Genomic DNA, 546396 nt, shown 5'->3' on the forward strand with positions numbered 1-546396 from the left:
ACTGGGTGGAAAGGTGAAAACACAATAAGAACCATGATGACCATGCCAAGTTTTTACTAGACTGGTTTGTCAACATCTGAATCTGGCCCCTCGGAGCCTGGCCTCAGGGTTTCATGTAATGATACTTTTAGCAAGGTGCCTGTCAGTGGGGAATCTCTGGCTCTTGTACATGGATGTGTTTTGGCTTGAAGAGCCTTTGTAGAGGCTTCATCACCTGCTCAAAGTAAACATTATTCAGACTTGGCCCAAGACCCTTTTCTGCTTCTGGGGCCTTAAGCAGAAAATAATTTAGGGGCGACTCTTTCTGTTAAGAGCATGACCACCCAACACAGACTGGGTGGAATCTGGGTGAGAGGAAAGTTTGACTGCTGATCACTGATAACTGGTTATTATTTGCTGAGATTTGTGTACAAACCAAGCTCAAACACCCAGATTAAAGTCGCTGCATCAGATCGTAGCCATGGAAACACATAATCAAACTATGAAGATTATTCCTTGAACATTTACAAAATAAACTTGCCAAATAAAAATTCAAATGTTACACAATCACATTTCATTTAATTTGTCTCTACTGAGAAAGTTTAATTGCATTTCCATTCTCAATAATAAAAAAATGTTAAAACAGTTGTGTTAAAGCTGTCTGTCTCTGTGTCCAGTATTTTTAGGGGGCCCGTGAGGATCTGGGAGCCCTAAGAAGCTGCTTAGTTTGCTACTGCCTTGGGCCGGCTCTTGTCAGCCTCCTCCAGTTGCTGGAAAACTGGAACCCAGTGAGTCAAACCTGATTTGGTGTTTTGGGAATACAAATTTCCTTTGACTTTTGTTTGAACTCTTGTGTTCAGTGGACACAGACAGAGAGATGCATCTATGGTGTTTAAAGTTTGATTGAAAGTTTGATTCCTGTATGATTGGCACCAATCGTCCAGATTGTGTTTATTATGAAAGCAATTACTTTCTGTGGTACATTTCAGTATAATAAATTTGAAAGGATTTGTGATAAATGGAAAAGATTTACTCAAATATAAATATCCAGAATTAGTCTGATCTTCTGCACCATTTTGCAATCTTTGCCTGTGATATCAGGAATGCAACCCTCCTCCTTTTTCCTGATGTAATTATATGTTTTATTTTGTTTTCTTTCCACTAATGAAAGTTCTGATTCAATATTATTTTTTAAAAATTATATTGAAAACTAGCAAGTATTATCACTAGCAAAGAAATGTTTTTCTTTTTAAATAAAAAAACCCCCCAAAACATCAATCTAGCTGCTTAAAATGGCCTAATAACTTATGATTGTGCATTTTTCATTATTTCCTGAAGCTTCATTCTTTGTCTTTGGGAAAAGTTTATTCAAAGGATATTTACAAAACTCCACTGAAGTTGTTATTCGAAAGCCAACGTTTTGCAGGTAAACGAAGCAAAGTCGTCCTACATGTTTGCTTCTCTGCATTCCAACCTGATCCAGCCAATGACAAGCAGCCAGTGAAAAGCTTTGGTGCACAAATGAAGGACTCTGGCACAAAACAAGGCACAGCAAGGACAACTACAGACGAAGTTTGCAGTCCAGTGGGACGCAGGAAAGGTTAAACATGAGAAGAATTCCTCTCAGGATATTAAATCTCTTCTGTCTCTGACATGACACACATCTTCCCTTCATTCCTGAGAGAGGAGAGGAGGCAGAATACAGATAAGCAGAGAGCAATTTGCACAACACAGACATTATTTGGTCTGACTCCGCTGGAAAAAAGCACCTGAAATCAGGTTGTGTTAGGTTGTTTTTTTGTCTTTAATTCATTTCAGGTTAGTGACGTTGAGAGTCTGTTTGACTGAAGGCACTGCGGTGACAGTCTTTTATCTGCTTTTATCTTTTGTCTCCTCTTCTCTTTGATCTCTGCTGCTACAAGTCATTTGAATTCAATACTGAATGGAAAAGAAATTATTACATATTTGCCTTTTCGGCAATCGGCTTTTGCTTTATTCTTCTGCTGGTACGGCTAATGAAGAGTTCCTCGCTTCTGCAGTTGATGTTCTCTTACGTCACTCTAAAGAGGCTCTCGGTACAACCTGATTTAAAGCTTGCTATGCTGCATTACTGAACAGAAATAAACACACGCAATACGGTTTTAGATGAGTATGGAACTCTCATTGGATGGGAATGAACTTATAGTGGGTTTCTTGTAAACTAGAGTTTCATTTACCTTCTCACACACTACGATAGATCAAAAGAAAACTAGGGGTGAACTTCTTTGCTCAGGGTCACATTGGCATGTGGCTGGACAAATCTGGAATCAAACCAACAACCTTCCAGTTGTTTTTAGGTCCACAAGAAGGCAACTTCTCCTCAAGTATCCTACAGCCGCCCTTCAGAGGGGAGAATGAGTAACATGTAATGGTTCCTGGCTTGACATTTGCCTGACCACTGCCCTCCTACTCAATTCTGCTCACTTCTTATCTCCCTTCAATGCTCCATCTGGGATTCCTCCCATTGAGCTCAATTTCTCTGGTTCAATTTCAACCGGGCCAATCAGCAAACAGGAAGAGGAGTTGTGAACGATTGCCATCGATTTTTTTGCACTATTTTAGAATTGTAGTTTATAATTGTAGTTTGGCAGTGGAAGAAAATGAAAGATGCAGTTTGGACCATGTTGGTTTCAAATAATGTCCAGTTGCATATTCTGGGTCAATGTTTAGGGGCAGTTTAGATGCAATTTAAGCTGTTTTCTTAGATTGTTTTTAAAAGAGTTAAAAGTCTGTGCAAAAGGAATGTTTTATCGCTGGCAGAGATGTTGTGGCCCCACTCGCCACTGAGCAGGGCCACATTTACAGCACACGCAATTTCTGGAAAGCTTCATAGAGAGCTGATGCATCACATACATTGGCGATTGGGTAAAATCAGGTCCAGTTGTTTAAAACTTCAACAGAGTCAACTCCTCAAGCAATCGCTTCTCAATAGCCTATGGTCCAGACCCTCTGGACAAAGCAAACCAGAGAATAAGGAGCTGATTGCTATCAGGCTAGCTTAGCATTATCTCATCCATCCTTTTTCTGTTCATTTGGGCTTCTGATAGTGTCTCAGATAAATGCCCTCAGAAAAACCATAACAGATACAAATCTTTTCCATTTTTGCTCCTTGCATTTTAAAACGCAGTTATTCAAAAATGCAGAAAAGTGTGGGTGAGTTTATCAGCTCAGAGTAAAAGAAATCCAGACTTCTTCCCTTCTTTAAACTCCAACGCAGAGCAGATATTCATAGTCTGGAAGTCAAAAGTTCAGACATTTTTTTTTCTCTTGGTTTTTTTCTTTGCAATAACTACTGAATACATTTAAAAAAATGACAGTATGAACAACTCTCACTGTTTTTTTAATTGATTGATAGAAAAGCCAGCAGCCATTTTTATCCTGACTGGAGAATTGAATACTTGATTTCTATAGTTGAGGGTGCACAAGTCATAATCACACATCCCTTGTGTCTTAAACGTAAATGTTAAATGTGTTTAGGAGAATCACAAAACAACACAGATGAATGGATGTACAGTCATCTGTTAATGTTTGTTAACTGGAGAAATACTAATCGGAGTCCAACTTGTGCATTACTGTATGTTTCCTAATCTTGGTTTATGTAATGCTGGACTGTAAACTGTCAGATTGGATTCTACAGAACCTTTAGAAAGATTTATAGTAATGTGTAAACAAACCACATTACTATAAATGTGGTTTGTTTACACCACAGAGCCTCAGTAAATCGGGTTTCAGACTGTCCCTACTGTTATTATGCAAGAGGGAGAGCACACCTCCCTCAAACACGATAAATATTAATGTCCTGACACTTACTCATACATTCCCTTTAAGAAACTTAAAATAAAAAAAATATGTTTTTTGGATTTTTTTGGACCCAGAGGAGGAGGGGCAGAGCAGAGAGCTACCGGGAAGCTGACGTAAGACTTCAGTATCGCTGTTCTGGAGGAGTCAACAATTCATTTATATTTAAAAAGATTAAAGTAAAGATACTTTTATGTCCAAAATCTAAGGAGAACATTGCAGTTCAATCGCGTGACCGGTGTTAGTGTTTTAAAGTTGCAACAAAAATGTGGCTGCATCCTGCCTGGTCAGATCTTTACAGAAGGTTTAAGATAGATTTATTCTAAAACTGTTTTGAGTGTAGCTTACATCTCTTTAAAAATAAAAATAAAACAGCAGTGACAAAACAAAAACAGAGTTGTAGACATTTTTGCAAATGTCTAAAAAAACCCAAACAGTTTCAAAATTTTTGGGTCCATTTACTACGACACTTAATTACAAATTTTTTGCAGCTTATATTGTTGATTTGATCTATATTGCCATGAAAATTTATTTTGTAATTCTTGAGAAAGGAGAAGGTTTGTAATATTTGTTCTTCCTCCTGCTGACTTTTCACTCGTCTTTAATTAGTGTGGGAGGAGAATGGGTTTGTGAATTAATGATTAGAATTGCTAAATCAAGTGAGTAAACTGATTGATTGATTGATTGATTGATTGATTCATTCATTCATTCATTCATTCATTTATTGTTGCTTCTGCAGCGTGATTGGAGTCCACCTGTGATCAAGTCAGTGGACAGAACATTGTTTGGAATAGAACACATGAATATTAATAAGCTCTTACAGTGGACAACACACAAACCAAACAAGGCAGTCAAACGACTTACCTCTTGTAGTCCAGGCTTTAACTGTGCCAAAGCACAAATCTCAGGAAAGATTGAATGTCATGAATAGAATGGTTGTCTCCATTACTTGGAAACGGATGAAGTTTGAAACCACCTGGATCCGCTGTAGACCCGACTAAAACAAGTAACTGTGGAGGAATGGCCTTTGCCAGAAACCTGATCGAATACATGATGGTCACCAAGGCAGAGTTCCAGTTTCCTCTTGTAGAGTAAACTACTGCCAATGTACCAATCAGGACTTTATGGCAGAGTGAGCAGATGGGAGCCACTCCTCATTGATAGCATATGATAGGGTGCTTAGATTTAGCAGAAACACACATTTGAGATTGTGAGAGCAGGAGAAAGATTTTGTTCTTATGAATTTTAGGTCCATTTACTACGACTATAAGATATTTCATATTTCTCATGCCTGGAGAAAAACTGTTAACATTTAAAAGGTCAGTGATGTATTTTCCAGGCACATGGTGCCATTTTATAGCACAATTAAGTAACTATATTACCTTCAGTTTCTACATGCATCAAACATGACTTAATAGAAATTGACTTTGTAGTTTCACACTTTTAAATTGGGCCTCTGTCACTTTAAATACTCTTACTCTTTCTAAAATTCCATCACATCATCACATCTCTATTAATCCTTTAATATTTTTACCAGCGTTACACTGAGGAGTAGCTCGTATAATGAGCTCAGCATATGCTCAGTTCCACCTGCTGTTTGCTAATTGCAGCTGACTAGTCTGAAGGAGCTGAGCGGAGGAGGGCTTCTCTGTGAGGCAGAACCTTGGAAGCTTGAAAACTGCAGCTCTGAGGAGGAGCGTTCGGTCCACCCAGGTCTTTTGCACAGCTGACACAGTTACCATGGGGATTAAAGGATTTCTCAACATGCATGGAAGAATCAAAGCAACACTCCACGTATGTTTTTGATGAAGAAATAACATTGTGACATGATGTAAAGTTCAATAAAATCAGTTTTACAAAATGCTGCTCCAGGTAACCTTTTCCTTATTTTGAAGCATGATGATGACATCATTATGTTGTGGTGGGGGGTTTTCTACACATGGAGCGAGGCATCAAATTTGCATAGAGCATGTGATGACTGTAACCAGAAATAGAAAAATTTTGCCTAAATCCGCTTTTCATTGATGACGTTAATATGAATGAACCTAAAAGTGTCTTTATTTTCATTTATTTGAGATTATAGTGGTAAATATGGGGATATATTAGTACTGCAACAGTTTGCTAGAACTACCACCTGCAGCCATAGCTTTAACAGTGGTGATGAAGCTGAGGATGATCAGCCTATATTTGACCAGCAGGACCAACAGTCGCCCCCTCTCTGTTTCTCTCTGCGGCCCAGTCGCTGTCTCCAAACACAACCATTCTGTAGGATCTCATTTGGGTAGTGAGGTCTCCTTCTGAGCAGAAACAATCTGTCCACCGTCTTCCATTCATCACTGAAGGCCATCATTATAGTCATCCGAAACCATAGTAACCCTTCATCACAGGATACAGAGCAAGAAAATCTAAACGTCTGTGAATGCACAACATGCATAGTTTTCTAGATTAGGATGTTATTCTTTGATTAAAACAGATGACAAACTGATCTTTGTTCTAGGAATACAGGTTGGGTAATAACAACCTGTAGTTCTTGTCCTGAGGGCCGGCTGCTCCATAATTCAGTAGTTATCTCATGTATGTCTGGATGAACCTGTTGGCTATTTCCCTGAAACACTTTCCTTGGTCCCACACCCCAGATATTTTTTTTCTTTTCTTTTCTTTTCTTTTTCTTACTGCATGACTTGACAGCCATGACTAGTTGCTTTACATGATTAGAAGTGTTAGGACACAGTTTCCAAAGACAGACTACTATCTGATATTGACTGAAACATGTTGTGAACATTAACAAATAGAAAAATAATATCTGCTGGCTACATGGCTATTACGACGCTATTCCTCTATTACTATTGTGTTTGTTACTTTTTGAGCAAGAAAATAATTAATACTAGATGAGATTTTAAAACTTTTATTCAGTTTTATAAAAAGTCTTTTATGACCAAACATAAGAGAAAAAATTCATCCAAAGACATAGATAAAATGATGCAATCCAAACAGTTAAGTCAAGTCAAACTTTATTTATATAACACATTTACAACAGCCTCAGCACAACAAGCACGACATCATATTTTATCATTATCAAACATCAAGATGTGATAGAAAAATAAAAGATTAAATGTGTTTACCTAAAGACATGCATGCAGTGGACAGATGATTGGAGTAACCAGATGGACTAACCAAGCTCTACTCTTAACATCTTTGTTCAGGTTCAAACTTAGACAGGATCTGTGATCTACTGAACTGAAGCCAAGATCCTTCAAGGTTTCCAGCAAAATGCTGCATATTTTTAATAAGTTGTTGTTGTTGAGAGCGTAATAACAACCTGTAATAACAACAGATGTCATCTCTTCTTCTGTCATCTGTTGGGGCAGCAGCATCAGAACCAAACTAAAAAAAAAAAAAACTCAACAGCCTGATAAAGAAAGCTGGTTCTGTTCTGGTTCTGTTCTGGTCCTGTTCTGGTTCTGCTCTGGTTCTGCTCTGGTTCTGTTCTGGTTCTGCTCTGGTTCTGTTCTGGTTCTGTTCTGGTTCTGCTCTGGTTCTGTTCTGGTTCTGCTCTGGTTCTGTTCTGGAACCTCTGGAGATGATTATGCAAAGAATGATTCTTCATAAAATCATGAAGCGTATGGACCACGGTGACCATCCTCCTCATGAGACGTCTTGGGAAAACAGAGTGTCTGCCAGAGGCTCTTCAGATTCACTGTAGACCACTACATGAAATAGTTCCTTTTTTTCAGCCATCAGTATCTAGAATAACTCTTTTAAAAATTAATGAATCACAACAACATTTAATTCCCTTTGGGATGAATAGAGTATTTTTGAATTTGAACTTGAACTAAATAAGTATATTTTTAATGTTTTTCTGGGCCATGATAAAGGCTGGCCAACCTGAAGCAGTGTGTCCAGTATTTGGAAGGTTTGTCTTTAACCCACATTTCTTAATTTTGTGCCTTCATAGGTGCAGCCAGTTAACAAAATAATGTTGATCTACTGTCACTGCATCATTTAAGTGATAATCAGGTTATTATTTTATTTTTGGAAATTGATTTCCACCACTATAGATTGCTGTACAACCGTAATCAAAACAATAGTACTATTTTCCTTGCAGCTAAAGGAGAGGCTGTCTGTTGTTGTGCTCTTCATGTTGTGTACTACAGCAGAAATGTGAAGAATGTGTTGTAGCTAACAATACCCGTAAACTTCACAGTCCCACCAGTGTAAGCCGTGTGTACTGTAAAGAAAAGATGAGGGCTGATTTTGTATTCTGGACATTATGTTGGCTAGGGGGCATCGGACTGCGTTGACGTCGCAGTAGTTCAGGAATGAAACGCAGCACACACTGAGAGGCTCATCCACTCATCTAAAGGTGTTTAACTGGCAGCTTGTTCTTCGCTGCCTGCTGTGATTGACAAACGTGAGCGAGGGCCAGAGGTAAAAAAAAAAAAATTAAAAAAAGTTATCAGCTTTATTTTGCTGGTCGCTGGTCCATCACAAACAACAAGACAGACACATCTCAGGGCAATTTTAGAGAGAAAGAATTGCCCTTAGGTAATTTTATCCCCGCCAAGCGTGTGTTTCCTCAGAAAAATGTTTTCATCGTCTGATATGATAAACGTTGCCTCATTGTTTTATAACCAGGGTTGAATTGGAATGTATGCAATTCCTGTTGAATTTACATGTTTGACAAAATGTGGGAAAGTTCACGGGGCATGAATGCTTTTGCAAATATGAATAAAAAAATGCGTAATAATACCTTGAGAGTATTTTTTTTTATATCTACTAGGGCTACAACTAAAGCTTATTTTAGTAATAGATTATTTGAATAATTTTGACTATTAATCTGATGATTAATTGGATAAAAAAACTGCCAAAATTTTCATTTAACCACAAAAGACTTTCTGTACAATAATATATGCCATCCATCCATTCTTGTTGCAAGACAACAAGGATACCAACTGCGCTACTGTGCAGCTGCTACATTAATATTTGCAAATAAAGAAATAATTCAATTCTTTTTTTAAAAGAAGAAAACCATTTTATTGGTTAAAATGTAATGACAGCACTTCTTTACTGAACGCTTGATTATTTCTGGCAAAGGAAGAATCTGCAGCTAAAATAAATCTTCTAACCTCAGCATGTTAAGAGCTGAGCTTTTTCAACAATAAAGTGAGGGATTGATCTGTAGATTGTTTTGTCGATTAATTTTATTATCTTGATTGATTGGATAGAAAAGGTATTTAATAAGTTTATTTTCTTAACATAAATGTGAATCTGAATTTGAAACTTTTCAGGAGTTTTTGGTATATATGGAACATATTCACAAAATATGTTTTTCTTTTTTATCTTAAATGCAAAATTAGTAGATTTTTTTTGTTAAATGTTTGGCTTAATTACGGCTCTCATTGTTTTGTCTTCTCAACAGTGGGCTTATTTTGAGTCTGCATACTGCAGTTATTGATTAATCGATTATTTGAATAATCATTTCACCCCCTTAGTTTGAAGTTTTGAATTTGATTTTCATCCCACCAAACATCCCCACAGTTTACCACTCCAAACAGACGTGTGTGTGCTCCCAGCAGCAGAGGGCAGCAGACACGTAGGCTGAGCAAATGTTTTCCTTTCTCTCATCTCCACCTCGGGGACGGGCTCATTAAATCGTTTCTCCCATCTCCTCTTCTCTGATGAATTCTTCATTAAAACGCTCCTCTACAAAAGACGTTCTGAAGGAGTGCAATTAAACGGGTGTTGATGATCTCAGAGAGATGATCTTTTGCAGCTAAAAGCTCCCTGAACGCAGCCCACTGGAGCCTTTCCAGAGCGATAGCTCAGACAGAGAAACAGTCCACCAGTGAATAACAAAGGGAAGTCAGCCGCTTCACGGGGATTTAGATGTTCAAAGGAGCAGCTTACGCCTCTGGGCCACGCAGGGCCCTCTCGAGTCGGAGAATGAAATCTGTTGTTTAACAAGCCTTTATTGGAATCCTCATGAACAAAAATGTTGGCGATCGGGGGACAAACACAAGCCCACGGTGGTGGCACAGATGAACCCGAGATGAGGGAATGTTTGTCAGAGAACCCGTACCAAAGTGTGACTTTCATATTGGTATAACAAAATCCGTTGGGTGTGTGTGTGTGTGTGTGTGTGTGTTTGCTTGGGCCAGGATATGCTGGGCTTTAGGTTGTGGATGTAACAGAGCCGTCTGCCTCGGGGTCTCTCTGTTCTTTAGTTAGTGGAGTTTCTAGAGGTTTCAGTACACAGTCTTGGAGTGTTTCAGAAATCTCGCGGGAGTTTGAGGAAGCCGGACATCGCCGCTTCCTCACCGCTGAGCTTTACTGCCCCCCTCCTCCCGCATAGATCTGTGTTTCAGCTTTAATGTTTTCTCTTCAGAAAGTTGAAATACAGCAGAGAGATTTGGAGTCTTCATGTGACAGGTAACTAATCAAAATGCAGCATAAGATTTCATCCAAAACTTCAGCGGATGCTTTGTCCCAGTTTGGACAGAACCAGCTGTAATATCAGGTCCTCAGGGTTGAACAGTCGCCTGGTTGTTGGGACCACAGACTACATTACTGCCAACAGAAAACTGTATGTTGTGTTTCACCTCTTGTACATTAGATCAGTGGGGGGGGGGGGGGGGGCAGGAAGATTGGCTTGCCCAGGGCACCAAACAGGTTAGGAGCGCCTCTGCATTGGATCATTAGCTTTTTAAAGCAACTGTTGGACTGGTGATGTTAAAACTGTCCAAAAGGAATAGATCAGCATTTACTGGCCAACAACCATCTGGCCTTTACCAGGCAAATGACATTATGAGATCATTCATAGTGTAGAAGAACTTAAGGCTCCCACATACTCAGGCGTACTGATTACCTAAAATTATCTCATGACAAATTCCTTTATTTCACACAATCCTAATGAGAACTAGCAAGTTTGATGAACTATTTGGGCACCTAGCTCTGTTTCTTCTCCATCTGGGAAGCCTTAACTCACCTCTCAGTGCGGGACAGAGAATGTCAGTCACATGTCGATTCATCCGGCAAAGACAGTGAGCCGCTGCCCGGAGCCAGAGGAGCAGCAGGAGGCTGCGCTGGATTTAGCTGTGAACAGGGATCCATTCAATAAGCTTTGTTTCTTATGTTCCAAAACTTTGAAACAACATGAACTCATAAAACCCTTACTCTCCAATTTATCATCCCGGTGTCACATGAAAACCAGTTCGATGGTTTTTTCGCTGTTTCCGCCAGGTAGTATAATGTGCGACACCGAGTACACGGTCATTAAAATCTATCCTCTGAAGTGCGCTCCAGAATGTTGGGGCCTTTAGTTGGCCAGAATACAGGCCTGCTGGTATCCCAGGAAAACACTTTTGGGATGAATTAGAGAGGAGACCATAAGTCACCCAACCTCACTCAGCATCAGTGTCTGACCTTACCAACATACTGCTGAAGACTTCCTAGAAGAGCTGAAATTCTTGTAGCTGAATGATTTATTTTCACTTATGAATGACTGATATATTCATCTGAACTGAAGCAGTATTTGTTTCTCTTCGTTATAATCTGTATCTAGATTCCTCTCCTGAATACAAATTAAAGTAAAGAATGTATTAACTGGCCTTATTCACTTACTATGATCAGATAGGATCAAAAACTATATAGAATATTAACAACAACAACAGGAGATCAGTTTGCAGCCAACACTGATACATCAAATATTAGTTGGGTCACTGATGAGTTATTGATTGACTGATAAAATAAAAGCGTTTCCTCTAATCAATCAATTCTCCTTCCACTGTAATATTCCTGTTCTTCTACCATAACCCAATTGTTTCCCCAGAATTTGGCCCTGTTTATTTATTTATTTTTTATTTTTTTATTTTTTTACAATTTTGACATGAAAATAATTAACCCAATGGAATAGGAGAGGGTCCATGTGTCTGCTTATTAAATACACATGTAATTTCCATTTCCACCTCCTGGTTGTAAGAAAAGTGAAGGCCGTTTTTCTTTGCACTTGAGTGTTTTTTCTCAGATCTAACTCCTTCTAAATAATGAATTGAAAATTCATCAAAGTTGGGGGTGGGGGTAATGCACTGAGGTTGCTGAACAAAGCTGTTTTCAAAAATCATTTATGGTTTTACGTGTCAAAATTCTGTAATTTGCATTAGTAAAAAGATTGTTTTGTTTTGTGGGAAGGGCACCGAAAAGGTTTCCACCCAGGGGCCCACATCTTTGTAAATCCGGCCCTGACTGTGCCCTCTCCCTCACCCCCCCTTGTTAACCTCAGATTGACTCAAATGCCACCAGCCAACCTCCATCTGTGGCTCTGACCTAAATGAGGAGGGAAAACAAGCCGAGCCCCAACCTCTCCACCGCCGGGCTGTGACTCCTCTGCTGCCATGAGGCTCCTGGTTGGAGGTGCTGAGGGAGAGAAAGCGGAAGAAAGAGAGAGAGAGGGTGAGAGAGAGAGAGAGAGAGAGCTGTTTGAAGTACAGTAAAACACAGCTCCCTTCAGCTCCCAGATCAAAGGCAGAGGATAACCAACAGCCTGCTGTAATGAGACCACGATGACTTGAAATCACTGGGATGGCTCGGTGCAGCTCCCCCCCTCCAAACTACCACAACATCGTTATGAGAGACCGCAGTGGAACACCCTGAGAAAGACAACAGTATTCTAGCAATGTAGGTTTCTCTGGGAGTAAACTGCTGCTCTGTGTGTGATCTTGTTAGAGAACCAGAGCTGGAGACACAAAGCAGAGAACAAACACAAACCAGAGAAGGACTGAGAAGAAATGCAATGCTGTTTTTTTCTATGTATATCATCTGTTGACTTCCATTCACTAGCAGCGGTGGACGACCAGCACAGGCAAATACGTCTTATCTGTCTGGGTTCAATTTTTGTATATAAGCCGACGTGATGTACAATGAAAGCCCCATTTTTAATTTGCTTTCCATTTATGCTTGGCAGTGGCGCTCCCAGAGACATGTTCACTGGGTGACCAGACCAGGCCTGGAAAAATATTGGGATGGTTCAACAACAGAAACATAGCAGCCATCAGATGCCAACTACATACCAACTGGTTGAGAGTGATGACAAAGGCTTTTCTTGTCCTTGCAGATGTTTGTTTTTAAAGGTTTTGTTGGCTCTAGTGACCTTAATTTGAGAGATGTCAGACAGGAAAGCGGATAATGAGAGAGGAGGAAGACATGCAGCAAAGGTCATCAGACTGCGTCGAGGACTAAGGTTAAGCTTTATCCCTGCACCACCACAATCCCGCAAATATAAACATATAGAGTTTCCTAAACACTTACTGGAATCATGTACTTTGTCAAAGCAAAGAATGATTTTTATTTCAGAAGTCAAGAATGGTGGGTTATCTGTGATGCTCTGGGCCTGGTTCTCTTCCTGAAGTGTGTGGAACTTTGTTGGAATGCATAGTTTTATGTTCTCTGATCATAGTGCTGGTAAAATTTTACCATAATTCTCAACATGGATCATCTTTGGCTGTTTTAGCAGGATGAAGACCCAAAATGTTTGAGCAAGTGAATACAGAAACAGTCCACCAAAATGAAAAAATGAGCTTCCTGCCATAGTCATCTCCATAACAGAGTAACACATGCTGTCCTGTTGGTGAATAGAGGTCATTCAGGGTAGCAGAGTGTCAGTAATTTTGCCTAAATCATTTGATAATATGGGATTTTTTTTTCTTCCACCCCTGAATAAATGTAGATGAATAAAAATTGGATTTATCTCCTTTTTGCCTGTAAGAGATTGTGATCTTGGATAAAGAGAAATTCATTAGATTGTTTTCATACATGAGCAGAGCAACTACCACATGATTATTTAATGCAAATAAAAAATAATCAGTTTGTGAGGGATCCAAGTGAACCTGGTAGAAACAAAGATGTTAGTGTGAAGCAAACAGACACATTTCCAGAGAAACACCATGACAGAAAATGTCATGGAAAATGAACAGGGACATTTTCTGCTCCCACATGTGGAGAGTAGCTTGATGTATTTTTTGTGTGGAGAGTCTTCTGACTGAGGCCGGCATCCGACACCGGCCTCCATCTGACCACACAGTCCAGGCAACAACAAGACCAGGAGATAAAAACACTGCTTTTAATTCAGTTTTCCTTAAACCTTCTCTGGCAAGAACGTTTGCTGTTAATCACAGTTAGTTTTAGCCCCAAGTCACAAATTAGTGAATCTCAGAATTTACTCAGAAAAGCAAATCAAAGCAGAACAAAATAATTAAATATGAGTCTTAATCTTGTGGTGTTTGAATCATAAAAGAAATTATCTTCAGCTGATCAAACAGAAAGGAAGGACCTGAACCATGAGCTCTTTGAAACAGGAGAATTCACACTCGTTTATCTTCACGTCTGTAATGCTTTTCTCTTTTTTTAAACTAAATATATTTCAATACAATTATTTTATCTGAAAACATGTGGAATAGAGAAATGATTTTTATTATCCCTAAATGGTGAAATTCAGTAGTAAAGAGACTGAAGCTGAAAAACACAAAGACAAAATATCATAAGAAAAAAATAATTAATAGACGGCACAACAAGGGCAATTTTACAGTATGAGAAAAAAATACATGTATATTTTATTTCCGATTATTATTTATTTTATCTAATTATTTTATCTAATAGCTGTACTGCAGTACGGTTATTATAAATACTGTTTTCAAATTCAAAAAGATGTGGAACTGAGTACAATAATTTAACAAATTTACAAAATGAATATTTGGGAATTAAAAAAAACCCAGCAGACTATTTACAAGAAGTGGAAAAATGTGCAAATAACAGCAGCGATGTCAACCCTGCAAAATATCCAGAGATATCCATTTATCTTGTTTTCATCTAATAGCACGACTGTTATTAAATGTCTGTTCATATTCAGACAGGAGTGGAGTGACATTAATCTCCTAACAATCACTTCCAGCTGGTGACATCAGTGATTACAGATTACTAATTGTCTATATTTGATAAGCGTCCTCTCCTCCCGTGTTCACCAGCGATATCATCCCCATCTCACTGTCTAACATGCTCATTTCAGCTCCTGTTAAAAAGCTAATTAATTACTTTGTATAAGTGGCCCCAGAGTGTGTGTGTGTGTGTGTGTGTGTGTGTGTCTGTGTGTGTGCGTGCTCCTGTGTGCCTGAGAACTGTGTAATTACGGCTGGGTTTGCTGCTGACGCGCCCGGCTCCATATCGCACAGATGACAGGAGCAAGTGACATGCTGCCTTGCTTGTTCTCCTCAGGGATCACTTATCAAAACAATACAGCAGCCATCATTCAAACACAGCCCTGCTCACTTTGAAGTCTCCCTGTCCTTTTGTTTTTTTAATCCTCATCCTTTTCCCATTGTAATCCGGCTGTAACTGCAGGGATTCTTCCCCATTTGCACCAGTTGTTCATACAAACACAACAACAACGCACACACACACGCACACACACACACACACACGCAAAAACACAATACATTGGGAGCAACTGGTTCAGTCGGAGGAGGCTGAATGTAAATGGGCTGGCGAGCCGGCGCTTGCCATGCGTCTCTGCCTCTGTGTTGCCAATCCCTGTAAAAAGTTAATGTAAGCAGGATTCACAGGGAGCTGGCGGTGATGAAATTATGGTGTAACTGATGCCAATGTGCCATAGCAGAGGAGTGCATGGCCGCTCGCGTCTTTGAAGGAGGCTCTTCCCATCGCTGCGATGCTCTGCTGGAGAAGGCTGCTGCATGCCGTGTACAGTACAAGCGGACAGATGGAGGGCAATACTGCACAAAGAGCGGGCAATCGTTTTACTGCACACGAGTTTGAGCAATTCATATGTGGCTCCACTATTGCATTCAGAGCTGAAATAGTACTGGGATGTACACAGATAATGAGCAGTGTGTGGGGTAAACATGAAAGCGGTTGAGTTGTTTATAATCCCAGCTGTTTAGCTAAAATAAAATATGGAGCCTAAATATGAACAATCAATTCAAAACGTTTGCTTTCCTCTGGAACAATGATACGATTTAAAGTCAAATATTGTCACTTTCTTAAAATAATAAACTCTGGGTTTTTTGTTTTTTTCTTTTTTTGCCAAAAGATGACGTAGGCTGAAAAAAAAAACTTTGTGAAAAAATGTTTAGGCCATTATTTAAAAAAAAATTTAGACCCTTCTTAAAACATATTAACTTGAAAGTCAATTTCATAAAGTGATGCTACAACAACAACAACAAATTATTTTACTAGGATTTCATATGGTGGACCAACACAAAGTACTATGTGAAGTTCAGAGAATCAGAATTATTTTACCATCATAATTCTGAAAAGTGTGGCATGATTTTATTTTTACCTCCGATTATGACTTTGTTGAACCACCTTTTGCTGGGATTCTGTAATTCCAGGCAGGAATCTGTGGGTTTTGTTTGGTGTCCTAGATACACAACGCCCATCTAGAAACTGACATATTTGCCTCATCTTCTCTACAAAACCGCTCAAGCTCCATCAGATTGGTTGGAACGTGTCTGCTAACGTCAATTATCAAGTCTTGCCACAGATTCTTAATTTGATTTAGGCCTGTACATTTACTAGACCAACCTAGTATTTTTTTTGTCATTGATTTTCCTGACTATATTTCCACCCATCTTCACATCAACACTGTTTGAGCACAGCATCCTCACAGCATGATGCTGCCACTGCCATGTTTCATTGTGCGGGACTGATTTCTTCAGGGTGGAATTTATTGTTAGTTTTTTTTTTTCCATGTTTGCTTTTAAGAGTCCGTTTACAAGACAATGTTAGGACAGTAAGGCCCACATCTACTGTTGTATTTTGTTTAGCTGGACTGAAGACAAAAATGGCTTTCAGGGCTGTAAAGGTCGCTGACCCCTGGTTTAGGTGGACAGTCGTGTCTTGATAGGCTTCCATCTGTCTTTCCATTTTCAGATGGTTTTGATTGAACAGAGGTTTTCATGATTTCATGTTTTTTTCTCTCTCATGTTCTCCAATAAGCATGAGGCCTTCACAGAACGGCTGCATTTACACTCACGATGAATTACACACGGGTGGATTCTGTTTACTAATTAGGTGTCTTCTGTCGCTCACATGGGATCTTTTCAGATTTAAATTATTTATTTTTTTTGTCGTTGGAAAACATTTAAAAACCAGTAAGCCGTTTGTCTTCAGCAGCTCTAATGCGCTGCTTTGTGGTTGGAATTGTGCGCTCCCACTCCATAACTTTTTCTGATCCCTGTGACCCACAGAGATTCCAAATTCATACACAGCTCACCAAAAACAGCTGCTGTCTGCAAAAACGCAGCGCCTGCATAAACAACGTGGGGGTGTGTAGGAGCTCTGAGGGGGAAGGCCATAAAAACCCACGGCTCCAGGAATGCCAAAACCATGTTTCTGAGGGGGGGTTGATGAGCCACTGTTGCCTATTACTATAGCAACAGGAAGACCTGGCTGCTTCAATCAGCTCCTGGTTTGTCGGGCAGGCAGAGGATAGGCCAGGGAGCCGCGTGGGGAGACATCTTAGTTTTGCTAATGAGGCCAGCAGGACTGGCTAGGTGTCATCCTGACTGTACGACCTCAGCAGTGTCGTCGCCTGTCATGATGCCCGTCATGCTGGGGAGGTCAGACACACACACACACACGCACACATACACACCGACGGCCGAAATGAGAGTAGTGATCATTAAAATACAGTCAGTCATCATTACTTTTCACCAGGACCAGCACATTCAATCTGCTGCAGATACACAGACAGCAACACACACACACACACACACACACACACACTGCCCACAGCACCAACACCCACAACATTCATGAACAGGTTTGTTGTTTTAATGATTCATTAAAGATCATGCTTTAATGATATGAGGGCCATGTGACATGGCATCCAGTCCATGCATTGTGACATGAAGAACTCTTAAGCATTCCCACTGTTGTGGGCTGTTATTTATTGGTTTTCAAATTCATCTGCACAATATAGATTTTCACAAAAAAAAAAAATCTAGTGAAAATCTATACTTTCACTAGAAAATATGGATTTTCTAGTGAAAATCTATATTTGTCTCTGTTTAATTAAATTCAACAGTGCCTCTTAATTTTGGGATTTTTATGCATCACACATACCCAAAATGATCAGGCCATTCTGAAAATGATTTATATCTGCCCTCAAGTATGCAAAACACACAGCAGATTTAACAGTATCATTTGTAAAATAAGAAAAAGAAATGCTTAGACCATTGTAAAATAAAACTAAGCACATCTCATTATTCAACAGTCTCCAGAACAACCTTTTGCAGATTTGTCATTTTAGTGGAAAGTTGAGTGCAAGGAAGAAGTTTGATAGTAAAAGCAGCAAAAGCTAGAGGGAAAAATCAAATCCTTGGCTTGACACTGAGTCAAGATAGGGATGGGCGATGTGTACTTAGAATTTAACAGTGATATTTTATGGTAATGTTGAGATGATGATAAAGATTGTGATAAAAAGCTTATTTATTTCTTATTTTTTAGGAAAATGTATGACACAGTATTCATAGACCCACAAACACAAATATTGTTCTTGAAAAAAATGTCAGGAACAATAGGCTCTATAAGGACATCATGTACTGAAAACAGAATTATTTACATCACTGAACTTGCACACAGTAATTACATCTAATCATATTTTCAAATTTACTGATATTCATTGAAGCTCTTGTGTTTAGAGTTGTATTCGAAACATAATCAATTGCAAATTTATTGATGGAATCTGACTATGTTGTGTTTTTATTTTTGTGTTTGATTTGATGTAAAGCACTTTGAAATGCCTTGCTGCTGAAATCAATCAATCAAATAAAGTTTGATTGATTGATTGATTGTGCGACAAAAAGTGATGATTTGTGATCATACTGCAAACTATATATATATATATATATATATATATATATATATATATATATATATATATATATATATATATATATATATATATATATATATATATATATATATATATATATATATATATATATATATATATATATATATATATATATATATATATATATATATATATATATATATATATCCATCCATCCATCCATCCATCATCCATCCAACCTTGTCCCTAGTGAGGTCAGGAGGTCCTGGTGTCTCCAGCTAACATTCCAGCCGAGAGGTGGGGTCACTTGGACAGGTCACCAATCTGTCGCAGGACAACACAGAGACAGACTGGACAGACAACCATGCACATACACACACACACTCACACATAGGGAGAATTTAGAGAGACCAATTAACCTGACTAACTGTGGGAGGAAACCGGAGAACCTGGAGAGAACCCACCATGCACAGGGAGAACATGCAAACTCCATGCAGAAAGACCCCGGGCCGGGAATCGAACCCAGGACCTTCTTGCTGCAAGGCAACGTGATAAATACCCAGCCCTATGTCAGAACCACACAGAGATATCGAGGACCTGAGTTTTACCGAGTTACATCTGTCCTGCCGCTGTGCTCCTGTGGAGTCACACTTGAACTTTTTCAGTTTCTCTCTGCATTTCGGTGGTTGTTGGTTGGTAACTGAGGTCCCCTGTTTGGGGTCGGGGGGACATGGTTTTAAAGAGGTTTGGCTCATTTGACTCAGTGCAGTGTGAAACTGTACTGCAGCAGCTGAAAAATGTAGCAAATGTTGCAACTTTGGCTCCCAAACGAACAGAGTCTACCGGACTGTGACTCAGCTGCAGAGTTGGAGGCTTCGAATCATGGCCTAACATCAGTGTTGAGTTTCTACCTGAAAGAAATCTGGATTCATGTTAGGAGAGGAAGTCAGAAGTTCAGAAGAGAATGAAGGTTGACAGTAATTGTTCATTTTCCTCATTTACTGAAGTCAGTCATTATGATCCCTGGTTCCAGACAGAAAACACAAGAAATATGTACTTTTTAATGTTTATTATAAGATTAGTCTTTATAACTGTTTACACATTTCACTTTAATATCATTAATACATTTACTATAAAAAGCAAGATTTATTTAGTAGGTTTATTTGATAGGGAGAGAAACACATCAACACAGATAAAGTGAATAAAGCAGCGGTTACCATGGTGCTTATGGCGTAAACTAATTTGTGTCCCTAGATTGGCTTTTGTAAACAATATATCTAAAGACTATTAATATGCAATAATATTAAAAGTATAAAAGATAGTATGGACAACATATGCAAAATAATACATGTGTATGTTTATGATTTTTACATATTTTGTCTGGTGCCTTATTTTTTTATTCATTGGACAGGAAAAAGGGCAAAGAGAGAGAGAGAGAGACATACAGCGAATGGCTGTTTGTAATAGAACAGAAAAGTTGAAGGAAAATATGAATATGAATTTTCCCCCTCAAATTAACATTTTTCTATCGCCTAACAGATATAATTATTGGACCATGATGTGTTCAAGAATGTGGAACAGAGCTGAAGTAAACGCTGATGGTAGATTATGTATAAACAAGAAAACCTCAGAAAGATTGTAATTCATTTTACTGAAGTGCACACTTGTATCTTCCACATCGTAGAACAAAAACAAAAAACGTCCCTGATTGTCATGGATTTCATTTGGAAAGTTTTCACAGCGCTTGACTTCACTTCCACATTTTATATTCAATATTCAATTGAGATTTTTTGCAAATGTATTAAAATGGTGCACACAGTTGACCGGAAAGGCACACACCTGTCAATTATAGGTTCCACAGTAGACAGTGCAGGTCAGAGGTCAAACATCAAGTATGAAAATAAAGGAACTAGCTGTACATTTCAGAAACAGTATTATTAAAACACTGTCATCAGCTTTCAGATCAATTTCAGTATTTTGACATACAGTATATTTTATTGGTGACTCATGTCCATTTTTATTAAACTCAACAAACTTTAGATATTCATCCCCCTACAGTTTTTAGGAGTTGAGGCCAATTTTCTAGAATATACAGGGACTCTAATCTATTAAATATGGTTGTTACATTTGGCTAAAATGGTTCTTTGTGGATGTTTAGATGTCTGGAAAGATTTGAAATCATTTAGAGAGTTGTCTAATTCTTACTTAAATGCTTTTAATGTTGCAAATTGTTTTAAAACTAAGCATTGGTAGTTTATGTTTTTTTTTTTTTGCTTGCTTTCTAAGCATTTTGAGGTGTCCCATTCTCTCTAGGCTATTGACTGTTTCCAACTGTATTTTGTTTGGTTTATTATTGATTAATCTAACTAACTAAAGCCATCAGAAGTTATTAGAAGCTGCTCTCTACAACAATATGTTTTGAGTCTTAGCATATAGCTGCTTGCTACTCAACACCTTTTCTGTGACATTTCAAAATTGTCTAAATCTTTAAAAGAATAAAGATCAGTTGAAGCCCTGTACACTTGTTTACCACACAATCATCAAGTTTTTTTTTTTCAATCATATTTTTAAAGATATATTCATGTGACTCCTGTTAAATGTTGAAAACATTTTCAGAGGAGGTCTCTATGGAGGCCTTTGTGCTGGGTCTCTCTCTCTATATATATCTAGCTTTCACACTGTAAGAAAATTTATGGGAAAAGGCATCATTGACCAAAACAACCCTTCATTATCAGCTCTTTTTCATCTAATAAATTGTGTGACGTAAAAAACATACATATATACAAACTTGCCTCTGCGTTCAAATTCTATCACAGATCAAAAAAATTGAATAAAAGCATGTAATTTTTTCGACTTAACTAACTTATGACAGCTGATAAAGCAGATCCAGGTTATTATTGTTAATTCATGTAAATTTTAGAATTTCTTCCATTTCTTGCAATTTATTTATTTCCTTTATTATTATTATTATTATTATTATTATTATTATTATTATTATTATTATTATTATTATTATTATTATTATTATTATTATTATTATTATTATTAATAGTAGTAGTAGTAGTAGTAGTGTTACAATGACTGATACTATATGTCAAAATAAACAAATGAATATTTTTTTAAAAATCCTTTAAATGACACATAATTTGGTATTTCAAACATTAAAATCAATGCCCACTTCTGTTTTCTTAGAAGAAGAAAAAAACTAAGACAAAAAATGACTAGGATTGAAGATCTGTAAAAGAAAAGATCTGAATTGCTATAAAAATGTTTAGTAAAGTGATTGTTAACTTTTTGTTTAGATTTGCTATTACTTTTTTCTTAAAAAGTTCAAATTCCTATAAGTCCAAAATACATCCACACGTGTTACGCTAAATACTAAAAACTAATTGAGGGGAAAAAATAGCATGTGCTGATTATGTATAATTCCAGGTGCAGGTGAGTTTTTCCTCCTTTCCCCCCACGCACCACTATTTCTGACCCACAGTCCTCCAGGCTCTGGTCTCCGGTCCCAGGTTGGTCTTAATGCCTAATGATTACCAATCAGAGAATAAGTGATGGCAGGGCCAATAGGAATAGAAAAGTTCCCCCTGATAAACCAATGATGGGGCCACAATGTTACAGCGTTCAGCGAATCCCTTGCGGATCTGATGCAACAGGACTGCAACTAAAGTTACTACTCCGAACTGCAACATGATGTCCTTCCGCTGCAGCGCACCCGAAACTAGTGCCGGGTGTTCCAGTTGCTCGACATGTTTATTATTCATCCACGCTGTCTGTTCTTTTTAGTTTTTAATTAAATAGTTTGATTCTCGCGTGTTGAGAACGTGAATTAAATAGGTAACTGAGGGGTTTTACAGACGGTTTATAGCTTTCTTATTTTACGAACTACACACATCCATTTAGGCTTCTTTTACAACTTTTAAACCTTCTAAAAGTAGATATAAATAGCTTTAGAAAAGCGAAATTATTTTTTCCGGTGGGGAAGTATTACATTTCTTGAAAAGAAAGTAAAAGTAACACCACGGTATTGACATAAATTGGAGCAGCACCTGTCGGACGGGCTCGTGCCGTTCACGCAAACAGCCCGAGGTCTCTGGATAATGGGAAAGTCCCCTGCTTCATGACGTAACGACCGCGAGAAGTCTGGAAACTGCGGATTGATCTCCAGTTAGGTGATCAGGTCTGGGCATTAGGAGTTGGAGAAGTAGCGGATTTAAAAACTTTCTGTCTGCAAGTCTGTTCGTGGTTCTAGCGCTCCATGAAGAGTCCCTGAGTTCCAAAAGCGAAATAATGGCTCTTTGAACGGCGTCCTCTTTCTGCGACGTTAAGCTTCGACTGCTTTGCTCCTACAAAACAACAGAGCAAGTATGGGGTGAGTACTGCTTTGGAGGAGCTGAGGAAAGTTAGCAGAGAAACAACAGCTGTTAGTTAACAGTTACTTTTAGACATTGGAACACTTTGTTTCACTGATTGGTTAGTGTAGTTACTAACGTGAAACGCTACTTTAATTGGTATTTCTGTTTATAGTGACTAGCAGATTTTTTTAATTAAAAAAGACTTTTTTTTTTCAGTTTATAAAAAAATAGTATACTAAGAAACCCCAGGGATGTGTTTCACTTTGGTTTACTAGTAAACTTTAAATTCTAAATATTTTTGTTCTACAAACCTGTTATCCCCAAACTAAAACTAAAACAGTTTGGTTTTACTTTTATTATTTGTTTAAGGTTATTTTATTATTATTATTATTATTATTATTATTATTATTATTATTATTATTATTAATATTATTTTTTTGTGTAGAGTTTTTACTCAAATAATGATTTTGTAGTAAATGTCATAAATCCAATACGCCCTTTACACTGTAAAATTATAGGTCAACAACAGATTCAATTTAAGAGAATTAATATGTTTGTTTTTTTAACTTAAAAAAAAACATGGTTAGTCATTTTTAAATGGACTCTTTTTTTTGTCTTGCGTAATTATGAATTATGAATTGATATGCAATTAGTTATTGTGGGTTTTAACAACTTTCTTAAAAATTTTCACAGGTCTACAGTTAATTCCACAACTCTCGCCTCCAGCCAGCGCATGGTTTGTGCTTTTGGGCAACACGATCGAAGCAGTCGGCACGATGGCGGCATCGATCCTTCGCAAGAAAATTCCCCCCATTTCCACAGGCGAGCTCGGCTCTCCCCCTCTCCCACAGGCTAACCATAGCCAATCACGGCTTAGGTCGGGGGCGGAGCCAGCGGAGAGGCAGCGCTTAATTGGTGAGTTTTGCCTAGACGGTTTTTTATTTTTCCACATCCCGAGGTCGGAGCCGCAGTGCAGCACGGGGGCTAATGTCGTACAGTGAGTACTGCTAAGTGGATTTTTATCGAATGCAGACGATGCTGTTCAATCATTTTCAGATGATCGGTTAGTTGTTCGCTTGGATCTTATCGGATGTATTGCTTGCTTTTGATTTAAGCCTTTTCAAATTGATGCTCGCTTCTTTTGATATTTTTTTTCTGTTTTTGTCATTTTTATTGTGCATATTTTATTCCAACAATTGCAACTAAATGGATTTCTTTAAAAAAAAAATTTAACACATTCTTATGATTTTATATCACATTTTTTCTAGGTGATGGTCTCTCTGATTGGATGACAGAGAAAGTTGATTTGTCTTCATTTGTGTCAACGACCGAGTCTTCTCCGAGCTCATCTCTTCCACCCTCGCCGTTAGAACAAGATGTCAAGGTGCCCTCGGATCTGGAGGTTATGACCTCCCTACTGCAGGAGGAGCTGGCTCAGCTGGAGGACTACTTCCGCTCCGAGTCCACATCCACCACAAATAAGTTGGAGAAATCCTCAAAATGTGACAAGGTTTCCCAAGCCATGGGCTCCCAGTCTTATTATCAGTTACCCTATGGCTCATATGGGACCAGCCAATCAGAGCCCAGCCCTGTGGTAGTTACCTTGGCAACAGGGGAACTGGACCTGGCCAGCTTCTGTGGTGGTCCCATCAGCAGAACCAAAATTGCACGGCCCGCCCCGTACAGCTACCACCACCGCTACCACCACAACAATGGGCGCAGGATCCTGGGCGAGTCGGTGAAAGTCGGCGACGAAGTGGGTCTGGAAACATGGGGCTCCAGGGGATGTTACTCAGGGAGCACGGAGTTTTCCGTGAACCACTACTCCACACTGAAGACCGTGAGCAAGAACAGCATCGGGAGCGTAAAGAAGGTGAGAGAATGTGCTTTATCGTTGAAGGAGGAGGAGAGTTACTGTTTTTCCGAAGGAATGTTTTGCAGCGAAGAGATTGCCAGAGGTTTCTGCTTGGGTGGCTCGTACGACGGCCACCACAAGCGAGAAGGACAGCTGATGCACAATGTGAAGGTCAATGTAAGTTACGACAGCGCAGGGCTTGAGGTCTTGCACTGCAGCAAGGATGGTGGACTCTCTGGAAGTCTTCCCCAAGAGACAATGGTGGCCGGCGACAGCTACTTCCATCAGTCCATGGCCAGCACGGATCCGTACCATAGCTTTATAGGAGACCTAGACCAGCCGGCTCAGGCACAGGCTGTGGAGCCCCAACATGGCCACTACCTCTATCCAGAATGCCTTGCGGACCAAAGCTACGAATGTCTGTCTAGAGGGGAATGCGAGGGGCCACTGCTGGGTGCCCCCATTCATCGCCCCACCCAGAGGTTAAAGGACGAGCCCTGTTCCATGAAGCCAGCCCTGGTAATGGGTGCAGGTTCCCTGGAGACCAACAATGGAGAGAGGAAGCAAAAGAAGAGAGACCAGAACAAAACCGCTGCTCACAGGTAAGTAACACCCTTCACTCTATTGTTTCCTTAGAAAGCATGCTCCAACCTTGGAGAACAGTTGAATCAAGACAAAGTGATAAACTAGGTTTAAGAGATGGGATGAACTTGAAGCATGAGTGAGCATCTGTCCGTTCCCTACAACTTGTCGGGGTGAGAGATGGGTACACCCAGAGCCAGGGCTGGTGTGTGATCATGGTCCTCTCTATTGGGCAAAGACAATTTAATCTTTTCCAGGATGGCTTGATTGTTACATAAACCACAGTGCTCTAGCTGTTTCTGTGAAGCGTAGGAGGGGATCAGAAAGCCCCTCACTGGCTGCCAAATTCTGCCCCACCTAGCTAATTCTGTCAGGCTGTTTGGGCTGAACTCAGAACTGTAGATGTAAACTTAGGATAGTGAAAGGACCTTGACTCATGACTAAATTTGCAAGGCAGCAAAAATGAGTACATGCAACCTAATCCTCCCCCACCAACCCCTCTGTCCCTGTTACAGGTACAGGCTGCGTAAGAGGGCGGAGCTGGACTCTCTGGAGGAGGAGCTGCACGGCCTCGAGGGACAGAACCGGGAGCTACGTGACAAGGCGGAGTCAGTGGAGCGTGAAATCCAGTACGTCAAAGATTTACTGATTGAGGTGTACAAAGCTCGCAGTCAGCGGCTCAAACAGGATGGCAGTGCCTGAAGACGCCCCCCTCAAATGCCCTCCATTTCCCACTACCCCAACCTCACCCTCCGCTCACCTCAACCACCGTTCCTCCCAGCCAGCACAGAGAGAACAATTACGCCAAGAGCACCAACTGGTTTTTGTCTCAGCACGATTGAAAGGGTAGTTGCATGATCCTGATAGTTCATATCCAGAAAAACAAAAAAGAGAGACAGAACAGAAAGAAACTTTGTCCTGAAAAAGAGAGAGAGAAAAAGAAAAGTGTGGAAGTGGGTGAGTGAACTGTGAGAAGCCTTAGTGAGGTGGCTTCGTGAGGAGATGCTGAACTTGTCCGTGACCACTGTGATCCGAACTGAACTCACAGCCTTGTGACGACGCGCCGATGGACCGTCATCGCTTTCTGGATTCGTGGTAGTGATTCGAAATTTGCTTGTTGTTTTTTTCGTGACACACATCGGCAGCATCAAGGCAGACTCATACTAAATATATATATTTTATTTTATAATTTTATTTTTACCTGATAACTTATCGTTTGGTTAAAACCATCAAATGAATAAAGGGGATTGCTGGCGAAAGTGTGTAACATGCTTTATGAATATTCACTACTGCAGACATTTAGAGAATTTGTATTGCTAAACCGTTGAGTACTTCCACCTGTCCTCCCCTCCCACTCCACTGAGATACCCGATGCATGTTTGATTTTGGAAACGCATGTGCGAGTGTTATTTGAAGGCAATATTATGTTAACTGCATGGCTTCAAGATCTTCACTTCGCATCAGTTCTCCGTCCAATCAGCCTACGACTTTTCTCTCATCTTGTCCCGACTGGTGCGATTCCCGCTCAGGTTTTTGGTTTCCTGGACGGAGAGTAATACATTTACCCCGCTTTTTAGCCCCCTTTTCTTTACCCCTCTCTATCTGTCCCTTGACTTTATTTCGCGGACACACAATCACCTACCGAGACAACGATGATTGTTGTCGACTTCCTGGGAATTTTGTTGTCAATCGGCTCAATTTGATGTATCTTAAGATTCAGGTCCTTTTTTATTATTGGATGTCAATGTCAGGAAATTTCTTATTCATCAGGTAGATTACAGCCAAATAAACCAGTAATGTGGTGTCACTCATCTCTGCCTTTGGACTGTTTTTGTTTCAGCTGAATGGTGCTTATCAGATGTTTGTCCTGCAGCCATCAGAATGCTTTCGTCAGCTGGCTGCAGTGACGAGGTAGGGTTTGGGGGTAAGGTTTGGGATTAGGGTTGCACACGTCGAGTTATATCACTAAGAGCAAAATCATAATGAAACACAGGCTTTGACAGCTTAGCTTAATAAACTGTTTTCCTTAAGAATTCTGATCTGATATTACATCACTTTGTCCAAACAACTCAATTGCAGGGGTGAGAAAGCACAGCTAACCCCCAACAAGAAAGACATTTACCCGCTTTGTTCATTCATCATGATGGTTTCCCCATGGGGCCGAGTGAAATCGTATCAAGCTGCAGCTGTCAACAGACAACAGAAGTTGCCTATCTTATCTGCTACAGCTTGAAGAGGTTGTTTGTGTGTGTGTGTGTGTGTGTGTGTGTGTGTGTGTGTTGTGCATGTGCGTGAGTGGGTGAAGACGGGTGTGTGTGAAATCTCTTGGTATCTCCCCTAGCAGTTGTAGGCCTTTCAAGTGAATGAGGCAATATCGCACAATACTTGCCGGAGACGGAGAGAGACGCAAAGTGAAGTGTGAGAATGAGAGCGAGCTGGGCTGACAGAGAATGTCATTAAAGCCCATCGCTTCTGTTTGTTTGGCGGGGAGAAAAAAAAACCTGACAAAGATTCATAAGGCTTCATTATAACTCAACATTGATTTGTTTCTGTTTGTGTAAGATATGACATGGAAATGAATACCAAATGGATTCTCATGTTGAAGCTTAAAGAGTCTCATTACCACTGGCGAACATCGTAATGATGTGTGTAAATAAATTAAAATAAAAGTGAACAGATGAAACGTGTGAGTTTGTGGTTATTTCTATGTCTGTGTCAGTGGTGGATCAGAGCAGAAAGGTAAAGCCACAATAAATATGTGCCAGAGTTTATGGTTTATGATGTGCTTACAGGCAGAAATGGAACATTGCTCAGTAAAATTATTTTTATTTAAGTTTTTCTTTTCTTTTTTTAAAATCTGACACAAATACAAGGAAACTTCTCAATGTACAGGACACACCCTAAAAAACAGTGTTTCTATGGGTTCCATCAGTCATTTTGTCCAGGTTTGGATAGAAATAGAAAAAAAAACCCTGAGTATTGAAAAATGTTTGATTTCCCAAACATTTTCTTATTCTGTCACCAATAAGACAAAATCAGAATTTTGAAAGCAAAAACAAATCTTTAATTTTTAGGTATCATACTTTTCTTATTTATCTATTGGCTGAAACGTTTAACCATAGTTTTTATTTTTGTTAGACTAGTTGAAAATTGGTCTATTTTTTGCATCCAAGAATTAGATAAGGTTTATACTCTGAAATTCTTATACGTCTTACTTTTACAAACAGATTATGTATTTTTCTAAAAAAAAAAAAAAGAAAAAAAAAAGGTGAAAAAAACCCTTGAAATTTGAGTCTGGAAAAGTATAAAACTCCAAGACAATAAAAGTGTAAAATCCCTGTTAAAAAAACAAAAACTAAAACAAAATCAGATAGTGAGAACATTTATCTTCGAATCAAGAGTAGAATATTTAATGTGTTGCTTCAACGTAAACACACATCACCACCACCAGGTGTCACTCTGAGCTTTATAAAGAGCCTCACGCGTGAGGTTTTCTTCTGATGCCCCAGTTCGGTAAGATTAAACAGACAGCGGCGTCACAGTGGCAGAAAGCTGTAAAAGAGCTTAGCTGTTTATGTAGAGAATTAAGACAAACTGAGAAAAAGTCGTGCATTTTTGTGAGAAGGAAAAGTGGAACAGTAAAAACTAGAATTGAAATAACATAAATATGTTTTCAGTCTTTTTGAGTACCATGTTCAACCATTTTTAATTACATCTGTACATTTTCAGCTTTGCACATGTAGCAACTCAATAATGCTGCAAATTCTTATTTCCGGTCTGCTCTGCATCCCCAGAACCAGAACAGAAATCTGGAACAAACTTCCAGAAAACTACAAAACAGCTGAAATGCTGAGTTACTTGAAACCCACCTGTTTATGATGTCATGAACTAGTTGGCATCATGAGGGAAAAAAACATTATGTGGAAATATGGAAGCAAAATCTAAAAGGAAAGCAAAAAGCTCTGACCCAAAGTCATACAGTTTAAAGGCCAATACTGATAAATGTATGTAAAACTTTGATTTTTGAGGAGATAAATAAATAAGTCTGGCATATTCTCTATTTCATTACAGCGGGTTTAAGTAAATAGAAATACTTGTTTGTGATTCTAACTGACCCAAAACAGAGAAGTTAGATCTGATTGAAATCACCCTGGCATGAGCCATAATTCTCTAATTCAGAAAACATGTCTGAAAATTAAAACACTCTTTAAAATGTATAAAAAATAGATTGGTAATAAGCACCTCTAATCTCTGTTCCCGTTCTCACGCAGTAGTTTTAGTGGCCCCGACTTGGCCGCCTGCCAGGTTCCAGTTGTTGCTGTCACCTCGCCTTCAGGGTTTCCTGCTTCACCTGGCTTCCAAAAGCCACTAAAACACATCTCTGCTTGTTTTGGTTCTCTGGAAAAGATTCAAAATTTCCAAAATTAAGATCTTGACAAGAAAAAAAACAAAAATCTATTCCTCCCAAGCACATTTTCCTTACCGGTCTAAATTTGGTTACAGAATTGACCAGCAGGTCCAGCTACAGTGGCTTTTATAAAAGTATTTATATGCTCTGAACTTTCTTTATTTTTACATTTTGTTACATTTTAACAACAAATTTCTGTGTTTTAGATTAAAGAGAATTTGCCTGTAATAACTCTGGAGGAGCTGAAGAGATCCAAACAGAAGAACCGTCAGCCAGCCGTTCTTTATGCAAATCAGTTTTTTCCTTGAAGACAAGAAAGGCAGGGTTTTGAAAATACCACAAGTCATGCAAAAGCATGGCAAACGTGGAAGAATTGGTCCAGTGTGTCCCAAATCTGGATAACTGAGGCATTTTTTTTTAGCAGCTTAGACTATTTTAAAACATATTTTATATGGAAAACAAAAACACCAAGAATAAATAAAAAGAAAACAAAATCTTGCAAAGATCCCCTGGTCAGGGTGGAATGGGATTACTGTGTTTTGGTCGTGTAATATTTGCTAAATGCTGTTCTGGATGTCCACTGCAGGCCTGGTTGGCAGAAGGTGGAAGATGAAAGCTGTTCTCCCTCCTCTTTCAACGCATTTTTATTATTATTATTAAGAATCCACTACGCTCTAAATCTGTCAATTTCTGGTCGCAAAAAATAAAACGTTATGGAGGGACAAACACTGATAAATAACCAAGCTTCAGTCCTGAATATATCATTTAATCAACAGTGGAACCATAAAGCGATTCAATGTATAAAAGATAAGTTTATTGAAAATGTTTTTCCCACAAGTGTAATCTGGAAAGTAAAGACATTTTTAAAATACTTACAGATTTAGACAGAACGGCCCCATCCTGTTCTATGGAGACAATACTTCTGTTTCATCCAGTTAAAAGAACTTAATAACAACAATCCATAATTGGTTATCACAAGAAACCATCTGAAAAAGGTTTGGCAGGAAGATCTAGGAGTGATTATTGCAGACGACCAACAAAGTAAAGCCTGAGAATATGTTCAATCTACTTCCATGTTTGTATCTTGGTGTCTTGCAATTCAGGATTCTACACAGATTACAGATTACATTGATCTAAACTGTAATTAGCAAAGATGACTCCCTCTGTTGATCCCCATGTCACAAACACACTCCAGGACCGGCCTGACCAGCATGTATGTTTTGGAATTGTCTGTATATTATAAAATATTGAAATACAATTTTTCAAATCCTTTCCAAAATTTTGAAGAAACACAAACCTCTCAGGTTTGGTTGAGGTATGAACGCAGGACGACATGATCTGTTTTGTGACTTTGACAGCACAGAGAACGATTCCTCCCACTCAGCTGTCATAAAAGATTTTTTGTAACAATTAAAACAGGAGAAAATTAAATATTGATTGAAGGGGAAATGTTTTTCTTTTTAATTATTATTATTCAACTTGGCAGTCCTTTATAAATTATTTCAACACAAGTATGATTGATTAGCTTGGTGCAGCGATGCATCTGATGTCCTGTGATTTTCTTTTGTTTTTGTGTACGCATTTTTGTACCATAATGAAAAATCTTCAAGAGAAGATTAAAACACACACACACATGGAAGAAGGAGATCTGGTCAGATGAAAACAAAACTGAACTACAAGTGCAAGATCAGACCAGGAGGGAGGGATCTGGAGAACAGATCCGGAACCAGCTTAACACTCTGAGTTCTACTAAGAGACAACCAGTGAAGGTCAGGATACGATGAAATGTGAGGGAACCTTCTGGAGCTGGTTTCCTGTGCGTACGTCCTGATCACCAGATGCAGGTGATGACCTGCATCTGGTGCTACACCTGCCTGCCACACACTGACAGCCCTCCTATGGATCAGTGGACATGGCAGGACTCCTGTAAAGAGTCTTTGCGTACCTAGAAAAGCACTACACAAATAAAATGTATCGTTATTAATAGAAAAAGAAGAAGGAAAAGACTTGAGACTTGAAGGTTCTAATTTTCCATCCACCATGAACATGCATGGTGGATGGAGCTGCAGTGGAAGGATTTAGGTCAAAGCTCAGTTATGTGTCAGACAAAGTCCAAATCCATTCCTCAGATATCAGAGGGACATTATTATGTAAAATCAACTTTTTTGCGTGTTGCTTTGATTCTTTCATGCATGTTTAAGAAATCCTTTAATCTCCCATGGAAACCCATGCTCCCACTGAGCTCCTCCTCAGAGCTGCAGTCCCCAAGCTGAGCCTCCGCCTCACAGAGCAGCAACTCCCTCACTCTTCTCCTACAGACTAGCGGCAGCAGCCACCTGGTGGAACTGTGCAACCGCTGAGCTCATCATGCAAACGGATTCTCAGTCCAACGTGGGTAAGAATGTTAAAGGCTTAATGGAGAAAGGTTGTTGAGATGACTTCCTGGAGCAGTGTCAGTAAGAGCAGAAGCTTCTTAAAGAAACAGAGGCACAATTTCAAGGCAATAAAATACAAAGTCAAATTTCTTTTATGGGTTGTCGGATATATATATAGCATTTTTATAAGTACTGAAAGTAACATAAAATGGCTCCATGTATCTGGAAGACACATTATACGGCGCCTTTTTTTCCACATGATACTAGGACATGTGTTACATGACATCATGTGCTACGTTGTGTCTGCTGCATAAAATCTACATAAAATACAAGAACAAAGTTGTGACAATGCAAAACAGCTGAACTGCTATTATAACTTTTGTCAGGGACTCGACATTCCAATATTCTTCACCCATTTTGTTTCGTCAAAGGATTTGCAGCGACCTTTTGCAGAACTTTAGTTCCAAGCCAGTTTAGGTTCCATAGAAGAAGAATCTGCTCCAGTTACTGACCAATAACATCAGCAGGTCTTCAGTGGAGAATCATGAACATAGGCATCATGCCCTTGTTGCATCAGCTTTTCCAGATGGGAATTTCCATGCTCAGCAAGGCAGTGGTCATATGGAGACATGTGTGTTAAAGAAAGAAGATGAAGGCAACACAGGAACATATTGGAGCCGGTGAGGGAGAAGCATGTGGGAGAGAAGGGATATGATGCAAGAGGGAAGCTGAAAGGGAGGAGGATGGTAGGAGGTGGGGTAAAGGGAGCACATCCAGACTGGAAGAGTGTGAGGAGATGTAGCTCACTGTGAAAAATGGCCTGGAGCTGTGTTCAAGCCGTGCGTGTGTGTGTGTGTGTGTGTGTGTGTGCGTGCGTTTGCGTGTGCGTTTGTGTGTGTGGATAGTGAGAGGGCTTTAAATTTTAAATAAAGGTCTGGATACAGTTGCAGACAAGTGCAGAATGGGGGAGGACAGAAAAAGAGGGTAAATCTGTGGTTTGACTTTTGACTTTGGTTTAACATGCTCCACATTTTCTATTGCAACAACAATAATAATAATAATAATAATAATAATAATAATAATAATAATAATAATAATAATAATAATAATAATTCAATGTTCAGCCTGAAACTTTTACCTCTTCAGAGATTCTGCGACCTTCTCACAGTGTGACCTTGTTTCATTCTCCCTCTTGTTACCATTCTATCAGACAGAGTGGGACAAGAAGTTTTCATCTCCTCCTTTACTCTGTGATTGCAACATTAAAAGTACACAATAATAACAAACAACTTCCACAGTAAGTTAAAATAACTTTTATAAAAGGATGAGGGGGAAGTGAGCACTTAATTATTGCACATCTGTCTTAATTATGAAAATGATAAGGAAAACTCCAGAAACAAAAGCATCAATTCTTGTGATCTGGATATTATCTTGTCACAAGAGGATTAATTAATTTATTATCATGACATTATCTTGTCCCAGTCTTTCCATAAATACAATAGAATATACTTAACTGATCCCAAATGGAAATTTCTTGTTTGTTCACAGGATATTCCATCCAAACGGTTAAATATTAGTAAATACAATATATAAAGGAAATAAAATTTGTTTTAAAAATGGTTACACTTTATTTGACGGATTGTGTCAAATAAACACAATGTTTATGACACTGTCATAAACATGATATAACACCTTTCAGGAATGTGAGTAAGTCTTCAGGACTTTAGCTTTAAGTTTAATCAACAATACTTTTATAGCAAATTTATGTCAGTTCATGATTTCTTGGTTAATGTCAAGTTGTCATAACAAAGACATTTTGAAGAATGTCAATTTTGTATTAAAAGTGTCATAATTTACCAAATTACACTTTATGACAACAGTCATAAATATTCATGAAGGCTTACTCATGTTTATGACAGGTGTTATGTCACGTTTATGACAGTGTTATGTCATGTTTATGATGGGTGTTATGTTATGTTTATGACGGGTGTTATGTCATGTTTATGACGGGTGTTATGTCATGTTTATGACGGGTGTTATGTCATGTTTATGACAGTGTTATGTCATGTTTATGACGGGTGTTATGTCATGTTTATGACAGTGTTATGTCACGTTTATGACGGGTGTTATGTCATGTTTATGACGGGTGTTATGTCATGTTTATGACGGGTGTTATGTCATGTTTATGATGGGGTTATGTCACGTTTATGACAGCGTTATGTCACGTTTATGACGGGTGTTATGTCATGTTTATGACGGGTGTTATGTCATGTTTATGACAGTGTTATGTCATGTTTATGATGGGGTTATGTCACGTTTATGACGGGTGTTATGTCATGTTTATGATGGGGTTATGTCACGTTTATGACGGGTGTTATGTCATGTTTATGACGTGTGTTATGTCATGTTTATGACGGGTGTTATGTCATGTTTATGACAATGTTATGTCATGTTTATGACGGGTGTTATGTCATGTTCATGACGGGTGTTATGTCATGTTTATGACAGTGTTATGTCATGTTTATGACGGGTGTTATGTCATGTTCATGACGGGTGTTATGTCATGTTTATGACAGTGTTATGTCATGTTTATGACAATGTTATGTCATGTTTATGACGGGTGTTATGTCATGTTTATGACAGTGTTATGTCATGTTTATGACAATGTTATGTCATGTTTATGACGGGTGTTATGTCATGTTTATGACAGTGTTATGTCATGTTTATGACAATGTTATGTCATGTTTATGACGGGTGTTATGTCATGTTTATGACAGTGTTATGTCATGTTTATGACAATGTTATGTCACGTTTATGACGGGTGTTATGTCATGTTTATGATGGGGTTATGTCACGTTTATGACGGGTGTTATGTCATGTTTATGACGGGTGTTATGTCATGTTTATGACGGGTGTTATGTCATGTTTATGACAGTGTTATGTCATGTTTATGACGGGTGTTATGTCATGTTTATGACAGTGTTATGTCACGTTTATGACGGGTGTTATGTCATGTTTATGACGGGTGTTATGTCATTTTTATGACGGGTGTTATGTCATGTTTATGATGGGGTTATGTCACGTTTATGACAGCGTTATGTCACGTTTATGACGGGTGTTATGTCATGTTTATGACGGGTGTTATGTCATGTTTATGACAGTGTTATGTCATGTTTATGATGGGGTTATGTCACGTTTATGACGGGTGTTATGTCATGTTTATGATGGGGTTATGTCACGTTTATGACGGGTGTTATGTCATGTTTATGACGTGTGTTATGTCATGTTTATGACGGGTGTTATGTCATGTTTATGACAATGTTATGTCATGTTTATGACGGGTGTTATGTCATGTTCATGACGGGTGTTATGTCATGTTTATGACAGTGTTATGTCATGTTTATGACAATGTTATGTCATGTTTATGACGGGTGTTATGTCATGTTTATGACAGTGTTATGTCATGTTTATGACAATGTTATGTCATGTTTATGACGGGTGTTATGTCATGTTTATGACAGTGTTATGTCATGTTTATGACAATGTTATGTCATGTTTATGACGGGTGTTATATCATGTTTATGATGGGTGTTATGTCACGTTTATGACGGGTGTTATGTCACGTTTATGACAGTGTTATGTCATGTTTATGACGGGTGTTATGTCATGTTTGGGACGGGTGTTATGTCATGTTTATGACAATGTTATGTCATGTTTATGACGGGTGTTATGTCATGTCTATGACTTGTGTTATGTCATGTTTATGACGGGTGTTATGTCATGTTCATGACGGGTGTTATGTCATGTTTATGACAGTGTTATGTCATGTTTATGACAATGTTATGTCATGTTTATGACGGGTGTTGTCATGTTTATGACGGGTGTTATGTCATGTTTATGACAGTGTTATGTCATGTTTATGACAATGTTATGTCATGTTTATGACGGGTGTTATGTCATGTTTATGACGGGTGTTATGTCATGTTCATGACGGGTGTTATGTCATGTTTATGACAGTGTTATGTCATGTTTATGACAATGTTATGTCATGTTTATGACAGTGTTATGTCATGTTTATGACAATGTTATGTCATGTTTATGACGGGTGTTATATCATGTTTATGATGGGTGTTATGTCACGTTTATGACGGGTGTTATGTCACGTTTATGACAGTGTTATGTCATGTTTATGACGGGTGTTATGTCATGTTTGGGACGGGTGTTATGTCATGTCTATGACTTGTGTTATGTCATGTTTATGATGGTGTCATGACAGTGTTATTCACAACCTGTCAAATAAAGTGTAACCAAAAAAATAAATGTGCCCAATAATATATGAAAGTTTTATTTGAGGTTCTGTAGGGAGAGTATGAGTAGTTAATATTTTATCTACAAACTGTCAAAAAACCTTTCTATTGTTAAATGACCCTAATCATAAAAAATGTCAGTGGTTCATGAAAAGAGTGTTTTGCAAATTGTTCATATCACACTTTACTAAATTAAATGGTAATTCACTAGAAAGCTGGTGATGTGGTTTGGCCTCTAACAATGATCATCAAGTTTGAAAGAATCTACAGCAGCACAGAGCATGCTAGTTAAACCTCAGCAAAGTGGCTCCCTGCTGCAATGTAAAAAAAAAAAAAAAAATCAATGAAATAGAGTTCTGTTGAACTGCAGATGCACGGATCTCACACATACCAGGCTGTTTTGAAAGAAAAAAAAACTGAGATTTTAATCATTTCAGCTTCCACTTTTAATGTAGCATATGTCCCGTGGGGTCAGACTGGTATGTAAAAAGACAGGATAGATTTAGAGAACTTCTGTAAGGTCCAGTCCGCAAATACAATCAAGTCAAGATATGAGATGTAGAAAGTCTGTGTGGATCCAAAGGCACTTAAAGTATTAGCTTAGCTAATACTGAGCTGAACCTTTATTAGATTTTGGTTTAGTAAACTAAAAAAGTATTTTTGCTCTAATTTTTTATTTCAAACGAAAAAACGAACTGCCTGAAAATACAAGGACCAAAATGTTCTCTTACAAACAAAATAACTTTATTTTCAACTTATTATGCATTCAGTGATGAGAAAACTATTTGTGCACTTGTATAATTCTTCTCCTTTTTGCTTTCTTTTTTTGGGTCACTGTTGGTTTGAGATGAAAAATCAGACAGAATCCAGAAATTGTAGAGCTCTGAATTTTTTTTCTTCGTGCAGTTTTTCAAACATTTCATTCCAGTTCACAGAATGACAGGCATTCAAACAACGGGAGGAAGAGTCTCCCTCTGAAATAAACCACCTGGCTTTTAAAACATTGGCTCCTACCAGGACTAATTAAGGGGTGGAGATCACATTTAGTCCAGACTGTGATGTGAGCGAGAACTATGTCACAGACGTCCGTTTTAGTGTAACACAGAAAAGTGCGTATGAATGTGTATGTGAATTTTGCCCAAAATAATAATAATAGTGTGTATGTGCTTGTAATGAGATTTTTGATTTATGTGTTTGGAGCCACCTCGTGGTGTGATGAGTGACTGCACGCAATGGGTCCTTGAGGTGCTCTCTCGGTTTCCCTCACCAAAGTTCTGAGGAACGCCAGTGAAGGTAGGTGAGAGAGAGGCAGCTCTTTGCTATTTTTTTTTACTTAGGGTCATATTTTTCTAGTTCAACAATTAACGAAATACTGAGAGATTATTTAATATTTACAAATATAATTTATAAAGTTTTCTTGTGGTTGGACTGGAAAAATATGACCCTATGAGTGAGAGCAGCGCCAGTTGGTGTTTCTGACACAGACTGTTTTGCGCTCTGATGTGAGTGACTGGTGGACCAGTAGGGGAGGCTAACTGCAATATTTGTGTCAACCACTCATTACAGGTAAAAAATTAAACAACTTAAAATCCAACCAACTGTCCACCCGAGTATGCATGACGGGATGACTATAGGGGAAGCTGTTACATATATACGATCACACCTAAAGAAAAAAAAAAAGAGTTCTGAGGAACGCTGGTGGAGCTGTTGTGACTTGCGTGAAGTCACATTGTGAGTTTCATTTCATATCACACTAGGTCTAGGTGACAACAACCAACCAAGGCTACATTGGTGCTATAAAAAGCGAGAAGGGTTACATTAGCACTTCTACATTTTTTAACCACATTGATCACTTCTGGTGCGCAGGCAAAAGTGGAGCACTCTGTCCTGCAAGACATGCCCACAAAAATGATTAACGATCTTTATAGGATTATTCAAACGACCTCAACAGCTCCAACTTCTAAAAACGACAATGGATCAAAGTTGGATGTTTCCAGTTTTATCAGGGACTTCGAAGGTAAGTGAATCTTTTTTAAGTTCTCCCAATGCCTTGTATATGTCTAACACAGCTAACAATACCACTCATCCTGTCTGTGACATCACTAATGACTGTCTTTGTATTCCCAGATTTCACAGAGAAATTCATTTGCCGTTTACGGTTTGAACCAGAAAGCAAAGATGGCAGAAAAGGATTCCTTGTTGGCCAAGGTAGAGATATTAACAGAAGAGCCATGGGAAGCTGCAGAAAGAAAGCAAGCAGCTTCAAAAGACAGTAGAAAACTTGAGGATAAAAATTGAGTGCCTTAATGGTAGTAAAAATAGCAATGCACGGAGCTGGCAAGCAGAGAATGAAGTCCTTGTAAATTCCAACGAGTATTATAAGAAGCAGATTAGGACACTGAATTTGGAATTGGACAAAGCAAGATCGACAATTCAGCAACTGAAATGCGATTATGGTGCAATGTCAAGGGTAAACGTGCTACTAGAACAAACACAGATAACAATGAGAAAGAATTTTGAAGATTCACTGACTGAAAAATCAAAAAAACTGTACTGGCTTCAAACGGAGAATGAAGAAATTGTGGCTGTTTGTGCATGTGTGTGAAGCAATGATTTTTGTTTGTGCTGCAATATGTATTTACACGAATTAAGAGCTCTGATTGGCTATTTAAGATTACTAAGAAGACATTTGCAGATGCTAAAAGCAAGTCTGGTAGATCCGAATGCTTTACGACTCACTAGATTTACAATCGATCGCATAGATCACGTTTTGTTTACAGGAGATGCAGCAATTGAAAATATTCCAGAAGCTGCAGGTGATGCAGATCGGCAAATTTATGTTCCTGGATTGTTGCAAGAAGCTTTCGAAATAACTCAAGATGCATCTAGACTTCTAGCTCCAGAAGAAAATCAGCCGAATTTTTCGATGTATGTTGGAGTAAGTGCATTAGCAATGTTCCTGATGTATTTCATTCAAACTCTCTAAAGGAAACACTTTTTCTGAGAAAAAAAAAGAAATCCAGCCTGGATCTGGGGAACTAGTTCGACACCCAGCGCGGTTCCACTGTGAATGTCAGGTATCCAAACAATGCAATAACTTAAGATTACCTGAGTGAAGTTGGCCCCCCCACCTTCTTCAAATCAGACAAAATTGGTGTCAAACGTTTGTGCTGGTTTGTGCAGCAAAAATTTTCGTTTGTGCCGCTATCAAACCAGCACAAACGCTTGACACCAATGTTGTCTGATTTGAAGAAGGTGGGGTGGCCAAATTCACTCAGGTCTTTGAAAGTAGAGTGAAAGGATAAAATCCAGGGTGGCAGAAAACTCCAAGGAGGTCCCCCAAATTGAAGAGACCTTGGAGGAAAACCCAGAAGAGACAGAAGAAGAAACCCCGGAAGAGACGCGAACGCCAACAATGTTACAAAGAGTTGGGCGTACTTTTATTAAAATGTATTAATCGGGAACATTAAGATATTGGGTACCACCCTGGATTTTTAAATTTCTGAACAGGTACTTTGGGGGTCACTGGCACCAGGATGCCTGGGGGACAGCGGCAGCAGAGGGGGACTTGTGCAGTAATACATGTAGCTGCAGGTATTATATGGCTCTTTAAGAGACAGAGGTTAAGGAGGCTGGGTGGTCTACCTGGCCAATAGGAAATTTAGTTTCCAGAGGTCTGAACCAATTAAAATGCAGACTGCCATTGTGAGTCCCGCCCTTCTCCCCCAGGTCTGCAGTACTGTTGGTTTGCCCTAGAGGTCCAACATAATGAGACCTCTGAGCTGTGCAGTGCCGGAGTATGTATCGTGACAGTTGAAGTATTATGGTACAAACTGTATAATTTACAAACTGTATTGTAAACGAACTCTTTTGTAAATAGATTTTCTGTTGATCGTCCAGCTTTTCGGGTGGAAATGATTTATTAAGTGTAAAACTGAACTTCAGTTGGTTCATCTTGTTCTCCATTCAGTTAATGGTAAAATTTAGGCTGTAACATATTTTTACTTTATTAAGTTTATATTATTTAGGTCAAATATGCCTTGTTACACCATCTAGTGCCCCACGCATCCGGACTGAGCCACTATACAGTTGTCTGAGGGGTGTCACATTGAGATCGGTGAGCATATTCTGAGCCTTTTATTTGGGTTTTTGTTGTTTGCCACATTGTTGTTAAAAATATCCTTTATTTGAGTATTTAAGTAATGTTTTATTATTGTGTTGAAAAAAGGATTAAAGCTAGAACAACAGGGAAAATTAATAACTTTACACACACCTTTTTCAGATAAATATCCTTCAATTTTCCAAGTAGGACGGCTCTGAACTTTGTAAGGAGTCACCCCTGTCCTGTCCAACTTTTAACATACAGAGATTTGGGTTTTTTATATCCTTGTTCTTATAAATTGATAAATCTGATAAATTGTATTTATTAAAGAAAAAGGAAAAATGTCTGTATAACTGTCAAATGCCACGTTTTAAAATGCTCTAAGTGACAAAAAAATATTTTGAAAGAAAAAAAAAAGGCCACCAGAAACCATCGATGTGGCTTACATTTAAACTGAAGTACGTCACCATTACTCATGATGTATATGGAACTGGAATAATTGAATCAAGTGAATGGTGCAGGAAGGTAGTTGCCAGGCTAGCTGCAAAGTATTGTGACGACTTTCTATCAACGTGAGCTTTATTCAGTAATCTGAGGTACAATAGTCTGGATGACAGCGGACTGGCCAGCCTTCGTTCTGCCCCATTTCATTTGTTCACCACTATTTCTCCTTGGACAGCTTTGTGAAGAAACTGACCCATTCAGACTGGGAACACCAAACAGTAGCAGCAGTTCTACACTATATTAAAAAAAACTACGTAGATTTTACAGTAAAACGCTGGAAATTGGGGTTGCCATAATTCCACCGTTAAAAAGAAATTACGGGTAAAATATATATTTTTTGTTTTACAGTAAAACGGCTGCAGCTGAGGTTGCCATAATTCCACCGTAATATTACAGTGTGAGGATTTGGGTTTTTTTCTGTGTTAATTTATGTTTGTGTGTTCTGTTGAGTCTCCTGTTGTCCTGTCTACCTTTTATTGGTCCCAGCTCATGTTCCCCGAATACCCTCTATGTATGTATTTAAATCCACCTGTGTCTCGTATCCTTGTTGGATCCTCGTCTCATCTGCCATTTGTCGAGCCTTAGGTCTTAGTCCTTGTAACCAGTTGCTACCAGCGTTCGAGTTTCTTGCCTCTGTTCACCTGTGCTGCCTGGATTGTATTAAAACCATCATCATTCTTTGACTTTAACGTGGGTCCACTGGGTCTACCTCACCACCTCCAAAACCACAGTTTATGACATACAGTTTATAGTGATGGCCAAATGAAGCCTCCTCAAGCAAAGAGGCTTTAATTATTTTCTGTTCAAAGGTTCATTACTCGGTGCTTCACTCATTGCTCACTATCTGCTGTTGAACTGAAACTGTGACAGCATTGTCATTCAAATAAATTATGCGTCCAAAAATATTAGAACATATTTGTGTTTGCAATATTGTCACAATAAAGTTTTGTCAAACCCAATTCATTGAAGAGTGTTCATTGAACCATTTTAACTATATCTTCTTTGTAGTTATGAATGATTTGTACCCTAAGTAATCCTGCTAATATATGACAGTCAGTTATGGTTGAGCTTTCTTTTATGACATGGACTTTTTTGACAATGAAGATATGTTGTACTTTAGTGTATTGGGAATTGAGTGATTATTGGAGCAGACTTTGTACTTTGAGCTTGAAACTTGCTTCCAGAAAAAGGATCAACAAGGATGGCATTCTTTCTTGGGGGGGTGGGGGGTGGGGGGTGGGGTGGGGGGCGTTATAAGGATCGAGACCGATGCTATTCTTTCTAAGGAGGGGGAGAAGGGGCAGGGGGGAGGGTTCTGTGGGGGTGCACGTTGTGAGGATCGAGACCGATGCAGTTGTATCTTACTCATTCTGCTGCATGTTGGCGCGCAAGACGTAACCGACAACATTCGGTTTAGGATCTTCAAAATAAAAGCTCCTCCAGACTCAATACAGAGAACAAAAATATTTAATTATTTCTTGCGCGGCCCGGTACCAATTGGTCTGCGGACCGGTGTTTGGGGACCACTGCACTAAGGGACAAGGGTGAACAGAAAATGGATGGATGGATGGATTTCTTGTATCTTGGCAGAACTAACAGAAACCAAACTGTTTATAGATTTGTATTTATGTAGTTTACATAAACATACTAATGTTTACGTAACATAAACATACTAATGTTTACGTAACATAAACTGTCGCAGCCTTTTGTTCCAAAAAACCAAAATTTCCAATAAAGGCCGTGGTGGGTAACAGGAAAGTTTTCGGATTTGAACGCACTTTTGTATTGATTTATTTAATGCAAAAGTATAGACAAAATAATAACTAAAAACATCTTGTAGCTTAGTCAAAACGAAAAATAATCTCACTTTAATGTTTGACGGTACAACAAAGTGGTTTGAATATATGGAAAAAGTTTTTTTTTTTTGTAGGAAAAAGTGGTCAAAAAATCATTCTACAAAACCTCCCGTCCACACCAGACATTTGCCAAACAAAACTTCCACAAAACACCCGGTGTGTCCTTAATTACACAAATTAATGGGAGGGTCCAACAATTAGCCACGTAATCTAAACAATTCCAAATATAAAAATTAATTACAAATTCTGGTTCCAACTTAATTTAAACATATTCTAACAACCCAAAGAACAAGCTAAATTGGTAGAAATTATAAACTACAAAAACTTAGCATATATGGCCACAACATCCCGGCCCCTAATTCATGTACAGGAATTATATCCAATATCTGCACAAGTGGCCATTAACAAATGCAAAATTAATAACATTAGCATATTTAGCTGTTCAATACTTTCTATTAACAATTACTTCATTTAAATATTTACTTATACAGTAGTCCATGTTGTACCTCTTTTTTTTTTTTTTTTTTTTTTTTTTTGAATACGTTTTCTTAGTAAAAAATTAAAAAAGGCAAAAAACAGTCAATGTTCCATGACTTCCAATTTCTTCTCTTGTCCATGTGCATGGTCTGTGTGTGTATAAAAGGTGTAGGTAGCATAATGAGATGTTCAGCATGTCAGTAAATGAGTATCAGTGTAAATGTAGAGCCAGAGGTTCCAGAACTTAGCTCAGTTGGAGACAAACATTTGCTGTTGCCTCTACACAGCCTCCAGCAGGAGACATATCTTGTTGATTGGCTTCTCCAGCTCATTTGTTCTTGTCTTGACTCGAACACGTCGAACCAATCCACTTGCATCTGCCATGGTTTCTGTGATGCGTCCAATAGGCCAAGAATTTCTTGGTGCAGCTTCGTCGACAACAAGCACCACATCATCAGTGGCAAAGTTCCTGCGAGTCTTGTTCCATTTCCGTCGCTCTTGCAACATAGGGAGATATTCTTTCACCCACCGTTTCCAGAACAGGTCCACAATGTATTGGACTTGCCTCCAACGTCTCCGCATGTACAGGTCCTCCTTTTTGAACAAACCTGGCGGCAGCACAGGCTTGCCTTTCAACTGGAGCAAATGATTTGGAGTAAGAGCCTCTAAATCATTGGGATCTTCAGAAGAAGGTGTAATCGGGCGATCATTTAATATAGCCTCCACTTCACATAAAACTGTGTGCAAGCCTTCATCATCTAGTACTTGCTGGTTTGTAATGGAGCACAGTACTCTCTTTATTTCTTGCACCAGGCGCTCCCATACACCACCATGATGGGCTCCATAAGGAGGGTTAAAAGTCCATTTTATGCCATCTTGTGTTAAGCATTTTTGAATTTTGCTTTGCTTTAGCTCCAACATGGCTTGCTTCAACTCACGATTTGAGCTGACAAAGTTGGTTCCGTTGTCCGACCGGATTTCCTTGACTTGTCCTCTGCGGCAGATTAATCTCCTGATAGCATTTATGCAGGAATCTGTGTCGAGAGAATGTGCCACCTCAAGGTGGACTGCACGACAGGTTAGGCATGTGAAGAGAACTCCATACCTTTTGACAATAGTTCTCCCTCTTTTCACTTCTATTGGTCCAAAGTAATCAGCACCAACATAAGTAAATGGTGGAAGGTCAGTTGAGATTCTGTCAATAGGAAGATCTGACATTTTTTGCTCACCTGGCCTTTGTCGTTGTCTTTGACACACCATACAGTCTCTGATGATCTTTCTGGCTGCTGAATTCGCATGAGGGATCCAGTACTGTCGTCGAAGGGTAGAAAGCATGTGATTTCTTCCTCTGTGTCCAACCTTTTCATGGATATGTTGAAGAATGAGCTTCGAAACATGGCTTCCTTTAGGCAATATTGCAGGATGTTTTGTTTCTTCAGGTAATGCTGCTTTGCTCAGTCTGCCACCCACTCTCAACACACCATCAGTAACAATAGGATCAAGTCTGTATAGATGACTTGACTTCTTCACTGCACCAGAGCTCAGGGCAGCCATTTCATTGCCATAATGTTTTCTTTGTACAACGCTCACTATGGCTTCCTCAGCTTTGGACAGATCGTCAGTTGTGAGCTGAACATCCGTTTTATTGTCCTGTTTATCACATATTTGATTTTCACAGTGTGCAGTTAGCAACTTCTTTGTTCGTAGCATTTCTTTTAGTTTCAGGATCCATGCTACACATCTTTTTAGCTTTGCCCAACTGGAAAAGTACATTAGCAGCTTGGTGGTGGGACACACTTCTTCCAGCACCGCTGCACATGTCAGGATCTGATTTTTAACCTCTGGATCAACTTTAAAATGGACAGGTAATTCTTTACTCACTGCTGGCCATTGGATTTCAGGTTTTGTACTAATGTTTACGTAACATAAACATACTAATGTTTACGTAACATAAACATACTAATGTTTACGTAACATAAACATACTAATGTTTACGTAACATAAACATACTAATGTTTACGTAACATGAACATACTAATGTTTACGTAACATGAACATACTAATGTTTACGTAACATGAACATACTAATGTTTACGTAACATGAACATACTAATGTTTACGTAACATGAACATACTAATGTTTACGTAACATGAACATACTAATGTTTACGTAACATGAACATACTAATGTTTACGTAACATGAACATACTAATGTTTACGTAACATGAACATACTAATGTTTACGTAACATAAACATACTAATGTTTACGTAACATAAACATACTAATGTTTACGTAACATAAACATACTAATGTTTACGTAACATAAACATACTAATGTTTACGTAACATAAACATACTAATGTTTACGTAACATAAACATACTAATGTTTACGTAACATAAACATACTAATGTTTACGTAACATAAACATACTAATGTTTACGTAACATAAACATACTAATGTTTACGTAACATAAACATACTAATGTTTACGTAACATAAACATACTAATGTTTACGTAACATAAACATACTAATGTTTACGTAACATAAACATACTAATGTTTACGTAACATAAACATACTAATGTTTACGTAACATAAACATACTAATGTTTACGTAACATAAACATACTAATGTTTACGTAACATAAACATACTAATGTTTACGTAACATAAACATACTAATGTTTACGTAACATAAACATACTAATGTTTACGTAACATAAATATGTAGCAAACATTAGTTTACTCAGCTTTATTTTAAATCGCATTTAATAGATATATCTGATAATAAATGATGGCGCTACTAATATTTTTGTGACAGATTTCTGCTCGTCCTGCATTGGAATAGAACGGTTTTCTGGACACAATGCATCACATAGAGACGAATAGGCGCAGTCCAATCCAGTAATACATTTCAATTGCAGTATGAAAGACGCAAAAATAAACTACTACAAAGAGAAAATATATTTAATCCTCAGTGATACATGAAGCTCATTTTGAAACAATGCAAAAATATTGTTAAAAACGATATTTTTGCGACAAGTAAATCAAGTTTAAGTCCAATGAATGAAACGTATATATATACTGCCACCCCTGAAAAGTCCTTGCCACCCCATAGATATTTTTCTAGATCCGCTCCAGTCCGTGAGGTTAGCTAACTTAAGCTAGGCTGGAATCAAAAAAGGCACAAAAATCAAGGCCACCTTTAGATTCAGATTAGGTTATTTGATTATTTTCTTACCGAAGTAACCCAAGACCAGGTGTGGTTGAGGTTGGGTTCCAGCAAATAGAAACAACTTGGTAAACTTGCCGTAGTCCAAAGTGAAACTTATGTTGAGCTTTATGACATTATCTGCTTTGGTGCCAGAGGCAGCGCGCTGATTGGCCCATTTGAATTCAGGCGCCTTAATGTGAAACGATGCTTCAGACTTCAGGGAGGAGACCGTTTTAAACGAGATACTGTTAAAATCATTCCGTTTTATTGTTTAAAAATACATACAAAATGTTATTTAAGTATGAATGAATAGAAAAGACATCAAATTATTATTAAATGCTTTGGGGATTATAAGATATATTTTAATCAACAATGTAGGCAGATAGCTGTAGGCCTGAAAAGCTGTTGACTTTGAATTGCAAAACCCATGCATTTATAAGCTAAACAGAATGTATATTTAAAAGCTACACATTGTGTTCTTTATGAACAAAATACACTCAAAAGAGAAGCAAAATATACTATAATAAAAATCTTTATTGTGTTCTGGATTTTTATTCCCTATAGGAACCTTCTCAGGTATAATCACCAGCTTTACGTGGACTGCTCATAATTATGGAGAGAAAAGCCTGGTTCGAAGCAGCTGAACATCTGTTTCTGGATTAGAACTTAGCCAAAGGGAGGCGTGAGCTTATGTTGATGGATAAAGGTAAATACAGTCCTTATAATAAAAGCTGAACTTAATGGACTACTGGAGAAAAGAAAACAATCCAGGTCAGAACTTTAATCTGTCATCCTGGTAAAGCCTGAGATAAAACTGTGGTATTAGTAACTAACTCCTCAGTAATTTATGAGGTGTCTTAACAGGTTTGGCATCAGACTTGACGTTAAAGAGTTCCAGATAAGAAGCAGGAGTTTCAACATGACAATGCCCACAACATGACAACGCCTTAATGTTCGTAAGCAGTACCGCTTACGAACATTATTTTAACCTTTTTTTAACCTTACCTTCTAAGGAAGGTAAGGTTTCTCACTATTTAATGTGCTCTAAACAACAGTCCTTAAGACATCCAACATGATTCCATGATTCCCAGTTGCTCCCTGTTTGCCAGTGGAAAATATGACTTTGACAAGCACAGCAAAAATTTCAGAATACATTTAAAACAACAACAAAAAAAGTAGCTGTAATTAGAAACTACGATAACAAATAAAAAATTCTTTACATGTTTTGTATTAGAGATATTCAAAAAGTCATTCATCCAAAGAAAGGTATACATAACCCATAACAACCCTTACTGATATACTATATTCCCAATATAATATGCAATTTTCCTCATATTTATAAAACATAATCATGTGATAGTACAACATGGCACCACAAATCAGAAAAAATAGCCCATAAACTAATCTGTTTAATAGTATAAACAGTAACAGACAGTGCAAACACAGAAACATATTCAGCAGAACTAATACAATAAATGGGATTTTTTTTGTCAGAAAATTAATTTTAAAAAATTCCCCTTTCACTTAAAAACCAAAGTAGGAAAAAAAATTACAAGTGTTGATATATTAGGTGAGAAAACATCCCTCTCTCTATTAAGGTTTTAAACTCCTTTTTCTTAGAATTTTTAAAATTCAAAGTGTAATGATAAAAAAACAACACCTAAATATTCCAAGGACAATAAGAGGATATCAAAAATATTCCATTTCATAAAGAAAGACTCTTTATGTGACATTAGGTAAAATAATGACCAAGTGAAAAACTCCACACACCAACTTTTTTTAATGAGTCATGGGAAAGAAGTTAAGTGTAACTGAAATACTTTCCCATAACAACTCACTATTTAATGTGCTCTAAACAACAGTCCTTAAGACATCCAACATGATTCCATTTTTTGGCTTTTTTTTTTTTTTCTTGGATTTCATTGGCTCTCCATTCAGTTAATCAAACCGGTGCCTTTTATTGAAACCTTTCACATGGTTTACATTTGTATTGTGATTGTGCTTATTCAACTCACTAACCAGATGTTCAGGATGTACATCGTATCTTAAACCAGCCTGCAGTTAAAGTGTGACCAATGAGGAACAACTCTCATTGGTCAATAGCTGTTCTTGCATCAAGTAGTCATGCAAATATTGAGCACATTTTTAAAATGTTCCCAAAAAGAAAAATAAATGAAATTGAGAATTAGCCGTCTTTCCATCTGCCGGTTTGAAGAGAATCAACTAGGCTATTGTGCCATTTTATAACACAATCATGTAACTATGTTATATTCAGTTGTTATAAAAATACTAAATATATCAAATATGACTTGGAAATTTTACTTTGATATTTAATGCCTTCAAATTGGGCCTATGTCCCTTTAAAAATTCCTTCTCTATCTGAATGTCTGCCTTCAGGGAGCCATCACGACACTGCTCTCTATTACCCCTTTAGCAGCACTTTATTAGCATTTCACTGACAAGTAGCTCGTATAATGAGCTCAGCAGATGCAGCAGTTCCACCAGGTGTTTGCTAATTGCTGCTGGCTAGTCTGTAGGAGCTGAGTGGAGTGGGCTGCTCTGTAAGGCAGAAGTTTGGTAGCAAGGAAACTGCAGCTATGAGGAGGAGTTGCGCCTCCAAGGCGGAGCTAAGTCCACCCAGATGTTTTGCACAGCTGAATGGTTCCAAGGAGATAAGAGGATTTCTCAAATATGCATGAATGAATGAATCGACGAAACACAATAACATTATAACAAAATGTAAAGCTAAAAAAGTTGATTTTACATAATACTGCCCCCTTAACTCTTTTTTTTTTTTCCAAAAATGAAGTGTTTTTTAACATTTTGCTGTTTCCGTCCACATATTTTAATGAAATACCTCAAAATATGCGTAAGAAGATGTTGACGGAGACGCGCTAATGAAGAGTCAAATATTCTTTTACAGCATTTCATAATAATTCTCAAGAAATATATTGGAAAGGCACAATCACCCAAGAATACTTTAAGTAAAGCCAAAGGATTTTACTTTGGAGTCTGTTAGGACGCAGTTGTTAAGAGACAACTTGTTACGAAACTGTAACAAACAATGGAAGTTTCACAGAAACCAGTGAAGGTGCATCTGCTTTTTCTGTGCAGGCATTAGTGCAGAACTGACTACAAGCCAGATACCTGCAACCACACACAGCCTAACAGATGCTTCACATACATGACAGGCCTGAACTTATACTTTAGTGAGAAACTAAATATTTGTAGTCTCTCTGACTGAAGTCAAGCTTGAACAAACTCAGAACATTACTGTTGGGGTTCCAAAATGCCCTGCAGGGCAAACATGCTGGCTGCCCAGCCAGCTTTGTACAGTGTACTCTGGATCTGAAAAGAGGAAAAACCATATGATTATATTATGCATGACATGATACATTAAAAACACCCATGTTATTATTTTTGTAGAGTTCCTGTTGTGATGCAAACCAACCCATGATCAATTAAATGTTTGAAATAAAGCTTAAATAACTATTACTTGTTTAAAGAAAGAAAAGATTCTTAAAGTTGCTCACGAGAAACAAACCTGGCTACTTTGGAATCATTTCAATGAATCATTGATTTCAATAATTCATTACAAATATTTATTGCGTTAGACATGCGCTCAATATTAACTTTACCAGAACCGCACAGAATTCTGGGAGATGTAGGCAACAGAAATGCTTTATCCGCTCGATAAGCAAGGTTGGTGGCTGTCTGAAGATTTAGATTTTCTGTTTTTGAATGTGTGCCATGCAAGCATTGTACTTTATATTTTATTTATGAATTTCATAGGGAGAAGTATAAACAATTAAATTATACTAAGCAACCTGCTAGCTAATCCTGAAACGGCTAGATAAATGCGGGTAACCATGGCAACCAGTGAGCTTTCAAAGAGTGTGGACGCTCTTCAAGATTGAACCAGCAGTCTCTGTATTCATTCATACCTGCAGCAGACCAGCTGGCAGCAGCATGCAGGAAGCTGTCCATCTGCAGGACACACTTCAGTGTCTCCATCATGTGCTCCTGGCGCAGAGCGTGAAGTCTGCTGTGACTCAGAGACATGCCGCTGTCCACCTCACTTATGCTGGCCTTCAGAGCCACAGCGGCACACTGGAGGACGCTCATCCCTGAGAGCAAATTAACTGTTAGATGACTGATGTTGATTACCTTCTGGTGCCTAAATCTATTTTTTATTTATTTATATTTTTTTTACAAGAAACACACAGGCCCAATCGGACAATTCTTAAGTTCTCTGTGTGACGTTCCCAAGCTCTTCTCTCACCAATGAGTCGCTTAGTGAAGGTATTACTGATATATTTGTTGCATTTTTAATAATAATAATATCAAAGATGACATCAGACACAACCTCCAATGCTATGCACATTAGCCAAATTCAGATGTTTCTAGTGGCTTTCTAAATATAGTCGTCTTCAGCCGCTTTTTAAAGTTGTAATAGTGTTTTCTTCTTATTTTATCTAATATTGAAAATAACTAAGCAGACCAGGACTTACCAGCGTTATCAGTGGCTTCCACATCAATATACAGCCCATCCATCATTCCTTGTTTTAAAACCTGGAAGGGAGGAAAAACAGAAGGAGAAATAGGATTGTTCAAATTGGAATTAGAAAAATACATTTGCTCAATGGAAACACGACAATTTTGGAAAAACTGAGATTTTCTGCTTAAGAAATTTTTCATGTAAGATGAGGTGGTTTTTCAGTTTCCCTCGCAGTAGGTTTTGCGTTCTCTCGCAATAATGTACTAATCAGTTCGTAAAACACTGCGTCTCTTCTTTCCCCGACGATGGATATCCAAAACAATGACGGCGATGTGACCATTAGTCACGTGACGTCCAGTCCAGTAATAAGTCTGTAAATGGTGAGCATGCAACAGCAGAAACAGAAATCGGTGTCCCTGAGCGGAATATCGACAAAGTTTCACGCACATTTGTAATGGAAACACAGCTACAGTTTTAACTCATTATAATACTATCACACCACCTGATACTGGTGGTGGAAATAATAATAAAAAACAAAATGCACACAAATCATCTGACCTCTAACACTCTGATGTAGCCATTCTCAGCACTCAGGTGCAGGCAGGACTTTCCCAGGTTGTTGGTCTCGTTCACGTTTGCCCCCAATTGGATCAAATCCGCCACCATCAGGTGCTGGTTGTGCTTTGCCGCATAGAGGAGGGCAGTCTGTGGGAACAAAGTGTGATCAAAATGTTACATCACTGTGAAATTTTGGGACACTTTGCAGACTCAAGCTACACAAGTACGCAAAATACAGTGTTATATATATTACCCCCTTATATATTTAATCTGGTTTTGCTATTTGTCTCACTTAAATGATTCAGGTCATCAAACAAAATGTGCTATCAGACAAAGATGACCAGAGTAAATACAAAAGTGTCATTATTTCTTTATTTAATTTGTGAAAAAGTTGTCCAACACAACCAAGTCCTGTGTGGAAAAGTTATTAGTTAACAACCAGTTGAGTTAGGCATTTGAAATAAGTTGCTGAACTTTCATTGGTTCTAACAACTGGAGTGAGTCCCTATCATTGCTGTGGGGATTCATTCCACAGTAATGACAGGGATGTTATGACATGATGAATCATGCCCAGATTTTGACTAGGCCACATCAACACCTTCTTGTCAGTCCACAAAATATGGTTGTAAAGGTCTAAGGGATCTTAAAAATAACTGATCACTGTTCCAGGATTTAGTTTTACTGTGGTTCTCAGTTCAAAAGGTTTAGAAGTGACACACTTCCACAACTAGTCCACACAGCCACAACTAATCTGCATCATCAGCCACTGTACAAAAGAAACCTAAGGCCAGTCCTTCATTGCCTGAGGGTTAGCAGTTCATGTTACTCTGTACCCCTCAGTGTTTGCTCCTCCTGAGTCTCTCTGAGTTTTCTGAGTGTTACACTCAACCCACCTTTGTGATCTCCTTGCAGGTTCTCAAGTGGAGCTCTGGATATTACCCTTTGTGCCTCCTGAGTCGTACCATTCGACAACAAGAATCTCCATAAACAAACGTCTTCGGTGTTCACAAGCCAACCCTTACAAAAAAATCCCACAAAAATCACATGCGATCACATGTGGATCACATGTGAAAACATATGATTTTCACATGTGAAAATCACACCAAAAATCACGTTTTCACATGTGTGAATCACATGTGATTTTACCACAAAACGTTCCAAAATCACACGTATTCATGTGCTTTCACATGTGAAAGTCACATGTGATTTTCGTGGGATTTTTTTGTAAGGGCATGCTGCTACCTATCTGCCCGCCAATGAAAACAAGCACCTAGCAATTATTCTATCTATCTATCTCACTCAATCTCCTGGTATCAGTTCCAGCTCCAGCTGGATCCAACACTCCTTGAAGTAACCAAGCCCCAGCACCAGCCTTACTGTGACCCAGTGCATCAATCTCACAAATAAGATCAACATCTCAATCATCTGTCAAGCTGCGCTCACCACTTATCTCCTCTATCCTCAGTGCTCCAGATTCCCCAGTTGTTCCAGTTCCCGGACAAAGAAAACGTATTTATTTATTTTTGTACAATAAACTTTCTTTTACTGATTTCTGCGACAGACTGGTGACCTGTCCTGGGTGACCCCGCCTCTCGCCCTCTCCAACATTAGCTGGAGATAGACACCAGCAGCCCTCCTGACCCCACTAGGGACAAGGGGGTTAGAAAATGGATGGATTGATGGATTTTACTGATTTCTCCATCTCCTGCGTGTGTTCTGCATGTGGGTCAAACGATTGGCAACAAATATGACAAAGTTGCTGGTTTTCAAGATATTCTACCTTACCTGGTGTCGTCAGACAAGATCTTTTCAAATAATTTATTGATTATCCAGATTGGTTTGGACAGCTTGTCTCCCATCATTAAATAAAGTCATCCTTTCAAAACAGTTTTTTTTCTGAGATTATCTCTTACTGATATTGACATTTCTTGATGAACAGAAACATGTGACAAAAAGAAATCTATAAGGAGGCAATAAATTTTTCAGTGTACCAGGAATAGGGTGTGAACTGTTTCACTGCTTTTCACTCCATATCTCAACGGCTTTGCCGTGTTTAGGTTTGGTGGCAAAAATAGTGTTGCTTTCAGTCTGTAAAACTTCTACAGTTAAATGTTGGTGTAATAAGTGTGTGTACGGTACCATTCCATCAGAGTCTTTGAGGTCCAGGCTGTTGATTGCAGACATTCTTTTGGCGATGGCATACGCCTGTGCTCTCTTTCCCAAACACACCACTTTGTGCAGAAGTCTGGAGGGAGAAACAGACAGATTGGGAAAATAGATGCATTTGAGGATCTAACAAAATGAAAAAGTTACTCATCTAAAACACGGATAAAATACATTATGTGCTAGCATGACGAAAAAGGCTGCCGTCAGGATGAGTCAGGTGCTGCCTGGGGTTGAATTATTTCATTTCCACTTTCCTGCCAACATGACAAGACGTTGATCTGAAGTCAGGAATAAAACTGAACGTCAGTCTGACTTGACTACAGTTTTTCTACACTTTTTGATCTTGGGAAACTCTGGTACTCAGTTATCACAGAATGACGACAGCGCTGTCAAAGACATCTATTCATAGAAGATGTTAAAGTCACGAGGCAGTTAAAAGCGGACGAAGCCTTACTAGTGTTGTTACAGAACAATTTAAAGAAATTATGGGCAATAAGGACATTTTGGATGTAAATGCTGAAACTGCCTATTTATTAAGATTAATATTCCTCACCATCAATTCAATACTAAAGTATTCCAACATCTTCCTGAATGTGAATGATCTTAGAGCAGTTCTCAGTTCGACATTGTTTCATCTTGCTTGCTCCTGTGTCGCAGCTGGAGTTCCCGTTCCTCAGGGTTACGCATCACATGCTTGTGTTTTGTGTCACATGTGAATGTGCTGTACACAAAAGGCAACTGAAGATAATTACTCTAGGCCGGAACAGGAATGTGAAAGAACTTTCCTAAAGAAAAGGGATTGGGAGGAGAAATGAACTGAGGGTGAACCTATAAAACAAACAATAATGACAATTTAAGCCTTGAGTAAAACTTGAACTCAGCTGATAACTCAGTGGACTGTTGCAGGTGGAGTTTATTTGAATGATTTTGATTGGATTGGGACGCTGCAACTATTTCTACAGCTTGAAGAGTAAAATCTCAAAATTTTACTGTCAACGTTATTTACCGTATTTTCTGGACCATAAGTTGGACATTTCTTCATAGGCTGACTGGTGTTTCGACATGCTGTCAGAGGCGACATGTATGTTTTTTTTTCCACTTCATGACTCATTCTCTGCGACAGACTGGCGACCTGTCCGGGGTGACCCCGCCTCTCGCCCGGAACGTTAGCTGGGGATAGGCACCAGCAACCCTCCTGACCCCATTTGGGACAAAGGGTGAATAGAAAATGGATGGATGGATGGATGGATGAGTCATTCTTTGATGATTGATACTGACTGACATGAACCCAGAAATAAACACTACCGTTTGCAGTCATTAAGAGAGTTAATTGAAGGGCTGTGAGCAAGAGTTGGAGGAACGAGTTCACAGAAAATGGATGCTTGAAGAATTCGCTGTCAGGAAGGACTTAAACTGGAAATCATTAGAAATGGTTCTGCAGGCGGCCCTGTCATGTTGTTGCTGTTATTAGCCTGTTAAAAACCTGTTCTACTGTACAGATGCTCTGCACCGTCGACTAGCTGAGAAACGATTGCTGGTTGGAGGGGTAGACCCTGATGAAAGTTTTAAATGATTTGACCCGGTCGTTATCTATTGGCTCTGACGAATGTAATGCACCAGCTCAATGAAACTGACCGGACATTGTGGGCCGTTACATCTTTGCCAGCAACAAAATATCTTGAACATTCCTCTTTCTCCAACTTTAACTGCTCAATAATTGAAAGCGTGGCCACGGCCAAACTACAACCAGGCAGACTACAAATCTAAAACAGCACAGAAAATAGACGTCAGTTGTTCACAGCTCCTCCTGTTCACCGATTTGTGCGGCTGAAACTTGTTTTATTTAGTGTTAACATTTTCTCTTTTTCCTGGGAATGTTCTGTAATGTTGAGTGATGCAGCTGCCAGGATTCTCTTGAGATTTTTAATCTCAATGAGATTTTCTACATTTTTTTTGCCTGATGCAACTTAAATTCTGGAGCATTTTGTAGGCCTCAAAATATTTGGAGGACCATAACTTAGTCCTCAAACTTTCAGTTTCACAATCAACCAGGAGGGACATAAAATCATTGTATAAAGTGAGCTGACACCTCTCCTCCCAGACAGTCACAGTGAGCACCATGCTTACGTCCTGCTATGCTTATCGGTGGTCAGCAGCTCAGCATCAGAGGTCTTCCTCAGCCGGCTCTCCTCTTTCTGCAGCTGTGTCCAGAAGAAGGCAGAAGTGTTCAGATCCCAGCTGTTCTTTGGCTCGAACCAGCCCTCCCCTCTGCCACCGTAGCTCTGTGCATCAGTGACACCAGAGGGCTGGAGGCTGAGGAACATGCAGTCAGGTCGGGTCCAGGCCAGGTTGTGTGCCGAGGCGCTGGGAGAGAAGGCCATGTAGGATTCTGGGCTGGGAATGATTTCATCGTATTCGTCACCGGAATTTACACCTACAAAGGAAAGCTCATGAAGTTTATCTTCCAGATCCGATATTAACGAGTTGGACTATAAGTGTTCAGTGTGTGTTACCGGTTGGAGACCGTTCGGGATAGGTAGTGGAGTCAGAAGGAGGGGAGTTTGGGGTCAGAGGAGTGCAGCCAGATCTCAGGTCCTCTTCCAACACCTCGACGATGATCGCCAGTTCCTCCAGGCTTTTCACAGGGTGTTGTGCCTAAAAGTAAAAGCAACCCCAAACTCAGCAATCCAAAAATCAGTCACCCATGGAGATGAGTTACCCAATATTGTTTTATTTTCTTACACACACCCTGGTAACTTTCTTTCTTGCGCGAGTTCTGGCACGTTTCTGGTTTCCTGATGAACAGAGAGACAAACATTGTCGGGAGATCAAGGAGCAATGACAGATTATTTTTTTGTATATAAACCTTTTGTAATCTGACAGAAACAATTCAGCGTTACATGTCTGTCTTGTCAGACCAAGGTTTACTTGGTTTTCTTATTCAATAAATATTACTGGAGCAGCTTTGGTCTTTTGGACAGGAGGAATGACATCAGTTCACTCACCAGAGCCTTTTTTCGAGCCTCTTTCCTACATTCACACATGCAGATTTTGTGGAGAAAAGTGAAAAAACAAACAAAAGTTCCATCAATGCACAATATACATCGATACGTTTAAAATGTTGTTTCTACATCCACCATAGCACCACTGCACTTCAAGAATCACTGATTTAGATTACAACTACATAAAAAAAAATTAATAGCATGAAAATGTTCAATATTTCTGGTCACTCTTCTCATAAAGACATGGTGAACTAGGTCAAGCCTGCATCTCTGTACTTATGCTTGATATTCACAAAGACACCTGGACTGACTCACTGATATCGTAGGAGTTTCTTTAGAATTTGTGAAATGTTGGGTATAAAAGAGTGAGTCAGCAGGAACACAGGGAGGGAGGGTTTCTGTTTCAACCACACTGGAGTTCAATCAAGGAGATATAGATTATTATCTCACTGCATTTAGAGCTTCTCCAGAAGTAAATCTATAAAACCAAACTGGATATGCTTTTATACATCTCTTTAATTTAAAAGAGATCACTGACGAAGCGGAAGAGAACATATGCTCACCAATTCAGACATTTTCAAACAAAAAGAAGGAAGGATTTACGTTAAAGTCATCGGGGTTCATGTCTTTGGGCACTCGGATGTTTTTCAGCAGATCCCTAACCGGCATTCTGACACGAACTCCGAGGTAGATCTGCTCACCGCCAGAGACTGAACATCTTGTGCCTTGATGAAAACAGAAAACAAAAAGCCTGTTGGACTGGATCAAAACTGCTTCTCGACTCCAAATAATTACTGAGTGAAAGCGTGACAGCATAGTTGACATTAGACCATTTTGGGGGTTTTTTTGGCTCTGATCCACACACCTGGAATGGATATGTTTACTTAACCTCTTCAGCTCGGAGAATCCTCAGAGCTGAAGAAACAAGAACCCGACGGACCCACCGGTGGGTCCATCGGGTTCTAGAGGTTAAAAGCTAATTGTTTAACCTCTGAGTTGAAAATAAATATGATTGTTATCAGCTGACGTGTTGTACTTTAGTTTTACTCTGAAGTTAAAACTTCAAGGTTGGAAAAAAACAAAAGGCTTCTCAACAAGTCAGAATGCACAGAGGGAACGGTGGGTGAAGCCCTGAACTCACCGTCCAACATGGCTGACTAATACCTAAAACTTTGTGATGGTACTTTGAACCTTTGATACTTCGTATCTCAGCTTTTGCACACATTACTACACATCACACATTGCTGCTGTGTTTGAGAGGTAAACACACTGTAAGCTTACGATATGGAAATATGTTTCTTCTGAGTGGAAGGTAAAGATTAGGGTGATGGCAGGGAGGTCTTCCAGCCTCAAAAACTTTAGGTTATTTTGTGAAATTTCCAAGTTATAATTATCGTACTAATTCAAAGTCTAACATCTAATAAAACGACAGAAGGAAAGAGTCTTGATTTAAATCAGTACTTCAAGTAAAAGCTATGTGGGAGCTTGCAGATGATTTTTTCACTGATCCTGCGGTTGGTTGGTTTGCCAACTATCTATCAAAGCCCTGATAGATGTTTTGAAATGCAAACGACATTATCTGATAATAGGTATGAGTGTGTGTGTGTGTGTGTGTGTGAATGGTTGTTTGTCTTGTATGTCTCTGTGTTGCCCTGCGACAGACTGGCAACCTGTCCAGGATGAACCCCGCCTCTCGCCCAGAACGCAGCTGGAGATAGACACCAGCAACCCTCCCAACCCCATTAGGGATGAAGGGAGTACAGAAAATGGATGGATGGATGGATGGATTATCTGATAATCAGACAGTCACACAAAAGCAACTTTATGTCTTATGTCATATGTAATTTCTCATTTCAGATATTTGAAAATATAAAATTGACTAGTCGTTATTTGATCTGATTTATCCTGGATGGTAGTGACAGAAGTGTGATCTTTCAAATGGCCAATCTGGTGACATCATTTGAGAAATCTCAAAAGGCATTTCGATCCATCAAAATGTTATTGAGAACATATCGAATTGTTCTTCTGACCAATCAGAATTTGAATGCAGATATCTTAAGTTCTTGACAGTCAAACTGTAGTTGTTTTTAACCAAAACTAATTTTAAGACACCTGGGAAGTAATTACAGATGGTCATAAGGAACTAATTATGTTAAAGGTGCCTGCCATATGTATGCCACAGCGTGAGAAACAATTTTATAAACATATTCAAAAACTAGAAATACTTGAACTGAATTGAAATGACAAATTCTTTACATCATTCCTTAGTAAAAGTCATCGATTGAACCGGTGTGGTCAAACAACACCCGTCCCCTACCTTTGCTCCGTTTGCAGCCAGGCGGGCCCCGCATGGTGGGCGGCCCCTCCAGCGGAGGGTCCAGCCCGACTCCTGGAGCCTTCCTTTTGTTTGGTCCTTTCATCTCCTGGATCTACTGGGGAACACAAGGTTCTCGTAAGCAAAGACCAACTAGAAGTTTTCTTCTATTTTTTTTCATGTTTTTTCCTATGAAGCTGATGATGAGCCCAGAAACAACAACGTACAAAAAGCAGCCTCTGACCCCGGGTGTCGCTGTGACCTGCTGCTGCGTCCCCAGGAGGAGCTGACGGTCTGAGAGGAGCCGCTGCTGTTCACACCAACAGCCTCCTGTCCTGTTCTGATCCGCTCTGCTCCGGTGTGTTCCTCTGATGAGAAGGAATGCTGTCAGGAAGACCAGCCTCACAGATTTATGACGGTGCCAGAGGGCGGCCTCACATACCGATCATTTCTACTGTTAGAGTTACAACACAGGTGATGATGGAAACACACTTCTTCTTGGAAATGGTTGCAAATTCTGTTCACCAAGTTCAGATCCAAGGTGCCAAATGAAAGAAACAAGCCTGTGAACAAATAATGTAAAATCCACAACAATCCATAGAAATGTGCCAAAAATACAACGACTATGCATAAAAGGCTTCCACCTGTATGTTGGAATTAAAAACCCTTTGATTTATAGGAGCTCCTCTGGGCTAGAAAGGTTCTCAAAAGTGATAAGATAAAAAAAAAAATCTAATCAAATTTTATTTGTATTTCACATTTCAGCAACAAGGCAAAATGCTTTACATCATAAAAACACAAAAAGATAGTCGTAGAAGACAGTCAATAATTGAGACATTACATTTTGCCGTCAATACAGATTGGTGATCAATATTTCATTGATTGTGTTTCAAAGGCAAACTCTACACAGGTGTGTTTTTAATCCAGATTTAAAGGAACTCAGTGTTTTGGCTGTTTTGCAGTTTTCAGGAAGTTTGTTCCAGATTAGTGGTGCACAGAAGCTGGATGCTGCTTCTCCATGTTTGGTTCTGATTCTGGGGATGCAGAGCAGAACCAGAACCAGAACCAGAAGACCTGGGTTTGGCTGTGACTAAGAGTTCTAGTGGGGATTGTTTGAATCGGGAAAGTGTTAGTAGCTGCACAAAACTTTGACAACATCCAACAAGGTAATAAGCTCATGCCATTGTTGATCATGTGATTCGTGTGATGTGGAAAAAAGTGTTTGCAGTGCAGCCAAAACAAACAATTTTGATATGGGCAAAAAAATAAACAAATAAAAAAACACACTAGCGCCAAAACTTTTTACCAAGAAAACAGTTTTTTTTTTTTAGAAACTGGCGTATTTTTATAAAGCAAATTTGAAATGGTAAATTGCGCAATTATATGGTTAATGCAATTACGACACTGACAGGCAACAAAGCATGTGGGATGGATGACATTTCTTTTGTTACCAGTGGCCTTTATTTGACAGAAAGAAGTGGGGAAAGACATGTGTCACGGCCAAAAACCAAACATTCCAACAAATGCTGTGGGTGGTAGCAGGTGGTTTGATTTGCACGCACTTCCCACTTGATTGCTTGGAAAAAATAGATATGCTTAATTTCATGCAAAAGAAAAAAAATAGCAACAAAATAATTACTAAAAATCTCTTAGAACTTGGTTGAAAACAAAAGTAAAGTTAATTTGATGTTTCAAGCTTTAAAATGTGGTGAAAAAACTCTTTTGCTAAACCTCCCATCAACACACCAGACATTTACCAAACAATAGACCTCCACTGAGCACCCGGTGTGTTCCTAATCACTCAAATTAATGGCAGGGTCGAACAATTACCAAAGTAATCTTAACAATTCCAAATATAGAAATTAATTACAAATTTTGGTTCTAAACTTAAATATATTCTAACTACCCAAAAGAGGAAACTAAATTGGTTGAAATTACAATCCACACAATGTAGCACAAATGGCCACAACAACGTGCAGCAAAGGAACTCAGGACGGCCGCCAACACCTCACCACTCATTTGATGCTGTTTTTGTCAAATGCTTGAGCCAATAAAGAAGTATCAATATAGTATTATTGGTGTTGTTGTGACCACAAGCAACCTTGTCAACGAGATTGCGTGAACTGCACTTATAGAACAACAGGCCAAACGATAGCGTGAGAATTCTTTACTGGAAGATCCAGTCAGGCAGGACACGGGAGTGAAAACGGTGCAGAGATGAAGCAGGAGGCCTTCTTCTCAAACACAAAACTATTTCTCTTTGTCATAAACACTTCATGCCACAAGTTTATGAGACGGCTGTTGTGAAGTATCATGGCACAGGTGTAAGCAATAATAGTTACACCACAGCTATGATTGGCAGCAAAAGGAGTCGACTGCCAGACCACTGGACATGCCCAGGTGTGTATTGTATCCAAATAAAACTGATTAATAAAAATCAGTTTTAAAAAAACTGATTAATACCGTTCATATTTTGAGTGATTAATTGGTCCTTTTCTGTCTCTGAGTGTTCATCTGCCTGGTTCTCCTCCTTTCACCTTGTTTAAAACTACAGTATGAGGCCATTTTGATAGTACCTGTACCTGATAAGTGCGTTTTAAATGAAATCATCACGTTTGAGGTATAGTGAAGAAGGTGGAAAAAGATGAATGCTTCAAATTCAAAAATACTTTTATTGATCCCGAAGGGAAATTAAATGTTGTCGTAACTGATATTGATTCAGATTCTTCAGAGTTAGATACGGATGGATGAATCTCAGAGGTTATCAGAACAAACATCATCTGCGCCAGGATAATGTGACAGAACAGAGCTAGCATCCCACTCTGCATTACCTCATGAGATTCGTCCAAGAGCATGGGAGATCCGTAGCGTTCCCCGAAGAAGCCTTGGGCAAAACAAGATGGGTGAAAATCCTGCAGACTTAGGATGGTTGGAAATGCAATTACAGGCTAGGAGAATTGCCTGGGGGAAGTGTGCTGTCCATGTGAGCTGGTAAAACCTCTGCTTCAGGCTCCTTTATGCTGTTGCGCTGAAACTGGAAGACAAAACTCCCGTAGTTTCACACCTTGTGGTTCCCAGCAGCAGAAAATGTGATTAAATCTTTTCATATTAGTGTTTTCTCTGATTGAGTATAACATTCTCCCACCAGCAGCATGTGACAGATAAATGGATTTGCTTTACAGCACCAGAAGTTCAGTGAATATAGTTTAGCAGTCAAAGAGCAATGGTGGAGATTAGAGATTCTTTCCCTCCTCCTCTCCCCTCAACCCCATTTTTTCCTTCCAATTGATGGAAGAAGACCAAATCCCTGCTTTGTTTAAATGGTTGATGCTCGACTGTTTTAGATTACTGTCTGAATGGGAATTGTGCTTTATAAATACGGCTCACTCTGCAGCGCCGCGAGGCAGCGATGCCTGGGGCCTTTCACTATCTGCCAAGAAGCACATCGTCCATAATGTAAAGCCTACGCTTGATACTGTGGAGCTGAATGGTGAAAGAGACAGGAGAACCAAAGCCCTGAGACCTAATGATGCAAACAGACTGAAAAAATATATATGAAAAATCAACCACAAGACTTCAGTCAATTTGGCTGTAAACACACTTTTCAGGGCATGTTAGAACAACTTCTGGACTCAGATGAGAGTCAAACATTGTGAGGTCTGCTGACCACCATGGACATGATACGAATCAGTGTTAGTAATGAAGTTTACATTTGAATCTTCACTCTTTAGATGCACCTTTTATGTCAGAATACTTCAATTTTATGTGAACTTGAACTTTAAGTAGTGAAAAAATTGGTTCTCTGCTGCCATCTAGTGTTTGCATTTGTCCTTCCACGTCAGCAGGACATCTTCCTCTTCAGCCGACGATGTAAAATGCTGAATAGATATAATATAGTTATTTGAGTTTATATTATTTTCACCTGTGCTAAAAACTAAATTGTGGGACAAAAATAAAAATGTGTCTCTTGTGTCAAAACATCCTGTAACTCACCTGTGTGAGTCTGTAGCACACACGTCCTAAACTTAAATGTTATTAGTCAGTTTATGTTTATTTATTTCGCGGCTTGGCGCTCTTTCTGTACGCTAAATGTTGCTAAGCTGCAAAGCTAGCTAAAAGTGAATGAGTGGACTTTTAACCCTTCCACAGTCCTCAGAGGGGTTGAGTGGACCCCGCATGAGCTTATTAGCCTGTGCGCAGTTTTTTTTTGTTGTTGTTGTTGTTTTTGGGTTTTTTTTTTAATGTTGGCCCAAAAGAGAAGAAATTCAGCAAATATTGTTGCATCATCTTCTCAGACACACCAACTGAACCTGGAAGCTCCATCGTTCACCTCCTGTGGTTCACACGGGTAGGCTCTGCTGTCCTGTCTTTGTTATATAAAAGAAAAGAAAAAGTGCATCAGCTACACCCGGCTTAGGTTTGTGCTGGTTTTGTGCGACGCACACAATGCGCGTTAAATTTGTGATTGTTATTGAGGTCAGGTGCAGAGATAGTAATACTACCCTCCATTACAGGCGGCCCCTGGTGAGGGAGACGGTGGTAGGTTGTTGGTCAGATTTACCCAACATTCAAAAAGTTCTCAACAGTTTTCACATACAGTGTTTCCCCACTCGATCGCAGCATGGGACCGTCTTTGAAAATGGATTCTACTCTAACAAACCCAGCCCTGATTAAGACCTAATTAATTAAAAAAAGACCTGCAAATATTTTAATTTAAATAAATTACTATACAAATTCATTTTTATAACACTGCGCATCACATAAAGTAAACAATGTATACATTTGTAATCACAATATGGAAACGCACTGTAAGGCCACTCACTGCTCCTCTTGTAAATTTCTTTATATGTGTTTTTCGTGTTTGTATTCATGTACTTGTTCAAGATTAAAGGTTTTATACGGTGCTACGCGCGGAGCTGCCGCTAGGGGGACGGTCACACCGAACGGCAAGACCCCACAGACCCTCTGGCACTGGGTAACAAAGGTTAGCCTGGGTGGTGATACGGCTCACAGTAAACTGTGAAGTTTGTGAGCTAAGTCTGTCTGAACTGGCCCCAATGATAGGGATGTCACATTTAAGAGAGAAAAAAACAATCTCATCAATGAGCTGGAGAGACTGCAAATAAAGAAAAAACAAAACAAAACCTGTTTTAATATGCCCAATATGTGTGATGTTTGTAACTAAAATATGGATACATAAAGAAAGAAAAAAAAGCTTACTGTTGAAATAACAGGTCGAATAGTTTGTGTGTGTGTGTGTGTGTGTGTGTGTGTGCGTTTGTGTGTGTGTTACACACACAGTGTTGTGTCTCTGGTTCTAATGGCTCCAAAAGACCATCAGGTGGGCACTGCAAATATGTTAAAGGGACAGTATTATGTACAATTGACTGTTTTGAGCTTTACATCATGTTATAATGTTATTCTTCCATCAAAAACATACGCAGAGTGGTACTGTGATCCTTTCATTCATGTTTGAGAAATCCTTTAATCTCCCTTGGCAACCATTCAAACACCTGGTGGAACTGCGCATCAGATGAGCTCATTAAACGAGCTGCTTCTCAGTGCAACGCTGGTAAAAACATAACGAGCTAATAGAGGAGCTATGTTGTGATGACTAATTTCAAAGTGTTGAATTACAATTAAAATTTTTAATACATTTCTACATATACCTAGAACTGAAGGTAATGAAGTTACGTGATTATGCTATAAAATGGCACAAAGTAGCTGGAAAACACATAATACTGCCCCTCAAATAAAACAACATGTTCAGTTAAAATAAAAACACCCATTTATAACAACTGATTTTTCAATCTGGAAGTGCCAGTAATGCATGCTTAAACAATTTTTATGAACTCTTCTGAAGCTTAAAGAAGACGATGTCAGGCACTAGCAGAACCTTTTATTACTAACATTGTAATATGTGTTATGGTACAGAAACTACCTGCTTTACAAAAACAAAATGATACAATATCACAGGTATGTACAGTGTAGTAAATATATCATCTCAAATTGTACACAAAATCTTTACAATTATCACACATACTGGATTAAAAACAAAACTCAGACTACTCAGAACATACTCAAGACAGATTTTGCATAACATTAAAAGAACATGCCACATTTGGATTTTTTAAATTTTTTTTTTTCATCTTTACAAAGCCATGACCCATTTAAACTTAGTGCAAGTCATCTGTCTGTTTCAGAAGTTCTGGATACATAATCTGTTCTGTAGTCAGTCTCAGAGAGCTGCCCTCAGATTCTTCTAGGTCAAAGGTGAACATGTTGCATGTTTCAGGAAGAAATCCGGGCGTGGCGCTTCAAGTGTGTTAGAGCGAAAACTGGGCAGTCCACCATCAGAGTGAAGGGTTTTAGCACTTCCTTTGCTCTCTGCTATGTTCCCGCTGTTTCACCGCAGCACAGCCTGTCATGAATGCTCAGGCTAGTTAGCATAGCCACCAGTGACGGTGGATAAACAGCTTTACTGGAACGGTAAGTTGCCCAGTAACTTGTGTACACATTTAGCAGCATGTACCACAAGGTTAACTGATAACACTGAGACCTTTCTGATTGGTTGTTTTTGACTGGGAGCGGTGGATTTCTGCAGATGGAAATAGGAGACTGGGAGGAGACTGATCTTTTCACAGATTATGTCTCACAACATGGTGACAGTTTGAACAAATATGTAAAAAAAAAAAAAAACCCAAAAAAAACATTTTTGGAAAGTTACATACTGCAGCTTTGACTCGTTAATCGTCATAAAGACACTGCTGTCCTCACGGACCCAATGACTTACATGAACGCGTTTGGGGGTGATGGTTAAGAGGTTTTAAACAACCAAACATTCACAAACTAGGTCACTCAGTGTTCTTGAGTGAACACTGAGTGACAGTGTCTGTAATTCTGACATCAAACACACAGTGCTGGGCATAATTTAACATTATCTGTGGGTCCTAAACTCGCATGCACTAATCACTGACAGCTCAGACTAGACCAGATGCATATGTTCCATGTAGAAGTAGCCAAGATCTGTTTAAATGTATGAATGAAAATGGTGGGAACTTGCTTAAACCACCGGTCTCTAATTACACTTTAGACTCTTAACACACGTTACGGCAGACTGAATCACACCACCTCGTCTTTAAAGGAGCTCCCTGCCCATCTTCTTTTAAAACACCATTTCCAATTTCCCAACCCAAACTCAGCCTTAATGAACATCAAACTGTCATGGTGCATTTCTTTAATCTCACCTGCCTGTCTTAACTCAGGCAGGGAAATCTTTTTAGCATGATGGAGGACAGCAGCTACCAGATGCTCCCTAAAACATAAGAACTGAACTAAACCGCAAAACCTGGGTTCCAAACATTTGAGAACCCTGAACAATCTGCAGTGGTGTGTTCCACCCTCAGCATTATCCTGCTGCAAACCTAACAGCTTTACAGAAAAAGCAGACCAAGCTGAAAGTTTGATGAGATAGTCGTCAAATTCCTGGAGACAGTGGAGTGTGAGGGGGAAGCGGCGATGGAAAATGATGGAGCACAAGCACAGTGAATGTCTTCTATGAGAACATGCAGATGTTCTCTTGGAACATGCAGATGTTCTCACTGAAGATGTGTGCTTTGCTGCGTTTTCCTGGCCAGTCTCCATGATTATGAATTTGTGGACTTTCTCTTTTGTTTTGGTCACCTTTCCGCGTTCTACACACAAGTCAAAAGCAAACACAATGCTGAAAAAGAAAAAGAACAAAACAGAACCAACACGGAGATAGATAATAAACAATATTACTATTGTTTACCATCTATAAACAATAGATAATATTGCCTGTCGATGGCATACAAAACAAAAGCAAAGACCGAAAACAGGTTTAGGTGAAAACCAAAACGTCTCCCTGGGTCGGCTGCGGAGATGCGACACCCGCCGGCCCCCGGTGAGTCGTTTGCTCTGTTGCTAATCGAAGGGGAAAAGCATTTGGAGCTACAGATTATTGCCCTTTACACAAATCTGGAATAACGCGGTTTTGCTGCTAAAAATGTATCATTGCAAAAACAGAAAAGCAATGAAACCAAAAAATATTTGCAGGTATTTACATGGTTGTACTTTTCATAGTGTTTTGTAATATTAATGGATAAGAGTTTGTTTTTTGTTTTGTTTTTTAAAAAAAAGAAGAAGATATTTTTGGAAAGTGTTTGTGTAGCATCCTCTACTTCTACAGGAGTAAATAGTGTCAGGCATCGGGGTTAACTGTTTGACCGTCACCGCAGGCAGATCATGGCAGCTTGATATGAGTAGCCTGTCTTCATAATTAGTACCTGTTTATTGTGTCCAGCAAGGTTTGACTTTTACTTTACAAAGTGTACATATAGAAAAACACATACAAAGGCACACCATAGAGAAAACAGCAAATGTAGCATAAAGGACTGGATGTACATCATCAGTCTATGTCAAATATGTACAGGATAGAGAGCAACTGATATGTCCAAGCGGATCGAGCATGTTGGTCCCATCACACTGCGCTGCTCTCATGTTGTGTATCTGACCGACTCAGACCCAGGAACTTCAACCACCCGTCCCTCTGTGTCGGTGTCACCGTAATGCTGAAGTGTCCGCCGTCGTCACTTCCTGCAGGTAGGAAAAGCTTCCACACAGAACACAGTGCAGATCAGAAGCATCTCCGATTCCTTTAGCCGTCAAAGAATAAGAAGAGAAACACCTCCGTTCAGTTCGCACTCCTTCTTTCACTTGTTTTGCCGATGCAGCGAGAATGAAGAACAAGGAGAAACTAGAGTGTAAACAGAGAGCGCAGCGTGAAGCCTGGCGGCTCGGGCTGGAGGGGCAGTCAGACTATTTTCTTAATGCTGGGTCTCTTAAAGCTGCCGGCACTGCGCTGCTTCTGGACCTGACTGGCTGACCCGTGGCGAATGCGCCCCCCACTGGACAGAGCAGAGCTGGGGGACAGCTGGACATTCTCCTTATCCACACCTGGAGGAACAAAGAAAGGACAGATGCATTCTACCGAAAACAAAGCGTGTGACTCCCGCAATGCAAGCTGGATGACCTAAATATAAAACATCAGAGGTTAAGTTTACCTACGACAATTCCATCATAAGATCCTTTCATACTGTAAATGTTCAGGGTTACTTAGCCTGGCAGGCGGCTGACTTGACCTTCTGCACATAGTGAGGACCAAACTTCTTCAAATGTCTTCCTCCTTCTGTTTTGGAGTCTAAAGTGCAGCTTATATCAGTTAAATTCATGATTAAGCAAGAACTGCAATCACAGCAGCCTTGCAACATAAAGGTTGATCCATGAAGCTGAAGGAAAAGGAACAAATCATCTGCTCTGTAGATAATCCCATCATCTCTGCTTAGGCAGATTGTGGAGGCGATCTGTGTTATGTCTGCCATCACCCCTCTACAGTCGACTTCACAACTACTGTGATGGTTTACCATGTGTGTAACATAGGCAAGAAAACCGAAGATCCAAAAACATCCAGTTGTGAATCCAGTCAGTTGTATATTTTTCTTTATCCAACCAGAAAAGAACATTTAAAGGTTAAGGAGGCCTAGATCAAAAGAAGCATTAGACTCTGAAGCAGGTCTGACTGAGAGTGTGTATTTGTGTTTGGGTCACACCTGGGGAGTGTTGTGATGTGGCCAGTGAGGTCATGGAATTTGACAGGTTCAGATTGGCAGTGATGCTCAGCTGGCTTTGGCTGCTGGGAGGATACGGGGATGTGGGAGTTCGTAGTTGTTCCTCTCCTCTCTCTTCATCGGCTGTGGGCAGGTAGCTGTCGATCAGCGCTTCCAAAAACTTGACAATCAGCTCAGCATAGTCTGGGATCTGTGTTTGCTGCAGGGACAAAAAAAAAAAAAAAAGATGAGTGCTTACAATGCAGACAGATGGGCCACTGTTAATTCAGAAAACCATAAAAATATACTTCCTGTTCATCAGAAATGCAATAAACAATATAACATCAACCAGAAAAGAATGTGATCCACTTTTAAAACCAAACAGCACAATGGGATTTGACTCAGTCGTAAAGGAGCAGCCAGCAAAAATGTTACTATTTCTGTGACATTTCAAACCTAAAATTATGTTATCTCAAATTTTTTTTAGATAGCAATATTATGCAACACTTTTTAAGAATACAAACGTTGCAGTGTTGTTCAATCACCAGACCTAATGTTCTATGAAACTTTTGTTTGGTTACAATAATTGAGTCCAACGCTCACAGTTCATTAAAGATGTTATTACAGTCACCAGACTGGCAAAAGTTGTAACATAGGCAAGGACACACAGTCTGATGTTGTAGTTTAGGGGTGGATTAGTATCTGCTGAGATCAGCAGAAATGTGTGTGTGTGTGTGTGTGTGTGTGTGTGTGTGTGTGTGTGTGTGTGTAGAAATGAAATCAAAGTATAGAAATGTAGCAGAATACTGTGCATTTATTACTCACTAAAACCTCCAAAGCAGAAGATGTGTGTTTGTTTTCTGCTTCAGCTGCATGTGAGTTTGACAGAGCATGCACTTCCTTCTTTTATCGCTATACCAACTTAGCCGCACAAGTACTGCACAGCTCTACGGACGCTCCGGAACAAAACAAAGACTTAGCAGGAAGAGGAAACAGCCATACCTTAGAGAAAGGTCCAGCAAACCTCCACAGCCCATTAAAGCCAAAGCCTGTTAGATAAAAATGGATGAGAGACAGGAGACAGTTAAGAGCTGACAGTGCAGACGTATCCACTTCACTTCACAGGACTTTAGAAGACGTTCCATCTGTAAAGGTGGGAAGACGACAAAATGTCATACTTTGCAAATATGAAGGCTGGTACTGAGGAGGGGATTCCTCGTGGTACACAACGCTCTGCACGATGCCGTGGACCGGGTTCAGGAGGTTGATGTCTTGGCACATGGACAGCACAGTGTTGATCTTGGAGTCCAATAAGTTATAACTGAGGAGTGCACATATAAACATGTGTTACCAATAGGAAGTTGATTATTGAAATGTGGCAAGGTCACAATTAATGCTTGAGAACTTTGTGTTAGAGTAGATGTTAAAAAACTGGGAGAGTGGAAAAGATCAGCTTTGTGAAAAGAGAAGTGAAACTTTACTATGAATGAGAGGAATAACAACATTACAAATACATAGAAGAACTCGACACAAACTACCGGTCAGACAGTGGGCAGGTCACTTTGTCCATTAGTAGATTAAAGTGCATATTGAAGGTTCTTTTAAATGGTAGAAAAATATTTTCTGAGGTGAAACTGTTAATCCGGTTGCTGTTCTTCTCTAATTAGCTGGCGAATGTTTCAAAGTGTTGAAGCAAAAAGTTCTCCTTCTAGAAACAACGCAGAGCAGAGCCCAGCAGGCTGGTCTGACTGCTGAGTTCAAGGAGGTTTTGTTCGTTCACGTGTGGTTAAAACTCGTTTATCTGTGGCTGTTCAGGCTGCAATTGGTCTGGACATGAGGAGGGAAAAAAAAAACTAACTAAATTATTTTAGCCTTGGGTGACGTTCATCCAGCTGGGAAGGCAAGATTTTACCACTAACAGTATGTCAACTAACGCAGTGATCTGCAGGGCACACGTCTGTGAGGAGGCTTCCAACGGAAGGGACCAGAATGATTACTAGATGGTATCCAGAAGAAACGACAAAAACAGGCGGAAATTCAGTGCAGTACCACAAGAACACAGCAGAGGCAGCGAGGGGAAGAACGACGGCGACAGGGAGCAGAGACAACAAAACCAGAGTCCCAGCTCTGGAAGAAGGTCGGTGGAGAGTTATTACATTTTCCAGAGGTATGAATATTTTTGAGCCTAATTGTATGCATGATTATTATTTATCTATGTTATCTTGTTAGATATATTCTCATGACAATATCTAAAAATCTGCGGATGTACAGATACATTTCCAAAATTCTCTTAGCAGTTAGCATTTCCAGGTCTGTTAGCATGTTTTCCATCCCAATATCTGCTCTTCTACCATTTAAGTGATCTCTGTTCACTATTATGCTGTCAGCAGTTCCAGGTTCTGGCTCATCTGTGAACCTTCAGTCTTAAACATGTAGCCAGTTTAATACTCAGGACAGGTCAGCTCCTCTAGGTCTTATTCAGTGTTTAAAGCCACACTGTCCAGAAAGTTCTCCTCTGTCTGCGTCGTTAATGGTTGTAGCTAGGGGCGCTATTTGTTAGGCGGAGCAGTAAGCAGGCTAGATAGAGGCAGCACTATCCATTTTCTAACACCTTTGAGGTGTCTATCTCCAGCTAACGTTCCGGGCGAGAGGCGGGGTCACCCTGGACAGATCATCAGTCTGTCGCAGGGCAACACAGAAAACAGACAGGACAAACAACCATTCACACACACACTCACACCTAGGGAGAATTTAGAGAGACCAATTAATCTGACAGTCATTTTTTTGGACTGTGGGAGGAAGCCGAAGAACCCGGAGAGAACCCACCATGCACAGGGAGAACATGCAGAAAGACCCCAGGCCAGGAGGCAGCAATAGTATCTCTTATTTTGAAAGGTAAGTTTAGGAAACAGAGAAAAAAGAGAGGGAAAAAGCAAAACCAGAAATACAAGACAGTAGTTTTTCTTTTTACTGTATGCAAATGAGGGTGAAAGAAAGTCTGACTTTAATGAGGTTGCATAGCGTGGAATGTGAGAAAGGAACTCAAAAACAAGCATCTCTGGTCAAAAGTCAAGTTCGTGACAAAGGTCGTTTCAAGTGCATGAACTGATCAAGTGAGAAATACAGTATTTAGAACTTACACAACTGGAAAAACTTTAGGAAACACAACACTGGCTTCGGCTAAGTACTCGTACAAAATCCGTTGGTCAAAGTCATCTGTGGTGTACTTAACCTGGGTTGCCTGAAACAGAGAAGAAGAAAAGTAGAGTCACAGTGTGGATTCACCACATCATCTCTACAAGCAGTGAGCTTGAGAACTCACCAGCACAGTGAGCAGCAGAGCCTGGATTTTCGGGTCGGTCAGAACCTCCTCATCCAGCAGAACATTAGACTCTGATACAGACACCTTTCGCAGGTGAGAATTTCCAATTCTTTGCGTCTCTTTACCAGTAACAATAAAGATCAGAATTACAATCTGCTTGTTTAGAAAACAGAAGAAAAAAAAAAGAAAACACATCGAAAGCAGCGTGATCCGTTCTTTTATAATACTGGATGAATTTTACTAAGACAGAACAGATCACTGCAATTCTGTCAAGTTACAGCATGTCCACAAGCATAAGTGTTTGTTTCAAATAACACTGGGCCTCATGGCTTGAAGTGTCGGCCCCTACTGGGCAGGTCAGCAGAAAATAAATGGATTTTTTGTCACACGTCTTACGCTGCCGATGTGTTCGGTGTGGAACTGTGTTCAGTTTATCCGTTTTGTTACCGAGCTCGTAGTCATTTTCTGCTACACGCCTCATCTTCGGGGGAGTGGTCATCCCCGCCTCCATCTCTGGTCTTTTTGGTGCTTTAGAGTCTGATATGAGATGATCAAAGCTCTTCCTGGTACCTGGAATAGACAGTGTCTACATTAGACAACCCAACTGAAGAGCCACATGGATTCAACTAGATATTAGTTATATATAATATACATTTACACAAATATACATATGCATACATATGTATTAAGCATGTTTGCCACACTTCAGCGTTTCAGAAAATCAAACCAATTTAAATATTAATAAAATAAGGTAAGGTCATTTTATTTCTATAGCACATTTTCAGCAACCAAGCAGTTCAAAGTGCTTTACATGAGTTAGGATGAAATAAAAACAAAACAACAAACCAAGAGAAAGACAAAAAGGTAAAAGTCTAAAGCTACATATTGGTCCCCATGTTTAATAAGAATAATTTGTCCATATTTTATTAATTAACAGAAGTTTTTCTGGTTCTGATAAATCTAGATGTTGGTTCTCCATGTTTTGTAAAATTACTGACGTATAAAACTAAATGTTGGTTCCAGTTGTTCTGGGTTGGGTTCTAGATTTGTACAATATATAAAGCTAAATGTTGGTTCTCCATGTTTGAGTCTTGTTCTGGGTTGTTATGTAGATCTTAACTTTGTTCTAGATTTATAAGCCAACAGGAGTTTCTTCAGGTCTTGTTACATTATTAAAATTATAAAACTAAATGTTGATGTAAGGTAATGAGTTCTCCCACAGTTTCTAAAAGTAATACAGCAAATTAACACAAAATGAACTTTTTAAATACGGTAAAGGCGTTTTTATTAAGAGAAAAAAAAACATCCCAAAAATGTGGCCCTGTGTGAAACTATGAACTACAGCGCTGTTTTAACGGGGAGGCAATTACTTTTCATAGAGGGCCATGTGGGTTTGTTTTTTTTCTCCCTCAATAAAACACCTTTTGAAATGCATCAAACATGCAAAAAAAGGAAATCAGGAGGGAGACAAACCTTTTTGGTAAGACTTTATTTGACGGTGTGCATAAGACTGACAGGACACTGACAGAAATGTAATGAACATGAAGGAGTTTTCACAAATGTTCACGACTGTTGTCATGAAGAGTCGCAAGGCAAATAATGACACTTAAATGTGTCAAATGACACTTCATGACAAAACAGTCATAAAGACTCATTCATGGTCATAACAGGTGTTATGTCATGTTTATGACAGTGTCATGTCAGTCTTAGGCACACCCCGTCAATCAAAGTGTTACCCACTTCTTTACACCACTGTATGTACACACCTACACACACACACACACGCACACGCACACACACGCCCACACACACACACACACACACACACACACCATATTATACATAATATGGAGACTATTATGTGGGAAAGAATAAATACCGAGAAGCTTCTTTGTGTTGGCCTGTGATGGTTGACCCATGTCCAGGCTCATGGATTTGCGCGTTCGCGGGCTTATCTGGCCCATGGTGGGGTAATGATGGGTGGAAAGGTAGCGCTCTGAAACCTGAGGTGATGTCCATGGCTGAGACTCTTGCACAGTTCTGAAAATAAAACATTGTCAGCAGACATGCAGCATTTCATTTGTTCGGCTTTAGTGGATCATGGGAGGGAATAAAACAAAGTCCCATTTGTTAGCACACCTGCATTTTGGGTTGGTGATGTGACTGTTGTAGGTCTCCATAGGTACAGGGTCCACAGACAGCTCAGAAATAAGCAGCGACTTCCTGTGTTTGAGGCTACATCGACTTCTGACTTCCTCTGACACAGTGAGCAAGGCTGCAGAAAAAGTACATGCAGTAAAAAAGGTCATCTCTGTACGACTAAAACAAGCTGAATATGAAGTGCGGTCATCGTGTTAGTGTTTATTCACAGTCTAACAAACTTTATAAGGAAACAACAACATGGCTTTCAGAACAAAGACAGCAGCAGATCTAATCATAGAAAACTGTTGAGCTGCAAGTTCACAGAAGTGCACAGCTTAGTGAAACTTTCTCTGTGCTCGGGCCACTTTAGTGTGGGCTTGTTCTCAGCTTTAAAAACAATATCATGTAGCAATGAAGGTGAACATCTGAAGGATGCAAGGCATGTTGGTTTTTACCAGCTAAATAAGCCACGCTCTGAGTGTTGACCTCAAACTTGTCACATTTCAAATGTTTGCTTGTTAGAGCCAACAGTGTGTGCAGGATCCGCACTGTCCGCGCCACGGTGGTGGGAGACGGGTGTCTGTAGCCTGCAGGGACGAAAGCGGAACATGACAAATGTAGATAAGCTGACAGTAGCAAAGAAAATGCCTGTTTGCTCATGAACGACAATTATTCACAAACACTGTGGACGAACTGATCGAAAGTCAAAGCATTTACTCCTAACTTAGGATTTAACTATATTAACGGTTTCTCCAGTGACTGATAAAACAATAAAACATGAGTCAAGAGAGTGAAAATGCAGACGGCCTTACCTTTGAGTAAGTGGCCCACTAATGCAAAGTTGAAGTTAGCACTAAAATTGAGGCCCACAAAATGATCCATCTGCTTACAGTGCCATTCTAAAGGACGCCTAATTTCCATGAAAACTTCCTCTGGACTCTGAAGAAACAAACAACAGATCTGATTAAAATGCTCTATATCACCATGTCAACTTTATTAATAGGACTTTTCTATAAATTGTGTACAAGTAGAAAAATATTGCACTTGAGTATTTCAGTTAAGGAAAGTGATTCACGTGAAAATGTAAAAACAAAGTGCTGACAAGTAAATCAAAATGCTTTAAGTGTGGGAACATTTCATTTTAATGACTGCAGTAATCTGACAGTCACAACAGAGGAAGTAGAAACATTCTGCTGGCTAAAAAGCAGCTAGCAGCTATTTTAAGACAGTCAGTCCTGTTGTTATTTTCATGCATTTATGGTTTGACCTAAAAGAAATATAGACAAGTTCTCTGACAATGTTCTCTGTCTTAGGACACGTTTTGACCACGAGGCGTCAAAGTATACAGACATCATGATGTCAGTCCTCGTAAGCTCTACCTTGTCATTGAAGATCCGCATTGTGTCGAGAGTGTGAAGGTTCTGCTCCAACAGGGCAGTTCCAGCAGAGTACAAGTTGACTTCATCCAGCTGCAGCACAGCTACTGCCACCCAGAACAGAGCTTTGTGCATCGGAGAGTCCTGCAAACACATCCATTCACACAGGAAGCGAATCATTTAGCAGAAACAATGACAGCACCACATTACCAACGACTTAAAAAAAGGTCCAAGAGGATCATTATCCATAATTCAAACTAAGAGAAAATTCTTAGTTTGCAATTGTTCTAGTTTTCAATTCAGTTTTCACTATAGCAGAACAATAAAAATATGGGGCAAGGTTTCCCTTTGGCGGTTGGTTCTGAATGAGAGGATATGAGGGTTGATCTTTAACCTGCAAATAGTCAGCCTAATGACCTTAATGTTAGTGAGGGCAGCAAACTGTGGTAGCATGGTAGCAATGGTAACATGGTAACATGGCAGCATGGTAACATGGCAGCATGGTAACATGGTAGCATGGTAACATGGTAGCATGGTAACATGGTAGCATGGTAACATGGTAACATGGTAACATGGTAGCATGGCAGCATGGTAACATGGTAACATGGCAGCATGGTAACATGGTAGCATGGTAACATGGTAACATGGTAACATGGTAGCATGGTAACATGGTAACATGGTAGCATGGTAACATGGTAACATGGTAGCATGGCAGCATGGTAACATGGTAACATAGTAGCATGGTAACATGGTAGTATGGTAACATGGTAACATGGTAACATGGTAGCATGGTAACATGGTAGCATGGTAACATGGTAGCATGGTAACATGGTAGCATGGTAACATGGTAGCATGGTAACATGGTAACATGGTAGCATGGTAACATGGTAGCATGGTAACATGGTAACATGGCAGCATGGTAACATGGTAACATAGTAGCATGGTAACATGGTAGTATGGTAACATGGTAACATGGTAGCATGGTAACATGGTAGCATGGTAACATGGTAGCATGGCAACATGGTAGCATGGTAACATGGTAACATGATAACATGGTAACATGGTAACATGGTAGCATGGTAACATGGTAGCATGGTAACATGGTAACATGATAGCATGGTAACATGGTAACATGGTAGCATGGTAGCATGGTAACATGGCAGCATGGTAACATGGTAACATAGTAGCATGGTAACATGGTAGTATGGTAACATGGTAACATGGTAGCATGGTAGCATGGTAACATGGTAGCATGGTAACATGGTAACATGATAACATGGTAACATGGTAGCATGGTAACATGGTAACATGGTAACATGGTAGCATGGTAACATGGTAACATGGTAACATGGTAACATGATAGCATGGTAACATGGTAGCATGGTAGCATGATAGCATGGTAACATGGTAGCCTGATCCTTCTGAAAACCATTTGAGGGCAAAGCTGTTTTAGAGTCAGCTCACGAACTGATCATAGTAAAATTGAACATTTTCTGCTGTCTCACTAGTAGACGTGTTACTATCTGGGTGTCAATCTGACTTCTCTGAACAGATGTCGCAGTCAAACAGAACATCTGGCTTTTATACTCCAGGTAAAAAGGATCCTGTGACCTCTCACCCCGGTGGGGAAAATATCTGCCAGTTTATGGGATGGCAGATTTTGAACTGTATGTATTGTTTCGGTGCGTTCACAAATGCGTCACACAACTTTGAATGCAGACACTTGACGGTGTGTTCGCACCAAACGTGTTTTGAGCGTCAGGCGCATCTGGTTTACATTCAAAGTCTAAGTGGAGGCGCGTTGAGGTCGCGTTGAGGTCACGTCAGAATCATTATAGCCGTTTTTTCCGTTGCCAGCCTATTTGTTGGACGCACGTGACGCATCAACACTTCAAATTGCGCTGCACTAGTAGCTGGAAACCCACTGTGACAGGCACTCGACTCACCTCCCCGTAGAGTCTGAATGTAAACCAGACGTGTCTGACGTGTTTGGTGTGAAAGCACCATAAGTCTTTGTTTAAAATGGGGAGAATATAGTTTAGAGTTCCAATTTAAATTATGACAAAATCCGACCAATGCACGATCATGAAGACAATTTTTTATCATAAAAACTTGTGATGATGAAATGAAAATAAAGGCAGTTTGTTGTGGCAGTAGAAAAGGCTGAATACAGTGGCGAACGGATCAATTTCATACCTTGCTGAGTAGAGGCTGCAGCTTGGTCAGAGCAATCACAGTGGCCTCAATTAACACTTGGCTGTTGTAATTGTCGGGTCCCTTCAAACAGCTCTCAAGACCCTAAAACAGTCCACAGAAAAAAGGTGGGAATGCCCATGAGAAAGAGAACTGACCACACAGGGCAGAACATAAAGTCAGACTCTATAGGGATGTAGGAGAGACGCCAACAGTCACCAAATAAACCGTTTTAACAACATGTTATATTTAGAGTAAAATATTCTTTCTCCATGAGAGTAAAAGTGTTTGGCAATAACAAATACAACATACTGTATAATTTAGTATCTCCATTACTGACTACATTCAGATATGAATCAAAAACAACAGAAGTAAACCCAGCCACAAATAAGCTTGTTGTCTGTTTTTAAATCTGATGCTGCAGAATCGAGTCCAAAAGGACCAACCCGTCACTGGGATCAGAAAACTAACTGTGCAGCTACTCTTTATCTGTCAATCTTTTCATGACATCACTGACTTTATGCTGCCAACTTGCAATGGCTCAACAAGCACCGTCTACCAGGTCTATCTGGACTCTGTTCATACAGCAAACCAATCAGAAAGAAGACGCCGTGACATTCCACTCAACACTTTCACACTTAGAAAAGAAGAGAAACTAAACGAGTCCTTCTCATTGACTTCAGCTCAGTGTTCAATCCAATCATTGAACAAGGTGTTGTCATGTGTTGTCTGGACTGGAGCAGAGTGAGTGAGTTGTGTTTTGTAGGTTCAGCCTTTCTTTAAGAGTTGGGGGCATCGGTGTGTGAGGACGGAAACCTTGAATTCAGTCCTGGTAGAACTGGGAGGCCAGTGAAGAGAGAGGAGGATGGAAGTGATGTGGTGGTTTGTGTGCTCTCATCAGGATCCTAGTTTTGGACGTACTGGAGCCTCTGCAGGCTCTTTCTAGGAATCCTAGTGAGAAGTGCTTTGAGGTAGTCCAGTAAAACACATTTCAAGGTAGCCTATGGTTCTAGGTTGCCTACATTACAAAATCTAGCAAATCGTTTGGAGTGGGTAGGAAAGTGGAGTCATTTAATGATTAGGTCAAAGTTTAAGTTCATAACTTTTGGGTTGCTGCAGCACGGCTTGATGATGGATCAGACAGCAGAGTGGGACGTTACTGTGACTGATCTTACCCGGTCTATGCTGAGCAAAGGGCTGGCTTTGCTGAGGATCCGGATGATCTGCTTGATCTGGCCATGAGTCACCCTCTTGCTGATGCAGCCAAAGACCACCAGGGCTCTGGGCTGTAGGGAAGGGTTGTACTGGAATGCAAATCTACAACCCAAGCACAAAGATGAGATACCTCAGAACTTAAGCAAAACTATATACTTTAAAAAAAGAAGATTAAAAAGGTACATACTTTTGAGCAAGCTCTGTCCACTGGTCTAACCACTTACAAGTTGGGATGTCTCTCATACAGGCCTGGAGTCAACAGAGAGAAATAATACAATAAGCATATATGTAGCTATGTGCTCTTGAAAAAAAGTTGTAAAGTATACATAAACTAAACTATTACTGTGTCAAACAAAAGAATAAAATGAGAATAGAAAGAAATATGGTGGTGAATATTTAGTCAACAAACATTTTCTATGAGAATCAACCACTAGGACAAAGAGACAGAGTCCTGCTTAATAGATGCATAATTATCTGTCTGACCTCCATAATTTCCAGTAAGGCCTCAGTTACGGTCTCCAGAGAGGACAGAGCGAAGGTTTCCCTCTCGTAGGAGCCTGGTGAGAAGGAGCGGTCCCTGTAGCTGGAGCGGAAGGCAATGACGGCGGCTGATTTGACTTTGCTGATGCCAAACAGCAGATAGAACTTTGGCAACGAAAACTCAGTCAGGCTCAGCCTCAGAACCTGCTTTGTCTCCTCTGCAATTATTGAACACAACAAAACAAGTTTCTTATTTATTAGTTGGTGTATATTTTGCATATTTTTTAGACTGATTTTTACTTCAGGCCTTGACCTTAGAAAAGCTCTCAATATCTAAAAATCAGATGATGTTGCTTACCACTGAAGCTGAGCTGTGAACAGGTGCACAGGGAGTGGATGATGTTGATGACTAAACCATGGGTAGAGGCTCTAAGGGACAGCGGCCCGGTGGCTACTAGTAGCGTCACTACATGGAACAGGTATGGCAGGTGGGCTGCAACATCCAGAGAGTTGTTAAAGGACAACATGAGCATGTAGCGGGCCAGGATCGCAATGTCATCCCACATGAGGTGCTGCTCCAGCGTAGGAGTTGGTGACAGGCACGTCTTGTCTATGATCTTACACATCCGACCGATCACCTGCCAAAGAAAAGGCCAATTATTAAACCTTAAAAATTGAAACCTCATGTAGTTACTTTGACAACAACACAGAAACCAGAACCGTCTGGCTGCAAGGACACAGTGGTACCAACTGTGCAGCCCAGCTAAGGATTCCATTAAATTAAACTTATGCTTAAGAACAGAAACTAGAGGAAAATTTAATTTTTTCCCCCACTTTTAATACACTGCAATATCATATAACTTTTTTTAAATTTATTTTTAAATGACAATCCCTAACAAAGGCCCAGATTAGCTTATCCTCAGGAAAAACTAAAAACTAAGGACCAGGTCTGGTTGAAAACTGCTGTAGAAGTCTGATGTCATTTCATGTCTTTCCATCACTTGATGGTACTTAGAGAAAGAGGTTATTTACGGGCTAATTCAGCTGTTACATTGGGCTATTGTTATTAAATTTGTTAATAAATTCTCTGGAAAAAAAGTGTCAGTGCTCATTATTTGTTGTCTGAAGAGTTTCTTCTGTGAGAAAGAAATGAATTCACAAGTTTGACTTCCCCGATTTAACTAAAGAAACTAACTTTATTCATTTCACTAAAAACAAAATATTAATTGCTATTAATGATTACATTATTCAAATATTTGTGCAAATATTGACTCTCAACAGTGTAAATGTATGTTCATTTCATACGTGCCATGAATAAGATTTCAATAAGATTCTGATTTACTGAATGGGTCTGTATTGTAAAAATACTTGAAAAGAATGCTGAACTAATAAAAACAAATGTGAATCCACATTAAAGATGTGCGGTAAATGATGCACTTGACAATGCAACAGTTCTTCCATCTGAAGAAGAAAAAAAGAACTGATTCAAATCTTTGGTGACAAAGAGTTCAAGGCCAGCAGACAATGCTCCACTGTGCTCCGTACGACGTCCTGGCATGACAACAAGCAGTAAGCCATTAGATAACACTAGAGTAAAGCCTCATGTACAGCCCAGTGGTTCCATACTGTCGGGATTATAGCCGATATATTTATTTATTTATATATATATGTAGATCTTATATACATGTTAATTTCTAATCTAGCTGATAGAACTTTTAGGAGAAATGGGAAAATTCCTGAACCTGAAAATACGAATGAATTTAAAACCTGAACTGGGCCCATAAAACACCATTAGAATTCCTTGTTTACATAAACAGGCAGCTTTTGGCTTTTTACTGTATTTTACACAGAAAAAGGTCAACACCATCAACCAGTACATTGACACAAAGCCACTGATCCTTTGTGCACATGCAGCCCCAGAGCATGTGAAGATTTATTTCCTCTAAATTATTTTAAAAACATTTAATCTATCGATGCTGAAAGCATTAAATCAAATTTATTAGTATTATCAATCTCAATAATTAAATGTTAAAAATCCTCGATAAATAAAATTCAAGCATTTTTTTTTAAGATTATAGGTTTGTGTGAGTATTTTCTATAATGTCTTCCACTATAATTACCCAGTGATATTTTTAATTTCCTCTCACCTTTAATGTTTTTTTTAGAAACACAGTGGGCTGCTGGCTGACTGCCACAGCGCCTCTGCCACCAGATTCAGCAAGTTTTCTTGAGGAAAACTCTGTATAAGCTTCATAAAAAAGTTGACTTTTAAACATCGTCCTAGAGGAAGACAGTGTGCCCTGAAGTTCTATCTTGCTGTGGCTTCTGTTTAGCTGCCACACCTTCCTGGACGGGGCTGGGTGGAGGTATTGCTGCCAGTTAATGACATGTTTTACCCTGTGTTTCTGTGGCTAACCCTGACTAGAGATGCTCCAATCGGACATTGTTGAAAAAAATTCTAGATTGGGTATTGGTGACAATGTGTCTGACCCATAAGGGCTGATTTATTCAGTGTCATTCTATGCTTTGAGCAGTAAATAAAAAATAAAAGCCCCACACCTTTTTTTCCCCCCTTTATGTTAAAACAATTGTCTTTTTTTGAACATAAAAGTAATGTTTTTTTAAAAAATAGCGCCCCCTTGTTCCCGCTTTGTGTTTTGTTTTTGTTTTGTTATAAATAACAATTTTATAATTGATCACAGACTGGAACTGTGACCTCAACATGGAGTCGAGCTTTTTGTGATATTCTCAAAGTAAAGAATAAAGAATGAAGAATTTAAACAAAAAGGATTACGTGTTTTTGCAAAGGCAATTTCAAGTGAGGTGGTCCAGGAGTGTTTTTAGAACAGGTCAGACTGTTGTTGATCTGTTTTCACGTTGGCCAGGATTCTCTTGCAGAACGGAATCTATTTTGCTGCCTACAGGAAGTCGCATAAACCTTAACTGAGCCTTAGGATGAGTTCATTCAAACAGTTGCTGACTTATTCTAAGATCACCTCATAAATTTGCCTGTGGAAACTGTCTCCATATTGTGTGTATTTATCGCTGTCAGGTTAGGATGGTATCAGCAACCATTGCAACAGTTTGGTGAAGCCACCTCAAACCCGCAGCAGAGCAGCAGCACAAACCAAACACTGCCTGCCATTTCTTAGGCAACAGTCTTCACAATGACCACTATTCAAAGTAGTACTGATGTGTGCCATAATAGGAGCCAGGCCCAGAATTTTCTATTGTGTCTGCCTGTGTATGTTGTGTTTGTTTATCTGGGCTGCAGGCTGAAATTGACACAAAGCACACAGATGATGGATAGTGAGTGGATGAGTTTTTCGTTTTGCTTTCTGTAAGTCACGAGGAATTGACTGCTTTGGAATTGCACTTCTACCATGTAAGTAACGATTACGACTCATGCAGACTTTTCACAACAAAACTTCCAACATTGTATGTATGCACTGTGTTCTGAGGAGAGTTCTGTCTCCAGTCTTTTAGGATGAAAATTTGATTTGTTTTGACATCTTAAAATAACCTTAACTTAAACTTTGTGTGTGTTTTATTAAAAATCTAACTAAACAGTTAATATTACGTATGGCCGCAAAAAAAAAAAAAAAAAGCCGAAAAAACATAAGCCAAAAGAATTTTTAGATAAGTCTACAAATAACTAGTAAAATAGATTGTTTTGCTTAGCCACTAAATATCTATGAACAAGATGCCTCCTGGGTTTACTGTCACCAAGTCAATGCTTCATTTTGTATGAGCCAGCAGAGCAGGCATACAAATAAATATTAAACTGGATTGAAAGTGAAAAAGTAATCGTTTCACAAACCATGAGGTTTTCTAAAGACTTCACAATTCTTAGTATATTTTAGCAACTATAGAAAAGGCATGGATATATATATATATAAAAACATATGTTGGTTTTAGTAATCACCACCCATTGTAGCAAGGAAATTTTACCAAGCTCTTCTACTATGAACATTTCACAATGATTCATGAGGGTAACATGATTTGTACATGATAGTTTGAGACACTGAGAGAAGTTGCACTAAACAGCAACAGTCTTCTTCCAACGACCTTCCACTCTTTCCAGATTCTATATCCTCTGTGGCCAAGAGAGTTGAAAGTCCATCAGAATAAAGTGGAGCACCGTGTGTTCATCCTATGGGCCTAATGTTGGTATACAGAAGCTAACTCTAAAACTACTTCCACCTCGAAATGTTTGCAAAAGATAAGCAATCAACTTCCACTGCACAATGTCTCTTTTACAACACTTACATCTTTCTGATAAAGCAGACGATGAGAAGCAGAGAACACTCAGTCAAGTGGATAAACAAATCTAGAATGTATCTACTGACAGTATATTAAATATACTATACATCTACTAAAATATTTGCTTAATACTCTGATCCTTTATTAAATGTGCAACAGGTTCGGACTGTTAGCTTCAAATTTCACAGTAAATCAGTTTAAATACGACCTGCAGCACCACAAGTCTGGTGTTTGGATTGGTGGATTCAAGAACATCAGTATCTATGGAGAATACAGATGAGCTATGAAATAATTATTTAAATGTGTAATTAATATATTAAAAACAGGGAATATAGGAATGATTTATAAAATATAGAATGAATTACATGTGCCTTTCATTAAATGCACTGATTTCTTTTTTAGAAATGAGATATTTCATGATTTAATAAAGTACCACATTAAAGAACTACATAAAGAACTTCAATTGTTCTCAGTGGGGTGAGGGGAACAGATGTTTGAATCATCTGATCAGCTGATTCAAACAGCAGGTCAAGGCAACTTCTTCCAAAGTTTCTGTGAAAATGTTTAGAACCCCCCATGGTTTGGGGAGGTTCAAGGCCTGCTGGGTTTTGTTCCCGGGAGATTTGGGACTGATTAAAACAAAGGTAAAAGAACATCCTCAGAAAATATTCATGCAGGAGAAACCTGATATTTAATCCATCCCATAACCCTCCTGAGTTTCAGTGTGTAGAAAAGAATGAGCGACAAATCCAGATAGTTCCTCTGGTTTGTTGGATACTTTGGCAAAAAAAACAGGAAAGCACCGAAAGCCGTTCTAGCAAACAGTGAGAGTTGCATCAGCCGATACTCAAAATCAAAGGACCCAAAGACATAATATTGAAATTGGCAATGAAATGTCATTGATTGGCTATATATTGTCATTGATTGATCCATAAACATTAACGTTGTTTCCACATATCAACTTGACAGTTCTCCATCTTCGATGTCCACCGGACTCTCGGTCACACCATGTCAGCGGCTCTTTGTTTGGGATTCCCCTCCATGCTTTCTGATTGGCTACCTGTCACTGTCATCCTCGTTACCAGTTGGGGAACATCACACACTCTGCGATAATCGGCCCAAGACAATCCCACATGTTGAATATCCCAGAGTTTAGATTGGAATGGTCCCAATGTTCTACTGACTGGACCAGATCAGTCTTAACACACAACACAGCGGGATGATTGGTTCTGATTACCCTCAGCAATAACATTGGAAAGCCGAACGTTCAAAGATTTAAATCTTTGAAACTTATTGGATGACCATTAAATGATCATTGTAAGAAGCATAATAATTAGGATGAACACAAACACTGATCTGACTGTTCATTGCAAAATGTGCCACATTACTACTATGTTTTTAAAGAGCTACTTCTGCATTTAGTGTCAGTGCAAAATGTAATAACGTTACATGACGCGCCACAAACTATTACAAAATTTGTTCAAGGATTTTTTAAAATAATTGATATGTAACATTTCCTAATTATTTGCTCAATGTAGTTTTAATTATTTTTTTTATTACATTTGGAGGCCAGAATTTTATTACATTATTGAAAAATGCAGCACTACTCATGACCAACACTCTTCTGATTTGTGGAGAATCTTACCTTATTGGACACCAGTTTAACATTCCCTGAAGCCAGAGCTACAGCAGTATCAGCCATGACCTCTGCCTTGATGGAGCCTAGGCCTCCTGTGGCACTAGTCTTGATAAAGCTGTCTAACACCACATCAAGCAGATCCGTTATCTAAAAATAAGAGAAATGAGTCCCAAACTGACAGAACCTTGATGGAATAAAAAGAGATTCTCCATTTCTTCGGTTGACACTCACCTGGCCCAGGCTGCCCCAGATCTTGGCCTGGATGGAGGGATACATCTGTTTTTCATTTATTGTCATGGTGATGAGTTTGTCCAGGATGGCTGTGACACGCTGACGTTTGGCATCGTCATTATGTTTACAGAAGCGGACCAGGTTTTGAAGCCAGGGTGTCATGTACTCCAGGCAGAGATGCTTGAGCTCAATACCTGTAAGAAAACATTTAGAACTTCTGCTTAACGTTCACAGAAAACACAAGTATTTACTATGAAATATTAAATATTTCTTGGCATTTTCCTCTTTTTTTGGACACTGTTGAGCCTTCCTTAAAGTCCTGCTAGCCACTGTAACTACCATTGCCTTCCAAATCATAAAGTTACTGCATGTAGATTTAGGGCATGTTAGGAGTTGCAAAAACATTGACATCTAATTTAAAAAAATAAAAGATAAAGGACACACTTCTGCATTAATTCTATAAAGTGGGGTCTCCCTGCAAACTATTAAGTATCACTAAAGCACAAAATGCCATTACACCCACACCACAGTTTACTACAAACAAAGTAGAGCTAAGCTTCCAAGCATTGTAAGAAGTACCTCTGCTATTTTTGGATGCTCTGCAGGGCATATTACCAGGAATCTTTCTAATTACTGCTCTAATACTTTACACAACATTTACAGCTACATTTACTGGCAATATGGCAAACATAGGCACTTCAAGAATGAAGCTACCAGTTTTATAAGTAGGTGAGAAGCAAACTAAAGGTTTAATCTTTGAATTAAACCACCAGTTTAATTCAAAACAAATGGTTTAGCTTACACAGAGGAGATTGTACGCTGCAGACCTGGATGTGGAAAGGACAGTGAGTGAATTATTTGAATTTCTCTTTTAGACCGCAACCCACTTCCTCCATTATTATTATAGTCACAGTTCTGATTACAGCGTTCCCACTTTTCGACTCCAAAAACTGTGATTGATTGATGGATGGATGGATAAAAAATAAATCCTAGAGATATTTGTAAATTTCTACTCCACCCTCTACTTTGAGTATGTTCAGTCCAACACACACTTCAGAAATAATCAGAATTTAATCTGAATATAATTAAAAGTCATTGTCAGCTTCAGTAGAACAGAGTCTTTGTGAATCCATTGCCTTGCAGCATTCACTCCTCCTGGACCAGCAAACTGCTTACATTGTGTCAAGTGTCAAATACCTACTTCAGGTAAATGTCATGCTAAATGTCGAGCGGTCTTACTGGATTTGCTGAAGCCAGAAATGCATTCCTCCAAGAACTCCAATGTCAGATGCGGCTCATTTGCAGCAAGGGTCTTGCTGATGGAGACAATAAAAAGTGTGTTGTTTGCTGGGATGCAGAGACCGGATGTCTCCAACAGCTGTCCCTCGATTTTTAGGTTAAATGTGCATGTCAAAGCACAGAGGAGATTGTAAGCTGCAGACCTGGATGTGGAAAGGACAATGAGTAATATTTGGTCAAGTCAAGTACTTCTATACAAAGTACAGCTGGTTTTAATTACATTCAACACTGACTGTGTTGGTCACACAGATCAGTATCTCCTGGTCTTTGTTCCATTAGAAAGAAATTCCAAAGAAATCCTAAAGCTTCAGCAGTCACACATGGACCAGCCATGCTTTTGGAGCTCAATTAGTTTAACGTTGACAAGCTACTACGGCTGTTGTAATTTTAGTAATTGAGTATTCTATCAATTATTCTGACGATTAATCGAATGATCAAATAAATTGATCAAATTAAATACTGGTAAATACTACCATAATGGCAGTATGAATATCAGATATCAACATTGTCCCAAATTTTCAGATTTGGGCATCCCCAAACAATTACTTTTTTGTAGTTTAGAAAATAACTTGTAACAGTGATAGCTCACTTTTTAAGTTAATCTGGACAAAAATTATACAAAATTTTGAAATTGAATAAGTGGACAAAGGTACTTCTAAAAAAATGTCTATACTCCAGTTGTTAGTTTATGTTTTCATCTTTAATAGGAAAACTCTCACCTTGTCCAGCCATTTATAACTTTTGTGTCCATGTGAACGACTGGACTTGGCTCCTCCGTCACACACAGAAACACGTCTACCAGCTATGTGCTGCCATGATGCGCTCTGCCACCCATTTGTTGTGACCGGCATATGTTTGTAAATTTATTTTCCGGTTCGTCTGTAATGCTAATGCTACGTTAAGCATCAACTGCAGCACACCAGCCCGGAGTGTTGCGTCTATCTGCTCCACCAGGATAAATACACCCTCTGGGTTCGTTCTGGACCAGCCACTAGGCAGCAGCTCCAGGAGGAGAAAGGATATTGCACTCCATGCATCGCACCAGTCATTTTAATGATGCCTATTGGCCTCCCAAAAAACAATAAAACCCCGAACATTATCAATAATCAATGAAATCCCCAGGATCAAACTTGAAAATCAGATGTGATGCTGCTAGCACTGAGCATTCGCCAACAACTCAGGCAGAAGTAAGAGCGTTGCGCAACTCAAATAATTACCCGGCCCAAACAAATAATAAAATGCTTTAAAATGACTGCTGTTTTATTATTTATTTATCTATATAATAAAACAGAATTTAAATACACTACGAGACAGATAATTTGCCTTGAGGAATTTTAGTAATCGAAGAACTCGAATGATTCGAGGAATTGTTACAGCCCTACAAGCCACTGTGTTTTATGAGGAAATGATTTTTGGCTTGAAGCCCTTGAGCTACCTACCGGAGACTTGGATCAGAACTCCCCAGGTTGAGCAGAGCAATGTTGAGAAGAGTCCCGGGGACATCTTTTGGACGGATCTTTGTGTGCTGGGGAATTGAGTCAGGCTGAGACAGCTCCCAGCGAGTACGGATATGAATTATGGACTGGACAATGGCATCACACTCTTGATGCATGAATGTGAGAGGTGTTCCCTGGTTGGCCATGGTAAGAGTAAACTGACTCTCATCCACCAGGCAAATTTCCTCAATCTCTGAGGCATAATACACATCGTTGAGAAAGACGGGCTGGCCAAGTACCCGTGTCCGCTCAGCTGAGGTCACCTGAACTGCTGTGGAACCCACCTGAGGGGTACAAATTATTCATAGGTTTCAGAAACCTTGTTCTTGCTGCGTTAGAATTATCTAATTCTTGCTTGTTGACATCAACAACATTAGAGGAAATCTAACTTTTTATTGCCACCATACCTTTATTGAAACTTTGGTGTCTTTGTGAGCCAGCTTGAGAGCATTGTGGAACACTTTGAGGTCTTCTTCCAATGTCAAAGTGGCTGCTGGGAGTTTCTGTTGGTCTTGTTCAATGTGTTCTGCCAACTTGGCTGGAGAGTCAATAAACTGCAGGCGCTTGCTCCCCTTAAGACCAGTAAGAAGCCTCTCATGATACTTGGTGTACTCCCTCACCCAAGTGTTGCAGTTGTAGATATAAACTGCTGCCACATTCTCATACGCAAAGCCAGGAAAGACCACAAACCACTTGGATAGAAAGTCAGTCTTGAAGCGATTGCTTGGTCCAACATGAGTTAAGTCTACAACTATCTCATAGGGCTTGGCGTAGTAAGGTTTGAGGGTGAGGAGTACATGGTAGATGAGCAGGTCACCATTAATTTGGCCTGTTTTGAACCTGAGGAAAGACAAAAATAGATATGGTAAAATACACCCTCGGGTTTTTCTGTAATAAATGATCAGACCTGTACTCTTTAAATAAAACAAATTCACAAATATACAGACGACACAAAGCATGCTTTGAAACATTAAGTGGCTAAAAATACTGATGCTTTTGCTTCTTTAAGAACAGCTCTTCAGCCTCTGTAGCTCGGACCTGACACCCTGAAATAACCCAAGCAGAGAAAAAGACCAAGTGCAAAGGTCTAGAGGACCATTCACAGCAGTTCTCAAGCCTGCATCAGTTCATTCATCTCTTCGTTTCAACACAAAGGTCTCTGGAAACTACTTAATGTAAGTATTGAACTAGAAACAATGCAAAGAATTTAAAGCAATGATAGTCGGTAAGAAGAAAATGTAAAAATTATGCAAAGATAACTAAAACTGGGTTGTAATTTTGCTCTCCATGACGACATTCTTTTTTTCAGAACATGATGAAAGCCACCAGAACTCTGTGCCTGTTTCTCCTGTTCCTGCTCCACCCTGCTGAAGCAGACCAAGCTCTTTCAACTACCACCATGGATTTACCCACATCCCAAGACCAAACAGGCACCCCAACATTTACAGCGGAGTCCCACCTCACAGCAACTTACCATGAAAACCCAGCTGCTGCAATCAACGCCACTGGTGGCGACTGCTTAATTGACACTGAGATGGGTCTCATTGCCATTGGTTCAGCAGGAGGATTAATCCTCTGCTTACTGGTTACAACATCTGTGCTTGCATGTCAGATCTGTGTCCTTCAGCACCGGGTCTACATCCCCCGAAGTCGCCGATCAAACACGGACATAAGTGGTACTCACTACTGGGAAGCAGATCAAACAGAGATAGAAGGGCTGGTTGGCCCGTGTGACACGACTGTTATGCTAGAGGAGGTGAGAACAGACGGTATGACTGACAAGCAGGAGGCTAAGGAGGAAGCTTGGGCAGGACTTGATGAAGGGAAAACAACTTCTACTGAACCTGAAGAGAAAGTCTTTCAGATCCAGAGCTCCAGTTCTAAGGATTCCTGTTTGGAGGTCCCCAAGGATTTGGAAGACATGCCTCTTGTTGTATGAAATGGTAACCCACCCCTGTCTAAACAAATTTGTTATGTTGTCTTTATTCTTATTTTTCAGAAACTAAAGTTTTTGTAAAACGTAAAGCTACTTAGATATTAAAAAATTGGGATTATCTTTAGAATTTAAGATTTATTTAAATTTAAAAAGAAACCAATAAACTAACACTGATAGCAGATTATAAATTGTACAGTTTTTGAAAAAGTTTAGCTGTGTCAAAATGTTTTTTTCACTAACAGATTCAAGTTCAAATAAAAAGCAAAACTTGATGTTTGAGCTGTATGATGCTACAGAACTACTTTTGGTCACTATCAATTAAACAAATAAAGGGAAAAGGAAATACTGAAAATGCAGAAATAAGTATGTGAGATACTTACTCATGTTTATAGAATATGAGAAATCTGAAAAAATATTTTAAGACTTCAGTTAGCACGGAGTTCATCCAGGCCAAATTAGGGAGAATTATTTTGACATCCCAATGTGTGCAATTTTAATCAAAAATTTCATGAGAGATTGTGGAAGAAAACAACACAATTTTGTTGTGTTCAAAACAGAACATTCTGTTTATAAAGTGACCTTTAACCTCATCTGACAGTCAATAAGTGCTTTAGAGTGTTGCTCTAATTCATACCTTTTCAAACACACTCATGCAGTTCCTTGTGGAAGCATTCATGCCACTTCACAATTATTCAGTACTTTGTGTCTGGTTATCAAATAAATCCTAATAAAATAAGGTTTGTGACTAAACCATGACAAAATATCAAATAGTTGTTTTTTTTTGTTTTTTTTGGGGGTTTTTTGCAGTCTCCAGGGTAAAAGGGTAACGGAACGGATCAATGGAACGTTTGGGGATCAGCACCAAATTAGAAAAACTTGAGATATGAAACACTTGGTGAATGTCACAATAATGATATGATTTGTGATAAATAAATGATTTTTTAAAAAGCGTTGCAATCTTTTTGCTTTGAGTTCATAGAACATATAGACTCTGGATAATGTGTGGTCTTTACATCTTCTATATGAAAAAAAAAAAAACATAGCACCTAAATAATTAGGGTTGCACTAATTGTAGTTTCCTGGCCGATAGCCGTTTACCTATTTTTAAAAGCCCTGACTTGCCGATTCCAATTTTGGCTGATAGAAATATTTTTCTCTGAAATGTTGCTAAATATAGCAATTCAGTCGCTGAGTTGGCAACAGTGGAGCGACTATTGTTAACTGCAAACATGCAGACATGACCTGTTGGGCCGGTCGGTCAGTCCAACCTCTAATCAGAAGAGGATAGCAGTTGATTTCTAGACATTTGCTGAGGTAGATAAGATCAGTGGATAATATTGCTTTCATATTTAAGCTTCGGCCGATCACTGATCTCCCAAGATTCAGAAAATTGGGGCCGATAAATAGGTGCACCCCTATAAATAAGCAAACAGGTATTGCAGTCCAGCCAAGAATCAAAAAACATTTTTGGTCCTTATGTGTTCACACAAAGAAATTACGGTCGGTTATTCTCTTCACAAGTGCAGAGAATAATATCTTCCAGTCACACGTAGAACTTAGGAGCACTAATTTGAGGTGGGATGTATAGAAAAGCGCAAGTTAGAGTTTTATGTCATCAACCGATAATTGTATTTGTTTCTCTCAGTGCAAGTGGTTTGAGTGTACACTGGGGGGGGGGAATTTCAGTTCTAGGGAAAAAGCTGTCTTTAAGTCTGGTGTTGTGTGTTTTTCAGTTCCTGTACCGCTCTGCAGAAAGAAGCAGAATAAACAGTATATTGCCTGGGGATCTCCAGCTATACGTCTGGATCTGTTATCAACATGTCCACATGTAGGATTGGACTTTGATTACCAGAACATAAGCACTCCCTTACTAAGCTGCAGCTGTGAAACAACAACAACAACAAAAAAAAAATCCTATAAATGTAACCAAGATGGGACACAGCTGATCTTATGTGCAGTCAAAGCAGTTCTTAAAATGCAGATGACATAAAACTGATGATCTATAGAGTTACATAGATGTTCAACCAGAGCTTCCAAATATATACTTGTGAACAAAATTTTTGGTATCCCTCTATCAATGACCAAAAAGCCCATAATGTTCACCAAAATAACTTGAAATTGACAAGTTTCAAATAAAAATTTACTGCCATGAAAACCAGACATTGCTTTTGAAATGTGGCTCAGTCTAATCATTAAAAAAATCAACTAATCAACTAACCTGGACAAAAATATTGATGTACGTCCTCTAATTAACGTTACCTTATACTTCTATAAAGGCTGAAGTCCTTAAACATCTGCAAAAAAAAATGCTGCAGATGTTTTATGAGTGTATTGCTTTATTTAACTACTGTAATCAGTTATTTTAACTATTTTAATGGTGAATTCTTACATTAGTTTTGACAAAAAGTAACTGAAACTAAAGAGAAGTGAAATTTTAGTTAGTTTAGCTTCTAAATTTGAAGTTTTGTCTTGGATCAAAAGTCACAACTTTTGTCTTACATCAACTTTACATTTATCTAGGGTTTAGCAAAATAGTTGGAGAGCACATGGTTGTCAGTTTGAAATGTTTCATTTCCTGTCGGTGAGGAAAGCGTCGGTTTCATCATCTCAAAGAGGTGGGGTTATTCTCTGCTCTTAGTTCCTGCTTTTTTAAGTCAACATTGTATGTTAAGTCTAACAGGTTAATCTTTGAACTATTAATACATCTTGATAACAAACCCGGGTTATCCTTGTAGAGTCACAGGTAAGTGCAAGTTTCTGAACCTAAAGTAATTTTTATTGTCTTAAAGATTAGGTTCATGTTCTATGGCTGTTTTTTCCAGAAAAGATGTTCAAGATGCAATGTGATCTTATAAATACAGTAAAACTCTAATTATTAATTAGTTGCTAAGCAAGGTCAGATTTCATTCAAATATTTAAACTGATCTTCAAAGGAATTTATAAGGTTACTTTTCATATATTTTAAGACTCAATAAGGAGAACATTTTCATATTTTTATTGTTGAAACTTTGCAAACCAAAAAGGACCCATCATTTACATACAGAAAAACAACTGAACTGTCCAAGCATAAGCTCATCTCAGAAGGCCGGTGGTATGATGTTGTAGGTGTAACTGTTTTAGGTTGACTGTAGGAAAACCTGGACATCTGGTTCAACAAGCCAAATACGAGAAAGAATATAGGGTTAATTTTCATCAAAGTGTTAGCATGAAGATCAGTGAGAGAGTATTGATGACCTACGGTTGACTTGCATTTGCGGGAAGCTATCACCGAGTCCAAATATAACTTCAGTTTAAGAAAAAAAAAAGGTTGCTTTGTATACAGAGTATGATGGTATGATGTGCTTGAGTTCCAAATCTGTCACAGTTCACGTTGGAGAACTGGACATAGGAAATCCAGCAAACATGTCAACGGATTTAACTTGCAAACCTGCTAAATTACAATGTCAACCAAATGATTTTAAAATCTTTAAAACAAAGGCTACAAAGATAAGTACAGCTCACATGCAGTGTTTCTTTTTATAAAACACGGAAGCAGCCTAAAGAATGTGTTAATTACATAAGTTTCCCTTCTGCTTCTATATGCTTCTTCTTTTTTTTTTTTTTTTTTTAAAAACAACAAACTATTTATGCAGGTTGTCTCATTGAGATCCAAGTTCTCAGAAAGACCTGTAAGCACCATTAATTATATATATTAGTACATGAAAAAATGTAATGCATTTAAAAAATGTGTAATTTATCATTCTCCTAGGTAATTACTGTCAGATATGAACCTGGGGTCAACAATAAGAAAAACTTCTTATGATGTATAAAGCATATCAAGTTACAATTCTTTGTGTTGGTTATTTATGTATGAGAAGTCATTGACAATGAATCTGGATCTCCGTCTGTTTTAGTGTGAAACACCAGGGGTGTGTAACAGAAGATCTGAGGCCAAAATGACCAGCTTTACCTTCATTCTTTTTCTGCCAATGGCAGCAATCAGCACAGTAAAATCTGAGCTGCCAATCAACACCACAGACGTGACAACAGGCAACATGACCCAAAACACCCAGATGGAAACACGACAGCCATCAACTTTAGAACAGCTGTCAGGGATCCCATCGCTCAACACTACAACAACTACCAGTGTTGATAGGACTACAGCAGAGGACCCAAGAATCTCTACTCCTTCACTGCACACAACTCAGACGACGCATCCAGGAATACTTTCAGTAAATACTGAGACAGCACCAGCTCTCACCAGTTCATCAAATACACCAACTGTTAAGTCTAACGTTTGGAAATCCATTACAACGATTCTGACTAGTCAGACCAGTCAGCGAATCAACAATTCAACAGCACCTCCGATGCTAAGCAACATTACACAAAACCACAGCACACAGAGGACATCAACCTCACAGACCAAGTTAAATGGGGTGACCTCCTCATTTATACCTTCATCCACATCGACGGCCATTCAAACAAAAACCACATCTGTCAAGCCTGAAGAAAGAAAATCTAAAAGTACCAAGCGAGTTCCAGGTGGTGACACAACACAACCCTCCACCTCAGAGACGCCAAACATTGACAAGGCAGAGAAAAAAGGTTCACAAGACGGCAAAGTTGTGGCAGCAATAATAGGTTCAATGCTGTCACTGATGATTGTGGGATTTCTGCTCATATACATCCGTAAACATAGACTTCAGAAGGAGCAAACGTCTACAAGCTGGGCAGGTCCTTCGCCACTTCTGGATGGGGAAGCTAACAAAGGCAATGTGGTATTGGGATCATCCAACCGAATTTCCCTGACCAGTTTCCTGCCTCACAGACTTTCAAAGACATTCTCTTTACTTCCAGAAACAAATGAGATGATAGAAATCACATCAAGAGCCACGATAGAAGAAAAACACCAAGGAACCACCTTTGGTCAAGCTATCGATGGAAATGGTGCACAAGAAAAATAGTTTGCAGAAGAGAACACTGGAAGTGAAACTGAAGAGATAGCTGTAATGTCTGCCGTAGAGATCTCTTTAGTGAACCAACAGTCGTCCTCAGACACACAGTCATTCTGGTATTTGAAGTTTCATGGAAAAACAAAAAGTGGCCATACATGGTCATACGGCCTCTTATTAATCTGAAGACTGTATGCAGTTAGTTTCCTGTCTGAGACTGGATTTTGGGGCACTGAAAATTAGTGTCATGTTTCATAATCAACATTAATACAGCTATTACCTGGGTCATTGTGCTCACATCAGCACACAGAAACTAAACCTACAAAATCAACAAATATGGCTGTCAGAAATGATCTGAATCTTTTTTTTTCTTGGGGGATTTACTTGGATAGTACAAAATGCAACTGCATATGTTTAGATCTATCTTCCACTTCAATGAAAAGCAGAAGGAAGTGTTGAAAGAGGAACACACAGTGAGATACAATGTTGCTGACATTGTTCATGCTTGATTTGTTCTCCACACAGCAATACAGAATGCACTGTGAACAAAAGATCTTCAGAACACCGTCATGAGACCATACGCAAAGAGATATAAACTCAATAAGCAGATATCACAAACGAGTTTAGTTTTTAGGACCTAGAAAACTAAATATGGAATTTTTGAATCAGGCATTTCTTCTTTAACCACTTCAAGGATATTTCATCATTAAGTGCAACACAAATGCTTCTTTGTAAAAGCTCTGTTTAGAGTCAGCTGTGTTTTGAAATGTTGAGATGGTTGCTCAATGTGATGGATAGATGGATGCTTTATTTGTCAATGTGGGAAAATTAATGTCCATCCATCCATTAAATCTATTATCTTACACACTTAAAAAATGAGTTCGGGCAGCATGTCTACTTGCTTTGATCTATTCAATTCTATGAAAAAGAAAAAGATGGACAATTTATAAGGTGGGTTATCTAAAGGACACAAACTTATTTTATAAAAAGTGGAAAAATTTATGGATTGTATTCAATTCAAAAATGGTCAAATTATGTACAGAGAAAAACAATGGTTGCCAGAAAACAAGAACAAAAAACAAGAACAAAAAATGTCAATACATTTTTTAAAATGACTAGTGCAAATACATATGAATGGAACAGCGTTTTAAGTGCAAAATGGGCTTCCAGTGGCATGTTGTTGGGTGATTGTAAATGAGTGCATATGTTATGTAAATATTGCATTATAAAGAACAGAAAATAGTTTTTGGTTGTTTTGAAGTTGTACTGCCGTCTTACAGGAGTCTGTTGACTGTGCAAATGCTGTAGACTAGAATCTAATAAATTATTTGTGTAAATAATGTCTTTGAAAGTGTAGAGTGAATATTTGTGAACATGGAGATCAAATTGCATGAATAAATATTTAGAGCTTGGGAAGTATTTGGATCCTTTAATCAAAACTGAAATTGTCAAGAACCTGGATGAGTTAGTTGGAGCTAAGATTTAATAAACATTGGTGTTTTCCTCTCCCTTTTCAAACCAAATGTTAAAGTTTCATTACTGTATTTGATTACTATTGCTATTTTTATGTCATTATTTCTCTAAGTTGACATTTGTTTTTAATGTTGGAAATAAAATGACGTTATCATCGTCCTCCTTTTTCTTTCTTCTTATTGTTGGAATTGTGGAATCAATTTGTTCTTGACCAAATCGTGCCCGAACCACAAAAATGGTTTGGGGTTACGTCACACACTGGAGTTTACCGATATATTTTACCAGTACAAAAGTTATTCATTTGCCAAAAATAATCCCTTGAAGATTTGCATATCAGCACATCTTCTGGTGGTTGGAAATGAGTCTGTCAATCTGAATGCAATAGGTCTATACTTCTGACGGGTCATTACTAAAGAACATGTTTCCTGCATAAGTAAACCCTTTAGTCTGATATTCAATCCAGAGTTTATTTCCCTTATGTTGATTAAATGTAAGAAGCTATAAGGTTTGAGGGAACATACTGTGTATTACAGTGAAGTCAGAACTAAAATACACAATACCATAACATCTGCCATGTATTTTCTATTTTTTTACACTTCGTATAGGTACTGAATAATTATTTTTATACTGCATCAAAAGATGCTGTCAGTCTATGTAAGAGCAACATATCTCTAAGCTATCATGCCATCATGATCAATGTAGGCTTATGAATGTTTTTTTTATATTTTATTGGTTTGCAAAACCTCCAGAGAAAAACGCAATTTTAATTGTTCCACCCTAAATCATGCACAGCATAATACTGGTGGGCAACCAGAGGCTGAGCCACTCAGTCAGCAGGAAAGGACAGACTGGAGGAACCAAAGGAATACAGTGAATACAGTGAACACAGTGAACACAGTGAACACTGTGAACACTGTGAACACTGTGGGACAAACCAGCTGAGATGTAACTTCAAACTCTGGAAAGCAAAAAAGACAAACAAGTCCAGCCAGAGTTCTCTGCTCTAGCATTTACATGTCTTACCTCATTACACTTGTCCAAATAAAAAGATAAAGATCATTTTAGGACCATAGCAACAGAAAGGGAAGAACTTTTAATTGACAGAGATAAAGAATCACAGAAATCCAGCTCAACAGGTCTCTGAAATTAGTTAAAAATAAATAAATAAAAATCACCCCACAGAAAACTGAAAATGCAGCGTTGTGAAAACAAGGGTTGCTCCTATCGAGCACACAGATTGTGCTTGCCTCATCAAAGGCCGAGTGGACAGGCTCTTTGCTGCATTTCTTCTCCCTCTTTCTTTCTCTCCCTCACCACCACATAATGCACTGCAACCTGGAACTCCCTGCATAACAGTGAGCCGGGCAGAAGTCGGGACTAACGCGTAGCATTTACAAAGACACATCACTACATTCACAGCAGCCCAGGAAAAATGCTTGGCTTTATCATATTAAAATGTACAAAGGAAGACGAGTGGAGCTTGAGGAGTTAATGACCAGAGATGAGGAGAGATGGTGCTAATACTGAAATTACAAGGTGAGTGATCCTGGCATGATACCAGCAACGGATGACTCATTTTATGCAAAGGACGGTTGGTTCATGTTGTAAATAGCTGAACCCAGGTTAAAAACTGCAAGCTGTTTTGTTTAGCAAATGTCTTGATCTTGAGCAGAGAAAATGAGAAAAGTCATTTCCTGCCTGTCAAAAATGAAACTCAAATAAAATCTCTCTCTATATAAATATGTAGGAAGGATATATATATATATATATATATATATATATATATATATATATATATATATATATATATATATATATATATATATATATATATATATATATATATATATATATATATATATATATATAAAATACATCTATGCCTTCATCAAGCTAATAATGTGTTAGTTTCTGAAATTACTGCTCTAAATATTTTTGTTGCACTGCAGTATTTTTAGTGGCTGAGCCGTTTCCCGGAAGCAGACTTTAAAGTGCCGCCACATACAAGCGACTTGACCTGTGATAATTGGCCGAGTCTAACTTTGGTCTTATTGCATATTTATAATTATGTCTTAGTTATGAGATGGGGGGGGAGGGTCATCATCTCCTCCAATACGACAGGAGATGATGGCAAAAAGTTATACAGTATTGTGTTAGGGTTAGTACAGTAGTATTGTACACTATTAGTATTGGTACACTTCATCCAAGACTCTCAGTTTCATAATGAAGCAGGAGAGAATGAAAACTAAACACATCACAATTCAAACATTTTTCTAAAATATATTGCCCAGCATAAGTATTGACGTGAGGAAAATAATGAAAGCCATCAATCGTCTTTCCTCTCCATTCTAATTATGCACTAGTTTGTGCAGGTACTGTATAATCTCAATGCAATACTTCACAGTTTGTGGGAAATTTACATCCCAAACCAAAAATAAGTGATTTATACTCATAAGTGTGAAGAAAAAGGATACAAAAAAAACTACAAATGGATATGCAAAAGGATAGCCCATTTTTGGAGGACAATTTTGTTTACAGAAACTTCATAATTCATTTTTTTTGTTTGTTTTCTTTTCTCCTGTTGTTTTGTGTATTTATTTTGGATATTTAAAACGTCTTCCAGTTTCAGTGTTTAAATGTACATTAGAATTTAAGGTTAATTGATCTTCGAGAAAATATTCTTGCATTATTTTTCCAATACTATCATATTACTTGAAGATTACATCAAAACAACAATAACATTGTTCATCGCCATAACTTCTGGGACAATTTATTTTTTTTGGATGTTAGAAAACATCCCAAAAAAATTTTGGATGTTTTCTAACATCCAAAATTTGCTATGGTGATTGGCCTCTGCAAAGGTCTGAAAATCAGTCAATTGACTGTTGCTCTAATGTGAGTGCCAAAACAAAATTTAAATATGAAAAATACATTGCTAACTAAATGATTTTTTTTGGGGAGTTAATTATCTGTAATCCATAATCGTCACACCTATAAGAAATAATTTAGCAATATGAACATCAATGTGTGTGGGCAGAGATCAATGATTCCTTGAAGCTGCAGTTGGTGATAAAGTCCCAGATACAACTCCATGATAATACAAAATAAACTGGTCAAACTTTTATTTATTCTTGCCGTTATCTACCTTGTAAATGTCCATACAGACAGGAGGAAACAGTGTCAACACTACATGGCGTCTTATTTTTATGTACAAGTCAAACAGCCTTTTGTGGAGATAAAACACACTGAGCCTTTAACCAGGAAGCAGCTGGGCAAAAATAAAAAAATAAAAATAAAAGCTAGTTTCACTGTATTTCAAACTTTATGTGAGGCTTTAAAATGGGTTTGCAAGAGGAAGAGAGGGTGTCTCTTTCAACATTTCCCTTGGCTTAGTGCAAATAAGATGAGTCACAATGACAGGCCATAAAATGTGTTGCTCATTTTAAAGTAAATACTAAACTTAACTGTTTTAAATGTGAATCCAGCAGCAACTACAAGAGGACATGGATGGATGTACAGTTAAGAATGTTTGAATAAGCAACAAATCTTCTTTTTAAGGAGAAAAGGAACCTTAGTGGTCCAGAGTACTATTTTCAGATTAAAGTAAGTTCAGCATTTCATTTTGAAATCAGAAAGAGTGGAGAGACACAGAATCCCCACTAGTAGATAACATTTATAAAAAATATATTTTCCACATATTTGTTTAAATTGTCACTATGTCCTGATTGTAGAAGATGAGGCACATAATCTGCAAAAAGGTCAAGATTGCCAGTGTGCTGCAGTTGTGCTTATGGCAGAGAATCAACCAAACATGATTACAGGAAAACTGTTAAATCCTCAAGTTTTGAGGGGGAGGAATCATGCAGAGAGGGTTTACTTCCCACTGCAGCTTTAAGTCCAGTGGAAACTTTCCAGTCAGTGATGGTTTGGGGCGCCATGTTGGTTCTGGTCCACTGTGTTTTCTAACATCCACAGTCAAAGCAGCCGTCTACCAGGAATTCCTAGAGCACTTCATACTTCCCTCTGCTTACAAGATGCTGATTTTGTTTCCCAGCAGGACTTGGTGCCAGCCCACACTGCCAAAGGCACCAGAAGCTGGTTCAGTGACCTTGGTGTTCCTGATTCTTGATTGGCCAGCAGACATCCCTGACCTTTAGCACCATAGAGATGCTATGAGATGTTGTTTAGGAGACAATAAGAAACATTTGACCGAACAATGCAGATGACCTGAAGGTTCTGCTGAGGTCAACCTGTCCTTTGACCTCAGTAGAACCACAGGTTGGTCTACTGCATGGAGGGCTGCATTGTTGCAGGGATTCCTGCACAGAGCCCAGAGCAAGTGTACAGGACATATAAATGAACATACTGTCACAACCCTAACCTTTCTGTTTCAAATGATCTTTTTTTATTTACTTTATGTAATATTTACATTTTCTAGGAGACTAAATCTTGTACAGTGGGTACAAAACGTATTCAGACCCCTTAACCATTTTTCACTCCATTTCACTGCAACCATTTGCTAAAATAAAAATAATCAATATTATGTCTTAAGAATGTTCACTCAGCATCCCACCTCGACAGAAAAAACAGAAGGGTCGACAGTTTTGCAAAATAAAACCCCAAATGAAGCCTCTGCTTACCAATTTGACAACTAAAATTGTAATGCAAGTAAACATTTCTACGCAAAACCGGTTTGAAACCATTTCTTCTAATTCTTCTGGAAACTTGATAATATTTTTCTAACTTTTGTTTCTTTAGAGGCCTCACCATGCTGACGTCCTCCCTGTTCCTAGTGCTGCTCTGTGGGCTTTTGGGAGGCTGGGTCTTGTCCGTCTGTCCGTCTATGTGCTCTTGTAGTGGGGGTCACCGTGACGTGGACTGTTCTTTAAAAAGCCTAACCAAGCTGCCACATGGCCTGCAGCACAACATCCGTTTTCTCAACCTCTCGTTTAACAGGTAAGTAGCTGTAGTGATCTGACACGTCTTATGTTAGATACTTACTCAACATCCTGAGCAAGAGGTCAAGAAACAAACACAGAACGATTCAAATTGTGTTGTTTTCAAAGAGTACCAAGATTAAGGCTAACATGAGTTGTCAGATGGAAACAGAGTGATAAAAAACAGGTATTGTCATTCCACAGTGTACAGATAACAAACTCAGAGATGATAAATTGATCTGTTTCAGTTATTGCTGGACACCTGTACTGCTTACAAGTTAATTTCGACACACATGCTTTCAAAAGATAGTTGATTGTTTCATTTTATATACAACCAGGAAACTGGTTGATAAAACTAGTCTTTCCCGACAGCTTGAAGGATCTTGGCGGTCAGCTCAGCCGCTATGACCACCTGCGAACCCTGGATCTCTCCTACAACCACCTGGAAGGCCTGCCGGCCGTCTTGCCGCGGTCTCTATGGGACATCAGAGCAGCGTGGAACCGTCTACGTTCGCTCGACAAGAAAGATACAGCTTACCACTGGAACCTTAAACTGCTGGATCTGTCGCACAACGAACTGGAGAGAATAGTTTTCATCAACAACACTCTCCTTAGTGTTACATCTCTCAACCTCAGTCACAACAGATTTTGGACTGTGCCCACAAACATGCCTCACAACCTGGAAATTATTGACTTGTCATTTAACTATTTGGTTCAGATTCTGCCAGGCTCTCTGGATCGGCTTCCAAAGCTGGTTAAATTGTATTTGCATGCTAACCACTTCTCAGTACTGCCTGAAGGTATATTTGATCAACTGAGATCACTGAAAACAATCACGCTTGGAGATAATCCCTGGGCTTGTGAGGAAGAAGACAACATAACTAGAATCCTTAGATGGGCAGAGCAAACTCCTGCCACTGTGTTGGGGTGTCCCTGTCATACAACACCAGTCTGTGGGCAAAGGCATTTGGCAACAAAGGAAAGACACCTGGACTCTGCTCCACTCACAGAGTCAACCATGAACAATAGAGGAGAAGAGCATGACGACATGTCCACTGCAAGGATTGTCGTGGTGACTTCTGCTTCTGAGACAAATCCTTCACCGCATAAGTCTGGGTTGGGGATGTGGACCTCCTCTACAGGTTTTCACAGCGTCTCCAAGCTCACAAGCACAACAGAATACCTGCTGTCTTCCACTGTGAAGCCCAAGATGGCCAACTCCCGGAGCAAAAGTCAAAAAGTATTTGCTCAGATTGAAATGGTGCTTCTAAATATTTTTTTTCTAACAATAGCATTCAGCCTGTACTGAAGTAAAGGCGCTTGACGCACTAAATTAGACACCACATTACCCTTATGCTTACATGTGGAGCGCCATATGATGTTTATAAATGTTAGTAATTATGTTTGCAATTCAATAGATAGAACACAAATGCATGATCCTGTCATTCCTTGTGTGGGAAATAAAATAAGTATATTGAGATCATTCATTATTCACCCAATAAGATTTCCAACAAGATTAATACAAAACTGAAGCAGAACCACAAGAATTATAGTAGAGCGATATTACAATGTAACAAGCTCTTCTACGATTCCTTAGACGAGTTTGGTTGCAGTCATCGATATAGTGTAATATGTGATGCATGACTAAAACTAGGGTCTAATGATGAGCCAAAAGACAAAATAAAAACAAAAAAACATTTGTTTTTCTTTCATAGTGCTGTATAAAGTTAGAAACTTTGACAATATTTTCAATAAAAAAGGTTTTAGAAAAATATGGAGTACAGATAAGATAGGAAGGTGTTTATATAAAATACAAAAGTCAGTTGGGAGGAAAAATAGTGATAAAAGTGAAAGATGTTGAGAGAAAGAAAATGTAGAGCATGTATTGATGGATTGTAAAATATATGAGCCTGAAAGGGAGAGACTGAGAAAAATAGTAAAGAGGACAGGAATGGAGAACTACAGGAATATTGGGAACTGAAGGATACTTAGAGGATATTTATAGATTAAGGAAAGCAATATTTATCTATCTTCATGATACAACATAAAAAATAGAATTCAATGAATGTAAAGTAAATGTTGCTGCACACTCAAGTACAGTAGATGGCAGTATGCACCTGAAAGTTGCTGGAAATCTCCCATAATAGAAAAGAAGAAGAAAAACTCCACAAGGAAGTTTCTTAAGATGGCCTATCGAGGATGATGCTTTCCTCAAAACCAAAACTCAAAAGTCACATTAGGTGCAACAGCACATTTTCAGGACTGTCCTGCATTTAAAACTTGTAGGAACCAAAAACCATCCTGGAAAATTCCTGACTGTCGACTCGTGTGAGCGTCCAAGTGGGGGACCTGTCGGGTCGGGCAAGGAACCCATTAGAACTGTTTGCAGTTCTAAGTTAGCCCAGTTTTTTCTGGGTCAGAAACTCTCTGTTTGGTAGTTTAGTTTATTCGTGTTTATGTTGATTGCTTTGGATACTAAGAAAAGTATGCTAGTTAATATGTTTACGTCATTAAGAATTGCATTATAAAATTGTCTGAAGTCCTGTGTTTGCATTATTACCGTTAGTGATCACACACAAATACTACATCACTTTAGTAGCAAGCCTTAAAAGAAAAATGAGTTCCCTGTATAAAGACCAACAGTGAATGATCTTACCTGCGAGCCACATAGTAGAACACGGGGTTGCCAGTCTTAGAGGTGCCTGCTTGGTAGAATATGTTAAGTGTCTTTAAGGCTTTAAACTCCTCCTTTTCATGAACCTGGTGCCTGTGAAATAGAAAGTATAGGGGTTAGGATTAGTCACTTTCTTTGCAAACTGTAGTTACGTTCCCCAGCCTAAGAATTGCTTACTTTTATTTTGAATTGATTTGGATTTGAATTGAATTTTTTTTTTTATACACTAGAGACCCCATACTGCATGTGTCTTTGCTGCACACTGCTGCGCACTTCACTGGCAGAGCAGAAACATTTCTGAAGAACTGGTTTAGAGTTGATGTAGTGAACAGGGCATGGGGGTGTTTGGTGCATCAGGAGCTGGACGATCCCATGAATGCTGTTCTCTACAATAAGTCCTGAGGGAGACTGTCCTGTCAGCCTCCAGTCATGTCAGAAACGCGCCACTCTAATCTGGCCGATGTTTCGCAAAGAGTAATCTAATGTGTTACCGTTTTCAATCCAGTAATCAGGTGAAAGTTACTTAAGACATTGTACATTAGCTAGATTTTACAGCTAGATTGCTTCAGGCACATGTACTCCTCCACCAGTTTGTTCTGTCCCTAGATACATTATTTGTAGGAGTACAGATAATGTATTTAAAGTTTCATCTAATATTAAGACAGGTTAGCATAGTTGACTTTTTCTTTGCTGTTTACTTTCATTAGACCTGGCTAAACATCCTGATAGGAGAAATCAGGCCACAGGCATGTTTTAGACAAATAAAGTAATTCCTTAAAAATAGGACATGTACTCAAAGAATATAAATCACGAGAACAAAAATATTAAAGCATTTCTTGTCTCCCTTAAAATTTTATCAAAAATGTGTGTTAAAGTTTTAATCAGAACTTAACAATTGTTAAAGTTGATGCAGGCCCAAAACTATAGGACACATCACATGCTAAACCAAGGTTATTCAGTAAAACTTGGACCCTATTCATTTTTCCATCACAGAGTGACAATATTGTATGAAGCTATTTATTTATGTCTTCCTTGTAGGGATTATTTTTCTCTTCATGAAAGTTTCAGTGTCTGTGAAGCACAACACGTCATGAACAAATAAAAATAAATAAAGATACAGTAAACACTGTAAGTTAATTACTGTACCTGGTCATGAACTCCTCAAATTTGGAGCTGGTCAGGTTGAGACTAGACCAGTGAGTGTCGGCCACAGGCTTGTGTTCTGGAGGTCCAAGGTAGGCAAGGAGGGTGGCCATCTTGTCAAAAGGTCGCCTGCCAACTGCCTTGTGGTCTCTGGAATCATTTCAAAAATGATGTCTCAGGTAGGCATCTTATTAGAACATATTTCTCATTTGAGATTACAAACAATAATGGGCTGACCCCGACCTGTTACTGGAGAGGTACTGCCCAATCCTCTCCTGGTTGTTCCACAGCAAGCGGTGGAGGGCCAACACATTACCATCACTGATGAATGACAAACTGTGGTTGACTGAGTCACTGGGTGGAGAGTCGGAGGCAATGTCCAAGAAAAACCTGCAGCAGGCATTACAGCTAATCAGGCACTTTCATTCTTTAACTCAGGTTTGGTGTGTTGATGCTCACTTCAGGATCAAGTCAAAATATGTAAATTGACTAAAAAGTTCATAAAATCCAGATGTATTTACATTGACATTGTGTTGTTGTAGCTTAAGACTTTTTGTGGGTTTTTGATTCTTGTCATGGTTTAAATCCTTTCACACACCAGAAAGTGTGACTGTAACAATTAGTAAACATACCAACACTGAAAAAAATCTGATTAAAATATCACATCACATAAAATGCTTTTCTCTGTAGTTCAATGCACAACAAATATGTGGGGGAGAACAAGGTAGAGAGTTGAGTAGACTGAAGAGTGGGAAAACAAAGATGAGCAGTGATGAAAAATACTGAGGAAATCTTTTATATTCCCACATCACAATTGAGGTTCTACAGGTTTCTGTGTGTCCTGCAACCCTAACCCTAGAAACATTACTTTTTGTGTTTTTAATTTAACCCCTAAAATTGCCATATAGGCAGAGGTTTCCTCATGGACCCATTAACTTGCATGTAAGCATTTTGTGGGTGACAGTTGAGGGTTTAAACAAAGTCTAATGGATAATGGGTTCTGTTAAGTGTAATAGTAATTCTGTATAAAAAGAAAAAAATTTAAAAAAAGATCTTCCATAAACATCTTTCTGGTTTGCTCAGGCTCTGTTTAAAAGGTAAAATCTCTTACCTTCTTGCTGAATCAAAGTTGCTTTTAACAAAGTCATTAAAAGGCCTCATATGTTCTTCTTTCGTAAACAGGACATGGTTCGCAATACTCTGCAGAATCTAAAAGAAAAACACAAATGACTTACATTATTCTATCTACTTGTACTGATTACACATAAATGCATCACCACACGGGTTGCTTTTATCCAATTCCAATCCACATTCAAAAGACTAGATTCAAGACATTCAATCATAGAGCCAACTCCCTTAAATCTAGCCTTACATTGGGAAAACTTTCAAATCCATGTTGCCTGGGCTTCAGCAAGACGAGAGGCTGAACGTCAGCCTGTCGTTTGATTTGGGCACATACGTTTTACCTTGGAAGAACTCCCATTCACTGTTTTGTTTATTATTCTGACATTAATAGAAAAATCAACCTGAAATCGGTTTTTATTCTGATACAGTCGGGGTAAATTCAAAGTCAGATGTGAGACGCGCATCATAATTGTGCATAATAAATCAGAAGCAGTAACTCTGGATGACCACCATGGCCAAAAGCTATAATTATAAAATACTTAAAGCAGTTGCAGCCTGTGCACCACAAAAGGCTATTGCTATTACCCTTTTTCCTCTTATTATGATCTTGTGACAACACTGAGTTCTGAAAAGCTTTAAAAATTAATCCATAGATGATGTCATCTGTTATTAGTGCTGTAAAGTGGGTGGTGTTGTATGACGTGTTTGTTGTCCTTTTGCGTCTGTGGGTCATTGTTCTGGAACTGCCAGCTAGCCTCTCCCCTCTGTTGCATCTTTCTTCTCTGCTGGAGTGATGAGGACCAGGTGGATTCAATCTCCTACCAATCAGAGTGTAGGTACTTAAGGTGTGACTGACCTGTCACTCCTGTTTGAAGGGCCACAGCATGAAAGCAAACAATCCTGGTAGCACGTAAATTGAAACAGTGCAAAAGTTTCTAAAAACTGTGACGGAAAGCCGGTAAGCTCACAACACTGTTGCTCATTCACATTGTTTTGAGGTTTTTCACCTATGTGGTTGGAAGACAAAAATTTCTGAAGTAAAGTAAATTAAACCTAACAGAACTTGACAGTCATTTTGAGGTCAGAAACCGTTCACACATAAGTCACAATATTTAGCAGTACCAGTATTCATGTAAAAATTGAGCAGAATTATACCATGTGAACATGACATAAGAGCCACTTGCGAATGCAGTGGTAAGATTCTCACTGTATTGTTTCATTTCTTTTATGTCAGGCTCTCCAAAGAGACTTTTGCTTTCGTGGCTTACCTTGGACATGAGCTTCAGACCTCGTTCCACTCTGGGCAGCGGCTTTTTATCCAAGATCCCAGCCTCATAGGGGGACACAATGGCCGGGTTGATGAAACGTAGGAACATGGCACTACCCACTGCACCTATGCTGTTCTGTGGGAACCGCTGACTCACAACCTGAATGGATAGGAACGTGTGGAGTGGAAAGGTGAGAGGTTGGGAGGAAGACACAAAGCAGAAAGAAAACAAAGAATGTAGAATAAAGAAGAAAAACAGAAGATTTTGAGATAAAGAAAGAAGTGTTAAGGCAAATTTTCAACACACTTTTAAAATGAATAATTCTGAAGAACAACAAAATGCAAATGTAATATGTGACATTACAGAGCAAAGTGAGGTTTGACCTGGCTAGTAAAAGTTTAGAAAGAGAAATGGTTGGAAGACAATCGCACTTCATTCAGGGCTGTTTTTTCTGCGACAGTCTGGATATACTTTTCACAGAGGAGCAGTTTATGCTGCTTTGAACGCACAACTACTGGACCTTGGATGGTTTGCATCATTTGGTAAGTTGTGAAAGTGCATCTGAACTCTGATGCAGACCAAACAACTGGACTTTGGTCTGCCTGACAATGTGGGTATAGTAAATTCAGCAGTGGTTTGCTTTCAGTGATATAGCAAACCAAAGGGAGGAAGTGAAACATTTAGTATATATATATGATCCTCACTCGCAGTTTGCACGTACTTTACTTTCTGTACTGCTGTGTTTGGCTCATACAGGACAACATGTCATTGACTCTCTACAGATTATGTAATGTTTACAAGCCTGGGAGGATCGTAGAACCACATACTCCTAAATTAATTGTTCCCAGTGATGATATGCAATTTCACTTGCTTTATTAACATTATAGGTACTTATCAACTTTTTCCTCTGCGGTGACAAAAACTAGACATCATGCAGAGATCCAAAGAAATTCTGGAGCAAATAAGGAAAGTAATTGAGATCTAGAGTCTGGAAAGGGTTACTACTGTATTTCTAAAGATTTGGGACTCCAGAGAGATGTTATCCACACACGGGGAAAACACGGCAGCTTCCCACTAGGTCGGCCGACCAAAATTACCCAACCTCTCTGATAAGTACAACTTATCAGAGGTCACAAAAAGCTTCTCAACATCCAAACAACTACAGGCCTCACTTGGCTCAGTTAAAGTCAGAAGTCATGCTTCTGTCATAAGAAAGAGACTGGACAAAAGCAGAATGCATGGCAGAGTTCCCTAATAAAAACCACTGCTGGCCAAAAAGAAGATTAAGGATCATTTAAATTTTTCAAAAACACATTTTGATGATCCTCAAAACCTCTAGAAAAACGTTCTGTGGAGTGATGAGACAAAAAGAGGAACCCTTTTGAAGGTCTGTGTCTGTTGCATCTGCCATAAAAGCAACTCTTTGTTGCATAAAATGAACAACATAGACACTTTAAAATATGGGGGTGATGTGATGCTGCTTCAGGACCAGAAAGATGTAGTGTAATAAATGAAACTATGAATCCTGCTGTCTTCCACAAATTCTGAGGAACAGGATTCCTGCAGCTAAAGAAAGTTCAATTCAAGACTTTCCTCTTTTTTTAATGCCATTCAAAATAAAATTTTAGACTCCCTTCACAATAAATCGATAATGTTTATTTGTATAGCAAATAAACACAAATATAAAAAGTCAGTAACGCACAACATTTTGTTGAGTGCCATTATCAAAGACACAAATACACATCAAATATGCTGGTCAGCGTTTCAATGATTATGAGCTGATCAATATCTAAATTGGTTTGATGTTCTGAGACTCTGCAGCACGACACACATGCAAAAAATAGGAAATCAGGAAGATGGGTCAGACAAACATATAAAATAAAATGACGTCTGAAAGATATTTGCTTTCAGAGGGACAATGCAGTTGGACAAGGCTTCATATTTAGAGGGTTACAGTGAACTATTAACTCTTAGCGGGGATACAAAACTATGTTGTACCATGTAGTAGTAAAGTAGTAGTCAGATAGAAAAAAAGTGCCTGGCTCCCTCGGTTGAACACACAAACACACAGTTTGTGTGGCTCTTTGTGGGGACTTTCCATTGACTTCCATTCATTCCTGAAGCCTAAACTTTACCCTTATCCTTATCCTAACCCTATTCATTACATACCAAACCCAAACCAGAAAACCCCTCGACTAGGATCTGTATCCATGACATTCTTATTGCAACAGTTCAAACAAATGGACGCCAATGCAGCCTTGAAAAGAAATATGGTTTGTAAATGTGAACTTTTTTGAAATTTAGAATTGATGACAAAAAAAAAATAAAAATCGCCGATATTTTTTTCTATGTGGTTAAATCAGTTTCTTCAAGCAGTACCATGTATGTTAGCAGTTTTTTTATGTATTTTCATGAAGCATTCAACGCAGAAGACATATCCGTCATTAGTTACAATCCAAGTTTTAACATTTATTTATGACACCAGCGTGAAGTGGTCATACTCGTAAAAGCAAGACGGTAGTGCAAACCAAAACCACTTTTCTGCTGGATTTTCCCCCTGAGCTGCTCTGCGGTGCAAATCAAAGGCTAAACCACACTTCATACCAGGTGGTGGCAGTGTACACTAATAGGTTATTTGCTGATCCTCCAAAAAATAAAAAGGAGAAGTTAGATGGGTGGAGGGGGTAAAAATGTCTGTAGATTTAAGCACTGTAGACTCTTTCAATATCTGGCTTTTTGACTAATGGTGTCAAGAAACATCTTTATCATAATCTATTTTTCCACTATTCTTAAAATTATAATAATGACATGTATTTGCATTTCATTTTCTGCCTAAAAGCTGAATAGATAATCCACACCATGTCATCGTTGAGATTAATATTTTTTTCCTCTGCGGTGACAAAGTTTTGAAATTTCACCAATCGCAACAATCAGAAGTTGGCCAGATTGTCTCAACGTTGCCTGATCCCACAAACCCTCTCCTCAGCGGAAGAATAATTCCGCAGCAGTAGTTTAGCAGCGCCAGACGCACTTTTAAGTCTCTAGTCCATAACTCTTCACTGCGCCACAGTCAGCTCTCTAGATCAGAGATGAAACGAAGAAGTTTTTCTTATATTGAGTGATTTAGTGACCCCTGCAAAGTTCTCTGTACATAAAGTTGACGCTGTCTGCATGTTTGAACTAAGTGGTCAGGTGTGTGTGATCTATCAAATAACAAATGGTTGTCCGATTTTTCTGTCACGGTTTAGAAAAAACCATCAACAAGATGGAAACGTTTTGGAAACCCTCGTTTTGGAGGCATTTCAAGGAAAACACAGAAGATACTAAACAAGCAGACCACGCTCTGTGCTCAGCTAATCTGTCAAGAGGACGGGGTGGAAGCAGGGTACCCAATATAATATTTGAATTAAGTGTTTACTGCTTTCATTTTTAGACCACCAATAAAGAAAGCAACACAAATTCTTCTCATTTTAGCTTTTAGTAGAGCTGCGTTTATTCTCAGCCTAATGAACATCTGCACCTCAGTTTCTTTCCCTCCTCAACAGGCTAAGCTGTCTATTCTATTTAGACTAGACAGATGAACACAATTTTATCATGCACTCTCTTTTGGTTTTCTCTGTTTATTGTAGACCTAATAATTATACCACAGAAGCCCGACCTTAACAAAAAGCAAATAATTTTGGCCTGAACTGGCCAAAAATCGGAGAACAGGACACGACTGATTTTTGTTTTTGTTTTTTGGTCATGTCTATCAAAATGACAGACAACAAAAAAGTCTAGTGCAACCTCTGGGTGAGATGCCCTCTCCTTACTGGAGACATAGAACTCTGAAAAAGTTCAAAATCTTACACATCAAATTCTTTTTCTTTTATTTTTTTTACTGCAACGTGTAACATCAACATCTAATGGATTTGCACTTTGTGTGGCCTGGTTGATTTGCTTCAAATGACCTAACTGACTTTTTCTTTTCTGCAACATTTTTAAAATTCACATGATAATTGGATGGAAAAATAGCTCTGATCTTCTAGGCTCTGAGAAACTAATTTTGTATTTTCAAGTATCTTTAACAATGACTAACACTAATTATTGGAAAATGAACAGACAACATATTTGTAAAAATCTATTTTTTTGTAGAAGAATGTAACAATTGGTGCTTTCCAGGTGAATTTAAACTTATGAAGCAGCACATATATTCAGACCCATCCTGCTTCAGTCGGACATTTTTTAAGTCCCGTGTTCTCATGCTGCTACCTCAAAAAAAAAAAAAAGATTCACTCACCGCATCAGCATAAATGATTTGATCAAACTTGCAGTAAACACTGAAGGATCCAAGTTTTGCAAATAAATGCTCCGACCATTTGTCAATTTTGTAAACAGCTTCATTACTCATTATTGTAGCAACACCTCAAGTCACTAACTATGTAAAGACTTCCACTACTTTCATTCCGCTTCTGGTTGAAGACTGCAACTCTCTACAACCCTGACCAACTGGTCAGACTGACAGACTGAGTCTCTATCAATGCTTGGGACTGATTTCCACTGTTGCCGTATTCAACAAAACTATTTGTAAAAAAAGAAAAATAAATAATAACTTGCAAATGCTCAGTATTCATCTTATATATGTACTGCATATCCATGCAGAGTTCCTAAAATGAGGAAGTGCACGGCCAGGCACTCCAACGCCGGGAGTCAGGCTGGTGGAGTCAGTGGCAAAACACTGGTTTTTGGATGAAACCAAGGTCGTATGTACTTACTGCAATGATGAATTATCCTTTCACTGAAGCACAACCAGTTCATAGTTGACATTTCTAATTACATTTGAAACAGTGACTTCTCTTAAACCGTCCAGAATAGAAAACCTGGAAAACTGACATGTTTGGTTTGAGACAATGAAAAATGTTCTTTAACATTTTCAGAACAATATGCATTTTTACATTTCAAGCTTACAGAGTTAACTGTGATTAGTCACAGCACTAGAGTGTGATTAATCCGATTTAATTCTTTAATCGATTGACAGCACTAATATCTGTCAGCAGGGCTTTTCCAACATGGCAGGAACGTCTATGAATATGGAGATATATCTATGCATCTACACACATGCATAGGAGGATGGATTTCCTTTAAACGCCGTTTTATAAAGTGGAATTATTGCGCAGGCTTTTTTGTTGTTACTAGTCCAGTTGTGGCTGAAAAGTTCACAAAGGTCACTGAAGTAAATTGAAACTGGTAAAAGTAATAAAAATTTACTTAAGATTCACCTGTGAAAATCAGATGATTTTGAAATGTGTTTCAACAGTCATTTAAAAAAAGTTTGAATGAAAAACAAAATAGACTGACCTACTGATCTTTAAGGATGTGTATGGATTAATAGAGAATCATTATCCAATCGCAGTTCTTGTTTACTTATTTTAAAGAATAAACTGGAACAAGACTGATAATACCATTCAGTGCAGATAATAAAACTATTAATTGGTTCTTCGCACTGTGACAAGAACTGGTCCTAAGCACTCAGAACGATAACTACATGAGGGGAAATGAATGAAGAGCAGAAATACCATTGGGGCTAATTGGCCTGTTTCTCTAGAGTTGAATATTTCTTCTGAAGAATCCACATAAGCACTTTAGCACATGAGAAAATACATTAATATGCACTGCATCCAGGAAGTACTCACAGACCTTCACCTTTTAAACCACCTGCCAGCATGGTGGTGCTTGGACAAATCAATATTTACTACTGTGGTACGTTTTACAAATATGTTTGAGAACAACTGCACTATACCAATATTCAGGAAGCCTATTCACAATAGTCTCTTCCAAACTGAAACCATCTACACCACTGACACATGGGGAAACAAAATTAAATCTGGTGGTCGGATGATTCAGTGGTGTAGGAGGAGGATGGAGGTACCAGTGTTCCAGCTTCAACATTCAGCAGAACTTTGCCAGCGTGGCAGAAACAAGCCACAAACGCTGATGAGGCTTTACACATCAGTGGAAGGCAAATTATGGCACTGAGATTCCAAACAACTTGGATGTTTTACAGCAGCAGAAACTGGGAGACTAGTTGGGATAGAGGGAGGGATGAACGCAGCAATGTACAGAAATGTCCTGTATGAAAACCTGTGGCTTGGCAGGATGACGACACAAAGCACCTGGCCAAGATCTCACAGGAATAGCTTCAGAACCACTCAGGAAAAAACAAAGCAATGAACAAAGTCATTCCATTTTTAAAAATGGACTGATATGTAAACGTGATTGTCCCAGAGTTGCAAAGTCCAGAATTGAATCTGACTGAACATTTCTGAAGAGACGCCCCATCCAAACCGACGGGAGTCCAACTAGAGTGGATGGGGCTAACAGCATAACAATGCAAGTACGGTACACCTTCTCAAAGATCAATAAGCTAATTTTGAAAGAATATAACACTGCAATTGGACGACATTTTATATATCCTAAATACACAAACAAACCATAAATAAATGAAATGGATTATGAAGTCTCTGTAAGAAAATTTGACCTTCAAAATATATTCATCTTTGGTTTGATACACAGGAGGGACGCCGCTTCCTCTCCGTTTTGCACATTGAAGCAACAGTCGCTCGCCCTCCAAAATAAGATGGAGGGTTAGATTAGCTAAAGATAAAAGGTTTGTTCAGTAACTAGCAGAATATACCACATTTTATCGTTAAATAAGAGTTGACAGCTAATTCCAAATCAAACTCAAAACTATGAAAAATATCAAACTAATTTAACTGACAAACAACAGTCCAATTCCACATTACAACAAGAAACACAGACCAGACTCATGTTTTCTAACACTGTTAGTGGTTATTGTTCACAATAACCAGGTTTCAGTCTGATTTTAAAATTAAAATAAAGCCACTCACAAAGTCATTTCTTTTTAAAAAATGGTATATAAATGAAAAATCATCATTGTCTTCATACAACTAAACCTTTGCAGACTGGAGCACTAAACCATATTAAAGAATCACAAACAGCAAGGAAGTTTTTTTTTAATTTCTCAGCTGATAGGAAATGATGTCTTTAAGAAAAGTTCAGTACTTTCTGGCAGGTTAAGGCATGCAGCTTTGCGAGTGAGGGTAAGATGGAGACATAGTTCAGTCATCAGATGAAGCAGCATGAAAGCAATGCAGACAAAATGCATTACAATGTCTCCTGGAGCACCAACAGACACCAGAGAGGTAACAGTGAGTGCAATTTCCCAAGAACTGTTAATAGAAAGTGAACAGAATGTTAAATAAAGATTCTTAGGACAGCACTGCACATAAAGTTAAATATGGAAAAAACAAAATAAAAGAGAACAAATTACAAAAAGAAAATTGAAAACAGTATTTTAAGAATGAAGAAAAAAAACAGTAAAATGCTAAAATGCTTTTTTTTTTTTTTTTTTTTTTTTTTGCTTTAGGGGGGAAAGTGTGTAGAGGAAAGTAGATTCACCAAACTTACTGCTTTTTTGTTTTCCTTTTTTTCTTTTAGTGTTGCCTTATTCAGTAGAGAGTGGCAAGTAGCCTACAGAACAGAGATGAGCACAATCATGGTCACAGCACCAGATACAAACAACAATCTCAACAATCTATAACAAAAGCTGCGCTCCTTCATTAAAGGACCTAAAGCAGAGTTAAATATGCACAAAAATGCACATCAGTCAGTTGTAGAGCCTATTGAAAGCACTGGTATTTATATATATATGACCGTCAATTTAGAGTGAAAAAAAACTTGATATTTTAATGGAAGCAGTCACAAAAGTCCTGGAAGTTAGGAAGATATGCTAATAATAAACAAAGAGACTTGTTTGTAGTGTAAAGAGTGTGTTTTGTCATGGTTTTCCTCCCCCGAGGTGAGACTGTGATGGTTGAAGGAGTAGAAAAAGCTGGGATGCATGACTGTTCAAAAGTAACATTCTTCAAAGAAAATGGTCATTCTAGAATCAATATAACATTCCAATTATAGTGTATACGTTTCACACTGCTTGTAATTACAACACCTAATCTACTGCTAGATTTAAGTAGAGGCATTCTGACATGTCTTCTGTTTGTCAGACAACCCCAGAGGAACAGAAAAGTAAGATAACATACATATACTTTTATATCATAAAAATACATCAATACTCCAGTCCTGGAGGGCTGCAGTCCTGCAACTTTTAGATGTGCCTCTGCTGCATCACCTGAATAGAATAATTAGGTCATTAGCAAGACTCTGGAGAATTGATCTACACAAGGAGGAGGTAATGAAGCCATTTCATTCCAGTGTTTTGTGCCTGTGGAACATCTAAAACCTGCAGGACAGCGACTGGAGGACTGGAGTTTGAGACCCCTGCTTTAGAGACTGGGCTTCTTATGGAGCAGCAGGTCCTCACAATGTTGTATGTGTTAGAAAAATGGTCATTGCAATGTATCAACTACAAGGCCACGCACACATACACACACATACACACACACACCCTTGTACTCCTACACAAACCAACGAGTTTGAATTGACTTTCATTCATCTTAGTGACTGCATTCAGACCTAACAAGGATATTTTCCTGTTTAGGTGCATAGACATGCACCAATCTGATATTATCTATTTTGGTCTGGATTTTGGAAAAAATTGTAGGTCGGGTATCGGTGATGATGTGCCCAATCAATAAGGCCTGATCTATTCAATCTAATTCTATGCTTTGAGCAATAGATTAAAAAAAAGCTCTGACCTCTAGAATTCTGATTTTGTTTTTCATATTAAATCAATTGTTATGGAAATATCATTCTGTGTCTTTCCTCTATTTCACTATCTGCTCACATGCAAACTGCTGCATGTTTACCGACTGGCGACAGTCACACACAAACAAAAGCTGATTAAGGCAGGACAACACCCCTTAGAGAAGGTGCAGAATGAGGAGAAGATAAAACCAGACCTGGCATTACAACCTTTGCTTCACTTGGCGTCATTCCTAAGGGGAGCTGAGTGGAGCCGTTCGTTACGGTGGCCGACAGGTGCAAACGTGCAGCAAACTGTCAAACGAGCCGCTGGCAGGTGTGCAACGCAAAAACAAAAACCAAACGCAAACAAAAACTGCTGCTGTCACAAATAAAACGCTGCAGTCACAGGAAAAGGGATCAAGGGGGAGAAATGATGCAAATAGCAAAAACAACTGAAAACTCTCTCCACAAAAAGGAAGTGCTACAGACCACTAGAGGGAGAGAGCAGTTCTCACAGCTTCATCCATCAATTTAGTTCATCCAAAATGAGGTTTCTTTGAAATGTGCTCAGCTGGCGGTTGGAGTGCGTCTTCCCCTCTAACCACGGCCTGATCTTGACATTTCACTCTCTCGTTTTCCGCTGCCTGTTGTCTGTTCATCGCGGCTCAAAGTGTGATAAGAAGCTTTTAATATGTTTGTAACACTGTTACATCTCTGGAGATTTTGATACTTCTGAAGTTATTAGAATTTATCAAATCTTGCCACAGTGTTTTCTTCCCATACAAATAATATAGACAAATTATATTCCTTTTCTTGGAATTTTTTAGTATGGAAACTCATGGCAAGAAAAATATTTGAAGACAGTACCCCTTAAAGATCAAACAGAACACTTTCACTTCTGCTTATGTGTGTGTGCGTGAGACACATTTCCATGGTTTTTAAGTGCAGCGTGAACATTTTTTTTTTTCAGTTTATTTTTTATTGTTTCATTCAGGATGAGAAGCAACAGCTCCAGGTTTGGATGCAGCATCTCCCAAAATGCCATTTTGTTGGCATTTGTTTTGTTGATCGAAGGTTTTTGCCTCTATTTCTGTTTTTGCAGCATTTTTTTGTTTGCATCACTTTTCTGTTGCATTTGTTTTGTTTTGTTTTGTTTTTTACATGCGTTTGCAGCTCGTGTCCCCTGTTTGCAGCGAGTTTGCCCCTGTAGGCCACCGTAGTTTGTCACTCTGCATCTGTCCGTTTGCATGACTTTGAACACTTGATAATTTTCGACATTAAGGCCTGCTTTATACTCAACCAAATCTCATTATTTCTCAGCTTAATGACTCGAGGGGGGTTTGATCGGGTCCCAGAACTGGTAAACAGGTCTGGGTTTTGCATGAAAGAGAAAACGGTGCAGCACAACAAAATGTAAAGAATATCAGACGTACAGTACAGACCAAAAGTTTGGACACACCTTTTAATTGAATTCAATTAGATGGTTAAAACATTAAACTTTACTTCATATTGAAAGACCTACACAGCCGACATAACTCCTGCTTGTCCAGCTGTGGCGTTTCAAGGGTAGCATGAGAAAATATTAATTCTCCTCCCCTCATCATCTCCAGAAGGTCCACAGTCATCCCCAGAACAGAACCAGCCTTCTTTCATGTTGTTTAGTCTTTTTAGGTCCCTGATTCTGATGCTATTGCCCAAACGGGTAACGGCAGAAAAGATGAGGCTCTCAACAGCACACTGATAGAAGATCTGCAGCATCTTAGCTTCCTCAAGAAGTACAGACGGCTCTGTCCTTTGCTGCCTCTGCAGCTTCAACAGGACTTTGACTAACAAGATGATCCTCGCCCACTTTCGAGGAAACCTTCAGCTCGCTGCAAAAACAACCAAGACCAGTGAACAAGAGGGGCGAGACAGGCCAGTGCAAAAAGGCCTCTACACCGTGTTCCAAATGATCATGCAAGTAATATTTTCTCAGATTTTCTTAAATGGTCAATGCAAATGAAGGTCAGTATAATTTTCAAGTCATGAACTATTACAGTGTAAATCAGATTTTACTGATCAAAGCTCCCCATGAAAACAGGATTTTTTTTCAAAATTAAAAAACTCAAATTGCACTGTTCCAAATTATTATGCACAGCAGATTTTCTAAACATTTTATGGATTATAAAGAACTGCAAACGGTCATTCTTTGAATGTGCAGCATCACATGTACTAAAATCAAAAGCTATTTCAATCAGAAACATTTTAACAGACTGAGTTCCATGTTAACAGAGAACCTTCTTTGATATCACAGCACAATTCTTGATCCATTGAACTTGTGAGTTTGTGGAAAGTTTCTGCTTGAATTTCTCTCTAGGATGTCAGAATATCTTCCCAGAGCTGTTTTGATATGAACTGCATTAGACCCTCAGATCTTCTGCTTGAGGAAACTCCAAAGGTTCTCAATAGGGTTGAGGTCAGAGGTCAGAGGAGGATGGTGACCACAGCATGAGTTTCTCCCCTTTTATGCCCATAGCAGCCAATGACACAGTGGTATTCCTTGCAGCATTCATTGTCATGCATCAAGATGATTTTGCTACTGAAGGTTCTGCTCTTCTTTTTGAATTATGAAAGAAAGTGATGGCCCAATAGTAGGTTGATGCACCACAAGCCTCTGGAGGATCCTCCACCTTGAGGTTCTAGAGGCTCTAGCAGCTTCCAATAACTGTTTGCTGCTTTGTAAAGGCATTTCAACAGCTGCTCTCTTAATCCCATGAATTAGTCTAACAGAAACCTTCCTCATTCTGTCTTTATCTGTACAAACCATCTTTGTTCTGAATCAGCCACAAATCTCTTCACAGTACAATGTTAACGGTTTAGTCTTAGTTAAATATCTAATGTTTTTATACCTTGTCATACAGCACTACACTATCTGATGATTGTCATCAGCAGAGATTCTTTCTGTTTCCCATATTGACTGAAACCTGTGGCCTGCTTAATAATGTGGAACATCCTTCTTAAGTAGATTTCCTTTAATTGAGCTCACCAGACAAACTAACCAACCAGCTCTCTGAAATTAATTATAGTGATTCAAAGAGCCCTGACACACAATACCATCTATACATTTAATAGCACAACAAAAAAATTCATCTTTATGACACTTAAATCCAATTTGCATAATAATTTGGAACACGGTGTAATCAAGCAAAACAAAATGAATTCAGTTGGAGTATCGTCTCTGATCTGAACGCTCTCTGAGAGCTGACGGCGGCGCTTCTAGAGCAGCTGAACCACTGCTGCCGGATAATTCTTCCGCTGAATGTTCAGAGAGTCTCGGTGACTTCTGATCACTTCAGTCGGTGAACGTTTCAAAACTTTTGTCACTGCTGAAAAAAATTTTATGTATTCAGCTTGATGATGGCATAACATGGCTTATCTGTTCAGCTTGTTGAATTTTAAACAGAATGAAAATGAAATGCAATTACATGTCATTTTAAAAATTGATGGGAAATAACATAATGGTGTATTATCACCACCACCTGGGATGAAGTGTGGTTTAGCTTTTGAGTTGCACCGCAAAGCATCTGAGAAGGAAAATCCATCAGAAAAGTGGTTTGAGTTTGGAGTATTGACTTGCTTTTATAAGTATGAGTGCTTGAGACTGGTATGGGGACAACACTAAACAGTAATAACAATAATAATACATTTCATTTAAATTAGCATAGAGCAGAGTAAGCAGTAGAAATTAAACTGCTCTATTTAACTCTGCAAATCCCCCATGGCCCAACTTTACCTGTCATCTTTGTACCATTTTGTAAATAAGGGGTGTTACTTACTTGACCCAAACATTGCAAACCAAAATAAGCCCATAATAATTTATTATCTTTTAGACATAAAAACAGCACCTCGCAATCTGGTTAACATTTAGTAAATCCCATTGTGGTAGAAAGTCATATTTGCCTACATTCCTCCTCCTAATATTTTTGAGATTTCTGATGATCATAATGTGTTTTGTATATTCATGAAGGCAGACGTGATAGATTTATTCCTCCAAATTTGCTACGAAATTCTCTGTGTGTGTTGTTTGTAGATCAGGTTTGTGCATGACATCAATTTTGTACCTGTTTTTATATGTGTAACCCTTTAGAAGATCAGCCCTAAGCAGACATAGGATGAGACTGAATGATCAGTAATGGGACAATGAGAAGACAAGAGGCAAAACTGAAGGGAATACCTGGTAGAGGCAATGGCAGACACTGCGAAGTTGAGGGGGGAAGTCGCTGGACGAGCCGATTATGGCCTGGAAGAAGCGCTCAGTGATCTGAAGCAGGTTCCTCTGGTTCTCCTCTAGATTTTCACCATGTTCCAATCTGATGAGACAACAACCAACAAGAACCTGTGTGACTTGTGGTGCCTTTTAGTTTGAAACTTGTCACTAGTTTAGCTGCTTATTAAAGTGTAACTAATCCTTCTGTAAAAGCAAACCCCGCTTCTGGCAAATTTGTAAAAATTCCAGCAAGAGACACGGCTGAGTGTGTGGATGAGCGGGGCTTTTGTCAACATAGCCACTTTGTTGCTATATTTATCAAGTTTTCAGGCTCCTTTAGTGAGTTTTTTTTTTAAACCAGCAACCAGTGATAAATCTAGCCACTCTTTTTCTGTGTTGTTGGAGACTTTTGTGGCGACAACGCTCTGCAGCTCAGCTGCAGCCTGTTTGTCCTGAGCAAGCAGCAAGAGCAGCAATTAGCCTCTCCCACTTCTTAAACACTGCAGCTGGTCTCACACTGACTCCTGACTCACCACCAGGCAGAGGGACTGTGGGGGATGTGAGGGCCTGTGCTTGTACACCTGAACGCCGGGCTGTGACCAAGCTGTATCGCTGTAACCATTCAGAGATACAGCTAAACATTCAACTTCCTAAGATTCGTTAGATGGAAGGAGGCCATACTGGTAACAGGACACAGTGCATTTAAACTGAACTGACTCTAAAAAAAAAAATCTCTGGTTCTTATCCCATTAACCTATTGCTGCCTTGCTCTAAAAATGCAACCATTTGTGATTTTAGAACTTGAGTGTAAGTTTGGTGAAATTAACAACCAAACTTGCACACAGATCAAAACAATGATCTCTTTCAAAATAACATTTCCATATAAATAAAACAAAAATAACTCCTCAGGGTAGACATGGAAGTTTTGGTAGTTTCTTTCTGTGAATTGTTTTGAAGCAGTTAAAGGTAAATGCTTTTGGTTGGTTAGAAAATCTTGTTCAAAACAAATGCCCATGTGCAACATTAAGACGGGTCAGTAAGTAGAATTTAAATAACATGTATTGATATCCAATCTTCAGATTCCACCTAGCTCTATTAGCTGGTTATTGGTAGCAAGATCATAGTCATTATATCAACAGAAATGGAAGATTATGTTAAATTGGCCAACAGCTGCCTTCTGAAAAATTTAACTTGACTTGTTTTAAGAAAGTTTTGATCCAAACTGTGTTTTAGTGATACACTGGTGAAATGTGAGAGGTGCAGAAATAAAATGACTTGCCTAGTAGGGTCCACTTCAAAGCTGATATGTTCAGGGGTTGAAATAACTCCCCTCAACAAGGGCTCCAACAACTTCTGCAAGTATGCTGCTCCATATACCTGTTACAACAACAAACAGTTAACCTGTCTTGTTTGATCGAAATTAGGTCAACAATATGTTCAATGTGAGTAATGACCTGGAACCAGTTACAATGTTAAGACTATTTGCCTATGTCCTCGGATGAAGCACACGTCTAAAGTCTCTCCATAAACCCAGAGCAAAACAGTTAGTCAATAACAAATAAACGTACAAATTGTAGAATGACAATATTCTGATCTTTTACCTCATATCAGTGATATCAGTGTGTCGTCCATTTGAGTCAGAAACATAAAAGCTTGCCTTGGAATTTTTACAGTGACTCTTCCTCAAATTTATGAGTCATATAAGAGTGAAATTTGAGCATGCGGTGCTAATCCTGATTCTTGTGACCAAAGCATGTTTAGAACCTCTACTTTGTTCTAACTGTGTTGCTTTTTTCACCTTGAAACAGAAGGTCATTATTTTGCTGGCGAGGCTGTTCCCTCTGAAGAGCGTCTGCATGGAGTCGGCCAGTTCCACCTCTTTAGAGAACATGTTCCACAACAGCTGGTAGAGTAAGTGGCGGGAGTCAAAAAGGGTCACCAGAACTCGAGCTAACTCATCCTGGAAATCAGAGATGAGACGGGTCATGACCACAAACACACCTTATGCAGAGGCTGACCGTTCCAGAAACTAATACTCTTAATGAACAATAACCATCAGCCAAAATAACTGATATGATTAGTTCTGATCCAGCAAACAACAGAAAGAATTCACAAGGGTAAGTAAACATCACAAGTGACATTGTGCTGGGATTAAAAAAAAAAAACTACATAACTGTGTTGCTCGGAACATGTTGGTAATAATACCTCGGCACCAAGCCGAAAGTCAAAAACACAAATGCATCCAAATGCAAGTTTCTTCTTCTGAAAAGCTGGTACAGTCTGCAGAACACGAGTATCTATGCAAAGATTTTTACCCATCATATAAAAAAGCTGGACTACGTACCCACTGAGAGCCAGGAACAACATTAGCCAATGCCATAGCAATGGGCAGCTCTCCTTGGTCTCCCATCATGGTAACGAGCTCCACCAGCCTCTCAAAGCGGTCAGCTAGGACTGTCTCTGCCAACGTGTCGAATTCTGTTCCCTGTTGCAAAATCTTGGTCAGCACCTCCATGAAAGTGGCTCGAGTCTGCAGATCCTTGTGATAGCCTAAGCCTAAAAAAAAAAAAAATCAAACATGATACACAATGCTTCCACTCGGCAGATCTTAACAAAAATGTAAAAAACAAACAAACAAAAAAAAGTCAAATAAAGTCTCAACATTCTGGCAAAATCCATAGCAGAATACTGACCAATGGAATGCATGAGGCCACTGTCCACATTAGCATTGAGCAGGTTGGACATGGCCAAGATGGTACAATGGCGAAGGGACGCCAGGCGCCGGGACATTCCTCGTTTCCGCCCCCCCACTGTCTGACCCTCATCTTCAACCTCGCTGCAGTCATTCAACAGGTTCATGAACAGGGTGAAATACCTGCACACAGCCACAAAGCACAAGGTCCAACGATTCACGTCATCATATTTTAGATTTTCTTCACCATAAGTTAGATTTTATTTCACCAGACGACATAATGAGGGAGGTTGATACGTTACATGTGTATTGTAGACATAGTGACATGTAGAAGTTACGTAGTGCACCTTTAAGTGCATTTTCTTTTCATCTTTTATTTGGAAAAATAATTGCTCAGTGCTTATAAAAGCCTAAAATTATTAAGACATCCTCCCATAGCTCTATGAAAAATAATGTCACTAGTAGTGTTCTTTCTGGATTTTGCCTTACTTGAGGAAGAGCTGAGACTTTGCCTCCATCAGTTCCACACCATCACCCTCCTCTGGCTGTAGGGGCAAACCTGCCAAAAGGGAGACAACTGCCTCCATACTAGCCTGGTCCAAGTCTCTGCAGATTTCATGCAAGGAAAATGTTGAGAGGGAGGTGTGCTCAGTGTCTGGATTTATTTTGTAAGAAAACAAACTTTCAATAGCACTTTTCACAGGTGAGAAATCACAAAGTGCCTTAAAGGAAAAACTAGCATTGAAAACTAAAAATATAAAACCATAAAAGAGTCCAAAGAGCTGCACCTAGTCAGACACTTGATGTCATCATCAGCAGCCTGGTTAGAGGTTCCCATCACCCAGTCTGTCAAGTACTCCACCATCTTGTTCCTTTAAAGAGAGAGAGGCGAGAAATGTTCAACACTTATAAAAATAATAATGAGCTTATTTTTGCAGAAATCTCAAATCTAGTCAGCCTAAAACACTGACCTGAACTTCATCTCCTGGCAGAAGGACAGGTCATCCCGTCTCTCCATCATCACCTCAACCAGCTGGCAGAGCTTGGTTTTGACCTGAATTGCATGTACCACATTGGTCAGGCCACGCACATACCTGAAAGACGTAGAACAGATCAAAAGACCTAAAATCAGGGGTTTTTTCCTCAATATTTACTTTCCATATTTTTTAAAATGTGTAACAGCTGGAACCCGCTGAGAGACACGGATGATACAAATCAACGCTGTCCGGTGTATGCTAGTATAAAAAAGTGTTTGTTTTAAAACCAGACGACATAAAAACATTAGGTTTTTAAAACTTAATGAAACCGTTATTTCTAAATTACAGCATATTATTTGACTCTGAAATGCTAATACTAGCCCTGTGACAGACTGGCGACCTGTCCAGGGTGAACCCGCCTTTCGCCCGGAACGTAGCTGGAGATAGACACCAGCAACCCTCCTGACCCCTCTAAGGGACAAGGGTGAACAGAAAATGGATGGATGGATGGATGCTAATACTATAAGTACTGATTTTCATCACGCTCCAAATCACACTCAGAACTTAACTTATGAACATATGGCTCTTTTTAAGTTTGAGCAATGATAGAAAGACACTGAATATCAGTACAGAAAAGAACTCAAAGAACGCAACATGATTCTTTGCAAAAACAATATGTTGATCTTCTTCACTCAGTGTTTTCAGATCGCTCTTACCCTACCAGCAAAGTTGTGGGACCAAGGTGATGGGGGGACATAAGCATTCCCATACAAAGGGACTTTCCTCTATGCCAAGCCATATGTTCACTCCCCCAACTCAGCTCACAGACTTGTGTTCCTCTTGGCCGAGGATCCCAACTCATCAAGCATAACAACCTGAGGAGAATGATTTCTTACATTGTCTAATGAGCAGCAGGATTGTTTCCAGAGCACTAAGAGCTTCCTTTTTGTCCATCTAGACTTACAAGAGCACATGGACACTGACCTCTGTTACATCAGTCACTACACAGACACAGCACCACTAACTAATTTGATACGCTTCTTGGCTTACAATCCTCATCTAAACACCAGTTCTCCCTTATTAGCGGTAAACTATGTGGACGGCTTCAACTCCTTCCAAGAAGTTGGATTTCCACAGGAGAAAGACTCTGCCATTAGAGATCCAGTTAAGCTAAAATGTACCAAAGCTTGAAATCTGTCTGTACATGTCTAGTAACAACAACTTTGATCACTCTAGTCCACCTTTTCTTTAACGGCCTGCTTTAGCCTATTTTAAGCAAGAGAAATTCCATCAGTGGAATAAAGTTCCTGCCAGAGAACTGAACCTCTTTGGTTCAACAGGTGAGGAAGATAAACCAATCACTTTTGGAAATTGCTGGTTCATGTCATTTGGGGTATTTCTGGAATTAATAAGGATCATTAAAAAGGATCATGTTGTTATAAAAAAAAAATGTTTGCTGCATACAACTAACTCCAGATATCAGCTCGTTCAAAATGAAAGAGATAGAAAAAAATCATTTTGTTCTTGGGCCCTACCTGACCAGGTTGAGCATCATGGTTTCAATGCTGGCCTGTCCCAGGTGTTCAGAGCTGCCCTCTGTGTGGTTATCCAACAGATTTTTCATGATGGCTATAGTCTGCTCCACAAACTGGGTGTTCGCATCAGTAATGGGTACCTGAAAACAATTTTAGAGGGATTGATTATAAATCAACTTTGTGCTGTTTTCACTAGTTGGTGAATCCTTCAACCTTAACTCCAGACTAATTATAAAAACTAGTTGACAAATTACACACAAGGTAACAGAATTCTGAGTCAGGTTGGAACCAATTCAATCTTGAATGTTTTGGACCTAAACCACAGAGAACAATCTAATCGTACAATGCAAACAACAAAGGTCTCTGTTTGTAATAACTACAAACAGAGACTTGCCTTTTTCCCAGTTTTATTGTGCTTACAGATCTTTCACTACCATTTTTATGGTTGATAAGTAGAATTCCTAATAATAGATAATACAATAGCTAAACATACCTGTCCCTGCGCGTCAGAGAACTTTCCGATGCTGTTTTTCAGTTTGTTGAAGAGCATGGGATAGAGTGCAGGACTCAGTTCCAGTCCCAGTAGGTCTTTGACATTGGTGCGGACATGAAGGCCCACCCTGTCATGGCCACACACCAACAGAGCCAGCAGTCGGTCCAGGAAGCGGCTGACGGGCGGCTCGATGGAGGTAGACGAAGGGCAGGAAGAGGGAGCCGGGTTGGTCATGTCACCGGGCCCCACTGAGATCATGGAGGGTTTGCGGTCACTCAGTGGGCCCATAGGTGGGCTGTAAGTGGCGAGTCCTGGAGTGTTGCGCTGCTGAAGACAGACACCTCCCAGTGCACAGAGGAAGCCTGTCATATTGATCCACTCCTGCTGTGGGGACACAGAGAAATTCTGTGATGATCTATTCAAATCTTAGTACTTTTATTTCAGTACTAAATAAAGTCTGTAAAGTAATGACAGTGTGATAGCATATTTTTGTATTAGGACTATTTTAGTAGGCTTTTTTTTTTGTTTGTTTGTTTGTTTTAAAGTTTAGCAGATTAATTTTGTTAAATGTAGTAAATATGTAAATGCAATCACTCTTCAACCAAAGTCAGAACCCCGAGTCGGAAGCTCCAGTCTGAAGCCAACTTCGTTTCAAAATATTTATGAGGTTCCAAAAGGCCTCACCGCCATTCGGGTACAAGAACAGCAAAAAAAAAAAAAAAAAAAAAAAAAGATGTTACATACAGTTTTAATTTATGCATCTTTTGTTTAAATGTTTTGGTAATTTGATGGCTGCACGTCCTAAGTACAGCCAGATGTTCTGAACAGCCACACCGGCCACGTGGTCCTGAGCATTGGGGTCTTTCTGGTTTCTGATGCTGAATTCGCCCCCTGCTGTACGGGGACAGGTACTACCCACACAACACAAAATGTTTTGCTCCACTTTCAGCGTGACAAACGGGCTTTTTCCACCAGTGTGGCTTATAAAGCTGGATTTGTGATTCAACATCAGCAGGTTTGTGTAGCTGCATTCACTGACTTGTGTATGTGTTAAGGAAAAAATATTATAAAAGAACCTGACTAACAGGTTCTTGAATAAGTTTGTATTTAGGTAGTAAAGTGCAATTGCTTTGACAAAATAATCAGGTATAGATTGACTAACAACCTGCTTACCTGTCCATCATCTGCCTTATTTTTAGGGAAGTTGAGTATCTGTTTTGTGCTCTGGTCCCATTTAGCATAGGTGTCTTCCCAAGCCTGCATGAAGCAGCACGGGAAAACAAAGTGAGTAATAGTAACAAATCCAAAACAACTGACAGGTAACAGGTACATAAAGCTTAATATTTATACAGTAAAACATATCAGCTCCTCAATGAAGTAAAATGTTAAAAAGAGATAGTTAGGGCCCCTTCCAGCAGCCCCTTGTTCTTTATTTTTTTTAAAAGCATACAGAGGGTTTTATAAATACAATTCATAAAACCTTAAAATTGCAACTATCTGTATACCAACTGAAAGCTATTACTAAAAAGCAAACATTCAATGTGATAGTGGAACATTAATACCTCAATGTTTCCTGGTGTAGGGTGCTCTATTCTCCTCAACAAGGCCATCACTCTTTTCTGTAAGGTGGAGCGCCCTGTGGGGGAAAAGAAACATGTTGCTAAGGAACAACTGGAAATCTGAAAAAAATTGGTACATCTTCTGAATGTCACAGGGCTATGAGACATTTACAGTGGATAAAGGTTTGAATCCCAGGTTTATGGGATGGGAAAAATTTGCCCAATGTAACTCATTTCAAAACTTTCTACATTTGATGTGACTCTGTGTTTGATTACAGTAACTACAGTACCCAGGCTGATCCATGACAGGCTAGTTAGACCAATGTGAGTGTTATACTGGAGGCTCTGTGACCAGCCCAAACCGTTTCCTTCCTCTTAGGGAGGGAATCTCCAAACTGTTTGATGGCTCTCCACTAAGTGTGCCCTGATTCCAACCGGTGCTCTTCCACTGGACCGCCTCTGACAGGTACAGTTCCGGTCCAACCCGGCCAGATCCATTTTCCATTAGCAGATCCAGTGTGGTTCGGGCCTGGCTGTGCTCAGATTGTCGTACCTGCTAGCTACACCAAGTCAAGTACAGTATGACTGACAGCTGACCCCATTCGTTGATGGGCTCGTGACTTATGCCACTGAAAACTCCAAACAACATTTCTCATATGGTTAAGCAGTGGAGGAGCATAATCATGACTTTAATCACGAGCAGGGATAGGGGCACAAACATTCGTTAACATTAGGATCAAAATGGCCGCCGCAGTGCTGTAGCAGCTCGTCTCTCTGAAGGACAGGCAGCGACGAAGAAGAGTGAAGCGGTGCAGCATGTGGTCAGCGTTCTGTCAGAGCTGCAGTTTTGCACTCAGGGTGTAAAATACCAAATATAGATCACATTAGTTTGGTGTGATATGAATTCTGTTTTATTAGCGCTGTCAATCACCTTGGTGATCATGTTGCTAAATCTGAGTCCTTTACTCCCTGATTTTATATTGGTTGTTTAACCAGGTCAAAAAAAAAGGATTATGGAAGCAGGCAAACACAGGCCTGTCGCAATGAGCAATAAGTCGATTAATCGCATAATAAATTAAAATGAACTCAATTTCCATTCGCATAATTTATCGTTTCTCTCTTTTTTCTCTCTCTTTCTACCAAAAACTGGATGATAAAGTCTTCAGGTTGCTGCTTTAGTCTCTACTAGACTTTTTTGAAGCACAGTTTTGTTTCCAGAGACTTTATAATTCATTTCATTTAATGTTTTGATTTTGTTTATGTATTTTGTATATTTGAAAAGTCTTAAAGTTTCCGTGCTAAATGTTTATTAGAATTTAAAGTTTATTGACCTTTCAAATATCTTCTTAAATTATTATTATTATGCCATTACTTTCACATTACTTGAAAATGGTCTCAAAACAACAATATTATTGTTTATCGCAATAACGTCTTGGGCAATTAATTCTGCTGGACAATTTATCGTCCAGCAAAATTTGTTATCGTGACACGCTGAGGCAAATACAAGGAACTGCTGACAGCAAAGCAACAGCATTAATATCAAGTAGATGACTCAGCAAACTGATCAATATGGCAAGATAGTGGCATATTGGTTATGTACACTATAACCAATATTCTTACAATAATGATAAGGCTGTAAATAAGGTGTGATCAAACATGTTTATGCTGTCTAGAAATTAATTCAATTTTCCATTTAATCTGGTCTAAATGATATGATCAGTAAAGTTAGATCAACTGATTACTCAGAACAAATTTGTTTTTTTTTTTGTTTGTTTTTTTATGAATCAGCCAATCACATTTGTAAAAAAAATAAATAAATAATCAAATTACGAGGGCAGAGGCTAATTTAAAGAAATGCAAACCAAAAGTACTGACCTGTTCCTATCATGGTGCTCACAGAAGCCAGTTCACTGAAAGTGGCATAGTTGGGGAGAATAGTCTGGACGGGCACCTCATCCGCTGCACTGCGGATGTCTGCCTCTTCACACAGGTGACGGAAACATGACATGGCCACCAGCACCGCCTCCGTGTCTGGGCTCCACAGGAACAGGTAGAGACAGACCTCAAGTTTAGTCTGCGCCTGCCGACAGATGGGAATGCCACCCCCCATAGTGGCAGACTCCTGGGACAATCAGGACAAACACATTGTTATGCATAAATAACGAAACGCACGCCGTTACAGCTTTCAGAGAAGCATTGTGCCACCGATAAGAAAACAGGCGGCACCTTGTTCTTGAGCAAAAACTTGTTCCTGCAGATAAGGATCTCTCTCAGCCATTTTAGAACCTCTGTTCTGTTCACCATTTGTTGGCCAATTAACTTTCGGCAGATTAGGAAAAGCACCTGCGAACTGAAAACAGAACAAACAAAAAATATATACATTGATGGATTGGTTAGCAGGTACGGTCATGTCTGCTGGCAGTCAGATAGTAAATATAATGATGAATGTATCCATATGTTAAAAACCATTCTAATATGAAGGCGTCACTTATGCACTTTTTCTTCTAAAAAAAAACAAAAAAACAATCAAATTGCACAGAATTACAAAATGTGTGATTAATTATAATTGATAAAGTTAATTAATTAATTAATTAATTAATTAATTAAAGTATGTTCTATTCTATTCTATTACCAGAGGCCAGGGGAGTGTTTAGTACCTGATGTCCCAAAATGTTTCAATGGGGGCATCAGGATTCCACAGCTCTATGGTCTCTGGCTGGTGCAGAACTAACAGAGCCTGAAAATTAAACAAAGAGAAGAGAGGGAAGGGAAAAAAACCTCTATATATCAGTGAATTACTGGCACAACATAAAACATTCATGAGTAACTATAATAAAATCATTACTTTATGTCAATTTTAGTTGGAGTTCTCTTGTGTTCAGGTTTCTTCTAGAGATGGAAAGATTAGCTAATTTCATCTGATTCACAGACATAAGGGTACAATGTGTCAGAGGAGCAGTCGCCTTTGGATCAAATCCATATTCATAATAATATAAGCACTGGTATGCTAGTGAATAACTATTGTGACTTATTTTTAATAGACTCATTTTTGTTGAATGCCACAAAACGTCCAGTTTTAACTCATCAACTGTTACATGTTACACTGAAACCCGTCATCTTCCATTAACAGATCATTTTTTATTTGCATCTTAGAAATCAATTAAGCGATTGACCGCAGTGTAACCACGTATATGAACAGATACAAATGATTTAAAGGGTATACATCAGAGTCAAGTCTGACTGTATTCACAATGTTAATGGGCAGGAGATGGAGTGATTTAGGTATGAAAATGACAGTCTGACCTCCATGGCTTCTTGTGACAGCTGAGTAGTGGTGTTCAGAGGAACCAGTTGCACCAAGCCTGTGATGAGTTCTGCTGTACTGCTTTGGATCTCTGAAGCTTGCTTCACTGGATTCTATCACATAAACAAAGTGGAAATCAAGCCAAACTAATTCTGACTTAAATAGATGTTGCTGCTGTAGCCTCACAATTAGCTGAATTCCATTTAAATCAACATAAGATTATTTAAAAAAACAAAAAAACAATCAGTCTCAGCAATAGCACTGCATTAATAGGAGTTATTTTTATCCAAGCCACCAGGTTAGGTTTACTTACGTGCAACATCAGCTTTGGGTCTGCATGGATGAGCTTGACCAGAGCGAGAAGAAGGCACTTATAACTTCGAGTGTCTTGCTCTGTGGCTTTCTCTTTAAACTTAAGGCTTGTGGTCTTCTTTCCAATGAATGTCAGACTCTATAGTGGGACAAAGGGCACGGTGGCGATAATTACAGCAACTACAAGTAGCATTTCCAACTGTGTTATTTTGTAATGGTCCTTCACTAAAGGCTTGCCAATAAATACTTAGAATAACTATTACTATGTGTCAGCTTGCAGTCATCAGCTCACCGTTGTCATGCGTAATGAAGCATGAGTGCCAGTGCTCTGTACCACCCTGTTCAAGGTGTCTGAGAACATAAAGCGAAGCTCTCCAGAGTAATGGTACACTGCGTCGATCTTCGGCCACCAGTCTAAATGAGACTGAAAGTAGGCGACACAACAATAGTAACGTCAAAAACATTTGAAAAAAAGCAAGTGAGTAAGGAATCAGAAAATGTGTTCAATACACTTACGTTGGTAATGATTCTGTGCAATGAGTTGACTAAGACAAAGTGGAAGGTTGAGGGGGAGGAGGAGGCCAAACAGACCTAAAGAGCAAACAAGGAAAAATGAAGTCAAAGGCAGCACATTTGTCACAAGTGGTGTGTCTATACAATGAGTTCTACATCCTGCCAATCTACCTTAAAGTGCTGGTTGTTGTGAGGATTGATGCGGAAACATGAAACAAAGCAATCCACCATGAGTTCCACGTCAGCGTTCTGACTGCTGGTCCCCCTCCAGAACGGTTTGGCTGGGTTAAACAGAAGAGTCTGGAGGAACAAGAAAACCTCACTCAAAACTTAACAGCCTAGATCCCAACAACTAACATGTACCCCAACTTAAACGGTATTTGATGTAAATGACCCCGGACTTTTATACGGATGGACATTTTGTCGTTATTTCAATAGATGACAGAAAAAAAGAGAGAGAAGTCAAACCTTGAGATCCAAAACAATAGACTGGACCAGAAGGAAAATGGTCGAATGATCCTCCCAGTTGATATAAGTAGAAGCTTTGCAAAGCTTGACACAGGCAATCGCAGCACTCTCCATCAGCTGTTTGCCCCCGCCCTGGCCGGCTAGAGCTTTCCGCAAATTGTCCAAAAAGAGTTTCTGGAGGCACAAAACAGAAGTGAAGTGACTGATGGCACCAATGACCTGTTTAAATGTGATTGTTTGGAGAGTTCCTTCAGTCCACCTTGTTGACCTTGCTCTCTTCCACTGTGTCTTTAGAGATTGTATGAGTAATCTCTGGACAAAGTATCAGCAGAATGATCAGGAGCGGCCATACAGCTGCCTTCCTCTTGGCACTCTCTGCAAAACTGTCTACTAGGTCAAACAGCTTCTCTGCCGCTTCTGTGAACGAGACGAAACAACGTATGTTAGTGCAAATTCACAACAATTTCCCCCTCAAAGCACGTCACAGGAGTAGCAGATCCAACTCATTTTATGAGCAACACAGGATTTAATGACACAAAATGTAATCGGATCCTAAACAGAAAACAGTCTAATTCATACTACAACACACAGGATTCCTCACATCACACCCAGACGTCAGAGCCTCTTTGAGGTTTCTGGTTGATTTTTCTCAGGAATGTATCCACATCAGTGGTTATCAAGACAGACTTTGACTGAGGCATCAGTTCCTTACACAGCAAAATAGTAATCTCCAAATAAAGCTAAAATGAGAGCAAAGCTTATTTTAGACATGACTGTCATGATAATGACGTCCTGGCTGTTGGTTTGATGGGGCATTGAGCCTTCTGATGGTAACAGCCCTGTGTGCTAGTTTTTAGCTGCCTCCTTGAGGATAGAATGTTTTGAATATAATTATTTGACTTTGCTTTGCAGTTTTTGTCTTGGGGAAACAAATGACCCGAATGCATTCGGTGACGTTATTGAAATCATCGACTCCATAATTATGCCCAAACTTTGCTTATTTTATTCATATCGTGATACCATTAATACTTTAACAGATATCTGACACACATGGACACCATAGTTAAACTATGCTCCATATTGTAGGTAGTTGGTACCGTAGTTGGTAGTAGTGGACAGTGAGGTGTAAATACCACCACCTCTGTGATGCACTCATTTGAAGACGTGCCTCTGGCGGTTCGTTCTCTTCATTCTGGGTCAGACTCTGGCTCCGCATTTTTGTACCGTGGCGCAGATTGTGTGAGCCTCCAATATCGTAAACTGGACAATGTGGGAGGTGCTCTTGCAGAGAAGGTTCCCTTGCACTGACATTTAGATGAACACTCTATGATGGCTCATTTTATAAATATGACTCCAACATACGCATCAACTATAAATGCCATAGCGATGTCTTAGCTCAACTAAGCCCCCTCTGAAAGCCAAACCAATGTGTGTCTTCTTCAGAGTGACAGTCTGGTTCAAAGTTAACAAAAATGTAATCTATACATACCTGCCATATCTGTCTGAGGGCGTTGGTATAGCATCGTAAATTCATCAGGATAATTTTCTACCCAGTTCCAAAATGCCTGCAGAGAAAAACCAGGATCATTTCATCTTATTCTGGTTCCATGAAATAAATGAAATGATGGTTTCATTCTTTGTTATAGTGGGAAAACACCTTCTCTAAACTGTTGATGACAGCAAGCTGCGCGGCTTTCTTCAGAGCCCGGAACTTTAACACGGTTTCTAATGAAAAGAAGAAGAAAAAAAAACATCATACACAATTAAATCTCCTGATGTGTCTGGAGAATAGATGGGAACATCACCAAATTAAAGGCATACAAACAGCGGATATGTATACATACATTTTCTCTTTTTTTTTATTTCCTTCATCTAACCAGGTAAAACCATATTGAGATCAAGAACTCGTATAAAAAGTAAATAAAAAGTATTCAGCTCCTTGGATGATTTACCATACTACGATCTTGATCAACAAGATTTAGCTTCTTTTGACAATTAAAAAAAAATAAAATCCTTTAACATAAGTGATAATTTCTACAAAAAAAAAAAAATAAAAATCCCAATAAAACATAAAATAAATGATCACATAATGTTCATTCCAGTTCAAAGTGACATCACCCTTTAGGTGTAAGTATTCAATAGTTCTTAAAGTTGTCAGGCAGGTTTTTATGTTTTGTTTTGTTTTTTTTAAAAGACCAACAATAATAAATAAGCAAATTCCAACCTTGCAGAAGCCTCTTCAATTTGCAACAGTCCACATTGATGTACTGCATGAGCTCGATGTCATGAACATCCACATTATCTTCTGAGCACACCGTCAACTCCTGCAGCCTGCGACAGAAAAGCTTTCATTCACCTGGTTTGATGTGAAATGGCCTTTGAGAACTGATCAGATCAATATTGTTTATTTGATTAATGAACATGGTTCACTAATAAATAGTTTTAAACTATTGTTTTAACTATTTATTTTGGGGTTGCAAGCAAGACACTTTCTTTCAGGTGAGAAACGGCGCAGAAACTCCATAGATGTCTTCAGCAGTTACTTGATACCACAATTTCTTCCCCAGCAAAAAAATAAATAAATAAAAAAATCAAAGCATGAATATATGTCCTTTAAAACGTGCTCGGTCATAGAGCCGGCGCATCGTATGCAGCTGTCCCCGGTTCAACCGAGGAGTTTGAGAGAATTCAAAGGGAATTCAAACTGGGGCTGAGGAGGAGTTAAGAGGAGTGAGGAGGAGTAATGAGGTGTGTAGGAGGAAGCTATAGGACTCTCTTCAGCAAAAACAACATCAGAGATATGTGAGCGGGCAGGAGGAAGACCACTGGCTTCAACAACAGAGATTGGCAGGAGCCGGACACCAACCGAGTTGAATAACTTCAAAAGATTCAGAATATCTGCTGAAGTTCCAGCAGATAGTCAAAATCAAATGACTCTGACTTGAGGCCAAAACACCGGATGGGGAACTCCCTGATAAAAACCTCTCAGAAATATTTAGATGTATTTGTATCACATGCAGTCGTGAATGCACGTATATTTCTTCCCCGTGGTTTGCTGCTGCTGAGATCCTGCAGGGTAAACACACACAGCTGCTCCCAGTGAGCAGAGGGTCAACCCGGGTGTGGAGCTGGTCTCTGTGCCACTTGGCCTTCCAGGCCGTCTTCTCAGATGTAGCTGCTTGTCTTGTGGACGGCCGCTGTGCTGCAGTACAGGTTCTGGTTTGTTCTGGTCTCAGATTTGGTTTTTGTTTGTTTGAACATCTACTTTGAGAAATGTGTTATCATATTTAAAAGAACCTCACTTTCTGTCTGTTTTAGGTTTTAGTATAAAGAAAAACAAAACTTTTGCAGAAAAGAGGATGGAGATGTGAAAATTTATGGGGGAAAAAGCAGTTTCCCAACTTAATGGAAAAATAAAGATCTAAAACAATATCACAAGTGTTTTAGATCTCAAATCCGCATGTCCTCAAATAAATGTTATTCCTTGAAAACTCAGGAAAAACCAGCATTTGTTATTACATTTATATTTAAAATATCCGTTGATTCTTAATGATTCTGGCTTAAAATGATAAAAAGTCCATTTAGAATGTCTGCAGTCGCAGGCTGCAGACCCCTCCTCCGTTTCTAAACCATATACACATTTTACCGCTAATTTAATGTAGCTTGTGGGCGTTTTCTAAGTGCAAAAAATATCATCTGCAGTCAGAATAACTCCAACTGTACTTGAATGTGTTAAAACTGCAGCATGCAACTTTTATTAAAAATAATTGTGTTTTATTTTTCACACATCTGTTCAAACTGATGTTATGTCGTGGCAGTACAGCATGAGCTACATCCTCTGTAATAAAAAAGGAAAAAAGGTGAAGCTCCTCTGCCTCTCCCTGGGCTCCTACTGCTATCTGCAGAAATACACAGCGTAGTCAGAACTAATGAGGAAGGTCAGTCAGTCATCCTCGTTTAAGTGCTGCTCATACCCTCCCCCTTTCTCTCAGAGTCTGGCATGAAGACTCAGGCTGGTAATCATGGCCGCCAGCGACGGGGTGTAAACAGTTTTCCTATAACGGGAAGTTATTTCTCCGCTTTTAGCACATTGAGCAGCACATACATGAGTGTCTCATGTTATACTGTCATGACATAGTTACAATTTTAACAGATATGTTAAAAAACAAAAAACAAAACATTGTTTAGAATTAAAGTATTTCGAGAGCATTACAAATCGCAATTCTACGATTTTTATGTATAATAAAAACATTTTATTACCATAAATATGGTCTTTACTGATCTAACAACTACTTTTTCATTATTCCTGGATTTAGAGGCATTCAAAACAACAGTGCACTGGGTAAATGCCTTGCCTCGTTGAGATGCGGCTGAAAACGGCATTGAAGTTGTTGCAGCTCAAAGAGAACAGGACGGCCGAGGCGGAGGCACGCAGCTCTGCCGCGTGCTGGTGGCCCTCACGATACGTGTGGATGAAATGGCAAATCTCTGGCAGCAACTGCTTCACCAACATGGTCTCATCCAGACGCAAGCAGTCTTTAGATTGCTGCAGAGGCAGGGGAGAGAAGAAGAGAATGTCAGCAGTTTAATTTGATTGTCCAGTTTGAAATAGTGGATTAGCTATGAGTCAGCAACTGCTGGAAAAAAAAAAAAAGAAAGAAAAAAAAAAGTAATCACATATTCTCACAGTTCAAGTTCAAGGTGAGGCAGGAGATGTAAAACTTATATATTTCTATTTCTATAAATTGGGTTACTGGTGAAGTTTCCATTTTTCTGTTTGCATAATAGTTCCACAAACATTTTAAATATAGTACCATGCAGGAAATTTGTCAAGGAAATCTGAGAAAATACTCACCCCTGCCAGGCACTTCTCCAGTGTGTCAAGGATGATGAGCTGAGAAAGATAAAGATTCTTCTCGGAGGCTTCTCCAAATATCCGCTGTTGGAAAAATAAACCCATCAATGTAATGCGTTGGAGCAGTTAAAGATAAATACAAGAAAATGCACACACACACATTACATACATATACAGTACAGACCAAAAGTTTGGATACACTTTCTAATTGAGCTCAATTAGAAAGTGTGTCTATATTTATATCCATCGATTACACTGGTCAACAGCCAAAAAGTAGTCTGGGGTTTTTCATCTGTTTTAGGGTCATTTTGAAGAGCTGAATCCAAAAATCACTTTGGTTTTGCTCCATCAGGTCAACTTTCTGAACTATGGAGCAACATGAGTATCAAAATGCATGACTTGGATCAGTTTCCTGAGAATCTGAGATCAATGAGTGATGAGCAGGAGGAGAGATTCCATCAGGACAGGAAAGAGACGGAGACGTGATGTTCAATTCACATTATCAGTGTTTATTATTCAACTTACAGAAATCAAAGTTTGTAACATTTAATTAATACACTCAAATAAAAAGCTTTTTTTTTTCTCCTAAAAACATTTTTGGATGAGAAATATTAACAGAAATGAACTGATGATGTCACAAAAATGTAATCAATTTAGTCAGAAGATCGGATTTCTCTAAATCAGATTAGAATAAAAATCTGACCAGACTGAGAAAAATGGATGTCATCTTTGGATTCAGTGGTGCAAAATAGTCCTAAATCAGTTGAAAAACATAGACAACTTCTAAAAAATATTTTTTTGTAACCCAGTGTTATCCAACACGCTTATCCCTTGTATGTGGGGGGAAAAAAATAAATAAATAAAATTGAGCTCCTCTACAGCGTTCCACTGCTTGGCCAGAAACAACCAGTCAGTCAGTTAGCCACCACACAATACAGTTTACTCATGCATAAAACTATTAGCCATGCTCTCAGGCAGCTTTGAGTTAGTAACTTACAATATGCACATACTACATTTATTAAGAGCTTAGAACATTTTTTTTTCTTGACCAAGCTAAGCCTGTTTTGTATTGAGCCTGTTAGAAATATTACAAGACTATACTAAGACTTATTTCTTGTTCCAATTAAAAATATGTACACTAAAATTCTTCATTGAGTTATTTTAAACAAGTCCAGTCTGCATGTGAACAACCAAGAACAATCAAGTTCGCTATGCTGTCAGTTGGAAACAGAAGTACAGTAATTGTGACAGAAGTGAAAAAAAATAAAATAAAATCTGTTGTTGCCATTACTGGCTTTTTCCACAAACGGATTACTATGATTACTGCAACACTTACCATGTTGTTGACATTTTTGAGTATAGTGGTGAGGCCGCTGATAACAAGGGAGAACTTGTACTTTGAGATGTTGATCAAGCATTCTTTGTTGTGGTCTGTGCTGACTTTGCTGTGTGTGTTCTGATGTCCAACCTTTATAGGAAGCTGGAGGAAAACAAGAACACAACGTCAACGTCATGACGGTATGAGACAGACCTGTGAAAAATATGGAGCTGCTCATCCTTCTCTCTGTAGACCCTCTGTCATCTGAGGAAATTTACTGCTTCATCGGAAGCAACCAATTAGAGCTAGGAGGAGGGTCTGAGCGCTGTCAATCACTAGGTGAACATGCTGCTCACTGTCTTCAACTTTCTCTCTCTTACGCTACAGCTGGTTCACCACAACAGAGGCTGCCATGAATGCTCACGCTAGTAACCATGGGCACCAGTGACGGCGGATGATCATCTTGGTCGATTCAGAAAGAGAACAAGTCGGGTAGATAAATCTGGAGAGGCTCTCCATCCAACTTAATAGACTCCTACCATATGAATATTGTTCCAGATATTTACCACATCGGACACCGATTTATTCTTTGTCATCACAACCCCCAGGTATTTCAAATCTTCTTTTACTTTTACGTTAACTAGTGGAAGTGGACGGTCTTCAGGAGAACAGCTCAGCTATGCTTTAAGGTTAGTTGAAGTCCGGAGGCCTTAGAAAACAGATTCATGGTTTAAAGAGCTAAGGGGATTTGATCTTCACATTCCAAGAAAAGGGTCGTATCGTCCTACAACGGACTTATTATTGGCTGGCCCATTACATCAATTCCAGCATCTCTGCAGACATTATAAATAATTATGGCAAACTTCCACAATCTTGACAGATTCCTCCATGAATGCTGAATCCGTTCTCTGTTCCATGACTTAGGGTTACAGAGCTGTTTAAGTCAGTTTGTAGCATATATGATACTAAAATTACTGAATTTTCCTCCAGATCCTAAATGAGTTTTAAAGATAAATGTAACAGGATGGAATGCTTTGTAAAATTCTAAGAAAAGCATAAACCCATTTTCATCAATTAAGTCTGTTGTGTTTTAGTCTGCATAACCCCGAAATCTGATTCCAGGTGAGGCCAGAAATGGTTTAACCCCACAGTTCATCAGCAGGTATTCAACAATCAAGTGTTGTTTACTTGTTTTCGTGTTAAAAATTACGCATATTTGAGCTGGATTGCTTTCCATAGAGGCCTGTGTTAATGGAGCAGGCATGAGAGTATGAGACAGACAATCTGTTTGAAGCCTTGCAAGTGGGCCCATACTATGTGACTCCAGGAACTGGCTCCTCAGTTTGCTTCTGAATCGAAATAAAGGACAGCAAAAAAAAAGCTGCCTTTCTCCCTTATCACATTTTTTGGTATAAGGATTTTATTGCATGTGTGTTTGCAATTTATTTGAGTGCCTTTGTTGCGATGGACCAAAATTTCCCATGTGTGGCAACATTTTGATCTCTCCTCATAAAATGCTCAGCACATAGTAATAATAAAATAATTTCTAATAATGTCAAAAACCCAACAGAGCGGCTCCTGTGGTCTAATTTCTTTCTCCTAATTTCTGATGTTTTAAAGGTCTGAAGTGTCTGTTGTGTTTAAATGAACTTTAATGAAAAGAAAAAGACCTCATCTTTGCTGAGGCATTATAGAGCCCTGCATAAAGGCAAGAATACTAATACTGGAGCAAGTTGATTTAAGATGCAAAAATAAGACAGCATATAAACATACAGCAACACTCTGCAACTCCAGAATCCTAAATATTGGGAAGGACAGAAATTTTTTATTTCTATAAAACTGCTGGTGCATTTCTCAGTACACAAGCATAGAATGCAGATGAAGCGCTTCATCAGACGAAATCATCTCAAAACAGAGAAACTGTCCGAAGCCAAGCATAGTAAGAAAAAAGACTTAAAGCAGAAAAATGTTTGTTTCCAGTTTTCTTTTCGACCCAGTCATTGCAACATAAACAGATTATGACAATATTCAGACCATATTCAGAATTTATGTGCTGGCCTTCACATTAAAGCTTCATTTTCATTTTGCCTGTTACACATATATTGTCCACAAGATGGCGCGGTGGAGCAAATTAAGCGCAATGGCTGGTCAGATCATGAGTGGAGCAATTTGATGGAAAGCCTCAATGTATCATGAAGCTTTATCTAACACCACTACAATTTAACAAGAAATGATAAAGTGCCTGAAACTATATAGTGCTTTATCAAAGGACTTCAAACACTAAATCCAGTCATTAAACCTTCATGTACAAATTCACAGAAATGTGAAGAAGAAATGTAGATGAAGTGAAGACGAATGATGGAAGACTGATCCTGGCAAAAATAGTAATAAAAATAGAGATAACTAAATGACTGGCCAAAGTAAATAATGTGCAAAGATTGCAAGAAATACAAAGAACTTCACAAACTTATTTGATTTTACAGAGACAAAATATTTCTGTATAATTTTCAACAGTACAATTTAGCATTAAGGATACAAACAATTAATTGACTTGTGATAAAGTGTTTGCTAATGGTTTGTTAGATTAAAATTAGTTCCAATCATTTAAGTAACATCTGCTGTAGTTTGGCCATCATCCAGAAGAGGGCACCACTGGACATACTTAACAGAGCCAGTTCATACAGGAATAAAGATGGCAGGCCCAGACCAAAAATGGAAAAGAGAAAAGGTATAAACAAAGTTGTGTGGGATGCAAAACATACTTTTTGTGGATCTGTTTTGAAACATAAACACTCGACAAGCTCCTAAAGTTTCTCTCTAGTAGCGCTCATTCAGCTGAGTTGGAGAAGCATCAACTACTCATTCAGAAATTAATGATGTTCTCCAATGTGATGCGATGACAGAAAAGCAGCAGGGATGAGGCAGAACGATTGTGGGTGCAAACATAGAACAAAATGAGTAAGGTTGATTTTGAGGACCGTTACGAGCCAAGTTTTAACATTCCTTCTAGAGCAACCACAGACAGTACTTCTGTATGAATATGTCTGTTCATGTGAAATTAACTGTTTCACATATTTTATTTTATTTTTTTCCATTTTTAATTTTTCTAGTCAACAGCATAAGAGGCTCCTATTTTTGTTATGCCTTGTAAATATGTAATATGAGAAAAACATTATATTTATTCAGTCAGCATTTAAAGCTGCAAACAAGTACAAGCCATTTCCAATTTTCTTTTAGTTACATACTGCAGCTTTTTTTTTTTACATATTTGTTAAAACTGTCACCATGACAGTATGACAGACAGTCTGTGAAGAGATCAAGCTCCTCCACCTCCTCCCTCTGCTACTTTTGCAGTCTGAAGAAATGCACCGCTCCCAGTCTAAAACCACCAATCAGATGGAGGCGTGACTTAGAGCTGCCACTCATACCTGTGTATGCGCTGCTAAATGTGCTAATAGCGGAGAAGCAACGTACTGTTACAGGAAAACTGTTTATCCAACATCATCGGTGGTCATGCGCAATAGCCTGAGTATGCACAGTAAGCTCTGTAATCAGAAAGCAGCTGTAGCATAGCAGAGAGCTAACAGGGGACAGAAGGGTGATTGGCAGCGCTAAGACCCTCCTCCTGGTTGTTTCGAGAGCAGCTTGATTTTTTTCCACATTATGTCTCTTCTCAGGCCATCACGACGTAGTGACACTTTCAACAAGAAAACAAATATTTTTCCAATAAAGGTTCCATGCTGCAGCTTTAACACAGCTGACACAAAATAATATTAAAATTTTATCATAATAATCAGCATATTCTAAAAAATTCAGCCCTTCGTGTTATGGAAAGACAGTTGCAAGAAAAAAAAATTCTTAAAATGTTTTTTAAGAAAGTGACTGCTTGTCAGTTAATCTTTAGTTGATCAATAAAATCAATCAACTTTAGATTAACTCATTAAGTGAAAACTTGCATCCATTATTTATCCTATTTAGATTTCCTTTTTTTTTCAATCTTATGGTTTAGTTTTCTTTTTCAATTTTTACTTTATATTTTGTATTTATTTTATATGTTTTTAGTTATGGTCATTCATTATTTTATTTTTTTTCAGAATTTTCATGTACTGTTGTATATTTACCATCATCTTTTTTTTAATCGCAGATTTTCTCCCTTAACATTTCCTTTTTGAATTTCTCCACCCTTCAGTTTTTTTATCGTTTTCTTTCTTATCTTGATATTGTCAATTACCTTTCATCTTTCATCTTCTCTCCTATTGGTCAACATTAAGATCTTATTGTTTTTTAATGCAATATTTGTCACATTAACTACTTTTACTGAGCCACTGAGTAAAAGACGGCTGAACTCTGAGAAACATGAAACGATGTTAGCAGCACTTGTTTTATATTTTTGTCAATTTCTGCAGCATCAGTCCTCCAAACCAACAAAGGACAGTCTGAAAATTGGCTAACTTACTGCAGAATCAGTTAATTCTGAACCGATTCTGGCGAGAACAAACAGGCGAGAGGCACCAAAATGTTCTCCAAAATGCACCCTATAAAGTTGGGGAAAGAGGCAATAAATCAAAAAGTCTAATTAGTTTAGATGCCAGCTCAGCAAAGACAAAGGTTAAGCTACTTCATTTTCACAAACTTGTTGCTGTGGAGAGAGATGCAGCTAAAAAGGATGAGAACAGGAAAAGGAGGAAACCATGGAACCAAAGAAGAAGAGAGGGTCACAAATTCAGCTATGATAAACAAAAGGTAAGCAAGTTAAACAGAAAAGCAATAAATGTTCCAACTAAAGTAAGAATGTGACAAGATCTCTAATTAACCTCACAAGTAGAACTATTTTCATTCTGAATAGTTTTCCAAGCTTAAAGATGTGTTCTTTCTTTCTTTAAGCCCTGAGTTATTAAGTGGAAGAGCTGAAGCAGAAAAAAACAAAAAGGAGCAGCTAAATGACTACTAGGAAAGTTAAAAGGAGGGATGCACTGATTGCAGTTTTTTGGTCGATCAACAATTACCAATTTTTAAAAAGCCCGACCTCCTGATTCCAATTTTGGCCGATATCACTTTTTGTATTCTCTGAAATGTTGCTAAATATAGCATCAAAGTCACTGAGTTGGCAACAGTGGGGTGACTATTAACTGCAAACGTGCAGACATGACCTGGTGGGCCGGTGCATCGGTCAATTTCTCTCACAGGAGAGCAGAAGAGGACAGTGGTTGATTTTTAGACCTTTGTTGTGGAAGATAAGATTGGTGGATAAGATCGGCTTCACATGCAAGTATCTACAGATCTCCGAAATTAAGGAAATCCACTGCCCAATAAATCGTTCCATCCCTAGTACATGGAGACAACAAGATAGAGCTTGTATTAGAAAATATAAGGTAAGACCCACAGTCAAACTCAAGCACATAAGTATCCCTCCCACACACACACACACACACACACACACACACACACACACACACACACACACACACACACACACACACCAAGAAAAGCATACATTTTGCCAATGTCACAATAAAAAAGCTTCATGAAAATAAAACTGTTCGGGCCACAAATAATGTTACCAAGAATAACCAAAATATCAGAAAGGCTTGAGTTGGAGTTCAGGGTAGTAATAACTCTTAACTGCCGTAATCCGAGTTGAGCTGGTAAATCTGAGTAACAAGCCATAAATTATGCCAATTAACACTTTAAAAAAAAAAACCTCTAAGAAGCTTTGAAAACAAAGACATTAATAAGGGATTAGAACACCGACGTCAGCACTCTGATTTTACGATTATCATTTTTCCAAGTGTTTTCCAGTAGCGATGCCAAGAACAGGTCAAAAAACGGTTTCTTTAAAAAGAGGAAAAGAACTTAGTTGTTTCACCTGCTAACAGGAAGCATTAAGCTTCACGTTGCCGCACATATCTGAATATTAAACTGTTCAGATATGAGAAGGAAGCAAAACTGGCTTGGACTCCACAGCAGGAACTTTAGCAGGGCATTTGTTTACGACCGGGTGCATTTGGCCTGCTACTGTTAGCTTGCTATCCGAGATCAAATAAAATTAGCCAAGTAGCTCCTCTCAGCTCATTCATCTTTAAAACTTCCATAACGATGTTTTACTGTACATCTTTCTAAGTCTGACCGCTTTTTCCCAAGACGGCTGAACTGCGAGAAACATGAGAGCTGGGAAGAAACGACGTTAGCAGCACCGAGCTCATCTGTAGTGTTTTAAACGGGTTGATTTCTTTAGTCGGCTGGAAAACCGCTTCCCAACTCAATGTGCATGTAACATCTGTTTAAAGACTAAACCTCTGTGCTGCTACAACAAAGCCGCTGAATTAGCCCACCTCAATTAGCCCATTTTACCTGCTCATCAAATCGGGTAATCACGGCCTGGACCCATTCCACTGGTTTGTGAGCCGCCATGGCCGGCCGTGGGGACACACACAGCTCTGTTGGGAAGTCCGAGGTTTAGAGTCGGTGTGGACAGACGTATTTCCCCATGAAAATATGACTTGGGTGGCTTAGAAAGGACAAAGCGGGCGAATATTTTCCCCTTTCTATTGGATTCACCATGGATCCACCGCCATGACAAGCCACCGGAAGTCTTCTTCGGTCAACTGAAGGGAGGCGTTGGATCAAGTTAGCTGAAACTAATGGCTTCCAGGCAAATACTTGACCCTTCTGTTTACGGGGTTTTGGTGCTCGAATACATTTACTATTTTTGAAATTATCATACTGCATCTTAAGCAGAAAAGAAGCCACTCCAATTCTGTACTATTTTCTGCAGATTTTTTCCCCATTATGTTTCTTATACAATATTTTTATTACATGTCACGGCTATTAAAAGATATGGCTGAAAAGACCAAACTTATTCAGTTCCAATGAAAAAGGACATTATTAATAACACTGGCGTTAGCTATTATTAAAAATGCAACTGTGGTTCATGTTAGTAGTTCTCTTAATTTACTTTGAAAGAGAGCTACTTTGGTATACTTCCGCAGTTGGTTTAGGAACTAAATGCTCGTTTCTCGTCAGGATGTTTTCAATAATTAAATGCCAGATATCGGTTCCGTAGAAAGAGGGCGGTAGCTTGCGTCTCCTTCTTCTTCTTTTATTGGCGGATAGTAAACTAAATGAAGCGCGTTACCGCCGCCAATAGACTGGAAGGTAGATCTGAAGGAGGAAAGGACAGGAAATGAAGCTTGATGCGTCACTCCTGGCCCCTTTATCACAAATCAGTGTGAAGTAATTACAATATTCTCACTGATTTATGAAGTTAGCTTAAGTCACGCTCACTAAAATTGCACAAGTCAATGTTACTCAATTAATTGCAACTTGCGAATACCTATATTTTTATGTTTTGAAAACTATTTCTTAAGCAAGTTTGCATAATTTTTTGAGTAAAGTCCATATTTCGTTTTATTGTAGTATAATATGTCTGTTTGTATTGGGATAAGGTAACTTAAATAGTTTTAGGCATTCGGTTTCCTCAAAAAGCTGAGTAACTTTGCTGAACTGGATCTTCCTTAAATAACATTTACCATCTAAGTAACTCTTGATTTAATGAGTACAATCAACACGTTTTAAGTAATTTAAACTCAATTTAATAATTAATTACACTCGTAATTACATTATGAGTGTAGGATACTCATAGTTCACTTTCCATAATAAACTGGCACTATAATCCCCCCGGTACTCCTCACAGAAAATATGAATTAAATGTACTTACATTTAATATTTTTGAAACTCAATTGTTTAGTTCAATAAACCTAAACTGAGGCAATCGGTTTTCTCAAATTGTTTGAGCTCAAGTAGCTTGTTTAACAGTGTAGTTGTTGAAAGATATTTTCTCACGAGATCTTGATCGAATAATTATGAGACTGGGCCTATTTTTATATTTTATTTTTTTCCTCCGGTGAATACAGTGCGTTTCTGTGCATTCCCACTGACATCAACTGTTAACTTCTTTTCTTTCTAGATCTACATCACGCTTACCTCAGAAGATGGTCCGCGTTCCTCACCACGGTGGGCGGGACGCGAGCGCACAGCAGCTGGCACTCAGCAATGGAGAACCTGGAGGTTGAAGTTCTATTGGAGTTAACTAAACCCACATATTTCATTTTATCTTATAGAAACTCATTGCTGGCCTAAACATAATGATAAAGACTTAGTTCAGTTTATTATTCCTCTATACATATGTAATTACATTTTGGCACTTTTTTTTTAATGAGCAACCTTTTGTATTTAGGCAATGCAATAGCTACACATGAACTTTATTTTTATATCTTAAATCCAAAGGAACAATAAAATTAACATCACAAGGTAATATTATGTATTTCTGGTGTTTGACACTGTGGGGCAAAACTGCAGCTCCATCAGAAAGCTTCACCTTTCCTCTCCTCTTTATTACTGTCCGTTTTTCAAAGTGACGAGCTGCTAGCAGCGCTGCTAAATTACGTAATTCCACAGCAAAGATACTATTTGCCATTGAATTAACTCCAGTCACCTTCGCTGGCCAAAATGAGACATCCTGCTTTAATGTTTTTTTTCTGATTCTCGATATCTCAGTCAGAATAATAGTTGATTCTATGAATCTTGGCCAGGACTTTTGTAGAACAAAAGATATGCACTTTGTGCACACTTAACACCTTCTGTCCCATTGACTCACTTTATTACCACATATTTTCGATGGGCAGTTATCCTAGCGCTTTTAAATAACTTTCCCATGAAAACCTAACTAATCTAAGCTTCTGCCTCCAAAGTACAAGAAACAGTTAATAGGTGTGGTGATATTACCACAAGCCCCTTCATTTCATCAAGTTTCAATAGGGACATAGTTCTATTCCCTTCCAAAATGCACGCTTAACATATATCACATATATGAATATTTGGAATATTATGAACAGAAACTGGTTAATAATGAGGCTAGATCAGAAGACTCTTGGTTTGGTTGATTGAGGGAAGTGGAACTTTGTAAACACAGACAACCACATGGTGCAAAATACAGAGAAATCTATTACATAATATTTCCAAAACATATTTTTTGTAAATACAAGTACTTGAAATATTGAACTCCATAAAATCCCCGCAAGTGTTCCCCCCCTCCCCCCCATAAATAAAGTACTCCACTTTAGAGTTTATTTTTGGAAAATATTTTAAATGTTTTTTTTTTTTTTTCCTTTAAAACAACCTCTCTTTTTTGGCCAAAACAGGCACAAAACATAGAAAAGATTTAGATTTTAAAAATATGAAAAACTTTATATCTATGGATAGGTCTAAAGCTGTTGAAAACATTTAATGCAGTGAAAGTGGAAATAAAATATACAAATGTAGAATTTTTTTTTAGTACAGTTTGAGAAGATGTACCATTTTGTGTCACAAAGGATAAAAGTGTCAGTTTTTACTTTGAAACTTTCATTGCTAAATTAATTAAAATTAATTAGACTAATGGAATACTGAAATTTCCAGCAAATAATATTTGATCACGTTTTAAAACAAATCTGTAAAATCCAGGATTACACCTTTAACAAACTTTCAAGGAAAATATAACGCTGTGCACAACAGTGAAGTTAAGAAATTTTATTTCCAGCCATTTCAGTTGAAAACATTCGTAAAAATTAGACAAGATCTTATGACACTGAAAGCCTTTACATTATTTGATAAGGAGCTAAATAATGAGCTGTACGTCTAAGTCCAACTCTCAGAAAGTGTTTAAAAAGTGTCTTGTTTAATGTTGATCTAGCATCGATCAGAACTACTTGGAAAAAAGACATTGAATTCTCAAAGTAATACGTGATTAGGATCCTGGGTCAAATACAGAGCTAACACATTAAGGTTGTGTCCATTATTACCCTAACTGTAACAAGAAAAGGGCATCAAGAAGTGGAAGGTATTCACCGCTGACAGCCGACAGATCCGTCACATCACCTGTTGACTTTGTCTATCCAGACACTTGGGAGAACTAAATAAGAAGGAAAACAAAATATCTTATTAGGATGTTTGAGAATGGAGATCGCCGAGTTTTGATATTGGAGTTGAGAATTCCTAGGATGCAACTGAAACAAACACTGTCAGCAACAGACAAAGAAAATAGGACAGAAAATCACAAGAAACTAAGAGGTCACAAGCTCACAAGTTGACTTACAGACGTTTAAATCAACACAGCGGTGGGGGAAAAAATTTTAGTCTGTGTAGAGAACTATCAGTGGTTTTCAATATGATAGGTCACAGTTGTTGTTTTTTTGCCATCACTGATTTGTAGTCTTTATAACTACACAAAGTTAATTTTTCAAAAGCATTGGATAAAAAAAGTGTATTACCATCATATTGGCTTGTCAAGTTGTTTGTCTTCCTGAAGGATACCTCTTCTTGGCTTACCATCTTCCTCTGAACAAACATAAAAGCAACAAAAATGTTTCACATCTACTCTCAGTGAACATTTCAAGTCTTTTTTTTTTTTTGAAGAGCTGTGCATAAGACTGACATGACATTGTCATAAACATGACATAACACCCGTTATGAACATGTAGGAGTCTTTATGAATGTTTGAGTGTTGTCATGAGTTGTCATTTGGTAAATAATGACACTAACTACAAAGTTGCATTAAAAGTCCATTAAAAGTGGCCTCTTTGCACTGAAGTGTCATTATTTACTAAAAGAATCCAAAGTTGGCACTTTTAATGAAACTTTTAAAGCAACTTTGCATTAAAAGTGTTATTATTCACTAAATGACCCATCATAATAACAGTCAAACATTCATAAAGACTCCTTCATGTTCATAACAGGTCTTATGTCGTATTTAGGACAGTGCCATGTTAGTCTTATGCAGACCACTTCAAATAAAGTGTAACTTTTTTTTTTACTTGATTATTGTTTTCTGTGGTCTGTGACAAAGGGCCCACAATTGGACAAGAGTTGTCCAAAGGACACAGTTCATGCTAAATTGATGTACCATACCATAGCACTTTATTTCTAAAGCAATAAAGAAATATAGAACACCTGATAAAAATGCTGTAAATGTAGAACAGAAAGATGGAGAAAAGTTTTAGGTTGGATCCTTTTATTTTAATCTGAGATATCCGCCTAAGTAAAAGCAGACCACCAGCAAAGTACAAAGGCAAAACTGAGAAGATTGGTAATGCTCACCACTGGGGTTTGCCTCAATATCTTCAAGGAGATTTGCTGTAGAGTCAGCTGTGCCCAATCTGAACACAAGCTTAGTTAAAAAAAAAACAAAACAAGGAGACATGAAAACAAAAACTAACTGAAACTATTCACAATTAGGCCAATAAAAGGATTGAAAACTCGCAGCCTGCACAGGTCACCTGTCTTCGACTGGTACTTGGTGCAGATGTCGGAAGTTTTATTTTCCATACAGCGTCTCTTCGTCTCGCTCTGCCTCACGCTGAACTGTTTCCTCCTCATCTATCCGCTCACCTGCATGCAACGTGTTTGGGTCTTTATGACGTTTCCCTTTCACTAATGTTAGTTTGGTAGCATGACTTATTTTTACTATGCTGTGATAATAAGTTGGAGTATGCTGACAGCATGCTACTTAATGTTAGAACAAAACCACCACGGCGGGTAACCACGGCAACCAGCGAGTCTAAGGATGGCTCTCTCTGCAGCCAAGTTGTGTGCTTCGTTTACAAACAAGTATTGCCTCAGTATTTGCAGTATTATGATCATATTTCTTTTTTAAAAAAATATATATATATACACACACATATTTAACGAGTTTGGAACTCTTGTGTGACGTGAAATGATCGCTACAGAGGGCAGAAGGATCTGTTCGTCCATTGATCTTGAAGATTTATGTGTTCACTGGCATAATCCCTGCTAACATGGCGGGATACTTGATATTACCCTCGTTACATCACGTCCTGTAAAGGAGTCATCCAGCTAGCTCATCACAGGGCTAAGTTTAAAAACATGTCTGCATTCAATCAGCATTTTATTTCTAAAAAAATAATTATAAGTGAATGATGTAGCATAAACTTGCATAAGTTTATGCTACATGATAGCATGTAGTTTATGCTACTCCCACATCATGTCAGCAACACTTTAATAAATCTATGTTGACTATTGTCTCTCAGATTCCCACCACAGAATAAAACCACCAACTTTATATTAGGACCATGTGACGTCACAGGAAGGATATAAGTGTGTGAGAGTCTTTCTTTTAGACTTTCTCCTCTTCGTCCTTTCAGAAAACGTTCTGGCAATTTCAAAGAGCTTCTTTCTTGTTGCTGAAGTTGCAAAAGGTAGATATCATAAACACAAACAAATGCTTCCACGGCCAACACAGTTGTTTAACAGTCGGAAGTGGAACTTACATTTACCCATGTGCTTGAGTTTGTCTCTGAATAGTGCGTCATCTGACGGAGGGTCGTGCGAATCTGTTGAGTACCTCTCCCCTGCACACAAAGGACCCATACTGCAATGTGGAACTACAGACATACATGTGAAATAGTTCCCATTTGTTCACAGTATGATGTTTGTGCAAAATTCTATATTAGTGTTAATACATGAGCATATATGGAACCAGAAATGAACAACTTTGGTTTGTTCCTGTTTAAGTAAACAAGTGATCTGTACACTGACTGACTGCTACCTGTGGAAGTGTCCAGGCTTGATAAATGGCTGGACTTTGATCCATACTTCAACCCATCTGAAATAAAGAGAGACAGAGATGAGACAATTAATGTACTGAATACCCTCATATGATAATCCAATATATATTGATTCAAGTTCCAAATAAAGTTGTACCGAGGAAAATGCCCTTGTGTTACAACTGTCACTGTTAAGTGTAGTGAAAAATGGCCCACCTATTGTAGGCCAGCCCTTATACCATGCTCATTTTGCTGTGCACTTTTACATCAATAATAAAAGACAGAACCCAAACCAGAGGAATTTAAATCTCCTTTCAAGTTAGCTTTTCAAAAATACAAACATTTAAGGAAGATTTTCTCAATCGTAAACAACAGTAGGTGATACCTCTCTCTAAGGCAATGAGGAACTCATGGTTGCGCTTCAGCTCTTTCAAAAACTCCTCATTCTGCAGAAACAGGGCTATGCGCTCGTCTTCCAAATACTGCATCAGTGTGCTCTCTTGTAATCCTGTTGTCATATCGGGACCCTCAGCAGCCAAAGTAGCTCCAAACACAGAACCGGCCTGAGCTGTCCTGTGATTTGTTGAGGACACAGACACCGAGGAGGCTGAGGAGGGCTGAGACGGACTGCTTTGCGAGTACTGCTGAAATGAAGACAAATTTATCCGGCATAATGTGTCAGCAATACCAGTTCACTTTGAAGGATAGAGCAGCGTTTTCCAAAAAGAAGAGAGTTTGGTGAGACTAAAAGGTAATATTTTATTTGAAGAGGTGGGCATGAGACTGTCACAACACTGTCATAAACATCATATCACACCTGTTATGAACATGAATGAGTCTTCATGAATGTTTATGACTGCTGTCATGAAGTGTCATTCAGTAAATAATGACACTTTTAATGCAAAGTTGACACTTTCATTGGCCTTTCAATGCAAGTTTTAATAGAACTTTTCATTTAAAATGTCATTATTTACAGAAAAATGCAAAGTTGACACTTTTAATAGGCATTTAATGCAACCTTTAGTGCAACTTTACATTAAAAGTCATAATTGACCGAATGACACTTCATGACAACAGTCGAACATTTCAGAAGACTCCTTCATGGTCATAACAGGTGTTATATGATGATAATGACAGTGTTGTTTCAGTCTTACACACTACCGACTAAAATTAAAACCATTATTTTGAGCAATGTTTTCTACCAGGTGTCTTGATTTTAAGTCACCCAGGAGACATAAAAATAGTACAATTTTAGATAAACTTCTAAATCCATTCTTCAATTCTGACCACTAAGCTACAATACATTCAAAACTACATCAGTAAAATAACTAGATTGGTTCAAAGTGCAGTAAGACTTTAAAGAGGACATATAGTGCAAAATTCACAAATTCAAATAAATGTTTTTGTGTACTTTGGGTGTCTAGTAGTATAAAAAAATGTAATTTACTCTCTCCTAATGCTGCGTGGATATCTTTATATTCTTTTTGGGTTATATTGTTCAGTCTTTTCTATTTTCTCTATCCTCCATCACGTTGTTCTCGTCTATGATGCATTTTCTAAACAAGGTCATGACTTCTGGCTAACCACTTTTGTGAATCTGCCATTTGTTTCCCTCATCCAAGAAATTCTACTTTATAATATAGACTATAAGTGAGTGACTCATGTGAAAAGGAAGGATTTAAGAGTGTGATATATCCACTTTAAAGTAAAGTCATCAAAACGTTGCTAAAAATGTTAATTTAATGTAGATTTCAGGAGAAATGATGTGTACAAGCCAAAAGGGTAAAAATACCCAAAACAAAAGATCAGAAAACTTTACACATCACTTTTGCAAAACATTTTTCATTCATCAAAAGTTGTAATTGTTTGTAAGTAATTTCTGAACAAAATAATAAAGTACCTTCACACTGTTTAATTGCTGAGGCCAAATCCTCAAAAAGTCCTCTGGAAGATTTCCGAGCAGCGGGGGGTTCCAGTTCCTGTAGATTCGAACTTGCTGGTCGTCTGCTGGCACATGGGTCTCCGATCTAAGATAGCCCACCAACAAATCATTAGCATACATCATCGGCTTATCCTCTTTTGTGTTACAATTAAAACTTGACAAAGTTCAGGCTGTGAATCTTCGAGGCTGCCAGACGCACTGATAATAATCTTTTAAGGAGGATTTCATAAATCACTCTCTGAACTTTTGGGGGTGGTTTTTGGATAAAGACTGATTTAATTTCTATTTCTGAGCCTCCCTGAGATTATAGACTGCTTGCTTTTCAGCAGGTTGCCATGACTGTCTCAACCCCCCCCCCCCCAACAAAAAAAGAAAAAAGAAAAAAAATCTATGCTAAATGAGCGCAAGAGTTAAAATGATGTCAATCCATTTCTTAAGAATCAACTCCTGCAAACAAAACCACAGCAATGTTGATAGTGAAGGAGAAAGAAAAGTTATCTTCAACAGCTGGAGAAAGTGTGGAGTCTTAGCCTTTCTAATTTGCTTTAAATGGTCTCTAAACCTTTTTTGTAACTGGAATTCAGTTGTACATATGTAACTACATGATGCTAGACTCTTTCAGTTCATCCACGCACCGTTTTCCCAGCACAACCTCTGAGCCCAGACACATTCATGTCCAGACAAAGGCAACATACCCAAAACTTTCATCCACACCATGGTCTCCAGGATGGTTCCCAATAAAAACGCCAACAGAATTCAGAACAAATGAGTATTTGTATACCAAATAGTGGCTTATTCAGAATTCTGCTGAAGGAATCTTTGAGTTGTAGATTTCCCCCAAGGTTGCCATTGACAAACCGACGCTCACTGCCAGGCAGTACAGTGACAATAAATTCATTCATTCATTCATGCGAAGCGGCAAAATCGCTTCCCATTGATGTAGACGCATGACGACAGCTGTGGCATTTTGTTCGCTTAGAGGCATCAGCTTGCCGAACTTGACAGCAGGCCCTGGCCGAACTATTTGAAGGTATTAATGAAAGTTTAAAGGTCAAAAGGTCAACCAGACCTCCCCCCCCTTTTAACCCACATCTAACAAAAAATTGGTGCCAATGTTTGTGTTAGGATTGTGCTGGTATGTTCAGTAAAATTCTAATAAAAAATGTTTCCAGAGGTCTTAAGAAATCAACCACAAAATCTAACACATTTTAGTGTCAATCAACTCAGCTACATTTGTGCTCGTTTGTCCAGCAATAATTTTCATTCACATTGCTTTTGCTTTGAATGACCTCTGGAAACTCTTTTAGTAATATATTTAAAATTATGGCAGCACAAACAAAAATCCTTACAGCACAAACATTTGACACCAACTTTGTTAGATTTGAAGAAGGTGGGGGGGTCTTTGAATTTCTAGTTATTGGTTTTATAGTCTGTAAGGTTTCCAGATTTCTTTTTTTGCATATTTCTTGAAATTCAAGTGGTGAATCAAAAATAAAGTACAAAAAAAAAAATCTCATTTTCTCACTGAATTTTGTTTTCTTATTTGGCCTTCTTCCACATTAGTGCAAATCTGTTTTTATATATTGAGCCCCTGTGTTTTGTAGAACAGTTTTAAACTGCGTATCCTGCAAAGGTGCAGAAGCAGTCCCAGGTTCTTACTGTGGAGGAGACACTATGTGTGTCTCTGGCTGCTTCCAGTCAGAGTACATGTTGGATTTTGGTGGAGAGTAAACTGGAGGTGGTTCTTCATCTGAGCTGTCGGGTTCCTGGGTCTGCTCCAGAATCTGAAAAACAAATACAAGGCCAACTTTCTAATCGTAAAAAATTATTTTATCAAACAAATAAAAACAAATGAACAATGCCATTAAGGACACTACTTTTATTTCCACTTTTCTGCGATCTCCTTCTGTCCGTCCCTTGAGCAGAACGTACACAAACATGACTGACAGTGCTAAGGTAGTTCTCCTGGCTCTGGTTCTTCTTGATTGGGAGTGATGCCTTTTGTATTTTTATTTTTTACAGATTTTCTGTCTCATACAATACCGTCACAACATGGTGAAAGTTTGAACATTTACGGAAAAAAAAAACATTTCTGTAAAAGCAGCATGCTGCAGCTATAATGCTGTTCAAATGGACCTAAACATCCATGAAATCATAAATTAACTGTGATAAAACTATATTGCTTAGATAGTTGAGCTCTGTTTTTTAAGTCAAAACCCATGCAAGATTAATACTGAAATATGCATAAATAAATAAAGGATATTAAACCGATCCTAAGGAAGCTAATGCCAAGACAAGATGCCTGCAGTTATTAGCGGATTATGAGGAGAACTAACAGACAAATTTGGTCAACGACATGTGTTCACAGTGCTTTCTAAATTTAGATTTGATTTGATACGTATTTTATCAATTGGATTAGAATTTTGTACAAACAATCAATGGCATCAGTAACTCCACATATCAAATCCCTTTTGCTTATAGAGAGGCAGACATCAAGGAGATCCTATTTCTCCTTGTATTTTTGTCCTGGCTCTAGAACCTGTGGCTGCCCATAAACGACTGAGTTGTTGATATTTTACCAATAACACATCAAGGTATTCCTCACAAACCTTTAGCATATGGTGATGATGTCGTTTTATTCATTTCAAACCCAAGGACCTCATTTGTCCCTTTACTCCAGCTGATGAATTAATTTGTTGCCTTCACAGGTTGTCAGATAAACTGACATTGTGCCGCCATCGGAGGGTATAGACCAGCGAAAAACTCCATTTAGATTAACATTGTATAAATTTGAGTATCTTGGTAATGTGGTCACACACAAACTATCACAACCTTTATAGCAACACTGGAACAAGAAAGGTATCCCAGTTATCCCAGCATAACTTATATTCTCCTTTGTGTTGGTTGGATTAGGGAGATTCAGACCTCAGAAAACTGTTTACTGACCTCTGCCGGGATGCTGTCATCTGAGTCCGAGGTATCGTCCGAGTGATGTCCTTCAATGCTCATTTGAAGCAGCTGGTCGATAGTGGCGTCCACAGCTCCTTTGTTGGAACGCAGGACACACTCAATCACCTCGTAGTCCATGGAGGGAAACATGGTCTTGAAGTCTTCCATGGCCTGATTGAACTCCAGGTGTCTGACTGGCCGGTTGGGCCTGCTGTTGTTGAGCTGCCCACTAGTAGTGCCGCCTCCATCTCTACCTCCACTGCTTTCAGAGCCTTTGTTGCTGTTGCTCCGCCTGAACAGGCTGGTCATCCTTTGAGATTGGCTGTCTCAGGTGCTGCCAACCCACTTGGAATCAGAATAGACTTTATTGATCCCCGAGGGGAAGTTGCTTAAAAGAAAATAATTTAATTATGATTTAAAAAGATCAAATTTACAAGCAAAAATAAAATCGATTGGTTGCATTTAATCTTCCATGATTTTTCCAGCATTCCTTATCAGTTTCTACTAAAAGACCGCGACGGTCATTTCGCTCTTTGGGAAAAATTAAATGTCCATCTTAGTACTTTTAAAGAGGTTGTTTGTGCGGTCTGCTCACACAAGTTGTGCTGCAGATTTCAAGGACTAGGAGAGAAGAGAGTCATCACCTAAGGAGACAACAGAGAGAGAAATGGTGCTCATTACACAAACACTTCACAAAGATCGTTTTCACCAACAGAGGCAATGCATACTACTGTACTCCTACTTTTATGAAAATACATACTCATACTTTTGGTATGCTGAAGCCAGCATATAAATAATATTCATTGGACAAAAGACTTACCACTGATACACCGACAGGCCATCTGATATTGAAATTTAAAAAAAAAGGTTCAATGCCCGCCAGAGCAGCTGTTGCTTGAATAAACCTTTTTGCTGCCCTTTGCACATTACTGTAACCAGAAACTTCACTGTATTTTATTGAAAATATATACGATGAAAATTCTTTCACAAGCTGAAGTCTAAAACGTGCAAATTAATTTTTATTTATTTTTTTATCTGTGACGTAAAGGCTTCTTTATTCCCTCCCTTTCTTAACGATTTTGATTTTTATAAGTTTGGGATTCCTGCTCCTGTCCAGGTTAAATTTGGTGTGTTTTTACTTACTTAAATGCTGTTAAGGAATTGGGAAAATTCATGTTATTAACGATAAGTGGCTCGAGGTTTCAAACTTTTATTCACAAAATGAAACGGTGGAAGATGATGTTCCAACAAGACAAAACGTGAAATATCCGACATCAATCACTCCACATATTAGCCAGCGCTGCCAGCAGCCTTTCATCAATTAAGTCTTAACATCACCTCAGCTCTAGCAGCTAACCTGTGTCTGTGGGTCCGATCCGTCGGTAATAAGTTGTTGCATAGCGAGGCCAAAGCTGTTGGAATGATCATACATGACAATGAAAATGACTTATCGTGGTTTTATGTTTTTAAAAGCAACAAATCACCGCTGTCAAATAAATATCCCCTCCCATCACAATGCTAGCGACCGTGGAAGTTATTTGGATTACTCACTGATTATTGGGCCAAGACAGGGACGCTGACACGCGACGTACGGAAGAGCCTCAGTGGGTCTGGTTGTGATGTCAAATAATAAATCCTTTAATTCCAACACCACTGTAGTGTCTATAGCACGAACCCTTTCAGGTGTTATTGCAGTTCATCTATTTTTCTTCTTCTCCTTCGTTTTCTTTTTTCTTCTTCTTCTATTTCTTCTGTTCTATTATGGCGGATTGCAAACGACTTCAAAGTGCATACCGCCACCTACTGCACGCGAGTGTTCTATACTCTGTGTTCTATTTTTTAATTTTTGTAGTATGAAGACAAATAAATAGTTCTTTCCTTAACGCACAAATATCCTCTTCACTTCCCAGTATTCCTTAAGATGTAATTCCTGTCCTCTTCTTACTGTTTTTCTCAATCTTTCCGTTTCAGGCTCATAACTTTCACAATCCATAAATAGATGTTCTACATTTTCTTTCCCTCCTCATTTCACATTATTTTTTCCTCCCAGTTAAACCTAAAATGCCATTTAGATTATAAGTATGACCTACCCTTAATATCATGATCATTATTTCTTCCCTTCTGTTTTTCTCATTAATATTTTCGACACTGACTTTTGTATTTTACATAAACACCATTTATCTTCATTCCTCCTTTTGTTGCCATATTTCTATTTCTCAACTCCTCATCACTGATTCTGATTAACAGTATTCTATGTTCTTTTGTGCATCCTTAAGTTTTCTGAGTCACTGCTCTTTTCCTTTAATATTTAGTATGGTTTTCAGTTGTAATATTTTAAATGTCTTGTTAGGTTCTTTAACTGATCTACTAAGTTAATCATTCCATCAAGAAAGAACTTTTTTTCTCACCCTTTACATCTTTGCAGCATTTAAAATATGTTCTGCTACCTGATTTCTTATATGTTTTTTTTTTAACGTGGCTGGTGTTCTCACAGTTTATGTGAACATTTTCTTTCAAATGTCTTTTTAATGAAGACATTGGTGCAAATTCAAGATGGGAGACTCTCAATCCTCACCTGTATGGAGAGGTTTGCTCTTCTCCACCTCAGCCAATCACAGATCAAGAATCCCTTCATGAGGCTCTTCATCCATGGATCCACCTGATTCCCAGCCATGCTCCTACCCAAATCCACCTAATCTACACCTTACCTCCTTCTTCCTCCCTCCTCCACCGCCAGTATTTGGGCAGCGGGGTAACAAGACCCTAATCCTCCCCACAAGTGCTGTATTCAAGCTGATGGCGATTCCCCGTTTTCTGCCGAGCGCCAACGAAACCTACTTTCAGGTCAATTAAAACTCTCCAATTGCTGCTTTTCTCTGTGCAAGTCTCTCCAGATTGAATTGATTATCAGCCATGTATCGATAATTATGGTACAAAATATAGTAATAACATTTTAGCAGATCCTAACCCACAAACAAATCCCCAGATTGCAGACACAACCACACAAAACTGAACTGAGGTAATAGAAATATTTTCACAAGGTAGAAAAAAAAAAATCCACAAATAGTCATTGGAGACAACCCTGACAAAAGATATTATGCACAAATATGAAAAGACAATAAAAAAATACAATATGTGTATATAAAAACAGGGAAATAATGGAGGAGGGAAGCATTAGAGACAATAGTCAAAGACATCTCATAAATAGGAAAAGGTGCCAGGCTTTATAGAAACTATTTTAAGAACATTGGACAATAAATTGTCTTTCCTAAGTCCATACAAAATATAAAATCCTTCATCCAGCGTGAACGTGAAGGTGAGCTGGGTCTTTCCACCGCAAGAACACTCTGATGGAAATGATGTGTGTTTGATGCATGGTAAGTCCAGCTCTGGGGCAACTCCGGAGAAGTTTGACTCAAGCTCACAGTGTAAAACTTCAGATAGTGCAGAAGACTGATTTCCAGAAATTAACTAGAGAAGGGCCGGAGAAAAACATAAGGATTCATTTTTACCAGTTAGCTTCATTAAAGAACCGTCTTGAAATCTTTTTGCCTGTTTTAACCGTCATTAATTATTGTACTCACTGGAAAGTGATCACTACATAATGTAAACTCAATGTATCTATTAATGTAATGTCAAACTGTACCTTTGTGTTCATTTACTTTTGTACCTTGTCCCTTTTTAAGGCAAACTAATGACCTTTCTTCCATAATTTCTTCAAATATAATACCATTGTGGTCTGTCTTCCTGCTTCCCCAAAGTCTGTCATGGGTGTCTCACTGTCGAGAGTCAAGGGACCGGTCCTAATACTCTCACTTCCACCCTTGTTCTCCCCTTTCATCCTTTAAATACTGAAAGATTTGAGTGCATAGGGAGTCCCAATTCTTCACATCCGTCTTTCGCTCTGCTCCTTTTGGTTCCCATTTCAAACGCTACGCACTCAAAGCCTTCAACCTGAACGAGGATTTGAAGGACACAAGAGCAGAACAAGGGTGGAAGTGAGAGTATTGGGACCGGGCTTTCTGCACTTCTGTTAAGCATGTGTATAGTAATCCAAGGGCCAGACAATTTTTGGGTCCATTTCAGAGTGGCAAAGCCTAACCATATTTTCTGAAAGCACATGTCTCTAGCTAATATTTTGGTATGACGGCCCTTTGAAAGTGGCAGCTCAGTCATAGTTATCAGTTCATAAAGTTAACAACCCCTATGGACATATTCCAACCCCCCACCCCAGAAAGGCAGGGATGAAGTCTGTTTTTTTTCTCATGCTGAGATCGAGGGGCTGGGTTGGAAAGTATTTTTCCTCCAGGGATAAATTTTGCCTTAAAAGTGTGAAAAGCACACTTCAGCATTCTTCTATTTCTGATTTAATATTTCAGCCTTTTGCTGTGGTTCAACCCTTTACTTCCATGTCAGCCTTCAGCTTCTTTTCTATAACAACCTTTTATTTTGCTTTTTAGCCTTCAGCTTTATTCTGCTGTTTCTTATTTTAGGCAGGAGGTATCTCTTTTAGCTCTAAATGATTTCTTAAAATTAAGACTTTATGACTAAAGACTTAAGAAATACCTGTTTAAACTCTATTGTACATGCATCTCGGTGTAGTGAGTTTCTGAAATAAATGAACTTTCATCAACATTATTTAACACGACTAAAACTGAGCAAGCAGAGTTTAACTGCGTCTTAAACTCACTTAAACTCTAACAGAAGACTTTCAAAAATAATCCTGTTACATTGCTGGCAAAATGTCCCATCAGTAGAACTCTTAATACTACAGCACCAATATGAAAACAGAACCCAATAATCCCACCACCATAAAAAAAAAAAAGATATAGTACCTTAAACACTTCATATCTTTATTTTTCCCTTTTAGAACTGTACAATTAAATTAAATTTAAAGCGTATCTAACAAAGTCAGATATGTACATGTTATCTAAATGCTTTCAGGTATAGCTGTTTGACACCCACTTAAATGATCAAATCGGGGCTTGTGTGGTTGTGAAATCCACTCTCTTTGAAAATGGTGAATGAAGGAAGGGCAGAATGACTCAAACTCTCCTGCGTCCCACCACACACACACACACACACATTTCCAGTGTTGCAGAAAATTACAAATCTTATTTACAGAGAAATGGACAAAACTCAAATTAAACTCTTAAGAGTTATTGAATTAACTAACTCAAGTGGTAATTTCAGACATTGTGGGACAAGAACAAGCAACTGAGAAACGTTCTGACTGAATGGAGGCCAGTCTGAGGAGACGTTTCTCAACAGGGTGTGTGTGTCTAACCTGATCCAATGACTGGATTTTCTTTCTCCTTAAATTTTACTTGGACAAGCTTAAGGTTATTCATTGGTATAAAAAACAAACAAAAAACAATAAAGTATGAGAACTGTATCAGAACAATTAGCTTTTACATGTCAATTGGAAAAACAAGTCTATGACGAAACCCATTCTGCCTCTCTTAGGTAAAAACAAAGCTTCCTTACAGGCAGGAAATCAGTTTCAATTCTTTTAACGTCATTGTATTAAAAATGAAGCACACTGACACCATGTATACTAAATAATTTACTACTTTAAGTGCTTATCTGAGAAGAATTACTTTTCACTGGGAAGAATATGTAGATGATTGCTTTGTTAATGTGACAGAGCAGTGGTTCTTACTGGCTTAAATAATACAGCAATCACATTTTCCTTTTTAGTTTGATGTTCTTCAGTCAGATAAGTTCATACACATCAGTGTCTGTCACAGAAGCTGGATTCGTGCCACGATCCAAATTGGGAGTTTTGCTCCTCTGCAAACTGAAATAGTATTTCAGCAAGCCCTAATAAACCCTCCTCTTTGGAACTTTATGCTGCATTTATCGCATTACTACTCAGCTGCCTAAACTGCCTTTTTGATTTTTAAAGCAATCAAGAGCAGGTTAACTCTGCGGTAACAGACTTAATGTGACATCACCAGCTGGAATGATACAACGGGAACAACTTTGTGAAAAATCTTCAGAATATCAAACATAAATGTGGTAACTGACTACGCTTTCCTGTCTTTGTTGTGTTTGTTACAATAATGTTTCAACTGGCGTCACAACATACATCTAACGTTTGTATAAGTTCACCTAATGTCCCAACAAACAGTTTTATGGTACAACATTAATTTTGGGAGACAGTTGGGTATCAGACCTGAATGCCAGGTCTGATACCCGACTGTATCTGACCTGACCACGTGCCTGGAAACTTTTGCCCAGCAAAATTGCATCTTACCTGGTCTGATATTCATATTCAAATGAGAGAACTCAATTTGGAAAGGATTGCTCACAGAGTACAGGAGTTCTTGAATGGAGTGACATCATTACCACAAACTGAATTTAGTGAAATATGATGGCAGCTCCAAATTAGACAGCAGCATTAAAAAAAAAAAAACAAAAAAAAAAAAAACAATGATTCCATGTAGTGTTTCTCTTATGTACCATGTGTTATTCAATCCCAGAATGCTCCACAAAACTCGGGGATTTGTGGAACACAACAAATCTCCCATCAAGAAAAAAAAAAAAATCAAAAAAGATCTCTGTTCCACCTCACACTTGTAATTTCTTTAGATTTACCGTTAACCCAAGGGACATAAATTTGACTTCAACTTCTGGGAGACAGCAACAGCAGCAGAAGTCACAAGACAATTTCCAACTGTCACAATGGTTAAGATGAAAGCAAACAGAAGACTTGCTGTTAACACATTTAAAACATCTGTACTTGTAGGATGTTGGGGTGGGGGAGGGGTATAAAATAAAGTCAATGTGGATGTTTGTCAAACAAATACAACCTGCTGTAGTTCACATGATGGCAATGGTATACCTTCTGAAAAGAGGTCAGCAAAATACATCTTCTATAATAAGTGAGATTTTAAATCAACCCATCTTTCATTAAAGAAAAACAGTTGGAGTGCTTTTTTATTTTTTAAGTCAGGAATTGTGGGATCCTCTATGAACATGCAGTCCAGATGTGGGAATAGAAAGAGCAGAGGGAAGTTACCCTCCTGTCTCACTTTGAGACAGGAACGGTCCATCTAAAGCTGACTCAGTCACCCAACATCCCCACCACACAGTCCAACTGAGAATAAACAGACCTACCAAAAAATTTTAAAAATAAAAAATACAGTCAGGACTCCATGCATGCGCCTGTCCTCATCTGCGGCATAAAGAGCCACAGTCTGTGGAGCCCAGGGGGTTTAGGGTAGAATGGGGGCTGATATATAATTTGAGCCTTTATTGTTACAATACATTCACTTTTTTTTAAAAAAAATCACATGTACATTTGTTCTCTATGTATTTCCTGGACAAAAACAGAAGTCCATAAGAGAGCTGCTGTTTCCCTGTCGACTATGCCTGAGAATAAAGTCTCTGCTGTCAGTTGAATTGAAGAGTGGAAGAGCTGATTTGAGAAAAGAGAACGGGGGAACAAAACACACACACACACACAAAAAAATAATCCAATACCAATCTTTTCAGTCAAGTGCCTGGTACAGTTGGGATTCCTAGGACGAGTTGGGTCAGCTACTGCTGACCACAAGGAACTTCAGTTTCCTTCAGTTTCTCTGTGGTTGAGTTTGTTAGCCTCTATGGTAATCAGGGAATTCAGAATCCATCCACCCAAACTGTCAGGCCCCTCTCTGCCAGAGTGCGGTTCACTGAAATGACCTGCAAAAAATAGAAAAAGTTTAAGAAAAAAAAAAGAGCCTAGATTCACCACCCAGAAATCAGTCAGTCTCTTCACTCCCACCCTTGTGATTCCCAATGCAGAAACATTTCACATCTGTACCATCGGTGAGGTTTTCTACTTAAAGCTGCAATATGCAACTTTTACAAAAATATGGTTTTTACATATTTGTTCAAACTGTGAAAAGATCAAGCTCCTCCACTTCCTCCTGGTGTTTTGTCACAGACAGAAACAACCAGAGCCAGGAGGTAGGTCTTAGCGCCATCAATCATCCCTGTATATGCGCTGCTACATGTCCTAATGGTGGAGACACAACTTTCCATCTCAGGGAAACTGTTGATCTGGTGACATCGGTTGCCATGCTAACAAGCCTGAGCATTTATGGCAGGATTCGTTGTGAGGAAGCAGCAGAGAAAAAGGGGGAGGGTCTGAGCAGCACGTATATAAGGGTGACTGACAGCGCTACGACCCTCCTCCTGGCTCTGATTGGATGTTTCTGAAGGGCATTTCTATAGATGACTATAGGAGAACTTGACTTTTTCACAGATTGTCTTATACTGTCACAACAGTTTTAACAAATATGTAAAAAAACAAACAGCTTTTTTTTTCTTTAAAAAAAAAAGAAAAAAAAAGATAACCCATCATAAACAGTAATTTTATTAAAATAAAATGAACATCACTAAAATAAGTACCAGAGAAAGTGAATTTAAATATAAAGCACAACAACAAGTAATTATTTTCTTTCCTCTTCTTTTAAACAGCTGTTCTATGGTTTATGGTTTAGAGACAAAACAAAGAAACATCATGAATTTTGATGCACAGAACTGTGGGCAGCCTTTACTGCAGTGGCAGCCACCACATGTATTGGGATAAAGGGCCAACTCTTTCCAACTTAAGAACTTAATCATATTTTGCAAATCTTAATACCAGAAGTTGAACAGCTGTAGTATTTTTATTGCCAATATTGCTGATTAAAATCCAGGGTAGAGCATTTTAAAGAAATTGCTGTCTATTGCATTTTCTTTCCTTTTGTTAATATAAATAATTTAGTGATGGAGACATTTAATGTGGGCACTGATTTGGCATTTTCTCTCAACGTATTTTCATTTACTTAAACCATAAGGAGAACATGACAGAGGAAACGACAGACTCAATAATCGTATTAGTTAATGAAACAATGATATCAATTATCACCAAAGGGATTCTGATTCATAATTTAAAACAGAAACCAACGCTACAAACATAATAAGTTTAAAAAACAAAAATCCATATGTCCATCTCTAGCAGCAACCAGGTAAGATCATGTTTGGAACAAACCTCATCTCCAACAAGGTTCCACAGGTGGACAAGAGGGAGGCCTGTGTTGTTGTCGTAGTTCGATACCTTTAGAAAAAGAAAACATCAGCCAGCGGTCACTCAGTCTGTTACTCAAAAACAGTGGTTCCCAAAGTGTGTGGTGCACCCCCTAGGGGGGGCACAGTGCCATTGCAGGGGGGGAGGAGGAGCAGTATGGATGGGAAAAACAAACAAACAAAATAAAAAAACAGATACGCAAAAGTGTTTCACTGTAAAATATGTGTATAGGTTTATGTCTGGTTGAATGATGTGTGTGCCCAGTTGTTTTCTGGTCCTATTGGTAGACCCACCTGTGCTAGCAAGGCGACACCTCGGGTCATTTCTTCCAATGTGGTTGTAGCATCCGTTGAGAAACAATCCTCCCCTGTTAAATGAACGACAATTCACTGAGCTAAAAATCACCCATCTTGTTGTGCCACAGAAAAATGACAAAATGTCAGGCAAGTTTTTAGGGCTTTTTCTTTGCCCAAAAACTCTCTAAATATTCCTAAAAAGAAGTATGTGACAATTACTACTTAATATTTTTGAAAAGTTAATTTCCATTTTAAAGGTGAACACAATTGCAGTGTGAAGTCAGGGCACAAGATCCCCTTTCCTTCCCAATATTAAATGTGTGCATGATATATGAAAGAATAAGTGATGCAGCGCTTTGCTACTAATCGTCAACACTGCAACGAGATAACAAGGTCAGGAGAAATTTTAATTAAATAGCAGGGAGAGAAAAGTAGGTCAGTTATTTGACTTTGACAACCAGAAGAATTCTGTGGAATTCTGTTTGTTTTGGTCAAAAGAAAAAGGCTATAAAAGATCCACAAACCTGACAGATCATCAGTACAGCAGGTGTTTAAATTAGCTGATCACCCACTGCTGTGTCAGATTAGCTAATAGATTAGCTAATAATCGCAAAATAAACATCAAGCCTAAAAAACACAAAACTAACAGACTGAATGTTCTGTTCTTTGTGTGGAAAATGCTTGAGTGTTTTTTTTTTGTTGTTGTTGAATCCTGATCCATTAGTGCCGTTGTTGTGGCAACGGTGGTTCTGAATTATTATTTAACGGTATTTCTGTTAAAGAAGAATTTCTCCCTTTGCAGTTCCGCACTGCACTAAATTAATAATATCTAAATCTCCAGGTTTCATTAACTTAATGATGTCACAGCAGCATGACTATGGATGGCAGAAAGAATATCCTTTTTGCCCTCCAGCATTGTGTGCATGTGCAAAATTTCCAGATGTAAACAGCAGCATGGGGTCCAGACAGCAGCTACAGAACTCGATGCAGCCGCCCCGAGTTCAGCTCCCATCCTGCATGTTCCCGCCCCTTCTCTCTGCTCCTTCCCTGTCAGATTACTGTCAAAGGCCACTAATGCCAAACAAACCTTAAAAAAACCCATCAATTTTAGAAATTTCTTAAATGTAAATTCTGTGTTAAAAATTCTGTTCTCAAGTCTTGCCACAGACACCCGACCACTACTAGCTTACGAATGGCTTTTTATAGCATCTGGGACTTCAACAACATCAGTGAGCAAACCGAAGGTGTTTGTCAATGGATGTATTCACACCAGCCCTGTCTAGTTTGGTTTAAGATAACACTTGTTCATTTGTCTAGAAAGTCTGGTTCAGTAGAGAACCAGACTTTAGAGTAACTGAATTTTCTCACCAAAAAAGTGAAACTCTGCCGCAGTTTGAATGCAGCGTTAATGCAAGTGGACAGGAGACCGCTCCAAAAGCAGGAAGCTCTAGAAAGCCTCTAGCTACATACACACATTTGCACAGTTACGGGCCAAATACTTAGAATATGATCACCACAAACCTGGAAGTGGAGCAACGTTGTCAAGCAGTACTTCTGCACCTTGAAAGGGTAGTGTCACAAAATCCGATCTGGAAAGAAGGATCCAAATATTAAAAAATATAAATGCATACAAATCATAAAGAGAAGTCACCTGCCTACACACAGACACGAGTCAGTGATAAATTGACGTGTGTCATGAAAAATTGTGATAAAAGAATAATAAAAAAAATATACAGTTTGCTTTAAATAGTTTCAGATCAGTATTGCTTGTTGTATTGTCCAATCATTTATTGAAAGCTTAACTTTATAGTGTCCTATTTATACCTCTTGCAGATTTAAAGTACATATTTTAAAGGGGCAGTATAATGTAAAAATCAACCTTTTTGAGCTTTACGTCATGTGATTCCTTATTCTCTATTTATGATTTGTTAACAGTCAGAGGTTAAAAAAGAAGAGTCACTCTGTTCTAAATAAAAAAACAACAATTTTTAAAAGTTATTGTATGAACTACAAATAACTTAACTACTCTATCAGTACTCTGATTTAGCAAGTATCTAAACAGAAGTTCTTTTTCTCTGGATAAAACTGGTATGAATTCATTCTAAACTCAAGACTTGATGATCATTGCTAAAATAACAGTGGAGTCATGCTGAAAGCTGTTCAACACAAAATGGAGCATTTAATATTGTCAAATTCATAACGGCTTTTCCATAAGGGGTGAAGTTGATTTGACAGTTTTCTCAGTGGGGTTTGGACTCCCCAGTCCTGTTTGTGATATTCATGGACAAGATCTCTGGTAGAAGTTTGGAATGGCTGATGTCTGGATTGAGACTGTTGGGAGGCTCCTTGCTTTTTGCAGGCGACATCCTTCTGTTGGATTGTTCAGGCCGTGACCTTCGGCAAGGATGAAGGTCAGTTCCCTTTAAGGCCGAGGGCATGATTCAGTAACCCCGGCCTTAAAGGGCACGTTTGCCAATTTGGCAAATCTTTTTTTCTTTAGCAGATTTTAAAGCTCAAACTCATCAGACCGCTTCCATATATAAACAAATAGGCATTTTAAATAACTGTTTTACTTTTTAAGTTCAGTGATACAAATAAGACATGTGACTTGCCTGATTTGTCGGAGTGAATCGATCTTCACTTTGTCATAACCCCCGTAGTCGACATATCTAATCTCCACCTCATCAGTTTCCTTATAGAAGCTGATGACCTGAGCTCTCCACCAGGCCCCGTCCACTGCTGGGGCTGCACAAATAACACCCACTGAAACACAGAGCACAAAAAGAAAACCTTACTTTCAGTTGAGCAGATGTTCATCCATTTGTTACAGCAGCAAACTGGGACAATCAATTGTAGATAAAAAAAAATAAGACACAACAAAAAAAACGTGCTTGTTTGTTCTACAAAATATTTCTGGAAACATGCGAGAGCTGTACCTTCAAGTTCAAACATTTGAAATGAACACATGTAAAAAGCCAAAAAGCCATTGATTTCTCAACAAAAATAAGAGCAAGAAAAAAAATGTATACATATATATATATATATATATTTTTTTTGCAAGGATTACCTTCAGCGGGTGAGGGCAGAGCTGGAGTTCCCGGCTGGGAATAGCAAAGGAACATCTGCTGGTCGAGACTCCGCAAAGCATGGTAGGTGGGATGGGTGTGCTGCTGGACAAAGATGTGGCCAGCTGACACAATGTTGACCACAATCACTTCAACCGTCACTCCACTAGGCAGAAGGAGCTGAGGAAAAAAACGTCATGGTAGAAAGGGAAGTAAATGTCAACTCATCCACACCGACTCCCAGTGTTTTCAATTCCTGTAAGTATTCCAGAAACAGCAGCAGTAAGGGACCTCAGTCTCACCCAAGAGGTTATGGGAAGTGATGGCAACGTGAGTGGAGGTGCATATAGATTTGTCAAGTCCAGATCTTTAAATTTCTTGCCAATAAATGACAGTGCCTTATCAACCTGCTGCTGCAAACCTGAAGAGAAGTTAAGCACAAGCACCATTAAAGCAGACCAACCCGACAGCAGAATGATAGCCAAGTTAGTAATATTTACTGCATTTGGCAAACTTAAAAATCCCCACTTTATGGCAAAAGTACAACTTCTGCCCTCATTCTGCCTAAAAAGATGAAGGGATTTTTCTCCAGACTCACCTTCAATGTGACAGATTTGGAAATCCTGTGTGTAAGGCAAAGTGGAAATGTAGATTTTTGCACCAGAGTTCTGCTTCAGGAAACTGACATATCTCCCTTGTTTCCCAATCAATCGTCCTACAAGATGCTGACACAAGAAAGCAAATGGGACGAGAGGACATATTAGATAGTGAGGGGGAAAAAAAACCCCATCAGGACCCCCTTATGGAGTGTCATTAAGGTTAGTTAAATGACACTCCACAGGGGAGTTGTACAGGGAGAAAAGTTCAACCAATTCCAGGGCTGAGCCTGTATGAAATGGTTTGTTGTCTTGTTTAGTACGCCTCAAACAAACTAGACTTTTTAGGCAAACAGACTAGAGTTTGATTAAAGCAGACTAAACAGGGCTGGTGTGAAAATATTTACCAAGATGTTCCTAAATGTAACTTGTCCCTGCTCCTTTTACCAAATGTAACAGATGAGTCCGTCAGCAGGATCCTGACCCCCCTGACCCCCCCATGCCAACCTATTGCCTCCTCCCAGTCCCTGTGAATAAGATGACCAGCCCTGTGTTCAATGACATGTCAATTAGCATCACTCCACAAAGTCTATGGGGCTTTCTATCCCTCTTTGCTCTTTTTATAAATATGTACAACAACTGAAATGTTACTGACAGAAATAGAAAAAAAATCTATAGAATGATAAAAAAAAAACCTACCTGCTGTGTGGACTGGAGCCTGGGTGGTTTCGACAGTCTGTATCTTACATTAGCTTACAGGTAAGTTACAGAGAAATCTGCCATCTTTCTCCCAGCATGTCTCTCTTTATTCTCCTAAATGAATTTCACAAAATGAAACTACATACCATTTTCTGATTATCTTGATTGCTTCATGGATATTTTTTTACCCAGACTAGTTACTGTTGCTGGTGTGTAGAGAGTTTTGCCTAAACTCAAACTGATTAACTATCTGAGGTCCAACCTGTCAATAGATTTTGGGGGAGCATGCAGCACCCCTTTGGCAAAGAATCAATGTGCGAATGGCGGGGAAGCCATTTTGGACATCAAAAATGTTTTTGCACATATATGGCAATGTGTAAAAAAAAAATATTTATACATGTTGTTTTACACATTTTGGGTAACTTTGTTTTGCAAGTTTTAATCTAACTTGAGGAACAAAAATTGTTCCCAGTATTTCAACAATTGCAGCAATTCCCCCCAAACACATTTATAAAATCTTTTCTCATGTTTCTTACATACCTGCTAGACATGAGTTCATTAGTTATGACAAAGGTTTCTTGTTCTCATTGATGTTTATTTGACTTTCAAACTAAATATTCCTATAGTTAAAAAGCTCAGATAAGGTCATTTTGATCCAAATATAAAGAGAACTTGTATTTGTAAGTGCATTTGGATATTAAACATCAATAAATTCATGTATTCAGAGAGAAAAATACTCTCTGAATACAAAAGCACAAAAGAATTAGGTTATGCGTGCGCACACACACACACACACACACACACACACACATCAAGGCAGCATCAGTGAAGACAGGAGAGGTTGTGTGTTCACTGGTTGTTTTGACTAACCTTTGGGACCTCAATCTCCCAGATGACGAGTTCTGAGGTAGATGGTGTAGAGTTGTTGCCCTGGTTCTCACAAATACTCATAGTGCAGCCGCTGTCCACAGAATCCATGCTGTTCACATCAGAACCTACAGACAGACAGACAGACAGACACGCCCATCACTCTTCAGGCAAGGACATATTTCCAGAAACATCAAGAGCAGGATGCAATGTTGAGCTTTTGCTAATACAGATGCATGCATAACCAACCCCATCAATAACAATTAGGATGACACAGAGCCATGAAGAAACTTTTGTAACTAGGTCTTAGTGCAATCAGGTTTGCTTACAGGAGTTAAAGACATATGATTTCAAGAACAGAATAAACGTGGACAGAATTTGACTACTGAAAGGGAATTCACTGTATAATATGAAACCTTACTTAACTTTTCAAGTTGATTATTTGGTTTCAAGACCAACTAGCAGTTTGTTCACCTTTTACACTGATCTTAACAACGAAAATAAGTAGGGATGCACAATATATCGGCACAAACAGTAATGTCAGTCCATCTTATTCATTTTTAAACCTAATTAGTAACTTTGAACTTAAATATCATTGTATTAAGAGGCAGGTTTTCAGGTCTAGACATAGCTGTTCACATATTGTAAATATAAGCATAATTCTTTACTAAAAAACAAAACAAAACATCTCTGCAGGTTTCAGAGTCTGACATTTAAAAACAAGCCATGACAGACAGCGATATGTTTTTGAAGCAGAGAGTTTTGGACAGTATTCAATGTCTTTTCGCTGTGATGGTACAAGCTGCTGTGTGTTCTATCTGTAAGACTTTCTGGAATCACCTGGTGATCCCTTTTTATCATCAACTTTATTCTGTTCATACATAATAAAGTTTTAAAAAAAACAAAAGTTCTCACTAAAATTTGCAGAAATAATGATGTGCAAATAAAACCAGTAAGTATGACTAATCATGTCTCACCTCCAGACTGATCTGTGTCCAACTCGCATGTCCCGTGAGCTCCGTTCCTCAGGTCGTCTCCGTTAACTTTCTTTATGCCACACACCGCTTCCTTTGTGGTGCTCCCAGCTGCAGACTGAGGCGGTACAGTTTCATTTGCTGATGAGTCTGTAATCTTTAAATCACCTGCTGGATTCCCCAGCAGGTCCTCGCTGCTGTTCCCTTCCTCAGAGTGGTATGTGCTGCAGGCCGAGTCTTCGGTCAGCACTGCAGCATCGTCACATCTATTTAGTAGTGTTTCCCTTTGGTGTGGTAGTGTTGGCCAGGCTGCATTCTGTGCGCTCTTGGTTTTCAGAATCCTGGTTTCGACATTTCCCCACTCTGGAGTCACTGAGAAACCTTTTGGCACTGCTTGGACTACCTTCTCTGCAGCCTCTGAACGCTCATGGTTTCCCTGTGAGGGAACATCAGCAGGAAAGTCTTCCATTATTGGATCAAGTTGTGAAGATCGAGTGCCACCGGTCAGAGTAACACTCATGTTGGAGGTTTTAGTGTTTGCTGCAAGCTCACAGCTGTTGGTCCCAAGAACTTCTTGCGTAGCTGCAGAGAGGACCTCAGTAATGAGTCCAGCTGCCAGTAGCTCCAGATCGGCCATTTCTTGAGGGTCTTCCTTAAAATGCACGTCCACTGAAGTATCTAATGAGGTGGATGTACCCTGGACATCAGAGGAAAGGTTGGTAGGTGTGCTGGTGAGGATGCATTTGTGTAAATCTTGCACTGAAAGGGCATTTTCCAGAGAGTCTCCGTCTGACGACGCCATCCTGTGTGTTTCGGCCGATGTGAATAAGCAGACGGCCTCCTCTTGTGCAGTTACAGCGCTGTGATGCGTTGCAACTTCACCCTCTGGCTCTGGCCGCTCCGCATCTGAAAGATTTATTGCCATGGGGGAAAATCTGGTGTCTTTGGAGCCATTGGACAAGAAAGCAACTTCCTCTACCGAGTCTTCTGGAAGAAGATCCAACTCTGTGGCTGGGCATTTCTCCAACTCGCCAATAAAGTCAGGGGTCGAGTCACATTCGGGGCCTTTGAGGGGTTTCATTGATTCCTCTACCAAATCACTGTCTCTAAATGTTGGTGCAATTATATCTGATGGTCGGTCAGCTTCCTCATGTATCGTTCTGCCGCAAAACTGAACATCATTGCACGTTTGCTCCAGTAAGGATATTGCTTCAGGGTCTTGGGGCGGCGTCGGGGAAATTATTTCATTCTCTGTGTTCTCATTGCTGTGATTTGTGAAGGCTGGGCTTTCCTCTTCATATAGCAAACCGTTGTTGCACTCTTGATGAGAGTCTTTAAAGCTCACAGAGGTCGAAGGGACCTCGGGGCTTTTCTGTCCGACGGGTCGCTCTTTCTTCCTCGAGGTGTACCACCACCAGCCAATAAGCACAAGCACTCCAGGCATCGTGTAGGAAACAACAGATCGAAACCGAACTGGCATTTCGACGAGACACCAAACGCTACACCTGAAATTAACACACAAACGTTTGACCGGCATTAGCAACGTTTTTGAAATTATTTGCTTTTTAACCAAGAATAAAAGAAACTAAAAAAACCCCAAAAAACTCCCAGTTTGTCTACTGGGTAAATGCATCAAAAAGCAGGATGTTTAACGCAACAACAACAAAACAAACCAAAATAAGGGATATTTGGTTTGACATAAGGAAGGGAATAATCTTAACAACTCATGATGAGTTGCAAACGTTGACAAATTCAGGGCATCAATACCGATATTTCAGCAGGACACCGTTTATGTTGTACAGCTAATTTTGACTTTTCTTTTGTAACTTCTACCAGAAAGCAGGGTACACTCTGGAGATGCACATCTGGACAGCATGTCTTTCATTAATAAATTTATTCACTAGAGTGTGTGTGTGTGTGTGTGTGTGTGTGTGTGTGTGCATATTTGTCCCCTGGATGTATTGCTACACTAAATTTAACAATTTAATTCATGTTAAAAGTTCTATACTTTTCCAGACTCAACTTTTCAGAGTTCCAAATCTCTTGTCATAAACAAAGTATCAATAAATAAAGTTTACAGGAAATTAATGGCAAACACTTCTACAGAAGACAGGCTTCAAATATGTCTTCTGCAAAAACTAGAAACAATGACCAGAGAAGAAATAAAAAGAAAAATAATATTAAGAGGAAAGTTAGGGAATTTCAGAAAGAAGAATGGAAATAAAGGAATAAATTATATTAGTAGAAGACAAACAAGGGATTAGAGGGATGAAATGAAAGAGGAAGATCGGAGACACCTACAGGTAAAAAAATAAATAAATAAACAAATACATAAGAAAGGGAAGGAGCAAATTACAAGGGCAGAGAGGTCACAAACAGAGGAAAGAATAGTCTGGAAATACAAATACTTTACAGTTTCACTAGCTTTTTCCATACTGAAAATGGTCAAATCCAATTTCATACTTTGAGACTTTATTGCACACTGATTACAATTTACAGGTGTAAAATAAATACTTGTGAAGGGCACGAAAACTAGTTCAACCCAGAGGGTCCGACACCCCCCAGAACCGCTTAAGTGTACCTTATCAGTCTATCCTTTCTGCTCTGATACATTTACAATAAAACACAGCTTAAATGATTTAATTCATTTAAGGAAGACGTGGTTTAGTCTCGACTGGTGTATGCTTGACAGCTGGTGGGCTGTTAAATATTCCACAAGCGTAAGCCCTTACTGTAAAAGGAGATCCCGTTCATAGAGGCAGGACAAAGTAGCCCATTTGGAGGCCACTGTCCTGCTCTGGTACAGTCACAGTGCGATGAGTATCCGTATGCACTGTATCCGTTAAGGGGACGCGCAATTTCTATTCATTGAAAATTAGCCTGTACGGTTTGACCTTCCCACCGTACAACCAGATGACACATCCAACAAGTTGAGCTAAGCAAAGGGCACGTGTGTGCTGCACGCGGGTTAGCGACTGTCCCGAACAGGCCTCATAGCCGCCAGTTAGCTCATAGCCGCCAAAAGCTAGCACGATAGCAGACAGTATCCAGCGGCTGCCTCTGACAATTAGTACGTCGTCAGATGGAGCCACCGCGAATATTACTAAGATATGCCTGAAGATATGCCTAAAGAGCACAGCACAATGTCCGGTTATTTAACTTTCGTAACAGGGACGCAGCTAGAGCGTACTGCTTGACAACCAAGGGAAACGTGGAAGTTGGTTGTTCAATGACATATGATCATTGCTCTTTTTCTGCTACAGAGTTTACTTTGTGTAGCTTGCAGGACTCCCAGGGAATATCAGAGGACATTTCTTATGTTAGCATTCTCTGCTTTCAAAGCAATAACAATGTCAAATGCACAGAACGTAGAAAGATCCGTCCAAAAATGTACCTGTTTCCTTTACTTACAGTATTTTAAGGTCCCCAATGCTGCCACGCTAGGAACAATGCTGTTTGAATGTTTTCAATCGCTTTACTGATCTCCTCCCCACGTGTTTAAACGATCTGCCTCAATCTGTAAAAACAGTGCAAACAGCTGTTCAAATCTCGCGATACTCGATTATGTACTCTCGCGTTAAACGAGACTGCATTTTCCACTGAAATTATACTTTTTAAAAAAATGTTGTAACTCAGATTCTTCAGAGTTATTGTTTAAAATGATGGCTGTTGGCAGGAAAGATCTCTTGTAGTAGTCTGTATTACAGCAAACCTGAAAACACCTCTGACTGAAGACACTTTGTTTTTCCAAGACTCAAAGAGGATGATCAGGGTTTATCATTTTTCCTGGTTTTAAGAAACCTTATTTGAATAATCTTCAAAGGTTAAAAAGAAAATGAAAGATTTTCAAATTAGTTGTTTAGAAATGAGTCAAACTATATTAGTATAGTTCAATATCCAGCGCAACTATATGTAAACTATTATCGTCAATACATTCATATCTATATAGATGCATCAAAAACGATTGAAAAAACAAGAATAGCATTTTTAATAGCAGAATTTAATTTAAAAATAGGGAAACAAATCCCAGATGGATTATCAGTATATATAGGAGAAATGTTGGCAATTTTATTAGCTTTACAATGGATAGAAGACATAAAACCATTAAAAACAATAATTTGTACAGATTCAAACTCTGCATTAAGTTTAAAGTATAATCAATCAGATAGTAGGACAGAAATTGTATAAGAAATATTACATACATTATTTAGAATACAAAATATGGATTTAACACAAAACATTCATGTGGATACAACACACGTTGGAGTTAAAGGGAAAGAGATTACAGATAAAATGGCTAAGAGTGGTATTCAAAATCTTATTAGTTTTACAGTAAAAACAAGTAAATTTGAGGGAAAGAGTATTATTAAACAAAAACTGATGAAAGAATGACAGATGAAGAAAAAACAAGAAGATTTTACAAGATTCAAAAGATAATAGGAGAAAGAAGAATTGGAAGAAGAAATAGAAAGGAGGAAAGAGTGATGACAAATGTGGACGTACGGGACTTAATTGTACTGGGACTGGTAAATGTGATGACTGTGAAAAATATGAAACAATAGAGCATGTTATATTAGAATGTCATAACTATAAAAAAAGAGAAGATATGTGAGGAGAAAATAATAAGGAAAAAGTTAGGTTAGTATTGAAGAAGAACTTAGTAGTAAGCATATATGTCATTATTTGATTTTTAAATAAAACTGAATTGTTTCATAAAAGTTGACCATATGTAGTAGGTATGTGTGTACAGACAGACAGACAGACAGACAGACAGACAGACAGACAGACAGACAGACAGACAGACAGACAGACAGACAGACAGACAGACAGATAGATAGATAGATAGATAGATAGATAGATAGATAGATAGATAGATAGATAGATAGATAGATAGATAGATAGATAGATAGATAGATAGATAGATAGATAGATAGATAGATAGATAAACCATCCTCCATACCAGTAGGTGGCAGTAATACTACTTCACGTTTTTTGCCACCCGCCCATAAAAGCAAGAAGAAGAAGAAGAAAAAGAAGGAGAACGAGCAGAAGAAGAAAAAGAAGTAAAAAAACGACGAAGAAAAAGAAGAAGAAAGAAAAGAAATAATGAAATAACATTAAATAAAAACATTCATCGTTTTAGTACTGGCATTACTTCCTCTGTCTCTTATCTTGTGTAAGTTGGAGTATTTGCACGCTGGACCCCAACATTTAGAAAAGACATTCGCGTCAAGTCTACGGAGTCGTCAGCACAGCCAGGAGTGTTGAAGACCATATTTGTTAAGGTTAGTATGTGTACTATTATTTCTGACGACACTAGTTCATTATTGTTAACTACCATGCTATAAGCTTATAATTCCGTTTCTGTTTCATATCATGTTATGAACAGATTAAAGAACACCTTATAACTTACATTCTGTACAATTTAACAAAGTTCATATTTATTTTGGTGGGAACACTTCTTAAAGTTTTCCTCCTTCAGTTTGCCAACAGTTCTATGGAAGTAAGCCAGAGTACAAATGGAATAGTCACATAATATGATGTTACAAAGCAGCTGCGCTTTACAGATTTTTTTTCTGTTTCAGATCATGAGTACCTATTAATAATAATGATAATTATCTCTGTCTGATATTAAGCTAAGCTTCAGTTTATTTGTGTTGAAGTTTATCTTAGCATCAAAGGAAACCCCAGTAAACACAAATAATAATAAATCCTGAGCAAACTCTGAATTGCCACATTTTAGAAGATTGAACTAATTTTAACTAGCCACAAGAACATATCACAGCCAGAACAGTAGGAGCTTAAAAGATATCGAAAGGCCAAGACTAAATGAGACTAACGTTGACGTTTGATAGGGTGTGTCACAATGCAATTGAGCTTAAAGGTAAAGCTTTCAAAAGAATGGGTAGAGGGGCTTAACTATAAACATGTTTTAATATAAATACATTCATGTAACCTCTCAAATGAAAATAACATTGTTTATTAATAAAAAAACAACAACATTGATGTAAATAGTAACATGTACAAAACCCTGAGTAATTGTGCTCAGATTACCATAAATATTATCTCATATGTTGCAGAAATCTAAGAATCTAATGTTTCCTATCTCTGAAGTCTATTTCTATACAAACTACAAGTAAAAGTAAAAACTACAGTGCAGTAAAACTACCTTCTCTACACCTTCAATACTTCAGTATAAACTGCACCTTTTGCCCTCCAAAATGTTTTCTTTTGGGAAAAATAACTTTTTCTTTTTTTAAAACAAAAAAAACTTTTCAAGTTTTTTTTTTACTTGGAAAAAAGTTGGTTTTTTTCCAAGTAAAAAAACCCTTTTTTTTTAACTTAAAAAACTTTCTCTTTTTTTTTTTTACCTGGATAAAAAAGGTTTTCAATGAAATTTAACCAGTACTACCCACCTCTGAACACTGGCAACAACAAAGTTAGTAGCTATTCTTGCTTACAAGCTTAATGTGATAATTAGCATGGATTAAATAGTCATCCATCAGCAAGTTAATCTTGGGAAAATGTTTATATGAAGCTGATTTTTATGTCTCTGTGACGTTATCATATGTTTGTTGTTGTCAGGTGTGAGAACAGTGTAGACAGAGGGTCGTTGGGACATCATGAGGCAGCTTAAAGGCAAACCTAAGAAAGAGACATCAAAGGACAAGAAGGAGCGGAAACAGGCCATGCAGGAAGCCCGACAGCAGGTGGCCACAGTGGTGGTGCCTACACTCACTGTGGTGGTTCTACTCATCGTTGTGTTTGTCTATGTGGCAACCAGGCCTGGTGCTATGGAATGAACATCATTGTTTCTTCAGCAATATTACAATGGATAAAACCAAGGACTCCCTCCATGATGTGAGAGCATTTCCACCATTTGTCTTAATGAAAGCGTCCAAAGAATCCCTGTCCAGGATTTAAGCAGCTAAAAGAAGAACATGTGCCGTCGTGCCTTTAAAGATGAATAAGGTCAACATTGACTGAAACCCGTCTTTTAGATATTGATTTGTCTTTATGTCCTGGAATATAACTCAACACGCGTTATACCAAAGAATGTCTGGACACAGATAATGTCTGTCTACAGAGATATTGTCTAAGAATGACTCTATAGATTGTGTCTTTGAGATACTTAAAATGCATTTAATGAACGATCCCACTCTGGTTTTTTGAATGTCAGTAGGCTCAACCAGTCCATTAGATGAAATGGACTGGTTGGCTAATTTCTTACCAGTCCGGATTGATGAAATCCAGTTTTTACACTTCACATTTTCTGCTTAACATATAAAACAAAATCTACATTTTGCAAATCAATTATTACAATTGTATAGTTTTATTACGATGCCTTAACTGATGTCGGACTGCTGCACTTAACCTCAGTAATTGTTAAAAAGCAAGCATTTCATACAAACTCTGAACTCCAGCAGACCTTCTATGGAGTTTTAAAAAAAAAAACAATCATATAGGAGGTATTTGGTGCTGTAGATGTGGATTACAGTCAAAAACACTAAGTCAAGTTGCTGGAAATAATTTGAGGGATGAGGATTTTCAGATTTTCACCACAACGAAGTGTTATATTGCTAAAAGACTCATCTAAACCGATGCAATTCGAACTAATGGAGTATCTATTTTTGCAATAAAATAAAGAGAACCATGCAATTTAACCGGTCTTGTGAGTTTGTGTTCTTGTTAAACTAGCAGAAAGCAAAAATAAACACTGACCACATAGTTACAACAGTATAATTAAAACTTTTCACACCTAGAGCAACCTCCCAAAAGCTGGAAATGAATCCAAGGTCACATGTGTATGATCATTTTCATAGCGTTTCCTCAGCTGACCGTTAAATTGAGGTTTAAAATCAGTGGCTGCAAAGACTGACTGAATGAAAATGAATCACTTTGGATTAAGTGGCTTTTCCATTCTGCATAAGACCAACCTGCTGGCTTCCCCTGATGTCATGATTCTTTCATCCTCACAGCTGGATGACATAAACATTGTGCTAAGTATGTCTAAAAAAATACAGTAGGCCACCTGCTGTCACATATATAAAAAAAATATTACATTTTAATTTTAAATGATATTCTGTAACAGCTACTGCTGGGATGCTGCATCTTACTGTGTGCCAGGGAGAATGGCAGGAAGGGAAGGAACAGAAAGGAGCCTGATCAGCGCTGTTCCACTGTTATTGATCACATTATATGCGCCACTGTCTGACGGGACTGAAAGTCTTTGACAATATGCACCAGGGTTTATTTCTCAAAGTAGAATGAGACACAGACAGTTTCAGTAAAATCCAGTTTTTGGGTTTACCTTAGAAAATTGAGCTAAAACTTCTCTGAGTAGGATTCATATGCGATGAATCTTGTTGCATTATTTTTTGTAAAGTGCCTTGAAAAGACATTTTTTGTCAATTGGCACTATGTAAAGAAACTGAATTGAATGGAATTATCTAAACACCAAATACCAATGAGCGAAATCCAGTTTATTTTTAAGGTTATCAAACACACGACCTGATCAGTGCACATCCTTGATTGATAAATAGCTTTATTCTGTTTTGAATAACACACCTTTGCTCACTTGCATAATAGAATGCCTCTAAAACACACTAGCTTGTATGAACATAATTGTGAAAGTCATAACTTTAGTAAGCCTGTTGTGTTTGGCAAAGTTCAAAGATTCAAATAAAGAAACTGGAACAAATTACATCTTTGTAACTGACTCCTCTAACAATTATATACAAATCTGTTACGTGTTGGCAGTGGAACATGCTCTAATCAATGTATCTATTAATTATAAAACTTAATTTCATGTCCATTTTTAGATTAGAAAATAAGAAAATGTATTGAACGTCCGTGTTGTACTGAAATATAAGCAACAAAAAAAAGATCTTCAGAAGTATTGAAGCAATACTGATTTAGAGCTTTTATTTTTTTACATGAGGACGTTTTGAACATATGCAGATCTTTTTTTTGCTGTTAAATGCCGTCATTTGATTGGCCCCACAGAGCAGCGGTCAGCCCCCGTCACCCTGCGAGCCAGCGCCATTGGCTGACTCTATTGACAGTCAATCGGAATATACCTACGTCATTGAGGTGCCGTAGCTGATTGGTTAGCTGTTCCGTAAAATCTCACCGCCGAGTAGGTAAGATTATGTTCACCATGTTGGATCAAGTGTTTATCCTGTTTACCTTGTGATCAGTTGGATCATGACAGCAGAGCGTCATCGTGCTGAAGTGTAAAGGACCCGCAGCCCGGCTCCCCGGCCCCCGACACGCCGCGGTAAGCCTTCCTGACACCGACAGGAGGAGGAGGACTTCGATGTGGAGATGAAGCTGCCCACTCTGTTAGCTAGCTCCGAGCTGTCAGGTTAAGAAACTCTCGTCTTCATACGGGCGGCACGCAAATTTATTTATCTTACGTTAAAGAAGAACTTTTTGTCACATTGTTCCCACGTCTCTTTGAACTTGTACTTATTCAGAGGACAGAGCGAAACAGGCCGAAAACAAAGATTTCGTCGGCAAATCAAGTCATCTAAAAGGAACTATGAGGGCTTGTGCTCTAATGTTTTGAGCAATGGTCACAGCCCCTCTGGTCGGGGTGATGGGGGTTTCTCTCTAAACAAACAGTTCCATGTGAGTGGATGGCGGCGGCTCGGGCCTGTCTGTCTGCTTGCGTCTGCTGTTGTATTATCGCCTTAGCCGGGATACACCCCCTCTGCACCGGATCTGCGCCGTTAATCACGGCTCGGAGATTACCCCTGTTTACGGAATAGCTACCTCGCTCTGCGCGCAAAAATAGAAAGAGGAGTCCATTTGGAATAACAGATGCAGTTTCCCGGCTGCGTGGACCCCCCTTTATGGGAGGATTTGCGGCGCTGGTTCGAAGCCTGTAAAAAACTTTGGCACTTGTTTTAGATGGATGTTGTTGTTCCCATGTGACGGGCTCCATCACACTGCTGTGGAATCAACACGCTCTGCAATGGGAGACATCAAAATCCAACGACTTTATTTATTCAGGGGGTCTCGGGCTCATTTCCACTAATTATTTTTGGCGTGGTTGTGTCAAGTTTTTGTTTTTAATTTTTTTTTTACACTTGACATTGCTTTAACTTTTAGCAAAAACGTCTTTAGTTTCGGATCAGTGAAACACAAGTGAGAAAACTTTGGCTGAAGTCCGTTAGCTGCTTCTTTTTTTTAAAAGTTGCATTATGATAAACATTATGGCAAACTGTTTTATTTACATTTTGTGTGAAGAGTTAAAGTAACGGATGGTTGAGCTTTTAAAGCCAGAATCTATTTTATTGAGTTTTCAGTGTAAGGGTTCAGTTTGGTAGCCTTCATCACCACTTTCTGACCCGGTAGACGTTTTTTCTTTTTTTTTTTGCTGCCTTGCTGAATGGCTCTTTGCAGCACAACTGCCACAAACGTTCCAAAAATGATGACTGCTTACAACGGTGGCTCCTCAGCAGTGGCTGCCCATCACCATCACCAGCTGCAGCACCTCCCGCCTCCCCACATGCACCACCACCACCACCACCACCAAACAGGACAGCATCACTTGCAGCACCCGGGTTCTGCTGCAGCCGTGCGCACCGTGCAGCAGCACACGTCCACTGCTGCGGCTGCAGCGGTGATGCTCAATCCTGGCCAGCAGCAGCCCTACTTCCCCTCTCCTGCGCCTGGACAGGCTCCAGGACCTGCTTCAGCTGCAGCTCCAGCCCAGGTTCAAGCCGCTGCTGTCAAGTCTCATCACCACCATCACCATCACCACCACCATCAGCAGCAGCAGCAGCAGCAAAACACGCATCACCTTCAGCAGCAGCTGGACATAGAGCCTGATCGGCCCATCGGCTACGGTGCTTTTGGAGTCGTCTGGTAAGTACACAGCTCTTAAGTTTGCTTAACTTCTTCACATCTTCCCTTTTCAGCTACCTCTCTGTTTCTTCTTCGTATTTTAGAATGACCCACATACTAAACTAAGACCTAACATTTCCTTTTTGAATTTTTCTGCTGTCATTCTTTAGTTTGCTTACTATCTTGTTTTTTTTTTAAAAGATATTTAAAATTCTGTTTTGAGGAATTAATTAATGTTTATGACCTTATAATTAAAGCAAAAAATTCAAAGACATTTGATTTCTCCACCATTAAAAAGTGATCTGAAAAAAAAAACAACCTGTAAAAACTTTGGCTGCTGTTTGCATACTGTAGCATCCAATGTCTCAAGGTGAAAGTAAAAGCTTTTGCCAGATCAGCAGCCAAAAAGAAACTAAAACAAACTGGAGGAAAATGAAAGCGCTGCTTCCCTGGATATTATGTAACAAAACCAAACATAATGACACCTGCCATGTTCCAAAAACCCAGAACCTGAATAGTAACAAAACAGTGAAGCACATCCAGTCACAGTGTAATTATAAAATGGAGTCTTTAAATGGCCTTCCCAAACCAATAAGTAGCGTGACGACTGTCAAAAAGCATACCGGTGGTGGAGGCCTGAAGGAGCCGGGAGGATGAGGGTGGAGCAGGGGCGGAGGTGGCTGGAGCTCGGCTGGTGAGCGGATGGAGGCACTGATAAACTTAGGCTAGCTTGACGATTGGCTACGACGAGGCTTGGTCCAATGCTGATAGGCTGCGGTAGACGCACACAACTCAACGATTGGATGAGGCAGGTGAGGCTGGAGGGTCTTCCAGTTTGGGAGTTATGTCTAGGCTTAAATTCAAACGGCTCCAAGTATTGATATGAATGTGTTTGTAGATTTATTTACTATGCTTAAAAAAAAAACAAAACTCTAAGGTTGGAAGATTCAAACAGTCTGTAACAACTTGGCATCAATAAAAATATTAACTTAAGCTCAGGTACATCAATGTGACTGAGCTTCAGTAAAAAGAAAACATGAGATAATATCTGAAATATGTCATTAATGTTTATGTGAAGTAATAAACAACTTTCTAAACAAGAATTAGCCTTTAAGAACAAATATTTTGGCTGTCTTGTGAAAACTAAATGACTATCGAGACACAAGAATGTGTAACATGCTAACACGGGGTCTGAGGCGCAACTTGAAGCAGCTGTACAAACTTTTATTTTATTTTTTTGCAATGCAGGCAACGGGAGGTAACTTTGTCTGCTTTGTTTTCCACCTTTTCAGCACCCACCTCAGGGAGCGCTTCTTTCATCAGCTCCTTCCTCGTCTTTCTTTCTGGATTTTTTCCTGGGTGTTTCACAAGAGGTTCTTCAGATCTAGACTCATTTTCCTGCAGAATCTTTGGGATGTGAAGGTGTTGGCCGAGTAGTAAATCGTGACAAAGTGTCCTCAATAATCCTTGTGGAAACTTTGTTCATAACATCATTGGCTCTATATAAATAAACTGAATTGATAAATTTCAGAATGCTGCTTTCAAGTTTCCATTTGTCCATGTGAGCCACGGTTTTTGGGGTTTTTAAACATTTTTTTTATAAACAACTACGTCAAAGCTCCATCTCTCTCTCTGTATCCCACAGTTACCTCACTTGCACAATTAACAAATGTATGTTTCTGTGCAAATGTTCACATTTTTGTGTAAATTTATGTAGTTTTGCAATTTTTTTTGTGCCTAAACACCATCTCGGTGCCAGCCTCACTGGGTCAACCGGTACCTAAACAGACAAATTCTCCTCTTGTTTAAGGAGGTACAGCTTTACCCTTTTCATCACTCAAAACCAATCAGGTTTAAAACAATCTCTCTGACACACAGCCTCACTCAGTGGCCAGTGAGGAGTTGGGATAGTGAGCATGGCTGCAGCAAACATATATTTTTTTACTAAGCTGTACAAATGTGTGATTTATTTGCAACGTGGACATGGAGTGGAATGGGTCTCCTCTGCTCTGACTCTTGGTTGGCGGTGTGCTGCAGGTTGGGTGGTTATGTCAGATTGACTGACTAATAGAGGACTTTATGAAATCAACATGATCAGGAGACATGTCTTTTAATTTCTGAACAATAGGTATTAAATTCTCCTGATAACCGTCTGTCTAATGTTATGTTTCCTCTGCTTTAAGGTCGGTGACGGATCCCAGAGATGGAAAGCGAGTGGCTCTCAAAAAGATGCCCAATGTCTTCCAGAATCTTGTTTCTTGCAAAAGGGTCTTTCGGGAACTGAAGATGTTGTGTTTCTTCAAACATGAAAATGTAAGAGCACATTTGTCTTAAATGTTCCGGCCAGACATTTTCAGGTGATTCCAGACAACCAATGGAAGAAACAAAAACAACATTTATTTGTAACCATGACGTAAACATTGTGTGTCCTCAGGTACTTTCTGCTTTGGACATACTGCAGCCTCCTCACATCGACTACTTTGAAGAAATGTATCCTTTATGCTTTTGATTCACTTAAAGATTGATAACACAGTTCAGCAAACTGGATGGCCTATTTCTGCGTTTCCATTACAAATGGGTGCAAATCTTTTTCTATGTTCTACTAAGGTTTGAAAAAACCCACAATTTTGCAAATGTCGTATTTCTGTTAAAAAAGAAATAAAATAAAAAATCATGGGGGTGACATAAACTATTCAGAATTTGGCCAATATATATATGGCCCTCATCTATCGGCCATCAGAAGAGATGTTGGCGTCTTATTCAGGCGTCGGAGCGACAGTCGCTTTATACTTGAGAAAGTATAAAAAGTATTCACCCCCTTTAGATGATTTACCATTTTGTTGTTTTTACCAATCAACAATAAGAACAAGATTTGGCTCAATAGAAATATTTTACAAAAAACCTTTAATGTTGAAGTGAAAATGGATTTGTATAAAATACTGTCCATTACATAAAAATGTATAAAATAAGTGACTGCATAAATGACACACAACGTTTTATGTAAATATGCACCCCCATTTATTTAGTAGAAGCACTTCTGCCTCCATTCACCACACAAAGTTTGTTGTCGTATTTCTCACTAGACCAGAAGGATCCAGACGTATTCAAATGAATTTCAACAAATAAAAAAGGTTGAACAACTCATTGATAAGTTACGATATGCAACAGGGTGTTGGAACTCAGAAGAAGCCCTCCATCTTTTCTTCTAGTTAAACTCTTCTTTTTCTACTTCTGAAGCATCATGGGACATATGTACGTTGGATTCAAAATAAGCCAAAAAGCCTTGGAAATATTTAAGATGGACAAAGTTTTTTTTTTTTTTTTTTTTTTTTTTTTTTTTTACAAATTCATGTTGATAAATTAAAAAGTCAGATGTAGCAAAGCGGCTCAGTTTTCTTCTGCATTAGAGTGGTCAGTATTGGGGCTTTGCTGACGCTGCAGTTCAACCACACCTTTATGAACATACAAACTACAACTGAAGCATAACAGCGTTGTTGACCTGGTGTTCATTAATATTTTAGTTTGCAACCTTAATCTCCCAACGTTCAGCTACGTTGTGACTGAACTTATGCAAAGTGACCTCCATAAGATCATTGTATCACCACAGCCTCTGAGCTCAGATCATGCCAAAGTTTTTCTGTATCAGATTCTTCGGGGTAAGTGCTTATTTCTTTTTTATTTTTTTAATCATGTTGGTGTTCTTACAGCAGTAGGGCTAAGAGGGAATTTACTGAAACAAGAAATGGGATAAATCCTGCTGCAATACACTAAAAAACCCCCAAGAACTCCAGTAACTTTGGATTCCAAAAATTAGAATAATGTGAAACGTTTAACCTTTTTGTCACCATTTTCATAAGGTGAAACTCCTTTTATTGATCTGTTAGTGAAACATTTTAAGCCTTTATTTCTTGTAATTTTATGATTATGGCTTGCAGATAATGAAAACCCCAAATTCTGTATCACTTAAAATTAAGATTAAGTTGAGTAAGAGTAAAATATTGGATACATTGTGTTCCCAGATGGAATGCTGCTGCTGCTGCTTGTTTTGACTGTGTTGCTGCTGCTTTTCCCTGGTGAAGGGCTTGAAGAGGCAGTCCTCCAGAAGGCTGGCCAGTTTGTGTCGTCTCTGTGTGACGTTCGCTCCGTTAAATGTCTTCCATGGGTTGGGGAAAGGGGACTTGTCCGTTGGCTTAGCATGGAGAGAGTTCCAGCTTCTCGACAGTTTATCAAACCTTTTCACTGTTTTGAATCATGGATAAAGTCTCGTTTCCACCTCCAGTGTTGACTTTCCCTCTCCGAGTCAATTAATCTTCATTTCCATCACTGCATCATTTCTGCAGTAGTTTGTCATAGTCCTTTGTGGAGACAGGAGATGTCTTGTACCTTTTTAGCTTGTAAGCGAGAAAATAAAATAAAAATCCCTTGGGTCTATTAATTTCAAGCAATCCAGCTGTGAGGGCAGGGAATATTAAAAATAACTATCAAAGTTAGTTATATAAAATAACTTCCAAAATGCAAAAGTAAAACCAAAAAGCTCCTCCTCCTTCACAGACAAGCAGGTTCCGTGTCTTCTGTGAATGTTGGTCAACTGGGTTTTCTTAAGTCAACGATCAGTCATGATGATGTCATTTTTCATAAGGACCTGGTATTTGGCCACTCTGCCTATGGTACTAAAATGAGTCATGGTACCTATGATGAGGTTCAGCAGCCCTTCCTCAGCCGAACCTCATAGAGGTTCTCTATGAGCTGCTAAGAGGAAGATGAACCAAGAAGTAACTATCAAAGTCATTCCACCTCATCAGAGCCACAGGCTGATCAGCTCCGTGTCACACCGCACTGATGCAGTGATTCACATAAAAGGAGCCCCAACCAAGAACTGAGTTCAAAGAAACGAAGCGTCAAATTTCTGTATGAGAAATAGATCTTTATTGATCTTCTGCAATAATCTGACCATTTCTGAGGCACAGGATTTTGGCCTGTGGGGTTTCAACATCTGTAAACCACAATAATCAAAATGACCAGAAATAGAATTTTATTTTATTTCACTATGTGCAATAACTATACATTTGGGTTTCACTTAATTTTCGTTGTAGGAGCCTCTATTAATAAATATTACAGTGTATAACGTATTTTTTTTAGAAGATGTATAGGAAGACTTGTTCACTTCCTCCCCTAAGAATCAAACTGAAACATCAAGTATCAGTATGATGTAGATGTTGCGATGCTGAGCTTCTATCAACTAACTATTAAAGTCGATGCTTTCAAACTAGTCGGTGAAGGACTGGAGTTGGTTATTTGAATGATTCCAGAACAGTTTTTATCTACTAAATGTTTTTGGTTTGTTTCCTGCAGGACTTAAATACCTACACTCTGCTGGAATTCTGCACCGAGATATCAAACCTGGCAACCTCCTGGTTAACAGCAACTGTGTGCTCAAGGTGTGTGAAAAAGGTTATGTTGCTGCCTTTTATGTCATCAGAGGCATTTATGCTGTAGATGAACATTTATAGCAAGTGTTTGGTCAATATTCATAAAAGAAAAAAAGTAGTTTGTTTCTGCTTAACTTTCATTCTGTGTTGTCAGAAGGTTTTAAAATGTTTACTGTTTGTCTGTCTGTTTCCGTGTTTGATGATGTATCTTTGCAGCCTAGTGCCTTTAAATATGCTTCAGAAGCATCACACAGCTTCGATTCCCCTCCGAATCAGAAACGGCTCCATGTCTTTAAGCTTTAAGACAGAAAAATAGCACCGTACTTCCATAGTAAAGTGTGTTTGGAAATTGTAATTAAATAGATGCTTCACAAATGTTTAATTTGTCAATGGATTTGTCAAATCCAACAGCTAACATCAATCTGATTTGGTTGTCTGGAAGAACATGATCTAAAACAACCTTCTTCTGTTGCATTTTAGAACATTTCCCAGCTTCAGTGCTCGCTGGGTTTGTTGTTGTAATAGTTCAGGATTCTGTCAGAAACTCTTTTGAAATGATCAACCTTTGTTGTTAAAGTTGAAATGTAATGTCACAGAGGCTGTTGTGACCAGTGACGGCAAAGTTACTTTGAAAAAGCAACTTTAATCGGATTACTGACTACTTGATTTGGAAAGTAAATAAGTTACATTAAAAGTAACTTTTAGTCACTTTCAGCAGCTGCTAACAACAACGCTCTGCCACCTGTGAAAATGACTTTGATATTTGCCAATACGTAATTGCAAGTTATTTTATGATGGTAACATCAACAATGTATTTCCACATATAAGGTTAAATTGAAGAGGAGATTTTTTAATGGTTACAACAGTACAACAAAACGTTAGTAATTTGTGTGTGTTTTTGTGTGGTCCAGTATTGTCTGGAAAACTCTAAGAAGGTTTTTAAAGCCCCCCCCCCCCCACACACACACACACACACACACACACACCTCCCCACAGCCTCCAGGCTGTGTGTTACGGCCCTGTGTTTGCTGTTAGAGCGCAGCGCGCAGAGCTCCTCCTGCGGCCCCACAATTCAGATGGCTGCTGCAGAGATTTGTGACATTCATCTTAATATTAATGATTATAATGACGTTTAGTTGCTCAACTTTACGGAAACATTCATTCGTGGCTGTTTTCACGTTTATTGCGCTGTTCATATTGGTCTCGATGTTTGCAATTTTCTGGAGAGCAACGCGAAGCTCGACGTATTTCACAGGTAATATATATTAACTTGACATTAACAAAGACACAGCGGGACGGATCATCTGGGAAATGATGGACAAGGAGAGACTGATTAAAACTACCTTAATGACGGACAAATTCTGGGATTTATTATGAGTTTCTGCTCATTTCCAAGCCCAAATGATCAACTTCACGTTCAAAAATGAGCCCAAAAAGGTGTAACCCGCCACTCATTAAATTTGCAAGCGACTTCAAAAAAGGAAAAAAAAAAGCCCAAAGCCACTTATAATAATCTGACTTGGCGACAGAAACTCTAAATAGTTTCTGTTTTTCCACCAACAAAATGCGCACCTTCCTCCTCCCTCCATTGTTTACATTTCTGTCACTGCTGATTCTGTTGCATAGAAACGGCGATCACTGGAAGAGACGCCTGGAGGAAATACTATTAAATTCCAAAAGAAGATAGTAACGCAAAATGATTTCTATAAGTAACTGTAGTTTGACTACTGGATTTGAAATGGCAACGCGTTAGATTACTTGTTACTGAGAAAAGTGGTCCAGTGTCAGTCACGACCAGTCATATCACTGGTCGTGACGCAGAATGAGAAACATGAGTTTATTTGGAGAAACTGTAGGGCAGAGAGAGAGAAGATAATATCTGGATGATAGCCGTTTATTTCTAATAAATAAATTGGGAGAAGAAATTGTCTGCATAGTAAAACACAAAATCAACAAGAATTGAAAATAAAACCAATGGTCAAATTGAACGAGTAATAGTCGATATCTTTGTTCCATCTTTAACTTGGAAGTTAAAGGTGGAACAACTTGTCAAGAACAAAGACTTTTTGCTCTCAGTAAAAGAAGGAAGTAGGTCCTGGGAGCAGAAACAGCAGTACGAATGAAAAGAATGGTTAATGGTAACATTTTGGTCTTTGTGTTTAGATCTGTGATTTTGGGCTCGCCCGTGTGGAGGAGTTGGATGAGTCCCGGCACATGACTCAGGAAGTTGTGACGCAGTACTACAGAGCACCAGAGATCCTTATGGGCAGCCGGCACTACTCCAACTCCATCGATATTTGGTCTGTGGGCTGCATCTTTGCAGAGCTGCTGGGTCGGCGCATCCTCTTCCAAGCTCAGAGTCCCATTCAGCAGGTAACTTCTTCCTCTGCCACCTACAGCTTTTGGGATCATAATGAAAAATAAGAACAGAGCCACATGCCTATGTGAGAGTAAAGCTTGGAAGCTGCTGTATTTTTCACACTTGCTTTACTCTGGCTCTTTGGCCAGCCACTGATTAAAGAGGTGTTCTCGGAGACAAGCGGTTCATGTTGACACGGATTTGGAGGCATTTCTAAAATGGATTTTTCTGTGTATAGCTGGATTTAATCACTGACCTACTGGGGACGCCTTCTATGGAGGCAATGAGGACGGCATGCGAAGGCGCACGGGCACACATTCTCAGAGGAACTCATAAGCAGGTAATCAGTCTGGAGTTTGAATGGTTTGATGTGACTTTAAAAAAAAAAAGGCCATGTGGGTCATTATTTCATTAGGAAAGAGAACCTATAATGCACTGGGGTAGTGATCAGCAGGTTCTTTGGTCTCTATGTCCCTTGCTTTTCTTGTAGATCTTTAATTTGTATTTGTTACTGATTGTACATTGCACAGGGCAGTATTGAGGTCATGTTCTCAAACTGGAACGGTATCCAGAACTCCTCGATTATTGCGAGTTTCTTTGAAAATCCTTGAAAATTTGTAGCTAAAAAATATTAATTTGTAAGATTTAAATGTAAAGGTGTTAGATGAAATGCTTCTTTGTCTATGAGGTTTTCAAGAAATTGTATAGTTCCTATTGCAGCGTATCAAACTAATTCTGTGTCTCCAGGAAGCATGGCACTTTGTTTTGTTGTTGTTTATTCAGGAGTCACTGAACTGGTTCTCCTTTCAATGTGTTTGTTCCTACAGCCATCCCTCCCTGTTCTGTACACACTGTCTAGCCAGGCAACCCATGAAGCAGTTCATCTGTTATGCAGGATGCTGGTGTTTGATCCAGTAAGTCATTCCTTGTTCATTACATGTTCAAATGTTTTCACTGAGTGCAGGGTTTCCTCTAGGACTTTTAGAAACAGTGGTGCTGGTGGTGGGCTGTGCAGCCGATTGGGGGGCCAGAAAACTGCATTAAAGTCTAGAGAACAGTATAACTGTGTGAAAGTACTCAAAGGAAACCTTGTTCTTCAATATTCCTCCTGGACATTATGCATGTTCTCATATTTAGAATTATGCAGGCTGCAACGTTGCTGCTCTAATCCACTCTTTTTCCAGAGATCTCCGTCCCCTACTTGATTTGAAGCACATTCACATGTGGGCTGTACAAAACAATTCAGTTCAATCATGAGGCATAAATTAATGTTTTTTTTTTTTTTTTTTACAAAATGGTAAGCATGCTGTCTACATGTCTTATTTAGAATTTGCCAAGCAGAGAGATGAACATCAGAGTAAAGCCGCCCTTCTGCATACATTTTCACTCATCTCAAAGAATCTTGAGGAAAGTAATTCAGCGTATCACTTTCACTGCTTCTTTTTTTTGGGGGTGGTTGTTTCATTCTTTCATTCTTTCAAGCCCATCAGTAATACTACATCACAATGGAGGTGAATTTTCCAGCCTATGCTGTAGAAGGGATACATACTTCAGTTTTCCTGTGACTCTGAGTCAGGGGTTGTTACTGCACTTCTTATCTGGATCCTGACCAGATGAGAACGCCTCACTGTCCTTTATTCACATGTTTGTTCCCAACAAGTTTCTTCTTCCTCTGTGGCTTTTTATTGAGAGAGGAGGACCATTCCTAAAATTGTCAAGGTGAACAGGACTCTCTCAGAGAATGCAAGTCCTTCACTGGCTAATGTCTTCAATGAAATTCAGCTAAGCGACCTTTCAGAAAATCTTATCTATTCCATTTGGTTTCTAGTCTAAGAGGATTTCTGCCAAGGACGCTTTGGCTCACCCGTACCTAGACGAGGGTCGACTGCGCTACCACACGTGTATGTGCAAATGCTGCTACACCACATCCTCCGGCCGGGTTTACACCAGTGACTTTGAACCGGTCACAAACTCCAAGTTTGATGATGGTTTTGAGAAAAACCTGACCTCTGTGAGGCAGGTAAAAGGTAAGCTTTCTTTGCTCTTTGCAGTCTGATATTGTTCATATATTAATATGTAAACATTTGTTGGGCAGATGAAAAACTGTACAACATAATAAAACATAAGAAAATGTGCACAAAAAAAAAAGTGCAGTAGAAGGAATTTGTCCTCTATTGAAGACACCAGAGAAACATTTTCTTGTTTTGTTTTAGATTAAATGGCCATTTTTATTTGATTTGAAATGCAACTGAAAGAATTGAAATAGAAGCATGAATTTGGATCAATTAAAAAAAATCCCCCCCCCCCCACATAGAGATCATCCATCAGTTCATTTTGGAACAACAGAAGGGGAGTCGGGTGGCGCTCTGCATTAACCCTCAATCAGCTGCTTTCAAAAGCTTCATAAGGTAAGGAGTCATGTTCTCTACATACAATCATCAGGCGATGGTCAAAAGAAAGACCTTCATTTGAGTGTTTTCATTCATTGTCTTTAGCCAAACAAACTGTGTAAGTGCTTAAAGTATCATGAACCATCTGCCAAAAAATAGAGCTAACCTGTTTGCTTCAGCAATGTCACAACCTAAGAGAGATGATGATCCCTGAAATGTAGGAGTGTCTATTGTATTTTCATTTTATCTGCAGGTGTACCTAGAGATTTTAGAATTTAGAAAGTCTACTTCCATATCTTCCATTTCTTCCATCACAGCTCCTGCTTGTTAATGTCTTCTGCTTCCCTTTGAAAAGGTTTCCATTTTAAAACGCTTGTACGTGTCACCCACTGCAGACTGAAAACTCTGGTGTGCTCAAACGTCCTATAGGCTGCCAGTTTGTTCAGCCTGATAAAGTGGTGACAGCACAACAATCCGAATCTTTAGTAGTAACCGTCAAATCTCCTGACTTCAGAGTAATAGTACTGACTTTGACAGCAGTTCTTCTTGTCGGTTCTCTTGTTTTTTTTCCAGAAGCTTTCCTCTAGATTATAACAAATAATGAATAAATGGATGGTTTTATTGGGATGGTCAACAATTACCCATAGAGCAGAGAAATTTAGCTATTATTATTATTATTATTATTATTATTATTATTACATCTGTCTGAAAACATTTCATATCCAAACTGCTTCATATATCAAGCTGTAATTTTAGGTTTTTGCCAATAGAGGGCAGTGTATGCTTTGTGGAACTTATAATGGCAGCAGAAAGAGATCAAGCAGAAGAAGATTACAGAAAGCAGAATTATTGTACATACAGTTGGTACATCTGCCTCCTGTTTCTCAGTGAAGTAACAAAGTAACATTTTTCTTCATCCAGAGTTATCGAACATGTTTATTGCTTGGAAACTGAGTTAGATAACAGCAGGTATAGAGAGCTACTTAGCTAAACAAGTTTTAGTGATGTAATGTTTAGTAAAAAAAAAAAGCCGAATTACCAAAAATCACACCATACCAAACATCATGTTACTTTTTCTCTAGATGGATGACGATATGAAGAGTCTTAAATATCTGTCAGTCTGATTCTAAATCTTCCTGCCTCTTCTTAAAAACTTAAAGGGGCAGTATTATGCCAAATTGACTCTTTTATCTTTATGTCATGTTATAATGTTGTTTCCTCATCAAAAACGTACCTGAGGCCTCCTGTATTTAAAAAGTGTGCAGCTTTCAGACTAAAAGTTGGGGAAATATTTCACTAAAAATTCCACATGTATAAAACCATGTGCAGCTGCCACATACACCACCCCGTCTCCACCCATGAACATATGTGTAAATTTGTATAAATACCCAGAAGGCTGCGACCGTGTCTGAATAACCATGGCAGTCCAGGTTGACTGTTATAGGCAATCTAAGTTAAACATCGACATGGTGTTTAAGCTGTCATTAGGTGTTTTTCCCACTTCATTAAAACATGCTGTTGTGGAACCAAAACTTAAAACAAACAAAAAAAAAACATTTAAGGAACTATGAACCCTCCATCATTATAAAGAGAAATGTAAAAGAGTGTTGTGTGTAATACAAACAAACACCCACAAACAGCCTCGCATAAAATAAAATACTCCCAACGACACATCATGAAAAACATGAACAGCTTGTCTCCAGCTTTTGTAGTGAGCAACAGTGTTTACGCTCTTAACACATTTCCACATTTATCACATCTGAACCACTACAAACTGCTTCAGTATATTTTATTTGTATTTTGTGTAATAGACAAACACAATCACCTCTCTATTTGACAATGAATAAATGTCATTTTGAAATGGAAGGGAAGCATGGCTTTATAAATAACTTCTTTTTTTTTTTTTTTTTTTTTCTCAGTGAAAAATTTTAGAAACTTACCTTTTATTCTGATACTGATGAAGCATAAGTGTCACCAGAAGCAGCATGTAGCCTATGGTAACATGGGTTCCTGTAGGACATTCGGCTAACAGGACAAATCTGAGACATGCAGTCCCCAATCTGGCCTTTGAGTGACAAGAAGAAAGCCTTTGATGAAGGAAAGAAAGAAAGCCAGACAAGTTCTATTTGCAATGACTTCAGTCTGAAGATGTGCAAAAACTTTAAGCTGCTATCAGTGCTTCTGTGATAGATTTGAATACAGTCCCAAACTTTTGATAATTGGTCTTCCACTTTATAGTTTAAACTTTAAAGCAACACACGACTGCTTTGTGTTTAACCCACATCCCAATAAAATACCTCTAAGTTAGTGGTTGTAAAGTGGCGAAGCGTTAAAAAAAGTTAGAGGCATGTACTGTATGCTGCTACTGCCCGTTGAACATTTACACTAACAAATTAAACTGCTGTTATTCAGGTTTTGCCCTCAAACGTCTTTCTTGCAACACTGAAAGGATATATTGCTTCATAAAAAATTCCGATGATCTGATATTTTATTTTCACGTAAATCTTGCCAGTTGGCCAGTCATCTTCTGACCACATGGAATTGTGTGGCCATTGACCTCGGTTATTTTTAAGTGTCTATAACATTGATTTCAGTTCTGTGAAGTTTCTGGTTGAAATATTGAGATGAACTTTATGTGTTGAACTATTAATCACGTAGGTTTTGCTTTGAGCCAATAAACAAACGAGTACTCCCCATTAATTAATTTGTCGGCCTGCTTTTAAACAGCTCCACAGTAGCTCAACCTTCTGAAATGCCTCCATCTCCGCTTGTGTGGGAATAGATGCTGCTGTGCACCATCCTTTCCCCCAGCTGACCCGTCGGAACCCGAAAGCACCTAATAATTACGTAGCATTTCACTGGAGTGAAGAACTTGCGGCTCTGATCTATTCAAGTGGACACATGGAGAAAACGACTGATACCTTTTGGATTTGAAGTCTTGATTTATGAATGAATGGGACAGCAGCTTGATAGAACAAATGTTGAAGGTGTACTAATGTATTAGTTGCTAAGTAGACAATAAAATCTTTAGAAAACAAAGTACAGTGGTTGATGATCGTACCCAATACCTGCAAAGATGTATAGATTTTTTTTTATTTGATTTTTTTGTTTTGTTTTGCCAGATGTAAACTACTTACATTTATTGCAAACCGTACACTTTGGCATATTCCTGTTATTACATCAACCAGCAATGTTGCAATGGTTCTTTAGATCCCACGTTGCTTCGTACCCAGACAATCAACTGTAAATGTGTCTGTAGAATGGACAGATACCCCAAGTTTTACAAAAAAAAAAAAAAACCCATGCTGTTTGAGATGTGAAAAATGTTTAAACTTTGGTTGTTGGAAGCATTTGTCTTTTTTCTTTTTTTTTTTTCATTCCCTCATCAAATGTTTAATTTACCAAAGATTAGGAGCCTCGTGCAGGAATTATGCAGCGAGGTAATCAGTGGGCCCCGTGTACAAACAGTACATGCTTTCTAAATGGGTATTCGTCTGCACAGTTTTCACTTTATGCAAAAATGTAGAAGGATAAGCGTACAGTTTATAGACGGATGCTCCTGATGTTTCAGTTGAAGGAGTTCTAAAGATTCTGCCATCAAACCTTCCTTACACGAACACTTCCTTCAGTTCGGATGTCCTGGTTCTGTTTGGATGTCCTGGTTCTGCTCGGATGCTCAGATTCCGATGGACCAGTGGTTCCATTCTTTTCTCTCCCTCTCAGTCCTTTCACTGTCAAACCCAGTTGCTCCTGCTCTTACATATTAAAGCAGAAGTTTCCATCCACAGCGTAAAAGTTTAAAAGTCAGTTATCATCATTTCTAAGTAAATGTATGGAAACTTGTGTATTTAAAGAAAAAAAAACAACCTGTCAATTAATGAATGGAAATAATTTCTGTAATTCTAACTGATCTAACAGATTTTTGGTCTGATTTTAATTCAGAAAGCCAGGAAGAAATTGTGCCTGTCTTTTTAATTGGTTTATGTAATTTAAAAAAAAAATACAACAATGTTTTAATACAACAAGTATTAATACATTTGAATCACTTTGCAGAATATTTTGCTGGTCTTGGCTGTAATATTTGTGATGGAAAGTTGGACTTTTAAGTAAAGCTGCTAATGTCAGAGGTATGCTACTGAATAACATTCAACATGGAGTCGATCTGCATTTACTGGACCTCTGAATTGGGTCAGAATTACTCTAAGTAAATAATAATAAAAAAAAATATAGCAGAACTTTTTCCAGAAACTTTCAAAATTACTGTGCAAAGATTCACACACAGGGCTGCTTTGCTCTTGGGCCAGTAAGGATGTCGTTTCTAAGCCTGGTTTTGTGCTGAAACTTGCATGAACAGCATATTTTGTTCAGAACTTGCATCTAAATTTCTGGTTTCAGTGCAGACTTGATATGTTGGACAGAATATCCAACTTTATCATTTCTTGCTCTTTTTGTTAGGGGTTGTGTTGTTAGTTTCTAACTGTCATGGTCAACCACACCTCTACAAAGAGTTTCTTGATTAAAAACTTAAAATATTCCCTGGGAAAGGTTCTGGGTCAGAACCACTGCATTACAGAACTTGAGTACCTCTTTATGAGAAGCATTTTGGTTGTGGCAAAAACTCCCAAAAATAATCCATAGTCTGAATCCTATCTGCATTTTAGGACCTCTATCTGATTATAATGTTCTCTTACAGCAGAGTAGTTTATGAATTCATGTGTTGAATTATTGGTTCTAATAGTAACATCCTTTAGATTTCCCTTTGAAATCAATTCAGTCTGTCAGCATTCTTCTAAAATATTCAGTCCCCCTTCTAAAGCTGTGATGTGTGTGAAGAACACAGATCTCACTGATTATTAGCCCCCAAAAAACACACCCACATTGTTTTCAACATGCTCTGTTGTGATGGGGTTGGAATGAAACATTTGCTTTGTCAATTCGTGGCCTTAAAGATTGAGTCTTTGTGATTGTAAATGTAGTTGCAGAACCTGTTAGAGGAAGTGCATGTCAACAACCTTCTGTAGAAAAGCAATATCTGTAGAGTGGTGTGAAAAAGGGTTTGTCTCTTTCCTGATTTCATTTATATATATATATATATATATATATATATATATATATATATATATATATATATATATATATATATATATGACACTCAAGTGTTTCAAAACGTCGAACCAATTTAGATATCACAAAGACATTGCCTGTAAACACAAAATGCCGTTTTTAAATGGTGTTCATTATTAAGGGAGGAAAAAAATCCAAACCTGCATTTACCCTTTGTGAATTCAGTCACATTGACCATCAATGGTCTTTGTTCAGTTTTTCTTCAGAGGTGGACTTGCTGTTGTGTTGTGGGTCATTGTCCTGCTGCAGAACCAGCGTTGGTTTCAGCTTCAGATGGACGGACGTTCTCCTTTGGGATGTTTTGGTAAACTCTGTTTATCCCAGCAGGTTCACCAGATCCTGAAGCAGCAAAAAAAAAAAGCCCCAAAGCATCACTCTACCACCACCATGCTCTACTGTTGTTTTTCTGAAAAGCAGTGTTACATGAACACGTCTGAAAATAGTTTTTCTCATAATTTTACAGAATGTTTCAAAGACCATTCTTAATGAGGTTTTCATTGGGGAACTCTACCAGGCAAGCCCTTTTTGTGCAGTCTTTTTTTTTTTTTCTTTTCATGATGGAAGCATGACCTCTGACCTTATGTGTGGCAAGTGAGGCATGCAGTTATTTGGATGTTGTTGAGTGTTTTGTGACCTCTCTGATGAGTCGCCGCTGAGCTCTTGGGGTAAATTTGGTCGTTGGAAGCCTCACCTCTGTGTGGATAACAGATGACGGCTCTTGCTGTGGCTCACTGGAGTCCAAAAACTTTAAAAACTACTTTGTAAACCTTCTCAGACTGATTGATCTTGATTATTTTCTTTCTTCTTGTTGTTCCTGAATTTCTGTGGCTCTCTGCATGATGTTTAACCTTTGAGGATCATTTGGTGTACATCACTTTGTCAGGCAGTGAAATCCTGCCAGACAAAGTGATGCCTTGGTTGAAAGGATGATCCTGATTGAAACAGTGATGAACCATGCGTAAGTGGGTGGAGCAATCACTTTTTCACACAGGGCCTTGAAGGTTTGGATTTTTTTTCCCTTTCAAAACACTTTTCAAAAGTGCATTTTGTGGGGGAGGTTGTTGCTTTGTCTTTGACTTACATTGAAATTGGTTTGGTTTGAAGTGAGACAAAGACGCAAAAATAAAGGATATCAGGAAGGGCAAACACTTTGTCACACTACTGTGAAAAAGTGGTAAAATAATTTCAGTGTCGATGTCTCACTTTGAATGAACTTGATTAACCCTTTACCTGCCCCAGAACAAATGCAGGAGCTAATGAGGAAGGAGCCCAGCTGAGGACGCGGAGCTGGAGCTCAGTGTTGCCGTTGCGCCTGGCACCACAGCAACCAATTGGTCAACCAATCACAACGTTGTGTGTAGACCTCGTTGCCTTCTTGTCCCACATGGCCCTGATAGCCTTGTCGATGCTTGATTAGAGAGCAGCTCAGTTTAATGTCTTGGTTCTCGAACCAATATGTCTAAAGTTTTGTGTTGGAGTGAGTTACAGGCCCACAATCTGGTTTCTCAGATTTTTACAGGAAAAATACAATCTAAGTGGTTTTTACTGTGGCTTCTAGTGATTTAGGAATTTAGACTTGTATTAAAATTCTGCTCCACAAACCAGCCCCTGCACTTCCATCACCAAGTAGACAATAACATCCAACAACTTGGTTGACAATAACATCATGATCTTTTGATCTTTGAGTTACAAATAATCTAGAGGAGTAAGATCTCTACTGTATAGTTTGTACCTTTTAGGGTGACTGAGCAGCCTTACACTATGGATTTAGTTTATCATTTGCAAAGTGACACTTCAAAAAGTGTGAGAAAACGCATCATTATACAAAGGTTTTAAAATCACTGCTTTGAAAAATATAAATGAGCATTTTTACTAAATCTGTATTTTATTTTTACTCCTTGGGTATGAACCCAAAAAGAGCATTTGATGCTTCTGTGAATTATGCGGTTGAAAAAAAAATAAAAGGTCCCTTCGGCCAAGTCAGAAGTCCAATGATGATGTTGCACAGTAAACTCCCAAGTGTCAAATAAGCATGTTGGAGCATGTGAACTGTGTAAGAGTGTAAAATGCCTCCTTATTGAGCACAGTGTTGGTGTAAATATTCAGTAAAAAAAAAAATATAATAATTATATAATTATAAATTTAGTTGTTGCACTGCAACGTTTCACTCTTTTGGAGTTAATGTAACACAATAAGCCAGTGTTACTGAAAATTCTCCAAACTGAGTGTAAAAACACATAATGTAATCATATACAATTTACTATAAACCTATTCATCATATACATTTATTGAAATCAACAATAACTTCAAATATTTACTCTAAATATTTCTCAGATATACAGCTAAAACCTAACATAAAATATTTTAGATAAATATTAGTAGGACAAAGACATCTTCCATGTCTTATCAGTTAATTACGTTTATCGCAGAAATATGTAAATTCACAGAAATGGATTTAGCACAAAAATATATTATTCAGGGGATGACGGTGGTGGGAGTTTGCTCTGCAATCGGTCGATTGCTGGTTCAATTCCCGCTCCACATGCCCTTGTTGTTTGTGTCCCTGAGCAGGACACTAGTCTTGGTGTTGGGCTGATGGTGCAAAACTGCAGCCTTGCTTCTGTGAGACTGCTGTCACTACAACCCAGCAGCTTGTCATCTGACACTATTGGATATTATTTAGAATAACAATTGAAAAGTAACACTGCAAGTGTTTATGTATCTCCATAGAGCGAAAATATATTGACAATTAATGTTGTTAATGAAGTTTACTGTGTAACTCAATTTAACTCTAGTCAGAGTAAAATCTACTCTGAAATGTTTGCACTGATCAGTGTAACTTTAACAGTGTACAGGGCTGGGCCACATGCTCTCTGGTTCAGTGTTGAAATGGACTTTATTAGTGTTGTTTCCACACTGCTCAATTTACTGTGCATCACGGGTTGGAAATGAATATCTGGTTATATGAAAATCGAGTGTTAAACGTATAAAATTGCATAATGAATGAAATATGTAACAACCCTATTAGTGTGATTGACCCTTTGGGAGGAAATTAAATTAAGTGGGTGACTTCAACAAGTCAGTAAGTCTGGGATTGTTCTTGCTGCTCTTTATTAACCCCATTGATCATTAGAACTAAATAACGCTGTTGGATTGTCAAACAGTCTTTAAAACCAAGACATTAAATCCAGCTGCTTTCTACTCTGCAACAGCTGAAGAGCAGAGAATCACTGATTCTTCCTCTGTGGTCCACTGTGAACTTAGCTTCACTACATTTCTTTACAGTCCTGTGACTTTTTTGCAGTTGACAGTTCTTCCTGTTTTTCCTAAGGCATGTTTGGTGCCTAGCCTGTTTTAGGTTTGTATTTCTTTTTTGTCCATGCTTCCCTGTGGGCAGCCCATGTTGCTATCCAGACTCCAATCCTGCTGAGGTAAAAAAAAAAAAAAAAAAAAAAAAAAATCCAGACTCCTTAACGCTGCAGAACCAGAATGTACTCATGATGTACTGATAGACTTTATTCTACCTGTTGTAATTAAGAACTGTGTGCAGATTAGCTCCATATATCCTATTCATGCAGATCACTGTTGATGGGTGACAAGTACTTGAGTGAAGATTTTCACCATAATAGTTTTCCATATTGTCAAAATATCACTGTAGAGAATAAATAATTCAGTTTCAGTTCATCTTATTTATATAGCGCATATTCACCACAAATACTCTCATATAACGTACATGTTATATACTTTTACAGTTGTAATGTAGTATTGGTTTGCATGTGATCCTCACACTTTGAGTAACTGTTAATAGTAAATAGAAAAGCAATTCTGCTTAATCAATATCACTGTATTGAAACTGTATTAGCCTGCCTATTTTAGAGGCTTTGGAGTTTGATTTTATTTTTTAAATCTACAAAATGTATATCTATATATTTAGATTTTTTAAAAAATCTTGTAAGTACAGTATTAGGCAGAGAATACACGATGTATATACCACAGAGATGTACAAATATCCAGGGATATGTCTTTTGTTATTGTTTTTAATGATGTTCTTGGAGCAACACTGTGTGAATATGTATAAAAGGTTCCCTGTTTCGGTCTCTACCTCTTGATCTCACTGACCTTGAGTTACTTATCCCTTTTTAAATTAATGGAGATGAGAATAATTAAACAGCTGACTGTTTATTCAAGCTACTATGTTCATTTGCTTTATTGCCTCTTTGACATTTGAATCGAAGTGTTCCAAAGTGCCGCTTTTCACGACAAATTCCAAGCATTTCCTGAGGGTTTTCAAGAAGAATATTTCAGAATTGAACAATCTTCTACCTGAATGATGAGTTCAGAGGTTAATTTAAAGACTAAACGCTATTTAGTTCTTGTCTTTTATGTGCGTGACTGAAGGCCCTTCAGCCAATGGATATGAGAGGATACTAGCACACTTGGCTGTCATTTCGCCAAGTGACCAAAGTTTGACAAAGATTTAGTAGAACTTTACTGGCCTTCTTTTTCTTACCTTCTGCTGCTGCTCTTTGATGCCACATCACCTCTGGATCTTATCTCAGCCTGGTACAGCCTGTTTTTTACCTAAAACAATGGGGTTTTCTTGGAATGCCTGGTGCGTAGCTGGCCCAGGATCTTCTACTCTTGGGTCCAAAGATGTTGAAGGCAGTGGAGAAGTTGAAAAACAATAGCATCATCCACCCCAGTTCCAGGCTGATAGGCAAACTGAAGTGGGTCCAGCGACGTGCTCACCAGGTGGTACGGCTGCACAAGGCCCAGTCATTCGAGGGTCTTCGTCAGGTGGGATTTTAGAGCCACTGGCCTGCAGCTGTTGAAGTCCTTAATGGGGAGTGTTTGGGACAGGTATGACTAGAGGTTTCCAGAGCTGTGGTTCCCTCTCAGGTGACACCCACGTCACTTCCAAAGTCCACTTGGAACATTGGGTCAGTCAGCAAGGTGCAGATCCTTCTCAGGTCAGGAGCCATGTGCCAGATCTCCAAACCCAGGTGAAAAAAGTAAAAATCACAAAACAATCTCCAAAAACTTGGATGGTCCTATGGTGCATATTATTGTTGGATATACAGTTCTAGTACTTAAATCAAGAAATAAAGGATGGTCTCTATTCCATCTGAAGAATGGAATAAAAAATGATAAATGTTGCTTTTATTTAGTTGATTTTACCTTTAAAAAGGTCAAAGCGTGGTTAGTTGCACAAATGTACAAGTATGCAAACCAGACATCCCATTTTATTCTATAATTTAACGAGGATGATGGATAGAAGCCGTCTATCATAGGGACCGTCAGCCCATAATTACGGATTTGGAATGAATCGTTTTTACAAGGTAAGAAGATCAAGGCTATTAAGGCTTCATAAGTACATATGATCAAAAAGATATTAAATATAGCGCATTATGGAGAAGGTACCGTATGCGTCTAGCCATTAGTAACCATGGAGGAAATGCTCCACCAACATGTAGCCTAATATCTATAAAAAACAGATTAGCATCAAATAGTTTTTTGTTCGCTTGCAAGTCTGTTTATGACAGTGATACAAATCATGTGATGTGAATTTATGATGCTCATACAGGAAGGTGAGTCAGCAATTTGATCAACACCTCACGAGGAAGGAGGTACTGGTTTGTTTCTAAGCTAGCTATTTCAAAACTTTAGTAAATACCACTGTCTACGATCCTCAGCTAGATGTGTTCACAGACAAACTAGCTCGACTTGAACAAGTAGGAGCCATGGCTACACTGGCGAAGGACAAACAACTTCAGTTGCTTTGTTCTTTGTTCCAGTTCTTCACATCCGTCATGACGCCTTGAGTGATTAAATGTTGTAGTTGCAAAGGGTCAATATCAATAGACCTTTTTCACGACAACCGGAAGTTGTGTCTACTTGTGCTGGGACACTTTCTGTTTTTCTGAGTTCATCAAAGTAAAAGGAAAAACGTCTCTCTTTGTAACATCCTTACTTAATTTGCCAGCATTTTCCTTCGCTGATGCGGAGGAAATTGCAGCAGCAAATTCACACAGCAATATACAGTGCTGCTTGAAAGTTTGTGAATCACCCGAACATGATTCTAATAATTTTCTAAAGAACAATTATAACCATGTGAAATGAACATCCAAATCTCAAATTGTAAAGCAGTCTTTCCAAATAAAGGAAACAAAGAAAAAAATATACATGTTTTCATTATTTATTCAACGAAAGTATTTTATCTGTCAAAAAACAGCAAATCTGCCAAGTGCAAAAGTATGTGAACTCTTTCAGTTAGTACCTTGTGGCACCTCCTTTTGCAGCCATTACTTCAACTAGACGTCTTCTGTAACCACAAACGAATGTCTCACTTCTGCTTTTTGGGATTTTTGTCCACTCCTCCTTGCAGAACTCTGCCAGGTGAGTGAGGTCGGCGGGACATCTGGCATGTACTGCCCGTTTCAGATCTTGCCACAGCATTTCTATAGGATTGAGATCCGGACTTTGACTGGACCAATCCAGAGTGCGAATCTTCTTTCTCTTAAGACATTCTTTGGTACTTTTGCTGGAATGCTTTGGGTCGTTGTCTTGTTGCATAATCCATTTCTGTCCCAGCTTCAACTCTCTGACTGATGGCAGGAGATTTTGGTCAAGAATTTGTTGATAGTCCTGGGAATTAATGCTATGGAGTCGTCCAGGTCCAGAGGCAGAAAAGCAGGCCCAGACTTTCACATTTCCACCACCATGCTTCCACCAAACCTCTGCATTTAAAGAGGTTCTTCTCTTTAGTGTTTACTTTTCTCCAAACATGGCGCCTGTGATTGTGGCCAAATAATTAAATTTTGGACTCATCCGTCCAGGGAATGGACTTCCAGAAAGCCTCTGGTTTGTCCAAGTGCTCTTTGGCAAAGTTTAAGTGGGCGGCTTTGTCCTTTCTTGAGAGCAGAGGCTTCCTTCTAGCAACCCTCCCATGAATACCATGTCCACGGATATTTCGCCTGATTGTAGACGCATGCACATTTATCCCAGATGCTGACAGAGTCTGCAACTCTCTGGAGGTGATGCGTGGATTGGCCTTTACCTGTATTATTATTTTTCTGGTGCTTCTTTGTGTGAGTTTTGATGGCCGTCCACTTCTGGGCAGAGTTGCGGTGATCCCTAGTGCCCTGCATTTGTAAATGATTTCTCTCACAGTGGATAGATGAAGCTGGAATCTTTTGGAGATGGTCTCATAGCTTTCCCCAGACTGATGGGCGGTCACCACCTTCTTCCTGATGTCCTCAGATGTCTCTTTTCCTCTCAGCATTGTTGATCTGGTCTTTATGCCTTGACACAACAGTAGTTTGGTTGGTTTTCTCCCCCTTTTAACCAGTGCACCTCAAAACTTTTTCCAAAGACGTCTCATTTGATTGGTCTGCTTAATTGATTACTTGAGCACTCACATGTGTTTCACCTGAGTCTTTTACCTGATTGTTTTTACCAATGCTGCTGTGGTTCATTTACTTTTGCAGATGCTCTGATTCCATGTTTCATTTAGTCTGCTTGCAATTCACACATTTCCCTCAAAACGAGCAAGTAGAATCGATGAACATAAACCTGATATCTCGTTTACAAAAACTGGTTATGAGAAAATAAGAAAATCATGGTTAAAAAAAAGAAAAATCTAAACTACTCAACTAATTCACAAACTTTCAAGCAGCACTGTACGTGAGAATGAATGTATACAAGTTCTTCCATGAAGAATGGCCACAGCTATAAAGGTAAGAAAAGACCTAGCCTAGCGAGCTAACGGCTAGCTACAAAATATGAAGTACATAAACATTGTAATGAAGCCTAAATTAGTGTGTTAAATTATTTGGAATATTTAAGACAGACATGGTGTAAACTTTTAAATTATAGTTTGACATTCTGAAATTTGTTTGCCATTACAACTTGTGAAAAACAGCATGGCTGATGTTATGAGATGCTAGCTGACACGTGATGTTCAAACTGTCCTTTACTTCTTTACTTTTGGAAATGTGGGGAGCTTTTCTCGCCCTGCGACAGACTGGCGGCCTGTCCAGGGTGACCCCGCCTCTCGCCCGGAACGTAGCTGGAGATAGACACCAGCGACCCTCCTGACCCCATTAGGGACAAGGGTGAACAGAAAATGGACGGATGGATGGGGAACATTTCTCAGGAATGAACCCAGCTGGTGGTGGTTAGTGCTTTTCCTTTCCAACCTGTATGAAAACTTTTAGTGGATTACATCTCCTATTTTTCCTAATTTTTGCTATGTGAAGTATTTTCTTTTTTTACAATATTTAGACTTTAAATAAGAGATTATAAAACCATTGCAATCACAGTTTTGATATTTGTTGTTTTAATCAGATATACCTTATGTACAATTTGCAGTTCATTAAATAATGCATCTAAAAACTGTTTAGAAAGTTATATTTACAGAAACATTTTCATCTGGGAAATACTGGCAATAAATATGACTTTTTAACAACGTTCTTTATTACGTTCTTGAAACCAGAAGTTTATAGACACCAAACAGAAAGACACATGGTCCTTTTTTCTCAGTTTGTAGTTAAATCCAACCAAACTCCTCTTGTTTTGGTTTGGCTAATTTTGCAAATAGAAACATATTTCTATTTGCCACATGCCACAATAATAAGAAAAACTTCTGGTTTCCCCAAGTTCATATACACACACATGCACCATTACAGTTTTAATGTCAATTTTATCTAGTGTTTAAAAGAAACCCTTCTGGGTTTTTGTATTGTTAAAATCATTGAAAACAAAGAAAAAAACCCAACACATTTTAACATTTTAAAGAGATTATCTAATTCCAGCACTGTAGGAACCAACCTAGATATTTGTTCAGATGTTTAAAAGGTCGTTGATCTGTTCATTCAAATGCAGTATATAATGAGAATTGACATCGGCCTTGATTATTTTTCTGCATAATATATTTTCCTACTGAATATGATATTGGAAAACAATGTAGACATATGCTACTAAACAAGACGACTGTACTGCAATGATTCTTTTAACACCTTTTCCTGAACAGGCGAATTCCAAACATTACATTTACATCCTGACACATTGACTTCTGCTGACCCGTCCAGGTTCCTCCTCCAACTGCTGATCGCCTTTGGTCACGTCTTTCTCATCACAGAAAAACATCCTTTGTTCTCTCTGATAGCTGGAAAAGCAACAGATAATTCCGGCATACTGTTTTTCAAAGAATTAATATGAATAGCACAATAGTGCCAATGATGCCAGTGATCAACAAGAAAGGAGCAAAGTATGAAACAGAATTGCTCAAAATAAATATGAGTCCTGAGCATAATTTTATCAGTATCAAAAAAATACTAATAAAATTAACTGGAAAAAATAAATAAAAACTGCACTTTGAAATAATTTGGGCTAATTTTAAACAAAGTTATAATTGCTGCTTGTAAAAATGGTTAACTGTCATATCAGCCATACTATATTGGATCGCTTTAAGCTATCACTGTTTTAAGTGATATCTGGCTCCTTTGAAAATCAAAAGATATCTAGTGCTTAATTATCTAAACTTGGACATGATTTAGCCAAAATTGAGACGTGTACAAAAAGCTGGTGGAATGGAATTGAGAACATTTGAGCAAACTTTCTTTTTATAGGTATAAAATCAGTCAGTGGTTGACATGTTATGTTGCAGAGGTATCTCTGTTTTACTAGGCTTACTTGATCAGTGAACTGTAGATGAGCTGCCACTGGAGCTCTGACAGGCCTCAGGCCCAAACGTCACTTCAGAAAGAAATATTTCAGCTACTGTTTACATACCTTTGGGATTCTGTTTCCAGATTGATTCAGGTGGACTGTATCCCGTTCATCCTGACTGCTCGTTGTGTTGTGGCCGTTGAGAGAATACTCTTCATGGAACAAGAGAGGAGGCACTCCTAACTGACAGAGAGGAGACATTCTAACTAAATATAGAAGTTGTTTAACAATATTTAACATTACTTTACCTACATCTCTGTAATATTTTCTTCCTTGTACAGACATAGATGTTAGTGTGACTTTGTCGCCACTGTTTCTTATCAGTCTGACAATTTCCTCGTGTTCCAAGGACTCAACAGGGTCACCATTTACAGCCAGCAGCAGTTCGCCGTCCTCCATACCTGCTTCCTCTGCTGCACTCCCCACATCCACTTCCCTCAGTACATGAGCTGGGATGTTTGGATGAAGAACAGCAGGTGTTTATTGGACGTACATTTGCTCTGTTGGTAAATTTATCAGGGTGAACTATTTGAGGTCACTGACATGAATAATGTGCAGTTTTTTTTGTTGTTCACCCAGTCATAACCACGACACAAAATTTTGCTACCTTGTATTGAACAGTTTCAGTAAGATCTGAAGTGATTACAGCAGTGTTAAAAAAAAAAAGTTAGCACCAAGCTTATGGACATAAGGCAATGATGTCAAAATCAGAAAGCACCTAGAATAATTGTAGGTGAATATAGAAATGTTACAAAGAAGGTTTCACTTTTGTAACTGGAGTTTAAAAGTGTTGTTATTTATTTGGTAGCTTTCTGTAGTGGTTGAGTCAAAACAGAATAACTGATGGAAAATGTGAGAAAAAAGTCCTGAGGTTATTTCATCAGCTTAATTTATGAGTTTCTATAAATGGGTGAGTTCATGTTAATCTCAGGGACAGATTGCAGGAGTGGATTGTTATTTCCTGTGTTACTCACCTATCTTTCGTGGGGGTTCCACTCTCTCTTGTCTTAGCAAAAAACCAAATCCATCGGGTCTTTTCAACAAATGTAAGTTCTTAGCATAGTAGGGAAGGTTGTTACTTTCTGCCAGTGTAGGAAGGATGGGAATCCTCCGCCTGAGATAACAGGACTCACTGTCACTGTCAATTACCAGCACTGTCACTGAGTTCCCACTCTTCTTTATCTGATAACCAAACACACAATCTTAGAAGACTTCTAGTCAACCAATGAGCCAGGTCAGATATTACTGAGGGCAGGATATACCTACAATTCTGTTCAGATTGGTGGTTGTGAGTCCTGACACAGAGACTCCATTGATCCAGATCAAAATGTCTCCAAAGTGGACACCAGCTTTCTCTGCTGGACCATCAGATACCGTGTTCACCATGTATCGACCCCTCTGACCTTCTGACACAACCACGCCGTTACCATGACGTTCAAAAGAAATTGTATGTTAAGTACGCTCTACTAATAACCTTAAGCAACAGAATTCCAGGAAAGTCAAGGCAAACCAATTAATATGATTTTTAATGGCAAGTTATGTTAATAAAAATCTTACTGTAGGAAAACGGTAAACTTTTTCTGTTTCTGAATACAGAACACAATCATAAGGAAAGCAGTATAATAAGCAAGAAACAATTAGATCAACTTAAGACAAAGGGACAATGGACAGACAAAAGAGAAGTGAAATAAATACTCTCGCACCATCTTAGAAGAACAGAGATCACAAAGTGTGCTTGTTGTTATCTGAGGATGCCAACAAACAATTATCAAAACGTGAGTGGAAGTTACCAGTAATTGGTATGATGGTCATCCCCAGTCCATGGTCTGGATGTCTGGTGATGTGACACAGTCTTGGGCGAGTCCACCTGTCTCCTTTGGTGGCTTTGGCCAGCTGTTGTAGGTCTAAGTCCATGACCACTGCCTGATGAGGCACAACAGGAGGATTCAGCAAAGTGGAGAATGAAGATTACACACATATAATTACTTAGTTTTTTCCAATTCCAAATATGCTTTTGCTAAATGAAGTTATTTCAACACTACTAAAGACTTAGTCAATCATCAGGTTTAAACATTGTCAGATCAGTACAATGAACAATGTACAACATCTGTCTTTCCCAGTAATTTTCAAGTTTTGAAGAAGCAAAGGTGATTTTCATCATGACATATAAATTCTGTTCATTCATACAACTGTATTACAAACGTGCAAAAAGGTTCAGGACTTTTGTATGTAAAAGAAAGAAAGGTTGTGTTAAAATTTTTTATTAATCGATTTTATTTTTCCAGCTCTAGTGGCCTTTATTTCTCAGTGATCCAATCCAACCAGGTCTTTAACAGTTTATCATTAGCATGCAATACCTGCTCATACTCTTCCCTCTGTAGCACCAGAAGAAACAAGTCTAAGCCACATGACTGGATCTTACGGACAACCTGAGAAAGATGACGGAAAATACATCAATTATGTATTTATATCTTACATACAGCCTCTACACACAGACAACAGAATGGGGAACATGACAGGACGGCTACTCAGAGGTCATGACCTGCTGGCTGATGCAAATAATCGGCTAGTTTGGCCTAGAGGAGCCGTGCTGCTCCAAAAACACTAGAGCAAAAATAACAATGATTAATTCCTAATTCACATATTGCAATGTGTCATCAAGACATGACAACATGTCTTGACATGTATTTTGCTATTAATTACAAAAATCTAATTATCAGTCTGAGAAATTATCTTCCACTTCATGTTTTTGCATTTAAAAAATGGGTTAATCGCTGTGTTAGCACTGTAACTTGTTCCTGTCAGAAGACAAGGCCTAAGAGAAATGTAGCCTGGAGTCATAACTTGAATAAAATTAATCTACACAGTATTTACAGGCAGCTATATGAAAAATAAACACAATAAACCAGACAACCTAACAAATACAAACACAAAAAATGAAAACAACAGCAAACATCTACTTACAGAGAACATATCGGATATGGAGTTCTGGCTTGCATAATGACTCAACATGTTATTGATTCAAGTTCTGAGAGCCCTGAGATCTTTTCAGACAGATCTCTTCATCTTTGTCGGATTATCTGTCTATCTGTCCCATCGTTTGATAGAGATCTGACAGGAAGGGGACTGAAGGTCGAAGAAGGAAAGGGGTGTATGTAGCATCCCTGTTGCTTATCGTTCTTGGATAACATTGAGACTTGTCTCTCTTTCTCTGCCAACTCACATCCATCTCCTGAGACTCAAAAATATTGGGACATTGCCATTTGTGTCAACACTAAGAATAAGTCCACAGAGAGCCAGAGAATGGATGATAGACAGGACTCAAGAACACATACAAATCAGGGCCTGTGTTCTCAAAGAATCCTAGAGGCTTTGTTTCAGGAAAAGTCTTAGAATTTCTGGAATTCTAAGATTTTCTTAGAATGTTGCTTCAGTGAGAGAAAATGTATTCACAAAGTCATATCATGACAAAACGTTAAAAGTAGTGAGGACTTTTAGTGAGCCTAAGAATGTCTTTAGCAGGAAAGATTGTGTTTCCTGCTAAAAAAGTTCTGAAAAGACCTCTATACCATTTATCTTCCAGCATCATACTCTCCAAACTTCTACGGATCGTGTCTGTATATTATATAATATGTTGGTTATATATTCCCCCATCATCTGCGGGGAACTTGTGAGCTGGTTTCTGGACACTCGCCTTGAGAAAGTCCATGTTGCCCACATATGTCTCGTTGACCTCCAGCAGTCGCTCTCCGCCTCTGAGCCCACTGCGCTCTGCAGGACTCCAAGGTTCCACTTCTCTAATTACGATGCCATGGTTGTTCTGTTCCATGTGTAAGTGAAAGCCAAAGCTCTGACCCTCCACACGCTTCAGCTGACAGAGGCGGGGTACCATGCGCAGGTCAGGCTCTGGACATACAGTTGAGTAAGTAACATTGCTCTGGCACTAAAATGTGACTAAAGAACAAAAAACACAACACTCACCTAAATCATCAGAAATCATCAGAGCTGGATTATCAATCCCCTCCTTTGGGTTGAAGGTAAAACTAAAATAAAAAATATATATGACATGATAAAATTGGGCCAGATGACCACATAAGACACTAGGTGTCACAAAAAGTATTTTTGAAAATATTTTCAAATACTGGTAGAATTTATTGATGTCAAATAATACATAGGCTCAACAACCTCTTACAAAAGGCTGACTTTATTCTGTGGACTGGGGATGATGATGCAAAGAGGTATTTTACATAAAATGAAGAAAATTATGGAGCGAACCCTGAGCATTCTGTTTATGAGACCATCATAGAAAAACAGAAGGTCTTCAGACAGAAGCTTCTTCAAGTGTACTGTAACACAGACTGCTTCAGGAGGACCTTCCTGCCTACTGCCATCACCATCTTTTATCCCTTTATAAATGAAATGATTCATTTCATTGATATTGAGGAAATTCTGTGCCATTCATGCCCTGAAGTCAGCAAGACTGGAGAACCTATTTAGTTAAAAAGGAAATAGAAGCGTCATAAAAATAAGATGGTACACAGTGATTTCTAAAAAGCACCAAGTGGCATCAAATAAAGAGAGAACCTTCTGGATGAAGGCAGAGGTAAGGCTTCAAGGATTTTGGCGTATTAAATTTTTACAAATCATGAATCATCCATCATGATTTTACCTGTCTTACAGGAACTTCTCCAATACTCCTATTCTACATCTGTAAGAGAAGTACGCTGCCAAATATAATGGAAGTGAGTTTCTCCTGTGAGAAACTCCTTCAGTAGTAGTTTCTGTAAAACCTAAACGACTGCAGAGCAAAATGAACTGAAGTCTCACAGCAATACCAGTACAACACAAACACAAACACAAACACAAACAGGTCTCTGAACACAATGTATAACAGAAAGGTTTTGAAAGAAACAACTCGAACGTCTTCATTTCTTGACAAAACAAATTACTGAAGCATTTATTCATAAAAATGTTTGAATTAACACCAAAGTTAAAGAGGTGCCGGATAATTCAAAGAATAAATTGTGGACTTACCGTGGGCAGTCCATCACATCCTGGTGTCCTGGTGGAACATGACAATGAGACTCTGGTAAACAAGGACCAGTTTTTGACTGAGCCAAAGCAGAACCAAACATAATGCAGCATGTTTAGGAATGGCATTAATAATAAGCTTTGATTTGTTTCTTATTTGTATTTACCACAGAAAGCATCATAAAACAAAAGTTAGCCACATTTCTGTTGACTGGTGTGTTACTGACCAAACATCTTTCATCATCCAATCCTTGTCAAACAATGACAGTGATATTACGGTCATTACATATGGGTGAAATGTACGATGTAAAAGTATGATGTACGAAATCTTCCAATACAATAACATTTGCTGGTGAAACTGAAAGTTTGACAGGGAGACGTTGCATCATAAAATCACACCTCAGGATATATTTGATACATACCTGGGAAGATGAAACCATAAACCTTAGACACAATTTTCATCATTTATTTTAAGAGTATCATTTATGAAATCAAAATCTCTGAAAATGTGGTCATATCTGTTCACTTGATGTAGTTTACATTTTTTTGTCCAAATATATCTGGAATTAATTTGATTTAATTTTTAATGGTTAAAAATTTTCCAATGTTGAGAGTAAGCTGGATAGTAATCAATCATAAATTGGGTCCATCACCATCCATATGTTTTGTTTTTCATTTTTCACTGATATTTTCATAAATAAATATACCCAAATATTTGATAGAAGTTTTGATTGGGATGTCGTAAATCTTAGTCAGATGAGTGCATAACAATTCACAAACAAGAGGCCTTTGAAAATATCTAAATAATTTTAAAGATGTAAGGACTCTTGTTTATGCTGCCCATGAAAATAGTGGCATCATTGGTTAATTGACTTATAATATTTTTTCCTAAATTATTAAGAGGGACAGAATTAGAAATTTTTTTAAAAATAGACAGCATTTAGCTACTGTATGGACAAACACAGACATATAAATAAATAAATAAATAAATAAGACAATCTTGTGATTGCAACAGGCCTTCGCAGTGCGTTTGCTGCTCAGGCCTAAATATAAAATTTTTGATTTAGATAATGCCACACCATAAAACTTTAACCACCAGTGCTGGTGTCAGATTAATAGTTTTTTAACAAAAAATCATGACAATGCAAAACACTTCAGAGATAGTGCTGCATCTGCTACTATTGCTGATCATTTTGTAGCTTTAGCTGGTACTAGACTCATATTTTTATAAACTTGCCAAAATGTCCTGATAGTATTAAAACTAATGTCTGCAGAAGAATGCATAAATAGCACAAAGGCAATGTAGATCAGTTGAAGGAAGAAAGACGGAAAAGCCAGCCTACCTTTAGTGGATGACATGGAGTTCTCCGTTTTCAGCGACTCATAAAGAGGAACTATGAAGGGACAAAGTTCACAACACACTCAGAGTCAACAGGTGAGATAGTAACTCCTTTCTTCACAAATCCTTATGTTAAATATTGACCAACACTTTGAAAATGATTGTGAACTCAGTCTGGGACCTTATGGTGGAAATCTGCAGGATTCTTTTTAAAATACATTTTTACAGTACAGAATCAAAGGTATCTAAGTACCGACTAACACCGGGGTGGGGAACCAGTTCTGCATTAAGAGCCAAATTAAGCTTATCTCTGTAAAGAGCCACACAGCAATTTCAAGATTAGCTTTATACCACGTTGCTGAAACAGCTTTTTTCTTAGTCCCTAAGGTTTTAGAGGGACACCTGAGAGTATTTATATTTTACCAGTGTTGGTTCGTACTCTGTTATAGCTACTCGAAGCAACTTTTTCACGTGTCAGTAAGAACAGAACAATGTTCTTAACTTAACTTGTTTAAGCGCAGCAAAATCTCCTTCTTAGACGTACAGAAAACATTGCCAGACGGTGGGATATGATAGTCTTTTGCACAAGGGTGGAAATCCTATTTCATTATTGTGGGGGGGCCATAAACAGAGAGACCCCAGTGGAGTGGTGGCAAAGTTAAATGTAATGCAAAATGTGGTTTAAAAAGTTTTTGTGTTCAAGCTGCAGGATCAAAAATGACTAGTAAGTAGTAAGAGTTAGAGAGCTAAATATAGTTGAAATGTTGGCTACCTTCGACAAACAAAAGAGGTACGTATATGAAAGCAATGTAGCCAGTTTAGCTAGTTTTGATTTAAAGCATAACGAGGCAGTTTATCCTGATTCAGCCAAACTAATAAGATAATGGTGACTGCTAATATTTGCATATTTTACACTGCAGTGTACTTTAAGCATTGCTTTGGTGCCACACAGGAACATCATCACTGGCCCCATTCAGCCCTCTTTAAAGTTTGGTATTTGAAAGACTAAAATTTAAATGGTAAATTTTTTTTCTTGCAATACTGACTCTGGTTTGGATTTAGTCCTTTCACATCAATATGTTTCGTTGTAACCCATTCCGTCGTGGCCCTGGTGTTTGTCCTGCTGGAGGCTGAAGCTCCGCCCCACTCTCCAGTCCTTTTCACTCCTGCAGGTTTTCTTCACACACTGCTCTGTATTTGGCTCCATTCGTCTTCTCACCAACTCTCACCGTCTTCCCATGTCTCTGTTGAAGAGAAGCACTCCCACAGCATGATGCTGCCACCACCGCATTCATCAGTGGGTATGGCGTGTTGAGAGTGATCAGTGATGTGCAGTGTCAGTTCTCCGTCACACGTAACGTTTTGCATTTTGACCAAAAAGTGCCATTTTGTTCTGGTCTGACCACAGTGTCCAACACGGCATCTGGTAAACTGTTAACCAGAACCAGAACCAAACATGGAGAAGCAGCATTCAGCTTCTATGCAACACAAATCTGGGACAAGTTTCAAAACAAAGCCGCCGTTTTGCAGAGTTCCTTTAAATCCAGGCTGAGAGCCTTCCTGCTTAGACGCCTTTTATCAGAACCAAGTGAAACATTAATCTGAATGTTTCATGTATGTACTTCATGATAGCATTTAACAAAATGTAATGTTTTCTGCTTGTTCCACAATGGATGGCTGTATTCTGTCTGTACTGCCTGCTGGTTGAAATTTGCAATACAAATAAACTTGAGTTGGTTAGATCACTTTATTTTTGTGACAAATTAACAATAAATGTGTCAAGACACTTCAAATATAAAACGTCAATTCAACCTGAGTATATAGACAGACAAAAGTCTATCACACACACATTCCAATTAGATCCCAGAAATCAAGCCAAGCAGTGAATTTCATTATTCAGTAATAACATTACACCCATTAAAGAACAGGTCTCATACTCCAGGCCTGGAGGGCTGCAGTCCTGCAACTTTTAGATGTGCCTCTGCTGCACGACCTGAATAGAATAATTAGGTCATTAGCAAGACTCTGGAGAACTGATCTATACCAGGAAGAGGTAATTCAGCCATTTCATTCCAGTGTTTTGTACCTGTGGCACATCTAAAACCTGCAGGACACCCCTGCATTAAAGCATCGATAGTTTAGAAATCATAGAATCGTTTCTCACACCCAGCCTGACGTTTTACTATTTAATTCTGAGCTTACCCTCAAAACTAAACAACCAGGCAATGAACTTTTTCTATATCACTGATTTTTTCACTTAAAAATGTTCATACAAATGTACAAAAAAATAAATCAAACACTTAATTTACATAAAACTATTCTTGCTATTTACAGCTCAATTATAAACAGTTCCTGAAGTTGAAGCATAAGCTGTTAGATGCTAAATAAATCCTGTGTATACTGTAAAACTGATGTTCATGTTGTGCAAAGAACTGCTCTTTTGAACCCTCTTCAGGTTTACTTGATCTTGGAAGAAGAGTCCTTCTCTAAACGTTGTAAAGTCGCCTGGACTTTTTTCTGCACTTTGCGAAAGTGAAGCCTCCTCCAGAAGCCCGTTTGCTTCTCACGTCCCCACTCCAGGTCCTGGAGGAAAACCTTTACAGGAGAGAGAGAGGAAAGGCATTTCAGAGTGAGAACAGCGCAAATAGTGACACTGATACCAGGTGGGTGTAGGATGACACCATCGCTCAGTGGAGAAACATCTTGATGCTCAGTCATTCACCCACACATGGTGGAAAGCTATGGGATTGTAGCCACAGCTATATGTATGGACTCAGTTCAGCTTTCTGAGTGATCAAAATTAAACTCCACCCTGCATGTTGGACCTCATCCCATCCACGTTATTTAAAAAGAGTTCCCTTTGATTGCTGCCCTGATTTTAGATGATAAGATTGATCATCCTAACAGCCACAATCCTTGTGTTTTATCTAAAACAGTGACTTCGTTCTGGACAGAACCTTCAACCCGCTGAAAGCTTTTAGCATTTTTTCGTTTAGAAAGTCAGAGTGTAGTTTCATAATAAAAATAATCACTAAGATGAACAACTACCTAGAAAAAGGTTTTCCTATGTTTCAGTGTCCTGGGATGAGGAGCTGGACGATGCGCTGCTCTGACCTTTGTGCAGTTTTATGGGCCGCGTACCTTCAGCTGCTGCTTGACCCGTATGCGGTCCCAGGATGAAGCATTCTCTTGTATCACTCTGAGTATGGGGTGCCAACCACCTGAGATGTCCGACCCTTCAGTGACAGACGTCAGGACTTTGACTTGTTGGTTGTTGCCTTGGTTACCGGTTGCACCCCGGTCATACAGCGCCTGCTTCCCCTCATCAGTGATAGGATTAAGATACAAGCTGCACAGACACAGACATATTCACAGACTGACATTCTTATAAGACACATAAATACATTTATGAATGTTGTGTGTGAGGTTTTTCTCAGGAGATCCAGATGTTTTTCAGCTAAACTGCATGAGGTCATGAGGTCAGAAGTTGATTATCTGGCATTTTCTGATACTAAAAGTAATTGTAATTGTAAGTTTGAGTTTTGCTAATCAGCACCATTTGAGAAAACTTAAGTCAATGAATAACTAATCATACCACAGCTCCGCTAGCATACAAAACCCCTTTAACTTGCTTTTCGAACCTTCTGAATGTATTTATTTACTTCCTGTTGTGTTTGTTTTTCTTTCTCAAGCTCATACATTTCTCACACACTCACTGTTCTTACAGCAAAGCATTGTGGAGGTTTTTTTTGTGTTGTTGTTGTTGTTTTGCATAAATGTTCACTAACTTTCAATGAAACAGTAGAGAAAAAGAAGGAAATCAAATCCAACCAGAACTACTTATAAAGACGATTAGTGCAGTGAGGAGACGCATACTGTAAGGTGTGGATGGTGGGATGCTCCCTGCAGGCGTCAACCAGAGCCACAGCTGTCTCGTCGCTGATAACATTATAAGCCACGTTGAGCTCCTGGAGCCCTGCGTGCTGCGGCAGTCTCTCAGCCAGCTCCAGAGCCCCGCTGTTGCCCAGCCCAGTGTGCATTAGGGACAGGTAGAGCAGAGACTGGTTCTGGGGCAGCGCCTCCAGCAGGATGCGAACTCCAGAGTCCAGCAGGGGGTTATCACAGAGCCTGGAAGGCAACACCAGACGCTGAGACAAGCTCATGAAATTAGAAACACTTACATTAATAGACTTAATTAGATAAAAATGCTAATTAATATACTTGAATGTATATTTACTTTGGCTTACCCTTTCTTTGCGGACAATATCTCAAAAGTTTTTGCACATTTTCAAAAGGAAAACCGACCTTAAAATATTCAATAGTACCGGCTGATCATTTCTCTCTCTTTTTTTTTTTTTTTGTTTAAAAATATTTGGCATTTTCTAAATTACATTGAATTGAAATATTTCATTTAGAACTGGTACCACCAGTACTAAACTGGCAGAGAACAGAAATGAGTTGAACAAAAATAAATAAACGACCCAAGAGCCTGTAACTTCCTGCCAGGTTCAGAACTAAAAAAAAAACAACCTTCAGTCAAGAAGTGATGAGTCTTCCATCATTCTCCACACTTTGAATGATGCTTTATGTCATTTTCATGAGAAAAATTGAAGTGAGAATTTCTAAAAGGTTTTCGATCAGCTTACTTTGCTTTAGGATTTGAATAACTCATAGCCGAACACCAACCCACGGCTGAACCCTGACATAAGAGTCTTACTGTAGGGAACTAATGCAGGTCTTGGGGTCCAGAAGCAGATCTTTTAGAAGGATGCAGGAATCAGGACCCAAGTTGTTGAACTGCAGGCTGAAATCAACAACAAGAATGACGTAAACAACTAATAACACACAGCACAAAACGACTGCAATTATACTGTAACTATGACTCTGATAAAAAGTCAGTACTTGTTAAAAAATCGATTGAACATTCATATTTTCAAACACTCATTTATTGTTACAATTTGAATGGGAGAAGCTGTTATTGTTATATTTGGGAGATTTTCTCACGCCCAAGTGAAGATGGACCCACAGCTCCACTATGACCCATTTCAGTAGACAAACAAACAAAAAAAAAGCAAACCTCTCTGCTCTGTTACAGATGGTCATTTATACATACATGCAATTCTAATATAAATTAAGTGTTTCTACTTGGTTTTAAAATGCCAAAACACACATATTGTTAAAGCATTGTGCCAAAGATAAACCTCCGTTGATATCTGGTCTTACTTGAGGCTGTGTGCATGCCTGAAGGCCGGCGCCAACATCTGCAGCATGTTATGATTCAGGAGGCAGGAGGACAGGTCCAGCTCCTTCAGGAGGTAACTGTGGAAAAGAAAAAAAAAAACAATAAAACAGCACACTTTTACAGCCACCAACAACAAACAAAGAGTCTAAAAAAATTCTTTACAAATTTAGTTTATAAGTTTTCACAAACAATGTACATGTCTTCATATGTATTTGTAACATACACTGTTCCAAATGATCATGCAAGTGATATTTTCTCAGATTTTCTTAAATGGTCAATGCAAATGAAGGTCAGTATAATTTTCAAGTCATGAACTATTACAGTGTAAATCAGATTTTACTGATCAAAGCTCCCCATGAAAACAGGATTTTTTAAAAATTAAAAAACTCAAATTGCACTGTTCCAAATTATTATGCACAGCAGATTTTCTAAACATTTTATGGATTTTAAAGAACTACAAACGGTCATTCTTTGAATGTGCAGCATCACATGTACTAAAATCAAAAGCTATTTCAATCAGAAACATCTTAACAGACTGAGTTCCATGTTAACAGAGAACCTTCTTTGATATCACAGCACAATTCTTGATCCATTGAACTTGTGAGTTTGTGGAAAGTTTCTGCTTGAATTTCTCTGCAGGATGTCAGAATATCTTCCCAGAGCTGTTTTGATATGAACTGCATTAGACCCTCAGATCTTCTGCTTGAGGAAACTCCAAAGGTTCTCAATAGGGTTGAGGTCAGAGGTCAGAGGAGGATGGTGACCACAGCATGAGTTTCTCCACTTTTATGCCCATAGCAGCCAATGACACAGTGGTATTCCTTGCAGCATTCACTGTCATGCATGAAGATGATTTTGCTACTGAAGGTACAGCTCTTCTTTTTGAACCATGAAAGAAAATGATCAGTCAGAAAGTCCATCTACTTTGCTGACGTCATTTTCACACCTTCAGGGACTCTGGAAGGGGCCAACCAGCTCTCTCCTCAAAAAATGATTCCACCACCTCCTTGCTGATGTCACAGCCGTGTTGGGATGTGGTGCTGTGCAACATCCAGGGTTGTACATCAGTCATCAGTGAACAAGTCTGTTTGAAAATTAATCTTCATGTATGGCTGGGCCCACTGCCACCGTTTCTGCTTGTGAGCTCTGGTTAGGGGCCCAATAGTAGGTTGATGCACCACAAGCCTCTGGAGGATCCTCCACCTTGAGGTTCTAGAGGCTCTAGCAGCTTCCAATAACTGTTTGCTGCTTTGTAAAGGCATTTCAACAGCTGCTCTCTTAATCCCATGAATTAGTCTAACAGAAACCTTCCTCATTCTGTCTTTATCTGTACAAACCATCTTTGTTCTGAATCAGCCACAAATCTCTTCACAGTACAATGTTAACGGTTTAGTCTTAGTTAAATATCTAATGTTTTTATACCTTGTCATACGGCACTACACTATCTGATGATTTTCATCAGCAGAGATTCTTTCTCTTTCCCATATTGATTGAAACCTGTGGCCTGCTTAATAATGTGGAACATCCTTCTTAAGTAGATTTCCTTTAATTGAGCTCTGAAATTAATTATAGTGATTCAAAGAGCCCTGACACACAATACCATCTATACATTTAATGGCACAACAAAAAAATTCATCTTTATGACACTTAAATCCAATTTGCATAATAATTTGGAACACAGTGTATAACTCAGACCTTAGCTGTTTTTGGCAGTTTTTCTAGAGAGGAAAAAGAGATTTTATTGGCCTAAACAACCTTCGTATTCAAATCGGTGAAAAATGAACTTTACCTTGAAGACGTGCATGAAAGGACAGAGCTCAGTATGAAGCATTTGAGCGAAGTCATCCGAATGTTGGTTAGACAAATGCTTTTGATTGAAGACAGCACCTCTACAGTCAGTCTGGGATTCTGAAACTCATACAGAAGGACTAGTAGATCCATCAGCTCCTCTGGTGGCTGGGGCTTACTTAGCTCTGGAATAAAGAAAAAAGTCTGTTTGTTAAATTATTTAGTAAAGGCAGAAGGATATCTTATTGCACATGTAATGCATTTTTTCAAAAATGATTACTTATTTCAAGTGTAAATCTTAAAATGGAGGAGGAATGTAAGAGTGAGATGTTGCCCCCTAGAGAAAAGAAATATGAAAGTACTGGTTCCAGGGATAGTTCATGGTAGGCCAAATTATTAACATAATACGTATAGGAGGGGCATTGATTTTGCTAAATACAATCAGAAAGTCACTCTGTTGGTAACGGGGGGGGGCGTGATTGTTAACGACAAACATGCAGACCTGACCTGGAGGGCCAGTCTGTCAGTCAAACCTCCCTCAGGGGAGAGCAGAAGAGGACAGTAGTAAATTTTTAGACTTTTGCAGAGGTTGGTCAGATCGAACAATAAGATCGGCTTCAAGTGTAGCAATGAGCAACTGGACAGAGTGTGTATTTACCTCTTACAAGGTGCTTCCTGAGGGCATGTGTTATCTGAACAACCGTGGTGCTTTGGATGTTGCAGTCTAGTTGCTGAAGAAGTACCCGATTACTATATTGTAACAGTCCTCCCATGAAGATGGGATAAAGCTCAAAAGATTGGCTGTCATCAAACTGTTGTGGCTGTGGGCCATGGACTCCCAAAAGGCTTTGCTCCACTTGATCCAGAACATCTTCGTTATGGCTGTCTTCTGTGCGGAACATTTCAACTGCCATAGTTCTGGCAATTTTGCCTTTGTTGTAGCTGGTAATTTTCTCATAAAGCTTTGGAAAAAGCTTAAGCAGGTTGAATATAGCAAAGAGCCTGAGTGGAATAAACTTGGACAGGATGTTCATGAGGGCACTGACATCCTCACTTGCCTGACCAATGGCTACAGACACCTGGCTGGTTAGCTTCTGCAAAGCAGATTTATTTTCCCCTAAAACTACATAGAGAGCTGCTAGGTACTCCTGCATGGCTGGGACAGCAAACACATACAGCTTCTCATCGTCTTCACCGAGTTTTTTTGAAGAATGGTTTCCACTCTTTACACAAGGAGCCAAGAAGAAGTCTAGCACATCAGTCTGGAACACGGCCAGCTGATGTAGCTCCTCGTCCGTCTTGGTCTTTCCACCAATCCACTGTTCCAGTTCTTTGTCTGAGAAAGATGTGCGCTTGTTCAACACACCATCAAACGCAAGTTTTCCGACTGTAAGGACAACATACCTCATTAAAGAACTTTGATACTCCTGAGAGGATGAACTTGTCCCAGTTCCTGTGCCCAGCACCTCACCCCCAAAGTTAAGCCGAAAAAAGCTAGTATATATACCAGTCAGAGTGCGAATGGGGGCCTGAGGAGTGGTAAAATGAAGGAAGTGTAAGGTAGCGCAAGTGAGCCAGCAGTAAGAGGGAAGAAGGCAAGCAGCAGCCAACTGGCTTTCACTCTGCAGGTTGAGGTAAAGGAGCTCTATCAGTGTCTGGGCCTCCTTGTTGTGTGCTGCTTCGTCACTCTGCAGCAGGCGGCTGGTGAAGTACGCACGCTGGCGATCTGGGTCATTGAAACCACAAATCTGTGCATAACGACTCACATACTTCTGAGGGATGCGTTCCACGGCAGACAGTCTGGTGGCCATTAAGATACTGGCCTAGGAGACAGAGCAAAGAAGTTTATTGCACCAACAAAAAAAAAAAGAGAGAGAAGAAAACAACTGGGCATTTCAAAATGTCACAAATGATGTTTTGTTGACAAGGAATATTTTAACAATTCAGTATCTGCTAACCCTTAATCTATTATATTTATAATTTGGTTTGGGCACAATGTCTTTCTCTGAAGAACAAAGTTTTACATTAAATAATATTGCTGACCACATAAACAAAATGGTTACACAGGTATGCTGGTCAGATTTGCTTTTTGAGGAGATCTCAAACTTTGAGCCTGTGAGCTTCATATAGTGGGATTGTATCAACTTTATGAAATGCTCAATTGATTCTGATATTTCTTCCAACTAGAAGTTTTTTTTCTTTACTGTGACAAATGCCTTAATGACAGGACATTGTGGAATCTGCTTGCTTTTCAATAAAAAAAGAAGAGGAAGAGTCTGTTACTGTGATAAAATGATTTTGGTGATTCTGACAGTCTATAAGGGGACTGTTAGATATTGATACAATTTTTAAAAACAGTATATAGCATCTAGTTTCAATGTACATTTAAACCTCACACAAGTCAAATTCTGTGTGGTAATACTCGACTTTAACTTTTGCTTTAAGAGGACAGAAAAGACAACTTATGGCCGGGTTCTGTACATAAACCTAAATCAGAAAGAAGGGAAACTGGAAACAAAAGTTTAGAAGACATTATTCACGAGCAACAGTTTACCTCAGGAAGAAGATATTTCCTCAAGAGGTTCACAATAATTACACCTGGTGGAAGAGGCTCATAGGGATCGCTGCAGAGCTCAGAGGACCCGATTCGGAAGTCAAGTTGCATCTTTTCCATCCCATTAAAGAGGAAAAGCACGTCCTTAGCTTGGTCTCTATCCCCACTGAGTAAAGGATGGTTTTTCAAATGAAGATACTTCCTGCCAACCAGATCTCTTAAAGAAACCGCCCTGTTTAAGAGATGATAACGATCATTATTAAACAGCAAGGTCTGATTGAAAGTTAAAAAAACAAACAAAACAAAAAACAAAAACACAGGTCTAGCAAAAGTAGGATTTCACCCAGAAAGCATGCTGGGGGAAATCGGGGTGGCGAGGCGGTCCACCAGCGAGGTTCATTGTGTTTTTGTATTAAAAAATGCTTATACAAAAACATTGATTTTGAAAAGCATTTTTATTGTTTATAAAAACAAAAACAAGCAATGCCTAGCCTGCTTTATAATACACTTGGGGAAACCTTGTAATGTATTAGTTTTGAAATGTTATTGCTAATCTAACACAGTTTTACCATAATGAAATTATTACTTCACATTCCTAGATCTAGCCTCCAATATTTACATGAATAATATTAGAATTTATTCAGATGGCAGTAAATTCAATTAAAATGTATTGTCATATGCACTAAAGTACCCCACCTGGTAAGCACAAGTTAAACATGCTTTTCTCATATGTGTTCGTTCTTTGCTTTGTAGGAACATGCTGTGCTCAATGCTGCAGACTTCTAATGACTCCCAGTTTATGTCGGGCCCAGTGGAACCAGGAAGTCCAAGTGTGTCTGTGGTGACTAGAACTTATAAGTCTGTTACTTCCAACCATATTTAGAACTGCAGAAACCTTTTTCATTACACATGACCTGCCTCAAGAAATAAGAAAATTACTTTAATTGCCTTCTATTAAAGCACTTAGCATTACCGTCTCCTGGATGAGTAAATGTTTACATTACCAAGGTGTGCATAGTCACATTTTAGTTTCACTGTCCATGTGACAGGTAAGACTGTAGAGAGCAAAGCGTTCACTCACTTTGTCAGCTGACTGAGGTCTTCACATGTGAAAGGAAGCAGCAACTTGAAGCGAGTCATTGTGTTTCCGGCGCACCAGTCCAGCACCAGCTTTCGAACTATTGTAGATTTCCCAGTTCCCACAGCACCATACAGCAACACATTGACTCCACGACCTTCACTCCAGGCAACGGTTGGGTCAAATAGCTGTTCCACAGTCAGTGAATGGCTGGAGGAGGTCTGGGTTTTGTATGGTGACTGGAGAAGTCCTGCCCTCTCCTCGTCCTTTCTTTCTATAATAAGTGGATCTACATGCATGGTCTCTGGGCTGAAGAGACCTCCAAACTGTTTCTCCTCTTTGGGAAGGTGGCTGAACCACAGAAAAAGTTTCCTCTTGTGGATCTCGACAGGGTCTATAATGAGAGGGGAAAAAAAAAAAAAAGAAGATGTCTGTGTAAAAAATTTTTGAAAACGTTATGCATGAGGGGGTGTTTGTTTGCTGCGTTGATTTGCCTCAGTATAGTTCTAGGTTTTGGAACTATACTGATGCTATGTCTTTGTCTTTAAATACTGCAGTGGAACAAAGGCAGCAGTTTGCTGTTATCTTTGTCTAAGAGTCTTCAGATTGAAACAGAGTCGAGTACCTTGATTAGAAGAGATGGTGCTGAAAGTCATGCAGTGACAACAAGACGCCTCCCTTCTCTTCTTCCACCTCCATGCAGCAGGAAGTTGAATTCGCTGTCTGGAATCCACAACATGTATCACTTGTTAATTCAGGTTAAACCCATGCAAAATGTTCTTGTTTTCAATTAAAGATCAAGTTGAACTTCAGATTTTGGGTTAAGGGTGACTGGTTTTCTTTATAACCGTAGGTCCTTTTCAATAAAAACATCCCAACCAAGAGATCAAAGCCAATGTCGACTTTTAAAATGAGGAATTTCCTGAAGCAAAAACCATCTCATTAAATTAAAGTGAGTAAAAACTACATGATATGCTTGAAAACAGATTTTTAAAGTACAGCAAGATAACACAGAACATATAATAATACTCTCTATCACATGTGTCAAACTCAAGGCCCAGGGGCCAAATTTGGCACTTGGGCCGATGTAACAGCGTTAGACGAGTCGCAGTGCGTTCACTTGAACCTTGTACTGACTTGTAAAATCACCTCAGACCTGTAAAATCAAGAAATGAAATGGAACCTGTCTGAAAACATATAGGAACAGGAGATCTTAAATGACAACATACCAAATATAGCATTGTGTATAGCATGTTATACACAATGCTATATTTCTATAGCATTGTGTCAACTGCTGAGCCTTCAAACATCTGGAAATTGTTCCCAAGGATGAACAGGACTTGTGCAGCTCCACATTTCTCTTCCTGATATTGTGGTTCATTTCTTATTCTTCAGGTTTGGCTCCAGTCAACTCCAATGTGGCAACTTATCAGAAGTTTCCAAAGCCAAGACATCATCGTCTGGGCTTTCCTTCATTGTTTAATGAGATAGTAATCATTATATATGCAATCTTCTGATTTTGAAGACAATAAATAAATCGCTCATATATGTTTTCAATCATCATTGTGGCTTTGGCAAATATGTAATATTGCCTTCTATTTAAGCATTTAGCATTACCATCTCCTGGAACAGTAAGCGTTTACACTACCGAGTTGTGCATAGTGTGCACACCGACCTAATTTTCTGTAGGTCACAATCTGGTTTCATTTGTACATATCTATGCCAGCTAAAAGTGCATCACTCTGTTTCACTAACCTGAGAAGAAAGCTCATCATTTTTGGTGTGTTATTGGTCAGAGATGGTTCTGTAAAAAAAACCTAAACAAAACAGGAATATTAGGTGCAAAACAAAACATAACATTGTATTGTCTCTTTTGAGGGATATGTGATCAGAATGTTTTTTGTTCTTCTTTTTTTTTTTTTTTTTTTAAAAAAGGTACATATACCAAAAACTGATATCTGTAGATATCAGTTTCAAGCACAACACAACCAGACAGAAACTAGAGCTCAGCTTGGTGGCACAACCCTAACGGCAAACAACTCAACCTTGCTAATTGGAAGTTCCTACAGAACTACTACAGTTCCTACAGGGTTTGCGTTTACAATTCAAACTCCTTGCCGAGATTTAACCTACCGCCTGAATCGGTGCTATACTGTATTTTATTACAGTCAGTCTTCTCTACGTTTGCCCAGCAGTTCCAGCTGTCAGCTGCCACCCACCGACCGACCGAACGAACGACCTGTGGAAGCTACTGCAGCTCTGGCAAAACAGGAAGAGGTTTTATAGTGGGGATTTTTTCTGCAAAACTTTATTAACAATAGAAGTGGCACATAGATTACAGTCAAAATAAAGTTTATATCTACAATGAAAATATATCTCAGAAGGACGTTAGGGAAATGTATTTGATTAAAGTCACTATATCTAAGAGAGTAATTTGAAAAAGAAAACATACTTGGATAGGCAATCAAATTAGAAATTATTAAACTGAATGACTTTGATATATTTCTTTAGATATTTTTATTACATTTTTACAACTGTATTCTTCAAATATAGTAATCTTGAACACTACAATTTTACATCAGAATCTTCATAAAACCATAAATCCTTTATTCCCCCAGATGGTAGGGTTTTAAAATGAAATGTCTTTTTTAAAATTTGTATATATTATATATACAACCAGTGATGGCATAGTTACTTTGAAAAAGTAACTTTAATCGGACTACTGATTACTCCTTGAAAAAGTAACTTAGTTATTTTACTGACTACTTGATTTGGAAAGTAACTAAGTTACACTAAAAGTAACTTTTTAGTTACTTTCAGCAGTTGTTAACAACAACGCTCCGCCTCCTGTGAAAATAACATTGATCTTTGCCAATACTTTTTTGTAAGCTATTTTATAATGGTAACATCAAAAATGTGTCTCCACTGATAAGGCTGAACTGAAGAGGAGATTGTAAAAAAAAAAAAAACAGTACAAAAAAATAAAAAACGAGTAATTTGTGTGGTCCACTGTTGTCTGGAAAACTCCAAGAAGGATTTTTAAGCCCCCCTCTCCCCCAGCCTCCAGGTTCTGCGTTACGGCCCTGCGTTTGGTGTCACAGCGCACAGAGCTCCTCCTGCAGCTCCACAGCTAAGATGGTTGCACAGATTTGTGACACTTATCTTAATATTAATAATTAGAATTGCGTTAACTTGCCATTATAATTATTGGCAACTACGGACACGTTCATTCGTGGCTGTTTTCACGTTTATTGCGCTGTTCATATTGGTCTCGATGTTTGCGGTTTTCTGGAGCGCAACGCGAAGCTCGATGTCATTCAGAGGTAACACATTAACTTGGCATTAACAAAGACACAGCGGGACGGATCATCAGGGAAATGATGGACAGAGAGAGACTGACTAAAACTACCTTAATGACGGACAAATTCTGGGATTTATTATGAGTCTTTGCTTATTTCCAAGCCCAAATGAGCAACTTCACGTTAAAAAATGAGCCCAAAAAGGCGCAACACGCCGCTCATTAAATCTGCAAGCGACTTTAAAAAAATGAAGCCCAAAGCCGCTTATAATAATCGGACTTGGCGACAGAAACTCAAAATAGTTCCAGTTTTTCCACCAACAAAATGCGCATCTCCCTCCATTGTTTACATTTCTGTTGCATAGAGACGTCGGTCACTCGACAAGACGCGTCGAGGAAATAACGATTAAATAACAAAAGAAGATAGTAACGCAGTAACGCAAAAATGATTTTGATAAGTAACTGTAGTCTGACTACTGGATTTGAAATAGCAACGCGTTAGATTACTCGTTACTGAAAAAAGTGGTCCGACGTCAGTAACGCGTTACAAATTAACGCGTTACTGACATCACTGTATACAACATATAAGAGATAGCAAAATTACTTGTGAAACACTGTATATGATTCAAAAGGGTCGAGCAATAGAACTTAATACACCAATATATGTCTGGAGAAACAACTTCTTAAATAAGCAAAATAAAATTAAAGAATAAATAAACAGGTAGCACTCTTGCCTTGCAGCAAGATTCCCTGGGTTTGATTCCCGGCCCGGGGTCTTTCTGCATGGAGTTTGCATGTTCTCCCTGTGCATGGTGGGTTCTCTCTGGGTTCTCCGGCTTCCTCCCACAGTCCAAAAACATGACTGTCAGGTTAATTGGTTTCTCTAAATTCTCCCTAGGTGAGTGTGTGTGTGAATGGTTGTTTGTCTTGTATGTCTTTGTGTTGCCCTGCGACAGACTGGCGACCTGTCCAGGGTGACCCCGCCTCTCGCCAAAAATGTTTGCTGGAGATAGGCACCAGCACCCCTCCTGACCCCACTAGGGACAAGGGTGTTAGAAAATGGATGGATGGACGAATGAATAAGTAAACAAAGTTTTTAATTATTCATTTATTTTTGACAATTACTATTTTATTTCATTTCCATCCAGCTTTTCTTTGAGTCTCAAAGTTCCACCACTGAAAAAATGAAAAATTCACAAAGAAGCCCTGAATTACTGGGGGTGAGTGTTTAGGGCACCCAAATGAGGTTATGGGGTCTACGGGTATGTTGGTATATGCTCACATTTATCAAGGCTAAGGTGTAAGCCTCACGCCTCTGAGAAAGACTTGATTGTTTGGGTAATTTAAGTTTTATTCCTCAAGTTTATTATTTTCATTTCAGATCATTGCTAAATGCTTACCTTTGTAGTTCTTCCAGGCACCAATTCAGTGTTTATATAGATGCTTTAGTGATAGTGCTGTTCCCTTTCAGGTGTTTATCTCTCCAGAGTTCATTCTGCAGAGGTACTGTTTAGTGATTTTCATTTGACTTAATGAAATCATGAAAAACGTTGAACTTGACTTGGACTTTCATAGCAATGATTTGTGACTTCATTTCCGCTTCACCCCTTTTTCACCAAAGGGTGTTACAAAGGAAAAGTACAACTGTTGCACAATGCCCTATGAACCACCCAACCTGCTGCATGTTAACATAAAATTAGTCCTTACAGTTTTATCAAGATTGAGAACTTTTGAAAGCAGCAGGGGACGGTGCTGTCAACACTGGGCTGAGGCTCTCAACAGCGCCCTCTGGAGTCACACTGGTGGTAAGAATTTGCTATGGACACAGCTCCAGTACTTTCTGGGTATTGTAGTAGTAGTCTTTTGTGTAATGAACACATGCATATTACATGTAAAATAGGTTTTGTTAGGCTCCTTGGAGTTGCAAAATGGGAAGTTTATGAGTGATATTTAAACACGTGTAAGTAAAAATAGATTATGAACATCAGTAGCCTCTTATTGTGAAGTCCTACAGGAAGCGGCACGTACAGTCCAGGGCTGAAAACTGGCTGAACTGTCTGACTCCATTTTAATTGACTGTTTCTGTGAGAGACGTTAAACCTTCAGCATGGCATCTGACGAGCTCGCTAAGAAGTTGCAGTCGCGACTGGCTGCTGCGGAAGAAGCCGAGGAGAGGCCCGAGACCGAACAGAGTCCGGATCCGGTCCAATCCCAGGAACCCGATCATGGCTATGGAGATACGCCGTCCGAGCTGGCGACGAAACTGAACCGCAGGCTGGACATTAACGACGGAAGTGCTCCTTCTCGGGCGACTCGTGTTTTTAACCCCTACACCGAGTTTAAAGAGTTCTCTCGCAAGCAAATTAAAGACATGGAGGCGATGTTTAAACGGTAAGAATTAATGTTCAGTGCTTTTTCATGTTTGATGCCAGCTAGACGCTCCGTGGTGTTTACGGGAGTTGACTGGATTGTAGCCTAATGAGTATGCAGTTCTGATAGATCGTGATTCATCTTGTTCAGAGTGACGCACTGCAGGCCCGCTCCATCTCCTCCTGCTCCCCGCTAGGGTCGCTAAACATTCAGGTTTAATTGGAAAGTAGGAGTTTTCGTATGGATTGCCCCCCCCCCAACCCCCCATATATAACATAAAAATATGTGATTCCTTACTGTCCTGAACTCAACATCCAATCTGGGCAAGCACATTTATTGAAATGCTGGTATTTGGAGACGTAATAATCTATGTTACGGTTATGTTGTTGCTCCTCTGGTTTGATTGGTCGGTTTGTTTACTTGTTTGGGATACATGAAGGAAGGTGCAATATGGGTTTTATATGAAACAATATGAATATTTTTGTTGTTGTTGTGGGGTCAGGGCTCAATAAGTGTGTGTTGTTGTTTGTAGTGTAATTAAATATGGTGCTTCACAAAGCACAGCTCCTCCAGACTATCCATCTATCCATCCATCCATCAATCCATCCATTTATTTTCTTCCGTTTATCCGGGGTCGGGTCACGGGGTAGCAGCTTCAGAAGGGAGGCCCAGACTTCCCTCCCTCTCCTCAGCCTCTTGTTCCAGTTCCTCCGGGGGAATCCTGAGGCGTTCCCAGGCCAGCCGAGAGACATAGTCCCTCCAGCGTGTCCTGGGTCTTGCCTCCTCCCTGTGGGACCTACCCTGAACACCTCACCAGGGAGGCGTCCAGGAGGCTCCTCCAGACTAGCAGCAGCAATTAGCAAACACCTGGAGTGAACTGGGCGTCTGCTGAGATTATCACAAAACTACAGCTCTCCTAATAACGGCTGTAACGAACAGCTAGAGAAGCATTCGTTGAAAAGGTATGAGAGAGAGAGAGAGAGAGGCAAATTTCAAGGTGTCAGATGCTGTGTATGATGCAACGTCAAATTTATTATTTTTGCTATTAACTGAAGGTAACATAGTTTCTTGGTTGCTAGAAAATCGTAATGTGCTTGGTAAATACATAATACCTTCTTCCCCTTTTAAAAGAACACATATCTCACTTCTTCTGACCATCCTGGTTCATATAGCAGTTGCTAAACACCTACTGAGAGCTTACTTCCTTTTCTGATATGACTCACTGATAATTCACCTGAGGTCATATTGAATTACAGTTTTAGTTATTTATTCGCTCAGCTTAGCGGAAGAGCTGTTCTATTTCTGCTTTTAGAGTTCCTTTTAAATGTTGTAACTCTTGTTAGTCATTTCTGCCACTCTGTATGTTTCATCAAGAAGCTTTTCATTTTGTGTTTCCGCCCTTTGTTTTTCTGGTCTGGTCAAAGACCGTGATCGTGGAGGTAGACAGAGAATACACACTGCTGTGTGCACAGAGAAGGAGCCTCTGTCAGCCGTACAATTGATTTTATGCAGGGAGATTGGGCCATCATATAACTGTATATATTCAGAATATCATGCTTTATGTTCAGAATGCAGTTGGTTTTCTAACAATATATAAGCGTATTGACAACATGTTGCTGTTGAACCACTTCCTGTGAGGCCGTCTGTTGGGTATTTGGAAATAGGAGACATAGAAAGCATGTCAGAACTTGTTGAGAAATGCAGTTGCCTTTCAGAGAGTGTTCACCGAACCATATATGGCTCATCAGCGAAACGTTTAGGTTGCATACATGTCAGTGAAGAAATCAAGTTCTGAAGTTTCAAGTTGACATTGACTTGTTAAAACTTAAAAAATTTGTTGATTAAAAAAAGTGTACCTGCGAGATTTCTATTTCTTCTGTTTTGAACAATGTTTTCTGTTTGAAGAAATCTAAAAGGGGCTTTCCAAAGTGTGCCTGTTGCATGTATAGCTCTTGTCGGCCCCAATTAGAATGACCATTTGCACAAAACCTGTCAGAAATAAAAGGCTAACAAAAATTCTTTAAAAACTAGAGTCTGTAGTTAGTTGACCCTCAAGTAGTATGACACTACTTGTTTCTTTAACTAATTCAGAAATTCACTAATAATTACAGTGTATATTAAACCTGACAGGGAACCAAAGCCCAGTCCTAATGCGGCGGATCCTTTTGCTTAGTGTTAGCTTCAGAGGCATGGTGTGAATTAGGTTCTGGTTACTGTTAGGGTCAGGACTGGACTGGTGTTGGTTAGACTTGATTAAATGTCTGCTAGACAGAAATGCAGTAATTAAAATAAAAAAGTCCTAATATGGGTAGAAATACAAACGTGTGTGTTTGTGTGTGTGTGTGTGTGTGTGTTTGTGTGTGTGACTTTGGTCTTCATGGCATCGTCTGGATTTCCTCTCATTGTTTAAAGAGACAGTAATAATTCTGTATGTAAACCTCTGATTTTGAAGACATTAATAAATAAAGTGCTAACATTGTTGTGGCATTTGGCAATAATTTACTTAATAATTTAACAACAATAATAATATTTTAGTAATTGTAACTGATCTAAAACAGATCTGAACTTCAGACAGTGGATAAAATAACGTGAGTCTTTGTACTTGGTGTATGTAAACTTCTGGTCTCCGCTCTAATAGCCGAAGCTCATTTAAAGCCACAGCAGCTGTTGGTCGTGAGGCTGGATCTGTTGGTGTGCTGTTCTTCCTGAGCTCCTGTTGCTGCTCAGTCTGGGCGAGTCATTCGGACTTTAGCTTTAAAACTTAAACCGAAACGCTTTGACTCAAGCCGCGTTCGCTGCAGGTTTACCTTCCCCTGACCTCGGATGCCTTTTCGCTGTTTCCAGGTTTGACACTGGAAAAGATGGCTTCATCGACCTGATGGAGCTGAAGATACTGATGGAGAAGTTGGGAGCTCCACAGACTCATTTGGGCCTGAAGAACATGATCAGGGAAGTGGATGAAGATTTTGACGGCAAATTGAGCTTCAGAGAGGTGAGAGGGAGGTGATGATAAAATGAACATGGCCTATGCTTGTGTACTGAATATTGAGATGGTGATTGAATTTTTGCAGCAGTGCTAATGTGTATAAATGTCAGAACTATAGTAGGATAAATGTTTGAGTGGAGGCAGTACAACATCCTGAAAAAAGGAGAAGTGGTGACTAAGCAGTTCTACTGGTGGAGTTGCTGTGGGCCAGGATGAGACTGTCACAGTGTGACCTATGAATACCACTATGAACCCTACAAACTAGGAAAAAAGTAGAATGCCATCTAATTTAAAGACAGAAAAGTGAGGATTATTCCTATGTGATATTACAACAGCTTGATTGGACAGTCACTGCTGTGCTGTTGTTGACGTGACAGAATGAGCCACTGCAGATGTATTTTGTCCGTGCTCCTCCAGCATAATGCAATAGATCTCCTGGCTTGAAATAGTCTAAAATCTATCAATTTAGTCTTTTTCTCCGATTGTTTGAATTCCGTTGGGTATATTCCAAGTACACAGAGTTTATCCTCTTTCATCTTAAACAATTCAGGAAGACACCTGATAACATCTTCCAAAGTCTCTGGGTTTTAAGACGTTTCCACAGACAACGGAGGAGAGTTTCTTTTTCAAAGAAACATTTTGTGCAAGTATCTGGAATAGATATAATATGGGACATGCATATTATATGGCACATATAATGAAGCCTAACACGTGTTACATACTGTAGGTTCTCATAAGCCATTTATGTTGCAGAAGTTTAATCATGTGTGTTTGTTGTTTGTTTTTGTGCTATATCTGATTCTGTATCTAAAAAGAAAGCCCTCTGTCAAGCCCTCTGGGACTTTGGCTGCTACGTTTTCCTGGGCGTTATCCATTCATGCTGGCCTGAGCCCGAAGCATTGTGGTCCTGGTGCAGGCTGACGTGTCGGCACGGTTACCTGCATCATGTCTACACAAACACAAACGAGCTGTTGAACAAGTTTGGTTGTTTCCCTGTTTGCAGTTCTTGCTGATCTTCCGTAGAGCTGCGGCTGGAGAGCTGATGGAGGAGAGCGGCTTGATGGCTCTGGCCAGGCTGTCTGAGATCAACGTCTCCACTGAAGGGGTCATGGGGGCCAAAGACTTCTTTGAGGCCAAGGTATGCTAGTAGCTTGTTCTATTCCACGAAGTTAATCAGACCACCGTGTCATTAAGAACTGTTTTCTCAGACACTGATAAGTAATCCGAATATTTGATAAGAATAAATCGCTCTATAAATTCTCTTACCGTGAAACTGTCTACGGCTTAATTTTACATCCTCATATACTTAGCAACGTAGTTGCTAGGTAAAACAGGAACTACATATGAACATGTATAAGACTTTGTGTGTGTATGTGTGTGTGAATGAGTGAGAAAAGGCTCCGTGTTGGATTGAATTATTGTACCAAGAAGGCAGTCCTGTGAGACTGGGAAGCGTTTCCTTTGGTGGTGTGCCAATCGATCAGCCGCCAATCGATCAGCCACCAATCAATCAGCTGCCAATCGATCAGCCACCAATCGATCAGCCATCAATCATAATTGGCCGATTTCCATGAAAAATTCTATGGTCATGTTCTTCTGAAACTATAATTATCCTCTATCTACCCTGTAGTGATAAGCTCTTTATTTAGCAGAGATATTATTCACTCTGTAAATATTTGCAGCACTTCACTTTCTCCACGTTATGTTCTAGTCTTTTTCCAAATTGTATTAAATTGATTTCTGTCCTCAAAATTCTACTTATGACGACGTGGACAAGAAGTTCCTGAGATTTTTGTTAATAAATGAACAAAAGTAAATGAGGTGATATTAAACTGTTTCCACTGATCATCCTGGAGACGTTTCTACAGCTTGAAGGGGGTCCAGCTGTGATGAATTCAGACGATTACACAGACGGGCATCCGTCTGTCTTTACCGATCAACTCAAAGCCCCTCTGTCGACCTGCACTGTCTGCTGCGGGGCCTGATGTAGACAGGTGTGTGTGCCTGACGGTGTTTTTGTTGTTTTCAGGTTCAGGCTCTGTCCCAGAGCAGCAAGTTTGAAGCGGAGATTCGAGAAGAAAAAGAAGAACGCAAGAAGCAGGAGGTGGAGAAGAAGGAGCGGCAAGCTGCCTTCAAGCAGCTGCAGTCGGCCTTCTGCTCATGACCGCCGCGGCTCCACCTCAAGCACATCCATGTTGAAATTTAAAACGAGCTCACCACTGCACTCACACTGTAAGAAGCAACGTAACTCAGAACAATAAGGTTTAAAATCCGAAAGGAAAGTTGAATATTTCAATCTAACGTATTTGAAACTAAATTCCCTGTGAAATCACAGGCCACCTTAACATAGTTTCTGCAGCTACTCAACAAAACTGTAAAATGCAGAACCATAGCTTCGGACGCGTACGACGATTCCTGATATCTTTTAAGTTTCTGTAAATCTAAATGGCTACAGCTGCATTTCTGTGAATTTGTTTGGAAGATTTCACCCTGAGGGAACTCTGAATTATTTTTATTCATTCTTTCTACACTGTGTGCTGCTTGTGAAATATGTTTAACATTCCAGTTTTTTCAGGGTTTGTGTCACCTGATGTTGTTTACCCTTAACACGTTCCTAATTTTAGTGTGAATTTCCCTACCTTAACATTTCCTATAAAAAAAAAAAGCACTAAGACCACATTGAGCGTGTATGTTTTTGAACAAACTGCTCCCGCGTTTGTTGGCTTCCAGTATTTCTCAGAGAATTAACAAAATGTGTTTGGTAATGATTTGGTGATATATATATAAAACCTTCCGTCTTCTTACTGTCGTATTTCATCATGAGAGATTTTCTCTGCCTTCATTAGAATTGATTTCACCTGTCAGAGAACATCTCAGGTGTTGACGACGCTACGCTGCTTTTACGAAAAGTGATGTTTAATTCCACAGAAGGTGTTTGAAACTTTGACCTCCTTTATCACAGAGTTTGCTTGAAATGACTAAATCCTAGCACAAAGTTTACCATTCAGGCTCTGTGCTGAACAATAAGACTTGTGGTTTGTATCCCACATAATGGATTCCCTCAACACACACCTAGTGCATTTTGTGCACCTAAACCAATGTGAACAGTAGACTGCATTTTCGGACTTGATTTCAGTTATACTGAGGAGCTGTCCCAGGGTTACGCTGCGTCCCTGCTGTGCTGAACAGGTACAGAATTACAGGGTCCGTTAGCTTTAGGCTTGATGTGAATCAACCTGTGTATCCTTACAATTTGAAAACACGTATTTCTATTTTTTTGGGTATGTATGAACGAGGCTGTGACTATAGGCATGAATGTCATGCGATATTTGGAGTCGTCATCACCTGATGACGTAAAAGATTAAAGACGTAAATAAGTTCTGAGAAGCAGTCTGTCACAGGTTTCATCTTTAGAAGCACATTCAGTATTTGTTGCACAATTTAGAAATGCTTGGTGGAACTAAAAGTAATTGTTGGGGTTGGAGAAGGCTTCTGACTCCCCCAGTCTAGATCTGGTTGGAGGTCCGGCTCATTGGTGTACTGCTGCAATAAAAAGCCAGATTTCTTCATGATTTGTTTTCAGCCAATAGGAAGGGATCTTTGACTTTTTGTCACAGTCGATGCTTCAGATTATAGATGGTAGCTGAATTCTGTTTCGTCTTGTGCTTGGTGACATTGAGCTAGCAGAAAGCATGACCTTCCTGCAGTGGAATGCAGCTGTTATTACCTGTGTATTTGTTGCCATGACGTCACAATCTGCTGAAAATAAAATTCCATTTCAATTCCACAGACAAGAGCTGCAAGGTTGTAGTATTAACTGTAGTGTGTCCATAGCAACGTGTAACAATTCCAAACTGATACAATGTTTAATGTAACTTTTTCAGTACTCATTGTGTAAAGGTGTTTCTTTTTCTTTCTTTTTTTTAAGGTTAAAATCTTTGTTTGATTTATCAGAGTTATATGATGCCAAATAATAAAGTGGTAAGTGAAATATATTTTTAGGCAATTGTAAAGAATATGTTCTACCCTGTGTGGAATGAAACATTTTAACTTTAATAAAGGAAACTTTAAATCGTTATTGGAGAAATGCATTTATATGGTCCATCATAGAGAACCAGTCGTTCTGTTATGCATTAGAGGAGTTCATGTCCTAACTGCCCTGCTGGTCTAAAACCACAAATACATGAAACCTGCTATGTTTAAACTTCGGTTTGATTTATATTTGGGGATGATGTTGATGATCTGTTCAGTACGGAGTGAAAATAGTCTCAAAATATCTGTGCGTGTGCAAAAATATCTGCGTGTGTAATACTGGATTTGTAAACCTTAAGAATAAAGGTTTACAAACCTAAGAAAGGTTTACAAAGGTCTCCTACGCCTGCAAATATTGAAAAAGTACGCACAAGTCACCTGGTACACACACACACAAAACTGCATTTACACACAGATCCGGTTACGAGTGCACGAATATTTTTGAGACTCATTTCACACTTCGCGAGCTCCCAGATTTGTGTAAATGGTGCGTTTACATGCTAGTAGAAAGCTGGGTCATCTGAGTTTTGCACTGAGTGTAATGTTTTTATCCTCTAAACATTTCTTACTGTGCTTGTGCCGAAGTGGCAAATACGTTAGTTCGGTGGAAAGCAGTAAATCTCAGCACTTCCTTATAATATCCCAAAATTATTTATAGACATATTGTGCACTTTTGAGCGGTTTTTCAGACTATGTGGTCTGAAAAACAACCACTGGGTGGCGCAATGGTTCTCTCTTTTTCTTGCACTGTTTGCAGTTTAGCCTCCCTGATAAGAATTTATCGTTAAGACAAATATATGCTTATAGAATAATGAAAATATAAAAAGACAGTTATGACTTTTAATGCACACTGATGCATTGTGAGACATTTATTCAACCATCTCCACTTCACTACAACCTACTGAAAAAAGATGCATCCCTTTCAGTGGTTCACTGTAAAACAAATGATTGGAGTTTCCTTAAGTCTTTAACCAGAACTCAAATGAGGTTTAGTTAAAGAGGCAGACCAAGCAAACACTGGCAGTGTTTCAATTCACCATAAGATTTCACAAATTAGAGTGACTAAGGTAAATTAGTTTAATGGAGACACAGCAATTAAGAAAAGCAAACACGTTTCTGGAAAAAACAAAAAACAAAAAAAAACAATAACATTTTTGCTCCAGGATGAGGTGGTTTTTCAGCCATATCAAAATTTGTGTATTTTGCAAAACTGCAATGAAAACACATTTTTTTACATCAAACATGTCTAGCCAGTTAGCACGTTTGGCCAGTGTTTATCTTAGCTCTGGCCTCCTTGGACAATGAGCAGCTGGCTCCACCAGAGGTCTCCAGCACATGAAAGTTTGTCTCCTGTTTTAACTGGACACTTGTACATTTTTTTTTTTAAACTGACTCCAACTCTTGTATGCTCAGTGATTCTTCAGAAGTGGGACAAAATGTTGTGCAATGAACTAGACAAACGCCAGCAGACAGCAGCACTGTTTTGAAGTTAAATGATCCTCCTCACTGATAAGTTGAATCAACACAGAATGAAGACACAGAGGCCAAAAGAATCAGCGTTTGTCATGTCTGGGTTTGTTTAAAAAAGTTTATTTCCCATTATAGTCAGTGTATAAAGTCACTAAAGCATGAGGTTCAATGACGTTTACACGCGTCTAAGTGATCTCTTTGAAAACAATATAGAAAAAAACCATCTGATTATAATCAAATAATGTAAATACAACATTTATTAAAAAGGAATTTACTGTAATACTGCAATATGTAACTTTCATAAAATATGTTTTGGCATATTTTCTGAAACTGTCATGTTATGAAAGTATAATATGAGATAAACAACATAAGATCTAGCTCCTGCACCTCCCCCCTGAGCTACTATTACCACCTGACTTAATGCACCTCTCCTGATCACAAACAGCAAACAATCAGATCCAGGAGGAGTGTCTCAGTGCTGTCAATCAAGCTTGTGCACGCTGCACAATATGCTAGTAGTGGAGAAACAACTTTGCGTTATAGAAAAACTTTTTATCTGCCGTCATCAGTGGCCATGGTAACCAGCATGAGCATTCACAGCAGGCTCTTCTATAAGGAAGAAACTGCAGCTTAGCAGAGAGCGAGGGAGTGGTAAGCAGCGCCGCATGTAGAGTGATTGACAGCACTAAGACCCTCCTCAAGGCTCTGATTGGTTGTTTCCAGTTAGCACTGGGAGAAAGCAGAGAAGCTTTTTTCACAGATTATTTGTCTCATACCATACTGTCACAATATGCAGTTTCAACAAATATGTATGTGTGTATATATATATATAAAGTTACATGCTACAACTTTAACATACTATGCTTATTTTCAAGGCTAAATCTCCAAAAACATTTTAAAAATTCAGTGTAATACAAAATATCTTTCTTTGTATAATTTTAGACAACAACCTGCTAAAATCAATCATATACAAATAAATCATTAACTGTTTGTCTATTAGTAATTATGAAGGTCACTCATATATTAGAAACCTCACTTTAGACATGGGTGTGGTGATGTTATGCTTAAAGCTGGCTTGTATTTGTGACATTTGAAGTGAAACCTTGTCTGATTTTGAGGCTCAAGAACATCAAAACTTAAGAAAATGATCAGAAACACACTCAGGGTTTTTACGCAGTAATTATTTACAAGCAACTTTGTGAACAATGGGAGTCAGATGACCTGAAATTACTACAGATCCAAATCTGCAAATAACAAATGTTTTGTTTTTTAAAAAAATATGATTTAACTGCACTTCATGCTAATTAATAAATTTTCTGCAGAGACCCATGTTCTTAGCTGAGTTCTAGATATAATTTTTGTGGACACACAATATGCATAAAAATACTTTACAGTCTACTGAAATCTGAGGATACAAGAAATGCATTTAATATACAGCTCAAAATATATTTATCTGTGATGATTCTAAAAGTCTTCAAAGTTTTTTTTAATCTGCAGTTGTTCAGAAAAACAGGAAAGAAACTAATAAATGGATGGTTGCTTAGAAAAAAGCATTCTTTCTCAGTTTTTCTGACTTTGACCTGCCAGATGATTTGACCTGAAGAATTGCAGAAATGAATAAATATCTTTACATCTTCGCACAATTTTGCGTCTTGCTACCTTAGTGACGTTGCCCCCCCAACTTCTTCAAATTAAACGAAATTGGTGTCAAAAGTTTGTGAAACGTCGGTGCAGCAAAACTCCTTGTTTGTGCCACTATCATGTTAAAGATATTACTAAATGTTTCCAGAGGTCATCGCAGGTCAAGCAGCCTCCTCCAAATTTACAAAATCAAGTAAATTTGGTGTCAATTAACCGTGCTAAAATATTTTACCTGCATTAACCAACACCAACATAGCTCAGTTAATTGATGCCATATTTCTTTGGATTTTGTGAATGTGGACTGACTAGTTGACCTATGATGACCTCTGGAGATTTTTTCCTATCTTTAAATAAAATAGAATAGAACATACTTGATTGGTCCCCAAGGGAAAATTGCTTATTACTTGACAAGCTACCCCATTCAGGATGTTAATATATATCATGTATATAGTGTATACACAGTAATATGTGTGTAATGAACTAGAGAACATTTTACTCTACTGTAATAAATATAGCAGAGTAAAATGTAGAACTGCATAGTGACCCTCCAAGTAGATAAGTGTTACGCTGTTGGTTGTTCAATCTTGGATGAAAAGCATCTTTAATCATCAAGTTCTTATACATTTATAAGTTTTTTGTTGTTGTTGGGTTGGGCACAGTTGACCTCAATCCCATGAAGAAAACACAAGTCAACAATGTTAATAAATACCATGGAGCATAAAATATACTCGTAATGACGCTCCCTTCACATTTCTGCCTGCCTCCTCTTGCATCCATGCCTAGAACCCCCCCTGGTGGCACAAACAAGAAAAACTGTGCTGCACAAAGCAGCTCAGGCATTGTGGACTAATATTGTTTAGTTTGAGTTAAGAAAGGGGGCCAACGTCACGCCAACTTGACTCAGATCCTGCAGTGCCCTCTGCCTGTGTGACATGTCAGCCATCACATGTAGCTATAGTGTCTATACTGGTTTCTTTTTTTACTAGAAAAACGATTCCCGTTGTCTTGCTTCCTCTTCACTATGAATTCTTATTTTGCATGTCACTTTGGAGATGTGTCTCACTTCTCTTAATGCCTCTGGAAGAGGGATTATGTTTTCCTTTAGGAACTCTGTGACAGCTACAAAGATTTATTTCCACAAATATTCTATTTGTCTTTAAAGTATTTAAAACTCAATAGAACAATGTCTCATTTTGAATATATTTGAACCGGTAACAGCTCTCAATAACACTGGTGAACATATCCAAAGGCAGTTCAATGATTTTGTTAAAGACTGTATCTTATTCAAGTCAGATCAGATGATGAAAATGTGAAACATATAATATGTGACCCATGTGGCATTAACATGTCCAATCTAAATTAAGGCCTTTTATTCATCCGCGGCTTCAGACAATATTTTATTTTATTCTGTTGCACCTTCTTTATTGCATCTTAACACAGTTTGGACAAACTGTGACCCAAGTAAATCAGGTAAGGAAAAAATGGCAGAGGCTGCACAGACTTCAAACTGAAATGCACAGGTGGAACTAGTGATGGGAACAAACAGGATCACCTATTTCTGACAGTATTTTACAGGTCAGAAAATAAAGTTAGCTGGATTCTCCTGACCAAAACATCCATGTGCAAAGGACCCCTCCTGCTGTCCAAGTCGGAGCTCTTGTTTATCATGTTTACTCCATCCTGTCAGTGTCATCACCATTGATTTGTACCACACAATCTTTGTTCAAAGGGTCCTTGGAGTGGGCGGTGTCAAAGTGCTCTTTGCTCACCAAGTACTTGCCCCGAGCATCCAGCCCCAAGGCAGGTAGAAATCGCCGGTCAAACTGAATTTCTTGGCGTAAGTAAGAGGCTCTCTTCTGGCAGGAGTCACCAGTTCCCTCTTGCAATGCTGTTAGGAAAATGACTAGCTCAAAGTGTTTGGATGTGCCTTCACAAAGAGCAGGGTAGAGGGGGCTCTGGCGGTCCAGTCGGTGGTAAAAAGTAAGCGGGAAAATAAAGAAGGGGCATGGCTGTTGGCCTAAATGGTCCAAGTGGAAGTCCAGGGAGGTCTGGTACAGAGCCTGGCCTTCCTGTTCCTCATAGAGCACTGCACTCACCTTCACGTCCACCAGAGGTCGCTGAATAAGATTAGTGACTCGTATCATGAGGCACGTCTGGCCCTGGTGTTGGCCCACGACTGCCTGGGGACTGAACTCGATGGCTCCTGCTCTCTTCTGAGGACGAGCAATCTTGGCTACAAATGCACCTGAAAATGATACATCAGGATAGTGTCATAATGTTCCATGAAATCTTTCACCTCAGCTGCAAAACCATGCAATGTTCTCCAACATCTACCAAATGATTTGTCTTTAAATTAAATTAAATGTGACTGTGCAGTTGGGAGATCTGGCTCTCGGCCACACAATACAACTCTTGGAAGATTAAAGAACTGTTGCTTAAATCTGATTAGGAAGCCAAACAGCCCTTCCATCATGAGGCTTACAGCTGCCAGATTAATTACATTTTTTCGCATTTTTGTTGGCTTCTTGATTACATATGTTCAAATGTTAATATGCAGCAGTCAGTGTCTTTTAAGAGGGTAAATTAATTGATTAATCTTGTTTTTTTTTTTTTCTGGTTGCTCAAATAGTGATGAAGAAATATGCATCCGAACAGAAACTCCTCTATATCTGCATTCCTTTGTGAGAAAAACTAGGAGGGTCAAATCCAAAACAAAACCGATAATCAAACAGTTTTTCATTTTATTGGAGTAACATAGTAACAAGCCTAGTTTCAGAGTTATTTGAGCTTGCAGTTGGTAAGATTATATCATGCCAACTACATTATGTTGTGAACATCTCAAATATCCCAAAAGCACGGTGTAGTTTGAAGATAGTCCTCCATGTTTTTCAGTGCGGTCAAATAGATTTGATGGTGTTTGTCACATCAGTACAGGTGAACAGGTGGTTTATACCTCAAGGACATGAACTATATTAGCATTACAGTTTGCAACAGCAAGTTATTGAGAGAAAAAAGGAATATCTAATAACATCCTAAAGCACATCACAATAATATGTAAAACCTAATTCTGTTAACTCCTCCATAGGCTTTTACTGTAGGACTGGAGGAGCAGGTAACCATGTGATGTGGGCAGATTATGATTTATGGTTTATGAATTGTGCTAGACTTTGCAATTCTACTCGATTCTCATCTCCCTCCAGTGCTCCCTTTGGGATTTCTCTTTCTTTTTTCTCCCACTGACCTTTATTTCTCTGAATAAATGTAACTCTGCACTCTTTTAAAATTGTAGCCTGTTTATAGATGTAGTTTTGCAATGGCAGTGGAAAAAGTGAACGAAGTCATTCAGTGCGTGTTGGCAGCGCTTCCAAATATTGAACAATTAACGCCGGAGCAATATCAAGATAAGGATTAACACAATTTAATCTTTGCCAGCGAATCTTTGTCATTCAGCTCAGCACACTCCTCTCTTTGCTGTGGGGATAATTGTTTATTTAAGCTAGGGATAAAGAAATATAATAATAGAATTCCACATGTATGCCTATCTGAGAATATATGGTAACTCTCTGATGAATAAAGGATTTTTAAAGAATTTATTGTGTCTAGACAGTGTTAAATGGAGGTTAGCTGTTTTATTATAGCGACGAAGATTTTGACATGACAAAACCTTGATATTGTTCTTTATTTAGATAATATAGAATAAATGATACAATTATTCTAATAATTCATTCATGTAGATATTTAGTTAATTTTCATACTTTTAAGTTGGCATCATAAAAATATTAGTTGACAATTTTATACTTTTATTATGAAAATCAAAGAATATTATTCAGCATCTATACATAATTATTCGAGAATATTTTTGATGATTTCTTGAGGAATTATGGATCATATATCCTAGCAACTGAGTTGCTAGGAAGTCAGGCAGCATCTCTCTGCCTGACTTCCTGACTATATGAGTAGATAGAGATTTAACCCTCCTCCAGTCCTGCCTCAGTTCACAGTGAGGGTGATGGGGGTGTCCCATCAGACCGTCACTTCCCGAAACCTGTATGTAGTCCTGCGTCTTTGCCAGGACTAGATACAGGACACAAAGCTCACACAGGGTCCACTTCACCCATCGTAGGACTACAGGAGGGTTAAAGAGCAGCAGGAAAAGTACACAGTAAAATCCCAAGTGTCAAATCAGCATGTCAGAGCAGGGGAACTTTATGAGAGTCAATTCAACAGCAGTGAGAGTAAAATGCCTCTTTATGTTGACTCCGAAGAGCTCCGCCCCCTTTCACCTCCTGCCAGACTGATCAGAATTTTCTCAGAGCCATTTTCAACGTCTTCACCTTGCCTGATAAATCACAGTAAGTTTCCTCAATTTTTATTGTTTGTTTTTTTTAATTATTATTATTTTCTAGTCAAATCAGCATATTAAAGTAACATGGTTCTTCAGACAGAACTTTTTTTTGGTCAAAAATATGCATTACACATGACAGATGTGAAATGCCAAGGGGCGTCGAAGTCAATTGGACATCTCCGAGTGTTAGCAGTCTTCTAGTTGCAAGTTTTCAATCTTTTTATTCTCATATCCTGTGTTGTTTCTGTTCTGGGACGGTGATCTTACTTCAGCCATTCTCCTTCTGAGCTTGATTGCTCCTTCCTGCCGAGGCTGAAAAAGATCTGGCAAGGTTTCTGCATCCCAGGCTGAAAGGTTCATGCTGCGTATTTTTTAGCAAAAACTATCATCTGTTCCCTTCCTCCACTTTTTCTCTGTTTCTTGTCAAATATGAAATGGATTCTGTTTGAAAACTATTTTTCTTCCTTTCATTGCAACGTATTCTTGTGCCTGTGTCCAGACTGTTGATTAGCTGCATTGACAGGGAAAGCTTGAAACATTTAACTTTCAGCAGAAATTTTGTAAGCTAACTTTTTTTCCTTTCATTATTTTCACACTTGGAGTGGAAAAAGCATCCAGGACTATAATGATGCAACAAGTTTGCCCAAGAACATAAACACCATTTTATGGTTTGATCATTTTTGATTTTGATACTATCTTAACATTCTTCTATATCACTTAATATATTTTCATATTGAAAGTTTCATATTCAAGATTTTTTTTTACACTTGTTTGTCAATCATCATCTTTTAGAAACAAATTTGTGGTCATCTTTTTGACATAATCTGGCACATTTTTGCCTTCTACTTTTAAATGCTATAACTTTCAAATGCGTTCATTTAAAAAAAACACGTTATTATGGTAAAATAATAACATGTTTGTCCTTTGTTTGGTGCAAGCAAAGTACAAGTCTGTTATCTGACAATTGTTATACATTTATAATTTTTTCTCCATGTTAAAAAATTGCCTGCATTACTTTGACCTGGCTCTACAGGATTTTATCAAGAACTTAAGCAAAGATCCTCTTAATTGCTCTCTGTCAACCCAGAGGTCTAATTTGAAAACCTTTTGTGTAATTTGTGGCAAAAATGTTAACTTGGCCTTCTAGGAAAATGAATGTTTTTTACTTTCTACAACAAACAAAATTAATATTGTTTGAATAAATAAGAAAATTTGTCTTTTGCAACAAATGGTACTAATGATGTGAATTTATTTATTTATTTATTTTTTAAACAGAACTGGTTAAAGATTTTTATATAAATTCATCATGATTTACAAATACTGGTTTTACCTTAAAAGTTTTATATTAAGTCTTAGCTGAGAATTCTTTAAATATTTTATGCTATTATTGATTTCAATAAATGTTGAATAGGTTTATAGTAAAACAGCATCTAATTATTATTTTTGTGACACTGAATTAACAGAGATTAATGCTGAGCATAGCGTTAAATTTTATGCTATAGATGTCTTACAATGCTATAGAGGTCTTCCACTATTGGATATTAAGGTGTTATTTCTCTCCATATAGCAAAAGTATATTAACAATTGTGAGTGTTAGTCAAGTTTTATTCTATAAGTCATTTCTCAGTGTGGAAATTGACTTTTAACGTTGAAAATGCTGCACATTCTCCCTCTGCAGGCCTGGGTTCACTCTGGGTACTCCGGCTTCCTCACAATCCAGAAGAATGACTGCCAGGTTTACTGCTGTCTCTAAATAACAACTATGAATGTTTGTCTACAAGGATCTCTACCACAAAACAGAGTAAAAGGTTTTCACTCTTGGAGTTGACACTATCCATCCATACATTCATTGTCTACACCTTCTTATCCTTCTGGGGTCGCAGTCATATTTATTTTTACTTGTTCTTTTCTGCTCATTCACATTTTGTTATTTGAAGAACAAACATTTGTCTCGTATATTACTTCCTGAAGTCCATGCCTTATTATTTATTGTGACTCATTAAGGACCATGTAGCCAATTCCTGAAGCATGCTGTCTCACTCCGACTGTCATCAAAACCAACTCAGTTGCTGAAAAAATAATTAAATACATGTCTGATTAAAAATATACTCTTTAAATGAAGAATTATATCCAGTACTTGCTTTATGACTGTAATATTTTGTGGAATAAAACAGTCTGTTCTATAAGATTTTAAACACTGCAAGTATCAGATGGTATTTACAAAAGAAGAGAACATATATGCTCTACTTTCATTAAAGCATGATGTTTTTCAACCTTTTAAGATCAAATTTAAGGTGATTTTCTCACATTCATCACATTTTGTTGAATCTGTTCTTTAGAATTCTGTAGTTCTTTGTCAGTATTACATTATGCCTAATTCCTGAGCACAGCCTCACTGCAGACATGTTTACTACATCTAGCATAGAGTGTTCTCTCATGCTTCGGTCAGAATTTGTACCTGTGATGAAGGCCTCCAGCATAAGCCCCAGCAACATCTGCACAGCCAGCAGTGCTATAGCACTGGGACAGTCTCCACTGGGGAACATGGTGCCATAGCCAATGGTCAGCTGGGTCTCAAGAGAGAAGGAGAAGGCAGCAGTGAAACTTGTAATATGTTTCACGCAAACCACGTGATCCTGTGGGGGGTCATCATGATTTTTCACAGCCAGGTCTCCATTGAGATGGGCCAGCAAGTACCACAAGCAGGCAAACAACAGCCAGTGGGCAATGAAGGATGCACAGAAGGCGAGGAGTACCCATCTCCAGCGCAGACTCACCAATAGTCCCCACAAATCCTGCAGAGCCAGCAGCCAGACTCTGCCCCAGCTCCTGCGCCACGAGTCTGAGGGGCAGGCGGGGGCATTAAGCGCACAGTGTCCATCTTTGGTGACTAGACGTTGACGAGGGGGAGAAGACAACAGGGGGCAGGAGGACGCTTTGCCAGCCAGAACGCTACTGTTGGTTTTGGTTGTCATGGTTGCAGGCAGATCTCAAACAGGGCAAACAAAATTGACCCTGAAAAAAATGAAAAATGAATGTTAGTAACACAGTTTTTAAACTTTGACATTGATGTTCTTTCAGAGGAACTCATGTGACTGATCAGCAGTAACACTCTGAAGCTGCTCCTTTCTTTATGGTTCCGACGTTCAGCCTCTGGCGCTGATCCAGAGAGAGTGCTGTCAGTTATTAATAAACATGATTGTAATCATAGTTTGTGGATACGGTGCCAACTGAAAGTGCAAAAAATAATAGAACTACTAAACACAGACATTTTTACATTTTTATTAAATATTCCAATATGAAATGTTTTGTCCTTGAGCTTCTTTTTGACAGGTCTAGCCATGGAATCGGTTGTAGACATGTTGAAATCAGCTAATTTTAGGGTCCTTCTTTTCATGTAACGGGCCAAAACAGATTCTCAAAATTAGGTTGAATGTACAGAACAGTCATGTTTAATTTAAGCAGCTGTATGGGATGTATGGGCCGGCAGTCCTGACAGTCTGACAGCTAGACTTCTGCATTCTGCAGAGTTTCTATTTCTATGTCAATATTGTTGCCAGGAGATTAGAGCGGCTCTCAGCTGGGAATCAGTCTGAGCAACACAGTGACATGCAGAGTAGGAATGTGTCTTGCAGGGAGCTTTCCCTGCATGGCTGTATGACTCTTCACAAATAACAAATCTCTCCATTCCATGAATAAAACCACTCTCTTCCATGTCAGGCTTTGTGCTTTCTCTACTCTTCAAAGTTAAAACTTGGGTCGCCATGCATCAGCATTTAGGTCGGGTCTGGAGTTGATTTGGTTGGAAAATGTTCTCTTCCCAGAAAAGAAAACAATAGTTGGATAATTCCCAGCAAGATTGTCACATGTCGCAGTTTCAAGCCCACTCAAACTGAGACAGTTCTGATGAAACCAGCTATGAGAGGATGAGGACATTAGCATAGTATTAGCGTAATTCTCGGTTTTGCATACGGGATGTCAGGATGTGATTCCAGACTCCCATCAGACTGAGCTGTGAAAGAGCTTGTTGATCAGACTTACATGTTTCAGATCATTAATTCTATTTTCAAATATATAAGAACACACTTTTCAAACGATGACGTGATTTATTAAATGTCTAAAGCTAAGAAAACCAGCCTGGCCCAATCTAATACCTGATGATGCCTCCAGTCCAAACTTGTGGGATGGCAGTGAGTGTTTTAGACTGGGGAGGAACTCTGTACCCCTCTTTGCAGAACTGCTTTCAATTCAGCCATATTTGATAGGTTTTGAAGAATGAATGATTATTAAGGTCATATTAAACTCCTGAGAATGATGACACAAAGACGAATTCTTTACAAAATCAAGAACATTATGGACAACCCTGCTCATCCTCCTCATTGAATGGCTGCATAACCTACATATGCTTCAGTTTAGGATGGCAGAATATTCTCCTGAATTTAAGGTTCCATCAATAAAGCAGATCATCGTGTGGGATAAAAGACTTCCTGGACCAGCTTGTAGACGGAGGATCTCTGCAGTGTTTCCTGCACTGAAATGATGTTGTTTTAAGGAAATGCTGATTATTTTGGGGTGGATGTTCCAGTACCCACAACGGGACCCGACACATCCCACTGTAATCTAATCAGTCAACAGAATACTGTTCTAAATGTCATGAATATCATTTGGAGCTTTTTGGTAAAGGTGAGATGGGCCTTTGAGTTCTTTTTGATAAGCAGTGGTTCTGATCTGATTACCTCTCTTATTGTTCAACCATGAACTCTGACCTTAAGAGAGCAGAGATCTGCAGATCTGCAATTCTACTGTGTATCCTACAAAACACAACTTACATTTTTACATACAGTTGTAATCACACATACATGATTATTAAACTGATTCACTACGGGTTCCTGGAGGCGCCTGCATGTTTTTTTTTTTTTTTTTAATGATTGCACCATGGATAATAAAAGAACAACATCACTTTGATATAACAAAACTAACAAATCTTTAGCTTTTATATATATATACATATAAAAAATGTCAGCCAGCAGAAACATCCTCAGTGTTTCATGTGACTGTATCATTGCAGTTGAAGTGATTTCTGATTGCGTGAAGCAGCACATCAGAGACATGGTGCTCATTACCTTGAGCTCATGCAGAGGTTTATGTAATGTGTGATCAGCTGCCACTGTTTCCTACATTTTTAACTTTATCACTTCACAGCATGTCTGAACCGCAACATCAGACGTGTAATAACCTAAACTCATTTAAAGATGAATATTTGGACTAGTTTTCAGTCAGTTGGTCGATTACCAACTCTTAGTTCTCTCTGATTCCAACAAATAGTTTTAGCTAAAAACAAAAAAAAAAGACTAAGCTGAAAACATTTTTCTTTACAGCATTTTATAACAATGATAAAACACACACAAGCTTTCCCTGTGTTGTTCCTGAAAAAACAACTCTTCAGCTGCAATCAATCCCCATGTCTGATTTGATCACCAGTTGTTGCCCCGTTTCATCCAGGTATCAGAACCTCACCTCAGGACAGCATCATGCTGGGGCTAGAACTCACCTAGAGCTGCACTCAGGGCCAACCTGGAGAACCTTTGACCTGTTCCCCTTAGACTGGCTCTGTTAAGCAGACACAGGACTGCGGCTCATTCAGAGAGCGCCACCGATTCCTTGGAAAAACGGAGGTTCAAAATCCCAAAAGGAGTCCAACAGAAAAAGTGGGGTAGGGGGGAGATTTCTCTCCGCTGAGGTTGTCTCTGAGTGTGACTGAGCTGCTGCTCTTTACTCCACTGTGAGGTGCAGCGTTGAGCTCCAGGGCCAGGGGGATTCAATTGGTCACATTACTCTGCAAGGAGCCTATTAGTATTCCCGGAAGATAGCAGATAGAGAGGGATTTGAAAGGGGCTGTTTGTGGAGTGACCAACACCTTGTCACAGTTCATTCAGTCCGATAACTATTGTTGTGACGAACTGGAACTTTTAACCATTTGTGTGCACATGCGTCCATGTACTGCTTCATTGATTTCTGATGTTATCAGGAGTATTAAGGAAAACATGAACACAGATGTTAAGATTGTTAGAACTGAGAACAGGAGCAGTGGGATCGTAAGAGGATTTTTTGGGGGGATTTTTCTTTTTCTTGTCTTCTTCTTGTCTCGCCTTGTAATCTCTTAGATATGAGATGGGAATTTAAAATCATTTCATTGTGCTGAAGACTTTAATTATCATTAAAAACTGACAACATTACTACACGACTGTGTAAGAGTCAGATAAGTTACATATTAACCAAGAAATCATTGAGGCCTTCCTTCTTGATAGCAAGCAGCAGATAATTGTCAAAATGTTAACACTGCTCTTTGACCCTTGAACATCAGAACAGCTTTACTCAGAGGATTGTTTGTTTCTTCAACAAACCAAAATTAAGCTCCGCTTTGTTGAAGATCTACTTTATTTAATTATGGTCGACTTTAAAATCTTTGTAGTCTTTTCTGTTGATCAAATCACAACAAACTTTGTTGGCTTGTCCTCCATTAATCAAATCTTATAAAAGTAAATACTTCAGTATTAGTTTGTTACTATTTGATTTCTTGTAAAGTTAGCAAGTCTTAAAGTTTGGCTGATAACGGGTGCAGTTTTGTGGCCAACTGTAGTGTAATGCATGTGTTTATTTTCTTCGTGAAGTTTAGGCACAAACACAAATATCCACATACAGTTACTGAACATTTCTTTCTGTCATAATGAAGTAACTAAGATTATATTTTTAAGAAATATTAAATTTTGCTATGTAAAGAATAAAAACCATATCTTGTATCTTTATTGGTATCTTTATTGTCACTGTGGAATTATAATAAAATTTTCATTGAGACACGGACTCAGGATGGACATAAATTAAAAGTAAAGAATAGCATCCCTTCAGGAAGACCTTAAAAATCTAAACGATAAAACTGGGAAATACACCGTGTTTAAGTTTATTTGTTCTGTATTTAATGTAGACAATAAAAAACGGGTCCACAAGATGAAGAAAATATTCATCTTTATTCACTACAGCCTCTTCTATAGATACCAAGAATGGACTTCAAGCAGCCTAGCCTTGCTACAGTATTCCACTCGGTTCAAATCTCACATCACAGCTCAGTCTGGGCTTTCTACCATTGTCTTGGATTCCTCTGTTAGAATTTCAACTGGGCCAGTCAGTGAACAGAAGGAGAATTTGTGAATGGTGACATTGATTTTCTGCTCTGTTTTAGAATCGCAGTCTAGCTGTAGTTTTAGAAACGGCAGCAGTGAAACTGAACGAGGACATTCGGTCCGTGTTGGTCACACCTAAAAGTATGAAATTATCATAGCAGCCGGCTCGCTCACATTTCACTTTGCAGTGGAGAACAGTTGTGTACAGCCCAGGAAATATCCTGAAAGCTTCACAGTGTCAAACTGGCACATTACACACGCCATGGGCAAATGTTAGCGATTGGGTAAAATTTTCAACTTCAACAGAGTCCAGGAAGCTATCATTTCTCAGCAGCTGAAAGCCCAGACCCTCTGGACGAAGCAAAGTGTGGACCAAGGACCTGGTCTACCTGGATAGACTCCAAACAAACCCTGAGATTTTTCCAGTCTGAAAGAGAAACAGTAAAGTATGACTGACAAGAAGCGCTAGATATGATAGTTTGAAGATTTACTTGCAACAACTATGTCATGTATAGAGAAACAATATTTTAAAACAGAAAAAGTGCACAATTCAGTTGAGGTAAAAAGAATAAATAAAAAAAAATGAAATGAAATGTTGCTGCAGGTCAGGACATGGATGGGTGGATGTTCACTGTGCCAGGAGGGAGGGAGGAACCAAAAGATAAAAAATGTAATAAAAAAGCAGGAAGAGAGACGCTTGAGAAGCATTTATTCATATTTTTCTTCACCTTCCAGGTTTTTCGCTTTTTGGCCTGAGATGAACAGAACAAGTTGACATTTCAGGACAAACTAATAATCGATCCAGATGGACGTTCCAACATAACTGAACAAGATTGGGATTTTAAAAAAACATTCAAAGTTGGGGAAACTAAAACACTGAGTGAATCTAAGAGGAAGCATAATTACTTTTTTTCTTTAAAACAGAGTGCACACCTGATTGTGTTTTATCATTTATCTTTTTTTTTTGTGGTTAAGATTTGTTTTGTGGTATATTTTAGTTCATTGAAATTGCACAAGAGAAGTTGTACTTGTTTTCTGTAAGAAGTTAATTAATAATTCATGAGGTAATTATATAAAAACAATGTTCTGTTTTTACAAGGTATGTGTTCTGTGGCGTGGAGGTCTTATTTACTCTCTCACAGAGAATCCTACTGCCAGTCTCCTCTCGAAACCTACAAATCATTCAGTTTAAATCTAAAGAAATCTGTCATGATTCTGATCAGTAAGCCTGAAGTCATTTTGCACAAGACAGATTTAGTTCATGTAGATGTCACACAAAGGAGCAGCAGAATAGTTACAGAGTGGAAAACACATGCAGTTTATGTAGATTACATATGTGGTTGCCAAAATAACACTGCTGGACTCTTTTGGTAAATAATATGGATGGAAAATTACTGCCAAGTGTTCACTGCAGAGATGACACTTCACAGTAACATGGATGACACCATCTGTTGTTGACTCGCACTGCTAATGCACCTGCTTTTCTTTTCTTTTCCTGCTGCTCTTTAAACATCTGTTTGCTCGTATAGTCAGGGAGCTTGGCAGAAAGGCGTTGGAGTCTGTAAAGCACACAGACTTCAGACTGCTGTGATCTGCTGGGGACAGACAGAGACTGAAAAGGCTGATCTGGATGGACAGCTCTGTCCTACGATGCCCTCTGGACCCAGGAGAGGTGTTGTGTGGAAGGAGAATGGCAGCATGCAGCATGCAGGGAGCTCTGACAGCACTGAGCAGCTCCTTCAATGGCAGACTGCTCCATCATAAAGTGGGGATGATTGTCGTTTTACATTTCTGTTACTCTAGGTTTTATCTTGTCTGTTTTCTGTGTTGCCCTGCGACAGACCGGCGACCTGTCCAGGGTGTACCCCACCTCTCACCCGGAACGTTAGCTGGGGATAGACACCAGCAACCCTCCCGACCCCATTAGGGACCAAGGGTGTATAGAAAATGGATGGATGGATGGATGGATGGATGGATAGGTTTTTATCTCTAATGGCCTTTATTTTGCAATAGACAAACAGGAAGGTGGATTATGAGAAGATGTGCATTGATGGTCATCAGGCCAGGACGTGAACCCATGATGGATGCATGGAGGACCAAGGCCTCCCTCTGTACATGGGTCACACCACCAAGCCCCACTCCTGTTACTCCTGTTCTGTCCACTTTTTGTCATGACAACTTAAATTTCAAACTTGTGGGAGTAATAAAGGATTATCTTAAACTTGTTGGCCAGTGATGTCCCTTTTTCTGGTTTGAATTTCCTCCTTTCCTCTTTCCTTTTGCTTCTGCATCCATAAACACGATCCCTCCTTTTAAACTCATCTGAGATTTGTGGTTTCTCTTGAGGTATTATTTCAGCTAACGTTATTCAGCTGCTCCCACTTGTACACCACTATGTTGCTACGGTTACATATCATAGCGTATGGCCAAAACTAAAAACAATATCAATAGAAATCCTTCTAGTTGCACAGCATCCAAAGCTAGAGAGAATTATCATCCCCCCCAAGAAAGAAGTAATTTCTCTGCCAGACGGGGAGAAATTAAAACATAAAATAATAATAATAAATGCAGCTAACAGAGCTACTCCAACATGCTGATGCATTGAGTGGTGCAAAATGCAGGGAAGAAACAGGCAGAGCTAAAAATGTAGAGAAACTTTAATAGCAATTTAAAAATAAGGGCAAAAAGCAAAATTCAGAACATCCTCAGACAAACAAACCAAGTGAGCTACAGTAAGTAAAACATGAGAATATGACAAAGAAGGAAGCAAGATAGGAGTATAGTGACTGGCTGATGAGAATCAGCATTTAAGAAACTGGGAAAAACTGGGAAAACATTGGAGGAAATGTTTAACATAGCAAACAGGAAAAGTAGGTTATGATAAAAAAAATAAAACACTAAACAGGATAGAAAAAAACTAACAAACTAAGATCACTTGCTGGAATTGGACAGAAAAATCTTTTCAATGCTGGAACTCAGAAATTACATCCTATTAGATATTTAACTTGTGTTTCAAAGTCTGTGAGACAACATGGAGCAAAGCAATCAGACAAAACCAGCTTTTTACTATTGAAAAATATACTCTTATTATTTTCCATCTTGTTAAATTCAGCTGTGTTTTTATTAATCAAACATGATTTAAACCCTGCCAGGGGTTAAAACTGGGGCTTTTTTCATTTCTTCCTCCTACCTCTCTGGATCTGCACGGGTGACATTGTTAGGAAGTGACGTGTTGTCAGCATTTTACTGTTACTTCGCCTTCATTCTCTCTCATTAGTCTGAAGAGTGAGACCTACTACTGGGAAACCCTTCACCCCTCCGCCCTCTCACCCCATCCCCTCCGTTTCTTGTGTATTTTCTCCATGGGGTGAATGAGAGCTTTGGAGGAACTTAATGCACATGGGAAAAGAATAACGCCTAATCAGTATTTAGTTAATCACAGTTTTAATCGATGTATGTCGATAAAAGTAACTTGAGTTTTAACGTATAGATGCCAAACTTCTGAACTACCATTATGGTAGGCAAGTGCAATGTTAGGTAACCATAATCACCATGGCTTCTAGACAGACAAAATGAAAGTAAACTGGCATTTGTTTAAAAATTAAATGGTTAATGTTTCCAAGCCAGGCTTACCGATGTTCAACGTCTCTATTTGAAGTCTTTTGTACGTCCTGATTGTTTTGGGCTGTAGTGACAATTGGGTATAGCTGAACCATCTGCATGGTTGGACCATCTTTTCATCAATCATGAAATAAAATATGCAAGTTATACTAAAATATAAAATGAAAAATACTCCCCAATATTCAAACTGACTCAGCTGAGTCTAAAGCAGTTCTGCCTGCCAACACTGCGGTTAGCAAATGGCCCATCAAGATTTTTTTAAAGTGGATGTAGCATGTTTTTAAATCCTCCCTTTTTACATGTAAATCATGGTCTGATTTACTGGCTATTGTAGCTACAACAAATATCTCCTCAAGATACATAACAGGAAAATCACTAATTTCAATTCAGTCATTCATACATTCCAACCGATCCTCACTATTAAACAGTACAGTATACTTAATTAATTCATCAAAGTAGCTTAAAAGGTTTCCATCTGGAATATCCAGTATATTGGAAAGAGGTAGAAAGTAACAAAGTATATGTTTCTTGTTAATGTGCTTCAGTAGCTTTTATCTGTATTTGTATTTTCCTGGTCATGTATGTTTAGGTATTAAGGTATTGAGAGCTAATTTTGCAAGTTTTGTAAGTCAGCTTACAATGCTGGTAAAGCAAATTTATTGTTATATAACTGTATAACTATAACTATAACTATAACTATAACTATAACTATAACTATAACTATAACTATAACTATAACTATAACTATAACTATAACTATAACTATAACAGTATTGTTATAGTTATTAACCTCTTAATTATCATGATGACACCAGGGTCCTCATGGACCCCTTGACTTACATTACAAGCACTGTGAGTGTGACTGTTACGGGATTAATGTTAATGGTTGAAACGCAAATTCAGTTGTCTATTAGTGGCTCCTTTATGCCCTCTTGTGGTGAAAGATCTTTTGAGAGTTTTATTTGGCTGAAGTGCTGATGTCTTGAAGGAGCCTTGGCCCGTCTTTGGGTCAAATCTACTGAATGTTTGTGTGTATAAAAACAGATAACAACCTGATATCATGTGAAAGACTGATCTACAAGCAGCAAACAGGATTGTGTAGCAAAATAAGGAGAATTGCTGGCACCCTAATGTGAGTGTGTCTATTTTTATGAATATGCTATAAATAAGCTGATCATCAAAAATACTGGGAATATAGTAACTTACTTCCAACAATGTGATTTACTAAACTTGATGGCTAGATCTGCTTTTGCATTTTTATTTCACACTTTTGAAAAGCAGTTGTATATTTTATCTGCTGCTGTTCTACATGGAGAGAACTTTAGAGTTTGTTTTGATTAAAGTTTAAATTTTTCACAGCTGTATTGTACCACATTGTATACACATTAAAATTAATTGTTTTCCTTATTCTTATTCTTTTTATTATTACTACAATTCCTACATAATTAAATACATACAAAATTATTACATTATGACTTTCTACTTCATTTTTCTTGATTTGCAAAGCTAACAGTTAGCTTTGTCAATTGATTGTATTTGATAAGTATAATTTTGTATACTCACCAATACAAAATTAGACAGTATTCATAAATTGTGAGTAGAGTAAAACAAAACTTATCCCACTACTTTACATTTTGAAAACTGATTTGTTTTTGTGACAGACAAAGCTTCCTTGATGAACTTTGCCTCATTTTCAATGTTTATCATGTGAAATTTCTGTTGAAAAAAATCCACATTAAGCACAAGTATTACATGTTTTGAGAAAAAGATGAAATCCTGCTGGCAAACTGAAAATATATGCGCTTGACATATGGCAGTAAAAGTCCCCCATAGATGTGTTTGCATCAAAAATAGTTTTAGTTTGAACTTGTTCTGTGTATGTGTAAATCTTCCTGTGCATTTGTGAATGTTGAGACTGTTTTAGCTCCATATATTTGTTATTTAAAATAAACTGACATCAGAACTGATTTTGTGATGTTTTTGAAGTTAGTTTTCTTTTGCCTGGCGCTCTAATTTATAAATTGCATTGCATATTAAATTAAATTAATTAAATTACATATCTGGTCAAATGACTTGATTGATGATTGAGTAGAATTACTTTAAACGTACTTGTAACTTGCAAAACAATGACTTGGTCCAAACGTTGGTCATTCTATACACAGACACTTGTGTGACAGTTTGGTTGAGGATGAATAGTCCAGCAGAAATGGACATTTAAAGGACACTGCCATGACTCCTCAGCCATCTCAGTGTAGCTTGTGCAGGCTTACAATGTGTTTGAAATGGTGTCCTTAAAGCACTGTGGGCACCTGAGCACCAGGATGACAGCACCTTACAGCACAACAATCTGAACACAGAGAAAGAACGTTCCGCCAGGATGCGCTGTGCGCGTCTATATGCGGACGACCCGGCCCTATCGTGAGCAGCAGCAGCAGCAGCAGCAGCCGTGGAGCAGAGAAATCTAGACTGGTTCCTGCAGACGTCTCACAGTAGCACTGTCGGTGGGGTGGAAGGCACTGAGTTCTGAGGACAACTTCATTGTGCTTTTTCGCCAGCATGGTCGGGTGAAGAGATCCGGAGAGCAGGTCCAAGTCCAACCGCAGAATAAGAGGTGTGCCTCCATGCATGCAGCGCGGTAACGTGAAGAAGCCTATTGTCGACGATCCGGTGTCGGATGTGAGCCATGAAGCGTCTTCCAGTTAATACTACGGGCTTGTTCTCTGCTGCAGCTGTGTGGGACACATAACGGTAAATGGTGTGTTGAGCCGAGCACAGCTGAAGAGTAACGGGAAACGGGGCTCCCGATTCAGCTGCTTAGGAACCAGCCAGAGTCCGCCTGGAGCCACTCGGACCGAATCGCGACGCGGATGTCCTGGCTTTCTCTGAAACGCTCACATCAGGCTACAGGAGACAAACAGGTAGGCTATTCAGTGCACGAAACGTGACGCTTCTTTACCATGTTGTACATTAGTGATGGAGGCTGCTGCTGCCTTTTTAGCATTGATGTTACAGTAGAGAGAGAGAAAACCCTTTTATTATCGGCTTTGAACGACGGAGATTAAATTGTAAAAAAAAAAAAAAATTTTAAAAACAAAACAAAACAAACAAACAAAAAAAAACCCAAAGCAAGCATTTCCCCCTGCTTCGCCCTTATGGTAATCATCTTCATCAATTCGGCCTAGTGTAGGACACCTCAGTCAGAACTGGGATTGCAGCTCGGAAAAAATAGTAAGATCTTGTAAAATCCAATCCTATTTAGTGCCAGTAATCACAACAAAGACTTTATTAGTTAATTGATTTAATACTATATGCCAATGAATACTCAGTGGCTCAGTGTCGTACACATGTGCCTGTTGTGTCACGTTATACATCGCAGATCAGATCTGTGTGGAGGGGAAGAAGACATCAATCCACACACACTTCAGTGAAAACATATAAATATAAGTTTGCATAGAGATGAGTGGTAAAGGAGAATGTATGTTTGAGGCTGGAAGTGATTTGATCAGGGATGACCACGTTTTACTTCCATTGTGAGATCAATCTGTAAAAGCCATTAGAAGGTGCAGACAGCGAAGGAAGCCATTCTAAGACCTGATTTTGATCATCTACTCCAAGGAAGACAAAAAAAAATAAAAAGCTCTGAAAATGTATGATACATAGCCGCTACTTGTGTGTGTTTGTGAGAGTAAAGGGGAGCTGTCTGCTCTCACCTTTCAGCAGGCTGGCAGGCAGCCAGGCACACAGCATACAGCTGTCCTTTCACTTACTGTAGCGGCCTGTGCTTCCTCACATCTTTACCCAACACCTCTGGCTCTGCTTTATCGCAGCCTGCTTGTCTTCTCACACCTCCTTCTCTTCAGACGGCTCTGCACAGGCTCATTGGTGCTGCCATCAGTCCTGACAGGCATTGAAAGATGACTGTGGAATGTATGGTCATTAGCTAAAATATTTTGTTCCACAGGAGTGTAAAAATAATAGACAATAAGAACCCAACAAAATGGAGTTGAGGTCCATTTAGATATATTGCTGTATGTGATGCCTGTGTTGAGTCTCAGCAGTAGTGTACCATATTGGACTTTTCTGCAGATTTTGGGTTGCAGAAAAAGCAGTTTGGAAAAAAAAAAAAAATAATCTTTTCATGTTGTAGATTTTTTTTCAAGTAAAATATTTTCATCCAGTGATCTTTAATGCAAGCTAGCTTTAGGGTGTGACTCCTGGTACGGGCCGAACAACCCGACCACGATCCACTTTTTGAGGTGGCGTCGGTCCGCTTCCGAACGAATTCTGACACTGTCTGCTTCTGGTGTGAATACAGTTTGGCCTCAGTCCGGACCAACTACAGGAAATGTACGTCTGTGTGGACTTCACAAGTGGCTGGTCATTATGTTGGAAATGAGCCAGTCAGTGTTACTAACTGTTCTGCTGAACTGAAATCATACCTGATCCAATGTTTTCTGCCTAGCGATGCTGCGGCTTACATGATGTGGGTCGGAGGTCAGATGCAGAGCATCTTGTGTCACTGAGCTTGCAACCAAATTTACAGACGCCAACATTAGAAATCTCCCTTTGCGAGACACAATCATTGTATGAGCTGCTCCTGCCATTCAAATTGGTATTGCAGTTGTAATTACAGCACAGAAGACACGCAACAACTGGACTTCCACAGTTTGTTTTGTCTGTTCTAACCTGCAGCTGACATTTAGATATTTTTCAGTACAGAAGATTTGAGAAGGAAACAGCAAAACATTGTCAGCCAATACCTATTCCAATGTCATGTGGATCACACTGTTGAAACTTAATGAAGGGTTTATAACATGATACACATCTACACTCTGGTAATGTGTTATGCTTGGTGTTATAATTAGTAATTAACTCTGTTGTAGCAGAGTACACAGGGAACCTAAAACAAACTCCATTCATCAGCAGACTGGGCTTTCACACCTAAGAGCTGCAGAATGTTCAAAATTCCTGGAAAAGTCCAGGTCTTCATCTATCCATGTTTAAATCTGACATCAACTAGGAGTCAGATACAGAAATTTTAGTGATGTGAGGTCAATAAACTGATAAACACTTGAGCGAAAAAGAATACAGATTGACTTAAGTGATTTTACTTGTAATAGCTCCAGAAGTCTTAGTTTGTCTACAGCATGTGTTTGCATTAGACTTCTTCTTCAGCTTCAAGACAAAATGTAAGTTCCTGAGAACATAAAAACAGTAGCTGATATGTCCAAGTTGGTCATTTTGAGACATCCACAAAATGACGAGCGGTTGGTCCTTTGTTTTGGAGTTAGTAACCGTGGGACAGTCACACAGTTTGAATAAGAGTATTTCATTTCACTTTGAAATATCAGCAGCCTTGTAACATGTACTGAACCGTTTCAGAATCTTTCAAATTCATTTGAATGTGAAGGTTAGAATTCTTATTCTGTCGCAAATTATAAGTCTTTGTTAGCTAAACTAGCAGTGAGTCAGAAGGTTGATCAAAAAGACAGATAGACTCAGTGCGAAAGAACTTACTATAAAATGGTGAATAGGAGGCAGGCGGCAAAAAAAAAAAAATAATGTCGACAGTCAACTTAAAGATAAGTAAAATATATGCAACACAATGGACACACAGGGAGACAGACTGTTAGTAACGGGAGGATCTGACAAAGACCCTGACTGACAAATATTGATGGAGGAGAGTTGATTCCTGGATGAGGAGAAGGTAGATGGTTAGAAACTGGGTGCAGCTTTTATGGAAGGCAGGTGATCTCAAGAAATGGGAGAAACGGTTGTTAGAATATACCGGGAACATAGAAAACAAGAAACCAGAAATTTAACAAACTACATACACAATCCTAGAAGAGACAAGGATTCAAACCATGTGTGAACAGAAGGGGCAGCCGTACGTCTTTGACCCAGAAGCAGAAGAACCTCCTGAATGACCATCCAGCCACAAACCACTGAAGCATCTGACACATTTATATTGTCATTAAGGCTTTAGCTTCACTTTGGAGCTGTGTGCCATGATGCAAAGTCAAGCCGCTCACATCAGCACAATAGTTCAGCACAAAGACCAAATGTGGCCTTTTTTAAAAATAGATATTTGCAAGGTTAGAGGGGAAGTGTGTCTCTTAATATGTAAAAAAAAAAAAAAAAAATCTGAAAATGTCGGACTGTCTTGAATGAGAGTCCGATATGTTTTCACAAACACTGCATCTTCTTAATGTAAACTATTACTTCCAGTTTACTATAGCAAATGCACCAATATTGTGTTTTTCCCAGTCACAGGTTCTAGATTACTGAAAACACTTGAACCTGCTCTGTATTGCAGCCGATAAAAAATATTTTCCTTTTTCAGCAGCCATTGTGCAGCGGTAACTTGTAATGAACTGGTTGGAGCTGGACTTGGGTTGCCAGATGAGGGACTGGGGCTGGCTTGGGGTTGCTAGGTAACAAATTGTGACACAACAATTGCCGACACCAGCAGGACATTTACTTATTCCCAAAAAACGGCTGAGTGTTTTTGTTTTTCTTTTGGACTGTTTCTAGAAGCAGGAGACACAGAAACACGTTTGGTTTCTGTACACAATAAAATTCACATTTTATTATGCTAAAAGTGAATTTTGCATAATAGTGGACCTTTAAATAATATTGTCATTCTCTATAAACAAATGTAAAACTTCTAGATCTAAATTTAAGTATTTAAGGGTTCCTGAAGGTCTGGGGAGCCCTTTTGTTGGCTCTGAATGTTACCTATATTACATGCCTTGTTTTTAGTATCGGCTGGCTGATTATTTGATTAGAATTTAAGTGAAGTGCAAAAACTTGATGTAATTTGTTTTAATTATATCAAGTATTTCTTAACACTCTTTAATTGCATGTTTAAATGTCTTCCAATAACACTTTTAAATATTGATTGAAATATTAATCATTAGTCATAATAATTATAATAACATGACTATTATTAGTCCTAATAGTCATGTTAAATTTTCTGTTGACTTTTATCATTTTTAACACAAACCCATAGTGGGCTGCTGGTGGACTGTCCCGCCTCTCACCAGGCTCAGCTGGTTTTTCTTGGGGAAACTTGCTAACATGCTACGTAAAACTAGCCTGTTGACAGTCAACTGTTCTCTGTATATCTGTTCACACAAATAGCTGCGTGTTTAATTCCTAACAGGAAGACATTGTTGTTTTGAAGGATTCTGATTGGATCTCCTGGATCTGGATCAATTAGCCTCATGTACTCGCTGCTGAATGCACTAATGGTGGAGAAACAACTTACCGTTACAGAAAAACCATTTATCCACTGTCATTGATGACCATGCTAACTAGCCTGAACTGACCTGCTGATGGGGAGAAGATGTCTTCCAAGTCACCAGTTGAGGTTGAGATTTATATGTTGCCAATCAGGTGTTCACTTCAAGATCATCTCTTCGGTTGGAAAACAGAAACAAAGCAAAAGTTAGAATGATGCCCTAAATGAACATTATATAAACTCAGCATTCATATGAGTGTTTATTTCATCCTTGTTGACTTGCACACATGCATCCAGCATCACAGTAGATACAACACTGATGGTTCTGCAGCACCAACAAATCCTGAAAGTGTATAAGCTTCTTGAAAATACTATTGAATACATCTGGCATTGATTTGTTCAACTAACCACTGCTGACCGGCTCAGCAGAGTTACATCCAGACGTGGTACAGACCGGAACTTTAACTAGGCCGTGCTGTCATTTCTGATTGAAACTTCAGAAGTTCTTGAAGAAGTGTTTGCTGTCTACTGGAGTGATCAGACAAGAAGCATCCAATGGAAAGCTGTTTTTCCAGGGAATTTTCTGTCTTCTTCCTTTCATCCTCTCTTCTTTGTTTTGTTTAACTCCTCTGTCACAGCCTGGAAGCTCTGCTCCTGTCCACTAACTAGTATTACCAAAGCCCTGAAACAGAAGCTAAAGGGTTCTTCTCAGTTTTAACTTGAAATCATAAACATTTCTGCTCAAGCATACGCATTCTAAAATAGACCTGGAATCATATCTGAAGCATCTGCATATATTTATATTAAAAAACTGCTAATTATTCAAGTGATACCAAGGCTCTGCAGAAAATTAGCATTAAATGGAAAAAATAGCATTAAATGCTCCACATAAGCAAAAATGTCTGAAATGCATTTAAACAAACAGCATGGTTCACAGAAATGACAGGGAACCGTTTCTTTATCAGTTGGTTGAAGTTAGCTAACTTCAGTTAGCTAACTTCAGTTAAAAGCTGCTCACAGGGTTTACCCAAGAGAACTTGCTGACTCTGGTGGTCGGTGGGCGTTCACCAGCTGCCCACCATGTTTTTCTATTAAAAGATGTTAAATTGACAGGAAATGTAAAAATATTACTGTGTAATTATATCTGTTATGGGAATACATTATTAAAATAAATGTCAATTAATTGCACTTTTGTTTAATCCAAAGTAAGTCAGCAGCTCCAGAAGCCCCCCCAGGCCTCCAGGGGCCCCATAAATGCAAATATTTTAACACAGATATATAAATGTAACATTTGTTTATTGAGAACATCAGTGTCACTAAATTTAGTTTAATGGATTCAGCATAGATACATTTAAAAATATATATTAATATTTGAATTTAAAATTTTAAGGAGCTGGCATGTTTACTTTGTAAAAGTTCAAAGAACAGTCGTCATAGTTAGTGTTACAATCTGATGCTATGAGTTTAAATCTTTGATTTTGAGCTCTGTTTGTACACAAATACATGTCAGTAAATCACAATTATGACTGACTGCTTTTAAAATCGGCCTATTAAACCACCCTCCACTTCCCAGATTTCACTAGATCTGCATTGAAATGCTGTTAGTGGTGCTGATGTTCTTAGCAGCAAAAGGAGCCCCTAAGTCAAATTCTGCTCAAGGCCTCATACAGCATTGGACCGGCCCTGCATGATGAGCTAAATCACTGCACTGCTCATCTCTGCTGGATACAGAGGGACAAATGGGAAGATTTAATTTATGTGGCTCTTCCATTTCGTGTCTGTTGAGTTTTTAATAAGTGCCACAGACACTGTTTTGGTTGCCCGAGCTTAATGCGAGGAGTTTTTCACATCTGGGGCCTCATGCATAAAAGAGTGCACAGTTTTCACACTAAAACTTGGCGTACGGAAAAACGTAGAAAAGTGCGGCGCACAAAAAAAATCCGGATGTATAAAGCTGTGCGCACGTGGCCGCGCACCTTTCCTTTATAAATCCTAATTTGCAGGAAATAGAGCGCAGCTACTGGTCCGCCCTGTTGTCTCCATAAATACATACAGCATGTAAATTAGTACAAATACCTGGAAGTCTGCCACCACGTGAAGGAATTACCATGGCAACGTCCTTGTTTGAAGCAGGACAAGTATTTGTAATAATACTAATAATAATACTACTAATAATATATATTATTTAAAGGGTGCTTTCAGGGAACATGAGGTAACCTCACAAAAATACAAATAATACATTTTAAAGAAAGAAAAAAAATCCAAATAATAATAATAATAATAAAGAAAATAAAGAGATCATACAAATGCCTGTTTGAACAGCAGAGCGTTCAGCCGGGATTTGAAGACAGTCAGAGTCATTTGAGTGGGTAAAATGGACGTTTATTATAAATAGTAGAATCATGTACTGGTACTGCACAGCTCCTTCTTTAAGTTCTGCTCAGAGCTCCAGGATGATCAGTCTGGATTAATCTAAACGCTATTAAACCATCATCAACATTTCCCAGCTGATCAATATGATCAAGCGCTCCTTCTGAATCCTTCCATTGACGAAGTTCTCCATCAGAGCCAAAGCGCTCCACAGTTAGCGGCTCACCTTTATGCAGCTACTTGAATACGTGTGATTGTCTACACACCTCCATCACCTTAAAAATAATCAAACCTGTTTGGAGTTAATCTGCTGATCCAACCCGGGGGTTTTTTGTGAGATTGAAATGACCCCATAGATGCATTTCATTCGCTTCGGCGCACAGGCCACAGTGCCTTACATCTTTATGAGACAAAAACTGAAGAAATGTATTTTTTATATTCTAGTGAGGTTTCCGCATCCTTTTATTTTTTGCTTTCTTTATTTTGTGTGTGTTAGGTTATTGTCTCAGAATAAATGCGGTTTAGTTTCATTGTTTACTTTAAACAACAAAATATTAAAGTCATCAAAAAACAACAAACAAAAAAAAAACCCATCGGCTTTGATGCTTCTTGGTCTAAATAACATTGAACACAGTCAGATTTCAGTTTTGGTGCTTTGTAGTTTTCACGCCAGTGAAAAAGTGTGCGTATATCTACGCAAACTTTGACGCAAAGTTAATTTTTATACATACCGACTTGTGCATAAAATATGGCGCCACACATTTTTTGTGCACACGCACGCTTTGTGCATGAAGCCCCTGATCTTTATTGTTGTTCTGAATTTTTATGAGTCATCCTGCTGACTCAGAAAAGTCAGCAACAGGTGGTCTGGAGTGTTACTCTGCTCTGCATACAGGCAGGGGAACCAAGTCTCTGCCAGGCCCTCAGGAACCTGATTACAGGCAGCAAACTTTCAGGAGTGAAATGATGGCAAAATGAAGCCATTTTGAAACATTAATATTATATCAGAAGCTTGGCTGTGCCTCCCACAGAGGTACAGGATTAAAAATAGTTGTCTTAGATTGCATGTTACATTATCTTTAACTTCTGCACCTGCTTTTTGTTGCTCACCATTATTACTGAAGCTTGACAATGTGGGTATGTGGACATCATTACAATTTGAAGCAAAGAAAAAAAAGTCTTCTTTAGATGAAATATTGATGGATTTGTGAAAATTTTGACTACAGCAAAGGAACTCACTCCTCTCCTGAATTTGCGCTGCAACACTTTGATTTGTAATACCCTTTAGTCTGACGGATTCCCTTGCTCTGTGGTTTGACCTTGATGAGGTTGAACTGTGAATTGTGACTGCATGGCTGCACATTACATGCATGAGAATGTGTAGAGGAGCCGCTACAGTGGGGTGTGCTCCTTTACAGTGCAGTGACATCCATACAGTTGAAGAGAGGTTTATGAGAACATCCATCTACCCCCCCCTCCCCCCTCACTCTCCTTCCCCAGGGCATTCTTTGCATCTTTGTGCCAAATGCCATCACCCTGGAGGCTCCTCCCTCCTTCTTGCTCTCGATGTGTTTAAGAGAAAGAGTGTGGGAGAGACGGGGGGCAGGGGGAGGTTTCCTTGCCTGTTTGTGCTGGAATGGTCCATTATAGGGGAAGATAGGGGGAGACGGGGAGGGGTGGGGGGTGGGGGGTGTTGCTATTGTTCTCTGCAAAAGCTTCAGTCCTGCTGAATGCTGCTTGTGTAAGCCCAGATGCCCGGAGCACTATTGGCTGTCTTTGTGATTTTATTTTGAGGGTAGTTCATGTTTTTTTTTTTTTTTTTTTTGATTGCCTGTCGGTGAGAGTTTAGCTCTTTCTCCACACACTTTTCTGAACAGACAGAATATTAATCATTTATAGCTGATGAGTAGGATATTGTGCTTGTAGAATTTCCATTTTAATAAGCAAAGGATTACGGTGCAGAATTCTGTGGGCAAGTGAGCAGCTTGTGTCAGTGGCTCTCATGGTGTTTTGTACGCTGACTGATGATGATGTTCTTTCTTCCTCCTTTTACAATATAAATTACTCCACTCTTTTGCAGGCTCTCCACTGAGGTCTGCTGTATTACTGATCCTTTTTAACGAGCTGCAGGGAGTAACCATGCTTACAGCTTACAGCAGAGGCACAAAGATCCCAGTGGAATGAGAACTCAGGGCTGGAGAAACGTGATGAGGGGATGCAGGGCTTCAGCCCGCTACAAGTAAAGGACAAGAAAAGATCCAAATTATACTCACCAGCTACTTTACAAAATATACTTATTCAATTTCTTGCTGTCACAAATAGCAAATTAACCAATCACAGAGCAGCATCGCCATGTAAAGAAATGTAAGGTGGAGGTGACTTGTTGAATCTCCAGATGGGCATCAGAATATGGAACAAAGGGCTTTTCAGTTTAACATAAATTATAGTAATCATTTGTAAAATAGTTGGACCTTTATTAGTTTTATAGTACTGCCGCTGCAGGTTTTTGTACATGATTGTACTAAAGGTTGGAAATAGTCAGAACAGGCTTAAGATTTAGGTGTTTTATTAAGCCTTTATGATTTCATTTTCTAGCTCCTTAGTGCTTTTAATCCTATTGTCCAAAGCATCCTACATCACTGATACCGAGGCGTTATGGAAGTGTTCTTTTATCTCTTTTAGTCACTGTAGTGAAGTCATCATCACCATCAACTGTATTTATAAGCTGAATCAAAGTGCTGAACATCAGTCAGGGTTTCCCCCCGAGACAACCTGACTCATCTGATGTGAAAAATGTGTTTCCATTGTAGTTTTGCTGGATACACTAATTTTGCTGTGGTTGAAAAACCACCTCATCCTAGTGCACAAAAAATTTTATTATATTTTTAAATTGGCATTTCCATTTAGCAAATGTATTTACGTGATTCCAGTTAGAGCATTTATATGGTCAATGGAAACGTAACGATTGTAACAGCTGTGTGACGTTCCTCCTGGCAAACTTTTGGCCCCTTGTCCTTAATTTCATGGGTGTGTTTATTTATGTGGAAAACAGTTCCACTCAACTTTCATGAGCTGCTCTTCTGACTCTGCAAGGCAGAAAGGATTGCTGCCTAGTATGGATAGTCAGAACAGAGGTTCTTCAGTCAGAGATCAGATTTTGAGGAGCAGTTGTTCCTGACAGTGAGGACGTTTGTACTGAAATATTAAACTCTCCCTGCTCGGTTCTGGTCCGAGAACGTCTCACCGATGCCTTCCGTTCTTTTTTTTGGATAATGTGAAAACTAAAGTAATTTTCCAGCCAGACTGTTATTACTTTCTCCTCCTCCAAACTTCTGAACTCGTAATAGTCGTTCCTCTCTGCCATGATTGCTGTGTTTACTTTGCTGTTGTAAACCTCACACAGAGCAGGACGCCATGACATGTACTGCAGCAGGACGGGCAGCTCGGCTTGGTGTCCTCTGGACCGTGAGAAGTCTGTGAAAATGCACATCCAAAAACCATGTGACCACGCATCGGCAGTCCGACTTTGGTCCGACATGCTGCACCCTTCGGTGAAGAGTGGCTGACTCCGAGATAGAGGGAACTACAGTATTTCATTTGGTATTAAGATGAAGGCATGAAGGACATTCAAAGTGTTGCCTTGACAGAATAGGTTTTTATATTTCCTTATTTCTTTTCATGATAAAAACTGATTTGACTGTGGCCATTAAGATTGAAATCAATGTCCATCTTATGAAAACAGATTTGTAACTGTGGTCTTGGCGCACATTGCCTGGGGGTCGAAATCAACTGGACACATTCCAAAAACAATTATGCAAATCTTTTTCTTTTATCAAAGTACAGAGAGTTTAGGGCCACACAATCTTTATGATTCTTGAAACACAATCAGGGTTTTAATGGACCAAGAATCAACTCACCTTAAAGGCATGCTGTAAGGCAACAGTGCTACCAACTGTGCCACTGTGGGAAATATATTTTAAAAACATTTATTCTCACAATCAAAATATCAATATTGATGTTATAAATTGGATGAAGGCTTGCAGCAAGAAGGTCCTGGGTTCGATTCCCGGCCGGGGGTCTTTCTGCATGGAGTTTGTATGTTCTCCCTGTGCATGGTGGGTTCTCTCCAGGTTCTCCGGCTTCCTTCCACAGTTAGTCAGGTTAATTGGTCTCTCTAGAATTGTCCCTAGGTGTGAGTGGTTGTGTGTCCTGTACAGACTGGAGACCTGTCCAGCGTGACCCCACCTCTTGCCCAGAATGTAGCTGGAGAGGCACCAGCAACGCTCCCGACCCCATTAGGGACAAGGGTGAACAGAAAATGGATGGATGGATGGAAATTGGATGATTACAACATGTCATTTGAAGAAGCTTGAATTTATTTATGAGTAATCATAGTCATATTATTCAATAATTTCAGTAATTTAGCAAAGGAACTTTCATGGAAAAACATAAAACTCAACTCAAATTTGGGGGAGACACTGCAGTCTAGAAAAGCAGAAAACAAAAATATAAAAATTGGAGCTTAACTCTTATGTAGATATAATATGATTATGCACCCACATGCACACCCACCTGCACACACACACACACACCCATACACAAAACAGATTCAAGCAGAACTGCGTTAAAAGGCAATGGCCAAGCTACCTTAAAGCAGAGCTCAGATTTTATAGGTGTCTGTGGCGTAATCCAATACTCGCACACTAAAGTAACACAATGTTAAATGACATTTATAGAATTTTACTGACACATGTGCAATGAGACAATTTTTTTTTCTCTGTTTACTACTTTTACTCCATTGACCATTTGGTCCATTTGACCTCTATTTGGTTGAAGTAAACAATTTATGGCATGGTAAATCATTAAATTTATACAAAGTTGAAACACTTAATGTGTCTTTTTTTTGGTGAAAAGTTAGAGATTTGTAAGAGAGCTAAAGAATGAGCAACATTTCTGATTTGTGTGGAGGGATTGGGGTTAAATGGAGTAGTGGAGTTAAATGTTAATGAGAGCAGTGAGATGTGAACAAACTGCTTCCAGTCTGATGCATCCATTCAGTGTGTTTCAGTTGAACTGTGGGGGTCAAACACTCAGATCTCAATATTAATACATAACGATGAGCCAGTAGATCATCACTGTTTGTTTTGTGTGTGTGGGCATGTTTGGGTGTGTGTGCAGGTGTGAGGGTGTGTGTGTCTGAATGTCTGAGAGAGAAATAGAAAGAGCCAGAGAATGAGAGTATCTTCTTACATTATGCATTCACAAAGGTAGCTTTGTACAAGAAAGGATTTCCCTGCTCTCACTTGTGCTTTCAAATTCTTCATGGCTAAACACAAACAAAAACCGAAAGGTTTTATTTATAAATTATTAAAATTTTTCTCTACAGCTGCCAGATTAATATCCTGACAAAAAGAACTCAGGAAGTTGATAGCTGCCCTTTACAATGAGTGTTATAACAGAAGCACTGTTAGCACAGAAGGTGTTAGCATGTTATTAGCTGTATTGTTGATATTCAAGCTTTTTCCTAACCCTCCTAATGTTTTAGGTAACCTGAGAAAAGTTCAATGTTCTTTTCTTTCCCCTTCCCTTCCTGTTCTGTGTCATTGACCTGCAGGGCAAGTGATTTAGCAGGCCTGCACTTTCCTTCTTTCCTAAAGAGTTTATTGTCTACTTGTCCAGCACCATCTGTGTGTTCTGTTTCTTTCTGAATGTTTTAACCAGGTTAGTTGGGGAGTTCTCAAAGAGAGGAGACAGTTCAGGACACTATTTCCTGAAATGCTCTAATTGTTGTTCATATTGCTGTGTGGGGTTTTTTTGTTCCAAAATCTTTTAGGTTGCCATCTTTGAAGTATAAGAAACCTATTTCTTGTTTGAGGTAAACTTTAGCTCTGAGCCTGAAATAATTTCGGGAATATTTATAGTTTGTTTTCATGGATAAATTACCATCCTAAAAATGTGACAGATTTAACTTCTTGTACTTATTAGATATTAGATACATTTGTGATATTGACTTGTTCAGATTTGTAAAAAGGGCCTTGAAGAGATGCAACAGTTGATAAAATCAGCCTTTCACTCTCCGTTTGGTCCAGTGGGAATTTTGCGGTGAGTCTGCTGTGGGGAGGAATTTGGCTGCTGTGGTGAACATGAATAGAGTTTGTCAGTTGCAGTTCCAGGGCCACACACACCCCTCCCCCCCCTTTAACTGCCTACTGATCCTGTGAACCGTCAACATGAGCTCATCCATTGTAATCATGAACAAACACACACCAAACTTAATATGTGTGTGATGCCTTTCCCATTAAGAAACTGGGAAAGGCATTTCCCAGTTTTTACTGTTTATTTTTACTGTTTATTTCTGGGATGAGACAGACAGTGCAGTGTATGTATTCTAGCACAATTTGCAAAAACCTTGTTTTACTGGCAGTATTGGGTTAAGAGAAGCAAGTATACAGCCCAAAGAGCAACTAGACCCACACAAACCCACACACAGTATGTCTTTCTATATACATACAGACTGATAGAGTGCCATAAAACATGAAATTACACAAGTTTGAGTAGATCTAATAAATGACTCTAATCCCCGTCTAAATAAAATTAATCCTGCCTCAGTCTTCATTCACTGGATCAACAAATTAAGACTTGAAGCTCAAACATTGAGTTGTTAGCAACATTGTGTTAGATTTAGTCATAATACACATTTATATATGTGAATATAAATAAATAAAGCATACTGCTTACACACAATTGTACATTCCAACCGTTTAGTTACCTAAAAAATTATATTTGTATCATTTCTACATATATACAGTATATCCGACTAGTCATACTAGTTGGTTCCAACTTTCTGTGTCTAACTCTTGTCATTGTTTCTTTTTTTTCTGTTTCAGGATGGCAGTATGATGGGATAGATTTGAATATGGGTAAATGGACAGGCATGCAAGTTCCTCTCCTCAGCCTGACTCTCCAACTCTTGTTACTGATATCCAAGCCATCAGCCGGCTACAACCAGAACTCCCATGAAACTCAGGATGTGCCCAGTTTCAGCTTCACCCATTCCGTCTACCATGCAACAGTTTATGAAAACTCAGCAGCACGCACCTATGCCAACAGTAAAATTAAAATGGGCATTCACCTGACCAAAAGGTCCTGGGAAATTCGCTACAGAATTACCTCAGGAGACGACGAAGGGCTTTTCAAGGCAGAAGACTACGTGCTGGGGGACTTCTCTTTTTTGCGCATAAGGACCAAAGGGGGCAATGCAGCCATCTTAAACCGGGAGATTCAAGATAATTATGTATTGACAGTGAAAGCCTATGTCAAGGGAGAGTCTCTTCTTGAGGCCTGGACTAAAGTCAGCATTCAAGTGTTGGACATGAATGACCTCCGACCCCTGTTTTCACCCACTACATACTCTGTGACCATCGCAGAGAGCACTCCTCTCAGGACTAGCATAGCGCAAGTTACTGCCACTGATGCAGATATTGGCTCCAATGGAGAATTTTACTTTTTTTTCAAGGACAAAATGGAACTGTTTGCAGTACACCCAACCAGTGGAGTGGTGTATCTTAGTGGAAAGCTTAACGTTGATGAACAGGACCGGTACGACTTAGAAATTATGGCGGTTGACCGTGGTATGAAGCTGTATGGAAACAATGGAGTTAGCAGCACAGCCAAACTTTTTGTCCACATAGAGCGTGTGAATGAGCATGCTCCAGTTATGACTGTAGTCACCCACGCCTCCTCTAGGCTGGAGAAGAATAGTCTGTATGCCCTTGTTAGTGTTGAAGACTTTGATGAAGGCTTAAACGGGGAAATTGATTCTGTTAGTATTATGGATGGTGATCCTTCAGGACAGTTTTATATAGAAAGACGTGAAGAAGAGGAATTTGCAATTAAATCCACCGAAATAATAAACTGGCAAACTTTCCCATATGGCTGTAACTTAACCCTGCAGGCTAAAGACAGAGGGACTCCTCCCCAGTTCTCTGCTCCTCAGGTTCTCCACATAATGTTTTCAAACCAGCAGACAACAGAAGCAAATTTTGAGCAAGAGTTCTATGTTGTTAGTCTCAATGAAGTTTCACCACCTGGCACAATTGTGGGGTTTTTTAAGATCAAACCGGAACCTGATGACGCAGAGTATATTCTGACACCCTCTGCAGATTCAACTTTTTTTAAAATTAATACCTTAACAGGTGTAATTTCCACTTCTCGCTGGTTGACCCATGTATCCAAGGATATCTTCAGTCTTGAGGTGTTGGAGGTAGACAGCAATCTCAGAGCTAAAGTACAGGTAGCCATTGAAGACGCCAATGATAACACGCCTGAATTTTCCCAGTCCTTCTATGAGGTTTTTGTAAATGAAAGTGTACCAGCTGGGACCAGCGTATTAACGGTTTCTGCAGTCGATGAAGATAAAGGTGAAAATGGATACATTACATACAGTATTCACTGCCTTCAGCAACTACCCTTCAAAATTAACCAATTTTCTGGTGTCATAAGCACCAACACAGATCTAGATTTTGAAGCCTCACCAGAGGTATTTGTGTTTGTGGTTAGAGCTTCTGACTGGGGTTCACCTTACAGGCGAGAGAGTGAAGTCAATGTCACGATCCACCTACAGAATGTAAATGACAATAAGCCATTGTTTGAGAAGGTAGCATGCAAGGGTGTGATTTCTGTAGATTTTCCAGTAGATGAAGTAATTACCACAATGTCTGCAATTGACATAGATGAGTTAGAGTTAGTAAAATATAAGATCATTTCAGGAAATGAGCTGGGGCTCTTTGACCTCAACCCTGATTCAGGAGTTCTTGCACTGCGTGATTCCCTTTCAGCACTGAGCCCTAAACAGAGCATCTTCAGTTTAAAAATAACTTCCACAGATGGTGAAAACTTTTCAGATCCCATGTTTGTCAACATTTCAGTTGTACATGGAAAATCTCTTTACAAGCATTTTACATGTAAAGAAACCAGTGTAGCACAAAGGTTAGCTGAAAAGTTACTTAAAAAATCCAAAGCTAGCACCAAATCTAAAACTGAGGAAGGTTTTATTGACCTGTTTTCTGTTAATCGACAAACACCCCAGTTCGACAAAGCTTTCCCCACAGATATTGCTGTGCAGGAAGACTTAAAGGTTGGCTCCAGTGTTTTCCAGGTGAATGCATATGACGGTGATACAGGTTTCAATGGTCAGATTCTGTACTCTATTTCAGATGGAAACACTGACAGTTGTTTTAACATTGGCTTGCAGACTGGTCTAATAAGTGTTTTTCTTCCAATGGACAGAGAAAAGAGAGATCACTATATCCTCAACCTAACCATTTTTGACCTTGGTCTCCCCCAGAAAGCAACTTGGCGTTTGCTTACTGTTCACATTGTGGATGCAAACGATAATGCCCCTCAGTTTTTACAAGAAGGATATAGAATAGTAATTCCTGAAAACACTGCAATAGGCACAATTATTATCCAGGTCGAGGCCACTGACAAAGATCTTGGACTCAATGGTGAGATAGTTTACTCTCTCTTGACAAGCACCACACAGTTTGGCATTAACTCCACTAACGGGATAGTTTATGTCACTGGCCAACTAGACCGAGAGTTGGTTCCAACCTATAACTTAAAGATTAAAGCTCGAGACAGTGCAGCTAAAGGGAGACACAAGTTTTCAGTCACCATTTTGAAAGTTCTTTTAGAGGACGTGAATGACTGTCCTCCACTATTCATCCCCAGTGTTTACAAAGCCAGAGCTCTTGAGGATCTTCCTGTAGGAACTGTTATAGCCTGGATTGAAACCCAGGACCCAGATGTGGGATTGGGAGGTCAGGTGCGGTACTCTCTGGTCAATGACCACAATGGATGGTTTGAATTAGATCGGAACAGTGGAGCCATTCGACTGACGAAGGAACTGGATTATGAGGTCCAGCAGTTCTACAACCTCACAGTGAAAGCCAAAGACAAGGGAAAACCTGTGTCTCTTCTGTCTGTCACCTTTGTGGAGTTGGAAGTAATCGATGTGAATGAAAACCTTTACGCTCCTTACTTTTCACACTTTGCCTTGACTGGAAGAATTGAAGAGAATGCCCCAATCGGAACTACTTTACTCCAAGTTAGTGCTCAAGATGATGATGTTGGTAGAGATGGAGAGATCCAGTATTCCATTCGGGATGGGAGCGGGCTGGGAAGATTTGCCATCGATGAGGAAACGGGTGAGTTTTCTTTTATGGTCAATGAGTTATCCAGCTTGTAAGCAGAAAAAACCCCAGGATTTTTTCAGTTAACTTAGACACAGTATCTTAGACACTAAAGTTTGCATGGTTAAACTTAGATGTTTTTTTATCCTCTCAAAGCAAAATTCCATATGTAAATTGTTTGACCAATGTGATCTCTCTGAGAAGATCAGTCTGACCCTATGTCTGGGTCAGTTGTATTTTCTGGTCTTTCAGTAAAATAAATGCAAACTGTTTAAAAACATTTATCTTGAAGAAGGCATGTTTAAGCCAAGTAGCTATTTGTAACAAGAGTAAGTGAGTAAGTTGGGAAGAAAGTTGATTTTTCTTAATCCACTATCCTGGTTTTGTGAAACAACCCTTTGTGACACATTTACAAACATTTAGTTTGTTGATCTAAGCGTCATTATCCATTTTCAATTCCAATCAGCGCCATAACCTTTAAAGTTCCAGCTCATGTCTTTAGTTGTTGCTTCAATATTTCTGTACGATATTGTGTCTAGATACTAAATGGAATGTTCTCCAGAGTCATGTTATGTTTGTTTTGGGAGTTAATTGTGCAGGATATTGTTGCATTCCCCTCTTTACATGGAGTGCAAAATGAATTCAAAGCTCTTTATGTGCTACATTTTTCTATTCATCTATTTAGTCTTTATTTTCTAAGCACATTTAATATTTGAAGTTGGGTGGATTTTCTTTGAGTGCACAAACTGTGCTGTGTCTTCTTTCTCAGGAATGATCTACACCACAGACACATTAGATCGGGAAACCAAGGACTCTTATTGGCTGACGGTTTATGCCAGTGACCGTGGCGTTGTCCCCCAGTTCAGCACAACTGAGGTGTTCGTTGAAGTGGACGATGTCAATGACAATGCCCCACTGACCTCTGAACCTTTGCTTCGGTGCTCAGTACCAGAGAATTCTCCCCGAGACGTTTCTGTAATTCAAATCCACGCTCAGGATCCTGATGTCTCCCCACCTTCTACTGCTGATTGGCTGAGCTATCGGATTGTTAGTGGAAACCCACAAAACTTCTTTACTATCAACTCTCGTACTGGTGAGTCATTTTCTGTTTCTCGGTCATGGAAGTTGAGTCTGTGAGAGTGGCTGGCTCGAGCTGAAAAGGGCTTTGAGTGGTAGGTATGACTTGAAAAGTGACATCTAGGTTTAATCTATTTACCATTTGTTAAAGTGTTTCATTGGTGGATTAAACATAATTAATGCAAAGACAAGTCTCTACTTGTCTGGCAGCACAAGAGACAAGAGGATGTTTGTTGGTCTTGTCTAGTTGGTTACTAAGGAAGGGTGTTGCCATGGAATTGAATTTTAGGCCAAAGTTATGTGAAAGAAGAATTAAAATTGTTCCTTTGCCAAGATATATCAGTTCTCCAAAGCTTGTAAATCAGTTAGAGTGAATATTAGTTATTGTTTGTCAACTCAGCAGTCAACCTCAGTCATTCATTCATATGCAGTCATCTGTACAAGTGAATCAGCTTGGCTGTAACAAGCACAAAGGAAACTTGACTGGGATACTGTAAAGTTTTCTGACAGTTGAAACACATCTTTGAGTTTTTCCAGCTTGATTCTTTTCCTCAGATCAAACGTTTGATTTTAATGACATTACTGAATACATTTCTGTGCTGACATCAAGTAGTAATCAGGTTCTTCATAGTGTCTGTGTTCTGGTCTATTTAAGCTCCCTCCAGACACAGACACGCCAGTTCTGTGTGTAGATGTTCAGCATTAATTCCTTATCATTTTTTAATCTTCCAGTTATGATCTTGCTTCTGTGCTACGCATTAGCTTGTTCTGCTGCTGGATTCTACATTTATCCCTGCTTTCTGTACACAAACCACAGAAAAGGATTCTCACCTTTGACCCCATCTCACCTCATGCCTCATCACCTCACTATTTGCATCTGTGTATCTGACTCTCACCTGCCTTCTTACCATGTCTCCACCCATCATAGAAGATTTATCATTGGACGAATTGTGCATAGAAATAATCCTGGAAACTTTTCTGTGGAGACTCTATAGTTCATACAGTCAGATGTTGAGCAGCTGATTCATCGTCCAGGAATTACTCCTGGACGTTTGTATGAGCAGTCTGTGATTCAACCAGTTCCGGTTTTTAATAAATCTATTAAAACTGCTGTCTATTATTGGGTTCTCTGTACCAGACGTTACACTTATTAAATCTTGAACATTAATCATGAAGGACTCCACCCATCCTGCACACAGACTGTTCCAGCGGCTTCCCTTGCTTGTCGCCATCGAGTTTACCTCACCACTGTAAAACAGCCCAAACCAGCGCTCCGTTCAAAGGGTTCGAACCTCCTGAGCCTGATCAGCCTGTCAACCAGGGCTCTGTTAAAGCTGGTGGAGGAGAGTACGTCAGCCTTTTAGTGCCTAGCGTCTGAACGTCGAACCCCGCTTCATCTGATGGCCCGGTCAGACTCAGTAACCTGCAGCTAGCTAAACCTCCCAGCCACGCTCGTTAGCAGCAGCTTCTCCTCTTAAACAACCTGCATTTGGAATTGGGCTGAATTGATCTAGAAATCTGGAAAAAAGGACTTCTGGGATTTTTTATTTATTTTCTTGATCAAAGCAACCAACAGAAACCTCTGATAGTTCTGTTGAACACAGCAACCAACCTTAAACACTGTGAAGAACTCTTAAAGGTGACAATATTAATAATCAAATGTTCATAACTTCCAGTAAGACTTTTATTGCTTTAATTTGCAGAGTTTAGCAGGTATAGCACACAGTAAAAAATCCTGCAAAACAGGATAAATACATGAGTTGCAAAACTCATTGAGTTATGTTCCCTAAAACTGTAGCTGAGGGAACTTTTTGAATGAAATAAATTTTCAGGAGATAAAGAGAGAGGTTCATACCACATAGATAGCCTTTCCTGGGTTGATCCATTTGTTCTTTCTGTGGAAAACATGGTAAAAATCCAATTTTCCCTGATGGGCAAATGTAGCCCCAAATGTCGAATTAAGAAATTCCTCCACGTTTTCTGGGCAAAACTTGTGAAAATTCTTGGCTCTAATAAAAGGAAAAAGCCAGCATAAAGCAGCAGTCTTGAGAATAAACCCAAATTCTGAAACTTTGACCTTTGCCTCGTGGGTTGGCCTCATCAGGGTTGCAGTTGTTCAGTCTGGATGAGGCTCAGTTCTTCTCTCAAACCCAGATGGTCTTCATGATCTCTTCTCTTGACGTGAACACGAACACTGACCCTGAGGCACAACCCCCAATATTAGCAAGTAACTCTGCTTTCTACTTTTTTTTGGCGATGCCTTTGTGACTTTTTGCACAAACTGTTAAAACAACAGATTTTTAGACAATTCCTCTTTTTATCCCGTTGAATCTCTTGTGAAAGAGTCCCTCTCCAGTCCACAGGACTCTCTGTCCGGAACTACTTTCCCTTTTCTCACATCATATCTGAGTCACCTTCTGTTCCTTCTCTTACAGATTGATACATTTTATACATTTGACAATAACACCCTTGGATCCTTGAATTTAATAACTGTTTCTGTTTTCTTCCTCAGGACTGATCACTACAACCTCTCGGAAAATGGATCGTGAACAACAACAGGAGCACGCGCTAGAGGTGAGGAAATCTTTCCTAATTCATATCAAAATGTCATCCGGCACCTCGTCTTTTGTTCTTGAAGCCAGAGGTGATCACTGAGACGTGGGATTAATCATTTTGACATTCCATTCTGACATTTATTATTTCAGTTAAGTACTACCAGAACTCTGGTACTCTATATGTTGCTCCTATGCAGCAGATTGATAAAATACTAAGACCTGTTATTTTGTTGGCCAATTTTACCACCCTATCAAGCTTTATTTTGAAATCAGGAAATGCTGGGAAGAGTAGGAAAATACTTATCTCCATATGCTGTCTTGAAATGAAGAGTAGGATGGTCTGAGCAGCCCGGCTGTCTGTTTCTGATGTCAGTGAGTTAAAAATTTGTGAGAATTCAAAGATTGTAGTTTATTAACAGACACTATCATCAGCAAGACCTATAAAGCCTGCAATGAAAACAGTAAAATACTGCTGCTGTTGCTTCTCTATGGACTCTAATTGTTAGTGGATCTGGTGTATGGATGATGAATTTGAGTAACTCTTTCTGCTCCTATAGGTGCTGATTTCAGACAGCAGTCCAAGTCCCAAGAGCAGTACACTGTGGGTTATGGTTTCAGTCCTAGATGAAAATGACAACCGACCAACTTTTCATGATAAGGTCTACCAAGTCAGACTTCCGGAGAGAGAACGACGAAAGAAGGCTGAGCCCATCTACCGGGTGTTTGCCTATGACCAGGACGACGGGCCCAACAGTGACCTCTCATACAGCCTTGTGGATGGAAATGAGGATGGAAAATTTTTCATAGACCCCAAAACAGCTGTGGTGTCTTCTCGCAAGGCCTTCGCTGCAGGAAGCTACGACATCTTGACTGTATGAGTTCATTTTTACGTCTTGTTTCATTCAGTTATTCTAACTCGGTTGCTTGGATTGGTCCTATATTTTACTCTTACTTATTTTAGGCAGAAGACAAATGAGTATTCTGCTTTCAGACATGTTGCCTTGACTTTCTGTGATTTAGTGAACTGATATAAAAATGGCTCATATTTATAACTGGAAAGACCTTTTAAAACATAGCTGCAAAGACTTTACCATTTTGTTACTCTGGAAACTAGTGGGTTTTATATTCCAAAAAATCAGCTGTTATAGAAGCTGCCAAAAGTTCAAGAGTTTAATAGTTAATTGTAGCCATTTTGTGCTTCTCCAGATTAAAGCATCAGACAATGGCCGTCCCCAGAAGTCTTCAACGGCTCGTCTGCATATTGAGTGGATTCGACGACCACCTCCTTCATCTCCACCGTTGCTCTTTGACGAGCCGTTCTATAATTTTACCGTCACAGAGAATGACAAGGTGGCAGAGATTGTGGGTGTGGTGTCTCTACAACAGAACCCAGTTCCAGTTTGGTTTGATATCACAGGTAAAGTTCCCATGTAGGTGAACAGACATAACCATATGTGCCAGTCTGCCTTATAAAAGGACACTTTTTATCCAACTGCCAGACAAAAATTTCCGGCCAAATTAAAGTTGTCAACCTTTAGAAGAGTGAACATCAAACCAAAATGATGTGCTTTTATTGTATCTTTTACTTTAAATAACAAACCTTTAAATGCTTTAGTTTTCTTCATTGTTAACACTTTAGAACGGAAAGTTATAAAGATCAATTTGTGTACAGAGACAATACAGACATAAAGTGGTCGCAAATAATTTTTTAAAATCTATTGAACGATTCTGATGATTATCACAGTGACAAGATTTCAAATGTGTCTTCTGTTTCAGCGAACCTAAAGTAAAGAGTAACAAAATGTCATAACTAATGAAATTTATTTTCATAACTGGTCATATACTGAACACTGATTTCCCTCCAGAATTTCAGTTCTTCGGTTTAATAATAACCCTTATTGGACTGGCAAGACATCCTTGTAGAAATCCTATTTGCAGTGCTGTTTAAAAGTGTCATTATTTTTTTAAGCACAAAGCAACACAAATAAAGTTCCCACAACTGCCTTGAAAAATGGAGGTCAACCTACAAAGTTCCAAGTAGAACTGTTCCCAATTAAATCGTGAAGCTTTATGCCACTTCTCTGTCACTAGTCGTCAAGGGATTGTTGGACACCAGTGCCTACATGCTTAAGACCATCCAGACTCTTTGTGTTGTTGAACAACAGTGGAATGACCTAATAAGTGCTAACAGAATAGGGAGATCCCAGCATGTCTCCAAGAATCTTCTGAGGACCCAGTTCCTCAGTAAGCATCTCTTAACCCAACACCTACCCTGTAGTTTCCTCTCCTTTGCTACTCTATCTCTTTCTGAACTTTCCTCTGTGTCTGCACTCTGTTTCTATACTCTTCCTGATCAGTGGTCTTCCTGATTACTGTTATATCCCCATTGGTTTGCCACTTCAGATAAAAGCATCTGCCAAATTTAGATACATAAGCACAACTTGAATTTGAAATGGCCCCCAGGAACCGCTCCGTCCCAGGCTCCTAAGCCTCAGAGCATTGTACCAGCTCACAGGCATGTAGTGATGGCAGCATGCTGTGAGTCTATGTATCTGTTAATAGTACTGGTTCACAACTGAAGAATCCACAGCTTCACATCAGTGGGTGTTGTGCATATTTGCTATGAAATAACTAATCCTGTCTCTGTCCTCTTTTTCCTCTTTTATTCAAAAATGTATTTTCTTCCTGTCTTACCCTTTCTCTTTTTTTCTGCCTTTGATACTTCATGCCTGGAAGGTGCCAGGCCTATTCGTGAGATGTTCTATATCTTGCAGAGCGCTTGTTTCAAGAACTGTTCCTCAGAAGGTATTTTATTTACACTTTTCATTTTGGCACACTGCAAATCAGAAGAAATCCCTTCATTTTGTCACCTTTTTTTCCCTTTTTTTTTTTTTTAAAAAAAGCATTTTTATTTGGTCATACCCATAGTCTACCCTCCTTTTTATTTCCTGCCACTGCTTTTTTATGTGCAAAATCAACAACAAAGCTCTGGCTGAGTGGTTTAATTTGTTTTGTTTTCAATAGAAGTTTCCCATTACTCTCTTTTTATCTGCTTCCATGGCTACAAGCATCTGTTACCTCATTACAACTCCAGTTACTGACCCTTCCTTAGCAGTAGCAATAAATTTTTTATAGCATGCAAGTGTCCATGTTATAGTATTCAGATGCATCTTCCCAAGCACACCCAAATGGTACATTACCTACTGATTTGATTATCAAACTAGTGGCACAGTTTATCAAATTGAGGCTGTTCCTCTCCACTCCAGATTGAATGTGGAAACTACCTCCCAGAAATAGATGCTACTATAGGTCATTACCTCGGTCAGCTTCTTAGTTCAATCGTTCAATCACCAGCACAGCACCAACATGCTGTGCTGGTGTAAAGAAAATTCAATATGAAATGAAATCTAAATTAGGAGTGGAGAGGAAAATCCATGCATTATCTTCCTCTTAATCCAGGATCCAGTTGTGGGTTCAAGAGCCTAAGCAAAGAAGCCCAGACTTCCTCCTCCCCAGCCACATGGACCAGCTGCTCCAGAGAAATCCCACTGTCTTTCCAGACCAGCTGAGAATTATAGTCTCTTCAGGAGATCCTGGGTTTTCCTCTGGGTCTCCTCCTGGTGGAATGTTTCCTGAACACCTCTCCAGAAGTGTCCTGGAGGCATCTTAACCAGATGCCAGAGACACCTGGAAAGTCCAGACTTCCTGCAAAAGTAGCTGATCTCAGCCTCTTGTAGCCACAATCTCTCTGGGTCACTACCCAGAGCTCTTAACCATAGATGAGGGTAGGAACGTAGACTGACCAGTGAATCAAGGCCTTCGCCATGTGGCTTTGCTCTCTCTTTACCATGACAGACTGTCATTGGTGAACACAGCCCTGAGATCCTCAAGCTCTTCCACTTGGGGCAGAGCCTTGACCCTGACCCTGAAAGGGCCCTTTACTCTTTTCCAGCTCAAGATCATGGTCTTCAATTTGGAGGTGCTGATTTTTATTCTGGCTGTGAACATATCTTCTAAACAGATTGTCTGTGGCTGGAAATTCTGCCCTTAAAGGTTATGAACAAAATTGGTAACAAAGGGCAACCTTGGTGGAAATCAACTCTTACAGGAAACATGTCTGACTTGCTTCTGGTACTGTGGGCCAAGTTTTGACACCAGTCATACAAAGACCCAACGGCGCATATCAAGGGCCTGAAGAACCCCACAAAACTCCCTGTACCCTTTATGGATGACAAACAGGTTCTACCTACCAGTTCTGGTAGGATCATTGGGACACTTCATCCACTCTGCCACCATAAGTTGGCAGCCCTTGGAGAAGTGAAGAGGAAGATAGTTAGCTAAACATCTAATTGCTAAAGCCATTCATGATGTATGGGAAGTATCAGTATATATTCATCTGTAAGTGTCATTAAAGAAATGATCAGTCTGAAGTCTTTAAAGGTCTTTCTCTCTGAAGGGTAATATCTAGCTCCATGTCTAAGCTTCCTTAAAAAATAGAAAAATATAATTATTCTCAGATTTAAAATACTAATACAGTTGGAGAGTGATTGATCAAAGACTCAATAATGGAACAATTACACATGTATAATGATTAATTAACTTACAAGACATAAATATAAATGTAATGGCTAAAAGAGAATTCTCAAAAGGATTGGATAATGACTGTTCTGGTTTTCTTTAGCTAATAAAAGGTTTATCCTGTTAAACAGTTTTCTCTGTAAGAGGCAACTCATGGTTAATGGCTGTAATTTAGATTTCTTAAATACCTGATTTAATGCTGGGAAAGTTTGGAAAAGTAATGTCAAATTTATCAGAGCCCATGGAGAATCTTGGCATAGTATTTGTTTAGATTGTATAATTGTTTGGCCCAGAATCGAGGTTGTTGCTGACAGGAGGCACAGGCTGGTGTTGAATGGTTGGTGCTCTTCTTTTCATGTTTCTCGGGTCATCTCATGAAATGACTCAAAGCTGATTTCCCCTGTGTTAAAAATATTCCTGACAGTTTTCTTATACAGTTGAAACCTGTCTGAAGTTAAACCAGAGAAAACTTCTCTGGTTTCATGTCAGTTAGAATCACCCAAATGATGTCTGATGCCACAATAATGAGAGAAAATCTGTCAGACAATAATTTATTGACATCTTCAAAATCAGAAGCTTGACTATTATCTCATTAACCTCTTCTTTATTATTGGTAAATATTTCTCAAAAGATATTAAAACCATGCATGAGAAAAAACGTTGCTTCATGGATCAACCAGATTTGGGACTGACACATTTTATGCACGACGCTGTGGTGAATTTTGCTGCACATCAGGCTACATTTGTTCATTTAATTATGACATGTTTATTTTCAGAAAATCTTTGTATGACTCACACTGCATACCTTCTTCTTCCAACACTGTTTGGGGGCAGGTGGGAACAGCGACAGTGTGTTCGACGTGGAGAGGACAGCAGCTACCATCATCATCGCAAAGCCCCTGGATGCTGAGCAGCGTTCCTTCTACAACCTGACAGTGCTGGCCACAGATGGCACCAGCACTGCATATGTACAGGTGACCTCTTGCTACGACCTTCTGTTTTTCTTGTTGTAACGTTTAGTATTTATTGAACCTATTTTCCAGGTCATCATGAAACATCTCTGCTGTCAGTCAGCATCTCACTTGAAAGATTTCGTCCTCCTTCTTTCAAGTACTCACTTTCTGCTCATTAAGCCTTCAGGCATACTAATACTGCTGGTGGACCTGCTGCAGCTTGCTTGTTAGTTTAAAGTAGCATAATGAAAACAGAGCACAGATTGGCATTTGAGACTCAGAGAGGGAAATCCTTGTTTGGTGATTTCTATTAAAAAGTGTTTACTTTTCTCTTTTAAAATACTCTGCCATGTACCTAACTTGGCTATTTTGTCTAGTATCAGGGTATTGACTATTTTTACCATTGAGAAAGGTAGATTGAATAGTTTCTGTGATTCCATTGTTATTCTTGTAATCTTTCTTGTCATCTTCATAGCGTGTATTTAAATTTTCTATTAAGACTTTGCATTAAATTCCTAATCTTGCGCAGACATTATGCATTTTATCTCCTATATGTTAGTAAGTACAGTGTGTGACATGAATAGAAAAGTGCTCGATAAAATGTTTGGAATTTGTTTTGCTAAACGTGGATCTGTCATGATGCTTGTGAAAGAGGAGTAAAATGCAGATGGTGCCACATTTAATGTCACAATGATAAGAAATCTACAAAGAATAACATAGGAGAAGAAGAAGTGGACAACAGTGGAATCTGGTGGTAGCTGACTGACAGTGAGGAGCTCACATACTAGAAGGTTTGATTTGTGGACAGAGAACCGGTGGCTGGTGGAGATCAGAGAGGTAAACTAAATAAAAAAGGAAATAACACAAGCCAAAAGTCTAAACAACAGGAAGTATGACAGGACATTAAAAACTAAAACAGGACATTTCAGTTAATACTGCCTTTCATTTTTTTATTTTTACTAATTCCTTATCAATGTCTCTATGTTCCAGGTTTACGTTACTGTTCTAGACAGTAATGATAATGATCCCGTCTTCTCACAACGAGTCTACGAGGTCATTATTTCGGAGGATACACCACCCAACACTGAAGTGGTCCAGATGCTGGCATCAGACCGTGACGAGCATCACCAGCTCACCTATTCTCTCCACAGCTCCATAGACTCTAGAAGCATGCGTCTGTTCCACATCCACCCCACGCTGGGAACAGTCTACACTGCTCAGAGGCTGGACCACGAGGCCTGTGCCCAGCACATTTTGACTGTCATTGTACGTATACTTTGCTTAAGAATAAGCCCATCCTTTGATCCTAGCTCTTTTAATTACGGTCTATTTTAGAGCTTAAATAATTTCCTTAACTGACCACATTGCTAAAAACTTTGACCCAACATCATTAAAGGGCTTTTTCATAAAAATATTATTTCTTTAGTTTCTTTATTACTACTTCGGTCATTAAATCACGACTGAATCACAGTAAATCCTAAAGAAAACACTGTGCTGGTTAGATAAAATGTCATTTAAAACACTGGGTTACAAAAAGTATTTTTTGAAGTTGTCTATGTTTTTAAAACTGATTTAGGACTATTTTCCATCACTGAATCCAAAGATGACATCCATTTTTCTCAATCTGGTCAGGTTTTTATTCTAATTTGATTTAGAGAAATCCAGTCTTCTGACTAAATTGATGAAATGTTTTGACATTATTAGTTAATTTCTGTTAATATTTCTCATCCAAGAAAGGTTTTAGGAGAAAAAAATGTTTTCTAAACAAACTTGGATTTTTGTAAATTGAATAATAAACACTGATAAGGGTAAGTACATGTGAATTGAACATCACGTCTCAATCTCTTTCCTCTCCTGATGGAATCTCTCCTCCTGCTCATCACTCATTGATCTCAGATTCTCAGGAAACCGATCCAGATATGAGAACAAGTCATGCATTTTGATACTCATGTTGCTCCATAGTTCAGAAAGTTGACCTGATGGAGCAAAACCAATGTAATTTTTGGATTCAGCTCATCAACATGACCCTAACAGGAAAATTTGTTTCTGTTTTGGTTCTGTTCAATAGATTGCTTAGCAGTGTTTTGTTCATTTGTTCATCAATTAAAAGTTTGGATAAAATGTTACACAAAATTTAAGATCCCTGCTGTTACATAAAAATACATAAAATTAGACAAGTATAAAATTTCTCATAAAAGCACTGAATGTAAAAGAATCTATTAGCATTCAAAACATTCATATTTGCCAAGTTAAGCTAAAATTTGAGGCTATAGATTATAATAAATTATAATTTTGTTTGGGGAACTGACAGAGACAGCTTTGGCAGCTGAGTCACAAGAGCCAAAATTCCCATCACTAATTTTCACCATCTAAGATTTTTGTCTGTCAAAACACCCAGAAAGCCTGAAAATAATGAATGAAACATAACATATTGGATTCTTTTCAATCCTGACTTTCTGTGGGTACTCCAGCTTCTTTCCACAATCCGAAATTATAACCGTTAAGTTCACTGACTACTGATCTCCTTTCTTTTCCTTTGTTCTGAACATACTCTTTATTTTACTTCAAAATGGTTGACTTTGCTGCATTATGTCATATTCTGCACATGCATTATTCCACAAAATTGAGATTGCCCTGTGCTGCCACTTTGTCTGTCACAATTATCAGCCTGTACTTCTTCCACTGTCGCTCCTGAAATGAGCTCTGCTCAGCTGAATACATAATGCCAGTGCCATATTTTTCACTCTCTGCACCTCCCTCATGGTTGTTAATTTCATTCTCAGGTTCATATAGTTTGTCGGACTCAGGCAAACGTTGTGGACAAACCTTGACTCAGAGAGCATGGGGTCTTGCTGTGACATGGTAGCCTCTTCCAGCACAAACTGGTTCACCGAGAAGGCAGCTTTCTGGTTGCATCTAGTGGCTCTTGCTTTTATTTAGGTGTATCAGAGTAAAGGGTGCTGAGTACAAACCTACACTATAATTTTACATACAAATACAAAAAAACACATTGACGTTTTGTGATCACTGGCATCAAAATTAACTGTTAAAAGTGAACTCGTTTAAGCTGTTGTGGTTGCTATAATATACAGATTGCTAACGATGGCCACATATTTCTTCTAGGTATTTATTCTCTTTTACTTTTGTCTCTCCAGGTCAAGGACCAAGAGTTTCCATACAGAAAAAATATTGCTCGTGTTCTGATAGAGGTGGAAGATACAAATGATCATGCTCCCTTTTTTACCAGTGCACTCTACGAAGGCTTAGTTTATGAATCAGCCGCAGTGGGATCAGCTGTAGTTCAGGTCACCGCTCTGGACAAAGACAAAGGCAAGAATGCTGAATTGCACTACTCCATTGAAGCAGGTAAGCTACTGTAGTTCCTGAAAACCACATAAATGTAAATTTTCAAAACATTGCAAATATAATATGTATTTTTTTTCTTCACAGGAAACACTGGGAATGCATTCAACATTGAGCCAGTTCTTGGTATGCTTCGTGTTGCACGTCATTTGGACTTATCAAGCATCGGACATTATGTCCTTAGTGTCAGAGTCACTGACAACGGCACCCCTGCCCTATCTGCTACCACAATAGTGCGGATTACCGTCACTCTCTCCGACAATTCTGGTCCAAGATTCCTTCAACCTGAATATCAGACCGAGATCAGAGAGAATGTCATTATCGGGACCTCTGTCACCACAATCAGTGCTGTCAGCCAGTCGACCCTCACTTTTGATATCAAGCAGGGAAACATACAACAAGTTTTTCAGATTAATCAATATAGTGGAGTCATTACAACTCAAAAACCTCTTGACTATGAAAATATAGCTTCTTATAACCTTGTAGTGCAAGCTACCAACATGGCTGGGATGGCCTCTAATGCTAGCTTGTTAATTCAGATATTGGACGAGAATGACAACCCACCTGTGTTCCAACAGCATCACTATGACGGCAGCATTTGTGAGCTAGCACCAGTCAACAGTGTGGTCTTGAATTCAGAAAACCTCCCTCTAGTAATCAAAGCTTCTGATGCTGACTCCAACCAAAATGCTCTGTTGGTCTATCAGATTGTTGAGGAGACTGCAAAGACGTTCTTCACTGTGGACTCAGTAACTGGCTCCATTAGAACCATTGCTAATCTTGATCATGAGACATTTTCAGCTTTCCACTTCCATGTTAATGTGAGGGACAATGGTAAGCCACAACTTATAGCAGATAGTCCAACTGAGGTGACTATACAAGTGATGGACTCAAATGATTCACCTCCTCTCTTCAAACAGAATACTTATGAAACTGTTCTTCTACTTCCCACCTACATTGGAGTCGAGGTCCTGCAGGTATCAGCTATAGACCCCGATACTGATATTCCTACAGATCTTACATATTCTTTGGCTGAAGGAGTGTTGGAGAATTTTTCCATCAAATCCTCCAGTGGGATTATTGTCGTCAAAAACAGCAACTTCTCCAAAGAACATTTTCGCCTAAGTGTCAGAGTTTCAGATGGAAAATTTTCCACCACTGCCTTGGTGACAATAATTGTTAAAGAGGCTCTGGACTCAGGTCTGAGTTTTTCCCAGAAGGTTTACGTCTCATCTATTAAAGAGAATGTGTCAAATATCTCCGTAGTGGCTGTGGTCAGTGCTGTAGGAAACCGCCTCAACGAGCCATTGCTGCACACTCTCCTGAATGCTGCCACAATGTTTACCATTCGTCCAACATCTGGTGTTATCCAGACCACAGGAATACCCTTTGATCGAGAAGAACAGGACTTCTATGAACTGATTGTGGAAGCAAGACGGGAGCATGATCATCAGCATGTGGCCAGAGTTCTTGTTAAAGTCCATATAGAAGATATAAATGATAACGCCCCTGTGTTTGTTGGACTTCCATATTATGCAGCTGTTCAAGTAGAAGCTGAGTCAGGTTTATCCATTTTCAGAGTCTCTGCAGTGGATAGTGACAAAGGTATTAATGGAGAGGTGACATACTTTCTCAAGGATGATCATGGCCACTTTATGATTGACCAACAGACAGGCATCATTAGGCTCAAAAGGACTTTTGAGTCAGATTTGTCCAATGTGGAGTACCAAATAGAGATACACGCCAAAGATTGTGGTGACCCTCCCCTGTCATCTACCATTAGTTTTCCCATCACTGTTGTTAACAAAGCCATGCCTGTCTTTGACAAATCCTTCTACTCTGTTTCTGTGAATGAAGATGTGGATGTTCACACACCGATTCTCGGCATCAATGCAACCAGTCCTGATGGACAAAACATAATCTACACTATTGTCGATGGAGATGTGTCTTTTCAGTTTGGTATTGGATTTGATACCGGAGTTATAAGTGTAATTAATTCATTGGACTATGAAGAAACGCCATATTATCGCCTGACCATCAGAGCTACAAACTACCTGACTGGCTCCCATGCAGAAGTTGATGTAGATGTTCTGGTCCAAGATATAAATGATAACCCACCTGTCTTTAAAGAGATGTCCTACAGGATCGTTTTGTCTGAAACTGTCATGATCGGAACTCCAGCCCTTCAAGTTATTGCCACAGACATGGACTCTGAGAAGAACAATGTTGTTGGCTATCAGATATTCTCAAAAGAGCATAACAGCACAGAATATTTTCACATTGATAGTAGCAGTGGATTAATTCTTACAGCACGAATCCTAGACCATGAACTAGTCCCAGAGTATGACTTCATTGTCAGGGCCACTGATAATGGTTTTCCACCACTAAGCACTGAAGTGTCAGTGACTGTTCTTCTAAAAGACATGAATGACAATCCTCCAGTTTTCAACCAGCTTCTCTATGAGGCATATGTGAGTGAGTTAGCACCAAAGGGACACTTTATAACCTGTGTTCAGGCCTCGGATGCTGATAGTTCAGATTTTGACAAGTTGGTGTATAGTATTTTGTCAGGAAATGAAAGAATGGATTTTGTGATGGAAAGAAAAACGGGAATCATCATGTTGTCGAGCCACCTTAAGCAAAGAATGGAGCCTACTTACAACCTCAACGTTTCAGTGTCTGACGGAGTTTTTACCAGCACAGCTCAGGTTCACGTTAAAGTGTTTGGGGCCAACCTGCATGATCCAGTGTTTGAACAGAAGATGTTTGAGGCTGAGTTAAGAGAAAATTCTCCTGTGGGAACCAATGTAATTCAGGTAGGTGCTTTTGAGATTCACTAAGCTTATAATCTGAATACATTTATGCCTGTCTATATATTTTATTTTTCTCATCTATGTTCTCATAATATGTATTTCTTTTAAATATCCTGTTTTCTAAAGTCATCCTTTAAATTCTAGGTGAGGGCAACGGATGCAGACCCTGGAGTTTATGGCCACATAACTTATTCATTTGTTAACGATGTGGGTAACGACCTATTTAGCATTGATGCTAATGGTCAGATAAGCACAATAGAAAAGCTTGACCGTGAAGACCCTTCCAACATGGACATTGTTCTTACAGTGGCAGCTCAGGATTCAGGGGGTCGTGTTTCCTATTGCACAATCCATCTTACTATCTTAGATGAAAATGATAATGCACCCCGCTTTAGTGCTACAGAGTACAGAGCCTCGCTCAAATTTGATGTAGCCAAGGGGTTCTTCATCACACAGATTCAGGCGCTTGATCCTGACTATGGCACTAATGCCAAAGTAACATTTTCACTATACAGTGAGGCACGGATCCCTGTGGCAGACATTTTGGACATAGACACAGACAGTGGTTGGCTGGTTACCAAAGGCAGCTTCAGCCACTTGAGAAACTCAGTATTATCATTTTTTGTGAAGGCTGTAGATGGAGGAAATCCAGTTCGGCACTCTTTAGTCCCTGTCTACATTCATGTTCTGTCTCCGGAGGCGTTCTTTCCTGACTTCATGCAGCACCATTACTCATTCAGCATACTAGAGAACACACCAGTAGGTTCCGTCATTGGGAGGGTTCACCTCAAGAGTCCTCCTGGATATAACCCACATTCAGTTAGCTTTACCATTGTCAATGGAGAAAGTAGTGAAAATAATCTAGATGGAGTATTTTTAGTAGAGAAAAATACAGGAGTGATTAAACTTGATAAGTCCTTGGATCATGAGGTGATGAAAGGATTCAGCTTTAAAATAACTGCCACTGGACACCAGAGTAAGTTGGATGCTGTGACGTCTGTTGATGTCGAGGTCAAAGTTTTAGATCTAAATGACAACAAACCAGCCTTTGAGACCAACTCTTATGTGACGACTGTTATGGAAGGAATGACAATTGGAACCAGAGTCATACAGGTCAAAGCTCATGACCCAGACTCAGGGGCTAATGGCCAAGTAACATACAGGCTTGGGACATTAATCCAGGCAGAGGAAAACTCCGATGCATTGGTGCGGACGTTTAGCATCGACAGTAATACTGGCTGGATTGTCTTATGCAAAGAGCTCGACCATGAGTCCAATCCGTCCTACATATTCACAGTGGTAGCGTCAGACCTGGGAGAAACCCTGTCTTTTTCCAGTACCAGCACAGTGACAGTGGCAGTGACAGACGTCAATGACAACCCCCCCATATTCATGGAGAACCATTACTTCAGTTCAGTCCAGGAGAGTGGCCCTCCAGGCGAGGTGGTGGCTGTTCTGAACACAAAGGACAACGACAGCTCTGCTGTTAACCGGCATGTCAGCTATGTCATAACTGGTGAGTAGTGAAGCAGGCATAAACAAAAAAACAAACGCTCCATGATTCCATACTGTTATTCCATCATGTAAGCGTACTCACTTTACATTCCAAATTTGGATGTTACTGATACATATGTAGGTCTTTTGGGGTTTACCTATTTTTTTTAACTGTGCAATATATATATATATATAACCCTAACCCCTAACCCTACATATAATAGAGGTATAATACATGTCTTATTAAATGTATATGTATTAAAAACCACATATATAATATATATACAAATCCTGGCCATAATCCATTACCGTGGTTTTGTGAAAGCTCTGAGGGTTTGGGGGGTCAAAAGCTCTTGTCCACAGAATGTTTATTTTCATTTGTTTTATCTTCAGTATCCCTTTGGTTCCATGATGGTTTTCTGGTCTCTGGTGGCTGTTAATGTTCAGCTGAGTTTAAGTAATGTGGCACAATATTTCAGTTCAGTCGTGATGTTTTTTCTGGCTGCATTAATCTGTCCCATGCAGACATATTTTGCCTGCACAACAGTAACGCTGTAAAACGGTGCTGTGCTGAGTCAGATGTTATGCTTTACAGGCTGGAAATTAGTTACCCTTATTTGAGGAAAAAACTTTTTTTTTGTGTTTTTTTTACTATTGATTGGGATTGACAAACAGTGTGACATTTGTGTTTCCCAGGTGGGAATTACCGAGGTGTATTTGCACTCGGCCTGGTTCAGGGTGAATGGAAGATGTATGTGAAAGGACCACTGGACAGAGAGGAACGCAACCTCTACATCATCAATGTCACCGCTAGTGATGGACTCTTCGTTTCCCACACAATTGTGGAGGTGACAGTGATGGACACCAATGACAACAACCCCATTTGTGACCAGGTAGGAAGACAGCCTCAAATACCGGTGAGATTTGGAAAAATAATTGATACGCAAAAGTTGTTAGGTTATTTTATTCTTTTATAAATGTGTGCTTTTATGCAGGTGGTATATACAGCCAGCATCCCAGAGGACCTCCCACTCAGCAGTGTTTTGCTGAGGGTTGGAGCTACAGATGCTGATGCAGGCAGCAACGCTCGGCTCAAGTACTCCCTGCATGGTCCTGGATCCCAGGACTTCATCGTGGATCCAGACACTGGTATGTATGGGCACTCACTTTCATATTTTAGAGGCAACTCAGAAGTACTGTATGTTTAAGCCCAAGAGCACTTAGTGTTTTGTAGACAAACTGTGAAGTTTTGAACTATATCCTTTTACAAGTAGGGATCCAATGCTGTGTGATACAACATTTGTGTTTCTGATGTTGGTCAGAAATGTGGCACCAGAAGTCTGGATGAACTGCAGCTGCTTGATTTTGCAGAGGCCAGTAAAGATACTGTTACAACAATCCAACCCACTGAAAATAAAAGCATGCTCCAGTTGTTGTCTGTGGGGTTTTGCTCCAACACTCTTTTATCTTCCATTGTTGAAATTGTTGAAGTTTTGCAGTAGTTTGTGTTTTCACTAAAGCTGCCGGAAATGTGTTTGTTTGACACACTGTCGTGTCCCTGTTGGGTCTCTGGTCTCCAAACATGCCTTTCTTTGCTTCTCACCTGTGCAGGTGAAATCAAGTCATCAGTCACTCTTGATCGTGAGACCAATCCGAACTACAGATTAACTGCCGAGGCGACTGATGGTGGAGGGCGGTGGTGTCGGGCTGAAGTGCAGCTGGTGGTGACAGATGTGAATGACAACCCACCGCTTTTTACACTGTCACAGTATTATGTCAGTGTGTATGAAGACACTCCAGTAAAGGCTCTGCTCACCCGCATCCACGCCGTAGACCCAGATGAAGGTGATGACAGACCGACGGTCACTGCTCAGTCAGCAGTTATTGCTGACAATGTGGTTATTACTAATCTTACAGCATGGCCAAATATTATATTTACAGGGACATACTTACTGTTTTACTAATGACTAATTACTAATAATTCAACTTTTTGTTGTAAAGGTTAATATTGGTTTTACATTATTTTACAAAGTGAGTAGATGCATATTTATATATTGAAAATAAGCCTCTAAGGTCACCTTACAACAAACAACTTTCCAGACAGATCTATAATGAAGTGGTTTAGATCAAAACATATTCATAAACATAAAGTCAAAATTTGAAATAACAGCAGAAAATGCAGTCACCATCATATTTAACATGATGTCTGATTACAGCAGGTTACTGATTACTGGGATTTGGGATGAAGCAAATCCCTCTAAAGGGAGAAGAGAAGATTCCCAGGGAAACGGCAACAATATTTACAGAATGAGTGGCAGTATTTATTGCTCCGCAGATCAATTCATTGCTATAGAGGAAAATATTAGTTTTCATAACCTTTTGTGGCTGCTGGAGCCATGGAAGACCCTCCCCTCTTAATACTACCTAGCCAGCACAGCCATGCTAGTGCAAGTGGCAAGTTTTCTAAAGTGAACATTCCTAGTTAGCTTCACTACGGACAGCTAAAAGTGATAGGCTTGCCCCATGTTACTGCTTTGCCTCATGACACATTGGGCAATATTATTTGTTACAATAGCACAGCATGTCCAGCAGTTTGGCAGATCTGATTCTGCAACATATAGAACCAGAGAAGTCAAAGAGACACTAAACAGTTGAGACATCAGCAGAGCATGGACACAACATTTTACATGGTAATACGGAAATAGAAAATGCAATGATTCAAGCTCTGGCAGATTTGCACACACTCTTCAGCTAGTTGTTCACAGACTGTAACTGAATGGAGCAGCATCACAGGAACTATTGACATCCTGAAGAAAATAGTTGGCCATTTCAAGAGCTTAAGAGGGAAAAGTAACAGAAAGGCTTGCTAGAGATGTACAAAGAGGAGTGATCTCCTCCTCTGCAGATCCTCTGAGGCAGCCATGTTTGATCGCTACTATGAAGAATGACACAAAGCTTTTATGTAATAAATGAAAAAGATGAAAATGTCCATACATTCACTGCATAAACATTTTCCTTTTTGCTTCATAAACAAGAAGGATCAGAAGCTTCAAATACGTAGCTAATGGTTGTTTTGTTCTAAAAAGCAGGTCCGGGTCGCATGGTGGTCTACTCCTTGGCTGACTCTGCTGGAGGTTTTTTCTCCATCGATGAGTTCACTGGCATAGTAGTCCTGGAGCACATTCTCGACCGGGAAGTCCAGCCGACTCATCAGATAACCGTGCGTGCGTCCGATCAGGGTTCGCCGCGGTCTCTCTTCTCGCTGGTCAACATCACAATCACTGTTCTGGACATCAATGACAACCCGCCTGTTTTTGAGCGCCGCGACCTGCTGGCAACCGTTCCAGAGGATGTGGGAGTCGGTACTGAGGTTCTGAGAGTGCACGCCGCTAGCAAAGACATCGGGACAAATGCTGAGATCTCCTACAGCATCAGATCAGGCAACGAACACAGGAGGTTCTACATTCATCCCCTGACTGGTAAGTAAGGAATTATGCAACCAATGACTTTTAGAAATATAGGTATTTTTTTTTGTTTGTTTTAAGATTTTTTTCCAGCATTAGTGGCCTTTATTTAACAGTAAGATGACAGGAAAGGGGCAGAGAGAGATAGGGAGAAGTTGAACTCAACATAAAAAAATTGCAACTTGACAATGAATGCACAGAGGAGAAATAGCCAATATATTGTTTGCTGTGATTCATAGTTTTAGGCAAGTGGAAATATCCATCCATTATCACACACATTTCCATAGGGGGGTTAAAAGGTGCTGGTGCCTTTGTCCACCCTGGACAGGTTACCAGTCCATAGCAGGGCAACACAGAGACAAACAGGGCAAACAGTCACACACACCTAAGGAGAATTTAGAGAGAGGAAGGAAGCTGGAGAGAACCCACATGCACAGGGAGAACATGCAAACTCCATGCAGAAAGACCCCGGGCCGGGAATCGAACCCAGGACCTTCTTGCTACTAATCAACAGTGCTACCAACTGCTCCACTGTGCAGCCCCAGTTGCAAATATGCAATTGAAATTTGGTTTTCATGCAACATTTATTGTGTCCATTTGCACGAGTTTGGAAATGTTTTGTTTTTGAAAATAAAATTTTAAAAAAAGCCAAAGTAACAATTTCTTTCTAATTCTCTCTGGTTCCCATAATGTACGATTGTACATAATTGTACCTCCTAGGAACTATCCAGTAAAGTGGTTGAGGAAAAGTTGAAATTGCAAATTTAGAATATTTTATATCTGCAATCAAATTTGTATAATGTTTCACCAATTAAGTCTTAAAATATCTAATAAGGTGATACCTTCTTTGATAGGAGATATCAAACCAGATGACCTTTTAAGTGGTACTGTGATTGAAACACTCACACTAATGCTTGATTAATCATAATTAATTAATATGCCTAACTTTTTAAGCTTGAAATATAAATATGCAGGCAGTTGTGGGTTGTGATGGCCTGAGAAAGTCCCTCCTCAAGCTGCTTTCCAACCAGTTAAAATCCAAACAATTATCTGATTTGTAGAAGAAAGCAGGTGATATCGTCTCCCAGTACTCAGCCACTGCTCTGAATGTATGTGTTCTTCTCTGTGTCCTCTTATTGTTCCACAGGTGCCATTTTAGTCGCCCTCCCTTTAGACTATGATACCTGCAAGGACTACTTTCTGACCGTGGAGGCTCGTGATGGTGGCACTCCTCCTTTGAGTGCCATTACTACATTGAACATCAACCTAACAGATGTAAACGACAATGCTCCAGTCTTCAGCCATGCCCTTTACACTGCTGTGGTGCCAGAAGATTCCACAGTTGGACATTTTGTAGTACAGGTATGTTTCTGGTTGTGTTGGGTAGACTAGTCGACTAGTGGTTGTAATCACATGACAAAACTGATTTTTCCAAGAAAATGAAAGATTTGCCTTGAATATAACTGATAAAGCCTCTAAGTTGTTGTGAGGCGGTTTGCGCTTTCGTCATTATGACGTCACCGCGATTAGTTGACGTCGACTCGACTTTGATCATGTTGTCAGTCCACCTTAAAAAATAAGGTGGACTTATCGACCCCTACTTTAGACATGGAGCAACCGCCCAGATCCAACTTTTTATTTTATTATATTTACGTAAAAATATATTAGCAATAGGCTATTTTATGATTCTTTTTCTTATTTACGTTAGTGGCAGAAGGACAACCTTGCAATCTGAGGCACACGGTATTATTTAGTTATGATGGGTTTGTGTGTGTTTTGCTCGCAGCTGGTAGCAGAAGATGCTGACAGCGGTCTGAATGGAGCCGTCTTCTACTCCATCTTCAGTGGAGACCAGGACAACGAGTTCTTCATTGACCCGACAAGTGGGATCATAAAGGTCAACAAGCCGCTGGACCGTGAGACAGTAAGGACACCATTCAGTTCAGGAAAGATTCTATATTTCCTGGATATTCCACTAAGCAACTTAATCAAATTGTCTCTTTTTAAAACTTCTGCTTCACTCTTTTATCTTCATGTGCATCTTATCGCCAAAAATGTATCATTCAAATAGATGTAAAGTACAGCAATAAGATAAAAATAATTTATATTAATCTCTTCTTACAAATTAGTAGCATTTGCATCTTTTAGCAGTTGTTAAAGTGCAGAAGGAGAGCTGTTAGAGGTTTGCGCAGGCGTTTGCTCAGCGGTGGTTTGTGTCTTAAAATTCTGCCATGCAGAAGCATGACCTCTGACCTGAGGCGAGTGAGGCCTGCGATTCATTGGGTGTGGTTGTGGGGTCTTCTGTGACCTCTTGGATGAGTTGTTGTTGTAGTTGCACCTTTGGAGTAATTTTGGTCAACTGGCCACTCCCTGGACAGTTCAGCAGTGGTTGACAGTGGGCAGGATGTGGAGCGGGACCTTGTTGAGGCTCAACTGTGATGTATAAAAGAAAATTGCATGTGCATGATTTTATAAATATGCCATTTTTGTGTCATATGCCATTTTTGCCTTTTGTGCATACGTACAGTTTTAGAATGAGGCTGTTAAATAGTTTTGTTTAAAATATCGTTTATCGTCTTCATTCTAGATTGCATCTCTATCATTGTAGTGATAATCTTCTGTGCTCTCTGTGCTTTTAGGTCCCCAGCTACTCACTGGCTGTCAGAGCGCTCGATACTGGAACCCCGCCGATGTCATCCACCGCCGTGGTCAGCATAGAGATCTCTGACATCAACGACAACCCACCCACCTTCTTCCCAGCAAACCTTACTGCTGTCATACAGGTGGACGTGATGGCAGACCATTACACCGATAAAAACTTGTACACACCAAAGATGCATGATAAATTATTGATACATCTGCACGTATGCAATGGTGTGAATAAAAATCCAGAATGCAGAAAATATATGGAGCTAAATTAGTCTCAAAAATATTCAGAAAGCCTACAATAAGATCCACAAGTATACCATAAGATTTGTAATATAATATACAATATATTTGTGTACAATATAATTCACAAATGTTTATAACAAAAATGCATAACTGCGTACTACATTCACATATCACCTTCCTAAAATAATGGCCAAAGTCATTTTTTGCCAAAAGTTTTTTTTTTGTTTGTCTGTTTTTACCTAAATCATATTTTGGCAAAAAAATAGGTGGCCTTTTTTTTTTTTTTTTTTTTTTGTCAAAATCATTTTTGTCAAAAAATGACTCTGGCCATAAATCACTTTTAGAAAGGTGATGATATGTGTAAGCAGTTTCTCAAATGTACACATTCCAAACTGCGCAATTAGTAGTAACACATCATGCAAACAAATAGAAAAATGTGGTGCATGAATCACCAGCTGCGGACGGATCGGTCAACCCGAGCGCACGGATCTGCTGGCCTGGGCTTTTGACTTTGAGACTTTCTTATTACATTGGACTCACAAATGAGGTGATTTGTTCAAGGCTGAAGAACAGCTGGGATAACTGAGTATTAGAATTGTAATGCTGCATTCAAGACTGAATAAAAGCTCAGATATCAGAGTATTACCAGACTTATAGGAAATATAGAATTTTTGACTTGGCTCAGTAGCCCTGCACCACTATATTAAAGATATGCATTAAACATTAAAGTTACTGGATTCTAAAAATATTAACCTTATACACTGTACTGCTGAAATACACTAATTGAAAAGGGAAGGTTCTTCTTTTTCTGGAAAAGCGACGCTATCAGCAGCTCCATCTTGTGGCAGCAGTGTAACCTCCATCATGTAACAGAGTACACACGATGCTCACAACGCGCTCCATCTTCTGCAGTGATATACATCTAGAAAGAAAAGAAGTGAAACGTATTCATGTTGGAGTTGTGCTTAGAGCTGCGGGTCCTCTTCCATCTTAACACAGCAAGGAGGAGTACTCTGTCTGTATCCTTGCAGCTACCGACCACACAGATACAGTCACAGAGAACCAACAGACCATTTAGAAAGACTGCAGAAAATTGCTTAAAATGTTAACATATCCTTCATGACTCCTTCTGTGTGTGTGTGTGTTTGTGTGAAAATTCACTTACTTTCTGGAGACCAAGGCACCTTATGGGGGCCCAAACCTGGTCAAAATGCAGTGGGCCCCGCTTTTAGGGTGAGAGGCGTGAACTAAGTTTTAGGGTTTAACATATACTGGTGATGGTTAGAGTTCAAGTGTTTTGGTTAAGCATTAATGAATAGACGTCAATACAAAGTCTTCATGTGGGTAAAGATATGAACTTCTGTATGTGTGTTAGCTTTATTCAGTATTGCCTTAGCTAAATCAGTTTTAAATGTCTTTCTCTCTCTCTCTTGTGTCCTCATTTCCAATCTTCCTGATCTTAACCTCTACTCCAGGAAAACAAGCCCATCGGCACCAGAATCCTGCAGCTGTCTGTCATCGATCAGGACGCCCCTCATAACGGCCCGCCGTTTTCCTTCAGCATCCTGTCTGGAAACAATGGCAGGGAGTTTGAGCTGGAGACAGATGGCACACTGGTGGCAAATCAAGTCCTCAGAAGGGACATCGCCAAGGATTATGTTCTTCAGATCCAGGTAGAGACACAACACTGCTTCTGGGTCCCGTCAGGAAGGGAACAAAGATTAATGTCGTCAGAGAGAGCGACAGAAAAGGCCAAATTATAGTAATGTTTTCAGTGGAAGGAAAACATTAAGAAGATACCAAGACAACTTTTGCTGCAGGACAGTAAAGATTTATAGATTTACTGATTTATAAGAACTGTGAATGGAGATGCAATGTGAAGGGTAGAATAATGAAACAGAGTGTTCACCCTGCTCCAAAAGCACGTCTTTAGATCAAAAGTCATATTTAACAATTAAATCTTGGTTCATGTAATGACAATATGTGGTATCAGTACACCAGCAGCCATCATTTTGCAGTGTGGGTAGACCACCAGGCCCAAGCATGTCATCCTGAAAGAAAGAAGAAGGAAGCGTTTTATTTTGTCACTTATTATCACCTGGTACTGTGTAATAACGGAGAGACAAACGTTGGTTTTCTTCTGAAAATCAACTCTAGCAATATTTAAAACACTTTGTATCTATAAAGACTCCGTCATTGTCACGTTCTATCTATCTGTCTAGAATTCATTCTTTTTTGCCGTCTTCCATTCCTGCCTCCCCTCCAGGTGTCAGACTCTGGGAAGCCGACTTTGTCCTCCTCCTCCAATCTCACTGTTCGAGTGATTGAAGAGAGCCTTCATCGGCCGGTGGCCTTCCCACTGGAGATTCATATCATCACAATGGAGGACGAGTTTCCCGGCGGTGTAATTGGGCAGCTCCATGCCACTGATGCCGACCCTTACGATGCGCTGACCTTCGGACACGCCGCCCCCTCCCAGCGCAGCCTATTCAAGATCAGCCCCCATGACGGGAAGATCATTGCTCTCAGTGGGTTGGATGCCGGCGAATACTTTCTCAACGCCAGCGTTAGCGATGGCCGCTTTAACGTGCCGGTCCCTGTGCGCGTCCACGTGGAGCAAGCGACGCTGGAGATGCTGCGCGACGCTGTGACCGTGCGCTTCGAAAGCGTAGCGCCGCAAGATTTTGTAGCGTCGTACCTGAAGAGCCTGTTGAAGGTGATGCAGCAGGCGGCCACGTCCCAACAGCACGACACGCTGCACCTGCTCAGCCTGCAGCCCGTCGGAGGCACACAGCAGCTAGACCTGCTCGTGTCCGTGGCAACAGCAGGAGGGGGTTACTACAAGGCGGCCTACCTCACCCAGAAACTCAGCACGTCGCGGCGAAAACTGGAGGACGTGCTCAGAGTGTCAGCCATCCTGGACAAGAACTGCTCTGGGTTGGAGTGTCGCGGAGCGCAGTGTGAACAGAGCATCACTCTGGATTCACACAACTTGGCCACATACAGCACTCCTCGAGCCAGCTTTGTTTCCCCTCGCTTCCACCGGACCTCACGCTGTACATGCCATGGTGAGACATCAGATTGCCTCATTTCACTATGTTCACATAGTGCTATCAAGTTTTTTTGGGGGGGGTTGTGCATCAAGTGAAATTTTGGAGCCATTACTTACATTATTAATGAAATTTCACTCAGTTTTGTCCTCTTTCACATTCAGAAATATTCTGAGAAAATAATTAACAATAACTTTAATATTTTCAAAACTTTTCAGCTGGTATGCTTTACTCTTTTTAATGCTCATATGAGTTATCTCTTGCTGTCAGTCCAGAGATGTAGTTAATGCACCTTTCTCTGTTTTTGTGTGCAGATGCCAGTTGTGCGGTTCTGTTAGAGCAATGTGAGGAACAGCTGTGTCCACCAGACATGCAGTGTGTTTCAGTGGAGGCCACCAGAGGGCGCTATGCGTGCCAGTGTCCGCGAGGCAAACTGGGAGAGTGTGCGGGTATGATGTCATGATGTCAGGGGATTACTTTTGAACAAAATAAACTCATTTGAACCCACAGAATGATGGTCAGCGTTGTGTTGCTTGCAGGTCATTCGTCTCTGAGCTTCTCAGGCAACAGCTACATCAAATACAGACTGTCCAACCAGCTGCAGACGGAGCTGAAGCTCACCCTGAGGATCAGGACGCTGCAGAGCCGAGGAATCATCATGTATATGCACAATGAGCGGTGCATTATTCTCAAGGTATCCACACACATACACTCAAGTTAACAAAACTATTTTTGATTTAAAAGAACACAAAGTCCCATCACCCATTTTGCCAAAAATATTTTAGACTTCAGAAAAACTATTCTATGGACACAAAAAGGATCTTTTTAGAATCTAATAGAAACAGAAACACAGCATCACAGCTACAGTCAAAAATGATGGTGACAAAAACTGCCTTGGAAAAACACATTTGCCAGTGTGCTCTGATAGGTAGCTGATGTAAGAGGAGTGCAAAGACTTTTCTCTTGACAGTGGAGTCGAAACTTCCAGCAGCAGCAGCTCAGTGTTTGGTTTCTCAGCTGTCAACATTCAAATGATCCTCTGCAGGGAGAGGATGGACTAAGTGACAGGCAGCCAGAAAGAAGGATGGACATATACATTTACTGACTGTACTGTGCAGTATTTGGTTGTGATTGTCTATGTGTGTGTTTCCACAGCTGGAGGAAGGGAAGCTGTGGTTCCAGTTGTCCTGTGAGCCTCTCCCAAGCCGAGGCGCTGATGGTCCTGACATGTTGGGACCTGCTGGACGTCGCATCAATGATGGCAACTGGCACACTGTGGCACTGGAACTGAATCGCAATTTCAGTAGCCTGGCACTAGACGACAGCTACATTGAGCAACGGCATCCCCCTTCATTAATACAAACATTACCTCCAGATCGGACGTTCTACTTTGGAGCTCTGGTCAGTACCTCTGTTAGAGTTTTACAATGGAATGTTCCAGGCTCCCTTCCTTGTTTTATACTTATTTTTGATAAATTTTGTTGCTATTCATCACTTGTTATTCACTGAAATTGGCATGTGATACTGTTGGGAGAAAATTTAATTATTTTGAAAAAATTGGTCTCCATAACATATGTTTAATTTGGATTGTTTTAATGTTCATTTATGACCTAATTTTAACGCGCAAATAGAAAATTACTTGGACAAGATCCAAGTCATTTGCACTGAAATTTAAATAACGTCTTTTGAAATATGAGAAAAGAGAAATTATAATGCATGTCTTAAGATGGAGGTGGAATCAAAACACCTCAGTATCCTAGCCTATCAAGCTGGGAATACTAAAGATTTCTTGTAACTCGAGCCAGTATATCAAGACCGATGACCATGGAGAATTGTTGAAAATGAAGGATTAACATCCTTCCTTCAAGATGCTTCCTTGAAAGCTCCCTCTGCTACACTGCAAGAGGCCTTTTTTTTCTATTAGGGTGTTTCCATCACCATTTAATCTTTAAAGAAGTGACAGTTCACACATTGGTGACATGATGGTGGAGGCTGTGATACATGACATCAAACATACCATAATACTATAATGGCTTGTTTTTGGGGGCTTGTCCAGAAAGCCTCCAATTTGAAAGAAAGATTTTGTTTGAGAGAGAGGTGGAATGTCTTCATAAAACAAGGAAAATATCTGGTAACACTTTATCATTTGGCTAGTAATGACTCTTTTAATGCAAAGTTGTTTTAAAAGTTGTATTAAAAGTGAAGTAAAAGTGTCAACTTTGCATTATTTGGCAAATAATTACACTTTAGTGCAAAGATGGCACTTTTAATTGACATTTAATGTAACTTTTAAACCAACTTTGCATTAAAAGTGTCATTATTTACCGAATGACAATTCTTGACCACATTTACAAACATTCTCAAAGACTTTCATATTCCTTTCAGGTGTTACATCACATTTATGACACTGTCATATCAGTCTTATGCACACCTCTCCAAATAAAGTGTTGCCAAATATCCTGCCTTTTATTTACCTAGCACTGAGGATGGTCCTGTAACACCTACATGTGCACAGATGTTTCTATGGTGCTTATTTCATGTATGTGTTCATAGGATTTACACCTATAAGAACCTCAGACCGAGCTCAGACAGATTCAAAATATTATGTCAGTATTTAGTATTCTTCACAGCTGCATACTTCAGTGGACTTAAACTGCAGTCCTTTAGGGTCAGAGTTCAGCAACACTATCATGCAGTCAGGCCCTACAGCGCTCTGAAAATAAGTTAATATTGGAGCAAGGTGTGCTGAAGAAGAAAGATTTTTAAAGCACAACACATTTCTCTAAATGGCATAAAAATTGTATATTACTACTTTACAATTTTTAACAGTATTTGTGAAACTTTCTAAGTTACTTGCAGACTGACTGAAGTAAAATCTTATTCTGTCTGACAGTCGTGTTAAACAGATCCCATTGGCTGCATTAATTAAGGCAACATTATTCAATACTAACAGTATGGTAATAGATGAATAGAGTACTGAGTACTAAGTCTTTCTTCCTAATGAAAGCACAGCAATTACCAGGGAGCAATCTACTATCTGATCACTTTAATGGAGTAAAGAAAGTTGCTGTCTAAGTAGATTATTATAATGTCATTCTACAGAAGTTGTGTTTATGTTAACAAATTGCACAATGTTTCTTCTTTTTTCAATGTAGATGGAAATGTATATCATGAATGCAGATTTCCCTTTCTTTCAGTTCACGTTTTAAATTCTAACCTTCCAATTTCCAGGTGCAGCCCCCAAACTCGCGTAACCTTGTGGTCTCCCAAAAAGAGCCCAGAGTGTTCGAGGGATTCCAAGGTTGTCTTGACTCAGTCATGCTGAATAATAAAGAGCTGCCTCTGCAGAACAAACGCTCGCAGTATGCAGAGGTAGTGGAACTAACGGAGCTGAAGCTCGGCTGCATTCTCTACCCTGATGCCTGCCATCATCAACCCTGTCGCAATGGCGCTACCTGTACCAGTCTGCCCTCTGGTGGTGAGTAACAGTAAATGCAAGAAACAGCAGAGCTAAATCAGCACTATGTTCAGTGATTACTCAACTAATCAAATCAGAAGCATAAGACCCAGAGATGGGTAGAGTAACCAAAAATGATACTCAAGTAAAAATAGCATGACTTCAACATGTTTTTACTCAAGTAAGAGTAAAAAAGTATTTGGTAAAAAGTCTACTCATGTATTCAGTAACTGATCAAATTATCAGTCATTTAATATTTAAAAATTACATCATCAGAAGGACCAAAATATAAACCTAAGTGGATTTATTGGTATTTTAAGGACGAAATAAACGAAATCAGGGAAGAGAAGATTTTTCCAAATCAGTTTCTTTCAATAAAAATCTCCTAAAATGTTAAGGTGTGTGTCTGGTAAATTTTTGTTTAAATCATGTTTGTTTATTATTCAGTGGGTAGAGAAATAAAAAGAACAGCGTAGTAAAAATACTCCTCAGAGTACATTTTTCAAAAAAGTTACTCAAGTGAATGGTAATTGAGTAAATGTAACTAGTTAATAACCAACTCTGCTAAAAAAAAAAAAAGAGTCACCGAATAAGGTGAATTAAAATGATCAACTTTCTACCTAAAAAGGAAACGTATACTTTTATATTTTAGAGTATTTTGCATACTATTTGACAAAAGGCAAAGAGTGAGGTCTGTGATCATAATAGACTATTTCTCCTGTTTCATGTTGACCTATCCTTTGCTTTAGAAAAACTGTATACCGTGCAACATAAGAATAAAGTCACAAGACCAGATCAAATGTTAAAGTAAATTACATTCTAACTCTGCAGCAGACAGCTTTCAGCTTTATTGTGGGACAGAAAGACATAAATAAAATGTTTGAGTTTATTTGAGCTGTACTTGTTTGAATGACATGTACTATGTGACTAAATGCTTCCTGACTTTTGTCAGATGACTAATATAGTAAGTTTCTTAACTCTCAGAACTCATGTAAAAAGATGAATCCTCCCTCCTCTTATCACTGAGCTTAACAAAAGCCAGTCAAGATCTGAAGAAGCGCTTATGTCTGAGCTATCTATGCATGGAAGCACTTTAATAACCAGGAATGAGTCAGGATGAGACCTGTTTCAGTGTTTCCATTTTACAGAATAGCAGTAAAGAGAAGTTATTGTGGGTTTTTAAATTGAATTAATAACAAATGTCGACTCAGGGCACTTGACCAAAAAAAATTGCAATTCAGTCACATACATTCAAATTGATCGTAGTTCTCAAACAGTGCATTAAGTTCAAATAATTATTGAAATTATTTTAAAACGTTTTATATCCATGGAAACCCAGCAGAGAGAACTGAATCACTGACTGGCGGCATTCACTCTGCCTGGACCAGCAAGTAGCAACATTAGATTCTATCATACATCCACCTACTTCCCTGTCAACTTTCCCTGATGAACAAGGATCGACCAGCTGAGTGACTCATCCTGAACTGATCACTGATTTCCAAATCCTGGATATCAGGCATCATTCATAATCGAGTGTGCAGTTTTCACTCTGAAAGTTGGCATAGGGACAAATTTTGAACATTGCGGAGCTCCAAAACATTTAGACGTGTAAAACTGTGGCGCACGCATGTGACTGTGCTGCTTCCTTCATACATTTCAGTTAGCGTGGAAAATAATAAAGAGCTGGATGTGATAGCTTCTGTTTCATGAGTGTGATCTGATAATTTAGCTGAGCACTTGTTCCGGCCTGTTCGGCCCTGCAGGCCCATCTTCTCCTGACCGTTAGCTGTAGAAACATGGGATTTTGGTTGAAGACAAACTTGTAGAAACAGAAGAATCTACTGTATGTCAAGTTGCAGTTTTTGGTTGTTTAGACGTTTTCACAATTTTAGGTCTACCCATTTTTTCTGGATTTTTCTTCTTTTGTGAATGTCTGCATGAATCTAAGTGTCTTGCAGCACACACACCTCTGGTCTACTTAATATAATGCATCATCACTCTTTCTTCTCCCCATTGTGTCTTTCAGGTTTTACATGTAATTGTAATCCCCAGTACACCGGAGGTAACTGTGAAATGGAGGTAACGGTGTGTGTTCCCAACCCGTGCCAGAACAGCGGTGTGTGTAAACCCATCGGTAACGCCTTCCTCTGCAGCTGCAGGAGAGGCTTCAGGGGCCTCATGTGAGTTCCAACCCAAACACCCAAATGGTAACATGAAGAGCATTGATACTGCACTGCTCAACGAATCATCACAGCAAACACTTTGTAACCCTTTCTAGACTGTCCAGGACTGAGTTTCTGTGCTCTTAGTTTTTCTTCAAATCAGGAAGTTTTGCTTCATGCAGTCAGAATAGTTCTATTTAAGTGATTTCTTGATTCTGAAAGTTATCAAATAGTTACAGTTAATTCCTGATTTATTACTTTTTCACATTGGAGCAGGATGACTTAATATCTTCTTTGTCACTAAATAAATAAATAAATAAATCTTTCATGTATTGTGGTACTAAGCCATTCAGATGTTTCCTCCTTTCACTCATCTTGCAGGTGTGAGGAAGACGTGAATGAATGTGACCGAAACAACCCTGAGGGTGAATGTGAGAACGGAGGCACCTGCATCAACACTCCCGGCTCTTTCTACTGTAACTGCACGCCTGGCTTTGTGGGCCAGCGCTGCACTCTGCGACCCGTTGTCGTCCCAGACATGCAGGCCGGTCATGCTGTGGTTGGCAAGGAGGAGCTGATCGGCATTACCGGAGTGCTTTTCGTCATCATCGTCCTCATCGTCCTCTTTATTGCTTTCCGCAAGAAGGTTTTTAATAAGAACTACTCAAGGAACAATCTGTCTCTGGTCCAGGACCCAGCCACTGCAGCACTTCTCAACAAGGCCAACTGTGTTCCATTAAAGACTTTACACTGCAGCCCTGGAGACCACCAGAACCTGTATTCAGAGTCAGGTATACAGCCCACCTTGATGGGAGGAGTTGGCATAATTGGACCGCCACAGGTGCCGGTGAGACCCATGGCATACACACCTTGTTTCCAAGGAGACCCACTCTCGAAGCTGGAGAAGCTGTCAGAGAAACACACCCTGGATCACACAGAGATGAGCACCTTTCACCCAGAATCACCAAGAATTCTCCCTGGAACCATAAGGAGGGGGGTGGTGGTGTGCAGCGTGGCCCCCAACCTGCCCCCCGTCTCACCTTGCCGCTCGGAATGTGACTCCATACGGAAGAGCCCGCTGGCCAGCGACGATGGTGAGTTAGGAAGTAAAGTACCGTGTGCAGCAGAGTGAATATTGTCACCTTCCGAAAATAATGGCCGAAGTCTTTTTTTGCCCCCCCCCCCCCAAGTACAATCTCAGGCTGATAGTTTTTCTGACGTCAAAAAGTTTTAGACACAACATTTTGGTACGATGTAACGGAAACACTGGGGAAGTAACAATGTGACCAACATCTTAAACATTTATACTGGAAAAATGTCACTTCTACTGGAAGAACTTTGTAAAGTGCTGCTTTTCTAAATATTTTACCCAACTAGATTTGAGGCTTTTCTTATTCAGTCTGTATATAAGGCTGACACCTTATATTTGCTTTTACCAGCTTCCCACAACATGCAATTTCTTCATTGGAGTTTTAAGGTTAATGGATTTCACATTTTGATCTATTCCTGCAGATAAAGTGGTCAACATAGCAGAGGGCGACACGTGTTTCTCAGGCAGCAACTCAGAGGCCCAGTCCCTGAGTTCATTCCAGTCTGACTCCTGTGAGGATAACGGTAAGACTCATCCTTCACTTCCACAAAGTTGTGTTTTTCAGAACAGTCATGTGTGGCTTGTTTTTTTTTTTTTTTTTTTTATTTTCAAAGCTTCATTTGCTTGTTCTTTATTTGGCTAAAGCAACTCAACCCTGTATTTGAGAATTGCCCACATCAGAGCCAACATTTGCATCAGCTTTTATTGAAGTTAAGCTTCCAGCTTCGACTGTTTACCGAGAAGTCCAAGTCATGAAAGTGAATCCAAACTCAGACAGGATTTCAGTGAGTTGTTAACTTTTACAGGACAGGATTTTAAAAGTTTGAATAATTCTATTGTATCCCCAAAAGGAATATATGTATATTAAATGATGCTGCTTTCATTTATTCTTGCTATTGATTACACAGAGAATACAGAGGAATGTCTGGCCATTATTTAAACACACACAGTGGTTCTGAAGTTTTATGCAGGATGTCTGGATTCTGCAGGTAGTTTGGATCTGTGGTGCCGAGTTTTATTGGATTCCTCAGTAATTCACTGAAGTTAATATTCCAAGTTTTCACAAATATTTTCTGAGTAGAAGGGCTGTTTCATTTAATTTTCTAAATGAAAAATAATAATAATTTAAAAAAAAATCTCATAATGAAATAACACAGAGCTTACATCCACTGCAACATGTTTATAGTTTCTGGTTAGGTAAGCTTAACATGCAAAATGTTTCCAACAGTTATAGTCATTTACAGCAAATAAACGTAATCTTCAGCGTCAGCCCCTACAGGTATGTAAAAATGTAACATTTAGTGCAAACATGGCAGCATGGTGGAGGTTTAGGAGACAAAGTTTCCATTAGCTGAGGATGAAGAGATTTTAATGTCCTCCTGTTAGAATTGACATGATAGAAAAATAAACTCCAGTGTTTCTCCTGGTAAAGTTTAGACATTAAACTTTACCAATGAAGCGGTTTTGTCTGGAAACAACAAAACCGCTTGATTAGATTTAGAAAAGTGATAGTCACGCCTTCATGGCCTTCATGACAGGCAGGTTCAGCTTGTGTGCTGCTCATATGGCTCATCTTCATTGAATGTGATTTGCTTTCAGTATTTTATATCATTCAGCTGTGTGGCTCAGGACACTGTGCTAAAATCTGCTGTTGCATCATGGCTTTCAGCTCCTCACCACTTCCACACCCAGATGGCCTCATGTGTACTCACCTGCTATAAAGAAAGTAGAATCTGGTATGTCTAAAACATCTGGCCCTTTTCCAGGTTGTGAAATGATTTCAGCCTAACCTGGCTGGTCAAACACAGACATCACAGATTCCAGAATGTCACATTTAAAAGATGAAGCCAAAGAAGAACAATCTTTGGCTTCAATGAATTGTGAAGCCATGCAAAATCTGAGGGATCCTGGGTTTAAAGGGCATTACTTTATGTTTACTGTGACTGTATCCCTTCAAGCCCACTTTATTACCATCCCAAATCTCTTTATTTCTCCAATTAATTCAGTGTTTTGGATGAATTATTTGGAAAAACTTTACTTCCCCCCTTATTTCATTAATTCCTTGATTGGGCCAGTTGCCTCTTACTTCATATGAGTGATTCAGAACCCTGATCAAACCCAAATAACTTCAAGCAACATCCTGTTGGTGATTTGTCCCATTCTGTACAGTTGTCTGCAGGTAGAATACACCTTAAAACTCACTGTACGTCATCTGCTGCACCTGCTTGCACCAGGTATCTGTGTTGATGATGTAAAATTGTACATTTCCTCTAAAAGAAGGTAGAAGGAAGCAAAACTGTTGGTCAGACTGAGGATCGGCCCTCGTCAACAATATGCTGAGCTTTGTTTCTTTATGAATGTCGACTATTTTAAAAATGTATCTGCTCCTTGTTTCCCTCTTCAAGCCTCCATTGTGACTGTCATTCGACTGGTCAACGATGCAGTTGACACAATCGAAAGTGAAGGTACCATGTCTTATCTTTCTTGTGTCTCTTCACTTGCTGTTCCAGTCCTCGGATCCTTCAGATGTTCGCTATTAGCAGTTAGTCAACCAGAGCCAAACCCCTCTAACTCGCCCCGGAGGGCTCCAGTGTCCTGCAGCTTATAGATGCTTATAGAAGTGTTCCAGGTTTTACCAATGACCTGATTATTGGATTTGGTTATTATTGAAGCAGAGACACATGTAAAAGTTGCAGTACACCAAGGATGCTATGTCTGGCCTGCATATTATTATTATTATTATTATTATTATTATTATTATTATTATTATTATTATTATTATTATTATTATTATTATTATTATTATTATTATTATTATTATTATTATTATTATTATTATTATTATTACTACAGCAGCATAAGGTCACACTGGGAAAGAGCAGAAAAATCCAAAATTATTATTATTAAATTATTTAATTTAATTAGTTTATTTGGTAGGGACAGACATACAACGACATAGACAAACTGAAAGGGAACAGCAGTCCCATGTTTATCTCACAGTGCAATAGCACTTGTCCCTAGAAATTATCTAGATTTATTCAATGTAAACAGAATGTTGTTTTTCTCTAAATGACCAGTAGCATAAATGCTTCTTCCCCTAACTATCGCGTTAGCTTGATTAAAAGTGTAAAGTATTTATTTTTAGAATTTATGCTTTTACGAACCTCTAATTAGTTATGTGTGACTGTTTTTTTTTCTCTATGGTGCAAACATGACATGTATGATAAATACAAAGCCCCAAAAAAACTCACTTCAGTTTGCTGAAAGCAGAGTTCTTTTTAAAGAGCAGAGCATACTGCACTAGTTCCCGTTTGCTCTGGGAGGACACACGTTCTTTCGAGTATCAATCCCAAACAACTGAGGACATGAAAGTAGCATCTAGTGGTTGCCTTGGTGATCGGCTTCCACAGCATGCCTGTGCAAAGCGCCTGAGATCCAGATGATTTCCACATGAAGTACATTCTCTCAAATTCAATTCTTAAAACTGTTTCTGTTGGAGATTCTTCTTCTACCATGAAGTAACACATTTTGAGGATGTTTTTTGTATAGTATGCTTAGCAGCTCTCCCTATAGGTTTAGCTGGTACTTTAAATTACATTAGTCTTAATATTACAAGAGGTCAAACAGCAATGACTCAGGATCCTGAGGAATTAATATTTATGTGGTCATGATCTAAAGCTAAAAGTTGCTGTGTTTTCTTCTTCTTCCATCTGACAGTGTCAGTTATGGACCGTGGTGAAACCTACAATAGAGGTGACTTGTTGGTTGAGTCTGTCTGTTGTTGTCCCTGTCTCTCTGTCTGGTGGTGTACAGCAGTGAGTAGACAAAATAATAATTACCAAGCTCAAATGGTTTCCGTTCTACAGTACACCCAAAAATCTGACCGTTATTAGACTGTTAGTAGTAATCACTGGTTTGAGCTCTGAGGCTGAAGAGATTTGTTTTTGAGGTATAATACTGATGATTTGGACTTTGATCAGACTCTCATGATGGCTGTAGCTACTCTTATCTCAGCGTCTGTCCAGTTTTACTCAATCTTTTGTCCTCTGCTAGAGACTCCTGTTTGGAACATATTTCGTTTAACTAAAGAAATCAGATTAAAAATTATAACATTGATATTATTCTAAAACATTCAAAACATTTCTTGTCGTTTTCAAATAGAGCAATCACTTTGTTTTAGTAACTTATTTGTTTTTCCACCTTTTCACTGGAAGGAGAATTATTTTGTCTACATCCTGCAGCCTTCTGTACTTTGCATCGCTGTCGCAGGCTGTGGATGCTTCATGGAGTTCCTCTGTGTACTGGTCAGACTGGGACCACTTGCTTCTCCAGTTGTCTGATAAATCCATTCTCTGCTTCAGCCATGTCATAATTAATTTTTTTATACAGCACATGGAAACAGTCTTATTTTATTTATCGCTGTTTTTTGCTTTAAATTCTCTTCTTCTTTGATGTTTTTGAAGTTGTATGGAGCACGAGGGGAGCAATAACAATAACTAACACTGCTTCAGGACAAACCATGTGATGCCCCTCATCAACCCCTGCTCCCATCAGTAAATTAGAGAAACTGCATTATATTATATGCATCATTGTTCTAAATACAGCTCCATGTCAGATTTAACAGAACACAGAAAAATGAAAGAGTTTTAATAAACAAGTGACTCAATTCATTGTCGATCCAACTTCACTTTATTTCACACGTGGATATCAAACAAAGAAAATATAAAGGTAATAAATACAAAAAAATCAAATCAGATCTTCTTTTAGAAGAAGACCTGCTCTTACCTTATCAGATGAAACCGACGGCCAGCTAACAGAATCTTACGGCGCCTTTTTTACCTGCCTGAGCCGTGCTGAGGTCCAGAGGACAGGACTGGTTGTTACGTCTCTGCAGTCTGAGGTGGAGGAGCTTCGAGTGGCCTGGGTTTCTAACACTCAGATATGAAATAGTGGTTACACTTTATTTGACAGGTTGTGAATAAGACTGTCATGACATCATCATAAACATGTCATAACACCTGTCCTGGATCATGAGTAAGTCTTTGTAAATATTTATGACTGTTGTCATAAAGTGTCATTCGGTAAATCATTTAATACAAAGTCATTAAAGATTCAACTTTAGCTTTAATAACATAAAGCCACATAAGTTTTTAAAGTTTAATCAGCAATACTTTTATAACAAATTTTTGTCAGATTATTATTCTTTGGTTAATGCAGCAGTCAGTGGGGGACATGTATAAATATTTAATATGACTAATTATTGATAATTGCTTCCTTTGGTCATTATTTTAGTATTATCAGACCACAGAGTGTGTCCCTAAACATAAAACTTTTGTTCCTGACTGCATTTGCCATCTGAATACAGCGTTTTTCTTCTTATCATTCCTCTTTTCTTCATTGGCTTTTCAGTGTTGGTACAGGACACATTTTGTTGTGGATAATGACAGTAAGCAACTTCAGCATAAAGTCTTTTTCTTTAGTTCTGCGGTGGACTGCAAATGTCTCACCAGAACACTGAGACAGAACCAGTGTCTCAGTGTTCTTCCTTATTGGTATGATGCCTGACATTCTGACATTTAATGTAATTTAATTTCCCTTTGGGACCAATAAAGTATTTTTGAATTTGAATTTCATTTCGTTCCCACGGTGCTCATACTTGTACAGAATTGTTCGAACCGTGGCACATTGAGGCATCTGGACTTTGGACCCAAGTCTGATCCAGAAGTCAACAATTCTCTTCCTGATATTTTTAAATTTTTCACAAGGATGCAGAGCATGTGAGATATTACCCTTAAATCCATTCATTCAGTCCTCGACGTGGCCATCGCAGGTTCGATTCCCGGCCTGATGACCTTTGCCGCATGTCTTTATTGTGAACTTACCTGATGCCATATTTTCATAAAATGAAAATGTTGTCAAACTTTGTTGACGTGGATCAATGTGGATCTCATACATATTAATGTTCTCACACATCTAAGGCACAACATTTCATCATTTTGGGAGGTTGATTTTTTAATTAATTAACTAATTAATTAATTTTTTTACTTTTGTTAGTCTTTCCAGTTTAATCCACAGTTTTCACTCAATGTCATCATTTATTTTTAAACAGTTCTGAGGAGGCTGCACAAGCTACTGAACAGGTTGTTGCTAGGTAACCAAAGAATGAGGGAGTGAATTAATGCCACCCTCCTGGCGTCAACTAGGTGGGTGGCATTAACTGACATGACCTGAGAGGTTTGAGCAGCTAAAACCTTTCCTCTCCCTATATCTCCCAGAATGCTGTGCGGATCTGGATCTGAATTTTGTGAATATTCAGTATATTGCATATTGAATATTCTCTCGGATGTATGATATATTAATGTTGATCTCAGACATAAGCTCATAATTTGATTTTTTTGTCCAGCTCTAACAGCTACATTAAATTGCTAAGGAAAAGATGATGGTCTGTACTGTATATATATAAAAGTTATTCAGAACTTTATTTAAATAACTGTAAATGTCCCCATCTCTAATGAGTAAATCAAAAAGCTAATTTATTTCAATACTATTAAAAGTTGGTCCCCATATGGATTCCTTGCACACAATGTTCTACATTTACAGCGTTTATTTCTATGATTTTTGATTATGTGAAATGTTATGTCCAGTAATGACAAACACTGTTAACAGATTTGCAGCAGGAAGTCTCTTAGCAGCCATTTTTACCATGTCTCTATAATAAAGTATTAGAAAATTCACCCAAAAACTTCTCTATTACAGCAAAATCTAACAGAAATAAATGTTTTAAAAATGCACAGAAAGGATTTGGGTGTTTTTAAAACAGATTTGCTTTTATTTGCAAAGAACATGGACTATTATCAATTACTGAAGCTAGAAAACAACTTAAAAGTTCAATTCAACAGCTAACACCATCAAAGGTCATTCATTCAAGCCTCAGTAAGCCGGTCGTTTTACTGTAGACCTGCAGTGGTTTTTCTCTTTACACTGATGATTTAAGTAGTCACAGTTTCATTTATTTGGGCTACACATAATAACCTAAAGAAAGAATGAATTGGCATTAATAAGCGTTCATTAATGACAATTGTATTTAATCAGTCTGGTTACATGTGCTTAAATCAGAGATGTAAAGAAAACCAAAAACAACTGAATGGAGGTCTACACAAGAGTTATTTTCAATAATAATAGACAACTGATCAAGTTTTAAACTAATACGTAGAAAAGACTTTGGTGAAGAAAAATAAAACTCTTTTCTGGAACATCTGAAACCAACATGTTTAACTTTTACAGAGACAAAAACATCTGGCTCGTGTCTCTCCTAAGTTTAGACAAAGGCCTTCATGTGTTTTTTTAAAAGGGTGATCTTAGCTGAAAGTACACAAAGTAAGATAATGATGATGTGAGGGAGAACCGTGGCTTTAATCCTGAAGTGAACAAAGACGTTGAGGATGATATAAGTGTCACCAAACGAGTTCGTACCCAGTGATGACCAGGAGGTTTGAAAAGCATGGGGTGATCACCACATAAGGAGTTTGGTACCTTCAAACCACCATGCAGTTTTGGTCACTGTAGTGCTTTCAGATGAGTCCTAGTTCGTCTCCCACTCCACATAAATGTGGACAGCATAGAGTGGGAGTCCTTAAAGTAATTTAGACTGGGAAGGAAAGGTAGCAAAGAGAAAAGAAAGCTGATTTGTGGCAAAATATTCATTTTAACTGAGAAGTCACGTGATCTCTCGGTTCTGACCAGTTTTGTAGTTCCGCGATAACATGAACGGACACGGTTGTGTTTCACATTTGCAGGCCTAAAAATGTACCTTTCTGTCTCTTTCTCTCAGTATTTGGTAATATGGAACCACTCAGTCACTTTGGTATACAATTGAAGAAAATCAGTAAGTGTGTTTTCAGATGGGAGAAGGACTGCAGTTTATCTGTCTCTCAACTCTGTGTTGTAAATGGTAGAATAATTCTGTAACATACCGAGTCATGGGTTTATTGTTAATTCAAAGCTTAAATTTTTTTTTTTTTTGTTGTAAACTTGTATGTCTGGTTCGTGGCAGAAAAAATTATTCTAACAAAACCCAACAAGCTTTTCCATTCTTTGATTCATTTATCCATTTCTTTTCCCAGAGCTGTTTGGACAAAGCATGGCTTCTGTGGTTGTCGTTCTGCATGCCGAGCTGTGAAAACATTTGTTCCGTTTGTCATTTACCAGATGAAGACCCGACATCTTTTCTTCGGAGGCTGTTCCTGTCACATAGGCCGTCAGCATGTTTTATGTGATTTGCTGCCACAGTCCTGATGTTTTCTATGAGCATGCTACCGAACATCTGCTCTGTGTAAAGATGAGTTTGCTGAATCTGTGGCTATAGCTGCTAATCACATCTCCTCTTCCTGACCAGCTTACCACTGGGACACATCTGACTGGATGCCCAGCACCAGGCTGTCCGACACTGAGGAAGTGCAGACCTTCAGGTCACCATCGGACAGCGACACGGTTGGCTTGGACTCTTCTCTGGGTGGCCCGACTCATGAGTTGGAGTCTGATTACTACCTGGGAGGTTATGATGTGGATAGTGACTACCCACTTCCACACGAGGAAGAGTTCCTGAGCCAAGAGCAGCTCCCACCTCCGCTGCCGGGCGGCGAGGACTGCCCTGAATCCTGCACACCACTGCTGTCCAATGTGCCCGTTTCCAAAGAGGCCGTCCAGAACCCAGGCAGCATAAGACATCCGGACTGCAGGCCTCACTTCCACCCCAGCCAGTATCTGCCCTCTCACCAGCTACCCACCGGGAATGTTCACCACAGGGACACCACTACACCAGTGGATCAGGCATCTCCAGTAAACGGGGACGTTGCTGTCTCCTTAAATATGCACCTATCAGTTGGTACAGAATCAACGTGTCATTTGTCGACAACCTGTGTGCTGGACTCCGAACATGGCAGCAGCTGTGAGGGCCTGAGCGAGGTTCGCCGAGGGGTGACCATTATCACTGACTCACAACAGCAGACTGAAGTGTGATTATGTTACTAACAGTGTGTGGAAAAGCCCCGAAAGAAAAGTGCAGTGCTACTGAGATAAAAGATGTTGAAGGAAGTCAGGCTTCAGTAATGCAGAACACGGTTGACTTTAAAAACACAAGGCACAATTACAGATTACTGTCCTTCTGTCCAGTCGGACTCAGAAATGGACGTCTGTGTTGGGGAACAAAGATGTTTGTGTTCTGATTCTGAAACATCTGTCTATGCCTGTATTTTTGTTTTCATCTGTTTCTTGAGAAGTAAAATTTTTTTTTGTTTGTGATGAGGCAATCTTAAACATGCCACTAAAGCTACTGACCTGATTGGGGTTTGTTTCCTCTGCAGCTTGTTGGAAAGCACAGCAGCGACGTGTGATTTCAGGAAGAAAACGGCTTGTGGTCATAAGACTTAAACAAGTCTCATGACGGCACATTGACTTTTTTTTATATATCAACAGTGGAGGTAAATTGTTATGTTGCAGGTTAGTGTGAAGAAAAAAATGGTCTGCTGGCAACTGTTCCACAGAAAAGAAGAAAGATTAAAGTTATTATTAGAGAGAAGACAAGATGACTGCAGAGTGGGCATCCTGTTAAACTAGAACATCTTTGTGAGTATTTAACATGGTTTACACTTCTAAACAGGCTTCATGGTAAATATAACTCAATTTGCTCTGAGATCTTCAGCACGCTGCAAATTTGACATGTTTTCTGACTGGTTGATCAACCAAAATACTACATGAAGACATTTGTTTACTAAAAGCATTTAGCTTGTTGCTCCTCTGCACAGCGGCGAAGATGGTCGGCAGACACCTCCACTCCTCAGCTGGTGTCTCTTTACATCCCAAACATTTCTGAATGTGTACATGTGTTCATGTCTTGAGTTTGATCAGATTTCTCCTCCTGCATCAGCCTGACTGATTCTCTGCTTCACATTGCAGAAATCTGCCAAACCAACGCAGGATGCATCAGAAACTACTGAGGAAAACTCCTGATTCAGGGCGTGAGCTTACACACTCAGTATCAAATCTGCAGCAAGCAGTGAGTGGTTAACTGAGCTGGATCAGATCGCTTCTGTTGAGAAGTTTTACAGTCGTCTGGGAATTTACTTGTACATGATAACAAAAGAGGAATAAGAACAATTTAGAGAGGCTTCAATGTACAGATGCACTAAAAAATATTTACAAGAAAGATCATAATGGACAAAGATGTAGGAATCAACATATTTTTGTGTACAGTAAGAGTAATGATGGGGTAAAGATACGGGTTGGAATAAAACCACATTCAGGACGGATACCAAACGTTTGTTGAACCTCACTTCCCAGTGACCACTATGTTGTGTCCAATAGTGTTCTTATGGAATGTATTTGCTCTTATAGTTTTCTTTATCGGAGAACAAAACTCATACCTCAAGTCAAGTCACTTTGGCCCTGAAACTGCAATGCACTCCAACATTCCACTGCCAACATCATGTTTCCCCATTGCACATAACAGGTGTTTTTGTATCCCTTGTGAAATGTAGCAAGGACAATGTCCTAATGAGTTTTCCGTTTGTAGTTCATCATTATATAGAACATTTTGAGGGGAGTAACTGAGCCCAACATGGCATAAGGTTTGGACAGATTCGTGTGATATCCACTAAAGCTCTTCTAGAATCCCTAGAACCTGAAATGAACACAGCAAAGACTGAGTCCTTCATGTGGCTCCCTAATGGACACAGAGGATCCATCAGGTTGAAAAAAAAATGCTTGTTTTTTGTTTTTGGAAAGATGTTTGTACAGTGTACATAGCTGACTGTTCAAATGGAGATTTTGTAGATATAACATTGCAGTTCTGAGCTGCCTTTGGTCTTTCCGTGTTCTGTTGGACTTTTACGCGAATGTGTCGAGCCTGGAATATCAACGATTTCTTAATGACTTCTCCTCTGCCGTTTACGCTATGCTACGTACTTTTTGCAATGTTTTTTAATTCAAGATGAATGTCATTTTAAGATGATTAATTAACTGTGAACAGTGTTACATTCAGAGAACAAATCTGTAAATATAAATACATTTAGTTCTGTTACAACATGATTACGGTTGTAAGGAGTCGTTTTGTACATGCCTTTGTACGTCGAATGCTTATATTGGTTCATTTATTTCCTTCTTTCTGAGGACAGACAGCGTGAAAACTGCCTGTAACTGGCATACGTTTAAATAAACCAATAACTGCAATGCCTCTTCCAGGTCTGATAAAAAATAATAATAAAAAAAACACTAACAGAAGAGGCCAAAGTGACAGCACCACATTAACGGTCAGCATTGGTCATTATTGGATCTTGTGAAGTGTTTTAGCAGGAGCCTATTGCAGCGATCCCAGTTGCCAGCGGGCAACATGTTGGGCAGCGTGGTGGACCATCCCAGTCTACCATCATGCATATCTACACCTGTGATGACTGACATTAGATTGTTTTAAAAATAGAGCAACGTTAATATAGTTAAAAAAACGCAATCATAATAACAAAAAATTAGAATAAGCCACTTTCAAATCTAGGTTACTAATGTCAGACAAAAATAGAAGAGAAAATATCTGAATTTTGAGGAGAAACATTCAGGGTCGAATTGATTTAAACAGGTGTGCAGAGAGCAGAGAGGTTTCTGGTCAAAGGGCAGTTTAGTTATTACGTAACCAGCTTCAGTCACTGATTATTCTCAGAACTTTGTACCTGATAGCAGAGAATGATTACAATAACCTTTGGTCAATACTTTAAAAAAACCTCAGAGTCCATTGGTTTGGACTTCCCAGTTGTAATTTTCCAGTTTCCTGAAGGTTACTGTTCATGTGGAGTCAGTTTTCCTACACGTATTGTCACATTGAACTCACCATTATCACTTAAGATTGTCTAGTCCTGATTAGAAGAACAAAACAAAACCAGAACGTAAACTCAAAGGAATTCCAGTGTTTGGTTATGCAGGAATGATTAGAAATGTTTGTAATAATGTTTTAGACGAGTCGTTTCAACCATTATTTATAAAAAGTCTTTATTTAAACAAGAAGGTTGTAGGAACTCCATACATTCACAGATATTTGCAAACATCAGAATGCATCTCTGGGAGGCAGAACTGAGTTTACCCATTAACAAATATATAAAACATGTCTGCTTTGAATAGGCCATATTACTGCAAACTATTAGAACTGCCGAACCATTTCAGAAAAAAAATTATTTCAAAAGAAAGAAAAAGGCAAAAAGAAAACCTTTGGCATTTGCAAAGTCAGGATAAGCCTGATCATCACTAAATACTACTAAAACACCAGGAATAGTCTGAGGAAACTTTCACTTCATTTTTCCTTTTTCACATCTTATGAGCAACAAGCATTTTTTTTCCCCAGAGGTGCTGATTTTCCCCCAAACCCCTTTAAAAATTTTGCTTGATTTGTCAGCGGTTTTTGTGGTGGATCTGGATGCTGTTTCGGGTGGCAGGTATTGCTTTAGTAGTACAGACATGTGATTGTAGCAGGACTGCCATGGACCACCTGATGCATACAGTAAAGGTTGAACAGTAAGACATGTGGCCGACGTTTTCACATAACAACAAAACAACCAAAGTAAAAGAATTTACAAATGTACAAAACCCAAGCCAGAAGAAGCACGATTTAGGAGAAACATGATGAAAGAAACCTCTGGACTCAAGAGTGGACATTTCTAGTTTAATGGAAACAAACTGGACTATCAGGTAAAGTGGAAATGTAATCTGCAGAGTGGCAGCATGGCTCCACCTGGGGAGGAAACAACTGATATGTTGATATACAAAACTTCTATTAACATGAATACTGATGATTTTAGAAAGGATCAACATCTGCACCCGTCATCAGTAATCAATACTAGGTTCAAACAGCCGATACTGAGAAGCACCAGTCAGTTCAAACCAGCAGATGTTTGTTGCGTTGAAGCTGACCGAGTCAGAACGTTCTGACCTGTGAAATGGCTCGTTCTGGGATTAGAACCAACATGGCTTGAAGAGCAGAAGCAAAGTGAGGATGGGATCACCAAAGCTGTAGTGGTTAGAATCCAGATGTTGCGATGGAAATACTGCCAGAGGAAAAAACACCCAAACTTATTTTTTTTTTTTTAGAAAAAAGTTCTTAAACTCTCCAGTGTGCATGTAGATGAGAAATGTGCCGTTTGTTTCCCAGGGTCTGTGTGGTGGCGTGGACAGGACCTGATAGCTCCACGGCGCCGACAGAAAATTAGAGATGACAGACATTCAAAGCAAGCACCACTGCAAGGCCTCTTCTTTAAGTGCATCAGCCATTTCAAGTTAGAGCAGAGCAGGAGTCGCTGCAGCTGGTGGAACCGGACCTCCACGTTTCTGAGCAGCAGACGGACACTGAAGAGAAAGGGCGAGCAGAAGCATCCTGACCCAACGGCAGAGCACCGCGCCAGTACAGTCAGCTTCTAATAAATATGTACATCACAGAATGCTGAAGGATCGACTCAGACGTGGCTCAGAGTTATCAGCAAACCTGAACGCATCTCTTGTTAAACTGCATCACTGGGTTTCCTCAGAGGATCTAGAAGTGTTGTGTTTTCTTTTTTTTTTTTCCTTTTTTTTTTTTTTGTTAAATAAGGTATTCGTTGGTTTGTCAGTGTGCTGAGCTCAGATCACTCTGTAGGTCAGAAAGTCCTGGAGTGGAGTAGGGATGGCTAAAGCCTCCACCTGCTGGGTGGTCAGCACCCTCCGGAGGGCCATCCTGCACATGTGCTGCAGACTGGCGATGCTGCGGGGAGCCTCCCAGAAGTGGACGCTTCCATCACGAGTCCTGAAAACAAATTAGACAGTTGAGCCTGGAAACGAAAGAAAAAAGGCAGAAGAGTTGAGAGCAGAGAGTTTGTGTTCTGGTCTCACCCAGCAGCAAGGACACTTCCTTCAGCAGAAAAGGCACAGCAGAGGCCATTCGATAAGGAGGCTATTGCCTGAGGAGCCCTCTCCTCAATACTCCAGAAACGAACAAACCTGGGCAGAGAACAAAGAGCCTGCAGTCGGAGCTGCACTGGGACACTCTGGATAAAACGCTGCAGATCAGATAACTCAAACCGCATGGAGAAGAAAAACTTTGAGCATTAGAAACAACCCATCAGGCAGGATGTTCTGGATATGTCCAACAGACTCAGCTAAAAATAGCCAGACAATAAAAAAATTAGGTATGTGATGAGAGGCTCTGAAAATAGATTTTATAAAAACTGGAAATATTTTATGATTTTTTTTTTTCCCCAATGAACCCTCTACAAAGGTCCAGGAATAGCAGACCGTTGACATTTTGGCTGAGCAGTGGCTCCATAAACCTTGATGTTGGTTTTTGCGTGGTCTTACAGTATTTACAGGGAAGTTGGTTGAGTTTCTTTTTTCCTCTTCCTTGTTGGAATTGTGATTTTATTTTTATATAGTGTGAAAAGCATCCTAAATATATTAAACATCTAAAAGTAGCTAGAAAAGACACAGAGCATTCTACACACACAGAGAAGCATCAACAAATATTTTTGCCATCATTTTTATTCCTACAACTGCTCTCTGGAGTTCTTTAAATATCAAGTGAATGACTCTTCTGCACTCGCCACCATTCCTCCTTGTGCTCCTCGTTTTGACCTCAGCATGGTTAGAGGAAACGGCTCAGCCATGTGACTGATCCGGTCTGTGTGTTCTGGTCTCCTCTCACTGATTCTTCTCTTCATTCTGTCCTTACCTGTCATCAGTAATGCTGGCGATGTGGCGGCCATCGGGGCAGAAACTCACAGAGCGAACCCAGCGGTCATTTGCCCCTCCAGCAAAAATGGGTGATGGAGGGGGGAAGAGATGGCTGTGGAGGAAGACAGTGGGACTTAAATGTTGAGATTTGCATGCACATAAATGAGTTTGTGGTTATGAGTGTAATGGTTCATAACGACAACATGCTAACTGCTCCTCTCTACTGTACACCGTAATAACACAGTAATAACTACTCCACAATTTCTAAAGGAGATAAACGAAACAGACAGATGGGGGAAAGAAATGACACATCAGAGAAAATATGCACAGAAGGCAACATTTGGATATAAACCACAGACACGCAGCCAGCGAATGGCGGTGTGTGTTCCTACCCCAGCTCTAGGAGGATGGTGGCCTTTTGGTGGTCCCACACAATGACCCGGGTGTCATAAGAGGCCGTGGCCAGCAGCGCGCCATCAGGTGAAAACTCACAGGATACCACATCGTTATGATGCCCCTCCAGCTTCCGGATCAACGTGAACTTATCCATGTTCCACATGAACACCTGCGAGTTAAAGCAGGAAGTTTTTAGAACTTAGAAAACGAGCTGGAGAGTCACTGGAGGTGACATGGTACATTTCTCAAGGGGTCATTTCTCAACAACTACCAATTAAATCAAGCGACACAAATTACAGCAGGAATAAACGAGGTATGCTCAGTGCCACTGTAATACACAGGAGAACTTTACACAAGCTTTACTTTCAGTAGTAATTACACTATATACTAAACAATCTAATTAATCTAGAAATGACAGTAGGGTATTACTTTAGTTAATAAACTTTAAAAATACTTAGAAAAAAAAAACCACAAGTGGAAAAAAGAAAAACAAACAGTAACTTAAGGGAACAAAATGACTCCACTGGTTTCTCCTTTCAGAGTTTTAGCTCAGAGTTTACAAAAGGCTCGCACCTCCAACAGGAGCCTACGAAGAGAGAGATACTGCAAGAGAAGAGCATATTTTATGGCCAAAGGTCTGATACCTCTGGCAAAGTACACATTACATTCACTTCCACACACATCCAACAGAATCGAGCAGTGGCTGGGTCCTGAACTCTGTTAGGTCTTTGTATGGATGCAGCTTATTGGTAAACTAGGCTGAAAAAATGCTGCAAATGCTGATTGATTTCTATTAAAATGACCAGAAACTGAATGCATGAGACACTTTGGAGACGGTTCCTCTTTATCTTGTTCCTCTTTTCTTGTTTTTTATTGAATCAGTGAAAACTGCATTTAACTGCAAATATTCAAAATGTTTTTTGTTTTTTTTTGTTGTTGTTGTTCATCTGGTGCTGCTAACAGCAACAGATCTGTAGTGTTTTCTGTAAAGCCAGAACAGGTCTTGGCCTTCTGCAGTGAAAGTGCAGTGGAAATGCAGTGAGACTGAAACTAGCCGAATCAGGACAGCAGCTGCAGTAAGAGGTGCTGGAAGGTTGTTGGCTAATGCTTCCTGAGAGACATGGCAGCTGGGCGGGAACTCGGATGCGCTCCATTACTTTGCCAGCGGCAGCAGAACACTGTAGCATGCGCTACAAAACAAACATTTCAACTGACAGAAATAAGAGGAACTATTGTGAGCAGATGGAATATGGAGCTAATCAGAGATAAGGGGCGGAGGGGTCGAGCAGCAGGAATACAGGCCTACTTTACCACCAGCTGAATGAAATTGACATTTTTTAAAGTGAAATGTCCAAAAAATAAATAGAGGAGGTAGACAGACACAGAGCAGCACCTACGTACAGATTGACCTTGGGGTCAGGTGCCAGGTGGCCCTGGCCAGGCCTTTGTGAACTGTGCGTCCATGGTTTACACCGGCTGCTCAAATGTCAGCGCGGCGCTCCTTTCAAAACCAATCACACACTGAGCTCTGCCACCACCTGTGACAGGAAGAGCAAGACACACACTGTAGGGACACAGAGCCTAACAGAACTGCTACCAGCCTCATCTGCTCTAACACTGGAAACAAGTTCAGTCATGGTGGCTACTCTGCTGACTGCACATCCAAAAACAGAGCTTACTTCAACATGTCATTACAGATTACTGTTAATGTAATGTAGGCTCTTTATGAGCCAATATATTTAATTTTCTTTTCTTTTCACAATTTCCTCAATGTTTTCATTTTTAAAAAACCCTGATCCTAGCAATCTGTCTGCTCTGTTGCTTCATAAATAAGTACAAGCTCTGTCAGGTTACAAGAAGCTAGAAAACCAATGACACTGAGCAGATTTATCTTGGGTGTAAATGAAGGGGCAAGAAAGCTGGAAACTTTACCAATTACAATGCTGATTGAAGATAATCACAAGCAGCTGCACAAAGATTCATGCTAAAACCTCCACAGAGGAAGAAAGATGAAGACGTACCGCTTTCCCCGCGCCGACCGAGCACAGGACGGACGAGTCAGGAGAGAAGGAGCAGCAGTGCACCCAGTTCTGATGTCCGCGCAGGACCTTCACCATGTTACCTGGCAGACATGACGGCAAAAAGTTCAGTTTGGCACAGAGCAGCCAGCTCACTCATATAGGAAACGGTCAATTCATCTCATTTACAGACAGACAGTTTAGACTTCAGGCAGCCAAATGATGATGTCATCATTATGTCATCTTTCTGATCCTACATGCTATAGGGGAAGACTGTTTGGATTTGGTCCAGTTCTGTCTGGTGCTCTCCTCAACTGTCCAGCCCAGATTTCCACTGATTCAAATGGTTCATGTTTAGCTACAGGCAGCAGATCGGCTTTTCAAAAACTCCACCAAACTAGTCTACAGAAAATCTGGCAGTGCAGGGTTTAGTTTTACAAACGCCACAGCAGTCTGTGCTCCAACAGGCAGCTACACCACTCACCATCGTCTTTAAGGTCCCACACACGCAGGGTCTTATCTCTGGATGCAGACACCAGCATGAGGCTGCCGTCGGGAGCAAAGGTCAAGTCTCTCACGACGTCAGTGTGGTCCATCAGATTCAGCAACAGCTTTCCTGCAAACAGGAGAAATCAAGAAGCTAGAGAGTCAGAGCCGACCGGTGCAGGATGTGTTCATACAGAAATATGCTTCAGCTACAGCAGGATCAGATCTGCATGAGAGGAAACAAGCAGCAATGGCTACAGGAAGAGAAAGATACTCATCCTCTAAAGCTACTTAAAAAAAATTCCAACTTTATGTTCACTAATATTTTCAGGAAAATAATTCTATTAGGAGAAGATGTTTATTTTATTATTTATTTATTTTACAAAGTCATTATAGTTGCTGGTGTTTTGGGCAAACAATATTAAAGGGTACTATTATGCTTCCTTGAACAATCTAAGATGTGTCTATGGGCTACTAATCATTACATCATTCCATATTTTTGTACAAAATGATTCAGAGATTTCACTGGTCAGGTGTGTTTATCTTGAGTTCCTTTCAGACTGGGCAGTTTTAGGATGTGTTCACACCAGCCCTGTTTAGTCCTCTTTGATCAAACTCTGTTTGTTTGTCTAGGACGTCCTGTTGGTTTGAGAAGGTGTGAATGCATCATCAAACTCTGGCCTACAAGTCTACATCTCAGTTCCATTACAGTGAACTTTGGTGCAGTTCGAATTCATATGTGGATTCAAGAGAACCAGAGACCGAACCGGGTCTGTCAGTTGTGGAAACACTCTGGTCACTTTAGATCCAAACATGAACCAAACACAATGTGTACACTGATTCGCGTGAAAATGGCTGCAGTTTTCACACGTAACAACATGGTGTTGTTACCATTGGGTAACACCATCCATTTCTGACCCAGAGTCAAACCCAGAAGCAGAGGTGGAGCCACCTGCTCAAACACAGCAGTGGTTTCTGTATGGAGAGTCAACAACAAAACTCTGATCATTTCTTTTAGCCGTTGTTCAGCCCATGCAGTGGTAAAACCAGCTCAACCAGCTCTGCTGGGATTGCCGAGTTACAGGGTGGTGCCAACCGATTGTGGCTCAATAATCGGGAGGTTTTAGAGAAAGTATTTTTGTGAAACACCAAAAAAACATTAAGTTATTGCCAGAAAATGGCTGGGTGGTATTTTGAAGTGCTTGGGCTTTTTCTAGGAGCATTAGGGACCCAAATGGAGAAACAAAAACATGCAAAAAGTGAATTTTATATACTAGGTCCCGTTTAAGTAAACCGCAGAAGACAGAGACCATGGAGGTCAGATCTTACATTTTGTTTCCACCATGATGGTCTATTCTGATGATTACTTGCTGAAGAAAGAAAAACATAGTAACCCCAGTCTGCACTCACCAGAGTAAACGTCCCAGATCTTGATGCGGCCATTGTTGAGACCTGTTGCCAGCAGCAACTGGTCCTGACCAAACTTGAACCGGTGCCACTCGATGTTGACACAGCGGCTCTGTTTTTCTGGCACGGAGGAGCCAAAGGCCAGGCCCCACACTATGTCCCCACAATCTATCGTGTGTTCACGGGGTTCATCAGCCAGTGGGATGGTAACACCTCCATCACTGTTTTGACGGGACAGATGGCGCGGGCTCGTCGGGTTGGTACCTTCTTCACCAGCACTCAGTGAACTAAACCAAATTTAAAAAGCAAGAAATTGTTAGAAGACGGTATAGGAATGAAGAGAACCATTTTAAGACCAAATGCTTTTCAATTTTATGAGTCTGAGCAGGTTTACTGTGAAGTGCTGCTACAGTGTAAACTCACCAGTAACAAGGTTCAGTTGTGGGATCAACATTAACATATTCATACTGACCATAGTATATCACTTATACTTGAAAAGTGAGCTTGTTCTTCAAAAAGCAACAACAAGCTCTTATATATTAGTTTTGGTGAAGCTCAGGGGTGTTGGGTAAAGAGGAACCACCAGCAATTATTACCTGCTGAGCAGAAAACCATTTACATCCAATATAAACTTCTGCGCTGTGTCTGCTTTGAACAACTTCACATCAAGGTTGGTGTGCTTAGTTTAGGTGCTTGAGAGCTACTGTTTTTATTGGTTCTTTACATGAACTTCTAAGGTCAGCGGGATCTTAGAAAACGTTGTGCAGAAAATTAAACTATTTCTGTCAGACGTATCAAAGCAGGGAGGACAACAACAGCTTGCCAGATATTTGGAGTAACTACAATACTTACAAGCTCTTCAAGCATTTATTCCAAGGGATGAGCCTGACAATGCGATGTCCCTGAGACCAAGCAAAGTAGGAACCATTTGGTGCAAAGGCTACAGTCCAGGCCTCGCGCCCAGACTTCTGGTCGAAGGGAGCAACAGGGACCAGGAGTTCACCAATGAACTTAGCCTTGTCTGGAAGAAAGAAAACAGATTTTATTATTGAATATGGTGACAGACATGCCAGTCTGTAAACAAACAGCCTGAAAGTAGCACACGTGAAAATGGGCAGGGAACACACACACACACCCACACACACAAAAAGCAGGCTGCCACACCCCTCATACCTGCCAATCAGGTGAACATAAATAGAATGGTCTGTAGATACATAAACAACCAGGGGAAGATTTCCAGTGAACTGAATCAATTACATGAACTAAACTGTTGATAAGAGGCTGACAGTCACCTCTACATACGGTCCAGCAAGCTATGAGCAGTTCACATATCTGTGTATAGACTCACTAAAATGTACTTTCCTAATGTCAACGTTTACTGGCGTGACATTATGAAAAGACAAAAACAAACACAACAAAACCCCGCCTTAATTGGCTAAATATACACAGAACCCATTTCGGGTAAAGGTCTACTCTTAGTGGTGGACAAATGCTAATCTTGTGAGGGATTCCCTATCAGAACAGAGTATTTTATCTCCGTATGCTGGGTCAGTCTGCAGTGTGAGCGCAGTGTTTGCACGGCTACGTGTTCACCACTAAATGCAACATGGAGGCCGCCGCTGGGTGTGAGCAGTGTGGGGCCAACGCGATCCTCATTTAAGATCGATTTAAAAAAAAGAAACAGAACGTCCCTTTCTGCGATGGTTTCAATGTTTTGTTTCGTTCACATTAAGGAGGTATAGACAAATTCATAGAAATGGCTAACATCACAAACTATACATATTTAATCTCAAATTTATTTAGTGTTTTGCAAAGATATTACAGCATGACTGAGTGCTTTCCATCAGAGCAAATTGCGTAAAACACTGAAACACGGACATTTTACAACGGTGATATTAGACAAGCATTATGAGGACAGGCCAAGGCCATGAATCACCGTGGCAGTGGCTCGATAAACAAACTCGGCACGCCTTTACAGAACGATGTAAACATAACATTTGGAAAGCATACGGGGTTGGTAGAGGTTTGAAAACCCCAAAACTCACTAGATATTTAGCTTACATTCCAATGCAAACTGACAAGAGCTGTAATGTGTTCGTCTACCCCGCACAACACAAGCAATGAGCAATGTGAACATTATTTAAGAAGCTACAACTTCACTAAACATTTTTATCATATGTCGACGTGTTCATTAAGCCTTTTACAGAATATATTGATCAAATAAACTAACCCTGAAACAGTTTCGCATTTTCATAAGCGCTTCTGCGTAACACTGTCCTCAGTTAAATAGAGCCAAAAACTACTTACCTAGATCATTTTCATTTACACAATCTGGGAAGCTGGCCATCTAAATTAGGGCACCGACCGAAGGGAAAAAAGCTTAACAAGAAACACAAAAAGAAACTTTGTAAAGTAAAAATATAAAAATAAAACGGGTACAAATGATGAACAACGCCTTTCTCCACTGTCACCAAAGTTAACTGAATCCTTCCGCCAATGGCGCGCGTTGGGCGGATGAATATAGTCCTCGGCTAAAAAAACAGTCCCGTTATGCTGACGAAGAAATTGACTTTGACAGAAAATAAGATGTGGACCTCTTCACTCACATCGACATTAATTATGTCCAACGATTAAAGAACGTAGCTGCTGTTTCATACTAGAATGCCTAAATTGGAAATGGCACTTTATTTATTTGTAGGATTGGCTGTGAATGTCCAGGGAGGGAGGATTTTTACGTCACCGCGGTTGCCATAGTGGCACTAATAGCACCTCCCCTTTTTTCTACAACTTTATTTCACCGTTTGATTTGGTTACAAAATGTAGCGACAATCCGATAAACGACAGCAGCAAAATAAAAATGCATGAAACATTAACATGTGCAACACTTCTAAAAAAAAAAAGTGTTTCACATGTGGAACTAAGTCTGACAAACATCAAAACAAGAAAGAATTCAGTTTTAAATAGTTACATAAGTAGGTAAAGCTCAGAAAGAGACATCAAAAGCTTAAATAAATTCAGATTGTAACAATACAGAATCTATCTATCTATCTATCTATCTATCTATCTATCTATCTATCTATCTATCTATCTATCTATCTATCTATCTATCTATCTATCTATCTATCTATCTATCTATCTATCTATCTATCTATCTATCTATCTATCTATCTATCTATCTATCTATCTATCTATTTAGCTGAGATACAGCTGGTGATTTATTTAGGTAGCAACTAGAACTGAATAAATTATTTTGCCAGTAAGACAAAATTGTTGTCCAATTCAGTTATAAATTGCCCAAAATGTAAAGGACAGTTAAAGATTTGATGGTTCTTGATTGCAGTGAGTCAGGTTGGACGAGAATCTTCAGAGTATTTAAGAGAATTAGCCTGTCTATTCAGGGCAGAAAGAACGCCCTCAATTCAGACTGAGTGAGTCAACAACACAAACATTCCTCAATGAGTTATTCATGAACACCCAGACAAGCCACATTCCAATACTTACATTCACATGAACAAACATGTTTTCCTTCTCACATGCTCTCTCTCTCTCTCTCTTTTCTTTTTTTTTTTTTTTTTACACATATTCACTCATACTGTATAGCCTACAGAGAGGAAAACAGCATATGAATAAATCAGAGGGGATTACAATGAGTCTCAGCAGGCCTCAGATATTCATTAGCAGGGTTCAAAGACACAAAGCATCAGAGATCTATGCACAGCCAGGTGAGTCTGTATTAGAGCAGTTCCACCTGTCTCCTTAGGAAACTATATTATACTTCAAAAGAAATTTGTTGAACCATGCAGGCAGCCTTGTCAAATTCTTAGCTAGAGACTAGCTAGGAGGTTAAGAAGGAGAGGGGGCTGGATTGTAGGTTTGGATTGTAGGTTTGGTTCAATCTGTCAGCAGAGAAGAACTCTCCTATGGATAGGTGTTATGGTTTCATATAGGGTTCAGATAACTGCGCCACTGGGAGGCTGCCCAGTGGCGCAGTTATATGTGTGCAGGACAGTGGTGCAGTTGGTAGAGCTGTTGCCTTGCAGCAAAAAGGTCCTTCGAATCCCGGCCCGGGGTCTTTCTGCATGGAGTTTGCATGTTCTCCCTGTGCATGGTGGGTTCTCTCCGGGTTCTCCGGCTTCCTCCCACAGTCCAAAAACATGACTGTCAGGTTAATTGGTCTCTCTAAATTCTCCCTAGGTGTGAGTGTGTGTGTGAATCGTTGTTTGTCCTGTTTGTCTCTGTGTTGCCCTGCGACAGACTGGCGGCCTGTCCAGGGTGACCCCGCCTCTCACCTGGAACGTAGCTGGAGATAGACACCAGCAACCTTCCCGACCCCATTAGGGACAAGGGTGAACAGAAAATGGATGGATGGATAATATCACTGGTCAATATAGCAGACATGTTATGTCTGTTTTCAATCAATCAATCAAACTTTATTTGTATAGCACATCTCAGTAACAAGGCATTTCAAAGTGCTTTACATCAAATCAAACACAAAAACACAATGCAACATAGAATCAGCAATAATTTTCTTTCTGCATCACCATACTGTTCTCCTCATTGCCCAATTATTATAAATACTGTAACAGAGGAATTTTCCACTCAACATGCAGCAAAGGCACCGAGGACTAGAGTTGAATTCAAAACAGCTGAGTCAAAGTCTATAACCTGCTCAAGGCTACAGACCTCATTACGTAATTAAGGGAGTTATGCAACTCCCCTAATTTTACATTTATAGTATTATTGATGCTATACCTTTAATCCAAATACTGAATGCAGTATTTTTAGAACTGTCACTTTAACTTAAATATTTGATCTGTAACTTTGATGTATGCTGCTGTTGTCCTGCAGATCAATATTTTTTTATCCGTTTATCAAAAAAGAAAAAGCAGGAACCTGTTTCACAGCAGGTGTACAGTGAAGAGCTGTATGGGGCATCAATATGATCAGATAATAAAGAGGGCACAGCATTTATTGTTGAAAATGTATTAATAATAAGTGATAAAATAATAATGGATGATTTAGAAATTGATGTTTTTATAATATGTTTTTCTTTATGTTTTTCTATTTTTGCAATTCTAATTCATCTGTTAATAAGCTGAACAGATGATGATTTAATGCATTATTCAGTTTACATTATCTGCATTGAAATACAAACCAAGAGTTTATGTTGGATATAATTGAAGTCATTTCTTGAAAAGAAGAGAATAGAGAAACAGAAAATTGCTGCATGTTTTGGTGTGAGTGGAGATAAGCCCCCCTGACAACCCTGTAAGGATAACTGGATACAAACAATGGGTAGATGGATGGTAATAAGCTGGCAGATAAATTTACAAAGGGAGCAGCAAGAAGAAACAGTACAAGTGTCGCTAAAATTAAAAATGAAATGGCAATAAAATGTGACAGAAAATGGAGGGGAAGACATTTTATTAGAACATAGAGAAAAGTTGTAGAATTAACAAGCAGCTGAGGGTGAAAGCTGAAAAGATTCCCTGTCAACACTGAGATTTGGATGTAAAGGGTTAAATACTGATAAAAAGATGAAGGAAGTGAAGCACAATGTAGACAGGTTGAAACAGTACCCCCAACAGTAGCATCACCCCCAACAGTAGCTGGGGTGAAAGTCCCAGCTACTTTTTTTAGACTGTTAAATATCAGTGAGAAAGGCAAATCCACTGAAATGATTTATGAAGGAACAGGGTTCTGTTTATGACTGAAGAAAGAAAAAAAAAACCCGGACGATTCTGTTTCTAAAGCTGACTTTTAATGGGATATTTGAAATGTTTTAGGATTAAAATCCTAAAACTTTGGCTGTGATTCTCACAATCAATGCATCTAAACGCTGTTCAGTAAAGTGCCTTAAAGGAAAAAACGAAGATCCGTTCGTCTGGGCCTAATCTGGACTCTACATTCCAGTCTCTGACACGCAGATGAGCTTTGTGTAATTCTACTAAATGCCCAACAGATGGCGCAGGTTGACCTCATCCAATCTGTCTCGCTTGCATGAGAGGCGGACAGGGAGCTGGCAGTTCTTACATTCTGTGGTTTGTGTTCCAAACGAACCGAACTGCGCCCATAGGCAAGGCACCAGCCCTGTTTGGAGCACAGTGAGTATTTCTTGCTATTGCTCTTTATGTGCTAGAAGTGAGGGGACCCAGATAGTGTGAAAGAAGCCGTGCTGAAGCCGCTTTTTGAGTGAAACATTTTCACACTATCCCGGTGTTTTGTTCCAGTGTCGCCTTGTGAAAAATGAGGGCAAACTACTAATGCTGTTACCTGAGCCAATTATGCTAGTTAGCTAACTAGACTGCCTAAAGTAAAACAAAGCCTAAAACCCCTGCATGGATTTACTCCAGTAGTGTTTCTCGTACCGAGTGGAATAACAGTCCTATTTGTTGTTAGAAAACCGAGACAAGCAAACCAAACAGCAGCTTAGCTTGCTAATGTAGCTCCACCTATTTTAGCCCTGTCATGCTTTTGTCCCCCCTAGTTCAGGTTTTATCCTCACCTTCTGAACATATTTAGTCACATAGGAGGGTGATTGAAACATCCCCCAGTCGGCCCGACATTGAAACATGACGATAATGTTCCAGCTGCTCTCTGTCAGTGTCAACACTTCTACCTGAGATGACTGGAAAAGGCCTGGTCAGAAACATCTTTGAGGGAGAAATGCTATTTGTCACTCATTGGAATTGGTTGTACCAGATCAATGTAGCATTTCTCTAGTCTCCTTAACTTGATTTTCATTGTTTTTATGGGTCTGCTACATGAGAACTTCCTTCCTCATTAAGCGGAGAACTCTGAGGTCGACCCATCAGACCTAAAGGTGCCTTAAATAAGGACTTAAAGTGGAAAATCACAATGAGAACATCTGAACAAATCAAAGATCAACTTAGTGTTGCTCAAGACATTTGGGCTTGAGGACAGTTCTATCCTCTGGTTCAGTCAAATCAGCTGTCATGGATCTTTTCAAACAGTTGATCATTTCAGCCTGTTAATGAGCAGCTAAAAATAAAATTAGAAATACTCTTTTTCCTGATAATCCTTGAGTGTTTTTTACCAACAACAAGACAAAATACAAACAATTAATTACTATAACAACTCTGGAGATAGATCTAGAAGCTTCTACTGTCTGAATTATTTTCTAAAAGCTGGCTGAAGGTTTTCATCAAGCTCTCCTGTGATTCAGTTTACGCATAACTGGGTCTCCCAAGATGGCCAAGAATATACACTACTATTACCGGTACACACTGATGTGCTTTAATGAAAACAGTCAGAACTTTTATGGCTGGAATCAAAGTGCAGAATCCTGCTATTCGCCACACAACCTTAAAAAGCTGCGCCCAAGCAAAGCAGGAAGGACTCGATCACCATCATTAACTTCTGTTGTTTGGGAACGTAAATGTTTCTCATTTAGCTGAGGTGATGATGCAGTAAGAAAGGTGGCGCAAACCTAAGCTTTATGGCAGCACATTGGTTCAAGAGCTTGTGGTGTTATTGCCTTGTCGGCTGAAAGAGGAACAGCTTATCCTGTTCTCTCACATCCTCATTTTTGCCTGTTAAAGCTTTTTAGTATTCTCAGTTTTTATAGTTAGTCTACCCTAACTAACTCTTATAATTAGTCTACCATTGTCTACCCTCATAACTAGATTGCTTCAGATTTAAGGACTGTGGGAGGTTTACTTTCTACTTTAGTTTGTTTCCCTGTTTTTTTATTTCCATGCTGAACAAGGTGCCAAAGTGTCTCTAGTTGACATGGAAAACAATGACAAAATTCTACAGACTACATCTGACTTTTATTGACTGACTTGAGGATTTTGCAACTGGAGGTGGTTATCGAGATCAACACACACATTTAATTTAACTACTCACCTGGAAGGACATCAAGCAAAATGTAAGCATTGCATGTCTATCATGTTAAATAAGATAAAGTGCAAATCTGGCCGCCTGTAACATAAAACCCCAAAAAATCCATCTGACCGTTTCCTACCAGCTGCATCTCTGCGGTGCATTCCAGTCCATTTGGCACTCAGTTGTTTAATCAAAACATCTCCAAAATGATTTAAATATTTGTTATTATCAATGTCATCCCAGATTTACTTAAACAATCCTAAGCAACTACACCAGTCTCTTTCATGTGTAAAAGGACTTGATTACATGACAAACGAGACCTTTAGTTCTATACTGACTACTTTGTGAAAGGCTATGAAATCAAACTGTTTTCAGAAAATGTGAACATTTCAGCGTGCTGTGGTGGCACAGGGGTTAAACACAACCCACATGAGAAGGTCTTAGTCCTCAATGCAGCTGTCGTAGGTTCGATTCCCGACCTGGTGACCTTTACCGCATGCCTCCCCTCTCTCTTTTTACCTGCTTTCCTGTCTTAGCACTTTCAAATAAAGCCCACGAGAGCCAAAAAAACCACGTAAAAAAGAAAATGTGAACATTTTGATTAAAGTAAAAACCATATTTCTACATTTTTGTTTCTCTTGATTGAAACTTACCAAAATGTGCCATTAAATCCCAGCTATGTAGCGAATTGTGGTTTTATTTTTAGTACCATTACATCCCTGATTTCTACATATATTTAAAAACAATAAAGTATGCTTAATATTTAATGAGTGAATGAATCCATTTGTTGTCAGTGTTGTTTTATAGTAGTTTCTAACAGTTTTCTCCTGTCTTCCTTTTCAGGGGATTTTCTTTTTCTTTTGACCCATGACTCAACCTGTGTAGGGAGATTTAGACAGTTACCATGTTTAATTTGATAAAGAAAGACAAGGAGAAGGAAGGGAGCAGGAAAGACAAGAAAGAGAAGAAGGAGAGAATGTCTGCGGCAGAGCTGCGCAGCCTGGAAGAGATGAGCATGAGGCGGGGTTTTTTCAATCTTAAGAGGGAGGCTAAACGGGAAACCAAGAACAAAGTGGAGATCTCCAACCCCATTCCTATCAAAGTGGCCAGCACCAATGAGCTGTCCCTCACCGACATTGAGTCGGATGAGTTCAGCAACCGAAGCAGCATGGTCTTTGATGATCAGATCAGTGTGGCCAGCTCCACTGATGACTTGAAAGGAGAGGGAGGAGGTCAGGATGGACATCGCAGCTCTGTACGGGACCGCGTGGCTCACTTTGGTTCTCTTGCCAAGCAGAACTCCTCACAGATGGGGCAGATGATGAAACGTTTCTCCTTCTCCCAGAGGAGCAAGGAGGAGAGCCCGTCAGAGGGCTCCACGCCTTCTGGACAGAACTCTGCTGCTCCATCACCGCAGGTTGAGAACAAAGTGTTTAACATGCTTCGCAAACACAGCCAAAGAGTTCAACCAGAGGCGGCAGACACCAAAAAAGTTTTCATCCCTGAACTGGTTGATAAGATTTTTCCTGCACCCTTGCAGCTGCCTACTGTGGTTGCACCAAGTGCCCCAGAAACGCGGGAGCTGGAGCTGCAGAGGCGCAACACTGGGGACTTTGGGTTCTCTTTACGCCGTACCACTATGCTAGATCGCAGCCCTGATGGAGGGGTCTACAGACGCGTGGTCCACTTCGCCGAGCCTGGTGCTGGCACTAAGGACTTGGCGCTCGGACTTGTGCCCGGCGACAGGCTGGTGGAGATAAACGGACGGAATGTGGAGAACAAGAGCCGTGACGAGATAGTTGAGATGATCCGTCAGTCAGGAGACACAGTGAGACTGAAGGTCCAACCCATCCTGGAGCTGAGCGAGCTGAGCCGCTGCTGGCTGAGAAACATCGAGGGGCTGTGCAGAGAGGCCCGACACGTAAGCAGCTTTCTTCTACTACATCTAGAGAGAAACTTGACTTAAGAGTGGTTACAATATGATATTATATTATGAAGCATTAGACCAGGGGTTTTCAAAGTATGAAAGGGTGAGCCCCCCTCCAAGGAGCACAATGCCTGCTGCGCCTCCCCCCCCACCCCCCGAAGGTGGGGGGTGGGGGGGGGTTGTAAAAACTCCACCTTCAGCCCCGCTCTGGCCAAAACCAGTGATGGCATAGTTACTTTGAAAAAGTAACTTTAATCGGACTACTGATTACTCCTTGAAAAAGTAACTTAGTTATATTAAAAGTAACTGTTTAGTTACTTTCAGCAGCTGCTAACAACAACGCTCCACCTCCTGTGAAAATCACATTGATCTTTGCTAATACTTAATTGTAAGCTATTTTATAATGGTAACATCAACAATGTGTCTCCACTGATAAGGTTGAACTGAAGAGGAGATTGTAGAAAAACAGTACAAAAAATAAAAAACGTGAGTAATTTGTGTGGTCCTCTGTTGTCTGGAAAACTCTAAGAAGGATTTTAAAGCCCCCCCTCCCCCAGCCTCCAGATTCTGCGTTACGGCCCTGCGTTTGGTGTCACAGCACAGAGCCCCTCTTGCAGCTCCACAGCTCAGATGGCTGCACAGATTTGTGACACTTATCTTAATATTAATAATTATAATGATGTTAAGTTGCCATTATAATTATTGGCAACTACGGACACGTTCATTCGTGGCTGTTTCATGTTTATTGCGCTGTTCATATTGGTCTCGATGTTTGCAGTTTTCTGGAGCGCAACGCGAAGCTCGACGTCATTCAGAGGTAATATATTAACTTGACATCAACAAAGACACAGCGGGACGGATCATCCGGGAAATGATGGACAGGGAGAGACTGACTAAAACTACCTTAATGACGGACAAATTCTGGGATTTATTATGAGTCTCTGCTTATTTCCAAGCCCAAATGAGTAACTTCACGTTCAAAAACGAGCCCAAAAAGGCGCAACCAGCAACTCGTTAAATTTTCAAACGACTTTAAAAAAAAAATGAAGCCCAAAGCCGCTTATAATAATCGGACTTGGCGACAGAAACTCAAAATAGTTCCAGTTTTTCCTCCAACAAAATGCGCATCTCCCTCCATTGTTTACATTTCTGTCGCATAGAGACGTCGGTCACTTGACAAGACGAGTAGAGGAAATAGGATTAAATAACAAAAGAAGATAGTAACACAGTAACGCAAAAATGATTTTGATAAGTAACTGTAGTCTGACTACTGGATTTGAAATAGCAACGCGTTAGATTACTGGTTACTGAAAAAAGTGGTCCGACGTCAGTAACGTTACTGACATCACTGGCCAAAACATCCTCTAAGGGGGGAAACATTTCCACTGATCCCCACTCCACACGCGCACCCCACAGTACCAACTTTTTCCTAAATCCACAGAGTTGATCGTGTGCGTAAAAGACGTTTCTCTCACATCAGTAGACAGCAAGCAGATAGCTTTTCCGGTTTATTTTTTCCCTCGCACCGCGCCTCCCCTAAAGTGCTCTGGCGCCCCCCAGGGGAGGCGCGCCTCACACTTTGAAAACCGCCGCATTAGACAATGTTGTTGAGACATCGTGCATCACCTGTTAGGTACATTCTATGCACTATAGTTCTATTCTCCTGCTTAGAACTTCTTCTGAGGGAAGGAATAGACTTAGCTTTCAGTGTTATGAAATTATTAATATAATTAATATTCCTGTTTAAAAATACAGGTACTATCTAAGCATTTACCTTGCTTTAAAATAACAAACATTTGGGTTGTTCATTGAAGAGAAAAAAAGAATTGATCTAAAAGTATTCCTAACACTATTAATGCGAAAAACTGCTAAGACTAGCTTTTATTCCTGATCTCTACATGTTATAAAATTTAGCTAAATTTTAATAAGTTTTGACCACAGCTTTGAGAGCCACAGTGGGTCTAAAGAGCTGCAGACCCATTAAGAGCATTCTTTAGCGGCTCCAATTTCCTTAACTTTAGTAGATCGGCTGATGCTTACATGTGAAATTGATCTTATCCACTGATATTATCTACCTTGGCAAAGGTATAAAAATCAACCACTGAATTTTTCTGCTCTGCTATGAGAGAGGTTTGACAGACCGTCTGCACGTTTGCATTTATTAATAGTCTCTCATGCCAACTCAGCAACATTCTTTCTATATTTAGCAACATTTCAGACAGAAAAAAATTACTATTGGCCAAAATCTGATTTGGCATTTCAAGCTTTTTACAAATTGGTAATTGGCAATTGGCCAGAAGATTGCAATCGGTGTACCTCTATTAATAACTACCTTAAACATTAGCCCTTCTTTATTCTTTATGTTTACAAATTCTGTCCTTTAGTCATGTAAAAATGGCTCTGTTCAAAGAAAATTTGTACATGCACAAAATACTGTTTTGCTGTGGTGCTGACACACTTTGAGCTTTAAGTAGTTCTATGTTTGAATGAACGGTTAATTAATGTTTAAAGTGTGAATTGCTGTGTGCTGAATAGTACGGAGCCCACTAGGAAACATCCCCCTGGGATTTTTTCTCTTTCACAATAATATACTGGTCAGTTCATGTGGTATCGAGAATACTGAAAATCTTTCTGCTACAATATAAGTTTTTTCCATGTATGTTAATATCTCATTAGTGAGATATTTGAAGTTTTATATCTTTTTTAAGATACAAATGCACCACAAACCTATGTGGAAAATTCTAAAGCAAAACAGGTTAAACCCAGGCTTTCCATCTCTTCCCATTCCGTCTGAGACAAACAGAAACCTTCCTTAAGAAGGAAAGAAAGAAAAACTACATCCATGACTACTACATGACTATTTTTGAGTTATTTTCACAAGGTCATCTGACAGTTTTGATAGTGTCTTTTTGTGTTGGTAGTATGTATAAAGGTCTGTTTTCATGTACAGTCCCATCTCAGCCGTACAACAAACATACACATTTTAACTCATATTCCAATACTGTTTTAGGTACCATGTCTGTTGTCTCGTCTCGTTCCTGGTCTGGTTAATTTCACAATCATGTTAACAATCTTGCGATAACACAGCAACATTACTACATTACATTTTTCTCTTTGTTTAGAACAAAAGCTTCCTTCTAGCTTAAATCCCAGTGCTGCCGTTTTTGTTTTTTTAAATTAAACAAAAATCAAAACAATTTTTATTTTACACATCTACCCAAGAGTAATATTTCTTTTCTCTCTTTTAGTTTATTTATTTTTTCTGTATCTGATGGGGTTTCTGATGACACGGCCCTTCCTGGCAGTGATGACGTCAGATACAGTTGGGTTAGGTTCTGTTGGGGTCTCAGACGATGACGAGGTTTCTGCAGTCGTCGTGTTCCAATGGATTCTCCAAAGCATCAAAGTCAGTTACCACAGGGGTGTGGCGAAGATGTTTGGCATTTGCGATCACTTTGATCCATCTTCTGAGTTGACCAGTTCAAAGGCATTATCGGCAGTGTTGCTCAGTATCACATAGCAAATATCTTTGAATGTGGTACTCAGCTTTCCATTCTCCATACTAGCAATGCAAACTACATCACCAGCCTTAAAGTTATGATCTTTTGCTCGATTGGTCTGGTCAGCATACTCCTTCATTTTGGTTTTGTATTCATTGTGATGGTCTTGTTTTATTCTTGCCATTTGGAAGTCCATATTCCTTTTCCATGTTTGGACACAGTGCAGATATCTTGTTCAAACATGAGTATGGCTCCTGACACTGTGTGGTGTTGGAAGGTAAGCCATCAGTTTTTTCGGAAGTTCCTCCTGCCATTTCTTCCCCGTGCATTTGGTTGTTCTAAAGCGGCGGTTTTCAAAGTGTGAGGCGCGCCTCCCCTGGGGGGCGCCAGAGCACTTTAGGGGAGGCGCGGTGCGAGGGAAAAAGTAAACCGGAAAAGCTATCTGCTTGCTGTCTACTGATGTGAGAGAAACGTCTTTTACGCACACGATCAACTCTGTGGATTTAGGAAAAAGTTGGTACTGTGGGGTGCGCGTGTGGAGCGGGGATCAGTGGAAATGTTTCCCACCTTAGAGGATGTTTTGGCCAGTGATGTCAGTGACGTTACTGACGTCGGACCACTTTTTTCTGTAACGAATAATATAACGCGTTGCTATTTCAAATACAGTAGTCAGACTACAGTTACTTATCAAAATCATTTTTGCGTTACTATCTTCTTTTGTTATTTAATCGTATTTCCTCTACTCGTCTTGTCGAGTGACCGACGTCTCTATGCGACGGAAATGTAAACAATGGAGGGAGATGCGCATTTTGTTGGTGGAAAAACTGGAACTATTTTCAGTTTCTGTCGCCAAGTCCGATTATTATAAACGGCTTTGGGCTTCATCTTTTAAAAGTCGCTTGCAAATTTAATGAGCGGCGGGTTGCGCCTTTTTGGGCTCGTTTTTGAACGTGAAGTTGCTCATTTGGGGTTGGGAATAAGCAGAGACTCATAATAAATCCCAGAATTTGTCCATCATTAAGGTAGTTTTAGTCAGTCTCTCCCTGTTCATCATTTCCTGGATGATCCGTCCCGCTGAGTCTTTGTTAATGTCAAGTTAATATATTACCTCTGAATGACGTCGAGCTTCGCGTTGCGCTCCAGAAAACTGCAAATATCGAGACTAATTTAAACAGCGCAATAAACGTGAAAACAGCCACGAATGAACGTGTCCGTAGTTGGCAATAGTTATAATGGCAAGTGCTGACTAGCACCGTTATAATTATTAATATTACGGTAAGTGTCGCAGCCATCTGAGCTGTGGAGCTGCAGGAGGAGCTCTGTGCACTGCGACATCAAACTCAGGGGCGTAACGCAGAATCTGGAGGCTGGGGGGAGAGGGGCTTTAAAATCCTTCTTAGAGTTTTCCAGACAACAGTGGACCACACAAATTACTCATGTTTTTTATTTTTCTACAATCTCCTCTTCAGTTCAACCTTATCAGTGGAGACACATTGTTGATGTTACCATTATAAAATAACTTACAATTAAGTATTGGCAAAGCTCAATGTGATTTTCACAGGAGGCAGAGCGTTGTTGTTAGCAGCTGCTGAAAGTAACTAAAAAGTTACTTAATCCTGCAGTTAGTTACTACTTGACTTGGAAAGTAACTTAGTTACTTTCCAAGTCAAGTAGTCAGTAATATAACTAAGTTACTTTTTCAAGGAGTAATCAGTAGTCCGATTAAAGTTACTTTTTCAAAGTAACTATGCCAACACTGGTTTTGGCCAGAGCGGGGCTGAAGGTGGAGTTTTTAGAACTCCACCCCCCTCCGCCTCCCTTCACGAGGGGGGAGGCGCAGCAGGCATTAAGCTCCTTGAAGGGGGGCTCACCCTTTCATACTTTGAAAACCCCTGTTCTAAAGTATCTGTGAAATCTAAATTTTCCCATTGCTTTTTGGATAATACGGTGATACTCTGATGTTCAATGTTCGCTTCACCATCCTGCTTCACACTGTCCTGTGTCCTCTCAGCACTGGTCCATCATATGTTTTAAACTCTCCAGCACATCTGTTATAAGGCTGTGGCTCTGATGGAACTAGGTTTGGCCATTTTCCTGTCTCCCCCGATTGTCTTTAGTTGTTTCTTTGTGTTGTTCTCTGTGATTTTTCATGTCCTCAAGGTTCATGGCTTGTACTTCATGCATCGTCACTGCCAGCACTCTGTCCACTTATTTCCACTTATTCATTGTTCTCTGTCTCTGGTAAAGAAAGTTGTGAAAGTGAATCTGCTACATTGGACTTTACAACTATGTGTTCTATCTTATAATCATAAGGTTGAAGTCTCTGTATTCATGGTGGTGACAGTCTAACCTTCTCTGGGTTGAACATGTATTTGAAGAGTTTATGGTCAGTTTGCAGAGTAAACTTGCCCTCCCACAAAGCCATCCTAAAATGTTCCACAGCCCATATGCATCCTAAAGCTCATGTTCTGACAATATTGACGTTATGTTGGGGTCAATGAACGGCTTGCATGAGCAACTGGTTTCTTCTGTCCATCTGATTGGGTCTGTAGCAAAACTGCTCCTAATATTCCTGGACCAGCATCACTAATGACAACAGTTGATACATCCTGTTTAAAGTAGGCTAGGCATGGCTCACTCACTAATGCTTGTTTAATTACTTGAAATGATAATTCGGTTTCACTCGTCCACAAACAAGGAAGGGACAAGCATGGCTATCAATGGTTCTGATAAGTTTGCATACTTTTGTACAAATTTCAGGTCTGGGCCCTTTGTAGATGGCTTTGTCCTTTCTCTGGTCTGGTTTAATTACTATGTCTGTGACTACATGTCCGAGAGTCTCAATCTGTTGCAATCCAAAGATGCGCTTGTCTCTGTTAAGGTTTAAACTTCTGTTTTGAAATCTCTGAAAGACTTTTGAAGTGGCAGCACTCTCTGATGAATGTTGTCAGGGATCTTAATTCTGGGGATAAATTGCTCTGCCAAAATCCCTTCTGTGCATCGTTTAGCAAAACACTTCTACTCCCTGCACTGCCAGTGAGATGCTATACTGTTGGCACTGGGTGTCTTTCTCTGATCACTGCTCTATTCACTTTCCTAAGGTCTCCACATGGCCTAACTTCGTTTGCATCTTTCTTAGATGTTAAAATCCTATTCTGACCTTTCATTTACTTCTTCTGTTATACTTGGTTCAAGCGTCTTAGCTAGCTCCTGATTTACAGCTTCTAAAATGGGATAAGCTAGCCTCCTTAAACCCTATGCTGCAGGCTGGAGCTTTTCATCGACTGTAACCTTGTGGTTGTAACCTTTAATCTCTCCGAAACCTTTGATAACTAATGAGTACTCTTTAATGAGCTTGTTAAACCTGACTGTTTGCCCTACTGTGTTCACTTTTTCTCCTGTATTAAGTTTATTTTATGAAAAGCTTGTTTTTCTGCCTACCAGTGCTTCTACATTTCCTTCTATCACATATATGTTATCTTTAACTACTTTTTCTGTCCACCTCATTTCATCCTCAAAGTAGTCGATACGTTTAAGTGGAGTAGTTTGTGTCTCATACTGTTACAGTATGAGACACTGTAACAGTAGTGACAGTTTTAACAAATATGTAGAAAAACTTTTTAAAAAATAAATAAAAATTACCTACTGCAGCTTTACCAGTTGGTCCCAAAATATTCCTTCCTTCCCCATGTGTAGCCACTTGGATCAGCTAACGATCGAAGCACAAAGCAAGAAGCTCATCTGTCCAGCAGCAGAGTCAGTATACTGTAAATAGCAATGCTGGGGTCAGGAGTGTGTGAGGTGGGATAGGTTATTAATAAATTGATTTAAAGTGATCTATATCATTTAGTCAGGAACAGCATAGTACCTAAAACAGACTTTCCTAAATATGGTCCATAGAGAACATCTGTTTTATCTGGGAAGAACACTTGTTCCTTCTACATTCAGCATGTCTTGCTCAATAAATCAAAATGTAATAAGAATGATATAACAACAAAAACAAAAATGGTAACGGCATAAATCCTTCCAGCTGCACAGCATCCAAACTAGAGAGAAACACCATCCAAACATGAACAAATGTTTCCAAAAAACCCAAACAAATCAAAACTAATGTAGCAGAGCTATGAAATATGCTGCCACAATGAGCAGTACTAACTCTGGAATGGAAAGCTAAAGCTTAGTAGAGCCATGATTGCCTTCTCACCTGTGTGGGTATTTCTCCCATGTTCATCCTGTCTGTTCAAATGGGATGGACTTGATCCAATCATTGATGTCACACTGAGAACAAAAAACCCTTAATGTAGATTAACTTACATGCTTTTGAGTAGATAAATTTTTCCAGGAGGATGGTGTTTATTTTTTGTCACGATTTCAAGAAGAAGATAGATGATTTAAAATGATTCTAACTGAATCAGCATACGCTGTTCTGTCCAGGATGACTGTGCAATCCATATTGTACTCTTGGTGCATTGATACACCGAGCAAGCATTTGTTCCCAGTGTTTGTTCTATGGAAATATTCCACTCTGACTGAAGACAAGACTCGCTTTGTGTCATATGAGGCTCAGCTCTAATGATTTCCACACAGCATACTGAGGACTACTTTGTTGTTTGTTGTGATCAAATGAGAGCAGTGCCACAACCATTTTTTATGTTCTTTATTTAACAACGCGATAAAATTTTCCTATCCTTTTGTTCCCAGATACTCTTTTTCTGTTCAGTGTGTGAGGAATTATAAATTGCAACTTAACTTGAGACAAAATCCCTCCAGAATGACGAGACTGATTCAGAAAACAGGATACAATCTCAGAGTCCTGGAACACAAAACATTTGGATAAAGCAGGTTTTACTTAGTTTTTTGCCCCGCATGTGTAAAAAAACAATAAATTCCTTTTTATAACAAATGGCATTAGAATACAGATTTTAAATAAAAAGAAGCTAACAGTAATGATTCAGTTTTGGAAAGGTGTATAAAAACACCCTACATAAAAAATGTAAAAAAATCTAATATTGACCTGACAGCTTCTTAGTGAAAACTTTTGCAGTGACATCAAAGTATTATTTTTCTGTAATGAAATGAACTGGAACTGTTTTCGACACACCAACCTTTTGCCTGATGACTGTAAACTTCCAGCAGGATGGTGTCTGTCCACACAGACATTAATATAGCCTGCAGACAGGATCCTGCTATTCTTCTCTGCTGCGACGTGTTTGCACAGGATATTTCTAACAAAGCATTAAACCTGACTGAACAATAAAACAGAGGCTTATTATTAGTTCAAGCTAGGCTATACTAAAACTTTTTTCCTGGCCACAGGGTTTATTAAAGACATTAAGTTGATTAAAACAATTTGTTTTTATCTTTCTTTTTCTCATGGATTTAAGTTGAACTGAATCAGTTCCTGTGTGCTTAAGTGTTTAGGTGTCTGAATTGAGGTGTTGATTACAACACCTTTTTTAAATATAACATTAGACAATAGATATTTTGTTTTAAGCTACTTTGAACTGAAAATATTTCCTTTATTGAGTTCTTAAGGCTCAAGAGTAAGTCTCCCAATATTGTGGACTTGTACAAACAAAACAAATTTTTATTTATTTATTTTTTTGAACACTTGATTTATGAAGATTTTCAAGTAAATTTATATCAAAAGACATAAAGACAATAAGCACCAGAGACTGAGATAACTTGAGAAATTCAAACAAAACATAATAAAATGACTAATGAATACATAAATTAAAGTCTGGGGCAGAGTTCACAACTGTGTTCTTTTCAGTCCATCTTATCTGGAAGACACTTAATAAGTAAGGTGATTGAGTAAAGGGAGCATCGTTGCTCATTCACATGTTCCAACACTGGATTCCACCTAGAAAACTCATATCTCAGTCTTTCCACATATAGGCTACTTACAGGTTCAGTTAGCCACGTTTCAAACTTCCTGAGGAAGAGAGGTTCTTTGAAACTGGAAAGGAATGATCCACAGTACATGCAGTCCTGTTGCGGATGGTAAAATAAGAGGGTAACTGAAGAGAAGCAATTATTAATTCTGCTTTATTTTCAGCAGACGTATGTTTTATTATATTACTCCTATAATAACGCATGTAAAGCACATTTTCTTACCCTTTTGACTGTTAAACATGTCATAGTCCTGCGTTGTACCATAGTACCACTGTCACCCACCATCAGACTATCCTGATGTTCATATACATACAGGGTGTGTGGGTCCCTACATATTTTATTTAGCTATTGATTGAAATTTGTATTGAAGCAGTTTTTAAGTTAAAGTTAAATTCCACAAGTCACATTTGTCATGAATGAAAACTAGTGTCTTCCTTTGCTGCTTGGAGTTTAACATACTGTCACTCCCTCTGTTACACGAAAGATGAGCCTGATCAAGGTCTTGCAGAGGAGGGGCTTTTGCTTCTTAATTATGTGAAACTTGCAGCAGGAATAAAGTTAGAAGAGATATCAAAAGTAAGAGGCCATTGTTTACTTGACTCAACAAGTTAAAAGGAAGCTGCTGGAGAGCAGTCCCCTCCTTTTGCATTGCTTTCTGGTATTTGTGGAATCTGCTCTGGAACAAATAGGCTACTTCCTGACCCCGTCCATCTGACATTTTCTTCTGAGGGAAGTGTAATGAAGTTCTGTAGATGCAGGAAATGGAGGAGGGGAAACGGCTTAATGTGTGGGAATGTGGTTTACTAAAAGGATTATTTTGTTTTCTATACAGTATATGTCTGTCTTCAGAAATAATGTCTATCTTTAAGATTCACTGGACTTTTTAGGCCTTTTATCAATATAAGGGACTTTTATATTGATTAAAACTGAGTTAAGACCAACGTTAATCTCGTAGTTATAACAATTCAGTCAAAACTCACGAAAGGTCTTACTAGCTTTGGTTGGTTGTACAAAATCCGGAGACAGGTCTCAGTTTAATATATATATATATACACAGAGACCCTGACTGTGTGTTTAGAATGGTAAAGTATCCCTTTTGCTCTGGGGATACTCTGGGATGACCAACATAAAGCTGGAGAGATGTCTGACTTCCCCTCCTTCACCTGTTACTCATGTAAGCCAATTTCAGGGACGGACAGAGGGATGGATGGGAACCCACAGGAATTTTACTTTCAAAGTTCTGGTTCTGACAAATGCAAAGACTTCTTTGTTAAATTGAAATTGTAAAATTTGAAGAATTATTTTTTCCTCTCTAAAAGTTTAGATTAAATAGTCTGTCCTGCTTTTACAATCCTAACTTCATGGGTTACTTTAGTACCAAAAGTGACAATGCGGCAACATTCTCTTTTCTCTGTACAGAAGCCTCCACCACAGTGTAAATAGATGGTTTTTCTGCACCACAAACTACAGTGCTCTTCATGGCTGTCTTTCCAAGACAAGGACATTCTTTCATGGATAAACTATCTCCATAGTTTGTCCATAAGAACTATGAATAAACTATGGATATCCATAATTTGACTTGAAGTCAATGGGATCAAGCTATTTCATCCCATTGACTTGAAGTTTAGCATCCTACTGAATGTCTCAGACTCCCGAGCAATGGCACACAGGGTCTGAGACATTGCTCGTGAATTTGGTGTAAGGTCCACTTATAAAAACGTTTGTTGTTGTAGATTTATACATTTCATATTAGGGAATCTATAAATTCCCTAATATGTTCTGTGACACTTTCAGGACATAAGTACAGCAGAAATACTCTTAGACATTGCTGATAACTATCCTCCTTGGTGATAAGTTGATACACAGCCATGCACACTGTCAAAACTCCCAATCTAGTTAGTCCCTGTTGTAAGGTCTCTTTGATTAGCTGCATTTGGGAGAAACAGTCTCTGAGACTGACCATTCTAAGTGGTGTGAAGCTAATGCTATTACATTAAGAGGATCTTGGGCATCTGATACTTCTAATTTGTGATACAAGAGGGTTAACGCAACCTCTATAGGCTCTTAATCCTAATTCCTTGTTAAATGGTTTTCACTACCTTCATAGCCTCTGAAGGCGGTTTTCCACTGCAGGTAGTGAGCTTCTCCATTATACTCGCTTTTCCTCACTTTTGTGGGCAGGACGTGAGAGAGCAGCAACTGTGGTCAGCTCTCTGCTGATGTTTGCACTCAGCAATGGAGAACCTGGAGGTTGTGATTCTGATGGACCGCAAAACACTCGGATCATCTGATTATTTCACTATTTTGTCTTATAGAAATTCATTGCTGGTCCAAACATAATGATAAACACTCGGATCATCTGATTATTTCACTATACAAGTAGATATAAGTACATTCTGGTAATAAATTTTTTTTAAATGTGCAACCTTTTGGATTTAGGCAATGCAGTCAAAAGATATAAACTGATAAATATATGAACTTTATTTTTATTTTAATCCAAAGGAAATATAAAATTCACATCACAACCTAACATAGTTTCAGTGTTTCACACTTTTGTCGCAAAACTGTAGCTCCATCAGAAAGCTGACCACAGCTTCACCATTCCTCTCTTCTTTATTGGTGTCCGTTCTTCAAAGCGTCAAGCTACAAGCAGCGCTGCTAATTGTCGGCGATTCTGCTGCAAAACTTAATGAATGTGTTCTGTACTGAGCAGTTCTCTGATAGCCGATAACATACTCTGATGTCTGTGGTCCACAACTAAATTATATTGTTGTTAGAGGTTGTCAGTAATGTAAATAAAGCCAATAAATGAATGCTGTTAGCTGTCAATCAAATTCCTTTGGAGCCTTACGCTACTGGGTTCTACTAGTACTGCCCCTGAAGTAGGTATGACAATCTGAGAACAGCCAGGCAAAATTAATGGAAATTGAGTCTGGCCGGGGTAGAGACTGTCTAGTGGAAAAGCACCTTTATATACCAAGGCACGGCCTCAAATCTTCCCTCTCCTTTTGGAGAGCAAGAACAAATGGTGGTCACTAGTCTTTTAACTGGATGTTTGTGGCTATTTGCCCACATTTGTGCATGGCTAGAAGTCCACTACTCCATCCCCCAAACTGTAAATGGGTCAGTTAATATTGACTACTCAAAGTGCTGTTGCACTACAGTGCATATTGACCCAACCAACCAACACATTCATGCAGCCATGTGCAAATCAGTTTGCAAATTGGAGTGAAGTTCCTTAGGATCAATATTTGCTGACCCCAAGTTTGGAAACTTGGGATCTCTTTGAGTCACAACTGCCTCAGAAGGAAAGGCGGTAAAACGTGTCTGATAAACGGTGGGACGAGGCATTTGTAGCTTCTGATGTTTTAGTAAGGCAGATTACTACTGGTAAGCCATTAGGACACATACACGAGGTTGATTGACTGCTCTAAGACACACCACAGGCTGTGATTGGTAGTTTTTGACTAGGAGTAGTGCATTAATTCAGATGGCAATAACACTTCAGCGAAGAGGTGGAAGAGCTCGACCTTTCACAGATCATCTGTCTTATATCATACTGTCAAGTTTTAACAAATATGTAAAAAACATAATTTTTTGTAAAAGTTACAAATTGTAATTTTAAGGTCAGGTTGAAATCACTGAAAAACTCTTCCTTTAGCCTCCTGTAAATTGTGCATTCACCATCTGCTGCTTCGTGTTTGGGATTTTTTCCCTTAGGAGTGGAAATAGTTTATTATCTAGAACTTCTTTGTTGTTTATACACACGCTCTGTCCAGGTGCATTGGAATTATTGTGTAGAACTTCCAGTTGAGTCACCAAACCACCAAAAAGAAATAAAAACTCACTGAATCCAGACTTGTTGTCAAGTCTGGATACTCAGACATGTGACGTACATGTGGAATCTCAACATGTACTTTCTGTTACAACTTTCTCAGTAAAAAAATTTGCATATTTTCAGACATGAACCCACTTCTAGTAGGATTAGCGTTAAACTGCCTGAGGTAAAGGCTGCTTTGCTCTTCATTCTACTCCTTTTAACTCCACCCCTCTTGTACTCTACTTCTTGTTGCAGTACTGAGTGGCTGGAGTTTTTGGGCCCAGCTTCATTAATTAGTCGCCATCTCTGTTGGATTGTGACTTCCCTTAATTATGAGGGCAAAGACTGTGAAGCTGATCAAAACTTAAGGTGATTGCAAGTACTTAAAGCCACAGAATCCTGATTGGCTGTCCTTCTGCTGCCATCTTGTGGCAGAAGTGATCATAAATGGAGAATGCTGCCTTAAAGCTGCAGTGTGTAATGGTTTTATATGAGATATGTTTTTACATATTTGTTAAAACTTATCACAATGTCATAACAGTATAGTATGAGACAGATAAAAAAAATTGAGATCCTCTGCCTTCTCCCAGTGCTCCCAATGCTAACTGCAGAAATGCACCACTAAGTCAGAAATAACTAATCAAAGCCAGGATGAGGGTCTTAGCGCTGCCAGTCATTCTTATGTACATGCTGCTCCTACCCTTCCCCTTTCTGCCTGCTTTGCTACAGCTACTCCCCGTCAGTAGACCCTAACATGAATTTTTTTTTTTTTTTACCCCTCCAGGGCGTCTTTTTGTGGGCTCTAGTGTTCTTTATATGACAGTAGGACTACAAGAAAGGGGGAAGGAAAGGGGTGAAGACATGTGGCAAATGTCGGTCGGGTCTGGAAATCGAACCTGTGACGGCCGCGTCAAGGACTCAAGGCCTCCAAATGTGGGTCGTGCTATCCCCTATGCCACCACAGCACGCCCAGAGCCTACCATGAATGCTCAGGCATGGCCACCCATGACAGCAGCTTAAAAGTTTTAAGTTTTTAGTAAATTGTTTCTCTGCCATTAGCAGATTGAACAGCGCATGCATGAGTTTGATTGACAACATTCATACCTTCCTCCTGGTTGTGATTGGTTGTTTTTGACTGAGAGTGGGGCCTGGCTGGAGGCTGCAATAGTAGCAGGAGCAGCTTGAATTTTATTTAGTTTTTTTCAGAGTAACTGTCTTATACTATACAGTCAAAACATAGTAACAATTTTATCATAAATGTAAAAAAAAAACATTTTTATAAAATTTACACACGGCAGCTTTAAGGTGTTGTTTCTTCTTGGAATGTGGTAGATATGGAGATTATACCTCCCCAACATCTGTACTTTAAGTTCTCCTTTAGAAACCTTTAAACCCTGTCAGCCAGCTTGTGTTGTTGATGTTGTCGGCTGTACATAGCACTTACTACAGTCTAATGGACACACACACAGAGGGGCATGGGTGGGTGTTGTTGCACAGTGGTGGTCTTTGGTCGTCAGAGCAGTGGGGCTTCTATATTTATCCCACTCAACAGTCTCCATATAATAACAGCTGTCTTCACATCCCTTGTCTGACCATTGACTTAAATAGCTGACCTATCAGAAGCCTTTGCCTCGGTTCTCTCTCTGGTCTGCCTCTTGCCTATCACTTGGTTATTTTCCAGTTAAGTTAGTTTGCTGCTCTGTATGGCCTCTTTATTGAGAACTTTCTGACACAATTCCTTCACCTACAGGTAGAAAATTTAACTTTGTCTTTATTAGTCTAACAATACTGCAGCTGTGATGCATATCAGTAAGGGGTACACCTTTTTAAATTGTGTTTTCCAAGGAGCAGGCTTGAGGGATTTTTTTTCTGAAATGACTATTTCCTGATTGGTTCCTTGGTGGTGTCAGTGGGTATCTGTGGGCCAGAGGTTGGAGGGGTTATCATCTTCTGGAAATTCACCCATGGTCACCTTCACATATTGAAATGTCACTTTTCTGGTTTCTCCATTGATCCAGCACACTAAAAGTTTACGTAAAGTAACCGATTTCTTTTTGTTCAATGCATTGAGTAAGTGAGCTGGTTAATATGTGAAGGTTGGTGTTTCTTACTTCTATTTATTATTTGGGCCAAAACCATTTTTCAGAATGGTAGCTGGTATTTTCTAGTTATAGAGACAAAGTAATGTGATTGTTATTGGGCCAAAGCTAAACATTACTAACAGTACTTGTAGCCTGGCAGAGCCAGTGAAAGCTTCCGGCTTTATGAAACAATCTTTTTGTTGTATTTATAGTATGTTTTGTTAAGGAAATAGCAGGCTCTAATTGAGATGGAACAGTAAGTGGTTAATAAAGGAAAATGGCGCACGAGTCCTATTGTTGCTGAAGTAGTGCTTTTATTTATCATTTCATTTATATTTCTCTGCTATCTGTTGTACTTTCAAACCCTGCAGCAGTGTTGCATTTGAATGACTTTGCATTTCATTCATGCTCAGAGTCCACTGTGTCCGTGCTGTCCCAGAGTTCTGCATTAGGTCATTCCAAATGGAAACTATTTAGAGCCTTTATCAGAGCTAGGTGTTTAGATAGAAGACCAACCAGTGGGGAAAACTTAACCAGCAGATACTCATTCCATTCATCACACTTCAGGTGATAGTTTTTGGCAAATAATTACCAGTTAAAAGGTAAGGTAATCATACTGTTCAACATAGGAAGAGCACACCCTGTGATTCTGTAGCTAGTAGAACTACTCCTGGAGAAAACAACTTGACACAAAAATATTGACAATCAATTTTTTCTCTTTGCAAACTCTTCAAGTTTGCTTCAGTTAAATATAAACCTAAATTAATATGATATTTTCAGGAAACACCTTGCCTCTCACCCATTGTCCATTGGAGATGGGCAGCAGCCCTCCTTCAGACCTGACAAGGATAAAAGCGTGTTAGATAATGGATGGATGGATTTTCAGAAAACAAGCCATATAAAGGATCCGGCAGAAAACTCTTAATCAAAATCTTGTTGATTAAAGAAACGCTTAACGGGATGAACTTTCAACTTTTAATTTAAAAATAATTTCTACAGATGTTTTACTGTGAAAGGATGAGCTTGTTTATTACTAAATAGGTTTGGATCATTTTGGAACATAAACACCCCTGATGTTTTCTTCCTGTAAATTGACTTTCCATTTCAGACTGAAAATATCTGAGTAAAAAGCACTTCTTGTTCAATTTATTCAGAAGGTAAAGATGGTCTTTTATTCACTTCTTACACTTTGTCGTTTAAATTGTAATTTATGCCTTAAACTTGAACATCTTTACTATTTAGAATTCAGAGCAAAGATGTTAAATGTGGATTTAGAAAACGGTTTCCCAATATAATTTATAACTTCAGTATAGTTATAGTATTTTATATGAATGTATAAAGTATTCTCCATAAATGTGTATATAATAAACCACGAAAGTTCCTAGGTCCAAAACAATCCCATAAACTATATAATCAACCCTCCTCCCACATGCTGCACAGCTGAGTGTTCTTATCAGAAAGGGGAGGCTGTATACTTCCAACCTTCCAAAACAAAACATACTTGTTGAGCACATTCCCGATTATATTGTCACACTTCACCTGCTAACTGAGGCTTACAGTTTGAAATGTTTTGAAATGTAGCTTGTAAATTCTACTTTCTACTTTCTCCTAACATTGCGCCATCTGACCTCAGAGGAAACTGTAGACTAGAAATACCCTGATACAAGTTTTTTTTAAGGCCAGTGCTGATTATTTTGATATCAGTCTAACCGATCTCTGGTATGTGCTGCTGAGTGTTTTTCTTTGGGGGGGGCCGATTCTTGAAGATGATATTGCTTCTCTCATTCCCCTACGCCCCTCCGTTTACATGATAATAATGACCCAATGATAATAAATGTTACACAAGTATCACTTTCAAACTGGAGGGGAGGAAATGGAAAAAGGAAATATTAGAGGAGAAAAGTAATCAATGTATGATTGTTAAAAAGAAGTGTCAGTAAATAAAATTATTACTACAGATTACAGAAACAATTCAATGAAAAGTGGCAATAAATAAAAAATATTACATAAAATACTGAAAAAGAAAATATAGTGATTCATTCATTTCATTGTTGAAAATTATAAACAAATATTATTTTGTCACTGTATAATCAAAGATGTTTGGAACGTTGTACCATTCAATACTTGCAACATTACCGGTAATTACTTTATCAAGTTCTTTATTTCTTTAGTTTTTGGCAATATGACTCATACCTTTGTCTTTGTTCATACTTATCAACTTCTGGGTTTACAGTGTTAAATGTAGAAAAGGGTTCAGGAGATCATGCCAAAAATAAGTTTTTGACTTATCTTTTCTGACGTGTAATTTAACTCTATATATTCTTTCCATGCGTTCTGTTCTAGCTCCTCCTTCTTCTCCTGTTCCATCTTGTCAGTCCCAACTAATGACAGCAGAACAACATGGCTTTTTCATCTCGCTTCTCCTTCTGGGAGCAAAAGGAAAGTCTTACAGAGAAATGTCATTAAACACACTTTTCAACTGCATGCTAAAACAGCATTTTACCTAGGTACTTAACATCTTTGCTCATAGCTCTCAACTATTTAAAAAAGGTTTTGCTTTTCTAACCTAATCTGCTGTGAGTTTGCACTATGTTGAATTATGTCACGAATAATGTTCTGACTGCATCACTTGTATGTGTTGTATATTTAAGGTAGACCACTGTATGTGAAGACAGAAAATAGGTTGTGGTGGCATCTTTGCATGTTTTGAGGTTGACCCAGTTTGTCACCACGAGCTTCATATAAGAAGAAGGTTTTGATCTGGTTTCATTCTTTACATCAACACTTTCTAGATCAAAGAAGAGAACAAGGTGGGAGGCAAAAGTGTAAGTAAATACTGCATAGTGCTTTTTAAACGTTTCACATGGAAAATGTAATTTTCCTAACTTTTGTCTAAGTTTAAAGTTTTTATTGGAGCTTTTGATGTTAGTCACTCAGATCAGACTGAGCAGATCATTAAGTTAGACCTTTTACATTATAAACTTTTTTTCTTTTGGTCATGTTTCTTTACTTCCCTCCTGCAACATGTACATTCAAATACAGTGCAGCGTCTTCACTTAGACTTTAAGTTAAATCTTGAAGCTTACTAATTATAGCCACCATTGAGGTACATGTGTTTATGAAGCACATTTAAACACTGCTTAAGTTAAATAGTAAAAGCACCATCAAGCCAGCTAGAATTTAAATTTCTAGAATCTACTTAATTTCTTTTGAAAACACCGTCCCTGCTCTGCTGTCTCCTTGCTCCATTCAACTTCCTCTACAAGTTGAGTTTTTTAAAAACAAACTTCATTTCAATCAGTTAGCATTGGCAAAGCTCTGCTGGTGAAGAAACGGCCCCTCAACATGGCGAGTGAGACATAAATCGTCCAAGAAATGGATGATGAAATTTGTTGCCAAGACTTTTAGTAGTCAATTTTTATCCACTTTATCAATTCGTACTTGCAGCCCTATCAATAACCAAGTGATAATTTGTCTGTTGGCTTAAAGAAGTTCCTTCCCAACATTTACACTTTTGCTTTCTGTATTTCCTCTCCATAATTAGTTGGAAGTTGACAGGGTGGCAAGCCGGGCCCAATCAGTCCCTGGTCTAGATCCTGGCAGAGCGATATTCAGGGCAAAAAGCCCTTCAACAATTTCCTCGGATGAATCTGCTTCTCCTGCCCGAGGCTCCTCCCCACCAATCGCCACAGTGCCTGTTAAAGTCGCTGAGCGCTTCAAAAGCCCTGAACCACCATTGAAGAGGACATTTAAATTAAACAGATCGAAGCCTTCACAAGTCCAGAAGACGGGGGCAGATAGCTCTGGGCATGGAAACAGTGAAAACAATGGTGAAAGCATTCTGAATGGTCTGAACAATGGTAATGTTGATCCTTTGGTCAATACCAGCCAGATGGACCATACAGATGAACAGAGGACGGCACACAAAATGGAAGGAAATGTGGTTCCTCTTGTTACTAAAAATGTTGTGTCCATACATGATGATGAGGCAAAGATGCTAACCCAAAATTTAGCCAAAACTAAACAGGAAGCCAAATTTAGAGCAGAAGCCAAATTTAGAGCAGAAGCCAAATTTAGAGCAGAAGCAGTCAAAACACTTCAAGGACCAAGAACAGCTCCTCTGACAAAGACAGTGCCAGCATTCTCCTTTAAACATGACATTATCAAAACAGAAAATAAAGTGGATATTCCACGAGCATTGACACATTTTATGGTCGGTGACAAAAGAAAAGGGCTTTGCTCACAAACCAGCAAGGAACATGTAGAGAAAGGGAAATCACATGAAGAGAAGAAGAAAAGTGAGCTAATGAAAACAAATCGCGATTGTACAGAAGGTACAGCCACCCAGGTGTTACAGGATACAGATTATTTCACATATTTAAAGAAGACTTCATCAGCTCCTATTGGCTTACCTCAGACTGCTTCCAAAGTTACTTCTAGACATTCTTCTCTCCTTTCAGTTGAGGGATTTGTGGCACCTCCCAAGTCAGCTCCCCTGACTTCCCATACTGGTGTCACATCTGCCACCTCTTCAGCCACTCCTTGTAGCATACCTGCCTGTAAGTCCTCAGACTTGCCTCCACTGCATTCTGCCCTTAGTGCAAATCCCTCTCAACAAGCTGCAGAAAGTCATGGAGAGTTCCAGTGGTCTCGTGCAACATGTCTGACCTACGTATGTATGAGAACCTGTTGTTAGAAATGCATAGTCCAGTTACTAGAAGTAGAGACTGTTGATGTGCTTAATGTCTGTATGATTTACATTGGCAGATTAGAAGTGACGCATTTGTGAGCTTGTTTCTTGTGAATTAACTCCTCAACTGATGTGTTTTTGTTTGAGACCAGTTTTCAATGTGCAGAATGAAGGTTGAAGGAAGGAAGGATTTTGTAGCTTCAGTGTTTGAAGAGGAAGCACATTGAATCTGAACTCTAGTTTTACATTATATGTAAATACTTGTGGTATGAAGTATTTGTTGTGTGTTGATAAGCTCTGTGAATATTTCCCAGCTGGCAGAAGGACATAACAGACATTGCATTGCATGCAATATTTCAATCAGTTGCATGGACTGGTTTGGTTCACCATTTGACTAACTGTGCACTACCATAACTTGTACTTGTGAGTACATTAGTGTGATGGTGAGCAGGCTTTCAAGAGCTTTTTCAACTACTGATTCGGTGTTTACACATGGTATAAAACAGAGAGCCAGCAGGTTTGCTTTACTTCCATTTACAATAAGGCCAGGTGTGAGCTATAGTAATGCAGTTAAGAACTATAGCTAACCTGTTTTGTCTTCATTCCTGAACTTGGGTTGGCTCTTCATTTCTACAACATATCAATTTTAATGTCATTTTAAGTTGCTTTGGTAACTCCTTCCTTTTTTACTTTTTCACAGCGCATTGTGAATAATGCTATAGAAAAGCATGAGCTTTGGTGTCCAACTATGTTCTGAAACAACTTGAATGATTGTTGGTCACTGTATTCCTAGTTTTATGAACATGTATCCTTCATGCTAATGTAATATTTACTCAGTTGGACAGAGTCTGACAGAAGGAGATGCCCACACACAACACTAATGATGTTACCCAAAATGCCAAAGGAGTGAAGAAATATGTACTTATTTCTGATGATGTCATCGCAGTATTTGCCAATATTACATTTGCAAGATCGTGTAATATCTCGCAGGCCTAATCCAAGAGGTGTTCCAACAAGCAGGTGTAGACAGTTCATTTGAGGTTGTGTCCTCATTAAGCCCTTTCTTTATAAAGTCCAAGAACTCCAAAGAACAACTCTGACAGATCATCGATAGAGCAGGGATTTAAATTGGGTACTCTACTATTGATGTTGGATTAGCTAATAGCATCTAAACTACCACAGTGATGGTAGCTAAGCTATCATCAATAATTTGCCATCACAGAGATCACTTATTAATAATCGCAAAATAAACATCAAGCCTAAAAAGAGAATACTATGATGGACTGAATATTCTGTTTTTTGTGTGTAAAATGTTTGGGTTTTTGGTGTTGAATCCTGATGCATAGAATGACGTTGTTGTCATTTGCTATGGCAACTAGTTTGTTGAGTGAGAAAACACAAGAATGAGTTCTGAGTTATTCTTCAATGCCTTTTCTGTCTCATTTCTTTCATTGCTGTGGTGCACTGCGCTGAATTAATAATTCCTACATCTCCAGTCCTTCATTCAGTTAACGGAATAATAACACGGCAGTACGGCTATGGATGCCATGCAAAAGAAAAGTCTTTTAGCCCTCCAGCAGTGTGCACATGCGTGAAATTTCTGGATGTAAACGATAACATGCGAGGTGTCTATAATGTGTGTGTGCGTGTGTGTGTAGCATGTTGCCCATATATAACTGTGCTTTGACTTCTTAATGCTGCCAATATCTTCAGGAATCAGGGGAAGAGGATCTGTTTTCTCCTTTCCAGACGTCTCATGTCGCAGTTAAGAAACCTCCAGTGTGGCCTGGGCCATGCCTGTCATGAAAGCTCCAGCTCATCACATGAATCTCAGTCCTGTGAACCCACTGTGATGCATGTTTTACACATTTCTCTACTTGAACACACCAGATTTTAATAGTGAAGGAAGTTCTCAAATCCTCCCTTTTGTCATCCACTGATTGAAATCAGGAGTGTTGAAGCAGGGAAACATGGGAAACGAGCAGGGACCAGGTTTAAAGAGAATTGCTCCCCATTGTGGCATGTAGGTCCGTTGCTCTGTCCCTCCCTTTGCCTGCAAAGTGCATGTTTCCAACGAGATCTGACCTATTTAATGGAACATCACTAGTCATAATGCAATGTTTGTGGATTCACATTCATAAATACATCATGTTTCATTAATTTATTTTTGAGTGGTTTTTCTTATTTTGTGGCCTGGTGTGATATTTTCACAGGTGTTCTTCTTGCTTATGCTCACTGGTTAAGGTGATGTAAAGTTTGTGAACTGGGGTTTCAACGCAGCCCCCCACCTCCCACATAGCCCTACAGCTGGCGTGTGTTTGGCCTGATGTCTCACTCACTAGCTAACATTCCCTCCCTGACACTAGGTTCTTTCTGTAACCTCCCAGCATGCACTGGGATTAAAGTGGATACTGCTAGTGACTTGAGACCTCTCCAGTGTGATGATGAGCAGCTTTTGTCCCTTCTGTGTTAAACGTGACATCGTTGTGTTTTCAGGTGAAGACAGAGGAGCAGATTACAGCAGAGCAGGCTTGGTACGGATCAGAGAAGGTCTGGCTTGTTCACAAAGAGGGCTTCTCTCTCGGTGAGTCAGGGTTTTTAATTTCTATAAACACGAGTAACAAGTTATTAATCATTCTGTTAGCAAAACGACCTCATCTGTTTGGTTCCAGGTTCTTTGATTGGCCTAATTTTTTTTAACCTCAGGTTTAAAATTATCACTCCAAAAAATCTTTTTTGATGAGGCTCGTTCGTCATATTCAAAATACCTTTTGAAAATAATAACCTTTTAACAGCCATTGGGCGTAATTTGCATTCAGCCCACATTTATGTAATAAAATTTTCATAGGCCTGATGTAATATTCTAATATTAAAAGTCATGCTTTCATTAACATTAGGCAGAAAATCCTCATAATTAACAGAAATAAAGGTGTGAAAGTGTTATTCCTTGTGGATTTCATCTGTACAGTGTCACACTGCATTCAGTTACTGGAATAAATAAAGTTTTCACTAGTATTTTCATTTTGAACATGACTGCATGTTTCCTGCACTTTATTCTTGCAGCCACTGTGCTGAAGACAGAGTATGGCTCACTCCCTGAGGGAAAGGTGAAGATCAAGCTGGAGCATGATGGAACAATACTGGATGTGGATGAGGATGACATAGAAAAGGCGAGTACCACATGGATACAACCGAGCACTGATGGTCACCAATCAGAATCTGACTTAAACAGCTTCTGCTCAATGTGTCAATTCAAAATTCAGTTAAATAAACTTGTAGCAAATGTTACCTGACCTTTATATAGCTTCTAATTTTTAATAAGTATTTTAGCAAAATTATTATCTTAAAAAAACACCACAATCAGTCTGTGATGAGTAGGTTTATCTCCATGAGACTGTACTCGGATACTCGGGTGAGTGATCCTGCTCACTACCCAGCAGGATTAATCCATTGTGCTTCGGTGGAATATCTGGCATCAGAACCTAACAAGGAGCCTGTCTACAGCAGGAAAGGGGACTCCATTATGTTGACTTTGCTCAGGATTCCTCTTGGTTATTCATTTTTCAGATTTTCATTTGAAGATCTATATGATATTTGACTGTCAACTGAACCCATATATTGTGTTCTGGTCATACTAAACCTCAGACAAGCTGCTGAGATGCTAAGCTACCAGGACTCTCCCTGCTCAGATAAAGCCTGCTGTGCTTGAGTGGCCTAAACAAAGTTACAGAGCCTCAGATTATATCTGTACATGATTTACCTTTTAAAACCCTTTCTCCCAGAAACTGCAGTCTTTGAGGTTTTAGTACCATGACTGTGAGCTTTGTCATGGTATTTGTGTCCGTGTGCAGGCCAACCCACCAACATATGACCGCTCAGAGGACCTGGCTTCGCTCGTTTACCTAAATGAGTCCAGCATAATGCACTGCCTGAGGCAGCGCTACGGAGGAAACCTCATCCACTCCTTCGCTGGGCCCAACATGGTCGTTATCAACCCTCTCAGTACACCTTCTATGTATTCCGAGAAGGTGAGTGGAGTCTACAGGTGCTACAGCTGGTAACAGAGCAACAGAACAGGACAGTTTACAATGTGACACGTTTATCTGTATTAGAATTGGCTTCAGTTTACTTTAAATGTTTTTCTGGTTATTGCTGCCCTTCCTGCCAACAGGTCATGCACATGTTCAAAGGCTGTCGGCGGGAGGACACTGCCCCTCACATCTATGCCGTGGCCCAGTCAGCCTACCGCAACCTGCTCACCACCCAGCAGGATCAGTCTGTTGTTCTTCTGGGCAAGTCTGGCAGTGGTAAAACCACCAACTGCCAGCATCTGGTCCAGTACCTGGTCTCTATAGCTGGAAGCACGGGCAAGATCTTCTCTGGTAACCCATCCTCAGGAAGATACAACACACATTAACCAAACTTAGAAATTAGGTGATGCTTTCATCATTTCTGTGATGTGACTGCAGTTGCTCACTGACTGGAAGTATCACTCACTGTATCACAGATTAAATTATTACAGAAATCTAAAGTGAAGCAGGCTCAACAGGAGGCAGTGTGAGATACAGAGATACTGTAATAAAAATAAAACCTCCTACATCTGCAGCAGAGAACAGGTGAAGAGAGGTGACCTGTGCTGGCTGCAAGATGTAAATCATTTTATTGACCGAATTTTATACGGTTTAAACAGTTAAAATAACATACTCTTGCTTTTTTTCTTCTGGCAATATGCACAGTACAATGCGTGCTAATGCAGCATGATGTCGACTAATAAGAATATAACATAAATATTATACATTTATTAGAAGTAGAAAAATCAAACTCAAGATGTGGATAAAGGAGGAATAGGAAAGCTGGTTACTGAGCACCACGGACAGAACATTTATATTTTACAACACAGACAGAACTAAAATAATTGGATTATTTGAATTAAACCAGAATTAAGATGAATAACTTTCACATTCATAGATTTTCTTATTGCCATTCAGTGATTTGGAGGAGACAGATGTCCATCTCCAACCCTTAACCATCTGACTCTTCCTCCCCAGAAACATTGGAGTCATTGTTGCTTCCTGAACTTTGTGGCTTAATAAATGTAGTTCCAGCCCTTCATTAGAACCAGCTCTGTCCTCTTCATCACTCCATCTAGCTTCTTCCTCCAAAACTGCAGATAAATCACTCAAATCTTTGGAATCACTCACTCAGCCTTAGTTGTTTACGTTTTGACTTACCCTCATTACATCATAAGATTGTATTGATCCAATTACTACAGACAAAATTGTGAACTCTGCAATGCTATAGAATTTACAGTACTCTGCGTGAAATATTTATTATTTAAAGCTTTGTGTACACAGAATGAAAGCACAGTAGGTCATCCTGCTACTGATGTCTTGGTTCTATTGTGTCACTGACTCCTTTAACCTAAACCTAGCAGTGGTGTGAATAATCTGGGGATTTACCGGTACTGTACCTAATGATTGTAATTCCATATAGAATGACCCCTAGCTGGGATCAGAGTGGTAGTAGTCCAGATTAGAGCACAGATTTTCTGACTGGAGGTTTTTCCTGTCCATCCAGACTGAAGGTAGTTCCTGGCCTAACAGAAACTAGTTATCCATTCTTTCAAAGTGATGCTGTAACATTCAAAGATCCTTCTTTAGTTCAGTGGGTAGACAAAGTGTTTATATTGTTAGAGCAGAACTGGAGCTTCTCTTTAAATGACTGTCATGGTTGCTAACACTTCTACAGAATGAGGGATTTGAATTAACCCTCTCCATATCCAATTGACACAGCTGAGAAGTGGCAGGCGGTCTACACAATCCTAGAGGCCTTTGGCAACTGCTCCACCACCATGAACATGAACGCCAGCCGCTTCTCTCATGTTGTGTCCCTGGACTTTGATCAGGCTGGACAGGTGGCTTCTGCCTCCATCCAGGTAACAAAGCTGTCAGATGGTTTTGATGCCGTCCGATCACAATATTTCATTTAATACTAAAGTTGTCTCCTCTTCTTTAGACCATGCTGCTGGACAAACTGAGAGTGAGCAGAAGACCTGAAGCAGAGTCCACCTTCAATGTGTTTTACTATGTGATGGCTGGAGCCGACAGCGCTCTGAGGTGATGATGCCGACTTACTGTTAGCCTGTTCTTTGACCAGTTTTGTTTGGTATCACAACAGTTACTCTGGTTAGGAGCAGCCGTCTTAAATATTTTGTAAATGTTCAGGTCCTGGAAAAACTCCAACTGTCATGGAGATGGAGCGCTGGCTTCCATTATTTTCTTTCTGATAGCTCAATAGCGACACTCAGTGGTTCACTGTGGTTTAACAGGGAGAGTGAACATGATGTTACATGTATAAGGCCAATAGGATCTCTCTGTGTGTCTGACCTTCCTCATAGAACCGAGTTGCACCTTAACCAGCTGAATGAAAGCAGTGCTTTTGGGATTCACTCACACTCCAAGGTAAATGTCTGCTTACCTTTTTCATTGCTGGTTCCCCCACCACAGATTACTTAGATTATCCCGCTAAGTAATCTGGGACCTTTGATCCGATGTGGTTTTCAGACTGAAGACAAGCAGCGGGCCGTGCAGCAGTTCACCAAGCTGCAGGCGGCCATGAAGGTGCTGGGCATTTCTGTGGAGGAACAGAGGGCTCTCTGGCTTATTCTAGGAGCCATTTATCACTTAGGGGCCGCAGGAGCCACTAAAGGTAGGAACTCCCACCTCTCCGTCTTTAAATGGACCATGTTTTCATTAGTAGGATGTTCTATTGCTTTTATCCTTAGTATCACAGAAAACATGTTTCAAACACCTCTGAGTGATCAATTAACACTTTCAAAGTGTCTCAGTGGCTTTTCAGGGTTGTTCATGGCTCCTGGTAGTCCTCGTTGGTTGGTTCTCATATGAATAATTGCATCCATAAACTGTTTTGTCTAACCTCCTCTCTTTACTTGCATGTTTGCATGCTGCGTCCTATCAAATGCAGACGAAGATGAAGGTAATGGAATGAGTGTTTTCCTCTTACAACAGTTGGTTTTAGAGTATGTACGTTTGCTTTCTCTGTCCTGATTCCCTCCTCATTTTGTCCAAACCTTCATTTGTTTGCATTTTCATCTCCCTCCTCCTCCTCTGCTTTTCCTTCTATCTAGTGTTTTGTGTGTTTCTGTCATGTCAGCCCTCCTGGGCAGCAGCAGCAGATCACGACTTTTCCACCCTTCTGATGTCTACGTATGGCAGCTCTTTAGCCTGTGTCTAAACAAGTGGGATAAAATGGAAAACTTGTTCCTTTTTCAGTTCTGTATTAACTTTTAAACTTTGTACTTTGAGGATCTGCCTCAGAGGAGGAGGAGCAGGATGAGGTTCATCATCCTGCTATAGCCTCCACCAGATTAAACCAGTCAGGTTTTAGCAATATTTCCTGCTCCCCAATACTAGCAGAAATGTGTACATTTTCTGGATGTTCCATCTTGAAGTGGCCATTTAAAACAGTCTTTGGTCCATTTCTATTAGGATACTGGAGAAAACTGGATGAAGCCATTGAACATAGCTAAAATCCCTGGCCAACTCTGCTGCCTGGCATCCAGGTGTTCCTTTGGTTTTCATCTGTTAGTAGATGTGAGTGTAGGTGATCACCCACTGTCAGCAGGTAATCATTTACTAGGCAACCTGCAACAGAACAGCATAGGACAGAAGAACAACAACCAGTTTAGCTTATAGTCATGGAAGCGTGGTTGAATTTTTAAAGATCTCCGGCTTTCCATAATTTCATCTCTGCATGTTCCAGAAGTCTCTAGAGTAATCCTGTCCTCTTGAGGTTAACACATTCCTGACTTTGTGTTTGTTGCTCACCCTGTAACCCTTCTGTATGCTGCCATCTGCTGGCAGGGCAAAGTTACCAGATTCAACACAAGTCTAACAGTAGCAGTTAGTCTATTAGTCCATTTTATGTTAATCAGATTTGTCTTTATTGTTGCTGATTTTAAGGCTTTAGAAATACTTGTGTTTTTTCAGCAGGACGCAGGCAGTTTGCCCACCATGAATGGGCTCAGAAGGCAGCCTACCTGCTGGGCTGCACCCTGGATGAGTTGTCGTCTCTGATCTTTAAGAACCAGACCCGGGGAATGCAGCCACTGTTCAGAGGGGGCCAGGATGATGCTGGTACAGGTGACAACTCAGGTAAAAACCACCAGCTTTAAAGCCTGGAGCTGTCTTTGATGCTGACTTCTTGTCAGATTGGTGTATAATTCTTGAAATGGTTTGTACTTGTTGTGTGCCAATTGCAATTTTTTGGCCGATCGCTGATAACCGATCTTTAAAAAGTCTGACCTGCCATTTTCAATTTTGGGCGATGCAATTTTTTTTTTTCTGAAATTGAGATTTAAATTTTCAGAAAGTCACTGATTTGACTATTGTTAACTGCAAACTCGCAGACATGACCTGTTGGGCCAGTGTATCAGTCCAATCTCTCTCATGGCAGAGGAAAAGAGGACAGTGATTGATTTTTAGATCTTTGATGAGATAGGTAAGATCCTGGGATGATATCAACTTCACATGTAAGTTTCGGCCAATTACCAATCTCCCAAAATTCAGGAAATCGGCTCCCATAAATCGGTGCTCTCCTAGTTTGCAATTTGTCTGTCTGCCTATAAATAAAGTTAGATAGGAGCAAAAAATGCTGTTATGAATGTGTCTTCTCCCATTCCTAGGCTAGAGAATAAACTGTATAATTCATACACAGAATAACTGCTGTTATCTACAATTCTAAGGAGAGCATTATATATTCAGCATGATCCATTTCAGTCACAGTAACATTCAGTGATAATCAAAAATTCCGTCTGTATAGAACTAAAGTATATTTGTGTTTATGTGTTTATATTTAGGAAGCACTGAGATTTCTTAATGCTATATTTTTATTATTAATGAGCCAAATAATAAAACATTCAACCCTGATTCAACTGAGTGACACTGCTGGTAGTTTGGTTCTGGTTCTGGCTCTAAGCAGCTGTGTCGTGACCCCTGACCCCTTTGTCTCATAGGATCTAAATTCACAGCTCTGGAATGTTTGGAGTCCATGGCATCAGGACTGTACTCAGAGGTCTTCACTGTGGTCATCTCTCTCATAAACAGGTGAAATATTTTCATTATCACTGAAGCTAATGTCTAACAGCCTCTGATAGACACCATCTTTTCTACAAACCTAGTTCTTTCATATTTTCTGTTTTTATTTATTACTAAGGTTGATTTTTGTTGTTACTGTGTTTTGACAACAACTCATGCTCTCGCATGTTTTCTATTACTGTCTTGAGTCTGCTCAAGATGGTAATTTAATTGCTTTAATTTGTTCTTTTTCCAAATGCAGTCTTTCCTCTGAGACCCTTTTGTTTGTTTTTTTCAAGTGTTTCTTATTTTTGTTGTTTGCACTGTAAAAAAATAAATAAATTTGACTAACCGAAAACATTCACGTGGTTTTGGGAAAGTGGAGATGAAAGGCTCCAGAGCAGTGGCTCCCAGCCTTGGTCCTCAGGGATCTTTGGGTCTCCATCTTTTAGACATGTCTCTGCTCCAGCACATCTCAATCTCCTGTTAATCACTCATTTGGGGCAATAGTGGCAAAGACGGTACGGGTTTGCCCTGCAGGTGGATCGCTGGTTCAATTTCCGTTCCTCCCGCCCTCATCGTTTGTGTCCCTGGCCAACCTTACCTGCTGCAAAATTTCAGTTGGAGATATGAGACACCTGACTTATTAACTTAAGTCAGGTGTGTGGCAGCAAGGAGGACCTGGAGAGTGAGCAGAGGGGGGCGGAGCTAGAGGCGGACTTGCTGGGTTGGGCTTACGGTAGTTTGATTTGTCAAAATTATAAAAACAGGTTTGTACTGCTGTAGTTGGTAAACATGGACTTAATCTTTTTCTGATGGATTAGCTTGCTCTTTGCTTTCTTAGTTTTCTGACTAATTTTTGTTTCTAGTTAATATTTAAAAGCATCAGCAGAAATTTTCTGTCATTTTTAAACTTGTAATTTAATTGTTTAAATGGTTTATAGCTCTGACTTCATGACATAAGCTTGTCAGAAAACCTTAAAAACTTTATGACTTGAGACTTGTCTTCTGACTTATATGTATTGAGACTTGGAAAGTGACTAAATTCGTTGGTGTTTAGACTTGAAGCGTATTTGTGACTTGTAAAACGATGACTTGTGGACAGTAGGTTAGTTATCTCTGTGTTTGCCCCTCTGTTCCCCTGCCCTATCTTTCTACCCTATTTTTCTGAAGAAATGTTCTGTTGTTCTCATCATGATCAAATCTTTGTTCTCAGGGCTCTGAAGTCCAGCCAGCACTCCCTCTGCTCCATTCTGATCGTGGACACGCCGGGTTTCCAGAACCCTCGCCTGGCTCAGCAGCAAAGAGGAGCTACGTTTGAGGAGCTCTGCCATAACTACACCCAGGAGAGGCTGCAGAATCTGTTTCATGAACGGACCTTTGTCCAGGAATTGGAAAGATATAAGGAGGTGCACCTGTACAGCGAGCCTGGCATTATACACAGTCAAAAACACGCGTGTACACTCACTGATAAAATAACTCGGCACTTTGTCCATCCCTCTGAAGAAATGATTTCATTTGGACAAAACGTTTCCCACAGCCAGACCAGAGATTGCTATGGAAACGACAGGATTAATCAGCAGCTGTCACACCTGTGCATTAGCGTGTCACGCTGGCAGATCCTGTAGCATCTGACAGTCAGTCAGAACAGTTAATGAAGGTCTCCACCAGAGGGTCCCAGTACACATTTCAGGTATCTGACAGTAGGACCAAACTAGAGGTCACATGTTTTTTCCAACATGGTGCAGGCTGACACCTGGTGTGTGTGGATCTCTTCATTTACCAGTTGATTGATCGATTCATCTGTTTGCCCAACATGCTGGGGCAGGAGTGGAGCTTCAGGGGGCGCTGGGAGGGCAGCACACCCCTGGCCCAGGCCTAAAGGGGGCCTGGATGGGAGGCAGTGCAGGACTTCAGGAATCCAAGCCTCTGTTACGTCTGATGAAAGCTGGAGAAGGCAGGGCCTCTCCTGAGGAGCACGGTGTATGTAGGGTTACATAGGTTTCCAGTCAGGGTTAATTCCTGGTGGCTAAAATCTTTACAAGTTTTCACTCTTACATTTAACTTTATGACACGCAAAATTACAAGTGGATCTCCAATATTGTCTCCAAGTGTATTTTGGGTAAAATTCGTCACCAGCCATCCACCAACATCGTCATTCATCACTTGGCAATAGATGGCAAACTAGATGGAGCATATTTACAGATTAAGTTAACATAAGTGGAGCTACATGGAGCGGCAAAGTGAAAAGGAGGGAAAAAAGAGAGCAAGGAAAAGTCAGAAACTGGATGCATATTTTGTTCGTATTCTCAGAGATGAAGCTGACTTTTTTGTTGGCAACGATTCAGGCCCACCAAAACTGCCAGTACCGACAGGGAGCTGGGTTAGTTACAGGTAGCTTTCCTAACCAACATTATTCACAATGTGTGGGTTAGTTGTAGACTGATTGTAAATGATGATTGTAAGGCACCTACCTTACATCCCCTGTTTCTCTCTCTGTGGTACAGTGGTGATGTTTCAGCCACTATAACTCAGTGACTCAGGGCTGAGTTACAGTCGCGCTTTTGACATTTCAGGTAGAGCGCGCAGGAGCCAAGACAGCAGTATGCCGTTTATAGTTAAGGCTTACAGTGGAGCCGCCTGCAAGAGCACATTCCAAATCGTCCAGTTTGTGTGAGTGGCGGTGTGGGCGATCCGCACCGAGTTACCAAGATCCGGAGGTGGCGGCACACAAATCGCTGCAACACGCTGCATGTGCAGCTGAGTCGGCGCTTGCCCCTGCGTGCCCGTTTCACCCCGCACTGCTGTGTGCTCGGTTCAGCGTGTCAATAATAAATCTAGCTTCAGTAGTTGCTAGCTGCTCCAGGCTCTGAAATGAAATTGATAAATGTCAAAATGATCCGATCGCTATCCATGGTGCTGAACTGCTTTGAATTTGTGTTGTTTCATTATTAGTGACCAGTGGCCTGATGTTTCTCTTGTTCTCTTTGTTTGTTATACTTCAAGTCTGTTTGATGGACTTCAGAATGACGGTCGCTCTCTGTGGTGCCAAAGCTTGTAAGCCCTGCTGTTGTGGGCATGTCTTTGTTGCAAAATTATATTATCATGAGCTTTATTATTTGGGTATAAAGGGCCCAGTCATTAGCATAATCTGTCCAACACTGGCGTTGGACAGATTATGCAGCTAAGGCTGACTTGTTCTGCTAGTGTGCTGGGGTTATTACTTAATATGACCACCAAAGCAACAGTTAGTTATTATGAACATGTTTTTCGCTCCCCGTATGTACATAGGGTGGCATGTAATCCTTTTCCAATAATGAATATCTTGTGGAAATATGTACATTCTAAGGCCTTTTATACATCTGCATTATTTTGTGTGCAGTACTTGGATTTCTGGATTTAAAGTAGTCTGCACCATGTCTAAATAAAGTATCGACTTAATGCTGAACATTTTTTCAGTGACTGCACAGTTGGTTCATTTCTCTTTCTCTGTCTCTTACTGTCGGAGCTGCGTAGCCTCACTCCATGTTTCCTGTGTGAATGTGATGTAGCTCACTAACCTCAGCTGTTATCCTCCCTGCTTCTAGGAAAACATAGAGCTTGTTTTAGATGACGTAGAGTCCAGTTCCTCCCTGTCTATAGCCGCTATTGATCAAGCCCCACCACAAGCTCTGGTAAGTACATCTCATGAGTGTATGTTGCTGTTATAAGAAGGCATTATGGGAATTTGTGGGTTTTAGGGCTTTTTCTACTACACAGGTTTCTAGTTTTTAAGAGGGCTGGGTTTGTTCTTCCAGCAGCCCAGAGTAAAGGCAGAGCTATAAAACACCTCATTCATTCATTCATGGTGGTTTGATCCTACCTGTTCTGTTTTAGTGATTGTGAGCACTTCACAGTCCTGATCAGCTGATCTCTGATAAACACCAGCAGATGGAAAGCTGAAGTTAAACGTCTTTCAGAGCAGAATAATAATAAAAAAGATGCTTTATGGGCAGGTGTGTTCAGCGCGGTAAAGAGCCCCTGTTGACTCTGATTCAGTCCAATAGCCTTCTTGCTGTACGCTTCCTATAACTTGATGAAGATCTAAATAAAAATATTTGATCTGAATAATTCAGCAGTGTTTTTATGTACTGTGGAGAAGATACAAACACTTAGTGTCTTAGTTGCAACAAAAGCTGCGATGTACAAAAGTCTGCAAAAGAGCATCAGCAAAAAGTGGTGACATCTCCGAGACTAAACTTGTTTCAGATTGTAGAAGTCTGCTTAGATCTGGACCCTGTTCTGAACAGCCATTAGCTGGACTGGACAGTCACAATGTCACAATGTCCTCTTTCTTCATCAGTGAGAGAAAAACATCCACTCCTCTCTTTGCTCTGCCCTCAGGATTCTACTAGCTGAGATGAAAGAAGTCATAGTTGAGTTTCCCTCTGTGCTCCTGCAGGTTCGTACTTTGGCCCGAATGGAAGAGGCTCGAGGCCTTTTGTGGCTGATGGAGGAGGAGGGGGTTAAACCTGGCGGATCAGAGGAGATCATGCTGGAGAGACTCTTTAGCTACTACAGTTCTGGTCTCGGAGAAAACAAAGGTCATCTTCTCTACACTGCCTCCTAATCTAGCATTTCTCAGATCATAAAACCTGACCAGTGTCATTTTTACTGCAGAGGCCAGTATGTTACTGCGAGGGGAGAAGTCCCACCTCTTCCTTCTGGGCCACAGCCATGGAACGGACTGGGTGGAGTACAACGTTCAGGGCTGGCTGGGCCATGCTAAGAACAATCCTGCAGCCCAGAGTGCTGCCACTCTGCTCCAGGACTCTCAGAAGTATGGCCTTCCCCAGCAAACGCTCCCACAATGTCTGGTTTATTAAAAACAATCTGTGCTGAGTAGAGACAATTGGTTATCAGAATAATGCTGCTGAGCACTTCCCTAGGAGGATAGATTTCACTTTCCATTCATGAGTAAAAGCAGTAAAAACTGTATTTTACACTCCATTAATGATCTAATGTATGTAATGGTACCTTTTAAAAGTGCTGACTGGAAAACTATCATATCTGCTTTTCTCACTGATTAGTCAGCCACCCTGAGCTGGCTAGAGTATCCCACAGTGGAATCTAATGTTAGATTACACGTGTTCATCATCTAGAACAACTTTAGGAACATTTTAACCTAGGCTTACCTTTACAATATCCTCATAAGCTGAAACAGGTTAATATTAGCAGAACAGATCAAGTAGAAAGTCAGCGCTTCAACCTCCTAGTGATGCACATGATTGCAAATGACAGCCGTGTTTTTGTGACCAAAGGAAGAACATCAGCGGTCTGTTCCTGGGCCGGTCCAGCGGGGCCACAGTGCTGTCGGGCTCCATTGCCGGCCTGGAGGGCAGCTCTCAGCTAGCTCTGCGCCGCGCCACCAGCATGAGGAAAACCTTCACCACCGGCGTCGCTGCTGTCAAGAAGAAGAGCCACTGCATCCAGGTCAAACTCCAAGTGGTGAGTTAATGAAACGGCACAAGACACAGAGCGGCTATTAGGCAGAAACTCTTCACCTACATATGTGTTTTGCTCACATGGAAGCAACCAACAAGCTGAAATCATAAACTACTGTACTTAAACAAACAGGTAATACAGGAATAGTAAAGCCCAGACTTATTCAAATTCAATTCAATTCACTTCAACTTATTTATATTTTCACGTTTCTATATATTCACAAATTCACCTGACACTCCACATTCCTTATTCTGTCATTGTTGAGAAGGATGTAAATAATAATAAACATGTTTTTCTTATTAAAGTGTAAATAAAAACATATTCATTACTTTATCAAACCTCCTTTTTAATGGTTATTATCTAAAAAGAGATTCCTACCTCGTCTCTTAGCAGAAACAATATTCTTGACTGAATAAAATCTGTTTGAGTTTGAATCTGTCATGGGGATTGACTTTAACCCTCATGTTGTGTGCAGACTTTCCAACTCCTCCTGTGTTGTAAGCAACACGTTAGTCACTCTCAACATAGTGAAGCTGCACCTGACTAATGGAGAAGTAGCTCTAGTAGGCCACAGCAAAGGAAAACATGCTCCACTGTTGAATGTCAACAGCATTCAGTTCAGTAGTGAACCATCACCATATATACAGACGGCAAGATGGGCTTTGTGCATTATCTTGTTTGCAAACTAAACCAACAGATCCATCTTTGTGTCTTCAGGATGCCTTGATTGACATGGTGCGCCGTTCCAAGGTCCACTTCGTTCATTGTCTGCTGCCCAAAGCAGAGTCGGTGGGGGGCAGTGACCCCCGTGTTCCTCATGGAGAGAGCTCTGACTCGGGGCTGATGACTTTAGACGTGGGCCTCCTGAGAGCTCAGCTCCGGGGCTCCAAGCTGCTAGATGCCCTGCGCATCTACAGGCAAGGTGAGGTATTCTGACACCTTCATGATGGCATCTACCACACAGTTGAGACTGGAGCAAACATAAACTTGGTTTATTTGGTGGTTGAAATTACAGCAAGTATTATGAAGTTATTGATCCAACCCTGGTGGAAGATCGTTTATCTGGAGAATGATGGATTTCAAACTGTCCTGATCAGAATTAGCTTTATTTGGATCTTGATCAGATGGCATCATCTCCCTGTCTATAACTAACAGTTAATAAAACCAATGCCAATACTCAAAAGAATCAGTAGCTTTTAAATGCAGCGTCCTCATGTTTGGTTTCTGTTGTCTGGTAATGAAATCATGACTGACAGAACTAATGTTCTGTAGATAACTCCTGATGCATGATTCTCCCTTTAAGATATGAATCCCACAGTGTGCGTCCTTCTGTACTTGTCCAGTGGGTTCTTCTCTTTTGGAGGTGACTGTCACTTTAAGAGATTCTGGTGTTTGCCAGCTGCAGACTAGACCAGATTAGAAGCAGCAGACTGATTTGGCTCACATCCAGACCTGTCTCTGCCTGTTTGCATGGTGACTATGGGCATCCAAAAGAGCATCAGACTGGGTACTGTCCTCACCAGAGCCACAGCTCCTGCAGCAGCAGTAATGATGAGCTGGCCTGTGAGTTGCTGTGGCGTGGAGGTGCAGTGGAAGGGAGGAGTGGTCTGATTACAGGGACCTGAGCTGCACATAAGCTACTCTAGCAGCAACAATTCATGATTTCAACTATTCATGAATTGTTGAGCAACGACTGGGAGAAGACGACACAGATGGCAACATGGCTAGCAACTGTTGCATCACGCTACCGAAATCATTTCAAGAACCAGAACTTCCAGTTAAGCTGAATTCAGAGTTTTCTATGAGAATCACCGTTTGCTCTCTCCCTGTTGCCAGGTTACCCAGACCACATGGTGTTCTCAGAGTTCCGCAGACGCTTCGATGTTCTAGCACCACATCTGACTAAAAGACATGGCCGCAACGACATAGTCCCAGATGAGAAGAGAGTGAGTCTGTTTCTATGCAGTTCTGTTGTGAAAAGCTTGTTAGTGACTGCTGCGGGGTACACAGAGAATAATGAGTTAGTTCAGTTTGTCCTCTGCTTCCCCTTTGACTGGCAGTTCAACATGTTTCCTATCGCGCTATCCCCTACGCCACCACAGCACGCCCCGAAATACTGTTTTTACTCTGCCGAGCACAACTTGGCCTCATTGGCACCAGGGGTCAGCTGATTGAGCTGAAGCCAGGAGGCACGATGACCAGACCCAGAGAAATCCCTGAACAGACCTGGAGAAGGACACATCGAGGTTCCAGAGGAAGAAACAAACAGTGAAGGAGAGAAATAAGGAAGAAACAGAGATTTATGGAGAAGAGGAGCTATAAGCTGTTTCTCCCCTCGGTTACCATGGGCAACGTTGGATCACTGGTCAATGAAATGGAGGTGTTAACAGCGCCGGCCAAGCATCAGAGAGTACCAGGAGGATAGGTTAATGTGTTTTGTGGAGACATGGCTGCACACAGACACTCCTGATGCCAGTGTCTCCGTTGAGTACATCCAGACTGTTTGGGCCGACGGGGGCTGGACTGAGAGCAGAAAGTCAGAGTCCTTCATCCCCATGTGAGTCTCACCTTCACACCTCGTCCCCTCCTCCTCTACTCGGTGATTTTACCCCACCCCTCAGCCGGCCACCTCTACAGTAAACATTACTGCTGAAGATATTAGAAGTCAGCTGGTCAGACTCTGCTCTCACAAGGCTGCAGGCCCTGATGGTGTGAGCCTGGATAGCTGTGCTACCCAGCTCTGTGGATTCCTTCCACACGACCCTGCGGCTATTCCTGTGATGTGGAAAACAGCCTGTTGTCCAGTGCCAAAAACACTGCAAATCTCAGGTTCTATTTCTCCATCTGACTGATTGACTGTCCTGCTGGTGTTTAGGCGGTGCAGGAGCTGCTGGAGTCCCTGGAGCTGGAGAAGAGCAGCTACCACCTGGGGCTGAGCAAGGTGAGTGAGTCAGGCTCAGGCTCATCCTGTCAACTTGAAATGGAGCTGAAAAACTCTCTACCGTTGTCCTCCAGGTGTTTTTCCGAGCTGGGACTTTGTCCATGCTAGAGGAGCAGCGTGATGTCCAGACCAGGAGGAACATCTCTCTGTTCCAGGCTGCATGCAGAGGCTACCTGGCCAGACAGGCATTCAAGAAGAGGAAGGTAGGACGGCTGTGTGCTCACTTATATCAGGCTCAGAATATTCTCAATGTTCTGCCTGTTCATGGATGTTTGATGACATTCCAATCATGTAAGTGGCCTGATAATTTCTATCATATTATCCTACAAATAAAAGAAAGGGTGTACTTTCTGCTTTTCCAATGAGCCTGCCATCCAATCAGAGAGCAGCTGATTCTCCTCCTTCACTTAGCTGCACACCATTATTAATGCATTCAAACAGAGACTGGACAGTCCTGCAGTACAAATGTTACAACGCAAAAAAAATTCCTCAACCCACAGGATTGCTCAGTCCCTACTACACATCAGCATCACCTCAGCATTATAGGAGCTCATTGCATTGAAAAGAAAACATCAGCAAACATTTATTTTATGTCACTCTGTTAGGATTGAATGAGTATTTTCTTTCTGAAATCATATCTCACCTTGTATGTGACAGTAAGACAGATAACTGGTGTGTGTGGTGTTTGGTTCCTCTGAACAGATCCAGGATCTTGCCATCCGGTGCATCCAGAAGAACATCAAGAAGAACCGCGGTGTGAAGGGCTGGCCATGGTGGAAGCTCTTCACCACTGTTAGACCTCTGATTGAGGTGCAGCTCACTGAGGAGCAGATCCGTGGAAAGGATGTGAGTTTCTTTGGTTTGGGTTATTCACTCATACCTGCTGTACCGTCCCTAGAACTGCAGTAAAAACTGAATCAATTGGTACATCAAAATACTGCAAAAGGAATGGCTCGTCCTGTTTTCTTTAAAACATGTTACTCTGAATCTTTACTGCAAGTATCCAAACATTTTGATCATTTTTCTGTATTCAGTCTACATATAATGCTGAAACACAGCTCGGCATTTAGTTGTAAGCTAACACCCATGCAGAACATTTGTTAGTTCTCCCCTGAAGCTGCGTGTGTGTGTGTGTTTCTTCCAGGAGGAGATTCAGCAGCTGAAACAGAAGCTGGAGAAGATGGAGAAGGAGAGGAACGAGCTGAGGCTGAACAGTGACCGACTGGAGAGCAGGGTAAACGCGCAACTAAAGGCTTTCAGTTACTGAGCTGCTTTTATATTGGGTGTATATAAACTTCTGGTATTCGCTGCATACTAGCATACCCACCATGTCGGAGCATATGTGTGAGCCTTGGTGTGTGTCCTCAGATGACAGAACTGTCCACAGAGCTAGCTGATGAGCGGAACACAGCCGAGTCGGCCTCTCAGCTGCTGGAGGCAGAGACCGCCGAGAGGCTCCGCTTGGAGAAGGACATGAAGGACCTGCAGGTAAAACCATCCGCTGCTTCTCTCACGGACATGCTTCTGTTGTCATGGTAACAACTCATCCACTCTCTTCAATAAGACAAAGTTTGACAGCATGAAGAAACAGACGGAGTCCATGGAGATGGAGGTGATGGAGGCTCGGCTCATCAGGGCTTCTGAACTCAATGGAGAGATGGATGATGACGACACAGGTCAGACACAATAAATGTAGTGGAATGTTGGCCTGGTCCAGCACATGATTCCTCCATTTGGAATAAGCTTCCACATTGTGGAATTTACATGTATGTATGGGTGGTGACAGGGCGGACCATCAGCTGAGCTCTGTCACCATGTGGTGACAGTATGTTATGAGACAGAGAATCTGTGACGAGATCAGTCACCACTCTGAGCTACTATTGCCATCTGAAGAAATGTACTGCTGCTAACCAAAGGAGGATCTTAATGCTGCTAATCATCCTCATGTACTTGCTGCTAAATATGCTAACAGCAGAGAAAGAACTTGGTTTCACAGATTATCTGTCTCATATAGTATCAGTTTCAACAAATGTGTAAAAACATATTTTCTGTAAAAGTTACACACTGCAGCTTTAAATACCTAGTTTAATTTCCACCATAGACTTTACATTTTAGTCTCTGAGTGGGTAAGCAGACAAACATTATGTTTGATACAGAACGTCGTGTAGCATATGAAGCAGTCTCTGATTGTGTTTCTGAAGCAGGAGGAGAGTGGCGGTTAAAGTATGAGCGAGCCATCAGGGAGATCGAGTTCACCAAGAAAAGACTGCAGCAGGAGTTTGATGACAAGCTGGAGGTTGAACATCAGAACAAGCGTCAGCTGGAGAGAAGGGTGAGTGGACACGACTGCTCCAATACACACCAAGTTGCTGATGGGATGACAGTAGAGTCTAAATATGGAAGATCTTATGCTCTATATTGCTGTTAGTGGGACTGTGACTTACCAGACTGTGTCTGATAAACTTTCCTTACATTCCTTACATGGTCTGCAGGTACAAAACCCAGATATTCAACCAAGATATTCAACCTTGGTTGAATATCTCTTTCCCTCATGTTTTCCTCTTTGTTTTAGTGCTTTCTTCTCATATGTGTGTTTCTCTGTAGTGACATCACAATGTAATTACAGAATGAAGGCTGACAGCCAGCAGATTTGCTTTATTTTTTCAAATTGATGACATTGTGCTTATTGGAGGACTTATTTTTATTGCTTAGTAAATCTTTTCTAGTTTCCTAAGTTGTACACATAGATAGTGCAGGAGGTTGCAAGCCTTTCAGTCGTTTAGGGTTAACCATAAATACAGTTACTAAAATCAGTGGAAATCAATGCAAAATGATGACATTGTTGCAATAAAAACACCAATATCGTGTGTTTTTCAGATCAGTGACCTGCAGGCCGATAACGAAGAGTCTCAGCGAAACATTCAGCAGCTAAAGAAAAAGAATCAGCGGCTGGTAGCTGAGCTGCAGGACACCAAGCTTCACCTGGAGGGCCAGCAGAGCCGCAACCACGACCTGGAGAAGAAGCAGAGAAAGTTCGTCCTCACACACAAACTTTGACATTACATTGTTCATAAACATGCATTAACAGGTTGCTGGCCAGTGAGCCCGGAAGGCCGCTCCACATTATTAGTAGCATCTTCTTGTTCCTAATGGTAGAGCTCTGGCTTCCTTGTTGACTTGTGTCACTAAGCTTTCCATAAAGATAATACGTACAATGTGTTTGACCCCACAGCCAATCTAAGTTTAGCCTGGCTGCTGTCAGCTGTAGAGTCTGTGTTCTGTTCCCGTCACCAAGAGGCTGCTTGTGTGTAGGTTTGACGGTGAGCTGAGTGCAGCTCAAGACGAAGTGCAGAGGGAGAGGAGCCTAAGGGAGAAGCTGGCCCGGGAGAAGGACATGCAGAACGGGGAAGCCTTCAGCCTCAGACAGCAGCTGGAGGTGTGTGTCCCTGTGATTTCAGAAGGATGTTAAGCTATTGTTAAGATATTTAGGATGAACGTTTGCCAAACACCAAAGCTTTATTTTAAGACAATGTTTGATCAGGTTTAGGGGTTTTCCCTGGTCTTTTTTCTGTCTGCTTGTGACAGAAACAGTGCTAATATCAATCCTAATCTGTCCAGACTTCAGCAGAAACCTTGACTATACAATCAAAGTTTTTCTTTAACTGAACTGTTTCACCAGGTTTGTTCATCATATCACTCGCCATTGCAGTATCAGTATGTAAAATATCAGTCACAAAGCACTGATTGGCTGCAGTATTTGTTAGGATGTTTTTGTCATTCATTCCCTTCTTAGTTGACAGGATCAAAAACTAAGAAGAGGTAATGCCTCACTTTTGATGAGGCATTATTTCTCTTACCAAGAGTTTTTCTTTAGCAGCTGAGGAGCCTGTGCGATTGGTGGGGACATTCAGTAATGATAAGTGAGGGTTAATTATAATTGATATTACCAAGAGTGTTTAACAGTTTAACAGCTTATACCTCTCATCACACAGTGGGATTGTACAGGTTCCAGCAGAGACTCGAAGGCGACAGACTACTGTAAATAATATTAAAAAAACAGAACATCAGACCAGGTGTAACCAGGAAAGAAAAATTACTGAGAGGAAAAGTTACCAGTTGCAGGGTTTCCCCCGGACAACTTACAAAGCCCGGTGGTCAGGCACCAGGGTGGTCCACCAGCAGCCCGCCTGGTTTTTTTATCAAAAAATCTTACCTTGACAGGAAATGTAAAAATATTACTGGGTACATATATATGACTGGAAGACTTTGTTGACAATACTTAAACATACTTCTAGAGTCTTAAAAATGACAACAACAAAAACATTCTATAAAAATCATACACTGTTAATATAAATTTTTGTGCATGTCTGTTAAATCCCAGTTAAACAATGAGCTAGTGGATCTTAACCCACCATATAATGCTGGTCGCATGTAGTGCCGAATCCTTAGATTCCTTAGATTCGGCACCACATTTTAACACCAGAATACATCTATGTTCTGGTGTTAAAATGCTAACATTTTAACATAAAGCTAGAATTTGAACATTTGTTTATTGAGAATATCAATGCTGTTAAATTTGTTAAATAATCTTTGTAGTAAGATTGTTGTTACCATAGCAACAATCGGATACTATGAGTTTAAGCTTTGTGAACAAACAGTATTTGTTTGTTCACAAATACTTAGTAAACTACAGTGATCAGTGATTGCTTGAAAGTCGGCCCAATTAAACTCGGCCTCCTCTCCTAAATCTGCATTGAAATGCTGTTGGTGGTGCTGCTGTTCTTAGCTGGAAGAGGGGCCCCTAGGCCGGCCCTTTGTGACGAGAGCAGCAGTACTGCGCATCTCTGCCGGAGGTGAGGGACAAACAGGAAGCTTTAGTAGCAGTAAATGTGGCACTAGCAGGGACCAAGCTTTTCCGTTTTGTTGAGTTGAGTTGGTGATAAGCGGCTGCAGAAGTTTCAAACTGTATGTTGTTACTTCTACAACAAGCAGGCTTACAATTACGTGTGTTTTTGTAAATGGTCTGACTTCCTCCTTTGCTTTGCTCAAGCTTCCCGTGTAACATTGACAATTCACTTCCTCTTTCTCTCTCACTCAATGTGCGGTCTGCTCTGACTGTTTCATGTGTTTTGTAGGACAAGGACCTTGAATTGCGTACAGTGAATTTGAAGCTGGAGCAGGTTGAAGCAGAGCTGCAGGATCTTAACTCCCAGGAATCCAAGGATGAAGCATCTCTTGCTAAGGTTTTTGGCAACAGACTAAGTCAAATTGCTCAGTCTTTGTTCAGGCGGTTCCCCTGCAATCATCTGTGACCATCCATGTGATTTAGCTGAAGAAGCAGCTTCGGGACATGGAAGCCAAGATCAAGGACCAGGAGGAGGAGCTGGATGAGCAAGCTGGCACCATCCAGATGCTGGAGCAGGTACAGATGTTGACAGGTTGTAGTCAGACAGCATATGTCACACTCGCTAACTCCGTCATTACGCAGAAGAAACTTTATCTGATGACGAATGGAAGCTTTTTGTCTCTTACAAACTTTTGTTCCTCTGTATCGGGATGTAATGATGGGAGTCTGGGAGTAAATCTGCTGGGGTCCTTCCTCTAGGAGTGGTCAGGCTGTCCTTGATGAGTATGTGTGTGTGTGTGTGTTTCTATGATGATTGATCTGTGTTTCAGGCCAAGCTGCGGCTGGAGATGGAGATGGAACGTTTGCGTCAGACACATTTTAAGGAGATCGAAAGCAAGGATGATGAGGTGGAGGAGATCAGGCAGTCATGCAGTAAGAAGGTCAGCAGGATTAATGTTTCACCTTAACAGCACCACCTCATGTGTGACAGTAGGGGCACTGTTCTCTGAGCTAGAGAGGCTTCAGGACAGTGAAGGAGAGGAACTGTAGGAGAACATACTGCAGTCTAATAGAGTCATTTGATGGAATTCCTTTACATCACTCCACCTTTAGTGCTTCTTGGTGATTAATTTTCTTCCTGACATTTTCTATGTTTAGACAAGCTTCATTCCTTCCTTCAGGATTTACATGGAAATGTTGAAGAGAGAATCAGTTGAGCCAACTTTATACTCCTTGAATAAGTATAAAGCTTATTCAGGGAGCTTTATACTTAAAGATCTCTTTAAGTATAAATATACTTTATACTCCCTTTAAGTATAAAGCTCCCTTTTCAAACTGAAAACCACATAACAGGAGTTTTATAAGAGGTGCTAAGTTAGAAGTAGAGGGTCCTAAACTCCTTCGTTTGACCTCTGTTTGCAAAGATCATTGGGGCAACACTAATCTAAATGCAGCATCTCCACACGATAACGGTGCTAACAATAAAACATTCAGGAAAGTCACTAGAATTTCCTAATAAAGTTATATCAGAAGGAGTCAGCCAGGCTGATCTCACTATAGAGCACTTTTAATTAATCATGAGCGCTGTGACGAACTTAAGCGAGGTCCCAACGCACTTCACATCAACTTTTCAAACTAGAAACATAAGATTGACTTCAAGAAAACATGTTACCGTTTATCCTGTCAGACATCTAAACATGTCAGCCTTACAGGGCCTTCAAGAGAGACAGAAACGACCCCATCATGTCCTACAATGTCATTGTCACACATATAGACACAAGAATGTAGCTTATTTTTAGGTGTATTTTATCAAGGTGTTTACATGTGTGTTTGTGTAGTTGAAGCAAATAGAGGTCCAGCTTGAAGAAGAGTATGATGAAAAGCAGAAGGTGCTGAAGGAGAAGAGAGAGCTGGAGGCGAAGCTTCTGTCAGCACAGAGCAAGGTAAGAACACCTGATGGTGATGAGTGTCTGTCAGCTTTAAACAAACAGTTCAAACACTGAACACAATCACCTGCACTATCCACTTTGACAGTGCAGGTGATTGTGTTCATCCGACTGATGCTCAGGTGAAGACAGTTTGTCCAAGTTCTTCTAGAAAATGTCTTTCTAGATGCACCTCTATTATGATGTCGCATCATAAACACGGGCATGGTTGTGAATTATTCTAACTTATACTTATCTAAATGTATCCTAATGAACAAACGATAAACAGTTGGGAGTCGCTCCATATAAAAAATAAGAAAGGTAACGAGGAAGAGCAACCTGATCGTTCCTTTTTGCCCAGGTGACAAACTGTGACATAGAGACTGAGAAACGCCTGAAGAAGGACCTGAAGAGGACCAAGGCCCTGCTGGCTGATGCCCAGATCATGTTGGACCACATAAAGAACAACGCCCCCAGCAAGAGAGAGATCGCTCAGCTGAAAAACCAGGTTCTGACACCCACCTTTAAAAAAAAAAAAAAGCAATTACAAGGACTGCTAGTTATCTGAAACGATACTGATCACAAACTTTAAGATGCATCTTTAGTCAGCACCTCCTTTTAAAAAGAAGACAAAGCACATGGTCTGTATTACTAAAGCTTTGGATAAACATCAGCTGAAAAAAGCTAAGACTCGGTTCAATGGCTAACCTGAATTTTGAAATTGGATTTAATATCAAACACTGAGTTTTGTCTCCGTTACAGCTGGAGGAGTCAGAGTTCACCTGTGCAGCTGCAGTCAAAGCTCGGAAATGCATGGAGGTGGAGATAGAAGACCTGCATGTTCAGATGGAGGAGATCTCTAAAGCCAAGCAGATGGTTGGTCCAATTCTCTGCAGTGCTTCTCATCACTGCAGCTTTTACTCTCCTAAAGAAGGAGCTTCTTTTCTACACTCTTCCTTTTATATTGTATCTCTGTTTTGAACCCAGTGTTAATATTAACCACCAAGCAATTACCCAATTAACTATTAATCACCAAGCGCAGAAGATCATAAATACTGGAGAGTCAGACAATCTAGCAGAGTGGTCATCATGTGGTCATTGTGTCCTACTACTACTACTACTACTAAGACGTCTTAAACACTCAAACTTGTCATTACTCAATCTAGGATTGATCTAAAAAATTCCTTAGAGATCTCAAACAATATCTGCTTTTCACTTGTAAACATGTGACATTTTTATCTTGTTATACAACATTAACATCTAATTCAGTTTAGTCAAAGAGCTAAAATATCACATTATATTTATTTTTTGCGTAGACAAGAGTTGAATCTGTGGAAAATTATGGCATTTTCTCCTCGCTGTTTTACCTCATGCTGGTCTAACAGTCTCCACATTGATCAGTTTGCTGCTTTTGGTCTTTTCAGCTGGAAGAACAGCAGAGCCGTCTTCAGAGAGAGAAGAACGACCTGCAGTCCAGGACGGAGGAGGACCAGGAGGACCTCAACGAGCTGATGAAGAAACACAAGGCTGCTGTGTCCCAGGTGCTCCTTGTCAGGAGAAGTAGTCGGATAATGATTTCCAAGCAGAAAGAACTTAAAAATAATCAGGAATATCGAGTTATAGTGTCTTATAGTCTTTTTAAATTACGGTTTAAAAAGTCTGATTTGGTTTTAGCATTATACTTTGTAATTAAGAGTGATCTGATAAGGATTGTTCAGTTTTATTGAAACAAAAAGCATTAAAATATTTGACTTGCTGACTGTTGTCATCTCTCCTCTGTGTTGTGTTTCAGTTGGCTCAGAACTTGGCTCAAATGAATGACTTGCAGTCTCAGCTGGAGGAGGCCCTCAAGGAGAAACAGGAGGTTCAGGAAAAGGTTAGTTTTGGGATGGGTAAGAACTCTTTGCTGAGGATTTCCAAAAGCTGCGTCTGAACTGTACATGTAGTTACTGTATGATGACTTAAGTTTGCTGCAATAAACCCAACTTAGTATTATTGTTGAGCAGCCAAAGCCATCCACACAGTAACATTGGGGGAGATCAATGTTATTTTCATGACGGTGTTTAGGGTAGTCTGTATACAGAGAAAACAATAACACCTCATAGTATAAACTTTATTTAGTTTTGTTGCAAGCATATAGAATCTAAGGTGTGCTCAACAATCATACTGAAAATTACTAATGCATGAAAAATATTAGCTATTTGTTCTTATTCATGGTCATTAAATTGTTAATTATACAATTTATTTTAGTTTGAATTGGGAGAATATGCACTATGTGTTAACTGTAAGAGGAGAGATGCACTGAATCAGGTTAAAGCCTGAAGTTCTAATTTCCACTATTGTAGAAATAAACATGTTCTTCACTCAGGTGTCTCAGCTAAAAAAAATAGGATTTTCCTCATGTATGACTTGTGGGTTAAAAACATCAGCTTCACTCATTTTTATGGACAGTCTGTGCAGCACTAAAGATTTTATATTATTTAAGTTAATAATACACTCTGGTTTAATAACACTGATATGGGTCTGCTCTGAATCAGATGCAGGTCCTCCAGAGCCAGCTGGAGTTCCAGGAGCAATCCATGGTTGAGAAATCCGTAGCCAATCGTCAGGAGGCCAAGATCCGAGAACTGGAGACCAAGATGGAGTTTGAGAAGTCGCAGGTTAAACGGTTAGAGGTGAGGAGCCAAAGTGGGACATGAGCGAGAAAAAGTAGTCATCAGTATGTATGTACACAGCTAACGACAGAGCTCTGTTTATGTAGTGTAGTGGTCTTACTGATTTCTTACTGACCTCCTTATTGTTATTTTTATCATCAGATGAATTATTGTGGACAATGAAACAGAATTACTGCCCACAATAATTCTGAATTACTGTTAAGTACTTCAATTGTTGTTGGTTTGGACAAAAGGCAGGTGTAGAATGAGCAGCGCTACATGGCAGGTGATTGACAGCACTAAGACCATCCTCCTGGCTCTGATTGGTTGCTTCTAGTTAGCAGTGGGAGAAGGCAGAGGAGCTGAAGTTTTTTCCACACATTGACTCATAACATGCTGTCATGACATAGTGAGAGTTTCAATAAACATATAAAAAAATAAGCTCTTTTTATAAAAGTTACATACTGATGTTTTAATGAGTAATGCAGTTGCATCTCATCAGAAAATAAGAATGTACTAGAATCCTTCATGAAAGAGTCAACAGCGCTCTCTTTCATAAACCTTTACACGGTGACATTAAAAGAAAAGCCAGGAGGTCAACAGGATGAACAGATTACCCCTCAACTGTGTCTAAAACCTGAAAATGATCTTCATAAAGGAACAATGAGCTCATTTATTACCTTATTTTGAGTTCTGTACAACTTCCAGACATGTGGAAGACCAGGGTGGTGTATATTTTGCAACTTTTTGCCTTGCTGTACAGAATCTTGTAGCTCGTCTGAAGGAGAACGTGGAGAAGCTGACAGAAGAGCGAGACCAGCGCATCAGCAGCGAGAATCGTGAGAAGGAGCAGAATAAGCGGCTGCAGAGACAGATCCGAGACATTAAAGAGGAAATGGGGGAACTGGCCAAAAAAGAAGCAGAGGCAAGCCACAAGAAACACGAGCTGGTAAGGAGGAACACTAAGGAGGAACACTTTCCAGTCATCAGCTTTACTCCTGTCTTACAGACTGGACTCTTTAGGTTGGAGCGCTCCTTAGCACCAGCTAACATGACCAGGTGTCCCTCTCCCTCTTTAACAGGAGATGGACATTGAGAGCCTGGAGGCTTCAAACCAGAGCCTGCAGGCAGACCTTAAGCTGGCCTTCAAAAGGATAGGGGACCTTCAGGCGGCCATCGAGGACGAGATGGAGAGTGATGACAACGAAGACCTTATAAATAGGTACAGAACCCATGACCTGAAAAACAATAAAGTGATAACACCTGTGCTGTGCCAGCTCTATATCAGTTAAGCCAGGTTAACATGAACATATTCTTGCTCATAGTTCACCACGTATATTTTAAGCTAAGCTCACAACTTTAACTTGTTTGCTTCCATTTCTTATATCTAAAACAGCATTTTGAGATTCATTTCATGAACAGAAAACTGAGAATCTGACTGTAAATCACTGTCAGCTCAGACAGGGTTTGTTTTTTTCTTCAAACTATCATTTTGCTGTCAGAAGTCCACAATAATTCTGAATAACCAATTGGACAAAAGGCAGTGTGGAATGAGCAGCGCCACATGGAGGATGATTGACAGCACTAAGACCATCCTCCTGTCTCTGATTGTTTCTAGTCAGCAGTGGGAGAAGGCAGAGGAGCTCAATTTTTTCTCTACATATATCTGACTGATCACATTCTGTCATGACATAGTGACAGTTTCAACAAATATGTAAAAAATATATTTTTGTGAAAGTGACATACTGCAGCGATCGATTACAAAATTGGTTGAGAATTATTTTAACAATCAATTCATCATGATTAATCATTTTGCCCTTAATAAAAGAAAAATAATACTTCCTCTTAGACACAAGCTGAGAGAATCTTCATTCATGTGAATAGATCTGTCTGTAATATCCCTTCAGTTGTTTCTCTGCAGGATTGTCAGAGCTCAGAGCAGGAAGCTGCAGCTTCTCTCTGTGTGTTTGCTCTGTCGTTCATCTATTAACATCAAAAAATGGCTCAAAACCCCTAAATCAGTTTGACCTGATTGGCTGCAGGGTCGGGCTGAGCCTTCAGTCGATATCCTGATGTAGAAAGTGAAGCCAAAGGCAGCCCAGCTTAAAACAAAGACAGGGCTTAATTATTAACATATCAAAGCTAAATATGCTGTCTATTAATGTTCACACACACAGTGTGTGTGCAGTGTGCAGCCTGGTTGGAAATCCTGCAGCTCTGCCTCAGGGAAGCATCCAAATTTTGCTTCTGAAAATTCAGACTATACCTTTGCCTTCACTTTACCCCCAAACAAGTGTGTTTAATTGACTTTAATATGAGCTGCATCACCCAGTTCAGCTTCAACGTCCAGAGTTTACCAGCAAAGATTGTTTCTGGATGCAGACATGCTGCCTAAAAACCTGTCAGATTTTCTAAAGGGAGGAATATCCCAGCATCAGACACTCACCCACATTTTTTATTTACTCTCATTTCTACAATTTGCTTCACATAATTCTCATTTTATGTCCTTCTGTTGTCTTTTATTTTTCTCCTTCCTTGTCGTTCCTTCCTTGCATCATAACCATCATCATCACTGTGACCAGTTTGCAGGATATGGTGGCAAAGTACCAGAAAAGAAGGAACCGAATGTGAGGATCATGGTCTTGTGTTATTTCTTTCTTTGCTGGAAGTGATGATGCATATATCACATGACGGATCACAGCTTAGATTTTATTTTCTCCATCAGTTAGTTTATAAAACTTCTCAGTTTTTCTCATGGGATAAACAGTGAGGTTTAATGTGTCATAAATGCATCATCAACACATTCAACCCACCTGCGCTTTTTCATTGCATGCCTTCACATCCAGCTGAATTAGCATTACTGCTATTAACCGCACTATGAAACAATTTCTCCTTTTAACAGCAATAACCATCCGCCTTCATTTTGTTTTTTCACTGATGCTTCAGCCAGTGTGCAGCAGATCAAGGTGCCCCAGACACCATGAATCACCTGTTGTCTGTTTGCTTCCAGCTAAATACGTCTCATTTCTGCCTGACTGAAGGATGCTTTCTGTTGTTGGAAGTTTCCTCAGTGTGAGCAGCTCTGCTTTCAGCCTTGGACCTCACCTGGTTGTGGCTGATGTGTAATCAGTCATCACTGGTTACATGTGGGCACCTCATGGTTGCCATCCGAATGACTGCATTTGATTTTGTGGATCATTCAGATTGTACCATAGAAAAGACATGCCACCTATTTGGGTTTCTCATGTTTAAGTGAGTATCAGACTGTAGGTTGCAGTCTGCCTGAACAGACAGCAGTTGGTGTCTGTTCTGCTCCCACAGATTTCACCCTAGATCTCAACTAATAGTTAAGTGCACTGCACTTATCAATGATCACCTTTTCTCACCTTTCTGCAGTGATCCTAAGTCTGTTTCTGAGCTGCAAATTGTTGATGGACATAAAAAAATGACTACCAGTAATTAATTCCTGAGGAGGATTTTCAGCAGTTGCTCTAAGTTTAGAGCAGAACATATTCATCAAACTCTGTGTTCTTAATTCCATATTAAGAAAGCACAATCAGAATGGATTGGCAGGTGCTCCTAAAGGTTCAGGCAACACCGGAATCTTCATCATTCAAAACAATACATGTATTATATCTGGTTGTGTTCCACATATTTATATCTGAGCCATTTAAATGACAGTTGGTAGAATAATATCAATCTAGGTTCAGGTGAGGCATGATGGGAATGTTGAAGCACTCATTGATGAGGTTCCTGCTTAATGCCTTTGCTTTATAAAGTGTATATGGGGCCTTTTCTGTTTAACGTTTGTATTGGTTACATTTGTTATTGTAGAAAAATGATTTATAACACTAATACTTAAGTGTGAGTGATTGCTGTAAAGTTAACAACACAGCGCAAGCGGTTGTCGTCCCCTGCAGGCCCCGGAGGAGTGAACGCTGCAAGTCAATGACTCAATGGAATCTGCTGGGTTTCCGTAGATAAAAAACTTTTTAAATTGCTTTCAGTAATTTTTTACTGAGCTTACTGTACTGTTTGATAACTAGGAATGATAGCATTGTATGCATGAGTGAATGGAAATTCAATATTTTTTAAACTGCCTCGAGAAGACGTTTGTTGTGAATTGGCTCTATAGCTAAGTTCTCCCAGAGCAGAGTAGATTTAATGTTGAAGACCAGGAGTAGATATGTTACCTGTTTTCATTGTATTTTATTCTTTATGACAACTTGCAACTGCCTGCATGTCTAAATGAATCTTCTCAGACAACCACAGGGATTATTGAATTGAAAATTAATTGTCCTTTCTCAGTTTATATTTTGAGGCTTTTGGACAAAAATATGTGATGATTTCTTTAGTGTTGTTGCTATTGGTTTTATAAAGGTAAGGCCTGAAATTATTCAGCTACCCTGTAGATTTAGATAAAAAATGACTTTTCTTTAACCAACAATTCTCTGACAGGAACTGAGACGGCTACTTATAAACTAAAGAATGATGAATTTAGAAACAAAATAATACATCTGTTTTTATTTACATTTTATTCAAAAAACTGTGTTGAAAATTCTTCATGCTTTTCTGAGTAACTCACAGACAAATCTTTTTTTGGCATCATGAACCCTCGTAAGTACGACTAAGTGATTCAAAGAGTTCCTGAACCTCCTAATCCACAGCCTCTCATGTAGCTCCATGCAGCTCCGTCTGTTTGCTTCTAGATGTTCTCTGTCTGTCCGTCTTTTGTCCAGATATAATGCTAAAACCCTTGTCTGCCTCTGCACTAACCCCTAAACCTGTCCTTCATCAACTGTAAACAACAGAAGACGTTTTCCTGGGCTCGCTCCCATTGGACCCTAACGTTGTTCTTCCTTTCTGAATGTCAGAAGACCTGTCTGTATTTGACTAACATTTCCATGGCTGCCTCTAACTTCTCTTCCTTTCCCTAACTGGCGAGCAGTCAGGGCCACTCAGACACAGACTCTGAAGTGGAGGACCGTGTGGATGGAGTGAAGTCCTGGTTGTCCAAAAATGATGGCACTATCAAGAACCTGTCAGATGAGGACAGGTCAGTGAAAATGTGTCGGTTATCTCTGCAGAAGATGCTTGTCTGATACACAAATCAGTGGAAGCAACATAAACTGATCCATCGGATTAGCTAACCATAGGTATTTTTTGATTGTATTCACTTCTGTTTGCTTGTAAAATAGAAAAATAATACATTTATATATTTTACAATTTAGATTTATATATGTAAAACTTAAATGAGGCAACGTTTTCCCTGAAATGACATGTTCATGGTTGAATCATTGCGATTTAAATCTTGATTTGAATTATTTAAAATATAACTACTTAACTTTTGGTAAAGCATGGTTACACCTGCAATAGGTAACACTCCAAGCATTATTCCTGTAATGGGAAAGAGAGACATTTTTCAGCAAGCAGCAGACCCAAGAAGAATCCAAAATCGTATTGAGCGCCAGTGTGGAGGGAGGTAACATGAATTTATGTGATTTATATTATGATATTTCATATTTTTCTGTTGTAATTACTGGGGGGAAACAACCAGTTATTGCAAAGATCCCACAGTATACATGGCTGGGCAGCACAGTGAGCCCTGCTTGACTTCCTGCTGAAGCCTGGAAGTGAAGCAGAAATGAGCCAGACATAAGGTGGGCTCTGCACACGTAGTGCCAAGTTCACTCAGTGATTGGTTGAAGCTAAACTTGAGAACTTAAAGGTTGAATTTCTCTGTAATCCATTTGATGAGAATATAAAACCATCCAGTCACAGACATAGGTTCCCTCAACTGCTGCCTGATGAAAATGATCAGAACATCCCACAGGAGTTATCTCACTGATTCTGTCCATTAGAACCAAATTAACTACATTTATTTAAACTTTACAACCAGTCATATTTGTTATCAAGACTTTCAGTTGAAAAATGTTGTCTGTGATCTTTTAAAAAGAAACATTATAGATGAGGTTTGGCCTCCTCAATTTTTCTCGTCTTCACAGTGAAACATAGTTCTCTAAAGCAGTAGAGCTAAACGGTAACAGAGGAATACTGGGGTGGTAGTTTACGACCTTCACATGTCCTCCTAGTGTCCTGTAAAACTGAGAGGTCTCTGTCTCCTTCATTTCCTCCTTGTTTATTTACCAGCATTTCTTATACACTTTCCTTGAAAATATTCTCATATTACTTTTAAATTTAATCCATTTTCTTCTACATTTGCTTGATTCAACTTTGTTTCATCTTTGTCGTGAGCTTTCTTGTGTCCTCCTTCATTCACCTTTTTCACACTGTGTTGTTCTAGATATGCTGTAAAAACCGACTTAAAGGAAGGAAAAGAGTGGAAAGAGGCTCAGGAGAAACATAAAGAGCAGAGAGAGCTACAGACAATCAGGCCGGTGCCTGTTGTGGCCTCTCTTAGTTATAGAAAAAAACCTGACCTGGATTTCATCATAGACAAAAGAGACTCCCTCCTCCGGTCTACCAAGAAGAAAGCAGAGTCAGGCGACGTCCCAAGCAGATGCAAAACTGAGCTGCTAAACCAGAAATGTCATGTTGACCCTTATCTAGCCTCTTCTAGGAGACGACCTCTTTCACCGGATGACTTGAGTGACAAACAGTCAGTCGTTTCTCAGGCTGGTTCAGAGGCTAATGGTAGCATCAGGACAGGTACAGACAGCCGTTGGGCTCAGTTTAATCTTTCATTCACTAAGCCAGGATCATCCTCCACCCTTCCTGAGATAAACCTGAGGAATAAGGTTCAAACTGGCAGCAGCTTGGGGCTGTCAGGCCTATACACAGACCATCACAGCATCTCTGGTACAGACGGGGCCAGCAGCAGCCGGTGCCCTCCCAGTAGGAGGTCAAGAAGTCAAAGTCCTGGAAGTGTTGGCCAACTTGATTCCCAGGTATTTCTAGTTGGTAGCAGTTACCTCGGTGACGGTGGCATTGACCTAGATGACAGTAGACATGTGGCCTTAACTGAGAGGTCCATGTTCAATCCTCTGTCTTCCATTGGACGCAGTTTGTCAATGCCTCCACCCAGAGACAGGCCCACTTCTGCTGATTTGCCAATTGATACCCTGGACATTCGGCCGGTCAGCCATCAGAACTACCTTGACCCTGACTTGGAGAAAGCCATCAGTGAAGTGCTGAGTTATAAACCGATAAAATTCAAGCGCAGGAGCTTGGAAGACTCTGAAGAGGATGTAAGATCCAGGAGTAATGAATATGAGAGCCGAAAGACGGAGAATGGAGAGAGGATGTTTCCTACCAGAGGTGTTAGATGTTCTGAATCTGCTGTGGATTGCAGGAGATCGTCCTGCACTACCGGCAGCCGTCACCATGGCAGCAAGAGCAAAAGAAAGAGCAAGAAAAAGAGAAGTCACAGCTCTGAGTCCGACAGTTCTGGGGACGATCCTGTTGAAAGGAGTGACTCTAAAAGATGGCTCAAAAAGTCCCAAAAAATGTCCAAGAAAAAAGAGAAACGTCCATCGTCAGTATCTTCTGAATCAGATTCTGAGTCAAACTTTACATCAACGTCTGACGCATCTACCATTTCCTACCGGAGTTGCAGTAGTGTGAAAACAGCCGTGGGTAGATCGGTTCCCAGTCCAGATGAGGAGGAGACTCTGCCACTGAACAAGAAGCAGCCGATCAGTAAGAAGAATGAGAAACAAAGGAAGAAGAAGGTGAACCGCCTGATGATGAAGTACTTGTACCGGACAGAGAGTGACTGAGGCAGACAGTAGGTTGCTGGCCTGAAGGATGCTGTGAAGCATGGTGTGACCTAACCAATCACAGAATGACTAACATTATCAGCCATTCACTCAGCCTGGAGGAGACTGCCGGGTTGTTTCAGTTAAACCCTGGTGGAAAGCTTTGTGCTGTTGTTGAGTATCTGCCCTAAAGGGAGGAGCACCAGAAGCTGTTTAATATTCCGCCCAGTTTACTGCATGTTGAACATTTTAAGTCAGTTTCTTCAAAGCGCTTTGTGTTTATCTCTCTCTTCCAGTTTTCACTGTAGATTATCTCTGGTACACAGAGCTGACGGTTTTCAGTTTAACAGCTGTTTCCAACAAAGTCTATAAAATACTTCCCTTTATATTTCAAGTTTCCATATTTCATTTTGTATGCATCTGGTGCCAGAAGAATATCATACAGCCTTTTATGAGGGAATACTTTCATCTTTCTCTCCACCACCGAACCAGGACTAGAGGTGTGCAGACAGCAGGTAGCAATTATATTGCCTCTTCTGCTGACAAGCTAAAGTAGCAGCAAAAACATCAGTTATTCTCTAACCCTGTGGTTCTCAGTGACATGTCGCCACCTGTTAGTCAATCCAGTGAGTTTTTCAGCAACTGACCAATCAGCAATCACAGGAACTGAACCTCCCACAAAGTGTTGGGTTTTATCATTACAAATGTGCTGCGGTCAGAGAGATTAGGTGGAAAATAATCTGAAAGAATTCAGCCAATGTCCTTTAAAATGAACCTGCTGGCTCTGTGGTTTTTCCAATTAGAACTGGAATCTCTCAAATGAACAAAGTTAAAACAGAGTCCTCTCTGTCTGTCACTGAGCTGAACCAGCCTCACTGTCCACCAATCTCTGTGGAAACAAAATAAAAATAAACAAACAATAAATCCATCAAAATGATGGACAGTGATGGGCTGCACAGTGGAGCGGTTGGAAGAAAGTCCTGGGTTCAAATCCCAGCCTGTATGGAGTTTGCATGTTCTCCCTGTTCATGTGTGGGTTCTCTCTGGGTGCTCCGGCTTCACCCCACAGTCCAAACACAGGACTGGCCTGTGTGTGTGTGTGTGTGTGTGTGTGTGTCTGTCTGCAGTCCAGAGTGGACCCTGCCTCTCGCCCACTGCCTGCTGGAGACCACAAGAACAGGGTGTCTGCAGTGGGCTTCCTGGAACGAGACAGAACAACAAAGTCTGAGATCATGATTGGCCAGACTAAACTTTGTTAAAAGAACTGGTAGAGGATCACGCTAACTGCACAGTCTGCGCTTCTGTTGGCTTCTGTTTTCTTTTCACTTTTGTAAAAACGAAGCCCTCTGGTTGTTTGCGATCTTTTCCCTGTCGGCGTGTTCGTTAACAGATTGTCTCCTCTGTGTGCTGCTGCAGCTCCCCCATCCGAAGACGCTCCCACTACGACAGGTCTGATGAGGAAGAGGAAGAAGTGACGGAGGGCGGTCCGGGAACAACCAGCTCGTCCCGCTCCAGATACAGATACAGCAGTCATTTGAAAGATGACGAAGATGATGATGATGATGAGGAGGTGTCGTAGTGCACTCAGTCAGACGTAACACTTTGCTTTGCATGCAGAATTGCCTACAGTGTTGGACAATCATGCACACAGTAATGCAGTGTCCTGCTCCACCAGACACCTGGAGTCAGAGGAGCGGATGCAGCAGTGTACGCTGGTAGCTGCTGGTAGCTGCTTGAACTGCAGACTCTGCCACACACAAGCTCTTCATCCACAGTTCACACCTTCAGCACCAAAATCCTACAGGTTTCCATGTATTGCCAAAAAGCATTAGCTAGCAGTACATGTGTACACTCTGTAACCGTTTAACAATGAATGCTTAGACCTAAGAAAAGCACCAGCATCCGTTCCTTTCTTTGAACAAGTGCCGTTTTAAGAAGCAGACAGAGCAGCTCTGTTAGTCCATGACGCTCATTATCATGTGCTTATTGTAGCCTCATAAAGTCTGCTCTTCATTTTCCTGCAGTATGCTCCTCAACTTGTCCTCCTCCCAAAGAGAGAAGACTGCCTGCATTCCTTGGATGCTACAAGGATCTTTTGGTTTTTCTCCTGAAAACTTTAACAGTTTGAAGTTAACTTGAATTTCCAAAGTAAACAGCAGATTAAAACACAGCGGCTCTGTTGTTGCATTTGCTATTTACACACTGTTTTAACTTTGATGTAGTTTCCTTCTTCATGGAATCCAGCTGATATTGCACCATTTTATTTTTTATATTATTGTTTCCCCAGAATTACTAGTCGACATGCATGCTGTTATCCTGAAAATCCCTTTTTAAGAAAATGTTTTATTTTTCAGGAACCTTTTTTTTTTTGCTAATAAGCGATAATACAACCCAGGTGTGAAAGCAAAATGTTAATTTTATGTTTTCTTATTTAAACAAAGAATTGATGAAGTTTAGTCTGGATGGGACACCATGAAACACCCATTATCAGCAGGAACAAGGGTCACCATGTCTGGTTTTCCTCTGGTGCTTCTTCACATGAACAGCCTCACCTCCACACAGCCACGAAACAGCTTGTAGTTGCCAGGGCAGCTATTTAAGCTCTATGGCAACCTGTCACCATGTGGGTGCAGCAGCAGTCTGGCAGTGTGCATGTGCTACCAACCACATAGCATGCTAATGTAACTCAGACTGTTTAACTTACTGAATAGTTCAAGCGAATCCCATTCCAACACATTTACTCAGTAAAGTGGACTAATTCAGGAATTAGATCAACATGTTTTATGTTCCAGTGTGTTTGAATGAGCTGAACGGCCCTGTGAGTTTGGTGCATCATTCCCAGCTAGTAACCAGAAAAGGTTCTTGAAACACAGACAGGCCTGCGACAGCCTCATTCATATGGTGACGTCATCGCTGGAAGCACTGATCTGAACAAACAGAGAACACGTTCCCGTCCTAGTAACCACTACTTCATCACATGACCAGTTCCAGGTGGTACTTCCTGATTCTGACATCGTTTTAGCTTCACAATTCTGCTGTGAGTGTTTGTGTGTGTGTGTGTGAATGAATTACACATTACCGCATCTACTTTACTGCTTTCATAGCGATGTATTTAAAACTGCCTATAAACTACTTAATTTAAGTTAAAAAAAAAAAAAAAACTAACAAAAAAAACTTAATGATGTCATCATTCTGCTGACTCAGCAACATGACTGAGTCAAAGTTGTATATTGAAATGGTGTAAATGTGTAATATGGAAACGGCATGTAAATTGTTGAAAGGATTAATGAGACACTGGAAAATATTTAGAGTACAGAGCCGGAGTGTCCCAGCTGAGGCAGAGCGGCCCGGTCACTCTCTCTCTGACCGGGAGGCAGACCCGCTGCTGCCACTCGAGGCATCTTGTTTGGATCTTTTATTGGTTCTGGCGTCGACGAGCCACACGTCTCCATCGTTCCTAACTAACCCACAGCCTGTGGGACCAAAATCATGTTTAAGCCGTTTGGTGGAGTTGTCTGCCGTGTCACATTTAGCTCATTTTAATTTGAGCAACAAGAAAATCTATTTTGAAACCTGAACATGTGTTCAGTTACTTGACGTGTGGTCATGAGTTTCAGTGTGAGAGTCGTTTTGGGTCAGGTCAAAGGCGACTGCGTGTCGTCTGTCTGAGAGCTTTGGGTGGAATTTTACAACGTGTGATTTTTGGATGCTTTTTTAATATCTATTATCGACACAAACGTGAACGTATTTTTACTGACAAGCACCTCTTTTTTTTTTCTTTTTTTTTGCTAATCCCTTATTCACTGTATTTATATACAAAACATGTATGATTCATTTTAGCTTTGGACAACTGTTTCTTTTCTTCACTGAAAACTGACCACTTGTTAATTTTATCTTTGCAATATTGTGAATAAATTCTAGTTATTGACTTGAAGCGCCTTTGACGTTGGTTTTTTCCTCACTCGGCGAGTTATTGCTGTCCGCTTACTAAAGAGTCTTCCTCATTGATTATTTTCACACATAAATAATGAATGATAACTCAGACAGACAAGAGAAAGTCTTCTGGGAGAAAAGGAAAGTTCCAGCAGCACCTTACCGAGAAGAAGCTCTGAGAATTTCTTCCATGTAAAAAGTAAAATAAGAAAATCTTTCTGTTGACACACAGATGAAATTACTGAGGATCTACATCAACAGTTACTCTTGGAAGAAGTTTCATTCAGATACAATTTTATTCTGTTATATCAACTCAGACTAAAAATGGCAAGGTCTGAATATCAGAACATTTAAAAGTGATCGGAAGAGAAAAACAACTTCACTTGTGAAATTATTTGACTCAAAGTGTTTTTGCTTTGTAATAAGATCCCCTTCACTTGGTTACTAAGATTTAATCTTTATCATGATGAAATCACTAAAAGTAAGCAAAGTAAAGCAAAAATTAATGTGTTGTAATTGTAAAAGGCTAGTTAAACACATCTTGTCTTTAGGAGCTCTAAAACTGGTGACATCATGTAAACTTGTTGATTTAAAGAATGAACGAGTTGGAGGAAGGATTCATGAATCCAGTCCTGATCCTACAAATCTGATTTCATCTCTGACTGGAAACGTCTGATTTTGAAAGGTGAAAGGTCAAAGGAAGGCTCTTCTCCCAGGCTGAGCTCACGCAGGAGCTTACCAATGACTGGGCCGAACTTGAAGCCATGACCTAAAGGAGCAGAATCATAGAAGTAAAAAATAAATAAATAAGAAGATCCATGTCACAATAAGTCACAACAAAGACAACACCTAAAGACTGAGGCCAACAGGAGACGGCTGAGCCTCCACAGTATAACTACATGCTCAACGTTTTGGGAGATTCTCTGCATGAATGTCATAGAGCTTCCCACATTTTATACAATAAGCTTTCAGAAAAGACCTAAATAAAAATTAAAAAGAAATTCTTGATATATGTTACTTTGAACAGAGTAAAATATATAGAGAGAGGATTTTTCTGTAATTCAAAGAAAATATATAAGTCTGCTGACTTAAAAAAAATGCCCCCAAAAGTATTTGCAGTATGAACCTGCACAACAGCAGGAGGAGTTGTAGTCCTGTGGCCAACACACCAGGATAAAAACATTCAAAAGAAAAGAAACAAACAAAAAAACAACTTAGATTTGTGATTTGGTTATCAACGGTAGGAGAGGTCGTAGTAACTGCTTTGGCATCCTGACTTTCAATATATGACTCCTTAGTTGGCTTTGATGCTTTTGGAAATTTACCCGAGAATCCTGCTCCAATGACGATGTTGCTGTAGTTCGGATGGTAATCCAACACAAAGTGGCGATCAGGTGTTAGCTACAAAAACAAAACAAGCAAAATAGAAAGAGTCAGATATGAAATATTTTACTGATACATAAAGGCAACTTGAATTATGCACATTTTTTCCCCCTGCAGTTTCAGATTTTCTGTCTCCTTTATTAAACTTCTGTAGCCATTTTTAAAGCCCTTTTAAAAGAATTAATCAAAATTCTGCCTCTGGAAGAACAGACAACACTCCCTAAAGCCAAAGGGCCAACCCTCAAAAAAAAGGACATTTTTAGTTCACCACAAGAAGGCGTGGATGACATGAAGCCAAGAACAAAGTGATCTGAATTTTATTCCACTGCTGCAAGGAGAACAGACTTCAGAAGTTCAGCCTGACCTGCAGAGACCTTTCGCCTGAGTAGAAATACTAACACAGAGCAAACCCAAACACACCCAGAAGAAATACTACTGCCAGGAATATTTCTTCAAGGCAGAAATACTTCTGGGGGCCCTGCGGCCACAGAGAGCCCTCTCCTCCACGCTTACTGTATACATGCAGCTCTCCACCACGGCAGGCTCAGGAACCAGGCCAGGTACGCATCTGGAAACGTATCGCTTCAGGATATCGATGTCAGACGTGTCCGTCTGCAGGTCTCTGTAATCCGGGTCAGTCTTGCTGCCCATGTGGTAGCAAATCTGCACACGCAGTAGGAATACACAGGCCAACAATTATTGTACTCCAAACAGTCCTTTGCGATCTGAATATTGCGCACACTGATATTGCGATGATGATTTTTTTTTTTTTGTGCAGCCTCACTTTCAATCGTTGAGGAAATGCTGGAGGTGTATTACACACTCACCCACCTTCACCAAGTCTGGATATTCATTCGACGGGAGGCCATAGATGTGTTCTCTGCTCTCCAAACACTCAGTGAGCAGAAAGCATGGAAAACGCTGCTTCACAGAGTAAGTCCCGGGAATCTTCTCTCTCCAGTAGCACACATTAATCTTAATAATCTGTTGTGCAAAGACAACAACAACAACATAGCTCAGTCTGACATGCATGGATCGGATACGGGGTTGCTAACCATTTTACTGGACGACAAATTGTCACAGAATGTGTTGCGATAAACGATATTGTTATTTTGAGACCATCTTCAAATAATGCGATAGTAATAATGGCAATAATAAAGCAAGAACACATTCTCAAGGATCAATAAACTATAAATTTGAATAAACATTGAAGCACTGGAACTGGAAGACATTTGAAATATTCAAAATAAAGAAAGAAAACAACAGAAACAACAAATAGAATGAATTATAAAGTCTCTGTACAAAAATTGTTTTTCCAAAAAAAAAAAGGGATAGTTGAGACCAAAACACCAAACTGAGGACCAGTTTTGGAAGAAAGATGAATCAAGTAAATGAAAATGATTGAGTTTCTTGTCATTTATTATGTGATTAATTGATTTGTGGTTTATTGTGACAGGTGTATTCATTTGTTCAGTAGTAGAGATCATTTTGAAGTCAACCAACTACAACAGTCAGATGAGTTTTCTTAGGTAGCAGTTTGTCCTAAACTTCTGTAAACTGCAGAACGGATAAATTTACAATTTTCTCATGGGAATCCTCATGTTGGAGGCTTTTCTGGGTTCCCTACTGGATAACTGAACTGGGCCTTGTCTCTATATTTCTCAGGTTCAGTTGACAGTGACTCCGGTTTGGTACCAATCATTAATGAAAGGGGCCGTTCCTGCCCTGCCACATGCGTTGCGTTTATCCCTGTGGGTGCAGCAGTCACTCATCTTTAAAAATGACAGGATTTATACTGAAAGCCTGAGGAGTTCAGAGAGACGGACGGATAACAGGAAGGCTCCTGATCATCAGGTATAACACTTAAAATTATCTACAGACCTAACAGATTCCTAATTAAACAGTTTGAATTTAAATCACTTTGTAGGATTTTAAATACTAAGTTTTGTCTAAAGTGATGCTTCCTGTATAATTACGGCAGGAAATAAGTAGCCGGAAAAACTGAATCAACATTCAGCATAAACCCTGTATTCTAACTTTATGATATTGATATTTAAATATATTGCATTTTGTTTAATAAAGCTAATATAATGAAGTTGGTCCTGTGACACTATTACACATGACACCATGTGTGAATACCTCCAGTGGTAACTGGATTCCAGTGTGAGCCAGGAGCTTATTGGTCCAGGGTCCAGCAGTGATCACCACATTTCTCGCTTGATAAGCTCCTCCAGAGGTCGTCACCTTGACAACCGGACCAGGCTCGATTTCCGTAACCTTCTCATTATCCCGTATGACCCCACCCAACTTCCGAAACTGATCCTGGAGAAACAAAACCAAACATGTTCCAGGAACGTTTCAAATTAAAAAAACAAATAGAAACTGTTTTTAATCAGGACATCATTTCTAAACATCATGTCATTTAGGAGTTCTTGTGCAAACAGGACTGTTTTTTCTTTTTAATAAACAAAGTAAACATGTAAATCAAGTCAACACCAACATCTTTAATATCCTGTCTGGATATCTTACAGAATAAAGATGGCAAAAAACATATGGTTATAGTTAAGTTAATGTTTCCAACATGTAGCTATTCTTTTAAAACAAAGTTCAGTGAATATAAGCGTTGCAGTGAAGCTGAGCCGTACCTGAACCGCCTTCAGGGCCCGGTCTGCAAACAGAACGCCGGCGGTTTGATCCACCAGGGCGCCGTGGCCCTCAGACAGCACCATGTTGGGGATGTGCTGGTGGAAGTTATCACGGCTCAGGATCACCGTGGGAACCTTGTTCTTCAGCAAGGTGTTCTTGACCAGCGGGAAATCCCCACTGGTTTCTGGTCCCATGACTAGCAATCCAGTTTGTCTGTGAGGAGAGAAGAAGGCGGCAGGGTGGACGGACTGCTGGGCTCACCGACTTTAAACACAACTTGCTCTTCTACTAATAGAAAACAAGGTCATGTAAAAATGAAAGGTCACTACTAATATCATAAGCATCACATCCAAAAGAACATACTGTGTATTTAATACTGGTGCAGCATACAGATACATTAGGAAAAAGATGGAATTTTTGTGGAAAAAGTGAAACATTATTTGTCATTTTGAATGTTCTTCCTGTGCAAGCCTGGGTTCTTCACCCCAAAAACACGACGGTTTGGTTAATTAGTTTCTCCAATTTGTCCATGTGCGTGCATGCGTGTGTGTGTGTGTGTGTGTGTTTGTTTGTAATATCTTGTAGGGACCATTTTCCTGACACATACTACGTTGTGGGGACCGAAGCCTGGTCCCCAGAGGAAATGCTGTTTTTGGGTCAGAGGTCATACTTAGGACTAAGGTGTGAATTGAGTTTTGGTTAGAGTTAGGTATGTAATGGATAGGGTCAGGATAAGGGTAAGGTTTAGGCTGTAGGAATTAATGGAAGTCAATGGAAAAATCCCCACAAAGATAGCCACACAAACATGAGTGTGTGTGTGTGAATTGTTTCCTGTCCATAGTTGACCACCAGCTCCCTATAACCCTGCAAAGGTAACCGGTATGTACGTACTTTTTGAAATAACTGACAAAAGATCCTGAACTTTTTCCACAATATTACATTGTTTTAAATGTAATATCTACAGTTTCCTGAATCTCAGTCTGGCCAAACCTTCACGTTGTGTTTAAACAGTTTTCCACTCTGCATCCCAGCTGATGACTGACCTGCACAGCGTCACTCCGGCCTCCTTCTCCAGCTGGGCCCACAGCTGGTAGCCCTCCCCCATCATCTGCGTGTAAAAGTCCTGCTCATAGGCTCTACGGATGATGCGAGTCTGGCCATGGGAGCTCCCTCGGGTGTGAGGCAGAATGAACTGGAGGAAAACAGGTCAGATTAAAGAAACAGAAAACCTGCTGCTGAAGTGAAGTAAGCACATCCTACTGTATGGAAAAACTGCAGCTGTGATCCAAGTACAGAAAATGATTTGCTTAGTGTAAAAAAAAACAATTATGATTATGAATCTCTTTGAGGCTTGTCTTATTTAACCCTCTGAGCTCTGGCTTCTAAGTGGCTGTTTTTGACTAATCTTGAATTAACTTATATTTTCACCTTAAAAACTGTTTACCTTGCCTTGTTTGGCGTCATTATTTTCAGCACAACCTCAGCTTTATGATTTTAAAGTGTTTGTTTAATTTTGACAAAATGTGTTATCACAATGGACCAAAAAAAAAAAAAAAAAAAATCACACTAAAAACAAAATCCGAGTAGAAAATATGTTGGTATTTTTAATAATTCATTAGGGTTTACTTACACAGCCCCAACATACACTGTTTAAAAAAAAACAAAAACATACACGTCTCTAATTTATGGTAAAATACCGACAGCTGTAGCAGCCGTGGTTGCCATATAAATACCAGCAACCAGCATTTTACCGTAAATTAGAGACATTACTTGTTGATTTTTTCTTTTTTCTTTTTTTTTTACAATGCACAACGAATATCATCTCAAGGCACTATACAAAAAGAATACAAATCAGTCCAATTCACACAGGATTCCAGATTCATGGATTCCTATCTGATCCCTTTAGCAAGAAAACCTGAGCAGACTCTGACTCACACTGGGCAGCCGTCCACAAAAATAGGTTTTACCTATGAAACCTTTTCTTGATCAAGACAGCTTAATAAATTACAGACCTCTACCTAATCTTCCTGTGTTACTAATCAAGAGTTTGAACATCTATACAGTAATGACCTGTTTAAAAGTTTCAGTCAGCTGTCAGAGCTCATCATAACACTGAAAGCACACTGCTAAACATCACTGATGTTCTCGTTGGCTCAGTTACTGGACTGGTGTCTGTACTGGACCTGTTGGACCTCAGTGCTGATTTTAACACATCCATCACAATGTCTTAGAACAGATTGAACATGTGGGCATCAAGGGAACAGCAGGCTGGTTGAAAGCAGGATGCAGGGTTTTTTTCCATGCTTGTGATCAAACTTCTTCACTCTCTGAGGTCAGTTGTGGAGAACCACAGGGTTCAGTGCTCGAGCTAAAACACTTGGAAACGTTATCACATGACATGGGAAAAATATTAAATCATAATGATAATATTCAGCTATATTTTGTCCAAAATCCTGATGAATTTAGTCAGTTAAGTAAACTACATGCATGTCTCAAAGACATACAACACAGATAACTTTAGTCAAGCTGTAGCACATTGTAGAGCATTTTCACAGGATAATTGTTATTTCTGTCGTTTCAGTTGGTAAGAAGCAAACTGATTGATGAGGAGTTGATTTTGTAATCAAAATAGTTAATGTCCTGTACTTGTATAGCACTTCATAAAGTCCAGAGAAACCCTACATTCAGACACGTGAATGACTGTGGCTACAAGCTACAGGCTACTGGATTGTAGCCTCAGCTGCTCTGGGGCAATCCAACAGAGGCACCACTGCCATTCAATCATTTACTTTGTTTACTGTCAGTTCAGCTTGTTTGCGCCGAGTATTAGTAAAAAGAAATCAAATTAAATACTGTTGAATATTCCACCATTCTTGTTTTCGATATTTAATATTAAAATAGACTTGGAAGAGATTTTTTTTGGCCCCGTTTGTCAAAGTGATAACACGATCTCTGTTGTAACCGTGGTAGACGATTAAGTAACCCAGTTTGATCAGGTCTTTACTCGCTTCACTGTTTGCTTCTCAGCAGAGCAAAGTGCACCTGTTATACTTATGCAACACCAGACAGGACGCCTCATTTATGGGTCACTCGTTTACAGTCTTGGCTGCAGGCCTGGATAAAATCATGCAGAAAGACTAAAGACCATGAATCAGAACATCCTGATCTACACAGAATTACAAAGGACACTTGGTCATGCTTCCAATTCAGACACGTTGTCGTTGTTCTTGAAGGAAAGTTAAAACTTTGCTAAAACTTTGTTCTGCAATCGGTGGGTTGCCGGTTCAATCCTCGCTCCGTTCAACTCTATGATCAAGCAAACTGAAATACTGAAAGGCTGAAAGAATGCAAACAAACAACTCTTTAGAATCTGATATTTCCCTGAAAATGTCAGTTACTAACTAGCTTTTGGGGTGAGAAGAAAAAGACAAGCAGCAGTTACTGGCATGTTCCTGATGGGTTGGTCACTGAGAGCCTTTCATTATGAAGGAGGGACTAGAAATGAAGCAGTGCAGTGAGCAGTGGTCATATGAGAGGCAGAGGGACCTTGATCAAGACCTTCACCCACCTTACCTGCTGGTGATGGTCCCCAGTGGAGCCGCAACATGGCAGCCTCACTTCTGTCTAATTAATAAATTGGAGCTAATTTTAATATATTAAACCACTAATTGTTTAAGCCCCACCCTTCACTTTTGTGTTCCTTTTCCTTGGATGACAGGTCTTACTGTTATGACCTCAGGTTTTTCATAGTTTATCTTGAAGCAATATTGCTTTTGAACTTCTATCAGCATTTAGATGTTACATCCTGTAAATGGAAGCTTCCTTCTCTCCTGGTCATAATGTCCCTTTAATACCCAACCACTCCTGGCTTGGGTTTTATCCTGTTCCTCTCCTCTCCTCTCATCCCTCTTTTCATACTTGAATCTCCTCTACTCCTTGTCAAATCTAACTGAATTTACTTTTTTCTACTGCAAATACTTCATCGTTTTGTTCTAACAGTAACCGAGTTTATAAATTTTTTTAGGTTCCAACAGCTGTTTGAAAACTTACGTCATCATTTTTATGCCATTTGTTTCTGAATATTGTGTTTCTTTGGCTTTATCTGCTAGCTCCTTTCCAGAGCTAGCAGAGAGGAGCTAGCAGTAACTTTGAAGTAACTCAAAGACATTCCGAATGCTTAACAGTCTTCAGAATTCTCACATTTTAAAAGTGAGCATCTACTATTGATTTATGGAAATGCTTCCTCCCCCCCTCCCCCTTTAGCTTTTACTAACTGTAAGCAGGTGAGTGAAAGGCTACAAAATGCTGATAAACAGGTGCAGAAGAAAATGTGATTCTAGTATAAAAGTTACAGCAGCTAACTCAAGACCCAAGACTTTTGGGTTTTGAATTCAGTTTCTGAACAATTATGTTTTGTCAGAGCTGCAAAGTTGGTACAAATGTGTCGACAGCGATACAGGCTGTAGGTTTGTGTGTGTGTGTGTGTGTGTGTGTGTGTGTGACACACCTCACCTGCTCCAGCAGCAGAGTCTTCTTGTTGTGTTTAGCCAGCTGGTAGGCCGTGAAGGAGCCCTGCACTCCCGCCCCGATCACCACACAGTCATAGTCCTGCTTAGCAAACATGCTGTCGGCTCTAAATGGACACACTGTACTCATATTCAACTCTCAGTCTTTTATAACTCAGCCCTATATTTCTCCGCCCATGATCAGTGGAGTTCGGACCCAAGATCCTGGAGAACCCAGTAGGGTCAGGGTTATGTCTGCTGTCTGCAGTTCTTGATCTGCTCATCTGAGATCCCTTGTTGCTCCGCTGGAGTTGCCAGCTGCAGCCGGAGGTCAATGCGGTTTACAGCTTCTGGCCTGCTGATCCTCTGCACACTGAGTTTAAAGCTGCAGCGCACATGAACGCTCTGCTGTCTGATCTTGTCGTCGGTTGGTGATAAACTCAGCTGCTTCTCCACCACATCAGTTTGTGCCAAGGCAGCTGGTTGGTTGGGCAGATCCTGATCCTCTGACCTGCTGTGGAGGGGAGCAGAACGGTTTGTTCCAACATTTGCTGTGTGTTTTTTTATTTTTTTATTTATTTTACTTTTTGTGCTTGTTTTTCTTGCATTATTTATTTTTGAACGCGTTTTCCTTTTTTTTTTTTTTTTTTTGATTACTAATTTGCTTTGGTTGTTGCATTGCATGCTTTTTTTTAAGCAGACATAATCATCTTCCTCACATTCCCCTCTTTTCCTCAGGAACTAAATATCATGCCTGAAGCCATGGTTTTAAATAGGATCATGATGTTTAAATGTAATATTGTGTATCGTCTCTCTCCTGCCCTCACTCTGTTAGCCTCAGCTGGGGTCCCTCTGCTTCTAGTCCCTCCTTTATAATGAAAGGCTCTCAGTGACCAACCCATCAGCCACCTGACAGGAACATGCCAATAACTGCTGCTTGTCTTTTTCTTCTCACCCCAAAAGCTAGTTAGTAACTAACATTTTCAGGGAACGATCAGATTCTAAAGAGTTGTTTGTTTGCATTCTTTCAGCCTTTCAGTTTGCTTGATCATTTTCTTTTTGCTGCTGCTGAACAAGCCTGAAAAACTATCTCTCCTGCTGCAAATTCAGACCAAGCTGAAAATATTTGTGAGAGGAGACAGAAAAGCATTAAATGTAGACGCAGACAGATGCACACCATCCTCTCTCCAGAGCAGTGGTGCCCAAAGTGGGTCCTGGAGGGCCGGCATCCTGCATGCTTTAGTTCTCTCCCTGGTTTAACGCACCTGAATCCAATGATGACTCATTAGAAGACCTAAGAGGAACACTGACCTGCTGAGAAGGTTGTTACTACCATCAGGGAGAAAACTAAAACATGCAGGATGCCGGCCCTCGAGGACCCACTTTGGGCACCCCTACTCTAGAAGATTTGAATGCATATGAAATGGCTGATTCATTGTTTTCTGGCCGTTTGCCAGGTTCTGGGATAGAGGGTTATGGAGGGTATGGTCCAGTTTCATCTGGCCTTTTCCTGCACCTTCATCATCCAGCTTCACAGCTGATTAAGGGCAGTTGTTGGACTCATATCACACCAGACAGCCAGCTTCAGTCATTGGTCACTTGTTTGCAGTATCTCTTGTAGATCTGAAAAATAACCTTAGACAAATGCAGCCATTGGATACTGGAATATTTCTGCCCTGTATACATCATTTAACACCTTTGATGTTTATTATACAAACAAATTGCTAATAAATGTTTTCACCAACAGCAATACTCAATATAACTCTGTGTTGTGTAAAATAGCAGTGTTTATATTTAGCCACTGGAGAGCCAGTTTCTTAGAAAGCTTGCAGCCATGCTAGTGAGTTCTGCTCTGAACAGAGAGGAATACAAAGGCAACATGCAGCCTAATGTGTAACTCATCTTGTGCTGGAAAGTATTGCAGCTCTGCTCTTTGTTTCGCTTTGCATGTGAGGACATGAAGGCTGTGGCTGTGTGGAGGCAAAAGAACCAAAAGGGAGGTTTAAGTTCCATGTATCATTTCTAAGCTTAATGTGAAATGTGAACCAGGTTACGTTTGTACAGGATCGAGGTGGTAATTTACTAACATATCCACAGTTCTGAAATGTTTATATGAGGAGGTGACGATTGTAGGAAGTGTGTGAGAGAGAACACCCTGTGAAAGTTAGCCAATCAGAGGAACAATAAATAAGTAAAAGGCCACAGTGACGCTTAAAGGGATTACAGTGGGACAGGAAGTTGGTTCAGCTGACAGCTGTTGAAATATTGTAGAGTATGTAGCAGAGAAGGTCGTGTACTTTTTAAAGTGGACTGTTAAACTGATTAGGAATGGTTGGGTTCATCAGCCGTTGGGTTGATGTGCAGGGCTGTAATAACAACAGAGTGGTAAAGCTGTTGAGTCAAAGTATGAGATGCGGCTGTTTAAGTACAAGAAGCAGGAAAAGATTTGGTGCATAGTTGCATATATTTTTTGGGATTACCTAACTTTGCTGTCTAAACAATGATTAATAGTTTTTCCCCAATAGTTTTCAGTGCTGCTACTAAAAAAAGTCCCAGTTTACACTGCAGGCCTTTCTGTCCCAGCATCTTATCATTGTTGGTCTATCATTACTTTTTAAAATAAGCTGCCAAATATGCTTTAATTAAACCTTAAGTTTGATCGAACTAAAATGATTTTCTTGAAGTAAAATCAGAACTGATGGCTTCTTCAATATTAACTTTTACAGCAGATATTGGTCAGGCCCAAAAAGGAGAACAATCAAACGTTTTCACCACTGCCTTTACACGTGGCATATAAACTGGAGTATTCACTTAATTCTTCCAACTTCAAATTTTACATCAACAGTAAAACAGTTATTTACTTAATGTGTAGATTTTTTTTTTCTTCTCATACGAGCATTTAGCCAGGAGTCTGTGGGTTTCTCTCTTCTCAGTTCTTAAAGTTTTTCACTAGATGGCGCCACACAGCTGCCGCCTCCTGGAGCCAAACCTCAGCAGGTGTGAAGCTGCACCGCTGCTGATCAACCTGTTTGATTCAGTGGTTCAGTGATGCAGGAAGATTAAAGATGTCTCATATAAAATATTTCATAAAATCTATCCCACTAAGGTATATATTAATTCTATATTCAAGAAAGAATTGAATGTAAATTGTATGTTTTGTGATTCATAGCCTCAAACTGTTCTCCACTTGTTTTGGTACTGTCCTTTTGTTAATGTGTTTTGGCAGAATCTCTGTGACAAGTTGTCTAACAAGATCAAAGTAGATGTTCTGAGGTTTTTTCCCTCCAAATTTCCTTGTCGGTGTTTAAGATTTTTTTAATAGATTAAAACGTTGCTTGTACATGTAACACTCCTGTCCATATAACAACAGTTTCCTTGAACTAGTAAGGTTAAGAAAATGGAGAACCTCGAAATGTTGGCACTATTTAGTGCTGTTTTGAACAACTGGCTACTATTTTGCAATAATAAATAAGATTAAATACATATAAATGAAGAGATTGACCTTGACCTCAACATTGAAGGAAACTAAAATGTATTAGTCTTTTTAAGTAAACCATAGAAAACAAATTATAACTCACTCACTCAATTTAGTTTTCCAATCACACACAGTGTTTACACAGGTCATACTGAAATAATATCTGCCTTGTTAGATGTTTTTGTGGACCTGGGTGAATTAGTGGAACTATTCCCTCAGCCCATCACTGATCATTAGACGGAGTCTTACATAAAGATTAGTAATTTCATACACATCACCTGTCATTACCAGTCTGTGCTCAGTCATGAGTTCAGTACATTAGTGAAATACATAGTTTGGTCCCTGACTGACATTTAACCGTTGTCTCAAGTGATTTTGTGCACGCAGGTCAACACCGTTGGGATCCAGTAGGGGATTTTAAAGTGACTATATTGTGCACTGAATTACAACTAAATGTGAAGTAGCCTGAATGAGGGTCAGCTTCGCTTGGTCTGAGACCATGCCTCTAAACCAGGAAAAGGTGGATTGCTTCATCCAGGTTGGGGCTAGTCATCACCTGAAGTGGAAGAGGATGGAGCAGGAGATATAGACATAGACTGGAGATCCATCTAAAGTAAAGTGGGCCTCTCTTGTTTATCTTATCACCAAGTGTATTGTCTGTTGTATTCACCAGGAATGTTAATTGTAGGTACCCATAACTTATTTATTTTTTTAAAACCCCAAATTATATATGTTAGTTGAATGGTGACATTAACCAGTGATATGAAAGTTTAGCATTATTTACATGGGAGATGTCTCCTGACTGTTCAAGTGTAAGCTAGGATAGGCCTTGTCCAATTTAACAACATAATTCTCAAACAAACTGGAAAATGGAAATTTGTGTAAGCAAGCCAGAGGGAGCTCTCTGGTACAGTAAGTTCTCTTTTTGTTACTAATTGAACAAAAGGAGCAAAAGAAAGTGCAGTTTTAGTGTTCTCAGTAAGCAATATAATGAGCATGGTGTTCAAAAAAGAGTCAGGTAAATCTTAAATAAACTCCATATTTTATTGTATTGATGAAAAACTTTACGTCATGGCATTTCACAAAGACTCGGGTATATTACAGTGCGCCACATTAATTTTGTCCTTTGACCTCAGACCTTTAGCTACAGACCTCCCGAGACACCACTGTACCTCTGTCACTATATGCAGAGGTCTGTAGGGTACAACAACTGCCAAAAAGAAGACACAAGTTGTGTTGAAGTGAACGGCAGACACACTCACTCACTCACTCACTCAGCATGCCAAATACAAAAGCCTCTCATTATGAGCCTTTAAAAAACACCACATCATATAAGGCTTTTAGAACAACAAAGTTTTAATTGGACACAGTCACTTGGAAAAAGCTTTTTCATCAGCTGTAACTAAAAAGTATATAAAAAAGTATATAATTTGATAAGGCATCTCACAAAGAAATATATTAATTCACAAAGATGTATATATTTTACAGTCAGAATGAAGGACAGACAACAACAAAGTGCAGCACAAGCTCTGGCTACAAACGTATACATTCCTGTCAAGCTGCTCCTGAACCAGAAATAATGTCAGAAGTGTATTTGTGTTAAGAAGAAAAAGAACTAGACTGTTACCCAGTGGTCCAAAGATGTCTTTTCAAGTGAAACTAAAGCTTGTATTTAATTTGAAAATCAAGATTCCAGAGTTTGAAGGAAGAGAGGATAGTCTCAGAATCCATGTTGCTTGATTACTAGCATGAAGTTTCCACAGTCAGCGATGGTTCGGGGATGCAATGTCATCAACAAGCCGAAAGAGCCCCAACCAAGAACCGAGTACATAAAAATGTATATATCAGAAGCCTGACATTTATGTTAGCAACATTAATTTTAATTAATGGGGGTGTCATTATCTGTAAACCATAATCAGAAAAAAATTATATGACAGAGGCTGAAACAGAAACAATGTTTCATAATTTTCTAATTTTATTGGATGTATGTGTAAGTGTGTTGCCTCCTATCAAGATCAAATTAGTAAAATGTAGTAGCATTCTTAGCATTAAGTATGTTTACTGGAAATATAATACCAGTTTAATGGTCGTTTAGAATATTTCCTATGCTTAAATACAAATTAAATTGATTATTTGTCTTGTACAGCTGTGGAAATGATTACATTCTGTTCTAAATGAATAGAAATGTAATGATCCAGTTTAAAAATATACAAAGTAGTCTGTGATACCTTTAAAGTGAACAAAAGGAAAACACATAAACTGAAAATCTGTAATTCCTAGCATACGGTACACGGTAGATGTCTGAAGCACGCGGTGGCCTAAAAAAATAGATGTTTAAATACTAATACTGGCACTTAACTTCTTTAAAAACAACAACAACTTCAACAAAACAGCGCCAACAAATTACGTTTTTTTCAAAAGGAAAATACTGAAAAAACGAGAAGTCTTGTAAACGCAGAGCCACCGCCTGCAACTGCATGCGATACGTATCCTTGAAAACTATCAGTAGCCTTTTATAGCGCATGCGCGGCCGGCAGTTCGCGGTTGCGCCAACTGGAAGAGGATGTTGCTAGCAGCCAGTGTAGATGCACAGCCTTTTCACAACAATAACATTCACTAAAATTTGCATCTCCACATTCACGAACTGAGGATTCCGCTTTGAGAACACACTCGGATTCGCTCTTTGGATCACAACCTTAGCACGTCCGCATATTTATAGTTCTGTCTTCTTTTGACAATGGGAGTGGATGGGTTTGCAGCTTTACTGGACTGTTTTTTGGCAGAAGCAGAAACAAGAATCTTGGCTTGCCAGCTAGGCCGCAGATGGATTTTGTCGCCATGAGCAAGAGTCGACTGGCGATAAAATATTGAATGTATTCTCTATGCGTTTATATTGTCGCCGCTGCTACGGAGCCGATGCGTTTATAGCACGATTATTTTCCATTTTCGCAGTTTTTGTTCAAGGCAACAACAGAAGCTAGCAAGCCCGCTAGCTCCTCAACCTTGACTGGCTGCCGTCTTGTCTCAGTAGTTAGCTCCGTTGGCTAGCAAGCGATCACTTGGCCACCAAAGCAGTTGGATTTAAACTTTTTGTTGCGGATCTACGTTCACCGTCTGGTACCACACTGGTACCGGTACCACAGATTTCATTTGCGAGGTCTGCCTCTGGATGAATGTGGGACAAAATGGAGACCCCGACGATTGTGTACGATCTGGATACCTCTGGAGGCTTGATGGAGGTGAGGTTGCTAAGCTAGAAGGCCTCAGTAGAGTTACTTCTAATGCATACGCTCGGGTTTCCTCCCTGTAACTCTGTTCTGGTTATTCTAACAATTGAAACTCGACAGTTCTGTTGTCAAGCGTCTTGATCTCCCAGTAAAGTCAGCTCTCTGGTTTGGGAATGGAGGCCAGAAGTTGAATGTGGCTGTGGCGCTTCATGAACCGTGTCTGAGGATACTCAGCTGCATGTCTTCCACTCGTTTGTGTGTGCAGCAGCCGTGGCTTTCATTAACAACGACTTGGGTTGTTTTTGCAGCAAATCCAAACTCTGTTGGCGCCTCCGAAGTCCGAGGATGTGGAGAAGAGGAGTCGGAAGCTGGTAAGAGACGTTCGGAGGAGCGGCAGGGCCACCAACCACGACACCTGCGACAGCTGCCGGGAGGGGGGAGACCTGCTGTGCTGCGACCACTGTCCGGCTGCGTTTCACTTACAGTGCTGGTAAGATCCAAGGGAGGAAAGACTTGACAGCAGTCAGTGCTTGCCCAATGGAGGTCAGCTGTACCGGAAGGTGCTGTTAGCCTCACCTCTGGTTTTTGTTAGGGGTTTAAAATAAACTACGCAATTTTATCTCTGTGACCACATTGCCAAATTTCTTTTGAGGGGGAGCGATTAAATGTTGATTTCAATATCACCTTGCAGAAGGTCTCAGCGCTTTGTTTCTGGCATAGATTTGATGGATAGAACAAGTTCAGAGCTTCCGCTGATATATCTTCTTTCGTGTTGCTTACTGCCATCGTTTCCTCTTGTACGGGACTGCGTGTCGCAGGCAGGGCTCAAACACAACAAGCAGAACTTGTTGAATATAAGTGTGTTTAATAGGCAAACAGGGATGATACCAGAACACTGTAGGCGCTTCTCCCGTCCGGTAGGGGGTGGAATTGTCTCCCTTGCTGCTAGCAGTGGAGGCAATGTTGCTAAAAATGGTGTTCACCATTCCTCTGTTTACAATATGGCGACCTCCCTGCTTTTTTTTCTGGTCAAGCGCCATCTTAGCAATCAACGTTAAAGTTCGACATGAAGGGTGAAGAGGCAGTAAATAGACTAATACAAGCGAGCACATTCTCAGATTCAGGGACGGCTTGTTCTTATCCGTCCGCTGTATGTGTCTCCGTGTCGCCCGGTTTTTCGCTCAGGGCGGCTCTCTGCTTGCATGTTGAGCTGAGCCTCGATGTCAGAGCATCTCAGGATTCCGTTTATTGATCTGTTGACGGCTTGTGATATGGATGGCCGTGTGTAACTTTAGATGACAGATGACAAAAGTATCTGCAGTTTGCAACTGGAAGCGGTCATTGCTGGGTGCTTCATTATGCGCGGTTTGTATTGTAATTCAGTTTTTTGTCCATTAGGTGGAGACAGAGAAACTGCCTTTATAGAGTTATATAAGGCCTTGAAACAGATTTAAAGGTATTTACCTCATTTAGCGGCGGCTGAGAATTTATTTTACGGCAATAGATATAGAAATATAAACACTGTTACAAAACAACTAAACACACACCAATTAAACAACAATTAAAAGCAATGTTTGGCCCAAATCCTTAAGTATTGCTTATATTATATTGTAATTTAAAAAGAAAAAAGCTAAGCTATACAATGAAAGAATTAGCTTAATAAAATTCAGAAACATATAAATAAACCTCGTTAAATGACAGTTATTAAATCCTTGAACTTAGCAGACAAAGGACTTAATGTGGAAGCATCGAATGGCTCACATTTCTTTTTCTTACCATAGCAACCCACCGCTTAGTGAAGAAATGCTTCCTCCTGGAGAATGGATGTGTCATCGCTGTAACATGAGAAAGAAGGTGAGTGGTAAGATGTTTGGTTAGTTGTGTTAACTGACTCTTATCGTTTCTAGTTTCTTTTGCACACCTTGGAGACTTTGTATTGCAAATGCACAATGGATTGAATCATATTTATTGAATTATATTTATCCCAATTGCAAAATAAAGCTTTTTGTCATTTGGGGCGGGGTGGAGTTTGTAAAGTAAAACAATGTGGGTTAATTTGGGGTTTAATACTACACAAAACCAGTATTCAATGGTCATGGTTTGGTGTGTTTTCTGAAGCACTACTTTGTGCAATGTACAACATGTGGCTTGATAACATGCTCATATGACATGCTTCACGTATGAATAGCCGTCAGTAACACATAATCTTGTCTCCCTTTTTAAAAAGCTAAGGAGCTGGTTCAGATGATCTGCACTGATTAAGAACCATTGAAGTCACTGTAATTAGAAAGTCAAACATCACACATGGAAAAATGTTGTCTAACTGAACTGGTTTGTGAAAATGCATAATGTCTCCAATCTGAAAGCAGCTGATCTCCTGACTGGACCTTTAACTCTCTCCTGGTTTTTTCATGTTGCTGCCAGAAGCGTGAGCAGAAGTCTGAGCAGACTAATGGCTTCCCAGACCGATCTTCAACCAAGCGTTCCACTTCTCCTGCGGGTGAACTAGAGGTGGGCCCCGGCCCGCTGAGGCTCGATGGCCTTCCGCCAGGGGCCGGCGCTGCGGGGCCCGGTCTGCGTGTGGCTCAGGTCCGCCTCCTGGACCGTAGGACCAGCAGCAGGCCCAGCAGCCGTCCTGGGACCCCGACATCCAACACGTCCTCCACCCCGACCCCATCAGAGGAGCAGAACGATGGAGAGGAGGAGGCAGCCGACCCCGAGGACGACGTGCAGGCGGTCGAACCCGACGGCGCGGCGCTGTCGGTGCCGGCACCTCGTCTTCTCAAGAGGCCCTTCCAGCTGCTCATTGCAGCAGCCATGGAGAGGAACCCCACACAGTTCCAGCTGCCCAGTGAGCTGACCTGCACCACGGCGCTGCCAGGTCAGTCTGTCACAGAGAGGGACTGAGAGGGATGCAGTATTTCCCTGTTACTGTCTTGGTCTGTTTTCTGTTTGGCCCCAGTCTATGTTTTGTCCCAGTCTTGTGTCTGATGAGGACCAGAGTCAGGGAGCTGGTTGCAGGCTTCCTGCTGCAGACTTATCATGGACTGTTAGCTGAATGTTTGTGGCTCCTGCATTTCCATGTGCTCTAATAAAACCTGAGGCTCCAAAATTTACCAACCAAGCTGTGCTGTGAACAAAGAGCTGACAGCAGCTCTGTGGTCTAACTAAAGTTAGGTTGCCAGCCTTCTCAACTGTTTGGTGTCTTTTGTCTTTTGGTTGTTCAGGCAGCAGTAAACGAAGGAGGAAAGAGGAGCTGCTGGGTAAACCATTCAGGAGGCCTCAGCACGAACTGGACCCCAACGGCTTGGTCCCTCTGCCCGTCAAAGTCTGCTTTTCATGCAACAGGTGAGGCACCAGTGTTCACTGATGGGTCCTGCTGCCTAACCAGGCTGGTATCCATCCTGGCACACACTGTGTCCTGATGGACCCTGGTTCTCTCTCCACAGGAGTTGCAGGTTGGCCCCGCTGATCCAGTGTGATTACTGTCCACTTCTTTTCCACATGGACTGCCTGGACCCCCCACTGACAGCTCTGCCTGCTGGCAAGTGGATGTGTCCCAACCACGTTGAGCATCTCGTGGTAGGAGAGAGTGTTCAGAGTTGACTGTTTGTGCTCGCTTCAGCCGGTTTGCGGCCAGCTTCCGCTCACCTCATGCTGTGTTTTAACCCAGCTCAACCAGAGGAGCCTCAGCCTGTCCAGCCGCTGCCAGCTCTTTGACCAGTTCCAGGACAGGATCTCCCAGCATGCTGTCCGGTTGAACTTCCTCCGTAGAGTCCATCGGCAGAATGCTCCCAACCGCCGGACTTCTTACCAGCAGAACAAGAAAACCATTAAGGTACACTCTCTGCAGAGAGGAAGTCTTTCACTAGCCACATGTTGGATTTTACCTTAGTGTATAATTTCTGCTTCTGTTACCATGATAACGATTAGTTTGAAAACTATGTTCTGTGAAAGAGTGTAGATATCCAGGCCTCTGCTCTCTTCCATCCATCCATTTTCTAACACCCTTGTCCCTAAAGGAGTTGGGAGGTGTGCTGGTGCCTATCTCCAGCTAATGTTCCGGGGCAGAGGCTGGGTGCTCTGCTCTCTTATGGTTCAGATTTTATTAAATAGAGAAAAGCTTTTGTGTACAACTTGGAGCTGCTGAGTCCCTTTACATCTGGAATCTGGAATCCCTCAAAGCTCCATACTTGGACCCCTTCTTGTTTTACTTCCTTTAAAATCTGAACAGACTTTGATGATCAGGTGTTGATGTGCACCTTCACTTTTATGCTGATGATTGTCAGATCTGTTTCATTTAGTCAAGTTGACCAAACAAGAGTGCATTTCAGAAGTCAGAGCATGGATGTTTTTGAACCGTTTACTTTCGAATGAGTAAAAACACATCGATTTACCGGTCGATCTACATTCCCACCCTCATCTCTGGTCATGACCGAAAGAACGAGATCGTGGATACAAGCGGCTGAAATGGGTTTTCTCCATAGGGGGCCCCTGGGCTCTCCTTTAGAGATAGGGTGGATGAAGTAAAAAAAACGAGATACTGTTTAAACCCAGTGACTGTTCTGAAGTCCAACCAGATCTGGGTTCTTTAATGGACCCAGTCACTCAGACTGGAGCCAACATGGCTGTTATACTGGAGAATGATTTTAAACTCACCACACAGATCAGTTCAGTAATCAAGTCCAGCTTTTAGATATTAAGCTATCTCCCTCACTTTGTCGCATTCATTACTTCTCAGAATATTGTGATGTGTTTTACGTTTCTACCTCAGCTTCAGGTGCTCCAGAATGCTGCTGCTCCCTTTTTCAACTGGTGCGAGAAAATGAGAGCGCATCACTCCTGGATTGGCTCCCAGTCCGTTTTCAGATTAACTCTAAACTTCTTTTATTTGCTTTATTAATGTCTTCACGGTCTTCTCCCAAAGTTACTGTCTGACTTTGCAGTTGCACATCCCATCATGCTCTCTCAGATGAGCAGATCAGTTCTCACTGGTTGTCCTAAAGTCGACCAGGGGGGTGAGAGGTCATGGAGCGTTTTCAGCTGCTGCTCCTAAGTTGTGGAATGAGGAGCCTTTATAAACCAAACAGGCTGATTCACTTCAATGTTTTAAAATCTTTTCTTAAATCTTTTTTTTTCTTTGCTTTTGGACCAAGCTTGAGGTGCTTTAATGTCTTAGTTATTGTTTTATTTTTATGTCTGTTTTATTTCTTTTAGTGTACGGTACTTTTTCTTTTTTTTTTAAAAATGTTTGATTATTAAAATTGTATTGATGATCAGTAACGTGACCTGCTTTAAGACGAGGAACACAGGGAGACCCTGTTGAGGGGATAAGTAGTGTTCAGTGGGCAGGAGCCAGGTCGGTCCTCTGACAGACGTTGTTGTTACCCAGGTGCCAGATGCAATCAAGTCTCAGTACCAGAATCCCCCCCCTATGCTGCTTCCTGCTGGGGTGCATCAGGTGGAGTTGGTTTGTAGCGGACTCCCCCACCATCAGCCCGCAAAGCACCTGACCACAGAGCTGGAGCAGGAGGAGGTGGGTACCACGGCCGCCATCTTTCACTGTCCACTCAGTCCTCCAGGAATCACCTGTGTAAAATAAGTGACGGCCTGTTTGTTACTGCTGGAACGTGTTGAGTTACACACCACGAGGTCTGCTGTGGAAAGTCAGTAACAGAAATCAACTACAGGAACTAAAGATCTGGTGGACAATAATCAGAGAAAATAGTTAGAGGTTGTCATGAATATAAGATGAGCATTTAGAAAGAGGAAAAGAGTTGATTCCATTCCCAAAACCCTAACAGAGTCTGCAAAAGATGGATCAATTCCTGTGACCGACCTCATTGATTTTTTTATTTTAAATTTTTTTTTTGTTGCTATTTTTCCACTATTTACTCAACAAGAGTATCAAGAAACAGCAATACATTTGAACATATGATGAAATGCAGTTACTGCATGGAGTTTAGTGATGCAAGTCGTCAGATTTCTGTGTGTTTAATGACTGACAGTGGGATCTTTACTGGGACATTTCCCCAGCCGTCACATACTCTGTTAGTATTTTGTCATAATATTTAGTCTCAGTTTAACTTCAATTTATCGAAAGTCTTAAATGTGGAACATTTTTGCCAAAACAACTATGGCTGATTAAAAAAAAAAAAAATAAAAATAAAAATCTAAATAAAACTGAATTGTGACAACTAATGGAAGATAATGTTGGTGAATAAGCCGACACAGAAGGGAATCAGTCACAGTTTAGTTCGCTGAAAACATTGTAACTGTTTGTGCTGCTTCCCACAGTGGCTGCAGGACATCATTGCTCTGCAGTGCAGCATCATGAGACACCTGTCCATCAGCCAGAAGGTCCGCTCGGCCACGCCCACTGACCTCGAGAGGAAGAGAACATGTGTTACATCAGAGGAGACGAAAAGTCAGGCGGCTGAAGGAAGAACTTCCCCTGAGCCGCACTCTAAGCCCTGCGGTGCGCCTGAGCCCCCCCAGGAAGCCCATATAGCCAGGGACGCCTCAACAGAGCTGGGGGGGTGTAAGTGCAACATGGCGCCCTGCCCCAAATGTAGGAAACCCAACGGACCCCTGGCAGAGCTCCACCCTCCCAAAGCCAACGGACCCCTAGACTGTAACAGTGCCTCGGACCCCTGCAGGCCGCCGGACCCGCAGCACAGATTAAAGACTCACACAACCTCATCGTCGGACTCGGCCGTCCCTTCAGGGCTATTGAACCACATAGGAACAGAAACGGTTAAAAAGGACCCAGAGAGCACAACTGAAGCCTGTGCTCAGAACAACTGGCCCCCGGTTTGGCCCCAGAGCAGCCAGCAGAACCACCGGAGCCAGATGGAGCTCCAGGAGTTGTGTTTGAGTAGTGATGAGAAGCCTCCCTTCCCCCTCCCAGACGCACCGCCTAAAGGCAGCTATAAGCAGACCTCCAGCAAGCAGGGGCCCGACTCAGCGACTCCAGGTAGCCCTGGTCCCCAGCTGGCCACAAACCGTCACAGATCGAAGGCCCCCACATACTCAGGCGTACTTCACTGCTTCATATCGGAGAAAAACCACAGCTAGGCACCCAGCTGGGTCATTGAACATGCTGGTATCCATGACGATTGAAGGAAATGGAGGAATTTGTCATTAGAGATGCAGGCAGTCGGTATTCTCCACTATGAAGTCCCAACCGTTCAGGTTCTGTTTGTGGAATCTCACAGAAACCACACACAATACGCCTCAGTATGTGGGAGCCTTTACACTCAACATTATTTTCAATGTCAAAATTTTGTCTATGACTCATATTCTCCAAGGTGATGTACTCAGTTATTGCAGAATGTTGCAGACTTTAGTTCATGAGTGGCTCATAATTTATTGCCATGGCACCAAAGAATTTGTAAGGAAGTTTTGACATCAGTAGTTTTAGATCAGTAGTTTTTGTAGACAGCTGACCATTTTTCTCCTCCCATCACTGATAATGTCATCAGCAGTTGATCAACTGATCAGCGACGGGTTTAAAACAGCTAAATGCAGCACTTGATCTCATTGCTACATGTGTGTGTTGTTCTGCATGTACGTGTAACTTCTTTGTAAGATCTTTGAAACCAAACTCTGAGGTTAAACTAAGATATTGTCCTTAGCCTGTCATTCAAGATGATGTATTTGTAGATCCGGTCTGATCCACAAAGGCTAGAATACCGACCGTTGGTTCTGTGTAGACACAGAACCAATTTGATCAGGATCCCAGTTGATAGCTGGGATCGGTTTGAGTAAGTCTGGAGTAATCTCGATCAATATTAGTCAGTTTTGTGCTGATATAGTAACTGTCTCTATCAACAGTTGGCTGTGAAGACACACCTGATGGACTGACTGCTCTGTCTGCCACAGAAGATACCAGCTGGCTAGCTATATGACAGTAGCTGGTTACCTATCTGACATTAGCAGTCTAGCTAGCTGATATTATCTGGTTAGCTAGTTGAGATTAGCTGGCTGACATTACCTGGTTGGCTAGCAGACATTAGCTGGTTAGCTAGCTGACATTAGCTGGCTGACATTAGCTTATTGGCTAGCAGACATTATCTGGTTACTCAGCTGACAAGGCTGTTGTCAGACGGCAGTCGGGAAGTATTGGTTGCAGAACGGCAGGTAGCATGGAGTGAAAGTGAGCAGATAAAGCTGCCCACTCTGACCAATCAGCTGCTATGTTCTGTCCTCCAGATGTGAAGGCTGGTCCTGGCCTGATGGACTGCCTCCTGCCCAGTGCCCTGTCCTCCATCAACACCCTTTCCTCTTGCAGAAACAGTGCCAGGGACTTTGGAGGTAAGTTACACGGGTGACTGTAGCTCATGGTGGTTGCTATGGTGATGTAGGCAGGGTTCTGATTGGCTTTGTGTGTGTGCAGGCATCGAGCTGGACAAGCTGGATGAAGAAACAATCCGGTTCCTGGCTTACCAAAGGATCCAGCAGCTCTTCCCTCCCAAAGCCCTCAGCAGTCCGCCGCTCCTCACCCCGGGCGTTTCCTCAGACCTCCCTCCACCGCACCATGACAGTAAGAGCGACCAGGTCTCCGCTGCTTTCCGTTTTATTGGGCGGAGGTGGGCGGCTAAAGCTCCGCTGCTGTCTCTGCAGGTCAGAAGGTGCAGGCTCGGGCTGTTTTCTGTCCCCTGGCAGGACGAGGACAGACGGTCAGCATGTGCTATAGGACGCTCTACATCGGATCTGGTAAGAGCTGCATGCTGCTTCCAGCCCCGTCTGCTGCTTCAGCTGCTGCTGGTTTGGCTTCTTCACGTAGAAAGAGTTGAATCAGGTCTGACCTGGTCCGGTAGCGAGCGGCTCACTGCCACAGTAGAGTCGCTCCCTCCAGGAAGCTAACATGTTCCATCACAACTATTAATGCAAATTCATTCAGCAGTTTTCATCAGTCATTGCAACTTTTCAGTAATTCTGACCAGTCACTGCTATATTGTGCATACACTTCATGTAAAGTTGAATGACCAATATGGAATTCTTGTTTTGCACTTTGACCCCTCCTCAGGACATGATTGGATTCATATTAATGGTTGCTGTTTCATAAAGAAAATGTTATTTGCTCTGTAAACATGAGCTGTTTTGTCTCTTTTTACTTTCAAAAAAAGACAAAAAAATTCTATCTATTTTGAAATTGTGCAGCAATAGATCATGTGATGGGTAAAAATAAATCTTAAGACAATGTGCTACTTTGACCGCAACTCTTTGCAGTCGAAGCCTACTTCAGCAGTGATTTTAGGCCGCAGTAATCACAAACAAATGTCGCTGCATTGTGGAGGGACTGTAGAGTTGATGGTAAATTTGAAATGAGTGAAATGCATCTGAAAACTTTTGGAAGCGTGAACTGCAGGCGGTACTGCACAGCGATGTGACTGCACTGTTTCCCCACCAGGTGCTGACATGGACGTGTGCCTTACCAACTACGGTCACTGCAGCTACATATCGGGGAAACACGCCTGCATCTTCTACGACGAGGTACGGCTGCCGCACCCATCTCCATGTGCTGCTTCCTGTCCTTCAGCTCCTTCATCAATCTGCTCCCTCTTATGTGTGTGTTCTACAGAACACCAAACACTATGAGCTCCTGAACTACAGTGAACACGGCACCACAGTGGACAACGTCCTGTACTCCTGTGATTTCTCTGAGAAGGCGTTGCCGGCGGCGCCCAGCAGCCTGGTGGCCCGGGTCCAGGGACTCATCCGTAAGATCAGCACAACTCCATACATTAGAGAAAAACACCGGAAAACAGGCTTGACACTTTCATTGCTTTTAACAGATCAGTCATGATCAATAAAATCTGACTCTTTTTGAAAAAAAAAAAAATCCAATAAACCCTTTAATGTCAAAGTGAAAGCTGATTTCTACCGCATGACGACACTGGGATAAAAACACAGACAGATGATGGCAGAGGAACCCAACCCACCAAACCACCAGATCTGGAAGCACTAGTTGTGCTTCCAGGTCAAGTACTGCCTGGGAAGTCCAGATGTTGTCTGCAGCACATCGGCAAACCTCTGGAGGAGGAGTGTTCCCGTTCAGCTGCAAGCATCTCCATCTAACTGCCTTACTGCTGTCAGACCTGACAGCTGTCTGTCACCATAGCAACAGGGCTTCATATCCAGATCTGATCTTTGTTCTTCACACAGTCAGCTTGGTTTCACAAAGTCGCAGTAAAGTTGGAGCACCACGTCAATGAAACATGCTAAACTTCATTATTTATTTCTAAACGACGAACTGAAAAAGTGAGGAAACGCTCATCTGTCTGCATGCAGGATCTTTGATCATGGGGGAAGTGTGTGGTTCCTGTCTGGGATCGTAGAGCTGGACTATGGATCAATAATATAGACAGACACAAGATCAATATCAATAGAAAATACATCTGATAGAATATTCATTGAACTCTGATCCAGAACCGCACAGCATTGTGGGAGATGTAGGTAGGCCTGTCACAATAACACATTTTGCTGAGCGATTAATTGTCTCAAAAATTATTGCAATAAACGCTAATATTGTTTGAAGACCATTTTAAACTGATGTAATGGTAATGACATAATAATCCAAGCGATATCCTGCCAAAATTAGATGCACTTTATTTTCAAAAGAACACGTAACACTGGAACTGGTAAACAAAATTACAATTGACTCTCAGTCTCCATTAACAAAGAATGCACTTGAATAAAAACTAAACATAAAATCAAAGTGGAAATAAAAACTACATTCAACCAAAAAGAGTGCAGATTATGAAGTCTGATTGTTGCCCTTCAATAATCACTAGATTTAGATGGAGAAGACGGGCATATCCAACTACATGATGCAATAGTTCACTCCTACCTTAAGCCCAGTTCACACTACACGACCAACTAAGATTGTCGCTTGCGATAATCGTAACCGATCATCCTGTAGTGTGTTACGACTGATCGGTTCCAGTCGGTAGAACGTTGTGGCCGCTCCGATCTAAATCAGGCATATGCATATTCAACATGTTACATTGTCTTAGCCAGTTTATCACTGACTGGGAGTGAGAACGCAGCCTGTTGAATGTGACAGGCAGCCAATCAGAAAGCACGGATTCCCCTCTGTGCTTTCCCCTCAGAAAACACAGAGGGGAAGGTTTGATTACTAAAATTGGTGAGAGAAATCGGTCGATAAATTAAAATGAGGTCGATAACTTTCATTTATCATGCGATTAATTGATTTATTGTTCATCGCAACAGGCCTTGATGTAGGCAGAGGAAAGACTGATCATCAGCTAACTCACTCCTGAGTTCCAAAACAACAACCTGTTGAGTAACTTGAGCAGAAGCAGTTTCATGTTTTTCCAGCGTGCCTCAAAACGACTTAAAATAAAACATAATGACGTGGAGTGGAAACTAGATGACAGAGGAAAGATCCTGTGACCAGACTGACATATTTCAGATATAAAAAAAAAACAACAACTAATCAATAATTATGGATATTATTATGAAACGCTTATATACTGATGCATTTTTCAGCCATATTGTCCAGACCTACTTGGTTGTTCAGTTCTCTTTTTTTAACAGAGCAGCTTCAGAACTGAAGCAGTGTTCTGCTGCTCTGACCGGGGCCAGCTGAGTGGGCCACAGAACAGACAGGCTTACAGGCAACAGAAGATCGCCACTTTAATCTTTTGCCACGTTTTGCATTAAATACACAAATTCTATAGCATTCCTTGTTTTTCTTTGTCAAATCCATTGTTTTAGTCTGGATCTGGATTGACTTGTGCTGTCTGGACCAGAGTTCAGACAGGCTGCGGTTTGTTTTCACTTTACTTGTTGCCTTAAGTTCCCTCTTTGGAAAACACACTCAATAGATGTTCTGCATATTCAGTAACATGAAGCTTTTTCTTTCCAGTGAAACAGGAACAGAATCAGGATGTTTGAGTTCAGATTCAGTTCATTCCTCTTTAGCACTTTGGAACTCAGATGGCAAAAAAGTTCCAAACTGTATTTATGATCATTTTAATATGTGAATTAATCATTGCTAGTAAACATCTGCTGGAAAAGTAGGACATTAGACAGCTGATGAAGGTAAAATGGGAATTTATTACATTTTATTAGAGGTTTTTTGCAGTTTGGAAAAAATCTTCTCCAATGACAAGTCGATATTCCACTTTTTATTTTCTTTGGTTGGAATAAAAATACTTCTAAAACCTCTATGTAGTAAAACAAGTGAAACTAAAATGTTGGTTTTTTTTCAGCAGAGCAGTAGAAGAAGAAACCTGTTGACTGGTTTTTAAACATGCGTAGTGTTTCTGCTCTGCTGGTCACCGTGACGATGCGTTCCTGCAGCCTGTCAGACATGCCGTGTGTCTTGTGATGTGTGCAGGTCGCAGTAAGAAGAGGGAGGAGGACAGGGTTGTGGGTGTGATGCCGGCAGGCGGCGTGATGAGCAGCCAGCCTCAAAGCGGCGCGGCGGTGGCGGCGGCGTGCAGCTGCAAGGTGAGCGGCTCCAGCCTGATCGGCGGCAGCGGCGCCGGCTGGGAGGGCACCGCCCTGCTCCACCACGGCAGCTACATCAAGCTGGGCTGCCTGCAGTTCGTCTTCAGCATCACTGAGTTTGCTGATGAAGAGCCGCCTGCAGCGCCCCCTGCTGGCTGCACCAGCAGCAGCCAGAGCTCTGCTCCTACCTCCACGCCCCCACGCCCCCCACCCAGCACCGCTATGGCTAGCAGCCCCTCCAGCCAGGACGAGGCGGACACAGAGCTGGCCCCCCCACACCAAGTGCCCGCGCTGCGCTACAACTCTGTCCCATAGCCCCCCACACAGCCCCCTCTGCCCCCGCCTGCTTTTATTTGCACCTTCTGTGTCACTATAAGGAGAACGCTACCTAGCAGGATGGTCAACAGGGAATACTTTATTTTTTTCCATTTCAAATTGTTTATATTTGCATGAACTTGAAGTATTAATGACAATCTCTTCTGTTTGAGAATGACTGACAGTAACCTTGTTTTCACTTCAGACCGTTAGGACTTTGAGCAAAGATTATTTACTGGAGCTCATTTCTTTTCCACAGTATATATTAGTTATGTATGATGTAACCTTACTGTGTTGGTCAGAACCATTTAGCAGTGACCTTTTATTTTTTTATTTTATTTTATTTTTCTCCTAGTATTGAATTCCATGCATTGTAATTTTTGTTTGCTGCTTTTGCACCACAGGTAGCTATAAATGTATGTAATCATACAGGCTTACACACTATATGTAAACATACTGTAAATGTAAATAATTCAGTGTTTCTCAGCTGGAGGAACTTTGGATTTCATGTAGATTTACCATTTTTTGGTTTTTAACTGTACAGTTCATGCAATTTGTGATACTGTGTAGAGTACCTGCAGTTTGTGATAAAACTTGTTCTAATCGTGTACCTCTGCTGTAGTCCATCTGTCTATACCATAATGTTTTAGCACTCATTTTAACATCATGTGTTGCTCTGTATATAGGCACTCTTTGTCTGTACCTGCTTGTCTGTTAAAACCTGTAAATACAGAAAGATTTTTTAATAACAAACTTTGTTCGAGTGTAATAGCTTATTGTTTTCGAGTTAGTTCACATTTTCCTGGAGATTGGTTGTTCATTTCAGAAATGTCAGCAACAACAAGGCTGCAAAAAAAGAGAGAAACGCTAACTGGGTATGGGGGATGTAGTAGCTACCCAGCAGCAATTGAGAGCGCTAAAGCTAACTCGCTGCTGTTTACATCATCACATTATGCCACACCGTACAAGTTTTTTAATAACAAATATCATATGCAGACAGAAACCGTCAAAGGATACGGAAATATCTGCTAAACACCTTAGACTTAAACTGCATATGAACAAGACTATATAAACGTTCAAAAACGTTTTCAGTTACAATGCAACACTAAATATGTCGTGATTTTTTTTTATAGACCTTACGACAAGCAAGTGTTATAAAAATTATAGCTTTCAAATGTTTTTACACATAAGGCATCACTTTGCAAATGTCTCAAGGCACTTTAGAAAAGAAATTTATTTTATGCATAAATATTTCAATCTAATTATATACAGCTTCAAAGTCAAAATTTCAGATTTTATACTAGTTGCAATAATGCAGTCAATGTTAAGTTATTTTATGGTTAAAAAATTTCTAAAAAGTATTCTAAGAAAAACTGGCGTCGTCAGACTAGATGTTTGAGAAGAGCTGACCGAAGCACTCCATGTTTAAATGGCAGCGGTTGGCTATTTATCTGAAAGAGTTTCTCCTTTACTTCGCCTTCACTAATGGCTGTTGTTCCCCACGAACACTGCTTTATTTGGACATTCACAGATGATTTTGTCGTGACTGAATAATTAACCGGGAGAAGAGTACTGACAATAAAAACTGATTTAAGTGTGTTCTCTGTTTTATAATGAGGCTTTGTGATACCACCAGGTCTTAAGACTCGGAGTATTTGGGTAAAACATTTTAGGTCTAGTATACCGGGTTTGCTGAACTGCGGATGAAGAACAGCCTCCTCTGAGTTCCCTAGCCCATCATCCCCTCCAGTTCTTCCGGTCTGCCAGGCAGTTTCTTTTCTCTTCATGTCATCCTCACTGTAATGCACATAAATGCACGACAGGTGGCATTGTTCTATAGTATTTTTGCAACGACGAGCCGTTTCATTGGTTTATATTGTGTTCGTATTTGTTTTGTGTCTTTGTGTTAGTAGGAACGTTTCTGTGGTGTTCTCCTGAAGTCACGAAGGTGTGACTTCTTCACTGCCATGCAAGGGTGTAACTTTGTGTTGCAAGTTAGTGGGGAGGAAGAGGTAGAGCATTACACATACTACAAAATATAAATATGTTAAAACATTTGTAATCTAATGAATCTATATAATGTCTTTCACTTGGTGATGGAACTACTGACAAAGGAACTTTTCAGTCATATTCTAATTCATGGAATCAGCCTGTATTTGCTGAATGCTCGCCTTCATTTGAAAACAGTTTCACAATTCAGTAATATTTTTTTGTGAAGAATTATCACATAGTTGCCTTCTATTGTTTGTTTTTATCAAGTGCTAAAAACATCAACAACATGAGATTCTGTAACAATCAAAATGTTATTACGCATTTCAGAAACAGAATAAGTAACTTCTGTGTAAACCAAAAGAATCCTTGTCAGTCCAAACTTTGTATTGTTCAATTATGTGATTCTGATTCCATCAGCTTGTTGGCAAAACCTTTGCAGTTGGTGAATAGAGTGACCGTCGATATTGCTGGGTTCTATTAAATGTGGCTTAAAGTTGAGATGCTGATGTTTGGATATGTAAAATATATATTCTCTCTGTTAATAAATCTATAGTTTGGTTTCTGTTAGTTCTAGAAACAAGAGAGAACAAAGCAAATTTCTCTTTAGCATAGCAGATGTGATATGATGTGTCTTTAATATAGCAAATAATGGTCCATAATTTAATTTTACTTAATCGGAGCCATGATTTAAAATTTAACAAACTTTGGCTCGTGTATACTTTATAAAATGTTCCCTTGACACTATGTTTTTAAAAAACTAAGATGATGAGTCAAATTTTTTATCCCATTACTATATTTTGAGTCATCATGCATCACCTGGATCTTCTGAGAATTTTCTGGATCTTTTCTTTCTGTGGGTGGTGCAGTGTGATGATGATGATGAGGGTTGGAGTCCCGCCCACTCAGATCATGGGTGCCGCCTGGCTGGAATGACATGGAATGTTAAAACGGAAAATAGCTGAGAGTGCTGTGAGGCTCAGAACTCAGAACCATGTCTGTTGTGCTCCTGGTTGTCGGCGTCGTTATAGGAGTTGCCTATATTTACCGTCACATTGTGGTAAAGGGCAAGAAATGCACGAGCAAAGCAAAGCTTCATGGGAAAACTGTGATTGTCACTGGTAATTCAACTTTTTCCTTTTCTACTGCTCTTCTCTCCCGCCTTGCTTTTGCCTGACACTGCTGTTTCTCATCTACAGGCAGCAACACTGGCATAGGGAAGACGACGGCCATAGACCTGGCCAGGAGAGGAGCCAGAGTGATTCTGGCCTGCCGCTCTAAGCAGAGAGGAGAAGCCGCTCTGGAGGAGATCAGAAGGGTGAGGAGTTCATAGTCATCTGTTCCTTTCTTGTCCAGGAACAGTGGAAGGATGGGATGGTACTAACAAATAAATAGAGATGTTTATATTTGTAATAAATGGAGACATTTTGTGGAAAATCAACCCGTCACAGTCTAACTGTTGGTGTGGAGCAGGTTGACTGACTGCTCTCTGGTTCTTGGCCATTGCAGGAGAGTGGAAGTAACCAGGTGGTGTTCATGCAGCTGGATCTGGGAAGTCTCAAGTCTATTCGCACTTTTGCAGAGTCTTTTCTGAAGTCTGAACCTAGATTGGACATTCTGATCAATAACGCAGGTAGGGCTGCTCGACTACATACCACTCACATTATCATCCACCAAATTAAGACCGATTATTCTTAGGGTTGTTTTAGGTAAATTCCATTGCTTTCAACCTCTGTTCCAAGAAAGCGATTCCCATCTGCTATGTTTGCTTGTTTTGTTCTCAATTGTCAAAATGATAAGAACCTAAGATAGCAGATATGTAGACAGCTATTTCACAATCATCTTAGCCTACAGGAGTCCATGCTGTTCCCTGCGAAGTCAAGGTAACCCTGACTGTTTCATTTATCTGAACGGTGGAAAATGCATAACCTCTGTGAAAGGTCAGATGAGGTCAACTCTTTTTAACTCGACGTCTTTACTGATAGCTACTCTCATTGTATTTGGCCCCAGGTATTTACATGCAGGGTCAGACAGAAGATGGATTTGGATTAATGTTTGGTGTCAACCATCTGGGCCATTTCCTGCTGACCAACTTGTTGTTGGACCGACTGAAGGAGTGCGCACCCAGCAGGATAGTCAATGTGTCGTCCATGGCGCACAACTTTGGAAAAATAGATTTCAACTGCCTGAACAGTCACAAAGCTCTGGGCTTGGGGACATCCTTCATACGTCTTCTCCAGATCTACTGCGACAGCAAACTGTGCAACGTTCTCTTCAACCATGAGCTAGGCAAGAGGCTGCGAGGAACTCAGGTCACCTGCTACACTCTCCACCCAGGTCAGTAACGGAGCGCGGTTTATGTTTGGACAGAGTGAAGCCCAGTGGATATTGTTCAGATGAATCAGGAAGTGATCTGTAGAGAAGAGAGCAGTGGCATCGCCAAGCTGAGTTGAGCTACTGCTGTAACGAAGACCACAGAGTTTTAAAGTGAAACTGTTAAGAATACTGCAGCTAACTTTTATCTGTTTTGGTCACTTTCAAGTAACTGACCCAAACTCCTTCATACAACATAGAGTTTTTGACTAAATTACTAAAATGCATGTTCATAGATATAAAGACAGGCTCAGATATGCATGACTCAGTTAGTGATGCTCTTTGTATTTTCTGCTAAGCTTAAATTTGAATATCGAGTTTGGTTGTCAAACCATTTTTAGTGTTATGTTGCAGCGGTCATCTCAGTGGTCTGACCTCTCATCCATTCATCTTTAAGGAGGGATTATGACTCACATGTCTGAACAGTGAGTTTAGTTTGTTTGTAGTTTCAGGTCTTGTAAGGTTCTGTTGCACCAGTTCAGTTGAGTTCATCTCTAGACTTTGTACAACAGTTTTCAGTCAAAATGTTCTACATGCAAAATGGCATCCTGCCTGCATGAGCAAATTTGAACCAAGCTTTAACAAATCAAATGGCTTTTGAACTGTGGATGTTAGCCACAGTTCAAAAGCCGGTCTGTTCCTGTTGGAAAGAGTTTCAAAATATACAACTTTATTTATAAAGCACTTTGGAACAAGACAGTTCTGTTGTTCACCAAAAACAGCTAAAAACAACAACATGCTTATCTCTGATCCACCAGAGGATCTTCCACTCTCCATGTGACCTGACAAATATGTTAATCAGCACAATGTGATGCAGGTAATAAGATGTCTACTTCACAATAAGATGTTTACTTCACAAACATCGTATTATCTGGAAGCAGAACAAATGTTGCTCGCCTTCCGTTAAACAGCCAAGATGAGGAGTGAAACAGATGAAGAACTTTCTGACACATACACATTTATGCGTTTGCAAGGTACAATGCTCTTTGAATTAAGATTAAAAATATGTTAGTATAACTGAGATTTCAGGGAGGGACAGACTCATCTGCTGTAATTGTGTAACAGGCATGACAAGCATCATTTATCGTTTGCTTTGTGTTGTTGCAGGAGCCATCAGCTCAGAGCTTGGTAGGAACACTGGCTTGTTCCTACAAATCGTCCTCAAACCCATCACCACCTTCTTCTTCAAGAACACCGTCCAGGGATGCCAGACCACCCTCCACTGTGCCCTGCAGGAGGGCATCGAGCCCCTCAGTGGACGCTACTTCTCCAACTGCACTGTCAGAGATCTGTTTGCTAAAGCCAGGGATGATGCTGCTGCAAAGAAGCTGTGGGAGATCAGTGAGAGACTGTGTGGTCTTGTCTAAGGCAGAAGGAGAAGCCTCCGTTTAAACCGCGACAAGGACTTGTGTTTTCTGCTGGCTGGTAGTAGGTGTAACTTGATGGCCTCGCTTGATTTAACTGACTGAAAACTGTGGCTAAAACTAATCAAGTGATGGAAGCTGAAATGTTGGCAAGTATTACAATGCATGACCAAATGTATAGTAATGGAAGTCAGAAGAGTCCTTCTGAGCCACCTGAATGCAACAGTTTTCACTAGAGCTCAGATGTGTTTCGGATGTGAACCCCTTGATTAAACTTTTTTCTTCTGTAACTTGGTTAGATGTGTAATGTGTACATATAACATTTACTCAAACCCATAGGTCTTACCTGTTTCTGTTCACATTTTAAATGTATTGCATCTGTTTTAGTAATAACTAATGAATTAGTACAGAAGATTTTCTTACTAGTGAGTTCAAAATGTTTTTAAAGAAGAGAAAAAAAAAACAGAGATGGAAAATAACCAGTTGGGAGATTTCTCTTGAGTGGTTTCTGGTTTTGCAGGTTTGGTGGGGTAACAGGATGGGTGGGGTGTCAGGATCCAACTGTCAGCTTCTTACCTGGATGACGAAAGAGAAAATGCCTTAGTAGACATTTTAAACGACAGAAAAAGCCCCTGATTATTTAAGGTTCTGTTTTATCAATAATAACAGAGATTAATTAATTCTTCAATCTGCTTTTAACGGACATCATGTAAAACGGCTTAGGTGCTAATCACTGACTATTATTATTGCAGAGTATTATTATCTTATATTTAAATAAAATATAGGACACATGTACCAAGACAAGGCAGTGTGTGGATTTGGCAATCAGATAGTGAAGAACGTCTAACTGGAAAAGTACAGCAGTGATGCTGTGTGGAAATATTTAACCCTAACTGAAGCTCCTCAGTCCTCAGACAGTGGATCCACATTGCTGTTTGACTCTCTCTCATGGGAGAACAACACACAAGGGTTCACACTGGGATGTGCTAGCTTAATGCTCAGGTGGCTCACACATAATGGAAATGATAGCATTACGGGCAAATGAACAAAATTGTACCTTGTTTTTGTGTGAAACTCTACCAGGAATGACGAGATCAGAGAGAACCGAGGTCGGCTCACACACCTCGTCTTCCACTGACAGACTAGTGGAACCTGAAGGTTTGGTTATGACTAAGCTGCTATTCCCAGTAGGAATGTGTTTGTAAGCCAGTAAAACAGACAATGCTGCATTAAGGGCCATAAACTCCACTTAAAAACAGCTAAAACCAGTGTTGTTCAGTGTTTAGTGTGAGCGGCAATCAGTTTTCCATGGTGGCAGTGGAACTATAGGAGGGGACATTTCACAAAGTATCTATTGTTTTGTAAAGACAGGTTTAAAAGCAAATCTAGAATAAACCCTTCCCCCTCACCATAGTCCCTCCCAGTGTTTTAAACGTTTAGTCATGCCAGTATCAGTCAGTGAAGCCTTTATTCACTAAGTGCAAATGCCTATTTGGTCATCATTTGTTTAATTACATTACAGACTAATAACATTGGGCCCTTGTTGAACAGCTTCATTTAAATTATCATAACTTTCTGGTGAGGTTTCACCCACAGGAACCAGTCAAGGTCTGAGGTGAAATATTTGTCAGTACCAACTTGGGGGCTGGAATGACATCAAATCAAGTTCAGAAAATCTAAAATAGAAAAAGAAAAACATTTTCAAAAACATTTCAAAAATTTTGACCTTTGCGAAAAATGTCAATTTTTTTTTGTCACTCATTTCAGAAAGTGCAACTTATACAGAGTGAATATTTTAAGCCTTTATTTGTGGTCATTTTGATGGTCATGGCCTGCAGCTATTGAAACCCCCAAGTTCAGAGTCTCAGAAAATTAGAACGTTAGATATGATCAGAAAAACATGATTTTAAATGGAAGTATCAGGTTTCTGAAACACATGCTAATATCTATGCACTGTTTGGTTGAGGCTCCTTTCTCATGAATCATCCAGGTCATCCTGGAGCAGCAGGATGATAAAATCCATTTATGGACTGAGGCTGGAGTCAGTACGGAAGACCTGAAGGTAGCCATCAATGCAACCTGGGCTTCCATTACACTTTAGCAGAACCATAGGCTGATTGCCTCCATCCCCATTGATACAGTAATTAAAGCAAAAGGAGCTCTAACTAGTAGTCTGTACTACTGGTACCAGTCTGTACTACTGGTACCAGTCTGTACCAGTAGTACAGACTACCACTGTATAGCAAATCTTTCAGAAGCCTGACATCTCGCTTTAAAATATCCTTATTGTTTATCTTATTATTCTAATTATCTGAGACACTTAATTGGGAGTTTTATTTATCTGTAAAACATAGTCATTAAATTACAAGAAATAAACATTTGAAATCAGACACTTAAAAAAAAAAACTTTATCATGGTATTCATACTTTCTGAATACAATTCTATAACATATGGCCATTTAGTCACTAAAATTAACATTTTTATGAATAAAAAGAACTGCATCTCTTTGTTGCAAGATTTGGGGTAGCATGGTCATACACTCCCACAAAACACCGCCACGATGGGTAAAGTACACCCGAAAAAAATCACCTGGATTACATGGAGTACTTGGCAAAGTGATAAATTAGTTGGCCACAAGATGGCAGTAATTTGCCCAATAGTCATGAGACCTGAGTCAAATGTGTAGAAAAGAAGAAGACAGAGAGGCCAACACAGACTAAGACACCACAGTATGTATTTGTACCTGGTAGCAGCAGCTGTTTGGATTTATGTTCTGGTTTTCTACGGTCTGTTCAAAGGATCGAGATGCTTGAGTCCCGCTAGGCTGAAGGGGAAGACTGTTGTTGTAACAGGTAAACGAACTCCACTGTTTGTTTAAACCACATGCAAAAAAACTTCTGAAAAAAAAGCAAACAAGAAACTTAAGTCCATCTCCGGTTCCGTCGGCTTCAGGAGAAATTCCTCTGCAGTTCTGTTTTTTTTCTACCCGAAAAGTCGGATAAAACTGCGAAAAAAATTCGTACGTTTTGACAATCGATTTAAAATTATTTCCATACTACACATACTCCACTGTAGGACATGCTGTGTGATTTCATTCCTACTGGAGGTCACTTGCAGTTTATATGGTTTATTAATCTGTCATTTTAAAAGGAAAAAACTGGTCCAATAAGGGAAATAGAATGTAATAGAGTTATAGATAACACGAAGTAGCGATATAATTCAGTGAAATTATGTGCAAGAACGGTTTCGTTACATATTTAGAAGCAGAATCAGATGATGAAAATAGATCAGGGGGCGAACCTGGGGCATTATTTATCAAATAAAAGCAATTCAGTTTTAAATTTGAACCTAAGTTGAACCTAACCTTAGTCCAATTAGACTAAGCATTTGATTACTTTAGAATGGATCAAGAAAAAGATCAGAATATCTCATTTATGAGACTCTGAAGGAGCATGAGCATAAAATATATTACGAAATAATAATAAAAATAATAATAACAATTTACATTGCCGTATCAGATGTTGAGTTTGGTGTGTTTGTGAATTGGTTTCACTGTCTAGGAAGCAACACTGGCATTGGGAAAAGTACCGCCCTGGAACTGGCAAAGAGAGGAGCTCGAGTGATCCTGGCCTGTCGCAACAAGGAGAAGGCTGAGGCTGCAGCGTTTGATATCCGTGCAGTAAGACCCAATCAGCTTGACACACAGAGACCCGACCATTCAGAGATCCGCTGTCCAAAACTGAATTGCTTTCATGCAGGGCTTTTACTTCACAGAATGAAATAGCTAATTTCCACTGAATGGTACAGCATGGTTTGGTGGGGTTGGTACTCTATTTTATGACCTGGAGTATTCAGGAGAGCGTGTCCACCGCAAGCTAGTATCTCACTGGACAGGCGGCGTTGAACCTGACGCCTAACATTGCGTCACACTACTGAAACATCAAACATGACTTGCTCTTTGTTGCAAGTGGGGTTCTCTTCTTGTACCCCAATTTATGGACTGTTGACACCAGAAGCTCCACCCCAACCATACAGTACCATGGTCTTATGAACTTACAATTGAAGAGGTCCAGGACTGGTGCGGTATGGGCCATTGCTCTTCCACTTGGAAAGATTTCCTTAATTTTTTGAGATTGGTGATTGGCTGATACTTACGTGTGAAGCCGATCACATTAGCAACCTTTGCTGATCAACCTCAATAAAGATCTAAAGATCACCCTCTGTCCTCTTCTGCTCTACAGTGAGAGAGGTTTGACTGACAGACCGGCCCACCAGGTCATGTCTGAATGCTTGCAGTTAATAGTTGCCACACTGTTTCCAATCAGCAACTTTCTTTCTAGAGACCTTTCAGACTAAACAAAGTGATATCGTCCAAATTTGGAATCGACAAGTCAGCCTTTTTAAACATTGGTAATCAGTAGTCGGCCAGAAAGCAGCAGTTGGGGCATTTATTACTTTGGGTAAACCCAAAGTGAGCTGGAGCGTGTAATTAGGGGGAAGTACTCTTTTTACCTTTTTTATCGGACCTAAGATAAGAAGAAGTTGTGGATCGAGGAGTGCAACCCTGACTCATTATTTTATTTCTCCCTACTTTAGAAAAATTATGAATATGAAGTGACAGAAATGGAAGCCATCAGTGATTTAAGATGAGCCTCAGCACTGAGCGAAAAACATATAGCAGAACTAAAACTAGAAAATTTCTGAAGAAATTTAAACAGGGTGTCCTGATGCTACAAATTAGCATAAATGCTAAAGTAAGCTGCAATGTACTCAATAGCATGTGGAGAGTCACAAGCATGTTGAGTAACATGGACTTATACCATTCAGTATGTTGAAATTGGTGTACAAGTTAAAATTAGCCATATTGCTAATATTAGCCTAAATGCTGTCAGTAGCATGTGGGGCATCACTAGCATGTTGTCTTACATTGACTTACTCCATTCAGTGTACTAAGCGTGGCTAATAAATAAGTAAAATAGCTAAAAGCTTTTTTAAGGAAAAGAATAATGGATGCAGTGAAATGCTAATGCTCTTGCTAATGTTTGTACTAATGTTTTAATTTACTTGCCTTGCTTTATTTTTGAAATTTCCAGTAAGCTTTATTTTAAATGGCTACACTATTCCTATGAATAACAGTGGTTGGGTTAAATCAGTTATATAATGCCCAAAACATTCTGCCATGTCTGTAGTTCTAACATTCTGCTCAGCCTCCTTCTGTAGAAACTCAGAGTTCCACCATTATTGTAGTTTTTAGCTGCCAACTCAGCCCTCCTCTCTAGTAACTGAGTGTTCTGCCAGTAATGTAGTTCTAACCTTCAGCCATTATGGTAGTTCTAAAGGGCAGCTCTGCCCTCAGCCAACTGTCATGTGTGTGAGAGACAGAAAGGTGGAGAAAGAATTCTCAGCCCTCCTAATGCACCATTATATGAGGTCAGAATGTTCAGTTCCAATGCTATCAGTGACATCAGCAGTGATGACATCACTCTATGATACCACAAAGGAGTCTCTCTCTTGAATGTAGCTCACAGACAGAGTTTTCTCAGACCTGTTCCTCGGTTCTATCGCGACAGATCACTTTTCAAAGCACGTTCGAAATATTACACGCATTTCAGAGTAGCAAATATTTACCAGAAAATGGACATGAATCAACAACAGATTGTTAGCGAACATGAAGCTTTTCCAGCTGAGCTTTCATGGCTCGACATGATGGATCTCAACATCCAAGTCGATTACGACGAAGTCATTTCTTTCGAAGATGACGGCGACAGCCACATTAAACCGGAGGACGAATCAGCAGAGATCAAGGGGGAATCCGGTCCTTCCGGTGACTCTGAGAGTCCAACATCGTTGGAAGTCAAGCAGGAAACAACTCCCTCTGCTGGCTTCGAGGTTTCCCCCTCAGTGGAAGTCTTGGAAGAGAAAAACCAACACATCGCTGAGCTCAAAAAGCAGGTAGGAGATCTTAATAAAGAATTGCACAGAACTATTATTGATCTCGATGTGGAAAGAGACAGAAGGTTTGAGTATGAGGCTGAAGTCCAAGCACAGCAGGAGGAGATTCAAAAACTGAAAAAGATGTTAGAGAAAGAACGTCACCTGCAAGCCCAACGTGAACATGGAAGAAACGAGGCAGAGATTAACGAAGTGTCAAAAGTTTCTTCCGCTTCCAAAGATACAACTGACAAGAGCCTACTTCAGCAGCTGGATCACTTTAAGGGGGAGGCTGAAAAATACGCCTCCCGGAACAAAGGTTTGATTGAAGTAATGGTGGAAGAATACAAGGTGAGGCTTAAATACGAGGAGGAGCTCAAATGTTACACTGAGCAAGCTTCCAAATTCAAAGTACAGGAAGAAACAATGAAATCTCTGCAGGACCAGGTGGCAGACCTGAAGGAGAAGTTGAAACATGCTCTGGAAAATAATCATCCAAGAGTCTCCACCCAACCAGAGGCCCCCCTGCAGACAGAAGGCTCCCTACAAACAGAGGAGTCCAAACAAAGACAGACCTCCCATCCACCAGGGGTCTCCCATAGCCTGGCTCGGCCTTTGCACCGACCTACACCCAGGTTGCAATCAGAGGAGTCCAGGCAGAGTCAAACCTCCACACAAACATGGAGGTCCGAGGAAAAACAGGTGTCCATGCGACCAACCTCCACTGGTCGCATGGACCAACCTCCACTTCATGTTGGCATTGGTGTGAAGACCAGTCTTTGCCAGGCTCGGCCGTTACACCGACCCACACCCAGGTGGTATTAACCTAGGTCACCATCAAAACCCAGGTTTTGCTCAAACTGAGCATTATTCTGAAATTTGAGGCTTTACACAAATTTGGGAAATAAAAACAGAAACAGGCCTCAACACAAATAAAATTCCTGACTCCAAAATCAATGGAGAAAACACAAGATCAGCTTCAGAGTTCAAAACAGCATAAGAAACATTATTAAAACTTTCCTATATAAAAGCTGATCAGGTAAAATTTCTCAAATTAATTGATTAATTGATCTCTTTAAATTGTCCTAAGGTGTGGATGTGTGTGTGCAAGAATAAGTGTGTTAGATGATGGATGGATGAATATTTGTTAAAAGTGTCTGACAGTAGAATATGAAACAGAGAGTCTGTGAAAAGTCCTCTGGCTCTGCTACTGTCCAGAAACAACCAATCAGAACCAAAAGACAAACTTTTGGTTCTGATTGGTTTCTAATGTGTCTCAGCACATCCAACACATTAGACTACTAGTGTACTGCAGCTACACAATTGGGAGACAACCAAACATTATATCATCATTGTTTATTTGTAGAATGATTTAGAAAACAAAATGCTGTACAGGTTTGTCAAAACTATTTCAACCCATATTAGAACTTTGAATTGATTTCCTTCATGTTAGTAGCTGTGATTTTGCCTAATCCACACATTTTCTCTAACCTTAAACAATACTAGTCTTTTCCTAATTATAACATTATCTAAACCTTAATTGGCATTTTACCTCTAAATGTTACCCCTGACCCAAAGCAATGAGTCCATCATATTAGGACCAGGCTTTAGTCCTAATATGATGGAACTAATGCAGTGTTTCTCAATTCCGGTCCTCAGGCCCCCTACTCTGTATGTTTTAGGTGTTCCCACACATCTGAATCAAATCTGTGGGTGATTAACAGGCTTCTGCAGTTCTTGATGACTGTAGAAGAGATCATGCAAATATTTGGATCAGCTGTTCTGAAATAGAGACACATCTAAAACATACAGAGGAGGGGAGTTTAAGGACTGGAATTGAGAAGCACTGACCTGATGTGACACTGGACATATAATGGTGCGTTCACACCAGATGTGTTTTGAGGCGAGTCTGGTTTGCATTCAAAGTCTATGTGGAGGTGCGTTGAGGGCTATTGCGACACACTTTGAACCTGTTTAGAGCATTTGACACATCTAGTGACGACATCATAGAGTGATGTAATCACTGCCAATGTCATTGTTACCAGTGGAACTGAACATTCTAATGGTGCATTCACATCAAGCACGTTTTGAGCATCAGGTGAGTCTGGTTTCTATTCAAAGTCTGCACCAAATTAATAAGTAATATTATTGTTTATAAAAGATAAGTTCTTTTTAAATACTGCTTATATGCTTAGACAACAAATTTAGAGTTGGTAAACTTTGAAAAACTAAAATATCTAATGTTTACATTGTGGCCCTTGGTTACCAGAAAACGCTGTCATCTCTTAGCAACTGCTTAACAACAAATATTGTTATTGTTCAAAAAACATAAGATTTCCTCTGCTCCGTTGAAATATTGCGTATCTTATAATACTTAAGAATCGTCACTTTGGTGAATTTTACAGAAAAGTTATTTTGTTTTTTGTTTTTTATCATTGATGGTAGATATGCTATAAAACAGAAATTCAGCATAAAGTAAAAATTTGATTTATGCTTCGTGACAATTTGTTACCAGAAAAAGAAAAAACGCTAATTTCTTAGCACCAAATTAATGAGTAATATTATTGTTTACAAAACATAAGTTCTTTTGAAATACTGCTCATCAGTTTGGACACAGCAAATTTAGAGTTGGTAAAGTTTGAAAAACTAAAATATCTAATGTTTACATTGTGGCCCTTGGTTACCAGAAAATGCTGTCATCTCTTAGCAACAGCTTAACAACAAATATTGTTATTGTTCAAAAAACATAAGATTTTCTCTGCTCTTTTAAAACACTACGTATCTTATAATACTTAAGAATCGTCACTTTTTTGAATTTTACAGAAAAGTTATTTTGTTTTTTTAATCATTGATGGTAGATATACTATAAAACAGACATTGAACACAAAAGTAAAAATCTGATTTAAACTTCATGGCAGTTTGTTACCAGAAAAAAACACTCATCTCTTCGCACCAAATTAATAAGTAATATTATTGTTTATAAAACATAAGTTCTTTTGAAATACTGCTCATCAGTTTGGACACAACAAATTTAGAGTTGGTAAACTTAGAAAAACTAAAATATGTAATGTTTACATTGTGGCCCTTGGTTACCAGAAAATGCTGGCATCTCTTAGCAACAGCTTAACAACAAATATTGTTATTGTTCAAAAAACATAAGATTTTCTCTGCTCTTTTAAAACACTACGTATCTTATAATACTTAAGAATCGTCACTTTGGTGAATTTTACAGAAAAGTTATTTTGTTTTTTTTTTATCATTGATGGTAGATATACTATAAAACAGAAATTGAACACAAAAGTAACAATCTGATTAATGCTTCGTGACAGTTTATTACCAGAAAAAGAAAAAACGATAATTTCTTAGCACCAAATTAATAAGTAATATTATTGTTTAAAAAATATAAATTCTTTTGAAATACTGCTTATATGCTTTGACAACAAATTTAGAGTTGGTAAACTTTGAAAAACTAAAATATCAAATGTTTACATTGTGGCCCTAGGTTACCAGAAAATGCTGGCATCTCTTAGCAACAGCTTAACAACAAATATTGTTATTGTTCAAAAAACATAAGATTTCCTCTGCTCTTTTTAAATACTACGTATCTTATAATACTTAAAAATATTCACTTTGGTGAATTTTGGAGAAAACTGAAAATGTCTTTATTGACATAAATGGTACAGAGACATTGAACACAAAAGTAAAAATCTGATTTATACTTCATGGCAGTTTGTTACCAGAAAACGCTGTCATCTCTTAGCAACAGCATTAACAACAAATATTGTTATTGTTCAAAAAACATAAGATTTCCTCTGCTATTTCCTCTGCAGATATACATATTATCTGTACACCAACATGTTCACAGACACAATATAGCTAAACAGATTCGACTCATGTATCTAAACAACATAATATTACTTTTCAACAACTTTCAGAACAGTTTTATTGCATAGCTGATAACTGAGAGTATATTAAAAAATCTGTACATAAAAACAGATCACAGCAGCTGCTGTACAGTTGTTTTATACCTCAGGTAACTAGAACCACCGCCCTTTTCCTCCCTGAGCCCATAGTTCAGTTGCTTTGACAACAGTAAATAAAACACAAAAGGAGTAGAAGTGAGTGTTCCACCATGTCTGTAGTTCTGACTTTTTGCCATCACTGTGGTTCTAAAGAGCAGCTCAGAGAGGCAGACTAAATTACGTCTATTTTGAGTTTAACTGACACTCTTTTGTGTCAGTCTTTTGTTTTGATTTAAATTTGGCTCGTTTTTTTTGTCAATTATGTCGCCACAGTTACTCGAAATGCCAACAAAACTAATAGCTGCCCTCACGGGGTCGAGCACGCAGCGGTACGAGCTGCATTAACAGTTGTAGGAAGCAGCAGTTATTTTGAGGTGTAGAACGTGTGCCTGCCATAGCAATGCATGGGTGTGGGAGGCCCCAACTAATAGAAATATGAACTGAGAATGCTGTTTTATTTTCCTCCTGCTGCAGCCGTACTCACTACTGCTTTGTGCTTCAGGAGAGCGGGAACCCCCAGGTGGTGTTTATGCAGCTTGATCTGGCAAGTTTAAAGTCAGTTCACCGTTTTGCTGAAACCTTTCTTAAGACTGAACCTAGACTGGACATCCTCATCAACAATGCAGGTGATGTTTGACCAACCAATCGCTTCCCAGTTTGTACTTTTATACTGTGTGTTGCATGAAAACAGAAATAAAAGAAGCTAAAAATAACTTGTGATTGATTCTATGTTTCAGGTGTTCTAAGTCCTGGCTGCACTGAGGATGGCTTTGGCCTGGCCTTTGGGGTCAACCACCTGGGTCACTTCCTGCTGACCAACCTCCTGCTGGACCGGCTCAGGCGCTGCGGCCCCAGCCGAGTCATCACCGTGTCTGCTCTCTTGCACCGCTTCGGGAGCATCGACTTCCAGCTGCTGGCTCCACAGACAGACGCGGCGCCCCCCCAGTCTGCCTGGTCCAGCCTTCAGGCCTACTGTAACAGCAAACTCTGTAATGTGCTCTTCACCAGGGAGTTGGCCAACCGGCTGGAAGGCACTGATGTTACCTGTTACACCCTGCACCCAGGTCAGTGGCTTGCATCTCTTGCTGCTTCTTTAAAGGTTTGCTGGAGTTTTATGATGTCATTTAAATCTTTAAGTGTTCAGTAAGGCCGTTTACAGTGAAGCTTGTTGTGTTTTTTGGACAACCTCTGACCACTGCAGGAGTAATCTACACAGAACTGTGTCGTAATCTGAGCCAGTGGCTGCAGCTCCTCATGATGCCCTTAGCCAAACTGTTCTTCCTGGACCCCAGCGGAGGATGTCAGACCACCCTGTACTGCGCCCTCCAGGAGGGCATCGAGCCGCTCAGTGGCAGATATTTCTCCAACTGTGCTCTCCAACAAGTTGGAGCTAACGGGCGAGATGATGGCCTGGCAAAGAAGCTTTGGGAAGTAAGTGAGAGGTTAACAGGTATGGCCTGAAGCACCAGAGGGCCGTTCACAACTCTTCTTATAAAGTCCAACTTGTGTCTGAATTTTCATGCACTTCTTTCGTTTGCTTTAATAAAGCCAAGTATCCCTTGAATGTTGTTGCCTGATGTCTTGTATAAAGTCTACAAAGTTTATCAGTGAGCAAATAAGAGATCCTATGATGACTGCTGTGGATAAACAGCATTTCTTGAATGCAATGTGGGAGATGTGGTTCTTCACCCTCATCTTCTTATCCTTTCTGGATTTGATGATAAGACTCCCCCTGGCAGCATCAGGGCCCTCCTGTAGAAAACAATGCACAGCTTTCCTGCTAAAAGTTGGTGTAGGAACCAATTTTCAAAAAGTGCGGTTCTTATGCATGCAAGCTGCGCACAAATCCCAATCTGTGTGAAATAAAGCACAGCTGCTGATCCTGATTGTCATAAATACATGTGTAAATTAGTATAAGTACCTGGAAGGCTGACACCATGTCCAAATAACCATGGTAACGATTCCTGCTTCTAGTAGCATCTCATAATAATTACTACATATTTTAAAAAATATCTCTTTCCAGGGCACACAAGGTCACCTCACTAAAAATAAAACCAATGTAACAAAACATAAAAAACAAAACAGAACATTTAGAGCGTAAAATGATGGAATGTGTTGATTAATCCAAGTGGAAATACTTATTTGAACAGCAGAGAGTTGTCTTTATTAGACAGATTGTCTTTATTAGACAATCTGAAGACTAATAAACCATCAACACGTCCCAGCAGATCAATATGACCTCTGAACACACACTCAGTCTGGTGATGTTCTCAGTGCCAACGTTGACATTGTTCCACTGTTACTCATCTTTGTGGTGAACAACGTGTGATTCTCTACACGCCTTGTCCACTGTAAAAATCATCAAACTTGTCCTGTTTGGAGCTAATCTGCTGATCCAACCATGTTTTCTTTTTCAGTCAGAATAAATGCGGCCCTTTATATTTCCAGATATTTTCTGTCTCTGGGTGTAGACCCATGGGACGAAAACCAAGGAAATTTACTGTTTACATCCGACTGTGATTTTTACAACATTTTCATTTTATTATATTTAATAATTTTGTGTGTGTGTGCTACTTAATTGTATGAGGATGTGTGTGGTTCAGTTTCATTAAGTGTAAACAATAAAAGATTAAAGTCAGAAACATTGAGTTTGATGCTCTTTGTATTAAATGACACTGAAATAAATCAGGTTTCAGTGTACTTTGGTGAGATTTGGTGCTCATTTTCACAGCAAGTAATGAGTTAGTGTATATTCATGCAAACGTTCACACCACGTTTATTTAGATACATGCTGACTTGTGTGTAAAATATGGCAGCGCACATTTTTTGCTTTATGCATGAGGCCCTGCTGTGTCTGGTGATGCACCTTCTAGAACAGGGGTGGGCAATTAATTTCTTCAGGGGGCCGCATGAAAAATCTGAAATATGTTGGAGGGCCGATCCAGCAATGACTCAAATTTAATCTTGACTCATTATTCATTTTCTCATACCTTTTGTTGTAATAAAATATTTAAATCATATTCTTTTAAGAAGAATATTCAGTAAATATTAATAAAAATTAATTTGTGGTTTGGCTGAAGTGAGAATTAATACTATCAAATTAATAGTTTAAAAAAATATCACATGTGAATTTATTTTTAACTTTTTAATCTCTCCACAATTGAAATGGTGTGTGTTATATTAATCAACTGATCAACTGCATATATGAGCAATAAATGGTTTTAAGTGTTGGAAAAAGCCTGACGAACCTGCAGTGCTGCAACTTGAAGGACTAACACAAAAGTACCTCCAATCAGATGCAAATGAATGGGAAAACAAGTACCACAAAGTACTTTAAATGCAGCAGAAACTTAAAGAGGTACACACACAAAACTAATATCACTTTAGGTAACATTAAAATAACTCATTACAAAATGTAATTACAAAATGAAACTGTAATGACTTGAAAACTTGTAAGAACCAAAACTGAAATACTACAAGGAATAGACAGCTTCAAGTATCTTTGTCCTGGATTCTCTTTAATAAACCAACTTTTTTTTCCTGTGAGATTTGGACACCCATCTGTTGTCACGCCCACCAGTTTGTCCCAGTTCAGACCCAAGCTTTCCAGACACGCATTTACCCCTACTAAGAGCTCACTCCCTGTTGTTGTCCCTTTCATTGACCGCATGCCTGCCAGCTCCTCCGTGATGCTAAATTCTGCATTGATCCCGCGCGAAGATGAGCAGCTGGGCAGTGTCCCGTATGTCACAGCTCTAATCCAAAGCCAGGGAAAAATACCGGTACTCAAAATCATTCACGCTGTCTTTCAGTTGCAGCACCAGGTTCGTCGCGATGTCCTCAATCCTTCTCGTTACGTTTGCGGCGGGAGAGGGAGATGTTCTCAAAAGCGTCTTTATTCTCAGGACATATTAGCACTGCTTAATATACTCTCCGTCAGAGAAAGGTTTGCTCTTCCTAGCAATCTTGTGGGATATGACAAAACTTGCCTTGACTGCAGCTCCTCTAGATGCCAGGCGTTTTGTAAAAAGTGTTTGTTGAGCTTGCAACTTGGCTACGAGTACAGACGACTCAGTGACGTGCTCTTTCTCTGAAAAGTTCTTGTATCTCTTCTGTGTTTGGTCACGTAGTGACGGTGGATATTATATTCCTTTAACACAGCCACCTGCGCACCACAAACTAAACACACGGCCTTGCCTTTGACTTCAATAAAGAAATATTTCGCTGTCCATGCCTTGTTAAAAATGCAGAATTCGGAATCAACTTTTCTTTTTTTACCGTGAGATGACATTTGTGGGGATCGTGTATTCGGCTGCTAGCATCACCTGTTGCTGTGCGTTAGCATTTACGTACGTGCATTCATAAACGGTGCGTCAAGCCCTTTCAAAATAAAAGACAGCTGTGTCGCATGCACACGAAAATACGGTGTTTTGTTTTGACTGGGGGGACGCGGGCCGGACAGGGATGCCCAACGGGCCATATCTGGCCCGCGGGCCTTAAAATGCCCAGGTCTGTTCTAGAACTTTGAGCAACAGTTTGGGTCAGATATACAACTCCTGCAACATTTGATTTAAATGTTTCACATGTTTAATATAATTAAAAAGGAATAAACTGAACTTTCTCAGATATTTTGTCTCTCTCTAATCACTCTCTGTGAAGCAAAATCTTAAATATGATTGAGGTAAATGTGAACAATAGAGACACTAACAACACAAGAAGTAAGCAGTGTAACTTTTCTTTCTTGTAGCTTTTGTTCAGCAGCTCCCAGCTCCATCTTGTTGTTTGTTGTATCTTCAGGGTGAGTCATGTGCAAATCGTGTAGAGTGTGTGATCGGTAGAACTGAGTCAGGTTTGTTAGCCGCCTTGCTCAGACAAATTCACCTGCAGACCCATCAGAGTCAATGACCTTCACATCCTTCACATGTCAACTGAACTCCACTTTACCTGAAGGTTCTGTCACAAATATACAGAGTGCATAAAATGTATTTTTTTTTTTTTTATCAATTACTTGATTCAATCTGCTGGGTTTCCACAGATGGATTTGAATGATCTGAGTTTAATGTACGGTTTTATAACTAGGATCAATAAGAATGTTTGAGACTGAATGGAAACGTTTGAAAGTGCCTTAAGGCGACATTTATTATGAAATGTTGCTCAACTTCTGACCTTTGCTGTTAAATTGAATTACTAAATGTCTTCGGACATTTCTGGTGCTCACCATGTTTATATTATTGTTTACTCAGCAGTTCATGGAAAGAGGATTTGTGGGAGCGTATTAATGCCCATGACGTCCATATGAGGGCAGTAGCGTAACACCACTGCAGCATGGTGTCTCCTCATGCTGCTGTCTGGCTGCTGCAGCTCTCAGCAAGGTTGTAGAGGACCTGAACCCAGCGGACCTATGGATTGTGTTCATTATGAACACTTATTAACACAGGGAGGCACAAAAGCCAGGTTAGTGTTGTGAGTGTGTGCTGGTGTGTGTTAAAGATGCTCATGTAATTACCCAGTAGGACATTTCTCTGCTCAGTAGTGTTGGGAGGGAACACAGTGCTGCAGTCGATCCGTATCTCTGTCTGCCGTCCACCATCTTTCTGTCCCCTCTGTCCTCCTTGCTGATGCTTCTGCAGTCTGCCAGTTCACATGATGAGACCTGCATTTTATGTTTCACGTCAATCTTTAGTAGTATCTATTCTAGGTGTTACAAGGTGCAGAAGAAAATCTCATCACAGATCAAACGTTAAATCAACAACTGGTAGTGAGGAACACTAACATTGGTATTTTTGCAAAATAAATATTACATTTTGTCATGTCATCATCAATACACATCAAACATGTTGGTCAATGTTTCATACTGGTTCAATGCAGCTCTCAACAGGTGGATTTTTAAAATGTATTTAAATAAACTTTAAAGATAGAATAGGACAAAATGATCTTTTTTTCATCCTTAATGTCGCTCATCTAAAAGACAGAGGAATAAATCAGCAGAATAAAATCAAATAAAACTTTTACCATCAATTATTTCATTTGATAACTCATAGCATGATAATACAGCATTGTAACTTACCAGTAGTTGCTAGTCGTTTGAATAGTAGAATTCATTTGGAAGTCTTTTTTTGTCTCAGTAAAGACAGACTACAATTCACGTGAAATCCAGGACTGATGCAGCACAAGCAAAACATGCAGCTGCAGACTACTGGATGAGTTCGTCAGTTTTTTTAAGTCAGATTCTGTATTTTTAAATTAAAAGAGCAGTTTCAGAGCAGGTACCGTATCTATAGAAACACTACCAGGCAACTTTTCTTTAGTTTAACTTAGCCAGTCTAGGAAAATCTAATCAAATCCTTATCATAAAAGAAAAGCACAGCAGCAACATGTACTTCGACCAATAAGCACAAAGAACCTGACAAGAGATTTGATTCAGTTCAATTCATATTCAGAAATACTTTATTGATCCAAAAGTGAAATTAAATGTTAATGTAACTCATATTCCTACTAAACATTTAGATCAATTCTGTTCTTCTCCAGAAATAAAGACATGGTTCAATAACTTAATCTGCAAATATTTTCTGAGGAAAAACTCTTTTTTCATTTAATTTTGTTTTATCATTTATTGTAACGTGACAAACAGTCAAATTATTTTGTGAAACACATTTCAGATAGGTGAAAAGGTGAAAAAACTTTAACATTTAATTCAGGGATACAGTGTTCCCATGTGTTCCCCTCTAACAGACTGATTTCTGTGAAGAAGGAGGAAGGTCAAAGGAAGTTAACTGACAGAAAAACTGAGCAGAGACTCGATTCTTGTTCACACTTGACTAAATAAGTGTGAAATAATATTTAAAATAAAATTTTGGTTGCTTGGGCAACAACAAGATACAAACTAAACAATAATGGCCTTTTTATGGAGTAAAAATCAATGTATTTATAAAATCAACAGTAAAACACAAGGAGTGAAACAGCTTGTAAGAACAGAAAGACCTGCCTGCAGAGGTTCTTTAGGTTTTGGGTAACTTCAGGAACAACGGTGGGAAATCCATCAGGATGCAGAACAGCAGCAGCTCAGGCGGCTGGTTGGTTCTTTCTATTTTTCTGTTTCACTCACAAGGACAAAACAACGCCAGTCAGATCTGCACATTGTTGCTATTTAGTTCACTCCATGTGTTTTCAATTGCTGCAGCAGCACCTTCTTCTTTACAATTTGGCATCCTGGGCAACGACCTATGTGGCCCGTGCCAAGAACAGCCTAACCCTACCAACAGGTCAGCTAAGGACCTGTGTCCACTAGGACATCAGGACAGAGACAGAGCTTCTGCTTCTGCTTCTCTGCATCAAACGAAGATTTTTGAGAAGGTTTGGTCATCTGATCAGAGTCACAAAACACCTGAGAACAGAAAGGAAGGAATCTCTTCATCCAGCTGACATGACGTCACACAGAGCACCTGTGTGACGTCTTTTACTTGTTCTGGCTGAGAATATTCACTATGAAAATTTCCTTCACCTTTGCCATGTTTTCTAGTTCCCTTTGCTTTTAAAATGAACTCAGAACTGCCCTGTTAAAAAACCCTGGCACATTAATAAACACATTTAGGCAGTGGCGCTTTCAGAGTGTTAGAAACGGGAGGAGCTGTTCAGGTGTGCAAAGGGAGTGTAAGTGGGAGAGGATGGATGGAATCCATGTTAACAATCTCTAAAGAAAAAAACTTGTTTAATCGTACACGGGATGTGTGCTATAATTTTCCATTTCTTCTTTTTGTTTTAACAGCTTTAACTGTCTTGAGGACTCCAGTGTCCTCGGTGTCACATTGGTCAATTAAACCTGTTTGAGGTTAACATGTTAGATATTTAGTTACTGAAAAATGACTTCAAATATCTCAGACACTTCTCTCTATCTTCTCAGACATGACTATTGAGTAATCAGCTCCAGATGTCTGTATACATATTCCTCATATCGACAGGGAAATTGATAAAAGGTGTGGAGTTTCAGAAACTATTCGTACTCCTATAGGAAAGCTATTTTGCTCTTGCACATCAATTCTCGGCAGACTACTGTCAGAAAAACTGTACTGATGGTTCACTGCGTGGTGCAATGGTTAGAACCCAGCAACCAGAGGCTGTAGACGCCAAAGGAACCCAGTGGAGGACTAGAGGCATTGACTGGCTTCTCTCTGCCCCGTTCCTGCCAGATTACACTGGTCAACAGCCAAAAAGTAGTCTGGGGTTTTTCATCTGTTTTAGGGTCATTTTGAAGAACTGAATCCAAAAATCACATTGGTTTTGCTCCATCAGGTCAACTTTCTGAACTATGGAGCAACATAAGAATCAAAATGCATGACTTGTTCTCACATCTGGATCAGTTTCCTGAGAATCTGAGATCAATGAGTGATGAGCAGGAGGAGAGATTCCATCAGGACAGGAAAGAGACGGAGACGTGATGTTCAATTCACATTATCAGTGTTTATTATTCAACTTACAGAATTCAAAGTTTGTGACATTTAATTAATACACTATTAAAAGCAATTTTTTTCTCTTAAAAACCTTTTTGGATGAGAAATATTAACAGAAATATACTGATAATGTCACAAAAATGTAATCAATTTAGTCAGAAGATCGGATTTCTCTAAATCAAATTAGAATAAAAATCTGACCAGACTGAGAAAAATGGATGTCATCTTTGGATTCAGTGGTGCAAACATAGTCCTAAATCAGTTGAAAAAAACATAGACAACTTCTAAAAAACATTTTTTGTAACTCAATGTTATCAAATAAGAGCCACAAGTAGTGTAAAAAAACAACAACAAACTAACAAAAAACAAAAACAAAAGAAATAAAAAACTGGAATGATAATAAATTAAGTCTGTTCTCCTCTTAGTGCTTAAAAAAACACTGATACTAGATAATAAAACACTGAAATTTTTTAAAATGTGGAATAGTGTGTGTGCCGCAGAAACACGACCCAGAGGGTCAATGCTGAGGAAGCTGTTGTTTTATGCCAAAGGTCAGCAGCGCAGAAGTGAATACAGGGCTGACTTGATCTATAGTTCATAGATGTTCTGTCAGATTCTCTCTGTTCTGTTCGAGAGGCAGCTCTTCGGTCACCGTTGTGCTGTGTTTGCTTTGGGTTCGCTCCAAAGTGCTGCAGTACTTACAGACTGGATTAAAGCATCAGTTAGGCAGCTGGTGGAGCCACAAAGCCATGCAGATTGATTTAGATGCTGGAGACACGATGTGCATGTTGATCTATTGGAACAAAATAAGCTCATCTTAACAAAGTCATAAATAATCTTTTGCTTTGTTTCAGTACAGGACACTTTAGACAGGCGGACAGAGGAGTATTCAAACAGACATGTAGACTTCAGCCTCTACTGCTCATACGCTGCTTAGATAGATAGAAACTCTATTCATCCCTTTTGGTTTTACCATCAGGGAAATTGTAGTTCAGTCTTTCACACAGCACCAATACATCAAATACTTAATTTAGTTTTTTGTTTAACATTAACATTTAGCCCGATTCTACAGTCCCTCTGTTTTTTATTGTACTTCTGTTAGCCCTCTTTCCAACCTCCAGTGAGGAGTTGAAGAGTTTCATTGCTCGAAGGACAAAGGAGTTCCTCAGTTTGTTGCTCCTGCACTTTGGAAGAAGCAATCTCCCACTGAATCTGCTTTCCTGGCTGCTGATAACGACCTTATGTATGGCCCTAAACGACCATACATAAGCTGACTTTAACATCATAACAGTGACAGAGCTCAAGAGCTTTTTTCTGAGAAAGAATTACAGAGCTGAAAATCAAGGGCCCAGAATCTGGAGGAAGCCGGAGAGGATCAGAACCTGCTTCACTTTAGGTCCAGTGTGACGTTTCCTGTTGATCATAACTGGGGGGGTATATTGGTGTGTATGTCTATTCTTGTTTTGTCTATCAAGCATCTGGTTTGACTGGGATGAATTGATTTGATTTATTTCAGAAAGATTTAAGAAATAAAAACCGTTACACAAGTAACGGACACAAGTTCTTTTCTGCTGTAGAAAAAGTGATTTCCAGTTTTCTGATGCTGCTGTACAACTGACAGTTTGCAGATCGTAATTGTTGAAATCCCCCTCTAGCTTCTCATTTTGTTTTGAAGGTGTTTTAATTATCCTGCGCGTTACCCACTGTGTGAGGGAACAATATGAAACAATTGTTAAGAGAGCTAACCCCCAGCAGATGAAACACCTCATATAAAATATGTTCAGTCATATCAATTACATAAATGAGCACTTTTGCTGTTCACTTTAGTCTAATGAGAAAATGCTGCTTGCTGAGTAGAAAGTGTAAAACAGCATCATGCCAGAGAGATTAGCACCAGAAAGGCCATTAATCAGGTAGAAATGATACAAATAGCTAATTATCTGAACAAAAAAACCTCATGTTTGTGGGTCTTCAGTCCTACACAGCTGCAATGGGAACATATGAGGGTGCTTGTTGCATATATTAATTGAATCTTATAGATTTGTATAAGTTTATTAAAATACCAGAGAAAGATGCAGTTACAAAGAGCAAAGCTCCAACTAAAATGGAAATATATACTGTGAATTTCAAACAGGAAGTTATGACCATCAGAACCCACTTAAAGTGGATTTCATCAGACAGAACTACGCTAGAACGAGGTGAGTTTGAGGGTTCAATGAAGGGCGACGTCTGGAGAAGAACCACGTGAGGTGGTGATGATGTGGGACGCTTATTGACGTAGGCTTGGGAGAAAGAGATGTGGGAATAAGACCTCAGGGACCTGATTGTTATTATGACCCACCAGATGGAACGTAGAGGACAGTGAATGGAAAAGAAGAAAGAGTAGAGGAAATAGGAGAAGATGGATGAGTTATGAAATAAAAGAGGAAGACAGGAGGAATGAAGTGATACCCTGCATGGGAAAGGGGTGGAGGTGGGTGAGGGGCCGAAAGACTGCGACAAACAGAGGCGGATGGATGAGGTGGATACAAGCAAAGGGAGGCTGGGGGGAGGGGGGGGGGGGCACTGGATCCCCTTGACATCTGATTGGTTCCTCCAAGTGATCGACATGTAACAGAACCAGGTGAAGAGTGGGTCAAATCCACCAATGATGATAGACGTGATGATGTGTGTGAATCATACCTGTCAAGTTTTGCATTTGAGAATACGAGACGTGTCGTTGTCCATCCGGGTAACAAAAGGTCAGTGTGTTGGGGTGTGGTGGGGGGAATAATATAGGATATTTACGGGAAAATAATAATATGGAAGCATGGCAGGAAAGGAGGGTGAAGAACTGTATTTTCCAAACCAAAACCAGAGACTTGACAGGTATGTGTAGAATATTCAACATCCCCATAACAAGATTCATCTCCATTAGCACAGCTCTGCCCGACTGTCCTCTGTTTTCTTGTTCTCACTTCAGGGGAAGTTTAAAGTAGCACAATGTGTGAATTTGATTTAAATCTCTGCAAGCAACATTTCAGCCACTGAAGTGGACCGGAGAGCAGCTCTGTCTGGAAGAGAGCAATCATGAGACTAATCACAAGGTCATATATTTCTGCTTTTGTCTTTAATTATTTCACTTTTGGTCTTCCATATTGTAAGCTGAATGTGGGTTTCTTTCTCTTTTTTTGTGTAAACGTTTGTGATGCTATAACAGTAGCTCTAATCCACCAATGATGATGGATAGATTAGATTAACTCCAATCAATCAATCAATCAATCAATCAATCAATCAATCAATCAATCAATCAATCAATCAATCAATCAATCAATCAATCAATCAATCAATCAATCAATCAATCAATCAATCAATCAATCAATCAATCAATCAATCAATCAATCATTTCAGCAGCGAAGAGTCCTACTAAATAAAAACACAAAAGTACAAAGTTACAAAGAAAACATCATACAGTCAACAATCAGACAAACTTTACATTTGATGAGTGCCATCACCAAAATCATAAACATCAAATATGTTGGTTAATGTTTCATTTGTTATGGTACAAAAGCAGCTGTAAACAGGTGGGTTTTTAGTCTTGATTTAAAGGAACTCAGTGTTTCAGCTGTTCTGCATTTTTTGGAAGTTTTTTTTCCCCCCCAGATTGTTGGAGCATAGAAGCTGAATGCTTCAATGCAGAATAGTCTACTGTGTCTCAGAGCATCTGAGCTCTGTGGAGTTGAGACCCATCATGCCTCAGACTATGTCACAGTCATGGGAGCATCTGAATTTAAAGTATGGCTTGGAGCACTTTAACTTATGATGAACGAAGGCTCTGATTAATGCCCTCCAATCTCTCACACACAACCCCCCTCCTCTCCTGCCTTTTGATGATGCTTGTACCCCTTGTCAACAAGCACAAATTTTAATTAGTGTTGATTGTTGTTAGCATGTTCAATGGTTATTAATTAGATTAAGGAAGGGTCCCAGACTTGATTGGACGCCTGGAGCTGAAATGTCTCACCTTGCAGAATAACAAAAATGTGGTGAAAAAAAAAAAAATCAATGACTACTGGGAGTTGTTGGCAATGGGAAGGTGGAACCCTTTCCTAGGAGGAAGACATTAAAAAAAAAGTAGCATAACAATCCATGCATTGTTAGTGAAATGTTACTTATTACTATTTAAAGTTTTTTTCGTTATAACAACAGACTATTTCTTCTTTCATTTTCCTCTTTATATCACATCTGAATGTAGCAAAAGTCCATTTAAAATTCAGTCTAAAACAGTTTGATTTCCTCCAGAATATCCTGGTGGCCTGAATCTTTGAGGTGTCACTTCCTCCTCTGCACGGTCTTGCTTGCTGCTCTCGGTCTCAGACATGTCAGCGTCAAAGTCCGTCCAGATGTTTCCATAAGTTCTTTGATATTATTCTGTCTTCTTGCTCTTCTACGGCCTTTTATTACATTCCTGTTATGTTTTACACTTACATTAAAGTCTTTTGTGGGTTTTTCCATCGAGTGTTGATTGGGAGCAGTTAACTTAAGGCGCCATCTTTTTGGCGTCCCAAACCAGAAGTCATCCCAAATACATTTTTATTTTTACATTTGTTTTAACAAATTATACTAAATAATAAAGACAGGAACGTGTGAGGAGGAAGATGTTTGCTTCATTTCTACTCTTTGTGGCAAACGTTTTGATTACATATAACTATTTAACTCCCCAGTCTAGCGTGACGCTGAGGAAGAAGAGGTTACAGTCTGTCAATAGATGAATTAATGTTTTTAACCAGTTAAAATAATTAGTCCACTGAGTTCAGCATTTGTGTTTAAGTATTTTACCAAGCTTTGCTGTCACAGGTAAATGTGATGTAATTACTTTGCGTTGTAGATAGAAATGTCTGAATGTGTGAAACACCGGCCCTTAACCTCTTCCGTAGCTGAGCTACACTCGGGCTGACCTCTGTGTCCTTCAGGGCCGACATTTTATCAAGCGACTCTGTCAGAGAACAAAACAGCCTCAGACCCATCCGTCCCCTTTGCCTCTTTTCTCTGCTCTTCATATGCCTTTGTTTGGTGCCTAATGATAGCTGTGATGGAACAGTCATGCTCTGTGGTCACAAAGGCCTGCTTCTGGGCCTTTGTCCCGCTGCAGCCACCCCCACTCTGTCATTTGGCCTTTCTATCCGCTTTGAGCCTCGCAGGTCAGAGAGGAGCATTAGTTCTCCTGATGTAAGATGGCATCGTTGTCACATTTTATTTCAAACGAGTTTTATTTTGTATGTAATTTGCATGTAGAAATATTTTTGTATCTATTGCAATACGGGAACGATAAAGTCCAATGGCTAAAAATATTATTTTCCAAGGCTCAGAAATAGTCTGGAAGGTTCATTGGAAACTTGTGTAGCTGGGTGCATGTCCTGCTGTTTGCCTGATTCAGAGACAGTGAACAGCTCTGCCTATTAAAATGTAAATTCCTTCTCACTGCAGCGGCAGCAGCGACAGGCAACCCCAGACTGGGACACAGCTGAGAGGGAGCCGGTGGGGGTGAGAGCTATAAGGGGCTATAGGCAGGACCTGCCTATCACCATGTGGAGGCTCCCAGACAGCAAGCATGTGTCTGAATAAAATGCTCAGCTGACTGGACCCTCCAGCAGATTTCACAGGTCACACTGGAAACAAAGAGAACTGGAGTACTCCTCTCATACAAACTTACTTTAATAAAAAAATCTGCTGATTGTCGTTTTTAATAATTTCCTCTTTTATTTTTAGATCTATACATTCTTTAATTATTATCATTACAGTCTGTAAAATTTCTGATTTGAGTCAACTGCAATTTTAGATACTTTGGAATAAAAGCATCTGCATTTGTAGAATTTATTTTGACCTTATCAAAGCTGTGATTTGGATTATCTCAGTGCTTTTCTAATTCTGATTTAGGCATTTGTTTTTATGAGTCACTCATAAATGACCTTTTTACATGGCATTTGCATTCTACCAGAATGCAATGTCAAATGTTAAAGTGGTGCATTATTGGTTTGGTAAGAGCCTTTTTTTTTTTTTTTTTTTACAACTTGTCATTTCCCTTCAAAACGTTTCAAAAATGTTTTTTGACAATAAAAAAAACAGATTTTATTTACATGTTTGAGTTTCTTACGGGTGGGTATTAACCTGACAGCAAATAATATTTTTTCTTATGAAGTAATACGATAACGATTGTGAACATAAATAAGACATAAAATCTTTTTCATTACATGAATGCACATTTTGTATACATACATACTTACATATATACATATATACACATATATATAGTTGAAACTAAGCTTTTTATAACAACTGCATTGCATCATCTTTAATTCTGTATGACATTTTTTTTCCATATGGAAAATGAAAATGTTTTCTGTTTTTTATTGGTTTGGTAGGATTCAAACCAGTAGTGTGCTACAGTTTTTAATGTTCTATTGACAATGTGTTGGTCTTGTAGAATTAAAGCCAAGTGCCACCATGCTTTCATCAAAGTTAAATGGAGCTAGAAGGAAACTATATATTTGTTTTAGAGGAAGATGTGTTCTATAACTTAAAGTCTGTTCTGAGCTCTGCCTGCATGTCAATAAATGAGAAGCCAAACCAAACCAAAGAGGTAAATGAGACAGTTTCCTTTGTCACACTGTGTTTGAGATGAAGTTCTTAGAAAGTACCACTAGATGGAGATGTGATTGCACTGCAGGCCGTTTGTACTTTTAGAACAAGTCAACATCCACGTTTGGAGGCAACACGGCTGGCTGGTTGAACTATTAGCCTCTGCTCAATCATATTTTGTTTGTTTTGTTGCATTTTACTAAGACTGCAAATATTAGGAAAAAATCTGTCTAAATATGGGAAGAAAGACAATATGCATATTTTCTACACCTTTTCTTATTCCACATCATGCATTTCAGTGTTCAGACGGCTAGAAAAGGCAATTCATATTTTGGCTACAAATGTGAATTATTTGTTAAAACAAGCAGTTATGTTAGTATTCCCCTTACACTGCCAGTTTTGTTGACAATAGGCAGTATTGATTTAGCAGTAACAGGCTGATTTATGTTGGAGCAGATGACAGTCTTTGAGCCCAAGTCCTCACAGAGCGTGTGTCTTTCTTGCAATTTTAGAGATAGTTTTGCTTTTGTGAATAAGCCAAACCTGTGAGGTATACATTAATTTGGTTAATAAACATTTCCTGTCAGAGGAGGAATTTTCATTGCTGAGTTATGGCTCTGTGACAAAAGCTGGACCTAAGTGAAACTGCAGTCATGTTAAATCTTAAAGGTGGAGCACTAACACTGCATGCTTTCTGAAGAAAACTGTGACGCAATCTGCTATTGACAACTAGCTATATTTTTCCTTACAAGCAATCTAAAATGAAAAGACTACAAAGAACTTGATTTTAGGAACAAAATAAATCTTCTTTTTCATTTAAAATCTGAAATATGTTTTTATATATTGTTTTATCCAGAGAGTTTTTCTGGGAGGTGAAGTGAATTTTCAATATTAGTGAAAACTGTGTTTAAAACATTCTAAATGAGTGAATACACATTTCTGCTAGCAAAGAAGATAAATCATGTGCAAGAATGGCTTGATATCATCTCTAACAACAATATGTCAGTAATATTTGGTTACATGGGAAATATTTTCTACCAAAAATAAACTGAGTGTGCTTTGAGAGTGAAAAGAGAATTAAAAGATAAAATGTAAATCTTATAAGCTATTTTTTCTTTCACTGCTTTGCAGGTGGGCTGCAGTTTATCCTGGGTTGCCAAGATACAATCGGAATAAGTGGACGGTGCATCACCTAACTATGATAGCAATTATGTTTTAGTATTTAGCATAATTATCATTTTGTAAATAAAATTATTATAGTCAGATGCTCCATGGTAACATTATGAAACTTACTCATGCAAGCGACAACCTGCCTCCAGTTTTTGACCATGAACTAAAACACAACATTGGTTAAAGTCTCCATTAATGGACTAAAATCTATGAGGAAAATTGCTTTCTCAATACTGATTACCTTACATGTTACATGTGGGGATGGAAACGAGTGGAGTGATGCTGCAGAGAGCAATTCCAGGAGCTGGTTCCAAGAGCAGAAGAGCAGGAACCATAAAGGCAGATAAAAACTAGCCTTTGTGATTCATTCTGGAATATTCTGCAATTCGCATTATCCCTTCTGATATCAATACCCACATGGTGTTCCTCTGTGCTTTTAGCAGCTAGTCACAGCTTTATTTGTGTAGGAAACAAATATAATTCAACTCCATATGCTAAGGTATATTCTAAGTTAACATGATTTCTTAATAATATATTTTGTGAAGTTTAATATTATCTGCAAGTTTTGTTATAAATGACCATTTATCCACCTGCTTTGTGACATATGTAGTAGAACTATTTTCCCTCCTCAATTCACAGAGCAGAGTCACGATACACAAGTTAGAAAGTTAAAGTAATTCTAGAACATCAATATCAACCTATCAAGAAAAAATGGTAGTAGTGTCTACAACATGGGTGTCTACAAAGTTGCAGGAGCTAACATCCTGAAACTTTCATCCCTGCTTCAACACACCAGAATCAAATGAATGACTCACTATCAGGCCTGTTCAGAGCTGAATGACTACTGGTGAGGGAATTCAGCCATTTGACCTCGGTCTGTTGGAGTAAGGATGCATCTTCTGAACATCTTCATCCCTGACTTATTTGGAAATCTCTTTGGTCTTGGTTTTCACACTTACACACACATGCACACAGTTGTGTTCTCGTGTCTTGTTTGGACTTTACATTGACTTACATTAATTTTCAACAGCCTAACCCTTATTCTACCCCGAACCATCACATACCAAACCCCTAACCCCAAAACAGCAATTCCCCTCATGGGGACCAGACTTCAGGCCCCACAAGGAGCAGTGGGTCCCCACAACGTAGCATGTCAGGAAAATGGTCCCCGCAAGCTATTACAAACAAGCGCACACACACGCACACGCACACGCACGCTCATTATATTTATTTATTTGATTCATGTTATTATTTCCTTTCACCAACTTGTATGTGTAACCCTGTCCGTGTGAGATGACACTTTGCTGCCCCGTAGACTCTGTGTTGTATTTTCTTCAAGGGTTGTTGTCGGAAAAAAAACTTGAGGCAGGAATCAAACCCACGGTTGAGATTGTGCTTATTCGGATCACTCGGCAGCGCAGCGGCTTCGTCTTCAGAATTCAAAGCAAATACTCCGTGTCAACATCAGCCTTGTTAACACAGTTTTTTATTTTATTCTTTTGTTTACACATACAGACTAGATTAAAAAAAAGAAGAAATAGAACAAAAATAACGCAAAACTAACTACTTGGACATTAAAAGTAACATTTGGCTACATTGAGGAGCTGGCGGTCAGTATTGCTTATCTTCAGAATTCACAGCAAATACTGACCGTTATACTCCTAGTGCACAGTAACAGAAGTACGTTGTTCTTCAACGGACACACTACACCAACGTCCACAACCCAAAGAACAAATCTAACATTTTGGTGGTATCCGCTGACATATTTAAACCACTGCCCTACATATGCACCATATACAATTTAACCAGAACACATAAAAATGCCAATACTTTTGCAAAACATGTTGCAGGAATTAAATACAATTATTCTATATTTGTGGCTTGCAGTGAAAGAAAAACTTGCCCTAACCCAAATGTAATTTGATTTCAACTCATTACCCTTTAAAAATGTGATTCTGCTGCTTGTAAAGTTTTCACGTTGATACTGTCTACATCTGCGCCTTGAAGAAGGAGCATTTCAGCTGCCTGAATGGTCCTCTTCCTCCCTGGAAAGAAATAGGCTATTCTTTCCAGGAGAGATTTAAGAGATGAAAATTGTTCATCTGTGATTTTCAGTAAAAATGAATTACGAACCTGGCAAATTGTCAGACCTTGTGTAATTTTAGGGAGTACTGCAAAGATCTTTTGAGGAATGAGAAGTCATTTTTGCAGCTGTTGTAGGAGCTCAATGGCTTCCTTTCTTTTTGTAAGGGTACATTTGCTGTGATGAGTGAGAAAGAAGAGACAGAGTTAGAATGGATCAGTCCTTCAGAACCCAAAGCCAAAGATCACTGTGTGAACTCTTCTGGTGAGTGGCAGCCACCAAATACTGGCTTTAGTGCTGAATGAAAACCCATGATGACCTTTGTGAAAACAGCATGGTGCACTTGAAAAATAATGCAAAAATGTCCGCTTCCTCAGTTGCAACAAAAATAAAAACGACTGTAGAAAAATTTGTCTTCAAATGGCTCTGACTCTTTCAGTTATGTAATTATATTCTTTTTTTTTTACTGATTCATCAAATGAATGTTAACGTCTGATTTCTTATAAAATTTAAATAATACGGATTGTATTAAGCATTGCTAATTATGCTTAACATTTCTTTAACTAGAGCTACACAGAGGTGCAAATGGCAGCACTGTTGCCTTGCAGCAAGAAGGTCCTGGGTTTGATTCCCGGCCTGGGGTTTTTCTGCTTGGAGTTTGCATGTTCTCCACCAAGAATGATCATTGAACTGATAGTTAATCCAACCTCGTTAGGTAAAAAGCATCCTACATATCGATTCAGCAATAATTTTTGTCTCCTGAATATTGTGTTGTCCTGTTCAGTTGACCCCACAGGTTCACTGGTAGGTTGGTTTCAGACCATTTCAAAACCTTTGACAACTAAAACCCTTCAGTTCAGTCTCATATCAGTAACAGTAGCTCCACCTCATTATGGTCCCAACAGTGTTTACTGTGTGTCTGGTGTTGTTTTGTTGAAGTAGTACCGTGTTGCTTGAATATGTAAATATATTCATTTTGCACATGAGGCTCCAATACTGGCGGAACTCTGAACTGTATGATTCGTCTAAGAAAAATCAAGAAAGTTCTCACAAAAACAGTTAAAAAAGTAAAAAAAAAATCTAAAATAATACATAAAAGCTTGATAATTACTCAAAATTATGAGTGAGCTTCAACCATTTAGAGAAACCAATTGAGGCTCAGAACCAGCAAAGCAATTAAAATATAAAAACTAATCTGGATTGCAGAGAACGAGGATAAATTAGACTGTGCCGGGTGCATGACTGGATGTGCCTTTAATTTTTTGTGATTGATTTTATATGAATCTCTTTGCAAATTCCAACCACACAAATACACTGTATTGACCTCACCAAGACAACAGAATTGAAATGATGACTGACTATTGAAGATGGTTTTCATACAAAATATTCTTCAGTGGTTACCAGTAAAAAAAAAAAAAAAAAAAAGGTCACTGGTTTGTTGCAAAGCATGTGCTGTGATCTAATAAAGCTCCTAAGAATCTAGAAATGTAGAATCTAGAACAGCAATTTACAAATCTCACTCTGTGACGCCATATGTCTCTCCATCCGTCCTCATGGAGTTTGTACATATCTAAATAAGACATTCATAATTAAATCAATCACATATTGATTTGCCGAGCTCAACTTTTTTAAAGATCCATCTGCTGTTTCCTGCTTGCTGTATGATTGTTCCACCAGTCGCAGAGGATTTTCTACATGACCAAAGTAGAGAGGAAGTGTGTTGCAGTGTGAAAGTGGGCAAGCTTGTATGTCTGGATGAAGACAGTGGTGGAGCAGGAAACAAACAACAGTTTCTATTTGCTCTGCCAATTGCACTTGACGGCGCTGTGTGTATTAAAATGAAGCGCGGTGTCTGCCTCTAGAGGACGGTCAGCGCTGGTGGACGGTAGCAGGTAATTACGGCAGCCAGGTGTCTGATTAGGGAGCTGTTGCTGCTGAACCACTCGTCTCCCCCTCAGACCTCCATCACCTCACCGAACCCACTCATGCTGATGGAAGTGGACAACAGATCAAGATACTGTTTGATTGCTATCACAAGTGTTTAATGAATCTGCACACTCAGCCACACCACTGAGTTTAAAAGCCGGTTCATCTCAGACTCCTTGATGACTGTTTCCTTCTTTTTGTTTATGTCTTGCAGCCTGATTGTTTGCTCCCCATGCGATCAGCTCATTATCTGTTTGAGCTTTAAAGAGCTGGACATCACCTGTTTTCCAAAGATTGTCATTTAGCGTGCATTCACACTAACATCTCAAGAAATTAACTGTTGAAATTTCATTTAACTTGTTTTCAGATTTACAACTTTAATCTTTTAGCACTTTACAAACGTAGACATTCTAAGAAATACATTCCAACTAATCCCATTAATTACAAATTCAGTCCCAATATTTTCATTACAGACTTGACACTTTAGCATAGTAGGGAGTGCGAGGGAAGGCAGGTGGGTTAAGTTGTCATGGCAGAAAGTGGACAGTACAAAATAAGAGCAGCTAAAATGAACAGGGGGATGCAAACAGTAGTGTAGAAAAAACAGCAGACAACCTAGAAATAGAGAGACAAGAAGCAGAAGAACTCCTTTGTACTCACAAGAATCAGGTCCTTAAATCAGAGTTAATTCTGTTTTTGTCATGAGTTGTGGTTTTTGATAGTGAGGCTGGATGCAGTAGGACCCAGATTGAAGTGAAAAATGCTGGTTTTAATGAAGAACATGAAGAGTACAGATGTCCAGGCAGCACAGGTGAGCAAAAGGGCGAGGAACTCAGACAACGGTAGCACTGGAACTGAACAAGACTACAACAACTGATAGGAATGACACACAACTGGGATCCAACAGGGAACACGAGACACAGCTGGGAACAATCAGGGGCCGATGAGACGACACAGGATCTAAATTAACTAGAAAACAACACTGAAACCTAAATCCTTATAGTTTTGTATTTTTATGAATTGGTTTTTGTGTGCTCGGTCTGTTTATAACATTATCAATGTACTTTTATGTCATTTTGTATGTTTGAAATGCCTGGGTGCAATACAAATTTTCCCCTCAGGAGTCAATGAAGCAACTGAACTAAACAAAAGGTTTAGTTGGTCTCTTTTATTGGTATGTTTTCTTCATTTCATTGGTTATATAAAATAGCCCTGAAACCTTCGAAAATGTTCCATTTTTCTTAAAGCCTACGGCACAAAGCTAAATGCAGCTACGAGCTACATATAGCTTTCCAAGCAGACAGCTGACAACAATTTATATTGTTATTCAATTAATATTTTTATTGTGTTTCAGACTAAAATGAAATTTCTTAATGGTTAGTATATCTACTTCCATGTCTTTCACCTCAGAACTGGATGTCTCTGGCTTGGCTACTACATCATAAAGCAGTCCGTCTTAACGGTTTTAGAAAATGAGTCAAGGGCAAATGTCTCTGAAATGGAAAACTTGATGTGTTTTTTTTTCTTTGCAACACCACATATTTGATTTAGCTACCTTTCTGCAGTAATTCAGTTTGATATGGTTTTCCACATAAACAAAGCTACGTGGCTGGAAGCAAGTTGCTGGTTGATTGAGTGTGTCAGCTATAAGAATCCATATCGCCACTGCTACAGAGCCCTACATCCACAGGAATGGAAACGGTGTCATCAGCATTAAGGCGAAGGCATGCCCACATTGACTGAACTCAAACTGCAAGTGTGTTTGTGTGGCAGCGAGAGCCATGGGGAGGGAATGATTGTCTGTGCTTATTGAGCCTTGGATTTTTTTGTGTGCACGTTCATGTTGACTAGTCCCATGATGGCTCGGCTGTGAGGTGTAGACTGGTGCTCAAAGCGCACTCCACTGCAGGCTGACAGTGGGCTATCATTTCACCTCCAGCTGCTGTGGTCATCAGACCATCTTGGTCCATCAACTGTCTCTTGACATTTTTTTTTGTTTTTTCGTTTTCAAACACAATATTAGAGGAACAGTGAAGGAAAAAGAATGTGCAAGAACAACTGCTGCATGCTAATCCAATGCACATAAAACACAAACTCAAAAACACCACCTTACTGTCCGAACCTCTTAGTGATGTAACTAAGAGTGATGTCTTGATCCTTCCCAAACCAATGCATCGACTTGGGGTCCTAGTTAAATCATTTTGGAATGACTTGCCTGCTGTCAGCTCTTGATGCCAACTGTTGCTTCATCACTCCAACTGGCTTCTTCCTCCAAAACTGCAGATAAATCGCTCAAGTCAAAACAACTAAGGTTGAGGAAGCTGAGAGGGTTTCAGTGCAGATTTATCACAAGATGAAAACAGCCACACTCTGCAATTAGTATGTGAGAAATATTTATTATTAAAAGCTTTTGGTACACAGAACGAAAGCACAGTAGTTCATCTTTTTAAATCATGTAAGTGTTTATATCGTATCAGTGACACTTCAATTTCTAAAATACCTGGAAAATAAAAAGATTCTGGGTAAAGTTAGTTTGTTGCAGAAATTCCTCTGAGTTTGGAAGTGAAAATACTCTTAAGTGCAGAGAGGCAAAACATGTTAAACTTTCAATTAGGAACATAATAATTGACCAAGTGGTGTTAAAGATGGATCTTCTCAGGTCTTAAATATTGTTCTGCTGAAGAGGTGATTAGGAGCTGAGCTCAGAGCCACGGCCATGATGGGTCCAGGAAGATCCAGAGGCGCTGGAGGCCCAATAGTGCCTGATGAGAAAATAATAGAGAATGTTGGAATAACATAGATAAATACTTCATTTGTCTCCTTGGGGAAATTGATTTGTTGTAGAAAACTAATACAGACATATTTCAGCTACTGCTGAGCACCTTATGAAGTCACCCAAAGCTACAGCACAAGATTTAAGAATAAATCAGAAGTACAAACAGATCAACGAGGCACTCCCTCATTTACAACACATACATTTCTCAGGGACTTGCATGGACCTGAATGTTTGTGGAATAAATGAAAAGTTTGATCTGTTCCAAGTAAAGCCGGGACAGTACACTGTAAAAAGAAATTAGTTGAACCAACTTAGTTGAATTGCTTCAATCTGTAACAAGTTATTCAGTTAAGTTTATCCAACTTAATGTATTAAATTTAACCAACTCAATTTCTATCTATCCACCTCAATTCACTAACTTTATTTTTAATTGAATTCATTAACTGTGTTTAAAATGACAAAATTAAGTCAGTCTTACTAAAAAAAAAAATTATTTAGTTCAAATAAAGAAGGAAACAAATATTTTGATAGAGTTTTTTTTGACTCAGGCTGCCTCTATTTCAGAGTACCGTAGTTAGACAGAAAAGTAGGCGATAACTGAGAGGGAAGACAGCCAGCAAACATTTATTTCAAACACACTTTTGAGAGTACACTCTCAGAAATGTACTCTAAAAATACACTTTTCAGATAGTATTCTAAAAATTATATTTGAAGTAATTAAGTTCAATGCTGCATTCGTATCAGATGTCATGGCGCAGAGCTTCATCAGGAACAGATCCTGTACCAACCAGGTGCTGTGTTGAGTTAACAACTCACATGAGGAGACGTTAGTCCTCGACGTTATTAAATATCCATCGGATATTCATATTTCAGCCTCATGACCTTTACTGCATGTCTTGCCCCTCTTTTAATTAAGTTGGATAAACTATTTTCTTTTTTCAGTGCACAGGATCTCTGAAAAACTGAAATAACATGTTAGAACACACATTTAAAATAATTCACATTTTAGCTGTATTTTAAGTACAATGTGATGTGTGATGTGATGTAATTTTGGATATATTAGTCTTTTAGCTTGGAACAACTTAACTGTTTGAGCTTATTTTCTGTAGAATTTAATTAAAGAAATTTTAATTATTTATTAGACAAAACTCAGTGATTTGAATAAGAGTGACTTAAATTTGTAATGTTAAACTTAATGAATTAAGTTATAAAAACGTAGTAAATTGAGATGGATAAACTTAAAGTTATTTTAACTAAAGTTAGTTAGATGTGTAACTTTTAAGTTAATTGAACATAAAAAAAGTAAGTTGTCACTTAGCCAAATGAATTAGGTAAAATTAATGTAAATACGTCCATAAAATGAACTACAGCCAAAAACACTTTTTAGAGTGTAGCTCTGCGATCTCAGATACTACCTACACACCAACATGTGGAAAAACACAACTAACAAGAAAACATTCCTGCTCATAAATATATGAACTATGAGACAAGTTTTCAAACTGGAAGTCCTTCTTTCTACAGTGAGAATAAAGCAGGCCTCAGCCAACATGGCAGCAGAGCTACACAACCATCCTGGGTTTGATTCCCGGCTTCAGACTTTTGCTACCCATCTCCCTCCTTCTCTCCCCCCAATTCCTGTCTGGTAACAGTAAAAAAGAAAAATTCTTTAAAAAAATCATGATAAAACAAAGACTGAACACTCAAATTTGTTTGAAGAATTTGAAATCAGAAAGCTTCTTCTCTCTAAAAGAGAATTTGGCTGCACCTGATTAGACCACAAGATAGAATTCCTCTTCAAAAAGAAAATTTAAGAAGCAAGTTGGATCTCAAGGCGCTAAAGAGTATCTTGTGAGAATGTTGAAGTTAGATTTAGTAAGTGTGTTTTAAAGCCTTTATAATTCCTTTAGTCGACCTGAAATGTAATCATGGCAGTCTTTGAATATGCCTTATCTCTGTGTAAGCTGCTGTTTTCACAAATAATTTACCAAAGGCCAAAAAAGTGGCAAGAGATAGCCTTGGTCTGGCTTGGATAGATAGAGCTTTTTATTCAGACATAGACAAGAGTTGTGTGTTTGTGTGTGTGTGTGTGCGGGTGGACACGTGTGTGTATAGCTGTGGGGATATCTCTAGACATCAGCAAACACAGAGGAGAGGCAGCTAAGGTGAAGGGTTTTGGAGAGTCTGCACAATAGGCTATCACAAAAACCTGCTGCAACAGTCACAATGCTGTAGAATGGAGTGCTGTGATGGCGCTCAGCGAGACAGAGACATATAAAACTCCAGCCAGCTCTATTATATCCACTGTAATAAAGCCCAATAGTCTGATAGCAACTGGCCTCTCACTTTCAAGCCATAAAAGAGGGCATTGAATGCCAAAACGTCTGTAGGAAATTTATGTCACACGGTTTATTTGTCCTTGCACATACTTGCCGAGGCATTGGCTCACATTTATTGCTATTTAGTTCCAGATTGGTTGCAGGGACTTCTTTTTTTTTTTTTTTTGTTGGTCGAGTTATAACGCTGTATTAATTGTTGTTGTGTGTTGTTTGAATAAAAGCTGACTGTCTCAAACAGTTCTTCTGTCAATCTAAGTTTCTCTTTATCTGTATTCGTTACTTGGGGATAAAATTTCAAACCCAGAGATGTGGTGTGCCAAATGTTGAAACAGAACTCAGCATGGCACAAACCTACTGCTTCATGTTGATGTCTGATGAATTATCAGCTTTACAAGATTGTCATTAAAGTTATTGATACTAGCATGCTGATGTTGAATAATATATAAAAGAAATGAGTCTAGCTACTTCAAGTTCAAAACAATAAAATACCCACTTAATATTAATTACAAATAACTCTTATGAAGTTAAAAAAACTCTGTGAGAGTTCATATTAAGATCTAACACTGAATTAGTGTTAGTAAGTGTTAAATGATTAACTCCAGCAGATTTGATATTTGACCCTTAATTAGAGTTAAGGTACCAACTCTCCAAAAAGAGTTAAATGAACACGTTCTGGTGTGGACCAGTTTAAAAGTGTTGAAATCAAATCTGACAGAGTTCATTTGGCCCTGCTGGATTTAATGAATGGGTGAATTTTCACACTGATGTCTCACACATCAAACACACAACTAAATACTTCAGTCAACAAGTAAAAGTAAATTAATAATAATAATAATAATAATAATAATAATAATAATAATAATAATAATAATAATAATAATAATAATAATAATAATAATAATAATAATAATAAAACTTCTAAGCAATAACAATGATGATAGGAACACATAGGTTTAAAACGAAGCAAATTTAAACAATAAAAAAATGATGACAGAATATTACAAGTCATTGTAAATTTGTTATGAGGAAAGGAAATTGAAACCAAATTAGCTTTTAAAGCAGAGCAACACCTGTTAAGTGTTCAAACCTCCGGTTCTCCATACTCATGTAAGGTGACTGGCTGCACAGTGCACAATTTTCTATTTTTCCTGTTTGTGAAAACACAAAACTAATAAAAATGTTTAACCCCCCCCCAAAAAAAACCTCTGATTCACAACAGCAGGTAGGAGGTGAAATGGAGCATTATGTTAAAATATATATATTTCAAAAAATATTTGCTGTAAACAAAAATCAATAACATTTTTGGACAACTGATTGTTTATGTTGTGTCAGTCTGTTATTACAGTGACAACCTGAGTATTGCTATTGGTTACTCAGGCGATTATAAGGGCTACCTGTGGATTTGAAGTAAAAGTCTCTATAGAGCAGGCGCCAACGCTCACTGGCTCGCTCTATTTACTCTGCTTTGCTTTTCCTCACTGCTAAGCTGCACGGAGAAAATGAAGGCAATGTGACTTTCTGTCATCAAGTTAATTTTCAGAATTATATTGATAAAGTTCACATTGTGCATCATGTAGCCTGAACAAAATTATCTGCAGAAAAAAGTCTTATAATGTAAGTCAACAAAAGTAAATAGAAACCAGTTCATTTTTATTTTGAAATTCTTGGTTGTGATGCAGTCAGTAAAGTCACATAGAAAAAGAAAAGAAAGAAAACTAATTATGGAGATTTAAAAAAAAAAAAGAAATCAATGATTTAAAAATACATGGAATATAATTAGCTGAATGTATTGTGTTGATGTATAATGCAGGTATGTCATGACAAAATAAAACAGCAGTGTTTGGACAGCGTTGTAGCTACAAGTTTTTATGCCGTTGTCTGATGTCAGGTGTTATGCTGATGGATCAATCAGGCTGAGTTGATTTCCTGCTTGAGTTGTAGAGCAACTTGTAAAAGTCCTGCTGCAGGTTTCTGGGTCTGTGGCGAAGGAGGAAACCTTCAGGGGTTTTATTGTGAAACCATTGCTCTGTGGTACTGCAGACGCTTTTGAGTGAGTATCTGCCTGAGTTGACATCCTCAGGTTGTCCTCTGTTGTCAGCATGGCAAAAACATTTTACATATGCTGCGTCACAAATCAGTATATTTAAAGGAAATAAGAAATTTCACATTTTACAAAGAAAGACAACTGTCTTGTTTGCACGTACTGAAACTAAACCAAAGTCTTTTCTGTAAACACAAAGATTTTTATCTTTCCTCCTCTGCCATCATGGCTGTTTGAAATTTACTGCAAAATCTAAATCTTATTATTTAAAACAAGCAATGTTTACAGTTTTATGAACCAAAAGTTAATTTAGAAAATGTTGATACCAATAGTCTGATCTGATCATGAAACATGAAAACAACTGAATCTGGGCCAAAGGGACAAGAGTGTGCTTCTATGACTCCATTGGTTTGATCCTTTACTGCTCTTTTCTTCAGTGTTGGGAAATCTGAAACATTGCCAGATGGACAAATGAGGCAACACTGGATCTTCAGGCAACTCACACCCTTTGTTAAAGTGAAAGTTTCCAAGAAAGAGTTGAACACAAGAAGATTCTCTATTGTTCATGTGTTGTAGGCTGAACCTGACACAGGCTGGCTTGAGTCTGAGCTGGGTACCATGAAAAATCAAGGGATATAAAGCAATTATCAAAGCCTCGTCTCAATCAAAGGTCATGAGTTCTCCAACAAAATACAAAAGAAAACAAAAAACTAAATATGTAATTTGCTCTTTGTAAGTGGTCTTCTTTGAGATTCGATTTATGAAAGAAGCTTAAATAAGGAGTGGCAAGAATGACCTTTAACATCGGAGACAGTCAGAGCAGTTAACTAATTGGTAAGCGAAAAATACCAGCTGCAGAAATCTTACAGAAAAGGTTCATCTTTAGTGACCGTTTTAACAGGTCGATCAAGAAAATATGAAGGCAAGGGGCCCTGAGATGACATTTGTCGTAAATTGGTGCCACATAAATAAAGTGAACTGAAATGCATTGATGTTAACAAAACACAATTAATAAAAAACACACTCTATACCTGACACAGTTTAAGGTGACGGAAACACCTTAAACTCTCGTGTGGCCACATTGAATCCTCCATGCATACAGAATGTGTCGTCATTCACTTCCTTACCACACACTCTGAAAAACACTAACGACCAGGCCGCACTTACTCCTTCACCTCCCCTTTCAGTCAGTGGGTGCTACTGCTTACAGTACTTCATTTACAGTACCAAACAGAGAACTGGTCACTCTGAGTGTGAGAAATAGCTGTAGAAGCAGCTTTTTTTCTTTTCTTTTTTTTTTTTTTTTAATCGTGTGACTTTCTCAGAAAGGACTTAGGAACAAAATATATTCCACACTTACTTCTTAAGTTGACTGTTTATGATTCAGTTTTGGTTTAAGCAGCACACACAATGTGTGACTATGTAATGTATCTTTAGACTTACACATCAGGAGCCACTGCAAACAGAAACCAGTTGAGGGAATCAGCATCTGCTGTAGAATAATCTCCATGAGAGAGACAGCTGTCTCACAGAGACACTGCCCCCCTCACTCATGCTAAGCCCCTCCCTCACCTCTTAGCTGGCTGACAGAGGACTCCACCTGAATGACATTTACAAATTACCCGGCCCAGAGCACTCGGTCCCATGACCCGTGAGTCTGTACTCAGCACCCAGAGAGACTCCGCAGCATTTTGTCATATAATTACTGCAAATCCTCTGAAAGTGGTCCTCCTCCACATACCATGCACCTCCCCCACTGGAACGAACACACACACACACACACACACGCCCACTCGCGCACACTCGCACACACACCCGGTCTGTCTTTCTTTCTTTACAAGGACTTTGCATTGACTCCCATTTATTTTCCAATCATTTTTACAGCCTGACCCTGACCCTTACCTTAAACCTAACCACTTCATGCCTAACCCTAAACCTGATATAAGCTCAGCTCACACCTCAGTCCTAAACGTAACCTCTGACCCCAAAACTGCACCTGTTCTTACAGGACCCAGGCTTTGGACCGGATTCTTTATTGAGGTGGCCGTAGCTACAATGTTGTAATCTGCAAGAAAATACAATAAATAAATACAAAAATATGTATTTTAAAAGTTCACATAATATGTCATTTAAAAATATATATTTTCCCTCAGTTTCAGCATAAAACAGACTTAGCTGGTGAGCAAATAATGATCTTCTAGCATAAGATACGCCACATTAGCAGCATTCTTATCTCAAACGGTGTGAGGGTGCTGGGATGTTCCGCCATGACTTTAATATTTATATGATGCAGAGTCAATAACTATGTGAAAAAAGTAATTTGTCCACTATTTCGTCGTGCGCTTTTCGTCTGCTTTGGTTAAGGCTCCCACAGATATCATCTGAAGTGCTGAGATGAACTCCCCTGACCTAGACTGATGACGGAAATTGGCCCGCAGAGAGGTTTCCACCTCTCTGGAATACTTTGGAAAGAAATAACATCAGAAACAGTTTACGACGAAATCAGTCATTCTCATTCTCACCTGTTCACACACTGATGGTGGCAAGCTACTGGATAGTTGCCACAGCTGCCCTGGTGCAGTCTGACCATGTCATCGGGCCTTTTGACTAAGACCAGAAGGAAAGGTGGGTGAAGCGTCTTGCCCAAGGAAACAACGACAGAAATGGACGAGGCATTTCTTTCCACCATCGCCACTACTACTAACAGAGCTGTGTGATGGGTCAGACGTTTGTTGCTGTGTTTTATGCAGAACAATGTTGATATTTAACTTCAACTAGTCCGCTTCCTCTATAAATTTTTTGTATCGTCAGGAGACATGAATTATCCTGGCCATTGCATCCCAGGTGTGACTGAATTGTCTTCTGCTAACTGCATGAAAAAATACAGAAAGGTCTATCTAATTTTAAAATAAAACAAACAGTCTTGATGACCACTACGGCCAGCAGTGTTTCTGCTGGTCTTAATCTTCTCTCTGCATGGTCGGGTTGGGGATCATTGAAGAGGCTGTGTGTTGAAATGCAGCGCAGCTCAGTGTGAAAATTGAAGACACCCCAATGTTACAAGCAAATGACATGTGGCACTTATGACCTGCAGTGTCGTTCAGAGGCCACAGCGCCACAAAGTAAATCAGTTACAGCAGACAATTTCATTCTCAGCACAGAGGGAATGAGATGCACAATACCTGAATCCTTGAAAATGATCACACACACTCTGCTGCTCTGAGTGTCACTGTGCTGCCTTGTAAGGTCGACCTGATGAACAACTATAGTTAGGAGTGTAGTACAGTGTAGTATATTTAGGAGTCTAATTTCTATTCTCACAAAATATCTTAGCTCTATATTTTTATGAAGATCGCTTTACAAACACTCTTTCAGCTAATGAAGCACAAGATTTAATAGCAAAAGAGAAATTATCGAGTAAATCTTAACCAGCAAGTTGCAGGGTGCATCATTTTATTTTGTCAAATTATTGTTTTGTTAAAAACATATTTAAGAATATATTTCATTATCTTGAAGGTTTCAACAAGAGAATAATCTGGTTTATTCTTTCCGGTCTTTAAGGCGCCTCATGCAGAAACAAGTGAAGTGGAAATGAGAGATCGGAGGAGAGGCTGAAGATTGAGGTAATCATATCTTTGCTGTGAGAGGATGCTACATTTGACATTTTTATCAGTCTCTATTAATTTCCCAGAAGTGTCAAGCAGTGGCATTTGTTCAAGTATCATAGCTGAATCTGCGATTGGCATCGTGGCGAACGTCCATTTGACCATTCTGTCCCCAACACCCTGCAGCCTGTACAGCAGTTCTGCTGAAGCCCTCGGCTTGTGGAGGATGAATGAAACGAAAGGTGTGGACAAGCAGTTTGTGCTCTCTGGTGTGAACCGTGACAGCATTTTAACACACATATGAATAAACCTTTAACATGAGTAACATGCACACAGTTTTCTCTTATGTTGCTTGAATATTTAGCATTACAACTGACAACTCTTAAAAAAGATGTGTATTGTCTGAACCTTACTGCATTTAACAATAGAAACATATTTTATGTGCTTCTTTTATATGGATCGGTATAAACACTGTCTGTTCAGACTGTGACACGTATTCAGAGGTTCTGTAGCTGTTTCACTATCATCCCAAATGAAGCGGCTCTTCCCATGTTCCCCCACTCTCAGCCTCTTTCTTAGCCAGTCTATTACATGGCAACTCATGTTCCAAAACATGTTCCTCTGCTTTTCGCGTTTCACTTTATTTCACACTAGCTTATGATGACCCAGCCGCTCAGCGCTAACAGTCATGAAGCCGCCTCATATTGAGCCTATCCGTGAAAATAATATCTTTTTATTTTCCCTCTCTTGCCTCGTGTAAGTGGTTCACCTCTATGTGGAAAAAGATGGTGATGGATGCTTAAATCTCGCAGTTGTGCGTAAAAGTGAGTGAAAGGAAGAAATCCATGTGGGTTTGGAATGGAAGAGAAACCTTTTGGCATGAAGTTATTAGCATCACAACTCAGCCCAATCCACACTCATGGCTGGGAAAGATAACTGTAGCTGGTTAGAGTGTATCAAAAGAGGATAAAAAAAAAAGACTTCCACATTTCAGCTGCGTTCTCATCAAGACTGACAGGACTGTGATGCAGCTATATGCTAACAGGAATCCAGTGCACGGCTCGGCCACCTGCTTTCTCACTATACGCAATGTGAGCACTACCACTAGCCCACGGCCCTACATATAAATGGAAAGTGACACAGTGATTGTGTGCAAGGCCAGACCATGCTCAGATGAGGGTGTCACTTCTGGCTTGCTTGATTGCCACATTCAGTGGGCATGGCAGCGAGGAGTTAAATCGAGGGAGAAAAGGTCAGGAGCCATTGGTCATCTGCTCTCCCTCTCTCTCCCCTAAATTACTTGTCCTCCAGGAGAAGAATGAAAACAGACAGGGCCTGGCCCGGGCACCAGGAGCCTGGGAAATGATCTGCTTGGCCAGAAAGCCCGAGGGAAAGGAATGGGAAAGAGGAACGGGAGTGAAAAAGAAAAGCTGAAGACAGGATTTGGGTAGGATCAGGTGTGAGAATCATGGAGGGGAGCTGGCAAAGGAGTCAGATTCAGATGACTGCCCAGAGCCAGCAGTCTCATCGAAGGGAAAAGGCAAGAGTAACGTCCCAAAAGGGTTGGAGTCTCTAAATCCAATGCAGTTCATTTTTTAAAAAAACTAGAAGTTGCTGCTTGTTTTTTCATTTAATGTTTACATGCCGTGAGTGTTGCTTTAAGACTGACAACTTCAAAATGCAGAAAGCAAAAAGACATTTCTAAAAAGTGTCTCCAATGCAAAAACAAACCAGGTTTTTTTTTTCATTTGTGACTTGAACATCAGATCTCCAAGCCAGTTGAGGTGCATTGGTCATCTGGTTGGGCATCCTCGCCTTGCTGGTGAGCTGTTCCAGCACATCCCAACAGGAGGAGAGCTAGAGGAAGAGCTAGAGGAAGAGCTAGAGGAAGAGCTAGAGGAAGAGCTAGAGGAAGAGCTAGAGGAAGAGCTAGGACACGCTGGAGGGACTATGTTCCTTGGCTGGCCTGGGAACACCTTGGGATTCCCCCGGAGGAGCTGGAACAAGAGTGAGAAGGCATTCTGGACCTCCCTACTTAGACTGACAACCCCAGATAAGAGGAAGATGATGATCCATCCATCCATCCATCCATCCATCCATCCATCCATCCATCCGCCCGCTGCCATCCTATCGGTAGTGAAACCGAGACGCCCCATTAACAGTGGTACGACACTCTTCCTTTCTCTGATTGGTTGTTTTTGACCAAAGCAGGAGCATTTTTGCTAACGACAATTGCAGCACAAATTATCTGTCTCATATTACACATTAGCAAATATTTAAAAAACATATATATTCATATTTTAAAATGCCTTTTTGTAAAAAAAAAAAAAAAAAAGAAAAAAAAAATTGCTCTGCAGCTTTAAAATTTCATAGCCTGTGTTTTAAATTTTTACAGTGGAACATTTTGTGCAAAACTACAAATGGTTTTCTTATTACTCTGAGAACAAGACCTGCATCTTCACTTTCAACAGAAGAAACAAAAAGTTGGTGAAGTTTGGAAGATGGTTTTTATATCTGCATGCTCAGTATGACCAGAACAGATTGTGACTGTGCCCTCTGATTTATATCCAATCCTAACATCAGGCTCAGGAAACCTCTGGTGTTTTTGAGGTTTGAAAACACCACCTCCCACTCACATCTCTCTATTTTTATGTCTTTGTTCCATCAAGATTCTAAAACTATTGTTTGGTTTGGAGTCTTCACAGCAACTCCAAAACATGTTGGAGAATCAGAAACATAAACTCCTTACTGTTCAGGATTAACTGCTCTACCTGTTTCTAGAAAGATTAGCTATAAACTTAAAGAAAGATGTTCTTTGATTTATATTGATCGTGATCACTAAAGATTAATAAACGTTGTAGCTTTTAGTTCTAAGTTAGTAGTTAAATTATGCAGGTACACTTGAAGAAATGCTGGGGGAAGAAGTCACAAATGACATCAGAAATGTCAGAGTTTGAGGTCAGCAGTTTGAACATATTTAACTATTTTTGATCAAACTAAAGGACTAAAGTCTTTTAGTTTGATTACTGACTGAAGTCGGTTAGCTTTGTAGCAGTAGCAGCAAAAGACAATCATTCAATATGTCGGATCTTTAAGAAAACACCACAAGGTTGATAAAACACTCATATGCCTTTTACATAGATGCAAGAAAACTGCTGACAGCCTTTGGTAAAGCAAAGTTGGCATCAAAGGCTTCCTTTATTTTTATATCATAACACACATAGGATCATTTAACACAGAATACTATTAACTTACCGCAACTATGTAAAGCTACCTGCAAAAAAAGAGGTTGACAACTGAACTGAATAAACATGCTTGCCATTTTTTGCCACCACTAGGTGGTGCTGTTTGCCAACTGCTCTCTGATGTCCCACCATGACTGTGTTTTGCACTTACAAAGGTTTGGTCATGTGTGGGCGAACACCTTGGGGGCTTACAGTGGAGGACAGCCAACAATTAAACCAAAATGGCATCTTCTTGCCGTCCAGTCACTATGTTGCACTGGGACAATTAACCTGCTAATAATATGAGCACAAGTCCTATCACACACACACCCACACACCCACATGCGAACGCCCGCCAACACATGCACACACGCACATCGTCCCCCCTGACTTCCCTGAGCTCACATCCCTTCTGGCCATAGGAGAGCCATTGGATTAGAAGATGCTAGCAGAGATAGTTTAACGTAATGAACCATCAAGATGACGACTATTAAAAATGATTTGTGGTGTTCCAGAGCAGGGAGGAGAAAGGAAGAATAATCTGAGTTTGTCTGCCAGATAATGTTAACTCTTTATTCTCCAGCTATTGGACAGACAAAGACCAGAATCTCCCTTTTGTCGCAACAGTTAAAGGAAATGCTGGGGAAGTCAAAACTTATTGACCGCAATATGAAAGACGGCAGAAGAGGAAACAAGCAGCCGTGTTCTCAGCACACAGCAGAAAACCATGCATTGAAGATGGCGGAGTTAAAGGACAGAAACACAGAAAATGATCAAACATGTTGTGAGAAAAACAGCATGGAGGAAGACAAAGCTACTCTCTCTACCAATAGTTTTACACATTGAAGAACATCAGAAACAGTCAAACTGGGTTTTCCTTCAGTGTTTCCTTACAAAATAAAATTGTGTCCTTCTGCAAAAACAATTTTTTGATGCAATTTTTTAACACCCCTATGATGCTATGGGAGTTTATTTAGTTTCTGCAGCATTTCTTTCACTAGTGTGTATGTGTACATTTCTAATAAAAATTGTTTGCAGCTTTTATTTATTTTGAGTCAGCCATGTGGGTGAAGTGGGATTTCTTTGTTTACTAAAGAACTTGACATTGCTGTTATTCTAAAATGTGCTAATTAGACTGAAAAAAATTTTATTTGTTTGTAAAAAACGTTTTTTTTTCCTTAAGCAATGCTTGATAGAATATTTTAACAATGAAGCAAAGCCTTGCCTCTTAATGTAACTCTTCAGTGTGAATCATATGTTTGATTTCTATTTGAAGTATATTATAAAACATAATGACTTGTACTACTATGACTAAAATAGATAATATGGATTAGTTTAGAGAGAAGCCCAGTCAGAGCTGGAGGCTGGTGATGGAGACATCACACACTGTAAAACATTTGGAGGTGGCTTAACTTGACAGTGAAAGTCCACCTGCTGCAATGAAAATGCAATTTAAATCAACAAAAAACTGGATTGGTTTAAACTAAGAAATTGAAGTTCATGAAGTTGATTGAACAACAGGAGACAAGTTGTCTACACATTGTTTTTTAACTTCATTTATTTTGAATGGTGAGTTTTAACTTCAGGCTGCAATTTAAACCAAATAATTATTTCACAATTTGAAAGGTAAAACTTCTCTCACCTAGTTAAAGAGCACACATTTCTCTATTATTTTCACTCACAGTATCAAGTTATAGAAACTGCTTATTCTACTTTAGAATAATTTAAATTCTGGTTTCAAATTGCATGAACAAAATTAAATGAAATGATAATGGACTTTTTTAAAAATCATGACAATGAATTCTACTCAAAAACATTTAGTGAGAACAGGACATTATCCTGAAGCCTTGCAAACTGTCAGTTGCATTAAAATAAACATTTGCCTTAATAACAGATAAAGTCAGATCAATGTAACAGATTTCCAAAAACATGCCGCTAAGCACACTGGGAAATAGTTTACACTCCTGTCTTTTTCTTCTTTCAGTTTTAAGTGCTAACCTTAAAACTCCAGTTTATTCAACTCTCGGAGGTTTGACAAAATTAATAAAAGTTAACACAACTTACTGTGTAAGTTTATCTGTCTCAAACTTACACATTTAGTTTCAAAATCTAAAACTAGCTAAATTTACTTGACTTAAAGAGCAGAAGGTAGTAGACACAACTGAAGGTGGCTTTAGTTGTGTCTTACTGTTTTACAGTGCAGCAAGAACTCATTACAATACCAGATTACAAAAAGCTACTCAAGAAAGGTTTACTGGCAGTGTAATGCCAAGTAACATTGTTGCATTAATTAACAAGAAGACAATAAAAAATTTACAATGGGCAATCTTTAATAAATGTGATTCAGAGCAGAGACAGATTCTTTCAGGGTGACCCCACCTCTCGCCCAGAATGTTAGCTGGAGAGGCTCCAGCAGCCCTCCTGACCCCAGTAGGGACAAGGGTGTTAGATGATTGAAAGCAGATTAAGAAAACTGTTACTCCTTTAATATTTTATTCATTTATTTTTGATTTCTCTAATACTTGCTAAAAGAAAAAAAACTTTTTGGATGAATGAAAATCATTTGATCTCTAAATCTAAATCTCTAAATCTACCTAAATCTGCTGGGTGTCACTCTGGTGTGATGGTGATGCCACGATTTTATCTGAGCTTTAAAATTACGTTTTGGTGAATTCAGCGTTATGTTTTGTCACAACAAGTTATTTTATTTAAGTAAAAGAGCCTAAATCTAAAATGCAAAATAAAAAATGTTAAAGGAAGGCAAATTTTGGATGTCAAAATTCTCAAAGCTAACTGGTTTTGCAGAGTTCCGCCTCCAGCCTCCATCTCACATCCCTGCTCCAGCTTCACGTTGCCTCTCCTCTCCTCCTCATCGTCTGGAGTCCTCCCTCAATCTCCCAATATCTCTGCAAGCAGAAGACTGGATTGAATTTTCCTCTGGAGTCTCTAAGGATGAAAATGAACGCAACTGGTGGATACGTCCCTGACTACACCTCCTGATACGGCCCCACAGATTCACACCGTAGATATTGCTCCCCAGATACAAGCAAATGCATCCACCATATTGCAAATAACATTTTTTTCCTGCATCCAGCTAACAGTGGGAATTCACTGATAAACAAAAGAAAATCCATCTGGCATATAGCACATTATCCTCAGGGAGCAGGAAGCTTGCTTTTCAAGCTGAGGTTTTACAGCTGATCACCAATGTAGAGATAAACACACAAAGGGACAAAGCTCAGCGTCTGCCTCTGCATTCTTTGATCATTTCAGATCTAATTTGGTTATTGTCATCACACTGCAGCGTGTCGCCACTCTGTCCGTGTACATGTGTGTTCTATAAGCACATTAGAGTAAATATTTACCATCTGTAACTCTCTATCTTTCTACCACTTTCTCTCTCTCACTCTCTCTCTTTCTCTCTCTCTCTTTCTAGCACAAGATTCCTGCACTTCTTTTTTAATCAGCACTGGAGTTCAGCCATGGGCCTTTTTAATTTTCTGCTTTTGTGTTTTTAGCTGAGATTGACAGACTGCTCTCTCCCCGGAGCATTGTTCTATTAATCTGTTTAATATGCTACAGAAAAATTCAAGTGCCAGAATAAGGAGCCGGGGTAATGGAATCACAGCAGGTAAAGGCAGGCTTGCATATCTGACAACTGGTGAGGAGAGGAGGGCAGGAGAGCCTCAGCGGTTGGTTCGGCGCGGCGGGGCGACGGCGTTTGAAGCTTTCTCAAGCTCTCCTTAGCGAACCTGACCACCGTGTTCGGATGCCAGACAGAACTCCCGAGTGGGAACCATCAAACAGCCGCAGCTCAGAATGGCTGCGGCTCATCACTCATAGTAAATCTCACAGGTTTAACATAAATGCAATGGTAAAAGCAAACCTGCACGCATCCAGTGGTCCATCTAGAACTAAATGTCATGCAGGTGACAGTGAGGTATGTGAACTGACAAGTGACTACCTGCTGAGAGCAGTACATTAAATATGGAAGGTAAATGCCAGTGTATAATTGTACACCTCCTTTCTCCTCTTACTCTCCTCCCAACTCCTCCCGCTGAGGCAATGACTTGTGTTTAATTAACTCTGCCTTAATGAGCTCACAGCAAGACAGAGAGGGGTGGGGGGACTGGGGGTGGAGGGGGATGCAGGGGAAAAGGGGTTTAAGGTCGCAGGTTTTAGGGATGATGATGCCTAAAACCGTCATCATGGTTTTAGTCCGCGAGAGATAAGCTCTGAAGGAAAAGGCCCGTAACCACTGCCCCAACTCTGCTCAAGTCAGTGGACACTGCACAGACACAAAATTACAGCACAGGCTGGGAGTGAAGAGTGGATAGCGAAGCACTAATGACTTAAAAGTAAGATAAGCCTTCATCTTGTCTTTCCACTGTGGCAGACAAGCACTGACCTCATTTTGTCCTCTGTGTAATGTACAGAGTGTAATGTGCTGATACTCAGACTTAGGTTAAGCTTTTGATCACGCCGTTATCCCAGACTGGCCTGGGGATCAAAAACAAAAGAGGAACAACTGGATTTCCTTGGCTCAGTGACATTAACGGCAGAGACGTTTTAGGGAAAGGATTTGTCACTCGCTTGTGCCAGGAGGAAAAGAGAAGATGTCAAAAGAAACAAAAGCATTGGACTTCTCATTACTTATTTTATAGTCATGTAAAGAAGTTTGATCTCTGGAGGTTAGATGGGACTGTATGGACGTAAAGCTCTAAATGAAGCTTTTAGTATGATATTTAATAGTGTGATATTATAATCTGAGCCTTTCTCAAAGTTTTTGGTAAACTGTCTCTGCTCTACGTTATTGTTCCATTAACACCACCTCTCTGCCTCTGCCACACAACTAGACCTGCATATGGACCAACCCCCCCAAAAACAGAGAGTGCCAAAAGAAAATTAGGCTCTTTGATAAAAAAAAATTATTGACAAAGAGTTGTGAAGCTGCAAAGGAGCTTCAGATTGGAGTGAGCCACTGGTAATTAGAATACTCGGAGAAGCAGGCAGGCCTCAGCAAAAATCTGGATATTTTTATTTTTTTTTAATGAAAAGTCACCTGTTGAGATGTTCAAATAAATGAAAATCAGTTCTTGAAGAAAGATGCAGCTCTACAAAGTCAAGCTCACCGGTCGCCTTGCTTCCCCAAGGCAGCGTGACAAGAAGGGAAGTGGAGAAATAATCTCACCTATTTTCTTCCTGTATTTTAGCCAGGAAGAAAATACGGCTCACGTTACACATCACTTTTCTTTTAGCAGTTTTTCTTGCTGTTTTTGAATCTTTGCCGTCTCATTTCTGTTGAAATTCCTTCTACTGTCTATACAGAACATACATTGTGTTTTTCTCTCTTTCTTATATCATTTAGAAAAAGCAGCAGAACTGATCAAAATCAGAATCATAGAAAACTGGAACTAGGCATCAGCAAGGAAAAGCTCAAACAGCGATGTCTCTAGTTAATGTTGATATTCACAGCCAGCCAGTGAGGCAAGCAGCTACATTTTAACTTGAAGAGAGTTAAAACAGAACATGTACATTCGCTCTCTGAGGTTTAAAGCAGAGCAAAGGGGAAAAAAACCAACATTTAAATTTTCCTTTACAAACTCCAGTCTTTTCTAGAAAAATCCTTACACCTTTTCTGGGAATTACTGACTGAACATTTAGATGTTTGAACACCATTTCTGAGAACTGCTTAATATCAATGCTGTTTGGAGTTGACCAACTTCCCAGCCCAGAATGACTGGACTACATTTAAACAGTTCCACTGCATATCCTTGTTCGGCCTTATAGGAATTGCTTGTTTTCCTGGTGTTTTCAATCGGACCAAGGTCAGGATGCTAAATGCTAAACAGGTCAGATGCTGTGGGATGGGGAACATCTCCACTGCATGATGACCGTTGTGTTTGTGGGTCATCTGAGTAACTGGCTGATGCATTTAAAGCAAAAAAGAACAATTCTGCTTTCATGAGTCCATAAAATATTCTTCTATTTCTCTTTAGGATAGCTTGTGTGTTATTTTTTTTAAGCTATAACCTCTGGAGGCCATTTTGATCGACATTGGCTTCCTACTGATAGCTTGGCTAACATATGTGTCTTCTTTGTTCTTTAAATCAGTTTGGGCTGAATCTAAGTAATGGCTGAATTAAATCATTTGTAATCTTCTTATCCAAAGTCTTCAATGGTTCCTATTTAATTTTGTTTAATTTTATTGTAAAATAAAGCAGTTAATTCCTCCACTTGTCTCTGGATTGGGTTTCACTTTCATGATCTACCTTTGTTTTATACATAGCATTAGCAGCATACATGTCATAACTGTTGGTTTTCTGTTACTACAGCCACTAGCTAATACTTTGCAATACAAAATCCTAATTTGTATCAAAACAGTGATAATGTGGTCAGTGATGTTGGACTGCTGTTATTTTGAACAACTGGTGGAAAATATAGAAAAATGGAACATTGAAGTTTCAATGGCTCACAGTCAATGCAGTGCAGGCTGACATTAGAAAAAGCAAAGCGACAGCCTGGTCAGATGCCAGAGAAGCCTCTCTCTCTCTCTCTCTATTGGATCCAAGCTGTGAGCTGGGTCCATATGAATGAAGCCTTTTAGTTTCAGGGATCACAGGGGTCAGTTAGGAAACTATAACTGGGATTATTTGGGGTACAAAGAGGTTCAGAGTCTTGTGTTGAAATTCTTCCTTTAGCAAGAAGAAACTGGAGGAATAAGATATATGTTTGCTTATATTTCTCATAAGAAGACTTGCTTAAGAAGAAGATTATTGGTACAGTCTAATAGTACGTAATTGCAGAAGCAACACTAGACTGTCAAAATCATAATGTCTGTAGATGAAACATGTCTATTGCTGAAGGACAGATCTTCAATACAACAATGGAACTACAGGATTTTCCCCCATAAATACTAAGGTCCAAAGTAGAGCATTTGGTTCTGAAGGCTTCTGAAGTTCTATAAATGTTTTAACAGCCTGATGAAAAGCATGATGGAGCTTTCAGACAGGGAACCACTTCTACTTGTGCTGTCAAGCAGTAGAAGTGGACAGATCTTGTGGTCAGATCTTGTGAATGGGCACTGGTGTGTGTTTGTGTGTTGGCAGAGGTGGTACATGACTGCATGTTGTAAATGTCGCTCATCATCATACGTGAATGCAGCATGTGTCCTTGTAGGAAGAGGAAAATGTCGATGTTGCAGATCCCAGTCTTTGATTTTCAGCACAAAAGCCAGGCTGAAAGCAAAGGCACTGAGGCGTAACGGCAAATTCCCATAATTCACAGTTGAAAGGTTATCCAGCTGTAGACTTTGCTTCTCTCTCATGTTAGTCACAAACAAATGTCACATGGCAGAAATGAGCCCATTTATCCATTTTAAATGTTTGCTGGTGAAGCTCCAAATATGGAGGTTAAGTGTTTTATGAGATCTCAGGGTAAATTGACAGCGGCTGTAGCCTCAGTCAGAAAGTGTCATGGTGGATATTCGAGAAGAAATAAAGTGCAAACGGAAGTATGAAACTGCACACTGAAAAGGTCGGTATGCAGTTGCTCAGGAACGCTGGAACCCACAGAGGAAGTCAGGAGACCACAAACATTGAGACCACTGGAACAACCAGAGACAGCATGTAGACTGAGAGTATGACTGCACTGGATCCACTGGAACAACCAGAGGCAGCATGTAGACTGAGAGTATGACTGCACTGGATCCACTGGAACACCAAGAGTCAGTCTGTGGACTGACACTGTGCAGCAAAATGCCAGGTTAAGAACAGGAAGACTGAGGGTGAAAGGCTGATTAACACAGAAATAAAATAATAATAATAATAATAATAATAATAATAATAATAATAATAATAATAATAATAATAATAATAATAATAATAATAATAATAATAATAATAAAGATGATCAAAAAACTTACAAAACCACAAGGAACACAGAGCTAAACCAGGGACCCAGAACCAAACAAAAACAGGAATCTAGGACATAAACCAGCCAACAGGGTGAAACAGGAAAGTAGCATGATGTAATGGGATTAAACAGGAGGAATCAGAGAGCAGGAATGAGAAAGAGGTGGTCAAACACTGCAAGTGTGAATGCTGGAACAACAGACTGAGCCAACTGAATAACAGGTTGCAGGTGTGAGGGGCGAGAGAGAGAATGGCACAGGGGGCGAGGGAGAGTACACAACACTAGGAAAATGAATCTAAATGAATCTAGACTTAAGATCAACTAAAGAAACAAAAAATAACTAGACACAAGAAATAAAGATAATAAACTAGAACCACTAGGGAAGGACTGAACTAAAGTAAAACGGAAACCAAAAGAAACCAAGAAACACAGAATAAACAAACCCAAAACAAATCAAACAACTAAGGACACAACACCAACATCCTTTTACATAATGGCCATTATTAGTCACATTTTCATAGAACAATGTGTTGAGCAGCTTTTCATTGTGCTTTCTTACCTCCTCCTTTTTTAACACACACTCACTCTCTAACACACACACACAAACAGAAAGAGAAAAAAAAAGGAAAACAGAAAATGCTGCATAAATTTTAGATGACAGCTCCCGGGTTCATTAGGGCCTGTGAGTTATTATCTAATTTACAGTTGTGAGATTTCTAAACACTATGAGTAAACTGAGGTGTCCGGAGTTGGCTAAACGTGGTGTAGTAAATGTGATGTTTGATGGGAACCCTCAGAGTGTGTATGAGGGTAGAAATGCAAAGCTGTCGTAAAAACGTTTTCTGATCTGAAGAATCATGCAGTGTTGCTAGAATGATGTAGTGTAAAGGCTTTGGCGCAGATGGTTGAGTTTATTCTCATATCATGATGTATCCATTCATGTATTCATATCCATGTTGTAGATATTAACACTATGTATTTGCTTGATTTGTGCTTTTTAGACAATAATCAAAACCAGCATTAAAAGTATTCATTTCTGTCACAGAGCATTGTCCTGCTGCAGATTTCTCTTAAATACGGTGACTTTATTGTATGAATCAAATGTCAGTAAATGCTAATAAATGTCCAAATATGATTGTAGCTAAGCACACATTTCTGTACAGATAGTTATTTTCCTTGGTCTGATGCGATCATCTAATCTTGATCAGTAGTGATGACTAATGACATACAAAGCATTTCAGTGAGGTTTTAGATCAATTAATAATTTAATTGTAGCTGTAGACCCACACATTTCTGTTCTTGGACTTTGACAACAACAATAATCTATTATTCCAGTTGGAACTTGTTACTGTCCTAGTTAAAGTTATTCCTTGCAGGTGGGAGCTTCTCTGTCACTAGAGCTTGTCCGTCTCCAGTGGCCCCTCTCCATTCAGGGGTCCATATTGGGACCATTCCTGTTTGTTTTGAACAAGTTGCCACTCAAATCTAAAACTAAATCAGAAGACCACACCTCATCTATTCACTGGTACAAAGAAGCCTGAACACGGCAGCCTTAAAATCTCTTCCTTGGCTTACTTACTATCATCACTTTGACAGTAATCACTTTATATAACAGCCTTTTATATTAAAACCATGAACATACTGTCCTTCAATACCTTGTTGTTGGGCAATTCAATGTATTTGTCTAAAATATTTCAAATTCACTTGATCAGATCTCTATAGATTTATTTAAACTTGGCTGCAAATCCCAAACAATACTCTTTACAAAACATCCTGTTCACCAACATCAGAAGATATATTTTGCTCAAATGACTCTTCAAAGACATCCGGACCTTAAAACTGAAATAAGATTAAATAAAAATACGAATTATCAGGTTTGACTGCCTAAAGAAATGGCGATTTTCTTCTCAGGTCTTCTGATACCAAATCACATTTTCAAAATAATCTGTTTTTACAAAGTTCTTCTCCACACCACTCTTGCTCTTTCTCCTTTCTATTTTTTACGTCAGGGTGGATTCTCGGAAAGAAAGGGGGGGGAGATAGTTGCCGGTGGGGGTAGACGCAGTTCATGGACAGCAGAAACAGCTTACACTATCAACCCACTGACAGGATACTGGCACAGAAAAAAAAAGAAACAACAACAAAAAAGATCGGAACCAGTCCTTGTGGCCCACATGTCAGACCAGCCCACTGTGAATTGTCCCAGTTCTCTTGACTTGCTCCTTTGCTCCAGGCAAAGGAGCAAGTCTGGACTGTAGAAATGATGCTTGGTTTAGTGGACAAATAGTTGCCGTCCTGTTTCCAGGATTCCAGGATACCAGTCCCTTAGAACACATGTGGCCCAGGGAATGCTTTGCTTTCCCTCCAAATGCATTCACCGGCGAACACACTGCCACTCAGCTGGCTCCTTCCACAGCTCAAGCCTGTGGCTTTGAACAAAGAGCAGGTTCTGATCAGTCAAGCTCGTCTTTTTTTCCCCAAACCAAACATGCCACCTTCTGAAAGACACTGTGTCAGCTCAGCTCTTTACACCCACATTTCCAGGACCATTTTCTGCCTCTCCGCCCCCTTCTTAATTTCAACCCCGGGGTCAGATTGCTGATTGGGTTCGTTGACCTTTGGGTCACCCCTCAGAGGCTCCTGGGTGGTTCTAGTGACACTGGGTCGCCTGAATTCGTTGCCTTGTTGGGATGGTGTCAGGGCCATGTGCTTGAACTCTGCTGTTGAACTTTGTTTCTGTCCCTCCTGCTGAGACTAAACCCTCCCAGATTAGGGTGTTAGTTTTTGTTTTGGATTAATTTATTCAATTATTTTTATTCAATTATTTTTAGTCATATGTAAACCTAAAGAAGATTACAGACCAGCTTTTAAATCACATTGGTAGCACTGCAATTGTACTTACCTTCCAGCAGTGAACTTACAGGGCAACAATATCAGTATTTCCTTTATTCAAACAAAATTATTTCCTTCTTTTAGGTCTAGACTCAAAGCACAGCGACTCTTTCTGCTCCATAATCCAAGTCAGCGGCAGAAAGAGTGGAATCTTCATCAGAAACTTCACTTTTAAACGGATGTATAATCTCACAAGACAGTACATCATAAAAATTTATTAGGAATTAATTTATATTTATAAATAATTACAAATTATTTCTGAGTTTCAAATCTATTTATTATTATTTTACAAAATCGAAATAAAATTTTTTAGGACGTAGACTGAACATGTCTGCAGTTTTTCATATATTTGCATTCTCCAAACTGATTTGCAGCTCATTTCGGTCAGTAATTCTGATTGATAGAAAAATAAACTTTCGAATTGACATTTAGTAAAAATTGTGTCTTCCATGTCCAAGAGATAAGCAGTGTTGGTTTCTGACATTGTAGATATAATTCACACATCTTTTCTCTTACTGCTACCCTTAAAGTCAATTTTCATGTGCAACCCCATTCCCATCTCTGCCTATCCTGTGCCACCACATAAATAAGACCCTGTGACGAGGTCACAGCCACCCGAGCACACAGAGCTTAATCAGAATTTTCCAAGTTGGAATAAGTATGTGTTAGAGGTCAAAAAGGGCGACGTCAACTTCAGAAATCAACTCAAATCAACCTCACAATGACTGTCTCAGGACTGGCTTTAGTAAGTCTGGACAGAAAACGTTTCCTGGTAAAATGGAGCTAGATAGAACTGTTGGTCCTGTAAATGTTATAAATCTACTTTTTCCAAGGTAGATTGAAACAATGGTAATAGAATTATTCAAAATATTGTATTCTGAGATACATCTTTTTGTCTCCTCCCCTGTTGTGCTTCTACATTTACACAGTTTTCCTTCAAGCGACAAAACACAGAGTTGTTTGTATATGTGCTCGGAGATTTAAAAGTGAAAAAGTTAAAATTAGCTTGCTGAGGTAACACCGTCCCAGCCTTCTTGAGGTGAGACACAAAAGCCAGAGTGCTTGGTTCTGACCAAGTGCCCCACTGTGGGAAAAGCTTAGCACCAGCTTAGGTTGGAAAGGTGAGGGCTGTTAAGCTCAGCTTCAGCCCAGGGCCGACCTTGCTGCTGTCAGCCTTTCCAGGAAATTACAGCTGGGGCCGAAAAGCAGCTTCCACTCCCCTACTGCTCCTTGGTATGCACACTGCCGTGAAGTGTGTATGTGTTTCTGGTACGGATGAATGAATGAAAACAAGATCTGAGGCAATACTAAATATATATAAATATATATATATATATATATATATATATATATATATATATATATATATATATCCATCCATCCATCCATTTTCTTTACACCCTTCTTCCCTAAATGGGGTCGGGAGGGTTGCTGGTGTCTATCTCCAGCTGCGTTCCGGGCGAGAGGCGGGGTTCATCCTGGACAGGTCGCCAGTCTGTCGCAGGGCAACACAAAGACATACAAGACAAACAACCATGCACACACACACCCACACCTAGGGAGAATTTAGAGAAACCAATTAACCTGACAGTCATGTTTTTGGACTGTGGGAGGAAGCCAGAGAACCCAGAGAGAACCCACGCATGCACAGGGAGAACATGCAAACTCCATGCAGAAAGATCCCCGGCCGGGAATCGAACCCAGCTTCTTGAATGAATTCATTCCACTGGATTAATAGAATACTCATCCCACTAAAGCTCATAGTTACCAACAGCAACTTATGCTCCATCCATAAACAACAAAGTGAACAGCTAATTAACACTGGACATGCTAATATGAGGACCATCAACATCTCACAATGTTTAGCTCGGTTTTACCAAGGTTTTACCAATGAGGTGGTAAAACCTTCTGGCTAACTGTGCTGCTGGTTCAGCTGAAATAACTGCAATAGGGATGTATGAACTGCAGATGTGTGTAAAGCACTATTGCTGGGAGGGAGTCCAATAAGTTGATATTTTTCAAAATAAATCTATTTTTTTTTTTCAAACTAAAGTACCCCACAAACAGCAGTTAAGATGAAACCTTAAGACCAAATGCAAGTCGCCACAAGCTGCACAGGAGAGAGAAAAAAGACGGATGTGTGCCGCTAGCCACGCGTTAGCAACTCCTGCTAAATGTTTTTAAAAATGGTACCCTCTTGTGCAATGTATTGCACAAGAGGGAGACTTTTTGGGAGACTTCCTTTGTTATTTCCAAAGAGAAATAATTAGTGGAAAGTGCTGAGCAGTCTTGTCATGTCTCTGGGAAGATCAGTTAACTTCAGTGGTGTGTTAGACTTTACCTTTCGGTTTAATTTCAGTTTTTCGAGTCTGTTTCTCCATCTAAAAGGTTTTCTACTGGCAGAGTCATGCTGGCTCCCCCTCTGCCTCGCTCTGCATCTCAAACCTACTTCTTATCTGCGCTTTCCATGTTGAAGAAGAAGCCAGCAGCTTAGAGCAGTCTTTTGAAAAGTCTGATATAAAAACAGAAATGCTGAGAACAAAGACCAGCGTCACTCTGTCCATTTGCTCTGTCAGATTCTAGCAGGTGTATGTCTGGGTCTGTTCATGCATCTCTGTCCTTCCTTCAGCTGATCGCCCACCATCATGTCTGCCCTGCTCTGTGGGACAAATGATGACAAGTCTTGACTTAAATGAAGATTTAGATCTTCTCGCCAAGTGTGATCTACATGGGTAAACTACATGCCTCTGTAGTTAGTAGGAGAAACAATGAGGTAAAATCAAACTGGAGAAGTAAAGGTTTTGATGATGCGAATGAGCTCAATGTCAAGAAAAGCCAGAAAGAGGGAAAAGAGAGAAAAGGCTACTAAGAAGAAAGTCCATAAAATAGAAAAATGTAGAAGAGAATGCAGTAAGATGATGAGGTATATTAGTAGAGGAAGAGGAGAAAAGGAAATAAAAAAACTTAAGAAAAGGCCAAGAGAAAACAGAAAGCCAAAAAATGTTGAAGGCTCAGGATTAGATCAGATTAGATTAGTAGTGCAGCTCTGCGTAAGGCATTTAGAAACAGTCAAAACACATGAGACTAGACAGAAGTATGATCTGGGGAGTAAAAAGGTCTTTTAGTCTTTGTCTGCCTCTACACTCCTTGACTGACTCCCTGATGTCAGCAGGGTGAACAGGTAAACAGGTGAACAGGTGCTAGGCAGGACGGTGACAATCTTCAAGGCTGCTGTGGTCTTTGAGAGACACTGGGAGGTGAAGATTTCCAGGAGTGGTGGAGAGGGGCATTTGGCAGCCCATGATCTTTTCTTCTACCTTGATGTCCTTTTGCAGCACTCTACTATGTTGATGTTCTGAACTCTTCCACACAGGCTCCACAAAGTAGAACGGGGATGGTATCCATGACTTCTGCACAACAGTCTTTCCTGCAGAACTCCCCATCCTCCTTGTTTCTGTGGTTATTGTTCAAATGTTCTCTCAGAGACTATAGTCCCTGGAGATCCCGGTGGTTCTGACATCATGTCCGGGTGGAACGAGTCCAGAGGAAGAGACTCACAGTGTCAACATGAACTCGACGTCCCACCTCCAGCAAAACCCCTGGATAGTTATCTTTAACTTGTCTAGTTGGTAGGAGAGCTGACAGGCGCTGTGTGCCGCAGTGGAAACCAGCAAAAGAATAACTAATGGTTAAATAAGCAAAGAACATGATTCAATAATGTATTAAGCAAATAAATAGAAATTAAGGCATCAAATTTTCTGGAAATTACCAGCAAATCCATTTGTCAACATGCGCAACTTTTCCGGTTGCCAAGGGAGCTGGAAGCCGCTATGTCTGTGTTTGTTGCCATGGTAAACGTGAAAGACTAATAGATGACGGGAATAGCAGATGGAAAACTCAACAGAGAAACAAACAGCAAAATAAAACGGAAGTTTCTAATTTGAAGAACAGATAGCATAAGAAAGTAATTTGAAGAACCCATCATAATATGCAAATCTAGGCAGCAAACAGATTCAAGAACAAATACGAGCGGAAAGGAAGAAACAAAGTTCCAGCAAAATACAGGACAGTTAGAAATGACTGGAAGAAAGATAATGGGGGAAATAAAATGATTAAGGATTGACAGATGTAAACAATGGATGATTCATTTTTTTCACTCTTTATTTTCTGTTTCCTTCTACCCTGGCATAATGTTTACTGCTGTATTTTACCTTTTTCCTTATTTGCAAAGGTATAACTTGCAGCCTCTTCTCCACACCACCTCCTTCTTAGACCCTTCTTCTCCTTCAATCTTTCCCTGCTAGCCCTTCACACACTTTCCTTCGTTTTCAGTTCCTACCATCCCCTACCTATCTCCTAAAGCAGGAAGTAATATGATGGAAGGAAAGCATCCTTCAGCTGGTCATCATGTTGGCATGCCTCATTTCAGCAGCCTCACTATAGATAGGGGGTTGCACGGTGCTGTTGATCTACAGGCAAGCAAATATGCTGAAGTGATTGGTTCTCAACAGAATCTAACCTCGCTCTGATGATGGAAAACAGCAGAAGAGGGAGAGAGAGCCTCATCTCTATCCTGCCCTCCCCTAATTTGCATTGCGTGCTGAAACGCATGAATCGGGCCCATTAAGTGGGGGCCCATGCTGTGTTTTGCTTGTAAGCAAGGGAAGGGGGGATCTCACATCGTTTGATTTGCTTGATATGAAAACAGTGGTGGCTTGCAATCAATGGAACCGGCAGTTTATTTGGGGTGAAATGAGATTTTTTTATTGGGATGTTTGCATCTCGATGCAATTTGCCAGCTTTATTGTTGGCGACCCAGGAGCATCTTTGCTTGATTTTACAGTAAATTTATCATGGGGCCAATGCAGAAGCTGAAACTAAATATGGTTATTTATTTACATCGAAGCAAATGGGCCCACTTTGTTAGAATGTTCTGGCGATTGTCGGAATTAGAATCCCAGCTGACTATATGGACAGGAGTGTGATGGGCAGACAGCCTATCAGAATGAGACACACAAGATGGCTGCCAGCTGCACGGCGTAAACCTGCATCTGGAAATGTCATTTGGGATTCAGAGGAAACCTGAAAGTGTTGCCTCACAAACTGCTCTTTAAAATGTTTTGAGAATAGTGCCAGCAGTTTTTAGGCTTTCAAATGAACAAATGAAGAGGAACAGGTTAAGTGTTTTGTAATGCTTTGGTGCACTTTTTATCTTGTTAGAAATAAAACACATTTAAAGTTCCAGACGTAACAGATAAACTTCCACTATCAGTGGGTTCTGTACTTTGAATATTTGAATAAAAGTTGATTTAAGCTGGACTGTAATGTCACACCTCAGTCTGGCAACAACCACTATAATTTTACACACAATATGAGAGTTTACTGTTATTGTCCTAGACTCTCGACTAGCACAAGTAGGTTAAATAATAATCAACTATACGGACACACAAGTGGCACAGGGTTTCAGCGTGTGACCCATATATGGAGCCCGTCACAGGTTCGAATCCCGGCCAGTTGAACTTTGTAACAAAACAAACTGCAAAGACAAATAAGTCTTCACCCTCTCTCAACAACCTGTCAACTTATCATATAAAGGCCACTAGAGCCAAAGAGTCCTAAAAATATATCCCAATACATACATTTTTTTTATGTTGCATATATAAATTGTGTTTTTTAGGTGTTGATTGAACATTTCTATGAATTAAAGATTAAAACAGTTTTTGTTGGAAGAAACTTAAGGTAAAGAGCTGCTACAACTTCCATCAAGGCACAATTCCTTGTGTACATGTGGGTTTAGCTTGGTGAAGAAGTGTGTGGTTAGTTAGTGTGTGGTCAATTAGTGTATAGTTTGTCAGTGTGTGGTTAGTTGGTGTGTGGCTAGTTAGTTCTCTGCATCTCCTCCCTTTTCAAGCTCCAGCCATTGAAACTCTTGGGCTGCAAAAGGTTTTTGACACCCGATGTATTTAGCTGTTGTTCAGTTTTGAACTTGTCTGTCTGACTGTGAGGAACTGAAAGAACAAGAGGTGTGCTTAATTTCCATAACTAGAGATTCTTAAAGCTGATTGCATTGAACAGAATGTTTTTTACGTGGAACATCCTGGTGGGATATTGAGTCACTTATGACCAAAATTATATTTACACAACCCGCCAAAATATAATCAGTAATAGAATACTTATACATACATGTGTTACATGTCTAAATATAAATATAATGCAAGCCACACTGCTATCTGGCATCTAGAAGCCTCCATCATATTACTGCACATCTCATATTTGCTCCATCTTTCTTTATCATATCCCATTCCTTTTTAACTTGAGATGCTAATGAACTGCTTACCAAGGCCGAACTAATCAAGGCTGACTGCTTTCTGTCAGTGTCAATTATCCAGCCTGATCTGCCATCCCATTTTCCCCTCACTCACACTCTTCATCTCCCTCACAAATGGCTGGCAGGGACCAGACTGTGCTTCTCTCTTATAAATTGAAAGTAACACGTAGGAATTATGGGATAGCGACACCCAGCTAGTGTCTGGGTTTTGGAAATGTGTGTGTGTCACTGAGGCTTCCTGAAATCCTGAAGCTCTGTTAGAACATGAGATTTGAAATCTTGGAAACCTCATACCGAAAAATATTTAGTTTAATAATATGAGATGATTCATATTTAGTTTAATAATATGAGATTACTTTGTGGCTGAAAAGCAGAATCATTAGAAATGTTTTTTATTTCAACCCACAAAGCTAAAAGACAGATGTTGAGCTCATAAAAGCAGTCAAAGGAACAAGACTGAATGCAGACCTAAAATCTGAAGAAACAAACATAAGTGACAAAACACAGAAATGACACATGGATATACTTGTAAATATCCAAATGTGTGAGTATTGTGTTAAAGTACAATAGTTATTGCCAGTCATCTCAGAAAGTGATATTTTTCATTTGTGAGAGATTCATTACACATCGAGTGACATATTTCAATTGTATGGATTGAAATACATCAATCCATAGGTTTTTATTTAGGTTTAAATAAAAACCTAAAATTGAACCTCTGATAGAATTAAATATGACAAATAGATGTTTAAAGCACAAATGTGAAGCTTCTGAAAGGCAGAAAGACTTTAAAGACCATGGATTCGGTTTCTCCAGACCTTGCTTTGTAAATTTAATAAAGAATTTGCAGAACTCTGGATCAATGCAACAGTCCAGTTCCTTTTCTCCAGAGCTCAGGTAACACACCTCTGACTGTCTCTGGTTTAGGAGTGGCTCCACATGGAGATTGTGACATCCATGTCTGGTATTCGTCTGTGTGTGATGGGTCTGCTGGAATGGATTTTGCTTGGTAATGTACATAAGGTCGCGGTTCTCTCTGTCGTTGGTGCACTTCATCCTTCTACTCAATTTTCTATTAATATGCTTGGATACAGAACTCTGTGAACAACCAGCTTCTATAGCATTGATCTTTTGTGGCTTTGTCTCCTAATGAAGGATGTTGCTGATCAGTCAGCAGACTGTAGCCTACCAACCCAGCCTGAGAGGCAGTTTTAGGTTCAGGAAACCTTTGCAGATGTTCTGAGTTAATTAGCTGGTTAGGGTGTGACACCGTGAATTTTGGGTTTTTATTCTCTGTAGCTACTATTACCTAAAGTACAAGAAATTAAAAAAAAGCTTGGAATATGTCACTCTGTATGATGACTCTAAAATTGTTTTTAACATTTTTAAAATTTAGAACGTAGATTGAAACAAAGTTAGTCTTAGAGACTTGAAGAGTGAATGCTGCAAATGAGAGGTCTTTATAAGCATAGTTAACAGAATGAGTGTGTGCCCACTCTCCCTTGTCTGACAAAATCCTCCAACAGACAAGCAGGCCTTCCTCCTCCACCTGCACCATGGCTGTCCAGAGAATTAAAAACACATCTCTTTCTCCATTCCCTTGCAGCCATGCTATTTAAAGTAATTAACCTTAATTTGCCCAAAAAGAGACAAATTTGTATTAGACCACTGCCTCTTAAGCAGCGAACTCAGTTGCCAACCGCCGTCCATCTCCCTTTGCTCCTAATGGGGTCTCTGCTTAATCAAAAATCAGCCATCAGATCTGGATATTAAATCATCTTTTAATTGGAAGCTACATTCTAGTTAATAGTTTTATAATTTGCAGGCTCTAATGGTTGCACCGCTGGGATCCGCTCCAGTTTTCTTCTCGCTTTAAGCCGCCACAGTGGTGAGGAGTTTCCCCTCACTAATCTGCACCAGGATACTGTATGCCTTTACACAGACAATATGCTCCCTAACATTGCCACACATGCACCATCTACTTATTCAGCCCTAATCAGTTTATATCTATTTGTAATTCTATAAAGGCTTTATGAGATCTGGAAAAACACATAAAACCTAATCCCAATGCCAAAGACTCAAAGCTGGTCTCTATATTCAACTCTTAAATAGATAACTTCTAATATGGTGAGAGAGAACAGGAACCAGTTAGAGAGCTCTAGGAACGCTCCTCGTCTGGGGAATATTTCAGCTCCTGAGGGTTGTTTCACAAAACCAGGTTGGAGGATTCAGCCAAGATTTTCTGGATATCCTGGCTGAATTAAGCCTCAGTTCGATTTCACAAAGTAGAAGTAGTACATAAGTTACCATGGTGATTTATTCTGTACAGCTAGCCTGCTCCAGACCAGGCTAACACCCTATATATCTACATTTCTATACATAGATAAATTGGTATATCTATATTCATTTAGAACTACATATCTATATCTAGATAATTATTAGCACAACTCAAGAACAAGATAGTACATTCAAGTTAGCAGATACTGTTAAGTGTTATGTTTCACCTTGACGTGTTGCCTGGTTCTCTTTGTAAATCTTCAAAAAGGACCTGAATGTTGTAAATCCTCCTTCTGGAGGAGGATTTATAACATTTCCTATGGTCTACTGATGTCCCAGATGAGGATATTATGCTAAGAGACATGAAGTTGAAGTTAGTTTCCAATTGCAGTGGTTTGATGCAGTTTTTGTCTATGGTTTGATCTGATATCTGACGATGTTTTCCTGAGACATGAGTATCTTTTAAAATGTACGTTGTACATGTGAGTGAATTTCATAATATTGTCTGCATTTCAAAAAAAAAAAAATCTTCACACCTGCATTTCTTTACAATTTATTTAGTTCATGCTTTTATCCAAAGTGATTCACATGTTAATGGTGAGCAGTTCAACAGGAACAGTGAGTGAGAACTCATAGCCCCAAATTTAGCTGGGCTGAATGTCAAAGACCTAATCTTTCCACTGGAAAACACCTGCTATGTTACTGATTCACAGCCACTTGGTGATGAAATTTGGTGCTTTTATATGTAGCTACACAAACATACACACATGCTTGTTGTCTGCAGGGCCCTTTGTACCTGTGGAATGGCAGAAGTGACAAGCACTTTGTCTCCTTTCTCTCACCTCTCTTTCCATCTCCTGTCTATTGAGTCTTCCTCTTCCATTCATTTCCTACACCAGCCATCTCCCACTCTGTCCATTTTATCCTCGGCTTTCCCCACCTCCCCTTTTCTTTCTTCAGCTTTTTCCCTTTGTACTCAACTGAGAGGACTGACAGTTCTGGCAGAGACAAAGTGCCAATGCTGACATAAAAGTGACCTGCCCTATCCTGTGGCCAAACAGTTAGAGATCCATCACCCCATGGCATACTCTGTCCCACAAGGACAGACAGAAAGAGAGGTAGGGAAAGGGTGTGTGAGCTTTTGGCCTGAGAAACTGTTGGAATATAAAAATGCAACATCTGGTCTATGGATCACAAAACTAAATTATAGGTATAATATTTTGGATTCTGAGACCCTGGAAGGGAGCGAATGAACTTGATGTTCACAGTTATCTGACTGTGAGTATTAATAAACGAGGCTGGCTCACTTTGGGTGCAACAGTCCATTTATTATCAAGACTGTCCTGCATTTGAAACAGTTTTGGGACAGAAAACTGTCCTGGAGAATTAAAAAAATTGATGAATCTGTCGACATGCGCAGGAACCCTTTATAACTGCTTGCAGTTCAGTTGTTTTTTATTATTGTATTTTTTAATGATAAACAAGGTAAACATGATCTGTCTTTGCACAGATTTCCGAAATTATCAGGCGATGTTGCATGTTTTAATATAGAATAAAATATACCATTTAGGATTTTCTTTTTGTTACTGTATAGCAAAATGTGATGGGACAAGAGACTCTCTGTCCCATCATCTGGTAAACATCATCTGGTTTATGATGTTTGTTGAGTGAGTTTAGTGAGCCAAGGCCTTACAGACAGTTATAGAGACACTCAAAATGTAAAATGGATAAGTTCACCACATAAGGTAAGGTAACAGTTTTTGCAGTCAATCAACCAAAGTGAAAAGCCAACATAATTAAGCAAATTAAAATTTGAGGCTAAATGGCAAAACATACAAACCATATGAACATGGTATATGAAATCAAGCCCTATAATCAAGACTGTGAGTGTGTCATCTTATGATAAGATCTTACATATTGTAAGATCAGTAACACACATCAGATATTATTTAAGCTGTAAACTTTGTGTTTTCTCTGTTATTTAAGCTACACATGGTTTGATGGTCTGTTTGGTTAATACTTCCTGGAGGAAGAGGACATCAACTGAGATAATGCCGACATCAACTAATTATTCTCCTTCCTCTGCTATTAGCGTTCTGAGCCTGGGAGTACCCTGCATGGCAGGCTTTGGGGGTCTGATATAAACTGGTCAGCTGAAATCATTAAAAGTCCTGCCCAAAAGGAAAACGTTGAACCACTCTAGAGCCACACCTGATAAACTGACCTTGTATCATGCAGTGTTGATCAGGATACCTGGTACTGTGATCTGCAGCGTCAAATGCAAGCTCCAAGAGAACCATTAGAGAAAATGCTGCTGACACGAGAATGTCACTAGAAACTGGTGGTTTGATTGGAAAAAACATAACAACTTCTTCTGACGTTAAGCTTTATTGGATGATCTGAAACATTTCAATATATATAAAAAACAGCAAATCTATTGAAATCCAAACCAATCCATGAGAATTATATTTTATTTGGTGTGATTTTTACCGCTGTATGCATTAAATATTACTGGCACGCAAGCTAGAGCACCAGCAAAGTGATATCCGTGGGGGAATATTGTACTAGTCTACATACATATGAGTAGAGGACCTGTGTGAAAAACAGAAAAGAAGGAGAGAGAGATTGGGGATAATGGCAAAGGGGAGATGTAGGATGGGGGTATGTGTGGCTAGACGAAAAGAGTACTGCCTGGATTGTCTTCAGGAAGGAGGGGGGGCATTAATCATTATTGGCGAATACCTTTGTCCCCGACGCACCCTGACGGCCCCTGACATAAATCATCATTCCCCCACAATAGATCCCCTTTCCTTGCCATGCTGGGAAAAAGTGTGCCGGTCGTATTGATTTCTCCTGTTTCTCTCTCTGCCTTCCGTGTGTCCTCTCCATCCACCCTGCCTCACCTTACACCTTCTCCCCCACTCAAACCACACTGGTGTGTTATCATAAAACATAGCTGATCTGAAATTTATGGAATACTAAATAAAGTTTATTAGGGTTATCCAAGTGTGCTAGACCCCCTCACCCCCCAACCCACCGGCCATTTCTGAATTTTGATGCATGAGAAAGGAGAGAGAGGGAGCGAAAAATACTAATGATATAAAAATTACAAAGCATGCACAGTGCTATTATATTTCTATTGATTTGTTTTTGAAGCACACCTAGGCTTGAAAAAGTTGCTCGAAGAGATTAGAAATAGCTCAGGAAAACTGGAGGTAAGCGGATGGCTGTGGGAGTGGATGAGGCTGCTGAACAAAAAATAGGAGAAAATATCAGGATTTAAATGGAACGAATTCTCTAGAATATTTAAGGGTAAGATAAGGAGTACAGCTACACCACTAAAAAGAAACTGTAATATTATATAAGTTACATATGAAAAAACACCACGGCTAATTTGATCATAGTGAATATTGGATTTGTAAAGTTGGAAATATGTAGATATATTGTAATTCCCCAGGCAGTAGATATGTACATCAATGGCATACTGTAGGTCAGTGGTCCCCAACCTTTTTATTACAGCGGACCGGCCCAAGCCTTCGTAAATTTCCTGCGGACCAGGGGGACTGCGTGCGTTGTGAGGATCGAAAGGGCGCGCGTTGTGAGCTGGCGCAAGACTCAACCTCGGCATCCGTGTACGATTTTCAAAATAAAAGCTCCTCCAGACTCAATACATAGAACGGACATATTTAATTATTTCTTGTGCGGCCTGGTACCAATTGGTCCACGGACGGTCAATGGCATACTGTAGGTAACATAATTAATAATAAAAGTGATTAAAATATGTTTATAAAAAATAAGCAAATTTGACTTTGTAAATTAATACCTTGAATTTGGGCTTGTGTCTGCTTAAGAAACGTTTTTTCTTTCTGACACCACACTTTCAGGAAGTCATCACAACATCACTCTTCTACTTAACAGCGTAGTACCAGCACTGCACTGAGAAGTAGCTCATATAATGACCTCAGACGATGCATAGTCCACCAGATGTTTGCTAATTGTTGATGGTTAGTCTAAAGGAACTGAGTGGGGGAAGGAATCTCAGTTTGGAAACTGCCGCTCCAAAAGGGAGCTTCGTCCTCTAAAGGGGCGTTGTGTCCACCCAGGCACATCACTTTAGTTCACAACTGAATGGTTGCCATGGAGATTAGAGGATTTCTCAAACATGCATGAAAGAATCGAGGTAACATTCCAGCTTTGTTTTTGATGAGGGAATAACATGATGTAAAGCTCAAACAAGTTGATTTTAGACAATTCTGCCTCTTTATAGGCAGTTTTCTAACTCCATAGAACACTGTTTTGGTAGATTAGAGTCAGTTGCATATTTGACATAATGTTTTTTGTATTGTATTCTTGGGTTAATTTTGAATGTGTAACAATATTTACAAGATTTACATTATGTTTACATGCATATTCCCTTTTTAAATAACTTTACCAAAAAAACTTGTTTAGTTTTAGTTCAGTCTTTAAATTCTATGCAACTGCAGTTTCAGATATTACTAAATCAATATACTGCCGATTTAACAATTTGCTCATTTTCTATTTATTTATTCAGTTGTAGCTTGGCATTGTGACTGACTAATAATAATAATAGATGGTGTGAGAAAATAGGAAACAGAGATTGAGTGAATATTGGTGCAAAAAGTGGAATCTTCAGGATTACAGTGTAGAAAAGAAGGGATGTTAATGCCAAATGAAGGGGGACAGTATGCTCCTTACCAATTACACTACATGATGTTACGGCCAACCAGGGTGCCTACAACAGGAGGAAGGGATTAATTGCTTTGGACTCTGTCCCCAATATAGACCTAGTTATTGGCTTCTGGTGCAGGTGTAGCAACTGCTGTGAGAGTTTGTGTGTCATTTTGAGAAGTCAGAATGGCTGGCAGCAGCTTTGGATTTGGATTAAAAAGGTGCAGCTCACTTGTTTTATTCTCTACTTGCAATGCAAATCTGACTTCCTTTCAGAGCTCAACAGAAAATACTTAACTATTTACAGGGTATTTCTAAGAATTAGAAGCCGATCTCCAACCTCCCATTCATCAAGAAATGATTGAAAAAGCATTATTTAAACAATTACATCGCTGTCTAACTATAACAAACTGCTTTGACGTGATTTAGTCTGGTTTCTGGTCTCACCACAGTACTGAGATTGCTCTAGTCAAAGTGTCCAATGTCATTCATATAAACACAGACTGTGGAAGAACCACAGTGCTGGTTCTGTGGACCTCAGTGAAGCTTTTGACTCTGTTGATCATGACACGTTACTAAAACAATTAGACTTGGGTTGGACTCTCAGATCCAGCACTTATCTGGTTTGAATCTTACATAAAGAACAGGGACTTCTTTGTGTCAATAGGTAACTCTCTTCAAAGCAGACAGAAGTTGCATGTGGGGTTCCCCAAAGCTTAATCCACAAATCTGGAATAAACTTCCAGAAACTTTGAAATGCCTTGTTGCTGAAATGTGCTACACAAATAAAATTTGATTTATTGATTGGGTAAAACAGCCTGGAGAAGACATTTGTTTTGAATTGGCAATACATAATAATAATAATAATAATAATAATAATAATAATAATAATAATAATAATAATAATAATAATAATAATAATAATAATAATAATAATAATAACAAATAAACAGTCTCAATTTCATTCTGATCAGATGACTAGCCCACATCAGCTCACTGGATCAGCTCTTCCTGATGACAGTACTTTGTTCCTTTATGCAGTCCAGAGGAAGATGATTTCAGCTGCTTTTATCTGTCCTAGGGCCTTGTTCTTTTCTTCATGATTCTGATCTCATTTGCATAGGTCAGGGTTCACACTGCAGTACAGAGAAAATGTGACCCACATCTGGTCCATTTGCACAACTGAGTCAGATGAGCCACGGGGATCCAGATCAGGGTCAAATTAGATTATTGGATATTTGACTGTTATATAAAGCTCTGCATGGCTTTATCCTGCGTCACTGAATAATTTTATTAATACATCCAAAACTGCTGTGTAATCGATTTAAATGAGACAAAAGATTCCATGTAGGAAAAGTTTCTCTGGGTAGTCAGTGTTGTCTTATAAAGAAATTATCAGTCGATTTCTGATTTTATGCACAAAATGAAAATATAAAAATGCCACAGTGTAGGTGGGACAGAGAGAACTGCCTGGTCAGGCCACTTGTCTCATGAAAAATAAGCCCTCAATTCAGATTTTAGACATTATACACACTGCAGACATGTAAACTTGATAGTTTCATGCTATATACTGCAGAATTTTATCCAAACCTCAAGTCTGTTTAAGCTCCTGTGAGAAACAAGTAAAACTCAACATTTGGTCACCCCAGAAAAAGAAAGATTAGCTTGAGTTTTTATTTTAGTTTTTTTATTTTGAAAAGCCAGAGCACAGGCACTCGTCTCTGGACCTGTACCAGCAAGATACCGTCCATAGCTCTGCACCACCAGAGGCAGTACATAGAGTACACTATTATTTTGTCACAAAAAAGAAAGTAGTGCATGTATATTCTTGTGGCTTGCTTGATTGAAACAAAAAAGGAAAAGACTAAAACACATTAGCTTTTTTGCTTATTAAACCAAAGCAAAAAATTGGAATGTGTAAACCTGAACCGTTGTCCGATTTCTAATTTTGTGCACAAAAATGACAATGGAAAAAACTGATAAATACTGCTCACTTTTGATTTTGTGTTCTCTCTGGCCTGCACTCTGTGTAGAGACCCATTTGTGTATCTGGAGTGTTGGTTTAGTTCTTTCACACATGTTTGGGAAATCCTTTATTCTCCCATGGAAGCCATTCACTGCCATCCACCGTGGAACCTCTTCCATTGAGTTCCATCAAACTAATGGCAACAACAATTAGCAAACACCTGGTGAAACTACGAGTCTGCTGAGTTCACCATATGAACTACTTCTCAGTCAAGTTATCATAAGAAGATTTGTTAATGACTCAATGGAGAAAGAATATTGTGGTGACTTCCTGAAGGCATTGGAAAAAGCAGGAGCTTCTTAAAGAGGCAGAGGCCAATTTAAAGAAAGGTGTTAAAATGCAATGTCAGGGTGCTGTGGTGGCGCAGGGGCAAAGCATGACCCACGTATTCAGGCCCTAGTCCTTGTAGCGGTGGTCGCAGGTTCGATTCCCAGCCTGGCGAAATTTACCGCATGTCTTCCCCCTCTCTGATTGCCCTGTTTTCTGTCAAACTACTTTCAAATAAAGGCCACTAGAGCCAACAAAACCTTAAAAAAATAAAATAAAAAATGCAATGTCAAACTTCTTTGAAGTCATGGTTTGATATATACAGCATTTTTATAACAACTGAAGGTAACAGTTAGTTGATTGTGTTGTAAAATGGCACTATGTGCCTGGTAAATACATAATACCTCCCCTTTAATATTACAATAAATAAGACAGATTTTCTTCCACTTTGTGTTGCTAAAAACTACTTTAGAGTCAAAAGAAACCACCCTGAGGTTTCTAATCGAAGAGGGAAATGGGAGTGGAATTACTGATGGTCTCCTGTGTACAAGGGAGGCACCCTGAGAACACACAAAGCACATTGGAGGTGGCAACTTGACAGATGCCCACTTCATGAATTTTGAATTAAATTGGCCTTTGATGAATTTGGAATGTGCTACCTCTGTTCCAAAGCAATAGGAATCCAATAAAACGCTGACACCACACAAATAAAGCCATACATTCCCACAGACCTAGGAATGAGCCTCCAGTGAGGAAAAATGACTGCAGCACCAGGAAGCAGCAGCAGAGAGGGATTGCAGAAAGGCAGAGGCACAAAAACGAGAAGATGGGAAAAGAGTTACTTATATGAGTGAGGCTAAAAGAGGTGGTGACAGGCAGCGAGGCCCTGATATGAGGAGGAAGCATTTGGAGAGCAGGAGAGTCAGAGGAAATAGAGAGAGGCCTAAATGAAGGTGGAAGGAAGGTTTATAAGCGGAGTGGAGGGAGTGCCAAGCCCTGGCTTCTAACACATTAGTCCTGTCCTTTTGAGTGGAAGGGAACATATTGGTTGGAGCCAATTCCCACATGGTGCACGGGCTGCCTGGAGCTCATCAGCGGGACATGCCAGAGCCTTGTGTAAATCAGAGGCCCTACTGCTGAGGGCCGATTTCCCCTGAGGAGGCCAGCCGCAGCCAATCACAGGTCTGTTTCTCCTGTTCAAACAGTCCTGAACAGCAAAATACTTTAAATATCCAAAATGTACCGGTTAATGAGTGTCACACAGTTGTGGATGTAGATCACTGATGCTGTCATCTGCACACTGTAAAACTAAACTGTCGTCACAGTTAGGAGAGAAATTTGAAGTTTAAGAGAATATTAAATAAGAAACCACAAGGCAGGGCCGTGCAGAGACCTTTGGAGAGGCAGGGGCTCAAATTTAAAAAAAAGCCGTACAACAACATGGCAACAACCCATATTAATTAATAATTTAATTGGATTCTACTATATCATTGCCATGATGTGGGGAAAAATATGATATATTTAATGCAAAGCAAATGTACTAGGTATTTTCCCCAACAGATATTAAGTTGTTGACAGTCCTGGAGGGCTGAGCTGATCTGAGACTGTAGATGTTAAACAGACCATCAGAGAGAAGGTCGCTGGTTATGAAGTTATGAAATAAGCAAATTTGCTGCCATTTTACTGATTAAGCCCTAATAATATCTATTTAACCTCTAGAACAACTTGGCTGCAGACTGAATTATAAATCCAAAAAGCTCAAAGGGGTTAACTCTATATAATAGTTTGATATTAGCTGAGACCTAGAATTGTAAGACTGGGATATCAAGGCAAAGAAAACTCAGTAGCTGCTGGTAGGGGCCTCCAGACATTCAGGGGCCCCTGGAAATGGTTTAATTGCAACACAGACCAGAGATCTAAACCTGTAGCATCATTTATAGAGAATGACAATGTTATTACATTTTATTTAATGCATTCAGCTAAGAATTTTTTTTTTTACCTAAAGGATTTAATTAGGACGTTTACTTTGATGATGTGCTGCTCCTTCACGCTGCCTGCCTGATGACATCACAGATATTGATATGAAAAATATTAGATCCCAAATGCTTCTTGTAGTTCAAACCACAGCTGTGAAAACAATACTTAAGAACAACAAGAAGAAACGGATTGTAAATATAATTTATTTTTTTAAGTTTATGAGATCATTCTTTGGAGAGAATCTCATCTTCTAGTTTGTATTGGTCTGTTTTCTACTGTTGTTCTCTGGCTCCCAGCTCCTCCTGCTCCTATTAATTAAAACAAGCTCTCACCAGAGCCTGTTTCTGTTTAAATACCTGCTCCTCACTCACTCAGTATGAGACTGTCTGTCATTGTTCCTGTCACAGTCCTGTTCTACATCCTTGTTCCTGATTGTGGTTCTTTTTTACACCCTGACCTCTGTCTCTACCGGCTCCTGGTCTGTGCTGTAAGTGCCTCTGATTTTAAATCATGTTCCAGGACTCTCATTTCTGCTTAGTGGATTTTAAATTTGTTTTGTCTTTACTACCAAGATGTAAACAACTGATTTTGTTGGAGGAAGCCCAGGAGAATCCTTTCACTACGACATCATTTTTCATGCTTTCCATTGTGTGGAATTTCTTTCTCCAACAGGTGAAACAAACCTCAGTAAGACGACCGTCTAACTCACCTCCCACCAAGGAAACCACTTCTCTCATGTTACACTTCACTTCAGGTTTCTGCATTGTTTCAGGGTTTGTTTGTTTTTTGACACATTTTCTCACCAGTGTGTGTATTCTACAGAGAACTGATCTGGAATATTAGCTGCCATTCATCTTGCACAGGTCTTTTGCTATACCTAGAAATTTTGTCCATACAGGATATGAAACTAATTTGTGAAAAAAGGCATCCTTGGTGGAGTCCAGCTCTCAACGTAAAAACAAGTCCAACTTACTGCCAGCAATGTGAGTCGAGCTCTGATAGTGGTGGTGTAAGGGAACCACATTGGAAATGGTTGGGGAAACTTCCATGCACTCCAAAAGGGCCTTCAAAAAGGATTGGTAATCTGAATTAAACCTTGGTGCATAAGTAAGTAGACAGGGGGGAGACTGGGCTTGTATTTATTGCCCTCCAAGATGGGGGGCAATAAATACACCTTCTCCTGTTCAGTGCCACTCAGCAGGGGAAGCTCTAGAGTGGAAGAGTGTCCAACTCCTCTAGATGAGACTAGTGCCAGTCTAGTTGATTTAGTCCAGAGCTGGAATTTTAGTTGACTTGATTCATTTATCATTGTTCATTTATCTTGGACATTTTCATGTTTCATAGGAATAACTTTGTTAAAAAAACATACTAAAAACATTAACAATCCTAACATGGAATAGTTACAGAAACAAAAACTGAACTTCCACTGTCTGTACACATGTAAATGACTTCTTACTTCAAACAATACAGTTGCCAATACAAAAGGAAAACATGGCACCTTTTTAATGTGTTGGAATGTGTTTAATCTCATTTCATCGTTTGTATTCAAGCAAGTTGCTAAATAAATTGAGAGTGATTTATGAATTTCAGATTTTGTCCAAATGAACCAGTACTGGTGATGACTAAGCAGTTCCTTCTTCCAAGAGTACATCTCACCTCTCTCCCAGCAGCATGTGCATACTCTAATATGAATAATGTTTCTCCTCCAAGTCCCCCTCTTGTAATAAATGGAGTGCCATTTCACACAATGGCAAAGTCAGGCCTGTATTGATTAACTCTCATCATCGACTCACAACGCCTGCTTCCTTGATTTATGATTGTCTGTTATTTTTACATTAGCTGTCAAATTCATCTTGTCTCCCTCCGCGGCCGAGGTCGGCTTCAGCAAACAGTAAACACCCAGCGCCGTGCCTGCTACACCCCTCATGGGAATGGGCTTTGTTTTCTGTGAAGTCTGGCTCCCCAAAGCAGATAGAAACGTGTTCAGGCTGGTTCCACAGCAGGTTGAGGAAGAAGTGTTTCAGTGTGGAGCTGTCAGTGGGACTGCAGACGTGTACTGGACAGGAACATGACTCAAGGATAATAAATATGTTAGTCGTTTAAGCAGGTTTCTGAGTTTTTAGTTTATGTAGATTTGTTGCTGTGCTTGTAACTTTAACAGCTCCTTCTGCTCCTGAGTGAATTCCTCGAAAGGCCTTTTAGCACTGCAGGACCTGACCCTGCCAGGTTTAAAACCTTGGATGAACGTTTATGTATTAGCCTGCAGGGCTCAGTCTTAGCCCAGTGTTTAGCTGTGGTTCCATTTGGGTTGAATTCATGATTGGTTCATTGGCAGAAGGAACAGAGTCGAGTCTCTCTTCAAATCTCTCAGTCAGAGATTGCACTAGACTTTGACGATGTCTGTCATTTTAACTGACAGACAAAAAGAAAGCAATGAATGTTTTTGAGTGAATTAGTTACAGGTAAAGCTGAGGTCATTTGATTCCTCAGTTTTTTGTTCTTTTTTTTTGCTGACAAGCGGGTACAGATGGAGCTGGATGGGACAATGAATAAGAAAAGGAAGTGTTTCTCCAAAGAGATGGCCTCAGCAGCTTCAGCGCAAATTGTTACCGAAGAGTAGAATTGCTAATTTTGAATGGAGGTCAAATTATATTTATAAATATTTATGACATGAGAAGTATTTGGATTCTAAATTCAAGAATGAAATGTTTTATGTATGTCTATTTACTGGATGAGCCACCTGGGATAGAATTTAATAGGCATTGGCTTATTTCTACTTCTTTTCAAACTTAATATGCAATTTTTATTTTTGTGTTGGGTATCATTACTATTTTTACTTTCCTTCTTATGTTTTCTTCCTCTGCTGAGATTTATTGTTTGCGTCTTCAAAATAAAAACTTCATCATCATCATTGTTATCATCATCTCTTGGCCATTAAAAAGTCCATAATCTGGTAAAACAGAACTGTAGCATTGTGTGTCATCAGCATGGGTAATATTGAATATTTGAATGTGTTACAATGCAGCTTAGTCCAAGTTGCTGAGAGCATTCAGTAAAAGAAGGTTAATAATGGAGTCTTGACAAATCCCACTTCAGGTTAATTTACACCTGATGGAATGTGAGTTACTATCATTATGAGATACTATTGCATAATTATGACTTAGTTATTAAATGTATTAACTGTAAATATTTTGACTTTTACTTTTTATTTGAAAAATAAAGGTAAAACTCTTTCATTGCAAGAACTTTATTTTTTGATATCTTCTTGTAAGCATCAAATTATTATATATTGCTCCTGTGTCATTTGCACTTTCTAGGATTGAATTTGATGGAAGGCGGATCTCCTCCCATGTTTATCACTTGCTGATAGAAGCACAAGACTTCAATTTTAGCTGCAATTTGACCTGAAAACTCCCAGAAGATTAAAATCATTTAAATGTTTCACAGGTGGATATTTTTTTTTCCTGCTACATTTGGAATGACAGCCTGATAAACACTTGCCGTGTCCAATAGCCATGCTTTTCTTGTCTGCTTGGAATAGACATTGGCCATCAGGGCCAGCTCAGAGATCTGCTATCATTTTAAACACAGAGTCCGGCTTCATCAATTTAGAAAGCTTCTATTTGTCTTGCACCCAACAAAACGTCCTCCTACACTGGTTTGTAGTTGGTGTAACCTTGCTTTTTCCCAGTCATTTTCACCTCGGTTCAGCCTGGTGGTCCCCACCCGATAAAATGAAATGATAATAACAGGCATGCTGAGGCGAGGGGTGCTTGGGTAAAACGTATCCTTGACTCTAATAGCGGGGCTGTCGCCTCTCGTGGACCTACCAGTTTGGGGGTTTATTGAGATTCCATTAGAAGCTGTGGAAGTGGCTACAGAGCAGTCTTCCTTTCCGTTTGTCTGCCACTCAGGGATTGTTGTAAATTGGCTCTGTCATAACAGACAATTTTTCAGATGTGAAGTAAATTAAACATGTGATAACACTGGAAGCTTCGCTTCTGCTTCTACCTTTAACTAAATAACTGAGGCCATTTTCATTCCCTCCTATCATATCCTTCATCTTTTCATTTTAAATTACATAAATGAATTCAAATGATCATCATCATTTATATCTATCATCTTTCTTTTGTGAGAAAGATAATATATTGACCATTAATATTTCTAAGTCTTGCCTGGAGCAAAGACTTGTGTGTAGCATCCAGTAGAAGATTAAAATTTATTTATATTCAGCTGTGAAGACAATCGTAAAAATTGAAACCCCCAAACATTGTGTATATTTTTTAACCTCTCCCATCTACTTCCTTTTTACATCTCATACCAGACACTGAAGAAACTGAGAAATATGAAGACATCTTCAGATATCTGCTTTGTGATTCAGTGGCCTACAAATATATGGAGCTTTGAGAAAACTACTTTCTAGTATCACCTTCCTGTGTATGTGATCCTGTATGATGCTCTCTATTAGCCCTTTGCAACCACGTTACTTAGTCACTCGAGGCGCAATGACGGACGCCAGAAGTGAGGGATGGGAGTATTAAATAAAGTGACTGAATTTTTTTTCCCCAAGTTGTTTTTGCCAGGTTAGCCATGGCCTCTGGTTGTTCAAGTCAAGTTGTTTTGTCTGTGAAGTCGTGAAGGTCCACTATTATGCAAAATTCACTTTTTGCATGTTTCTGTACATGCAAAAAGCAGATCTCTGAGCTGGCCCTGATGGCCAATGTCTATTCCAAGCAGACAAGAAAAGCATGGCTATTGGACACGGCAAGTGTTTATCAGGCTGTCATTCCAAATGTAGCAGGAAAAAAAATATCCACCTGTGAAACATTTAAATGATTTTAAATGTTTCATGTCTCCTGCATACTACTCGGCTCTTTTTGAGGAATAAATAAATTTTCTGCTGATGTCTGCAAAACAATATATTTCAAAAACCTCAATTGCTTCATCACAATTTTTTTTAACCTAACAATCCCATGTCAAGCCCAGCCCCTCACCTAGCAATCCAAGTGTAGTTCCACCCACTTCATTACAATTTAGTTTCTTTTCCTACTCCTCAGTATGATCTCCCTGTGTCACTTCCTCTTTCTCTGCCTCTCCCCTGCACACACCAGCAACCTGTTAGCTCATTAACCCAGATCTTCTGTTCAGCATTTAACCTCCCAGTACTTATACACCTCATTCTCAGTCACTCTTTGCTGGTTCCTCCTGTTTATTTCTGTTCAGTCTACTTGCTGTTTTTTCCTTGGATGATGGTCTGTGTTCTGTGTTGCCTCCCTGTGCCTTTTTTTAATCAAATCTTTGTTCTGTATATTCATTAAATATCTTCATCTACTCCACACCTGTGCTGTTCCGCATTTGGGTCCACCACCACTCACCAATCATGACAGAAACAGAAACATGGAAAAACAAAAGCAAAAAGAAAATACAGCATGGAAGATTTGATTGGTCTCAACATGAACTCAAACTGAAAGGCAATGTAAAAAAAAAGTGAGATTTAAAACACTGTATGGAGTCTACAGTATTCACATTTAGGGAACAGTATTATATGGCCATTTCATAGCATGATTAAGTAATTATGTTATCTTTGGTTATGATAAAAATGCTGCACATATCTAACACGAATTAAAAGAAATGTAACTTTGTAATTTAACTTCTTGAAATTGGGCCTCTGTCTCTTTAAGAAGTTCCTGCTCTTTGTAACACTTTAGGAAGTCATCACAACGTGTTTCCATTAAGTCATTTACATTGTACTTAGGAGCGTTGTACTGAGCAGTAGTTCCTATGATCTAAGTTTGCACTGTGATTCTGATGGGCTGGAGCTTCTTCTTGGTTGTATCTGTTTCTTTTGTCACTCCAGAACTCTTTTTGCTTTGATCATCCAGTATAAGTAGACATTTGGAAAAGTCTGCCACTTTGCACGATATTTTCAAAATGAAAACTCCTGCTTTTTTAAACATGTTTGTTTATCTAAAGAGAGAAAAAAGATCAGATCTTTCTAACTGGAAGCAACGTCTTCTGTTTAAGGTCTCTTTTTAGGGAGAAAAGATAAGTTTGTGTTTAGTTGAACACATTGACTTTGACATTGTTTTAAGAGAACATATAGTCATTTCTCATTAGTATTGAGAGGTGATCAGCTTCATGACCCTGAAGCTGATCATAACAGCTTCAGGGTCATGAACCACCGACCAACTCAAGCTAAAGTATTTTGGCTCCATTTAATGTTATATTGAGGCGATATTTAAAACCATGATCAGCAAAGTGAAATATATGCATATGTGTGAGAACGTTTGTATCACGACAACTATAACAACATGAAGCAGAATAAATGTCAGTGTGCATGTTTTTCTAGTTATTTATTTTAACTTTTTCTTTCTTTTTTCGGTTATTTTTTAAAAATAATTTGTGTCTAAAATAAAAATAATAAGTGTTTGTTACAAAAAGATTTGTTAGTGTTTTTGTCTTGCTTTCCCACCACCAACATCTCTTTCACCTGCTTTGTGATTAGGCGGTTGCATGCTGTCTCTATCCATTGCCTTGTTGCAGCTGAAGGCCCACTGAAGTACTCCTGGCACAGTACTCGGCAGGTTGTGTTTAAGTGCAGGAAGCAGCGAGGATTGAGCTGCATAGACTGAAAAATTAGGCCCCTGCCTTGTAATGCAGCGGTGGAAGCTGATATCATCAGGCTGCAGTTGGCTATCAGGCAGGTAATACCACCCACGGACTGTAATCGCTAATGAAGCTTCAATTGAGTTTATAACGCACTAAATGATGCAGACTCCCACTCCAGATAAACATGTCCCAAATAAACGATTTGGGTGGTAATTACACTCTGCCAGTGGGGCTTTTAATAGAGTCAAGACTCTGATGAAAGGGTTAATTCTTTTTCTGAAGCATCCTCTCACTGGCTCATTGCACTCTCATTTCTACAGAGATCTTAGCATTCCCTTGGTTATCAGTGTGGTTAGAAAGAAAACCTAATTAGACAAAAGGCCTTTTTTTCCTTATTCCCTAATTAGGTCCTTAACATAATTAGCAGGTGATGTTAATAACCCTGTTTTAAAACCTATTAAAAAGCTGTTTTGGAACAAGTGCTGGAGAAGAGTTGGCCTGTGGGCAGCCAGGCAGCCCATCTGTGGCCCTGAGCGAGGGCAGCACAGAACGCTCTGCGGTTCAGAGCTGGAGAACCACCAGGTCAGGATTTGGGTTTCACACCATTTTATGACACAACAGTGGAGCTCTGCTTCCATTTCAGGACTTCATGAGACCTGCCTGTTTTGTATTTAAAAAACACGTCCGGAAAAATATGTCTTGCACAGAAAGTCTATTGAAAGTTTATTTTCCCTTTATGCTTCCCAACAGATGGAACAATGTTGAACACAAAGAAAACTAAATAGTCAAAAGCCTTCAGGAATGTATTTATTTCTACATTTTAACCAGAATGAATGTGAATCTCAGCAAAGCTGATATGGCTTCTTGCTTGCTGTCTAAACAGTGAATTGAATTATTGTAAACAGCTTGTCAAAATTACTAACGTGGTTTGCTTCATCTGAAGCACATGAGGCAGGCTTTGTTTTGCGCATGTTTTGTTTTGCTAAAACCTGGAGCTTTTTCAGTTTGTCACATTAAAACTGCAAGATTCATTTGATTTTAGTTTTATGTAGCGGTGAATAATTTCCAATATTTCTTTAACAAAAATTCCAAGCGTGGATTTTCCAGCCCCTTTCCTCCTATATGACTTCTGTGATAATCATTTCTTTTAAAGTCCCCACATTAATAAAAATAACTTTCCATCTGTGGAGACTGTTGTCCAACAAAGTGAAAGAAACAAATAGTTAAAAAAGGGCTTAAAAATGAGGAGGCGTTCCACCTTTCTGCAGGAGAGTAACCTCAAACGCACAGCCAGTTACCACGGGATGGTTGTGAAAAAAATTATATTTATTTACTAGAATAGTGCAATTGCAGTTCAGACCCAATTCCAACCAGGAATGAGCAACAATTTAGTTTTCTAGATGTGCCAACCTGGTGGAGGCATAATGGAAAAGATCTGCAGCAGCATCTGCTGTGAAAAGTCATTCTGCAGAATATTGACTTTAGGAGGCTGAAAACAAACCCAGCCGCCACTTTTCAGACTATTACTTGAAAATAAACATTTTCTTTTGTCATTTTCCTTCTAGTCACAATTATGCACTGCATTAAATTGGTGTGTCCAGAAAAGAAACAATAAATTACACTGAAGCTGTGAGGTGACAAAATGTGGAGAATGAAAGTGTGTTATAAATTTAGCAAGGTACTGTTATGCAGAAGCCCTGATTTCTTGATATGTGAATAAATGCTGTATTTATATATGTATATATATATGTATATTTTTTATTCACTTCATTTTTATCAACTTCATTTATTACATTATCCAGCTCCATCTGCATTAAATTTAGTCAAGTTTTTACTTTTTCTTTAAATAGCAAAGTCTAATCAGTAATAATACAAATGACTGAACTGAAAGTATTCTATTTGCTTTTTTATTAAGTAGAGCAACAAATCAAATGTATTTCACAAGAAAACCTTCTAGAAAATCTGGAACACTGATGAGTTTCTGATTGTCAGAAATTCATCAGTGTTCTAGATTAAGAGTTCTTATTGATTATTTATTTCTCATGTGACAAAATGTTTAGATATTTGTTTTGAAATAGAACATAAAATACACTGATACTGAAAAATACTGCTCTAAAACCAAACCTGAGTACATTGGTAACAGATCATCAGTGAGAAAAATTATGTTAGTATATTGAGACTTATGTAACACGTGACTGGATTAACACACAATCAGGGCTGATCATCATCATGTGATCCAAGCACAACACCAAAATATGAAGAACTCACACTGCTGGTTTGAGAACAGAGCTCTCACACATCCCTCTGCTATATTTGTTCATATCATACTCTTCCTCATATGTCCATCCACTATGAATATTTCTCTGTCCTATAAGCCTGAGGTAAAGAGAGTTGCATTGTGCGAGCACATGGACCAGGCATCACAAACCACCAGGGGGCATTGTGTATTAAATAATTCACTCAGGAAAATTACCACAGACACATCCATCGGTTGCACTGTCACTAACCGGCCTCCAGTGAAATACTGTTGACAGGGCTCAGGGAAGAGCTGCGGGTTCCAGTGAGCAGTCTGCACTCGGGAGAAAGAGGAAGAGGGAACCGCTGACCAGAAGAGGCCAGTCCTCGTCTTTAATTAAGTATCTGAAACATCAATTTAAATGTAAATATCAGCAGTGCAGCACCACTCATGCGTAATTTAGAGGGTTGGCCCAGCTGCATTTCTTACACTCTCTCTCTGAAGTCCCTCATTCAAAGTTACATCTGCTCCAGGACTCCCCCTGTGACACACACACACACACGCGCACACGCCCACACACACCCACACACGCCCACTGACATGCACGCAAATAATTTGTTTCTATCTGTGGATTGATATTCAGAAATTTTTCATTCATTTTTACAGCCTAACCTCGACCCTTAACCTAAACTCAAATCACACTGTAGTCCTAAACCTGAACCTTAACCCAAAAACAGCCACTCTTATGGGGCCAGAGTTTTGTATATATATATAAATACATAAATACTAAATAAATATAATGAGTAGGAAGAATCTTCTGTATCCAGAGCTTAACTGAGACCTGAAAATGGCCCTGGTATTTTTGGCCATGCCGGCCCATCATGAATATTCATATGAGATGCAAAAATACACAACAAACCAGGGATATACTGTATCTCCATGTTGTAAAATAAAGTGCAGCAGCCTACAGATAAGAGAGTAACTGTCAGTAAACACAAACACATTTTCTCTACTCAGAAATGTTCAACTTTGGTGATGAAAAGTGTCACAATTTACAACTTAAAGTGAGAGTGAATGGCAGAGAAGCACTAATAGATGTATTTTTACTTTTTTGTGAAATATACTTTTATACAAAATTATAACCATGTACACAGTGAGACCTTATATCCATGTAAAAGAGAGAATTTCACTAGTGTTTTTCCTCTGGTTTCTAATGATAAGTTAATTTCAACAAAGCACTGTGTCACTAATATTACATGACAATAAGAACTGTAACTGTAACACCTAATGCAAACCTTTATTGCAAGATGCAACAGCACTAAGTTGGACATCAAGCAGAATATTTATTTAGCTAAACATTATTTGAAATCTGAGGCTATTAAAAAGAGTTCTCGCTCTTTCACAGTTTTAACACAAAACTGTACTTTTGTACACACACCTCTTTACTCTACAGGCTAATGTGATTACACATGTGTGTCTGACTGAATAAAATAAGTCTTGTTATCATTTCCTGTGTGGAGGATATCCACAATTTGACCACAACTTCCCCACATGGTATTTAGCAAAGATTTTGGGATTTTAAAATTTTAAAATTTAAAAGTTTTTAACAGTTTAATTTTCTTGCCTTCTTTTTTACATTTTCCGTTTCAAATCACAAACATCATTCACATTATTACACACATCCCAAAGCATGCTCATTGTTAATCCCACAGACCATCATCACTCATGTTCTTCGAACTCATGAAAGCCAGACTTTGAAATCAGCTGACTCAGCGGCTGCTTTCTGCCAGTCTTCTTGTTCCTACATAATGATGGGCTTTTATTATGTAGTGTCCAACCATAATACACATTTGACTTATCGCACTGTTCCTTAAAGTTATATGAGGAGACTTCAGCCCATCCTCTCTGTTTGTACTTTACAGATTCTAGGTCATGCTGAGAGGAATACTGAATGCTTAGAGGAATACTGCCATCATCAACACAAACTCCAGGAGCCAATGCCAAAGCATGCATTTTGTGCACAAGTAAAACATGGTGGGACATGACTGAACAAACAGTCAGACTGTACAAGCGTCTCAGAGCAGTTTTAGGTAACGGACTGAATTGGGACAAAATACATTTAACTCCTTTAAAAGAAGGGACAGCAAAAGTTTTAATTTCTGAAAAAGCTGGTTGTACCTGATGCTAAATGTTTTATCTGCTGTAAAATCCTGAGGATGTTTTACAGCGGTTTTGTGGAGAGCATATTAACTAGTTATTCTGGATGCTGCCATGGTGGCATAAAGTTAGCCCAAAAAACACACAGAGGAAAATACTGACCACTGCCAGAAAGCTGATGGACATTCTGGGAGGCGTGAGAGGGAAGAGAGGCCAGGGGGGAGGGCCCTTTTATCTGACTGGCCATCTGATTGGCTGATTGTCCACTTTGTTAAAAGGCTTTTTGTTCTCATGTTTCCCAAAAATTAATAAAATGAGAATATTCTGTCAAAGTTTTATTTACAAAGGATAAAAAAAAAGAATGAAAATGAAGTTGTAAGACTCCAGTAATTAGTTAAAGTATTACTGATCATAAATATTATCATCGTCACGCCCTCCATAGAGAGGACAGTGATTCTGAAGTTTTATCAGTACCTGATGCTAATAACACACTGCACCATATGGGCCTCATGTGTTATTTTGTTTTCTATATAGTATACACTCTATAGTAAAGTGAGGATTTATGTTTTGAGCATAGTTAATACAAAATTTTGTGCAATTTTCTGCTCTTTCACAGTCTGTTGCAGCTAATCCATCTCAGTCTCAGTTGAAAGTTTTTCCTCTCACAATGCAAGTCGAGCGAAAAAAGGTGCCTCACCTCCGTCTGGTGCAAACAGAATCCTCGGCTTCAGTTATTCGCAAAGCCAGGATTACTCCCGCTGTTTGGATTGCAGGTGTTTTTCTCGCAAATATTCCATCTTCTGTTTAACATCATCGTCATCAGAACTCCATCAACAGCATGTGAGAGAAACTTTTAAGCTCTTTAACTAATCAGGACCCATTTGCGCACAACTGAGTCTAATGGCAGACAGAATGAGCCACCTGGCTGTCCTTAGTTTTGAGGCTGGAAGCAGAAACGTATTTGACATGGACTGGCTCAACCAACCTTTTTGAAGTATTCAGGAAGTAACAGGGAATTTAATTTGTTTCAAGACAGATAAATGAATAACCTGTTAATCATTCACACGAAAGGCCAGTAGCAGTAGCATCAAAATGGATCTTATTTATTAGTTTATGCAACTGGATAATAGCATGATTCAGTGTTTGTCATGAAATGGAAAAGTTTAAAAGCTTGGTATTGTTTGATTATTGGTGGCAAATTGTTCCAGATGTAGAATCCTTTAAGTGAGACAGATGATTGTCCAAGTGATGTTTTGCATCTTAATTGCGTCTATCTTTACAGCTCTCCTTGTTCTGCCTTCTGCACTTGGTGCCTCAGAAATCATCTGACTAATAAGCTTTGGGAAAAGGTTAATAATACATTCAATGTTAATTATATTAAGATAAATCAATAAAACTGTCAAAGCTTGAAAAATGTTACTCTTTCTGGGTTTTACAAAGATGCCTCTTCATTGAATTTTGTCCAAAAGATTACGATGTTTATTTGCACAAGGATAAAACAGGATAAAAAAATAATAATTGGCTGGTTTGATCCCAATAAAGTTATGCAATAAAAAATGTATCAAAAAATAAAACCATGCAAACAAATGTAAGGAAAAAAAATCCTAGTTTTCCCATTTATATTGCTTCAGGATTACCAGACATTTAAAATTGGAGTTATAATTCCTCTTCTATAGAGGTTTAGAAATTTACTAATGTCAAAAGACCAATTTACTAAGTGACTAAACTTATCTATCAAAGTGTTGGTATGTTTATTTATAAAATCACTACCCTATTCAAATATATTATTAGTTTGTGAGTTTTTCAGCTGATGAATTTGCTTGTCGAGTCTTCTTCTGGAAAACCTTGTCAGTAAAAACAAAATCTACTGAAATAACTGTTGAAATGTCTGGCAAAGTCTAAGGGTGTAGAAATTGTTTCCAGTTATCCCAGACCTATCAAAATACATGCTAAATATATTTGTAAAGGCATAGAATTTCTTTCTAGACGTTTATTTTCTGGGCTATAAACACTATACATGATCAACAAAAACTGAAATATCCAGAGGACGTACTGACAATAATGAATAAAAACAGGAAATAGTTGAATATATTTGCTAGATTTTATTTTCGTATTACTTCCCATGCATTTAGAGCATTAGTCTTCGAAACCGGATTCGTCAATAATCTTTTTATGCAAATACTTTCTTCAGGTTTTGAAAGTGTCAAGACTGTATGGGAGAACTTTGGCAAAGCATCGCCAACACAGTAACAGAAAATAAAAACATACTTATGCATCTTTCTCTGTTTGAAGCAACATGTAAGACAGCTAATAGTAATAGCTAAAATGCAAGACATTAAGGAGATACTTACAAACACCAACTACACGTTCAGAACTGATTTTCTCCTGCTGCGTTCCCAGGTGGAACCTGGCAGACAACCAGACGTGTGGTGATCCTGTCCTCGTGCTTTTGTGCACTAGCATCCAGCAACAGCTGCACCTCTTGCTTTGGAGGCTCAGCCTTGCCATGGTAATTCTCTTGTCATAGCTCTATATACCACCAGCTCAATGCTGACTGGCATGCTTCCCAGTGCCCATTCTTAGTCAACAGGATTAAGCTTGCTTAGTGTGAGCTCTCTGGGATCACCTATACAACATACTGCACTAACAATGCTGGCTCACTATTTTGGCTACAACTGCCTGCCTTTTTCCCCCATTTCCTCGTAGCTTGCCTACAATACGCACTGGTAGAATATGCTTGAGAGGAGAGGGCTGGGAAGTGGTGAAAGTGACACAGAAATCTAAAATCTGACCAAAATCACCAAGCTCAATGATACCTCTCATCAGTTAACGTCAGGGAAATAAAATAGTAGTTGTAGAGATTAATTTCAGCATTAAAAAACCCCCCATAGAACTGGTACAAACTAGAAATTTTATACAACAGAATTGAAAAACAAGTTTTTGAGTCAAATTTTAACTAATTGCTTATTTCTATTAGCAGAAAAGATATATATATATGTGTTTTGTTTGGTTGCAAAAATGCCATCTTCCTGTATGTTGTAATTTTAGGCTAACATGATTTGGCTTCTCTTTGGGGTGACCAGAATTCTATCAACCTGAATGACAAAGAGAGCTCCATGGTGACAGCACTGTGGCCTTCAGGCAACAAGGTTCCTGGGTTCAAACCCCATCCTGGAGAAGTTCTGATGGAGATCCACTTGTGGTTCAACCTCCTGCTCTTCTGGTTTCCGCCTTCTAAAGTATGCATTGCACTGTTGTTTCTTCTGTGTCTCTGTGTTGCCCTGTAAGGAATTTCCAACAGAGATTAAATCTATAGCCAGAGTCCAACCGAAACCTCACTGGAAATTTGGGTCAGGTTTAGGTCAGGCCCCGGTAATACATGTAAATTGTTGTAAAACTAGATTTGATATTTGGGTCTGGCCTGGGTTTGATGCCGTGTTTTTAAGAAGTTCTTTGAGTGAATAGGTGACAGATTGTGTGAGCAGACACTGAGGACTCCAAAAATGGCAGCCATATTTCTCAAAAGCATGGATGTGTCAAAGCAACATTTAGATTTTTTTTGGCTCAAATAGTCTTTATTTAATAGAGAATTGACAGGACAGTGGGTCATGAGAGACCACAGGCCAGGACTCAAACCTGTGACTGCAGCGTAGAGGCCTGCAACACGGTGTTTGATGACATTATATAAAGCTAAAAACAGTACATTTTGTAGAATTACATATTTGGGGTTACATGGGTATTTATTCCCTTGAATGTGCACATATGAATGCAGGTAATAATTACTGTAAGACAATAATTAGATAATATACACTCATTTATACATGTGGGGAAAACAAGGCATGGGGTATGCATACATCGCCTTTATGACTTGAGGGTGGACCTGTCTGTCATTTCCCAATAAGGATGTGCAAACATGTGTTCCATGCACAAGCATACTCGTTCTGTTTGTTCTCCATGCCAGCAAACATAATGCTCCTGTTTGTATTTGTCCATGTGCATGGGCGGCCGCTGGCGTATGCATGACGGTATGTCAGTGTTTGTTCAAGTGTAGGAGGATAATAGCCCTCATTCGGTCTCAAGTTAATTTCCCATGTAAATAGGACCTTGCTGTTTAATCACACAAAACCCAGACTGGGGAAAGGATCATGTCTGCAGCGTTCATACATGATTAATGGTTTCAGAACTGAAATAAACTCTTCTGGATTTATTCCAAACATTGAGAAAGTCTCAAGATTTTGCCTTCTGAGCACCAACAAATTAACGGTGAGTTTCATGGTACTACTGGGTATTCTCCGTCCCTGTTTATTACCTGACGGTGGATATGTCATGTTTCATTACATCCAGTTTCTTCCTGTTAACTGGTAAATTAATTCCAGAACAAAAACACATAGACTGTAACATAAAACCTCTGCATCGTTTGTTGTGGGACTTAATGGATTGATAGCTGAACGATGTCATTTGAAATTCAGCCAAGAATATTCTCTTTTCTATAAAGTGGTTCACCTCTTAGTGGGGTACACAGCAATGGTAGCTTAATGCTTCGTATAGGAGATTGTCCATATCTTTGAAGATTTCTACTTTCTAAAAAAATCCTCCATTTGTACTATGTACTTCTGATAGAAGGCAAGGTCTCAAAATGCAATGTAAGTCATTTTAAAAGTGCTATTGGTTCAGCTTCCATAAAATATTTTAATTAGTGTTTCAACAATGTGAAGTCTTAGTCCTAACGTGGTAACAACAGCCCCTGGCACCACGCTTTGCTTCACTCAGAGGGTCTGGACTCTCAGTCATTGAGAAACAATTATTTCCTGGAGGTGTGGACTCTGTTCAGGTTTTAAATTTTACTCCATGATGTATGTAATGTACCAGTTCGATGTAAAGCAGCTTACTGGATTTGGCCTGTGCTGTAAACAGCCGTCCTCCACTGCAAAGAGAGAAGCACCGACCTGAACCTGAACATGGCCAACACGGGCTGAACGGCTTCCTTCCCTTCCTCTGCTGCCACTGCTAAAACTAAAGGTAGAATAGATTTCTAAAACAGCACAGAAATGTTATCATTCACTTCTTCCCTTTCTGCTTGCTGATTGGCCTGGTCAGAAATCTACTGGAGACAAACTGAGTCAACGGGAACTAGTCCAGCTTTTTTTGGCTTTTTAATGACACAATCATGTTTCTTTATTTCATTGTGGGGACAAAGTTGTTGGGGTTATTGACTTCAGTAAATATATATATTGAGTTAGGGAGTGTCTCTGTGGCCTGAAAGTTCTTATCTGTATAATTTTTCTCCTGACTCTCCTTGGCATACTTTGGTCTGACTCAATGTCTCTTCTTGACAAGAGGAGTTTTTCTCAACCTTGGAGTCAATTCCTCCACAGAGCTCCAGTAATTGCCTGTTTGAGACAACATCTACTAGCTTGGCTGTTACTTGTTTCCTTTAACTTGGTATTAGAAATTGGAAATTAGGTGAAATAATTACATTGCCTTAAGTAAAAGAAAATGACTAAAAATGGAAGTGTACAAAATAAGAATGTAATGTTTGAACAAGTTGTTTTGAAATGTATTTGCTGTATTTAAAAATATTTGTTAAATAACTTTAATGCAATCATATGTTCAAAGGAGTCTCATCATTTTGATTTCAGCCATAACTGAGGGGAGATCAAACATGACCTGCAGAGAAATTGTTTTGTGATGTATTGACTGCAGTTGACTGCAGCAGTTGGAAAAGCATACTGATCTTCAGCTCTTACACTGAGTTTCGAGTTTGAAATCTCTAATTCAATGGGTGATGATGAAATTAACTTTCTCACTTCCACCTTCACAAATATCTCATTTCCATTTCTTGCAGATAAATAGGTGAGTACATTACGGGACATTAGTATGCTTGGCTGGACTACCTCAAAGCACTTCTCACTAGGATTCCTAGAAAGAGCCTGCAGAGGCTCAAACTAGGATCCTGATGAGAGCACACAAACCACCACATCACTTCCATCCTCCTTTCTTTTCACTGGCCTCCCAGTTCCACCAGGACTGAATTCAAGGTTTCCCTCCTCACACACCGATGCTCCCAACTCTTAAAGAAATACTGAACCTACAAAACACAACTCACTCACTCTGCTCCATCCACTCTAACCTTCTAAAACCAGACTGAAGTTGGTGTCGCTCCTCGTCTGGTGTTCTGAGGGAACTGACTGTTTTAAAAAGGCCTAAACACATTTCCTTTAGCCAAATTTTAGGCTCATTGTCTTAGATACTGGCTTTTATCTCTCTCCTTATTTATTTTTAAAATTATTTTTATGCATTACAATTGCTTGTTCTGTTTTTGCCTTCTGAGATCTAAAGATGTGGAACATCATAAATAAAATCATTTATCAATATTATTACTATTCAGAAGATCCAGTGGTAAACTCTAATGCTACAACAAACGTGTTTATTATAATCAAACAGCTGTGAGACGGCCAGCATCACACTGGATCTGTGACAGAGTGGCCAGCAGCTGGGCTGACTGGCAGTGACAGCTGGTCTGTTTCCTATCAACATAAAGATGCAAGAAGCCAAAGGTGGTGCAGTTGTATGTATGTTTCAAAAGCTATCCATCTGCTCACTGCTGACCCCTGCCTGTCCTTCATGCTGAGGCCAGGAGTGCCTCCTTAACAGCAGCGGCTTAAAACCGCCAAATCATAAAAAGGCCAGAGCGAGCTTGAGTGAATTATGAGGAAATATTGCCTTCCTTTACAGCAGAGGCTGTGAATGAAGCCATAAAATTATGAGCAGTTTTTATGATGGCCCATTGAAGTAGGATGCTTGTATATTGATGGTTCACAGGCTGTATCCCTTTTCCCCCATGCGGTGGAAAAGCTGACAAAGGGGCCCCTGTGTAACTATTTTTCATGCATTTAATATATTAATTATCCGGTAAATGTTCCCCAGGCAGTGCTTGGGATAGCAGAGAATGACAGCTTTTCAATGAAGCTCATGGTGTGGCCCATCAGGCCACAGTGTATTACGTGGTAAAGGTCATTGCAGGGTTAATGTAACTTTTTATTTGCTGATATTTCATGTGCAGGGATGGTAGTAAGGAAAGGAAGAAAGGGTAGTTTATTAAAAACACAGAAGAAGAAGCAAAAAAGCAGGGCAGAGCGAGATGGGCAGGGCCAGACTCAGATGGAGGGTGTGTGCTGGGAATGCAGAAGATAACAGAAAGGTTTTTATTATTGTGTTTGGTTCAAACTTTTTTTTTTCTTTGCCTTCGTCTGATATCCTTTCCTTGCCTCCATATCCACTCCAAGCTCAATGATACCTGTGCTATAAAACACAGCAACCCAGACAAACAGGCTGCAGCTTCTAGTTCTGCTACCTGGGAGATGCTGATTGGTAATCTTATGGTACAAAGGCATTACTGGGTTGTAGCTCACTGATAGTCTCCAACCCTCCACATCCCGCATTCACATGCCATCCCAAATCAATTCTTGATCAATTTCATGCCACAAAAAGTAATAATTCTCCAAAATGGAGAAGATGTTCAGTTTGATAATTTGTGCTGTTGGACTGGTAATTAAACTGCAGGTTGGAAATAACAGAAATAAAAGAACAATAATGCTGCAACTGTTTTTCTCCTAGCCTTTACAATCTCTGATTATGATTCAGGCAGATGTATTTGTTTCAAACGCGCTTATTAAACAAGGGTGGAAAAGAGGCTGTTTTAATCACCATATGGACCTTCACTAATTCAGGTGCTCCGATGTGCTGTCAAGGAACAATCGAGGGGAGAGTCGGTTGAAATGATCAATTGTGTGTGTGGTCCCTGGGTGGGACTTTCATTTGCTGCTGCATTCAGCCAGCTGATTGAGCTAATTAGGCCGCCCCCACATCCCGCTGATTGGATGTAAACATTAATATGCCAGAAAATGACTTTGTTGATGTCTGCTGCAATGTTTCACTCTGCACTAAATTGACTGGCTATTGAAAAAAGTGCACTGCTGTGAAATTATTTCACTTTGCAGATAGTTTTGCTTATATCCGAACACTGCATTTCTGATCTATGTCCTACTTATGGTTAATTTTTTAAAAATGATTTGCCTTATTCTCAAATTAGCATAACTTCTGATACAATTAAATCTTTCTAAAAACTTACAAGTTAATCTCCACTCTTCCTGACCCATTCCCCATTTGTTGTGACTAAAGCTTGCATCAGAAACACACACTGATAACAGTGGACTGCTCCAAGTGGGTTTGTTTTTTATAAATCAGACCAACGTGTGAAGCTGCAGCTCGATATCTCATCATAGATGCAATAGTGTTTAAGAAGGGGCCAAAGCAATGAGGCTATCCTTATCTATTTGGCTGACCTGTGTTCTTTGTCATAGGTCTAAAAATGCTCTGATGTAAATTAATTTGTGAATAGACTCTTTGATAGTTCCTACATGTTTATATGCAAAAAAAAAACTCAGTTAGAAAAGGTTTCATTAGCATTAGAGAATACAAGGTTCTGTTTTGATGCAGAATCTGCATATCAGCTCCAGAACAAAAGCAAGAAATATCTAAAGAACATATTTTTTTTGTTAATGCTGTCAATTGATTAAAAAAATGTCATCAGATTTATCAATCATAGTTAGTCACTCTGCTTAGCTTTGCATGCTTGAAATGTAAACCAAACCAAACATCTCAGTTTCCCAGATTTTCATGTTCAAGAACATTTAAAAGAAGTAATTTTGTTTCACATGTAATTTAGAAATATTAACTACAAACTGATTGTGTTTCAGTGGAAGGAAGGAATGACAAACTTTTTAGTTTTGTTCCATCCATCCATCCATCCATCCATCCATCCATCCATCCATCCATCCATCCATCCATCCATCCATCCATCCATCCATCCATCCATCCATCCATCCATCCATCCATCCATCCATCCATTCATCTATCCATCCATCCATCCATTTTCCACTTATCCAGAGTCAGGTTGCATGGTCAGCAGCCTAAGTAGGGAGGCCCAGACTTCCCTCTCTCCAGCCACTTCTTCCAGTCTTCCAGGGGAATCCCAAGGCGTTCCCAGGTCAGCCAAGAAACAAATAGTCCCTCCAGCCTGTCCTGGGTTTGCCTCTGGGCCTCCTCCCGGTGGGAAGTGCCCGGAACACCTCACCAGGGAGTCGTCCAGGAGGCATACTGACCAGATGCCCGGGCCACCTCAACTGGCTCCTCTCGATGTGAAGGAGCAGCGTTTATCTCTAAGGGAGAATCCAGATACCCTACAGAAAAACCTCACTTTGGTTGCTTGTATCCGTGACCTCATTCTTTTGGTCATGACCCAAAGCTCAAGACCATAGATGAGGGTAGGAACGCAAAGTGACTGGTGCAGCTGGTGACTGTATGGAGACCTGCCTCAAGGAATGGGACAAAGTCTAAGCTAACTATTACAGAAAGTATGCAGAATGACAGTCAAAATGTTTGACCAAGGACATATAGTTTTTCTGACACATTTAATGTCAGACAGAGGGAACGACCAATGCGTGTGTCTTTTAAATATCTGGTTTCAATTTATGATCATTATTGTTATTTTGTATTTTACATTTGCCAGCTTCATTTTGTTTGTTTACTAAAGTCTAAAAATGCATTTGTCATCATTTTCTAAATAGTCTTCATAAAAAAATGACATATAATGTAAACTGATCAAATATAAAAAGTTAAATACTGCATCTTAGTTGTTGCAGAGGTAAAATCTCTGATTACATCTAGTAAACTGTCAACAATAAATACTGTGACATCTATCTGTGTCCCTGAAGCTGCTCTCACACCTTTTCTTTCATTAGATGTTAGTTTTTCTAAAAAGGCCTTTTTACATCAATCTGCATGTGCAGAAATCAAGTCCTGTCATTTATGATGTGCCATTGTTGCTAATAACTAATATGTGTGCAGCCATATTCAACACATTAGACTGCACATCCGATGAGGCTTGTTTGATAGAATAAAAGTCTCTTTTCAAAACAGCAACCTTTAAACTTGTGTTAAACCTACTTGCTTTTCATTAAGCTCATATTGGTTACAAACTTTTTTGTAACAATCTTATCTTAAATGTTGTGTATCTATCAGCTGTAATTAGAAAATCATAATGACTGTCAGAAATAAAAGCTTGGAAACATCTGTATGTAATTTCTCTATTCATCTATTCTTCACTTAGTGAACTGACAGCTATTTGACATTAGCAAAAATATGTGCTAGTCTGGTACAAACAGAAATCATGTTATTTCTTATTAGATTGATAGAAACAGCAGTTGTGGAGTGTTAACTTCCTGAAAGAACTGAGGTATAAAGGGGAGTTCAGTCGAGTTCAGTGGGACATTATGACATCATGTCACTGTGTTAAAACCCTTTACTAATTGGAATAATAAACTGAACTTTACTGCATTGTTTTGTCACTTGAATTGAATGGGAATACTTGCAGCTGACTTTGAATCTGTCTGTATGGTTGGATTGAACTGACTGTACAGTATTTATTTGTAAATGTTTATTTATTTTTTTGTAAAGTGTTTTAAGACATTTGAATCAGCACCATACAAATAATTCTCTCTGATAAAAAAAAGAATCAATCCATCCATTTTCTTCTGTGTATCCAGGGTCGGGTCGCCGGGGTAGCAACCCACATTCTGATGTCAATTATTTGTAACAGCTTCAAAGCCAGATGAATTTTGTGAGGTGTTTATATTTTTTCTTAATGCATGTCGTATAATACTGATGATTAGTCCTTTATTTTTGGTAGAGCTACGTGTTTTGCCACATGCCTTCACTTCTTCACGTCACAAAGTTGGGCCTGCTTTATTGCTTCAGGAGTCTGAGGCACCCTCCATGCACCCTATTTCCCTGCATCACCTATCCCATCTTCATCTCCCCCCACTGCAGTGCATCAAGGCCCATTAACCCCCCGCCTGCCTCTCTGCTGGGCCTCTGTGTGCTTAACACTGTGGCGTTAGCTTAAAAGATGTGCCTGCTCCGTCAGATGAGCTTTGCACAGTTTAATAGAGGTCTTGGTGAGGTCCACATTAATATAGTAGGGCTTCTCAGGCAATGACTTACACCTCCCACTATTCCCAGCTTACTCTGTCTCCTCCCAGTTTTTCGAGACAAATCATTTGGTGGTGTGTGATGGTATGTCTGACCACACACTGGCTGCAACAAGCCACCGCTGGGTCACCTTCTAAAATATGTGTTTACACTACAGTGTAAAAGAAATATATCACAGAATGACAGCAGTTTTTTGATAGTTATTTTGTACATAAACATTAATAACTGAAGTTCTTGAAGGGAAGTGGTTAAACCTAATGCCAGATGAGCTGACCATAAAAAAAAATTGACAGTGCAATTTTTTAGAATATGAACATCTTAATAAAACAGTCCTAGTTTCACATTCCATGCAGTACAGAGCACAGTCACATTCCTTTTATAGTGCCTTTTGGTGAAAAACATCACTATCTGAGGAAGCTTCACCGATGAGCTTGTTACTTTTACAACAATCCCATACAGAGCAAACATATAGTGATAATGGAAATTAATCCTTTCACATGCAAAGTATTCCTGGTTCTGGTTCTGGTTCTGAACCTGGTTCTGCTGGAAGGTTGCTCCTGTTAAAAAGAGTCTCAATTTCTGCCAGACCCGGTACCAACCATCCGCTCTGCTGTACTTCAGCACATTAGATTACTGCATATTTTAAAATCACACAATATAAAAAAACTGTACTTGCTTAAATTTAAAATTCCAATTGTTATTATGTGCCAGACACAACGAGTGATAGAGAAGAACTCATCTGAACGAGACTAATAACCTGAGTCTGGTGGAGACTGAATTCAGGTTATTGATGCTTCTTTTACAGCTTTCTGGTGTTTACACTTACAGTGTTTATAATAAGAACCTTTTGGGACACAAACCAATTTTATGCATTTAAAATGCAACCACACATACAAACTATTCTCATCATCAGTCGATTACATCATTATCTTCATTGTATGGCACAAATGACTTGTTGACTATTTTTATAAGATGTGTCACTGAACCTGATGTTGGACCTCACCTACAATTTCATTGTTCAATAAATCATTCTAAACTTGTTCTTGCATCCATAACTAATGCAAGCTGAAAAGTGTTTAGCCAGCACCATGATGTGCTGCACTGCCCCTCCTTATCCTGCTGATTGCTCCTCCCTGCTGCTACCTACAAACTGTCTGGGACCAGGATGTTATCATCAGCCTTTGAGCGTTCCATGTCTGAGTTGTCAAATGTTTACTTGCCTTTTTTCTGTCTCATCACCCCTCCTGATTATGTACTTTGTCTGTTTTCTGTCTTCTGACCATGACCCTTGCCTGTTCCCTGAGTAAATCTGATTCTGGCTCAAAACCTTGCTTCATTTACCTGGACTCTCGTTACTGCCTCACAGATTCTGGTTCTGTTCTGCCTTTTTTGTCTGATCTGTTGTCAACCTGGAATGTTGAGCAGGCCAAATTATAATTGGGTCCTTTGATTTATTCATGTATGTGTTTTTGTACAATTTCTAGAAGACTGTAGAAAATGTGAACAGGGACACATTAGTCCCTGTTCATAACTAATGTGAAATATGAAAATATGCAGATAAAATCAGTCCAGTGGAAGAGTTGTTGCATATTTAAATGGAGTTCAGCCGGACATAGGGACGAACAGTTGTACTGCAAGTTTGGGTTGCAAAACTTGTTGTATTGCAAGTTTTGCAAGCTTATTGAAGCTTCCCTCTGCAGGATGCTGCACCCCAGGACAAGATGCCTTCTCATTTTTGTAAAAGTATATAACTTTACCAAAATGTTTCTTTTAACATTTTTGTTTAAACTGTCACCATTTATGACAGCGTAATATGAGACAGATGATCTGTGAAGAGACTGAGCTCCTTCACTTTCTTTTTTAGCTGCTATTCCAGTCTGAAGAAAAGCACCGCTCCTGGTCAGAACCAACCAAACCAACCTCTCCAGAACTTTAGATCTGGTGTGTCGGAGAATGAGACGTATTGCTGATTTTGGTCTTGAGTGAACTAATCAGTCTTGTATAAAATGTAGCATGCTATGTACCTGTCCACACACAGAGCTACTTTGTCTACATACTGATTGTTATTTTTACTTTCCAGTCTCCTTCATAATTCTGACCCCGTTTACTTTATCAGCTGTCGCCCATGCTGGTCTCCCCCCGTCTTTCAATCTCCACCTCTCTTTCTTCCCTCTCTACCCTTTTCACTTTCCATCTAGCTTCCATCATAGCCATACCGCCTTCTTACCCCCCACCCCTCTGCCACTACAGCCACCCTCCTCCCCTGTTTCTCTTCCTGCACAGCCGTCACTCTGAATTATTTTCAATGAGCTTCTTTATAGCGGGCGCCAGATCTCAGCTCCAACTCATCACTGAGCACAGGGCTGGGGGGACGCGCTCTGCATTTCGATCAGCTCTGAGCCTCCACTTTGCTATTAACCCCTTTCACACTAAACCCCACCACCACCTCCACTCTCCTCTTCATCACACCCACTTTCTTCACCTTAGCTTACTCTATTTCTCCACTCATGCTGATGGTTTCACCTCTCTACCTCCATTGCCGAACCTGGCTCTATTTTTACAACTGGTGTTCTGCTAACTTCTTCATCTTTCTGGGGAAACCTATGCAGCATTATTCATTTTTGGTTGGCAAATTAAATTACTTTTAAATGTGACTATTCTCCTATTAAAACGCCCTTTAATGAGCAATTTTTCTCTTTTCAAGAATTGGATGCATGCTTCATTTCTGATGGTGGTGTGTTTTTCTGTGTGAGGTAAGCAGCACCTACATGTCAACTGTCAGTGAGTATGACCGTTTGCTACAACAAAAATGGGGATCTCATACAATTCCCAACAAAGTGATTTATGTTCCACTTGGTGTTTTATGACTAAACCATTTCTGATTTAATGTAGACAAGTCTTTTGGTGGACAAGTGATTCTTTTCTTGGGTTTACAATGAATGAGTAAAATGTGGGGTTCCACAAGGCTTCTGTTAGAGAATTTTCGGAATTATCATTTTGTTTTTACTTTAGGTGAAATTCAGTCTAATTAAAGTGTTCTCTTTCCTTATGTGTATTTTCTGACGTGGAGGTCAGGATGTCTGTTTATTTTCATGTGAGCAGTTGAGTAGTTTTCTAGTTGATTAGGTTACATGTTGATTAGGCTACACGTTTACAACCTCTGTTCTTTTTACGACCTCTGCCCCTTTGACTGTTTTGACTGTTTTTCTTTGACAATAAAACAGGAGCTCGCGTAAAAGGAAATCAGAACTCTCTGAAAAACAGCTTGGAGAAGCTGCTTCGGAGACTTCTCCTTTTGCAAAAGCTTTGTCATAAAATTCATATACGTTGTCTGTGATTCTTTATTTAGGTATATAGGAAAAAATACCCATCATTTTTTGGTGCCGAAACCCGGGATCTCTCCTCCCCCGCTGCCAGGCAGAGGAAGACGCGCTGAATCCGTGCACGGCCAGAAGTCAACTGGACCTGGAAAGAAGGACCCAGGAAGCAAATTCTTCGCTGGGCCAGCGACGCATGTCCGACTTTGTCTGCCAACGGCGGAGTGACGAGATCCGACTGGACAACCAGACAACTACAGAAACGTAGGTGAATTTTAAAACAAAAGGACGGCGGAGTCCTGCGAGACACAGTCGCTTAAGTTCCGTAACAAAAGGATGTCGGAGTCCTGCTAGAAGCTTAAATTCCGTAATAGGTTTGAGTCCTTGTCAAATATCAATTTGACTAAATGAAGGTTTGAGTCCTTGTCAACTTTTAGTTTGACTAAATGAAGGTTTGAGTCCTTGTCAAATACCAACTTGACTAAATGAAGGTTTGAGTCCTTGTCAAATACCAACTTGACTAAAGAAGTTATAAAAAGGGTTAGAGTCCCAGTTGACTGAGTTTCAACTAAAGGCAAAAGGAACGGCTTTTAGAGCCTCCTTATTTACAGGACACTCTTTAAGAGTAAGTCCTCGCGTAGATAGGAAGTTTGTAATACTGTTTTGTTATTGCTGTGTTGATATTGGTGTTTTTGTCTGCTGCTTTGTTGATGTGTGTGTGTATGAAGGAGTGAATGGTGTTTCTCTCTCTGGGAGTAAAACTCTCTGCCTTCGGAATTAGGATCCAAAGTGAAAAACCGCTTGGAAGCTAGGCTCCAAGTAGAAGCCTGTTTTTCAGGAGGCACTGAGCGCTGATTTACAGCACTTTCTCTGAGGAAGCACAAAATACCAAAATTTTCAAGCTAAAATTGCAAGTGATTTAAATAATGGGAAAGTATAAAAAAGCACACATGAAGGAGAAAAGGCTTAAAGGGGATGGAAAGTTTATGTGTCAGATGGAGCCAGGAAACGTAATGTACCTGACTAAATGGAAGAGGAAGTACGGTATAGATGGCGTGTTGAAAGTTAAACACATGGTGTGTAGGTCTGAAATAAGCGCTAGGTTAAAAACTGGTACCAGACAACAGGAAATTATTGGTTATTGCTAGATCCTAATATAAATTTGAGATATCTCCTTTTAAATGTGCACAAGTTATTTAAAACAGGTTCCTGAAGACTAGAGTTTAAAATTAATTAAATTATAACATGACAAATAAAAAAAAATAAAAAATTGGAAAATTCCTGAAGCTTCAGTAAAATTTGATAAATAATTGGAGAAAAGAAAATGATTATGAGGACAGACTGAAAATTGGAGACTGATTAAATTTTGACTGACTACAAATCTGACTAATTGTTTTGTGTTTTGTGTTTCTGTTTGTGTTACAATTCATGTTGCTGTGAAAGATTGTGTGTGATTGGAGGTATAAATACCACTTGGTATTTTATCTAATATAAAACAGTAGGATTTCGTAAAAGGGCAAATTATAGTCATCTGTCAGGAATTAAACAAAAAGGTGGTGAAGATGTGGACAACTTTCGTCTACGATTTGAAAAGGAGTTATGACTTTCCTATAGAGGGAAGTTTAAGTGTAAATGAATTTTGACAGGTGCAAAAACAACTTGATGAGAAATTAAATGAAACAATAAAAAAAAGGGAAAAACATTTCTTCTCAGAGAACAATGTTTTATACTGCATAGATTACTGGGTAGCATAATTACAAAAGGTTAAAACACCAACTTGGTGCTATGATCCTTTGGCTGTATGTCTGGAGGGGTCAGCGATCAGAGTTTGGTACCGACCTGGACTTTATCCAGCCTCATATCTCGCTTAAATTCCAAAATGAGAGGAGGGCTGCTCTCTGGCTTCACAGCTTCAGCATTAAGGATCAACAAACTTAAAGTAATTCACTGGTCTCTCATAAGATGTTCACTCAAACTAAGTTAATTAAATTAACTTACATTCTACATTTTAAAATCTAACATGGCAAAGAATATAAAGAGATTACAGGTTAAACATGTTTCATGTTTATAGGTGTTCTAAATGATTTAGAATTCTAAAATATAAATAATGTTGGGTAATAAGTGGCTAAAACTATAAAATCAAAAGAGAGAAAAGATATACATGAGATGTTTAGAAATAAAAAACACAAAAAGAAATAAAAAACACAAAAAGAAAGATAAACCCTCATTGACTCCTATTTGCTTCTTTCCTTTTCCTTTGTCTGAGCCTCGCTGCGGTGCATCTGACCTCTGACCTCAACTCGAAGCTGTCCTGCAATGGATCAAATGAAGTCCCTCCCTCATCACCAGCTTCTGACAGCAATCAAGAAGACAAAGAAGAGTTCCATCACATCCAGACACTAAAATGCAACTGAACTCTTACAATCTCCGCTGATCTACTCCCTGATATCAGCGTGGAGAAGGAAAAGATAATGTGCTTCAGAGACGAAGACAACAAACTGAACTATTCGATGCTTGTTTCATTTGTGAAATGTTTGGACATTGACAGAGGGACAGTCTGGACAACTCAAGATCCAACACAAGAAACTGCAGAGTGAGTTAAAGGGGGAGGGAGGATTGCACCCCAGCGACGCCAGAACCAAGAGGAGGAGGGAGAAATGAGACAGAAAGGAGACATCAAAAGATAAGTGTATCACACATACTGTTGTCATACACTGTTATTGCAATGAAGACTTGCTTTCTTACTAACCCTTTTCACATATTATCTAGCCAGAAAAGAAAGTCTTGGAGGCTTTTATGTTCAATATTAGACAAATTCTCTCAGTTTGTCCCAGTTAACTCTGAGTCCTGTACAGCAGGACCACTGTTAAGGATCCTCTTAGGGTCCACGAGCCATAGGTTGGGAAACCTAAAGGGAAAACTGCAATTACTAAAAGGTCAGCAAAGACCTAACAAAAAACTTATGCCACTAAATTACACCAACTAAAAATCATGAAAGAGTCTAAGCCAAAAATTATTTGCAAAAGTTTTTTTTTTCTTTTTAAAGAAATATCCTGGTAATACATGCTTTTTGGAATTACATTAAATCTCTTTAAGCATTGAAAATAACTAATACTGAAGTGTTAATATACCATAAAGTATTTGTTGGATTTAAATTTGAACAGTTAATTTAGAATTTTATTCTATGAATGAATCTGCATAGGTGAAGTGTTCCAGCAACAGGAAGTTGCTGGATTCTACCACATGTCTGAGATAGCTCTTTTAAAATGTGCACGATACCTAAAACAGGATCCTGACAACTAAAGATAATTATTAACACATTAAAAATGTTAACACATATTGAACATTTCTTGAAGTTTCCGTAAATTTAATAATAATAAATTGCCAGCTGTTTTAAAATACAAGGTTGAAAGAAACTTTGATTTTAAGTAATTGGTTACTCCAAACTGATGATTGTGAATAAGAGCAATATTTTCTAGACTAAAGTTTAAAACCTTTAGTCTAGGTTTGTTTGATTGATGATAATCAAATTTATAAAGAAGCTGCAGCAGGGAAGCATGGGAAAGGAGCTTTCTCAGCACAGACTGAAGGAGAACAACAAATGATAGACAAAGCAGTGCTAAAAGACATGCAGGATAACGCACCAAAGGTTGAAAAACAAATGTGGATAACTAAGGGTGCGAAAATTAATGATGAGAACATTTTTGAAGTCAATAAGAAACCAGTCCTTCCTAAATCTTTATTTAAAGCTGCAGCAATTGTGACACACGGGCAATGCCATGTGTCAACAGGGGGGATGGAAACCATAATACAACAGCATTTCACAACATATGGTTTAAATTCTTACTTAAAAAATTTTTGTACTGCATGTCCAGTTTGTGTGAAATATAATTCTCAGGGAAACATAAGGCCAAAACGAGGCAGGTTCCCGAAACCATCTTATCCATTTCAAGTTCCCGAAACCATCTTATCCATTTCAAACTATGCATATGGATTTTGTGTCCAGTGCAAGTTTACTGCCTTCTGATTCTCTTCCTATACAGGAGGCCACTCCAATCGAGCAAGGTGATTGGGTCTACATAAAGGTCATCAAACGAAAGAACTGGGCGAGTCCACGGTGGGAAGGACCGTTCCAGGTGCTGATGACCACACCAACAGCTGTAACGATTGCTGAAAGACCCACATGGATTCATCTCAGTCACTGTAAGGTACAGAGAGTGTTAGACCCCTAAATCAGAGTGACGGGGAAGTCTGATTTACAAAGGGGTTCTGTCGTTTAGGACAGTTCGTCTCAAGGTCAGCAGAAGAATTCAACAGATCCTCACTCTGCTAGGCTGGGGGTCCTGACATCTCTGTATTCTGAGCAGCAATGGAAACTTCATATGCCAGATGGATTTTCTACTGTATTGTGACTGCTGTATGTTTGATGTTTGGAGAAGGAAACGAGCCTGAGCTTCATCCGCATGACTGTGGTGGAAACTGATGAATAGAACCGCTTATGAGGGACATGCTGTGAACTGCTACGTGTGTGCGCAGATGCCGGTTTCCATACATAACTCAGGTCTACGACCAGGTAACATTACTGACGACAAACAGATGTGTCTCTACGTTCTAAGCACCAGACCACGGCGTATCCCACCCCTAAGAGGAGACAGACCACGTGAGGAGGACTATTCAGTTGACCTCCGGATGGGAGAGGCTGTGCAAAGCCTATTTCAATCTTTAAATTGTTCACTTGCAGATGATGTACTTCCTTTGCCGTCATCTCAACAAACTGGACGGTGCCCTGGAACTTGTGTAACAGAGTTTACACCTACTGCGAACCGACACAGGATTTCATCACCTGCACAGCATGCAGGGGTCAAGAGACGACTCCACGCTGCAAAGTCTGGAAGGACAACCCAGACTGTGACAACTTGCTTCAGGAGAGGAGTTTCAACATCACGCATAAGACAAAGAGGAGACAGGAGACAACACTGTGTGCTGTGGTTCCTTTGATCAACCCGATTGCATTCATCAGGAAAGCACAGAATGATCTACACACCCGCTCCAAACGAACAGTTACGTCAGAGGTCAAAAAAAAAAAAAAAAAAATGGGGAGGCCTCACAACACATACTGGAGTTCCATGGGAATTCCGGATTTGGAACGGTGGAGAAAAATTCATGCAAAGCCTTTTTCCGTGGGTTGGTCTAGGAGAGATTCGGGACCACGTTGAGATAAACAGGTATGGATTACTGCGACTAATCAACATCACATACCAGCTGGCCAATGGCACCATGAAAGAACTAGCTGCACTGTGAAACATGGTTATGCAAAATCGTGTTGTCCTGGACTTCCTCACTGCCCCTCAAGGAGGGGTCTGTAAAATCGTTGGCCCAACGTGCTGTACTTATGTACCTGACGAAACAGGAACTGGAGGAACTATTTCTGACGCTCTATACGGGCTGGAAGATTTAAAACAGTCTTATGAGTCGACTGAAGATGACTTGTTCCAAGTTTCAGATGGTTTTCTGAAAAATGATGAATTTCTGTAATCAATAAACAGATGATTTCATTTGCTGAATGACTCCTACACCGCAAATGTGAAAACAAGTGGTGTTTTGGATGAAAGAAAAACTGCATTTGATTTTTGCTGTTTCTTTTATTTTTCATTTATTACTTTATATTTCATTTGTTCATTGTATTTTCTGTTTAGGTTAGAAAAAAAAAATCTTGCATTTATTGTTTTCTTTTCCTTCTTTTCCTTTTTTCTTTTCTATACTTGGCTTTTGCATAAGGTTTACGCATGTCGTAAAATGATAAAAAGGGGGGAATGTTAGAGAATTTTCGGAATTATCATTTTGTTTTTACTTTAGGTGAAATTCAGTCTAATTAAAGTGTTCTCTTTCCTTATGTGTATTTTCTGACGTGGAGGTCAGGATGTCTGTTTATTTTCATGTGAGCAGTTGAGTAGTTTTCTAGTTGATTAGGTTACATGTTGATTAGGCTACACGTTTACAACCTCTGTTCTTTTTACGACCTCTGCCCCTTTGACTGTTTTGACTGTTTTTCTTTGACAATAAAACAGGAGCTCGCGTAAAAGGAAATCAGAACTCTCTGAAAAACAGCTTGGAGAAGCTGCTTCAGAGACTTCTCCTTTTGCAAAAGCTTTGTCATAAAATTCATATACGTTGTCTGTGATTCTTTATTTAGGTATATAGGAAAAAATACCCATCAGCTTCATTCTTGGGGCTATTTTATTCAGTACACATGCTTTATCCCCTTGGCTCACATTTTGAATAATAAAATACCTCTCGCCATATCTAAGATGATTACATTCATATTTAAATATTTAATGGAATCATTCAATAAAAGTTTTGAATTCAGATTGTGAACTGGCTGTTTTCACACACCACACACAGGCATTGAGAAACATCTTTAAAAATAAGTGGCAGTACGGTGGCTCAGCAAGTAGAGTACTAGACTGGGAATTTGTTGGTTGTGTGTGTGAGTCCAACTGCATGTACTGATATGTCCTTGGCCAACTTAATAGGCATCTCTGTGGGACAACAAGCGCTGCTCTAACTTTTGGGCCACAGTTAGAAACTTGTGTTCAGGCTGTTCACTGCAGCTGGCTGTGAGTCTGTGGCCCGGTAGAACAGACGGTTAGCTCAGTACCCACCTACATCCCTCACACCTGCTCCCGTATTTCCATGGCCACTGCTGTCAGGTGCTTCAGTTCTCTGTTGAGTTGCAACAGTGAGAACTGTTCTCTATCCAATACACAAATATTTTCTCATTTCAAATCTTAGACCAAAACCATTTCATCCTGTCGCTGAACAAATGCTTTAAAAAAACAGAAAAATGCATTTGTGTCCATAAAGGTTGTCAGGATAAGAGTCTTACATCTAGTAGACATGACAACGGCATTCTTTCTTATTTTTTCAAAAATTGATTTTATTGTTATCTTATTTGTATATGGACTGATCCTACTCCTAACTTAAGAATGTTCAATATTTCCAGAAATGGACTTCCAAGAAATCTAATTTCCACATTTTCCTCGGTGAAATCACTGTATGAACAACACTAAGAACACTCCACCTGCCAGGTATTTTCATCCTTTTTTCTAAAGCAGAGAGGCCTTGCAGTTGAGAAAATGTTGTCAGTTGAGTTTCATGTCATATCCGTACTGTTTTCCATCTCTCTCTGCAATCTACTCTCTGTCCGCCTGCTGTGAGGGAAATCTGTTCTGGCACATCCTCCTGTAGAGGAGTAAACACTTTTCTGTTTCCTGCCTGATGAAGATCTACAGAACGGATGGCACACATCAGCCAGTGGCTCCGTTCCAGAGGCCTTATAATTTGTAGGTGAAATTAAAAACGTAGCTTCATAGCACACCCAGATTTAAGTTGATATGTTAAAATTTCTCCCTAAAAACACGGCTTTTAAACTTGTACTGTAAAAAAAATAGCTTCTGAGAGTTGATACTGCGTTTCTGGACACTGATAAACTTTTACCTGTTGTCTGTCATTATGTGATTCTAATGCAAGGTTAACTGGTGATGGCAGCAATGACTTGTTGCATCTTTCATATTTGTGCTTAACCTATAGAACATAGGGTGGATATCTTTCCAACACTGCAAAAATACAACATCTTTCCAAGTCATTTTGGTCTAGTGTCTAGTACAAATATCTTATTACACTTGAAATAAGACTTAAAAGTAATTTTTCAACAATGTTTTGTAGCTGGTTTTAAGTCAACGATTGCTTAATATTGATGAAAGTGTACTTGTCCTATTGGCAGATTATTTCACTTATAACAAGACATTTCTCCCTTATAAGAGGTGAAAGTATCTGCTAATGTAACCAATACATTTTCATCAATATTAAGGAACTATTGACAAGCTCCTATATACTGCTGAAAAATTACGTATGAGTTAGTTTTTTCTTATTTCAAATGTACCAAGATATTTACACCAGAAAATGGACCAGAAAATGCTTGGTGAGTTGTTGTGTTTTGCAGTGAACAGCAGCATCCAACCACCATTAAAAATAACACATTTTGCCAGAAGGAATGAGTTGTCATCAACAGAGTTCAGATTTAATGCTTATCACTCCCTCTTCAAGTTAGAGAGGCCTGTTTGTTCAAAGATCACTTTACTGATCACTGTGCTGAATCAACAAAGTCATCCACGACTAATCCTAGATGAGTGTGAGAAATTGATTTAGGGATGCAGTCAAGTGATAGGCTTTGTAGCAGCATTGTTAGACAGCATTATATATATATATAAACACACAGAGTACAGACCAAAAGTTTGGACACACTTTCTCATTGAATTCAATGAGAAGGTGTGTACTGTACTGTATGTGTGTGAGGGTGTGTGTGTATGTTGAGTATAAGAACGTCCTCAGGGAAAAGCAGGGCAGAACGAGAACAACTTCAACACACTATAAACACACTATAAACCAACAAAAAGTTGATTGTGCAAATTTTAATTTTCCTTCAGTGATTTTGACCCAATTCCTGTTCTCCTTTTGGAGGTTCATAGTGCAGGGAAATTTGTAAAAGAACTTATGAGACTGCATGGCTTAGCCAGAGTAGAAGAATACGGTAGTTCTCAAGAAGTTGTGAGTTTGGTCGCAGCTTTCCTCAAGTCAGGGATTTAAAGGAGACTTGTTGCCCAAGTCTCCTTGGTCCAGTGTCAGTAAAATCAGAAATAAAACGTAATGTTCATTTAGCATTCCTGATTTCTGAGCAGGTCTACAAATGGGAGTAAAACGCAGCCTGTTAAAGGAACTGCTTCTGCTCAACTGTGTGGAAAAAGCTCTTTGCTCCTCATGCTCCTCCTGAGAGCTTCGACGGCATGGACAACACTTTCCCATCAGTACAGTTTGGTGTTTCTCCAATAACAAACCCTGGATCAGCCCTGAAATGAAGGAAACAAGGAGGAGCGGAGAGATGTGCAGAAAGAACAGAGAATGAAGAGCTGGGATGGAAAAACATCTACAGAGGATCAGCTACAGCAGAGCGACATCAGGGGAAATAAAAAATATGTTCATACTTATTTTATTCCACTGTGAATTTAAAACTGACAAATTGCAGCATAATGTCTGGATGTCAAAAATGTCACAAAATACTGGGCTTAGTAACACACACAGTGGAGATAACCTTCCTTAAAAAAGCAGAAATTAAAAGCAGTGCACTTGTCTTTCCCACAGCTAAATGTGAGTAAAAAAAACAAACGATAAAACCAGCCTGTCTCTTATATAATACTGAATATCTTTGTCACACACCTCAAACTCCAAAACAACGGATAACTACATTTAAAAACATTATAAGGCCTAAAATGCCTTCTTTTCTTACAACAGGCTATTCATTATGACAGGAATTGTTACAAGATCACTTTTTTATAAAATAAAGAAAAAATAATGACAATTTATGTACTTGGCTTTGGACTAAAGGAAAATAGAATTTATAGTTGTTTTCATACATGTTTGTGCCTGAGACTTTCTTCATCTTCTATTTTAACTTTAAAAATCATGCAAAATTTGTTTTTATATAATCATACTGTTTGAAAAGTAAAGACCAAATAAATTAAACACTAGTTTTGGTATTAATCAATTTTTGTGAATAGCCTTTGATAAAATAAGTGGTTTGAAACTGACAAAAAACAACAACATACATTTAATCTATGAAGCTCTTGAAAACTAACTCTTGCCTTCTGAGAAGATCCTATCATTTAGCCTCTTAGCAGCCTTCCTTTTTGCTTTTTCAAAAAGCAAAAAGATGATAAATTATATTTTTGTACTTCAATCAGCAACAGAATCCCTTTACTGAAACAAAAAGGTACAAGAAGCTCATTCAGGTAAAAAATAACTGAATGAGCTGTGTGTGGTCAGTTGTGCTTTTATTTGAATTGAGGATAGCAACAATTTCAAATGGTAAAAAAATAAATAAATAAATAAAATATATACTTATAAGACAGAACAGCTTTGAAATAGTGTTAAAAATTACAGTTTCAGAATGGAGGAAATTGTAGTTTAGACAAAGCTAAAAAGAAAGTGAGCATTCTGTCAATAACGGAGTTGTAATCTTGGCAAAAATAGGCAACTATCACATCTATACCTCCATTTCTAACTGACTTCCCAAGTCCTCACTTTGTCAAAAACACAAAAGACACGCACACCAACACACACACGCACACACCCCCACGCACACAAAGCTTCTTGCCCTGTAATGACAGTTTACAGAGCAGGACTGTACAGCTACATAATAGCCATTTTATAATTTGCTCTAACAACTCTAATTATGCCTCTTATTGATTCAGGCCTACATTTTAATAGAAGCAACCACGCCTTCCATATTACCAGCCACTGAAGGTGTTCAGTGTTGAACATCTGAAGCTTCTCCTCCTCTCCACCCTGCACAGATCTGTCCCTGACAGTGTAATTTGTGGCTCTGATTCAGAGGCCACTGTAAACATGACAAAACAACAGTCATTTTAGCACTCACAGAGGTCCTGGCCCCTACCCCCAAGCAAAGCAAACGGACAGAAAGAAAAGCTAGTTTATTGTTAACTGTGCCCAAGTGGGTCAATCATGTTGTTTTGCTGCAACAACCCTGCTTGTTTTATTTCTGCCATTGTGGAATTGAAGTAAGACATCAGAAAGATGGACATGCAGACGTCCGCAGGTCTGTGATGTTCTCTGTGGGGTTTCCTTACTCCTCTTGTGGTAATTTGCTCTTCTTTTGACATTTTTAATCACCAAGGCCCTTCTAGATATTGACTGACTACAAATAAGCCGCATACAAAATACAACCACTCCCATGAAATAGGACAACCATTCAAGAAATTAATGCAGTGAAACTCATTAAATGTCTGAACTTGTGGACTGAAACGCAGTTTATCAGGACTACGTTTTAAACATGTCAATATCAAAGCACCTTATTTGCTCTGATAAATGTTTGATTTTATTTACATCACACTAGTTCAAGTAAAATTTGAAAACATCAGGATTTAGTAAGATGCTCATTAGTGATTATAAAATAAGCTACAAAAGGCATATCCAGGGTGTCCATTGGGAGGTAACCGGTATTAAAAGTATGAAGTAAGCAAAAATTAAGGTAATTAAAAAGTAACAAATGTCATATGAGGAGGAACTACTTTTATTCCATTTGCTAGTAAAAATCTTTCTCCAAAAAATCCTGTGACTTTAATCCAATTCAATTATGTGTGAGTGTAACCTAAACTACATCAATGATGTCGGTCAGTGTGTGTTCACGCCTCAGTCGCCACATTGTGCTCTTAGTGCTAAGTGGGTTGCTATGCACCAGTACGCAGTAACAGAATTTATTAATTTTGCCCCTCAGCTTTCTGGGAATGTTCTCGACGTAGTAGCAGGTGTTATGACGTCCCCGTTGATAAGTTTGGCACCTCGCAGTCCTCGCTCCCCGACTGCTGCGCTCACACACTGCGGCAACCTGTCAAGTTTTGTGGTGAGGAGACAACTAATGCACAGACAACCACTGGTGAGAGGCATTAGCAAGACATTTAACAAACTAATTATTTTTTACAAAAGTCAGAGACAGGAAGATCAGAACGAGGTGAATGAGGGCATGAAAACAGAAAACCTGCCACTGAACGGTGAAAAGTCAAAAGCTCGAGAGGCAGATGAGGTGATTATGAGGCAGCGCAGGTAAATTAGATGACTAGAAACAGGAGGCAGACTAATAAGATGAGAGAAAGTTGGCCGGTTCTACTCTGACCATTTATTTGATACGTCAACACAGGTAGTGGTACATGTCAAACAATTCAGTTGACAAGGATCCTGTGCTGTAAAGAGCCTTCCTTCAAGAAAAACAGTGGGTGTTTATGAGAACGTCACAACAGCAATAAAATGTCTTTAGCGTTCTTCCTGCTCAGACTTAAGTTTTAGAAGTGTGGCCAACATGGACTGAATGGTTTTGTTCACCTCCTTGGTTGTCATTCCCAAACTACAACCATAGGCAGCTTATTATTCTAAAACAAAAGATAAAATCGATGCCATCATTCACGACTTCGGGCAAATTGAGCTCAATGGGAGAGATCCCAGACAGAGCACTGACAGGAGATGAGAATTGAATGGAATTGCATAGGAAGGCAATGGTCAAGCTAACTTGGGTCACCAGAAGAGCACAAGTAAAAAGAAAACCATATACATAATTGATTACATAACAGAAGAAAATATCAGTGTTAAAAATTCACAGTCAATAGAAAGTATTTTTCTAACTGTATTTCTTCCATAGAGTGGAGCTTGTTGAGGAAGTGGAAGACAGTCTTGGTGTGAAGTGCAGCCTTGCCTGGTTATGTAGCTACATGTGCGTTGCTTTTGCATGTTTTTATTTTCCATAGCTCTTTTTGTCAAGTTGGTAGTGTTGTCACAGAGTTTGGAGAAGTGCTGCAGGTCCTTGAAGCAAAGTGGCTAAAGCAAAAAGTTGACAGTGTTTGTTCAGTACATCACGACAAGGTCTCATGAATACATGCAACCAATATTCAGAGGACGATCCCACAGAAATCAGGAGTCCCCTGAAGAATGCCATAAACTCTCAAGGCTAAAAAAAGGTCTCACCACATATGTCTCTTCCTCTTCTGTTTAGAAAATGAGAGCACTTTTGCTTTTTTTTATATCATTATTATTTATTTTATTTTTTCATACGTATTTCCTTGGCACACTGTTATTATTGGGAGCCCAGAAGTGATAATGCGTAGCTGCACTGAGGGCAGGCGACATGTGAAAACAGCTCTGGTCTAACCGTGATCCCCTTAACGTCCTCAACCCTGCAATCACACACACACACACACACGCACACACACCCACACACACACACACACATGCAAACATTAACAAAGAATGAAAAAACATATATCATTAAGAAATAAATTTGATATCAGTATTTTATGGTATCCTCTCACTGTTTAATGATTTAATTGCTTATGGTATGAATTAAAAATTTCCCCTGTTTCTTGAGAATAAAGGAAGGAAGAACCTTCACCCTGAACGAAGCCTCTGGAATCAGGATGTCAGCGGATGTGTGTTGTGTGCTCCTCCCAGAAATCAGCCTGTATATTTTTCCCATTCTCTCTGCCGGCTCTTTTTGCTGAATCCCATTTTAATAGTCGGTCCAGCACCTTGTCCCAGAACTCAATGATGCCTTGAAGACCAGGCTTGGGAAACACTGGTAGAGATCACCTGTGACATTGATGTCATTGCTAGACTTACACCTTTCACAAAAGTCCTAATGATGGGATGTTTTCTGTATTCATGAAACCATACAAAAGTCTTTAAAGGCTGCTGCTTCTAACCTGTGCTGTGCTGTTCAAGGAAGTGGGAACTCAAGCTTTAGATATAGAATCCACAAGTTATTTCTGTATTTATAATTGTATAATATTGGGAACAAGGTTTTTTTTTTAGGGAAAAAGCTAATGCTAATGGGGGGCAATGCACAGCAGGGCAGTGAATTTATTTTAAATGTCTACACTATTTCTATGAATAACAGTGGTTGGGTTAAATATAATGCCCAAAACATTCTGCCATGTCTGTAGTTCTAACATTCTGCTCAGCCTCCTTCTGTAGAAACTCAGAGTTCCACCATCATTGTAGTTTTTAACTGCCTGCTCAGCCCTCCTCTACCCACCTTATTCCTAGCCCCCATGAGGCTTTGCGTGATTTATGGGCGCGACTTCCTCCGCAAACCAGAACTGCCATTTGTTTACATGTTAGCAACTCATTAACCAGTGTTTGTCAGAGCTTTTAGGCTGTAAATTATGTGGGAACATCAACTATAACAGCTTAAATGTGGCAATATTGTTTTACCGCAACTTACAGCTATTGCGGATAGGGATGATAACTTGAAGAAAAGGCCGCAAATAACTAGCATAGCTACGGATCCAGGTTTTCTTCCGTTGGATTTTTATCCACACAATGAAATGAGAACTTTTTGTTTCCTTATCTGTCAGTAGGCGAGGAAAACTACAGCTTATCGAAGAAACTTTTTTGTTTTGGGAGCACGTTCAAAACATATTGGCTGCTGCAGCCACAGATTAAACTTGGTCTAATTATTAGAGTATAGCCGCAAACAGCCCAACAGTTACCTGAGCTCCACAAGGGCATCTTATGACACTTTCCAGTGGCAAGTTGCTCTCTATAACAGGTTTATGTGTGATTCGGTTCGGTTCTAGTCCAGTGTGGGGAGATTATCCATATTAGGGTCTGAAGCGCAGCAGCTGCGGCCATTTCTCCACTCATTTGCAGCGTCACTCAGGAACGGAGAACCTCGAGGTTCTGGTTCTGATGGACTAAATAAACCCAGATATTTTATTTTGTCTTATAGAAATTTATTGCTGGCCCAAACATAATGATAAAACATACTTAATGCAGCCACTTCAGAAACTTTATTATTTTTTAAATTCAAATGAAAAATCTAATTCACATTATTCACATCACATCATGTTAATATTATGTAGTTCTGCAGTTTTACACTGTCAGCCCAAATCTGCAGCTCACAAGATCCCTGCTTTTCTCTTCTTTACTACTGTCAGCTCTTCATAGAAACGAGCTGCTAGCAGTGCTGTTTATTCACGGTCATTCTTTACAAAACTTAACACTGTGTTCCTGCTGCTCCCCGTGATTAAACTCCTAATTACAATCCTCTGTACCGAGCACCTCTCTGATAGCAGATGGTGTGTCCGTAAACAAGTTTTACTAAATATTGTACAATAACCAAAAAGAGAAATGTAACTTCTATCATGAATATGTCAGCCAAAAGCCCTCCAAATTACAATGAGATAGTGCTACATCCGGTGGACGCCGGAAGTAAGACTCATAATTGTTTCCCCAGTCAGCCTCCCAGGATTAAGGTGGACAGAAAGTTCAGTTCCAACGGTATCAGTGACATCAGCAGTGATGACATCACTCTATGATACCACAAAGGAGTCTCTCTCTTGAATGTAGCTCACAGACAGAGTTTTCTCAGACCTGTTCCTCGGTTCAATCACGGCAGATCACTTTTCAAAGCACGTTCGAAATATTACACGCATTTCAGAGTAGCAAATATTTACCAGAAAATGGACATGACTCAACAACAAATTGTTAGCGAACAAGAAGCTTTTCCAGCTGAGCTTTCATGGCTCGACATGATGGATCTCAACATCCAAGTCGATTACGACGAAGTCATTTCTTTTGAAGATGACGGCGACAGCCCCATTAAACCGGAGGACGAATCAGTAGAGATCAAGGGGGAATCTGGTCCTTCCGGTGACTCTGAGAGTCCAACATCGTTGGAAGTCAAGCACGAAACAACTCCCTCTGCTGGCTTCGAGGTTTCCCCCTCAGTGGAAGTCATTGAAGAGAAAAACCAACACATCGCTGAGCTCAAAAAGCAGGTAGGAGATCTTAATAAAGAATTGCACAGAACAATTATTGATCTTGATGTGGAAAGAGACAGAAGGTTTGAATACCAGGCTAAAGTCCAAGCACAGCAGGAGGAGATTCAAACACTGAAAAAGATGTTGGAGAAAGAACGTCACCTGCAAGCCCAACGTGAACGTGAAAGAAACGAGACAGAGATTAACGAAGTGTCAAAAGTTTCTTCCGCTTCCAAAGATACAACGGACAAGAGCCTACTTCAGCAGCTGGATCACTTTAAGAGGGAGGCTGAAAAATATGCCTCCCGGAACAAAGGTTTGATTGAAGTAATGGTGGAAGAATACAAGGTGAGGCTTAAATATGAGGAGGAGCTCAAATGTTACACTGAGCAAGCTTCCAAATTCAAAGTACAGGAAGAAACGATGAAATCTCTGCAGGATCAGGTGGCAGACCTGAAGGAGAAGTTGAAACTTGCTCTGGAAAATAAACATCCAAGAGTTTCCAACCAACCAGAGGCCCCCCTGCAGACAGAAGGCTTCCTACAAACAGAGGAGTCCAAACAAAGACAGACCTCCCATCCACCAGGGAGGTCTGAGGAAAGACAGACCTCCAATCAACCAGGGGTCTCCCATAGCCTGGCTCGGCCTTTGCACCAACCCACACCCAGGTTGCAATCAGAGGAGTCCAGGCAGAGTCAAACCTCCACACAAACATGGAGGTCCGAGGAAAGACAGGTGTCCATGCGACCAACCTCCACTGGTCGCATGGACCAACCTCCACTTCATGTTGGCATTGGTGTGAAGGCCAGTCTATGCCCGGCTCGACCGTTACACCGACCCACACCCAGGTGGTATTAACCTAGGTCACCATCAAAACCCAGGTTTTGCTCAAACTGAGCATTATTCTGAAATTTGAGGCTTTACACAAATTTGGTAAATAAAAACAGAAACAGGCCTCAACACAAATAAAATTCCTGACTCCAAAATCAATGGAGAAAACACAAGATCAGCTTCAGAGTTCAAAACAGCATAAGGAACATTATTAAAACTTTCCTATATAAAAGCTGATCAGGTAAAATTTCTCAAAAATTTATTGACTAATTGATCTCTGTAATTGCCCTAAGGTGTGAATGTGTGTGTGCAAGAATAAGTGTGTTAGATGATGGATGGATGAATATTTGTTAAAAGTGTCTGACAGTAGAATATGAAACAGAGAGTCTGTGAAAAGTCCTCTGGCTCTGCTACTGTCCAGAAACAACCAATCAGAACCAAAAGACAAACTTTTGGTTCTGATTGGTTTCTAATGTGTCTCAGCACATCCAACACATTAGACTACTAGTGTACTGCAGCTACGCAATTGGGAGACAACCAAACATTATATCATCATTGTTTATTTATAGAATGATTTCGAATCAAATTATTCTAAATCATTCTAAATCTTGCTTGATTTAAATCAAGCAAGATTTAGAGCAAGGTTAGCAATTTGTTGCTAACCCGTATAGCAAACAAAACGCTGTACAGGTTTGTCAAAACTATTTCGACCCATATTAGAACTTTGAATTGATTTCCTTCATTTTAGTAGTTGCAATTTTGCCTAACCCACACATTTTCCTTAAACAATACTAGTCTTTTCCTAATTCTAACATTAACTAAACCTTAATTGGCATCTTACCCTCTAAATGTTACCCCTGACCCAAAGCAATGAGTCCATCATATTAGGACCAGGCTTTAGTCCTAATATGATGGAACTAATGCAGTGTTTCTCAATTCCAGTCCTCAGGCCCCCTACTCTGTATGTTTTAGGTGTTCCCACACATCTGAATCAAATCTGTGGGTGATTAACAGGCTTCTGCAGTTCTTGATGACTGTAGAAGAGATCATGCAATTATTTTGATCAGCTGTTCTGAAATAGAGACACATCTAAAACATGCAGAGGAGGGGAGTTTGACCTAATGTGACACTGGACATGTAATGGTGCGTTCACACCAAATGTGTTTTGAGCGTCAGGCGAGTCTGGTTTGCATTCAAAGTCTATGTGGAGGTGCGTTGAGGGCTATTGCGACACACTTTGAACCTGTTTAGAGCATTTGACACATCTAGTGACGACATCAAAGAGTGATGTAATCACTGCCAATGTCATTGTTACCAGTGGAACTGAACATTCTAATGGTGCATTCACTTCAAGCACGTTTTGAGCATCAGGTGAGTCTGGTCTATATTCAAAGTCTATGTGGAGTGTTGGATGCACTAAATGTGTCAAACGCTCCAAATGGTTCAAATCGCGCCGTGCTAAACACTCGAAGCGCCTCCACATAGACTTTGAATATAAACCAGACTCGCCTGACGCTCAAAACGTGTTTGATGTGAATGCACCATTAGAATGTTCAGTTCCACTGGTAACAATGACATCAGCAGTGATGACATCACTCTTTGATGCATCAAATGAATCTCTCTCTAGTGTAGCACACAGACTGTTTTTTCAGACATGTTCCTGTTTCAGGCTTATAAGTTATAAGTTATGAATCTTCTCCAGGAATATTGTTAAAATTATTTGAAGGCACAGAATCAGTCCAGTACAGGTTCACATTCTCATGTTAGAGAATCACCTGGTATAAAGGTAATTTTTCAGTACTGGAATTTCATTTATTAATTTAATCAAAGCATATCATGAATATGTGTGCATGTACTCCATCTTAAGTCCAGAGCATACTAGTTTTTTATTGCTTTTGTCTCCACTAGATGATATGCATATAAGATATAACATAAACATCACTATTCAGAGATGAAATGAGTTTATAGCAGTTGTTCCACCATGTCTATAGTTCTGACATTCTGCCATCACTGTGGTTCTAAAGAGCAGCTCAGAGAGGCAGACTAAATTATATTTCTACTTTGAGTCTAACTGACACTCTTTTGTGTCAGTTTTTTGTTTTGAGTTGAATTTGGCTCGTTTTTGTTAATTATGTCGCCACAGTTACTTGAAATGCCAACAAAACTAATAGTTTCCCTCACGGGATCGAGCCTCACGTGTTGATAAATATATTGTGAAGGGGCATGCATTGGTATGAGCCGCATTAACGGTTGTAGGAAGCAGCAGTTATTTTGAGGTGTATAACAATAGGTGCCTGCCATTGCAATGCATGGGGAGAGCAGTGACTGACTTGCTTTGTAAGTTAGTCTCTGCTCTCCCTGTGCATCGCTGTGGCAAGCCCCAACAATACCCTGAAATCTATCTGTAATCTAAATGTTAGGTGCATCTGACAAGTTGTTCCCCA

At 39.4% G+C, this 546396-nt stretch overlaps 19 protein-coding genes and 2 long non-coding RNA genes across 53 annotated transcripts; 11 read left to right on the forward strand and 10 right to left on the reverse strand.

Annotated features, from left to right (window-relative positions):
• Nucleotides 1-22411: 22411 nt before the first annotated feature.
• Nucleotides 22412-28157, forward strand: LOC122832534. Of its 3 annotated transcripts, XM_044119372.1 has the most exons (4): nt 22412-23054; nt 23731-23952; nt 24306-25494; nt 25990-28157. In XM_044119372.1, exons 2-4 carry the CDS (start codon nt 23814-23816, stop codon nt 26174-26176), a joined length of 1515 nt encoding a protein of 504 aa, XP_043975307.1. In that variant the 5' UTR covers nt 22412-23054; nt 23731-23813; the 3' UTR covers nt 26177-28157. The 3 variants fall into 3 exon arrangements, with proteins under 3 accessions (XP_043975307.1, XP_043975309.1, XP_043975308.1); XM_044119374.1 differs by lacking the exons at nt 22412-23054; nt 23731-23952 and adding an exon at nt 23976-24034; XM_044119373.1 differs by lacking the exons at nt 22412-23054; nt 23731-23952 and adding an exon at nt 24019-24100.
• An 18679-nt stretch (nt 28158-46836) lies between these two features.
• On the reverse strand, nt 46837-59710 carry zgc:113279 (uncharacterized protein LOC553749 homolog). The gene is made up of 13 exons (XM_044120400.1): nt 59704-59710; nt 59506-59645; nt 59265-59376; nt 57551-57672; nt 56951-56975; nt 56694-56740; nt 56459-56600; nt 56073-56379; nt 53919-54024; nt 51780-51926; nt 51235-51295; nt 50668-50850; nt 46837-50071 (listed from the first exon to the last, which is right to left on the reverse strand). Exons 1-13 carry the CDS (start codon nt 59708-59710, stop codon nt 49986-49988), a joined length of 1485 nt encoding a protein of 494 aa, XP_043976335.1. The 3' UTR covers nt 46837-49985.
• A 5435-nt stretch (nt 59711-65145) lies between these two features.
• On the reverse strand, nt 65146-145694 carry nf1a (neurofibromin 1a). 2 transcript variants are annotated; one of them, XM_044119376.1, is made up of 57 exons: nt 145354-145694; nt 139021-139164; nt 137685-137768; nt 137185-137375; nt 135054-135160; nt 134487-134554; nt 134319-134394; nt 133089-133246; nt 132830-133003; nt 132533-132661; nt 132365-132439; nt 132141-132272; nt 131850-131987; nt 131536-131649; nt 130890-130969; nt 130459-130582; nt 130108-130354; nt 128236-128309; nt 127847-127930; nt 126674-127054; nt 126181-126320; nt 124640-124762; nt 124457-124540; nt 124158-124274; nt 123670-123851; nt 123321-123532; nt 122775-122936; nt 122256-122353; nt 120944-121079; nt 115498-115560; nt 108031-108189; nt 106749-106846; nt 105881-106027; nt 105641-105787; nt 104477-104587; nt 88951-89383; nt 88487-88827; nt 86988-87190; nt 85749-85942; nt 85524-85664; nt 79974-80253; nt 79619-79833; nt 79323-79384; nt 79096-79237; nt 77924-78025; nt 75731-75871; nt 75164-75290; nt 74807-74938; nt 74349-74484; nt 74089-74249; nt 72657-72779; nt 72210-72328; nt 72028-72128; nt 70066-70208; nt 69890-69936; nt 68891-69107; nt 65146-68237 (listed from the first exon to the last, which is right to left on the reverse strand). In XM_044119376.1, exons 1-57 carry the CDS (start codon nt 145411-145413, stop codon nt 68095-68097), a joined length of 8322 nt encoding a protein of 2773 aa, XP_043975311.1. In that variant the 5' UTR covers nt 145414-145694; the 3' UTR covers nt 65146-68094. The 2 variants fall into 2 exon arrangements, with proteins under 2 accessions (XP_043975311.1, XP_043975310.1); XM_044119375.1 differs by having other exon boundaries at nt 126674-127057.
• Nucleotides 82830-96327, forward strand: LOC122832536 (protein EVI2B). 2 transcript variants are annotated; one of them, XM_044119377.1, is made up of 4 exons: nt 82830-83000; nt 89558-89718; nt 89853-93222; nt 94373-96327. In XM_044119377.1, the coding sequence occupies exon 4, from the start codon at nt 94415-94417 to the stop codon at nt 95420-95422; it is 1008 nt and encodes a 335-aa protein (XP_043975312.1). In that variant the 5' UTR covers nt 82830-83000; nt 89558-89718; nt 89853-93222; nt 94373-94414; the 3' UTR covers nt 95423-96327. The 2 variants fall into 2 exon arrangements, with proteins under 2 accessions (XP_043975312.1, XP_043975313.1); XM_044119378.1 differs by having other exon boundaries at nt 82869-83000; nt 89553-89718.
• LOC122832537 lies at nt 107629-115258 on the forward strand. Its single transcript, XR_006370852.1, has 4 exons — nt 107629-107720; nt 107997-108220; nt 108491-108572; nt 111279-115258. It is a non-coding gene; the product is annotated as an uncharacterized LOC122832537 (long non-coding RNA).
• A 2860-nt stretch (nt 145695-148554) lies between the features above and the next one.
• cuedc1b (CUE domain containing 1b) lies at nt 148555-158242 on the reverse strand. Of its 5 annotated transcripts, XM_044119380.1 has the most exons (12): nt 158044-158242; nt 157850-157904; nt 156490-157136; nt 155203-155327; nt 153502-153628; nt 151987-152245; nt 151604-151660; nt 151326-151439; nt 151151-151238; nt 150136-150194; nt 149310-149376; nt 148555-148951 (listed from the first exon to the last, which is right to left on the reverse strand). In XM_044119380.1, the coding sequence occupies exons 3-11, from the start codon at nt 156799-156801 to the stop codon at nt 149312-149314; spliced, it is 1206 nt and encodes a 401-aa protein (XP_043975315.1). In that variant the 5' UTR covers nt 156802-157136; nt 157850-157904; nt 158044-158242; the 3' UTR covers nt 148555-148951; nt 149310-149311. The 5 variants fall into 5 exon arrangements, with proteins under 5 accessions (XP_043975315.1, XP_043975316.1, XP_043975314.1 ...); XM_044119381.1 differs by lacking the exon at nt 157850-157904 and having other exon boundaries at nt 151987-152242; XM_044119379.1 differs by lacking the exon at nt 157850-157904.
• A 3260-nt stretch (nt 158243-161502) lies between these two features.
• akap1b (A kinase (PRKA) anchor protein 1b) lies at nt 161503-181325 on the reverse strand. Its single transcript, XM_044119384.1, has 11 exons — nt 181240-181325; nt 172054-173555; nt 171080-171204; nt 169513-169639; nt 169217-169335; nt 168917-169094; nt 168462-168612; nt 167371-167438; nt 165847-165920; nt 165518-165583; nt 161503-164181 (listed from the first exon to the last, which is right to left on the reverse strand). The coding sequence occupies exons 1-11, from the start codon at nt 181257-181259 to the stop codon at nt 164119-164121; spliced, it is 2493 nt and encodes an 830-aa protein (XP_043975319.1). The 5' UTR covers nt 181260-181325; the 3' UTR covers nt 161503-164118.
• nlk2 (nemo-like kinase, type 2) lies at nt 181194-202393 on the forward strand. 5 transcript variants are annotated; one of them, XM_044119387.1, is made up of 13 exons: nt 181194-181330; nt 182461-182925; nt 185088-185217; nt 185339-185394; nt 186454-186560; nt 188257-188342; nt 190497-190706; nt 190931-191032; nt 191520-191606; nt 192020-192103; nt 192521-192719; nt 193007-193100; nt 195810-202393. In XM_044119387.1, the coding sequence occupies exons 2-13, from the start codon at nt 182486-182488 to the stop codon at nt 195862-195864; spliced, it is 1650 nt and encodes a 549-aa protein (XP_043975322.1). In that variant the 5' UTR covers nt 181194-181330; nt 182461-182485; the 3' UTR covers nt 195865-202393. The 5 variants fall into 5 exon arrangements, with proteins under 5 accessions (XP_043975322.1, XP_043975324.1, XP_043975321.1 ...); XM_044119389.1 differs by lacking the exon at nt 192020-192103; XM_044119386.1 differs by lacking the exon at nt 181194-181330 and having other exon boundaries at nt 182429-182925.
• A 4171-nt stretch (nt 202394-206564) lies between these two features.
• LOC122832543 (Na(+)/H(+) exchange regulatory cofactor NHE-RF3-like) lies at nt 206565-214337 on the reverse strand. Of its 3 annotated transcripts, none has more exons than XM_044119392.1 (11): nt 214310-214337; nt 212970-212997; nt 211917-211978; nt 211630-211841; nt 210293-210364; nt 209726-209858; nt 209202-209338; nt 208910-209117; nt 208188-208384; nt 207999-208118; nt 206565-207372 (listed from the first exon to the last, which is right to left on the reverse strand). In XM_044119392.1, the coding sequence occupies exons 1-11, from the start codon at nt 214323-214325 to the stop codon at nt 207340-207342; spliced, it is 1218 nt and encodes a 405-aa protein (XP_043975327.1). In that variant the 5' UTR covers nt 214326-214337; the 3' UTR covers nt 206565-207339. The 3 variants fall into 3 exon arrangements, with proteins under 3 accessions (XP_043975327.1, XP_043975326.1, XP_043975328.1); XM_044119391.1 differs by having other exon boundaries at nt 209202-209341; XM_044119393.1 differs by having other exon boundaries at nt 207283-207372; nt 207999-208114; nt 209202-209341.
• Nucleotides 214338-216038: 1701 nt separating this feature from the next.
• Nucleotides 216039-227222, reverse strand: nlrx1 (NLR family member X1). Of its 2 annotated transcripts, XM_044119394.1 has the most exons (12): nt 227101-227222; nt 226723-226784; nt 225593-225690; nt 224971-225361; nt 223890-224121; nt 221994-223158; nt 221337-221520; nt 219529-219624; nt 219023-219109; nt 218182-218433; nt 217447-217654; nt 216039-216900 (listed from the first exon to the last, which is right to left on the reverse strand). In XM_044119394.1, the coding sequence occupies exons 2-12, from the start codon at nt 226740-226742 to the stop codon at nt 216763-216765; spliced, it is 2871 nt and encodes a 956-aa protein (XP_043975329.1). In that variant the 5' UTR covers nt 226743-226784; nt 227101-227222; the 3' UTR covers nt 216039-216762. The 2 variants fall into 2 exon arrangements, with proteins under 2 accessions (XP_043975329.1, XP_043975330.1); XM_044119395.1 differs by having other exon boundaries at nt 226197-227206.
• Nucleotides 227223-230090: 2868 nt separating this feature from the next.
• efhd1 (EF-hand domain family, member D1) lies at nt 230091-237699 on the forward strand. The gene is made up of 4 exons (XM_044119396.1): nt 230091-230656; nt 233480-233627; nt 234625-234759; nt 235651-237699. Exons 1-4 carry the CDS (start codon nt 230373-230375, stop codon nt 235783-235785), a joined length of 702 nt encoding a protein of 233 aa, XP_043975331.1. The 5' UTR covers nt 230091-230372; the 3' UTR covers nt 235786-237699.
• A 1516-nt stretch (nt 237700-239215) lies between these two features.
• On the reverse strand, nt 239216-265864 carry kcnj13 (potassium inwardly rectifying channel subfamily J member 13). Of its 3 annotated transcripts, XM_044119402.1 has the most exons (4): nt 250661-250867; nt 247887-248124; nt 247568-247682; nt 239216-243009 (listed from the first exon to the last, which is right to left on the reverse strand). In XM_044119402.1, exons 2-4 carry the CDS (start codon nt 248082-248084, stop codon nt 242435-242437), a joined length of 888 nt encoding a protein of 295 aa, XP_043975337.1. In that variant the 5' UTR covers nt 248085-248124; nt 250661-250867; the 3' UTR covers nt 239216-242434. The 3 variants fall into 3 exon arrangements, with proteins under 3 accessions (XP_043975337.1, XP_043975336.1, XP_043975335.1); XM_044119401.1 differs by lacking the exon at nt 250661-250867 and adding an exon at nt 263240-265864 and having other exon boundaries at nt 247568-248124; XM_044119400.1 differs by having other exon boundaries at nt 247568-248124.
• fat3a (FAT atypical cadherin 3a) lies at nt 258278-318091 on the forward strand. 2 transcript variants are annotated; one of them, XM_044119397.1, is made up of 31 exons: nt 258278-258826; nt 272409-275729; nt 276484-276807; nt 279304-279365; nt 279904-280218; nt 280553-280763; nt 282083-282151; nt 284758-284897; nt 285867-286142; nt 288032-288242; nt 288327-291055; nt 291197-292568; nt 293243-293439; nt 293542-293695; nt 294158-294391; nt 295636-296025; nt 297158-297372; nt 297797-297934; nt 298650-298793; nt 300378-300575; nt 301169-301970; nt 302267-302401; nt 302492-302646; nt 303108-303353; nt 305184-305430; nt 307436-307589; nt 307953-308665; nt 309084-309185; nt 311067-311126; nt 312379-312414; nt 317057-318091. In XM_044119397.1, the coding sequence occupies exons 2-31, from the start codon at nt 272438-272440 to the stop codon at nt 317677-317679; spliced, it is 13944 nt and encodes a 4647-aa protein (XP_043975332.1). In that variant the 5' UTR covers nt 258278-258826; nt 272409-272437; the 3' UTR covers nt 317680-318091. The 2 variants fall into 2 exon arrangements, with proteins under 2 accessions (XP_043975332.1, XP_043975334.1); XM_044119399.1 differs by lacking the exons at nt 311067-311126; nt 312379-312414.
• A 2584-nt stretch (nt 318092-320675) lies between these two features.
• On the reverse strand, nt 320676-330456 carry wsb1 (WD repeat and SOCS box containing 1). The gene is made up of 9 exons (XM_044119403.1): nt 330012-330456; nt 328557-328725; nt 327708-327991; nt 326296-326427; nt 325815-325915; nt 323790-323962; nt 323396-323509; nt 322561-322668; nt 320676-322474 (listed from the first exon to the last, which is right to left on the reverse strand). The coding sequence occupies exons 1-9, from the start codon at nt 330049-330051 to the stop codon at nt 322312-322314; spliced, it is 1284 nt and encodes a 427-aa protein (XP_043975338.1). The 5' UTR covers nt 330052-330456; the 3' UTR covers nt 320676-322311.
• A 3218-nt stretch (nt 330457-333674) lies between these two features.
• On the forward strand, nt 333675-396062 carry myo18ab (myosin XVIIIAb). 12 transcript variants are annotated; one of them, XM_044119407.1, is made up of 44 exons: nt 333675-333808; nt 336396-337473; nt 359962-360049; nt 360529-360635; nt 361317-361493; nt 361637-361847; nt 363258-363400; nt 363481-363581; nt 363863-363926; nt 364029-364173; nt 364450-364461; nt 365475-365639; nt 366500-366590; nt 367777-367969; nt 370148-370234; nt 371002-371143; nt 371220-371379; nt 371861-372047; nt 372762-372966; nt 373881-373990; nt 374920-374985; nt 375060-375188; nt 375688-375831; nt 376130-376219; nt 376354-376473; nt 376550-376661; nt 377187-377317; nt 377863-378017; nt 378298-378421; nt 380121-380228; nt 380315-380407; nt 380662-380772; nt 381670-381774; nt 382118-382264; nt 382519-382632; nt 383181-383297; nt 383549-383632; nt 384294-384431; nt 385174-385359; nt 385493-385632; nt 386993-387037; nt 389359-389466; nt 390715-392157; nt 393545-393683. In XM_044119407.1, the coding sequence occupies exons 2-43, from the start codon at nt 336457-336459 to the stop codon at nt 392147-392149; spliced, it is 7407 nt and encodes a 2468-aa protein (XP_043975342.1). In that variant the 5' UTR covers nt 333675-333808; nt 336396-336456; the 3' UTR covers nt 392150-392157; nt 393545-393683. The 12 variants fall into 12 exon arrangements, with proteins under 12 accessions (XP_043975342.1, XP_043975350.1, XP_043975351.1 ...); XM_044119415.1 differs by having other exon boundaries at nt 377190-377317; XM_044119416.1 differs by lacking the exon at nt 386993-387037 and having other exon boundaries at nt 377190-377317.
• Nucleotides 396063-396338: 276 nt separating this feature from the next.
• pipox (pipecolic acid oxidase) lies at nt 396339-404877 on the reverse strand. 2 transcript variants are annotated; one of them, XM_044119420.1, is made up of 8 exons: nt 404603-404877; nt 401134-401282; nt 400090-400303; nt 399584-399766; nt 398276-398428; nt 397958-398107; nt 397387-397462; nt 396339-396830 (listed from the first exon to the last, which is right to left on the reverse strand). In XM_044119420.1, exons 1-8 carry the CDS (start codon nt 404744-404746, stop codon nt 396700-396702), a joined length of 1200 nt encoding a protein of 399 aa, XP_043975355.1. In that variant the 5' UTR covers nt 404747-404877; the 3' UTR covers nt 396339-396699. The 2 variants fall into 2 exon arrangements, with proteins under 2 accessions (XP_043975355.1, XP_043975356.1); XM_044119421.1 differs by having other exon boundaries at nt 404598-404727.
• Nucleotides 404878-404993: 116 nt separating this feature from the next.
• phf12b (PHD finger protein 12b) lies at nt 404994-424849 on the forward strand. Of its 2 annotated transcripts, none has more exons than XM_044119419.1 (15): nt 404994-405129; nt 411606-411787; nt 413079-413151; nt 413722-414178; nt 414525-414645; nt 414747-414879; nt 414971-415135; nt 416690-416833; nt 417595-418273; nt 419512-419613; nt 419696-419842; nt 419923-420015; nt 420713-420795; nt 420884-421022; nt 423668-424849. In XM_044119419.1, the coding sequence occupies exons 3-15, from the start codon at nt 413101-413103 to the stop codon at nt 424093-424095; spliced, it is 2742 nt and encodes a 913-aa protein (XP_043975354.1). In that variant the 5' UTR covers nt 404994-405129; nt 411606-411787; nt 413079-413100; the 3' UTR covers nt 424096-424849. The 2 variants fall into 2 exon arrangements, with proteins under 2 accessions (XP_043975354.1, XP_043975352.1); XM_044119417.1 differs by lacking the exon at nt 404994-405129 and adding an exon at nt 409139-411309.
• Nucleotides 424850-426991: 2142 nt separating this feature from the next.
• LOC122832980 (dehydrogenase/reductase SDR family member 13-like) lies at nt 426992-430111 on the forward strand. Its single transcript, XM_044120256.1, has 5 exons — nt 426992-427205; nt 427284-427402; nt 427594-427717; nt 428095-428421; nt 429565-430111. The coding sequence occupies exons 1-5, from the start codon at nt 427079-427081 to the stop codon at nt 429822-429824; spliced, it is 957 nt and encodes a 318-aa protein (XP_043976191.1). The 5' UTR covers nt 426992-427078; the 3' UTR covers nt 429825-430111.
• A 2392-nt stretch (nt 430112-432503) lies between these two features.
• Nucleotides 432504-441338, forward strand: LOC122832195 (dehydrogenase/reductase SDR family member 13-like). Of its 2 annotated transcripts, XM_044118720.1 has the most exons (5): nt 432504-432673; nt 433382-433500; nt 440277-440400; nt 440512-440838; nt 440976-441338. In XM_044118720.1, exons 1-5 carry the CDS (start codon nt 432553-432555, stop codon nt 441233-441235), a joined length of 951 nt encoding a protein of 316 aa, XP_043974655.1. In that variant the 5' UTR covers nt 432504-432552; the 3' UTR covers nt 441236-441338. The 2 variants fall into 2 exon arrangements, with proteins under 2 accessions (XP_043974655.1, XP_043974656.1); XM_044118721.1 differs by lacking the exons at nt 432504-432673; nt 433382-433500 and adding an exon at nt 437020-437850.
• On the forward strand, nt 435456-436577 carry LOC122832194. Its single transcript, XM_044118719.1, has 2 exons — nt 435456-436103; nt 436194-436577. The coding sequence occupies exons 1-2, from the start codon at nt 435456-435458 to the stop codon at nt 436575-436577; spliced, it is 1032 nt and encodes a 343-aa protein (XP_043974654.1).
• LOC122832197 lies at nt 436940-451919 on the reverse strand. The gene is made up of 3 exons (XR_006370807.1): nt 451910-451919; nt 444704-444707; nt 436940-437027 (listed from the first exon to the last, which is right to left on the reverse strand). It is a non-coding gene; the product is annotated as an uncharacterized LOC122832197 (long non-coding RNA).
• Nucleotides 451920-546396: the final 94477 nt, after the last annotated feature.

This window comes from Gambusia affinis, linkage group LG06, assembly GCF_019740435.1.
Source record: "Gambusia affinis linkage group LG06, SWU_Gaff_1.0, whole genome shotgun sequence".
NCBI classification, from domain to species: domain Eukaryota; kingdom Metazoa; phylum Chordata; class Actinopteri; order Cyprinodontiformes; family Poeciliidae; genus Gambusia; species Gambusia affinis.

Bases quoted from the DNA above. Each gene is read 5' to 3' on its own strand.
- LOC122832534 (XM_044119372.1), top strand. From the start codon at position 23,814: ATGGCGGCATCGATCCTTCGCAAGAAAATTCCCCCCATTTCCACAGGC. The intron at 23,953-24,305 runs GTGAGTTTTGCC...CATTTTTTCTAG, and splicing joins GGAGAGGCAGCGCTTAATTG to GTGATGGTCTCTCTGATTGG. The intron at 25,495-25,989 runs GTAAGTAACACC...TCCCTGTTACAG, and splicing joins AACAAAACCGCTGCTCACAG to GTACAGGCTGCGTAAGAGGG.
- zgc:113279 (XM_044120400.1), bottom strand. The intron at 57,673-59,264 runs GTAGGGGACGGG...GTTTTCATCAAG, and splicing joins TGGCTGCAAACGGAGCAAAG to GCACAAGATGTTCAGTCTCT. The intron at 56,601-56,693 runs GTGTGTGTAAGA...TTTTACTTTTAG, and splicing joins CAAGAAAGAAAGTTACCAGG to GCACAACACCCTGTGAAAAG.
- LOC122832536 (XM_044119377.1), top strand. From the start codon at position 94,415: ATGACCAGCTTTACCTTCATTCTTTTTCTGCCAATGGCAGCAATCAGC.
- nf1a (XM_044119375.1), bottom strand. From the start codon at position 145,413: ATGGCGGCTCACAAACCAGTGGAATGGGTCCAGGCCGTGATTACCCGA. The intron at 123,533-123,669 runs GTCAGTATTCTG...TTTTTTTTTTAG, and splicing joins TGGCCTCATGCATTCCATTG to GCTTAGGCTATCACAAGGAT. The intron at 75,872-77,923 runs GTATGAAATTGA...ATGTGTTTGCAG, and splicing joins TGCAGCCTCTACTCAGCAAG to GACTCTCCGATGCACAAAGC.
- cuedc1b (XM_044119379.1), bottom strand. From the start codon at position 156,801: ATGACCAGCCTGTTCAGGCGGAGCAACAGCAACAAAGGCTCTGAAAGC. The intron at 155,328-156,489 runs GTCAGTAAACAG...TTTGTTTTTCAG, and splicing joins ATGACAGCATCCCGGCAGAG to ATTCTGGAGCAGACCCAGGA. The intron at 151,440-151,603 runs GTAGCAGTCAGT...GTATGTCTGTAG, and splicing joins AAGCCTGGACACTTCCACAG to TTCCACATTGCAGTATGGGT.
- akap1b (XM_044119384.1), bottom strand. From the start codon at position 181,259: ATGATCCAACTGATCACAAG. The intron at 165,921-167,370 runs GTTTGTGGTGAT...TTCATTTAACAG, and splicing joins CAACGTTGCTCCACTTCCAG to GGGAGGATTGTTTCTCAACG. The intron at 165,584-165,846 runs GTGGGTCTACCA...CTTTTTCTAAAG, and splicing joins GTGTCGCCTTGCTAGCACAG to GTATCGAACTACGACAACAA.
- nlk2 (XM_044119386.1), top strand. From the start codon at position 182,447: ATGGCTCTTTGCAGCACAACTGCCACAAACGTTCCAAAAATGATGACT. The intron at 185,395-186,453 runs GTATCCTTTATG...CCCAACGTTCAG, and splicing joins ATCGACTACTTTGAAGAAAT to CTACGTTGTGACTGAACTTA. The intron at 191,607-192,019 runs GTAAGTCATTCC...TGTCTTATTTAG, and splicing joins GGATGCTGGTGTTTGATCCA to AATTTGCCAAGCAGAGAGAT.
- LOC122832543 (XM_044119391.1), bottom strand. The intron at 208,385-208,909 runs GTGAGTAACACA...CAAACATCCCAG, and splicing joins GGAACCCCCACGAAAGATAG to CTCATGTACTGAGGGAAGTG. The intron at 208,119-208,187 runs GTAGGTAAAGTA...CCTCTCTGTCAG, and splicing joins GAAGAAAATATTACAGAGAT to TTAGGAGTGCCTCCTCTCTT.
- nlrx1 (XM_044119394.1), bottom strand. From the start codon at position 226,742: ATGATGAGCTTTCTTCTCAG. The intron at 221,521-221,993 runs GTAAATACACAC...TCTTTATTCCAG, and splicing joins CAGGAAGCACCTTGTAAGAG to AGCTAAGTAAGCCCCAGCCA. The intron at 219,110-219,528 runs GTAAGACCAGAT...TGTTGATTTCAG, and splicing joins AGGCATGCACACAGCCTCAA to CCTGCAGTTCAACAACTTGG.
- efhd1 (XM_044119396.1), top strand. From the start codon at position 230,373: ATGGCATCTGACGAGCTCGCTAAGAAGTTGCAGTCGCGACTGGCTGCT. The intron at 233,628-234,624 runs GTGAGAGGGAGG...CCCTGTTTGCAG, and splicing joins GCAAATTGAGCTTCAGAGAG to TTCTTGCTGATCTTCCGTAG. The intron at 234,760-235,650 runs GTATGCTAGTAG...TGTTGTTTTCAG, and splicing joins AAGACTTCTTTGAGGCCAAG to GTTCAGGCTCTGTCCCAGAG.
- kcnj13 (XM_044119401.1), bottom strand. From the start codon at position 248,084: ATGACAACCAAAACCAACAGTAGCGTTCTGGCTGGCAAAGCGTCCTCC. The intron at 243,010-247,567 runs GTACAAATTCTG...TATCATTTTCAG, and splicing joins GCTGGAGGCCTTCATCACAG to GTGCATTTGTAGCCAAGATT.
- fat3a (XM_044119397.1), top strand. From the start codon at position 272,438: ATGGGTAAATGGACAGGCATGCAAGTTCCTCTCCTCAGCCTGACTCTC. The intron at 303,354-305,183 runs GTCAGTACCTCT...TCCAATTTCCAG, and splicing joins CGTTCTACTTTGGAGCTCTG to GTGCAGCCCCCAAACTCGCG. The intron at 311,127-312,378 runs GTACCATGTCTT...TCCATCTGACAG, and splicing joins TGACACAATCGAAAGTGAAG to TGTCAGTTATGGACCGTGGT.
- wsb1 (XM_044119403.1), bottom strand. From the start codon at position 330,051: ATGGCCAGCTTCCCAGATTGTGTAAATGAAAATGATCTAG. The intron at 325,916-326,295 runs GTGAGTGGTGTA...CATGTCTGCCAG, and splicing joins GTGGGACCTTAAAGACGATG to GTAACATGGTGAAGGTCCTG. The intron at 322,669-323,395 runs GTAAGGACAGAA...TTCTCTGCCCAG, and splicing joins GCCAGCATTACTGATGACAG to GTTTGTTCGTTTCTGGAGTA.
- myo18ab (XM_044119407.1), top strand. From the start codon at position 336,457: ATGTTTAATTTGATAAAGAAAGACAAGGAGAAGGAAGGGAGCAGGAAA. The intron at 375,189-375,687 runs GTAGGACGGCTG...TCCTCTGAACAG, and splicing joins AGGCATTCAAGAAGAGGAAG to ATCCAGGATCTTGCCATCCG. The intron at 380,773-381,669 runs GTCAGCAGGATT...GTGTTTGTGTAG, and splicing joins GGCAGTCATGCAGTAAGAAG to TTGAAGCAAATAGAGGTCCA.
- pipox (XM_044119420.1), bottom strand. From the start codon at position 404,746: ATGAGTACAGTGTGTCCATTTAGAGCCGACAGCATGTTTGCTAAGCAG. The intron at 400,304-401,133 runs GTCAGTCATCAG...CTCTCCTCACAG, and splicing joins GCCGGAGTGACGCTGTGCAG to ACAAACTGGATTGCTAGTCA. The intron at 399,767-400,089 runs GTACGGCTCAGC...TTGTTTCTCCAG, and splicing joins GGGCCCTGAAGGCGGTTCAG to GATCAGTTTCGGAAGTTGGG.
- phf12b (XM_044119417.1), top strand. From the start codon at position 411,244: ATGTGGGACAAAATGGAGACCCCGACGATTGTGTACGATCTGGATACC. The intron at 411,788-413,078 runs GTAAGATCCAAG...TTCTTACCATAG, and splicing joins GCGTTTCACTTACAGTGCTG to CAACCCACCGCTTAGTGAAG. The intron at 420,796-420,883 runs GTACGGCTGCCG...TGTGTTCTACAG, and splicing joins CCTGCATCTTCTACGACGAG to AACACCAAACACTATGAGCT.
- LOC122832980 (XM_044120256.1), top strand. From the start codon at position 427,079: ATGTCTGTTGTGCTCCTGGTTGTCGGCGTCGTTATAGGAGTTGCCTAT. The intron at 427,718-428,094 runs GTAGGGCTGCTC...ATTTGGCCCCAG, and splicing joins CATTCTGATCAATAACGCAG to GTATTTACATGCAGGGTCAG. The intron at 428,422-429,564 runs GTCAGTAACGGA...GTGTTGTTGCAG, and splicing joins CTGCTACACTCTCCACCCAG to GAGCCATCAGCTCAGAGCTT.
- LOC122832195 (XM_044118720.1), top strand. From the start codon at position 432,553: ATGTATTTGTACCTGGTAGCAGCAGCTGTTTGGATTTATGTTCTGGTT. The intron at 433,501-440,276 runs GTAAGACCCAAT...TTTGTGCTTCAG, and splicing joins CAGCGTTTGATATCCGTGCA to GAGAGCGGGAACCCCCAGGT. The intron at 440,839-440,975 runs GTCAGTGGCTTG...TGACCACTGCAG, and splicing joins CTGTTACACCCTGCACCCAG to GAGTAATCTACACAGAACTG.
- LOC122832194 (XM_044118719.1), top strand. From the start codon at position 435,456: ATGGACATGAATCAACAACAGATTGTTAGCGAACATGAAGCTTTTCCA. The intron at 436,104-436,193 runs GTGAGGCTTAAA...AAATCTCTGCAG, and splicing joins TAATGGTGGAAGAATACAAG to GACCAGGTGGCAGACCTGAA.